This window comes from Xiphophorus couchianus, chromosome 7, assembly GCF_001444195.1.
Source record: "Xiphophorus couchianus chromosome 7, X_couchianus-1.0, whole genome shotgun sequence".
Classification (NCBI taxonomy): domain Eukaryota; kingdom Metazoa; phylum Chordata; class Actinopteri; order Cyprinodontiformes; family Poeciliidae; genus Xiphophorus; species Xiphophorus couchianus.
The window spans coordinates 35,167,024-35,702,968 of NC_040234.1; the positions used below are offsets into that span (position 1 = coordinate 35,167,024).

The 535,945-nt window shown below is 39.2% G+C and overlaps 13 protein-coding genes, 3 long non-coding RNA genes and 2 other non-coding genes across 36 annotated transcripts; 14 read left to right on the top strand and 4 right to left on the bottom strand.

Annotated features, from left to right (window-relative positions):
• The first annotated feature begins 15,141 nt into the window (after positions 1-15,141).
• tmeff2a (transmembrane protein with EGF-like and two follistatin-like domains 2a) lies at positions 15,142-135,247 on the top strand. 2 transcript variants are annotated; one of them, XM_028023250.1, is made up of 10 exons: positions 15,142-15,809; positions 33,089-33,198; positions 62,065-62,194; positions 76,223-76,249; positions 110,288-110,384; positions 123,139-123,287; positions 124,355-124,405; positions 124,504-124,621; positions 131,915-132,073; positions 134,480-135,247. In XM_028023250.1, exons 1-10 carry the CDS (start codon positions 15,632-15,634, stop codon positions 134,574-134,576), a joined length of 1,116 nt encoding a protein of 371 aa, XP_027879051.1. In that variant the 5' UTR covers positions 15,142-15,631; the 3' UTR covers positions 134,577-135,247. The 2 variants fall into 2 exon arrangements, with proteins under 2 accessions (XP_027879051.1, XP_027879052.1); XM_028023251.1 differs by lacking the exon at positions 15,142-15,809 and adding an exon at positions 31,959-32,019.
• LOC114148186 (uncharacterized) lies at positions 101,992-103,523 on the bottom strand. The gene is made up of 3 exons (XR_003596231.1): positions 103,194-103,523; positions 102,986-103,098; positions 101,992-102,880 (listed from the first exon to the last, which is right to left on the bottom strand). It is a non-coding gene; the product is annotated as an uncharacterized LOC114148186 (long non-coding RNA).
• Positions 135,248-139,291: 4,044 nt separating the features above from the next.
• Positions 139,292-139,373, top strand: trnas-aga (transfer RNA serine (anticodon AGA)). Its single transcript has one exon. It is a non-coding gene; the product is annotated as a tRNA-Ser (tRNA).
• Positions 139,374-149,668: 10,295 nt separating this feature from the next.
• Positions 149,669-169,956, top strand: cavin2a (caveolae associated protein 2a). The gene is made up of 2 exons (XM_028022898.1): positions 149,669-150,312; positions 166,763-169,956. The coding sequence occupies exons 1-2, from the start codon at positions 149,767-149,769 to the stop codon at positions 167,627-167,629; spliced, it is 1,413 nt and encodes a 470-aa protein (XP_027878699.1). The 5' UTR covers positions 149,669-149,766; the 3' UTR covers positions 167,630-169,956.
• A 3,068-nt stretch (positions 169,957-173,024) lies between these two features.
• On the top strand, positions 173,025-173,106 carry trnas-cga (transfer RNA serine (anticodon CGA)). The gene has a single exon. It is a non-coding gene; the product is annotated as a tRNA-Ser (tRNA).
• Positions 173,107-173,907: 801 nt separating this feature from the next.
• nabp1a (nucleic acid binding protein 1a) lies at positions 173,908-178,430 on the top strand. Its single transcript, XM_028022917.1, has 6 exons — positions 173,908-174,782; positions 174,944-175,082; positions 175,157-175,228; positions 176,587-176,671; positions 177,239-177,308; positions 177,504-178,430. Exons 1-6 carry the CDS (start codon positions 174,686-174,688, stop codon positions 177,704-177,706), a joined length of 666 nt encoding a protein of 221 aa, XP_027878718.1. The 5' UTR covers positions 173,908-174,685; the 3' UTR covers positions 177,707-178,430.
• A 149-nt stretch (positions 178,431-178,579) lies between these two features.
• LOC114148020 (C-X-C chemokine receptor type 2-like) lies at positions 178,580-184,941 on the top strand. The gene is made up of 3 exons (XM_028022916.1): positions 178,580-180,922; positions 182,080-183,286; positions 183,927-184,941. The coding sequence occupies exons 1-2, from the start codon at positions 180,805-180,807 to the stop codon at positions 183,153-183,155; spliced, it is 1,194 nt and encodes a 397-aa protein (XP_027878717.1). The 5' UTR covers positions 178,580-180,804; the 3' UTR covers positions 183,156-183,286; positions 183,927-184,941.
• Positions 184,942-186,057: 1,116 nt separating this feature from the next.
• spegb (striated muscle enriched protein kinase b) lies at positions 186,058-218,487 on the top strand. The gene is made up of 36 exons (XM_028022931.1): positions 186,058-186,609; positions 186,821-187,271; positions 195,196-195,282; positions 196,629-196,674; positions 196,771-198,263; positions 198,333-198,476; positions 198,571-198,753; positions 201,380-201,546; positions 201,687-201,775; positions 202,407-202,582; positions 202,727-202,987; positions 203,068-203,226; positions 203,721-203,910; positions 203,989-204,218; positions 205,155-205,274; positions 205,749-205,853; positions 205,962-206,168; positions 206,242-206,365; positions 207,978-208,150; positions 208,217-208,329; positions 209,907-210,075; positions 210,155-210,251; positions 210,325-210,525; positions 210,614-210,671; positions 211,898-211,975; positions 212,070-212,242; positions 212,319-212,345; positions 212,429-212,581; positions 212,870-212,912; positions 213,013-213,081; positions 213,167-215,831; positions 215,913-216,062; positions 217,359-217,475; positions 217,544-217,711; positions 217,799-217,921; positions 218,236-218,487. Exons 1-36 carry the CDS (start codon positions 186,595-186,597, stop codon positions 218,433-218,435), a joined length of 9,024 nt encoding a protein of 3,007 aa, XP_027878732.1. The 5' UTR covers positions 186,058-186,594; the 3' UTR covers positions 218,436-218,487.
• LOC114147604 (striated muscle preferentially expressed protein kinase-like) lies at positions 218,215-226,952 on the top strand. Its single transcript, XM_028022094.1, has 7 exons — positions 218,215-218,400; positions 218,519-219,251; positions 220,037-220,276; positions 221,186-221,409; positions 222,695-222,770; positions 222,966-223,115; positions 223,188-226,952. The coding sequence occupies exons 2-7, from the start codon at positions 218,590-218,592 to the stop codon at positions 223,441-223,443; spliced, it is 1,608 nt and encodes a 535-aa protein (XP_027877895.1). The 5' UTR covers positions 218,215-218,400; positions 218,519-218,589; the 3' UTR covers positions 223,444-226,952.
• An 11,483-nt stretch (positions 226,953-238,435) lies between these two features.
• Positions 238,436-249,974, top strand: LOC114148025 (uncharacterized). The gene is made up of 6 exons (XM_028022932.1): positions 238,436-241,655; positions 242,464-242,565; positions 245,011-245,067; positions 246,789-246,881; positions 247,751-247,936; positions 248,012-249,974. The coding sequence occupies exons 1-6, from the start codon at positions 239,316-239,318 to the stop codon at positions 248,138-248,140; spliced, it is 2,907 nt and encodes a 968-aa protein (XP_027878733.1). The 5' UTR covers positions 238,436-239,315; the 3' UTR covers positions 248,141-249,974.
• On the bottom strand, positions 248,491-298,187 carry obsl1b (obscurin like cytoskeletal adaptor 1b). 13 transcript variants are annotated; one of them, XM_028022919.1, is made up of 39 exons: positions 298,013-298,187; positions 295,355-295,539; positions 291,027-292,129; positions 288,989-289,258; positions 287,447-287,707; positions 287,046-287,357; positions 286,702-286,968; positions 285,481-285,756; positions 284,220-284,495; positions 283,702-283,977; positions 283,132-283,407; positions 282,580-282,846; positions 282,181-282,444; positions 282,012-282,086; positions 280,324-281,361; positions 279,614-279,898; positions 276,880-277,155; positions 275,962-276,240; positions 275,523-275,798; positions 274,336-274,611; positions 272,764-273,000; positions 271,267-271,542; positions 270,916-271,188; positions 268,835-269,110; positions 268,482-268,757; positions 267,548-267,823; positions 266,310-266,585; positions 264,747-265,016; positions 264,385-264,651; positions 263,094-263,363; positions 261,881-262,147; positions 259,955-260,221; positions 258,651-258,763; positions 257,401-257,554; positions 256,382-256,543; positions 256,207-256,311; positions 255,295-255,561; positions 253,740-254,009; positions 248,491-251,021 (listed from the first exon to the last, which is right to left on the bottom strand). In XM_028022919.1, exons 3-39 carry the CDS (start codon positions 292,039-292,041, stop codon positions 251,011-251,013), a joined length of 10,578 nt encoding a protein of 3,525 aa, XP_027878720.1. In that variant the 5' UTR covers positions 292,042-292,129; positions 295,355-295,539; positions 298,013-298,187; the 3' UTR covers positions 248,491-251,010. The 13 variants fall into 13 exon arrangements, with proteins under 13 accessions (XP_027878720.1, XP_027878721.1, XP_027878719.1 ...); XM_028022920.1 differs by lacking the exon at positions 298,013-298,187 and having other exon boundaries at positions 282,012-282,083; positions 295,355-295,638; XM_028022918.1 differs by lacking the exon at positions 298,013-298,187 and having other exon boundaries at positions 295,355-295,638.
• Positions 298,188-298,633: 446 nt separating this feature from the next.
• col18a1a (collagen type XVIII alpha 1 chain a) lies at positions 298,634-373,024 on the top strand. 2 transcript variants are annotated; one of them, XM_028024471.1, is made up of 41 exons: positions 298,634-298,782; positions 298,869-298,942; positions 344,639-345,180; positions 348,014-348,094; positions 348,840-348,911; positions 354,051-354,120; positions 357,272-357,396; positions 358,967-358,993; positions 359,784-359,981; positions 360,064-360,090; positions 360,164-360,226; positions 360,297-360,374; positions 360,448-360,498; positions 360,608-360,730; positions 360,935-360,997; positions 361,369-361,413; positions 361,523-361,654; positions 362,584-362,655; positions 362,889-362,915; positions 363,390-363,488; positions 364,089-364,124; positions 364,278-364,367; positions 364,555-364,590; positions 364,869-364,928; positions 365,011-365,088; positions 365,176-365,211; positions 365,293-365,346; positions 365,421-365,492; positions 366,261-366,335; positions 366,429-366,459; positions 366,649-366,693; positions 366,773-366,807; positions 366,898-367,029; positions 367,804-367,963; positions 368,967-369,031; positions 369,139-369,267; positions 369,368-369,400; positions 369,480-369,662; positions 370,610-370,807; positions 371,327-371,442; positions 371,540-373,024. In XM_028024471.1, the coding sequence occupies exons 1-41, from the start codon at positions 298,772-298,774 to the stop codon at positions 371,748-371,750; spliced, it is 3,855 nt and encodes a 1,284-aa protein (XP_027880272.1). In that variant the 5' UTR covers positions 298,634-298,771; the 3' UTR covers positions 371,751-373,024. The 2 variants fall into 2 exon arrangements, with proteins under 2 accessions (XP_027880272.1, XP_027880271.1); XM_028024470.1 differs by lacking the exons at positions 298,634-298,782; positions 298,869-298,942 and adding an exon at positions 333,604-334,065.
• A 2,007-nt stretch (positions 373,025-375,031) lies between these two features.
• On the top strand, positions 375,032-377,092 carry LOC114148954 (tripartite motif-containing protein 16-like). Its single transcript, XM_028024474.1, has one exon. It carries the CDS (start codon positions 375,073-375,075, stop codon positions 376,741-376,743), a length of 1,671 nt encoding a protein of 556 aa, XP_027880275.1. The 5' UTR covers positions 375,032-375,072; the 3' UTR covers positions 376,744-377,092.
• A 4,408-nt stretch (positions 377,093-381,500) lies between these two features.
• pcbp3 (poly(rC) binding protein 3) lies at positions 381,501-447,616 on the top strand. 4 transcript variants are annotated; one of them, XM_028024490.1, is made up of 17 exons: positions 381,501-381,805; positions 403,732-403,787; positions 403,990-404,055; positions 406,196-406,302; positions 406,385-406,500; positions 427,071-427,230; positions 428,084-428,107; positions 428,198-428,230; positions 428,540-428,656; positions 430,335-430,466; positions 432,373-432,501; positions 433,443-433,517; positions 436,380-436,421; positions 438,632-438,707; positions 442,680-442,732; positions 444,279-444,448; positions 445,743-447,616. In XM_028024490.1, exons 6-17 carry the CDS (start codon positions 427,156-427,158, stop codon positions 445,777-445,779), a joined length of 963 nt encoding a protein of 320 aa, XP_027880291.1. In that variant the 5' UTR covers positions 381,501-381,805; positions 403,732-403,787; positions 403,990-404,055; positions 406,196-406,302; positions 406,385-406,500; positions 427,071-427,155; the 3' UTR covers positions 445,780-447,616. The 4 variants fall into 4 exon arrangements, with proteins under 4 accessions (XP_027880291.1, XP_027880288.1, XP_027880290.1 ...); XM_028024487.1 differs by having other exon boundaries at positions 381,502-381,805; positions 438,629-438,707; positions 445,007-447,616; XM_028024489.1 differs by having other exon boundaries at positions 381,502-381,805; positions 438,629-438,707.
• Positions 394,933-397,449, bottom strand: LOC114148960 (uncharacterized). Its single transcript, XR_003596392.1, has 4 exons — positions 397,183-397,449; positions 396,986-397,045; positions 395,721-396,171; positions 394,933-395,180 (listed from the first exon to the last, which is right to left on the bottom strand). It is a non-coding gene; the product is annotated as an uncharacterized LOC114148960 (long non-coding RNA).
• An 8,405-nt stretch (positions 447,617-456,021) lies between the features above and the next one.
• lrrc3 (leucine rich repeat containing 3) lies at positions 456,022-461,740 on the top strand. The gene is made up of 2 exons (XM_028024492.1): positions 456,022-457,073; positions 457,700-461,740. The coding sequence occupies exon 2, from the start codon at positions 457,960-457,962 to the stop codon at positions 458,728-458,730; it is 771 nt and encodes a 256-aa protein (XP_027880293.1). The 5' UTR covers positions 456,022-457,073; positions 457,700-457,959; the 3' UTR covers positions 458,731-461,740.
• Positions 461,741-491,213: 29,473 nt separating this feature from the next.
• Positions 491,214-503,835, top strand: LOC114148953 (protein FAM171B-like). 2 transcript variants are annotated; one of them, XM_028024472.1, is made up of 8 exons: positions 491,214-491,457; positions 496,432-496,665; positions 499,102-499,194; positions 499,277-499,435; positions 500,669-500,839; positions 500,924-501,040; positions 501,773-501,896; positions 502,410-503,835. In XM_028024472.1, the coding sequence occupies exons 1-8, from the start codon at positions 491,265-491,267 to the stop codon at positions 503,209-503,211; spliced, it is 1,893 nt and encodes a 630-aa protein (XP_027880273.1). In that variant the 5' UTR covers positions 491,214-491,264; the 3' UTR covers positions 503,212-503,835. The 2 variants fall into 2 exon arrangements, with proteins under 2 accessions (XP_027880273.1, XP_027880274.1); XM_028024473.1 differs by having other exon boundaries at positions 499,283-499,435.
• On the bottom strand, positions 500,936-501,886 carry LOC114148962 (uncharacterized). Its single transcript, XR_003596394.1, has 3 exons — positions 501,767-501,886; positions 501,367-501,412; positions 500,936-501,070 (listed from the first exon to the last, which is right to left on the bottom strand). It is a non-coding gene; the product is annotated as an uncharacterized LOC114148962 (long non-coding RNA).
• Positions 503,836-535,945: the final 32,110 nt, after the last annotated feature.

Sequence of the window (535,945 nt, forward strand, 5' to 3'; positions counted from 1 at the left end):
TTGCGATTATAAATCTCTTTTCCAAGGATGTCTTGAGCAAGATAATAGCACAAGATGCAAAAAGTGATTATACAAACACTAACAATGTTATCAAATTACAGTAACTGCACAGTAATAAGCAATAAACAGGCACAAGATGCGACTAAAACCTGAATCTGAGGTGAAAACTCTTTGGAAGATTAGATTGGGTGTAACATTTCTCTCCTTATAATAATGATAGTTTAGAAATAACCCCTTAAAGCTCCTCCTCCTCTTGTTTATTGTCCTGACTACAAACTGCCCATAACGCTTCATCGAGATGCTAACACTGATGATAATCTAACAAATCAATGCATTTGATCACCAATTTCTGGAAGCTACTTCCCATTTTTAATCCCAGAGAGAATTTATTTCATTTTCCACTTGACTTTATTGACATTAACAGTGGTATGCTAACAGTGGAGCTAATTTTTAGCTTAGCATTTTTGCTAACTTTGAAAACATTTAGTGCACTTGGCTTCCCATAAATACAATTTTCCAAAGCTCTAATTTACTTGGCTGTTTTTTAAGATTTCAATTGAATAAAGTTCAACGTCTGTGTTAAAGTTTATTTGGTTGTTGAATCTTAAGAAGTAGTTAAATGTTTATGTTCAGGCTCTTATTTTGAAGAGAGGGAGGCAGTTCAGTTTTCTCTCATTGCATTCGCTCTTTTTTATTCAAAGAAACTTTATTGAACATATGAGTAGTAAACAACAAATGAATGAGGTTTACAGAAAAATTAAACACCTGAGCAAAAAACACAGGGATAGTAATTAAACAAATACATGCCGAAATTCACATATGTGAATCGTTTTGAGAGCCTTTTAGTTTGTACTCTTGACAAACTAAAACTAATAAATGACGTTTATTCTGTAGGTTTGGTTTACCCAGAATGCCTTGCTAGCTCTGCAGTAAACGGTATAAAATCTTCTGGTATTTTACCAAAACTCTCCAGTCAATTAGGCAGAATCACTTCCTGAAGAGCAAACTGTGTGTAATAACAAGCCTGACCCAGAGGAGGTGATGCATTATGTTGTAGCACATGGTATTTAGCATTAGCTTCTGCTAAATACCATATTGCAATAGTGCTTTAGCGTTAGCATAGCTAATGTTTATGATTAGTGGCTTAGGGTTAGCGAACCACCGGAGTGCTTGCCATTAAAAAAAGAAGAAATAGCTAAAACTTCTCTTAAAATTCACTTTATGCTGTAAAAACAAACATTTTCAGGTTAAAATGGGATTTGTTTTTTAGCTATTTTCTCCTTTTCTCCTCAGCTAGCATTCACATCTGGGTGGATTCAGTAACCAGAGCTCTAAATGTTTTTTTCTGTTTGGGGCCTCACTGGAAAAATTACACAGATATTGGCACAATGTGACAAACCCAACTATCTGTTTAGTTTGAATTTACTCTCAGGTGAAGTCAAGAAGTGACTCAAAGATTCACATGAAAATTATTTCCACAGGCAGTTTCTCCTGGTTTAGTTGCATTTTAAGGACTTGTCTCTGGTGTAGACTAGGATTAAGAAGAAAAGGAAAGACTTGGTAATTGATGTTCAGGTATTCCAGCAGCAGTGGATGTGAAGTTAAATCTCAACCAAAAATAAATCCTTAAATCTATGAGAAACCCTTCCTCTCTGGACATGACCTCATTTATGTGTGACTGACAGATCGAGGCAAAGGAAACAGTCCTGAGGCCTGAATCCAAAGTTGAGATTTTCTTGGAAATCAAGGCTCCAGATCTTAACTTCTTGTTAGAAATAGCATAAGACCTTGAAAGTCGACGCATCTTGTACAATGACAGCTCTGTCGTTTGTCTTCGCAGCTATTAGAAGTATAAAAAGCCTTGCTAACCACTCAAGATATGAGAAAAATACTACAAAGACAATGTTATTGTGGAGCATATTTAAAGAGTGTTAAGCCTGAAGGGATTTGCTTCGTTTGACTCAGAGAAGCTGTTGGAGGAAACATGCAAAGAAACTGTAAAATTGATTATCAGGATGAATCTAAACTCGGTTAATAATCTGCCGGGTTATGGGTGTGGACCTCTTGAGTTACAGACGCCGAAGGGAACTTTTCACACGCATGGCTTCATTTTCACTTTGACAAACACCTTCGGCTCGCTGCTGACAGGTGTGTGATGTTAATTATGTGGAACGCGCTCAGTTGGCTCCACAGGTGGATTCTTGTTTGGAAACAGAAGCAGCACAACAATGGCTGGTGAAACCATCAACCGTATAGGGACTAATACTAAAACACAGAGGAGTTTCTACATTTCCTTATGTTTATATTCAACTTATTAAAGGTAAAATCAACTTTTTTATCTTTACATCATGTTATAATGTTATTCCCTCATCAAAAACGGAATATTTGCTGGAAGTTTGCAATGTTTTATGCATGTTTGAGAAATCCTTGAATCTCCATGGCAACCATTCAGCTGTCCAAAACGTCTGGGTGAGTCTAGCCCCTCCTTCCAGGATGAAGCTCCTCCCCCACTCAGATCCTTCAGACTAGCCAGCAACAATTAGCATCTGCTGCGCTCATTATAGGAGCTTCTTCTCAGAGCAGTCAGGGATTGAAGCTGTTAGGAGTGTCTAACTCAAATTGAATAGAATAGAAATATCCTTTATTGTCCTAAATTGGGTAATAAACAAGCAAAAGTGGCAGGCAACACAGCCTGGATAGATATAAAAACTATTGTCAGGTCTTTAATGTGTTAATTCTGATTAATTACATAGATTTTATTGCAATTTAAAGCTTCTTTTTTTTTTACATGCAAACATTCCTGCCAGAACTTTTGTAGTTGTTCGTTTCTTGTACGCCTGTAAAATCTGATGCACAAGCTACATCTGCTAGCAACAGCCACTTCTTTTGGCCCACTGGGGGTTAATTTCTGCTCCTAAATCCGATCTGATTGGATGCAGGAAAAGACTTTTGTTGTGTTGTAGTTGTAGTAAAAGGTGTTAGCATATCATGTCACTGCTAATCTTGTAGCAGCTAACTAGTTCCATAGATGATTGGTTCCTGAAACAGCCTAAAACTGGATGGCTAGAAAATAACTTTGCTCCAATCTAATGGTTGGATAATCTGAATTACAGATTAAGAACTATAAATAAATTAGTTGCTGAGCTTTTATGTCTTTTTATCCAATAATTTAGCAGAAACAACTGTTTTCGAATTGAAAATGTTGCTCATTTTGATATATAGTTTTCAAATAAATTGCGATTAATTACATATCCTCCGATTAACTCGATAACATTTTTACTCACCACTAATAACAAAATGAACAACATAATGGACAGTAAGGACAAAATATCAAGGTAAATACATTTATTAGAAAACAGAATACTAATGTGTAGTTTAATTTAAAACATTTACAAAATGGGAATTTTTGCCTTTAACTGCAAATTATCTTAAAATTATGAAAAACTGCACAAATAACAGCAGGAATGAAAACTAATTGAGTTTGTTGGGAGCAGTGGCAGTAAAACATCTGGGAGGAAGGATCTGTGTTAATGCTCCTTTGTGCACGTCCTGCACTGGGTCAAAGGTCATCCCAGCACACAGCTGGCCGTCCTGATTTGGTACAAAGCTGGACTGTCTTCTCAACATGCTGGAAAATAAAGAAATAAAGTTTGACGTCTTTAATGTTTTGCTAAAAAACAAACTGTCCCATCAATACACATTCAGTCCTGGTGGGAAACTAAAACACTTGGTGGAACTGAACTGACGACCTTCTGACCTCCAGTTAATCAACCAGGTCAAAACCTGGATACATTTGATGAAGTCCACTTTCATCCCGCCTCCGTCTGTAATGTAGCCTAGATTCACGACTATCAATATAGTTCTTCCCTTTGCCATTGGCTGTTGCACTAATTTCTCAGATAGGAGCGCCCTACAAACCCTGTTCCAAACTAAAACAGTTAAAGTGTAACTCCAGCTAACGTCTGTAGAGATGGATTCAAACTGAAGCACCTTCACATGAAGAAACAAACAACTTTCTTCTGTCAGTCAAAAACTTTTGATTTTCTCTCTGGGTTTGGTTTCAAAGTTGTGCCAAGCAAACAGGAAAGTTTTTATCACAAGAAAACTGATAAACTTTTATTTCACTTTTTACTGACAGAGTTTTGCGCAAATTTGCAATGGAATCGTAATTGGAAGAAAATATCTTTTTACTGAACCACCAATAAATTTCCTGGTTGTTTGGAGGATTTTTTAATCTGATTGCCTTTTTTAAAATTTTCTCATCAGACCTAAATTTGAGTTATGTAACCAGCCATTCTGAGCCGACCTTCAACCTGGTTGAGCGTTAGTTAGACCTCATTCAGACCAGCCTGGTTGAGCGTTAGTTAGACCTCATTCAGACCAGCCTGGTTGAGCGTTAGTTAGACCTCATTCAGACCAGCCTGGTTGAGCTTTAGTTAGACCTCATTCAGACCAACCTGGTTGAGCGTTAGTTAGACCTCATTCAGACCAGCCCTTCGGCTGTTCTGTTTTGCAGTCGGTCAGGTTGGGTGGCTGACATTGCAGGCTTCGTGCCGTCTGTCCTTCTCATTAAAACAAACTGTTCTCAGTTAGAAAGGACCTGATTGGATCAGAGTGCATCTAGTTGGCTCAGTTGATGTGAAAGTTGCTGATGCACTGAGCCTCACACATTGCACCAATGTGAACATCTGTCCCTATATAATTACTTCAGAGCATATGCCCATGAATGCACACACTCAGGTACATGAATGTAATTACAGCAGGGTGTGCTGATTCTTTCCTTTACAGGAAAAATCAAGCAAGTGAAGCAGAAACTATATTGTTCCATTTTTCTGGCCATGATTCATATTTACTGACACCAGCAGTGAATATGTGAAGTGAAAAGTGATTCTAAAGTCCAGAAGAAAATTTACATTTTTAATGTTTCAGGTGTTGAACAGCATAAAGAATCTACCCAGAGTCGGTTTGTAACATTAAAATGTTGAGTTTTAATGGCTTGATGATGTTTTACATCCTGCTGTTAAACATGTAGCTTTATGTATTGTATCCTACCTGATGCACACACAGGCACATTTAACGTATTTCTTTTTATCTTTCACCCAATTTACCTCTTTTGCTGTATCATCATTACCTGATGCTAGCCAATAGTGGCTAGCATCGGGTTTAGCTGTCACGTTATCAATATAACTCGCTAAATCTTAAATATGTGAAGGAAAAATAGACACAGTTCTTTGCTACTAATGGTTAAAACTATGATTAGCAGATAAGTTCAGTAAAAAGTTTTAATTAAGAAAGAAAATAACGAGGGAAAGAGATGCTATCTCAGTTATGCTAGCTTGACTTTGACAATCTTAACATGAAGATGTGCTGCAGAATTCAGTGTTTAAAAAAGAAGATAAGGCGACTCACACCAACTCTCATCAGATCATCAGTAGAGCAGGAGTTTAAATTGGTTTTGTTCAGATGATCAATTATTAATAATCGCAAAATAAACAGCAAACCTGAAAACATTAAACTGTAACGCACTGAACTCATAACTGTGAGAATAAACTCCCAATATTACCATAACAAAAAATGTAATAAACGAGAATAAAGCCATTGAGAATAATCGTAATATTAACAGAATAAAGTTATAATATCGCCAATAATGACACATATTAGTAGTATAAGTCATTTTAATATATAAAATAAAAAATTAAGTGCAGAATGTTGAGCATCTTGTAAAGTTTTGCTTTATTATTGGATATTTGAACAATCATTTTAAAGTCCTGCAACTGATAATAATAATAATTTGATGCTAAAAGATAAAGTATGTCCTCATTGTGGAAAAGAAACAGACGGACTGAACTTCATAACTACATCAAAGCTTTACTCTCTTTAAAGAAACTTTTTTTCTCAAAGTTTAACAACTTTCTTATGGTAATATTATGACTTTATTCTCATAATTAAAAGAAAATAATAATTATCTGGCTCTAATACTTTGTCATAGTTGCACAATTTAAACCTTTAGGTGAAAACCTTTAGTGCCATCACTCCCTGTATTTCCCAGCATGCCTTGCGGTCCTCCGGCAGCAGACAGAGCTTGAAGCGTTTTGCTGTTTGAGGCGTTAAAACGCTCAGATCTCTGTCACAAAGCTCCAGAGCGACGCGTTCAGACGTGTTCGCTCACAGACAGGTATGTGAGCAGAGTAATTAAAATGCCTTTTGGAAGTGAATTCAGATCATTTTCACTCATAATTCCTCAATAACTGACTGATGTCATGGAAACGCTCCAGGATTTTACTCTGATTTCAGCGAGGCGAGCGATCGACCAGAAACCTCTCAAATGAGCTGTTCACACTGCAAAAACAGAAAATATTACCAAGTATTTAGGTTTAGTTTATAGTGTAAATATTTTAAAACACTTGAAACAAGACAAAACTAACTTACAAGTAACTTTTTAGCAAGACGTAGGAGTTTGTTTGAGTCAGTAATTCCTCAAGAAGTGAAATAATCTGCCAGTGGAACCAGTGTGTTTTCATCATTATTAAGGATTTATTGACTACAACAAGCTTAGATTTGTTGCTTAAAATTTACTTTTAAGTTAGTTTTGTCTTATTTCATGTATGCAAAGTTTTTTCACTATAAACTGAACCAAATAACTTTGTGAAATGTTGTGTTTTTGCAGTGCTGATGGTTGTTCAGAGCGTTAGCGACGCTGAAGCTCACAGACGTTTCCATTTCCCAGATTCCCACAACGAAGACGCCTGCTTCTTATTTTTGGGCACACACACATAAACAGTTTCAGGATCCAGGGATCAAGTTGTGATGAAGCTTCTCAGCAGCAAATGACACAATCACACAGCGCCGCCGCCGCCGCATGTGCACTCCAACCTTTCAGCCTTCGCAGCGGGTAACGTACACCAGCCACCGATTCCCGAGACGAGGCCAGCTCCAGGATTTTCAAAATAAATGGATGATTTATTAATACATCAAAGTAATTATGAGGTAAAAAATCAATCAGCAGCTACCCAATCCAGGGTTGAGTGTTATTCCAGAACGTCCTCTCAGGAGACGGTGTCCATTTCAGCAAGTCAGAAATGTAATTAGCCTTTCGCCTGGGGGCTGCAGGCTGCGTTCAGGGCGACCTCAGTAAGCAGGCGTGTCACTGATACCAGACCTCATGTTCAGGCCCACTGCTGCAAATACAAACAAGCCAAACAAAGACAGTTTTTATGCAAAGTCTGGTTTAGCCCATTCACACATTTATTGATAAGTTGAAGAAAAAATCAGCTTTAGCATTCCTGAACTGTTCATAAACTCATGTTATGAATGGAAACATGGAAATCCGAAAAGCCAGAAGATAAACAACATGGCTGACGGCTCACAGGAGACAAATCCAGACTTCGACTGCAGAGTTGTCTGCCGCTAAACACCTCATTCAAGAGCCAAACACCAAAATGCAAGAACATAAGAATATGTGGTAAAATGAGAGTAAAAAAGTTAGTGTGCTAACTCTAATGTAGCAGTCATAAACATAAGTTCTGCTAACGCTAATGCGCTACAACAACACAGTATTTAGCTGGAGCTAATGCCAAACGCTAAATTCAACCATGTTGATTCCCACCAGCAGAACGTGAAAAGGCTTTCAGAACAATTTATATGTGAAGTTTTTTTATGGACTTCTTTAACACAATAAACAGTAAACAGTCTACTGCCACTTCAAAATAAGAGCATGAATAGAACTGTCTAACTTTTTTTTTTAAAACAATCAAGGACCAAAACTTCAACACATGTTGAACTTTATTCAACTGAAAATTTACAAAACAGTCAAAAATTATTGTCAAAGTTAGAAAAATGCTATTAGCGAGTTAGCGGAAGTATGTCCTCTGTTTTAAAGTAAATAAAAATTTATTCAAAACAAATGCCATAGAAAACTTGCTAGCATGACTTTAATTTTAACACAGCTGTGTTGTAACGTTTGCATGTTGTTGACTCTACTGGGATGTTAATGGTTAATTTTTCTCCCAGTGCGTCGCAAAGTTCAGGTAGTGACTCATTCATTAAACAACAGAAAGTCTCTGCTGCTGATCGATTCTCGTTCTGTTGAGCAAAACCAGAAAAACTGGAAAAAATAAAACATGGAAGCTGCAAACTTCACCTCAGTGTTTGTAAAGTGTGCCTGAAACAATAAAACAAAATGAAATATGCAAATGAATCGATAGTTGAGTGTTTGTAGATCTTAACAAGCGGGAAACATCAACAGGAGAGCCGTCAGAGCGAGTACTGCCAAGAAGTTAAGAAATGAAATCAACCTGGAGCTCTGAACAAAAACGGAAAACACACCAACACGCCCAGGAGGCTTTAAAGTGTGAACAGAAAGCTAAAAGCAAAGTGTTTACTCCTAAAAAAAACAATCTTTTTAAATATTTCTGACCCAGGAGAGGATAAGCTAAAAGGAAGTGGAGTTTAAATAGAGAAATTATCCAAAATACAAATGCAACTAAAAAAAAAGTTGAATTCTTAAAGCTTAAAATGTGAAGTTTTTCCACTTTTAATGTAACATTTAACCTTTACAGTTCAACAGAAAAACAATACTGGTTTTATCACACCTTCATGGTCTTCAAGCTAAGGCGTACAGGACACTATGGACTTTGTTTAACCCTTACCCTGACCAATACCTTTACCAAGCGATTATTTCCTATATAGCATCTCTGGATTTTGCTACAAGATGAGCAAATATTGAGAAAATCCAACTAAAACAAACTAACTTTATTTCAGCTTAATTGGATTCTTTGTATTTAATTACATTGTGATTTCACGATGAATTAATGCTAAAAATAAATCAAAAAGTTGCTCAAAAACTTTAAAAAAAGTGACGTCACATGTCGATTTTGTTTGGGTTTTTAGTTAAATTGTACCAAAAAAAGTTTTTTTCACTAAATATTTAATAATTTCTCCACATATTCAACTCATTTCACTTTTCTCCCCCTTACATTTTATGTTTTGCTTTTTAATTTGCGTTCTTTGTGTGGATTATTTAAATTGTTGCCGACATCTGGTGTGGATTTTGTATGTTGGAAATTATATTTGCTGTGAAAATATAATAATCCTTATTTTACCCATTTTGTTGCACATTACTGAGATTACTTTAACTTTCTGGCTGCGTCGTTTTAACAGAATTACACCAGGCTCTGGTTTTTACGCAGCTATTTTTATGTCCAAAAAAAAAAAAGAAATACATGTGGTGTGGTTTCACAGGTCACACTTTTCTTTTAATAAAACAGCTGAAACTCTACAAATCTATGAATATTTATTGTTTTAATAACATTTTTCTGCCAGAATTATTTATTTCTCCATTTGATCTCCATGCTTTGCGCTACAAATCAGTTGAAAATTGATTTGATTCTCTGAAACAGAAACTTGTAACTGTCTCTGTCCTTCTTCGTCATGTTGACTAAAAACACTCTATGACTGTTTTTGTTGGTGACTGTTTGGGTTTTGTTCTGGTTCCGTCTGTCTCTGGTCCAAATCCTGAGAGTCGTTCTGGAGACTCATCCTTTCAGCCGAAGCTGAATTTCTGATGACGCTGCTCTGCTTTGTTTACGTTGCCTGCAGTTAAATAATCATAAACAAACCTGCAAATGTTTGATAAAATTAGCGTTTCTAGAAAGGCGTGTCTGACAAACTATTGATGAGAAGTAAAAAATATTACTAAGCTTTCATAAAGATGATTGAATCAGAACATCTTTTGATTATCTGAAACAAAGAAAAATATTAAAACCTATATTGGTGTAGAGCTTTAGCCTTAGTGGAATTATTGTTTATGATTAGCATTTTATTATTACCTTTTCTTAAATACCATACTGGCATAGCGCTTTAGCATTAGCAGAACTAACATTGATGATTAGCGCTTTAGCATTAGCAGAACCAACATTGATTATTATCGCTTTAGCATTAGCAGAACCAACATTGATGATTAGCACTTTAGCATTAGCAGAAGCAACATTGATGATTAGCACTTTAGCATTAGCAGAACTACCATTGATTATTATCGCTTTAGCATTAGCAGAACCAACATGATTATTAGCGCTTTAGCATTAGCAGAACCAACATGATTATTAGCGCTTTAGCATTAGCTTTCCCTAATTGCTATGTTGGTGTAGTGATTTAGCATTAGCATAACTATTGTTTATGATTAGTGCTTTTGGGTTAGCATCACTAACTTTTTTTGTTAGTTTAGAGCTAATATTCCCATAAGAGCAAAGTGAATTATTTTTCTCAAAAAAGGGAAGTCAGAGTGAAAAATGTGAGACCCACTAATGTTGTAAACAAGCCAAGAGGAAAGGGTTAGAGAAACAATCCCTCTTCTGTCGGGGTTTTAAAAAGCATAATCTTGTTTTTCTCTTTAAGAAATCGACTGAGACGTAACACCATGAAGTATAGAAAATAAGCTACAGCTCAGATTTAACAAAGATTGGCAGCTTCTCCTACTTCTATTTTATTACTCAAAATAGAAACACAACAAATTAAGGACTCTGTGGCTTCTGCAGCTATTGATTGAAGCCACTTCACACATTTTGTCACAGTGAAACTGTGACGATTTTGTTTTTTCTTCTTCTCTGATTGTATTTACAGATAATATACGGGGTTGAGTGGAAAGCAGCGGCGGCGGCTCAGTTTGCCCAAATGATTCATGGGACAAAGAAAAAACGCTGCAAGCAAAGAGAGCAAGCTTCGTTTGAAATCAGAATTAAACCAGAACAAAGCGACCCTGGTTCTGCTTTCCTCCCGCTCTGTTGGTTAGCCTCGTGTTTCCACTTCCACGCCGCTCTTTAAACCCACTCTGTGGATATTTATTCAGCTTACGCTGCACTTCGGTGAAAGGACTGAAACAAATGGTAGCATGGACTTCATTTACATGGCACTCTCCTTGTGTTCTTGACCTCTAAAGAGCGCTTTACACTACAAACTATACTCACTCACTGATATAACACTTAGCGCTCCTTTACAGGTGGTGCAGCTGGAGAAAAGCTACCTGCAGCTTATTATTTTAAAAAATCAAAAAGCAGAAATGAGGAATCAAACCCGCGACCTTCAGGATGACAGACCATTAAACTTCATTTTCATCTGCAGCTGACCAAAATACAAATCACAATTTAATGTTTCAGAGGCTCTCAGGAAATCACTTGACCGTAGTTTCATAAATGGCCTCCAATTAAGGTCGTTAGCCTTTAGTTAGCGCTGATAAAACTCCGTCTGCTGAAGGAGGACCAGTGGTGTGAAGAACAATGTTGTTTTTGTACCAAGATGGTCCAAAAAGCTGCTAAATATCCACACATTTCTGCAGTGGCAAATATTTTTAATCTACTTCATTATTTGCTCTCCAAATACATTAGCATCAAATAATTATCATCTACATTTTGAACAATTTCTGCCTGGTTAATATGAGGTGAAGCTATACAGTCAAAAATTAACAATAATTATAATTTTTATGAAACAAAAAGATAGTGGTTAAGTTTTCCAAATAACATTTACACAATGTTATTAATCCATTTAGAAATGTTAACACTAAAAATATAATTAATAAACAAAATATTTAGCAAATTATGAATGTTTACCAAGCAAACCAACTTTAGCTTCAAAGTAAATATTTAGTCAGTCAGCTGCACATGCTATTAGCTAACATGCTAATCTACTTGCCGATAACCAGAAGTGGACTGTCAAAATAAAAGCATTGTCTTGCGGCCTCTAAATAAACTCCTGCTGGTGATGAAGAGGTGACATGAGCAACAATTGAAGTAAATCAGAGACACCACCTGGCTTTTATTTTGACAGTCCACTTCCAGTTGCCGGCATGTAAATTTGCATTTTAGCTAAATGTTTAGCTCTGAGCTACATATTTAGTTTGGACCTAAATATATAGCATGTTAATTAAATATATAGTCTAAAACTGTGACATTGAAAGAATAAGATGTTGAAATTTATCCTCATTTTTTTTCTCTTAAAACAGAATAAATAAAACAAGTTATTGCTGTAATTTTTGACTTTGTAGCTTTACAAACGGTTTGAAAAAAAAAGTTTAATAGCTCAACACAACAAAAGGTACAAGCTTCTTCAGGAGGTTTTTGTGTTGTTTCCTTCAGTGGTTCTTGGTGCAGCGCCCCCACAGGCCAGGAGGGGAAGAGGTTTTTCAAAAGGTTTGACTTGTTTGACTCAGTTGAAAGAAAGAGAACCACATCAACTGGAGATGGAACAAATGTTGCCGTTTTGGTTCCCAACCGGTCCGAATCCACTGGACTATCAGGTGTGAAAACGGTCGTAGAATCAGATGTTCTCGTCCAACATCAGTGTTTGACCTCACAAATGTGCTTCTGAAAAATACCTTAGATTTACACCTGAACTTTGTAAACGGATTCCTAGGAGAGGTAAGGATGTTTTAGCTTTTATTTCAACAACTGGAGATGAAGAGTGGAAGACCTGCTGGTGTTTGTCTGAAAAGCTGTTGCTAAGCGAGGAGAAACCACGAACTAATCCGTAATCAACGAGCAACAAAGCGATTATTTGTTTCCAAACATTTGCAGCTTTTCTCCCCCAGAGCATCATGAGGTTATGTTTCTTTCCCAACCGATTTGCTCCAACGGGGGCAAATCGAACACTTGACCTCTTGAACTCCTTCAGATGTGGGACGCGTCCAGATCCACGACAACAACGGCTGATTCCACAATCCGTCCCGGAAATAAAGCCGCAGCCACTGGAGTTATTTCTGGAGCGGTAGAGAGACAGAGGCTCCGTGTTGTTTCAGAGAGGAGCCTGCTGGACAATAACCACGCTGTGTGTGTGTGTGTGTGTGTGCGCGTGGGCATGCACACACACATGCCCACATGCCTCTGTGTGTGGCAGAAATCAGCAGCACACTGAGCCTTTTATAGCTCCTCTCTGGTTTTATTTTTTATTTCCTTCAGGCTGCAGCCGTTCACCATGACGGAGTTTTAGGACCAGGCGGACAAAATTAAGAAAATTTAAAAATTCAAAGAATAAAGTCATAGTTTACTTTATTCTCCAGATATTGACTGTCTTCTTGTATTATTTATACTTTATTTATTTTTTTTACTTTAATTTTGTATTTTTTTCATATTTTTCTATTTTTTGACTTTATTCTCCCATTTGTCCGACTTTAGTCTCATAATGTTACGACTCTTACGATTGGCTGAAACAAAGCAGGTATCTGATTGGCTGCAGATCATTCTTTATTTATTTTTTTTTAAGTCAAGGAAGTCTGAAAATTCACAAACCTTTGTTCATTTATTTCAAACTATTGTTTAAAAACAAGTAGGACAAGAGAAAATGTGCATACATAACCAAAAACAAAATATTTACCTTGCCCTTACTTTTCTGTTCAAAAAAGAACAAGAAGAAGTGAACGATTTTCTCAATTTAATGAAATATATTCAGTAATTATCAGAAATGTATAATTAAAGTTTGTAACTCCAGATCTGTTTGCATGTGAATCTTGTTGTTGTCATGATGTGTAGATTTACAGTGAACCCAAATGCAGAGGCAGCTTGTAGACGAATGTTTAACGACCCAAAGATGATGGAGGACAACAGGGAGCCAGAGCAGAACAAAAACCAGGGACAACTGGGAAGGAACAGGTTTAGATGGGAGGAAACCAGCAAGGAGGAACCGAGAATGAAGTGCTTAAATACTTGGAGGTCGAATGCTGAACAAAGACCTGATGAGCTAACGGGTTCCAGGTGAGGAGAGAGAGAGAGGAAGTGACACGGGGCGAGGGAGAGCAGACTTTAATCTGACTAAATAACTAAACACAAGAAACACGATAAAAACTGGAGTGACTAGACACATGAAATAAACGTAACTGGAATCACTAACCAGTGGCGGTCAGGAAGTAAAACTAGTCATGAGAAGTAAAACAGATGCTAACAATTCTGAAATAAAATAATTCTATCCTCTTTAGTTTTCTACAAATTGATGTCCTTTTTGTTCTTTATGGTAAAATCACTGAATTTATGCGTCTCACTACAGAGCGAGGCAGTGTAGTGCTCAGCCTCACCTGTGGGGGCGCTGTGTCACACGCCTGAATGAAGCAGACATATCATCATTATATTTGTTTAGTTACACATGTTCTACGTTCCACAGTCTGTGTGGAACATATATTTATATATTTAGTCTTTCTAATTGCCGTGAAAATGCGGCAGCTGAGGCAGAAAGTACCGTGATTCACTGACAGGGGGCACTGCTGAGCCCCGTAGACACAACAAGCAACTGGTGCTCCTCTTCTACGCTTTGAAAAGAATGAAAACTGTGAGGAGTTGAGTTTTCTGTGTGTTTATTTTGGTTTCTGTGACAGTTGTGTCTCCATGTTGCCCCGTCTACCCCTGATGGATCCCAGCTGTGTCTCGTTCCCCTGATTATTCTCCGTGTATTTCATCCCAGCTGTGTCTCTTGTTCCTCGTCTACCCAGTAGTCAGATGTTATTGTCTGTAGCTGTGTTTCCATCCGCGACCAGTTCTGAGTTCCTAGCCTTCTGCTCACCTGTGCATTATTCCTAAACCGTCATTTTCTCTACTGCGTCTCCCTCATTGTTCCACAACCGCAAAACCTGACAAAAACAGTCGAGGAGGGAAAAAAATACAGACGGAACAAAACCATTCAAGGCCACTCTTTTTGTTTGAAAGCAAGAAAAAAGAAGACATAAAAAAACAGAATGACAGGGACATTTATGGACGTCATTTAAAATAAAGATAAGATCATACAGGATCTTAATCAGAAAAGAGAAGTCAGCCAAAGAAAACAGACACATAATTTTAAAAATGTGACCTTGCTAAATTCTTTTATCTTTATTGCTATTTTGTTAGATGTAGTCAAATTAAAATATGGCTTCTATTTTGGGTTTTGGATTTCTATGTGTGACTCTGCTGGCGTCTCATCGCCGCTGGTCACTGAAGGAACTGAAGTAAAAACAGAAACAATGCAGAACTAATAGACAGAACCCACAAAATATGCTGACAGTTTTCTGTGTTTATTGGCACTGCTGTAGCTCCATATACTCCACTGTACTCCTCCTCTGAAACTCAGACATTTCAATTGTGACGAACTCTCTCTCTCTCTCTCTCTCTCTCTCTCTCTCTCTCCACGTGACCAGCGGCAGCTGCCGGAGAGCCAGGCGGACAGAAACACTGTGGCTGCGGCTCTGAACGCACCGGAGGAGCTGCTTCTGTCTCACCGCGGATATTTGACCACACGCCTCCATCCTCCTCTCCCCTCTTCCTCCTCCTCCCCCCGCTGGATCCCCTCTTCACTTCTTTTTTGTTGTTTTTATCCCTGAATCACCTGTTTCCTCCATCCCTCCATCCTGCCTCCTTCCTCCTCACAGTTCAGCATCCTCTCCTCCAATCTGCCTCGCCAACTTTTTCCATCGCACTCATCCTCCCTGCTGGCTCCCAGCTCTGGTTCTGGTTCTGGTTCTTGCTGTACCGCCTCGGATCGGCTCCGTTGCTCCGGGCCGCTGATTCATGGGGCGCACCGTGTCGCTCGGAAAATGCTCCGCCGTCGGGCTGTAGGCGCCCCGCTGCTGCGCGCCGTTCCCCCGCCTCGCCCGAGCTGCGGCCGGGGCCACTGAGAGAGAGAGATGGGTCCGTCCGCTCCGGCTCGGCCGAACCGGTGTTGGGTTACGGCCGCGGCTCTAACTGGAGGCTGGATCCGGATCACCATCGTCTCCTTCCTCGCTACTTTACCTGTGGAGCAGCTGCGCGCCTTCCCGTCCTCCCTCAGCGACTGCCAGACGCCGACCGGCTGGAACTGCTCCGGTGAGACCCGATTCGGTTCCGGATTCTCGGTCCAAGTCCCGCCGGACTGGAATAAAAGTTTATGGTTGTGCTTTTGTGGCGCGTTGTGGTGCAAAACGTCACAATCTGACAGTTATTGCAGTTGCAGATTATTAAAATGAATGTATGAAAAAACATTGACTAGGATCTGCAGAAACCTGAACAGTAACATCTGGACTTTTCTCCGTTTTCATCCACATTTTGTGGCCGTGAAACCTAAAAGAGACGTAAAGAGAGCAGACATGTTTCCCCTGCTGCCCGTCCGAGTCTGAGCCCTTAAAAAAGCTCCAGGACGATCAGCGGGTTGATGTTACAACATCCACACCGATATGGAGACATGCTGCCGTTTCCGATTTAAACACCTAAATCATCCATTTACGTCTAAATGCTGAAAGAAAAACTCAACCTGATTGTGAAAGCAGAGATTATTTCCTTCACTTTCTGCCTTAAAGTCGCAGCAACTCGGTGATGAATGAGCTCATCTGTTTAAACCTATTAGTGATATTTTCCGGTCATTTGTGCCGGAGATCGATCATGTGTTGATCGAGATACGCCCCTCTGATAATCTCCACCCTGCATTATGCATTGAATCATCTGATAATGACGCGCACGCACACACACACACACACACACACACACACACACACTTCCTGACACTCTCATATGCATTTCAGCGAAGCCTTTTATCCAACACGCCTTGAGGAGGCTTAAGTGCATACACTACACACACAAACACACAAACACAAACACCCACACACCCCTACACACACACACACACACACACACCCCTACACACACACACACACATCGAGAATCAATTGGATTGAGCAAACCGTGACGAGGAGAATGTGGGTCCACTGGAACAAAAAGATAAAGCTCTCTCTGTTATAATTATAGCGCTTTAATAAACTCTCCGGCTTAATTATTCTCTCATTTCACGCACTTTAAAAACAAAACCACCTTTCTGTTCAGAGATTAACTGGAAAATGTTCAAGAGTTGGTTCAACAAAGATTTTCACTTGGTTTTAAATCTAAAAGTCAAAGAGTTGTGATGTAACAGCCTCAGGTCGGGACATTTTGTCTAATTCAGGAGGTTTTAGTAAGTTTATAGCGTGTTTGCTGGTTTTTATTAATTATTCAAAGTATTGTGATGATGTTTGCATCGACTAGCGGATGAATACTCAACAGCTCTTTATTTTTTTTAAAAATGTCTTCCTCAACTTTTGCTGCCACCATTTTGCAACTGGCATAAGCGCCGTAAATCGCCGACCGCTGCCGTAAACCGCTGCCGTAAACCGCTGGTGTTTATGACATCAATTCCACGTTTGTTTGAAAGGTTAATAAATAAATTCATAAATACAAAAACGAAGGTTCTCTCTATAATTTATGTAGGTTTTAGTTTTATAAACGCACAATTTAGTTGCAGTTAATTAACTACCTTTTCATTTCAGTTATTGTTTTCTCAATAACTGAAACTTCATTAGTTTTAGATAATTCTAATAATCGTTTGGATTATTATATGGTTGGATTATTTGGTTGTTATGTTCTGAGAGTTTCGGTTTGTGCAGAGTTGGACTTGGCTGTGAGTTTCTGAAACTTCTTGGACACATTTCTTGGTTTGGGTAATTTATGCTGATTTTTTGCTTCTTTCAAACCAAAACTTGTTGTTTGTCTTTGTCTTCTTGACATACAGAAGAGAAACCAGCCAATATGATGCAGCTTTATATGGAAATGTGTTGTTTTTCTCACAGTGGAGGATCCTGAGCAGCTGGTTCATTTCCATCAGATTTAAAAAAGAAAAGAAGAAGAACCAGAAGCGGTCAGCAGTTTCTTACGCACGCTTCAGTGAAGCCACAGTAAATGGACGGACGATCCATTTAATGGGACTACTGCGTTAGCACGGCGGAGGAATTGATCTATTGAGCGAAGTCTGTCAGATTCCAGTTGGTTAAGTGGCAATATTCCCAGTTTCAGCTCATTACTCCCAGGTTTTTCCAGTTCACGTAATATGTCACTGACCCAAAGAATTGGAAAACAATCTAGCTGGTGGTAAATTGGGCGGTCAGCTGGACATTTGTCTCCACTGTATTCATAAATCTATAGGCTGTTTTATTACGTTTAGCTGTGGTTAGCAGTTGTTGTGCTTTGGGATCCATATGCAGCTTTTAGAGTCAGGGAAGTGATGAGAAACCCAACAAGATTTATCATTTAAAACATTTTTTCATGCTTACTGAACCGTTTACGTTCACAGGTTTTTCTGTGGAAGGTAAATCCAAATTATTTGTGGAAAATTTGCCTATTTGGGAGCAAAAATGCAGCTTGGGAAGCTAAAATACCTAGCTTAAATGCTATTTGGCACGCTATTGGCTGGCGCTTTTGCAAAGTAGCCAATCCAGAAGCGCTATTCATATTCATATAAAATCGGAAACAAAGAAGACTGTAGCTGTTAGCTTTTGTTGGAGTGCTAAGACGGTTTCCGCTGAGTGTTTTGATGGATATTTGGTGTTTAAACTGTTAAAACGTTCAGAAAATGACAAAAAATATATAATTTAGCAATAGAAATGAGACACAATAAAAATCACACGTGAATAAGTTTCTTCAGGCGATAAATCATTAAAAAACATGCAATGACGTCATACTCCATGTACTTCCTGTTGGGTTTTTTTTTTGTTTCTGCCAGTAGCAACATCCGGTTATTGATCATGTGATTCATTTGATGCAAAAAAAGTGTTTCCATCAGAGTTTTGCAAAACAAATTTCAATACGGCCAAAAAAAGTGCTTTTTCAAAATTGCCGCATGTCCATTGAGCAAATTCATTTTCATAGTTCCAATTTGGCCAATAGAAACGCAGCTAGTGATTTATAAATTAACAACAGTATTTTAACGTCTATTTTCTGAGTTACACGGAGGCAATTTATAAATCTGGTTCCCTGGTTTTAGTCAGAGCTTGAGCAGCAGCGATCAACAGCCGTTACAATTAACTAGTAAAATTAAATAAAGTTTAAATTATTGAGGTGTGATGAGATACAAAATCAAAATCAGCAGGTTAGACATTAAAGAAAACCAAAAATAGATGTTAGCCAATAATAGATTATACTAAACTTAATATATCTAGAACAGAGGTGTCCAAAGTGTGGTTCGGGGGCCATTTGTGGCCCTTGGGATGATATTTTTCTGACCCCCAACTGGAGTTCAACAAAATACAAGTTTGTTTATTTTACTTTTTATTTTAATCACGGTAAAATTATTCCAGACATAAGTTTTTACAATGGAAAATGTTAAGTACAACATAAAGTATTTGTATTTTAATGATCAAGGTTTTACAGTGAGTAGAAATAATTTTATCCTGAGACGTTGCTGGACCCAAATTAGCTAAAAATATCAACTGATCTGAAAGAAACTGACCCAAAATCTTGTTCTTATAACTGAGAATAAATCATTTAACTTAAAAGACTTTTTTCTTTTAATACAGCAGAATGTTAAATCCTTTTTACCTGTTGGATCTAAAGTGAATAAAATCCCCTTTTTTACTAAGTAAATTGAGAATTGTACCTTCTTGGTTTTTTTGAAGTAATTTTGAATGGACAATTATTACATGTAACAAAGTTTTGTCACCCCTGACCTCGGATGTATGGCTACATAGCCACAGCTATCCTGTTGAATTTATTTAAACCTTAATGGATTTGAAGTAATTTTACTCCTTTGCCTCTTTTCTGACCTTTCTGGTCTTGAACTTGTTGCGTAGCCATGAGAGAGGTCACAAAAGGATGTTTCACCACTGTGGTTGTTCTGCCTTCATTACTAATTCATGGAGCTTCATTATTGATCAGCGCGATGCTTAAAACACCAAAGCAGGACTTCTTGATCTCCAGGTAGATGGAGCTGCATTTGGCTGACATCGTCTCTCTTTTAGACCAGAAAGTGCTTCTCCTGCCGTCTTAATTGTTCACATATAAACATTATCTGTTCAATATTTGATGTTTGGCAGCTTGTTTTCGTTAATTATTCAGGCGACTGTAATCTCCTCCTGGAGCGGCAGGAAGTATAGGCTTTCCTGGCGGCCATGTTCAGGTGTTATTTGCAGGAAGATGACATAACAGCAAACCTGTACAGTTCATGTTTAATAAAACGTTTGTCTGTTTTTGCTAAAACGATTCTCAGCAGAACAAACGAGATTTTAAATTACAGCAGCTGAAAAATAAAAAGTGCCGACAGCTAACAGGACGTGCAGCAGAAATGTTATCAAGATGTTTTTGTAACAGTTACTTGATTCACTTTTTTTTTTTTTGTAATACGTAGTATTTTTATGAGTAATTTTATTTTTTCTCTTACTTGAATAAAATGTCTGGATTTTCCACACAGACAAACATCTACAGCTCCTGTTAAAGTTTCATAAGTTTTTTTATTGAAAAAACTGATTTGGAAAAATGTTTTTTTTTTTACCTGATTTTGTTATTTTTTGTTACATATGAATTATTGTCATTTATGTCCTAAAAATACCAAAAATTCCACTTAACTTTATATTTTATTCGGTCTGATGATGTAATTTTAAAATATTAAATGATTGATAATTTGATAAGTTACTCAGTACTTTAGTAGACTTTTTACCAAATACTTTTTTACTTTTACTTGGGTAAAAGTATGATGAAGTAGCGCTACTCTTCCTTGAATGATATTTTTTGCTTCTTTACTCGCCTCAGTTTTTTGTGTCATTTTTGTTTATTTAATATCAGCCAAACAGAATCTGTAAAAATTAATGCAACTAAAGCAATTTGAATTTTAAAAAGATTTCATTTGTTGTTGTTTTTTTTACGTGTCTCACAAGTCGGGAATTACAGTTTTCACTAGAATGCTGGAATATAATCATATGCATATCAACACCTTTGAAATCTGTTTCTGCAGAAAGAGAGAAAAAAATTAAAACCATAGCAATTACAACATCACAGAAAAGTACAGCTTAATGCTAGACGTATTTAGTGGCAAAGACCAGAAATACCTTTAGCACAATGCTAATTGACATGCTATTGCTAATGTTTGCAAAGCAGCCAATCCAGGAGTACGGCTAAGGAAGACCGTAGATGTTAGCTTCTGAGGTAATGCTCAGACGGTTTCCACTGTGTGTATTAATGCATAATAACTTATATTTGGTCTACGAACTCTTGAAATATGCAGTCGTAAGTGTTTTTAGAGGGAGTTTAAGATTTTCAGGTGATTTTAGCTGTTTGAATTATTATAAGGTGCATTCACAGCAGCTGTTTAATCTCCGGTTCGTTTGGAAGGAGTGAATGCTGATCCAACCTGGAACCAGACTCTGCTCCACCTCCAAACCTTGGTTTTGGTTCGGTTGAAGTGAACTCTGGTTCAGTTTGAATGCCTATGTGAACACCAAGCGGACCAGAGACCGCTCCAAAAACAGGAAGTGAACTACAGTAAAGGGCATTCTGGGTAAATACAACCAAAACAAATGCGCTAGGCTAGCGCTAGCGGGAGAACTGACTCGAAATCCTCCGAGTGCTAAAATATTACACCACTCCATTTTTGTTGTTGTGCTCAGTGTCTTCAGCGGTTTTTGTATCGCTTCCTTCTTGGTGCAGCGCCCCCACAGGCCAGGAGGGGAACAGGTTTTTCAAAGGGTTTGGTTGATTTGACAACGAGCAGAGAGAAAGAGAACCACAGCATCTGGACATGGAACAGACGTTTCAGTTTTGATCTCAAATCGAACCGAATCTACCGGATTATCAGGTGTGAAAACATTTCTGGCTTTGAACCCAACAGAAATGGAAAAATGATCCCCTCAGGAACAAAGCATGTGTTTGTAGCATCGATCAGATTGTTGGTTGATTTATTGGCTGAAATTTATGGCAGTTTTGATTCATGGAGCCGATTCGCTTAAAAAAAAAAAACATCCAGAGTTTCATATTTTCTGAGCATGGAGCTGCTTAACCAGCATGCACCTCAACTCCTATCTCCACATCAGGAACTTTAACCAAACGAGTCGTAACTGGAGTCCCGTCGGCTCCGTCTCTTTAAAACAAACACTGCGTCCTTATGCTGATTATCTAAACCTGTTGCATCATCTGCAGAAAGGTCACGCATCTGGAATCAGAGCCTCCGTAGCGAGTGTCACATCGCCGTGACCTTTCGTTATGTTGCTAAGAAACAAAGGAAACTTAGGCTGTGTGGTAAACACCAACAGAACAGGCGAGGACCACCAGACGAGAGCAGAGCTGATTACAGAATCCAAAAACATGCCTCCGGTAACAAACCTGCCAGATCTGAAGCGGACCAGACAAACTGTTGTCCAAACAGATGAAGCACAGACAAGCAGACGCTTTCTTTGATTCATCACTGAGATTCTGGATGAAGTTTTGACACGACTGGAGCTGCTGAACTTCTAACCTCCTGTTCCGGGAAGAAGATGCAATCTCTTACAACATTTCCTTTATCTGTTTTTATTTCATAGTCATGTGTTTGTTTGGTTTTTTGTTGTTGTTTTCTTTTCCCACCCTAAACAATATGCAGAAATCTGAGCCTACAAGGCGCGGGGAAAAAAACATGCCGAGTTGGCTTGAGTTCCAAGTATCGATGTCTTCCAAACATATGCACAGCTGCTTCTGCAGGGACTCGAAAGTAAAGCTGCAGAAAGCAGAGATAGTTTTACGCTCAGAAACGTGGTTGTGATGAACAGCTAACATGTTTGCATGTCTGGAAAAACTGGCTGTGAGAAACGAAGGGACTGCAGACTCAGCAGGAAGATTCATCGGAGCCGCCGTTCCTCCAGAGTGGGAGCGTTTTACAACCGGCCTGCATGGATTTCTAAAACAAGCTGTGTTTACATACACCCAACCCTTATGAAAGGGTCAGGATTATGTTTTCCAGGCATGGAGAGCCAATTTATAGCACAATCAAGTAACTATGTTAACCTCAGATGTCATAAAAATGCTAAAAATATCAAAGATAACTTAGAAATTTTAATTCATAATTTAATGCCTTGAAATTGGGTCTCTGTCTCTTTAAAAATTCCTGCTCTCTCTGAAGTCATCCCAACATATTAACTCCTTAACAAAGTATCTGCTAGTGATCCTCTGAGAAGCAGCTCCTATAACGAGCTCACCAGCTGTTTGCTAATTGCTAGGCTAGTCTGAAGGAGCTGAGTGGGGGGAGGAGCTCTGACTCGAAGGCGGAGCTAAGCCCATTCAGTCGTTTTTATCCAGCTGAATGGTTGCCATGGAGATTAAAGGATTTCTCAAACATGAATAAAAGAATCAAAGCAACACTCCAGGATTGTTTGTCTGATGAGAGAATAAAACTTGATATAAAGCTGAAAGAAAAGACGTTGATTTCACACAATACTGCCCTTTTAATGACGTGTTTACTCAAAATACACATTTTCTACAAAGACATTTTTTAAGATCCAGGATCATCGGCTCAAACGACTGAAGTTCAAACCTGGCAATAACTGGAATATCTGAGCTAGGTACCCGAATTTTGAGCGAACTTTTAAAATGTTGCTAAGCAGAAAGAAAGAAGAAAATGTGAATTAAAGATGTTTCCATCAACTGGTTTGGAGCGAAGTAACCAGGCTACGATAGCAATGTAGCTTTGATTATGTAGCTAGCTGCTAATCACGAGCTGTGTTTCCATCCGATTGTCATGCAAAATTTAATTTAACTTTTAAAAAGTTGTGAAAAAGAAAAATGAAAATGTGAGTTATGTTTGTTCCCACTGACTGGTTTGGAGCAAAGTGTGATTTCACCAGATGCATTACGGTAACAAACAGGAAGTAGAGGAGGTGGCCTGGGCCAGAAAATCTCAGAAAAATGTTTTGGTTTGTACCAAGAGATTTTTCAGAGTTTGATGCCCCTGGTACGGCACAGTAAACCTGTCACGTTGCACAATTAAGCAAATGTTGTTCAAAATGTCAACATTTCTGGGATTTTGTAGAAATTTGCTCCTTGGTGGCCAATTATTTAGTGTTTTCTTATAAATTTGGTTTTATTTTTTGTCAGATCTTCAATTTAAATTTTTTTATTCCAAATACATTAAATTAATCTAAACATTTCAGATTTTGTGACATAAATTTACACCTTGATGGCCAATTATTTTCTATTTTCTAATCTAAAACACATTGAATATAATAAAAAAGACTGTAAAGTGATTAAAATACAAAAGCGAGTTTACAATCTTCCTAGCGGTTTTCACTGAAGCTTGAAGCCTACCTCCCGTTTGTCTGAAAAATCGTCGTTTCATCGTCGGTTCCTTCAAGTCCTGAGAGATTTACGTCGGTAGGAAACGGCGGCGCTCCTTTGTGGCCGCTTCACAGAGACGGTTCCTTTGTGTTTGTGGTGCAGACGGAGTGACTTCCTGCGTGTAAGTCATGATTGGATTGTTGTTCATAAGACGATGCGAGAGCCTCCAGCGGTAATGAATCCCTCGGCGGTTCTGTTTACGGTTTTCCTGTAGTTTCCAGGCGGAACATCTGGTTCTGGCTGCTGCAGACGGTTTAACGGCATTTCTTCTTCTTCTTCTTCTTCTTCTAATTCTTCTTCATCTTCTTCTCCTTTCTTTTCAAAACATTTCTGTGTATTTACCTCTTGGAGAAACTGACACTATTATCAGATTTTACTAAAATTTTATTTCTTGTTATATAGCACAGATTATGAACAATTTATACATTGGCACAGAGTTGGTAATTATTCTGATGCTTGACATTTATGATGCTCATTATTATTATTATTATTATTATTATTGTTGTTGTTGTTGTCCATTGGTTTTCTTGTCATGACAGTCAGTTTATAATAATTCTGTTTATCTAATATAATATGTTTCTTGGTTCTTTAGCACAGTAAATTGAACAGGCGTATAAATACCATAAGATAGTTGTATTACAAATTTCTGATAATTATTGAGAAGGTAAGTAATACACTACTTAGTCTGTAAGTAAAATATTACATACAGACTAAGAAATATATTGATAAGTAATATATTCAGTAATATTTGTTGCTAAAGAAGAAAACATCAAATAGATAAAATATTGATATTTAGATATTATTTAGAGACTAAATTAAAGAATAAAACATTTTAAAATGAAGTCATAATAATATAATAAAAATACCTCAAAAAGTCTTAATATCTAAAGTATAAAGTCATAATCTTATGAATCCTGTTATGAGTTAGTTTATAATCATTTTGTTTATGTAATTTAATATATTTGTTGGTTCTTTAGGACAGTAAATTGAACAAGTGTATGAATACCATAACATAACTTTAACTACAAACTTCTGATAATCGTTGAGTTTTAAATTGATCGATTTAATGAAACTGGGAAAAGCTTCAGGATTAAAATGTCTTCACTGAAACAGCCGATCCTGGAGTGTTTGAAAGAAAACTGTAAGACCTACAGCAGTGACACCAACATTTCCTCAAAGCAGACATCAGTGGCTACGTTTTGATGCATAAATTATTTCTGCAGACTGAAATATGAATGAACAGCAGCATTTTGTTTGTGAGAAAGTTATAAATCGTCAGCCGCTGTAGCGCACTCTGTCAGTCCCGCCACATTAGAAACCTGGAAATGGGCAAAAATCTCATTTAAACTTAAATTGAGATTTTAGAAAAGCCCTAAGAGATACCAAAAAGCTGAATCGTTTGAAGATAGTTGAACATCTTGTGACTTGTTTAAAAGTTGAATGGAGTTTCTAAGTTGAAGGAGGAAGAAGTAACAAGTTGTGAAAGAGCAGAAAGTTTTTGCTGAATTTTGAAGAATTTTAATGAATTTCAATGGGGCTCAAATTCTGAAATCTGAAACAGAAAGGCTAATTATTTTGTTAAGTATGCAGATGTGTTCTTTTGTCCTGCTGATTACTTGTTTCATTGAAATAAATGAAATGAAACCTGAAAACTCAGCAGACTGTAGTATTTGTAGTTTTTGTAGTTTTTGTTTCCAGCAGCTGAAGGGAATTGGATTTTTTCTGGGATCTTTCCGCGGTGTGGCCGCCGCCATCGTCAGCTGCCTGACCGCCAGCCTCTCTGGCATCTTTTTATTTTTTTTTATTCGCGGCTCTCAGCCCGCCTCATGTGGCCCTCTCCAGGCTGAGGGCCTCGTTCGGCGCGCAGCACTCGGCGCGTTGAGGCCTCTCATGTCGGCGCTCTTGGCTCCATGATGGTATATTTGAGCAGAGAAGTGACTCTGCCAAGCAGCAGGTTGGTTTGCAGCAGCCTGATGAGGCGGCGGCGTGCCAGAGAGGGCTTTTACGAGAGGAAAGGTGTATCGATTGGTGCGCTTCGTTTACAGAGGGTGATGTGCATGAGTGTCCATCATCATGAGACATGCAGCTGAGAGAGGAGGCTTTATTAAACATCTGGCTGCTGATTCTACAGCAGAGAACCAGACTGAGCAGAAACATACAAAATAAATAAAATTACAAGAACCGAGTCAGACAAGAAGAAAAGAGTAATAATACGAGACTAAAGTCATAGTAAAACAAGAAAGTGTTGCAAGAATGAAGTAATATCTAAAGAATAAAGTCATATTTTGAGTATAAAGTCATAATATTGCAGAAAATAATATTGTACAGGAAAAAAGTTATAATATTACCAGAATAATGTAAAGTTATAAGTCTTCATAACTTTTCCTTTCGCCTCAAACAATGTTAACATTCAAGTTACATTTCAAAATAAGAGCATCAATGCTTATTTTGATGCTAATAGGAGCTAATACCGCTAAGCTGTTTTAGTAGTGATTTATTATAAGTAGAGAAAGTCAAATATAGAGAAACAAAATCCATTTCGGTAACTGAAAAAATGTAAAACTGACGTACGTAGTTAAACAAACTATTAATAAAGTAATAACAAATAAAATGGTCATTCTGAATCAATGTTAGAGGAATGATTGCATCCTTAACTGTGATGTTCCTGTTTATCTTCTTCAAGCGATCACTCCAGATGATTTCTGAAGACATTTCATCTGAAGTAAAAGCTGCGTTTTATGCAGAAACCGTAATGTTTGGTGAAAATCCGGCATCTTCACGCCGTTCTCCCGGGTTAAAGTGATTTTCCTGGAGGCGGCACCACATGAGCAGAGACCAACACGGGAACAAAACTCCCTCTGTTTGTCTGGAAACTTTCAAAATGACCATCTTTGATGTGCAGACGCAGCTCGGAGTTGTAATTGCGCCGCGGCTTCTCGACTTCAAGCGGTTCCTGAGTGGCGCATTATGAAAACTGGAGCTTCATTTATTGTCTTTTCAACGCTGAGAAATCTGCAAGCTGCTGCAGGTCATGGCTGGCTGCTCTTAGATGAGGTCAACTACCTGAACAAACAAACACTGAAGGTTTTCCTGCTGCGTTGCTTCCTGTGGAAACGAGATAATATATATACTGAGCCACAAATAATTCAGCTTTTTAAACGAGAACATAAAAAGAACAAGTTTTAAAAGAAACACGCAGAAGATGTGGTTATTATTTACAAAGGAGAAAATATATGTAAGTTCAACCTCTCTGCTTCCACTGTAATGCTCCTGCACTGCAAAAACACAAAATCTTACCAAGTAATTTTTGTCTAATTTCTAGTGCAAATATATTAGTAAACTTTAAATAAGACAAAACTGACTAACAAGTAACTTTTCATTAATATATAGAAGCTTGTTTTAAGTCAATAATTCCTTAATATTGATGAAAAAGTTCTAGTTCCAGTGAAAGATTATTTCAGTTATAACAAGATATTTTCCTCACATTATAAGTAAAATAATCTTCCAGTCCCTGCTCTTCCTGAAGCTCAGCCTGCATGAAGTCATCCAACATGGCTCCTTTATTAACCCTTTAACAAAGTTTATATCAGCTTTTCACTGAGTAGCTCCTACAGTGAGATCTATTGGCTGCTGGCTAGTCTGAAGGAACTGAAAGGGGGAGGAGCTAGGTCCACCCAGGCGTTTTGCACAGCGGAATGGTTGCCATGGAGATTGAAAGATTTCCCAAACATGCATGAAAGAATCAAGGCAAATCAAGGGAATAACATTATAACATGTTATAAAGCTACAAAAAGTTGATTCTGCATGATGCTGCTCCTTTAAATCTCATTCTGACTGGACTCTGAATAAATCCAACATACTTCGGTTGTAAAATCCTCCTGACAAATAAAACGGACGCTTTGTTAGCATCACTAACATCAGGATCTGAGCTGATTTTCTCTCTGATTTGACATCTGCCACTGAAACATAATCCTGACTAATGAGAGAAGAGTTAACGTCCTGTCAACGCCGTCCTCTGTCTCTGGGAGACACGAGACTCAGCAAACAGAAACGGCGAACAGAGTCAAAGCTGGAGGGACGTCAGGGAGAAAACAGGAAAGTCGGAGCGGTTTTAATTTCCCCCGTTAAGCTGCAGCAGAAAAGCAGTTCCTGACGTGTTCAGTCACATTTAATCTGAAATATATCAGATTTATTCTGCTGTCTGACATCTGAATGCAGATTATTTTATAAAGGTTGAGTTATATCATGTTCTCTGTCACTGCTGGTTATGCAACAAGGAGGGCGATTTTTATTTATTTTTACATTAAAGCAAAATGGCTGGAGGCTTTTTCTGAAATAAAACAAAAATAATTACCTAATAATAGGAATTAGTGGGTAAAAAGGTTTCAGTGACTGTAATTAGAGGATGCAAAGCATTAAGATGCTTCGTTAACTGAAGAATAATAATCACATCCTGAGGTCAGCCAGGATTCACAGCTTTATTTCTGTTTCTCCTGCAGTCGTTTAGTTTCTCCTTCTAACCAACTTAGATCTGCAGAACGGAAACATCCGTGACGAAGCTCCTAGAAGAACCAAAGCAACGTCAGCCAGCCGATTGTTTTCTGTCAGCGAATGTTGTTCTGACCTGAAGTGGTTCATCAGTTTCCCTTCCACCAATAAACCCGTTTACAATCATAAAAATAAAAAACAATTACCTTAATAAATCATGGTAAATTAAGGTACCATGATTCCATGGTACCTTAATTTACCATATATACACAATATATGATTGTGTATATATGGAAGTTTCACCAATTTAAATTTAATATGAATAAAATTTAAGATATAAATCATGACAGAAATGTACAAGAAATGCCTATATGAATATAAACTGTGATATTTCTGGGCTCTTTTATGGCATGCCACAGCACAGGCTAGCACCTTTAGCTAGTTAGTTAGCTAGCACCAGGCTAACTTCACATCCATTTGAAGTGCAGAACTTTTATTGTGGCTTGTCAACTACTTCCACTAGGTGGCGCTTTTTCACAAAAACATACTAAAAGAAGACAGTTTAGGAAATATCAAAATATACAAAAGGTAATCATACACAATAATAAACAATGTTGCAAGATGACAGTTTTGGCTCTTAAACATGGCATATAGCTCTCTAGCTAGCTAGCAACTATTAGCAGCTTTTTGCCTCAACGAGTCAAAAATCTCAGTGAGTGAAAATATCTGCATGTGATTCAAACTTTTGTCTGAGGTTTTTTTCTCGTGGGACTTTTTCATGTGAATATACAAGATTAAATAACAAACTTGAGTTATTTAAACCCAGTGTACATTTTCTTTAATGAATTTAAGACATTTTAAGGCTTGTTAAGAATGGATGGCCACCATGCTATTCATTAGCGTATATGCTACATACAACAATAATATGGTGCAAACTCTGGTTGTTTTAGGTGGATTTCTTCAGATGGCAGGAGCAGCTCAGGAAGGAAGTGGAGAGTTTTGTGTCATACGGTCACAATATGGTGAAAGAGGTGATGGAGTACCCAGAAACTGTACTTAAGTAAAAGTAGCACTACTTCAACATGTTTTTAAGCAAGTAAAAGCAAAAAATAGCCGTCCAAGAAATTACTCAATTAAGAGTAAAAAAATATTTGATAAAAAGTCTATTCAAGTACGGAGTATCTGATCAAATTAACAATAATTTAATATTCAAAAACTACATCATCAGATGGACCAAAATATAAAGTTAAGTTGAAATTTTGTTATTTTAAGGAACAAAATGACAATAATTCATATAAGTAACAAAAAATAACAAAATCAGACAAAAAAAAAAATTTCCAAATTAGTTTCTTTCAACAAAAATCTTATGAAACTTTAACAAAAATTGCAGGTCTGTGTCTGGGTCTGATGAATTTCTGGTTAAAACATGTTTGTTTTTCATTCAATGGGTAGAAAATCCAGAGATTTTACTCAAGTAAGAGAAGAAATACTTTGAAATAAAATTACCCAAGTAAAAGTAAAAAAGTGGAAATACTCCTAAAGTTACCTTTTTTCACAGAAGTAAATCTGCAGCTGGTGGTGTGTTTGTGGATGTCCAGTCTTGGTTCTGGTTCTGGTATCAGGGTTTAGCTGGTGGCTCTAAATTGCCTGTAAATCTGTCCTGTTGTCTTTCTCTCTGCATCATGATGGAGCAGCAACCTCTCTCCAGCTTCAGCCTCAACAACCCGAAACGTCGAGTCTGCATCAGCTGGACGATGCTTTAAAAATAACCTCCGCTCTCCTATTTTAAATCAGAAATGAAGGACATGCCTCTGCCCCCAACAAAGACATTTCCATCTCCTGTCAGCTGGAATCTGTCTGAATGTAAACCATTTTGCTTTCTAAATGGCTTCATGTACATAGGGGCGGCTTCTTGTAAGCAATCATTCCAGGTAGACAAATCGCCCTGAGCTGAGTGTCTCCTCCTCGTATGACTGTGATTTGATTCGGAATGTCATTTGAGATTCATAACACGGCCTGAATTGGATCATGTCCCAGCACCGTGCCCTGAGAGTCCGCCAGCATTCAAACAAGCAACTTAAAGAAACGCAGGAAAATAATGCAGTAGTAGCTCTCCAAAAGCAACCAAAAAACATCCTTAAGGTTGCTATTATACTGCCACAATTAAATACGGTGAGCTGAAATAGAAATGTAGTATTTGTAATGATGTAAATGTTTCAATAATTTATGAAATACATAAGTAAATAAGGGCTGCACAGTGGCGCAGTTGGTAGCACTGTTGCCTTGCAGCAAGAAGGTCCTGGGTTCGATTCCCGGCCGGGGTCTTTCTGCATGGAGTTTGCATGTTCTCCCTGTGCCTGCGTGGGTTCTCTCCGGGTACTCCGGCTTCCTCCCACAGTCCAAAAACATGACTGTTAGGTTAATTGGTCTGTCTAAATTCTCCCTAGGTGTGTGTTTGTGTGTGAATGGTTGTTTGTCCTGTATGTCTTTGTGTTGCCCTGCGACAGACTGGCGACCTGTCCAGGGTGTACCCCGCCTCCCGCCTGGAACGTAGCTGGTGATAGGCACCAGCAACCCTCCCGACCCCATTAGGGACAAGGGTGCACAGAAAATGGATGGATGGATGGATAAGTAAATAAATGCTTAAATGAGTAGTTCAAATTAAATGTACTAGATTTATGTATATAAGCATGTATAATTATTTCAGTATTATATTATTTCAAATATTTCAGCATATATTTAAATATTTCAGAATATTGTGTTTAAGTATGATGGTGTATTAGGGCCATATTACAAAAATAAATTAAAACACAAGAATAAAGTAATAAAATTAAGAAAATAGTTATAATATTATGAGAATAAAGTAATAATTTACGAGAATAAAGTCGTATCAGAGTTGAAACTATGTGAAAGTATAGTCATATTATGAGAATATAGTTTTATAGCTTTATTCCCATAATATTTCGACTTTATTATCATAATTTTTATAAAATTTTTAGAATGGCCATAATACTCAGTTATATTTAGGCACCGCACCAGGTCTGTAACGATTCTTTGGAATGATTCGAGTACCTCGATTATTAAAATTCCTCGAGTGCTTCGTTAAATTGTGTTTTATTATTTAGCGCACCGTGTTCCAGCCGGGTGATTATTTTTGTGGCACCACGCTCTCGCTTCCGGCTATGAGTGACAAATGCTAAGTGCTGCTAGCATAACATGTCCAGTTTTCAAGTTCGATCCGGTGCATCCGGGTGGATTTCATTGATTGATAGTAATATCCGGGTTTTAATCGTTTATCTGTGTATCAATAGGAATCTTTAAATTAACTGGCGCCGGAACACAGTAGCCTTCGTCCTTCCGGTGTTCTGGCTACTTGTGCTACCCAACAATCCGTCCTACTTCGTAGTAATGCGCATGCGCACAGCGATGTTCGGAGCGAAAGGCGTAGAGCGCGGTAGGTGTATTTATACAGGTGGAATAGTTGGAACGGCTACTGTAGTCGATGGTTAGTTTAAGTTTGGCTTTATGAACGAACTAGAAAATAAATTTCAAACCATGTCGGTCACAACAAATACGTGGCGGAGCGCAGTGCGGCGGTACCTGTGTTTTTGTTGCTAACGGACACAAAAGCTACAAATGGCTGAGCGAAGTGAGAGTTAATCTGTTAAATTGACTGAAGATGAATACAGAAACTAGAGATTAGACATTTTTATAAGTGTCTTTGTGAGCCTGCTGCCTTTTTATTATTAAACTGAATATAACTCCGTTTTTTGTAGAATCAATCAAAAAATTGAGCTACTATTGTAAGAAGTTAATTTTTTAAACTACAGAAAAGTAATTGTTTCGGATGCACAAATATGAAAAATTGGGCTGATGTTGATCTCCAATATTAATACTGCTGTTAATTCAGTATTTACCGCTATTTTATTTTACCACTTTTTAAAATATATATATAATTTCTTGATTAACTGTCAGAATAATTGATAGATTACTAAAATAATCGTTTACAACAGCCCAGACATCTTTTCATCAGTTGGCTAACTCTGTTATAGAGAAGTCCATTGAGCTGCAGTAAAACTGTTGTTCACATTAACCAATCAGGTTCAGGCTTATTGGTTAATCAGACCAGAACCAGAAGACCAGAGAGGTCTGGACGGTTGATAAAACAACAGCAGATATTAAATATATTTTAGTGCTAAGCTGGTCAGAGATTTATAAACTGACAGAAGTATTTTAAAGTTTATTCTCTGACCTGTGAAAACACTGTTGCAATAATCAATGCGATAAAGATAAATGCATGGAGGAGTTTCTCTAAATCTAGCTGAGACGTTAGTCCTGTTAATATTCTTCAGGTGATAGAAGGCCGACTTTCTAACTGTCTTTATGTGACTCTGAAGGTTCAACTCTGATCTCTAGTCTCTGGCTGTAATAACTGAATTTGTGCTGACTCTATATGGTTCCTCTTTGGGTCCAAAGATAATAACTTCAGGTTTTATGTCTGTTTTTGACTTCCTGTGCTTCAGGTTTTGATGACCGGGACACGGACCTGTTCTTGTGCGACACCAATACCTGCAAGTTTGATGGGGAGTGCCTAAGAATTGGGAATATGGTGACGTGCATTTGTGACTTTAAGGTAAGAAGATAATCTGGTTCCAGATTGTAAAGAAGTTCTTATATCTGCTGGTTGGAGAATTAGTGACTGTTTTTCATTATCTGTGTTGTGTATCATTGTCTGGAGCGTAATGTTGTGGAAAGAGGCATCAGATTTCAGCATAAAGGACTAGAAATGTTTTATTTTGTTTCCAGACCGGTTGATTGAAGTGATGAAAGATGTGAATTATGCATAAGGTTGTGTTTGACATGCGGGTAAAGGTCGACTTATGGTTTTAATGTTTGTATTTTGATCTTGTTTGGCTCTTTTACTTTGTTTCCATAACTGGAATTAGAATTTTGTTTGAGTTTGAGACGTTTAGGGTGACACACATGCTTCATGTTTACCTCCAGAAGAGAGAAACCGTCAGTACAGACGGAAACACGTTGCTCCTGGAGCAGCTGAACTCCAGATGATTGACAGCTTGACGTTAATCCAGCAGCTGTCAAAGATGGCTGACCTAGCGCTACACTGCGGTCATGGCTCTTCCTCACCTCCACAGCAGAAAAATACCAATGAAATTCACCTGGAATTAATTTTATCAACATTTTGCACCTTTTCTTGCTAAAAGGACTAGCTGTTAGCATCTGTTTTTAATTGGTTGGCTTCAGCAGTGGGCACATTTCTGCTAATAGTGAGGCAAATTTTCAGCTTAGCGCTTTAGCTGAATGTTGACTTTTGAATTTGATTTTTCCAGATAAACTCTAAGCGCTAATTTATTTTATAAACTTTCAGTTGAATCTTTGTTGACATTTTGGTTTTCGTTCGACTTTCTCCTCTTTCTCCGTTTGATCTTCCTCATCTTCATTTCCTCTCATTCCGATTTCAAAGCGCTTCGGATAAAATTGAAGGGAAAACTTTTTATATTTGCACAAAAATTACTATTCCAGATTGGCAGAGCTAGCTAGCGCTGTAGCACCTAGCATACAATATCTACCCAGAATGCATTGCAGCGTAAACAAAATGGCGATGACCGTGTGGCAGTATTTTATTTAAATTTCTAAAAACTAAACAGCCTACAATATTTGTATTATTGCATCTGAAATAAATGTTTCTAGAATAAAGTTACAACTCTTTAACACGAGGATGTACAAACATTTCTGGACACAAAACTGGCAAATTTAAAAAGAGTTTATTGCAATTATTGTATTTCTGTCACAATAACAAAGCTTGCTGGACGATAAATTTACCCCGTAATTACTGCTTTAACTGATGATTTTTATGTTTGAGACCATTTTCAAGTCATATATTGTTAATAATAACAATGGAAGTTAATCTTCTCACAGACTAATAAACTTTTACTTTGTAAAGAGCCATTAACACAAAAACTGAAAGATAATTTAAATATCCAACAGAAAAGAAGATATTTAATATCTAAAATAAAACACAAAAACATTAAATAAAAAGACATTAAAAACCTCACACAACTAGAGACCATAAGTAAAATGGATTATGAAGTAAATAAAATAATCAGAATGAAAATTATTAATTTATCATGTGATTAATTGATTGTTTATTGCATCAAAAGTTCATTGTGAGTTTTCTTCTAGTCTGTTGTACTTGCTTGATAATAAACTAAATATTTATGAAATCTATGAATTCTTAAAGATCCAAAACATCAAAAAATATAAATTAAAACAATAAAAAAAATTTTTTTTGTTAATCAGTTGTTTTTTGTTTTGTTATTTGTGGTCTGGGGGCCGACCAAAATCATTTCAAGGTTCGCAAACGGCCCTTGAACCACACGTTGGACACCAGAGCTTTAACTTATTGAAACTTTCTGAGCTAAGAGGACCAGTGTGTTCCTGTCACCGTGTTAAAGTTATGGCTGGTCTTTTCCATGAAATACAAAGTTGGATAATTAGTTAGATTGAAGTCAGACATTTTAGTTTCATAGTCAGAATCCGGTTTATTTGTCCCTGCTGACTCTTCTTCTTCTTCGTCATAAAACCTGAGCCACACACACCACTGACGGCATTCCTGTGAATTTTTACTGTTCCCTATAATGACTCATACTTCGCTTTAACAACCAAACCTGTAATAAAAAAGAAGCAACCCAGTTATCCCAGTATTGATTCTGGTGTAACAACTACAAGCGTCGCCCAGATGAATGAAGCCAGAGCGGTTTACAGGCGTAGCGCGCCTCCACATCCATCGTCGCTATCGGGACGCCATCAGTCGGCACGCTGACACTCGATTGGCTGGCTTTTATCTCCATTTCCTGCTTCCCTGAGAGCAACGCTAACAGATAGATGACATTACGGCTTCATTCGTCTGCTGATGCTGCTGGTTTCTCCCAGCAGATTACCTGAAAGTTTCTGTCCTGACATGGTGTGACTCTGAGGTCGACTCGGATTTGTGTGTTCTGGGTTTGTTTGCACGGCGGTTTCTGATTTATTTCGTCAGGCGGAGGAAACGTAACCTTTGTGACACCATCGATCACTCTCAATCAACGTCAGATAACCGCGATTTTCCTCCTGTTGGCAGTTTGTTCAGGCCAATCAGGGGAGACTTGGGATAAATCTTCATCCCAGATGGATTTCCTCTACTACAGGGATGTACAAAGTGTGGTGTGGGGGCTATTTGTGTCCTCTGGATGATTTTGTTTGGCCCGTTGGTTTGGCTGGTTGCTTTTGGGAAGTTTGGCTGATTGTCTTTGAGGAGTTTGACTGGTTGTCTTTGGGGAGTTTGGCTGGTTTTGGGATTATGGGGGGATTTCAGCTGGTTGTTTTACAGTTGTGCTGTTTTTTTTGGTTTTTTGGGGTGCTGGAAACTATCAGTCAGATCTGGCAACCTGTGCCTCTCTCTCTCTCCCTCATGCTCAAAATGCATGCAGGGCGCTCTGTGAAGAGGAAGTGAGTCTGATGTGGTTGAATCAATGGACACTATTCATTGCCAAGAAGCATTAGAGTCGCCACAAACTGACTGGAAGGAACCGAGTCTTTCTCTCACCGCTCCAATCCGACGTACTTCAACGCTGCATTTGTCTAAAAGCGATTCATTGTTTTATTTTCACCGTTTCCCTGGATGCCTGCGGTAATCACGTAGCATTTCCTCCTAATTCCTCTCATAACATCTGTTGGGAAAGCTTTAGTTTCCTGGTTTGGTTATGTTAATGCCAGGTCACATTGCCGATTCCCAAAGGGCTCGTCCACTCTAAAAATATGTGCGCTCACGGAGCTGCGCAGCACTTGAGCTGAAACAGAATAAAGAGCACATTTTACTGCTCTGTCTGATGCTCTGTAATGTAATGTTTGAGCTGTGACTCATAAACAAATTCTTTGAACAACCCACTAACCACATAAAGTACTCCACTCGATTTATTACGCTTCAAATGACATTGAAGAATATAATTTATGCAGCAAACAATGTTTTAGAAATATTGCTTTGAAATTTTATTGTTTGTATTCCCATTTTCCACAGAAATATTATAAACAGATAAGTTTGTTTATTTACATTATATAGAAAAAAGGGAGTAGCAACTTTTCGCCAAAAAAACTCAGGAATTTTCTGGAAAAAAACAAGGACAAATTGTCGACTTCTGAAACGTGCTGAAACTCTGCTGGGGTTGCTAGGTAACGGGCAGAACTCTGCTGGGGTTGCTAGGTAACAGGGAGTTCCTGCTGATTTATGATGTTACATTCTGAAAGTTTTTAAAACAGCAAATTTTCCAGACACCGAAAATATTAACTCGTTGCCAAAAACAGCTGGATGTTCTTCTAAGAACTTGGGCTGTTTGTAGAAGCTGCAGAAACCCAAATAAAAGTACAAAAATGTGCAAAATGTGAATTTTCCATCATATGTCCCTGTCAACCATATTATGAAAAATTCCAAAACTCCTAAAAAGTTTTTCTATAAACGTTCTGAGATCAAGCTGAAAAATGTTGACTTTTTTCGAGCAAATTCTTTGAGTTTTGGAGCTCAGAAATTTCCTTGTTTTTTTTTCTTGGAAATTACTGAAATAAATCAAAATATTTCTAGTCATAACCAGTTTGACCTGCTAAAGTCTATCATGTTGGCAGCACATTCAGAAAGGTTCCTGCTGCTTGTTTTAATGCAGCCTGACCTCAAATCTCTCCCACCTGATGTTACACTGGAATGCTAACTGTTGATGCTAACCGTGTGACGTTGGTGGGAGGGTGGAAGGGCAGCGCGACCTTCAAACCAGAAGCCGAGAGAAGGTTTTGTTGCTCTTTCCCAGATCACACATGAGGTAACAGTTTCACGACTCCGATCCCAGCAGCAACATAAAGTAGCTCTGCCCTCTGATTCTCCCAGGAAAGGCTGGTAAAGATAGCAGACCTCGTTCCATATATTTGCATCCCATCAAGCACCGTGTGAGCGGACCGGAGATTTTTACAAAAATATGATTGATCTTAAAATGTGGGTCAGTAAACAGTACACATTTGTAAAAACCTATGTTTAATAAATTAATTGTTCTTAATCTGGTCTGCCTGTTTAAGTATAGTTTAACAGGAACATATTATGGAAAATAAAATTTTTGGTACTTCTGTTTGGATCTCTGCTTCTACAAACAGCCCACGCATAACAAAAACAAAAACATCCAGCTTTTTTTGGCAGTTAGTTCAGGTTTTTTGGTGTCTTCAAAATGAGCCGCTTTAAAAACCTCCAAAATGTAATGTCACAAATCAGCAGGAACTCCCCATTACCTAGCAACTCCAGCAGAGTTCCGCCTGTTACCTAGCAACCAAAGCTGAGTTCCAGCACATTTGGTCAGCTGGTTTTACTGCAGTTCAATGGTAAAAGACAAGAGTCTTATTGTTGACTTACCATCCAGAAGCCACTTGCTGCATTCTCGTTGGTTGTTCAGGAGGCTCTACTAACGCTTTTCAAAGATGTACGGTTGTATAATGGCACATCTGTTTGCAGCCATTTTCACATGGCGATTTTGAGCTACCCTGGAACACAGTGCAAGAGTAACTTAAATTTGCTTCCCAGTTCAGGCAGTTTGATGGAGAAACACGTTTAAAAACTGTAGCTGCCTTCCCATTAAGCACAAATTTAAGTTACAAAAATAAACGGAAAACCTCTGGTTTTTCGATAGAAGCCACATCAGTACATTAAGTCTGTAGAGCTTTAAATCAATATGTAGTTTCAGCTGATTTATTAGAAATCCTGACAATTTCTGACAATCTACTGTTTTTGTAATACATGTTTTTTTATGAAGTGGAACCCACAAAGAGTAGCCATTGTTACAAAGGCAACGGGAATCCAAACAAATGTCATTCCACCTTTTGTCTGTCCGCCCGTCCATCCATCATTGAATATAATCCTTCAGTTATTAGCACTTTCTGTGTTTTTATCCCTTCATCCAGTAGCATCAGAGGAATTTTAATTATTTAGATTTTTCTAAATGCTTTAAATTCAAAACATGGTAAAGCGTTGATTAGCTTCTGTAAATGTTCCTGGGATCTGAAACTAGAACATGGAGTTTTATCCTCATGTTGTTCTGCTTCTCATTAAAGTTGCCATCTTGTTATTTCTAACAGCAGCAGAAATATTACAGTTTAATATCTCTGGAGCAGAATGAATCCCGATTAGCCCAGACAAGGTCCACTGCTGTAAAAATAAAGTGTGTGTATATTTTATCTGTTTGGGTGATTTGGGTCAGTTCATTTGTCAGGTAGCTGTCGCCGGCTCTCTGCAGCGCTGCAGTCACCTCTCCTCGTCTGAGAGAGATAAATATACTAATTAAAAGCAGTGGAATGAGCAAGGAGAGGTTCGGGTCTGAAGGACGGGAGCGTTGAACGAGAACTTGGTCAGTCTGAGCAGAAAGCGCTCCTGTGTGCTGTTTACCACCAAGTAGCTTCACAAATTAGCTGCAGTTAGCACAGATAAGTTGGTATGAGCTCTGAAATGCCTTTAAGGGGACCTGCTCGACAAATTTCACCATTTGCACCTCTTTGTTCTTCCATTTGGGTTTCTTCTGCTTCTAAAAACAATCCACAAGCTTAAAAAGAAACACCCAGATGTTTTTGGCAAATATTTAATGTGTTCTGGTGTTTGGAAAATGAGCCGTTTCAAACACCTCCCGATTGTTGTGTCACATTCCACCATTACCTCACAACCCAGCATGTTTGGTCGGCTGGTTTCACCGCTGTACAATGGCTGCTGGAAAAGACAAGTGATTTGTTGTTTTGTTGTTGTTTACCATCCAGAAACCACTTGCTGCATTCTTGTTGGTTGTGCAGGAGGCTCCACTTCTGCACAACTAGAAGTGGTTGCTTCTGGTTGTATTTTCTCATGATTGTAAAAGTTGAGTTGGGGGGCGTGGCCAGCAGCAGGACCTTATTTGGATTTAAAGAGACAAAAAACCTAAAAAAAAAAAAAAGGTAAAATCTCATTATCAGAGAATAATTTTGTCCAAAAGGTATAATGAGCATGTTTTGTATAGACCATAATAGGTTACCTTTAATGATGTGTTTGGGTTTAAAATTAAAAGCCTGTTAGTTTGAGGCGTATAAATCCAGATGTAGAGCAGAAACCAGGAAAGGAGATGCTGGACTGGAGGAGGAATTGTGTCAGGCACCTCTGCTGAAAAAACGTAGCATCCGTGTCAGTTCCTCTGTGGCTCTGGCTGGCCTGTCACACACCATTACAGAGCAGAGCGTCTCCAGCGACTCGCCTGGGCAGACTCCACCAGGACTGGCAGGCTGGGCCCTAATCAAGAGGAGACTGCCAACGGTTAAAGAGCAGCAGCAGCAGCCAACCACCTCCGAGTCTCCCTCCATCTCCCTCCATCTCCCTGCTGTCACGCTGCCGCGCCGCTCTCCCCGCCTATCTCTTTGTGTTTTTCTTCCTTGGAAGTGCTCGACCGGAGTCTGTAAACATGGCTGGGTATCATGGGAGAATAGTTTGTCACTTGCACAGACAGCAGTTGACACATTTCCGTCCAGGAGGCCTGTGGAGAGACAGCGGTGTCAGACACAGAGCAGATTTATGGCTGTTGTTCCTCCATGTTTCCTCTTCTGACCTCAGTCTGGTTCTGATGCTGCTCAGATCTGCGACTCACTGAATCCATTTCTTGCCCACGTTTGGTTGCTCCAAACCTAATTAGGCTGTCCGTAAAAATGTTACGTTCAACTGTATACTCCCAACTTCAAAGCAGAGGAAATCACATTTATCAGGCTTTGGTTTGTGCTTTAGCTTTAATTTTTATATGATTGATGAGATTTTTGCCTGAAAATAAGGTGGGACCACCAAGGATCCAACCTGTTTCTGATCCGGAGGCATTTCAGGTCTTTCTTCCACTGTTTCTGTAGTTTGTGTTGTGTTAGTTTTTCAAAAATACTATGTAGAACAAAAGAGATTACATAGTTCAGCCACGACAAAAAGAACAATTAACTGTTAACAAATGTAAGACCTATGTAAACTTATATTTTTGTCAATGAATTTAAGAGATTTTATGGATGCATGGAAACCCTGTGTAGATGTTGGCTTCTGCTGCTGCGGGTTCTGTTGTGCGTTTTAATGCATGTTTGTTGTTTGAGCTATTAAAATAAAAAATTTTTAAATGTGGATGTTAGCTAATCGTGGTTAGCCACTGTCCCTTTAACTCCAGGAATTCGCTGTATATCGATAATCTGTGTTATTGCTGAAAGTCAGTGATCCATTTCAAGCCTTAGACAGTGGACTGTATTGTATTATAATTAATCTGGACTGGATTAAACTAAATCTGACTTCATTAGTGTAATTTGAGTTGATCTGGATGTGAATTGAAACTTCTTGGGCTGTAAAGTGCAGTGAGATCAGATTTATTGGGAATTGGTGACGCATAAACAAACTGAATTGAATGAAATTAATGAACTGAACTGAAAGGTAATTTTAAGCTGTAACCTAAAATTTGTGCAGCAGACTGAATGTAATCTGTCTTCATTTTTAAACAGCATGCTGTTGCTGAAAAGCCAAAAACAAAAAAACAAAACAGAATTTATATCAGCCATTATTCAGTCTTTATCTCAGTGAGAGACTAAAATAATTAATAACTCTGACTTGGTGCTTCCTTCCTTATACATTATTCAACAAGTGACCAAACAAATGGGGGAAAAGGCAATTATTCTGCAGAGATTGAAAGCTTTACAGGGCATTAATAATGGCCTTGTTGGTTCGCAGGACAAAATGCTTCAGTTTCACAAAAATACTTAAAATTAATAACTTTTTCCTCCATTTCCTCACTAAACACAGACAATTGTTTACGTCTTCCTCTTGGTCTACAGAGATTTTCTGTCTACGTCGACATAGACATTGACAGATGATGTCTACATTTGACCCTGATTCTTTAACCAGGAGAAGCAAGGAGGAATTATAAAAAAAAACAAAGAGATGGCATCAATAATCACACAGTTATCCTGCTGGAGAGCTGGATTTATGCACACTTTCTGTCCAATACAGTTTAGTTGGAAATGTTTTTAGTTTTTCAATGTTTTTGAAATGTTTTTCAATTTTCAGTGGTGAAAATACATACAGTAGTAAATTGCTTCAGCTAATGTGCAAATAGCAAAGCTATTTTTTAATTTTGTTTGCTAACTTTGTAAACCTTTAGCGTACTTAGCTTCTCCTATTTTAATCTTTTCCAGATAAATTCTGAATTGCTAATTTACTGTTTCTTAAGCTTTCAGTTGAATAAAGTTCGACATTTGTGTTGAATCTTTGGTCCTGACAATTTTTCAGTTAGTTATACATTGATATTCATGCTCTTATTTTGAAGTGGAGGAAGAGTGTTTACTTTCCCCCCCAATAAATATATTTAAATCAAGACACACACAAACAAAATGAAACATGGACAGTAGAGAACTAGATATAAGTGCAAAATCTAAGATTAAAATCATTATAGAACATGTAATTATAAAGTAAAGGGAAATATAATTTGAATTGAAGGTAGCACTTTAGCATTAGCTTCTGCTAAATACCACAATAGTGTTGTGCTTCAGCATTAACTGAGCTAATGTTTATGATTAGTGCTTTAGCTTTATCACTGCTAACCGTTTAGCTAGTGGTTCCCACCGCTGTCTTGTACTATTATTTCCTTCCGATTATATTTATAAAAGATACAACGCACATTAATCAACAAAAAACACAAATCCAGTATGTAAACGTATTTCTTTTTGTCTGTTTCAGCTTTTTACACAATGACAACCAATAATTATTCTATTATTCAATAATTATCTATTGATATTCGTTTCTATATCAATTTAATATGTCAGTCTCTCTTTAAATACCTTATGGGAAAACATACAAATAGCTGCATTACTATTAAGATGGAAACATGTATTATGTATCCAGTCTTTAATTGTAGTTATTATCTTTCTTTTGTTTGCAACTCACTGATTGGTTTTTGCATTTAGGTATAAAACACTATCACCCACATATCTGAGAAGCTACATTTAGGAAAATGTTTTTTATACAAACCAAAAACCAGAGGACCGAATACACACCCTTGAGGTACAACAGTATTGGTGTCAGCCATTTCAAATATTTGGCAACCCAGATGGACTTGTTTCGTTTTTCTCCATTTTGATGACATGGCATCCTCATGGTCGACTCTTTTCAAGGCTTTCCTATGATCAAATCAGATGTGTTTCAGTAAAATGTTGTTTTAAAGCTCCATAATATGCTAAACTATGACAAATGTATGTATCAATCGTTTAGCAATGGTTCACTATTACGCAGCATACTGTGGAAAGAAAAATATTCTTGTGTTTTTGAAGGTTTTATGAGAGTGAAGCTGAAAATACAAACGCAGCAGTTCCAGTATGAAATCTGAAATGAAATACTGAGTCAGTAGAGCTACGTTTGTTTTTTATTTATATAAAACACCAGGACCAGGACTGTTTCCCTGTTCCCAGTCCACAGTCAGTTAAAACCCAGTGAGACTCTCCCATCCCATCACATGCAGGAATCTCAGACTTGAGCGTCTGTCTCGTGTCAGCGAGCCTCCGGTGCCCTCTGCAGCCGCCGTCGGCACTCACACGTCTCTGTCACAGTTGATGAAGCTCCGGCTTTGATGAATGTGGGAAGCAAAGGTTTCGCTGCTGTTGGGTTCGGGTCTGAACGAGGACAAGGGAAGGGAACGGCGGAGTCAGCGAAGGTCTGAGCAGGCGCAGTGGAGCGCGCTGGGCGGCGCCGCCTGCATCCTGGGAGGCCAGCCCTAGTTTGGAGATGTTTATTATTGATAGAGGTGGATGATAGCCTTGGGATGGATTGCATAATCGAGGGCTGCCTCTAATGGTTACAGGAAATGGATCAGGCTATCAGTCAGGGCTCTGTGGATGAAGGATGCGCCTGTGTTTATACGTCGCTCTCCTCCTCCTGCGAGCATGCAAGAGTGTGTGTGCAGCTCGGTTACCGCGTACACACTGTGGCGTGGAGATGTGAGAAATGTGTTTCATACACTTTAAATGATTGAAATTAGTAAAAAATACCAAAATGAAAGTATGTTCTAAACATTAATGGGACGTAAACAGGGATGGAAGTTATTATTGATTTAATCTCATGTTGATTGATTCATTGATGCATCCAATTTCTTAAAAACCTTAAAGAGTTTTCTCTTGTATGTTGGGGATTAACAGCCATTCAGTAACATAACTGGAACTTTTTTTATAATATCCTGAATTTCTACATGTAGATATATAAAAAAATAATTAAATTATATTGAGTCAGCTGTGTGATATACTGACTGTATAAACAGGAAATTGTGGTTTTTGTCACATTATTAAACTCAGAAGTGATATTTATAAAATATAACCAAACAGAAACATTCCTGAATAGAAAAATAATAGATGGAAAGAATATAATATGCCAAATACTAAAAAATATATTTATACAGAAGTACCGTCAGAGTTGCTCTTGAATAAATGCTGAAACTTTGCTCCATGAAGTGCTTTAACGTCATCCTTGCTTATTAGCATCGTGTTTTTCATCTTAAGCAGTTTGTTGAGTGCTTATATTTCTGAACAGAACCGCATAAAGTGAATTTTATGTACCTACCTCTAGTGTTCTGCGCATGTGTGAAATATCTGAATACATCAACTGGCTCCATTTTAACAATGACCAGTGGCGCCATCTCCTGGATGGAGGCCAAACTACAACGCACAAAAAATGATCTAAGTGGACATTATAATTAATCAATTAGAGCAAATTTTAATCTAATAAACCCTTGACAGAGAATTAATTGTAAGTTGATGAATTGTTTCCATTCCTAAATAAAATCATTTTCATCTGAGGTGAAACTCTTAAACAAGAAGCTAATCATCACTATGCTAGTACATGAATTAATTTTCTTCTATGTTTAGTTAGAATTTGATCAGAAATTCAAACGATTGATGATTGAACAGGAAGAGAATAAAGAATCGTCCCTCCTAACAGGTGCAGCCTGTCAGCGTCTCCCACGCTGCCGTCAGAACCAGATCCAATCAGGTACCAACACCTGTGTGGGTGGACAATGAAATGCATCGAATATTTGGAGGAGATCCTGACAATAACTGATAAACAGCCCAGCAAATGCTCTGCTTGGTGAAACACAATAGGAGACGGAGGATTTGGAAGGAAACATGGCTGACAAATGCGGATCTTTGAGTCAAATATGTTTGTATTAGTTCATCATCATCCAGCCGTGGTGTGGTGTGTTCATGTCCAGTGTTTCGGTGCGATCTGGAGGAAAATCAACAGAGGTTTTCTGAGTGTGTGCTAAATGTCAGACCACTATCAGGCCACTAATTATTTCTGCTCAGGCCAGCCAGCGTGTTTAATTAATTCTGCGAGCTGACAAAACGTATATTTCTGGGAAAGATATTAGTCTCAGCAAGGAAGCAGTTGTTATGATTAAAACTTCATTATTCAGTTGAAATAAAACTCGAAAAATTACCATATGTCATGTAGTTTTTCCTATATAAATGAGGGATTTTACCAGCAGCCCCAGTAGAAATCCAGTCATCGTTTATATAAAGCGTTTTTAAAGGGAATTGTCAGCGACTGCAGCTTTTTTCACTGAGGTAATACTGACATTCCTCTAAATAGTTGATAATTATGGGCTTAGCCCCACAAAGGAGGAGGGTAAAGCATTATTAACCCGGAGAGGCTTGGTGCAGAAAGCTGCTGCTCGTGCTGACTGAGCACTATTGTTGTTGGTAACTATTGATTCTTTATGAATGCCATTATACTTCCATTTTCTTTTAGCTGCTCTATTGCTTTTTTTAAATCGTGTTGTCACCAATGCCTTACAGCATCTACTTTTGTTTGTCTACATGTAGCTGCACAATTCACAGCTTCGGCTCAGCATTTTCAAAAAATAAAAAATAAAAAGCTGTAAGTCCAGACTTTCTGTGGTAACATGGATACAGCTGCGGTAGCATTAGCTTGACCGGTGCAACTCACAACTGTTTTTAATGTTATTTGAAATAGATTTTTAAATCTATTTTTAGAAATCAGATTTCTGTACTTCCATTTGTGTTTCTCCTGCTTTAAAAACAGACTAGTGGTAGGAAAACAAACAGCAGCTGCTTTCTGGCAGGAAGTTCATATTTTTTGATGTTTGGAAAATTATTTTTTTCAAAAACCTTCAGAATGCAACGTCACAAATCAGCAGGAACTGCCCATCACCTAGTGACCCCAGTGAATCCTAACCCGTTACCTAGCAACCTCAGAGGAGTTCCGCCCCGTTACCTGGCAACACAAGTGGAACTCCAGCGTGTTTGGTCGCTACCTAAGAATGATTTTGTGGATAAAAATGTAATGAACATAATTTGTTTCGCCTGTAGATCTGACCTAATCACAACAGCTCAGCTTTAAGGATAAAAAAATCTACTTGGTTCAGTTGATTTGACCAAAGGTTGTTTCTGTGACGGCCATCTTCTTGATTCATGGCCGCTCTGTTTGGAAACTACATCTTCATCCTTCACCAACCTTTATATTTACATGTATGCACCTTTGACATGTTTGAGCCCGGTGATCTTGTATTGGTAATCATTTATCGTGATAATTTTTTCTATTATGGACATTTAGATTCATTGTTGTCACTATAAAAGTTATTTAAAATCCTCTAAAACTGTCCATGTTTTTGGGACTGTTTTGTTGTACTATGTTCTGCACAGTTTTTCAATAATAGAATCAGTAACTGTCAATACATTTGGAAATATGATTAGATTCAGATAAACTGTGCAGTTTAGTGATACTAATTTAACTTTTTTAATTGTCTTCTGTCCTTAGAAAAAATATGAATGGGTAGTTTTACAAGAGTGCTGGTGTAATCGCAGTTATCTAAAATAGCTCTTCAGACTCATTTTAATCTGTATTTCCATGTCAGATTGACACAACTTCATCACAACAGCAGATTATGACGGTTAGATGGAATCACTGCTCCGTCTCTCCTTTGATATCTTCGACTTTCTGAGGGCCGTGTAATGAATTGTTGTAGCACCTTAACTCCCAGCGAAGATCAGTGGACTTCATCCTCTTGAAACAGTTTTCTGCTTCTGCAGAAAATGTCAAAGTTGTCATTGAAATTCATTCTATATGCCACACATGCTGATGAAGGGGGAGCAGCGTAGTGAAGCGTTTCATACTCCTTTTTATGTTGGGCTGGTGCCTGAGATGCCTGCACAAAAAGGTTCCCAGGAGTGTCCTTTAGTGGAAAAAAATCCCTTTCAGCAGTTCTGAACCACTGACTCTGTGTTTAGGAGGATAGCGAAACGGCCCACACACTCAGACGCTCTCTGGAGAAGTGTCGACTCGGTGCGGTGCTCACTGTGTTTGTAGATGGTTTGCTCCTTTATTGTTGAGTTAGACGGAGCTGGGAATATGTTGTTGTGTTGTTATTGCGTAATAAAATGAATTAAAACCAGCAGCTTGAGCGCTGATGGTAAATTGGATCAGATTTCCTTCGTTTTGAGAGATCAGCTGATAGTTATTAGCGTGATTGATACTAAGTAAAAACATGGCAAATATCGCAAATACCGATACGATACCATACGGCTGGGCGATACGGACTCAGTTTTATCACAATATTTTCTGGTACTATTCCAATAACAATAAAAGTGAGAATAATAACTATTTATAACTCAATCATAGCCCCACAAACACACCTGAAAAACTGAATTTTTAATTTATTTAGGACAATACTCACATGAAAAGTGAGATTTATGTCACTGCACACAATAACTGCATTTAATCATATTTTAGATGAACTGATATTTATTGACAATATTATTGAACAGACGGTGAGGAAAATGGTTAAAAAAAGCAACAATCCAGACAATAAGGACAGTCTGGGGGACATTTAAAAATCATTGACAACAATAAATTAAAGTTAATATGATTTAAAAGAATTACCACAATAATTGATAAACAATACAATACAATAGATACACCCCCATAATATTGATACATCTTATTATTAATGCTAGATCAAACTTCAGACCTTCTGGTGTTTTTCTGACTTTTCCTCTCAATTGTTTTGCTTAAACCAAGAACAGAATTTTAGTTTATAAGTGTCTACAACATATTTGAATGTAAAAACAGAAAGGATAGAAAAATAATCTGCATTTTTCCTATATAAACAAAGAGTAAAAACTGTCTGTTAGAGCGAAGCAAAACAAAATATTTTTTGAGTGTAGAGTTGAAAAACTACAACAAAAATGAAATTCCACAATGGAAAATGAAACTAAAGTGTCAGTTTTACCACATTAGTTTGTATCTGATGCTGATACCCATTTGGTACCGATAGTATCTTGATATCGATGTTCTGATTGACTGCAGATGTGAACCAGGTGAAGCTAAACCTGCAGCTTCAGGAGTCTTTGGTGGAATATATTTACAAAGAAGATTTTTATCTGAAGGTCAAAATGTTTATATTTTCTACAGTTTTCACTTAATTACAGCTTTGAACATGCTTTTCTGTCAGCAAAAAGAGTCTGTCTATTCCAGTTAATGATTAATGGATTACTAAGTTAGTTGATAGTTATTTTAATAATGCATTAATCATGATTGATTTGATTCGTTTCAGGCCTAAAGTATTTCTGTAGTTAACCGTTTCCTCCTCTCTTTCTGTCCATTTCCTGTCTGTTTGCATCAGCCACTCTAACCCTGTTTTATGTGTTTTTGTTGAATTCACGGCCGATCCACCTAAATCTCTCAAAAACTTGCCGTTATTTGTTATTGTTACAGTACGACTTGGAACTACAGCAGAAACACAAAGCATCTGCTTACATGAAAGGAGTTCATGAGAATTGATGACTAATAGGCTCTGCAGCGGCTGTCCCATTTCTCAGGAGCATTTTTCACGCCGCTCCGCTTGTACTTTCTGAAGTAAGGTAGTGATGACCTGATCCTGTGGGGGCGTATGCCCTGCTTTAACACAAATTCATATTTATTATTAGTGTGAAGCAGAAACAAGTCCAGGTTGCAACAGGGAAGGCTTCAGTGGTGCCAACCTGAGTTACCAGGATGCTTGGTTGGCTCCTGCAGAGAGGAAGTGAGTCAGCTGTTTTACTCACCTGTGTTGGAAAACAGTGAAGCAGTTTGTCTTAGGCAAACCTGATTTTAACCAGACCAGACCGCCAGCAGCAGCTACAACGTGACGTGTTACATTGTTTTTACAAAACCAATATAAAGGGTTCATTTTGTCTCCATGCTTTGTACGACAACAGTGAAGTAGGGGAATTGTAGATAGAAAAATAATAGAGTAAATTTCTTCCAGAATATTCTGAAATTTCCTAGAAAAAAAAGAGAAATTTTTGGGTTTGAAAAGTTAAAAATTAGTTAGAAAAAAGTCATACATTTTTAAATTAATCTCAGAGATTTTCAACAAAAAGCAAGAACATTTCTGAGTTTATAATGTTTATCTTCTTTGTCTTTACAAGCCCAGGAAATGTCCAAAAGTAAAAAATGTTTGACCTTTGAAACTCAGAAATGGTTGGTTTTTTTAATAGAAAATTTCTAAAATTAATCTCTAAATTTCTGAGTTTTTTCTAGTAAAAGTCTGACTTTTCAAACTCAGAAATTTCCTATTTTTCCCCCAAATTTCTGAGATGAATTTTACTCTTTTTTTCTATTCTTGAAAGCCGTTGTTTTGTAGCCGTTTTGTAGCCTGGTGCTGATGCATATTCTATCCTGTCAGTAAAGTATAAGGGTCATGTCAGAAAGGCTGTCGGTGTAAATCCGTCTGATTTAAGATCCTGTTGGGGAGAATCTGCCAAATTTCCTGCTTATTCTTTTATTTGTTGTTGAGATAACAAGGCAGAAACACTGAGTCTGACAAATCATCCACTTGATCTCTGTATTTGTGATTGCTGCTGCTCACTTCGATGCGAAGTGGATGTGGCTGTTAGAAAACATCAGTTTTTACATTTTTATACAATCGGAAAAGACGCCAGAAGAGCCTTTTTTTGCCTTTGGAAACAAAAATATAGAAATATATATTGTTATCAGCACCAGAAAGAAAAGAAAGCATGAAACAAAATGACATAAATCAACACATTCGGGCCATTTTGCAAATATATAATAAGAGATTTGCTGCAAATATCTTCTACTGCTTCGAATTTAGTGTTACTCAAACATTGCAACGTTGATGTTCTAATCTCATGCGATGTAAAGCAGATTTTTGTCTCTGCTGTTCAACATTTCACCACTTGAGGGAACTCTGGGACTAATAGTAAAAATAAACATCGTAAACAAATGAAACATAAAACGAGAACATGATGACACATTTATAGACAGGTTACAATTAGCGAGGTTCAAAAAGCTGCTAGCCAACGATGACTAGCATTGGCTTTAACTGTTAAGTTGTCAACATGATGTGCTACATCTTAAATGTACACGATAAAAGAAAAACAGCCACACAGCTTTGTTACTAATTGTCAACATTACAACAACTAGATAGCAAGGTTAGAAAAAAGTCTTAATTAAAAAACATAGGGATAAAAAAGGAACATAGATCAGTTTTGCTAGCTTGACTTTGACAACTTTAACATGTAGCTGTGCTGTGGAACCTGGTGTGTTTTGGTTCACTTAATTTAAAAAAAAGAAGCCGACCTTAACACCAACTCTGACAGATCATAAGTAGTTCAGGTGTTTACGTTAGGTAATAAACCACAGCAGTTAGCTTAGCTAATAGCAGCTATAGCTAATCTATCACAGCGATCACTTATTAATAATCACAAAATAAACATCCAACCTAAAACATGAAACTGTAACGCCCTGAATGTTCTGCTCTTTGTGTGGGAAATGTAGGAGTGTTTTCCGGTGTTCAATCCTGATACGTTAGTCGCGCTGTTGTTGTCAGTTGCTATGGCAACGGGTCAGCATGTAGCGAAGCCGACACGGAGAGAGAGAAATAAAGAATACAGGTGGTTTTGAGTTGTTCTTTATTGTTTTTTTTGGTGTTATTTTCCGCTTTCTGTGTTTCACTGCACTGAATTAATAATACCCAAATCTCCAGGTTTCATTGTATCGTTTCATTAATGGGATTGTTCAGACGATGGATGGCAGCTAAAAGAATCGTCATTTTGACCTCCAGCGCTGTGTGCATGTGTGAAATTTAATGATGTTAACAATAACATGCAACGTTTCTATAGTAACGTACCAATCCTGACGCTGTAGACAACCGAATTTTACAGCTTTCATCCAAGCACCAGGTTTTCAGAAAGATTTAAGATCTACAACATGTATTTAATTCCTTCATGTTTACGTGGGTATATTGTGACTTTAGATGGTATTACACCAGTTTTACATTCATATTAGCAAAAGAAATCAACCAAACACTATGCAGTCTAATGATTGGATGCTTCTTGATTCCATCCAAAATGCCCACATGCTCTTTTATTGCCCTCCTGTCCTCTTCCATCTAAGGGGAGATCTTGATCTATATGGTCTCTATTAAATAAGCAGGCCAATAAATCCTCCCTCAGTGTGTTGGTACACTTTGGGGCAAGGTTATCTGCTGCTCACAGAGCTCTCTCTCTGCATCCAAGCAGTGAAGAAACTGGTTTAGCATGCAGTTTTAAAGATAACTTGAGTGCCAAAGTGTTGGGGAAAAAGGATGAAATGTCAATAAAATGGTTCTATTAAACATTACTTACAACTGCTGTTTGGTGCTTTTTCTCTGCATTTGAACAGCGTAAAAAAAAGAAGATCTGAATTAACGCCGAACTCAGCCTCTTCTGCTAATTTAATCCAGAAAATCTGTTAAATATTCCCCGTTAATGCCGGCTCAGATTCGCTGCATGCAGGGTTAATTCTACCATATAAATCTGTTAATACCTGGATTCCCAAAGAGCAGCTCAGGGGGTAATGGCAGCTCTTCGCAAAGAAATGATACACTCCTCATTATTACACAAATTAACCATATCATGTAATTATGTGAAATTACAATTACATTATCTCACCTAGTCACTCCTGCTTTAAAACGGCATAAATATGATTTTTCTGTGCAAAACTATTCATTAACCTGCAGAAATGTGAACACACCAACTTTAAGACTTTATTTTGATTTTTGATTGTTAAACTGTGACAATGTAAACATCCTGTCCTCCTGAAAGGCCAGATCAGAATATTAAAGTACTTTAACTGGAGTGGACAAATTATGATTTCATAATCTAACACAGAACTGTTCCTATGGTCTGTAATGGCTTCTTCAGAAAGCTAATCGACGCTTTTATTCTCAGCTCCAAAGCACATTATTTCAAGTGTCGTTAAAGCAGAAAACAACACCAACACTGAGGGATGAATTTCTGTTGTTCAGAGCCGCCGGTGAGAATAAAAACAGCTCATAAATTATAAACGTCTGATTCGCTAAACTACTGCAGAACGACTGCAAAACACACAGTTTGTCGTCCACATTTGAATTAAACAACATTTAGAATCAAATCCCATTTTTTTACTATCCATGACGGCACATGTGAGATTGATGGTGTATCAGGGTCATTTTAGGAAGAAGAAAATAGTAAATTTATGACAAAACTTTGGCCATTTATGCTTCAACATTTGGAACTAAAGAATTTTCTTGTTTTTATATAAAATTTCTGAGATCCATCTCAAAATTTTGGAGGTTTTTTGTTGCAAATTTTCTACTTTTCAAAGTCAGGAATTTTCTTATTTTTTAATAGAAAACTTCTGAGTTTTCTAACAATTTTTCAACTTTTCAAGCTAGCATATTTTATTAGTGAGCTAAATATTAGGCAGCTAGCTGACAAATAGCTAGCTAAATATTTAGCTACCTTAGCTAAGTATTGCTTCAAATTAAAGCTACATGTTTAACTTTAGCTAGAGGCTAACTAATATTTAGCAAATATTCAGTTATTCAAATATTCATTTGCTAATTAAGTACTTAGTTATCAACTAAGTACTAGTCAGTACTTAGCAACTGATTATGTAGTTAGCCAGCTAGCCAAATATTTAGTTTGAAGCTAAATATTTAGCCTCAAAACTAAATATTTAACTCACTTGTAAGCTAAATATTTTGCTTAGTGCTAAATAGGTAGCTAGCTAACTAAATGTTTGTTTGCATTGCTGAATATTGATATCTGTTGTGTGAGAAGATCTAGTCGCTGTGATGGACTGATCTGTTTCCTGTTTTTCCAGTTTGTTTTCTTGACGACAGTCATGGAGTTTGTGGAATTTTGTGGCAAAAGTTTTAGAAAGTTTGGTGATTATTTTGTTCCAGAAGTTTAGTATTAGTAGATTAGTGGATGGATTATTTTAGATTTAAGATTTGGACATGGTTAATGTTGATCATCTGTTTGTCAGTAAATACATTTCTCCCATTTACTGATTGAAATTTGAAATGCGTTGTTGTTTGAATATATTAGTTTGTCATTTTGCGAATGGTTTTGGTGGCTTTGCTGTCTAATAGTATTTCTTAAGTATGTAGATTTATTCACCTATGTTTCTTTTCTTTATATACTTTGTACTTGCTGAATTTCCTTGTATGTTATTTTATCGTTTTATTGTGACAGCCGTAACATTTTATGTTTTGGTTCAGAGACGGTGAGCATGAAGTCATGGAAAGTTTGGAGAAGTTTGGAAAATGTTGCGTAAATGTTCTGAAACAAAGCTGGACGTTCTAATCTGGATTCCTGTCATGTTTTGAAGGCTAAAGTTAGTTTCTTGGTGGTTAAATTTATAATTTAATCCATTTTTCTGCCTTTAAATCACATCCAAATGAATTCTGATCACAAAACCTGCAAGAATATTTGGGCATAAAACTTTGGATGTGTTTGATTATTTTTAATATCTCCTGTTTGGTTATTGCAGCGCAGCATTTAAAAGCATTTTTAGATTTCCTGACATTGATTCTGGTTTTCTGCAGTCGAACATCGTTTCGTTTTGTTTCATGTTTGTTGCAGAGTAACGAACACACACCTCGGTTTGACTCCTGTGAGCGATTCGTGACTAATTGCTGCTTGGCTGGATGCTGACTTTCAGTGGGTTGATGATTTTCAGAGTATTAAAGCTGATATTGTGTCATGTTTTGGCCTCTCCTTCCCTCCAGCGATGCGTGAACCTGCCTTCTCTCCCCTCCTTTGTCTCCTGCTCCTGTGTGGTTTGCATTGAGCATCGTTACCTTCAGCTATCATCAGTCCACTTCTCGGTTTCATCCTTCTCTCCTCTGGTTCTCCTTTACCTTTTCGTCCTCCGTGCATTTTATTCCCGCTCCTCTGCGGATATTTTTCTCCGTTTTTATGGATCTTCTGCTTCCTTTTTGTATATTTTGACCCACAAACTGTTCTGACAGTGGATGCATCGACAGCCTGCCCTACATGTTTTAGGGTTTGTGTGGGCGTGTGCGTGTGTGTGGGCGTGTGTGGGTGTGTGTGTGTGTGTGTGTGTGTGTAGGAGCTAAGAAAAATTGAAGCAGTGGAACCTGGATGGAGCGAGTAGAGAGCAGGCAGAACCACAGCGCCCCCTACAGGAGGTTTGCAGAAACTAAACTCTAGTTTGGTGGACTGAGTGGGAGAAAGAAAGAAATAAGAGAAAACAGTTTGTAAATTAAACGTAATTTCTGTGAAAATCAGCTGTAAATGGAACAACATCGAGTGCCTCGTTAAAAAATGTTGTTCTTTCAAAAGAAATGTTCACATAACATGTTTTTTTATCTATCCCTTTAAAATTTTTTATTTATTAATCAGTGGACACAAAAATGTACTTTAGTGTCCCAGCTGAAGAGAAAGTTAGGACACCCTAACACAGGGGCGTCCAAAGTTTTTGTCCCGTTGACTAAAATTGTCTGATCTGAAGTACATGGATCTAAAAAAATGGAACGATTAAAAAAAAATTAATTAAAGTAATTATTGGCAAGTGAATTTAAATACGAGGTAAATATTTTGCTGTGAGTTAAGTATTTAGATTAGAGCTAAATATTTAACTTTTAACAAAATATTTAGCTAGCTAAATGAATATTTAGCCTCAAACTAAATATTTAGTCAGTTAACTAAATATTTAATGTAATTGAAATATTTCATGAAATATTACATGAAACATTTCAATTACATGAATATTTAGTGAGCTACCTGAATAGTTATCCTCAAACTAAATAGTTAGCTAGCTGATTACATGTTTAGTTTGGAGTTATTATTTAGGTTGGAGCTAAATGTTCAGCTAACTAAACATTTGGCTCATCTAGCTTGCTAACTTGGAACTACATATTTAGCTCCAAGCTAAGTATTTAGCTTTCTAATACAGTATTTAGTTTGAAGCTGATAATTGTTAATGAAAGATTAAAAGACATGGTGAAAATATAAAGCTCCATATTTTCCTCTTCTGACGGCTAAATACTGTTTAACTTAAATAGCTGATGGCCAGTTTCAGTCATTCTGACATTTTGAATATGAAACCACTAACAGACTGTTTAAAAAACCTTGTCCTGCTCTGACTCTTCCTCCTGGGTGCTATCGCTTTAAATCTAGTAGAGACGGCGTCCAGGTTGTCTCAAATATTTGGGGAAAGTCCTGGACGTGAGCGGCGCCTCAGCCTGCGGGGACATACGGTCGGGCCATATGGCAGCGGCCACCGGCCTCTTTACTCTGTCTGCAGAGGATCAAATTGTTTCACCTTCTGTCTCATCCACCACTTCTCATTATCACCTCTTCATTCTGGCACTTCCTACACAACCGTCTCCTCGCTTTGCATCGTCTTGGCGCCTCTGCCATTTTCATTTCTATTAAACCTGACAGTCACCTCGGCTGAGTTGCAGCAAAGTGCAACAGCTGACAAGGCTGATTTTTCTCCGACTGTCGACATCAGACGCTGCTGGTTATCAAGCTGAGGCGGGATCAAAGCGGCGGTGCCGCGGCGACGGCTAAAGCAACGGCGTGGCGGTCCAGCGCTGACTGAAGGCGACGCTGCTGAAAGAAACCCAAAGTTTTAAATCTGTAATACCAGCTCGCTATATTTGTTGCTGTCACGTCGGGAGAAGTTGTTACTGAGGGTAAAAGCAGTTGGCAGATCAGAGCATTATCTGAAGAATAATGCTACGTATTCCAATACATAGTTCCCACAAACCTTAACTGAAAGTGATCGGCGCCATCTTGGTAGGCAAGAGCAGCGCAAAGCATAGCAACAAATAGAAAATATGTGGACAGTCTTGACCAATGTGTGAGAGAAAGATACAAGAACAAAATGGCTACCTGTCGATACATCTTTGTCTCAGCTAGCTAGTTTAGCTAGTTCAGCATTAAGTACTACAGTAAATATCACTGATATTTATCTTGGTGTCACACAGAGGTGGCTAGAGCACTCAAAAACACTTCCTAAAAACCCACCAGTTCAATTAGGTTTATTTATATAAAAAAAATCAAAAATACTTTATTTTATTGTGTAAATTAAATGTTGTAGCTCATTAAATCAAATTCTCCAGAGAGTTTTTGTAGATGACACCAATTCACAACAAATGTATCCTCAGGGCACTTTACAAAAAAAATTATTTCAATTCAATCATAAAACCAAATGTTGTGCAAAGGAACTCAAATTCTAGCTTTTGAACAGGCAAAGTGTTCAAAAGAAGCCTAAGTGGTGGGAAAACCTACCCAATCTGGCAACCGGACTGTGTTGGATGTCACGTGACTATTGTGTGTCACACATGCTGTTGCTATGCAGAATATCGGCGGTTGGGAAAATGACACAGTTACGTAAAGAAGCTGTAAAAAGAAGCAATGTTTTGCTGTTAACTGCCAACACTAAGAAAACCAGAAACGAAGGTCCAAGGGTAACACATTTCACAGGTCAGCGAAATGTTTAATTTTGTTATTTTTAGAAAAGGTAAATATGTCGAGGAAGTGTAAGTTAGCTTTCCCAGCTTGACTGTGATAACATTAAGTCTCCTGGCCAATTCGGTATGTTTCGGTTAACTCTGAAAAAAGGCGACCCACAAACTCTGACAGATAGTAGCGCAGGTGTTTAAATGAGCTAATCAACCGCCGCTAATGTTCAGACGATCACTTATTAATAAAAACAAAATAAACATCAAGCCTGAAAACATGAAAACTGTAACCAACTGAAGGTTTTGTTCTTTGTGTAGGAAATATTTAATGTTTAATGTGTGTTTTTGGTGTTGATGCTCCTGATTAGCTGATTAGCTAGTCCTATCGCTAACGGCGCTTTTGTCATGGCGACGAGTCTGCGTGGAGAAGACACAAAGAGCGGGAAAAAACTCGTGTTTTTGAGCATTATTTTTAGCGTTAGTTTCCCTTTGCTGTTGCCCATTGCAGGCCTTCTAATTTTTATAAGTTTAATAATTGTCAAAAACTGAATTAAATGCTTTGATTTGATTTGATGTTCGTAGACAGTGGGAATATTCAATATTTCATAAAGTATGGTTGTTAAATTTGAACTTCCTGTGGCTCCTACAATGACAATTATGTAAAATTAAATGAATTATCAAATATGAAGGAGAAATATATTGGTTTCTCTTGAATGCTGACAGAAACCAAGCTGTTTATGGATTTATATGTAGATACAATACATATTTAGCATGTTAAGAGATTGGACATTTTCTCCGCTGTATTTTAAGCCATATTTTACAGAAATAAGACAAGACATAATGGCTTTACATGCTGGTCTTTCATTGGAACAGTTGGTTTTATATAAACATGATTCAGTGAGTAGTAATGGTGCCTGCAGGTGTAGATCACCAGCCACAGCGGCTAACAGGCGCTGTCCTACCCAGTCATATATGTCTATAGGTCTTCCTTCCAGCTTTTTCTGGAAGAAAGACAGAGGTTGAAGATGTGCCGCCCCTCCTCCGCTTTCCCCCGGGGTGGGAGCCATATTTTTGAGGGAGATCAAGTGAGGGCTCTGGAGAGTTTTCACTGAAAGGAAGGCACTCTTAAAAGACACCCACAGGGTTCTGCTGGGCAGCTTTTGCTTTGTGTTGCATCACGCCTGGCAGAAAAGCGAGTCCCCAGGTTAAGGACAGCCGGAGAGAGAGGAGGGGGAGCGGGATGAGAGGAGATGGCATCCAAATAAAAAAATAAAAACCCTGAGCCCTGCAGGAAGTTTCCCCAACCACCTTTGTGGCGTTGCCATATTTCCTGTTTTTCCTTTAAGCGGATTTTCTCCTTCTCTTTCTTTCAGCGTCTTTTTTCTTTTATGATGGTATTTTTTCCCCTCCTTTTCTTCAGGCGCTGCAGCTCTTTTTCATAGTGTGCCAGGTTTTTGTTGAGCCAGGACTCTGTCTCACGTCTCTATCTTACACTTTTCTCTCCGTGTAGGTCTGTTTCTTCCTGTTAGCCCAGTGTCACTCGTCTTCTTTACTCCCAATCATTTCTGCAGACTCTTTTCTGCTTTTTCTCTGAATCCTTTGATCGGGAGCCAGACTGGCTTCTTGTTCTCCTCCCTTCACCGTTTTTGTCTCCTTCCATCTCAGCTCGATTAAAATGTGAAACATATTTCATCGTTTCTTCTGTCCTGAGATCCTGAAATGATATTTTCCTCCTGATTATCAAATCTTTGCTGTGTTTGAAGCAGAATTGGGCACGACGAGCTAAAAAGATAGGTGTGCTAACTCTAAACCACTAATCATAATTGGTAGTTTTGCTAACGCTAAAATGCTCTTGAAAGAATTTAAGTTAAATTTAAATTTATTTTTTACATGTTCTATAAAGTTCTTAGATGTTGTACTTATGTTTATATCTTGTTCTCTACTGTTTCAAATAAAGTTATTGTGAAAAAATAACGAACGTAAGGAGAGGAAACAGAACTGCAATGTAGTTTTCACCCATTTCAGAATAAGAGCATGAATATAAACGGCTACTTCTACAATTCGTCAGTCATTAATCAAAACTTCAGCACTAATGTCAAACTTTATTAAAGTAAAAGTTTACAGAACACCCAAGTAAAGTAGTGCTTTTGAATTTATCTGGAAAAATTTATTTAGGTAAAGCTAAGTGTGCTAGATGTTTTCAAGGTTAGCAAGAATGCTAAGGGAGGGAGAAACAGTCAATAGGCAACATTTCAAGACAGATGTCAGATTTTATTGAACTGAAAGTTTACAAAACAAATATGTAAATTACTGATTTTTAAGTTATCTGTTCAAATTAATTTAGGCAAAGCTAAGTGTGCTAAATGTTTTAAGTTAGCAAAAACTGTAAGCTAAAAACTAGCTCTCTCATTAGCAGATTAGTGGAAGTTTGTACTAACTGCTAACACGATGCTAGCTTGGTGTTAACCTGACTTAAAAACATTATTTTTAGTAAAATTCCATCTTTATTCTGCTAATATTATGTCTGTATTGTTTTACATAAAAAGCTACCTTTTGAAAAATATTTTCTGTCATTTGTAAAAAAAAAAATGTTTTGAAAAAACAAGCGAGGAAAAATAATGATTAAAGATCAGATCTGCTGTGAAAAACGCTGGTAGTGATTACTGTACTGTTACAGTTGTGAAAAATGTTTCTTTAAAAGGTTTTCTCTTAAAAATCAACTATTATTTCACATGTTGTGAATTATTTCTGTCATAAAGATCCTAAATCCGTTGGTTGTTCCTTTTCCATGCTTGTGAAGTTTCATATTTTTTCACCAAACATTTGTCACCGTATAATAAAGTAACCAGGTATCGTGCAGCGGCTCCTCCGACAGCTGCGGCCTCTTCCCAGGGAACTGTGGGTAATATTTTTCCACTGAATAATCACGTTTGTTATTCCAGCGGTGTAGCAGCAACGAAAAAAAAAAATCAATATGAAATCAAATGAATATCTACCTCCCCAAAAAAAGGGACACAGAGACTGAGTCCTGCAGCGCCATCACTCATCTGAAAGAGCCAGGCGTGTTCTGCAGCCAGCAAACCGTGTGGGGATATGAATGAGTAATGTTCCTCTGTACCTTAACAGCTATTTTCCTGAGTGCCCTTGAGCAAGTCACTTAACCTCCCACTGCTCCAGTGGAGCAACACGAGCAGATCAGCAGGAGGTGAAAGCTGTTTTTCTGCACAGCTCTGCGGCCGTTTGCAGATCCAAAATATGGAGAACGACAAAAAGTTTCTGTTTTTATTCTGTTTAAAAGCTAAAAAATGATTAAAAAGCTGGAAAGCAGGCATCCTGGTTCTTTAAAATGGAAGGACTCAGCATTTTAGAGCTGATAGTGAATTAGTTTCCTCCCAGCTGAATGTACACAGAAAACAGAGACTAAACTAGAAAACGGCTGCAGGAGGTCATCACTTTTATAGCCTGTTCATTCATCCTTCTCTTCTTTACGTTTTCCCTCCAATCAGCCATGAATTCATCCTTTAACTGGTCTGGATTCAGCTCTTCTTTCAAATTTGGCTCCTTTTTCACAGTTTCAGTCCAGTTCTTAACCATGTTCACAAAAATATCAGAACAGACACAGAAAGAAAAAAAATCTACTTGAAATTTAGTCTTTATGATAAAGAATTGAGGAAGTGGGAACAAAAAGGCAAAATCGGGATTTTTACGGTGTCCTATTAACGTCATTGTAGATAAATGAAAAAGATAATTTCTGACAAAAAACTCATAACTTTGAACTTAATCTGAGAGATTTCTATCATTGTTTTGTGTTATCTTCTCTTTACAATCTTTCACTACATTCAGACAGCAGCTCTTGATGATAACATTTTTTGGGATGAAATCCACAACCGCAGTCAGACTTCTGTGTAAACGGTTTACAACTCCTAATCGAAGAAGAGCGTTGACGTCACAGACCAACACGATGTTTATGGAACTAATATGGCCGGCGCCGTGGATCGATTTCAAAGTTATTCAGAGCCTATGGTGTCGTCACCAAATCATAACAAGATGAAGGAAGGTAACTAGAGAGCAATTGTCTTCAGTTTCTGTAGATTCGTCTGTTTGGATGTGGAGTCGGAACGAAGATCGATGTGTTTGTGATGCGATGCGTTCACTGACAGACTGCTTTCATAATGTCATGATTAGCATTTTCAGCCATTGTTTAGATTTACAGTGTCTGACTTCTTCTGGTGCAGAATGATCACGCATGTGTCATGTCAGACTGCAGACTCTTTCAAAACAACCGGATACTATTTGGTTCCACATATGGAAGTGGCTCAAATCTGATTATTTTGTGGTGTAGAAGTTGGAGTTGAGTCACATTTAGCTGCTGTGTAAATGTAGCCTTAGATCTGTGATTTATCTTTTTCCCTTGATTTGTAGTTTCGTTGAGTTTTTGTTCATCTTCCCTTTAGTTAGTCTCTTCTTTGGGTGCCTTAAAACCAGCTCTGTTTATTCCGCTTTAATCCAACTCCAGTCCGTTTACCTATAAAGTCCAGTTTGTTTGGGGCGTGTGAATGCTAATGGACCCAAAATATCAAACTCTGGTCCTCCACACTTTGGCCTGGCTTTGGTTGAAGTGAACTCTGCTTTTGTTTGAATGCATATGTGAACGCCAAGCAGACTAGAGACTGATCAAAACCAGGAAGTGGACTACATCGCAGAGCATTCTGGGTAAATACTTCCTAAACAGATGCATTAGCTTAGCACTAGAGGGAGAAATTACTCCTGGTCTTTATCCAAAAACAAAAGACAAACCCTCAAACCACTAAAATCTGACACTTCATATTTGTTTCCATTTTGTGAAAACAGAAATTGCGCCCAGCTTCTTCAGAAGGTTTTTGTGTCGTTTTCTTCAGTGGTTGTTGTTGCGGCGCCCCCGCAGGCGAGGGAGGAAACAGGTTTTTCAAAGGGTTTGGTTGGTCTGACTCAGAGCAGAGAGAAAGAGAGCCACAGCAGCTGGAGATGGAACAGATGATGAAGTTTTGGTCTTGAATCAAACTGAGTCTACCGGACTATCAGGTAGCTTATTAGTTTCCCAGCTTGCATTCTGCCACAGCTGTTCCTCGTCACATCTGACTGGTTAATTTGGTTCCCCTGTCGTCTCCTCCCCAGCCTCTGGGTTTTATAGTTCAGGTAACAGATTCTCCCATTAACATGTAGTAGAGCTACAGTAAAATGAACATTCAGACTCTATGAACTAATCTAAAGATGATTCCTCCATGCTGGCTTCTGTTTTGGTTCATTCACTGCTCAGGAAGTGAACTTTTCTGTTTAATTTTTAATTTTTTAAAAGGTTTTATTGGCTCTAGTGGCCTTTATTTGATAGTTAATTGACAGAAAAAAGGGTAATGAGAGAAGGAGAAGACATGCGGCAAAGGTCGCCAGGCCAGGAATCGAACCTGCGACGGCAGCGTCGAGGACTAAGGCCTAGTCCGCAGGGTTGCCACCACAACACATCCCGACTTGTTTCGTTTTGAAAATACTGAATGTACTAAATGTAAGCTTGTTGGTCAGTTTCATTTCAACCTTGGACTTTAATGAATTCAGGTATCAGTTTCTGAATGTTTTTTCGTCCTGGTTTTCTCTTTCCTCTGCAGTGCAACAACGACTACGCCCCGGTGTGCGGCTCCAACAACAAGAACTACCAGAACGAGTGTTTCCTCCGCAGAGACGCCTGCAAGCTGCAGTCTGAAGTCCTTATTATGTCAGAGGGAGACTGTCCTGCCGGTACGCGGATTTACATCACAGCACACACACATGAACACACACACAGCTGCAGAGGAGCCTAGAACACTGAGCAAATGTACAAACACGTTTGGGAAGAGTTTATTGTTGTCAAGAGGGAAAGTTCCTGCAGGTATGAGGTGAAAGTATGGAGCAAATCCTAAAATAATAAAGAAATTATAATAGAGTTTTAACTTTGTTTCATGAAGTAGATGCATTAATCTGAGTTGAAATAAATATCGATGCTTCCTGTGATCCTCTCCATCATGCTGCAGATAAACCTGAGGATCAAACCCTGACTGATATTGACCCACTCTTGTCTTTTTAGTGCTTGCGGGTTTTCAGCTTCTGTTTCTACATCAGCTTTTTGCTCAGATCAATGGCGTTTCCTGACTTGCTCTGATCTTTGATCGACTTTTTCACAACTTTACCCTTTTTTATTCTGGGAAATCCACTGATCCTCATCAAACTGTGCTGGAAGCGTTGGGAGAAGTTTCTCTTGCATGATGTTTTGATCCTAATTTCATCCATGGTGGCGTTGGTTCGCTGTTGGTCCTGGTTTTTCCTGAATCTCTGACGTTGTTTTAATGCAAAGTTATCATGGCTGCAGCTTTTCTGCTTTTCTCTGGATTAAGCTATTGCTAACGCTAACCAGTAAAATAAATTTGTTAAAAAAATTAATTGTTTACCTTTCAAACATGGTAAAAAAAATTTCTCAAAAACAGGAAACGGGTTTTATTCTTTTTAAAATACGAACAATCTGGGGTGCTGTGGTGGGGCAGGAGTAAAGCGGTAAAGCACGACCCATGTTTTGAGGCCATAGACCTCGTTGCAGGTTCGATTCCCGGCCCTGCGAAATTTGCCGCATGTCTTCCCCCTCTCTCATTACCCTGTTTCCTGTCGAACTACTTTCAAATAAAGGCCACTACAGCCAACAAAACCTTTTTTTTAAAAAAAAAGAACAATCTAACAACTTCCGCTATTATGCTAACAATATAGCATAACAATATACGAGTGTTTCCTCCGCAGAAACAACTAAAAACTCAAACCATGAGAGAAAGGTTTGTTCCAAAGAGTCACTTAATGAAGGGAGGTATACTATGTAACTGAATATTTACAGAACAGCCAAATAATTTAGTGCTTTAGAATTTATCAGAAAAAATTAATTTAGTGAAGCTAAGTGTGCTAAGCATTTTCAGAGTTAGCAAAAGCGCTAAGTGAAAAACTAGCTCCACTGTTATAAACATTAGCAGAGGTTTTTGAATTGTTCATATTTAAAAACACAACATGGGGTGTGTTAACATAACTTTGAGTTAGTGATGTCCACCACTGGACTAAGGTGACATGAATTTAGGGGATTATTTTGTTTCAGGGTCAAGATACAGTATTTAACTGATGTTTTAAGCTTTTGATGCTATTTTAAATGTATAATATGCATTAGGAAAACCAAGAATTCTCATTCAAACCTCTACATCTAAGAACAGGAAGGATAATTCAAAACAAAAGATACATGACTGATCAACAAGTGGAAGTTATTAAGCTAGCGAATTTATTTTAACATCACTGGGAAGAGAAATGCTGTTATTTATGCATTTCAAAGCCAATCAGAAGTCATCTGGGACATTCAAATGTGTGAAAAAAGTGGGCGGAGCCAAGAGACAGTTAGGGGCGTGGCCAAATGTGGGGATGACAAGAGTGAATAAGCAGAGCCAGGAAATCAGGAAGAAAGACACTATGTTGCCAATTTGGCACTTAGTTGCTATATTTAGCAACTTTTTAGATCAGTCAAGTGACTTTTTTTCAAACAGTGACAAATCTAGACATATTACTGGAAATATTTATGGCGACAGTATATGAAGCAGCGATTTCTCCGCTGAACATTTGTAACCAATAGGAAAATTCAACTGCAGTAGCCTCTGTTCAACCCAAAGAGGGCAGCACTGAGACGACTTTCAGGCAAAAATACTGCAGAACAAAACAAATTTACACTAAAATGTCAAAATCAGCACAGAAACATGAAGGTCAAACACTTAAGGACTAATTTAGAGAATTTATTAGCCAAAAAGAAGTTCATTTATGGTTTAGTTACACTTTAAAGAAACATTGCTGTAGAAATATTGTCCAGATTCTGTACTAATATGAATCTATCTAATGCATATCATCGTCTTGTGTTTAATTCAACTCTCTGGTTGCATTGTGATCCTCTGTTAGCTGCAGAAAACAGCTAACATTTAATTAGCACAGATTTGTTTTGTTGCAATAAAGGCTGTTTATTTGGCAGACCAACAGAGACTTCATATAATTACACACAGAGTTAATCCAGCTGATTCCAGTAATTTATCTATGAAATTTATCCAACAACCTTTTTCTTTTTTTGGTCTAACAGCCTTTACTCATTGTGTTTTTATGAGACGGTTTTATTGATGGCATCACCTGAGCCTCGTCTTTCCCCTGCTGGAAAGACAAAAGACTTGGTGTCATTTTTATACATAATTGGGATTAGAGTTTGCTGATGAAGCTTGGTGCTGAAGCGGCTGCGTGGGCGTCGCAGGTCGGAAAGGTCGCGCTCTCCATTAGCCGTGCTGTGAAGAGCAGGAGTGCTGCATAAAGAATGCGTCACTATTTCTGATCACTCACTGAGCATTCAGCAACATTTCTCTGTGAATTTTAGTTCCTGTATTGATTTGTTTTAGATCAATACAGGAAGCTGAAATTCTCCTGGATTTCTGGCAACATTTAGACCAAATGAAGCCCAATAAGTTTAAACTTTGTTCGTTTATTTGTACTTAAGGCAGATGCATAGCTAAAAGCTGGAGATGCTTATTTCTAGTCAACATGTCCCTCATTCTGTTTGTTCTGTCTGCAATATTGATGAAAAAGTACTAATTCCACTGATAGGTTAATTTACTTATAATGTGAGAAAAATATCTTGCTGTAAGTGAATTTACCTGCCAGTGGAACTAGAACTTTTTCAATAATATTAAGGAATTATTTACCTAAATATTTTTTGCTGAAAAGTTACACGTAAGTTTTTTGTAATTATTATTTCAGCTGTACAAACATATTTACACAAGAAACTAGACAACAATATTTGGTAAGAATCCGTGTTTTTGCAATGAACATATTAAACCACATAAAGATTAAATAAAATTACAATAAATTGAACAGAAATGAAAGTAAATTAAATCTCAATAGGAAAATAAATAAATAATTAAACTGGAAAACATAAAAATACAAACAATCATAAAATGAAGTGAATTAAAATTAATTAAAAAATATTATTTTAATTAAACAGAATGAGAGATGTTCACTAGAAATCAGCCTTTTGGGGTTTTAGCTGAGCAGCTGTAATTTTTTTATTTTATTTTGTTTTAGACAAAAGCAGTTGGCAAAATGTTGTGTTTTTGCAGTGTTTGGTTTGTCTGTTCTCAATAAAGCTCATCCTTTTTAGTGACTTATTAAACTTATTCATATGGCACTTTTACACCATGTTCCAAATTATTATGCAAATTGGATTCAAGTGTCATAAAGACTAAATTTTTTGTTGTGCTATTAAATTTATAGATGGTTTTGTGTGTCAGGGCTCTTTGAATCATTATAATTAATTTCAGAGATCTGGTTGATTAGTTTGTCTGCTGAGCTCAATTAAAGGAAATCTACTTAAGAAGGATGTTCCACATTATTAAACAGGCCACAGGTTTCAAGCAATATGGGAAAGAGAAAGGATCTCTGCTGACCAAAATCATCAGATAGTGTACAGTCATGGCCAAAAGTATTGAGAATGACACAAATATTATATTTTCACATGATCTGCTGCCCTCTGGTTTTCATGTGTGTATGTCAGATGTTGTCATCACATACAGAAATACAATTGCAATCATATTATGAGTAACAGAAGCTTTTAATGACAGTTAGAATGAGTTAATGCAGCAAGTCAATATTTGCAGTGTTGACCCCTCTTCTTCAGGACCTCTGCAATTCTCCCTGGCATGCTCTCAATCAATTTCTGGACCAAAGCCTGACTGATAGCAGTCCATTCTTGCACAATCAATGCTTGCATTTTGTCAGAATTCCTAGGTTTTCGTTTGTCCACCCGTCTCTTGATGATTGACCACAAGTTTTCAATGGGATTAAGATCAGGGGAGTTTCCAGGCCATGGACCCAAAATCTCTATGTTTTGTTCCCTGAGCCAGTTAGATATCACCTTTGCTTTATGGCAAGGTGCTCCATCATGCTGGAAAAGGCATTGTTCATCACCAAACTGCTCTTGGACGGTTGGGAGAAGTTGCTCTCGGAGGACATTCTGGTACCATTCTTTATTCATGGCTGTGATTTTAGGCAAGACTGTGAGAGAGCCGACTCCCTTGGCTCAGAAGCAAACCCACACATGAATGGTTTCAGGATGCTTTACAGTTGGCATGAGACAAGACTGGTGGTAGCGCTCACCTCGTCTTCTCCGAACAAGCTGTTTTCCAGATGTCCCAAACAATCGGAAAGGGGATTCATCAGAGAAAATGACTTTACCCCAGTCCTCAGCAGTCCACTCCCTGTACCTTTTGCAGAATATCAGTCTGTCCCTGATGTTTTTCCTGGAGAGAAGTGGCTTCTTTGCTGCCCTCCTTGAGACCAGGCCTTGCTCCAAGAGTCTCCGCCTCACAGTGCGTGCAGATGCACTCACACCTGCCTGCTGCCATTCCTGAGCAAGCTCTGCACTGCTGGTAGCCCGATCCCGCAGCTGAAACACTTTTAAGAGACGGTCCTGGCACTTGCTGGTCTTTCTTGGGCGCCCTGGAGCCTTTTTGGCAACAATGGAACCTCTCTCCTTGAAGTTCTTGATGATGTGATAGATTGTTGACTGAGGTGCAATCTTTCTAGCTGCGATTCTCTTTCCTGTTAGGCCTTTTTTTTTTTTTTTTTTTTTTTACCCCTCCAGGGGGTCTTTTGGGGGCTCTAGTGTCCCTTATATGATAGTAGGCTGACAGGAAACGGAGAGGGGGGAAGACATGCGGCAAACATCGTCGGGTCCCGGAGTCGAACCTGCGACAGCCACGTCGAGGACTCGAGGCCTCCAAATACGGGTCGCGCTAACCGCTATGCCACCACAGCACGCCCCCTGTTAGGCCATTTTTGTGCAGTGCAATGATGACTGCACGTGTTTCTTTCGAGGTAACCATGGTTCACAGAAGAGAAACAATGATGCCAAGCACCAGCCTCTTTTTAAAGTGTCCAGTGGTGTCATTCTTACTTAATCATGACAGATTGATCTCCAGCCCCGTCCTCATCACCACCCACACCTGTGTTAATGGAGCAATCACTGAAGCAATGTTAGCTGGTCCTTTTAAGGCAGGGCTGCAATGAAGTTGAAATGTGTTTTGGGGGATAAAGTTTATTTTCTAGGCAAATATTGACTTTGCAATTAATTGCTGTTACGCTGATCACTCTTTATAACATTCTGGAGTATATGCAAATTCCCATTATAAAAACTGAAGCAGTAGACTTTGTAAATATTAACATTTGAATCATTCTCAAAACATTTGGCCATGACTGTAGTGCCGTACGACAAGGTATGAAAACATTAGATATTAAACAAAAACTGAAGCGTTATCGTCGTACTGTGAATAGATTTGTGGCTGATTCAGAACAAAGATGGTTTTTGCACAGATAAAGGCAGAATGAGGAAGGTTTCTGTTAGAAACCACAGAGCAGCTGTTAAAATGCCTTTACAAAGCAGCAAACAGTTATTAGAAGCTGCTGGAGCCTCTGGAGCCTCAAGGTGGAGGATCCTCCAGAGGCTTGTGGTGCATGAACCTACTATTGGGCCCCTAACCAGAGCTCACAAGCAGAACCGGCCGCAGTGGGCCCAGCCGGACATGAAGATTAATTTTCAAACAGACTTGTTCACTGATGACTGCTGTGCAACCCTGGATGGTCCAGATGGACGCAGTAGTGGATCGGTGGTGGACGGCCACCACATCCCAACAGGGCTGTGACATCAGCAAGGAGGTGGTGGAGTCATGCTGTGGGCCGAAATCATGGGGAGAGAGAGATTGATTTTTGATTGAAATAGCTTTTGATTTTAGTACATATGACCACTTAATGCTGCACATTCAAAGAATGACCGTTTGCAGTTCAATATAATCCATAAAATGTTTAGAAAATCTGCTGTGCATAATAATTTGGAACATTTTGCATTTTGAGTTTATTTTTGAAAACAATCCTGTTTTCATGGGGATCTTTGTTCATATTTGATTTATATTGTAATAGTTCATGACTTGAAAATTATACTGACCATCATTTGCATTGACCATTTAGGAAAATCTGAGAAAATATTACTTGCATAATAATTTGTACTTTCTTATTTAATGGAAAAAACAGTTACAAAATTGTTTTTTCTCTCCATTAGCAGCATAGCGACAAACATTTGCGCACATTTGTAATAGAAACTATTTCCATTAGCTTATGTTCGCTCACGGTGCGTTTAAAGACGGCTCGGAAAATCACGGTCCCTCCTGTTAGCATCAGATTAAACCGTTGTAACGGCGGTCCGTTGCTCCGTGGCTGTTGGTGATATAGAAAACTCTCGATGAATGAATTTCTCCCGAGATGACTCTGAGATCAGTGGCAACCTTAAAAATGGCCTCCGGAATCCTGGCAGGTAACAGGGTTAATGTAGTTCTGGTTTTTCATTATAGTTTAGGTTTTATTTAGTGTTTTTTGTCTAATTCAGTTTTAATTAGTTTTTAGAGTGCATTTGCTAGTTTTTATTTGTTAAATATTGTTTAGTTTCAGTTTAATTTTTATTAGTAGTAGTTTTAGTTTTTTCAGACTTTGATTCATTTTTAGGTGCAGAATTCAAAAAGATAAAAGTTTTGTGATTATGTTTATTTCAATTGGGTAGCGAAACAGAAGATACAATTTTCAAATAATGTGTTGAATTATTGTCGGTGTTTTGTCGCCATTTTGCAAAAGTGCCGTAATTTGCAGAAAGCTGACAAACTGCTTGTTTAAAGGAAAAAAATTATTTCACATCAGTTAAAAAGGCTAAAAAATAGATTCATGATCACAAAAATAAAAGATATTATATCTGTAATTTTAGTATGTTTTAGTGAGTTTTATAAACACACGATTTACTTTCAGTTTATAGTTTTTTCCATTAATTACAATCAGTGAAATTGTTTTGTCAGTTTAAGTTTTGTGCGTTTGTTTGTTTTAGTTAACTATAATTACTTTGTTATGGAGCTGATCTCTATAAAAACATCTCATCTGCACTGAATTACATCTTGGTATTAATTTCTTTAATTTTTGTGGCTCTTTATTTTCTGTCTTTGCCTCTTTAATCCTTAAGTGACACGCTTAAAGGGATGAGCAGGTTGAAGGAGGAATCTACCAGTTAATGAGTCACGTTGTGAATAATGTGCTGATGGTTGAGCAGCTCCGCCGGCGAGGTGATGCGCGGCGCGTTGTAGAGCTATGTGAATCAGACTAGCTGACTCAGTTAGCCGCTCTGACAGAAGTCCATTAAAGGAGCCGTGAATGGAGAGGAACTGTGTGTGTGTGTGTGGGTGTGTGTGTGTGTGTGTGTGTGTGTGTGTGTGTGTGTGTGTGTGTGTGTGTGTGTGTGTGTGTGTGTGCGCGTAGTCACATGAACCATCCAGCCTGTTTTGAGCTCCTGTGTTTGCTATTGAAGCCATGTGATGACTGTGTGTGTGTGTGTGTGTGTGTGTGTGCGTGTGTGTGTGTGTGTGAGATCCAGTTCTGAATCATCTGGCAGAGCAGCAGCATAAAGACTCTTTTCTTTCATGCAGCATTTAGAAAAGCTAATTCAGGATTTGTGAACAGGGAGGCTGTTGTGGTTCCTGTCCCGTTATTCTGGCTAAACGAGGTCACTGTACACAAATATTCAGTGTGTGTGAATGAATAGACGTCCTGCAGCAGCCACACCGTCTCTTCTCAGCTGCTTTCTTACACACTCTGATTTATGACTGAATTAACTTTTCCTGACAACGACACAATGACTGCAAGCCATTTCATTCTCTGTTAAAGGGCCGGCGTCGTGTTTTCAGAACACATAGAGACGTTTTGTAGCACAGCAAAGTAGGACTGAAAAACGTATCACAACATAACATGATGGAAAGATATTTAAAAAATGATTTGACATAATACTGCCCCTTTAATACAGAAAGGTTTGAAAAGTCAAGCATTTTCAAGTTTTGAAACTCTGAAATTTTCAAGCTTTTCTCAAGAAAATTTCTGAAATTAATCTCAAAATTCCTGAGTTTTTTGGTGGGAATATACTCCTCTTTTTTTGTGTAAATGCCAGAAATGGCCCTAATGCGGCGTCATAGATTTTACATTCTTCTTTTAAATGTCTTTAATGGCTGGATGCTGTTTATCAATAACAGCTTTATAAAGTTTCACTCATCACTGCGGGTTGGATGGACGGCTTCGTCCTCTCTGACTCCATCATCAGCATAGTTTTATTTATGAAGTCATATTCCTTCATGTTGGATTTTCTCTTTTTCTGAGAACTTATTTTGCTTTTGGTGCCTAAAGTCTGGAATAAACTTTAAATCTTTTCAGTTTTCTTCTCCGTCTTGTTGAAACACTTGAACTGTCTGAGGAATCATCTGCAGCTCAGCTATCTATTCCTTTTTTTTCTCCTTAATTTCGACCCACTGCTGATAAATATCTGTTTGCTTTATAATAATCAAGGTATGAAATGAAAACAAAGTTTCAGTGGGGTTTGTGTATTGCCCATGGTAACCACGGTAACCAGGACGCCCCCTCGCCTGTGTGGGAGCGGCCTTACGTAACTGTTAAACACGACACTTTCACGCGGGGGAACAATGGTGGGCGGGACTTCCTGTGATGTAGCCCGCGTTGTGCTGCGATTGGTCAGTTTTCTCAGCTAAATCACCATTAAATCTCACAGAATATGAAGAGACGTTACGCTTACGGCAGCAGGGTGATGGTGTTTATCTCCCGATCTGTTTCACTCGCTCTCCGTCCTGCTAAAATCCTGTTAGCAGAAAGCGAGCATCGTGTGATGGAGACGCTCTTAAAGCCGGCTTCCTGCTGAGGGCCGGGAGATTACACAACAAAGCTGCCGGTTAAACAGGAAACTCCCAGTCAGCAGGAGACGAAGGAGAAAAAAACACCAACCTATCTTTAAATCTGCAGATCATCATTAAATAAATCAGTCAAGTTTATTTTATATAACATTTCATCAACAAGGCAGTTCAAAGTTCTTCACATCATAAAAACAAAAAGCACAGAACAAAGTTTTAAAGTCCTGGAAATGTTCTTCAGGTGACAGAAGGCTGATTTTCTGTCTGTCTTTATGTGTCTCTGAAGGTTCAGGTCTGGTTTCTAACTTTTATCTGTCATAACTGAAGCTGTGTGCTGACTTTAGAGATCATCCAAAGATGAAAACTTCAGTTTTGTTAAGGATTCTGATATTTCATCTCCAACATCGCTTACTCAGTTAATCATATCTCAAATTGAAAAAAGATTTTTGGTTTAAATACTTAAACCTTTTTTGACAATATTAGAAATGCATTAAAATATGCAAATAAACAAATAAATTAATTACTTTTTTAAATGAAAAAAATATTTTGTCGACTAAAATGTATGTTTAATCTAATATATATATATATTACATTTTTGGTTTGGTTTTGGCAGTTTTGGTTATTTCACAGAGATTTGTCCTGAATGACACCACCACTGCTAATCCACCTCCTTTGCTTTTGCCGCTCTCCTTTCGATCTCTGCCTGACTGAAAATAAATTTCTGCGAACTTTAATCTCTCTTTGTGCAAATCCCGTTTCCTACCTGATGGAAATCCTGACCTGACGTATCTGGAGGGAGCAGCAGGTGTTTGCAGAACCCGACCGGCTCCCAGACGGTCCGGTCCAAACAGCAAACAGTCGGCCTGCTGGGAGAGACCTTCATGCTAAGCATGCAAACATGGCCGCCTTTCATGTTCTTAACAGCAGCAGCTGCAGGGAGCCGAAAATATCAGATTGTGACATTTACTGAAAACCGGAATTAGAAGGAAAAATTAAAAAGTTATTTTTCTGTTCTGGTAACTTTCAACCGAGGAGAATAAAGTTGTGATTTAAAGTCAGCGGACGGGAAAGCTCCAGAGGAAGCTGATTAGCCCAGGATGTCAGCTCTTCCTGAACACACCAGGAGGAACAGTTAAGCTTTAGCTTAGCCAAGAGAAGCAAAACCTCAACGTCTCCCTGCTTTTTTTTGTTCTCGGTAACAAAAATAAGAATTTTCTCTTTTGCCATATTTAGCCCAAGGTAATGGATGGGTGTGAGTAAAAACTTGCTAAATTAAAAGTAACTAAACTAAACTAAACCTAACATAAGAAGATGTAAACTTGCCATAGAAAATCTCATCCTTAAAAAATAAAAAGTGTTGGAAAGCAAATTTGTACCATTCTTGAATTGCCACACAAAACTAATACATTTTGGCCATTTGTAATTTTATTTTTATTTTTTGAGTTGAATCATCTAAACAAAGAAATGTTAATTATTTAATTTATGAAAAGAGCTTATTATGGTCTTATTAAATGCTATTTTGTTTCTGTTTTTTCTCTTCTGTGTGCGCGAGTAATCTGAAAGTGTGTTGCTTGAGGCACACTGACGAAGAGCATTACTGTCCACAGGAAGAGTGATGCTTGCTCTGTAGAGCTTGTTTAGACGCGCTAAATATTGTATTCGTTTCTGTTTTGTTCTTGGCCCCCGAAAATGGTCCCCGGGCCGCACTTTGGACCCTCCTGCTCTACCCAGAGACGTCACTGGTTTTCTTCTCCATCTCTGACGGTTCAAACTGCGATATGTTATTCATCTGAGCGCCTCCGCTGGTATTGTTCTGAAGCTAAAGGTTTTTATTGATTTAACACGAGCCCCTTCTGACTGCAGCCTGATCCTCCAAGCTAAGCCTTTTCACGAAACACTGCACACTTAGTGTCCCGCATGCTCCAAGGTCAATAAAAGCCTGCAGACTGAAAGGCGATGGAGGAGGCAGCGCTCTGCAGACAAAGTTCAAAGAAGGATTTTCTTTTTCTCTTTCTGTGATTAAAGATGTGCGTCGGAGTTCAGTTTGAAAAGAAAATAAAACCTTGGTTAATATTTGGTGTTGGAGGGAAAAGGTTGACTTCTGCAGAGGCGCTACTCTGTTTTAGTTCAGAGTTTATTTTATATTCAGAGCAACCGCTTTCTTTTTTTACTTTAATTTCTATCAGAAAACAGAGTCAGCTCAATGAACACAAACTCATCCTTGTGAAAAAGATCTTTTATTTAAAGTAAATAAAAACCTAAAGCTCATTTTCTTCTGCTCATTTTTTTCTCTTTTCTGCTTTTCAGTCTGGAAAAGAAAAATAATTTTACACTATTGAAAACCAAACATTGATCTAATTGGTTTGGTCTCGTTGTAAACCTTCTGTTTTTCAGCAACAGTAAATTGATTTAATGTAATCACAGTTTTGCCTTTTTAAATCAGGCAGAGCAAAGTTTGTATTAACAAGCAATTAACAATAACCCTGAAATTAAAACCTGCATCCTATTTTTATTGAAATTTTAAACTGAAAGCGTAACCCCGCCCCTAGAGAAATCTGGAAAAATTCCTCCTAAAGTGGGCAGAGCCAACATGCGGGGGCGGGGCTTAGAGGGTGTGGTCAGGACAAAAGAAGCAATGTTGCTAACTTAGCCACTTTGTCACTATATTTAGCAACTTTTTAAACCGTATAAAAAGACCTTTTCTCTAGAAAGCGACTAGCAGCAAATCCACCGACATTTTTCTGTGACGTGAAACACAGATCACTGCAGAAATGGACCTGAATCAGCAGAACTATGGAAATGGTATTAATCAAACTCCTGATGTGTGTCAGAGTGAGATGGTTTTACACCAAAACGCTCGGCTGTGTGGCGTAGACATCAACTGAGCTCTACCATTGTAACCAATAGGAAAAATCAACTGCAGTACCACCATCCCACCTGAAGAGGGCAGCAATGAAATGGTTTTCAGCAAAAATATTACAGAATGAAATAAATTTACAATAAAATATTGAAATTTACACGGAAATATAGAGATAGAAACCATAAGGACCAATTTATAAAGTTCATCTGCAAACAAAAGTTAATTTTTTGATTAGCTTCTCTCTCCAAAGAAACGATACTTTAGAAATATTGTCCAATTCTGTAAGAAAGACTTTTGTTTTCATGTCTTTTATCAAAAAGGGCTTAAAACATTTTTGACTTTAATTGCTTTGCTGGTTCATTGGTTCTCTTTTCAAATGATAAATCAGTAATTTAATCCTGTAATGTCTGGGTAACACTTCATGAACATGTAGGAGTCTTTGTGAATATTTGTGTTCATCAAAATGTTATTTGGTAAATAATGACACTTTTACGTTGACATTGTTTAAAATGTCTTTGTTATGACATATTGACATGAAACAATAAATCATAACCTGTCATAAATATGTAATAAGATGTATCAACTATCAAACTTTTAAAACGTTACCTGTTTACATGACATTTGTTGTCATTGTCCACTCTACTCAAGTACTGAGTAACTGATCAAATTATCAATCGTTTAATATTTAAAAATTACATCATCAGACGGACCAAAATATAAGTTAAATGGAAGTTTTGATATTTTAAATACAAAATTGGCAATAACTTGTATGAGTAACTAAAAAAATAACAAAATCAGACGAAAGAAAAGAAGTAAGTTCTTTAAATAAAAAGCGTGTGAATCTTTAAGAAAAGCTGCAGGTGTGTGTCTGTGTTTGGTGAAATTTTGGTTTAAACATGTTTGTTGGCTGCTGGTGCCTCTCCAGCTAATTTTCCGGGCGAGAGGCGGGGTCACCCTGAACAGGTTGCCAGTCTGTCGCAGTGTTTCTGTTAGAAATGTATTGGATCGAACCGGGCCTTACGCCACGCCGCTATCAGCGACAGAGATCCGATCAGGTTCCGTCAGGATTATTAAAAAACATCTCGCATGTCCCAACAGCAAGCAGAGCCAGAAACTCCCGCCTGCGTCTGGCCTCGTGTGTTTCAGCAGATCGCCTATCAGTCAATCAGTCAAGTTTATTAGTACAGAACATTTCAGCAACAAGGCTGTTCAAAGAGCTTTACATCATAAAAACACAAAAATCAACAATTGAATTTTTACCATCGTTTCAAAAGCAGCTTTAACCAGGTGAGTTTTAGTCAGTGTTTCAGCTCTTTTTCAGTTTTTCTTGGAAGTTTTGTGGCACGTAGAAGCTGAATGTTACTTCTTCATGTTTGGTTCTGGTTCTGGAGATGCAGAGCAGCTTCTCCAGAAGATGAACAGCAGCAGATCTTTAAGCCGTTCAGTGATTATAAACTAACAGCAGTATTTTAAAGTCTATTCTCTGATCTACGAAGACACTGTTGCAGTAATTAATGATACTGGATCTCATTGAGACATTAGTCCTCTTCAGGTGACAGAAGACCAACTTTGTAACCGTTTTTATGTGGCTCTGAAGGTTCAGGTCAGAGTTCGTCATGATTTTTAGCTTCCAGCTGTAGTAACTGAAGCGGTGCTGACTCTAGGTTGTTTCTCTCCAGGTCCAAACATAATAGCTTCAGTTTTGTTTTATGAGGCTGATCGGGTTACTGCGCTCCTGAAGATCCGTTTACAGCGGTGTCGTTGATCGGTTGGGTGAGCTGCTGCTGTTTCCATGGCGTTACGTTGATTCAGAGGGAAAGCCATGGAAAAGCATTCACTGACACGCGAACAGCTGGAAGCGGAGCGCGCTCAAAGTCTCGTCCTCTACTTGTTATTCCAGCCTTTCACTTTTAAATCTGAGTTGCAGTATTGCTTTCTATTGTTGGAGAAATCTCATCTCCCCACAACAGAAAACAACCTCCCAACACGACCACAAGCCGATAGTCAAATACACAAACACTTCCACATGCTGACCCAGGCTCATTCAGCTAATGTGTGTCTGCAGCAGCCCGTGGTTAATAACTGTGTTTGTTCTCTCTGCAGATGCTGGGTCGGGATCGGGAGATGATGGTAAGATTACTCACCTTATCCGTCCTCCTACACCTCCTCTGCTCCAACTCCGCATACGCTGCTGCTTTTCTTCAATATGCTTCTCTTTATGTTCTTCTATGTGACACGAAAAGTTTTATTTTCCTCACGTTGAACACAACTTTACCTTCCGATAAGTTTAGTCTGTGCGGTTGAAGTCATTGAAGCTCTTGAGACTTTATGACTCAAGAGTCATTCATAGTTTAATTTGCTGAAATGGTTCAGTTTTACCTGCTTTTCAACAAACTCCTGGAAACTGTCGACCTTGGCTTGGAAATTTGATGACAGTTTCTGACGCACAGATTTTCGCCCAAACTCTGATGAGACGAATCCGCGTTTCATAAAACACTCGCACCAAGACGGCCCACACGCAAAGTTCATCTCCATGGCAACTACCACGGCATTCAGACGTACCGGTCCACGATTGGTTTTATTCTCCTCAGTTTATTTAAGTAAGTATTCATGTGAAAATCATAAGTAAGTGCAGTCTGGAAAACACTATATCTGAAGTCCATTAAGACAGGACCTGAAGGTTAGAGAGATTAGAAAAATATTCAAGAGCTCCACGCCACATGCCAAGTTAGCATGTTAGCATGTTAACTGTTTTCACCCACTTCAAAATAAGAGCATGACTGTAAAAGGCTAACTACCTGAAGAGTTTAATAACCAAAACTTTAACATCGATTTCAAACTTTGCTCAACTGAAAGTTTACAAAACAACAAAATAAATTTAGGAGAAGCTAAGTGCGCTTAACATTAAGGTTATCAGATGTGCTAAACTGCTAAGCTAAAAATGAGTTCTGCTATTAGCGTGTTAGCGGACGTATACCCTCTGTTTTAGTCATATGATCAGAGCGCGTGAAGATGGAGTCCAGCTGTAATCCCTGACCTAAAATCAGGGCTGATGTTTTTCTCATTAGCTTTTTGAGTTAGCGATGGTTTCCTCTGAAGAAAAGCTGCAGCCGGAGTAACTTTGCATTAAAACAAGCCTGAATGTTTCTGAGAACCTCAGAGTGAGAGGTTCATCAGATGAAATGAAGCTTTTGAGTAAATTAGTGCTTTAGAATGTAATAGTAAAAATTAATTTAGGAGAAGCTAGGTTCGCTAAACGTCTTCAAAGTTAGCAAAAGCAAAAGATAAAAATGAGCTGGAACTGGAGCTGATCCACATTCGACACGTTGTGATGAGTTTTGTATGCATTTCTACAGCCTGCACATAAACTAACAAGTTGCTTTTAAACCCGATCGAGCTTCTAAAGGACAAATATTCATGGTTTATGTGCAGATGTGTTACGACTGTAGGTGAATGTTTATGTGTGACGGATGTGTTAGCCGACACGTCTGGCTCCTGATGCAGCCGGGTCAGTCGACCGGCTCATTGCGCTGCGTTTGCTCGGACGAAGCAGCTTCTCTGCCGGGGAATTTGCTCGGCCTTGTTGCAGTTGTCAGTCAGTGAAGGTGCTTCTTGTTTCTGCTGCAGACTGTTCACACGGAGGGAGGACATGACACTGCTCACAGGTTTATTTCATGACCTCGATTATTGTCTCGTCACTTGGCTTCATTTCCCACCGTAATGCAGAAGGAAGCAGGGAAAAGGTTATTGAAACGTTTAAATTCTCAAGTCTCTACAAGGTAATAGTTTTGTTTAAGGTCTCGGCTATCGTTAAACTGTTCTCATGAAGAAGCTATTATCTTAAGATCTGGATCTGATGAAGGTATGCAGCGATTTAAGACAGGATGTGTGAGTTTTCAGTCTCAGGAAAGCTTCTGGTTGGTAAATCTTCCTAAAAGAAAGGAATGATGAATGGATGTCAAGAGGAATCAGAACATTGGCGGGAGGAGGCACCGGATGAAAGATGAGAAGCATAAGGGAGGACGATATATTGGATTGTTTTGTGGTTGAATTAGATTTAACGGTAATGAAATGAATTTGAGTGAACTGGACAGAAGGGTTCTCAGGTGGAAAAAGGTGAAATATTCCCTCTGGGTCAGGGAGCGAGTTGGAGCTTCCTGGAGAATCAAATCTTTAAACCTCTAAATTCAAGAATTCAACCCTCACTTGTGGTCAACATTTGTGGATCACAATTCAAGATCTTGATTATAAAAAGATAAAATGAGTTTCCTTGGAGAACTCGATGGATAATTTCCCCATCTCCTGGTCATTCTTTAAGTTCTTCCTTAGGGAGTGAGAGAGAGAAACTCTGGAGGTTTCAGAGATAAACAGTTTAAATTGAATCCATCTTTGTAGTAGACTTATGTGGCTTTGGTTTTATTATTTAGAATAAAAAGACTCTTTTTGTGTCATTCCACCATGAAGCAATGATTCCTGTTTAGTCCACTTTAATCCAACTCCAGTCTGTTTGTGTAGAAAGTCCAGTTCATTTGAATGCTAATCGGCCAAAAAACTGAACTCTGGTTTGCCTACAAACTTAGGTATCGGCTCGGTTGAAATGAACTCTGGTTCGGTTTGAATGTATATGTGAACGCCAAGTGGACCGGACACTGGTCCAAAAGCAGGAAGTGGACTACAGCATTCTGGGTAAAACAAAGTCAAAACAAACATGCTAGCCTAGCGCTAACAGGTGAAATGGCTCGTGGTCTTTTACTAAAAACAAAAGAGAAATCCTACAATCGCTGAAATCCAACGACACTTTACATTTTGAGTAGAAGGAAGTTGTGCTCAGTGTCTTCAGAGGTTTTAGTGTTGTTGTCTTCAGTGGTTCTTGGTGCAGCGCCCCCACAGGTGAGGAGGGGAACAGGTGTTAAAGGGTTTGGTTGGTTTGACTGAGAGCAGAGAGAAAGAACCACAGCAGCTGGAAATGTAGCAAATGTTGCAACTTTTCCCCCCAACTGAACCAAATATACCACATTATCAAGTGTGAAAACGGCCTTAGCAGCTACAGGGAAATCCCTGGTGACCAGAGTGACCTCGGTCATAACCCTGAGTTATAAAGTGTTTAGTAGAGCATTCAACTGGATAAAAGCTGCTCCACATAGAGCTTTGTGAGATACCTTCAGTTTCTGACACTTGATGCGGTCGGCTAACGGCCTGAGAAACTGACCTGTTTTGGCAAATCAAATGGTCTGCGTAGAAATTAAACACGTTAAAGTTAACGGGAGCGTTAGCGACTCCAACTGTCCGACCGAGATAAACCTGGCGTGTGTTTAGTTCACAGCAAGGGAATGTTATGAATGAGACAAGAAGTGAGATGCCATGTTTCCATCCAATTTGTCATGCAAATTCTGAATGAACTTTTAAATTGCTGCAAGAAAATAAAAGGTGAATTTGTCGTGTTTCCATTTATGGTTTGGAGCGAATCAACAGGCTACAGAGAGCGTAATGTCATCAGATGTTGGCTCTACGCATGGCTGTAAGAAACAGGAAGTAGAGGTTGCGAACTAGCAACGACAACGCATCTCAATAAATGAACAGAGTCCCCCCTCCGATTTGGAGGTTTGTGCCTCTGGTAAGGCACAGAGTTTTGCTACATTAAATGTGTTTCCATCTGTGCATTACCTCCATCTCAAGTGAGTGTATTTAACTTTGTTTTTGCAAGATTGAGGAAGTTGTTTAAAATTTTTGTTCCTATCAACCATTTTTAATGTGATGCTTCAAAATGTGTCAATATGTTGGAAAAACAGACGGCTAAAATCAGCACACATGCTGATATTCCGCAGTTTATTTGCATATGCAGCTCCTGCGTTAGCTGTGGTGCGTTTGAGCTTCATTAGACTTGAACACAAGAAAGAGAGAGATTGAAAGAAGCGATAGAAATGGAACGAAGCGATAGAGAAACAAAAATATGGTCTGAGGCCGAGGGGCTGTTGATGTAAAAACGCTGCAAAGCTGATAACAGAGGAGAGGAAATGTAAGGCTGAGATTAAAAAACCTCCTACACGTATGTGAGCTGGACACGGAGGCAGGAGCAGGACGAGCCCACTCATCGTGACACCGGCGTTCCCATCATGCTTTGTTTGTCATGCTGCGTCGCTCTGAGGATCCCGTCTTAATAAAACTAATAAAACTGAGAGGAAACGGAGCATGCAGACTAAAAACACTCAGCAGCAAAGTTAAAAATGGTTGATCAGTTATTCTCTGCTTGGACGTTGTTTTCAGCTGGAAATGCAGTGACGTCGTGGAACAGTGACGTCATACAGTTTCGAATAAAACTGTACAAAACATTACAGTTTTATAGCATCTCAGGACTTTGTAGATTTAAATTATTTGCCTTTTAAAGTTTTTAAACCTTTTCACCTTGAAGGATTCTTAATAAAACCAAAAAAACGACAAACAACCCCGACCATCCTCTTCATGTGACTGTCTTCAGTCAGAGGCTTCTTCAGATTCACTGTAATACAGACTGCTACTGGAGCGCTTTCCTCCCAACAGCCACCACCTTCTACAACGACTCAGCAGAATCTGAATTAATATGAGTTACGCCAACATTTAATTTAAAGAAATTACATCATCAGACTGATCAAAATATAAGGTTAAATGGACATGTTTTTATTTTAAGGCTTAAAACATCAATAATTAATACAAGTAACAAAATCCGGCAAAAAAAAAATGTTTCCAGATCAGTTTCTTTCAGTAAAAAAATTTATGAAACTTTAACAAAAACAGCAAGTGTGTGTCTGTGTCTGTGTCTGGTGAAGTTTTGGTTAAAACATGTTTGTTTTTCTTTTGCTCAAGTAAGAGTAGCGGCACTTCATAATAAAATTACTCAAGTAAAAACACGAATCGATCATTCAGGAGGGAAACGGACAATTAGGAGACAACAGCTGAGGGGCAGAGAGTGTGTTTCTGCACCACAGGAGGAAACGCAAACAGCCTCGGTCCACATAGAGCGGGAGGAGAGGTCAGCGCAGGCAGAGGAAGCCTGCTGGTGCTTTACGAGCCGGGGGAGAAGGTTAAAGCAAGAGGCTGTAAAAGATGGCTTTGAGGGAAGCAGCAGTGGAGACCCATCCTGCTGAAAATCAAATATATTTTAACGGCTCGCCATAAATCCACACACATAAACCGGGATAAGCCAGGAAGTTGCCAGTTTCATTGGCTGCAGGCAGTTTGCCTGACTCGGGTGTGCGTGTGTGTGGGTGTGGGTGTGTGTGTGTGTGTGTGTGTGTGTGTGTGTGTGTGTGTGTGTGTGTGTGTGTGTGCGTGCGTGTGTGTGGAGTATAGCTGCAGAGCATGCATAGTTGCATTCATGCTTCAGAGTGTGTTCTCTTTTATTTATCTTTTCTCGCATCAGATAAGTGAGAACACGAGTCAGCTGTGCAGAGCGGAGAGCCGGCGGTCATGAGAGCGGTCACGTGGTCTGACGCTTGTCCAAATCAAATTGTACAGTGGAGGGGAAATTGAGTTTCGCTCACATGATCACATGAAAAACGACTAAAGCTTTAAACGGAAGAAGGTTTCTGAAAATTCACAGATTAAAAGAAAACAACGTTAAGTCAAGTCTGATTCTCTCTGAGGCTAAAAAAAGACGGCGGCTCATAAAAACATTATATTGGAAGACAAGCGTATTTATTATCTATCCTATGGGTGTCCAAACTGCGGCCCCGGGGCCATTTGTGGCCCTTGAAGTGAATTTGTGCGGCCCCCAACTGCATTACAAGGAGGATATTTTCAGTCATGTAGTTACATTGACTTGAGTAAATTTTTGGAAACTGTGAACTTTTAGGAGTATTTTTACTATGCTGTACTTTGAGTAATTTTATTATGAAGTATTTCTGCTCTTACGTGAGCACAATTTCTGGATTTTCTACCCACTGAATGAAAAACAAACATATTTAAACCAAAAATTCACCAGACACAAATACAAACCTGCAGTTTTTAAGTTTCATCAGTTTTATATTGAAAGAAACTGATTTTGATCAAAAGATTATTTTGTAATCATGTAATTTAAATTATTTTCATTTTGACCTTTCAAACACCAAATTTCCACTTAACTTTATATTTTTGCTCCATTTTATGCAAACTTTCAAATATTAAATGATTGATCATTTGATTATTTACTCAATACCTTAGTAGACTTTTTAGAAAATATTTTTTTACTCTTGAGTAAACATTTCATAATTGCATTATTTCCATTCAATAAGAAATGCAGTTAAAATCACATGTGAGTAAGTTTTTTCACTCAATAAGTCAGTAAACACCATGGTGGCGACGGATGTAAACAGTTAAATAAGACATGTTGTTTTTATCAGCCATTCTAATCGGCGTGATGCAAATAAACTGTTTCCATTGCAGTTTTGCAAAATGGCTGAAAAACCGTCTCATGCAGCACAAAAGCTTCAAGAAAATGTTTTTTTATTTTAAATTGAAAAGGTACAAAAAAGTGAACTAATTTTTGTAATTCCAGTTAATAGAAACGCAGCTAATGTTGCCAACGCAGCGACTTTACTATTATATTTAGCAACTTTTCAAACCCAAAAAAATGTTTTGTTCTTTTAAATGTCATCATCAGTGATCAGTTCTCCTCTGATAAAACATGGTGGGATTCTGACTAAAATAGAAAATCACAGAGGAATAAATTTAGCTGCATCTGGACTTTCACCTTATTTTATTGGACTGGTCCAACCGCATGAAGCTGCCGTCCACCAGACGACCTCCATCTTGTTTTTTATTCATTTCCTACTGCAGAGGAATATTAAGTCTCATCGACTATTCCCACTTCCATCATCTCTCCACAGAACTAGAACCAGAAGTGATTAGATCTCATCTCCCTCCAACGTTTGGATCTCGTTTTTATTAGTTGATAAAAAATATGAATACGTTTTTTCATAGTTCTGGTCAATAATGCATGAATTTATATTTATTTCTTCTGTCGATTTCATTTGGAAAAGAGGAATATTTGTTGAAAAATGTTCGTCAATGAAAGCACAGTTTTGTTATTCCCACTTAGATGTCTGAATAAATATGTTGATATTAATTATACTTGAACATTTAAATGCCTTTCAAACAGAAGAATATTCAAAAAACAACTTAGTAACGTCATTAAAACCTGTATAGATTTGGACCTTATCTGTCTCCGTAGTTGTTGAAGAAAACAAACCATCCGTCCTTCCTGTACAAATAGCCCATTCAGACCAAATTAATCACAACCCGTTTAGGAAGAACTCGCCCTGTAGAACCTCTGTTAATCATTCCGCTTTAAAGCCCCCAGATGTGCATCCAGTCTGAGTTTTTCTTGGTTTATTAATGCGTATAAACATCATTTGATCCGAGGCTCTGGTTGTGAGTCAGCAGGACTCCGCCGCCGGCAGCCTGACCTGACCTGACCTGACCTGACCTCACCTGACCTGACTCCAGGTCCGATCCCGATGCTCATCCAAACCAATTGCTTTGTCAAGGTCAGAGCTGCCATTTCCCCAGTAAATGGTAAAAACGGCTCCATTATGACTCCTCAGTGGAGTCTAATTACCAGTATTTACATCCAGCTCTAACCTCTCGCTGCATTTCCTTTGGAAAAATAACTTTTAAATGTAACATGAAGATCTTTTTCTCTGTCTCCACTGTATGTGTAACATTTATTTTCTGTGCCTGTTGACTAATGAAAAGATGAGCAGAGTATTGGGGCCTAATTGAAATACAATAGCCTGACTGAGGTAATTAATCCAATGATCAGACCCACAACGCTATGGATTTGCCAGCACTTCATTAGTTTGAATTAAGGAGCGAGGCTCCACTGTGGTGCGATTATGAATTCAATATCAATTGATCTTCCTCCGTTGGAAGCAGCCCACAGAAATAACCTTATGAGGAAGCAAAAAATAACACTTTATTGTTTTATTGGCTTTTAAAATATGAGATATAAGATGAATCTTAAGGTGCCCAAAGCACCTACATTAAGAATAAATGGAAGAATAAAATGGCTAATTTCTGCATCTCTGGTGGATTTCAATATAGAGGGATCCATGGTAAGCTAAGCATGTGCTGTAATTTATCTATTAACCTAAAAGTTGTTGTTTGTCTGTGAATTGTAAAAAGTCATAATAACTTCAAAAATCCCATATTTTTATTATATTTTTTACCTGCGGAGGTCACTGTTTTATTCACCTGCACAACACATGCTAGGCTGATGACGCGGGTTGATTATAGTGGGTTGGAAACCATTGGAAGAAGCTAACACCATTAGCTACAGCTAACATCATTACCTGGAACTAACAGCATTAGCAGGAGCTAACATAAAATCAAATCAAACTGGAAGATAATGAATGGATGATTAAAGTGAAAGTTGAGAAACTGTTTTGATCCTAATGCTAACTGCAAACAGCTCTTTGTAGCAAACATTCTCCTTCTGGGTTAATTTCCATAAACTGCAGCACAAACACCAACGTTTTTGGCCCGCTCTCTTCCTCTTTGTCTATTTCCCCTCATCATTTCTGCATCGCCTTCTATTTCAACTCACTCCGGTTCAAATTGAAGGGCTGAAGGTTATATAATGCTCACATATTACTGTTTTGACTGGACAGAGCTAGCTAGCTGCGAAGCACCTAGCATGCATTATCTGCAGAGAATTTATTTTAGTATAAACATCATGGCGACATCCATGTGACAATATTTTATGCCAATTTATTAAAACAAAACATCTGCGTTGTTCCTACACCTGAAATAAGCGTTTCTCAAATAAACTCTATTGTTACTATTAATCATTGATCCTTTAAAATACGGTTTTAACATATTTAGTAATAATTTTAGTAATAATTGTCCAAGAAATACCAAAATGTAAAATGGATAATTCAACCATCAGTCATCAGTCTCCATTCCTCTGTTCACTGAAGTACCGTACTGTAGGGTGTTTCCATTAAACCACGTGTCAAATTCAAGGTCCGGGGGCCGAATGCAGCCCGCCACAGCTTCATATGTGGCCCTATAGAAATTTTTAAAATTAAAAAAAATTTTTTATTTTTTTACCCCTCCAGGGGGTCTTTTGTGGGCTCTAGTGTCCCTTATATGACAGTAGGCTGACAGAAAACGGGGAAGACATGCAGCAAATGTCGTCTGGTCCGGGAGTCGAACCCGCGACGGCCGCGTCAAGGACTGAAGGCCTCCAAACATGGGTTGCGCTAACCACTACGCCACCACGCCATGCCCCGGTAGAAACTATTTTATCAGTCAAATCAAAGATTTCAATTTCATGCCAAGTCAACAGATTCCAAGCATGTTTTTGCGCTAATTCATAATTATGAGTTTATTGCAAACTTTCAACAAAAATGTTCAAAAACATCAGATTTAAGCGATGCTAATTCCCACCTGCAGGTGGCAGTGTTTCTTACTGCCACTGCTGCCTCAGACATACTTGATGTCAGGTTGTAGTCTGGGATCGACGTGGAAAGTGGCAAAAAGTCTCACATAAGCTTAACTATCGTAAAATTCCTTTCAAATCTTTCTAAATTAGCACCACAAAATCACAAAACTATCGCAACATGCTGGAGGGACAGATCAGGGTGAAAAGACGTTGATATTTTAACAGTTTCTTCATAGGTTTTATCAATGCATTCTGCCACAACCGGCCCTTTTAAGAACATTCATTTTTTAGCTACGGAGCTACAACCTTTAGCAGGAGCTATATGCTAACGACTCTCCGTATTTCTATTCACCACTTAGTGCTTTCGCTCACTGTATTGTAGATCGATACAGTGAGTGAAGGAGCTAATCATTTCAATCTAAGCAATAGAATAAAATAAAATAGAAAGCGAATGTTAATGCAGCAGCCTGACCTTTGGTTCCCCTGCTGATCGCTCCATCTAACAGCCTCCAAAGTGGCAAGCTGCTGCCCCAGTCACACAGCTATCGCTATGGTAACCACGTTAGAGGTTTAGGGAAGTGAGTAATCTAATCTTCCCACTTTGTGGCACAGCGATAAGGCTCACCACCACCAGCCCGCCCATATCTGGGTGTGTGTGTGTGTGTGTGTGTCTTATTCGGTTATTCTACGCTGCAATCTCCCTCACACAGAAAGCCTATGGAGCCACTTTGTTCCCGTTAATAAGAGGAAGACTCCGGTTAAAAAGTCCGAACCCGGCTGAAGTTGACATTTGGCACCGATGTCTTCAGCATCACGGCAGAACTTCAGCCTTAAATAAGTTTAACATTTTCATACAAATGACTGATTGCTCATCTCTGCACTCATATCCAGCCGTCATATGATTGCATTTGTTTTTAAAAGATGAGATGCCTGCAGAGGAATGAGAATGATGACTGCAGGTTTATGAGACATTTATTTTTGTAACTTTCTGGAAGAAAGTACTTTTATCAGAGTAATATTATTATGAACTAATCCTACTTGAGTAAAATTTATAGCTACTTTACTAAATGAAAAACAAACAAGTTTCAACCAGAAATGAAGACATAAAGCCACACACTGAGTTTATGTCAAAGTGAGACATCCTGTTTGTACTCCAGCTTTGTAGCTCCCTAAAGTGCAACTTGGAGGTCCATCCATCCATCCATCCATCCGTCCATCCGTCCATCCATCCGTCCATCCGTCCATCCATCCATCCATCCGTCCGTCCGTCCGTCCATCCATCCATCCATTCATTCATTCATTCATCCATACAAACTTATATGAAAATGTCTTAGTGATGTCTAAGAACAATCAGCTTCAGTGCCAGTGAATAATGGCCTTATGTAGATATTAATCGATCAGACCAGCCGATTAATCGATCAGACCAGCCTCCGTCCTCAGTGGTCCGGATGGTTCTGCTCTCCATCCTTTGGTTCCCATCATCCGTCCTTCAACATGTTTGGATGTAAATGTGGATTTCTCAAAGTCTCTTTCCCGCTTATGTGCGATAATAAACCAAAACACAGACCCACTGTTGCCATGACAACCCCTCACCTTCAAAAAAAGACGAATACTCAACACCAAAGCACCAATGGGAGTGAAATTACAGCAGGATGTAAAGTTTCTGATTGTTTTCAGTGTTTTTTGATTCCTGATGTGGTAACAGTCAGATACTGACTGCTCAGGCAGAACCGCGTCATTTACTGCGATTTCTAGAAGCGCTAACAGAAACAAGCAGCAAAATGAATGGAGGAGGTGTTTTAATAAGCTGTTTATCTTTAAATACACCATTAAAAAATAAAAAAGCAGCATAAAAGCATGTCGATGCCATTTAGGAGATTGCGTTTTAATTCCATCATATTTGAGCTAATGGCGGTGAAATGAAGATTGTTGACGGGGAAAACGAAGCGGCCTGTGAGTTCACTGCGGCATCGGAGAGCGGGCCTTTTATTGAAACACAGAGCAGAGCGCGGAGCAGCGGCTCGGCCGATAAGCCTTTCTTTTGGCACGGGGGATAACGGCGTAATCTGGGCCGAGAGGGAGAGGATCTGCAAATGAGATGGAGGCAAAGTCGTTGGATCCCTTCATCCACGCAGGTTCTCCGCTTCCATTCCCATCTCTCACCTCGCCTGCTTTGCTGTTTCTTTATCTCTCCATGGGAACGTATCCAATCATGCCACTCTGAAATTATTACTGAGATTTCCTCTATCACTCTGAGTGTGTGTGTGTGAGATGAATTAGAGTGAGGTTCAGGCCGGGTGTCTGAAAAGTGTGGCGGACGCTGATGAGAGCCGCCAGGTCACCTTTCGGTCCAGCCCTCCCTCCTGCCGGCTTCAGGGGATTTTATTGTCTTTTTTTTTTTCATGTCTTGAAAATAATGGAACCGAGGCAGAGAGAGAAAACCCGTCAGGGGAGCGGTGAAGGATCGCTGCGAATCGAGGCAGATATTGGGGTGGGAGAGATGGGAGGATTGGGATTATACTCTGTGTGTAATAGCAGGATTTGGCTGGGATTAAAAGAGAGAACAGAGGAGTCTGCTGGGAAGTTTAGGAGGGAATGTCAACGATTCGCGTGCGTCAGAGACCAACTCAGCATGAATATGCAGCAGGTTCATGTTGACAGAAAACACTCCAGATAATAAGACAACCAACAAGCTTCCAGGTTAAACATCAACATTTCAAACTGGATCATAATGCCTCTAATACGTCATGACAGACAAACAATTCTTCTCTCTGTTTTTGCATTTTCAGTCATTTTATCTGTAAGGTTTAAACTTCTCTAAGGGTTATTTCTTTTGGAGAGTTTTCCAACTTCATAGTCCTGTAGATTCAGTTCGATTGGGACCAAAACTTCAACATTTTTTACATTTTCAGCTGCTGTAGTTTTCTCTTACACTTATCTAAACTAATTGAAAAACCTGTTCCTCTCCTCACCTGTGGGGGCGCTGCACCAAGAAGCACTGAAGAAAATGAAAAAGAAACCTCTGAAGAAGACACTGAGCGCAGCTTTCTTCTTCACATCACTTCTGCTACCTTACTCTCCACAAACCTCTCTCCTCCATCAGCTGTAAGTCAGCTACTTCTTCTTCTACTGGGCTGATTAGTTAGAGCACTGCTGCCACCTGGTGACCAGAGGTTTATTTATTCTGATTCTAAAAAGTATTTCTACTTTTCTACTTCTCCACTACTTAAAAAGTATTGGTTGTTTTCCTGGGTGTTTTCACTGTGACTCTGTCATGGTGTCCACGTTGATTTTCCTTCGGTTTCTGTGTCTCAATTATCGATTATTAAAACCCATCATGGTTCAAGTCATCTCCAAAGCACCAACTAATCTATGACAGCGTTGTAAAGGCGTTAAATATAAACTGCAGCAAACTGAATGCTGAAATGAAAAGAAAACCAATGTAGCCCACCTTTTTTGGATAATCCTTTAAACTTTTTTAAAGGATTATCCAAAAAATAATCCTTTAAAAAAGGACTAATCTAAATGTTGATTAGACATGGAAAAAGTTTTCAAATGATTTATCAGTTTCCATCTGAAAAACCCGGCCTCTGCTAATAAAGCAGGTTTAGCTGCTGCTTCAGTTTCCAGCTGTACAGACAAAAAGGAGGGACGGATAAAGAAGACGAGGAGAAATAATGAAGGCAGAGAGAGGAGAGGAGGGGAATAACAGAGGAATAAGAGCTGCTCCTCCGTACCTGTTTCAGTTGTTCTCTGGGTGGCTGAAGAAGAACATTTTCTCATTATCTCCTCCATAATTGCAGCCGTTATTATTATTCTGCTGATGCTCAGCAAGGCCGTAAAATCCAACCACTGAGATTCATATGGATCCAATATTCACAACTCAGGTTTAATATCCTCTGGACAGCTTGTAGCTATTTGTTGGTTTGTCATTGGCTGATTTACGCCGGCCATTTATACAGTCTGCATTGATGGTGAGGCGGATGATCTGCAGCTGTTTACCTGAACGGATCGATGAAGTTTCTCTGATTATAGCTTCCACGGTACACAATAGGCAGAAAAAGATAAATATGATCACTGATCAAATGGTTGAATATTTTTCCCACATTAAATGGCAAAATGTTTCAACGTTTTGCCAATGATAGAGCAGAAATGACCTGAAGCTTCAGCTGGACCTGGATTTAATCCCAGCTCTGATGGCAGTGACAGATTAAACGCTACACAGACAGCCATTCATGCTCTCACACAACTAATCCGACACGCAGTATGGTGACCTTTGACCTTATGTGCATGATCCTGGGGGAAAAAAGTCCAAGTCGACTTTTTAAGAGTTTTTTTCAGTAGCTAGTGATATGTTCAAGTTAATCTTCATTTTAAAAGTCCAGAATATGTCCACATTTTGCTAAAGAATTGGGCCATTATTACAGTGTGGGAAAAAACTCCATGATGCAGCAAATAAAACAGCTTTGACTAAATGAATTCATCTAGAAATTAAAGCTTTCTTCTCAGACCCACAGAATAATTCTGCTGTTGAAACTCAGTTTTATTACATTTAGCATTAGTTTACACAGAATATCATACTGCTATTAGCTTACACTAAACACCATGTTGATATGGCATTGTGTTGGTATAGGACTTTAGCATTAGCCAATGCTAATGCTTGAGTAGTTCTTTAGGGTTAGCGCAGCTAGCCTTTTAGCTAGCGGTGCCTACTGTGAAGATCCCATCATAAAAGCAGTATTGAGAGCTTGGCGAAGCCTCCAGGTTCTCCAGATTTCAGTCCAGTCCATCTGATCTGTTGGATCCAAAGTCCAATTTGTGGATCTAATGGAGTCCAGGTCCAGCTGGATCTGGAGGTTTTAACCACAAAAACAGATCAGGACAGCGTTGTTCATAATGTTATGCTGTATTGGAGTTTTACAGGAGCATGTTAGCAGCAGTAGCAACAGTTCCATTATTTTGTTTTTATACGAGAATCGCAAACCGTGTTGTTCCCGTATAAATCTAAACTTAAACATATTGACGTTTCCAGTGCAGCCCAGAATCTTTTCCTCTCAGCCAGTCATCACACAGCCCGTTCTGAATCTTTGCATCGGCGCCGTAAATGAGCTTAGCGCTCGCTCTCTGGAGGCCGGCGGCGGCGTGCTCCGTATGCAAACGTCTGAAGGCTGTTTATTTGCGGGTTTCGGTGCTCGTCTCAGGAGGAGCGGGTGAATCCCCTCGTGGCGTTAAAGACTCTGCGCGTGCCGAGCGTTTTGTGTTGTGAGAGCAGAACTTTGACGCTTCGCTTTGGGAGAGCACGGCGCGGCTGGCGGTTTGTTTACATCACAGGAGCAGATCACTTTGCGGCTTGTAATGGAAGATTGGCGGAGGGGCAGTTCACTTGTTTATTTACTCACTGAAATTGCATTTGCAGAGGCGGTGCGGGAGTGCTGCATGACGGGAGGGAAGCCTCGTAATATTACAGCGAATTATGGCGGGGATTAACTACCTCAGCACTGATCTTTGAGCTTTGAGTCGTATGAAAGAAAACATCAAAACATTACTGAGTGTTGTTTGTTTTGCTCCTTTACTTTCAGGAGTCTTTTGATGAGAGTCTCTCTGGACCAACTTCTAAACCTAAACTACTTTCTAAAAAGAAGATTTCCATTTTTATTGCTCTTAAACTTACAGCAAATCAATAAATCAATGCTGCAGTTTAGCTGTAAAATTCTTAATTTCTGCGCTGATTATTAGATTTGACTGACACAGCTGAACAGAGCAGCTTAATTAAGCTGACAGGTTGATTATCAAGCCTCCGACTGTGTGGTTTTCTAATCTTATAAGACAGCTTGATGTGTTTATTTTATTCTTAACTAAAATCAATCTTGCAGTGCACGGTTCACAGTCGAAGCATCACAATGTATGTGTCAAACTCGCCTTTTCTCATTTCATGCCCCTGCTGAGTTCCTCAAATTAGCAGAAAGGACCAACAGGAGAATGATGAAGCGCCGGCAGCGACGTTTCTACTGCAGGTGTTGATTATAAATACTGAAATAATTAACACTTTTTGTTGCATCGATGTCTCAGACTCTATTGTTATGCAGTGATGGACACCTATTGCTTCACTGTGGGATCTCTGACTCCTCACTGGTTCATTTGAATGAGGTACATTTTGTCCGTTCTGGATTTTTTTTTTCCCAATAAAGACGGACTCAGACGCTGAGTAGAGACCAGAAACAATAAATATAAAAATCCTTCATGTTGGATAAAGGCCCTGCTCCTCTCTGCACTGACTTTCAGAAGGTGAATAATTTGCAAAAACTTCAATCACAGCAATCAGAGGAAGGAGCCGAGAATTTAAAAGTTTTCCTGCTTATTTAAATTGATATTTCCTTTTTTCAGGTGGGGTTAAATAACGGTTATTTTGAATAAATCGAGCTACTTTTTCTGGAGGCACCCAACTTCAAAACAGAGTGAACAGAGTTTGTTTTCTTTTAACCCTAAATAGGGATTGTGTCATCTTGAAAAATCTGTAAAAAGCGCTAATCTTTCATGCAAAATAAAATGCGTTAAGACTACCTGGGCCAATTTTTTTTAAATAGAAAAAAAAAGAAAATTCTTATTAAACACCAGTGAGAAGTTGTAGCTATATAAAGCTGCGAGTTAGAACATAAAATCTTTTTTTTAAATGCCATAGTCAGACTAGCCATTAGCTTGTCTGTACAATAGAGCTGATCTTTGTTGATCTAAACTAGACGGTTATCGACTTAATCCACCTGAGCTATCACTTTAACTGTTAATGATGAAAAATGAACTCATGAAATCAAAAACTTCTGTAAGAAACGTGACAAAATGTTGAACCTGAAAAGGCTAGGCTAATAACCTTAGCTGATGCCTGAAGCTAATTAGCAACAATCATCCCAGCAGTAATTAGAAGCTGTGAAGTTAATTCTGTTTCAAGTAGTTTTATTTTTGTGAAACAAGTTTTATTTGAATTTAACACTTGACTGAATAAATATGTTTAGCTAGCCTACACTAACAGCTTCAGATTAGCTCAAATGCTAATAGAATTAGCAATGAATTCAGCTAGCATGCTATTTATGGAACTTTTCTTTCCCTTGTTATACAATCAAATTTGAAACTAACATATTAAACGGTAATTTTACTGTATTTAAAGTCTGTATATTACACCGATTTTAATTTTTTTATTTTAGAAATAACTAAATATCCGTTTCATAAATAAATATGAAACGGATATTTAGTTATTTCTAAAATCACAGTAAGACTGAAATCAGCTCAGAAAATATGTTTAAATACATCATAATTTAACCCGTCCAGCCACCCTGAGTTTCTCTGTTGATGTAGCTGCAGCTATTACTGTTGCAGCTACATTATTACTGATAATATTACTATTATATTACTGATTACTGTTATGTAATCACAAAACTTCAGTGCATTTTTTAATTAGCTAACACAATTTTACTTTAATCAAACCTCAGTCCTCTTGTAATGTTGCTATATTCGGTTTAGTTTTTCGGAAGATACTGATATGATTGCTAACGCCATTGTTTGACATGGCAGACATCTTCCTCATGAGGAAGACCGACCTGCATGTGCTGATGTCAGCTATCGGTTCAGAGGAAAAAGTCTCAGTCGGACGGCAGCCAGGCTGTGAATTGGCAGCGCCTTGCTGCTCTCAGGTGGGGCTTTTCCCTTTTTAAGGAGCTAAATGAAGCGTGAATTTTTTAGTCCCACAAACAGCTGCACTGAAACTCCACTCCAAATGAATATTAACCTCTGTGAACCATGCATATAAATAAATCACGGCTTGCCAACAGGTCAGTGCAGTTCATGGCTCGTTTCTTTAGGAATGGCTCTGCTCTGTATAGTTTTATACATTTTCCCTCCACAGCACTGGCTGCGTTTTCTGCTCACCTGGTTCGGTTTCCAATTCTCCTCTGCCTGTGTATCTCTCCTAAGCCCCGGCCAATCCTCCCCGGTGGTCTTGTGCACACAAGATTAGTCTTTCCTCCTCCGCCTCTGAGACCAAATCCTGCCACTCTCCAGCAGCCGCCCGGCTGTCCGCGTCTCCACTCCAGAGCGCAGCGGCCCAACAGGCTGGGGGCGAGATTAGAAGTGGCATGTTGGGGGTTTGGCTGTGCAGCCGGCTGACGCGGCGCAGTGAGTGCAGGCTGGAGGCGGACGTTTCCTGAGATGTTCTGTCACTGCTGGAGCCAGCAGGTGAAAGGGGCAGAGTGGGTAGCGCCACGCTAAAGCCCGCAGCGTCGGTCCAGGTGAATGTCTTCTTCTTCTGCTCTGTAAAGTTGGTCCCAACAGCTGAAATAATAATTAAGCCTCCCTGCTGTCTGTTATAGTTTTATTCTCTTTGCAAAGTTGAAGTTGATGTTAGATTCTCACGGGAAGGAAAATGCAAAGACGTCATAAAAATGTAGGACTTACCAACTCTATTTATAAAACAATAACAACTGAAACAAACAAAGTGCTTCACATAACCAAATACTGAAAACATCATGTTTATAAAACTATGAGGTCAATTTTTTTTCTTCATTTTTTAAAGTCATATTTTCATAATGTTATTTATTTATAAAATATCACAGTTTCAAACTAAATATTAATTAACAAGCTAAACATTTAGCTTCACACTAAATATTTGGTTTGGAGCTAATTATTTAGCATCAAGATAAATATTTAACCTCAAACAAAATGTTTACATTTAGTTCAGAGCTAAATATTAAGTAAGAAAGCTAGACTTTTAGTGTAAAATTAAATATTTGGTTAGCAAGCGAAATGTTTAGCTTGCTAACCAGCTAGCTTGGTAATTTATGCTAGTCTCCAAAAAGAAATGAGAGAATTGTTGACTTGCACAAGTCTGGTTAATCTTTTCCAGATTTCTGTCACATGATCAACTGAAATGAGCATCATTTAGTTTTTTTTCAGGTGTTTGAAGAGATGAACGACCTCATTTGGTTTGACAGAGTGACTTATTTTCAGCGAAGCTTGTACTGAAAGCCTGTTCGGGTTTCTCAATGAAACAAGCAGGCAGATTTATTTTGCAGTCAAAGTGCCTGAAGAGCTTTTAAATGCCTCATTTCTTCTAAGTGGAGAAATGAAAGTGGACTTATTTTGGGGTGGCGTGGTGGGAGGGGTTGCGTATTTGGACTCCATTCACACACAAAAGGCTCCTTAAGAGCAGCTTACCACAGCATGAAAGGAAATTTGTTATATTTATAGCTGTGATCGAGTAGAATTGACCATCTGCTTGAAGCACTCATAATTTAATAGTAGTCTGGAGCAATGCCAGTTTAATTATACACACAATCCTTACCTGAAAAGGATTGTGAAAAGTTACATTAAAGTTCCCCACTCAGGTAACCTCAGCTTGACACTATTATTCATAATTTCCTCCACATGTGGCCCACACAGAGACAACAGCGTCTGAAGCACCGAGTTGCAGAACAAAAGCTTGAAATGTTTTTCAGAGCCGCTGATTCAGGTGTTGAAACACATGGATGAAGGTAAATCCAACTGGATTCAGTATTTATGTAGCCACAATTCACGACAAATGTCTCATTCATTCACTTAGCGTTTTGAAGCAGACCTGATTCATGAGCAGATTCAGATTCCTCAGCAAGCATGTGGCGACAGTAGAAAGGAATGACTCCCTCAGAATCATACTGACCAATGCTAACGCTAGCAAATCTGTGCTAATGGACAGCAGAGGAAGTGGGAAATCCAGCATATGCATGCTAGTAGCCTTTCCAAAGCTAACGCTAGCCTGTCTGTAACTCAATATTATCAGAATAAATTTGTAATAATACCAGAAAAAAATAATGAGAAAAAAAGTCATATGAGAATAAAATCATAATATTACCAGAATAAAGTTGTAATTTTAGTCGAATGAAGCAGTAGTTTCATAACTCCTACATGAAAAATAACAAATTGAAATGAGGAACGTTGATCTTCTAGTGAATTTATACTCTGATATAAGTTTTACAAATAGAACATATTTAATCTTTTATCATATTATCTGATGAAGAAAAGAACCACCAACTGGATGATCTGGCTGTCAGTAAACAACTATTTTATTCTAGGTTTTCGACTTTCTTCTGGTAATACTGTGATTTTATTGTCATAATTTTAAGGCTTTATGGTCGTAGCTTCAAAACTTCTGTGTTTTTAAGTGAGTTTGTTTCAGTTGCAGGTTTGTTAAAACGTAGTTGTTTCTTTTCACTGTCGCCCCATGCTCACTTAGTTGGAGGGTTTGTTGTAAAGTCATTGTCTCTGCAATCAGACGGTTTTCTCAGGTGAAAAGTGTTTTTACCAACTTTAATATCAAACTGAACTGGACAGAAATGTCACAGCTGACGTCTCTGGATGGAGTTAAATGGACGTAAGCAAGAGTCAAAACTGAGGCGAGTTGTTGTAAAGTTAATCTGGGTAGGTGTTAGAAATGCTTACCATCTGGAAGAAATGCAAAATATCAACAAAGCCTAAAGGACCAGTTGATATTCTGTCCTGTCTCTGTACAAATGTTATATTTACACCTTTAATTTCCTCACCTAATGCTAAAACTTTTTGTTTTGATCTATTTGTTATGCTTTACTAATGCAGCTTTCACCTAACCATCTTCTAGAACGTTTTAGTGAACCGTCATTTAAATTAATGGGAATGTCACAGTAAATTTACCAGCATGGCTCAGTCATAAACCCCATCAAAGCATTTACTGAAACTGGATAATTACTACAAACTGTTTTAGATTTAAATGTCTTTTCTCTCTGTGTGTGTCTTTGTTCTTCCCTCTAGGCAAACACACACACACACACACACACACACCCAGGCAGCGAAAACAAGAAGCATTTTACTGCTTGTTTTTTAACTTCGTTCAGATAATGCTTTGGGGCAAATATTTCTTAGAAGAAATGAAACTTTGCTTCACTCAGAGAAAGAGTCGCTGCTGTAAAGGCGTGCTGGACAAAAGGGACATGAATGACTTTTATATTATCGAATGTTGTGATCATTTTCTATTCATTAGCAGGACAAAGGTTGTTTGAGCTGCAAGTAATAACTACAATAATTTACTCTGAATAATTACACTGCTGGACAAACGTAGCGCTGGATTCCAGAAGCAGCCATTAGTCTTAGCTTCCCTCTTATAGATGTTGGGTCGCCAGCCGTTTGTTCTGAGTGAAGGCTGAGATTATTTTTACTGTTGGTTGGTTTGTTTCAGGTAAGTGTTTGTTAAACACAATACTATATGGTGCAATATTAGTGCCAAAATTAAGGCACTAATATGTATGTATACTATGTAGAGCACCTAGTGATGGCTACTTCCTTGTAGCAGCAGGCTATATCACTTTTGAAGCTAGCTACTGATATGATTGCTAATGGATAGCATACATTGGCTGAATTTACTACTTTCTCTGCTGGTATTTAGTACCGCTAGTCTAGCATTGTCACTGGGTAGGCTAGCAATTAGCATGCCTAGGCTGAATTTCCTTTTTCATCTTCTGTGCATTAGCATAGACAGGCTAGCAACAGCACTAGATAAGGAAACAACCAGCATGGCTAAGCTGGATTTTCTACTTCCTCTGCGGTCCGTTAGCACATATAGGCTAGTGATGTCATTGGATAAGCTAACAGCTAGCATTCCTAGGCTGGTCAGCGACCTGTAAGAAATTTTGATCATGAAAAATGGTACATTAGATGCATTGACATGTTATTTTGTCAGTTTAGTGCAATCCAACGCATAACATAGACATACTGTATAATTTGGAGCATTTTTAATTCCCTCTAGTTTAAAAACTTTAATGCTTAAAACTCTTCAAACCTGGACTAGATCATTCTGCAACAATACCAGAATATTTAAAACCTAGTTTGGGGTTTGTGAAACATTTATTTCATTTCTGAAAGTTCTATAAGTGACCATATTAGTACAAACAAATATTTAACAAATCACAAATTAGGTTACAAATAATCTACTTTTATTGTGAAATAGTCCAAAAATCTAAGCACTGGAGACCAGTTTGGTTCTGAAAATGTGTTTTTGTGTCAATCAACACATTCAGTCCAGACACATAGCTTAAACTTTTGGCCATTAAGTTGTTTTTCTGGGTCATGCAGGGATGGAAACTCTAATTTATAAAGTGTAAAAATCAGATAATGAACATATTTAATGTTATTTTTTGGTAAAAGATGTTATTTCATATATCAAGTTGAGCCACAATGTAACCAGCATGAATATTTAAATGATCCAACCGTGTTTTAATCCTTGATTTTATGACCAGTTTCCTTTTTTCTGGTCCATTTCAGCTCCACATAGGTGGCCCAAACAAGCCACACGAGACGGGAGTGTTTCTCTGCACAAGGACCACTCAGAAAAAACAAGAGTGCAACACAATTTTCCACCAGAGTGAATAGAAAAAGATGAGGAGAGAAAAACGAGAGGGTGTTTGTAACCGGCTGCCAGCTCATTGCTGCATTCTCTGCATTGTGTCGGAGCTCTGAGAGTAAATATGACAAGGTTAGCGAGGGCTCGACTCCACCGCCGCCGCCGGTTGAGAGGGAAATTAATTGAATTTCCAACAAGCATGTCGATGTCAGATATGGATGGGAAATTCAAAATCTTCGGCCACTGTGTGGACGAGGGCAAATAGAGGAATTGGAGAAAAACGCTGCACAAATATTCCAGCAGCTCGGCTAGCCGCCACATTTATATAAAATTAATTAGACTTAAAATTAGAGGCAAGGAGGAACATTAATGATTTAGCGTTGTTTAAAATTTCACATCCTAACCGGCAGTGAATGTTTTGGGTGGATGGTGCTGGTTTGTCTTAATGCATTAGTAAAATCAGACGGGAAACGCTTTCTTTCTGCTGGATGTCCAGCCTGATCGCTGCAGTGCAACTTCTGCACGTTTCAGGACGGAAACGGCACAAAAAGAGCCAGAGAGACGCCTGCAGAACGGCCGATCACACAGCCTGTAGATACCAAACGGCGCTTTTTAGAGAATCCACATGAAGATGATTAACTTATTGAAGTTCACCCCAAACTGCCCTCTGCTGAGTGAGTCTGTGCTGGAAATATGAAAAAACAATAAGTTCTCTGCACAGACTGAAGGATCTCAAACCGCCTGCTGAGATTATTAGTATTTTTCTATTTTTAGACCGATTTTGTGGGCAGCAGGCCGAGGTCCTTCATACACAACATACCTGGATGTGATCTATTGGAAAATAAAGAAAAGCGGTATAAAAAATACTGAAGCTTTATTTGAAAAGAAAAGAAGATTACACTTGTAATTTGATTGAGTAAAAATATGAGACATAATAATTATGGCCTGACAAAGTCATTAAAAACTTATGTGAAATTAATAATTTTCCCACTAATCCACTAATTGCAGAGCTAATTTATCATTTAGCACTTTTGCTAACATTTAGCACACTTAGCTTGCACCAAATATAATTTTCCAGATAAATTCTACAGCGATAATTTACTTGGCTATTTTATAAACCTTCAGTTTAATAGAGTTGAACATTGATAAAACAAATGTGTCATTGGCACATGGTGAGTATAAACATGGTTGAATTTGCTCTTTAGCATTAGCTTACACTAAATACCGTGTTGGTATAGTCCTTTAGCATTAGCTTACACTAAATACCGTGTTGGTATAGTCCTTTAGCATTAGCTTACAATAAATACCGTGTTAGTATAGTCCTTTAGCATTAGCTTACACTAAATACCGTGTTGGTATAGTCCTTTAGCATTAGCTTACAATAAATACCGTGTTAGTATAGTCCTTTAGCATTAGCTTACACTAAATACTGTGTTGGTATAGTCCTTTAGCATTAGCTAACACTAAATACCGTGTTGATGTGTTGGTATAGTCCTTTAGCATTAGCTTACACTAAATACTGTGTTGGTATAGTCCTTTAGCATTAGCTAACACTAAATACCGTGTTGATGTGTTGGTATAGTCCTTTAGCATTAGCTTATACTAAATACCGTGTTAGTATAGTCCTTTAGCATTAGCTTACACTAAATACCGTGTTGGTATAGTCCTTTAGCATTAGCTTACAATAAATACCGTGTTAGTATAGTCCTTTAGCATTAGCTTACACTAAATACCGTGTTAGTATAGTCCTTTAGCATTAGCTTACACTAAATACCGTGTTGGTATAGTCCTTTAGCATTAGCTAACACTAAATACCGTGTTGATGTGTTGGTATAGTCCTTTAGCATTAGCTTACACTAAATACCGTGTTAGTATAGTCCTTTAGCATTAGCTTACACTAAATACCGTGTTGGTATAGTCCTTTAGCATTAGCTAACACTAAATACCGTGTTGATGTGTTGGTATAGTCCTTTAGCATTAGCTTACACTAAATACCGTGTTGGTATAGTCCTTTAGCATTAGCTAACACTAAATACCGTGTTGATGTGTTGGTATAGTCCTTTAGCATTAGCTTACACTAAATACCGTGTTGGTATAGTCCTTTAGCATTAGCTAACACTAAATACCGTGTTGATGTGTTGGTATAGTCCTTTAGCATTAGCTTACACTAAATACCGTGTTGGTATAGTCCTTTAGCATTAGCTAACACTAAATACCGTGTTGATGTGTTGGTATAGTCCTTTAGCATTAGCTTACACTAAATACCGTGTTGGTATAGTCCTTTAGCATTAGCTAACACTAAATACCGTGTTGATGTGTTGGTATAGTCCTTTAGCATTAGCTTACACTAAATACCGTGTTGGTATAGTCCTTTAGCATTAGCTAACACTAAATACCGTGTTGATGTGTTGGTATAGTCCTTTAGCATTAGCTTACACTAAATACCGTGTTAGTATAGTCCTTTAGCATTAGCTTACACTAAATACCGTGTTGATGTGTTGGTATAGTCCTTTAGCATTAGCTTACACTAAATACCGTATTGATTCAGCATTTCAGCATATTTGTTAACTTTGAAAATGTTTAGCTCACTTAGCTTCTCCTGATCAATAATTTTTTTGGAGGCTAGAAGTGTAATATTAGCTTTTTCCAAAAGCAGTTTGGTTGTGTTTGGGTTCGTTATCCACAGTGGTGGGAACAGTTCCACCAATAGTCTAGCTAATGTTTCCTTGTATTTACCCAGAATGCCTTGCGCTGTAGTCCACTTCCTGCTTTTGGAGCGGCCTCTGGTCCGCTTGATATGGATCCAAACCGCATCCCTGCTCTGGTTCCACCTACAAACCAGAGCAAAGTTTGTAGGTGGAACAAAGTTCAATTAGCGATCTCCAAACAAACCGGACTTTCTAGACAAACGGACTGGAGTTGAATTGAAGCGGACCAAACATGGATGGTATGAATGCAGCCTAAATTTCATCACTGTTGGGACAAAAAGCAACAGGACTTATTATTGCCTCAAAACTTAATTTTGTGTTTTTATTTGGTTGCTAATGGAGTCCAGTTCTGTGATGGACAGGTGACCTGGCCCACCTGGTTTGATGCAGCTGTTTGATAAGTGGTTCAGTTAAAGTCTTGTGATGGATTCCTGAGAAAAACTCAAAGCTTGTCTGAGCTCTGGCTGACCTCAGATCTGTGCTGGTTTTCCGTTGACAAAAGAACCTTCAGGGTCCAATCTTCTAAAACATAAAGAGACACGACTGCTATTTTAACCTTTAGTTAGGATTTAATTTAAGGGTATTTATTATGTTACCTTTTCATTTTTTAACACAAAAACATCAGTATTTGCTGACCTAATTTGTTTTCTGACGTTAATAAAATAATACTTTTGGCCTTCATCACAGTGAAGTGGCTCAGTAAATATCCCCCAGAACCGACGGGACGCGTCAGCGTTTGAGTCACATCCCTCCGTGACGGCTGTCACTTCTGACTGGAGCGCGTTAAAACCTGGAGGCCGATCGGCCGTAAATCCAGGCTGCGGCCTGAGTTACGGCGTCGCCGAGTCAAAGACGTCCAGGAAGAATTTAGTGTTGGTGCAGCGGCGGCATCAGGACCGATGCTGCATGCAGAACAGGACCTGGTCACATGCTAACGCTAACGCTACTATTATGATCAAAACAAATGTAGGGAATTATTATTATGAATATTAATAAAATAATTGTTATATATTTGTTGTAATTTTATTTTGCTTTTAAAATCTTTTCACATTTTCTCTAAGTATTATTATTTTCATTATTATTATTTATAGTAGGAGTTATTTTTATTTTATTGCATTTTTCTCATTTTCCTTCATTTTTCTGAGTTATCATTTATAATTGATCATTGCCTTTATTTTTCATATTTGTAGTAATTCTATTTTAATTTTGTATTTTAAAAGTTTTTTGTCTTCAGATTTTATAATAATTTAAAATAAATTTTCTAATATATTTTTATATTAATCTTTTATTATATTGCATAACTTCCTATTTTAGATTTTTTAAATTTTATCTTAGATTATTATCATCTATTTATTTACTTTTTAATAGTCTCATATATGTTTCGCTTCCTTCAGATTTCTTTAAAAAATTTCTTCAATTTCTTTTTATAATTGATATTTTTAATATTATTGCATTTTATTTGATTTCTTCCTATTTAAAATTTGTTACGAAGAATAAAATCGTATAAAATTATCAGCAGCTTAAGCAGAACATGAAGGTCTGATCAGTTGGGCTGCAGGTTGCCAGGTCAGCCAGGGGTCAGATTACATCCTGGATTATAAACCATGGTAGCGACGCCGTGGGTTCAGTCGGAGCCTTCGGTGGGTCTGATGTTCTGTCGCTGTGGCGCTCTCACAGGCAGGGAGCCCACTGCGCTCTGGATGCCATCATTACTTATATCTCAGTCATTATTGTTGCGCGCCTGATTCATTTTGTCGTTTGCGTCAGCCGTCGGCTCACATGTTGCGGCTCGGCTTCTCGCCGTCGGCCTGCCGGCTGATAAATGACTTTGTGAAAAGCGATCCGGCCTCCTGCAGGAAAAAAGAAGAATAGAAATTGAATCCCGGCCTCTGCTGGCAGCCTCATCTGTCATCTTTTCAATATTGATGTCCATTATGTTTATGGATCGTTTGGCTGTCGTCTCGTCTCCGGCCCCGTTCGGCCACTGGGGGGCGGCGTTGATAGCTGCGTTTTGATCGATGAGAGGGTTGTATATATCGATGAGTGGTTTAATTGTCAGCGCCGTCCGGTCGTAATGGAGCTCGCCGCGCGGCGGACAGATTACATCTCGGATGAGTCAGAGTTCAGCGCGCCGGACGCTGCGGGACGGATTCTGGGCCATTATCAGCGCCGTGGCTCGTGTTCATCACTTCCTGTATCGCCTTTCATGGATCACATGTCCTTTTACTGGAACCCAGCAGCGGCTCCGGCTAGATTTATCACACCTGCCAGGAGGAATAACTCAGTTTGCTCCTGGAACTATATTTATGCCCAATAATTTATTAGCCACACATGACCAAAAGTAGTGCATTTAAACAACAGCAGAGCACCTTCAGGAAGGGCGCCGAGGTGTTCCTGCGACTGCGTCCCCCTCGTTCATCATTGGCCTCAGCGGCCCGCCGTCCACCACTTCCTGTGTGTCGAATCGGAGCTTCTGGACGGGCTAACGTAGGGAAACAAGCAGAACAAATGAGTGAAAGCTGCAGAACCACGTGGGGTTTGGACGCCAGCGTCGCCGCGCCTAGTCTCATCCCTCACCGCGCCGCTCCGCCGCTCCCCTGTGTGTTTGCAGCCAAGGTCGGAGCGGTCCTGTTCTGTTTTCCAGCCGTGTGTGGGCTTCATTCATCATCCGGGTGCTAGCGTGCCCTAAATCTCTCCACCGTGTGCATGAGGATGTGTTTGTGCGTTTGCTTTTGCCTTAAACTCTGTGATTTCACAGATGTGCCCCACTGTACGCTACGAGTTATTATGCTGGGAGAATAATGGCTTTAAAGGAGAGAAAGGTTACAGTCAAGTTTATTTGTAGAGCAACATTTCAGCAACAAAGTGCTTTACATCGTAAAATCATCACACAGTCACCAACTGTTAGTAATACTAACCAGATTTTTAAAAAAAGGTTCAGATCTAAAATTTCTTTTTCAAGAGGAACCTGGCAACAATCAAACATTTTGACAAATTTTCCACTTGCTATCGATCAGATCAGCTGTAACCTGGTGGGGTTTTAGCCTTAGTTTAAATTAACTCAGTGTTTCGGCTGTTTTACAGTTTTCAGGAAGTTTGCTCCAGATTTGCTTATACAGCAGCAGATCTTTAATGTGTTTTTTTTTTTGCTAATCCGTTCAGTGATTTATAAACTAACAGAAGTATTTTAAAGTCAATTCTCTGAATTAGAGGGAACCTATTGAACTAAATATATATTTTGCATATTTTTTATTCTTCCATTTGTGTTTCTGATGCTTCTAAAAACGGCAAAAGTGCTTAAAAATAACCACCCCGACATTTTGTGGTAATAAATTAATATTTTCCCAAATCCTCCTAATTAAGTCGCGTTTCACCGTTACTTAGCAACCACAGCAGAACTCCAGCACGTTTGGTTTTACTGCTGTTTGTGCTGTAAAAAGTGTTTTGTTCATAATAATAATAGTAATAATAAAAATAAGAAGAAGAATAGTAATGATCTTTACTGTTTTTGACATTATTGAATTTGCTGTTGACTTACCATCCAGAAACCATTTGCTGCATTCCTGTTGGTTGTGCAGGAGGCTCTAATAATGCTTGTCAAAGAGGTAGGGTTGTATAATTGTGCATCTGTTTGCAGCCGTTTTGGCAGTGAGTGTAAACATTGAGTTGAGGGCGTGGCCAGCAGCAGCTTATTTGGATTTAAAGTGACAGGACACGCTAAAACAGCTAAAATTTCATGATTTTGTATAAAAAATGTAGTGAACATGTTTTGTATGGGCCGTAGATTTATCCTAAGCTGTTCAGGGAAGCATAATGGGCCACTGTTAGCAAATAAGAGGCAGACTCAGCCATGTGTGGTCAGCCGGAGGCGGTTTTTGGCAGCTGGTGCAGCCTTGGGCCGGTTTCAGTGGATCTATATCAGCTTGGTACATCTGGACACCGCAATCCGTCCATTCTCCTCCGCCGTCAGGTTGCCTAGGGACGGAGAAATCTGGAACAGATTGAGACGGAGCTGCTTGTTTTTAAGTCATTACAGCCACGCCAGCGCTCCCACCACAATCTGTTCTGCTGGGATGGCTTTTTAAGGCTGCACAGCCTCCGCCCCCCCTCCCTATATATCGGCAGGTAAACACTCGCCAAGATGTCATGGGAGTTTTTTCAGCATCCATAAAACAGTGACAGGTGAATCATCCCTGCAGCAGCAGCAGCAGCATCTCCCATCTCAGCCGTGAAACTCGGTTGTTCGTTCGGAGAAGTCATTACGGCCGCCTCACTCCCCCCCTCTGGTCCTGACAGGTTCTGATGAACACCTTCTTCAGGAAAATTGTTGTTTGGGTTCGCTTTAAGGTTCTGGAATCTGAAGAAAATCTTCAGCATATTCTAAATTTTCCTCATTTTCAACTCATACATCACAAAACAGATCAGACTGGGTGGATCCGCTGCAGCTTTTTATCTGTTATACGAATATTGAGATATGAGCAACAATAATAAAGCCACCAGCAAAACAAAACGATAGTATTAGCATAGTATTTGGTGAAATCTAATGCACTCCAACCATACTTCAAACATATTTTTTATAATTGTCGTAGTTTTGTCTGTTTTGTTTTGTACTGTTTGTACTGATTGTATTTATTGACAAAATGTGTATAGTTTGGTCATTTTAACCTTGTTTTCTATAACCTTTCTCTGTTTTTAGCTGGATACTCATATTATAGCTAAAAATAATAAGCAATTTGTTTACTCATTAACAAAGATGAAAAATATCATTTTGGCTAATTCTGCTGCATTTACAGTCATGCTAATATTTATAGTTCCTACCAAATAGATAAAAAAACATCATATTTCAAACCCACAACATCTGTTGTTGTTTACACACATGCTACAACATAGCATGTCGCCCTTAACAGGGTTGACTCTTTACAACAGACCTTTCTCTCATAGTTTCAGTTGAGTTTTACTAATTGTTGCTGATTTGGGCTAATTTGATCACAGTAGAGCTTCGGTCAGAAAACTTCAGTAGGTTTTACCGCATCACTTCAAAATAAGAGCATGAATATTAACGGCTAGCTACTGGAAGAATTATTAACAATCGCTTAAAAAAATATTCAAAACAAATGTTGATCAAAAGTTTGCAAAACAGCCAAGTAAGTTAATTTTTGACTGAGTGTGTTAAACATTTTCAAAGCTAGCTACAGCGCTAAACAAAAATTAGCTTCACTATTAGTGGATGCTAAATGCTAAATCGCTAACTTCAGAACAAACTAATACCTTGTTCTCTACTGTCTGTTTTCTTTTGCTCCAGTTTGTTTCTTGTTGTAAATAAACTATTGGGGGAAAATCGCAGTTTCTCAGTGATTACTGCTTCCTGTAGGATCCTCCAGGCGTTCAGCTCCGTTTTCTAACATCTATCCGTCCAAACTCAATCTGCTCCTGCTTCTGTTTACTTTCATTTTATGGAGTTTTTATGCAGCATAAATTAAAAAAGAGTTTCGTACTCCTTGATTTCCTCCATTCACGTTCTGAATTTGGTGTCGAGACCTCTGAGCGATCCGGCTGAATAAAGCAGAGTAAAAATACTGCTTATCCTCCGGCTCTATGACTGCATACTTTTATAGATGGAACCAAAATTAAACAGGACTGGAGGAAATGTGTTAGTCAAGGTCAATGAGAGACTTTGCAGTCGCAGAAATACACGGAGAAGGTCGCTTTTAGATTCTATAAACGAGAAACTCCAAGAAACTTCACTGTTATGCTAACTTTTTATCTCTGTTACATAACAGGCTTTGCGCTTCATAAAGTCCGTTTTATTTTCAAAATTTAATTTATTTCCACATTTTTTGTTTTTATTTTTCTGAATTACATTTTTTTTCTCTGTTTTACCCATTTCTATTAATCCAAAAGTATGTAATTTAGATGTAAATGAAATGTAATAAATCAATAGCTAGATAATTTTTTACTGTTATTCTGCTTCATAAATATAAAATTCTGCTGGTTTTACAAGGTATTAAAACTGTTTCCCTCTCAGTTTTTTAAATAACTCAAACATTATTTGCAAAACTACAAATCTAGTTGTTTTTTGTTTGTTGTTTTTTTATCAAAATAAAATCTCCCTTTAAAGCTGCTTTAGAGTTGAACATTTAATGGATAATAATAATCCAATGAATTGCATGATAAATTAAAATGAGGTTGATCATTTCCAGTCACTTGCTTGTTTGTTTTTGTCGTGTAAAGAGAAGAATCCTGACTTTTTAATGTAATTAAAAACCAAAAAATGCTGCAAACATTTGACACTTTGGCAACTTTACACTTTTTTTCTTTTCATAAAAATCCCAACGTTTAATTTTGCCCAGTCTTCCAGTCTGATTAAAAATAATGATTAATTATTTTGAAGGACGAGGTTGTTTACAGACTTCGTAATTCATTTTATCTGTATATGTATTTTGGATATTTAAAATGTTTTTCAGTTCCAATTTTAAATGTTTGTTAGAAATTAACACAATAGTTCCCACTAGTCTGAACTACATTAGCTAAGCTAATTTGCTATCACTGATATTTATCTTAGTATTGCATGGAGTTGGGTGGAATACTCAGAAATTGTGACTGAGTAATAGTTGTAATATTCTCACATTGTTTATATATTAGAGCTCTAGCTAGTTCTAAGCTTGCGGCTTGTTTATTGTTGTCATAGCAACTACCTACCAAGATGGCTGTCAGTTACAAAGTTCACTGAAGTAACGTCACAAAAGAACTTCCTATTTGTTGATCTTTGAGTGTTGGTACTTGTGCTATTACACAATTTTTATGATTTTAGTCAACAATGGTCTCAAAACGACAATGTTATTGTTTATCGCAATAATTTCTGGGACATTTAGTCGCCCAGTAAAATTTGTGTCCGCCCAGGCCAAACGTCTAACTCCAGTTAGGGGTGCACCGACTTACTGGTCCCAAAATCTTAATTGGCAGACCAGACTTTTAGAGATTGATAATTGGCGATCGGCCAGAAAACTGCAATCAGTGCATCCCTGAATAAAATGAATAATAAAGTCTGTAAACAAAACTGACCTTAAAAGAACACGACCAGTTTTTATAGAGAGAAAACAGCAAAATGATAAATCATGTAAATGGAAGTTATTGAGCTTGTCTTAATTGATCATGAGATTAATTAATTGATTTATTGTGACAGGCCTACCTACAAACAGAACTGAAATGTTCCTATTTAGACTCTTTAGTTTCTACCAACAATGATTCCCACCTTTCAGTGGTTTGTTGCATTTACATCCAGTCACATCCCACCTGAAGCATCTCCTTCATCTCTCCTCCTCCTCACCTGACTCTCATCTATCACTCTCAAATCCCAGCTGATCTTCCCCGAGTCCCTCTTTTATTTCATCGCGCTGCGAGTGCGGCGGCGGCCGTCGGGCTTATTGCGGCTTAGGGGCCCCGGCGGCGCGCGTCGCCCCTCCTGAGTGGCCGACGGGGAGAAGAAAAGGAGGAATAAAAGCAATCTGGCCAATCTCAAATTGCATTCTCCCTCCGCAGCGCAGTCCTCTCCTCTTCTCTATTAAACAAGCTCTATTTTTGACTCACTGGGACCCAGGAGAGCAACATGCAAGGACGAGAGGAAGAGGTGGAAGTTGGCATCATTTCCTCGTGTCATATCTTTAATCTGTCTAACCAGCGCCACCTCGCAGCGCTCCCCTGTGTCACATCTTTCATTCTCCCCCCCGAAACGGTTGTTATTTTTTGTGATCCCTTGTGACGCGCTGGACTGAAAAAGTGCCATTAGCGCGGCGTAACCTTGTTTTCTGCTCACCGGGTTGAGTTCAGTCTGATTTTAAAGTCAAAGTCAGGAGAGTTTACTTTCTTCTATGAGTGAGATGAGCGACTTTGTTGCCATCGAGTCGCAGACTGATTAGCTGATTTTGAACTCTTTTTTTTCTGTCTGCCATGATGCCGAGGCAGAGCGTTCTCTGAGAGCCGGACGCCTGCAGTCATGCAGAAAGGTTTACGTTCAGTATTCACAGCTTCACCTTTCAGGTCACAGAACCGCCAAGATGACCGGGTGTGAAGCCGAGGGCGACCAGTGGAGCATGAATGCCAAATCCTCTCAGTTAACAGGAAAAAAAATACATGTTTTCTGAAAACACTGATTTCTAAGCTTTTGGGTTAATTTGACCGTATTCAGTCAGGGTTACTCAAGAAATCATCCAACTACAACCTCTCTGACAACAGGAAGTAGATTTTACCTTCCCTGGAGTGGCTAATTAACCAAAATTACTGATTACAACTCATTAAAAATATGTTTTCTGTGTATGTGTTAAAACTGTCTGATATGTGACAAATAACCAATCAGAGCCAGGAGGCGGGGCTTAGCACAGTCAATCAATCTCATGTACTTGCTGCTAAATGTGCTAATGGCAGAGAAACAAATTACTGCTACAGGAAGAATGTTTACCCTGTATTATCAATGGCTATGCTAACTTTATTTGTGTTTTTTTATGTTTATGTGTTTTGTATATTTAAAATATCTTCCTGTTGCAGTGTTAAATGTTCATTAAAACATAAAGTTTGATCGTTGACGATGTGTTCTTGCGTTATTGTGCCATTATCATTATATTGGTGGAAAATGGTCTTAAAATAACAATATTATCGTTTATCTCATTAATTTCTAACTTGAGATTTAGGTCAGGCGGCGTGAAGAATAGAGCAACACGGGGTTATTACATTAAAAGATTTGTTGAAAATAAACGTGTTAACTTGACCTTGAAGTTGATTATTTTATTTTATTTGATAAATAGAATTCAAATTTGTCCCGTAGATGCAGATGGAGACTTTTAATTTGTAATCAGGGTAAAAATTGTTACCAATATAATTGTCTTACACAGGAAAATGTAAAGTAGAACAAAAGTATTAATACTTTTATAACCAGGTTTTAACAAAAGTTCAAACTTGGAGAGACTTTTACTGAAAAGGCAACTTTGCTGCACCCACATCAACTTTTGTTTTTCGTTAAACTTGGCTAAATATAGCAAACATTTACAAGCCAAATTCTGTTCTTACTGAAAATAAATTTAACTAAGCCTAAAAAAACCTGAAAACTAGAATTCTTTCTTTTAATACGGCAAACATGCTAAATCTACTGCAGCGTATCTGGGCCAAAAAAAGAAGTAAATTCCTGCCAAAAAACTCAGAAATTGAGCGTAATCTCATAACCTTTCTAGAAAAGAAACAAGGAAATTCGATAGTATAAAAGTCAAATTTTTAGATTAATATCAGAAATTAATATTATAAAAGCAAACTTGTAAATTTTCCTTTGAAAATTTTACTAGAACATTTCTGAGATTCATTTCAAAGTTTTTGAGTTTTTGGCAGAAATTTACTCCTTTTTTTCTATCTATTTACGACGATTTTTAATACACCGTCGTAAAAATCCCAGTCATGTTTTGGATCAACAATAAATATCAGGAGAATTTTGGCCCACATGGAAAAAGGTTTGTACACCCTGTATTAAATTAAATTAAATTAAATTAAATGTCCTTTTACTGCTAAGTTCCTCTGGAGCCGGGTCTGGTTTAACCGAGCGACCTTGCCACTCACAATATGGCGGACATGTTTCTCTCAGCGGCCTGTCTGGTGGAAACTGTCACACATGCTCTTGTTTTGTGTTTCAGGAGGTGAAGGTTCAGCCGAGACCGGCCAGAAGGAGACGTCCACCTGCGACATCTGCCAGTTCGGAGCGGAGTGCGACGTAGACGCCGAGGACGTTTGGTCAGTCCGAACTCTTCCTCCTCCAAACCGCCCCACCCGGCTTCTGACTCTTTTCAAAACCACGTACTATCAAATCAGTCCAAATATAGCCGTTCACCTCAAAGAACTGGAAGCGTCGCTCCTCTGTCTCCTGCACAGAGCCGCCGCTGAACACCCACCCAGGGTTTTTATTGCATGGCTGACCATTTCATTTAACCTCAATTACCAGAGCAGGGCCGGGAGAGAAAGGAGATTTTCGCTTATGCTGGAAATCCAATTACTCTCCTTACAGGACTTGGCAATGTCAGAGCAAAAAAAAAAAAAAAATGTCTTGGACTCGCACAGGAGAAACAGTGATGAAATAACATTTGTTGAAGGTTTAACCATTTCCTGCAGGTTCTCCAGCCTTGTTGTTGTGTAAGAAACTACTAGAATCAGCAAAGAAATCCCAGCTGGAAATTAGGAGCGCCCTGAGAGTATGACTCCATCAAACGGCTTGATGTAATGGAGAGATAATGTACCCCAGTGTGCAATAACCATAATGCCAAGGAATGGCTTCATGATGCGTTTTGAGCCTCGTTGCTAATACTAAACAGCCGCACTCCTCCCGATGCCACCCACTTTTGCAAATGCTCCGTAACACGCCTCTAAAACCCAGAAATTGATTTAATGGCACTTTCCGAATTCCTGGCGGGGGAATTTATCCAATCACTGCAGGACGGAGCTGACGGTTTGCGCACATAAAACTGAAACAGTGAAGGAAATGGAGCCTCGATCTTACCTGAAATGAAGACATTTACACATAGGAGAGCAAGTCAATAGCATTTAGAAAATTGAATTTGACATAAATATTATAACAGACATTAATATTTCAGGGCTGCACAGTGGCGCAGTTGGTAGCACTGTTGCCTTGCAGCAAGAAGGTCCTGGGTTCGATTCCCGGCCGGGGTTTTTCTGCATGGAGTTTGCATGTTCTCCCTGTGCATGCGTGGGTTCTCTCCGGGTACTCCGGCTTCCTCCCACAGTCCAAAAACATGACTGTTAGGTTAATTGGTTTCTCTAAATTCTCCCTAGGTGTGAGTGTGTGTGTGAATGGTTGTTTGTCCTGTATGTCTTTGTGTTGCCCTGCGACAGACTGGCGACCTGTCCAGGGTGTACCCCGCCTCCCGCCTGGAACGTAGCTGGAGATGGGCACCAGCAACCCTCCCGACCCCATTAGGGACAAGGGTGAACAGACAATGGATGGATGGATGGATTAATATTTCAGCGTCTCCTCATGTAAAAGTGAAACTACGAGTGTTTAATCTTTAAAAGCCCCAAGGTGTGTTGATGGGAAGGTTTGTGGTGGATAATCAGGGAGGTAATTGTGACCCAACGGTGGGTGATTTTCCTGAAACGGCAGCCAACGGCGGCGGCGGCGGCGCGAGGCTGTTTTGATTAAAATGACAGGTTAGTCCAATCAGGCGGCAGCTGGTTTTAATCAAACACACTGTCAGTTAATCACACCGTGATTGGAGAGAGGTGGCTGTAATCAAAAACTGTCTTATTTTTACACAAACAGCCCACATTAATAAACAGTTTAGTTCTTAAAGCAACTTTTAAAGGAGGAATGCAGCATTTTGTTGGTGCCTGAATGGGCAATTATTAGTTTCAAAGGGGCGTTTTAGCTTTTTTGTTCTGCTTAAATGGTTTTTCCAAAGAGAGTAATTAGCTTCCAGAGTGCTATCTGCAATCCCTGCTTGGAAATCCAGGCTGTGCTTTAATCTGCTCTGGTCAGAAATATGCATTCACTCATCAAGAATGTCTAATTTCTTTCTTTTAATGATTTATTTGAAATGTTCCTTTGACACAGTGGAGCGATTACACGGCTTATAGCTGCAGCTGTTTTTAAAGAAGAACTGGGAGCTCAAACTGCAGTTCTACCTGCTGCGCTGCTGCTCAGCAAAGGCTCAAATATATCCATACCACCAATAAAAGATATGCTAGTAATCAGCAGACCTCTGGCTCAATATCCAACCCACCTCTTGGTAGGTATTATTTAAATGGTTTGTATTTAAATCACGGAAGGTTGAAATTTGAGTTTTAGGTTCGTATTAACCTGTTTCATCTGTTCTAAATCCAGTTTGGATGTGTTTGGGTCCATTATCCACAGTAGTGGTTACGGTCCCGCTAATCGGCTAATAGCATTTAGCTAATTTTGAAAACATTCAGGACACTTAGATTCCCATGAATCAATTTTTGCACATAAATTCTAAAGTGCTAATTTACTTGAGTGTGTTTCTAAACATCTGTGTTGAATTTTTGGCTTTTGATTGTTTCTTGTTAGCAATAACTTTAGCTAAATATGATGCTGATGTAGCATCTTAGCATTTTTGCTAACTTTGAAAACATCCAGCGCACCTAGCTTTCCCATAAATCGTTGTTTCTAGATCAATTCTAAAGTGCTAGCTTACTTGAGTGTGTTTCTAAACATTGGTGTTGAAAATTTGGCCTTTAACCATTTCTTCATTAACATTAGCTTCAGCTAAAAACCATGTTTAAAAAGCACTTTAGCATTTTTGCTAACTTTGAAAACATTTAGCACATGTAGCTTCCCATAAATTGTTATTTTTATATAAATTCTGAAGTGCTAAATAACTTGGCTGTTTTGTAGGTTTCAGTTGAATAAAGTTGGTGATTGATTGCTAAGAGTTCAAGTAGCTTGACATTTACATGTATGCTCTTATTTTGAAGTGGGTGCAGCAGTTCCACTTCCTCTCTACTTCTCTCTTTTTTCAAGAAACTTTATTGAGAAAATGGCAAGTATACAACAAGCGAACAAATTAAGCTAACAGAATAATTTAGTCCTTTAGCGCTTTAGTGTACGCTGAATACCATCACATGTAGTGCTTTTAGTGGATCTAATGTTTTTGGTTAGTGTTATAGGGTTAGCATGGTGAACCCCATCAGATTGATGCCATTGTTTTTACTCTGATAATGGTCCATAATGGCTGCTGGCTGTAAGAATGGCATGTTAATGTTAGCGCTGTGTGCTAGCTTTTAGCTTCTTGAGGACATAACCGTACTATTTGGTGGTGTTTTTCCCATTTTTGTTTTGGGGAACACATTCAGTTACGTTTTTAGCACTAGCGTTAGCTAGCCTGCTAACTACCTTGAGACCTTGTTTATAACAGTTGTTCATTCATATTGCTATAACATTTTCTGGCTCAACAAATCTACCGTTGTTGACATATTTTAATCAATTTGAGAGTAAAAAGTTTCTGCTCCGATAGATAATCGTATCTTTGCTGTCAAACTACAAAATGGCTGAACATGGTGGAGTGGATCGCTCTGCAGCCTGGAAAAGGGCAGATTATTTAAATACAATAGATTATTTAGGGTTGTATCTTCATGTTTCTGTGTGAATTTTGACACGTTTTCAGTTTGTAGAGACCAGTTAACCTTTTGAACAGAGTAATACTGGGAGAGAAAAGTCTCAGGCAACATTCAAACACCTTATTGTAGCTGCACCACAATGGAGCCCCACTTTAGCAGTCCTTATTTTCAGACCTAATTCTTATGTTTATCCATTTTGACAGCATGAAATAACCCGTGTTTGCCTGCTATAATAAAAGGTTATGCCTGGTCAGGAGAAAATTGCCATTTCAGCCCATTCTCTCCCCAAAGTATTATTGATTCCATTCGTCATCATTTGTGATTCACCAGAAAATGAATATTTTTCCGTCTCTTGCTTCATGGATTCAGATAAAGAAAAATGTCCGGAGTGTTGTGGTGAAGATACCGCAGCACTGAGTGAACCTCATTTGGCAGAACGCTTCACAGCCTTTATCTGCACTCCGCCCTTCTATAGCTCCTATTCTCTGGAGCCGAGCAGCGGGCAAAAAAAACACTAATTTGCCCCAGAGGGATCAATAGAGTGTCACAAAATCCCATTTAGATCCATTTGTGGTGTAAAACTGTAATTACCCACAAAAATCTATGCTTTCAAACCCATCAATAGCGGCCATCATTGTTGATGGAATTAAAGTCAGTCTGGAAGCGGCCGCTGGACCTCCTGAGGCTTCAGACCCACAGATGTGTCCAAGACTTTTCTCTGGATGTTAAGTGAATTTAAAATAAAAACACCAGGTTGGAGGATGGAAAGCTGCCTTTGCTGTCAAGTCTGCTTTTCTTTGCAGCTATTTCTGAATCTGATGTTTGTGTTTTTATAACTCCTAATGAGTGTTGGTCAGAAAATGATCCAAGCAATATTTTCTCTCTGTTTAATGGGAGATGTGAACATTTGTTGGGTGTTTTAGCACATTTACCGTTTATATTTATGCTTTTATTTTGAAGTAGGTCAAGACTTTTTACGCTGCAGTTCCATTTCCTCTCTTCCCATTCATTTTCTTCCACCAAAAACTTTATTTTATAAAAAACAGAGGAATAAAATAAGACATAGCAGCTGAAAACAATGAAAAAGAGCATAATATCAGGTCTTTCAAGGGCAGATATAACTTAAATCTGAAGTTAGTGGTGTAGCATTAGCTTTAACTAAACACCATGTTTGTGTAGTTCTTTAGCGTTAGCAGAACTAGTTCTTATGGTTAACGCAGCTAACTTTGTAGTCAGCGCCGTTCCTTCAGCATTATCTGTAGCTATTCTGACTGCTTTTTAAAATAAGCTTTAATAATTTGCTAGCTGTACATCTGGAAGTGGATGACTTATTAGGAAAGTCTAGTAGCACCAAAAATGTCTTTTTTTGTGATAAATGTCCAGCTGTTTTTTATTCTGTTTTTTGTTTTGTTTTTACATTTAATCCCTTTAGCATCTCTTTGTCAGCTAGCTGTTATCCTTTACGTGATCTTACAGACAGTTATTGTCAGATTGAAGTTAGCTCTTTAGCATTAGCAGAACTAATGTTTATGCCTAGTGGCTTACGGTTATCGCCATCAACCTTTAGGTACTTTTTTGCTCACCGCTGCTCAAATTGATACTATTGCTTTTACTCCAGAGCAGTTCATACTGGCTGATTGTGTGTTAAGGCTGAGCTGAGTGTTTGATTTAATTTGTTGGCTAACAGGCTGTTTTCCTGCTGATAATAAAAGCAGGTTTAGACTCAGTTGACCTGGAAAGCTAATTAACTGTAACAACGGTGGAAATGTAAAAAATCTCCAGATAAAAGAAGAAATGGCGGCTGGTTTCTGGCGTCGGGGCGGATTGATGATTGGTTCAGGATGAGCAGACCTGAAGCGACCTGAAATCAAACTTCTCTGCGCAGACAGCCCTCAGGTGAGGCAGAAAATAAAAACAGAGAAGAAGATCCACGGAGGAGAGACGGAGAAACATGATGTTTAAATCACACAGCTGGAGCACAGCACTCATCCCCAGACATTCATTTATTTCTTACTGCAGCTACAATAAAACTTTGCTTACTACAAATTGAATTTCTATATTTGGAGGCGCTCACCTGGCAGTGACACCTCAGAAGGAGTTATCCCCCGACCGCTGCAGACAAACAAACACATCTGATCGTTTTTCCCTCTGAGCTTCACCCTGAAGTCATGTCGCATCTGAAACCTGAACAGTCTCACATTGATCTCTGTATTTCAGCGCCGCTTTGAACCACCGCTTATTTTCTAAGTTTTTCTGCTTAATTTGAAACGATGCATTAAAAAACTGGGAATTAAATCAAAATTCAAAACTCTGCAACTTCTCAGCAGCTTCCTTTGCTTCCTGAACCGTTTAAGGGAAGGATTAGGATTTCTAAAACTTGTTTCACTCTACTCCAGGGGTGCCCAAAGTGTGGCTCGAGGGCCATAAGTGGCACTTTGAATAATTTTGACTGCACTTTGAAATGGTACAAATTTGGTTCTCTGACACTTTTTGTAATTTTTTAGAATAAGGTTTTCATTCTAAAAACTTTAAATCTTCTTAAACATAAAACATTAAGTACAACACAATTAAGTTTTTTGTTTATTAGCGTTTTTCTTTGTGCTTTTATTTTTATTTTGTAGTAAGTTGTGCCACATTTTACCAAAAATCTTGCTTGACTTGGTCACACAAAGCAATATACTATACAAAATTCAGCAAAGGTTTTAGAAGGAAATTCTCATTTTAGTTGCTGGAAAAAAACTACAAATATTTCATAGACCCGTTGAAGCGCACAAAATCCAAACAGCTGCTTGCTGACGATGGCTAGCATTGGTTTTAGCTGTCAAGTTGTCACCATAACACACCAAATCTTAAAATATATGCGATGTATAAAATGAAAAGGGATGCAGTGCTTTGCTTCTAATTGTCAACACTACAAAAACGAGATAAAAACATCAGGAAAAAGTTTGATCAAGAAAAAGATATCGAGGGAAGGAGATCAGCTACGCTAGCTTGACTATGACAACCTTAACATGTAGATGTGATGTGGAATTCTTTGTGTTTCGGTTCAGTGAAGCATAAAAAAGGCGACTCACACACCAGCTCTCTGACAGATCATCAGTAGGGCAGGTGTTCAAATTAACGAATCTAAATTAGCTAATAGCAGATAATCTGCCACGGTGATCAATTATTAATAATCACAAAATAAACATAAAACTGTAACGGATTGAATGCTCTGTGTGAGAAATGTTTGGCTGTTTTTTAGTGGTGAATCCTGAAGCATGAAGTGGTGGTGTTGTCGGTTGCTATGGCAACGAGTCTGCGTGCAGCGTAGCCGACACAGAGAGCGAGAAAAAGAAGACTACGAGTGGTATTGAGTCGTTCTTCAGTGTTTTTTCTGTTATTTTTCCCTTTGCTGTGGCGAAATGAATTCATACCAACATCTCCAGGTTTCATTTTATCAGTTTATAACATGAAACAGTTTTATAGACCAACAAAATAGAAAATAATTAGCCTAGAAAGTTAAAAAACTATGAAGAGCATGGCAAATGTAAAAAAATATTATGTTTATTTAATTGTTGTTCAGGTAAAAGAGAAATAATTCACCATAATATTATTTTATGTTTGACATTAGGGCAAAAAAGAAAACTTTGGTCCTGTAAATACTTTCAACTTGGGTATTTTGACCCTCTGTACAGAAGGTTTGGACACCACTTCTCTAATCATGCCTACTTTTGCTTTATGTGTTCATTATGCTGCAGGAACTACAACAAAATTGCTGCTTTATGTTTTTTTTCACCAGCGATAAACAGCGCTGTGTCCCTGATGGCATTAAAATTTGGTCTTATGCTTATTACAGGAGTTCCTGGGAGATGTGGGATAATAATTATGTTTAATGAAATCCGGGCTGCAACATTTTCTCCATGCACAGATGCTTTTAAAAATGCGGATTTAAATGATTCAGTGTCAATGTCTTGCAGCCTGCTTTAGATAACAGGGGAAATGATGATGACACTGCAGAACATGATGAAGGTGTTCCTCCAGTAAAACTGAGAGAGAAAATATTTTCTAACAGAGATGCGATGACACTGAGAACTCACAACATGAGATATTCAGCTCCTAAAGAAGGAGAACACTGTGGTTTATCTCATTTAATTCATTAATATTAGTTAATTGGTTTGATTGATTAAGTAGGTTTCATTGAGCCAAGAATTTACCTTTATTATTATTTTATTCCAACTCCAGTCAGTTTGTCTATAAAGTCTGGTTCTTTTCGGGAGGTGTGAACGCTGATTGAACTCTGGTCCACATCCAAACTTCGGTCTCGGTTTGGTTTAAGTTAGATTTGGTTCGGTTTGAACGCTTATGTTAACGCCAAGCGGACCGGAGACCGCTCCAAAAGCAGGAATTGTACTACAACGCAGGGTAGGGTAAATACAACCAAAACAAACGTGTTAGCTTAGCATTAGCAGAAGAAATGGCTTCCGTTCTTCAACCAAAGACAAAAGAGAAATCCTACAACTTCTAAAATCTGACGCCACTCTGTTTCTATTTAATTTTGTATCGCTCAGTGTCGTCTTCAGAGGTTTTTGTGTCGTTTCCTTCAGTGGTTCTTGGTGCAGCGCCCCCACAGGTAAGGAGGGGAACAGGTTGTTCAAAGGGTTTGGATCGTTTGACTTGGTGTGGTGAGAAAGTGAACAACAGCTGGAAATGTAACAAATGTTCCAACTTTGGTCCCAATCAAACCAATTCTAATAACTCTCTAACATGGAAACGGTTCTGCTTCTTTTTTCTGCCATGCTGTTTCCATCAATAGTCTCTGGACTATTAGAGTTTAACATCACACAGCAAAGCAGCAGCATTCACCTGCATGTCATGGTGGGTTTTTATCGGATGTTTTCTATTCACCTTCTCCTGCTTTTCCCTCCTGTTTTGCTGCGTCTCTCTCTTTTCTCTCGCTCAGTTTTCCACAGGATTACAGTGAAATTTGAGGCAGAGGATTATAAAAAAAATCAATGCAGTGTTCAGTTGCAACTGGGTTTGCTGCTGGGGATTTGTACACAACACGGAGCAGTTAGTGGGAGACGCCGGCTTCGCTGCTTGGTGTGTGTTGGCGTGTGAAACGTGGCTGAAATGTGCGTAAAGCTGCCTTTTTTAGCTGGGAGTCTGCAGACCGTCGGGGGAGGAGGGAGGCTTTGATTGCAGGGAAATCACAAGGAACTAATCAATACGACACATCCTGCTAAGAAACTGTTCTCTCTCTCACACACGGTGCTTTTCTACACATCCCTCTCCGATAACGCCCCCACCGCTCCGTACCAATCCACGAACATGCAGAGGAACGGGAGCGAAGGTGCTGCTGAAACACGGATTATCACCAGGCGACTCTTGTCCCAACCGTGTGTGTGGGGGTGTGTGTGTGGGGGGGGTGTGTGTGTTGGCGCACTGCAGTCAGGTGGTACCATGCCTATTGTGGAGACAGTGAGAGGCCTGATTAAAAATGTATGGAGGCTCTCAGGATGGAAGGCTCCTCTGTGATGGGATTAAAGCGCATGAATACATACATATGATGATGATGACGGTGATGAAGCTGTGGTCTGTCGTCTATTTTTAATTTGTGGAAAAATGTATTTCTTTGAGGTTAGTCGCTTTGATTTGTATGAAAGAGGATTAGAACTTCTGAAAAGAAATAATTTGGATTTCAATCTCAGAATATTGAGAATTTGGATTTTTATCTCAGAAATCTGACCTTAATCTTTTTCTTTTTCAGAATTCTGATTTCAATCTCAGAGTTTTGAGATGGGGGTTTGAGGAGAGAAAACGAGAACTTCTCTGTAAACACTTCAAAATAAGAGTATGGATATAAACGTCTAACTACTTGAATAACTTTTAACAGTCAATAACCAAAACACAGATGTAGAACTTTATTCAACTGAGAGTAAATTAGCTCTTCAATTTAACAGAAGCTAACATTTACAAGTTAGCTAAACGGGAGATTAGCTCCTATGTTAGCGGATTATCTTAAGTGTTCCATAACGCCACAATTTAAAGACAAAGGAGGCTCTTTGTTTATATATATACACTCCTGATCAAAATCTTAAGACCAGTCAAAAAATTGCAAGAATTTGCATTTTGCACTATTGGATCTTAAGAAGGTTCTAAGTAGAGCTTCACAATGTTAAAAGAAGAAATCAGCGTAAGAGACAAAACCTTTTGAGCGGGGAATTAATTGAAAACTGCATTTATACTCAAACATGATTTTTTCAACTGATCAAAAGTTTAAGACCATAGCTCAAAAAAACCCGAAAACCCCCCAAAACAGAAACAAAGTGTCAAAAAAAAGGACTCAGTAATGAGTAGCTCCACCATTCTTGTTGATGACTTCAAACAATCGTTTAGGCATGCTTGATGCCAGTGTTTCCAGGAGGCTAGTGGGAACGTTGCTCCAAGTGTTGAAGATGGCTTCACGAAGGGCATCCACTGTCTGGAACTGATGTCCATTTTTGTAAACTTCCCTTGCCATCCATCCCCAAATGTTCTCAATTGGGTTTAGATCCGGGGAACATGCAGGATGGTCCAAAAGAGTGATGTTATTCTCTTGGAAGAACTCCTTTGTCAGGCGGGCATTGTGAACTGCAGCATTGTCCTGTTGAAAAACCCAATCATTACCACACAGACGAGGGCCCTCAGTCATGAGGGATGCCCGCTGCAACATCTCCACATAGCCAGCTGCTGTTTGACGCCCCTGCACAACCTGAAGCTCCATTGTTCCATTGAAGGAAAACGCACCCCAAATCATGATGGCGCCCCCACCACTGTGCCGTGTAGAAAACATCTCAGGTGGGATCTCCCTGTCATGCCAGTAACGTTGGAAGCCATCAGGACCATCAAGGTTAAATTTTTTCTCATCAGAGAAGACAACTTTCTTCCACCTTTCAATGTCCCATGTTTGGTGCACCCTTGCAAAGTCCAAACGGGCAATTCTGTGGCTTTGAAGAAGACGTGGCCTTTGAAGACGTTTTTTGTTTGTGAAGCCCTTCTCTCGCAGATGCCGTCTGATGGTTATTGGGCTGCAGTCAGCACCAGTAATGGCCTTAATTTGGGTAGAGGATCGTCCCGTGTCTTGACGGACAGCCAATCGGATCCTGCGGCTCAGAGCTGGTGAAATTTATTTGGGTCTACCACTTGACTTTTTTGTTCCATAACCCTCAGGATCGTTTAAAAAATGCAAAATGACTGTCTTACTGCGTCCAACCTCAGCAGCGATGGCACGTTGTGAGAGGCCTTGCTTATGCAGCTCAACAATCCTACCACGTTCAAAGTCAGTGAGCTTTTTTGCTTTTGCCATCAGGAGGTCTTGACAGTGTAAAGACTTCACAGAAAATGACATGGAATCCAGATGTTTGCACAGCTTTTGGCTTTTAAAGACTATGGTCTTAAACTTTTGATCAGCTGAAAAAATCATGTTTGAGTGTAAATGCAGTTTTCAGACAATTCCCTGCTCAAATGTTCTTGTCTCTTGCACTGATTTGTCCTTTTAACATTGTGAAGCTCTACTTAGAACCTTCTTAAGATTCAATGGTGCAAAATGCTAATTCTTGCAATTTTTGGACTGGTCTTAAGATTTTGATCAGGAGTGTATGTATATATATGATAAAATAAGCTTAGAAAGATCATTTACAAAGCTGTTATTATTATTATTATTGTTATTAACTGGTCAGTAATGTAAATCCGTCTTTAAGACACTTTTTGGTCTCAACTCTGTAAAACCATCTGAGCAGAACTGGATCACAGAACTGTTGGAAACAGTTCAGTTTAAAAGGCTGTTGTGATTTTACCTTTCTGTTTTTCCAGACGTCCTGCCGTGTGTGTGTGTGTGTGTGTGTGTGTGTGTGGGGGGGGGGGCATGTGTGTGTGAGTGAGGTCCGGCGCCCACGGGGGTGTGTATGCAGACGTAGCGTTACCGCGGCGCTCAGAGACCAGTGACAGTTATAATTACAGAATCAGGCGTTCTGTCAGGCGACGGCTGTAATTTCTGCTGATCAGGTCTAACACAACAGTCAGTGTGCACATTTCAACCACACACACATTCATAAACGCAGGCATCACTAAAAGACAAGGCTGTTCCTCCCTGAAATGTCAGCAAAAACTGCATGGTGTACTTAATTTTTTGCTGCTAAAACTTAAAAGTTAAGAAATGACAGGATTTTATGGAAGGATATAAGTTCTACATCTGTGTTTTGGTTATTGACTGTTAAAAGTTATTCAAGAGCGAGAAAAAAAGTGGTTTGAGTTGTTCTTTAAAGATTTTTCTGCATTATTTTCCCTTTTCCCCAGCAAGTCAAGTCGGCAGTAATTGTGCGAGTCTCATTTTTCTCCACATAATCAGTCCATGTTTTACTGCTGGAGGTTCGACACCATCAGCCACAAACTCTGTCAGAAACATGCAGCCAAAGTTTATTAGTAAATATTCAGGAAATGCTCGACTATTTGAACAAGTTGTAATTTTTCTGTTAATCTTAAAGTTGTTGTGCTAACGCTTTGGCCTTTAGCATACATCATGTGTCCAGGATAGTATGAAATTTATGAAAACTTAACTCCCTGTGGTATTTTCTGGTACTATAAATGTTTCTCAAATAAAGTATATTCTTAAATCTGTATTACTGGATCTCATTAAGAGATGCAGGACACAAAAAAGTAAAAGTCTCAGTGAACTTTATAAACATTATGCTCACAAACAACACCCGTGGTCCTACTGCTAAATCCCTGCTTACATGATGAAGTCCAGTGTTGAATTAAGGATATTTTTGTCCAAAAAGTGCCTTTTTTATCTACTTTGAAAATGAAAACCAAATAATAGCTATATATTTGCTGATTTATGTTCAATATCTATTTCATGCTTAAAACATTTTTGCCTTTTAATTAGTCTACAGTGTTTTGGGGTGTAATTATGTATTTCCCTCCCTCTTTGCAGCACTTCAGTGATTTCTCAACCCATTTTGCACCGTTACATTATAATCTTTCACTGTATTTTCCATTTGGATTTTTCTTTATGTTATCTAATATAAAAGTTAGAAGTTGAGTGACCACTCTTTGTCCCAAAGTTAAACTGTACAGCTCTGTTATTGCCGGTTCTTTCATCGTTAATTGCTTTCTGAACACCATTTGTCTGTCAGCCCTCTGGTGCAACTGATCCCTCTTTGCAGAGTTAAATTCGTTTTTCTGTATTGTGTGAACCCTGAATGAGCTGAAACACGGTCCAAAGTCCTGCCTGAGTTCAAGCTGTGCTGCTTTTCCCCTCTTACGCTTTCAACCTCATAGTCAAACACTCCGCAGAATCCAAATTTATCCTTTTAAAGATGCATCAACGTGGAAAGGAGCAGAAAAGAGCAGAGCTGTAACGTGATTTCTTGCTCTCCAGGTGCGTCTGCAACATCGACTGCTCTCACATCAGCTTCAACCCGGTGTGCGCCTCCGACGGACGCTCCTACGACAACCCCTGCCAGGTGAAGGAGGCGTCCTGCCAGAAGCAGGAGCGCATCGAAGTCAAGTACCTGGGCCGCTGCCAAGGTCCGACGCTCAGACACAGACGCATGCATGCAGTCGCAGTGAGAGGTGGAAAAACACTCAGACACAGAGGGAGGTGTCGGCTCGTCTGGAGGAGCAGATGCTCGCTTCGAAACAAAAAAACTAAGAAAACACTCTGATTCTGTGGATTCTACTTAAAGGGGCAGTATTACAAGTAACTGAAAAATGCTGGATATGGCACCTCTGTCTCTTTAAGAAATTCCTGCTCTTTCCGAAGCTCCGCCTTCAGGAAGTCATCCCAACATGGCTCCTCTATTGATGCTTTAACAACATTTTTCCAGCTCAGACGTAGCTCCTATAATGAGCTCAGCTGGTGTTTGCTAATTGCTGCTGGCTAGTCTGAAGGAGCTGAGTGGGGGAGGAGTTTCGCCTCGAAGGCGGAGCCAGGTCCACCCATGTGTTTTAACAGCTGAGTGGTTGCCATGGAGATTAAAGGATTTCTCAAACATGCATGTAAAAATCAAAGCAACACTCCAGGTTTGTTTTTGATGAAAGTAACATTTTAACATGACGTAAAGATAAAAGAAAAGGTTGTTTTTACTTGATACTGCCCCTTTGATATCAATCCCTCCAGGATGTTAAGATGGTTTCTTGATTGTTGCAAATGAAAATTACAGATTTTGCAGCTTCTGGGTGATATTGGAATCAGTTTTATACAAAAATATGCACAGCTCTAGTTTTTAGCTCATTCAAACTCTCTGTTTCATTGTGCAGCCCTTAATATTTAACACACATAAAAATCTGAAAAATGTTGACCTATTTGAGCATTTTTCTTCAGGACTCACTCAATTGTTTTCTCTGGGGTTTGTTAGAGAAAAATTCTCTTTTATAACAAACTTATGCAAAACACTTTCTTCCCTCTGAAGTGAGCAGCAGATCAGCCTCCTTTCTGCTCTGTGTTCAGAGTAGTTCATCACAACAGATGATATTTAACCTCTGAGCAGAACGGGTTGCATTCAGGTGGACAGGTGCAGGGATGATAATCTGCGTCGGTTTGAGGCTAAAATGGCGGCCTGAGCCGGGCTCTGACGTTTCTCTGACCTTTCCAGGCGACATCACTACTGGGAACAAAGGAGACGGACACTTTTCTCACACAACGGGTGAGTGCTTCCTGTCGAAATGAGGATCGCCCAGGTGGCTGCAGCATATGTGCATTTAGGAATGCTGAGTGTGTGTGGGCGTGTGTGTGTGTGAACAGAGGACTCGGGGACAGGACTGGCCCGCGGCTTGTACATCCCCTGTCCGGATCACTACAAGAACTACTGCGCCCACGGAGACTGTCAGTTCCCCAACATGCTCTCCCAGCCGTCCTGCAGGTACACACACACACGCCCCCACACACAGCAGTAATGCTACAGAGCGTCCCACCATCTGCCGTTCTATTATTTAGCATAAAATGCAGAACTTTTAACATTAACATAACCGATTTTTATTCACTGAAATACATTTATTTTGTGTCTCATTTGACCAATTTGTGACATGTTGTATTCTTGCTAGACATAACTTTAAATAACAACACTAACAAAAATAATAATAATAATAATACAATAAAAGTGTAATCGGAAATCTCACAACCCCCATGCAGTACCTCCAGATCCCTGTAGGGGTCCCGGCCCCCATGTTGAAGAGCTCTAATCTAGTCTTAGGTGGGCACAGCCAACTAAAACATTAGCTGTGCTAATGCTAAAGTAATAACATTGAAGCGCTATGCTAACATAGTATTTAGTGGAAGCAAAAGCTAAAGCGCTAATTTCAACCATGCGTTACAAGGAGAACTTGAACAATTTATGTTTGTGAATTTTTGCATGTTTTGTTAACATCGCCGGTTATTTGTTCATGTAAATGTTGTATTTTCCTGGATGCCTCTTTCATTGGTTTATTGTAAATTTGACATTTGATCAACGAATTTTGTAGGAAAGAATGAAATAAGAGAACAGGAAATCGAACTGCTGCATAAACAGTCTTCTCCCACTTCAAAATAAGAGCATGAAGAGAGTTGGAAGAATTTTTTATAATTGATAACCAAAACTTTAACAGTTCAATTTTATTCATGAGACTTTGCACTTTTTTGGCGACGCCAATCACAGCTCAGAAAAATTTGTGGAAGCTAAGTGCGCTAAATGCTAAAGTGCTATATCAACATCTAGGCAGAAGCTAATGCTAAAGAACAGGAGGGAGTCGACAGCCAGAATTTCAACACAGATGTCGAACTTGATTCACCTGAAAGTTGCGAAATAACCAAGTAAATTAGCACTTTAGGATTTATCAATCAATTTAGGGAAAGCTAAGTGTGCTAAACATTTTCAAAGTTAGCCAACATGCTAAAGTGCTGTATCAATTTTATATTTAGCTGAAGCTAAGGCAAATTTCAACACAGATGTGAAATTTTATTCACCAGAAAATTTACAAAACATAAAAATAACTGAAATTTATCTGTAAAATTCAATTAAGGGAAGCTAAATGTGCTGAAAGTTTTCAGTTAGCTTAAGCGCTAATGAAAAATTAGCTCCATTGTTAGCGCATTAATAGAAGTGTGCCCAGCACTGGAAAATATTAAAAGAAAATATACTGTATGTGTTTAGAAGGAGCAACTGTTTTCAGTCAGAGGTCTTTTCAGATTCACTCGAGACTGACTGCTACAGGAAACTTTACCATCTACAGCGACTCTTTGAAGAAACTTGCAGCATTTACTTTCCCTTTACTCCACTCAGATAACTAACAGTAGAGTAATAATAGCCGAATACGGAGAGAACTGATTATTAATTTTTTTTTACATTTTCTCAGCTTTGTTGATGTGATATTGGTGTAACTTTTATAAACTGTATTATTATGTAGGTGATGTATTTATCAGAGTGGAATCAAAATTATCTGCAAACTAAAATAAAAGCCTGAAACGTAACAAAGCTAATAAAGTGTGAAATTTTACAGTTGCTTGGAAATGCTGGAGCCTTTTGCTTAGTTAATTAGACTTGTTTATGCTGACTGAATGTAAGTGCAGAGTGGAGTTAATATAGACGGTCTCCTCCTGCTGAGGCGATACGCCGAAGACGAGCCGCTCCGCTCCAAAACGAATCCCATATTGTGGTTCTCGCAGCTTAACGAGGATGCCGGTGTTCCCCGCCGCCCACGCGTTACGATCCGGGTTTTTGAGGGGGCGACGCCAATCACAGCTCTCGCCTTGGTTTGCATGTGTGCAAAAACAAACAAAAAAAGAGCTGTGTGACGCGGATCAAGAGGCACTGGAGACGCTGATCAGCCACAAGCTAAATTAAATTCTACCTCTGATACGGTGGAAGGTTCTGCGGGGAAACATTAAGGTCTGCAGGAACGTTAAAATGTCCCTCATGAGGTAAAACAGCAGATATTACATGATAGACAATATCCAATAACTGCTAAATGCATGGCAGCAGCTAAATGCATTTAAGACCTGGGCAAGATGGCTGACAGCAAAGCGGATTCAAGTGACTTTGAATTTGTTGTTTTAGTTTTGTTTTAGTAAAAATACAGTAGGCTGTTAGGTTTTATCATTTTAAATAAAATATTTGTCCCATGGACGTTGCCATGTTGTTTACGCTGAAATGCATCCTGGGTAGATGATGTATGCTAGGTGCTATGGTGCTAGCTCCATTCAGACAGAACAGTAGTTTTTGAGCAGTGAGAATTGTTGAAATAGAAGGTAATGCAGAAATGACGAGAGGAAAGGGAAAGGAGGAAGAGGAGAGAGAAATACTTGGAAATGACAACCCAAAAAGGAAAGCGTATGCTACAAAGAGCTCCAGTTTCTGTTTACGCTGCTTCATTCTCACTTTAAACATCCATTCATTATCTTCCATTTATTTTGATTTTGTATTAGTTTCCGCTACTTGTGTTAGCTCTAGCTAATGGTGTTAGCTGTAAGTAATGTTGTTAGCTTTATCTAATTATCTTAGCTTATGCTAAGTGTGTTAGCTCTAGCTAATGTAGTAAACATTAGATCACAAGCTGATCACGTTTGTTTCGGCACATGAAAACTTTTTGTCAGTTTTCCTCAGTCCAGATGTTTTGTGGGCTGGACTAGTTATGAGTGAAATAATCTGCCAGTGGAACTACTTCTCTTTTTTTACAATCAATATTAAGAAATTATTGACTTGAAACAAGCTCCTATATCTTGCTGAAAAGTTACTTGTTAGTTAGATTTGTCTTATTGTGTTATGTGTTATTTGCACTAGAAACTAGACCAAAATTACTTGGTAAAATCTTGTGTTTTTACAGTGAAGCAGCCATTACACAGCGCATTCAGCGGTAAAACCAGCTGACCAAACATGGGTAACGGGGCGGAACTCTGCTGGCGTTGCTGGGTAACGGGGCGGAACTCTGCTGGCGTTGCTAGGTAACGGTCAGTGCCTGCTGATTTGTGAGTTACATTCTGGAGGTTTTTGAAAAGATTTGTTTTCCAGACGCCCTTTAAAGTTTGCACTGTGACAAAGTTCATGGGGAGTGAATACTTTGGTAAATGGCAGTGAGCAACACAAGCATTGGGTAAAAAGTAAAGATTATCTGAAACAAACCGGATCCACTCAGGTCCAAACCGAGGATCTGGTTCTGCATCCCAGCTGGACGGGGAATCACTTCCTCCCTGCTCTGATTGGTCCGAGCTGCCTTTACCTGCAGACGTTAGCCAGGTGGTTCTACTCTCAATCAGCTGTTTCACCAGCAGGATGGTGGATCTGCAGGAAGTGACCGTACATCTCCATCGTTTTCTGCTGGTTCACTTCTCCATGATAGAGTCTAGTAATAAGGAAATGTTGGTGAAACAGCTTACACGGCAGAATTAATTAGCAGTTATACGTTGCCGTTCCCGGGTTTAGTACTTCTTTATTTCCTGCCGTAAATGCTCACATCAGATCGTAAAATGGAGACAATTGTTTGTCTAAAATTGCAACGCCGCTCCGTTTCTGCACAGAGGAAACAGGAAAGGCTCGTTTTTATTGGCAAGCCAACCAACGCTTTCTGGAAGCTTTTTTTTATAAGCACAGTGAACGACTGTGCATAATAACTCTGTGCTACGGTGCTAATCTTCCCCAAGCAGATTTATCAACATATCTGTCCTGCTGGACTCAGATCAGCCTCAGGATATAATGAAACTGTTCAGACTTTTGATCACAGATAACCTGGAAAAATACCTGCTTTTTTGCCTCCCTCACTTTAAATATTCATTTGTGACGCTGATTTAAATTCATCTGCTGGTGCTTGAGTGATTGTCTATAGGGGCATTTCTTATCGTCTGAGCATCATTCAGTTTATTGGCTCCAAGTATCTAATTTGCATTCGTCAATAAAATGTAATAAGTAACAGCAAAATATTTGAGAAATGAAATTGCATCATTAATATAACTCTGTTATCGCCTCTTACTGATATTTGATCAGTATGACTAGGAATTACAATAATTCAGTCTGCGAGGAAGGGAGAGTTAAGGTTAAACTCTGAAAGGGTTTTGCATCTCTAGAGAGATTTTTCAGATTTTAAGCCCAAAACAAGCACACTTATAACTATTTAGCAGTGGTGTTCCCAAAGGGGGGCCCATAGGGGGCCATGGCCCACCTGAAAAAATGCTGCTCCGCCCCAGAGTTTTGTGTGTGGTTCATACAAAGACATGCAGTCAACTTCTCCAAACAAGACATAAATGTAAAGTCAAGCCACATTTTCTAAAGACGTTCTATAAATAATCAGGGTTCCTGGAACACTTGGAATAGAATATTACTTTGCATCAATGTGGTGGTTTAATAACCTGAATAACAGATTAAAAACTATAAATATATTTGTTGCTGAGCTCATATATCTATTTATTCAATGCTTTAGCAGCAAAAGGGGTTTTTGAATTGAAAATGTTGTTTATTTTCTAGACATAAAATATGATTTATTAATTAAGTATAGAGCCTACAATTAACTCAATTAAAAGTGTTAATTCCCACCTCCAATAAAAATGTTGCTGTTATCAGAAAAGAACAAAATGCTTTCAGTTAAATAGTAAAGAACATGATTTTGCACCAATTTAATCATCCTTCTGAAAATAGTTGGCAGATCAGATTTGTGGTGAAAAACTTCCTCCTTGTCAGGTTGGGTTTGAGTTTAGCGGTAGAACATGTTGGAGCTCAGCGGACTACAGTAAAACTGGGTTAGTTTTATTAAAATGAACCAAAGTAGCTTTTATTTACTGTCCACCCAAAGTCAAATGTTTAGGGGTGTAAGTATCACCAAGCCATACTCTCACAAAATGGCTGATTCTGCCATGGATTAATACTTAATTATGTGAGAATAAGCTCTTATTTTGAAGGGCTGGCTTTGTCATATCACGAACACAAACATCTGTTTGTATACTGTACCAGCACAGAGTGCAGGTACAGTATATTTTATCCATAAATAGCAGTGATGTTAAGACCTTATTGATGTTACGGACCTTAAAAAACCCACAACTCAGATAAATCCGAGCGAAAACATCTTTCAAATAATTTCCAGCCTCACATGGCAGCAGCAGGGGGTCCTGACGCCTTTCAGTCCCTCCTCCGTTGTCTGCAACCTCCATCGCCCCGTCTCGCCCAGACAGACCTTCTGGTTGCATACTGAGCAGCGATTATCAGGCTGGCCGTGCGGAGGATCTCTGCTGCCCCCTGCTGGCTGCCCAAACCAGCCCAGTTGTTGTTTTCCCCCAAATAATGAGACCAGAAAGCAGAGCGGTCTGGATTGGGAATGATGAGTGTGTGTCTGTGTGCAGCACAGCGTCCCAAACAGAACAAGGTTGCACTGTGCTTCCTCACATGCTGTCAGGTGGAGCGGACGGAGAATAGAAAGGAGACGGCGTGTTTGTGCTAAACAAGGATGCGCAGGTGTTGGTGGGTAACAACCTCCCCGGAGACGGCAGGAGCGGCTAGAGAAGAGGAGCTGCTGAGGGATATTAAAGGGAGGACCGTTTTAGCTCGTGTCTGACAACAAAGATCACCTCCATTAGTCTCTGAGTCCATGTGCTTCTGCCGGAGAGAGACGGCGTTCATGTCTGCACCGTGATGAACAAGTCATAACCTGATAAGAGTCTGCACAGAGGATTCCACAACAGATGCTGAGCTCTGCTAGCTTAAAAGCTAGCTCTGACAACGCTAAACATGCTAATGTCAACTGTAATGACATAAAATATGTTATATCGCCCTCCAAAGGGGTAACTGTGTTATTGCACTCCTATTATCATGGTTGAGCTTTCAGGAAGTGATTCGTTTTATTCTTTTATTTTGCAGTTTTACGCTTGTTTAGTTCTGCTAACTCTGTTGCTAATAACAGTAGGGCTTTGAAGAAAAGCTAAACTGAACAACTAAAACTTAAAAAACACAGTAAATTAGCGCTTCAGAGTTTATCCAAAAAGGGAAGCTAAGTGTGCTTTTCAAAGTTAGCATAAATGCTAAAACGCTAAATGAAAAAATTAGCTCAGCTAAAATCAGTGCAAATGTGCCCAACGCTGATTCCACTCAGTCTTTACTCACTAGGAACAATAATTAATGTCTCATCAGTCAGTGGTGGGAACACTTCTGCTAATCCGCTAATAGTGGAGCTTATTTTTCATTTAGCGTTGTTGCTAACTTTGAAAACATTTAGAGCATTTAGCTTTCCCCAATTAAATTTTTCCCAGTACATTCAGAAGCGCTAATTCAATTGGCAGTTTTGTAAACTTTCAGGTGAATAAAATTTGAAGTTGAAATTTTGTTTATAGAAGAATGCTTGAAGTAGTTTGACGTTTATATTCAAGCTCTTATTTTGAAGTGGCAGCAGTTCCATTTCCTCTCCTCATGTTCTCTTTTTTCAAAGAACAAGAAACATACAGAAACAAAATAAAGCAACAGAGAAATATATAAACATAAATCCAATTTTTTTTCATGAAGCTACTGAGCAAATGGCAAAAACACAACAAATAAACAAATTAGCTGTACAGAAAAATACATTTACATGGGATGTTAATGAAAAATACATGCAAAATTTACACATTCTTTTGAGGCATGGTGGGTATCAACATGGTTGAATTTAGCGCATTAGCGCTAGCGTAGCTGAACTAATGTTTATGATTAGTTGCCCTTTTTCTCATTAACACAAACAGTTCTTGTCAGTGTCAGATTACAATTCTGGAACGACAGATTATATTGTTTTAAAGCTTTTGTACGCATCTCCGCCGCCTCGCTCTGGACATTCTGATTTCATAAAAGAGGCAGCAGAGGAGGAAGCTCTGCTGTCAGCAACAGACAGTCTGTGTAATCAGTGTCACTGTAGTACTCAGAGTGAAATACTCAGCGCCACTTTTATCTGTTAAGTAGGCCTGCAGCTCCTTTATCAGGACGAGGAGCCCAGAACAAAGAGAGGATCATGCACGTCTCGCCTCTCCGTGTGAACCCACCGCCCTCTCCTTGTTCCCCGTCACTCACTTTCATCAAAACAGTCACAGCAAAGGAGAAAAAACAGACACCATGTTGAATTCAACGAGAACGTTTCAATTAGAACGCAGAAAATTATTAACCTGTCGCTCACTGACTTTTCCTTCTCTGCCTGTTTCCCCTCACTTCTGTATAAATGTGTGTGTGTGTGTGTGATCTCAGCTGTCACTCAGGCTACATGGGCCCTAAATGTGACATCAAAGAGTACAACGTGCTGTATGTGGTGCCGGGCTCTGGGAAGCTGCACTACGTCCTGATCGCCTCCATCATCGGAGCCCTGCAGGTGGTCATCATCTGCGTGGTGGTGCTCTGCATCACCAGGTGAGTCTCACACACGCACACACCAACACATTCTCACTCCCAACTCGTCATATATTGACGAGATGGGACGATTTCTGACCATGCGTCACATATTGACGTGAAGGGTACCCCCTTTGCGTCAATATGTGACGACTTGGGCAGGGTCCTTCAGCGTCACATGTTGACGATTTGGGTAGGTCACATGTTTTACGTGGATTATTGAAGCGAAGGGTTCTCGCAACCGCTGCCGACACTTCAAAACCCGACGATTTGGTTAGGTTTAGGGCAAAAATTACGGTAAGGCATAGGGTAAAACACCTCGCGTCACATATTGACGCAAAAGGGTGCCCTGCGCGTCAATATGCGACGAGGACGGACCGTCCCATGCGTAAATATATGACGAGTAGGGAGTGAGAATGGGCTGCACACACACACACACACACACACATCTATCCATCCATCCATGATGACAAACACAGTGGCCTGGTTTCCATTAAGGCTGAAACAATTAATCCTGATTAATCAGCTATTTAAACAATCGTCATCTAATTTAGGAATTGATTAATTAACTGGATTATAAAGACTCAAAAAATATTCAAATTGTTTGAAAGAACACAGTCAGAGCAGCAATTAAACCAAAACAGTATAAAAATCGTAACATTTTGCATTGAAGATTTAAAGTAAACCATCTTCATCTATAAATAAATACCCAGAACTCTTGAAGTGGAAATTTTAGCTTCTCCTGGTTCAAATTCTGTTTAAAAAATCTCCTATTTTTGTAATTTGACATCTTGAAATTGGGGCTCTGTCTCTTTAAAAATTCCTGCTCCGCCTCCAGGAAGTCATCCCAACATGGCTCCTCTATTAACCCTTTAACAACGTTTTTACCAGAGTTGCTCTGAGTCGTAGCTCCTATAATGAGCTCAGCAGTTGTTTGCTAATTGCTGCTGCTAGTCTGAAGGAGCTGAGTGAGGGCGGGGCTGAATCTTGAAGGCGGGGCTAGATCCGCCCAGGCGTTTTGCACAGTTTGACATGCAGGAAAGAATCAAAGCAACACTCCAGGTTTGTTTTTGATCAGAAAAGACATTATAACATGATGGAAAGATAAAAAACATCTTTTACCTGATACTGGCCCTTTAAATAGTTGACTTCAATTACTTGTACTAAAGAAAACAAGAATCCTGCAGTCAACTCTGAAAGTTTTCATTGTTTCGTCCTGTTGAGAAGACAGAGTCCACGATAATGCGGTAGCAGTTGGTATTTCGGAGGATCTTTTCCTCAATAAGGAAGAATGTCAGGAACAAGAGTCAAAGCGCAGATGTGACCCTTTTTCTGCTCCTACATGTTTGTCCTTTACGTGAATCGGAAATAAACAGCAAAATCTCCACAGAATGGGTGGAAGTTTTGACCTCTTGTAAATGTGAGCGCCACCTGTTGGACAGGAAGCCTCTGCAGGGGTTTTAAAGGATCTGTTAAACAGGAAGGAAACGTTAGTGCGGCGTACTTGTTGTAAACTGTCTCCTCTTTATCATCCCTCCTCAGCCTTTACCCACCCACTCTCTCATTCAGACCCTCCTCTGCCTCGGCCAAAACCCTTAAAATATTTTATTAAATGTCATAAATTACTAAGGTCAGCCGGAGGCAGACATACTCCAGGCTAACGCTCTCTCTCTATATATTATATATATTTGTGTGAGTATTTTACAGTACACAGCTCACCTGGTTTGCTCATGCAGAGCCTTCTTCTGGGGAAAATGACCAAACGTTTTCGCTGAGGTCAGGAAGCTTTTCTATCCGCGAATCGTTGATCAAAACCACTTTTCTGGAGGTCATTGATACTTTACCACTTTAATCCAACTACAGTCCATTTGCCTAGAAAGTCCAGTTTGTTTGGGGAGGTGTGAATGCTAATCAAACCAAAAAAGCGAACCCTGGTCCACCTACAAACCTCGGTCTGGGTTCGGTTGAAGTGACCTCTGGCTCGGTTGGAATGCATATGTGAACACCAAGCGAACCAGAGACCGCTCCAAAGGGAGGTCGTGGACTACAGTGCAGGGCATTCTGGGTAAATACAACCAAAACAAACGTGCTAGCTTAGCACTAGCATTTAATAGCTTATGGTGTTTTACCAAAAACAACAGAGAAATCCTCCAACCGCTAAAATCTGACACTACTCCATTTTTGTTTACATTTTGTAAAGAAGGAAGCTGCAATTAGTGTCTTCAGAGGTTTTTGTTGTTTCCTTCAGTGGTTCTTGCTGCAGTGCCCCCACAGGTGAGGAGGAGAACAGGTTTCTCAAAGAGTTCATGTTGTTTAAGAACCGCAGCAGCTGAAAATGTACCAAACGTTGCAGCTTTGCTCCCCAGTCGAACTGAGTCCATCAGGTCATTAACGTCTCTCTGTCCTCCTGTCCTCCTGTTTCTGCAGGAAGTGCCCTCGGACCAACAGGATCAACCGGCAGAAGCAGAACAATGTCCACTTCAGCTCTGAGAACACCATGCGCGCCTCCACTCGTCTTATCTGAGCCCAGACTCGCCGGACAGCGTCCAGCCCCCCAACGTGACGCAGCGCCGTGGCGTTTGATGTTTCCTTCGTAGGCCAACCCTGACCTTTAGCGTCCGCCTCCCTTCACTCGGCTCCCCCTCTCCTGGGTACTAACGACCACAGAGGACGCTGGCTCAGCGACTTGTGCGCCAGGACGATGTTGTCGCCATCGGACGCCGACGCTGTCTCCCTTTTTCCGAGGATTTTTTTCTGAAAAACTGCAGGAGGACATGGGGGGGGGGGGGGGGGGGGCGTCCAGGACACTGAATGTGAGTGTGTGTGAGTGTCTTATTAGATGTGTGCGCTTTGGTAGAGGCCGACTAGCCGGCGTCTGTTCTTTGTAGACGAGGGGCAACAAGCAAACCGGGGGTAGTGCAAAGCAGGGTACCGGGGCTTTAATAACCGCAGTGTGTGTTCAGTGTGGGAGGGGGGCGGGCGGGGTTTCGGGTTACACGTGATGCCTTGCACCTTGTGTTATAGGAAACCTTTGACGGAGGGCACAACGTCATTCTAGAGCTCTCTGTTCGGTTGTGACGACGACGTCAGCTACTGTATGTTGAGTTCTATTTCCAATAGTTATTACGACATTGTCTTGATGGGGTCCGTTTTTTCTGTAAATGTAAATAAATAATTTATATCATGAAATGTTTACATGTTGCCTCGGTCTGTTCACTTTAAAACTAGAATTCCCAAACGGCATTATCTCCTGGAGAGCAAACCCACACATACAAAATATGGAAAGAAACATTGAATTTTACTCTTTGTTTAATCATTTCTCTTTATAATTCAATAATTACCTCATTCACTTAGCATCAGTGCTGCATAATACCTCCTGATTTTAGTTGGCATTGACTTCTGTAGTGGAAAATCTTATCAGGCTTTATTCATCTTAATTTAATATATCACCAGATACAATTTTCACCACAATCCCTTCTTTTGATAAGAAAATATGTTATGTTTTCATATTAATCCCAGCAAATTATATTTAATCTCAGCAGCAGGTCTTTTTCTTGTCAGAAATCTTTCTAGCTTGAGGAGCAAAGCAGCTTGATCAATTTGACCTGCAGCTGATCAGAAAAACGTTTTGCTTTCGGCGAGTAAAGGATGTTTCTATCTTCTATTCTCCATCTATAACTTATATTTTATAATAAACAGATAACATTCATTTAAAATGTGTTTGATTCCTTTTTTTGTGTGTTTTTATTTCCCATCTTCCTACAAATTTCTGAGGCCTCCTTTAGCGCCCCCTGGCGGAGACTATTGAGAAGTCCTGCTGTAAGAGCCGTTTTTTTGTTTTTTCATTGTTTCATATCAGGTTTTTTTTTGTTTTGTTTTTTTTTACCCCTCCAGGGGTCTTTTTGTGGGCTCTAGTGTCCCTTATATGACAGTAGGCTGACAGGAAATGGGGAAGGAGAGGGGGGAAGACATGCGGCAAATGTCGTCGGGTCCGGGAGTCGAACCCGCGACGGCCGCGTCGAGGACTCAAGGCCTCCAAATATGGGTCGCGCTAACCCCTACGCCACCATGGCACGCCCATCATACCAGTTTTTATGACTAAAATTGTTCCTATCTGTAAACTACAGAAGCTCCAGGAAGGTAACCCAGAGGTTCACATAGATTTATTTAGTATGTAGAAGAACTGTTCATTTTAGTCAGATTGTTGGTTTTTCTTCCACTGCAGTTTACAGGAATTCATTCAACAGATTGAACTGTTTTAATTGAATTTTATAATAAAGTTAAAGATGTTAGAAGCTATAATTTTATGAATGTCATGTATCTGTTTTTTATATCTCAAGTATGGTTAATCATTTTTTTTGTTTATTTTTGTTTATTTCTTATTTTTTACATTTGCTTTCAATCTTGGTTCAAATAGTAAATTTCATGCTGAATGCTATAATTCACTAACAGCAAATATGCTAGTATCGGTATTTCTCCACTTTCTTTCTTATTTTTAAAAAGAAAATCATTTATTTTCCCAACAAGACGAATTTAAAACAACTGGTGTGTTTTCTTTTTGAGTGTAAATTAAATTTAATCACTTTTTGCTGTGTTCAAATGAAACCTTACAAGTTTTAGCCGTCAGCAGTTTAGCTTGTTGCTAATCCAGTCACTCTGCCTCAGGTAACAGATTTGATTTAATTTGTGCTGATTGGATGGTTCACTGCGGTTGAGGTACAAATAAAGCACAAACGCTGCACAAAATGTTTGATTCATTTAATTTCACCTGCAGCAATTAGATGTCCAAAACTGCACCCAAAATAAACAGAATAATTACAAAACCCATCAAAGTTCAAAGAATGAACAAAGTTACAGCAGAGCTGGGTCAGGATTCCAGCTGATCAGTTGTTGCTCACATTTTCTTGTTCTTGTGTTAATAACGTCTTTCTGACACGTTTTATCGCCTTAAATATCGTTTTCTGTCAGGATTAAAAGTGATGGATGTTGGAAAGAACAATAAAAACGTCTCGGTGAGGCTGGACAATAAATCAGAAACAATGTACATCATGTTAGATCAATAAATAATTCTTCTGATAGAATATTCAATATGTAGAATATTCTGTCCATTCAAGCTCTCACAACTAAGCTAGTTTGGTGGAATCAACGCTCTCACTCTTTGGTTGCTTAGCAACAACCTGCTGGGTAACAAGCAGTTTCAAGTTCCACCCAACTTTGGTTACCTAGCAACGGCCTGCTGAGTAGCTGACGCAGCAGAAGTTTCAAGTTTCCCCACCGAGGCTCAGAACTAACGCCAAATAAAGTTCAGCTGCATTTCAGATATTTAAATCAGAAACTAATCAATAATTATTGATGTTGACAATTATTGGTATGGACTGATGTGAGCCGAATTTCAGCCGTACGTTTCAGATATTCCTCTTCCTGGTGAAACTCTCCAACTTGTTAATGGTCAACCCGAGTTTTCCCCAAGCAACATATTCTTTCTTACACGATCCAGATGTGTATGATATGTATCAAAAATTGTTTACTTTGTAAACAACATTTTTTGGCATCACAGGAGTCACATGACCACCATGTTACTGCTGGTGGAAACAACAAAGGAGAAGAAGACAGCAAGTAGTTGGAGGATGATGTCGCGGCGTGAACAAACTTATTCACACGTGACTTTTAAATGTGTTTCTTATTTGATGGAAACCCCGCAATTGCGAAATGTTGTTCTTGTTTTCCAATACTAGCAAAATATTGACAAAGTTTTGCGTATATTTGTAGTGGAAACGCAGCTAATGTGTCAGAGTATGAATTTCCTTCATGGTTAGAAGCACTTTCTTTTAGATTTGGGGGATTAATCTTAGGAAGACCATCTGCTTTCATATTGCAACCAGCCAGACTAATAATGGTGGATTCCATCTGCGGTCAGATCTCAAGTCTTCATCTTCATCCAAGTCTTCAGTGTAAAGTCCATCCAGTTGCTTATTAAGCACCTACCGGATGTTATGACTACAGATATGTGAGTGTTTGGTGCTTATTGGTTCTCTGTTGAGTAAATGAGGTGGTCTCTAACTTTGCTCTTGTGTCTTTCTTACTCTCCCACAATTTAGGCGCCCATTTCTGCCAAGTGTTCAGTTGTTCCCTTAGGAAACAAGCAGTTCCCCTCCCAAACAGGTGATGGCAGCAGTGATACTATACTATGAACAATGGGCCCTTTTAATTTCTGCTTTCGTGTTCGGGGATTAACGGCTTGGTCGCTTGCAGTCTATTAAAAATGGCATTTTACACTCGGTGCTTTTAGAGCTTGTCCAAGGTAACAATTAATGATGTACATCGATCCGAAGCTCCAATAAGGAAGCAGGAGAATGTTTTTTAGAAACACGGCTCAGATACGAAGGTGAGTTTTACTTTCTTTGAACTTTGTGGCTAACATTAGCTTTAGCTTATGCTAGTAGGCAATATTCTCGGACATTTTAATTATAAAATGTGCTATTTACGTATCTAAGTATTTTCAGTCATTCTAACGAACAATGTTTTTTTTTTTTTTACCTTATTTTGTGTTTATTTTGAAGTAGAAAATTTCTGAGCTAAAAAAAGTAAATCTTTGAGGAACAAAATGAAAATTTGAGATTATTAGGCCATTAAATATTTATCAATTTAATGGCCTAATACTGATTTTATAAGTGTTAACTATTTAAATCTCTGCAAACTATACAAAAAAATATATTTTTGTATATTCTCGTACATTTAATGTCATACGGAGGTGAGTTGAAACTTTTTACTTGAGTGACTTTTTAAATGAAATGTACTTCTCCTGAAACGTACTTTGCATTTTAATAGAAATATTAATTTTACGTACTCTAGCTCTTACGTAAGTACAATTTTTGTTTATTTTACCCGCTTCAGTAAAACAAACATGTTCATATTTAGGTGGTAGCAAATAAAATTGTCAGTCAAAGCAACAGATGAAAACCGCCACTAGATGGTGCTGTTGTCTCCTGATCCAATAGTACAGCGGTCGACAATGTTCTGGTTCCGGCCGCTTCATAAATCTGGACATTTCAAAGTTGTTGACCACGGAGAACGATGTTTTCGCGTGTTTATAACGAAAACGAACATTCCGCAAACATGTGACCGTGCGTGAAGTATTCGGTTTCGGATGAATTATAGAAACAAACCAAAACGCCTGCGAGACAGAACCGCGGGGAAAATACATCCTCATATTGCGTCATAGGTCGGTTACGTTACCGTGTTGTCGTGGCCGAGTGGTTAAGGCGATGGACTAGAAATCCATTGGGGTCTCCCCGCGCAGGTTCGAATCCTGCCGACAACGACTTGCTTTTGTTTTTCCCTTAGTGACTTAATTCTCTTTTAATGTTTCGACGGTCATAAAAAATATACACAGAATTACCGACAGTGTTATTACTGCGCTCTGATGATGAAAGTCTGATTCTTATATTTTTAAAACGCTAATTCTTTAAATATAAAATAGAGAAACATGCATTTATTTTTAAATATATTTTATTTTTTAATGACAGTTTCCAAAGAAAAAAGGGTAAATATACATTTTATAGGAATAAATGGAAAAATCTGTTACCTTCACTTATTTAAAAATTTAATACTTTAAAAACTTATTTTTAAAATATATATAACAGTGACAGAAAATATTAATTACTATTTTTTACTGTTCCCTGGATTTTTTCTTTTATTTTTATTTTCATAACTTCTGCTGCGTTCATGCTAATGGTACTAATAATCATGTTTGGTTTCAAAGTCGTAATTCTTTATGTTTTCTGCACATTTAGAAAGAAACTAAAATGTAATATTTCAAAAACACAACAGTGTTACTGATTGGAGCTACATTCACAATGATAGTGAAAACAAGTTTTAATATTTTAGTGCAATAAACAAAAATGCAAACTGGACGAAATGTAATGATAAAAACTGCAGAGTTATTTTTAATAAAACTGCAAACTGATTTTAAATAAATATATATTATTTTGAAGTATTATTATGGATTCTGCAAGGGTTTTTCACTGAATCTACCAAAATAATCTAATAGTTTTCTCCGTTTTATCTTCGCCATCGTCCTGTTTCCTCCTCTGAATGATGAAATGTGTTTGCTGGTGTCGGCATAAATCTGACAGGCTGGAGGAACAGGAAGGAAAACTCTGTGAACGTCTGGGTTTCCCATTTCAGACGTCCGGATCCAGTAAAAGCTGCTGGTGAACGACATAAATGTCACCGACAGCTTCCAGCTTTTTTTAGACTTTTGTTTACAGACTGGAACGATAACAGCCTTTGATGTTTAATCATAACCATAAACTGAAACATTCAGCAGCGCCCGGCTGTGATCTGCAAGGAAAAGGAAATCCTGCTAAAAATAAAATCATTTAAGACAACTGATATATTTATATTTGTAAGAGATCAGAGAAGTGTTTTTTTATTATTATTATTTATGTCCAAGTCAAAGTTCATGTTTTTTGTATATGACATCACAGGAAAGTTATTAAATGCAGCTTTTCCCCTTCGTCAGACTGATTTTGTACGTATACATAAAGATTTTGTTTCTTCCATTTCCCATGTTGTAAAGAAACCATTTCATACCCATGCACTAAAACTGTTGCACATGTTTATTTCTTGTTGTTTATTATTTTAATAATCTAAGGAGATAAATGGTCATAAAATACCCAAACCTGACTTCTTTAAACTAATTTGGATATTATCTGAAAATTCTGGATTAAACTCTTTTAATCCCATTTGGTTCTGATTTCAGTTTGGATTTTTATGCTTTATGAAATATGACAGATTATTACCTCTGATCAAATCATGATAATCCTGAGTATTTTCTGCTGATTTTATAGGAGTTGTAGGACTACGTTTTCTCATAGCAAACACTAAAACTGTTTTCACACCTGATAGTCTGGTAGATTCGGTTCAATTTTGGACCAAAGTTGCAACATTTATACAACTTCAGTTCTCAAACCAACCAACACCTGTTCCCCTCCTCACCTGTGGGGGTGCTGCACCAAGAACCACTCAAGGAAACGACACTGAGCACAACTTCCTTCTTTAAAAATGGACACAAAAATGGAGTATCGTCAGATACTTGCAGGATTGTTGTTATTGAAAGGCCATAAGCTATTTCTCCCACTAGTGCTAAGCTAATATGTTTGTTGTGGTTGTATTTACCCAGAATTCCCTGCACTTTAGTCCACTTCCTGCTTTCAGTCTATTTGGCGTCACATTCCATCGATTCACCAGAGTTTACTTCAACTGAACCGAGAGCGAGGTTTGTAGTCGGAGGACGGTTGGTTTTTTTGGTTCAGTTAGCATTCACACCTCCCCAAACGAACCGGACTTTCTGGACAAATGGACTGGATTTGGATTAAAGTGACTAAAAAGGGCTGGTGTGAATGCTCTGTAAGTAGAATAAATATAAATAAACTTGTGTTCACTAAGTTATATTGACACATGGTCAGCTCCAACGGTCATATTTCAGGCCCAAAATGGCAGAAGGAAACAACGTGATCCATCTAAATGCAGAACCACCATGATGTGATTGTTACAAAACGTTGCATAACAAAAGGCACCACCTTCTCTAAAAATGTAAATGAGTATTTTTTTTTATTGGATTGGTGGAGGAGACGCAGTCGAGCCTCGCTGAGTGACCCAAGGCAGTGAAAGTGCATAGGTCTGTAGTGACATCATAGTTTCAGTTGCTGAAAAGCAAGTAAAAACAGAAGTTTCTGGATGTCAGCTCTGCTTAATGAGCAATACCAAAAGAACAGATCAACTCAGCTGCTGCTCTGCATTTAGTTCTAGACTGATCTCTCTTAAAACCGCCTCAAACAACAAAGGATATAAATGTTTTATTAATCACTATTCTTCAGAAATTCTCATTTGCTTCAGAAATTTACTCTTAGTCCTGCTGTCAGTTCTTTCACACCTAAACAGTCACATCTGTAGGTCAAAGGTTACTCTATGCTGGCTCTAGCTGCAGGTGTAATGTTAGCCGCTGCTCTAGCAGACAGTGTTGCCAGGTTGGGCAGGTTTCCACCCAGTTGGTCTGCTTTTGAATGTGTTTGACTGGACTTTGGACAGGTTGTGAAAATTTTTACTTTTGTCAAATTTTTAAAAAGGTTTCAGAGGGAAACTCTTTCTAAATAGTTGTCATTGTTTGGTAGAAATACAGTTATTGCGCTTATCATTTTTGTTAACTTGTTTTGAAATCTGTTGAACATGACATCATTAGTGGTTAATCACTGGTTAATCAAGTGTGATTGTGTTTTAAAGCTGAAATCGCGGTGAAACATCTTGATTTAAAAGGACATGTCACCAAAACAACCCAAGTCTCGTTGAGTCAGGATCTTTGCCGTTCCAATCGGATCTGGTTCTGGTCCGAATACAATAAAGAACAACCAAAATGAAACTGAGTGCACGGCACAATCCACATGAGATTAGAGGTTGATGTTTGGGCTGTTTTGTTCTGGATTTGGTCGGGTTAAACGTTGTTTTTGGGCTGGAAGCTGACAGTCAGATCTGCCAACCCTGTTAGCAAACCTGATGCATTTAGTTTCCAGTCTTCTTTGACAAAACTGTGTCTGATTCCCAGGGAGGTTCTTGGTACCATAACCTGTGTGGACTTGCCCCGTATCTCCCCAGGATATCCAAATGTAGATCATTTACATTCCACCTGATAGCTGAATTTCCTCTGCATGACTGAGCACCGGTGTGGAAATTAGCAATGAGGTGGAACGCAAGTGATCAAAAAATATGTATGGAAACAGGCGGCTGTGGCTGGTGGCATGTGGCTCCGGCCCAGGGGAGTCCTCACACTGATTCACAACCACCAAACTGCTCCGGAGCTGCCGACACGAACTGAACTGGCCTGTTGCTCTGAGAACTGATGACTTTGTTCACCTGAAAACAAATGGAGTGAGACACCAACCTGCAGAAAGCTTTTCCTCTCTGGTTGAGTCGGCGTGTCTGTGTCACGCTCAGTGCTTCTGAAATTGGTCCATTAACAGCAGTACTTGCAGCGTTGCAAAATTACACACCACAAATAAACACACTATTCTTGTAGTGTTCAAGGCCACGTTTATGTGAGCGAGTGTCCAACACGGCGCTCTGCGGAAGAGGGTCATTTAAAGATCCATCACCATCTGTTTTGGTCCCAGCATGCCATTTTCTTCTCTGCAGGAGCCTTTGATTTAGCGACAAAAGGGTACCATTGCTTACGTTCTTCCCACTGCGCGACCAGACATCCAGCCTGAGCTGCTTATACAAATCAAACGCTGCCGGGCATCCATCGTATCATCACAGGTTGGCCCATCTGCCCGCCATTGTTGCAGGTAATCACGAACATCGGGGGTGCCATTTAAACACTGATCAGGAAATGTGTCGGCTGCACAAAACCGGCTCAAATTAAGGAGGAAGTAAAGGCAGCAGGCAGGATGTGGATGTTTCACCTGATTTGGCTAACTTTTGGTCAGACGGTTCAATCCTACCAGCCATGTTTAATCCGGTTTAATCCAACCGTAGTTTTTTTTGCCTAGAAAGTCCGGTTCGTTTGGAAAGGTGTGAATCGAACTCTGATGCAAACTGATCCACATAAAAACCTCGGTCTCAGTTTGGTTGAAGTGAACTCTGGCACGGGTCGAATCCATATGTGAACAGAGACCGCTCCAAAAGCAGGAAGTGGATTACAGCGCAGGGCATTCTGGGTAAATACAACCAAACACAAATGTGCTAGTCTAGCACTAACAGAAGTGACTTGGGCTCAATCTTCCAACGGCTTAAATCTGATGCCACTCCATTTTTGTTTACGTTTTATTGTACTCAATGTTTCCTTCAGTGGTTCTTGGTGCAGCGCCCCCACATGCCAGGAGGGAAACAGGTTTGTCAAAGGGTTTGGTTGGTTTGACTCAGAGCAGAGAGAAAGTGAACCACATCAGCTGGAGATGGAACAAATGTTGCAATAATGGTCCAAATGGAACCAAGTCTACCAAACTACCAGGTGGGAAAACTCCCTTAGAGAAGATCCACAGCCTCCAACCATGAACATTTAGTGTAAGTGTTGAAATTAATGCCTTTTTTCTGCCTTTGTAATGAATGAATCCAATGACATTTTGTCAAAGGATAAAAAACCAACGAACCTGCAATCAGCCTTTCTTAGATAATGAACGGAGGCCAGCAGCTTACATAAACGCCGCGCCCTGGTAGGTTCCTGGAGGTTCAGGCCGTCCAGCGTGTTGCAGCGTGTCTGCTGAAGGGAACGAGTCTCTGCTGCAAAGTTTCAGCAAAACTACTCTGGAGAGTCTTTATGATTGGGAGATTATATCACCAAAATAAGAAAACATACATAATAGGAATTTATGCTATAAGTAGTAAGCATAATCTGAGTTAATTTAGTAAAGAACTTTCGAGGAAGTGAATTAGGTCACATTTGCATTTCTCAGCCTCTAGGTGGCTTAATGGGTCCATCTTATGCTGCTGACTTACAGAGATAATCATGATATGATGTTTATTACATTTGTAGGATGTAAAGGATGTTTAAGTCAAGGCCAAACAAGATGACATTCCTTTGCATTCAACTGGGAAACAGAGCAGGAAAACTGGAGGACTGGAAAACCTCCAGCCGTTTAGGAAAAGGCTGAAAAGAGGAAGGATGGATGGAAAGAAAATGGTCGTTCCCTTTCCTGCACAGAGTCCCACAAGTGAAAGTGGGAAAAGTCAGAGTGGAGGAACAAGAGGTCAAACGTTTGTGTCAACAACTGCGTGTGTCTCCCGGGGAAAGCGGCGACAGAATCTGGGTTTGGACTCGGCCTGGGAAGGAAGTTCCTGTTTTTGGCGAGTGAATATCTCCCACTTCAGCGAGACTTTCACAGCTTTGATGCTGATCGAGTGACAGCCCTTTGGAGGGAGGTGTTAACCTCACATGTTGACAGAGGAATCTGCCGCTGACTCTTCTAGCTGCGAAAAGACGGAGATGTGACAAAAAAAAACAAAAAAAAAACATGGCATCTCTCCTGTCAGTAACTGGTGTCAGCAGGACTTCAGATTTAAACCTTCCCTTTATGACACCAGTATCGTTTTTTTACAGCATTCACTCTAAAAACTGACATCATCATCTTAATTAACCGACTTCATAGATTGGTCTGGAAGTATACAATGTGGTTTAGATATTAACTTTTCAATAGAAGTTTTAGAAGCTGCGTTTCCATAACAAATGTGTGCAAATGTCAAAAAAACACAAATTCAGAATTGTGGTTTTTTTACTTTAAATGAGAAATTAAATTAAATCAAACATCAATAGGTTTGTTCACTCCATTAGTCATTATAAAACATGCAGCGCCATGAACATCCTATCACTTCCTGTCGTCTTCTTTGTCGTTTCCGCCAGTATTAACATTCGGCTGTTGCAAACTTAAAGAGCAACTAAAGCAAAATCTACTTGTTTTTGGATAAATTGTATAAATTAGTCATTAAGAGTGCTATATTTATGTTCCTGTGAAATTTGGACTTTTTTTAGTAAATTAGTTTTATTTTGCAGTGTTGGGTTGAATGGCAGCTACTGCAGTCGCATGTTTTTATTGATCACGTCACCATCACAGTTCAGATATAAAATCATCTCAATCATGTCGCCAAATTCTCAGAAAACTTTATTTGTTGTGAGAAAAAGTTGCTAGAGGGATCTAAAAAATTTATAAATATAGCGTCAAAGTCGGTGTTTCATTAACCCTTCCACTCAACCCCACAATTAGCCACGCCCCTCTCTTGGCTCCGCCCACTTTGGTCAAATTTTTCAAAATTATTCTGTGGGTGGGTCTGTGCTTGGGGTTTACTTACACTTTAAGGATTTTATGTGTTGTTTTTGATCGTCTTAAGGTCACGTCAAACAACTTCTCCTTCGATCATTTAGAAAATATTTCCTGATTTAAAGAAAGTTCAAATCAGGAAATTGACATCCGTATTTAAACATTTATAAATGCCTTCAGTTGGTCCAACTCCCTGCAGAAAGACTCTGGAAACATTGTTCTTGTTTTTAAAGTTACTGAAATGTTCAAATTCAGCCCTCAGGGCTTTTATGTTATGGCAAAAACAAACAAACTGAAGAAAAATCTCAGTCAAACATGCCTTTTTTTAAAAAGACCCTTTCCATTTTTATTGTATTTATTTGTATGGATTTCTTTCTTTTGATCATTTTCATTTTAATGCTGTACTTACTTGTAATTTAACATTAAATGCAGCAACTATTTACTCTCCAGTATATAAACGGTTGGTTGCAGCTCATGACATGACGTCCAAACTCTTAGCTACTGGATATGCCGCTGCCCTGTCTGGTTTCTAGTGGGTGTGGGCATGTTGGGAAGCCAACGAGTCGATTAGAAACATTGACGAGCTGCTGGAGGATAAAGGTAAGACGAGGGTTCACCTGAAATCACCAACTGTCGACTGGGAGAAATACAGCAAGACAGTTAAATGTGGATGCTCTTAAACACCCAGGTTCAACCGTCCAAACAATAAACCAACCCAAACATGCAAACACCATTTTTTGCAAATGTTCCTCCAATCTAAATTTACACACAAAACAAACGTTGAGGTATTGACTCTGGTCTTGGTTCGTGCTTCAGGTTTGAATAGAAGAAGGACGGAGTCGTTTTGCAGCAGTTTTGTACTATTGTCCCAAGGTGTGGCTCCTCTGTGTGTTTTAACCAGCACTTACAGGAAGCCTAATCCCAGTTTATGGGTGTGAATGTATTGATATTAGAGGAAACAATGCTTCTTTAACTTTAGCCAACCCAACGCAGATTTCATTGCCTGTATGCTCTGATAACGGAGTCGTAGGTCGGATGTATCATTTTGTTTCTGTGAGAAAATCAATCTGTCAGATAAAAACACGCCTCGCAACATGCTGTGACTTCCACTCGGATTGCGACACATTCCTGCTTTATTTGCCCCTACAGCATGTGATCGCGTTACTATGAATAAAAGATTTACAGTGACAGAGGCGAAGATTGAGAAAGAGAGAGCAGGCAGGATACCAGCCTGCAGATGAGCTCATGGTTGGAACAGGGATTTCCACATTTCCATGCCATGATACAGAACTGAACAAGAGAAACACACTCAGATAGACACCATAATCTGAGCCTGGAGGAGGAGGAGCAGGCAGGTACCAGGCGGCTTAAAGTCCCGTTGAGTCTTTGGAGAAAAAGCCTGAATGAGTTGTTGTTGAGCAGAAACTTCTGCGCTGTTTTTGTTCTGGACAGTCTGGGACAGTTTGGCTCGATGCGAACGAACAGCAGCCAGTGCTGTAAACAAAGGTAGCCCTCACTTTTATTTAACAGATGCAGCCAGGCATGCTCAATGTGGAATGGACACACAGCAGGCCGAAATGCAAGGAAGAGCTGACATTCACTCACTGTAGCTGTGAGTCGGCCCAGACTGAGCCGGCTGCTTCTGCCAGCTCACTGACAAAAAGCTAGCAGCGCTAACCCTAAAGCACTGACCATAAACATCAGTTCTGCTAATGCTGCAATGCTTTACTAACATGGTATTTAGCAGAAGCTAATGCTAAAGCTCTAAGCCAATTTAGCAATTAAAAGAAGCTAATGCTAAAGAGCTGCACTAATGGGCCCTTTGCACCTGCCGCGCTGACGTCACAACCGCAATGAGCAAATGCGGCTCTTGTTTCCGCTTTGAGTTACCATGACAGCTAGAAAAGACAGTCTTATTTCAGACTCAAATAAAACAATACTATGAACATTATTGTCTTCCTAATATAATGGGCTTTTACGTTTTCATGGATTTCCAAACGATCCTGAATTAAGAAGACGGTGGCTTGTAAATATTCATCGCTACCAGTTAAAGCTAACGCTGCAGAGCAAAGTTTACAGCCTTCACTTCACTCTGGATCAACTTCTTCAGCCTAAAGAAGAAGGTAAAGGAGCTTTCTGTGTTATTTCCATGGAATCACTTCTGTATTCAGCCTGAAAGAGTTTATGGGAACCAGAGAGCAGACCAGAGCCAGACAGCCGAGCTACTGATCCGCCTGTACAAACTGCTGTAAACACCGTCCTGCTTCACAAGAAACATGCTAAACTAATAAAGCTAAATAACACGGAGACCTTAAGGAACACGGCCATATTTTTCTAAAAGCAACAACTGAACCTGAACCGTCAGCTGAACTAGAACTCCGACACCAGAGCTGCTCTACTGTTAAGCTATGGGCTTGTTGTTCCTCAGGCTTCAGAAGCGAAAAGCCTGAACCGTAAAATCCCCGTTACTTGGTCTCTGACACTAACGACAATAAACCATGTAATATACTTGAACATAAGGTAAAAACATTGTCCGTTAGAATGGATGAAAAATGTTTAGATACTTAAATAGCATGTTTTTACAAGAAAAATGTCTAGCATAAGCTAAAGCTAATGTTAGCCACAAAGTTTAAAGAAAGTAAAACTCACCTTCGTATCTGTGTATAAGGAGGCAAACATCTTAAAACCTTTCTCCAGATTATTGTCGGGGCTTCAGATCGATGTTCATCATTAATTGTTACCTTGGACAAGCCCTGCAAACACCCAGTGGAAAGAGACTTTTTCAGTAGATCGGAAACGATTGAGCCGCTTTTCCCCGGAAGCTGGGGTGCAAAGAGCCCGTACAGTAATTAGTGGAAGCTAAAGCGGTATACCAACATGGTATCTGAGAGAAGCTAATGCTAAAGTGTTAACCAACGAAGTAATAAGTAGAAGCTAATGCTAATGCGCCGCAATATACAGGGTTAATATAAACATCAAACTACTTGAAGAATCGTTATGGTCAAAGAACAAAACTTCAACATAGATGCTGAACTTTAATCAAATGAAAGTTTATAAAACTGTATGTGTGTAAATGTGTATGTGATTATTCGGTCACGACAACATGGTGACGTATTAGGGCCGTTGTAGATGTTAGAGGGGTGCTGTGGTGGTGCAGCGGGTTAGCACGCCCCACGTTTGGAGGCCTCCGTCCTCGACGTGGACTCCCGGTCCCGACGACCTTTGCAGCATGTCTCCTCACCCTGCTTCCTGTCTGCCTACTGTCGAAAAAATACGCGCCACTAGCGCCGCAAAAACTCTTCGGAGAAAAAAAAAAAAGGCGTAGTAAATATCCGCCAACAAACTTGAATCTTTCTGAGATTAATCTCAAAACTTTGGAGTTTTTTCTAGCAAATTTTTATCTTTAGTGTCTCAGAAATTATCTTGTTTTTCCTAGAAAAGTTCTGAGATTAATCTAAAAATGTTTTAATTTTTTGGCGGAAATTTACTCCTTTTTTTTAATCTATCTACAATGACTCTAACACTCCGTCTTACATCTCCTATATCTATATTAGAAAAGTGACTGAAGAGCCGTTTGTGACTCAAAAGAACCGGTTCTTTTAGGTGAGCCGATCCATGGAGCCAGGATCCCAAACGGAGCCGGAACTCCCATCAGTCGGTCTGGATTTCCTCTCCGGCAGCAGCAGGGCTCGGCCTGCTCGTCTCCCTTAGCAACGCGGCCCCTCCTTTCAGCCCGCAGGGGAGGTGTTTGAAAAGTTCACGGCGTGTTTGTGCGTGTCAGAAAGGGGCGTGGAGGCCGAACCCACTCCAAGGAGCTCCTCAGCCCGCCTGCAGTCGCTGCGGAGCCCGGCAGAGTGACAGCAACCTCCCACCCCTCTGCAGAGGAACTGTTTGAGTTCAGGAGCCATGGAAGACGAAGGGTCCCACGCAGAGCCCGGCAGCGTGTCGGTCAGTGTATCTGGCAGCACCCACACCCTCCCACAGCTGCAGCCCAACAACACGGAGCTGCAGATCAGCCCGTCCTCCGCCCCCTGCTCCCCGACCCCCACCGGGACCCTGAATCGGCTCAGCCTGCGGGGGTCCCTGAGCCCCTCCGCGCCCTCCCCGCCCTCCCCGCCCGGCCAGGTGAGCGCCATCACGGTGGTGGCGCTGCTGCAGAAGCTGATGAACATGACGGAGACGGTGCAGGAGAACCAGCAGAGGATGGAGCAGCGGCAGTCCGACTTGGAGGGCGCCGTGCGGGTGGTGCAGAGCGACGTGGTGCGCCTCTCCAAGACCCACCTGTCCACCGCAAACAGCGTCAACAAGCTGCTGGAGCGCTCCCGCAAAGTCAACGGCAACGTGAAGGAGGTGAAGGAGCGTCTGGACAGGCAGGCGGTGCAGGTGAGGAAGCTGGAGGCCAACCACAACCACCTGCTGAAGAGGAACAACTTCAAAGTGCTCATCTTCCAGGTTAGTCGGTTTAAAAAAAGCTGCACCAAAACATTCAGTTTGCGCCATTTGAGAGGCAGAACCTGTGAAACTGCAGCAGGTTATTATGGAGGACTGCGGTTTCTGAGATCTATTTAAAACAGCAGACCTGGTGATTACTCCGATGGCAGTCAGGTTGTTGTTTTAGTCTGAGCTGTCATGATGAATCATGAAACTGCTGGGAGTTTTGGTCAAACAGCTGCTTCAACTTTTATGAATTTTAACATTTTTTACATGTTTGGTGAAACTGTCATCCTGTTGTGACAGATAATTAGTGTACAGATCGAGCTCCTCTGTCTTCTCTCAGTGCCAACTAGAAACAACCAATCAGAGCCAGGAGGCGGGGCTTAGTGCTGTCAATCATTACCTCGACATAGTCTGCCATGAGCGCTAAGGCTAATTAGCTTCACCATACACTAGCAGCAAACATGAGGATGATTGACAGCGCTAAGACCCGCCTCCTGGCTCTGATTGGTTGTTTTTTCTTCAGATAGGAATAGTTGCTCCAAGAGGAAATGGAGAAAACAAATCTTTTCACAAATAGTCTCATAACAAACTGTTCTGACATTGAAACAATTTTAACAAATATGTCAAAAAAATTTAACTTAAAAAAAAAAGTTACATACTGCAGCTTTAAATGCAGAACCAAATATTTAAATAATCGGCTACTATCATGTGTATTTTTTATTATATTTTATTTCTCAACCTGTTAAATTCTCTCATATTTTGGTCGATCGCCTTTGCTCATATCAGATCAAGTTGTGAGACTCGAACATTTATTACCTTTTTTAAAAACAATTTGATCAAATGTTGTAAGGAAAGTCAGTTTATGACTTAATTTGAGTTCAGGACACAACAGTACAGGCTTTCAATGGTTTCCACACATGATCCTGTTTTTAATCAGCTACATCCATCCATTTTCTGTTCTCCCTTTGTCCCTAATGGGGCCGGGAGGGTGCTGGTGCCCATCTCCAGCTACATTGCAGGCGAGAGGCGGGGTACACCCTGGACAGGTCGCCAGTCTGTCGCAGGGCATTAATCAGCTACATTCAGCAAACTAATTTTATAAAATTCTAGAGTTTATATTTACATTCTTACCAGTTTCATTGCAGTCGTGCCAAGATGGCGTCCACTATTAATGCACATTAAGGTGTGTTTGGTGTTTGAACTGTTAAGACTGGCAGCTGTAAGCATTTTTAGATGGAGTCTCAAGTATTTGGAGAGTTCTGCTATTTGTGGTTTGTTATGTTCCAGCATCTGGTCCGATGTTGGGTCAAACATTTGTACCTGTTTTTAATCGTACTGTAGTAAAGTATGTGATTGTCAGCTCCAATCTGTTTTCAGTGGTTAAGGTTCTTGACATGTTGTTTTAAACAGGCATGTTTTCCCCTATTAATGCAAAAAAAAAAAAAAAACTATACAAGATCTCTGAAATGGTTCATAAAAATTACGTTTTTGAGCATCCAGAGCTCGGCTAAAGCAGTCCTGGGTTCAAGATTTTCCCTCAAAACAACCACGTCTCATTGTTTTCTGCTGAAATCTCATGAATCAGATTTCAACTCATTCATGACGTTGAAGGACAGAGTCAGATCCGCTTGGTTGTGATTTCTTTTGGTTGTTGCAGAAGTAAAGTGGGAACAGTTTGTCGGTTTTCATTTTGAATGTAATCGATTTTTAAGGAAATCGTTCTTAAGTTATAAAGAGTAACTTCAAAGCGATTTGGTTCTCGTTGGTACACATGTTGCTCTGTTTGAGTCCCATTTGCATCCCTATTTGCCTGGAGTCGTGGGTGTGTTCAGGATGTGTGTGTCCAAAGCTTTGCACGTTTTCGCCTGAAACTCGCCTGACGGGACCTCCGACCAACAACTGCAGAGGTGAACAACATGATCCCAGTATTCACAAGTTTAAGGGCCCAGCAACACCCACACCCACACAGCTTGTCCCTGTGCTCCAGAAAAGTAGGGTGTGTCTGAGAACGGAGCTGCAGGAGATAATAGAGGATTGCTTTAGACGCTGACTCTGCCTGGATCTGCTTACAGGCTGCAGCAGGCGTTCACACACACTCCTGGGTTTAGACGGGATATTCAGCTTCAGCTGTTTCCTTTCACCTGTGGAGGTAAAAGTCACTGATCTGGAAAAATAAAAATCCTAAAAAGTTCCTCTGGTCATTCAGTAGTCGCCACTAAAGCCATAAAACCTGATATGGGCCGGTTTACTAGGAGTCAGCATGGATTTTTATCCTGTTGAATGTGTGTGTGTGTCATGTAAAAGAAGGAGAGGGGCATTGTTGACTCAGGCAGAGCCACAGAGAGCTCTTTACCGCCGTTGTTATCTGGTTTCCCAGGTACTGAGGCTCTGTTGTTCAAATGCAGCAGGTGCCAAGAACCTTAACCTGTTTAAGCCGGTCTGCAGGTCTATCGGTTTTTCTCCTCTCTGGTTGTTTTTTAAGCTGCTCGGCCTCGGTTTAATTTCTGTGAGCCGAGCATGCGGTGTCTGCATACGGATGCAGTAAGGCCAAGTACCTGCATGTGCGTGCATGCAGCAATGCCGTTTGATGGTCAGGTGTAAGCAGTTACTGCGGTTGTAAGAGAGCCTTGCTGTGCCCAAGGGGAGGGAGGATTGAAGGAACAGAGAGCAGCCCTGTGTTCCTTTCCTTTGTGTTCTTTACTCTAATTGGCACCCATCATTTTCTGCTGCCCCTAATGTCAGATTCTGCTTCCTCAGTTTAGCTTTTGCAGGGTTTCCACCAGAAAATTAGCTATGCCTGGTGGTAGGGGCGCTACAGCAATCCACTAGCAACCCAACATAACTTTGTGTTAAAAATTTTAAAAGTTGCAAAAATTCAGAGGTGCAGCAGTTACTGCGGTTGTAAAAGAGTCTCACTGTGCCTGAGGGGAGGGAGGACTGATAGAATAGAGTGCAACTATTTTTCTTTTTTCCTTTTTATTCTTGATTCTAATTGGCACCCATTGTTTCCTGCTGCCCCTAACGTCAGATTTTGCTTCCTCAATTTAGCTTTTGCTTTGATGTAGCTCAGTTTTTGCCCTCATCTTTTGTTCCACCACCTGTTCCGATTCCCTGCGAGCTTTGATAACACTTATCTGTTGCCAAACTCAAACCACAGAGGCCATTGGATATCAGCGGAGGGCCGGAGCGCTTCCTGATTGATCCCAAACAGTCATGCTCCTGTATGCGACAGCTGAGGTGGAAACGGGGAGGTCCATACCCGCTCCAGTTGGACAAAGATGTCTCCCGCTCTGCTAAGTCATTAATGAGGTCTTAATTACTGCTGCGCTGTACTGGCTTGTTTACCTTATTGTGCTTTCCTGCCTCAGTCTGCATAAATTTCATTTCCTGCAACAGAAGTAATTTATTTCTAAGCCGATCATAACTTTTCCTGTCGCTGTTTATTTCTCAGAAGATCCAGGATGCCAGATTGAATTTAATCAGAGCGAGAGGCTCGATTAGAAGTAAAAACCTCTTGGGAGGGAAAGTTCAGAGGTTTGCACTGACAGATAAAGCTCCTGTCATTGTTCTTGTTTGCTTTGTTACCAACCGTCATGATGCTTTGTGCATCAACACTTAATCAAAGGTTGTTGCTAAATCCAGCTTCAGAGAGAAGGAAGTAAAGCCTGTTTTTCCCTCTTTGTTTAATCTTTTCACTCAAGTCAGCCTCCAATACAGAGGAAGAAATTCATAAATTCCATTCATTGTCTTTAAGTAGTGGAGTTGAAAAGGCCTGTTGGTCAAACTTTTACTTGTCGCTGTTGGATTTAATGTCCTAACATGATGGTGAAGCATGTTTGGTTCCACATTAGTTGCATTTTCTTCCAGAAAAGAAAACTTTTTAAACAAGTGATAAGAATGCTTCATTGGGTAGATTTACTCCTTAAAGGACGTTCAAAGGTTTGGTTCTCTGCCTCAAACTGAGGATATTCTGGTTTAGTCCATTTAAAACAAACTCTGGTTTGTTTTCTTCATCATTGCGTCTCGTTTGGGTCAGAATGAAAACAACCGTCTGGATGAGATGGTCTTGGTACGTTTCCAAATGAACTCTAGTGGTTAGTTTAGGTTGTGAATGTGGCTTGGCACAGCTACCAGGTGACTGCTGTAAGCTTGAGCTTGAAAAACCCTCAAACCAACAGAAAATGTAACCAGTCAATAAACTGAAGAAGTGATTCAGATCAAGTGAAGGAGCTGTTGGTGTGGGTTCTCTGTTAGAGGACTTTGATGTTGCCAAGTTTTGCACAAATTGATGCTGCAGCGTCTGCAGACTTCCAGGGTGAAATGGGCTTCAAATGCCATCATGGAAATTTCTTCAATAAACATGAAGGTGACGGTTTTTCATTAGACAAGATTCAGATTTTCTTTCGAAGAAACTCGACTGTTTGAACTTTTTAATTGCACGTAACATAAAATAAAAAATGTGCTCCAAATTCCTTCATAGATTAGTTTTAAATCCAACTTGTAATTAAAAGATTAAAACTTTATCCTCCCTTTTGCATCAAAGCATCACTCTCTAACCCTAACCTTTTACTCTGTTCGCTTGATGCATTTATAAACTAAAAAAGGTTAAAAAATAAAAAGATAAAACCAACCAGATTTCTCAGGATGTGACCTCCAGTTCAGTGATCACAGTAAAATTATTCTGCATAACCCGTTTCTTCAATCTTCTTTGCTTTTAACTCAGAGTTTGATATTTTTCTTGTGAAAAGACAAAGATAGTGAAGTTTGGCCTTTAGGGGGATTTATAGTAATTTTCTCTTGCATCAGATTGGTGCCTTTGTACCTGTGAAGCTGAAATAGTTGTGTGGAAACAGTCTGTGCTTCTGCTGCGTGGTGCAGATGGTGCAGACGTTGTGTGGGAATCGGATCCTCCTCCACGGGCTGCAGCAGGCTGCAGCAGGCTGCAGCAGGCTGCAGCAGGCAGGCTACAGCCTCCGTTTGTTTCATGTTCCTCATGGTGATATATAACTTGTTTCAGGGTGCTCACATGCTTCTAGTGACTTATTTTAGGTTAAAATTGCAGATTTGATGTAAAACAAAAAGTTGTAAATGTGCCATCAGAGCAGAAAAAGTGACTTTCCTGCACTTTTTTCTATATGTTTGTGTATTTGTAGCGGGAATAAACCTGTTCTCCTTGTTAAAGTGAGTTCTCAGCCTGTTAAGGCGTGCTCTCCAAATGAACAATGAAGTTTGTTTACCAACTACGTTCCTGCTCTGTTATCATTCTTTCTTTCCCTTTGGGGTTCATTCCTCGGATAATCCTCTGGGTTTACGGCACAACGCAGAGCTGAGGATAAATATAGAGAAGGAAAAATGATGAGCAGAGAAACAAAGAAAGGAAAAAAGAATATATTGTATGAGCTGCATTTCTCTTGTGATGACAGCAGCATTAAGAGGAAAGTTTGGGGAAATTTGCAGACTGTATGCGTGCAGACGAGCCTTCCTGCATTCAGGTTTGACCAGTCGGCTCAACTGTTTCAGTCTTGGAGGCAAATGCAAGTTTATAGCTGCAGATTCTTCTAGTTCCACTCCAGCTTGAATTACACAGAGAAGACCTGAGAATGACACAGAGCCTGGGAGAACTTCCTCTGCAGACGTCCAACGTTTTGCAGTGAGGACTCCAGCTTTCTGAGAAGGAGCCGTTTTTTACATTTTAATTACAGTAGAAACGGGGATGCATTAACGCTGTGAAGCAGCTTGTTCCACCGGGAACAGAGCGTCTTTGTTTTGGGCGGCTCATAGTTTGCATGTCTCTGGTTTTAGCTCTGGTATTAACTCGTTAACGAGGCTGGTTGAACCCACGTCCGCACCCGTTTGCCCTCTTCTGGTTCACATCCAGTGTAATGGAAAATTTTATAATGTGCTCCTCACCATTCTCTTCTGCTTTAGGTTTTTCTACATGGTCTCATCATGAGATCGGTCAAGCTGCTCTCAGATTGACCTCTGCAGTGTCATGTAACAGCAGAAGCTTCTTGATCCTGGAGACTAAGTGTTAATTCCCCAACCCAGAACTTATCTGCCCTCATTAGCATGAAAGAACAACCCTCTTTCCTTAACAACAGACAAATGGTAAGACCATCTGTGTTGGTCTTGCCCACACAGATGGACAACACTTCTTGTCTTGTCCAATCAACACAAGAGACACTTGATTGGACATCTCTCGTCCAATCAAGTCTCTCTTCTCTGACCAGAACCTATAAAAGGAAGCCAGATCCACTGTTGGTCAGAGCTGACTGACTGACTGACTGACTGACTGACTGACTCTTTATTTCTGTTCTCACCTTGCAAGGTTTTAATAAATTTCTTATTTCTTCTCATCCAAACTCTTGTTAAAGTTATTTTTTCCACAACACAAGTTAAATGTCAACAGAAACAGAATTTAACAAACTAAAATAGTTGGCTTGATATCATATCATACAGTCATGCAAAATAAGTAAGTGCACCCTCTTTTAATTCTTGGACATTCACATGATTGTGATTTTTACCAGGTTAAAAAATGCATTTAATTTGAAACTCAAGTGAACAAAAACATAAAACAGATTCAAAAACCATCATTATCTATTAAAATAATATAATTAATACTGTTAAAATCTTATAAAAAGTAAGTACACCCTTGCTAGGTTCCAGTAGATGGTTCTAATAGAGACCCGATTAAAACAGTTTATAGAAGAAAATGTCCTTTATTGTCCCACAGAGAGGAAAATAAGGCAGCAGCATGTAGGTTCACACAAATATAAAAAAGTTTTAACAAACAAATTAAAGAATAACGTTCAGAAACATTCAAACTGAAACATACTTCAGATATCTGCTGATCCAAGGAATGTGGAACTGAGGATCATCTTTATAAACTTTACAAAAGCCGCTTTATTAAAAATAAAGTAACAATGTTCCCTGAAGAAGGTCATAAAATTATTAGGAAAAGTTTTTTAATGAGAGAAAAGCTTTGATAGTCATGAGCAGCAGGTCTGCAGATTCAGTTGTTGCTCAATCGTTTGAAATCCTGATGCAGAAAATAATTTAATGATGTGTTAAAATCTGAAGTATTAATAAAACCAAAATATAGCTTCATAAGACTCAACATGTCTCATTTTAAGTTTTTCTTGTTATCATAAAATTACCACTGAATTCTACTGAAATAGCAACTTTTTCTGGTAATATTCTGACATTGTCATAGAACTTCATTCTTATAATACAAAAGTAAAGTAGTAATAATATAAGTTTATTTTCACATGACTTTTTCTCGCATTATAATGGCTTAATTTTCATAATATGACTTTTTGTTGTACAACTTTATTCTTGTATTTTTACGACTTTTTTCACAATATTCCGACTTTATTTTTATTTGACGTTTTTATGGTATTATTCCAACTTTATTCTTGTAAATTATAAATTTATTCTTGTTTATCATGACTTTGTTTTACGATTTTATTCTATTATTCAGATTCTTTCTTTTAATATTATGACTTTGTTCTTGTACTCCATCACATTAGTACTCCATCACTTTAGTACTCCATCACTTTAGTACTCCATCACTTTAGTACTCCACCACCTTAGTACTCCACCACCTTAGTACTCCACCACCTTAGTACTCCATCACTTTAGTACTCCATCACTTTAGTACTCCACCACCTTAGTACTCCACCACCTTAGTACTCCACCACCTTAGTACTCCATCACTTTAGTACTCCATCACCTTAGTACTCCACCACCTTAGTACTCCACCACCTTAGTACTCCACCACCTTAGTACTCCATCACTTTAGTACTCCATCACTTTAGTACTCCATCACTTTAGTACTCCACCACCTTAGTACTCCACCACATTAGTACTCCACCACCTTAGTACTCCATCACTTTAGTACTCCATCACTTTAGTACTCCACCACCTTAGTACTCCACCACATTAGTACTCCACCACCTTAGTACTCCACCACCTTAGTACTCCACCACATTAGTACTCCACCACCTTAGTACTCCACCACCTTAGTACTCCACCACCTTAGTACTCCATCACCTTAGTACTCCATCACCTTAGTACTCCATCACTTTAGTACTCCATCACTTTAGTACTCCACCACCTTAGTACTCCACCGCCTTAGTACTCCATCACTTTAGTACTCCATCACTTTAGTACTCCACCACCTTAGTACTTATTTACAGTAGATGAAACTAAAAGATGTGGAAATACCAGCAGAAATGAGTCCCAGCTGCTGGAGGAAGGATCTGCCTTAACGCTGCTTTGTGCGCCTCGGACGCAGCAGTTTGTCACTGAAGGAGTTTTGTTTGTTTGGTTTGTAGCTTTAGAAAGTCAGAGCCGATTCAATGAGTTCATCCAAACACAAACATTGACAAAGTTCCTGCTCAACTCTGAGTGTGAATCTCGTTCCTCTGATTGGTTCCCCGGAGCCTCGGCGTTCCTGTCAGGAAGGGAAACACAATCAGCTTTCTGCTGGTTTTCCTTTTACTTCCGTCTGAAACATTAAAAACGAACAATAATAACTTCCTGGACTTTTGCGGCGGCCATCTTGCCCTGAAGCCAAAAGCATTGTCCAACATTATCTCTGCTTTGCTCTTATCAAACAACGGTTGATATGAAAAAGAATGGGTCTGCACTGCGGCTTACTGACGTATTGAACTGGAAATGTGGAGGAATGTTGACGCGGAACTCCGGAAAACGTTTTTCCATCATTCCTGACAAAGAAAAAGATTTTAAACCAGCTGTGAAACCTTTGTGATGCTGATCAGGAAGTTAAAGCGATAAAAACTCCAACAGCTGCAGCTTCACGTTACTCTGATGTCACAGAAAGTTAAACATCACGATCCGGATATGTAAAATAATGGTTTGCTCCAAGATTACATCGCCATGGCGTCACCATGGCGACGGGCTTGAATAGGCCGCCGTGTTGCGTGATGGCGACGCAGAAAGGCCGATGAACTCGCCAGTTTCCTCATTTCCAGAGACTCGGGGTCATTAACTGAGCAGGTCGCCGTGACGTCGTGACGGCGTGACGTCGTGACGTCACGAGTCTCTGGGAGGCGATTCGTCTCGTTTACAGTTTCAGGACTGAAGTTTCTGGTTTTCTTCACAAGGCGTCACTCAGAGCTGCTCTGTTAAGGAAAAAATTATTTGATTAATAATAAAACTTACAACAGAGCATTAGGACCGCACTAAAAAAAATAAAAAATACGAGAATAAAATCAGGATGATACAAAAATAAAGTCGGAATAATGCAACTTTATCCTTGTAGTATTTTAACTTTATTTTATTAATAAAGTAATATTATCACTTTGTTTTTGTACTATTATGACATTTCTCTTGGAATATAACTTTATTGACTTATTATTTTTGATGAAGTCTTAATTTCTTTATAACCAGGTTTTTATAATAACTAGAAAAAACAAGTTTTTTGAGCTACTGTTGTATTTTTTTTAAAACTTTGCTAAATATAATAAGCACAGGGAAAAAAATGACCCAAGTCCTGAAAATAAATTTATATCCTTTTTTTTAACTTGATTTTTATTTATTTATTTTTTGGCACACAAGTAATTTTGAAGCAGTGACCAAAAGTTTGCATACCCCTGAGCTATTAGAGAAATGGCGCCTGGTTCAGAACGTTTTGCATACATTGGAGCGTATTCCGTGTTTTTCCCAATTTTTTCTTATTTTTCCATGTTTTTCCGTTTTTTTGTGTGTGTTTTTCCGTGTTTTTCCCGTGTTTTTTTGTGTTTTTCCGTGTTTTTCCATGTTTTTCCGTGTTTTTTGTGTTTTTCCGTGTTTTTCCCGTGTTTTTTTGTGTTTTTCCGTGTTTTTCCATGTTTTTCCGTGTTTTTTTGTGTTTTTCCGTGTTTTTCCCGTGTTTTTTTGTGTTTTTCCGTGTTTTTCCATGTTTTTCCGTGTTTTTTTGTGTTTTTCCGTGTTTTTCCCGTGTTTTTTTGTGTTTTTCCGTGTGCACGGAGCTTATCGTGTTTGTTCTGCTCTAAAGACAAATCCCAGATTTCCACTTCCTTCCTGCTTCCTTCCCGTGTCCACAGATGGTTCTGGTCAAAACGTTTGCAGATGAGGGGAGATTTTCACGGTCGGTCTGGTTTCAGGAGGCGCTGCAGCCGTTGTTCCTGCTGAAGGTTCTGGTTGGAGCGTTGGATGACCCGGGTCGCGTTACAGACGGGCGGAGTCAGAGAGTGACTTACGGTGAAAGGAAAGAAAGATGTCCGCCCAGCCGTTCTTTCTGTTTCATTTAAAGCTTCCTGTCTGTCTGGTTCTTACTAAAAGGCAGCAAATAAAAACATCAACAGAACGTTTGTCTGTTTGGCTGCCTGAGCCGTAAAGGTTAAACTCGTGTGTAACACAGATTATTTAGACACGTGTGAAGTTTTAATTTCCTTATTGATTCTTTGATGCAGCTAAAGAAAACCCAAAACATAGAACCAATAAAGAATTTAACAGTTATAGTCCAACTATACTTTTAAATACGCTGGTGTGTGGTGGCTCATACTTTGTCCTTCCACTCAACTTTCTGGATACAGCTGTCTGTGAACAGCAGCTGGACATTTTGATTGATTTGATGTGAAACTTCATGAACTTCAAAATCTGAAGGAAAAAAAGCAACTAGAAATATGAAACTGTGGACTTGAATTAGTGAATTAAATGGTTGTTGGTCCAGTTTGAGATGGATCATGTATTTCTGAGTATGAACCTGAATTTCTGGACTTATATATATATGCGGCGGCCATCTTGGATTTTGTGTTTTAGGGTTGAAACTTCCGATTGGACTCCGGACGTCCAGCCCAACGGCAGGAGTTGAGGTGCATCGTTTTGATTTATGATTACAAACAAATTTTTGCAAACAAAATTTGTTAGCCCAACATTTGATTCGGTTACGTTTACAAAAAAAATCTTTGCCTTTAAATAATTGTTTGGTATTTCTTTATTTCTGTCCTTGTTTCTTTCATTCTTGATTACTTTCTCTCTTTTGCTCGTTTTTCCTTATTTGTTTTGAATATGCTAAACTAATTTGCTACATAATATATTTGGTATCAGTTTAGAGCAGACTGGAGTTATTTTCAAAAGTTTGATTTGGATTTGATCAGGTTTGATTATCTTCCAGACTAATTGATCAGTGATGGAAGCGAAGCGGCTGCTGTTGCTCTCCTTCCTTCACACACCTGCTCATTTAAAATAGATGTTTCAGCTGAAAACAGCTAAATTAAAGGTGTACAGTTACATGAATGGCCCTTTATCTGAAAGGTGAATCCACTGAGCCACACCCTGATGAGCGTCCGTTTACAAGCTAGCCATTAGATGCTAATTGTACTATGCAGCTGATAAACACCAGGTTGCGTAACCGTGCTGCTCTCTGCTGTCAGCCTGGATTATCGTTGTTTTTCTGCTCTTCTGAAAGAGTTTCTTTCTTTAAACAAAAGCCTGTGTCTGACAGACACACTGCGTCGTCACTAATGAGTCCGTCCTCAGAGGATAATTGACGAGGTTCCCAGGAGAACATCAGAAAGCGAACAGTCGGTCCTGGGTCACATGGTTCTGAGGAAAAGGCTGTTTGTGGCGTTTCTTCCAAAACTATGGAAGGTCAAACTGGGGTCAAGTTCGTTTCTACAGTTTAGTTGTTTAAACAGCTGAAAACGGGCTGAAGGAAAACCAGCAGGTTGTCTACAGGAAGTCGACCTTTAAGTGGACGAAGTTTGGATTTGTTTACCTAAAATAGAGTTTTAGAGCCACAGTATGAAAAATATTAATTACCAGAATAACATTGTAAAAACAAAAGAATAAAGTTGTACGGTACTTTATTCTCGTATTATTACAGTTTTATTCTCGTATTATTACAGTTTTATTCTCGTATTATTACAGTTTTATTCTCGTATTATTACAGTTTTATTCTCGTATTATTACAGTTTTATTCTCGTATTATTACAGTTTTATTCTTGGATTATTACAGTTTTATTCTTGGATTACGACTTTATTCTCCTCACTTTAATCTTGTATTACTGAGAATTTATTCTTATATAGTTACAATTTAATACAGTAATACGACTTACCGTATTATTGCTACATTATTCTCATATTATCGTTACTTTATTGTCTTATTATTACGACTTTATTGAAGTATTTGTATGACTACATTCTTGTAATATTACAAATATCTTTGTATTACAATTTTATTCACATATTATTCAGATTTATTCTACTATTGCAACTTTAATCTGGTATTATCATGACGTTATTCTTAAAATATGGATTTATTTTAATACTCTATTGCAGTTTCAGTTTCTGCTCCCAGGAGCTTTTCTTTGTGAACAAACCTGATCCAGTCAGAGTCCAACATGTCTGGACTGAGGTTCCCTGGACAGGCGGTTCCACCAGACACCGGTGAAGTTCTTATCATCCTTCTGCAGGAAAGCAAAATAAACTGTTTCCCTCATAATAACCTGTTAGAGTGGAGCTGATTAAAACCAATCCTGACTTACAGCCGGTTAAATTAATTTAATTTCCTTTATATTTGTGGATTGCTTGGATTGTTTCCAACGTTTTGTGTGAATTTCATGTAAATAGAAAAATATTTATTGAGGAAAAATCTGTTCAAATCTAATTTTATCCGCTGTATAAAAGGAGAAAAGCTGAAAACATAACATTCTCCTCCAGGCCAGTTTCCTGCTTTTTCTTTACAGCCTAAAAATATCCTGACTTTTAATTATGTGACTGTTTGTTTTTGATGACTATCGGACGTTTCCGCTGTGTGGCTGGAGCTGCACTGTGTCCAACTGTAGAAAGAACAGACGGACAGATAGCTGCGGTCAAGGCCAATTAAAAGTTCTGTTTTCAAAAGTCTTTTAAAAATCTATTTCTAAAAGTATTTGCTTAATTTAAGGTTGTAGTGGATTCAAACAAAACAAAGACGTTAAGATGATGGAGGCTGATCAGGACAGCCTACAAAACATCTGGACTGAGAAAAACTGACTAGTTTTCACTGAAACAAACAAATATAATCAACTACTGTTTACTAGATTAGCTTGAGCTAACACTTTTAGCACAAGTTAAGTCCATTAGCTAGCGCAAACACCATTAGCAGGATCCAATAACACAAACAGGAGCTAAAACATTAGCTAACATTAACACCTTTAATAGGATCTAACACCATTAGCTAAAGCTAACACATTGGCTAAAGCTAACACTATTAGCAGGATATAATACCATTGAGCCAACTAATGGTATTAGCAGGATCAATGCTAACACCATTTGTTTTAGCAACGAGAGCGAGGTTGATTAGCCAAAGAGCAGAAAGCCGCTCTTCTAACTAACTTCTAACTAATAGCACTAAACAACTATTAGTTAGCGCTAAGTAATAGTTAGCGCTATGTTAGTGTTAGTTAGTTAGAAGTAATGGAGCTAACAGTGTTAGTTCCATTAGTTCTAACTAATGTTTAGCAATAACTTTTAGTTAGTACTAACTAACCATTAGTTAGAACCATTAGTTAGTTAGTACTAACTAATGGTTTTAGTCGGTACTAACACCAGAGTTGGTACTTTAGCAACATCTAACTCCATTAGCTAGAGCTAGAACTGAACTTAACTTAATTTACACTAAGACTGTTAGTTGGAGATAACACTTTTTGAGGGCTCTAAGTCTACTAGCTAAAGCTAACAGAATTAGCTAGGGCAAACACCATTAGCAGTATCTAATACCGTTAATAGAAGCTAGCACCATTAGTTAGCATTAACACCATTAGCTATAGCTAGCAATATTAGCAGGAGCTAATATGAAATCAAAACAATTTGAAAGCTAATGAATGGTTGTTTAAAGTGAAAATGAAGCATCTTATCGTCTTTGTTACAAACCATTTTAATATACTTGAGAAAATGTTTTGAGCCTGATGCTAACCGTAAACAGTTTGAGGAAAAAAATAAAATATTTGTGGGTTTTATCTGTTTTTGGGCAGATTTGGTCTGGCATTTGGAAGGCAGCCAATCGAGGAGTGCCATTTATTCTCCTTGATGCTGATTGGCCGTTCTTTCTGGAGCGGGAAAACGGAACACTGTTGTTGTTAGCTTCCAATGCTAACATAGTTTCCACTGTGTGTATTAATGTATATTAATGTATATTTGGTGTTTAGAAGTACTATAAAAACATAGTTATGAGTGTTTTTAGAAAATAAAATCAGGTTTTTGTGGATTTCAACTGTTTTGCGGCAGCTGTGAATACCAAGAGAAAAAGAGATTTATTGGTTAAAACCCAGAAATTAATGTTTCAGGATGTTTTAGCTGGCTTGGTTCTTAAATTACAAAACAACATATCAGATTGGACCAGATTTTTTTACATTGCTGGAGTTATCTGACTAAACCAAGTTTCCTCCTAAAGCTTTTATTGTTCTTTCTCCTGTTAATAACTCACGGCTGTTCTCCGGGTTTGGGTTGGCCCCGTCTTCAGAACACGCTGACAGATTTATTCTCTTTACCTGGGAGATATCTCACATGCCTGGCCCACACCGGAGCCTTGATTCATAGCTGGATTTTTTTTTTTTAGCTCCGGCCAGGAGATACCAGCGCTTTAAAAACAGGCCGCAGTGTGCGCGCATTTTTATTTTTTAAATGTTTATAAGGTGCAGGTAAGAACAAACGTTGATGAATAAATGAGTCATCCTGGTCTGTAAACATGCTGGGAGCACTTTGGGAATGTCTCACCAGCTGCCAGGCATTCTTTGAAATGCAGGCATGCTTTCTGTCCGTCCATGCAGGTTGCATCACCTAACGAGGAACGGGGTTAAAGTTTCGGTTCTTTCATTTTTCCCACCAAGCAGATGGATTTACTGTGAAGAAATAAAAACAGAAATGGTGTAGAGAGGCTGGGTTAAATGTTTCTGGAGGTTTGGAAAGTTCTTTTTGGATTCTGGATGAAGGAATTTCAGGAGAAAAAAAACGTTGGATCTGAAAGTTTGGTGAATTTCTGTGACATGAACCCAGTGAAGGTCGATTCCATGACTCAGGTTAAGGATTCTCCAGGCCTGGAAAAGACTGAAATAGAATCAGACATTATCTTTTAACTAAGACATTCATCCATCTGTTCATCCATCCATGTGTTTTTTATTTCGTTTTTACTGTAAAATGTTTCTATAATCTCTAACTTTCAGTCCTGATGGAAGTGAAATCCAGATTAAAGTTAAACTTTGTTTCCATTTAGTCTGACCTTTTATCCTGGGAGTCATGTGGCCGGTCTCTCAGTTAACCAGCTGAATCGGTCAGTTAGTTAACCCAAACATGTGATGTGGACTATAAACCAGTGAAATTTACAATACAGCAGGTTTCTGAACCTCAGGTGATCCTCCCACTGTTCGTTTATGAGCATTTCACATGTTCACTGGAGTATGTCAGCCGCTGGATCTGCACCGCCGCTCTTCCCTCGCTCCGGCTCGGCCAGAGAAAGGAGTGGGAGCTCATACATCCCCACTGGAGGAGAAGACTGTTGGTGCCTGCATGCTTCTGATTTCCTGATTGTGCACAGATGAGCAGGCAGCCGGTCAAATGGTGGATATGAAGCTCGTCTCTGTTTATGGTGTGTTTGTGCGATATAGAGACGTGTTGGAATCCTTCAAAAGAAACGAGTGAAATTTCTCAGAATTCAGGGGAAAGGCATGTAGAGACTGGTCTGTTCAGACCGAGCCTGGATGCCAAAGCATATTAAACACAAAGTCAACGTTTCTTCCACAATGTCAAAGAGAGATTACCCGCCTTAACTATAGAGATATTCAACTTTATGTTCAAGGGATTTATGTACTGAAACGTAATATTTAAAGTAGGGGTGGGCATTGATCTATCATCTGGATAAGTTTCAGTTATTGATGGTAAATAAAACACACAACTGATGCCATGATCAGAAATGTTATTTTTGTTATATTCGCTTAAAAAACCTCCTGAATGTAACGTAGCAACCCCAGCCGAGTTCCGCCCGTTACCTAGCAACCCCACCCAAGTTCTGCCCGTTACCTAGCAAACCGAGCTGAGCTCCAGCATGGTTGGTCAGCTGGTTTCACTGCTGTATGCGGTGTACAATGGCTGCTGTTCTCCAGCAGCCATTGTACACCGAGTTTTGTTGCTGACTTATCATCCAGAAACCACCTGCTGCATTCTTGTTTTTTGTGCAGACGGTTCCACTTCTGCTTTTCAAAGATGTACATTTGTATAATTGTGCATCTGTTTGTGTGATTGTAAATGTTCAGCTGGAACGAAGGCCAGCAGCATCTTATTTGGATTTAAAGTGACAGGATGCCATTAAACAGCTCAAAATAAGCAGGACTCACCCGACTAAAAACTTAATTTTGTGTAAAAAACATGTTTTGTATCATCCATAAACCTATCCTAACCTGTTCAAGGGACCATAATCGATCTCCTTTAACATCCATCTCTTTCTTCTGTCCCCCAATAGGAAGACAATGAGATCCCTGCCAACTTGGTGGTCTCCCCCAAAACTCCCGTACCAAGCCAGTATGACGCAGAGTCCACCATCCAGCCGGCTCCGTCTATCACAGGATCTATTGAAGGCAGCCACACTCAGGAAGAGATGCTCCAGAAGATCAGTCTGTCCTCAGACGACGACCCCGACCTGGCGTGCGCTGCGTCCCAACGAGACGAGGGCGACTCCCTGGAGTACGATGTCTCCCCCATCAAATTCGAAAGAAGGTCTGACCGGTTCAAACGCTCCAGTCTGAAGAAGGTCGACAGCATAAAGAAGGTCTTCACACAAGCCAAGATCGGCGAGAAGGTAAACCAGATCACCTCCAAGATTGTTCCTCCAGAGAAGCGCGAGAAGATCAAGAAGAGCTTCACCCCGAGCCACTCCAAGTCTCCAACTGCCAGGGCCTCCTCCTTCAAGATTTCCCCAATGACCTTCAACGTAAAGAAGGTCAGAGATGGGGATACGCCCGCTCAAGAAATAAATTCCCCTGTTGAAAAAACCCATGTGGAAATCCCTGCGCTGACCGGTCTGGGTGGTAAGATTCCCTCAGGTGAGGTTCACATCCAGGAAGGGGTGATGAAGGAGGTGGTGGAGACCCTGAGTCCGACCACGACGGAAACCATCCAGGCAGAGGTGTCCGTCAACGGGAAGTCCTCCAGCGTTGAGGCGGAGATCAACGGCGAGGGTCTGGCTGGCCTGGCGGTTCCGGAGCATGACGAAGATGTTGGTGAGGATGAGGAGGAGGAAGAGGAGGATCAAGAGAAGCAGAAAAGCCCCGTTGAGGTGGCGGCTGAAGTCCAGATTACAGAAACGATCGCCGTGGAGCAAGTGTCTTAATGCCAATCGGCTGAAAGCATCAAGTCCGATTCCTCTTCTATTCGTCTTTGAGTTCCTAGGATTACAGAAGATCCAAACGTCGCTCCTGGCTGTCGGGTCGGGATCCACCGTTATTTTGTTGGCCACATCACCAACATCTCCAGGGCGCTGGAGCAACCGTCTTCCTCCTGCAGGAGGTTCCTCGCTGAAAAACGGCCTCTTTTGTTCCCTGGAAAGTGAAAAAGAAAAACAGAACCTGCTGAGGCAGCGCGTTGCCAGGTTGTGCCGGAGCTGCAATGAGACGGGTTGTTTTTTTTCCTTTTCTTCCTCTTTGTAGGCTTGTTGAGGTTGTTTACTGGATTTCCAGATCCTACCCAACCGGTGAATCTGGTCGTCCACCGTCTTCTGTTGCAACCCAGCAATTGTAAATCTGTTTTCCTCTTATTTTCTGATCTTATAACTGATTTAGAACACCATGTTGTAGTAATAGTATATTATACTATCAAAACAAGAACAACTGTAAATTATTCCTATATGATGGGTGTGGGAAATACCTAAAAACTATTAAAAACATTAAAAATGTATATAAAGGGAGAGAATTGCTAAAGTTTGGTGGCAGTAACCTGGGATTTAATTTGACTAAAGTCACAGTTCTATTTGTTTTAGGATTTTAGGGTCAGAAAGTTATGGAAAATGTTTCTTTAAACAGAAAATAACTTCCTTTCACAAAATTATAGAAGGGTTTTGATTAAATACCTTTCTATAGTAACATATTACTGATGGTAATATGTCCATCAAAATAGATACATTTAACATTTCTTTATATAAAAACTGTAAAAACCCAGCAAAACTTCAGACTTAATGTAATGCAAATTAAAACAACACTCGGAGAACTAACATTACACAAAAGCTTGGTGGCTTAATTAAAGGAGAACTATTTTTGAAAAATCCAAATTTTGCATGTTTTTATTCTTCCGTTTGGGTTTCTACTGATTCTAAAACAATCCAACCCAGAGAACGCCGAGAGAAAAACCAGAAAACACCGAGAGAAACCAGAAAAAAACAGAAAACGCCCAGAGAAAAACTTACTGTCAGCTGTTTTCTGGCAGTAAGTTAAGATTTTTTGGTGCCTGGAAAAAGAGACGCTTCACAAACCTCCCGATTTTTAAGCCACATTCCACGGGCATTCTGTCGTTACCTAGCAACCCCAGTCGAGTTCCGCCCGTTACCTAGCAACCTAAGCTGAGCACCAGCTGGTTTTACCGCTGTATGGGCTGTACAATGGCTGCTGGAAGTAACAAGTGGTTGTTATTGTCTCACCATACAGAAACCAGTTGCTGCATTCCTGTTGGTTGTGTGGGAGGCTCCACTTCTGCTTTTCAAAGATGTAAAATCCCATTACCCAAGAATGATTTTAAACACAAACAGTAATTAATATGTTTTATCTCTATCTTAGCCTGTTCAAGGAATCATGATAATGTTTGACCCCGTTGTTTTTCCGTATCTTTGCTACTTGCTGCTGCAGATCGCCTGGAATCTGAACTTTTCTTTGCTGACTGTCATCATTACCACCTCGGCTTTGCATTGCTTTGGTGTGGATTCATTTTAATACAGATTTACATCTAAAACAGGATGATTATTGCTTCTGCTTATTAAATTTTCCACGCCTCATGCATCCTGCTGCGCTGCCTTCGACTTGCACAAGCTGGTCTGAGTAATTGCTCACCTGTATGGACGGATTCCAGTGGGTTTGCTGAGTAAAAACACACCCGGAATGTGTCTCCTGTTTAACTCTAATCGATTGCATCTTGTAGATCAAAGATTTCCAAATGCATAAAAACAAAAGTTTACATTGGAATCATCTAAGTTTCTAACGGTAACTTACAGAGTTTGAGCGGCTGCCGGACGGTAGACAGAGCAGATAAAAGCGGAGGAAAGCATTCCCAGGTTTGACAGACGGTTTCTGCTTGGCGCACATTTCATCCTCCTGGCCTCCCAGTCTGAAACTGGTGGAGGTTCAGGGAGAACCACAGGTGTGCTGGAAACTGTGGGAAAGTTCTCCAGGTGCTGGAAGGGACCGTGAAGTCGCCCTGGGTGATTTCAGGCAGGATTTTTAAAATGTTTTTCTGCATTGAGGCTTGCATTGAACCATGGGAATAGACATGTTTTTATGGGATCAACAATCTGTTGCAGCTTGTCTTATAGGCACATAAACTGCTGATCCTGGATGGAATAAATCCCCTAAAAAACAATAAATAAATAAAAATCTAAATGTATCATCTCCATATTAACTATGCAAAACATGCATTTACTAATCTGTTATCCCTGAGGTCTTTATGGAAGATTAACGCTAATTTTATTGTTTTTGCACAATTACATACAGTATATATATATTTTTTTTTTCTGCTAGCCACTTAAACCAAGCCTCAATGAATATATATATATATATATATGAATGCTTCATTTGTGTGAAATTATTGGAAAATTAAAATAAATTATGTCATTGATTTACACTGTTTGAGATATATTTGCGTATCTGAGTAAAAAACAAATATTTAGTGAATTGCAGAAGTATTCATGTTTGTTTACACCTGAAAGCAGATAAAAATGAAACACTTTTATATTACATATTCTAATATATACTAACTGCTTTTATTGTTGGATATTTTGCCCGGTTGCTTGTTATTATTTTTTAAATAGATTAGTTTTCAGTCAGAGATGTATTTACTGAAAATATTGTCATTCAAAGCTCATTCTGATGAATAGTTTCTGCTCTTTTACTCATGATGGGATTAAAAATATCTGGGAAATGAGAAATATGGTGCATCACTTCAGAAACAATCTATGGGATGTGTAAAAGGACAAAACACTAAATAATTTGATGTATTTTCTTCTAAACTGCTCACTGTGTCTTTTTAAAACTTCAATCATGTTTTTCTTCAGAAATTCTCCTGATATTTTGTGGTTTTTGCATATATTCTGTGTTAGCTTGCATAAATAAAGCTTTTGTTTTGAAATGATCTTTTTCTGTGTCATTTGCTGAAAGTGAAATCAGCTGTTAGAGGGGCTGTTAGGATGCTTGTTTTTTCTGTTAGCCACTTAAACCAAAGATCTTCTCCTCACAGATGTTGCCCTGCCACGCTTCCTGCTGTTTCTTTGCAAAGTTTAGTCCTGCATAAATCAATAAAGATTTTATAACACTGAAATGGACGTTTTGTGGTTTATTTTCTGCAGGAAACGTCAGAATGTGCAGAGGTGTGGCGCTGATGAGTCACGGTCCAGGGAGCGGCTCAGTTGCTCAACTGCTTCATGCAGCACTTTATTCAGCTTCAGGCGGACATTAGCATTAGCTAAGTGGTGGTTAGAAAGAGTTGCTTCACTAAAATACATTTCCCTTCTACTGACCAGGTGGACGAACCAAAATCAGTTAAAACCATCTGGCTGCACTGCAAAAACACAAAATCTTACAATTATTCTTGTCTGGTTTCTGGTGCAAATATCTTGGTGCACTGGAAATGAGACAAACTAATTATTTGTCAATAATTACTTAATATTGATGAAAAACTGGTAATTATATAACTTATAACAGGGGTGACCAAACCTTTTGCAACCCGAAGATGAAAAAACTTGGTGGCCATTTTGTTTTTCTCACTTTAAACACAAAATAATTTTGTTGTGAATTTTTATTTAAATCCTCTTTAAAAAATTAAACTGGCAAATTTTATATCTCAATAAAAGGTAGAGTGTTTCCTAACTTTTTCCAGGTTACAGAGTTTCTGACATTAAAAGCAAATGTCAGAAAACATCTTGTGCTAAAAACAATATAAAAGTTCCCACTGAAGAACCAAATTTGTAGCATTCATGAACTGCAGTCAGGGGCCAAAAATAATTGTTATTAGGGCCACAAATTGCCCCTGACCCACGCTTTGGACACCCTCAACTTATAATGAGAGATTTTATAAGTGGAACAATCTGCCAGTGGAACCAGAGGTATTGACTCAAACGGGCTCCTACATCTTGTTACAAAGTTACTTCTTTTCTTATTTCAAGTATACTAAGACATTTGCGTTAGAAAACACAAAAAAACTTGGTAAAATGTTGAGTTTTTGCAGTGTATTTGTTGCTTCCACTTGCAATATTAGAATATCTAGAGAAAAAAAAAAGTGGTCCCCAAGCCTGACAGCCTCTGGCCTAAAACCAGATTACTAATCCTGCATTATCTACCTGACAGTCCTTGACTCTATGATTTAATATTTTTGCTGAGGCAGAAATCACACATCAGGGTGCATGCAAAGCACAACATTTCTCATTTATTGACAGAAATTGCAGCATTTATATGTAGAGGAACAAACATTTATCCCTCCTTTTCTCAAATGAGGAATTAAAGACTCGATCTGTCATCTCTTCTGCTCATCTTTCTTCTGGCAGAAAGATGAGCAGGAAAAAAAGACATGAGACAGACAAGACTCTGCAGATCTTTGCTCTCTTCTCAGCTCCTTTCAGATGTTATCTGAGACCATTTAACCCGCTTATTATGGGTAGATTCTCACCCGGAACGTTAGCTGGCACCAGCACCTCCCGACCCCACTAGGGACAAGGGTGTAAGAAAATGGATGGATGGATGGATGGATGGATGGATTATGAGTAGTTTGTCCTTATACAGCATTAATCATTCATGGTTTGCCAGTTTCTCATTAAATGAACATTAAAACTCCTACATACGGAGGAAAATTAACACGCCACATCACCCTGAACACCATGTCCACAGTGAAACATGGTGGTGGCAATGTTATGATAAGGTGTACTTTTCTTCAGTCGGATCAAGGAAGGTGGAGTTGATTTGAACTAAATATTCCTGAAAGAAAGCTTGTTATTCACTTGAGACTGGAGTGGAGATTCATCTACTGGCAGGACAACTGTGCCAATATTGCAGCCACATCTGCAACGGGATGGTTTAGATTGAAGTATATGTGTTAATTAGACTCTAAATCTGGTTGAGAATCTGTGAAAAGGCTTGAAAATTCTTTTTTTTATCTAATCTGAGATCGTAGTTGTAACGGCATTTGAAATTATTTGTACAAAGTACTGAAAACCACATGTCTTCCTTCCTTTTCCCTTGGTGTATAAAGCCCCCATAAAACACGTTGAAGTTTATGATTGCAACGCGGAAACACAATAACGTGTGAACGTTTTCTACCCAACATAGACGTCGTTCGGATGGTGTTTGTCTCCCTCTAGTGTTTGAAATACCCCATTACATCTTACGCATCTTACGTTACACCTCGCCGCCAATATTTGTGTAAATGCCAGAAACGAGTGAATTTACACACACAATCAAACAACAATCCCAGTCACACTTATATTCCAGTAACTGGTATCGTAGATATATCCGGCTCGTACGCCAATAGGATGTACTGTCACGGTGGCCGAGAGGTTAAGGCGTTGGACTCGAAATCCAATGGGGTTTCCCCGCACAGGTTCGAATCCTGTTCGTGACGATTCACTTTTTGATTTTCCGGTCGGATTTAAATTGCAACAAGCTTTCACAACACATTCTGGCTTATATTCGACGTAATGACAAAAACTCACCCGAATGATTAAACTCATTACTGCGCTGTTTTAGAGAGTAACAACGTTAATAAAGATTCCTCATGCTGAAATCTCGCATCCTGTTCTCGCGTTGAAACCCGGAGTACACAAAGCTGTGACCCTACTGTGAGTGGCAAGATTTGCTTGACTTCAAATATAAACTTGCTTCGAAACAAGAATGAACCATTTTTATATGCAGTGATACATTTAAATAACTTTAGAGTGATATATAGTGAAATAGTGATAATAAACACACTATTTTCAAATTATTTACTATCTTCCTATTTTGACGAAATATAAAACTTGTTATAACCAGTGTTAAGTATTGTTATAAAACTATTTATTTTAATTCAAACGAAAATATTATCTCGTTTAAACTAAACTTGTAACACTTAAATGACAACACCTCGCGAGATATTTGGAAACTGAAGAAACAAAGGGAGCTCATTCATGCCTTTGTCATGAAAACGAGAAAATACGTTTTGTTTTAACGAAACATAAAAATACGTTCCTCTGCCTGTGTCGCTACAAATGCCACTTTAAATATGACGGCCACGTTGACGTACATCCCCAAGAGCGTATTCATGTCTATGCCTAAGAGCGTCACGCCTCTTGAACTCATCTGGGGCTGCGGTGCGGGTGAACTGAACCCCCTCCTGTTAAGTGGATAATGGTACAGTCCAAGCGGTATAAAAAGTCACCGGCAGAGCACGGTAGCGTAGTTTTTGGGGCATTATAGAAGAGAGAGAAAAGTCGGTACTGTAAGCAGCTGGCTCAGGCTTTTAATAGTTAGCTTTGTTAGTTCGGCCCAGGAGGGGCTAACATCCAGAACACTATAATCCCGAGCTTTCAGGAGTAATTTAACTCGGTTAGAGTTATAGCAAAGCATCAGGTCAGCCTACGGTTAACAAAGCTGAAATAGCTCCATATAATCTGAGCCACACAAAGCATCAGGGCAGCTGTATAAGCGGTTCAGGGTCAGAGATGGTGTTTCCTCACTCTGGCAGCAGGCTGGGGTTAAAATCTTTCTAACTTAAGCTTCTTCTGCCTGCGGGGGGTATTTTAGACACTCCAGCCTCATAAAACTGATACATTAATATCTTATTAATACATGTTTAGCATTTTAGCTGGTGTTGTGTGAAGAATGAAACTGTTATGGCGATAGTCGGGACAGAACGGCTCATATAATGCATCCTGAAACTAGCCGAAGGTAGCTAGTTAACTGCGAGCTAACAAGCATTCCGCTAACAACTGGTGCTGCTGGGGACGGCAATCACCAACTGGTGTTATTTATGGGCTCATTAACCGCGTAACTCTGAATGGAAGCATAGAACCGTCCCGAATCTGAAAAGTTAGGGGCAGTTTAAAGCCGTTTATTTTTATGGAACAGGGCTGCGACTAGCAGGCTAACTAGCACCGCTAAGGCTAACAGTAACGGCTGAAAGGCAAACCGAAGGAGAGAGAGAGGAAGCTAACAGAGGCTAACCAATGATGGCAGCACCTTCTAATGAGGCCTTGTTCCTGATTAAGGACGTGAAACCGGGCTCTAAGAACCTGAATATTGTGTTCATCGTGTTGGAGATCGGTGAGTTGTGAGGCTAAAGCAGCCCCCTCAGTCCCCACGTCCACTGGGGTTTGTGTCTCTTAAAGGGACCGAGCTAGAACTCGGTCACAGTACCGGGAGCTCTGCTGGCTACCATTGACTTCTGACTTTTTAATCGTTTTTTTAATTAAATCTTCTCTCAGGTCGAGTGACCAAAACGAAAGACGGCCATGAGGTGAGGTCCTGTAAGGTGGCGGATAAGAGCGGGAGCATCGCCATCTCGGTGTGGGACGAACTGGGGAGTCTCATCCAGCCTGGAGACATCATCAAACTCACCAGAGGGTAGGTCTGTCTCTGAAGCTGCGTTGCTTAAATTAATTGAACTGTCTACAGATGATTAATGTTTTGTTTTGAAGGTATGCATCCATATGGAAAGGATGCCTGACCCTTTACACTGGAAGAGGGGGGGATCTTCAGAAGATTGGAGAGTGAGTATCTCCATTAAAATGTCATTAAATACCAAAAAAAAGTGGCTGGTATAGCTTTTCATTCACATCACCGTTCTTCTTCTTCAGCTACTACTCTGCTTTATTTCACATCAGAATAGTCAACCAGTCAGGCATTAAGATGTCCGTACAGTTCACGTCCATCATGTGTGGGGTCTGCAGAGATGTTGGCTTCCTTTTTTCAGACATTAGAAGTTCAGCCCTGATGGTCTTCTCTGCAGATTGTTTATTAATAAACACAAAATTGAGTGTGTTTTAGCCCCTTTGCCATTTCCTTGCTATCTCAAAATTATTCCTGGATAATGTACAATTGAATCATGTGTGAAACTAAAGGATTTTATCACCATGTATCTGACATTTATGAAACCAAAATGAACATTAAACCCATTTTCATTGTTTTAAGTCTAGGAGATATTATGTAATGTTGCAATGTTAGCTGTCTCTCTTGATTAGCTTCAGGATGTTGGTCAGCAATATCTTTTTCAAAGTTTGTGCATAAAAGTAAACAAAAATAAATTATTGCTAACTGGTTTTAATGGCTCCTGGTTTAATTACTACAGCCTGCAATACATTTGCAGCTGCAGTTGTGGACAAAAATTACAAAACAATAATATAGCAGCTCCAATCTGGTGACTGTGATTTAATTCATTAGTTTGACAAAATAAAAAAAAAATCAATGAGTTACCATTTAGCATGAGCATTTTGATGTAATCAAAGATATAATATTCATCTTTCTAAATGTTTTCCAATAATTGTACATTTAATGTGTGAAAAAAAGTATTTGGTTGTAGTTTGATTTGAAACATTTGCCATTCATGCATCCACTTGCAGAACAAAATTATATTTTGTTCCAATTTTACAAACTGGAAATTAAATTATGGAGCTTTGGAATATTTGACAGAATAAATATAAAAATCTTTACAAAATATAAATACAATCTATACACATGGTGGGAAAATGGACACATACACAAATTATGGGGTTATGTTCATTAGTATGAAACATATTTACACTTTCTCTTTATAAATATAATATAATAAACAGTTATTAAGCAGCTATAAGACATTAAATACACAAGAGTTGCTATTTGGCAAACCACTCCAATTTACCTGGATATACTGATAGTTTAAAGTTCATGGCTTATAAAATGTTTCCCTGAGTATTTGCACCCATCAGAATGTTTGTCGCTGGTTTCTCTGACTGTACGTTGTTTATGATTTCTTATTCTTCTGTTTTTATGATATAAAGCATTCTGAATGCGCTGTACAAATGAACCTGGTTAATTCAGTTTTGGAGAGTTTTTGTTTGATTTTTAGTTTAAGTCAGTTTTTCTTTCCCAGGTTTTGCATGGTCTACTCCGAGGTGCCCAACTTCAGCGAACCAAACCCAGAGATGCTAGCGCAGGCTAACCAGCAGAACAAGTCTGTGAGTACCGACCCGTCCGCCCAGGAACCTCCTACAGGTCACGCTACGCTGACTTTGATCTTATTCTTATTTTTACATTTTTTAATGTGAGACTTTTTGGTTCTGAGTAACTAAAACACAACAATCTGCAGGGCTGGACAATATGGCTGAAAACGTATCATGATATAAATGTTTCATATCGGTCAATATTTATAATTATTGATTAGTAATTTTTTTTAAATATCTGAATTGCAGCCGAACCGGTGACATGACCTTTCCTGTCTTATCCAGTTTTCTCTCCACTACGTTGTTTTTTTTAATTATTTCTAAGCGGTTAGGAGACACGCTGGGGGAACTTGAAACTGCTGCTGGTCCAGTTACCCAGCAGGTTGTTGCTAGGCAACCACAGAGTGAGAGTTGGTTGATTCCACCAACTTTCCTAGCTAGGTGTGAGGTTGAGCAGCTAAAGCTTTTCCTCTCCCAGGATGCTTTGCGTTTCAGTGAATATCCTGTAAATTATATAGATTATTGTAATATTTAAATATTTTCAGTAACTTTGAGATGTCTAACATTTTGTCCTCCAAACAGGGGAAGCCTGACCAGAACCAGAGAGGAAACTCTCCGCCTAATCAGAATTCAGGTACCGCTGCTCCACCAGGTCAGTGGGTTTGGTTTATTTTGGGTTTTTCTTTTTAAAATGACCTCCAGGAAAACTCTAAATATCATTTTAATAACGTAGTAAATTGACTTGTAAAGCAGTGAGATTAGTTCGTAACTCCCGCTTTTATTTGCTTTTACCCTGAATTTCTGTAATTTCTCAAGTTTCAGTCATTTTTGGTTTTTTCTCCCACAGGTAACGGCGCCATGCCGCCGTTTGCCAACAACCCGACCCCCGGCGCTCCCCGCGACCCAACGTTCGGCAACGCCGGTCGTTCTAACGGACGGTCGACGGCGGGCAACGGCGCGCCGCCAGTCAACGCCAGCGGACCCCCTACGACTACAAAATCCTCTGTCACCATTAGCAACGGCAGGGATCCGCGACGTGCCAAGAGATGAAAGCGATTGGTTTGGTCCTGGCTCCTCCCCCCGCTGGTGACGGCCTTCCCAATAATGAATGGTTTTATACAGCTACGGTAGTCAGAAGCATCATTTTGTCTTAGTGATTAAGCGCCAGATCCATGGCGGCGGCCATCTTGGATGGAGACCTGACGGTAGTTATCCAGTATTATCTCTCCCTCCCTCCTTCTTTCAAAGAACACATCCTACTTGAACACTTGATGCACTTTCTTCTCTTAATTTATGTTGAAGCTTGGCTGTGATTTAAGTCAGGAAAAGGTGTTCCCTCTTTATTTTCTCCAAGTGGAAAAGGCCTTAAGTGGGTGAGAATGCATTCAACCATATCTGAAATGACTCTGAAAACACGTCAGCTGTTAGATTTTAATCATAGCCGTACAGAATGACTATTTCCTCTCCATAAACCATGGTTTTCTTGTTTTTTGCCATGAACTATACCTTTCTATTTTTTATCACGGACCAATGATCAGACGCAACGGTTTAAGTAAATCTTAATTATGCTGCCATATTTGGATTTCTTTCTGGCTCCAGAAGCTTTTGGTGTCGAACCTGGACATGTTTGGTTCACTGACTCTAACAGCGTCTGGTTTTCACAACTTGCAGTTAAATACTTTGTTTTTCACCAATAAAATGTTGTTGGTCAAACGTCTGTATGTTTCCGGCCACCAAAGTGCCACAAATAAACTTTCTCAGTTTCAACTCTTCAGCACCATCTAGTGTCAAGAACATGATTTTTTTTTTATTATTTCCCCCTCTTTTAGTTGTTTTTCTCCGTCAACAAGTGCTCCATTTTGCAGCAACACGTTGCTTAACATTAACCCCAAGTTTCCTCACATCCTTTGTTGCACCAAGCACCGAAACCTTTTGTCCCTCTGACCGTCGCTTCCCCCTCTGAGCCTCTGTAATCTCACACACACTTTCTCCAAGTTCAAGCTGCTTAGAAAACCTGAGTGCCCAAAAAACACAAATTTAAAAGGTGAACACCATAGTTACTTATTAAAATTTAAAATGTGCAATAAACACACCAATTTCTTATGATTACTTATAACTGCTCCATAATTATCTAAAATCTTGTTTTGGGACGAAGATCTAACGATCATTAAAAACTGGAATTGTTCAGTGGAAACTTTCATTTTAATCCCATATCGGGTGTGTGGGCCAAGAATCCGGCCCAAAGGCATGATGGTGATCAGAAATGTTTCCTAAAATAAGACTTTCTGTACAGCACAAACTTTTGCTTTTATTTTGGTTTTACAGGAAATGACCACAAACATCCAGATTCAGGCAAACCTGTTAGTTTAAGTTCATTAAAACAAAAGTCTTGAAGTGGTCTTGTTGCTGAGAATTTAAAGATGTATAGTTAGCTTCCAATAAGCTAACTAATCAAATTAGAAATTTAGTTTGGAGATAAATATTTAGCCTAACTAAATAGTGAGTTTAATATTTAGCTTGCAAACTAAATAGTTTCCTTTAAACTAGTCAGCCAGATATTTACTGAGCAAGCTAAATATTTAGCTCACTTATTAAACAGCTAAATACTGGGCTTCAAACTAAATACTGAGTTAAATGTTGAAGCTAATCATTTAGCTTCAAACTAAGTAGAGCTAAACATTTAGTTAGCAATCTACACATTTAGTTAAGCTAAACAGTATATTTAGTCATTTGAATGGCCATCAGAGAGCAGACATGTTTGAACTTTTAAGGTTGTGATTAGAGAAAATATGGTGTCATTAGCATCAGAGGTGAGTAGCTAATCTTTACTTTAGTTACATTTTGGAAAACGTTTGGAAATAGTTTTACTGCACTTTACTATTCTGAAGAATCTCTACAAACTTTGTTCTAATGTTAATTTCTGTCTGCAGAGCCTGATGTTCCATTTGGAGACACAGTGAGGAAACTGAACATCTTGTTCAGACTTGAACTGTATGAACATTATTACTGTAAGTATCATTTTCATCAAGTTTATACTGAAAACATTGGTAAAAGTTCTGCTTACATTTTTTATTTTGAACAGCATTATTTGTATTAATGTTTTCATTTTAGTCTTTAAAGTTTTGTTTTTGTGTAATGACATCATTTTTTAAAATACTAAATCAAACGTTATGATCCATTTCTCAGTTGCCTTTTTACCAAATACTTTTTATTCGTAGATGAATAATATGGCTTATATGGCTGCTTTTTATTTTTACTACAGTAAAATATGCTAAAGTATGAACTCGGCCCTCTGAAGGCCAGCTTATAAAATACTTTTGATCTCATTCATGATGTAAATTAGATGCAGGTTGTGTAAAATCCTGTAAGTTATTTCACAACTTGAACTGGAGTGTTAAAGAAAAGCCGCTCTCACTGTGAAACCAGTTCCTGATGTTAAAGGCCAAACAGAGGTTTCTACTTTTAAATCAACTACCAGAGTTTCTCTGAACAGCTTCCACACTTTAGTTTCTGAAATACAAACAAATATTTGGCTTATTTTCTTTCATGCATTTTCTCACATCTGGACCTGCTTTCAGTGTCATTTCTCAATATAAACCTAATTAAAATGCATAAACGTCCGTCTGATTGTCAGGTTTTATGCTTGTAAAAGTTTAGCCTCATTTTGGGTTTTGTTTTGTTTTTTTGTCAACACTTGTGACACTGTGAGCTGAAACACATGAGAAGTGCGGCAGGAAATGTGATGAACTCGTGTGTCAACAAAGACACGTCATGAGCCGGGGACTTCCTCTCCGACCAAGTCCCCTCCGATAAATCTGTTTTGAAAAACCGCTGAATCACACGTCACTAAATCAGCTGCTCCTCACATCAGATGTTTCTCTTTAACTCATATTCATAACTCATTAAAGTGAGATCATTCTTCTCTAAGCATGACTTTATTTTATATTTCAGCATAAACTCCCACTTCTTTTCAGATTTCAGATTTAATTTAATCCAATTTATTGTATTTTTCTTACATTACACACTTTTATCTGTCTACCTCCCAACAAAATAAACCTTTATTTGCCTGATTTATTGAAGAAGGTGTAATATATTCAGTATTGCCACAGAGGTAGACACTTCCCAGTCAGGAGTGTTGAGCAAATCAAATGATGAGAAACAGGAAGGTGAGTTTGATGGGAGGAGAGTCGACAGATACAAACTTCGTCTCCTGTCCAGTTGTGACATATTTGGAGCCTTTCTGCAGCCAAGACAACATGTTTACTGGTGAGTATTTATTTCATCTTCAGTTGAGGTAATCATTTAATTAGTTAATCTATGGTTAATTAATCAGATTGATTAACTAATGACTGGCCATTTTCTTAAGAAAACTGAGTTTTATAGAGGGTAGGCATTCTTTCATAAAGGGCTACATTTTTCATAATATGGTAAATTAAATTTAAAAAATCAAACAATTTTCACATTATTTTGTGTCAGCTGCATTAAATACTGACTGAATAAACATAAAATTGTGGTTTTGTCACATTATTAAGCACAGACATATTTAAAAATTTAAGCAAAACAGGAATGTATTCAGTTTCTGAATAGGAAAAGATGAGAATGTTCATACAGAAGTACCGTCAGATTTTTCTGCGTTATGCTTTACTATCACATCCTCACCTTTGTAGTATATTAGTAATTTTTGTTTGATAAAGTTGATCTTTCTGCTTTAGGAGCGTCATTAATGGTAAAAGTTAGGAGTTTGTCTAGTTTATATTTCAAAACAGAAACGGATAAAGTGGATTTTGTATCGTTTTCCGTTATGGTTCGGCCGCCATCTTTGTTTCTGTATCAAATGGCTCCGTTTAAGGGTGATCGTCGGCGCCATCTGCTGGATGGCGGCCAAACTACAACACAAAAGTGTTTAAGTAGACTTTATTAGTGTTATGTAAAGTTTAGAAAATAAAATAAATTAAATTACGAGAATAAAGACATGACATTAAGAGAATAAGGTTGCAGCATTATGAGAAAATCCCATTATTACAACTTTATTTTTAAAATATGGCTTTATTCTTGTAAAACTTTATTATCATAATATTATGACTATTTTTATATTATTACAACTGCTTATAAAATTTTGTCTTTATTCTTGTACGACTTTATTCTCCAAATACTATGACTTTATTTTCATATGAGTTCATTCTCATAATATTATGACCTTTTTCTCATTTTATGTATTTGTATTATTTCGACTTTATTCTTGTAATATGACTTTATTCTCATCATTTCAAATTTTTAAACTTTTTACTTAGTTTGATCTTAATTTACCATCGTAATTAGTTAATTGATTGGAAGTAATCATAAGTTAATTAATTATTTACATTCCTCACTGAACTGATACCAAAGCTGAACATGCACTGAAGGTTTTTAAATTCTGCCCTCAGATCCAAACATGTCGTCATTTGTTGACGACTTCAGCTCTATCTACGAAGAGTTGAACTTCACCTACAACTACACGGAGTTCATCCTGAACCCGGCGACCGAACCCTGCGACAACTTCCGGTTCCCGGAGGTCATGATGCTGATCGCCTGCTTGTTTTACGTCTTCGTCTTCCTGTTGGCCATACCGGGGAATCTGGTGGTGGGGTTGGTGATCGGGCTGAGCAAGCAGGCGCTGACCCCCTCTGACCTCTACCTGCTCCACCTGGCGGTTGCGGACCTCCTGCTGGCCTTCACCCTGCCCTTCTGGGCCACCTCCGTCACCTCCGGCTGGGTGTTTGGGGATCTCATGTGTAAAATCGTCACAGTCCTGCAGGAGCTGAGCTTCTACTCCAGCATCCTGTTCCTGACCTGCATCAGCATGGACCGGTACATGGTCATAGTGCGGGCGATGGAGGCCCGCCGCGCAAACCGCCAGGTGTGCAGTTGGGTTATCTGCGTCGTGGTTTGGGTTGTCGGTGGGTTGCTGTCCCTACCGGGGTTCTTCAGCTCCGCGTTCCCTTCCCGAAACACAACCCACATGGTTTGCGCAGTGCAGTACAACCCCAGCAGCGCAGACGAGTGGCGGTTGGGCACCAGAGTCCTCCGCCACCTCCTGGGGTTCGTCATCCCGCTGGCCGTCATGCTGCCCTGCTACGGGGTGACCATCCAGCGGCTCCTCCACGTCCGCGGCGGCTTCCAGCGGCAGCGCGCCATGAGGGTCATCATATGCGTGGTGGTCGCCTTCCTGCTCTGCTGGACGCCGTACCACCTGGCGGTGATGGCGGACACCTTCTTCCGGCTGAAGATCGTGGAGTACGGGTGCCAGGAGAGGACGGCGGTGGACCAGGCCATGTTTGCCACGCAGAGCCTGGGGCTGCTGCACAGCTGCGTCAACCCGGTGCTGTACGCGTTTGTTGGGGAGAAGTTCAGGAAGAAGCTGCTGCAGAAAATGAGGAAGATGGGACTGTTGGAGCGGGCGTCGATCTCCAGGGCCAGCAGGTCCTCCATATCATCGGAAATCACATCAACAGTCATGTGAAAATGTTACTTAGAGCTGCAGGATGAAACTTTTACAAAAGTGTTTTTTACATATTTGTTGAAACCTTCACCATGATGTGACAGTTTATGAGACAGATAATCTGTGAATAAGTCAAGCTCCTCCTCGACCCCCCTCAGCTACTACTGCTGACCAAAAACAGCCAATCAGAGTCAGGACGCGGGTCTTAGCGCTGTCAATCATCCTCGTGTACTCGCTGTTATCAATCATCTCTATCTCCTCCCTGAACTACTATTGCCATCTGAAAACAATGCACTGCTATCAGTCCAAAATAAACAATCAGAGCCAAGAGAAGAGTCTTAGCGCTGACAATCAAGCTCGAGTATGTTTTGATCAACGTGCTAATGGAGGAGAAACAAGTTACCGTTACATAAAAACGGTTTATCTGCCATTGTCAGTGGCTGTGGTAACTAGCCTTAGCCGTCTTGGCTGAAGCTACGGAAGGCTAAGGCTAGTTAGCATTTGTAAATAGCTTTGTATCTGATTAACCAGCTGTAGCATAGCAGAGAGCAAGGGGGAAAAGGATGTGAGCAGTGTATATGAGAGTGATTGACAGCGCTAAGACCCTCCTCTTGGCTCTGATTGGTTGTTGACTGAGAGATGTATTTCTACAGTTAGAAGTGGGAAGACGTTTCCATTTTTTCACACATTATCTGTCTCATAACAAACTGTCATGACATCACAATAAGTTAAGAATATAAAAAACGTATTTTTTATAAAAATTACCAAGTGAAGCTTTAACTCCAAATATTTGCCGGACTTTCTACAAATTTATTTACTTCTAGTTGCCTTTAAAACTTCTTTGCCTTTTGTAAATAAGTTTCCTATGTGTTGATGTACATTTCATTGTATTTATGCTACCAGAAGAAAGGCTTCCTTAACTTAAGCTGGGGACATTTGTGCAGAACTGGGTAAAAGTACCAAAAATTAAACTCAAATAACATCAGCACTACTTCAACATTTCTTTACTCAAGTAAAAGTAAAAGTAACCGTCCAAGAAATTACTCAAGCAAAAATAAAAATGTACTTGGTAAAATTATGACTGAGTAACGGATCAAAAAATTTGATTTAGTATTTTTTAAAAATCATATCATTGCACAAAAATATGAATTTAGGTGAAAATCCTTTTATTTTAAGGACAAATGAAAATATTGATGTGAATAAATGAGAAAATTAAAGAATAACAAAAAAGCTCTAAGTTTATCAGTTACTCAAATACGACTAACTGATCTAATTATTTAAAAATGACATCATCAGACACATACAAAATTTAAATTTAAAACAACACCACTACAAAATCAGATTATAGAAGCATTTTTACAAATCAATTTCTTAAAAAAAACATATGAAATGTATTTTAAAAAATGCAGGCGTGTTGGGCAAAGTTTTGGTACACTGATTTTTACTCAGCTATGCATTTGTGTTGCCTCTGTTTTTATTTTAGCAGAATTATATCTTAGTGAAAGGTGGGAAAACCAGATCTGTCAACATTTAGGGTAAGTTGTGAAAATATTTCATAACTAGCTTACAGCATCACAATGTCTAGACAGACAAAATGCTAAAAAAGAAACACCAACAGATACACAAGAAACTGTGAAATAGATGTTGGTCTTTTATGAATCTGTTTTTTGTGTAAATATAAAAATATTTTTTATCTGCTGTTATTATTATTAAATAGTTTCAAATGAAGCTAGATTGTTGTATTGTACATATTAAAAATCTAATTTCTGTAAGGCCGAGAAACTTCATTAAAGTTGAAACAAGGACTTAGTTTCTTGTCATGTGATTAACAAAGCAGCTCTGAGTCACATCATCGATCAGCTGTTATTTTTATTGGTTAGTGAGGAAACCAAAAACAGAAGTTGCAATTTCTGATGCAAGACAATTACAACGCAGTCAGATGTCAACATGCTTTTTTCTTTCCTCGTCACCTTTAACTGATCCTTGAGATGTGAAACCGACGTTGCTTTTAATGCAACAAAGGAAATGTTTGTTTTGACCCTCTGAGTCTGAGTGAACTGTGTAATTGTAGAAACAGTCACACTGCCACCTTCTGACAAACCACCAAATCTGCAGTTTAAAGTCTCAATGCAGGCAAGAAAACTGGGAGTCATGCTTTAAAGCTTTACAAATAGGATACTATTTGACTCCAAACTACATACTTAGTTAGCAAGCAAAATATTTAACCCTAATGGGTATACAAATAAACAATTTAGCTAACTCTGAGCTAGTTAGATATTTAATTAGCTCAGAGCCAAATATCTAGCTTGGAGCTAAAGAGTTAGCTTGCTCCAATAAAAACATTTTAGCTAAATACTCAGCCTGCTAACCAAATAATTAGTTTGGAGCTAAAATTAGCTTCATTACTAAATTTTCAGTTTGTAGTTAAATATATAACGTAGCTTGTTAGCTAATATTAAATTTGGAGCTAAATATTTAGCTAACTCTGAGATAGCTAAATATTTAAAGATCTCAGATCTAAATATCAAGTTATATTTGGTGCTAAATAGTTAGCTAGCTAATTACTTAGCTTGGAGCTAAAATTTAGCTAACTACTTAGGAGCTAAAGGTAAGGTAACTATGTTCAGTAATCAAGCTAATTTTGATAAAATATAAAAATTAGCTAGCTAAAGAAATATTTAGCTAGCAGTATATTTATATATAGCTAGCTCTTAACTAGCTAAATATTTAGTGTGGAGTTAATTACTTAGCTGACTCTGAGCTAGCTAAATATTTAATTAGCTCATAAATATCTAGTTTTAGAGGTAAATGGTTAGCTTTCAAACTAAACATTTAGTTTGGTGCTGAAATGTAGCTTGCTAACTAAATACTTAGTATGAAGCTAAGTTTAGCTTGATAACTAACTGTCCAGCATGCTATTTAAACATTTAGTTTAAAGCTGACATTTATAAATTATGACTTTGAAAACTGAACTCCCATTTTTCTCTTATGACAGGATAAATAACCCAAATTGTTGCCACTCTCCACTCTCTCCAGCGCCCCAAAGTGTTGCACCATGTTCTTCTGACCTCAGGTTGGCTAAAAATGACGCTGAGGGCGGGAGCCTTGCTTTGAGTGGGCAGACGGACCAAGCAGCTGTCGCTGTGCGGTTCGCGGGGCTCCGACCGTCATTTCCCCCTCCAGACTGACTGGCAAAGGTAGGGGGAAATCATGAGTGGGCTGATTTAACTTACGGGACAAGGAGCGGTGACGGCAGGGGGTCACGGTGCAACTTATGAGGTAGGATCTGGTCCTTGGACGAAGCCAATCTCAAGGAATCTCGATGAAGACTTGTCCACCTTAGCTTGGGAGGAACTCCACTGGGAAGAGGGAAAACCAAGAGAAAGAGAAAATTGGGATAAAAACGAGGTTGGAAAATCAAAGCTGTCAGTTCCAAGAGAAGTCAAAGGAGCTGCTGTTAATGCAACATGATCTGGTGCGTCTTATCCTAAAAATACCTCTGTTCAGGCAGTGGTCGCTGTCTCCGTCCTGCCTGATACCTGCTCATCAACAATTCCTTTTTCAGACAGCCGACACCAGATAGCATCAGTTTTAGAATATTTAACAGCTGCACAGATGTTACTAAAGTTTTTATGTTTCAGCCTGGAGTCAAATGGATGGATTATAACTGGACCTGTTGATTTTAGGCCCTAACTATTTACTCGCCTACACGTCCAACCATGAGAAAGGCTGATGTAGCAATGACCCTGAAGAAGGGGGCCGATGAAGCAGCAGCGCCCCAAAGTCCCATCATCCCACCCAAACGGTCCAAAACGGCCCTGGAGCAGGTGGTTCCCGAATCCCGGGGCCCCGGCCATCCCGACCCGTCTCCTCCCGTTTTCATCCGGAAAATGAGGAACGCCGCGGTGGGAACTGGCTGTGACATCCGCCTGAAGGTGACCGTGGTTGGGGACCCCCAGCCGTCCCTGTACTGGTACCACAACGACGAGCTGCTCAACATGGAGAACCAGGAGTACGGAGGCCTGTGGATTAGGGACTGCAAGCCCAGCGATGCCGGTCTCTACACCTGCATCGCCAACAATCACCTGGGAGAAGCCCGGACCAGCGCCGTGCTGGCCGTCCTGGATCTGGGTGAAGGTAACGGTTCTGCTAGCTCACACAGATGTCCAGACTAAAGCACTAAACGGACCGTAAATCAGGATTCCTCAGAATACCCATAACATTCACAATAAGAACTTTATTAAGGATTTCACTAAACTAGCAGACAAGTCAAAGTTTCAGCTTCCGGTCAATAATCCCAATAATCCCAACTAATTTCCTACTTAGGAGCCAGAAATGATCATCTAACCAAAATACACATTTAGTTCGCAGGCTAAATATTCAGTAGTTAGCTTCTAGTTAAATATTTATTTTTGATAATTAGCTTAAACCTAAATATTTTTGATTGAGGCTACATATTTAGTTGATTCAGTGCCTAAGTATTTAGCCTACTTACTAAATATTTAGCTTCAAACTAAATGTTTATCCTGCTAACTAAAGATTTAGCTTCCAACTCAGTGGGATCTAGCTAAATATGTAGCTTCCTACTTAAATAAATTCAAACTTAGTTTAGCTTGCTGGCTAAATAATTAGCTTTCAAACTCAATATGTAGCATACAAACTAGATAAACTAAACAGTTAGCTTGCTAAAACTAAACATGTAACTTGATGTTGGGAGGTACATTTATAATTGTTTTGTTATTTAGCTTTCTAGCTAAATATGCATCTTTAAAATATTTGGTTCCAAGCAAAAAAAAAGATAGCTTGCTAACTAAATGTTTAGTAAGATATTTAGCTGCTAAGTAAATATTTGGCTTATCACTAGATATTTATTTTGTAATTGTGACATTTGATAGTTTTGATTTTGAAATGAACCTCTATTGTTCTCGTCGCCTCTCAGGATAAATAATCCCAGTTATGGCTACTAAGTTTTGACTCCTTGGGATCCAACCTGCTGCCTGTAGGATGCAAATAATTGGGAGATTTTAGCTGTAAACATAAATCATTACTGGAAACATTTAATAATTGTATCATAAAAAAACAACCTTTATCTAAATTAGGGAAAATAGCTCTATGTTGACTCCCTTTCTCTCCAGAATCAGGTTTATTTTTCCTTTTCAAATCTAAACCCAGATTCAGTTTGCATGTGTTTTTGTGTCAGATGCATCTTTGCTTGACGTGAGCATGCAGTGGAAAGGTTTGATTTCTGCGATTCTTTCTGGGAATAAATCATTTCTTAAGCAGCTGATTGATCCAAAGCTACTCGCCGTTTTTCAGTGTTTCTGATCAGAAAACCAGATTTTCCTGCTAAGCTTCGCCTCGATTCTCTGTTCATGCGTCAGCTGTTCTACAGAGTTGCTTTTTTATATTTGAACAATAATATCTTATGCTTAAAAAAACAAAATATTTCACAACCTAATCTTAAAAATCCTAATTTTGAAAGCTCAGTCTCAGAAAAACGAGTCCAAATGTTTTTAAACATTTAATTCATTAAACTGGTCAACTCACCAGTTTAATGCAATAAATTGGTTACTTTGATAAACGCTGGAGATAAATAATAAACAATCCTTAAATCCTGCCTGTATTCACTGAATTTTATATGAAACTTCATTTCCACTGACTGGTATTATGAAATCTAACAGGTTACGACCAAATAAAAGTAACTCTTGAGAGACCTTCTGCTGGCAAATATTATTTATTGCTGTCATATAACTAAATGTTATCACAGTAGAACATATTATAGAATGTGAATTTAATTTTAACATCTTCAAACTCCAAAATTGGCTGGAAAATGACTAAAAATTTAAAAGATTACAGTAAAATGAGCAGCACTCTTTTTATTTTAAATAGTTTAGTTATGCTAAGCTAACTAATGCTAACCTATGAACCATTTAAGCAAAAAAAGCTCCTAAATTTAAGTTATAAATCAGTTTTATTTCATTGTAGGTAAACAGATCTAGCAGATAAAAGTCACATCTTTAATATTTATGGGTCAAATGTCTTATTTTTGTGATGTATCAGCCTTCCTGTTACAAAAACAAAAAAACAATAAAAATATATTAAAAATGTTCAGTTTCTGAACCAAACACGTTTTAAAAGACAAACCACAGCAACTAATCAGAGCCGTCTTTCTTTTATTTTCCTCCCGTAAAAAGCCAGAAGCAGAGAAAACAGGCTGCTGCTGTTTTCAGAGTCAATCGTTTGGGTTGAACTTTCCCACCTTCGATGTTTAAAACTCGCCACAGCAAAGAGGAACCTTGAATTTCAGCTTCACAGCAGCTCAGTTTGATTCAAACTCCTGGATCCTCGGCTGGCTCCAGCTGTCCCATCACTCAGCGAAGCCGCGTCTCTCTCTCTGAACGTCTCTCTGTCCGCCCTCTTGTCCTCCGACCCCCCGGTTATTTATACAGAGGAATGTGCCTGGCCTCAGATTTTTGTGATGGTAGCAGGCCCAGCGTCTCTCCTGTTACACAGCAAGACATCACTGCTAATATTAGCCAACGTGTTTCGCTCCGAGCCTCTGAGCGCCCTCAGATCATCCACACGACGTGTCTTTCCTCGACTAAAATCACAAAAAATGTCTCGTATAAACTCTGTTTTTACCTGTGCAGAATGCTGCTGCTTATTTATACTAACAAATCAATCAAAAGTTGTAAAGTGGAGGTGTTTTCCTATGTTTTTAAGCTATTTTTATACAGTTTCTTGAACATTTTTCACAACTTTTCAGCAAATCCGACTGAAATTTGAAACAATAAATGATAATTTAGGAAAAATCCCAGCTCTATAGCTAATTTCTGAGTTTTTTAAGCCAAAAATCAGGTTGTAATGCTGAGAAGTGTCATAAGGTGAAGGGATGAGAGAAAGGAAAACGGCCCATCTGGAGCATGTGAGGTGATTATCCGGTTGGGCGTTGGGCTATATTTGGAGAGTTGGACGTAGTCGGCGAGTGTGAGCGAATCGTCTGCATGTTTTCCCCGCCGTGTTGTCCAGGAGCGAACAGGTGGAACCTGAGTTACTCTCTGGAAATCCCCGCTCTGATCTCTGATGCAATCAGTGAATCAACAGGGGCTGATCCACCTTAATTAGAGGATAAATCACAAAGGGTGAAAAAGGTCACTATTAATCAGGCTACAAATGGACTGGAGAACAAAGGTTTCCATCCTGGCATTGCTTTGCAACAGGATTTTAAAAATTTCTGTTCTAATAAAGAAAGTGATGCAAACCTGTTAAAGTGGTTTTTCCTCGTCACTGATTGCTTTAGTTTCAGTTTTTGTTGCCACAGTTAGAGTAACTAAACCCCAAATCAACTTTCTTTTTGCAGATAAACTGTTTAAATAGTTTCTTAAGGGTTCTATCTTTATGTTTCTGTGCAAATCTTGAGATTTGTTTGTGTAAATTTGCTTAATTCTGCAATATGTTACCTAAAAGTGTCTCAGTGCTGCCCTCTTTGGGTTGAACAGAGGCTACTGCAGTTGGATTTTCCTATTGGTTGTTGCTAGTCGCATTTTATTTTTAAAAAGTTGCTAAATTTGTCACTTTTGTAAAAAAGATGGTTAAATTTGTTGCTTTTTCTGAAAAAATGTAGCAAAATTGTTCAGTAGCTGCTGTTTTGGTAAAAGGGTTGATGGATTTGTTTCTAGATTTATCAACAGTCTCTTTTTAAAACAAAGTTGCTGGATTTATTGCAAATAGGTTTTTAACAAAGCCACTGGATTTTGTCGCTAGTTTGTCTTTTGTAAAAAAAAAAAAAAAAAAAAAAAAAGAAAAGTTGGTAGATTTGTTGTTTGTTGCTTTTTGAAAAGGTTGCCCAAAGGATTCAGGGCTTAAAGAGACAGAGGCCAATTTCAATGCGTCAAATTGTGAGTCAAATTTCTTTCAAGTTATATTTGATATAAATGTATCAATTTCATAACAACTGAAGGTAAGATTGACACTTGATTGTGCTTTAAAAAGGCAGCTGAAAAATACATAAAACACCATTTAAGTAGATTTTAATGAGTAGATCATTTGCTTTAAGTTTTTAGGAAACTTTTTTTCCTGCCTGCTGATGATTTTCTCTCCTCTTCATATTTTTATCACTCAGATGTTCATATCAAACAGCAGATTGAAACTAAAACCTCATGAAATGCAGTTTCCAAGGAGACAAAAAGAGATTACACAATCAGCAGCGTGTGAAATCAGAGCTGTTAAAACCTGATTACATTTCCTCTCTTTTGGATGTTTCATGCGATTTATTTCCTGTTTTCTGTCATTTTAACGTTTTGCGTTGCTGATTGTGGGTTTTTTTTTTTAAAGCTGGGGTGCATTGAGCAGATTTTACACAACAGATGATTTGTTTTGCTGTTGGCACGTTGCTGCTTCTCAGCAGTTCCTGTCTTTATTAATAAAAAAATCGCAGAATGAGCGGGATTTGCTGGAATAAAGCGTGTTCTCCCAGCGCGGAGGAGCAGGGATCTCCCCTCCTCCTCTCTGCTCCATCCAGCGGTTTGAGGATAAAACTCGACCTCATGGGGAGGAAGAGTCGGATCCGGAGAGGCTGGATCATTCCCACCGGCTCGTCGTTGGGGGGTGCAGCGGGGGAAGATGCTCTATCCGTCGCCGGTTATTGTTTTTACCACAGAGGGGGGGTGAGATGCATTCAACATACATTTGCACCTGCGGATGGAGGTTTGCTTCCCACACATGGATTCCCTCAGTAGAACCACAGAGAGTCGGACTCGTTATGTAATCAACAAAGTGTCTTTTTTCTTTTGCTTTTGCTTTTTGTTTATTTCTTTTCCTCTCGCCTGCTTGTCAGCATATGAGAAACGGAGCATTATGCGCTGAAGCTGCTGATGTCTCTGGAGGAAAATTGCTCATTTAGGAGCAGCGCAGCGGCGCGGATCCCCCCGTGTGTGGCGGGGAATACGCTGCTGCTGAACGCCAGCCAGGCAGAGAAATAAACCAACCATGAAAACATTTCAGACCAAAGAGAACAACCAGGCAAGTGATCGTTTAATGTTTTATCTCTGTACTCGACTGCTGGAGGCATTTATATCTGGGATTACCTCTGTTTATATCACCGTTTTCACAATAGTTTGAGAATTTTGTGCAAACAGCACAAACAGTCCCTGTTGCTCAGAAATCAGCAAAAACAACTTAAACGTTTCACTTTAAATATTTTACCAAATTTGGACAAGGCTCTCATTGCAACTTTTTATTTTCGTTGCTATTTTTTACTAAAAGAAAAACTTTTTTTTTGTTCTGAACCTAAACAGCCAGACTAGATTTATAATTAGAAGAAGCTAAAATATTTTTAAAAATTTAACAAAGTAATTAAAGTCAAGCTAGTAATGTTGTACATCAAAACTAATCATTTGATGTGAAAGAAATTAAGAAATAGTCAGACAGATGATCTGATTATTAAATTAGATTATATAACTAAATAGAGAAACTTGCATTGTTTTTAAACACTAGCTAATGCTAACGCTAAAGTTCAACACAAACATGGCATTTAGCAGAAGCTAAATAAAATAAATGCTAATTTCAACCATGTTATTATGGTTCTAGGTTCACAAACATCACTTGGTGCTTCCCTAACAGGTGGATAACTTTAGAGGAAATAGTCTTCACACTTTTCAAAATAAGAGCATGAATATAAACGTCTAACTACACTTAGCAGTCGGTAACCAAACCTTAAACAAAAATGTTGAATTTTATTCAACTGAAAGTTTACAAAACAACAAATTAGCAAATTATAATTTCCATCCATCCATCCATCCATCTTCTTCCGCTTATCCGAGGTCGGGTCGCGGGGGTAGCAGCTTCAGAAGGGAGGCCCAGACTTCCCTCTCCCCAGCCACTTCTTCCAGCTCCTCCGGGGGAATCCCGAGGCGTTCCCAGGCCAGCCGAGAGACATAGTCCCTCCAGCGTGTCCTGGGTCTTCCCCGGGGCCTCCTCCCGGTGGGACGTGCCCGGAACACCTCACCAGGGAGGCGTCCAGGAGGCATCCTGACCAGATGCCCAAGCCACCTCAACTGGCTCCTCTCGATGTGAAGGAGCAGCGGCTCTACTCTGAGTCCCTCCCGGATGACCGAGCTTCTCACCCTATCTCTAAGGGAGAGCCCAGCCACCCTACGGAGAAAACCCATTTCGGCCGCTTGTATCCGCGATCTCGTTCTTTCGGTCATGACCCAAAGCTCATGACCATAGATGAGGGTGGGAACGTAGATCGACCGGTAAATCGAGAGCTTCGCTTTTTGGCTCAGCTCTCTCTTCACCACGACGGACCGGTACAGCGCCCGCTTGACAGCAGACGCTGCGCCAATCCGCCTGTCGATCTCCCGCTCCCTTCTTCCCCCATTCGTGAACAAGATCCCGAGATACTTAAACTCCTCCACTTGGGGCAGGACACCCCCCCTGACCCGGAGAAGGCCTCTATCCGAGGCCATGGTCTTGAGCCGGAAAAGGGTAGAGTGCCTTCTCCGGGTCACTCTACCCTTTTCAAATTATAATTTCTCCAAAACAATTAATTTAGCTTCATCTAAACTCTTCAAAGTTAGCAAAGTACTAAGCTAAAATGTATCTATGCTATCAGTGGATTAGCAGAACTGTTCCTTTAACATCTTTAGAACAACTTTGTGAATTCTTTACAGTCGATAACCAAAACTTTTAATACATATGTTGAAGTTTATATTAAAGAAATCAATGTATTTATGAATTATTTATTTTATTTAAAAGTAATGTTTTGACTCAAAGTTGCATAATCAAATTCATACACATAAATTATACACTTTTATACAATTATACCCAAACTTGCTTCTTAATACCAGTGTTACTTGTTCCTTTGCTGCCTGATGTATCTAAAAAGCTTCATACCCCAAATTAGTAATAACTTTTGAATTTTTGGTAACAAGTTGTCTATTCTGATGTATTAATTGTGGAAGACATTAGAAACATGTAAATATTTGATTACATATTCTATCCCAGGGTTAAGATTGTTTTCTGTTTGTTGGCCTGTTGTACGTTTCCGTTTCCACATGTAGTTCACATTTTGACCACTAGATTGGTATCAAGTTACCGCTAATAGCAACATTAGCATGAGCGGATATGTACCGACCGACGTTTGTTGTATTTACGTTTCTTTGGATCTATTCTCTATGAAAGTGGTATGAAGGGTTAAACCTCCATGAACGGACCCTGAATAAAACAGTCACATTTTTTACATTAATTTCATCTCCATAAAGGAAGAACATTTACAGTAGGTTGTTTTTTGTTTGTTTTTTTTACTTTGGATGTGGGGATGGATGCAGTTTGCATTAATTTTGCATTAATCTGCAGAGTAATCTGTGGAGATTCATGCACAGATTACTGGTGGAAACTGGTGAAGTTTAGTTTCCAGACATGCAGGTTGAACAGATGTACAGTGCATCACTTATAGGAAAATAATAAAAGAAAGGACAGATGGGCACCAGCTCCAGTGGGTATGAACAATAAAATGATGAAGGAAGCTTTATTAAACTGCAGTAGCTGTTAACACTATTTTAAAACCATCCTTTCTAAGTGATTCCACATGCTGGGATGCAGATTCACTTGGATAAGAGTGACTCAGTCATGCTTTCTATTTTCAGAGCAGTGACTGAATTTTCTGTGTGTGTTAAAACAAAAGGCATCTCTTATTAGCATGCGCTTCTATCCGGAGAGAATCTGCTGAGATTAAGCTGCCCTTAATTTAGTCTCCAATATTTACTTTCCTCCTTTACGGCGACATGCGGCGTGTTTATGACAGATGCCTCAGTGTTTGGAGTTTCTCCTTTTCTCCTGGTTCACTCAACAAACCAAGGTGAACGAGGCTCTTGTTTTTTAATTGTTCTCCACCAAATATTGCTAATGAATCGTTGTGACAGTGACGGTGTAGTAAGCATGTTACTATGGCAACCATGTCCTCTCCTGGTGCCATGTTCCAGCTTCAGTCTCCCGCGTTGCCAGAACGGTAAATTATTACATCACAGACTCACTCAGGCTGTGTTTGTCATGCCTGCAGACTCTGAGACAACAGAAGATGAAGGTGGCGACCAGTTCGAGACCAAAGAGGACCGCGGGGACGCCGAGGACCAGGCCGTTCATGGTGGTAACCCGTCTGTCTTCCTCCACTGTGTCCCGCCAGGATTTGTTTTGGATTTGCTGTTATTGCTGCCGCAGCCTTCAGACGTTTATCAACAGCATGTTCAAGTATTACGGTCCAAAACCCTAAATGAGGCATCAACAGCCCCAGAGCTGCTGCCTGGCAGGTTTTAGATGCATCCCTGCTCCAACACAGCTGAATCACATTCAGTGGTGGACACTGCTAGCCAAAACGTTAGCTGTGCTTCAGACGCTGTGCTAACTTTTCAGAAACATTAGTTCCCCTAATGCTAAAACACTACTTATTTTTATTTTTATTCAGTTACATTTTGGATTATTATGCAGAGAAACTCCAGAAAAGGGATTAGAATGAATTTAGAATCCAGGAAACCTACTTTCAGAACAGGAATATTTAGGTTTTATTACTACTTTTACAAAACTGGAACATTTTTAGAAATACGATGCCTACTCACTTTTACTTTAGCAACCCAGAACAGGAATAAGAGCAAACTTAGAATGCAGAAAAATTACGCTAGCAGCTCAGAACTGGAACGGATTATCAGCATTATTAGATTTTCTTTCTTCTTTTGCTCTTTCCTTTGGTTTGTTATTTTGTTTCCGTTTTAATTTATGTAAAGCACTTTGAATTGCCTCGTTATGTGCTACATAAATAAAGATTCATTGCCTTACCTTACCTATACCAACATGGTTTTGGGCGGTAACTAATGCTAAACCACTACACTAACACAGTATTTAGCTGAAGCTAATGCTAAACAGCTAACTTCAATTCAGATTATGTCTGCCCTTGAGAGATCACAACCCTCAAGCACCAATTTAATTTTGACATGTTCAATAAAGACTCTAGAGATTGTATTTATGTTGATATCTTGTTCTTGTGTTTTATTTTGTTCCTGTATGTTTTTTGTTTGAAACAAAGTTAATGAGAAAAAAGACAGAGAACTTGAGGAGAGGAAATGGAACTAAACAGTCTTCATCCACTTCAAAATAAGAGCATGAATATAAACATCTAACTACTTGATGAATTCTGTCAGTCGATAATTTAAACTTTAACAGACATGTGACTTTATTCAGCTGAAAATTTGCAAATCAGCCCCTTTGTACTGTTGTAGTTTTGGTTGATTGGAATCCGACTTTTTCAGGCATCAGTCGGTGCGACTTTTTGTACCAACAAGGCGAAAGTTTGTACCTGCAAATGGAAACAGGAATGGTTGCTTAGCAGCTGAAAGTTGAGGAACTACTGGATTCATTGGAGTTCCAAATGTGTATTATTTAATATTACCATGAATGCATGACTAATTTACCAACATATTTGTTTTTCTGCATAACAAACAGTGATGGAGAAATGTGGAACACATGGACACGAGGATCTCTCTACCAGGCAAGCAGGAGTCACATGATGGCGGTCCAAAATGCCTTGTTGTCTTACTACAATCATTCTGAATCCAGGTGTTGACATTAAATTCTTCTTTTTCAGAAGCCAAGACGATTTCGCAAGAGAATCTCCTCCCCAAGTTCTTCCACCGCCATCACCAAGGCTGGTCAAGCGTGGCCCGTCCTCTCCGATGCCAAGCCGCTCTGGTTCAACCACTCCTGTCAGCTCGCGTAAGAAAACTGTTGTGCCAACTGAATACCAAGACACGGTTCCAGGAGAGTTTGAGGAAAAGACAAAGCAGCCAAAAAGTGTTTCTCAGGGAGGTGGCCAGGACTCCAGGCCACAGACCCCACTGAGTGAGTCTTCCCGAAAAGAGTTCAACCTCAGACCTTCTCCGAAGCTTACAAGGGCAAGCTCAAAGGTTTTCGAGAAGGTCCGTGGCTTAGAGGAGCGGCGGCGAAGCCTTGATATTCCAGAAGGTTCTGTCTCGGGAAGGTCCTGGGCAGGGTTCAACCGTGCTGGGTCGGTAGATTCAGACGACGGTGGAAGCCGGTTGGGCATCTCCAGGGAGAGTTCAAGAGAAGATCTTCGAGAGGCTTTGAAAGAGGATGCTGCTGAACGGAGATCCATGTTTAAGCAGAGAGCTGCTTCCCTGGAGGAGAAACCTCGCTACTCTCAAAAGGTTCAGGACATTGAGAACAAGTTCACGGAAGAGCTCCAGCGCATCAAGAAGCTGGTTGGGAAACCCCATCTAAAGAAATCCTTCTCCACCGAACTGCTCACCCTGAAGGGGAGGCAGCGCCAGCCTTTCAGGAAAATCGAACCGATACCTCCACAAGTTCTACAGAAGCTGCAAGAAAGAGAACGCGCTCAGTGGGAAAAGGAGCAAAGGGAGAAGGACCTGAGTCAGCAACAGATGCAGCAACAGCAGCAGGAACTGCATCAACCCCAGAAGACAACAGCAACTGGCCCAACAGCGGGGAGATTCAGAGACGCCCCAGGGCCGCCAGAGTCGGTGCAGCTATCAGAGCTGCCGGGACAACGGTTCGTCCGGGAGTTACACAGAGTCAGTCCGGTAACAGAAATACTTCCCAGGTCGTCTTCACCAGCATTACATCAACAGCAAAGGGCTGAGTCTCCCAATGTCACAATGACACTGCGTAGGGTTGAGCGACGGCCCCCAAGTCCGCTTGTTCAAAGAGTTTCTCGAATGCAAGAATCGCCTCACAGCCAAGAGCCAGAGACAGGGAGGAAGACGCCTGTTGAGGTGGCAGTGAGAAAAATTGAAAACAGACCTGAAAGTCCTCTGGTGCAGAAAAGGGCTGTCATTATGCAAGATCTTCACCTTCAGCCTAGTCCAAAATCTCCACGAGTAACATCCGTTACCCCAACAGAGGCCGTGATGGAGGTGGAGGTGTCCAAACCGGTTCCACGGTTAAAGGTCCCTACGATTATTGTTGAAGATGAGAAAATGGACGAGGACGTTCCTGCAAAGACAAAAGAGCCCAAGCAGACGAGTATAAGTGCCAAGCAGGGAAAACCTCCGAAGACAAAAGGGAAGAGCCGCCGTCCTCGCCCTCTGTCTCCAGAGTTAGGTTTGTGGTTTAAGAGTCATTCTTGTTCAGTATTATTGCCTGGGGATAACGACGGTTAAAAATGTGCAGATTCCTCAGACGATTCGTACGTCTCTGCTGGAGAAGACCCGATGGAGGCTCCCGTGTTTGAGTTTAGCCTCCAGGATACCGTAGCATCCGCTGGCGCAGACGTGCTACTGAAAACCATAATCGCAGGAACCCCATGTCCTGAAGGTAACATGTCTTTTTTTTAAGTTAAAATCCCTGAAAACAAGGAATTTTAAGAGAACAAGTTGAGTTACATGCCTTAATGTCTTGTCTGCTCAAGTTACCTGGACAAAAGACAACATGGACGTCACAGGCATGCCAAGCTACCTGGTCAAAGTGGAAGGCGAACGACATAGTCTGCTCATAAAATCAGCTAAAACAGCTGACAGTGGGAAATACTGCGTGACTGCAGTTAATCAGATGGGAAGAGCCACCAGCAGCGCCACACTCACTGTTAAAGCAGGTGAGACTTCGCTGCTCATGTTTTAACTGCTTTAGTTTTGCTATTTTTGGACATTTGAACGGTACAACAGAGCATTACAGCCAGAAATCATGAGAATAAAATCATAATATTAGCAGGATAAAGTCAAAGTATTTACCTGAAGAAAGTCAAAAATTTACTAATCTTCAGTTGCGTTTTTAAGATCTGACTTGGCTACCTATTCTTGCATTATTACGACTTTATTCTTGTACAGCTATTCTCATATTATTACGACGTTGTTTTTGTTTAATTTTGACTTTATTCTCCTACCACTATGACTTTACTCTTGTAATATTGTGATTTTGTTCTCATATTGTTATGATGTTATTCTTGTACAACTCTATTTTTGTAAAATGACTTTACTCTTTATTTTTTACACTTTGCACATCTGCAAACAGGATTCCTAAGTTTATGATTAATTATGTTCATAATAATATGATTAATTGGGGGAACTTAGAATTGCACACCCTTGATCCTAATATACAGACACTATTGAGAATAGGAACTCATCAAAGTGACAGGACTAGATATTATACAAAATTCACTTTGTTTATTTACAGTATCCCTCGTGTTTTGGTGTCAATTTAAAGTGGTATAAATTATTTACTTGAATCAATCCAATGTTTTTGGTTTAAACCTCATTTCCTTCCAGTCTGTTGTTGGTCTGCTGTTCATTTTGCAGTTTCGTATTGAACATTATTGGTGCTGATCCACAGTCTGAACCCTGAAGGATTTACTTAACCTCTTTAATTTGCAACAGATTACTTTGTTTTTCATATTTCATGTACCTAAGTTGTTGATAGATTTAAATCAGGTCGGTGTTCATAACGTTTGTTTTCAGTCGGTGCTGCTGACTTTATAAAAATCCATTGTTCAATACTTTCTCTTCCCACGCTGCTTTCTCTGCTGCTCCTTCACCGTTATCTCCCTACACAAAATGAGTGTGCATGTCTGTGTCTGTGTGCGCGCCATATACTCCAGCTCAACAACCACACTTATAGTTTCCATAGAAACGACAAGGGGAAACTGAACCTATAAATTTCCCAGCGAGTGTCAGCAGCTGTGCTCACTGTGAATACACTATTGTTTTGATGCAACACAGTTTTCCATTTCAGATGGTAATTATTAGCGGGCGCAGGAGAGGTACGGGTAATTTGTAAACCTTCAACGCCTGTGTTCTCGCTGAGCTGTGCAAAAAGCTAAATAATAAATGTTTACTGAGGCAAAATGAAAAGCAGAAATCCTAATATTTAAACACTAAAGTCAGTTTTGGATAGCTAAAAAAAACAAGTCTGTTAGAAAACAACAGTGGCGGTTGTCCGCTAATAGTGGAGCTAACTTTTCATTTAGCACATTTAGCTCACTGACTGGAGAAAAACTAAAGCGTTAATTTACTGTTTTGTAAACTTTCAGTTGAACAAAGTTCATCATCTGTTTTGAAGTTTTGGTTATTAACTCTTAGGGATTTTCCATTTCAATATTCATGCTCTTATTTTGAAGCTTTTTACACAGTAGTTCCTCCCCTGACATTCCCTCTTTATTTAAAATAAACTTTATTGAGCAAATGGCAAGTGTGCAACAAACAAATGAATGAGGCCTACAGAAAAATACAACACTTATATAAACAAACAAACAAATGCACATAAAAACTCACATGAATTGTTTTAGAGCCTTTGTGTTGGTACTCCTCAGGTTCTCAACATGTGGCGCAGCAAATTACGTTTATCCTGACCCAGAATGCATTGCTGGTTCTGGAGTAAATGGCTTAAAATCTGCAACTGTCCTTCATGTTTTCTGACCAAAGCCTTACTGTGGTCAATTAGGCAAAATCAGCAACAGCGCTAGCAAAACACAACTGTAAAACTGAAACGTCCTGAACCTGAACCATGCTCATAAGTGCACAATAACAAATCAGGCCCTGTGGGGGGCGCTGTAATGACGTATGGTAGTGTTCTGGTCCCCAACCTTTTTAGTACCGCGGACCGGTCAAGACTTCGGACATTTACTGCGGAGCGGGGGGGGGGACGTAACCGAGAGAATCCGGCTAAGGGATTTTCAAAATAAAAGATCCTCCAGGCTCAATACATAAAACGGAAGTATTTAATGACCAATTGGTCACATTGGACCACTGACGTATGGTGTGTCATTAACACATGGTGATGGTCATGGTGGAAATTAGCGCTTTAGCATTAGCTTCTGCTCAATGTGGTGTAGGTATTGTCCTTTAGCCTTAGCAGAGCTAATGTTTAAGATTAGTATTTCAGAATTAGCGCAGCTAGCTTTTTAGTTAGCACTGTCCAACACTGGAAAACAACTTTTGACATTTTTAGCAATGCTATATGTAGCATTGCTAAAAATGCTATATGTAGCATCTTCTGGATTTGAAGACTGTGTTTTAGTACAAATCATAGTTTTCACTGAGGAACTGCTTATGTGAAGCTAAATTTCTACTCTTTTAAACAGATTGTTGTTGTTTGCAGCCACTCCCAATGAGTTGTAAAAAAGGCGGGAATCGTCAAAGCAACCGCTCATTTTACCCAGAGCTAACTTGGGAGTGGTGCTGCGGGTGTTGATGGATGGAAATTTAACACAACTTTGCTGATCTCAGACTCTGTGCAGGAGCTAAAAGGAGGTTTGGGTGTGCCGATGGAAATCAGCAGCCCGATAACTTCTGATGAAGAGTATTTAAGTCCTTTGGAGGAAGCCATGGACTTCGGAGCTCAAGAGCCGAGACGAACTATTGACACAAGATTCAGGGAACCTCCTGCTTTTCTGGTCAGACCATCGAGGACAAACTGAAGCTAATTTACTTTGAATTTTAATGGGTTTTTTGCTGTTTTTTTTTTACCGTTTTAGAGCATGGGAATGTGTATTTAACATTGTATTTTATTAATTTTTTGTTACATTTTTAACAGGCAACAATGGCCGACCAATCTGTCAGTGAAGGACAGGAAGTCACCATGTCTGTTCGGATTGCAGGACAGCCGAAGCCCATGCTCTACTGGTACGTTCCTTCACGTTTGATCAAACTGAAGCAGATTTTCAAATGAGGTTTAGGAAGTTTTCTGGGCTTAGCAGCTTCATCAGTGCATCAGTTTATAACTGGTTTTACTCCCACAGCCACAATAACTTGGAATAAAAATTTGAAAAGTCAAATTTTAAGTTTCAAAACAATTTTTCAGTAAAAAATTTTTTTTTCCCAGTTCAAATATTTTTTTACAGTTTCAAACTTTTTTTCCTTTTTTCTCTATTTTGAAATTGAAAATTGCTTTTTAATTTCAAACTAATGTTTCAGCCTAAATCTTTTTATAAACTTTTTGGCTCCAGTTTATCTCCATAGACAAAGAGACATGTTGTTCTGTTTTCATTTTTCTTCAGCGTTATGTAACGTTTAGCGCTGCATTATTTTTAACTCATCACATCAGCTCTGTCCTCTAAATAATCAGTCAGGCTGAGTCATTCATGGGGGCCGAAGAGTTCATCATGACTTAAAGCCACAATAGCGGATAATAAAGAGCGATGAAGGAACGCCGCCCACCACAAGTCTGTCAAACCAAAACAGAGGGAAATGTAACAATTCTCACATTCAGCAGGATAACCTCTGGATTTAAATATTTTATTTTTGCTGTTGTCAGGCTGAGGGACAGAGTGACGGTGAAGTCGGACGCCCGTCACGTCGTTTGGGAGGCGGCGGACGGCGCCTTCGAGATGACCATCAGGTCTGCGGCTAAATCCGACTCTGGAGTTTATACGTGTCGCATCATCAACGAGTACGGCACCAAGCAGTGCGAAGCCAGGCTGGAGGTCAAAGGTCAGCTGCACGGATGGCTCCTTCCTTCCTCCCTTCCTCTCTTCCTTCCTCCCTCCCTTCTTTCCTCCCTTCCTTCCTTTCCTCCTTCCTTCCTTCCTATCACATTCAGTAAAATCTCTTATCTCATGTCTCTCTCTCTCTCAGCTCCTCCGGTCGAGCCGGGTCTGTCCGTCGTTCGCCCGGTGAGGGACATCACGGCAAAGGCGGGAGAGACGGTTCTGTTCGAGTGTCACGCTGTCGGGCCGAAGGACACCGACGTGGACTGGCTGGCGGACGGGAAGCTGATCCAACCCGCCCTGCTGAACTGCAAGATGCACTTCGACGGCAGGAAGTGCCGCCTGCTGCTCAACTCCGTCCACGAGGACGACAGCGGGACGTACATCTGCAAGCTCAGCACCGCCAAAGGTTCGGACCCGGAGAATGTGAGACGCAAGATGGCCGACGCCGATGTCACCTAATCGCTGTTATTGGGTTTCCGCTTTCAGAGGAAGTCACGTCAAGCGGGAAACTCAAAGTGATTCCGTCACTGGAGCCTCTGTTCACTCGGAAGTTGGACGTTCTGGAAGTGATCGAAGGTCGAAACGCTCGGTTCGACTGCAAAGTGAGCGGGACGCCGCCGCTGAATGTCCTCTGGAGCCACTTTGGTACAAACACACTGCAAATAAACACATTTTATAACCTGAGTGCAGATGGCCACCCACCTTCTGCAAATCTAACTAAATGTGCTTCAAACGTTTGTGCAGCAAAAATTTATTTTGTGCCGCAATCGTTCTAAAGGATATTAATAAGTATTTTCTTGGTCATCATCAATATCTTCACACCAAAAGCAGCACAAACAGTTGAGTTGATTGACACCAAATTTGATTTTGTAAATATGAAACTTTTTTATTAATATCTTTAAAATAATAGCGGCACAAACAAGTTTTACAAGAAAATTCTGAAGGAAAACTACATAACTTGGGTTATGCATGTAAAAAATTGAAGTTTCAGTGTGACCTAGTCAAAGTCCAGACTTAAATTTGATTGGGGAAACCCAGGTTTTCTGTGTCTGATAAATAGTTTTCTTGATCTGCAACATTTAAGTTTGACAAAAGAAGCAGAAACAGATTATGTGATCTTTCCCCCCCTCTCTCTTCAGACCAGCCGCTCATCGAAAGCGAAGACGTCAGGATGGTCCAGGAGGGCGGCCGCCATTCTCTCATTATTTCCCACGTGACGAGTGACGACGAAGGTTTTTACACCATCAGAGCCCGAAACGCTCACGGAGAAGCCGAGAACTCTGCTGAACTCTACATCCAAGAGCCGCGGCCGGCCATCTCCTCTCAGATGTAGGAAGATGTTATTCACCTGGAACTCATAAAGCTGTGAAATATTCCTCCCTGAGCCGCGTCCCTCTTCCCTCTCAGGGCCAAACTGGAGAAGATGCCCTCCATCCCAGAGGAGCCCGAGGTCCCAGAGAACGAGGTGGAGCGCTTCACCATGCCCGACTTCATCAAGCCTCTCTACGACCTGGATGTGATCGAGGGGAAGGAGGCGGTGCTGAAGTGCAAAGTGGCCGGGCTGCCGTACCCGACCATCACCTGGTTCCATAACGGCCGGAGGATAGAGAGCACCGAGGACAGGAAGATGACGCAGTGTAGGCGGAGCTGCGCCAACGCTTTGCTACTTTAGCTAAACCTGCACTCACATCTACACACTGAATTTAATTATTTTCAAAGTTACTCCAGTGAGATTGGATGAAAACTCTCAGTTGGGACATTGACTAGGCCATTTTAACACATGAACATGCATTTCTCTAAACTGTTGGAGTTTTACTGCTAGAAGTTGAAGCGGCGTCTCAAATCTTCTGCAGTCACCAGTGGTGGACTCCGCTAGCTAAAAGTTACCTGAAATAAAAATCATAAACATTCATTCTGCTAACGCTAAACCAATATACCTAAATGGCATTTAGCAGAAGCTAATGCTAATGTGCTAATTTCAAACATGTTGATGCACACAATCTGTTGTCACAAGCAGCCTTGTAAATTTCTTTACAATTTATCCATAAAACTTCATTTTGGGGAAGCTAAGTGCGCTAAACATTTTTAAAGTTAGCAATAGCTCCAAAGCGCTAAGCAACGGCTATTAGCACATTAGCAGATTAGCGAAAGTGTGAAAACTACTGGCAGTCAGTAACAGGTTTCCCACAAGGAATGTTGTGTTTTTAGCTCCATTCAACTCCAACCAGCTTCACTGTCCGTCTTAAAGAAAAGTCTTCCCTCAGCATGATGCTGACGTCACCATGTTTTATGTGACGATGGTTTTTTAGGGTGATTTGCAGTGATATCTAGCATGTGTCGATGACACAACATGTTACATCAACAGGAACAATTAAGTTAGAGGAAGCTAAATGTTTTCAAAGTTAGCAGAAGAGATTAGTTCTGCTATTAGATCATTAGCGGATTAGCGGTGCCCACTTCTGCTGCCTACAGTTTCAGGACTCGTCCATCGGGATGATCATATATTTTGTTCAAGAATCCTTCCAACAAAAACTAGACCAACTTTTAAGACTTGCTTATTCTTCTCTCTGCAGTCCGTGACGTTCACAGCCTGGTCATCCGCTCTGTGTGTCACGCTCATGGAGGCGTTTATAAGAGCGTGATCGCCAACAAGGTGGGAAAGGCCACCTGCTATGCACATCTCTATGTTACAGGTAATTTTATCTTTGTTTTCAGCTTAAATTTCCGCAAGTACTCCATATGGTCTTCATCTATAGTCCCCTGACTTTCTGAAGGCCAGTCCAGGCAGAGTACCAACAAACCAAAGCCACCAGTGTTTTAGGAACTGGACCTTCAAAACGCCCTGAGAATAACTGATCAAGACCACGTCAGACACTATAGATCCATGCAGGTTTCCTTTATAATCACAAGAATTTTGGAAAAGTATAGAATGTAAATATTTATCAGATCTGGAGAATTTGGAGAATACATTTTTCCATTCTCTAAAACTCCATCCAACCCTTCCTCTTTCTTACAGGAAGGGTTGGACACTGTGGAAATGTTTGAGTTCATTGGGAACTTTTGCATGTATTTATTAATTTAGCATTGATGGTGGGAAAGTCTGGAGTTTTGACATAAGTAATGCATGTGAACTCTTCATGCTTCCTCCAACACATTGTCATCCACAGATATTCTTCCTGATCCTCCTGATGGTATTCCAGTGATTGAGTCCATCACTGGAAAAACCATCACTTTGAGCTGGAAGAAACCCAGAAGGTTGGACCCTTCCATTGGTACGTAGGACCATTAAGGACATGGCTTCAGACCAGTGGACACAGATTCAACCCCTGACTTACGGTGTTGAATCTGGAGAGTCTCAGTGAGGTCTTGATTTCTTCCAGATCCCAACTCCCTGATGTATGCCATCCAGCAGCAAGCACTCGGCTCCATCCAGTGGATCATAATCGCCTCTGGTCTGAAAGAAACCACCTACATCATCAGCACCCTCTCCAAAGGCGTCCGCTACGCATTCAGGGTCCTGACCATCACCTCCAAAGCCTTCAGCAAACCCTCCCCGGCCACCGATCCGGTCCAGCTCCTGGACAGAGGTAAAGTCCGGTCTGGTAATCCGTCAGTAGACAATAGTGAGTTATTAAATGCTCTGTGTTGGTTTCGTTTAAGGTCCATACCTTCAGGAGGCTCCAGTGATCATTGATAAACCAGACATCGTGTATGTGATTGAAAACCAGTCAGTCACAATCTCCATCACTCTGAATCATGTCAACACCGCAGTCACCTGGAAGAGGTACCGACTTGATGTATCTACACTTTTTATGTTTAGATGAATGGAAAGATATTTATTCTTCCTGCATCCCAAAAATAGATTTACCCTGGGGAAAATTATTTGATACACCACAGATTTCTCAAGTTTTCCCACTTCCAAACAATGGTATGTAATTTTTCTCATAGGTACACCTCAACTGTGAGAGACAGAATCTAATAGAAAAATATCGTTTGGCACTTTTTGTCACAACTCCCCTAATGAATTGTTCTTTGGGAATGCTTGCCTGCAAAGGAGGCAAGAAGACTCCTTTATTGAGTATAGGAAGAATAGGAAGTATAGGAAGGATAGGAAGTGTAGGAAGGATAGGAAGGATAGGGCGATAACCCCTATCCACAATAACCACCTCCCTTCAATAAAGAACCTTCTCCATGGGCGTTGCTTTTATTGGTTCCACCTTAACCTGATTTGTCTCCATTGTCAGATCCTGTGGATTCCTCCCCATTTTTTGGAACCGCCTCAGTTGTGATACAAGCTATTGTTAGGTGGATATTGCGCACAAGCCATTGTATTGGCAGCGGGCTGCATTCGTTGATTGGCCTGTGGGTTCCTGCTCAAACAACATCTCAACCAATCCGCGGCGAGACCATCGTAGTTGGCGAGATGGTTGTCATGTTCTGTGTTGTCTGTGTATTTATTTAGAGTTTTCCTTGTCCTGTCCTCCCCTTGATTAGTTCCCAGGTGTTTCTTGTTCCCTGATTACCCCCAGTGTATTTAGTGTCACCTGTGTGTCTGTTCTTTGTCGGGTCCTCGTCTAATGTGCGTTCGTGTTGTTCCGTTGTGGATTCCTTTTCACGGTTGCTACCGGCGTCGAGCCCTGGTTTCCGCTCGGCCGTGCTGCCCGTTATTTTGGACTGTGTTTTGCTAGACATTCACCATTAAAACCATTAAGTTACCACATCCTGGGTCTACAGCGTCTGCCTCACCACCAACACCGCACCGCTTCCTGACAATGGTGAGCAGAAAATCGATAATTCCATGGTCAAACCTTGAGGTCCAAACCTTTTTATCAGCTGTGGTAGAAGAATACCACAATTTGCCTCGTCAACTGGACTGCCAATGGAGAAACAGCCAACCTGACTATAACCAAACCAACATTAGCTGGCTACCGTGAGACTTGACTATGGAGAAAGGGCTTAAGAACATCGAAGATGGGTCGCGGCCGGGTCTTCCAGCACGACAATGACCCAAAACCCAGGGCAACTACGAAGTGGCTCCAGAGAAAGTATTTCATGCTCTGCAGTGGCCTAACAGTCTGGAGGCAACAGAAAGTTGCCCAGTGAAAACCCCAAACCCTGAAAGATGTTTGGAAACCTGGTCAAGAACTATAGAGAACACCTGACCTCTGTAATTATAAACAAAGGTTTCTGGACCAAATTTTTCTGTTTCCATTGTGTGAAATACCAAATTCATGCAATTAATTATTTAAGAAAAATCATAGAATAAAAGTTTCTATATTTCTGTCTCTCACAGTTGAGGTGTAATGAAAATTACAAACCTCTGCATTCTTTGTAAGGGGGAAGCTTATTTTAAGGTTCGAGTCTCTCAAACTGATGTAAAACCAACTTGTCTCCAGGAAAGGAGTAACTCTGACCAACAAGCCCGGCTTGTATGAGATGGCGATGCCAGACGACGACCAGCACACGCTGAAGCTGCTGAAGGTGAAGAGTTCGGACGTCGGTGAGATGACCTTTGTGGCCACCAATGAGTTTGGAAGCGACAGCTGCAGCTTCAGCGTGGAGACGGCCGGTAGGGAAGACGCTCCTCTATCCATCCGTCCATCTGCAGGTTTTTTAACTGAAACTCTGTCCACAGCTCCGCCGACATTCGAGACGATCATGGAAGACCTGGACGTCTGTTCCGGGGAGACGCCTCGCTTTGCTGTGGTCGTGGAGGGCAAACCTGTCCCTGACATCCTCTGGTTCAAGGTGCTAATTCCAAGTTATTCATGGCAACTTTCCCTTCAGGGGGTTTCTCATAGTGTAAGGCAGGAAAGCTAAAATATCTAGCCACGATGCTGCTGGATGTGCTGCTGGTTGGTGTTTGCAAAGCAGCCAAGTCAGGAGCACCGTTTGGTCTCCTTGGTGCTGATAGGCTGAGCACCAACGAGCAAAAATAAGGAAAACTGTAGATGTTAGCTTCTGCTGTAGCGCTAGGACGGTTTCCATATTAATGTACATTAGGATATATTTGTTAAAATTAGCAATATTTAAGTCTCAAATATTTGTGGATTTCAGCTATTTGTGAGCATTTCTGTTCCACTTTATAATGTAATTATTTATTCATTTGGAAAACATACAAACCTTGATTGTGGTTTAAATTGAGTGGTGGTAGCATCATGATTTTTAGTGATTTATACACTGATTTATAACCATTTATGGATCAAAACTTTCAAAATGACACCAGAGAATCATAAACAAGCGACTGAGAGCAGATCCTGAAGACAAAGATTCACAAATCTTTGTCACTCACAGCATCCTCCACAGTCGTCGGCTCTCCCGGTAAAGATGTGCACAAAAGCCTTTAAATAAATGGTTGTTATGGAGACTTTGCTGCAGTTCTCCAACGGTGAGATGTTTTCGCCTCCGTTACCGTCCTCCTCGCTGTGCGTGGTGGAAGATAAACTTTGGTCCTCATCCAGCTTAGATTGTCTCACTTCCAGCTGGTTTAAACTTTTCGGTTATTCTTCTGTCTGCAGACGTCGACAGATTCTGTAAAGCAAGATTTTCAATTGAATATTTCGGATATGAGCCACAAAAACATCTATGACTGGAAGGGAGGGTCCGCTAGTCGGTCCAGGTCGGGATTTAAACCCAGGACCTTTATTTTTTTCTTGTTTTAATGAGTTTTGCATCCTATTTTAACGGGACACTTTCCTCATTATAACGAGATATAAAACTAATTATATAAAAGATATGAAACTCTTCTATAACAGCACAAGATTTATATCTCGTTAAAATGAGGAAACTTTCTTGTTATAACGAGATGCAAATCACATTAAAAGTAGAAAGTTTTGTGTTTTAATGAAATGAAAAACATGATAAATTGAGAAAGTTTCTCGTTATGAGACGAGTTTTATATCTTCTTATTACAAGAAAGGTTCCTGTTTATCAAATATAAAATACACTCCTTTGACAAATTACGACTTGTTAAAAATCCCAAGACATGTTTCTGTGTTACTGTTGCAACCTTTTTTATTTAAGAGATAAGATATTTTGGTTTCAATGTGATATAAATCTTGTTATAAAGAACTTGTTAAAACAACAACGTTTTCTCATTTAAATGAGATCCTGCTGGACCACACTTTGGACATCCTTATTATAAATGTTCTTAGCATAAGATTATCCCGCAACAAAACAATGAGCAAAATTTATGTCACTTTGGTGCCAGTAATCATCCAGATATCAGAAACGACACCTTCCTCATTAACCAACAGCGACCAAAACACTTTAACAGTTCCAGCTTTTCTTTGGGATTCTGATAAAACAAGAGCTTTGAACTCCAGGGGGACGTCCTGCTGTCAGAGAGCAGTCACTACACCTTCGTCTATGATGACAACGAATGCTCCCTGGTGGTCCTGAACGCACACCCTGAGGACTCCGGCGTGTACACCTGTACGGCCCGAAACCTGGCCGGATCTGTGTCCTGCAAAGCCGAACTCACCGTTCATCAGGGTAGCGGCTCACTCATGCAGCCGTTGAATTAAATTAAGTTACTACATGCAGTGTTTCAGCTGTCGGTTTGGTCCTGCAGCTAAGAGGAAGGAGGAACCCATTGATGATGAGGAGAGTATCCTGAGGAAGATGCGCAGACTGACCGATTACTACGATATCCACAAGGAAATTGGAAGGTAAACGAGCTTTCTTTAGAAATACTTCTGGATTTATGAGACGTTTTCAAGCTCTTATTTTCTTTCACCGCAGGGGAACGTTTTCCTACGTGAAGCGGGTGAAGCAGAAAGCCACCAAAATGGAGTACGCCGCAAAATTCATCTCGACTCGAGCGAAAAGGAAAGCGTCGGCTCTGAGAGAGATGAGACTGCTGTCCAAGCTGGACCACGAGAGAGTCCTCTACTTCCACGACGCCTTTGAGAAGAAGAACGCAGTCGTCATCATCACAGAGATGTATCCTAAAAAAGAGGAAAAAGTTTTCACAGATTATTCAACGCGAGTCAGGCCTGCTGTGTGAAAAAGCCTTAATTCATGTTTAAAGCTGCCATGAGGAGCTGTTGGACAGATTCAACAGGAAATCCACCGTCCTGGAGTCTGACGTAAGCCCTGCGTTTAAGTAACAGATCTTAGATTTTTGCTTAGAATCAGAACCAGATTATTTTGCCCTTTAAAAACAAGACGTTTTGCTGCTTGCATTGCAACGAGGTAAAAACTCTGCTGATGTGATTCTGCAGCATTTATACAAAATATCATCAAGCAAATTCCACCTATTTCTATGTAAGTTACAGAAATGAAAATGGCGTGTGATTCTCAAAGACCATCGCTGTTCGTAAGACGACGTTAGCATCTGGTAAATTCAACGTGGAAGAAGAAAAAGACAAAAAAGTGACTTTTAAGAGGGAAGAAATTTAATATGGTTAAACTTATCTCCAGCTAAGTGCCTAATATTGACATTTCTCTTATCTACACATAAATAATCAAAACAGAGAATAAGATCCAGTTTTTTTGTTCAAAATGCAGAACTTGCAGTTAGAGACAAATCCAGTAGATAGGACTTCATTTGCAGACATTATTAAACATGACTCTAATAAATTAGACTTTGGTTAGAGGATATGATAGCTAGCCGCTACATATTTAGCATTGAGATGCTATATTAGGCTTGAAAAGCTTTGCTGATATGCTAACTCCTTTTAGCACAAATGAAACACAACAACAGTTTTTTTCAGCGTTCAGTCAGATCGATTTCTGAAGCAAAAGTTAATCCACGATGGGCCAGGAGAAGCAGCTTGGTTGTCCATCATTGGATGTCACTTGTGCGTCAGATTTACGGGTGTACCAGAAACGCACAAATACAACGCTTCCGGCCAGAACTTTTGCATGTTATAAAAAATGTGATTAGTTGTGCTAAAAATGTTCAAAACTAAGTAATTAATTCATCAAAATTAATGTATTAAATAGAAATATTTCCTATTTAACCTGGACTTGATGCACTTTTGTACCGACACATCAATAAGGCTACTTGCTTTGTGAATCTGATGCACAGATGGATCACAATGGGAAGAAAATTCAGCTTATACTCTTCTATTATTCTGTATTTTTCTCACTAAGTTTGTTTTGGTGCTTCTTTTGTGATCATTTTTATTCAACTCATTAATGATGGTGCAGCTTTCTTTAGAGTTTAAGAAGAAAGTCAGAACTGAATGAGCACAGAAGAAGAAGAGACAATATCTCCACATCATGTTTTTAAGAAAGAACTGGTTCTGCCCACTAAGCTGACATATAAAGTATAATTATGTGATAAATAGTAGCTGTTTTTGTTCAACAGGTGCGTTCATGTGTGCGACAACTGCTGGAGGGACTGGACTACCTTCACCATCTGAACATCCTCCACCTTGACATAAAGGTAGAACTAGATGGAGCGTCGCCCTTCCCACTGCTATTTCACAGATGTATTTCTTCCTTCAGACGATCGTTTTGTGTGTTTGTTTTATTTCCAGCCCGATAACATCCTCATGGCGGATCTCCAAAGCGATCAGATCCGTTTATGTGATTTCGGAAACGCTGTTGAGTTCACGCCTGATGAGGCTCAGTACTGCAAATACGGCACGCCCGAATTTGTTGCACCAGAAATCGTCAACCAGACACCTGTTTCAAAAGCCTCCGACATATGGTAGACGTCCTTTAATGTAGAGCATTTTTAATGATTGTTGGACGGTTTTAAAGAAGCCTTTGGTTTATGTTCACAGGTCTGTCGGGGTTATATCGTACTTGTGGTGAGTAAAACCTAAATTAGGTTTTAATTTTTGCGTTTCTCCTCCTGATTTTCTGTATTTATTGAATTTTCCTCTGTTGGCAGCCTGACTGGAATCTCCCCGTTTGCCGGGGAAAACGACCGCAGCTCCGTCCTGAACATCAGGAACTACAACGTGGCTTTTGAAGAGAACATGTTTGCTGATCTTTGCCGAGAGGCGAAAGGGTTCATCATCAAGCTGCTGGTAGCGGACAGGCTGTGAGTAACTACAGTAGTAGAGGAAAATATTTGTCTCATTAGCATATGTCTGTGTCAATTCTTTTGCATTTCGTTGTATTACAACCAGTGGTGGACACTGCTAACTGAAAAGCTAGCTGCGCTGACCCTTAGTTCCACTAAATGCTAACATGCTACACCAGCATGATTATAAACGTGTAACTAGTTTCCCAAATACCACTAAACCAAAATATAATATTACGCAAAGAAAACACATTTGAAACTGTGAAACATTGCATTTGCTCATAACTTTGTGTAATTTATTTCTAGGAGACCCGATACTCAGGAGTGTCTTCGACATCCGTGGTTCAAGGTGAGAAAAAGTCAATGATCCATCCTTTGAGTTCCACGTGACCTTATGAAGATGGCCTTCCTAAATAATTACTTTCGAATACTGTCAATGCCATATGCAGATACTAAGCAAGGGGAAGGCCATCAGTACAGAAGGTCTGAAGAAGTTCGCTGCTCGCAGGAAATGGCAGGTAAAGAAGGTTATCTCCAATTCTTATGATGAATTTCCTGCAGACATTGATTTGTAGTTGTAACATTTTGTTGCTTATTTTTTAGCGTTTCATAATTGGCTATAAATCAAAAATGGTCATGAGATCTATACCAGAGTTGCTGAACGATTCCTCAAGCCACACCTCGATTGCCGTCCAGAGGCACCAGAAAGAAGGCTCACCCCTGCCATCTTCATCGTCTGATTCAGATGAAGACATTGATGAACTTCCTTTTATTCCAATGCCACTCAACATGGATTTCTCTGGATCAAGAATGTCACTGAATGACATTCAGACCAATGAGCAGGAATCAAGAAAGGAGAATGGAACAAGTTTATCTTCCCAAGGTCTGGAGGCCATGGAGTTTGACTCTCAGGAGCAGGAAACGATAAGAGGCGAGGCCAGGGGGAAAGGCTGTCTTCGGAAACGATCATCGGAAGACAATGACAAGGGTTTCTCAGAGGAATCACCTCTGAGTGAACTGATCCAAAAGTCAGAACAATCCAGAAAACCCCTTAGAAGAGGATCAAGCATGGAGTCTGACAAGGTGGAAGGAGGCCGGAAAAGAGGGGAACTACGGCGTGGTGGTTCGGCCGACAGTGCTTTGCTGCTTCGGATTACATCTGAGGAAGGAGCGGGAGAAGAAAACCCTGAGGAAGGACGGAGAGTCCTAAAGAAAGCTGTCTCCATGGAAATACCGAGGAGGAGCACCAGCCCTGGAACCACAAAGATGAGTCAGGAAGACTATGCTCTAAAACTGGAGCTAATGAGGCAGCGACTGCTTTGTGGTGGTTCTGTAGACAACAAGATGAGTGGCCTGAGAGGACCTCTTTTAGAAACATTAGGGATGGGAGACGAAAAGCGAGCAATACCTTCAGATCGCTACTCTCGCACTGCTCGTCTGGGCCCACCTCCACTTACCAGGGCTGCATCCAGTGACTTTCCAAGGGACGAAGTGCCTAAACCTAAAGTTCTACGTAAAAGCACTTCTTTCAGTCAAGGGGATTCAGAACCTATAGCTTTACATCGACGATCAGGAGCACCTTTGGAGATTCCTGTCGCACAAGTAGAAGAAAGGCGGCTTAAAGAAGCAATTTCCATGTCAGCTCTAACGGAGCAAACCAAGCTAGACTCCCGTCCAGAGACTCCCAGGGAATCTTCCCCAAAACCACCGACTCCAGAGCCAGTTGTGCAAGAAAATCAATCCAAAACAGAGAGTCAGGATTCACTGATGGAGAAAGAGGTTCGAACAGATGAGACTGTGAGTGAAAAGATGGATGGACTGACTGCAGATAGTAATTTTGATGAAAGATCTAGCACAAGTGGATTCTCAGAGAAGGACATGAGTATTTCAGAGGAACCATTGACTGAAGGAGATAACTTGGGTCAGAGTATCCACTCACCTTCTGATATGGCCCAAAGCTCTTTAGCAGAAGAGAAAATGCAAGAGGAGAAAGAGAGCGAAAAGGTGTATGAAGAAAAACAAGAGTTGGTAAAAGAAGACGATGAAAGAGTTGACTATGCAGTTGAGTCAAAAGCTAAAGAACATGCAGACGAGAAGACAAGTACTCCAATAACATCTTCTGAGATGATCATAAGCACAAGTTCGGTTATGGTGAAACCAACACAAGAACCTTATCAGCCCCCAGGCGCTGTTACTTCAACCTATATAACACCCTCACCTCCTACCCGAGTTGTTCTTCCAGATGGAAGAGTGTCAGCTTACGCCAGCATAATGCAGACCATCATGGTGCCTTCAGTTCAGCCTCTGAACGAGGCGCCCCTTTCCCCTTCCACTCCAGTTGTTGTTCCAGCCAATACCGGCACATCATCTGACTTACTCAGTTCACCAAAGCCAATCATGTCAACCACCGAGCACCCTGCAGTCTACGCTAGAGTCGCATCGCCAGAAATGATCACAAAAGAACCCAGTCCGCCGAAGACCTATTCACAAATGTTACCCCAGCAAGGGGTCTCAGCCGGAGCTGATTTAGAAGATATGACCTCTGAAGAGGTTTTTGAGGCCCGCTTCAAAAAACGTGAATCTTCTCTCACAAGGAGTCTGAAGTTTCTCTCAAGATCAAAGAATGAAGACAGTACACCGGCCATCCAGGCAACATCAGACACATCTGAAGAGATATACAGACCTGGGCCGATTGGCGCTCCCTTACAGTTAGCCTCAAGAAGACTTGAGGAAAAGTCCAAGTCGGTCCAAGACCTTCGTGAAGCTCAAAAGGATCAAGGGTTCATGAGGAGACTCTCTATGCGCTTGAAGAGAACTCCATCGACAGAGCGCACAGATGAAGTATTGAAAGACGACGACTCAGCAGGTTTAAGACAAAGGCTGTCTTGGAGTCTTGGCAGACGAGGTTCTCAGGAAAAGAAAGAGGTAGAGATGACCAAGATGGATGGAGATAGTGATAAGCCAGTAGATGAAAAGGAGCTGAAGAAACCTAATGAATCACCAGTGTTGGCGATGCGCAGAAAGATTGAATCAACCGTGGCAGGGATCTCCACAAGAATTCGAAGTTACTCAGAAGAGAGACGAGCCTCAGAAGACAAGGAAACAAAACGAGCACCAATTCTTTCTATGCTTCGTCGATCAACATCAGAGAGTCGAGCTATGAAGCCTATCATTGTTCCTCAGAACCAACTGGCGTCTCAGGCCACTAATGGTGCCTCATCCGAGTCTCTTGACTCGATGTCCAGCCTAAAGTCAGACACATCCAAGGGTATGGTGTTGTCTTGACGTATTTATTATATCAAAAAAAGTCAATTACAGCTAATGTATGTTTTTTATTTTTGTATTACAGGCATTGAAGTTGAGCGGAGATCCAGATGGGATCGATGGGGCTTGACAAGAGGCAAACGAGACAAAACAGTATCACAGCCTGACTTACCAACGGCCATCTCCAGAGACGGCAGTTCCTTACGTTCACGGCAGTACTCCAAATTAGCTTCAGGTAAGATGGTGCTGCTGTGTCTTCAAATCCAAACGTTTCCTCTCCTCAAAGTTTAGTGGCTATTTTTCTCCTAGGTTGGTCTTTAATGTGTCTCAATAGACTGAACTACAACGGTTACTGCTAGCATGTGACATCACATTCAAGGTTATATTTAAAAGTGATCTATTATGCTTCCTTTAACAGGTTTATGGGCTATACGAAACATGTTCATTAAATATTTTGCACAAAATAATTTTTAATACAGAGATTTTAGCTGTTTTTTGGCATCTCATCACTTTAAATCCTAATAATCTGCTGCTTACCACGCCCCCCCACTCGTCATTTACACTCGTACTTGAAAATGACGAAAAACAGATCCGTAATTATACAAACGTACATCTTTGAAAAGCAGAAGTGGAGTCGTCTGCACAACCAACAAGAATGCAGGAAGTGTTTTCTGGATGGTAAGTCATCAACAAAACACTTGTTTTTTCTAGCAGCCATTGTACAGCGCATACAGTGGTAAAACCAGCAGACCAAATGTGCTGGAGCTTTTCTTCGGTTGCTAGGTGACAAGTGGAACTTGGCTGGGGTTGCTAGGTAGCAGCACTGTTCTTGATAGGTCTATTTTAGTTCCTAACCTGCAAGGAATCAACCAGAGACACAAATTACTTTTCTGCAGAAGAGGAGAGCTGAGCCAGACGCGGAGAACCGCCGTCAAACACTGTCTGGGATCAACTCTGCCAGATCTTTTGTCTGCACTGCTCTTTTATTAGAAAAAGGAGGTTGGGCTTTTTCACGTAGTCACACAAAGAATTGACCAATGACCTTTACTACAGGATGTTCTGGAACCTTCTGTGGGCATGCCCTTACAAGGGTACGAGGCTGACCGCAACCAATCAGTTTCACAGAAAGCTGTTAACACAGAAATGTGTAAACGTTTTTAGCCTCCAGGCAAACATCCTAAAAATAGTTAATAGTGTGTCACGGAAGAAAATAAGTCAAGGAAACAACACACAAAATAATAATATGAAAACATAACCTTTCAAATAAACTCACAAGTAAATGAACCTAGATAATTTTTCTAACATTCCTCATTGAATGTAACTCAACAATCTGGAGGTTTTTTGAAACGGCTCATTTTCTACATACTAAAAACCTATTAACCTATTGCCAAGAAGCAGCAAATGTACTTTATAAAGTACTTTTGCTGGTTTTTGAAGTAGTTGAGACCCAAATGGAAGTATAAAAACTTGCAAAAAGTAAAATTTGCATAATAGGTCCTCTTTAATGGCGGTTTCCTTCATTCTGGGCCAGATTTTCCTCCTGTGTTCCATATCAAGCTCAGAGATCATGTCCTCCTGGAGGGTGACCCAGTAACCCTTAGCTGTCTGCCAGCTGGAAGCCCCCATCCACACATCGCCTGGGTAAAAGGTAAGGCTACAAATATACACTGAAATATTTTTATATATTTGTGATATATTTAACATTTTCCTCCTCAGACAAGAAGCCTTTAGAAATTGATGCTAGAATGAACATGATTTCCTGCCCTGATGGCCGACAGCTGCTGATGATCATGCAAACCACCAAAAAAGATGCTGGGGTGTATGAGTGTGTTGCTATGAACCCCCTGGCCGCCGTGTCCAGCTCTTGCACTATATCCCTCGCTCGTAAGAAATACTAAACATTATAGTTGGAATACCGATATTTGATCTAATAAGAATATATGTATATATAATACTTTGCATGTCTTACAGGCCTGCCTAATCGTCCTGGGACCCCAGAGATTCCTCAGAAATATAACAACACAGTGTTAGTGGTGTGGCGACCCTCGGACACAATGGCCCCCTGCACTTACTCTCTGGAGAGGAGAGCAAAAGGTTCTCTGAGCCACATGATCCACTATTTAAGTTCTGATTTTTATGGATAGATACAACAATTTCTAACTTTTATGAAGTTTATTCAATCTAGAAAGAACAAATATAGTCACTATGATTGTTATCCTGGAACAATATATGGGAAACATACTGGAGGCTTAAATTACTTATTTTCCGACTTCTGGTAGCATCTAGCTGTGCTGCAGTGTTACTGTTATATTGATACAAACAACTCCATTTTCATTAATTATGGTACCAAAATATATGCTTGGACTATTTTAGAGTTATTTAAATAGTCCCTTGCCTCCTTGTTTCAGGTGAAAGCAACTGGCTGATAGTTGCAACCGGAGTGGCAGACTGTTACTACAATGTGACTGACCTGCCAGCAGGGGGCTCCTTCAGGTTCAGAGTGGCTTGTGTCAACAAAGCCGGTCAGGGCCCCTACAGCAACCTGTCAGAGGTTGTGACTCTGGATCCCACTGGTACGTTGCCTTATCGGTGTCTCTTATTACCCTGATTTATGGAAATGTTTTTACTTTTAGAAGATTGAATGTGTTTCTTTACAAAGTCACAGTCTACATTGTAAATTGTCTTTATTAGAACCAGCCAAGTCCAGTTCTTCTGTGGTGGTGAAGACCGTTCCCGCCACAAGTCCAGCGCCCGCTGTGGTCATGATGTCGTCCATGAAAGTGCCTCCCATTAAACCAGCTCCCAGTAAATCCACTACTGTGACCACAGTCCCAACTCCTGCATCTTCAGTGGCTAAATCTCCGTCTCCTGTAGCCATTAAGCCAGCTGTTGGCCATCCTGCAGGAACTGAACCCACCTCAGCTGACCAAGCGCCAGTCACACCCCCGAAAGCCAAGACCTCCATCAGCATCAGCGTCAGCAAACCTCAGGCGAAGCTGACGCCTCCGCCTGTTGTTCCACCCAAACCCCAGAGTCCTGTTCTTGCATTCCCCTCAACGATTAACAAGCCACCTTCTCCGGTACCAACGTCTGCTCCTCCAATAGGGAAGCCGATTTCCTCTGTGCCAATGTATGTTCCCGCAGCAACAGCTCGTTCTACGCCGCCTTCTCAAGTTACTTCCACCCCAGCGACGACAGCACCCTCCGTCACTCCGCTCGCACTTTCCCCTCCCGTTGTGATAGTGCAGAGCCTGACGCCGGTTCTGCAGGGAGGGGACAGTCGCGGTACTCCAAGTGGACGGATCACCCCGTCTGGACGCCTCACACCGTCTGGACGCAGGACGCCGCTGGGCAAGGCTGGGGAGGGATCTTTACGCCAGGGCGTTCCGCAGAAACCTTACACCTTCATGGACGAGAAAGCAAGGTGAGGTAGCTGACATTATCAAGCACTTTTGGCTCCTTCTTGTTTAAATAACGGTATTCTAGGAGTGGGAATCGTTTACCAACCCACAATTCGATCCAAAATTGATTTTTGCACTGTAAAAACAACAACTTTTTCCAAATATTTTTGGTCCAGTTTCTAGTGGAAATATCTTAATATTAAACAAAATAAAACTAACTTACAAGTAACTTTTCAGTAAGATTTAGAGACTTGTTTTTAGTCAATAATTCCTTAATATTGATGAAAAATGTTCTGTTATTTGTTTAAAGTCCCCGTTAGTTGTACAGTAGTAGAGACTGTTCTTCCTTTACAAACATTACAAAAAAGATATAATAAAATACCAAAGACAGCTGATCAAAACGAAATTAAAAATGGAGATAAATAAAACAAACAATAACAGACTTAATTCAATTCAATATGAATTCATTCTCTATTATAATTTTTTTAAGGTTCTTTTTAAAATTGACATTATCAGACATCAATGTAATAAGGCAACATATTCCAAAAAGATTAATTATAAAGTCTCTTAAAAAATGTCTAGTTGAGACCAAAACACCAGACTGAAGACTTTTATCATCCAGTTTTTAATAGAAAGAGAGAAATGATAAATAATGCAAGCAGAAACGATTGAGTTTGTTTTAATTTTTCCTGCTGTTGATTGATTTATTGCTTATTGCATCAGGCACCAAACGAAACGATTAAAATCCAGTTTTGGATCAAAGTACCTCCCCAGTGTGAACACGTGCTGATGTTTCCTTCCCCCTCAGAGGCCGGTTCGGTGTGATCCGGGAGTGTCGTGAGAACGCCACAGGAAACCTCTTCATGGCGAAGATCGTTCCCTACGAGGCGGACACCAAGCAGGCGGTGCTGCAGGAGTACGACATCCTCAAATCCCTCCACCACGACAGGATCATGGCGCTGCACGAGGCCTACGTCACGCCGCGCTACCTGGTGCTCATCTCTGAGTACTGCAGCGGGAGGGAGTTGCTCTACAGCCTCATAGAAAGGTCCAGAACCGAATCCTGATCGAGCCTGACGTTTCCTAAAACACAGGGGTCAAACTCGAGGCCCACGGGCCGAATCCGGCCCATCACAACTATTTATGCGGCCCTCAAGACTCTAGAGCAGGGTGTCAAAACTTTTTATCACGTGGGCCACAAAAAAAAAGTACAAAGACTAAAATCAAGACAAATAAAGCAGTAAAATACTTTTGTTTTCTGTAGAAAAGGAAAGTTGTTCATTGTAGATCATAAACATAAATAGGATTTTTCAGGTTTGCTATATTTAAAGAAGGCAACTTGTTTTCAAATTCTTTTGGGCGTTGTACAACAAATGGGTTCTCATTTATAAGAACAGAATTTAGCGCCACTTTCTTTTAAACTGCTTGCTATATTTAGCCAAATTCAGTAAATTAAATAAAAGTTAATTTTGGTGCATAAAGTCAGTAAAAATCTCTGGATAAATGTGGTTCTGCTTATTAAAAAGATTGGTTATTTTGTTGTACCTAACTTTTTCCATTATGAGAAAATGATGTTGGTAATAATTTCATCCCGATTTAAAAATAAAAATCTATTTGGACAAGCCAAATTTCTATTATTCTCAAACTGCCTTTGTGGGCCACACAAACTCAGTCCAAGGGCCACAAATGGCCCTCAGGCCACACTTTGGACGCCCCTGCTTCAGAGGATTATAAAAATCAAATCAGTTTCTTGCATCGTGTCAAATTACAATGTGAAAATATATTAAATAATTAAATTTAAGACATACTGATCATATGTGGAGAAAGCTATAACTCTAACAGTTTTATCAAAACATTTGGTCATAAACCTGGGAGATATTTAAGATCTGAAATATAAGAGTGAGTTTGACACCACTGTTGGGAGTGATGGGACGAAACGTTCTCTGGTTCCCTCCAGGTTCCGTTACTCTGAGGATGACGTGGTGACGTACATCGTGCAGATCCTCCAGGGTCTGGACTACCTCCACGCGCGCCGCATTCTGCACCTGGACATCAAGCCGGAGAACATCATAGTGACGCACATGAACCTTATCAAGATCATCGACTTCGGCAGCGCTCAGACGTACAACCCTCTGTTCCTCAAGCAGTTCAGCCCTCCGATTGGAACGCTGCAGTACATGTGTAAGAGGAAACTTTACACTTTCTCTGCAGTACAGTGGAGATATCTTGAGTTACTATTTTCAGACTGGCTTTAGATTCTAAAAGGAAGAGATTTTTTTACCTTGGATCATTTGTTGGTCTTTCCATGTTTAGGTTTTACACTTTAGCCACAAGAAAGAAACAAAAAAAAAGAGTTGAATTAGGGATGCAAATTATTAATTGAGTTATTCCAAAGTTGATCGATCTTGTGCTTTATTTCTTCCGTTTTTCAATCATCACATCCGCAGCATCACTTCATGGCAAATCAGTAATGTTTAATTGATAAAATTGACGCAGCTCCATTATGCAGCTGGATGAGTGAAACTTAAATTAGTTTTTTTAAGTGTTTATATTTCTAAACAAAACTGCATAAAGTGCATTTTGTATCAAACTGTTTAAACCCTTTCTCTTTCTCGTTCTGGAATTGGCCGCCATCTTTATTTCTGTATCATCTGGCTCAGTTTAAGATGGCCAACGGCGCCCTCTACTGGATGATGGCCAAACTACAAGACGAAAAGAACGTCTAAGCGGACGTTATTAGTTAATTGATTGGAACTAATTTTAATAATAAACCATTAATCAAGAATCAAAATTGAGATCTTTGAAATACCTTCAGAAAACCATTAAGACAATAAAACAAACTTTAAAAACTGTCTCCTGGATGAAAAGTATGAATAAAGAAGAGGTGGCTTATGAAATATTAACAACAATAAAACAAAGCCGGTGTAAGACCAGATTGCGAATTACAAATTAACTTCCTTACAGTTTGTTGCTGTTTTATGAAACTGTGTTTTTCAAAGAGGGGGCCGCAGCTCTCAGGGTTGCCACCAGAGGGTGCCAGAGGGACCCCAGCTTTCTGAAAAATGCAAAAAAATAATATATGAATTTTTAATCCCATTTTTTTTGCATAAAATGTAATTCGTTTTTCAACATTATTATAAGATATAAGCCATTAAAATTAATCAAGCTGCCTTGCTCCTTAAGCTAGCACAGTTAGCTTAGCAAGCTTGAAAAGGAAAAGTTTCTGACAAAACAAGGCCTAAAGGACAAAAGATTGCTGCAAAAACAAAAACAAAGGACGGGTGGCTGACTAAAATCAGAAGGTATGACGCAGCATTACTGCTAAGCAAAGGTAATGATTATTGAATAGTGAATAAGAGTGAGAAAAAACATTCTAAAAGGTACAATTACTAAGAATAAAAGCAGTTTGTTTCATAGTAGTTTTTAGGTGATTTGAATCGGTTTATTTTTATTTCTGCTCCCTCAGCTCCGGAGATGTTGAAGGGAGACGTTGTGGGTCCTCCGGCTGACATCTGGAGCGTGGGTGTGTTGACTTTCATCATGTAAGTAACAATTTCACAGCTTCCTCCTGACAAACCGTGTTTATACAGAAATGCATTCCTCACATGCAAAACAGTATTATGATTAAAAATGGTTGTTTTGATTTCCAGCCTTATGAATGCTGAAGTAGTGAACAGACTCAGACTTTGTTCACACAGCAGGTCATGATACTCAATGGATTGATCTTGGTGTTCCAGGTTGAGTGGCAGGTCACCTTTCATGGAAAATGATCCTCAGGAGACTGAAGCCAAGATCCTGGCCGCCAAGTTTGACCTCTCTAAACTCTACCAGAATGTGTCCCAAAGTGCCTCCTTGTTCCTGAAAAAGATCCTCTGTAGCTACCCCTGGTAAGAGGAATGCTATATTAGCTAGCTCAGAAAGCTAGCCCAGTGAATTTTTACATGTTATTTCTTCACCAGGGCCCGTCCGTCCATCAAGGACTGCTTCAGTAACTCCTGGCTTCAAGATGCCTACCTGATGCGGCTCCGCAGGCAGACGCTCACCTTTACAACCACGCGTCTCAAGGAGTTCCTGGCCGACCAGCAGCGGCGGCGGCAGGAGGTCGCCACCAAGCACAAGGTCCTACTGCGGTCCTACTCGAGTTCGCCACAAACGCCCACCAGCCCCAACGCGCCGACTGTGCCCGTGTCAGCCTCCACACCGGTGACTCAGTGAAAACAGGCTTCCAAATATCCGCTGGCAGGACGCGCCGTTCCACACACCACTTCCTGGTTCCCAACAGGAAGCTGAGAAACTTCCTTCACCACTAAGGGAACTCTGGGTAAAGCTGAAGGAAGCGGTATGAACATTGTCATACAGAAGAGGAGGACGCTGTCTTCAAACTATACCTCAAAGTTTGCAACTTTTACATTTGTTTTGAATTTAATCCTTCTTTTCGTACCACTAAGTTTACGATAATGAGAGAAACATGTTACAGGAGCCTAATGCGGAAGGCTTAACGATGTAATTAGTCGATGTAAATAAAACGCTCTCCTCCAAATTGAGGAAGACTTATCCTTCAACAAAATCCATATTTAGATTTGGGCTGGGCAATATGGCTGAAAAACATATCACAATACAGGCGTTTCATATCAGTCAATATTGATAATTATTGATTAGTTTTTTATTTTAAATACTGCCAAACTGGTGGCCTGACCTTTCTGGTTTATCCAGTTTCCAGTTTCTGCTCCTTTTTTTATTTTTAAGCAGTTATTAGACACAGTAGGGGAACTTCAAACTGCTGCTGGCTTAATTACCCAGCAGGCTGTTGCTAGGTAACCGACATTGGTTGCTAGGTAACTGACCTTGAAACCGCACACAGCAGGTCGTTACTAAGCAATTAGAGAGAGAGTGAGTTGATGAGTTAGTTGATTCCACCAGCTTTGTTTAGCTAGTCTGGAGAGGTTGAACAGCTAAAGTCTTTCCTCTGCCTACATCCCCCAGAATGCCGTGCGATTCTGGATCAGATTTCAGGAAATTACTGGACATTCTATCTATTGATATTGATCACATGTATACTGCAATATATAATGTTATTGATTTATTGTCCAGCCCTAATTTAGGTCAAGAAATGAAGACAGTTTAGTTTATGTTTTGCCTGCTTCTGTTTCCCAGATTAACAGCGGAGTGGTTAACGCGGTTCTCGAACGTCTCAGCTGTGCTACACGTGCACCGATGTCGCTGTAGCATCTCAGTGAAGGTCAGGAATGTAGCATTTCAAGAATTAACTACTTCCCGTTTTGATTTTTTCGTTTAATGTCTTCAGTTCAGAAGTCACATCAATGGCTTCCATACAAGGGCTACAAGTAAAGAATCTGAACATCTGCTGATCATACACAGGAAAAAAGCGACGACTGTCTAACTTTTTTAAATGTTGTGATACGGTTACTATCTTCACTCTTCCATATAAAACTAATTTTCTTCCAGCAGGGATGTTAACAGCAGAAGTGTTTCTCTAATGGCAGGTACGGAGGATAGCAACCTTTAGCATACAACTAAAAAACGACAGCACATTTCTACCAAATATTAGCTATTAATTTTCAGTCTCAATCATATCTAGCTATTAGTTAGTGAATCCTAAGGTCTTAAACAACAACGCTATGAACTAATTTAGTATTCAGAACAGTAAATAACTGCCTGAAGTTCTCATATTGGAAAAAGGTTTCTAAACTGCTACTTTTCTAACTTCCTGTCACACCTAGCTATGCTGCAGTACTAATACTTGGAACATAATAAGCTAATACTTAGAAAATAAACAGTCCTGAAAGTTTTTGCTTTCTTTGAAGCAAAGGCTCATACGAGTTTTTAAATGCTAGTTCTTTAGCTTTCTGTAGCAGCTAGCTACAGTACAGTTACAACATGACAGTTAGATTCAGTCAAACTTTGAAAAAAAATTCTGTCCTTTCTATTTTTACAAGTTAGAATTATTAGAAATCATCAGTAATGAGGCCAGGCTAGCAGCACTGCAATGCTAGCACTCAATCTCCTACTTTTCAAACTTCCAGAGGTCAGTAGCTGTGCTGTTGTGCTAACATCAGCTTGAAGAATCAAGAAGAAAGTTAGTTTGTTATATTATTCCCTTAATGTGTCACTCCAATTAGCATTTTTGTTAGCATTATTCCCCATGAAACAAAAACATTTTCTTCCCTCACAATTTTCTGCTGTTCAGTTGCTGAAAACTACTGAACAGTAGTTCAGTAGTTAGCTAGCTAAGGGGTTAGCTAACTGTTTCCCATTCTAAAACCTACAGGGCTTACAAAGAAAGCTAGCCACCTGTTCACTCAGTTCACCCAAACACTTCCAGTCAGATAAGTGTGACGTATTTAATCCAGAGGTAATTGCACTTTTTTTAAAGCTAAATATAGTTTTTACTATACGCTTTGCTCAAACAGGCTCCAACTAACTGTTAATTTGAGTAGGACTAAAGTAAATGAATAACTGGATTAGAGTTCTCACAGTGAGTTGCAGAGTGTTCAAGAATTTAATCTGAATGTAAAGGTTAGGAAAGTTATTGTTTTAGCTAATGCTGTTTTTGTAATTTTCTTTTTGTACAATATTGTTTCTGAAAGGCACAAATCTTTTGGCATTGCTAATTATTTACAACACACTGTAAACTGCAGACTGAATGTCAAAATCAGATACTCAAACATGCTCAGTTTCAGCACATTGACAGTTACAGATTCTAGTCATTTAATCATAAATGAACAGTTCAGCTGGTTTAGTTTCATGTACAGTGAACCAGGTTCAGCCTATTCAGTATTTGTGGGAAAATTTGATCATTTACATTTTTTTCCATAAAGTAATGCAACTTGAGAAGCTATTGGCTGGTTTTTACAAAGCAGCCAATCTGGAAGTGCCATTTTCTTTCCTTGGCACTGATTGGCTGTAACCCCAAGACAGGAAATGAGGAAGACTGTGAATGTTAGCTCGTTCCCACTGTGTGTATTAATTAATAATAAGGTATGTTTTGTGTTTGAACTATTAAAATAGGCAGGTTTTTTAAAGTTATTGCAGATTTTAACTGTTGGCTCTGGTCAGTCGCCTCCACAGGGTTCACTGTATCTTTTCTTTCTATCTGGTCACGTTTGATTTTAAAAGCAGCATACATAATATTTTTATATGGAAGCACATTTTAAAATAACTTAAGGAAAATAACTATCATTTCAAGAAGTCACCAGTTATATATTTATATGTTTACAAACTGACAAATGCTGCTGATTTTTCTGTGAAATCTTTTCACAGGTTTATTTATTCTGTTTGGTTTGGCCGACTGATTCCGCCCCTCTTCTATATTTGCATTGCAGTCATTTTTCTATGCAGAAAACTTCAACCTGAATGAAAACATGGGCATGCAAGTGCAAAAAAGTGTTGTGCAGTATGAGAACCCAATTCCTCAATGACTAAATGAAGTGACAGGGTTTCGCCACGTTTTGTAGAATAATCAGAAGATATTTTGTTGCAGTGCCTCGTGATGAAGTTTAGACCCAGAGGGTAAAAATAATGTAGTTTAAAGGATGACTTGTTTATTTTTAATGTGAGCGCTTTGTGTGTGTGCGTGCGTGTTTTGGCTAAAATTGTTAATTTCTTGAGCGACTGTGTTTGTCACTATGGCTTCAGCTTTTTATTTGTGAAATGGCTTGACAGGTGTTACTGTTATGAAAAATAAAAGAAACAATTAAATATAAGAATTCGTGGTGGCATTTTGTTTGGGTAAATGCTGTGCTAAGCGCTGCACACTACATGACACAATAAAATGATCAGAACTTCTTCTCAAATTGATCTGAAAGTTATTTCCATATAAACACCAGGATATTAAAAACTCACAGCTAAAACAAACATAGTCATATCAGGGAGGAGCTTCAATGTGCAGCATTTTTTGCTATAACCTGATAATCTACACACATACAGTGGTGTATTAGGCCTGCTGTAGATAGACAAAAAGCTTTAATTTTGTGCCAAAATACTCAATAATTTGGAGATTAATCTAAAATGTTTTCTAGGGAAAAAACATGAAAATTTCTGAGTTTCAAAAGCCTGAAGTTTTTGACTTGTGAAAGTCAGAAAATTTCAAAAAGTAAAGCATTTTTTGACCTGAAATTTATAAGTTTTTTTCTAGAAAATTTGTGACTAATCAGAAATTTTTTAGAGAAAACTTGCAAATGTCAATCAATCAATCAATCAAATTTTATTTGTATAGCACATTTCAGCAGCAAGACATTTCAAAGTGCTTTACATCATTACAAACACAGAATCACAATGCAATATAGAATCAATCATTAAGTCAAGTTACATCAATAAATTTGTAATTGATTACATTTCAAATGCAATTCTAAACAGTTGGGTTTTCAGTTGAGATTTAAAAGAAGTCAGTGTTTCAGCTGTTTTACAGTTTCTGGAAGTTTGTTCCAAATCTGTGGTGCATAGATGCTGAAAGCTGCAAAAATTGAAAGTGTGCGAGAATAAACTAAGAAAATAATAGATTAATCTCAGAAATGTCTATAGTTCATTCTTGCACATTTTCGACTTGAAACTCAGAAATCTTTCAGAAAAAACTTCTGTAAAAAAAAAAAAATCTGTATTATTTCTTGCAATTTTACACTTGAAACTCAGAAATGTCCACATTTTCTGGAAAATTCCTGAGATTAATCTTAACATTTGAAATGTCTGAGTTTCAAAAGTTTTTAAATTTTTAAGCCTTGAAATTCAGGAAACTTCCAAAAGTCAAACATTTTAGACTTTGGAAAATTCCAGATTTTTTCTATAAAATTAATGAGATTAATCTCAAATTTTACTTTTGCAATTTAAATTTTTATTGATTTTCCCATCTCAAAATGTCAGAGTTTTTTTCACAAATGTTCAACTTTAGTAGCTCAGAAAACTGGAAAATGTCAACTAATTCCTTGAAAATTTCTGAGATTGGTCTAAATTGTTTTTTTTTTTTCATTTTTCTTGTAAATGTTTCACTTTTGTAGCTCAGGAATTTCCAAGTTTTTCTAGAAGGTTTCTGAGATTAATCTCAAACTTTACACGTTTTGTGGCAGAAATTTCCTCCTCTTTTATATTCTTGTCTTCAATGACCCTAACAAGCTGTGATATTCATCTCTCCGGTTGAAAGGTCAATGAAATGTTCGCTGTCTGAAAAAACACAAACTGTAAAGCAGGATTTAGTCACAAGATGGCGGCGTGGTTCAGCCGACAGATAAGAAGAGTCCCAAAGATGGCCGCCGTCCAGAGGTGATTAGCCAAAACCCATTTTAGCAAAACAATAGCTCAACATATTTAACTTTAACGTTATAAAACACCGGGTTTCCTAAGTTTATGTTGAACTCGTTCAGATTTAAACAATGTCAGGTGGCAGGAAGTCGGTCATCGGGGTCGCTTGACAGTCTAGCGTGGCTAAAATAGCCCGTTATGGTGCGAGGCAGCCGCTGCCTCCCGGAAATGCTGTAAGCTCATTATCGGCCACTGAGAGCGCCGGACGGGAACGTGTGAGGATTGTGGCACCAGAACTTTGCTTCTTGCTTTTCTGCTACCTACTTAAAGTCCATGTAGGGATGATTTAGAGACACATGGAAAACAAGCCGCGTTTGTCGGTGTGCGGCCAATAATGAATGGAAAATATCTCAGCTGAAAGCCATCTGAAACCTTCTTCCCTCTTTCATATATAATTACAGGAGACGGGATCAAAACGGCAAACATCCAGATACAGAAACTTACGTCTTATTTAGTAAAACCATGTTTCAGTTCTTCTTAGTGTCATTAACTCGAGGAAGTTCAGACTCAGATCGGGTTTCAACGCTATTTTTAGCGAAGTTAGCGGCAGACAGCATGAAACACCTCCAAGAGTTAGTATCTGTGTTGTTCAAGAATCAGATGCAGACGTGGGTCCAAACAAAAAATATTTAAAATCAGCTTTTACCTGCTTAACAATATAAACAAAGTAGTTAGATATTTTGTAAGAATAGGGGTGCAAAAGTTAAAAAGAATTTTGCACATTTGCCATATTAAAAGAAATGCATCTAATTAGCAATTTTTGGGGGGGGAAATATATAAAAACTGGATTTTTGTCACTTATTTGATCTATTTTGGAGTTGAGTGGAGCTGAAACCCATGTGAAAAATTCCAGCAAATAGCCTGAGTGGTTAGCGCTCCGGATGTGCAGGTCTGGTTTTTGAGATATTAAAAATTATTTTTTAGGTCATCCAGAGGTCACCATCCAAAAAACCCAAAGTGGGCGGCCATTTTAGTGCTCCGTTTGTCCTGTTAAAACCGTCATTAGTACGCCTTTCATTATTGAGTCGTTATCGTTTCGGCCGATGACGTCACCACACTCCCGACGTAGAAAAACCATTGAAAAAAAAATAGCGAGGGAGAAGGAAGTAGTTCATTTATGCTTGCTTGACTTTGACAACGGTAGCATATCCTGATATGTCTTTCATAGCTGTCATAGTTACTCAAACCAGAATCACGGAAGTCGCATTTCGCTCTTGCGGATGTGACGTCGCACGCATGAAGAGCCCATTGTCCCATTTCCAAATATGGTATGAGACTGACACGTGGTCTGTCCTCGTCCCAAGGTGTACTTCAAATATGGCGCAGTTTGTTTAAAAAAGGACGCTGCTCGCGCGTGGCGGTCTGATATTCATCCTTTCTGGAACCCGGATTAAAAATGATCTTTTCTGATCTCCCAAGACGTCCAGCCTAAATAACTCAAAGCTTTTGAGGACTGTAATTGTCTCGGTGTTGATCCGGCCTACTAGCTTGGCGCTTTGTACTTGACCGGCTGAGGATGGGCTAGTGTGGGCGAGTAAACCGCGGGAACAGCGCCTTGTCTGAAATCGCTGCGTTTGTGATTCGGTAAGTTATTTCAGAGACTTTATTCGAAGTTTGTTTTTCCCTGATGTAGTTATTGAAGTCATATTTTTGTGTTTAAACAGAGGAGCAGAAGAGGACCGACCGACCGACAATGGCGTTTCTGCGGCGGTTTGTTTGGCTGCTGGCTTCTCTGAAATATGTGAGGGAATAAAATGGCATCTGGAATTAGCAGCAGATCGATAATGGATACCTAGGTTGATCTTCAATCAAGCTGAGGATTGCTTCAAGCTACTTGGGGATCCGCCCAACCCAGCAAAGGTAGGTTGGGTCAAGCAACTGTTCAATGGCGGGTCCAGAAGACATCTCAGGGTAGGAGCTAAGCTAATGCTGATGCTAGTGCTGTTGAAGGCTTAAGCTGTTCTGGTTTGGTTTGATGAAGGACTCTGCTGTTGAAAATCCTTCTGTCTTTGGGTTTTTTGTGCTGTTTGAAGCAGTAGTTGCTGTGGTGGTTTGACATGGTGAGGTAAAGGTGTAACTAGGATGTTGGAATCTGAAGTTCATGGTTGAAAGTCAGTTGTGATGTGAAAGAAAGATGGCTGCCAAATACAGTTTAGAGGTTCCAGGAAGTGATTCAGTTTAGGCTTAGTAAATATCACTATAGAAAACCTTGATAACATAACTACATATTATTAGTGTTAACTGAATATAGTATATAAATTATGTGTATATAATATATACACATAATATACACACATCACTAACGACCTCACCTGGACTGTGAACACCACGTCTCTGGCCAAGAGGGCACAGAAACGTTTGTATTTCCTGCGGAGGATGAGAAGAGCACACCTGCCCCCGCCCATCCTCAAGACGTTCTACAGAAGCACCATAGAGAGCATTCTGACCAGCTGCCTCTCTGTGTGGTGTGGAGGCTGCAGCGCCTCCAACTGGAAGAACGTGAGGAGAGTGGTGCGGACAGCAGAGATGATCATCGGGGCCCCCCTTCCCTCCATCCAGGACATTTCATCCCAGCGCTGCGTGTCCCGAGGCCGAAACATCGTCAGTGACCCCTCACACCCCCACCATGGACTGTTCTCCCTGCTGCCCTCTGGAAAGAGGTTCTGCAGCATCCGGTGCAGGTCCACCAGGTTCCGAAACAGCTTTTTCCCACTTGCCATCAGACTGCTGAACTCTTAACTGGACTGCACTTAAAATCTGGTCTCCACTTTATACCTTGCACATGTACAGAGCTAAATAACTTATATTTTACTGTCATTCCTGCACTTTATATTCTATATTTATATTTATATTCATATTTTATACTGTATTTTATTTTATTCTGGAGTAACCTCACAACATTGAAAGCTCAAAACACTGTCCTGAGCCATATGCAACGAAATTTCGTTTTGTATACACCCTGTGCATGCAAAATGACAATAAAGTCAGTATAAGTCAGGTTAACATACTGTATATATTAACAGCTATATGCTAGCATAGCTGCATTAATATAATTTTTTTCTCGATGAATATTATCATATGTTGGTTGGAAATAAAGTCTTTTACATTTCAACATACAGACCTTTTTCACTTTTTGTATCTACTTAATCTTTGAAGTTGAATTGAAATACTTCAAAAGAGGGTCCTTTCATTAAAAATTCAATAACTCAAACACAATTTATTTATGTTCAAGAATTTAAATTTACATGTAAAAACAAATGTATTTTTGCGCTGACACATCGTCCTGCCTCTTGAGGTTTCCTTTCTTTGGGACAACAGAGATCTGCTGGAGCTGCATGTCAGAAATCAGAAGTAATGTTCACACGTCTAATCCACCATCGATTATTTGCTGGTTTTCAGCTGAAATCAACTCCATGTTTTCTTCCTAGAGATGATCCACTGGGATCTGTCTTTCAGTATTTTTAACAGTTTCTCTCTTAGACTAAGCTATTGGCTGACCTTTTGTTGCACCCAACTGTTTGTGTTTTCTCTCCCTTCAGCCATTAAAATTGCAGTGAAAGTGTCCGCCTGATGGATAAAGCCACCAGAGGAGCTTCTAGAGAGAACAAAGATATTTAACATCTAGACTCACATAAAAAGAAAACCCAACTACAAACTGTTTAAGTTAAGCGCCTGCAGTGCGTGTATATATACGTTTGTATATCACGTCCACTTTCCTTTAATAGAATGTGATCGTTCACCAGTTTCAGGAGCTGCCGGCAGCCTATTTTAGACTCATCAGTGTCATCTGAGATACGAGCTTACTCTGGGCATCGTGATGTTTTTTACACCAGCTTAGAGCTGCGTGCTTCCAGCAGCCGGGTTCCTTCACACGCAGCAGCTCATTAATTCGTTTCATCTCAGGAACACCAGAGGTATGTCCCGACACGCTGGCCCTGACCATAATGAGGCCACTTTAACCCCGAGCTGAGGGAAGCAGTCAGCCAGGCGAATATCTTCTGAAAGTAGGTCAGAATATGGAGAAGAGGCCCAACAAATAAAACGTGAATATGCAATAAATTCCAATAAAAGTTTGCATTTATTTTTAGAGAAACGGAGCTATGGGAGAGGATTGGGGCCAGTGGGGAAAAAAAAATCTGATTTTTATTTTTCCCCCTCAGAATTCTGATTTTTTATTTGAATTTTAACCTTAGACCTTTATTCTCATACTAATAACTTTTTTGCTCATAGAGACATTTTTTTAATCTGACATTTTTTTTTTTTCAAATTTCTGACTTTATTTTCTCAAAATTCTGACTTTAATATCAGAATTCAGACTTTTTTTCCTCTCAAAATTAACCAGTTTTAGGAATTTAACTCAATTCTTCAGACTTATCAGAATTTTGACCTTTTTCCAAATTTACTTTTTTCTTAGAAATTTAAACTAATAATTCTGACATTAATCTCAGAATTCTGACTTTTTTCCTCAAATTTACATTTTTCTTTATTTTAAACTCAGTTCTGACATTTTTCTCAAAATTCTGTCTCTAATATCCGAATTCTTCCCCTCAAATTTAACAATTTTTAAAATTTAAACTCAGAATTCTGACTTCTCAGAATTTTGACTTTTTTCCAAATTGACTTTTCTCTTAGAAATTTTAACTAACAATTCTGACTCTAAACTCAGAATTAAAGTCAGAATTTTTCTTCAGTGGCACTAATGCTGTTCCATACAACTCGCCCTGTTTCCTTCACATCCCAAGCAGACCGGCAGGATTCGGTCTGGTGTGGTTGTGGCACTAATGCCTGGCCTGACAGCTCTGAGTGGCCATCACGCCTCACCTAATTTGTCAGATTTTTTTTCTTCCTTTGTAAACACTGGCTCACATCACTCGGATGGCAGCTGATGGGATGTTTTCTGCTGCATGCCAGTAGCTGTTCTTACTTGTGTTTGGGATGTTGGCAAACAGAGTATGAAGTGTAACGTAGTAAGAAATAAATTACATGCATGACATCGGGCATATCCTATATCTGCAGCTGAAGCAGGTGAAAGTTTCCAGTATTCATTTGGTAGCTGTGGATTTAGACAAAGCCCACACTGACAACTTAAAATGCAAAATTATGCCAAATAATTTCTGAGACATTAAGTATGAGTTAGATTTGTACACATGCCCAAATGCATTCAGTCAAAGCAGGTTAGGAGAGCTACTATCCTGCAACTTTAGATGATCTCTGACTCACTTAGAGGAGTCTCATAACATACAATCCTCTACCAACTACCAAATATGGTAGTTTATACACTTCAGCTAATGCACTTATAGCAGAGCTGACTCTTCATTTAGCATGTTTGCTAACTTTGAAGACATGTAGACTTTTAGCATCCTATTTTTTCCAGATATATTTTTAGTTGAATAAAATTCCATATATCTGAAGTTCTAGTTATTTTCTGTTAATTCTTTAAGCAGTTACACATTTACATTTATCCCTAATATTGCAGCTAATTTTTGCTTTCTTTCAGAAAGTTAGAGCACTTAGCTTCCCTAGAATTTATTTTTCTGGATAATCCTTAAGCACCAATTTACTTGGCTGTTTTGTAAACATTGTCAGCTGAATAAAATTTGCCTTTTGTGTTGATGTTTTGGTTATAAAGTGTCAAGAATTGTTCAAGTAATTGGACATTTGTTAATCTTAGTGGGAGGAACGCTTCCGCTCACCCACTAATGTGCTGATGTCAGAGATAATTTTTATTTTATTTTTATTTTTTAGCATTTTTACTAACTGAAACCGTTCAGTGCACTTGACTCCCCTGTGCAAGTCAAATTTTAAAGTGTTAATTTACTTTTACTGTTTTGTAAACTTTCCGTAGATTAAGTTTGACATTTGTGTTGAAGTTTTGCTTATAAAATGTCAAGAATTCTCCACGTATCTTGAAATGGGTGAATATTGTTTATGTCTACTAAAATTAGAAAAGGTCAAACCGTAATGTATTGTCCCCCCTGATGATGCATTACATGCTAATGTATCACAATTTCTACTACTATAAATAGAGATTTCGATGAAACAGGTTTATTATTTTACCTGAAACATTCTACCAGTATTCAAAGCTGCCCTTTTAGTTATCCACAATCATTTTCTACTTCAGGGCTTCACTATTGCATATCTCTAGGTATCTTTTTGTGCATAATAGTTTGTTCCTCTATATTTAACACTTTTATTTCTGCTGCTGCTTTTTGTTATTTGATCAGTAAACCTATTTCCAGTAGAGACCTCATTGGTACCTATTGTGTGAGCTACACACTAACAAACTGCTAGGTTAGCTGGCAGTTGTTTTGCTTATAGAAGATTTATTAGCAAAGGGGCGTTTTGTTACTGTTTTACCTGTAAATATGGTCAAATTTATCAAGGTAGAACACCACTAGATGGCCACAGTTATCTCTTCTTGCTTAGTAAAAAATGACCATCCTGAAATTAAACCAAAATCTCAAATCCTCTCATTTAAATATACATTTATAAATGTAATGATTTATAAATTTATATTTAAATATAAATTAAATATATATCTATTAATTGATATCTAGGCCTGTCACGATAGCAAATTTTGCTGAGCGATTAATTGTCTCAAAAAACTATTGCGATAAACGATAATATTGTTTGAAGACTTTTTTACACTGATTTAATGGAAATGACGTAATAATGCATGCGATTTCCTGCCAAAGATGGATACACTTTATTTTCAAAAGAATATTTAACACTGGAGCTGATAAACAAAATAAACAAAACAACCAAAAACAAAATTGATTCTCAGTCTCCATTAACAAAAAATGTACTTGATAAAAACTAAACACCCTAAAGCCAAAGTGGAAATAAATACTGCATTCAACCAAAAGAGTGCAGATTATGAAGTCTGTATACTATGTTGCCCTTCAGTAATAATCAGATTTAAATAGAGAAGATGGGCACATCGACTACCTGATGCAATAGTTCACACTACACGATTTTTTGCTCCTATTTTTCCCCTTATGACAATCTTAGACCTTTGGTCTTTCTAAGATTGTGTGGTGTGTTACGGTAGATCATCGTTGCCGCTCCGATCCAAATCAGGGGTTTTCCCCGACTGGGAGCTTTAACTACACCTGTTGAATGTGACAGGTAGCCAATCAGAAAGCGAGGATTCTCCTCGTGCTTTCTGAGGGGAAATTACGTCGGGGAATCCCAAACAGCTGACACAGCGCAACCGGAAGTCCAGCCGACGTGGAAACAACATTAATGTTTATTCAACATGCAAAGAATATAGAAATGACAAGAGGAGGAGTTGGAGCTAAATTGCTACCGCAGTTGATAAACCCAGTAACTTTTCAGCTGTTCTTCGTTAACGTGACATAAACAGGTTCTAATGATTTTCTGTCAGTCAGGACTTTACGCTGACACTAGCAACATGCATTGCAAGTAGATTGTAGTAAAGCATTGATTAATGCCTGGTTTTAAAATTAGTTAACTGAACTTGCAGCCATTATTTTGTGCCCATTTTTGGACACCACACGGCAGGAACGAACCCGATCGAACCGTTATACCTAGGATTTCTGTCGGCTAATGTGTGATCTGTCAAGTTTTAAAAATGGGCGACAATCGGCCGACAGCTGTAAGATCGTGTCCTGTGCGCTGGACTTTACACTAAGGAAATGAGGAAGGGAGGGTGAGTGGAGAGCACCGGAGTTGAGCCTTTTTTCATTCGGTGTCATCAACAGAAAGAGAAGAAGGCCAGAAGAGACGATAATGCCGATAATTAAAACGAGGTCGATAGTTTTAATTTATCGTACGATTAATCGATTTATCGTTTATCGCGACAGGCCTATTGATATCAATTAAAACTTTCCATATTATTTCATTACTCATAAATCATTTGCTTACTTAAACAACCCACTCTAAGGAGGAAATTGTTTCCTGAATTTAGGAAATAAAAACTACATCAAAATCCTGCGTTATGCGATGATAATGACTTCTCTACAACTTCCTATAACCTGTTTCCAAGCAAAACCCAAAGGTTTAAAAAGCCTATTTCTATGTTCCTTAGGAAAAAGATTCATTGGATCCTTTGTGATTTTAGATTTCACAATTTATGTTTAAGGTTACTCCACTAGCCTGAGTTATCTCTATTGTCAGATGGAGCACAAAACAAACCCACTCCCCCCTTCATGAACCTCCTCTCACCTCTTGCAGGGGCAGGAAAAGCTTTTAGAACGAGCCGTTTTAAGACTTCTTGTTACTTTAAATGCAACTAAGCTGCCGCTTGCTACGTCCCCATCATGTTTACACTCGCATTGGAAAATGGCCGCAAACTGATGCGCAATTATACAGCTGTACAGCTTTGAAAAGCAGAAGTAGAGCCTCCTGCACAACCAACAAGAATGCAGCACGTGGTTTCTGGATTGTAAGTCAACAACCAAACACTTGTCTTTTCCAGCAGCTTTTGTACAGCGTTAAAATCAGCTGAATAAAGTCCTCCTCCCAAGTCTTGACCGGTCCGCGGTAATACAAAGGTTGGGGACCGCTGCTCTAGAGATTTGCAATGATTTCCACATTTTCCTTTTCACATAGAATCCACTTTGTAATATTTATGTGTCTGCACTGAAATGAATCAGATGCAGTTTGATTCATTTTACCTTATGAATTGTAAATGATCAGCTTATTATGAAATTTTAGTGATTCTTTTTGACAATCTGTTCTCAATTTCTTTGATATGGGACAAGATATAGGACATACCGTTCTGCATCACCTTCGTTTACTTATGCTTATATGCGAAAATGATAACTTCTTCATTAACGGCTTTAAAATGTTGACGTTTGACATAAATCCTTCTGGTGAAAACTAACAAATATTCTTGCAAGTAGCATGTTTTTATTGATTAATTGGGAATATCTATGTGTTTCTGAAAAAAGCACATTATACAGTACATTAACTGTGGCAATTGGAATGTTCAGGCATAACATTATGACCACTGAACGCCGGCGTTAGTAACCCTGATTTTACCGCATCATTGCAGCTTGTAGTATAATTTAAGGTCTGTCCATTTTACAAAAATTTCTTGAACTTACCAATAATCTATGAATAAATATGAATGTGTGACTCCAGTTAATAACATCTGCCAACAGGAAGTATATTAGTTTAACCAGAGGTCACAGTACATGCAAGTTAATCAATCAATCAATCAATCCAAAAATCAATCAGGTTTATTCGTATAGCACATTTCAGCAGCAAGGTAGCATAAAAACACAAAAATAAAAGGTCATAAAAAACAACATGCAGTCACTGATCGAGAAACCAGCAACCAGCTTTGCGCAGTGGTCAGACTCTCCCATCATCAATACAAGATCTTGGTGAAAGATTAATGCAACACTGGATGGAAATAAATCTTGTGACACTGCAGAAGCTTATTGAAACAATGCCACAGCGAATGCGGGCTGTAATCAAAGCTAAAGGCGGTCCAACAAAATATTAGAGAGTGTGACCATTTTTGGTGGCGACTTTTTTTTTTGGCCAGGCAGTTTATATGCTATATGGTAAATGTTAAGTGTCATACCAGGTTTAGAGAAATTATTTCTTAAGCAAATTCTTAATATTCAAACAACTTCTACATGTGAAATGCAGCTGATCCAGTCCTCATTTGACTGAAACTTGATCCTATATTTTGCCATTTGATATCTTTAAACTTGTCTGTGTTTTCATTAAACATGAAACTGAATGACTGGAACAAAATAAAGCCAGCAATCTGGACTCTTTATGTCTTGGTGAAGCTGAATATTTATGCCTTAAGAGCAGCTTGTGACAGAAGCATAAACAACTGTCTCCTCAGTCATTTCAGTGTCAGACACAGAGACTCCATTGGTCAAAAATAACGCCCCCTTCTTGGTAGAAGAAAAGCATTTTTGTGTAATGGAAGCTCTTCTTTCGTTTGTACGTTTGGTATAAGTTTTCTTCTACGCCTTCCTGCTTCCGAACGGCATGTGATCACCGTGGTCGTCACTCGTTCAATGAGTTTCTCAGCTTTTTATGTTTCCTAAGGCATGTCTCCTGGACTGTAACGAACGGCAGTGTTGAAAAGTACTCCATGTCCAGACATCAATCAGGGAGTTACAAGAAGGATGAAAATGGTACAAATGTTAGAGGTGCATATCTGACCTAGAGAGTCAAGCAGATATCTAAGAACAGAGTTCCAGTAACAGGAAAGACAGCGGATACTTGAAAACCACTAAATTAGTCAGATTAAAGTCAACGATTTCTCTGTGATGTGGATATTTGACCTAAACATTGACATGAATGATTACTCATTTGGGCAATGATGGGTCGCTAACCCTTTCATACACATTAACTTGCAGCATTCTTTCTGTTTGAAGCGAGTTTTCTCCAGGAAAACAACCTGCCTCTAGTCAGCTTCAGTCTGAAGATCAAGTGCTCAAGAAGTACTCAGGTGTCAGTTTCAGATTTATGCCTTACTTCAGCCTTTTATAGAGATTTGATATTCCAGAAGTTATTTGTCACGTCTTTCCAAGCACCCAAAATAAATTGCTTGCTGTCTGGCAAAGGGAGGGTCGAGTCTCAGTTTTGGTTGTGACAACCTGTCATGTCATCGTGAGTGCTGTCGCTCCCGCTGCTCTTGCTCTCCAGAGCCAGCAGTGATCTCTGATCTCAGCTCTGAGAGTTTCCTCTCCCAATGGACCCCAAAGGTGCCTGCTGTTTGGACTCTGCATGGAGCAAAGACTCTTAATTCCCATCATCTGGGCTCAGAAGAGACTTTTGCGATGTATTTGGAGAACTCTGAACAGGGGAAAGTTGGTGGAGAGGGGGAGCTTTCCGCTGGAGCGATTCTGTCTGGACAATGTGCGGTTTCTAAAGTAACAGGAGTTGCAGGTTTGAGCAGCTCTTCAAAGGGAAGTGAACTGGACATAAAGGCCCTTGTGGGATACACAGAGCAGAGTGTCAGCGGAGGAATGGACCCTCCTCCTCTTTGCAACATGAATGCACCGCAGACTCAACTCTGCAACGATTGTGAAGGACTGAGCTTTGAGGAATATTCTTCAAGCAATGGACTTTTTGAACCGGACGGCGCCCTTGAAGACACTGAGTGTTCAGGGTTAAGCCGACTATATCATGAATGTACTCAACACTGTGAGTGTTTTAAAGCTTGCAAGTCCTCTGAGCATTGTGCTAATCATAGCTTAGCCTCTAAAAGTAGCCTTTGCTGTGAACACTGCCCAAAACACCTCCTACTATTTCAGCAATGTAAGCCGTCTGATCAACAGTCGGACTCTTCTGATTATGAGCCAGATGAATTGGAAGTGAACTCTGACAGTTTTGGAGAGTTCGAAATGCCTGGTTTTGTGTCTGAGTGCACAGAAAACCTGAAGCTGCCTCTGGATCGTCAGTGTGAGGACTCTGACTCGGAGCAGGACCGATCAACTGAGGATTCGGAGCAGAATTTCACCCAAAACATCTCGGACTCCATGGACTCTTTAACATGTGCTGCTAACTTCTCTGAATATGATGAAAGTCAGGACAATTACTGTGATGAAGAGGAGGAGAGCTACGATCATAACGAGATGGTCAGTGGTGAAGAGTCCTCCACGTTGTCAGAGGACACACCTGGTGACCCCTGTGAAAGTGACGGAGGAGAAGAAAACATTGAGCAAACCTCTACAGGCAACGCCTCTGAAGATGTTGATGAGGTGCATAGGGACGATTCGGAGGACGAGTCAAGTCAACATGGCAACTTTGAGTCCTGCGCCGAGGAAGACCTATCTTCCGACGACTCCAAATCCTTCAAGACTTGTCTTGACAACAGTTTTCTTTCTGATCCCTGCTCAGATTCATCTGAGGAATTCGACAAAGCAGCTCCGGATGATACAAGTGACGAGCCGACACAGTGGGAATCCTTCGAAGAGAATGATGCAGAAAAACATCCGAGCGTCGAGAAGAGTAGCAAGGAGGAGGACAAAAAGAAAACTTCTGCTGTCAACACAGTTATTGAGGACTATTTTGATTTATTTGACAGAGCAGGCTGCTCTGGACAGGCATTTGCTCAAAAGCGGAATTACATCTCCTGTTTTGATGGAGGCGACGTTCACCACCACCTCCATCTTGAACAGGAAGCTCTGAAACAAAGCGTCAAAACGGCTCACAAAGAGGAGACTAAAGAGGTAATTGAAGAACAGGAGAAAGATGTGCATACTGGAGAAGTAACTGAAACAAACAGCCAAGAAAAGGATGAACATTGTGAAGATTCAGAGGAAGAAGACCTGAATCAGAGAGACACTGGATCTTATGGTTCGGAGAACTGGACCCTAAAATCAGAATCGAGTTCAACAAAAGGTGAAGCTGAAGATAATGAACCGTTTGGTCTTTACCCAGAGTACTACCAGGACTCTGAAGATGAAATGTATTATGATGATGAAGCCTGGGGATACGATGGGCAAATTTCTGATGATTACGACGAAGAACCCGAGTCCTACCTGGACTCATTCAGAGCGGAGAGCACGTTTGCACCGTGTGCCCAAGAAATCTTTGTGGAGGGAGATGTTTGTGAAGACAAAGACTCTGTTGGTGAGGACATTGATTTGGTAGGTGAAGTTAAGTCCAAAGCCCTCACTGAGACGACATTAGATCTCAAAGACAGTAAAAATTTGGATGCTGAACTGGATGGCTTCTCTGCGTTTTCAGAGATGGAGCCTTATTGGGGACTCACAGAAGAGCAAACCAGAGAGTGTTTTCCATCAGGTGTTGAGGATTACTATGCATATCAGATTAGAAGCATTCAGTCTTCAGATGCACAACCTTTGAGCAGATTTATTCTGGACAGCAGGTCTTCTGATGGAAAAGCTGTTGGTGATCAAGGACCAGAGGATGTCGAGGAGTCATCAGCTCTATTAGGAATTAATGTCCTCGAATTAATCCGTAAAGAGCAAAGTCTAGAACCTGAAAATGAGCTGCAGGGAATCTCAGACCTTTCACCTCCTCTGGGTTTCATTCACAGCGTTGCCTCAAAACACGAGGCCACACCAAGCCAGGATTCAGAGGAGGAGCAGAGTGACGATGAATCCGTAGAAAACTGTGAATGTGAATACTGCATCCCGCCGACACAGCAGGTACAATATTTACATATTTATTACTTTTTAGATCCTCTAATAAGCCCAGAGTCATTTAAGACAGAGTGTCAGCATCAGTATCCTGCTCCACATGGTCATTAGGGTCACATACAACCTGTTTGGTCATACCAGTTTGTTTTTAGCTTGAGGAATCCAGAGTCACTGAGCGCTTGTTGAAGGACAAGATATGATGTTGTGATACTGACATTCTGTATCATCATGGCAGCAGCTGCTGCATCAAGTCTCTTGTAACCACTCACCGAAACACCACGACACATCTACGGCTGTTAAGAACCTGAAACATCAGGAGCCGTTTGAAGTTACATTGTTCAAAATATAAAGCAAAATTTGGGTTATTTTGCTAAGAAAAAAATGAGGGTTCATTTTTCAAAATCATATTTTCATCATGTTCAGTCATTTATAAATGTCAGTTTCAAAATAAATATTTATTCAGCAAGTCAAGTATTTAGTTTGAAGCTAAATTGGTGGTTAGCAAACCAAATAATTAGTGTGAAGCTAGTTAGCAAGCTAAATATTTGACATGAACTAAATATTTAGTCTGGAGTTAAATAGTTAATTTATTCACTAAATATTTGAAGCTGTGACAATTATAAATAAACGAGAAAATGTTCTATAATTTTTTTCTGATAAGCTATAATATGATTGTTGCTGTTCATTTTTCTCTATGTAATTTTACAAACGACGCTCCGTGTCAGCTTGCTGGTCGCTGCTTTTCATGTTCAAAGTCAAACTCTTGTTCACTTTTCCATGTTTGAGCTTCAGGCGTCAACGTTCTGCTTGCCTGCAGGTTCCAGTAAAACCACTGCTCTCCCAGTCGGCATCAGACGATCCAGCAAAGATCTGCGTCGTCATCGATTTGGATGAAACTCTAGTGCATAGTTCATTTAAGGTAAGCCGCCCGGCCTGAGCCTCTTTCTCACTCAGAAAAGGAGGCTGACGGCAGAAATTACTTTTAATTAAATTGACAGACTCTGCACTGTTAATTAGCAATAATTTTATTCTGAAATAGTTTATGCTGATTGCCATAAGTTGCTCTGAACATCCTAGGCAAAAGCAGCAGGGCCTTCTTCACGTGTTTCCGCTAAATGTTTCATTTTGGTTTCATTTTGACGAAGACGTTCGCGGCGCCAGATAGAAAAACTGAGACTAACCAACACAACAGGACCTGAGCTTAATATCCAGGACGATGAAATGTTGACAGATTCCATTTCCAATCTGTTGTGCATCACAGCTGCTTTTCTGACTGCATTTACAACTTACTATGATGTCTTTCATGAAAAATACATTTTTATTCATACATTTTTTTTAAATTCATTTGGTTTTCCTCATATTTAATTTTTGACCTTTTTCAGATGGAAAATATGCAAAACTATTCAGATTCTTTGATTTCTCACAACAAAAATCCCCACAAATAGTTTGGTCTTTAGGATTTGAATGATAGATTTTACACAAAAATACCACTGACTATTAACAGCCTCATGATTTTACATTAATTAATTACAATGGATATGTTTTATACATTTTGATTCTTTTAGTGGCTGCAGTGGGCAGAAGAAGCTAATGCTAACATGGTAAATTGTGCAATAAGCGCCGCGTCCGTCCGTCTGTCTGGTCACAGACTGTCCTTACAGATTGTCACTGGATGTTGCTGTGAAGAAACTGTAGACAAGATTATTCTGTTAACTGCATGTTTCGTATAAAACGGATAATAAAACTCAGTATTGGCTTCGTCACACATCACTGCTGCCTGCTGAGAGAGAAGTTCTCAACATTTATCCCCAAACGTAAAATATGGATGTAAATGCAAAACTGCAAAATTAAATGAATGAAATCAGTTAAAGTAACAAAATAAACTGTAAAGAAATTATCTATGTACAAATGAAACACAATGAAATACTACAACATTAAAATTTAAATAATACTTGTTCCACTGACAGATTACTTCATGTATAGGAAATAAAATGTCTAATTCTATATTAAATAATCTGCCGTTGAAGCTAGTAAGCTAGTCAAATCAATAATAAGAAGTTATTGACTTAAATCAAGGTCCCATATCTTGCAAGTTAGTTTTGTATTTTATCAAGTGTAATAAGATATCTGCACAAGAAAATGGACCAAAAATGCTTTTGTTTTTGCAGTGTATAAGAAAAACTGTAAAATTATCTACAAAAAATACAAATAAGTCTGTGCAAATATTACATTTTAAATAAGACAAAACCAACAATTGAATTTTTAGTGCCTCTAATGAAATGACCAGAGGAAGTGATGAGTTGTGCTCTGTAGGTGCCGGTGAAACGTTGCCGGGTCGATCAGTTTTTGTTTCAGTGCTCCTTCCTAAAAGGAGCCGGTGGAGAGGAGTTCACATGTGTGTCTGCAGAAACCAGAGGCTCTTTAAGTTAGCATGAGTTGAACCGCGGCGGCCATGTTTAAAATGACGACTGCCTGACTCGCGAGTCGACGTTTCTCTGGTTGGCAGGATTTCTACCATCCTGAAAATCAGTTTAATACAAACACAAAATGAGATGAAAAACCATAAAAGAAAACGTCACTAGTCATCAAACTCAGGTCATGTATATGGAAGACCATTTCTGCCATGAAATAACAGTCCAATATTAAGCCGTAATTGTGAGTTTTGAATTAGTAATTGAGTTTTAAAGTTATATTTACAAGAATCGGAGTCATACTTTTTGAAAGACTTTTCATAATTTGGGCTTTACACTTTTACACTTTTCAGGTATGACTTTAAAAACTAAGAAAAACAACTCAAGAACTTTAGTTGACTTTTATTCAATAACTTCATAATAATTTATCATAATTGACTTTAAAACTAAAATGTCTTATAAAGTACATAAATGTATTTTATTTTAAATTAATTTTACTCGTATTTTTGACTTTAAAACTCAAAATTATGACTTTTATTCTCATTATTCTGACTTTAGAAATTGCAATGACTTAAAAAGATTCTGACTGGTAGCTTTCTGTATTAATTCGGTTTGTCTGTTTTTCATGGGTTTTTTTCAGGAAAATTTGCTGCCGAATCATTTAAAGCAGAACTTGATCCAACACAGTATCCAATATGAAAACTAATTAAATTACGTCACAGCGTCACCACTCGAGCCCAGGGTCTTATATAGCTCAGCTTCCAGTGATTCAACATCCGAGATGCATAATTCAGATGCTGAGAATTCACCCAGTAAATCTTTTTTTTTTTTTTTAGCTTCGCCTCCTTGTATCTCTGATGTTTTACTAATTAATTATCAAGACTCAAATAGGTTTTTAAAGGGCTTAAAGTTGTAATTGATATGATTCTTGTCTCTGTTTTCTATCTCCACAGCCTTTGAACAATGCAGACTTTATCATTCCAGTGGAAATCGAAGGAATTGTTCATCAGGTAGGAACTTAATTCATTTCATTATGGAGAAACAATTTAAGTTTAAAAATACTTCAACTGGATTTTGATTTGGCTCCGATTTGAATGCAAACCTCCTATTTTTGCATAAATAATGCGGTGAATAATGCGTTGCTTTGCCAGCTGGTTTCGAAGCCGCTGCTGCTGGCGGAGCTGAAGCTCTTTATATTGATGGCTCCCGGCTGCAGGTTCCTATTACAGTCCTGATAAAATAAGGAGAGCCTGCGACGCTTCTCAGAAATACCCGCCATCAATCTCAATCTGTATCACATCTTATCCCCAGATCAGCCTACAGCCTATATGCTATAGCCGCTAGCTGCTAGCCGTTAGCTGCGATTGGCTCTTCTAGCTGACTGAGGCTTTACTTTTCAAAAAACAACTAAATTGAATCCTCTGAAGATTTGGATAGCAACTAGTTACATTTACTTGAGTTAATGTTTTGGCAAAATTACTTCAGTGAATGCTTTTTATTTTTTCTGGATATTAACTGTCATTAGCTTCACATAAAGCTGCAGCATTTAAGTTTTAAAAAAGTTGTTTTTACATCTTTGTTAAAGCTGTCGCCATGTTGTGACAGTTTAATGAGACAGACGTTCTGTGAAAACATCGATCTCCCTGAGCCAATATTGCCAACTGAAGAAATGCACCAAAACAACAAACCAGAGCCAGGAGGCGGGTCTTAGCGCCGTCAATCATGCTCATTTACTCGCTGCTACATGTGTTGATGGTGGAGACACAACTTACCGTTACAGGAAATCTGCCATCATCTGTGGCTATGCTAACTAGCATTAGCATTCTAGCTGCAGCCTAGCAGACAGAAATCATCACACAGGTGATTTACAGCGGTAAGACCCGCCTCCTGGCTCTGATTGGTTGTTTCTAGATTCTCTCATTCTGTACTGCAGAGTGACAGTTTCAGCAAATATGAAAACAGAATATTTTTTTAAATAAAAATTTAATACTGCAGCTTTAAGGAAGAAAAAAAAGAAGCTTAAAACAATGAAGTCAACAATTCACCAAACACACACTTACAGTTTTTGTTAAAATTTCATAAGTTGTGAAAAAAATGATTATGCCTGATTTTTGTTATTTTATAATTACTATTATTATTATTTTGATTTTACATTTACGTCATTTTAAATATCAAATTATTGTTTTCACCAGTTAAAGCTGGTAATACCGAAAACGTTTTTACTTTGGTTATTTTTTAAATGGTAAATGAACTGAACTTATATACTGTATATATATATATATCGCTTTTCCAGTCATTTTGACCACTCAAAGCACTTTACACTAGAGTTACATTCACCCAGTCGCACTCACTAACACATTTATACGCAGATCGTTGCCTTGCCCAAGCTGGAACCTACAACCTTCCGATTGCAAGACGACTACTCTACCAAAGAGCCACAGTCGCCCTTTACTAAAATAGTCTAAATATGTTGATGTAGTGGTACTTTTAAAGTTTAAAGTACTCCCTCCTCTGGGCCTGGGTCCGTTTCAAGTACTCCAGGATCGGCTTGTAAAAGTGGGGAAAACCTATTCTGGATGACTTGGTTCAGAAACATGGCTGCCAGCGTCTTACAGTAAAATATAAGGAAATTGATTTAGAAGAATAACACGACTTCTATAAAATGACAACTATAGCTTCCTTCTGAGCTTATTTCCAGTGAGTCTAACTGTTGTATTTCTGTTTCCTTCAGGTTCATGTACTGAAGAGGCCGCATGTTGATGAGTTCCTCCAGAGGATGGGAGAAATGTTTGAGTGTGTTTTATTCACCGCAAGTTTATCCAAGGTTTGCTTTCCTAAATCTTCTCAGGTCATTGTCATGTAACATCACTCTGAGGACGGCCTTTTATGGCATTTATGTTTGACCTTTCACCTAAATTCACCAAAGTTTAAAATCTTAGTTTAAATATTATCATAGTGTTGAGCCATAAAGATATAAATATTGAATTATTAAGTAGTAAAGAGACTTGTAGAATAATGGCGGCTCTCCAGCATTGATGAACTGTTGTTCATAGCACAGAGTCTGTTTAACAGGGAACTGATTAATAAATATCTTTGCTTATTAGGACCAGAGAAAAAAGTACAGAGTTTATTTCACTAGAGATCACCATGGCTTTACCAGGACCAGAACGCCAATGGGTGTTTGTGAGCATAAAGTCATTTTCCAGCTGTTTCTACATTTTGTCATTTGTTGATGTTAAAACAAAACCCACTTACTTAGATTAGCTACTTAGCTTCAGCTGGGATTGATTTGTTTCCTATGCCCGAGTCAAAAAATTACAGTACTTCATTTCCCTTCCCTTTGCCTTAGCTAGCATTAGCTTGATGTGAGTTTCTAGGCCAAATAACTAACCGCATATTTAATTCTAGAGTTTGACTGACATGACAAACCTTTTGAGCATCTGCATTAACATACAGCAGCTAAACTCCAAGAAGCAAAACACAGACTTGATTATGTGGAGAAAAGTGAGACTCTCACAGCAGAATGTGGCTTTAGATGTAAAGTATTCAGGTGACACGGCTGTGGGGAGGAACAAGTAAGCATTGGAATAAAGATTCTGGTCAAATATGAGCAAATATTACATCAACCTGAATGCTGCCAGAGTTTCGATGTGCTAAAGTAAATTTTCTGTTTTTCTGTCTTATTTCCTTCAGTATGCAGATCCTGTGTCTGACCTGTTGGATAAAGGCGGAGCCTTCCAGAGTCGCCTCTTTCGGGAGGCGTGCGTATACCACAAAGGGAACTACGTAAAAGACCTGAGCCGCTTAGGAAGAGACCTGAACAGAGTGATCATCATAGACAACTCCCCCGCTTCCTACATCTTCCATCCGGACAACGCGGTACGCTGCTCCTGTGATTAAATGCCTAAAGTCTGAACATTATTTCCCACTAAAATCACCGTTTTAAACCTCCAGGTTCCCGTCGTTTCCTGGTTTGACGACATGTCAGACACTGAGCTTCTCGACCTCATCCCCTTCTTTGAGAGACTCAGCAAAGTGGACGACATCTACGACATTCTGAGGAAGCAGAAGACTTCGAGTTAACGGAAGTTCGGGTACAGAGAGTCACCAGCGACTGTCGATTCGGGGCCATGGAGGCTGGCGAGCCGCAGGCTCCATCGTGCTTCCCACTACAAGGACCACACTTTAAAAAAAAACTACTCGCATTTAATCTCATAATCTCACAGCGTGTTGGATAAATCCACCAGTTATCATCGGAATGCTTCATGGACTTACCATAGCCTCTGTAGATAACTGGAGAGCAGTGTGTGTGTGTGTGTGTGTGTGTGTGTGTAGGTGTGTGTGGGTGTGTATTACATGACAGCTGTGACCTTTGTAACTAGATTGTGTGAACAGTTGCGCAGTCTTCTACAAATAGTCCTGGACAAATGAGCCACCATTACTCACTTTAATGTCAGTATAATGTAGCATTTGTACAACAGAATTATTTCCACCATCACACAGAAAATAAGGCATCATAGCGACGAGTCGACGTAATCGCCTTCCATAAAAATAACTCTGGGGAGCTACAGGCGGAAAATATAACCTTAAACATTCAATACAAATGTTGATCGTTACTTTTGTAAATAGAGACAAAAATGTTTCTTGATGTTTGAAGATATGCACAAAATATGCTATGCTTCATAATAAAAAATGCACATTATGCTAAAAACTGTTTAAATTGCCTGTTCAGTACATGTGCTTAAGAAAATTACACCACTAAATCCCTACTTTACTTTAACCCAGGAAAGAAGATTCGTTAATAATAATTCAGCCATTTATTGTAGCAAAAATGTATCTTTAAGCTGACAGATTAGCCTTATTTAAGCTAGGCTATAAAGAGTAGCAGTGAACAGTCAGTATCTTCTGCAGTGGACAGAAATCATTATTTCTAAATGTTTGGAGATGCAGAATTACGTTCTCATGTTTGAGTCAAGCTAATAGCTTATAAGTACTTTGGTAGATGACAACTTTGAGTAGCTGTTGAGTTTTTGAGGACATGTTAGCTTAAATTACATCAGGTTTTATCAGTGACTTCAGTGCACAAGTTATGTTCATAAAACTACACGCAACACATGTAAAAGGATAAAACAAATACTTTGGCATCCAAAATATGAATAAATTTGCATAAAATTCCATGAACTATAACTGATAAACATGCTAAGGTGGCTAAATGTGGTGGACACAAAGCTAGCTGCAGCATTAGTATTAAATGTTACTTTCAGTAGCTGTTAGCTTTTTTCTATGCAGCTATTCATATAAATAAGGTGTTCGCTTAATTGCTAGAAGATGTCAGATTTCCTCTGCATAGCTGTTAGTTTGACTAAGCTGTTAGCTTTAGTCTGAGTAGCACTTAGCTTTAATAGCTGTTATTGTTGTACTGAGACAATAGCTTTACTCTGAGCAGCCATTGGTTACCTTTTGTAGCCACTTTGAGTAGCTGTTAGCATAAACTAACAACTGCCCAAGCTAAATGGAATTTTGCTTTGTTTTGAATATGTATTAGCTTAGTAGATGTTAACGTTACTCTTGAGCCGTCAGCTTTACTTTGTGAAGTTGCTAGCTTGTTTTGGTAGCCATTAGCTTGGCTCTGACTAGCGATCAGTTTGAATAGCTAGCTTGAATAGCTGTTGGCGTTCTCATTTCTCAATGGTTCTCCATTACTGTCTGCAGCAGGTAAGATACTGACAACTTCACCCATGCTGCTGTTTGAATAAACTTGAATCTGAGCTATTTTATGAAAGAAGATGATGGTGTTACATGTTCTGCCTTATTTATCTGATTAACTGTAACTAGAATCAGAGTTTGTGAAAATGTCTTTAATTGTACAGCTTTTCGATAAAAAAGTGACATCCTCTCAAAGATGTCACAGTATTTATTTGTATGTTAAAATACTTATTTTTTAACTATTATTTAGGAAATTATTCCTTTGATATATGTAAAGGAACTGGCTTAAACAAATTAGTTCTGCTAATGAACATAAATGGGTTTGAAAAGGGAACTGAGAATATTTGTCCAAGAACATTTAATGTTTTAAGTAACAACTTTTAGCATATTAAACGATTTAAAACATTTTTAAAATGGAATCTATAATGAATATCTTTTTATATCATCATTATTGCACTGTTTACTTTTGGTGATTTTGACAGCATAACCATAGGCTTTAGCATAGCCACATTAGCAGTTAGCCACACAGGAAGTTATCCATCCATCTAATCAGTAGTTTGCTCATCTGCATCACCAAATTCATAAAAGATACGCCTAACTTTATTCCTTCAATTTTTGTTTTGCAGTTTTTATTCATTTTGACTCTGGATAACAAACAAAACAACCATTTTATGTTTTTGTACAGCACAATTTTAATTATCTTCAAAATTATGCTCCTCTCCACCATTCCTAAAAAAAAAAAAATCTCTGTTAGCTTCACGCTGAGTACCTGTTAGCTTTACATTCAGTAACTGTTAGCTTAGCACTCAGATGTTAGCTTCACACTGATCACCTGTTAGCTTGATGCTCAGTAGCTGTTAACGTGACTCTTTATTAATTGTTTTCTTAACTTGTCCAGGTTAATTTGTTTCTGATTCTCTGTCTGGTGGAGTTAAGAAAAAAACAAACTTTATTTTTATTTCAGATTCTGTTTTCAGGGCTTCAGTGTGTAGATTTTAAACTTTAAAACAGGATCATTAGAACCAAACTGTAAATAGTTTCTGAATCATCTCGCTGTTTATTGACAGTAACAGCTTTAACAAACCAGGTCCAGTCAAATCACTCCAACATTATTTACAACAGAAGATACATTTTGAATTAAAATACGTTTCAGGAGACAGTAAGGTAGTTTAAGCTGCTTTCAAAGAGACTAAATAAAATAATTATACATATTGAAGCGTCAGACGACTGCAGGTTTTCAGTTTCTTTCAGGGATTTCCTGTGAAAACAAAACAGAGAAATTTTACATTTTTAAAGTAAAGCTGCTATAAAACCAAAGTACAGAGAAATTAGTAATTAATCTTTACTATCTTGTTTTTGTCCTGTTTTGTTTCAAATGTATTTTTATTAATTATTAGCAATGTATTGGTAAATATGGCAAAGGACCTTGTACAGAAATGAAGTTAACAGATTTTAACCTGCAGACAGAATAAAAACTGCCTGCGGTAAAATAAAGACAGAACGCCATGAAAGAGAAGAAATAAAATAAAAATGTAAAGAAAATAATGAATTCAAAGCATCTCGTCAAATTACACAACAATTTGTCAATCTTGATTCTGATTTAAGAGTATATGCTTCGAATTTAAACTTAAAATTTAAGTTGTTTTGTTTAACTTTATAAGACAGCAGGACTTGTATAAATAATTTGTATATTGGAAGTCTTTTATTTTTTAAATGAGTTAAAAACTTCAAAAATCAGTAGAAAATATTTAATTTTTAACTAAAATTTAAATGTTTTTAGATTTTATTTTGTCTAAGTAGTGAAGCTGTTTTCTGTTTAGTAAACTTGAGTCAGTTTTTGTAGGGAACTGTGAATATTTTCATTAATATTTAATAAACTCTTTTGTGTCTGTGGCTCAGGTTCAGAGCGATTAAACTTCAGTATCTGGGTCAGATGATTAAACTCTGTTTAATCTGAGGCATCATAATAAAACTAAAAATAATTCCCAGCAGCTTGTTGGTGCCGCTGCCGTGTTGCCTGACCTACATACCCACTGATGGAGTCGGACCATAAACACCTTGTATTATTTACAGAACGTGGCAGCCCGGGGTGCCGAACCGCTTCACCTATTCACTGACCCCCCCTCCCCCACACCCACACACCCACACACACACACACACACACACACACACACACACCACCAGGACAGATAAAAATCACTTATCTGCGTTTTTATTCACATTTTCATCTGATTTGGTCAGATAATTCTAGACATTTTGACAACTTTTCCTTCGTTTTTCCAAATTGAGATACGGAAGAAACTCAAAGCTTTATTACCGCCCCCTAGTGGTTCAGGTTGAATATTACAGAGGAAAGCGTCTCTTAATTTTCTACCAAACTTTTATCATCATTAAAAATTATAAGAGTAGAACTACATTAGCTTATGTTTACTCAAGTAAAAAGTATGTAAAAAGGCGACTGAAGAACTAATCAAATGATCAAGCATTTAATATTGAAACATTACATCATCAGACTGACCAAAATATAAAGTTTAGAAGAAATATTTGTATTTTAAGAACCAAAATTAAAATAATTCATATAAAACATATAATTCATGTAATAGAATTTTCCAAATCAATTTCTTTCAAAATAAAACTCATGAACTGTGAATAAAAACAGCCGTCTGGTGAATTTTCTTGTAAAAAAAACCACCAAAAAAAACAGTAAAAAGTAGCCAAGAAATTAATCAAGAGGGAAAAAGTATTTACAAAGTTACTGAGTAACTAATCAAAACAATCATTTATGTAAAAACACATCAGATGGACCACAATATAAAGTTAAATTAACATTTTTCTATTTTAAAGATCAAAAGGAAAATAATTTTTCTAAATCTTTTCTTCTGAAACTTCAGTTTTTTTGTGTGATTTCCTTTTTTATTTGGTTAAATGTTTTTCATTCAGTGAGTTGAAAATCCAGAAACTTACTCCAGTAAGAGTAGAAATACTTCATAATATAATTATTCAAGTAAAAGGAAAGCATAGAAAAAATACTCTTATAGTACTTTTTATTTTTTTTTAAAGTTCCTGACAGGCTCCGTCTGTTTTAAATCATTTATAATTCAGTCTAAATCTCTTTCAAAAGCAGCCAGACTTTTAGTTTTTAAAAACTAAAAGTTATCTAATTAAATCAGATAACATACAGGTCTATAAAACAAAATGCCAGTTTTTCAGTTTTTGTACCTTTTTCATATTAAAGGAGGAATGCTGCTTTATTTTACATTTTGTTTTATTCTGTAAATATGCAGAAAACTCCCTGATTTTGAGAAAACTGCAGTTATTTCTGGATAAATTGTGACAAAAAGCCGAATCAGGTCCAGAAGAATCCTCTCATTATGTAGCTCTGCTGACACCTACTGGCCAACAGGAGAACTGACATTTACGTCCATCCATTTTCCTGCTTGTGGTTCAATATTTTGTGCATTTTTTGTTGGAAAAAGTCTCAAGATATTTGGTGAAAACCGGAATATATTACAGCATATATAAAAAGTTCTAAAGAAATGCGGCTCAATTATGGAGCTAAAATGGGCCCAAAAAGTTTGTTCAAAAGGGAAAAAAATTAACTGAAATCAATTTTGAATCTGAAAAGTCGGCTTGAAAATTTGTTTCAGTTTTAAAACTTTTATTCCATCTTCAAAACATTTGTTTCAGTTTACTTTTCTTTTTTTGTTGTTTTGAACAAAAGTTAGATTAGCTGACGTTTGTAAAGCCTCCATTTCAGAAGCACCATGTACACTGCAAAAACCAAAAGTCTTTCTGAGTTATTGATGCCAGTACTCATCGATATTATGGAATCATTGACTTAAACCAAGCTCTAATGAGTTGCTGAAAAGTTAAGTTAGTTGATCTCATTTTTAGTGTATAAAGTTATTTTCTGCAGAAACTGCATTAATTGCGTGGTGAGATTTTGTGTTTTTGCAGTGTAATCAGTTGTTCCTACCTGCGACTCGGAGCTGAGCTTGACTTCTGGCTTTCCCGGATGTGAACTCCACCAGGCCGCTCATGTCGGCCGCGGTTTGCCGCAGCGTCAGCCTGTGGACCGTCCCCGTCTTCTCCAGGCGGACCCGCGGGCCAGGCTGCAGCGGCTCGCCGTTCAGGCTCCACGCCGGGGCGCGGGCTGCCGGGGCCGACACCTCGCACTCGAAGCAGGCGTCGTCAGGCGCCGACACCGCCACGTCTCTCAGCTCCCGGACCATCAGCACCGACTGGGCTGGTGGGCGGACAGGAGCGAGACGGCGGTCACCGAGAAACACGAGAAAACAGTTTCCTTTAAGACGTTTCAAACACTTTGACAACTGGGACCAAATCTGACTGATTCCAACCAACAAAAACCAAAACTGGAATAGTAATCTGTAAATAATTACATCAAGCATTAAATGTAAACATGACAGTTTCATATTAACATTTAGTAAGCAAGCAGCTTTTCTGCTTTAAAACTGAGGATTTTTAATAAAAGCACAAAAATATAATAAAACAATTTAAAGTTATGTGGACTGAAAATAAAATTTTAAGAAATTCAGACAAAAATATAAATGTTCGATTATAATCTGTTACATTTCAAGCCAACGCTGGTAGTTCAGTTTACTGTATTTTATTATTTTTACAGGATTCTCATTAAGCAACAGAGAATAAAACTGCAGGAAGGCTGCAGTAATGGAGATGATGGTCGGAGCGTTTTTAGTTATTTATGGATCCTAAACGTTATAACAATAAAACATGCAAATAAAAAACAACGTTTTTCTTTACTACAAATGTTTTGTTAACATTTTTAAGGTTATTTGTTATTTAGAAACATAATAAAAGAAAAATAGACTTGAGTTTCTTTGGTAGAAATGAAACATTGTTTTGAACGCAACATTAATATTCCTATGTTAGGTGCTACGATGCAGTTGGTCAGTGTGTGGCGTGGGGCGCAGCACGGTGCAGCGTGGGGCGCAGCAGGGCGGGGTGCAGCACGGCGCGGGGCGGCGCGGGGCGTGGGGCGCGGCGCGGCGCTGCTCACCGACTCGTCACATCGTGTCGCACTCAGCAGAACAGACTTAGATCTGCTGCCTATTTATGTTAATACGGTTTAAAAACTAAAGTTCTGCAGCCCAACATGAGAAACTGAAATATTCCTGCAGACATGAATTCCTCGGATCATTTAAACAGTCCTGATGTTGTTTTCTTTCCACTGGTATCGTCAGCATTTCTTTTCAGCTGTCACTTATCCATTAATATTTTTAAGCACAAAGCTAACTCCTGTGGTAAATGAACTGTTGTTTTCACGCAGCAGCAGCAGTGGTCTCAACAGTTTGAGAAAGACTGTGCTGAGCAAATAATGTGGTAAGACATGATCCTGCACTTCATATACTTTAAATTACACATAAAAGATTGAAAAGTAACAAAAGAACATAAATTGTCTTAGTATTTTGACATCTGAGTGCCTTAGTGCTGTGTTGCAGTTAAAGCCTTCGTCTCCAAAACAAACCAGTGCTGCAGGGTGACTTGTTTACCTTCCACAGTCAGCTTGGCGGAGCATGTGTAGTCTCCGACCTGCACGCTGTAGGTGCCTTCGTCCTCCAGCGCCACCTGCTGGATGATCAGTTTGCGGTAGCAGCCTTCGCTGCAGATCTCGAAGCGTTCGGAGGGCAAGACGACGTTGATGCCTCTGTACCAGCGGATGCTGCACCTGGGGTTGGACACGGTGCAGTCCAGGACGACGCGGCTCTTCTCCAGGGCGCTGGCGTCCTGCAGAGGTTTTACGATGTTCACCGGGAGCTCTGGAGCACAAACAGTGTCAAATTTAAGAAAAAAGGATGCAGTATTCTATTTATGATGGTTTAGAAAAATTAGTAGAGCACTAAGCAGCCGGGGGACACGAAAGGAAACAATCATTATAATTAATCACAATAAATACATATCTCACTGAAAACGTGTAAAACGTCCACAGATATAAGGAACACAAAGTGATACATTTGCTCCTTTTTAGGAGGGAGAAGAAGGAAGAATCACTAATTATTTTGCTGTTGTAGACAGAATAAAAGTTTCCAATTTTTAAACACCAAAAATAGTTTTTAGTTAATCCCAGGAACAAAATAATAATTTTCTTCTACAGACTGTTTGTGACAAATTATGAGATAAAAATGAAAAAACGGACTAAAGAAAAAATCTCGAGGTTTGCCTTTTAAGACGAAATAAACTTAAAATCTCAAACTAAAAAAAATGACAGTGTTGGAGAGTCACATTTGTTTCATTTTTGAAACAAACTCGGGTCAAACTTTGGACACCGCTGGTCTAATGAAACCGCTGTGTGTAAGAACAAGAGGCGAGTCGGTTAAGTTATAACCACTAATTAATAATCAGACTGAATAATCAATGACATTCTGATGTCTCTGTTATTTTGTCATTAAAGTTGAATTTCTTACCTTCCACCTCCAGGTAAGCAACAGATTCTGAGTTTCTGGCAACAAACTTGATCTCCCCGGAGTCTTCAGGTCGCACGTTGCACATGAGGAGAAAATGTTTTGTTCCTGAAAGAAGTCAAAAATAAGATCGATGTCATCCAGCGTTTTACTTCCTGTTTAAACTTTAAATGCTGACCTTCCTGCCGGATCTTGACGGTGCTGGTCGGTTGGATCCGCTCGCCGTTTCTGTACCACTCCCCTGGAACGTCTTCCACAGAGATCTCACAAACGAACACGGCGTTCTGATCCTCCTGGATGTCCAAATCCTCCAGACCCTGCAGGACCAGCAGCTCACGCTCTGCAGACACAAATCACACCAAAGACACTTTAAACCACAAACTACAAACTCATCATCACAATCTGAAGGACGATAAAATGTCCCAGACGTTCACAACGCACCGTTTTCCTGTAAAAAGACATTCTCAGATCGATAAAGTTTAGATTCTAACGAACATTTAACTGGAACTGGAAAATATTTCAAGTACAAAAAATAAATAAACAAAAACGTTAATTATAAAATCCCTGTAAACAACACTCTCCTTTAAAAATAGACTTTCATCATCCACGTTTTGGTAGAAAGAGACAAAAAAAGAAAAAAATAGAAATAATGCAAATAGAAATTGATTTTAATTGATCATTTTTTTCATTGGTTTGTCGTTTGTTGCGACAGATGGAGTCATAAATGCAGGTTTTTAATTGTTTTTCAGTTTATTCCCGCAATATTTATCTCAATTCTCCACAAATATTTTACAGATTTATTATTTATTATAAATTATGTTATTGAGTTTAAATGAGAAACACAAAGATTTGGGGAACATTTTAAAAATTCACATAAAAATTTAAATGTTACAAATTTTCACTAAAAATTCATTTGTAACTTTTTCAAATTTTTTTTATGTTTTAATTTCTAGTTATAAAAACATACAAAATGAAAGACTGTAATACTTGATAGATGCCAACAGAGGGCAGTGCTGTGCTACACAAAACATTACATCTTATTAAAGGAATATTTTACATGATCTTTGATCTTTTTCAATATTACAATAAAATAATCTCACATATCTTCATGAAGTTTAAATGACTTTAATTGGAGCTAATTCAGCCTGTTCAACAATCACAAGTTTTAGAAAATGCAGGTTTTTAACGGTGCATTACCGTAAACCTCCACTGAGCAGGAAGTGGCAGCATCACCAGCGTCGCAGGCGTACACGCCGGAGTCGGCCGCGCTGCATTTCATTATCTGCAGGAAGCGCTTCCTTCCCATCGCATAAATACGGACGTCTTTGCTGGGCTTCACCTCAACCCCGTCCTGAAAGAAAAAATAAAATCGATTAAACTTCCTGTTCAGTTATTTATTATTCCACAGGAAACAGTTTAATGGACATTTATTCTCCTTTTAGTCAACATTTACTTGCAAAGGATAAGATAGTTTAGCAGTTTCTACCTTTGCTCAAAATGTTCTGAAACAGAGGTTTCCAAAGTGCGGCACGTGGGCCATTTGTGGCCCTCAAAGTGATTTTGTTCGGCCCTTCACCACACTACAAAAGTTTTCACAAATTTATTTTTCCAGCTCAGGATTGAAGGGTGATGCAGTCTTAAAAAAGTCTTTAAGTGAAATTAAAAAAAAAATTACAGTCTCCTTATTATTTAATTTAATTTCATAGTAAACAAAACCTGAAAAAGACTTTTAGTCTGTTCTCAGCAACACACTTTTAGTGTAGGTTGCTTTTTTAGTTGCCCAACACATCTTGTTGCTAAGAATAAACACAAAAACATCCAGACAAAAATAAAATAAAAAACACAAATATTTAAGATATAGCTTTTAAACAAGTTTCAGATTTACAATAAGTTTCCTTTTTTAATCAAGATTCTTCATTTCGGTGTTTTTTACATCATTTTTCATCCCACAGTAAAAAAGGTCCATCCTCTTTTTGCTACATTTGATGTTGATCTTTATTTTAAATCCCTTTAACGTAAAAACATAGATTTTTAAAAATGTCAACAAATTTTACTATTAGTTGCCTTTTTGCAACTTTAAAAATATTGCAGACTTTTGACTTAGACAATTAAATTTTTTTTATTTAAATTTCCTAAAAGTTTTACAGAAAACAGTATTCAAAGGCTTAACTGCCTTTAAATGTTACTAAAATTAAAAATTAAGAGAATTTTTTTTAAGTTTAACCAACATTAATCAAGTTAACTTAGCATAAAATTGTACATTTTTATAACTTTGAAACTAATTTAAAGTCAACTTTCTTCCAAATTATGTGATTGAGTCTCAATGAGAAAACAAAGGTTTTTGGACATTTTACTGAATTTTCAAAATTCATAGAAAAATGAAAATTATATAAACTTATTTATATAAAATGATTTTCTGAAGGGAAAAAGCTGGAGAAAAGCTCAACCTTCATCCATTTGACGTCAACGTTGTGTCTGGACAGCTCACAGTCGAAGGAGATGACCGACCCGTCAGGAACTTTCTGGTTTTCCAGCTTCCTGACGACGGTCACTGGAGGCTCTGGAGAGGAACAAGATCACTTATTAAAACCACAAAAACATATTTACATATTCATATTAGCTGCTATATTTGGACTGATCTTCTGCATGTCATCAGCAGCTCACAGGAACGACGCGCCGGAGTGAGAAAAGATCAACCTGAGAGAACGAGCCGAAGCTTCTCATTGGACGGTTGGAGGTTATTTTCTTTGTTTGCAACAGGAGCCTGGATGAAGGCGCCACTCCCTACTACTATCATGCCTGTAATGGCTGCCATTCGGCCACAACTGCAGCTGCCACCTGAGGTTGCAGCAAAACGATTACAGTTCGATTACTTGGTTCGTTAAACCTGTTGTACAAAAGATAAAAACAAATCAACGGGTTTGCTTGGACATAATCCTATATTGACGGATGCATAAGGCTGCCATTATGCCTGGAACAGGACCAGAGGTCGCATCACAGGAGTTGCAGGCAGTTTCCAGAGCATCCGACAGTCAGCTGAAGGGTAAAGGTCATCAGACACAAAGGCATTCCCAGCTGATGAGGCAGACAGAGGTCGCGTGTGTCTTTAAATGAGGTGGGTCGTCATGTTGACAGGTGTGAAACAGCTTGGCAGGTAAGGTATGTGGAGGCCAGGAACAACTAAAAACACCATAAAAACCATTTTATGACAAAACAACTTCACGTTTACATCTTTATTTGTTGTATTCTGACTTTCTCCATATCTTCTTTTTTATTTTTTTGTGGAAAATTCATGTAATTGTAGATATTCTCGTAGAACATGTTTAAAATATTCTTTAAAAGTTGATTGGTTAGCTGAAATAGCTAGCAGCAATGCTACAGGACCTGCTATTGGCTGGCATTTGAAAAGCAGCCAATCCTTGCTACTGATTGACTGAAGCCTCGATATTGGACTTGAGGAAGACCCAGGATGTTAGTTTGAACTAATAAAAAAGGCAGCTATAAACTGTTTTCTGTCTTAAGTATTCATAGATTGTAGCTCCTTCAGACTAGCCAGCAGCAATTAGCAAACACCTGCTGTATTGTGCATTGTGGTTCCTCTTTTTTGCCTGAAACATGTTTTGGAGAGAGGTAGTAATTTATTTGCCAAAATCTCCACTTCTTTCTTTCCAAATGACATGTTAGTCAAAAAAAGGCTTAGGAAGTATTTTAGGAAGGTGCTGATCTGTTGACCTTCCTGTGGGTTTCCTACCCTTCACAACAAGCCGAGCCGACGTCTTCAGGTTCTCCACGCTGAACACGAAGCTGCCCGTGTCTTCCACCGACAGGTTGGAGATGGTGAGGCTGTGGACTTCTCCTTTGGCGCTCATTCGGAAGTGGTTGGTCGGCTTCAGCTGGATCCCGTTTCTGATCCAGGTTCCCGGGACGTTGGCGTGGGACAGCTCCACCTCAAAGGACGCCGTTTCTCTCTCCGTGGTTTTAATGTCTGTCAGCCCACGCTTGATGCTGATTTTTCGCGCTGTGGGGCAACAGAGCACAAAAGACAGAAACTTATCAGGAATGGTGTCTCTTTCTTTTACACAATGGGTCTGGAATCAGTCCAGCTGGCTGATTTTAGCCACTGACCCTCAAACAAAACCCAGGTTTGAAACTGCCAAGTTTTTTCACTTATTGTGTGAATACACAAACATTCCCAGTGGAAAAAATGAGTGTTTATTTTGGAGACCTGATGACAACAACCTTAGTTTTGAAGGCCAGTGTGTAAATTTAGACGCAGTGAGAGTAGATCAAACTTCAGAGGACGTGCCAACAGCGGCCCAAAGTCCCAACTTTCCCCTTCCCACCTGCACAAGTGTTGAAAGAGCAGCTTTTACTTCAGCCACTCGCCTGCAGACCGCAGCCTGGGCAGCAGAAGCAGGAGGAAACCCTAACATAAGTGCATCTTAATTACCACAAGATGTTTAACGGCGCCTCAACGTCAACCAGGTTTTACGTCACCAAGGAAACCTTTACCGAGACGACAAGAACAATACGTCCTCTCACTGCAAAAACAAAAGTAGTTTTTTGACTAGTTTCTATTGCAAATATCTCAGGACACTTAAAATCATACATATAATGTCCTTCATTTTCATGTTTATGAATCTTTTTATTAGCCTTTTGAACTGACATTGATTTTCTTCCCCACTCAGGCAGCTGATTGTTCAAGAAATGAAAATGATATTTTCTGTTGAGTCTTCATTACCCAAATAATGTATAAATAATCACAACACTTTGACCTTTTTGAATTCTACACATAAAAATAAACCAAAATGTGTAAAAACTAAAAAAGCTACTATAGCTAATAAATACTAAACTAAAACTAATTAATAATAATAACTAATAACAACTAGGAATTACTTTAATTTCCTTCTATCTAAATTGAACATAGAAGCAAATTTTCAGCAAGATACATAAGTTTGACTTAAATCAACAATTCTTTAAAATTGATTAAATAGTTTCACTGGCTGATTATTTAGCTTTTAAAAAGATGTCAGTGTCAAATTTATTTCTATAGTATTTTTAAAAATAGGTTTAAAATGGCCCCAAAGTTCTGTACAAAAACGAACAACAGAATAAGTTGATGAAACGAGAAAGAGAGAAAAATACTACAGAAAGTAATAATAAAATAAAACAACAGTAATGAGTAAATAAAACATCACAACAGAAAAGTTACGTTATCAGGCTTCAATCAAGACATTTTTCCGGCAGTGGAACTGGAACTGGGTTGCTAGGTAACGGGGCTGGGCGTGGCTGGGGTTGCTAGGCAACGGCGCACTGCTGTTGATTATGACACAAGTAGAATATTCTACCAGTGGAACTAGAACTTTTTCATCATTATTACAGAATTATTAATTTAAAATAAGCAGCTACATTCAGTTTTATCTCAAGTGTTAGAAGGTTTATAAACTGGACCAAGAATACTTGGTCAGATTTGGTGGGTTTTTTTGCAGTGCTTGAGTCTGATCAGGCCGACCTTGTTCTGTGTCTTGGGTTTGGTTGGGATGTCACCTGTTGGTTGCCATTCCATCCCAGTACATGCTGCCTCTGTTCCCAGTAAACTAATTACCGCAGGGGGAGTTGTCGGTAACGGTGGTAAACAAACAGCAACAGGACGTAGCGAGAACACGAGGACACTCACGCTCCACGGCGAGTTGGGCCTGCGTCCGGTCATGGAGGGTTTCACAGCTGTAGGCGCCCCGGTCCGCCGCGGCCACCTGGTGAACGGTCAGGCTGTGGGTCCGGCCCCTGTGTTTCAGGGTGTACTTGGCGCCGGGGTGGATCAGGATCCCCTGCCTCATCCACTGGACCTCTGCCGCCTCTTGACTAACCTCCACCTCCAGAGTCGCCTCACTGTACTCCTCAGCTACAACTGCCGCCATTTTCTTTGTGAACAGCGCCTGTTGCTCTTTAAACGACAAATACAGATTACAGGACAGCAGCCTCTAACATTTAAGTGTTTAAAGCTACGGTAGGTAACTTTTATTTTCATAAAGAACAATATGACCTTTACATATTTGTAAGACTTGTCACCATGTTGTGACAGTTTGTTTTGAGACAGATAATTTATGGTGGAGCTGAAGAAAAACAACCAATCAGAGCCAATTAACAGAACAATTAACAGTGGAACTGGAAGCCATTTTAAATATGCCAAACAACCAAAAACAATAAATAAGATAGAAATGAAAATCTAAACACAACATAGCGCTGTCAATCAATTTCATGTACCACTGCTCAACGTGCTAATGGCGGAAAAACAACTTACCATTCATTCACTGTGATCGGTTGCTATGCTAACTAGCCTTAGCATTCTTCTTTTTTTCTCCCTCTCAGTGACAGCTACGCTGTACGTAGACCAGTTGCCATAGCAGCTGACTGACAACAGCTCCACTAATGTATCAGGATTCAACACCATTTCCCACACAAAGAACAGAGGATTCAGTCTGTTACAGTTTTATGTTTTCAGACTTGATGTTTATTTTGAGATTATTATTAAGTGATCGTTATGGTAGATTAGCTGCCGCTGCTATTAGCTAAGCTAACACAGCAGTGGTTGATTAGCTAATTTAAACACCTGCTCTACTGATGATCTGTCAGAGTTGGTATGTAGGTCGCCTTTTATTTATCTTTCAAATGAACCGAAACGCATCAAATTCCACAACACATCTGCATGTTGGGGTGGTCAAAGTCAAGCTAGCATAACTGTCGCCTTTCCCTCTCCGATGCACCATGTATAAGTATAATTTAGTATAATTTAAAACTTATTTTGTTGTTCATTAAGGGCCAGAGGAGCTAAACGTTTAATTAAAGAGAAAAGCAGACAGTCTGTTGTTTATGAGACATGAGGAGCTCACCTTGGACCGTTAGCTCTGCCGCTGACTCCAGGCCCTCGGCGTCAGCCGTCACTGTGCCGCTTTCTGACACCAAGCAGCTGCTGATGCACAGCATGTGGCACAGACCATTACAGGAGATGGCGGTACGCTCGTTCAGAGCGACGTCCTTTCCATTCAGACGCCAAACCAAGGTGGTGTCGGCCGGTGAGACCACGCACTTAAACACGGCATCTTCTCCTTCACGGATGGTGATGTTACGCAGCTCAGCGATGAATTCCACAACACGGGGGGCTGAAAAATCATCGTTAAAAACCTGTCACGTTTTCAGGTAAAAATTTACATTAAAGGGGATGTATTATACAAAATTCACATTTTTACAGTTTTGTGTTTCCAGTTGGGTTTCTACTGCTTCTGAAAACAACACAAGCTTAAAAAAATACGAACTCAGCTGTTTTTTGGCCTTATGTTGATGATTTGTTTGGTGTCTGGAAAAAGAGCCTTTAAAAAAACCCTTTGAAATGTAACATCACAAATCAGCAGGATCTGACCCCTCACCTAGTGACCCCAGCTGAGCCCGGCTCGTCGCCTAGCGACCCCAGCAGAATTCCGCCCCATTACCTAGCAACCCAAGCTGAGCTCCAAAACGTTTGGCCAGCTGGTTTTACCGCTGTACAATGGCTGCTGAACAACAAAAACACAAAATCTTACCAAGTATATTTGGTCTAGTTTCTAGTGCAAATATCTTAGTTCACTTGAAACAATAAGACTAACTTACAGTTAACTTTTCAGGAAGATATAGCAGTTTGTTTTACCCCAATAATTCCTTAATATTGATGGGAAAAAGACTAGTTCCACTGGCATATTATTTCACTAGTAACTGTACTTGTTCCATCAATATTAATTAATTACTGACTTAAAACAAACTCCAATGTCCTGCTGAAAAATTACTTGCAAACCAAAATGCTTCTAAGAGTTTGTGTTTTTACAGTAACGTGTTTTGTTGTTGACTTACCGTACAGAAGCCATTTCCTGCATTCTCGTTGGTTGCACAGAAGGCTCAAGTAATGCTTTTCAAAGACATATGGTTGAATAATTGCAGCCATTTTTATGTGAGAGTGTAGGAGTTGAGTTGGGGGGGGCATAAACAGCAGCAGCTTATTTGGATTTAAAGTGACAGGACGCCCTAAAACAACTAAAATATTATTATGTAAGAGTCATTTTGAACAGAAAAATATAATGAACGTGTTTCGTATGGCCTATCGATCTATTCTGACCTTTAATCACTTGAGTTTGAGGAATGAAGGTGACTTACTTTCTATGCTGACAGTGGCAGCTGTTCGGTCGTCTGTGGATTCACAGACGTATTGTCCAGCGTCTTCGTCCGTCAGCTGCTGGATGGTCAGGCTTCGCTCTCGGCCTTGGGCTCGTATTGAGCAGCGGCGACTTGGCGTCATCTCCTTACCGTCTTTCAGCCACTGCACGTCTCCTTTAGGCTTGTTCACCTCACACTGTAGCGTAAGAGTTTTACCTTTCAGAGAGATCACATTCTCCAGACGTTTGACAAACTTCACCTTCATTTCTGAAAAAAAAAACAACAAAAAAAAACAAAGGATCACAATTATAAACATTTAACAAGCAAGTCAGGGTAAAGGTCACAGCAGAAGGCGTTCTTACCTTCGACTAAAAGAATGAAATACATTTCATCCGTGCTTACGTCACAGACATATTCTCCAGAATCTGACAGCTGCAGAGGATTAATGGTGAGCTTATGAGTTTTACCCTCACTGGAGATATGAATGTTGTCCTTATTCAACAGCTGGCCGTCTTTCATCCAGCGGATATTAGCTCGTTCGCTGCTCACAACGGCACACAATGTGACGCTCTCATTCTCATAAGCTGACATGTTATTCTTTCCTTTTTTATTAAGAAACTTGGCTGGGGGATCTGAGGGAGAAAAAAAACAAGTTTCTCAAAGAATTCAAACAAAAAGATATGAAGCTACAACCCTGAAACGTCTAAATGCAACTGAAAACAATAGAATAGAATAGAATAGAAGTACTTTATTTATCCCAGCAGGGAAATTACTTCGCAGTTACAGCTTAGAGACAAGACACAATAACAACTACCACTGAGTAGTAGTTGTAGATAAAATAAAATAAAATAAAAAATAAAATATAAAATGCAGCAATAAGAACCAAGTTAATGCTACAGTATGTAACTTTTATAAAAAATATTTTTATTTGTCATATTTGTTGAAACATTTGTTGAAAAAATTTAATTGTTTATAAAAAAATCTATGACAGTTTAGTAAAATTAATTTCCTCTCGTCTCAGTGCTAACTAGAAACAACCAATCAGAGCCAGGAGGCGGGTCTTAGCGCTGCCAATCACCATCCATTTGTGAATGCTAATGCTAGTTAGCATGTATGGAGCTAAATTAGACTCAGAAAGATTCTCAAAGTGTAGAGTAAGATTTGCAGGTGTCCAAAAAGATCTAACAGACTAAAAGGAGTTGTATAAATGTACAACATGATTCATTAATGTGCAGAACACCATGAATAAAAGCGTACCTCAACATTCACATGTGTAAGCAGTTTGTCAAATGCACAAGTTGTAATAAACTATGCATACAAATCACCAAATACACGTTCACGGATCACCAGCTGCGGGCGGATCGGCTCGCTGCGTTTTCCACTTTTGAGACTTTCTCAGATATCCCAGAAGAAAAGCTCGAGTATCTGAGCACAATCAGACTTGTTGGAAATGTAGTATTTTTGACTTGGCCTACAGTCCAAAAACAACTATATTAAAGACTTGCAGTAAAGTTTCTGTAAGTATCGACTTTGTGAGCTGCACTGCTGAAATACGCACATTTAAACGGATCTTTTTGCAAGTCTTACTGTAGCTTTGTGAATCTTTCTGAGACTAATGTAGCTCCATAAGCATAATCACAGATGACGGCAGATAAACGTTCTCCTGTAACAGGAAGTTGTTTCTCCACTATTAGAACATTTAGCAGCGAGTACATGAGATTGATTGACAGCGCTAAGCCCCTCCTCCCGGCTCTGATTGGTTGTTTTTCACCAATAGCGGTTCATTTCTTACAGTACTAGCAGCTCAGGAATTAAGTGGAGGAAATTTATTTTTTCCACAGATTTTCTGTCTTATAAACTGAAAAATCTTTTTTTTGTAAAAGTTGCTGCAGCTTTAAGGGCCCAGAAGGAGCGCTCTGATTTACCCTGAACCTCCACGACTGTGACCAGCTTGTCGTCGATGGCTTCACACACATATTCTCCAGAGTCTGAGGGCTGGAGCCCGGAGAGGACGAACTTCCTCACGACGCCGTAGCTGTCGATCCGGATCCGGTCGCTCGGTTGGAGAGCCTCTCCGTTCCGGGTCCACTCTACGTCGGCGTTCGCTCTGGAAACTTCACACTCCAGGATGAGGTCGTCTCCTGTCACCATCACATGATGCTCCGGGTTCCCAGAGTTCCCAATAATCTGCACAGGAGGTTCTGAACATAAACAGTCACATTAATTAGCCTGGAGATGAACAAGGAGGCGTTACACAAATTTTAAAAGTTCAGGCTTTTGGCTTTCTCTTTTGATCAACACATCTGGTGTTCATTAATTTATTAAAATTGCGTATATACTTTTCGATAAAAGTGACCTAAATCTTTTGTTTTATTGCCCAGAATTGACAAAAAAAACCCCCACTGTATTTGCAGTTAAAAGTTAAAGTCCTAACTGGCCATTTTACCTGTCTGAGCCTCATGATTAATATTTTTGAAGGATAATTTTGTTTACAGAGATTTTATGATTCAATATATTTATGGTTTCAGTTGTGTTTCGATTTTTATTCCCATTTTATTTATTGTTTTTGTTTATTTTGGATATTTAAAATGTCTTCCGGTTCCAGTGTTATTTGTTCTGTAGAAATTAAAGTTTATTAATTTTTGATCATTATCATGAAAATGCTTAAAAATGAACTGAAAAAGACAATATTATCATTCAGCACAATAATTTCTGGGACAATTTATCATCTAGCAAAGTTTGTAATCATTCGTTAAACCTTCAAAACCCTTTTTATGTTTTGGATCTACAAAAAAACCCGGCTACTTATTTTAATGCAGGGTTGTCCAAAATGAGGTACGGGGGCCATTTGTGGCCAAAATGTGTTTAAATAGTTTTTATTTTAATAAGGCAAAAGTCTGAAGCCCCTTTTAAGTTTTGGATTTTTACTGACACACAGATTTAATAAAAACTGTTTATTGTTGAGGAGGTAAAACAAACAGTTTTAACTTAATGAATTTAAAGTTTGGTCATTTTGGCCCCCGGGATAAAACGTTTGGACACCCCTGGTTTAATATATTGCAGCTAAATGTTGAGTAAGTAATAAAAAGTCACAATATTTTTTATTTTCATTTGATGACAATAATTACAGTGTTGCTCTGGTGTCAGAGGTCAGCAGGTTTACCTCTCACAGTGATGGTGAAGGCCATCTTGTCGTCTCCTGCGTAGCAGCTGTATTCTCCTGAGTCTTCCAGGCCGGCGTTGAGGACGACCAGCGACCGGAAAACGTCCTGCTCTTCGCAGCAGTATCTCTGGCTGTCGTCAATCAGCTGACCGTCTTTGTACCAGCGGACGGACGCGTTGGCGTTCGACAGCTCACACACCAGAATGATGTCATCTGAAACTAGGAACTGCTTTTCTGTCTTTGCATCAGTTTTTCCAAGGATTCTTACAGGCAAATCTGTGAATAAAACAAAGTATTGATCTGTTATTACCTTGGCTATCAATGAGAAGTCTTAGGGTGAATTCACACCAGTCCTGATTAATCCGCTTCAACTAAACTCCAATCTGTTTGTCTAGAAAGTCCGATTCATTTGGGGAGGACTGAATGCTAATCAAACTTCTATAAACCTCGGTCTTGGTTTGGTTTAAGTGAACTCTGGATTGGTTTGAACACAAATGTGAATGCCAAACGGATCAGAAACCGCTCCAAAAGCAGGAAGTGGACTACAGCACAGGGCATTCTGGGTAAATACAACCAAACAAGAGAAATGGCTCGAGGTCTTTAGCCAAAAAGAAATCCTACAACTACTAAAACCTGACGCCTCAATTTTTGTTTGCATTTGGTGAAGAAGGAAGTTGTGCTCAGTGTTTTCTTCAGAGGATTTTGATGCAGCGCCCCCACAGGCGAGGAGGTGAACAGGTTGCTCAAAGGGTTTGGTTGGTTTGACTCACCAACTGAAAATGTATCAAATGGTGCAACTTTTCCCCAATCAAACCGAATCCACTGGACTATCAGGTGTGAAGACGTCCTTAAAGAATAGAGTCCATTTTTTCTTTTGACCAAAACTGAACATTTTCTTCATCTATTCTGCTACCCTGATAAAACCAAAACCCACCCTGCACTCTGACATTGAAGTCCATCACATCGTCCTTCGCGTCACACACGTATTGCCCGGCGTCTTCCACCGTTACAGAATGAATCGTTAACTGACGAGTGACGCCATCTTCCAGGACGGTGACTTTCCTGGAGTCCTCCACTTCTTCTCCGTTCTTCTTCCAGGTCACCTCGGCGTTTGACCTGGAAACCTCGCAGTCCAGAACCAAAGTCTCACCAACCACTTTCTCAACTCTGCTCGCCATCTTCCGTGGGCGCATAAACCGCACAGGAGGTTCTGCACATTTAAAAACCCAGGAAATGTCAGAAAATGAAAATACTGAAGTGGATGGGTGATCTTTACCGTCTCTTTACCTGCTATGTTCACAAAGAACGTCACAGAATCGTCTCCGGTGTCGCACACATATTCTGCTGAGTCTTTGACCGTCGTTTCAGGGATAATGAGCCTCCGGTAGACGCCGTCCACCTCCAGGAGGAGGTTCTCGCTTTCCTCCACCTCCAGTCCGTCTCGATACCAGCGCACCACGGCGTTGGGCCGAGAGATCTCACAGCTCAGGACCATCCGCTCCGAGGTCTGCTGACACAGCTCCATTTGGGACTGGCTCGGCGACAGAATCTGAACCGGAGGCTCTGGAAACGGATATGGACGCCTTTTCATCAAATCAGTTCAAGATAAAGTTGGAGCCGCCTTAAGAAATTAGTGTTTGGAAGAAAATATACCAAATATTTCTAATTCCAAGGTTGGAATTATGCAACTGGATTATCTTACTTGTTTTCTCCATTGGACAAGAACATTTTAAGGATTGTTTTGCATTAAATCAAAATAATAAAGTTTATTTTGGTAACACATCATGAAAACACAAAAACTTATAAAAACATCAGTCATCAATTTGAGAAGCTAGTAAACATTACATTTTGATCCAAAATATTGGCAATTGATCCAGTTATTAGTAATCAAATCAACTCTAAACATTTGGGTTTTAGTCTAGATTTAAAGGATTTCAGTGTTTCGGCTGTTTTGCAGTTTTCTGGAAGTTTGTTCCAGATTTGTGATGTATATAAGCTGTATGCTGCTTCTCCATGTTTGGGAATTAGTCTAAAACATTTGATGAGGCAGAGCCTCATGGTGTATCAGGTAAGCAAGAGGCAGTATTTTCCAACGAACACACCTGGCAAAGATGTTTGACAAGCTAAAAAATAAACATGTACAATGAGAATCTTTGTTTTTCTTTATAAAATTACCTTTATTACCCATCCCTCTTACACCACAGGCTATAAAAGAGTTTACCAATTCTATTTTTTCCAGTAAGACAGAAATCTACAATTATATAATTTCCCCAGCCTGGTAAAAACCTTTGCTAGTTTTAGAAGAGGTCCGTTGTGGGTCGATATTTACACCTGAAGCCAGACTTATCCACCGATCTCATATCCCTCAGTAAAGGTCTCAAAATCATCCACTGTCCTCTTCTGGTCTGCCGCCCCACCAGGTCGTTTCCAGTCAACAACAGTCGCCCGTCTGTTGCCAACTCAGAGATTTTCTTGCTCTACTGAGCAAAATTTCAGACAGAAAAATTGGTATTGGGCGAAATCAGAATCGGGCTTCTATAAAGATTGGTAATTGGCCAGGAAACTGCAATCAGTGCACCCTAGTTTTCCTGCTTTGCTTTGTCCAGAGAGTCTGGACTGTCGGCTATTGACAAATGATTGCTCGTTGGAGGCGTGGCCCTGTTGAGGTTTTAAACAACTCGATCGGATTTCATCCAATCGCTGGCATTTGGCCATGATTTGACTGTGAAGGAAGCTATGAAGCTAACCAGATATTAACTAACAATCCATTCATTTTGGTCCAACTTTAATTGCTCAGTAATAACTGGCTGAATAAGAGCACCGGTTTCACTTTCTTTAGGAAGATTTCTTGACAGTACTCAGACATCTAAGGTTGATCTATGCTTGACACGCCCACGCGGCGCCGCAGGGACAAATTATCTAATTTCAGCAACTCATACAGATTTTCCACACTGCAGACCTCAAACGTTTTGTAAATACTCAGACAGTTCAGAGCGTGTCTGAACTGTCTGCGGTTCAAACAACCAAATGTGAATTATTGTGGACCAGCAAGAGCTTCTTCAAGTTTGCAAAGACAGACATCTCTGGGGCTTTTTTATTTCTAAACACGCTGCCTAGTGTTGTATGGTTTCCATTAGCATCGTATGCTGCCCCCTACAGTCTATCTTTAGTATAGTGGGGATGAACTGCAGAGAACAAATGCTGCAGAAGTTGGGTCGCCCTCATTCTGCGTTCAAACATAAACCATGCCAGCTGCTTTGAGGACGAGCTGCTCTGCTATGCCACTTGGAGCAACGTAGCACAAAACTTTAAACTGAAATTCAAGCAAACAAAATGCAAACTTCCAACAGCAGAATCAGAAAATTTACCCGTAATGTTAAGATGGAAGAATATGGAATCGTCGGCCGTGTCGCAGACGTATTCGCCAGAATCTTCGACTCTGCTGGAGAGGATCTTCAGTCGTCTGTACGGACCCTCGTACTTGAGCTTGATGTTCTCACTCTCCTGCAGCTTCTGGCCGTCCTTGAACCAGCCGACGGCTCCGTTGGGTCGGGACAGTTCGCAGCTCAGGATGATTTCCTCAGGGACGTGGCGGTCCAGGTGGACGTCCTCTTTGGGGTAAACTATCATCACAGGAGGCTCTGGGGATGAAAAGTGAAATAAAAACACATCAGATTTACGTTTCCTGGGAATGTGTTTCCTGAAAGGTGATTTATTACCTCTTATGTTGACCTTAAATATTAAAATGTTGTCTCCTGTGCGGCATGTGTATGCGCCGGTGTCAGACAGTTTGGCTGAATTTATAATCAGATTTCTCTTGGCGCCCTCGGCCTCCATTGATACATTAATGCTCGGTTGTATTTCGGTTCCGTCTTTGTACCACTGGACCACGCCATCAGTTCTTGAAACTTCACACGACAGAATAAGCTGCTGTTGCTCCACAGCGGTTCGGAAAAGGTCCTTCTCTGGGATGTCGGTGAACGTTACGGGCGGCGCTGTGAGAAACAGTCAGAAAAGTTCAGTGACCATCGGAAATTCAGCAGCTTTTCTTCAGCAAATTCAGACTCACAGCACACAGTGTGAGGATCAGAGTTAATATTCCTCTACAAACCGAAACCAGAAGCAATGCGTTGGTGTAAGAAGGCGGGTGAAAACATTAAAGGTCGTGGATATTTCTACGAGCGTTGAAGCCGCAGTATGTAACTTTTATAAAGAAAATGTTTTTTTTAACATATTTATTCATGTCACCTTGTTGTTTCAGTTTATGAGATAGAAAATCTGTGAAAAGATCAATTTCCCTGAGTTATTGCTGTCTGAAGAAATGCACTAAAAACGTCCAATCAGAGCCAGGAGGCGGGGCTTAGCGTTGTCAATCAAACTCAACGCTATCTCTAGTTATAGTGGGGATGAACTGCAGAGTTCTCATACAACATATAAAACATAAAACAGATTATCCATCATCAGTGGCTATGCTAACTAGCCTTAGCATTCACGACATGCTATGCTAGCAGCAGCGTAGCAGAGAGCTATACAGAGGGTGATGGACAACACTAAGCCCCGCCTCTTTGCTCTGATTGGTCATTTCTAGTTAGCACTGGGAAAACAAAAAGGAGCTTGATTTTTACACAGATTATCTGTCTCACACCCAGTCATGTAGCAAAAAACAATAAATCAATTGATCAATTAAAACGACCTCAATAATCTCCATTGGCATTGATTTATCGTTTTTCTATCAAAAACTGGATGATAAAAGTCTTCAGTCGGCTGTTTTGGTCTCTACTAAACCTTATTTTGAAGGATAATTTTCTTTACAAAGATTTCATAATTCATTTTATTTGCTATTTCTGTTGATTTGTTTATGTTGGATATCTAAAATGTCTTCCAGTTCCTGTGTTAAATGTTCACTAGAATTTAAAGTTTATTCATCTTATATTATTACTTTTCACCAATATTACTCTTAAAAATGGTCTCAAAATGACAATATCATAGTTTAGCGACAGGTTCAACAAATATGTAAATAAATAAATGTTTGATGAAAGTTACATACTGCAGCTTTAATGGCGTCAGAATAAAATCTGTTATGGTGTAAATGAGAATGATCATGATTTGCTTTCTTACATATTAAAGGCCGTGAAGATGTCAGGAGGCGGGGCTTAGCGTTGTCAACACAACTGAAGAGTGAAAATAACTTGCCAAGATAAAGCTGAGCATATCACCTTTCAGCTTGAAATCTTTATCACCGTCATCAGCCTTACATTCATACACCACAGAGCATGATGACAGGGACGACTCCATAACCAGAGCTCCCTCATCGGGCTTTGACTGGACCTCTAAGCTCGACTGTATCCCGTCCTCATACCAGCAGGTTTGGACTGCGGGGTCTGAGATCTCACCATGCACTCTGATCAGGTTTCCTGCCTCAACAGATTCGCTCCTCTCAGCCTCTGAAACAGCTGAGAATCAAACCCACGGTACAGGACTTTATGTTCACTGAGCAACAACCAGACAGCAGTCAGACCGGTGGTGCAGTGCTGGGCTAACTAAGGTCAATGTGTATCAGGAAACACAACAAGGTTGGCTGAGAGGTTAAAAGGTTATTGGAGCCAGTCCAAAGTGAGTCAGATTCTCACAAACATGTTAGTGCTTATCTTTCTGCCTGTGAAACAGCAGATTTATTTAAAATAAGCTAAAGTCTAAAGCAGCAAGACCAACGTTAAAGGCCATGAAATCCTTTTAACGTTAAAAACCCAGAAAGACCTTCAGCAGAGGCGTCAGCAATTCATTTCCCAAAGGACAGCGTGAGCAATTGTACGTATCTGAGTTTCCATTACAAATGTGCGCAAAACTTTGTCTGTATTCGAAAAAACACAATTTCGCAATTACGGTGTTTACATTAAATAAGAAGTTAATTTGAAAATCTCACATGAATAAAAGCGAAAAAAGCTTATTTATTTATTTTGATACGGCTGAAAAACAACCAGCACAAAAACTTTTGATCAAAAAACTTACATTTTTCTAAATCGTGTTTCCATTTAGCAAGATTATTATAGTTCTTTCAATGTGCGCAATTTTATGGTCAATTGTTGTACAATTGTCTAAACAGTTTTTCCCATATATTTGATTATGAAAATATTAAGTTTTTTAGAAACATTTGAGCACCTAAATACGAGCCGCTGCACTGAAAACTGAAATTTTATTTCCATTATCTTCTTCAAATCAAATGGAGAGACATGAGCGAGTGACGTCGGCTAAATCTGCACTGCAGGAGGACTTCATATAGAGATCAGGGAGGAAATCAGATTTCACCTCCAAAAGTAAGGGCTTTTCAAAATAAAAGCATCACGTTTTGATTTAATGTATTTTTGATTTGCAGTTTTAAAGAGAGAAGGCAGAAGACATTTAAAGGGCTGGACGTGTCTCTGCCCAGTTGATCTTTGACTCATCGTTGACAGAAAGTCCACTCGTACGTTCAAATAGAAAAACTGTTTGAAACAATTTGAAAAGCCAACAATGAATTTTAACTTGTGTGTATTTGTTCTCACAAGGTGATTATATACTTACTTACTCAGCTGCCCTGAAAGAAGCAGCGTCTATTTTTGGTAAGTGGGATCACATTGAGCAGCAAACCACTGAAGCTTTAAATACTTCATCATGGTCAATTACTTTTATTTTGACATGGATTATTAATCATTAGTGCAGGTTATGAGAGTTGTAACTTCATTTTGCCTAAAGGTCAGGGAAGAATTAAGAGTTAGTTACTCTCACAAAGCTCAAAATACTTAGATCACCTGCAACATCCACCTTGAATTGAATATGGTTATCTGTGGCCTCACAGCTGTACAACCCAGAGTGCCTGACTTCTGCTGATTGAATCACCAGTTCCCTCAGTTTTTCACTGGTTTGGATTTTATATTCACTGGTTTCCAGAAGCCGTTCTCCGTCTCTATGCCGGTGAACTTGAGCAGCTGTCTCTGAGGCTTCACACTGCAGCTGAACTGGGCAGCCTGCTTCTACAAATTTGCTTCTTGCAACCTCTGGTAGCTTTGAGAGCCTCACAGGAGTAGCTGTGGATATTATGAGATTTGTTAAGCTTACATAGTTTTTATTTTAAAGTTGTGTGGTTCATATTTTGGTTTGCCTTAAGAGTCTGCCATACTTCATCCGAAGCTGAACGGTCGACGTGGTAACGGGACGTTTGTATTCGCACATTCTTTTCATTGATCCACTTGGGGAACAACCCTCTCACTTCTGCAAACTTTACATCCCTTTGACGGTTTGCACTGATATTTAGTTAGGATTTGTGCAAATATACAAGGTTTCCCACAGAAAACCTGGTGGGATGGTCAATTCACCAGCAACCCACCAAGTTTTTATATTGAAAATGTTAAAAGTTTCGAAAATTTGGAGATGCATGAGCAGGGATGATAATTTTGGAAATAGTGGAATGACGGCCAGCATCAGCTATAAACCTGGCTCCAATCGTCTTTACTGTCACTGTTAGTGGTGTACAAAAAACTCTGTTTAGAATAACCAAACAAACTTAGCCTGGTGGGGGATCAAGTAACGCCTTGTGGCCCGCCAGACTTATAATACACCAGGGGAAATCCTGGTACATAAAACCGCATCTGATAAATGTTCCTTAAAGGTATTCGTGTCTTCTGCAGAGACAGAAACCGGATAGTGGAAGTGAAGGAGCTGAAGGGAAATATGGACATTGCTGATTGGTGTCTGAGCTTCTGACCAATCCTGCAACACTTCATGCAGAACTCTGCCGAAATAGTTTGACAGAGTTTACATCTACGTCAATGAGAGCCGATTGTGGCACTTCGGATAAAGTATGTGCAAGCCTTAAGTGTTTGCAAAGTTTGTCACTTTATTGATGGACTTGATTAGTTTCAACTTGTGCAAAGATGTGACTTTCCCAAACTGATTATTATTACGATAGATGTGTTAGAAATAAGTTCCAGAAAGTCACCTTCAATATCCACGTGAAAGGTCACGGCCTCATCGGCGAGACTACAGCTGTAGAGGCCAGAATCAGAGACCTTCGCTGAGTGAATGATTAACTTCCTCAGGGTGCCGTCTCTTTTCATATCAAGGCCTGTTTTGGAGAAAAGCTCCACCTCGTCTTTAAACCAGGAAACCTGAGCAGCAGGGTCTGACACCTCACACTGCAGGAATATTGGAGAACCAATTCTAATCAGTTTGTATTTTTCTGAAAATGGGGTTGCCATAATCCTTGGTGATTGGCCTACAAGAGGAGAATGACAAAGGCATAAACAAGGGATGAATTCACAAACAGCAGACAAAGCACTCATTTCAGCCAGTCACTCTTTCAAGACCATTTGAGGCAAAGTACACTTGCACCATGCAGACTAAGCAATCCCTTCACAGACACATCAATAAGCAATCACCTTTTACGTCCACTTTAAAGATAATGCTGTCCTCTGATGTCGAGCATTCATAGATACCAGCATGAATGCTTTCAGCTGATGGGATGATTAAGGTCCTTGTCAGACCATCTGATTTAATTTCCACTTTGTCCCAAGACCCAAGTTTCATCCCGTCTTTGTACCAGTCGACATGAGCCAAGGGATCATGAGAAAGTTCACAGGAAAGGGCAAGAGGTTTTCCCTCTTCGATGGATCTGTTCCTGTCCTTCTCTTGCAGCTTTGAGAACTTCACAGGTAGTCCTACAGTTTTGGGATATTCCAAAAGGAAAGAGTAAATATTCAACTTAATTAATGCAACTTATTGAAGTAATACAAGAACTTTTGAAACACTAGACTTTATCTTAAGTTTATCGACACAGCTAGCACAAGACAAACATATGTCACAAAGCATATTGGACATAACAAATATTCAACAGAAAGACAAAAACCAGAGTGTCTAGAAGAGAAAAACCAAGAACGTGACATCTCCAACGTCACACTTCGTTCACAACAGAGATAGCAAGTTGCAAACAAGAACATGTTTTATGCTTACCGTTTTCTTCCATGTGTTTAGTATGTCAAAGAATAAGAAACAAGAAATGCAACCTCTTTAATACAGCAGATATTCATACTCAGAAACTGTAAGGAGAACGGCAGAGATATTAGGAAAGTAAAGCTCTTGAATTATTGTGTTAAGGTTTTGAAGGTATTTAATTTGGAAATATCACTGTGATTGGATGTAACAGGGACCAAACAATGTGAGGGAATCTTCCTTTGTGTATTAAAGAAGCAAAATATTAAAACAATTTTATGTTAAGTGATAAAACTCCGTTAAGATAAGCACTCAGTGTTAGTGCTTTGCAAGACACTAGAAGCACTGTCAGGTGTTTTGTGCGTCACCTTTTACTTCCACAGAGAACTGGATGTCATCATCCTTTGACTCGCACCGGTACACACCAGTATGAACTCGCTCAGCGGATGGCACAACCAGACTTCTCAGATTTCCCTGTGACTGGATGGCTACTCCACTTTGAGCTAGGAGCTTTCTTCCATCCTTGTACCAACTGACTTGTCCAGAGGGGTCTGACAGCGCGCACCGCAGCGCTATGGGAGAGCCAGCTACTACTGTCATTTTCTGGTCAGCCTCAGATAAAGCTGCAAATGTCAGAGGAGGAGCTACAGGATTGAATGTAGAATAAAATTAGTCAATAAGGTGCACTGATCTGATTGAATGACAAGATTCACCTTTACCATCAACATGTGTAGTGCATTATATCAAACTAAAAGTAATAATCTCATAAACTGGTAACTACTAACAAAACAGTAGGGTAATATCATGTCTTTATCAAATTAGCTGACATTCATCCATCTTTTCCACTGACTTTTCATGTCAGGTAATGGAGGTAACATCCGTTTCCCTGGCAGGCCAGATGAAATGTTTCATCCCTCCATCTTATTCCTGGTCTGCCCAAAGGTCTCCTGCTAGCATGATATGACCAGAAAACCTCCAATCAGGCACCTGAAAAGCATCCCAACCAGATGTCCCAGGGCCAGAAGGTGTGCAGAATAAGCAGCTCCTTTTAAAACACTCTACTGATGTAAACTGTGATTGTTATGCCTAAGATTGAGCAATCCTCACCCTTAGGACCAACGCTCATCTCTGAACCCACTGCTCAGACTTAGATCAGTGAGGCAGTTCCTCCCGGTCATGCTTGTTGACTCCATCAAGGTCCAGAGAGGCTTTTAAATTATTAGAAATCCCTGGGTGCTTTGACACAGCACACCGCCAAGCATGCCTCCTTGCCCTAAAGTTACAAATATTCTTATTTGGGTGCAGAACTTTGTGTCGACATCTGGGCAATCAAGAGAGGCAGAAATGTTGTAGTCTGGCAGCATCTGGACCGTCTGACATCAGATTAGATATGTACTGAACTGGACTTAAGACATTATGATTGGAAGGACATAGCCAATAATTTGGGAGTAAAAGTTTGCTTTAAAAAGTGACAGAAATGTGTTAATGTGTCACAAGAAATGGTATCTTACAGAGTTGTCTCTACTTGAGATCATTGTATTCTGGCACTGAATTAGAACAACAACATGAAAACAAATACAAAACGATGAATGGATTAATATACTGAGATTACTGTCAGGCAATTTTCTGATTATTCCTCTGATAATTACATGATATTACCTAATGAGCTACATTATCATCAAACTTTCACTAAACTGTTCAGCTGTTTTGACTGATATGTAATGTAAATTATAATGTACACCCGGAAATCTTTTTAATTAATATTAGTAACCTTTTTGTTGGACACGTGTTTCTCAATTCTAGTCCTCCAGGTTCTCTGCCCTGCATGTTTTAGGTATTTCCCTTCTGACTTCACTCAGATTAACAGGCTTCTGCAGGACTTGATGGCACGCAGAGGAGGTCATGCAGTTATTTGGATCAGGTGTTGTGGCAAAGAGACACATCTGAAACATGCAGGGAAAGTGTTTCCTGAGGACCGGAACTGAGAAACACTGTAGTAAGCAGACAGCAAGCTTGTAAAAGTCAGGAACAGTGATTTAGGAAAAGGTTTAAGCCAGTGGACCCCAAATATTCGCCGTGGTAAGGAACTACAACCTAACCCCCTCAAGTATTCTCACTGAATACTTGAGCACCTCTCTAGAAGTGCTTGTATTGGCCTATTTTAATGCTTCAGGCACCAAATACATGTTAAAATGTGATAATACACATAATGGAGGCCATCTTGGTGCTACTGCAGACGCTACCGCCCACGATCTTCCTTATCTTCGTTCTTGTGGGTTTAGACAATCAATGCCAAGGAAAATGAATGCGACTCCTAGATTGTCTGCTTGGCAAACACCAGCCGATAGTGTGCCAACTAGCTTTGTGTCGAGGTATTTCAGCTTCCAAAGCTCTATTTTCTTTGAAATCTCTAAGATACGCCCCACAGAAAATCTTTGCAAATGGAATTACGTTGCCAAATACTGAACCGCAAATAGGCAGGGATCCACTGTGTTTTCTCTAATAGTCACTGCTAAACAATTCATCTGGTTCAGAATAATATTTCTGTTACAGGTTGGTGTGTCTGTTCCAGACTGAACGAAGCTTGGTTTTTCAGTTCGTATTATGTGCCATATTTGTATAATTTTACAGATAACAAAAGCTCTCAGGAACAATCCATCCATCCATCCATTTTCTGTTCACCCTTTGTCCCTAATGGGGTCGGGAGGGTTGCCGGTGCCTCTCCAGCTACGTTCCAGGCAGGAGGCGGGGTACACCCTGGACAGGTCGCCAGTCTGTCGCAGGGCAACACAAAGACATACAGGACAAACAACCATTCACACACACACACACCCCTAAGGAGAATTTAGAGAAACCAATTAACCTAACAGTCATGTTTTTGGACCGTGGGAGGAAGCCGGAGTACCCGGAGAGAACCCACGCATGCACAGGGAGAACATGCAAACTCCATGCAGAAAGACCCCGGCCAGGAATCGAACCCAGGACCTTCTTGCTGCAAGGCAACAGTGCTACCAACTGTGCCACTGTGCAGCCCCTCAGGAACAAATTAAGAAAAAATTTTATGTTCTCTCATTCAAATTTGCATAATAAATGAATGATCACCTTTCACATCCACATAAAACTGCACTGCATCATGTGATGTCTTGCAGATGTAAATTCCTGCATGAGACGGCATCGCGGATTGGAAAGCCAGCGTTCTCACGGAGCCCTCTGTGAGCAGGTTTTGCCCAGATTCTTCAGATAGTTTTACTCCATCCTTAACCCAAGTTACTGGAGCGTTGGGATCTGATATCTCACATCGTAGCTCAATGGGTTCACCAACTTCAACAGCCTTGTTCCTTTCAGCCTCTTGAAGAGTTTTGATTCTCACTGGCAGAGTTGGGGATGCTTGAGGTAACATCAAGAGAGAGTGTCATCACTATAATGACTATAACAAAGTATTTGTTACAATGTTTCAAGAGCAAAGGTTCAAAAATTAGTCTTGCCAAAAATATTCTGACGTTAAAGAAAATTCAAAGATACGTTCATCGATATTAGTCATTGAAACAGAACATTTCTTTGGTTAGACTTTAGCTAGCCATTTAGAGTTAGGTTTTATAACTTAAATGTATATTCTTTTCTTTGTTTCTATAATTTCCTCTAGATCACCTGAGCTCAGAGTATTTAACTACTAAAGTTTTAGTATAGACAAAGTCAGGTAAGTAAATGCAAAGTTTTCAAAATGTCAAAGATTGCAAAAAGCAATCTTGGGCTTACACAATGTCAACATTGTGTCCATCTATTGCTGGTTTAATGCTAACCATTGAAATCACCTTCAACAGCCACCTTATTAGCAGTGACATTGTCACTCCAGTCACTGTCATGTGTTCTTGACAGATAATTCCTCTCTGACTGGGATTGTGTCGATGTCTTCTTGAAGTCATAAAGGTCTGGAAAGCAAATGGTAGAACTTTCTCCACGGTGGTTTGACTGGTCCGTTTGGTCCTCTGCGGGCTCCAGGTTCTCGTGATGATTTTGTTGGACCGTTTTTTCCTTAATTGACAGACATAGCAACTCTGGAAGGTTGGATACAGTCTGTCCAGTGTAATTAAATTTGTCCAATTTGGCAAATGTATTTGACGTAAGATGTTCAGATTGGAAAACTTCTGCCTCGTTATTTGGACACAAACCTGAGGATAACAAATCCTCTGACAATGCAACTGATGACTGTTTGGCTCGGTTTAGCTCCTCTGGCTGGTGAGTTGATGTCCTTAAACAGTCGTTTGGCCTTAAAAAGAGGACGTTCCCAGACGGCGCGCGATCTAGGAGCTTTTCAGGAAGAGCAGCTGGTATTTGTATGGACCCATAGTCTGACTGGACAGTAGTTGTCTGTGTGGATTTTGAGCCCTCCTCTGGTGTTACAGTTGAACCTTTTAAGAGCTCAAACCATTCCTCCTGCTGATGAGGACCAGTTTCTAAGGCTGCACAAAACTTGTCAGGTTGGTCTGTTGAAGCCTGTATGGTGTTTGATGCTCTCCCCGTCAAGGTTTTTATAGTCTTATGGAGGTTACCTGGCTTTAGTTGATTGGTTATTTTCTTTTCAAAGTGGTTTATCTGCATTGACGGGACAGGATCCTCCAAGTTCAATTCAGTTTGTATTGGCCTAAAGTGGGATTTCATGGTGCTGCAGTGAGATGTGAATCCATATGTTGGCTGAGAGGTTGGTGAATACTCAACGTGAACTTCATCTCCCCCATTTCCGGTGAAGGTGCCAGAATTGCATTGTGGGGACGTCTGGGTATCTTGGTCAGAATAAGCCTCTTCCGTAGACTTGTTCCTTTCTTGGCCAGAAGAGAGCCTTGGCGATGTAGCTATAAGCATTGTGGTGTACACAGAGAAAGGTTTTCAGTTGTTGGTGTTCTCATTATTTCTTCTCACAACATATTTTACAGCAGTGGGGGTTAGCATGAAGTTATGGGATAATCCATTGCAAAGACAATCAAGAAGATCGACCAGGATTGGTCTTAAAGTAAACAACATGTCTCCCTTACAATGCCTCCTGTCATGCCATCAATACTAATCCCTTTAAACCTAAAAAAGGGAATTATTTAGTTCTCATAGGGAAAGACTTCGTTGTCATTGCAACAGGCAGAGGTTCAGGGCAGCAATGTGAATGACAGGATCTTGAGATGAATAGGACAACAGATGGACTTTAAGAGTTGCAAGTTGTAAGCAAAGATGACTGTTAAAATGAAGAATGAAGTGACAAACACAACACAGAGATTAGTAAGAAAAGCAACTACACATCTACACAAAAACACGTCTTTGATTAAGAGCCGAAAATATCAGTAAAATGAGCTAATATCAGGGATGAAAGTGTGATAAAAAGCTGTTTTCTAAAGGAAAAAAGATTTACAGATGGCTCACATGACTGAGCTAGCAGTGAAATACTGCTAGCTCAGGTTAGTGGCATTTATGGGCTGGATTAACATGGATGACTGATTTTAAAAGATCAAATCACCTTTGACTTCCACAGAGTATTGGGCTGATGCATCAGCTACCTCACCAACCAGGTCACGCGAGTGACACTGCTCTGCTGTTCGGACAAAGCCAAAGAGAAAACAATGAGGTGGGTGAAAGCTTCACGCATGTAACTAAATTCTTGAGTCTTAAATGTACAGAGACACCACCTTTCACGTCCTCTCTTAATGGCACGCCATCAGACGCGTCACAGCCGAACCCGCCATCGTCAGACAAGTGTTGGGGCACAAGGGCCAAGATCTGGCTGTGCTCTTCGGTGCCGGGTTCTCTTTTAGGATAAATCTGGGTTCCGTCTTTGTACCAGCAAGCTTTAGCAATGGGATCTGAAATCTCAAATTGCTGAACAATTGGATATTGCTCTTCGGTTGGCCTTGGCTTCTCGTCAGGGTCAAGTACATATGTTGGAGGGGACACTACAAACAATCATTAGGGAATAAGTTCAGTGCATACCGTCCTTATTTCTACCTAAAGACAGTCTTTCAAAGATGCATACAGAGAATTGGAACTACATATGCATATATATAACATTTGCAAATGAGAAAAATCACCTTGATTTACTACTATTAATTTGGCCACATCATCTGCTGTTGCACAATAGTATGCTCCAGTGTTTGAAGGATGAGTTGGTTCAATAACAAGGGTCTCCTTGATGTCTCCCATTTCAAAACCAAATTGTCTGCTTGAATAGGTTTGTGAATCTCTTGGCCATGACACCTGGCCTGCAGGGTCTGAGCTTTCACCAACTGGTTCAATTGGACGGGTTGCTTCGAGTGTCTGCAACCCTCCAACCTCCCGGTAGGGCGGCAATGTTGGAGCTAAAGATAGTGATTCAAAATATAACTGGACTGAAGAAAGGCTGAGCTTTGGACGAATCTATCAAATCTAAAACTCAATGAAAAACAGCTTTGCTTTTACATACTAAACACAAATCTTCATTCTGTAAGTAGAGATTATTTTACAACACCTTTCGGACACACACCTTTAGACACAGCATCACATAAACAGGTACAGAAATGCATATAAATGTTAGTCATGTCTACTGTCTATGAAGCTTTAGGATTTGCTGTAATAGTGAAACAACTGTAAAAAAAATATATCACCTTTATCATCCACAGAGACGTGGACAGTGGCCTCAGTGGTTTGGCAGCAGTATTGCCCTGAGGGCAAAAGCTCAGGGGGTGGGATAACGGGTCCCGGCGGCGTGCCATTACTTTGTATACCCCAACCCTTTTGCGGGTCGAGCTTTTTACCATCTTTATTCCAGCAGACCGGGACAGTGGAGGCTGCAACCTCACATTCCACCTTCAAAGGACTGCCCACTTCAAGGGACCCGCCTCTCTCAGCGTCAAAGATAGGAGAGTATGTCACAGGTAGAGCTATCATTGGGAATTCAGGACAACTAAATAAACCCAAGGCTGTGGAAACACACACCTTTCAAACAGATAGCTACTGTGCAGAAGATAAAAAGAGCTTTGGAGACTTTGAGTTGAGAAAAAGCCACAGCAGTTACACAGCAAGTGACAATAAACAATCGTTAACATTTCTGTTCGGTTGTGCGAATGAAGCAGCCATCAAACCACATAGTTCTTAAGCAGGGATAGTTAGTGGCACCCTGAGAGAGGAGGTGGTGGTTACGATATCAACACTTAAGAAAGGAAGTGAAAAGTCACCTTTGATCTCCACTTGAAATTCCACGGTATCATCGTCAGTGGCGCATCTGTATACACCAGAGTGAGACACCTCTGCCGACTGAATAACTAAGGTTCTTGTGTTGCCCACTGAATGGATTTCTAATCCAGAGCTGGAAATGAGCTTCATTTCTTCCTTGAACCAGCAAACCTGGGCCTCAGGATCCGACACCACACACTGGAGAACTATAGGGCTGCCAGCTTCGATCAACTTGATCTTCATATCCTCAGGAATAGCTGAGAACTTCATAGGTGGAGCTACAGATATGTTTAAAATTTATGACAACCTTCAGTCAACCTCATGTTAGCCATTTAGGTTATTATTTATAATCTAATTCCAGACAGCTTAATTGCTAACAGGCTGAAGGATAAAATGTTGCTGCACATTCAATGGCAAGAAGAGTAAAACATCAGACAACACACAACAGTATCATAAGAGTTAGTTGCTTTGCTGAAAAGGAGCTTGTTAATGTTTCACATGTTGAGGATCAAGGAATCACCTGTGATCTCCACACTGAAGGTGACGGCGTCGCCCTTTGTCTTGCAGCAGTACAAGCCGGAGTGAGCGACTTCTGCTGAATGGACGACCAGTTTTCTCCATAAGCCTTCAGCTTTAACATCGACTCCGGTTTGAGGGTGGAGCTTTGATCCATCTTTGTACCAGTAGACTTGAGCAGAGGGATCTGAGAGCTCACACTGTAAAACAAACGGCCCGCCTGCTTGGATGCTTTTGCTCCTTTCAGCATCTGGAATTGCGGAAAACCTCACAGGTGGAGCTATGGAGATTGAGACATAATCGGTTGGGTTGTGGAAGCTTTAGAAAAGGATATCTTGTTTCTATAAACCCCTTACACAAGATCCCACCCCTATCTCCCTGCTGGAGGGCAAAGAACTGCTAGCTAACAATGAGTAGCATTGGTTTTAGCTATTAGGTTATCTACATGGTACGCTAAATCTTAACGCTGCGAGTTATATGTAAAAGAAAAAGGGATGCAGTGCTTTGCTACTAATTACCAACAAGTTGTCACGTCATTGTCAAAATTCCCTCTCCCTCAATTTTAAGAAAAAAAAAATTGAAAAGGAGGTACGTAGTTCAGTTATGCTAGCCTGACTTTGACAACCTTAACACGTAGGTGTGTTGCAGAATTCTGTGTTTCGTTTCAGTTAAACACTTTTAAAAAAGGCGACCTAAAACATCAACACTGACAGATCATCCATAGAACAGATGTTTAAATGAGCTAATCTACCGTGTTAGCTTAGCTAATAGCAGCGGCAGCTAACCTACCACAGACATCACTTACTAATAATCGTAAAATAAACATAAAAATGTAACGCACTGAATGCTCTGTTCTGTGTGTGGGAATTGTTTGAGTGTTTTTTGGTGTTGAATCCTGAAACATGTACTTGTGTTGTCAACAGTTGCTATGTCAAAGAGTCAGCGTGTCGTGTAGACAACGCAGAGTGAGAAAAAGAGGTTTTGAGTTATTCTTCAATGGGTTTCCTTTGCTGTGGCGTCCTGCAGTAAATCAATAATACCTACATCCCCAGGCTTCAATTAATTAATTGGATAGCAAGTAAAAGAATCGTGTTTTTGCCCTCCAGCGTTCTGCGGGTGTTTGTGATTTCCAGAAGTAAACAATAACATGCAAGGAGTCTATATGTTATATAAGAGTATATAAGAAAGAAACAGTAGGTTGTAAAAATGGCACAAAAAATTTAGATTTTATAAAAGACATCTCAACAGAAATTACAGCCTCTTACCCTCGACTTCCACGTTGAACCTGATTACATCGTCAATGGCATCACAGCAGTAGACTCCTGAATGCGAGAAGTCTGCAGACTGGATGACAATTCGTCTCATTGTTCCCTCGGACTGAATGTGAAGACCTTCTATAGATTGTAACTCGACGCCGTTCTTGTACCAGTGCACCGGAGCAGCAGGATCAGAGAGCTCACAGTAGAGCACAATGGGGTTGCCAACTTCCACAAACTTGTTTCGATCCATTTCAGACAGATGTGAAAATTTCACAAGTGGAGCTGTAGATTTCAGGAAAACACATTTCTGTTATTACCAACTGTTTACATGTAAATTAATTCATTTCCTCTTTATTCTTAGATTGTTCCAGTTCTGAAAGCCTCTATAATGCTCTTCCTGTTGTTGTTCCTTTACATTTCCACATATGTCATGGTTTTTACTGGCGCATTCACACCAGCCCTGTTTAGTCCGCTATAATCGAATTGTAGTTTGTTTGTCTAGAAAGTTTGGTTCGTTTGGAGTTGTGTGAATGCTAATCGAACTCTGATGGCAACCAAAAAACCAAACTCTGGTCTGCCTACAAACCTTGGTTTCAGTTCTGCTGAAGTGAACTCTGGTGCCGTTTGAATTCATAAGTCAACACCAAGCAGACTGGTGACTGCTCCAAAAGCAGGAAGTGGACTACAGCACAGGGCATTCTGGGTAAATATAACCACTAGCCTAGTGTTAGCGGGAGAAATGGCTCGTGATCTTTTGTAAAAGGCAAAAGAAGAAATCTACTAAAATCTGATGCCACTTGATTTTTGTTTACATTTTGAAGGAAGTTGTGCTCAGTGTCTTCAGAGGTTTTTGCATCGTTTCCTTCAGTGGTTCTAGGTGCAGCGCCCCCACAGGCGAGGAGGGCAACAAGTTGCTCAAAGGGTTTATTGGTTTGACTCAGAGCAGAGAGAAAGAACCACAGCAGCTGGAAATAAAACAAATGTTGCAGTACTGCCAATTGAACTGAGTGTAGAAGAGTCAAATTCTCCTGAAATATACCCCATCCCTCGAATCTCACTCTTTGAATTTACTGTCTCTTAAATGTAACCTTTTTTGAATTTTCAAATACCCGTCAGGCCTGTTCCTTCAATCTCTCATTAACTATCATTTCCAGGTTATCTTTTGGCCTCTGTGAAGTCTTACCACAGTCTTTAAAGTTATAAGGTTATAAAATAAATTATGCATACCTTGAATGTACAGAGCGGCAGAATCTCGGATGCCATAGGCAATGAATGTAATCTCCGCTCCGTTGTCTGTATCGCGTACTCCTCGGATACGAAGAGACTGGTGTGTCCTTGACCGGCGGAGGGAATAACGCTCATCGTCTTGAAGCTGAGTACCATTTAGGAACCACGTACCAATCACCGAAGCAGAAAGCTCGATGGTGAAAAGAGCATCTTGTCCCTCTGGCACCAAGGCGTCCTGTAAAGGAGCTTGAATTCTGGCGACAGGAACTGCAAACAAAAATGACTTTATTACAACACTTTTTAACAATCAGTGAAAGAAGGGTTGGTTGTTGTAGCTGGATTACCTAAATGAACAGTTCTGGGGAACTCAACATTGTTGCTTTTTCCGTATTTATTTACACTACAAATGCGAAAGCGATAATCTGCTTCACATGGGACACTGTCACCAAGGATCTCCACTGAGGTTGCAGAGTCAGTGGTCAGACACTGCAGCCACTCCTGTGAACCAGTGCCTACTTCTTGTCGCTCAAGCACATAACCAGACGGAGGGTTCTTCCGAGAATCCGGAGCGGAAACCCACGAGAGGAGAGCGGCGTTGGCGCGCTCCGTGTTGATCTGAACTCCTACCGGACAACTTGGAGGACAATGTCGGGCCGCTAGAAACAAAACAGTAAGGTTTTATAAACCATAAAGCTGGTAAATGTTGGGCTTTTCAAAGCTTAATGCAGTAAGTACTGGAACAAACCTTTCACTCTTAACTGAGATGAAGTCTTGGACCGGCCAACGAGGAAGGTCACAAGGCCAGAGTCTTGGGGCATCGTGTTGACAAAAACCAGGATGTGAGTTCGACCAAAGGACTTCAGGATGGTCTGATGCGTTTCACGCAGCTCAATGCCATCTTTGTACCAATGTATGTCCATCTCTTCTTTTTCCACTTCAACACAAAAGGCGGCATTTTCACCTTCCAACACATCCACTTTCCTTGGAAGCTTTCGCAAAATTGTACCTGCAAGAAAAATACGTTTTATCAAACAAACAGCCATCTGGGAATGAAGAAGCGACACCAAGGTATCCCTCTGCACAGTGATACTCTCCAGAGACTCCCAGGCATTCCCTGAGAAGAGCAAAACATTTCAGATAATAAATATTCCAGGTGTTTCTTTCTAGTCTGGTTTCTTTGGATTTACGTAAATCTGCTTTGGTGGCATAAACAACTGAACTGTAAATCCTCTGTAGAGCTTAAAACTAATCACATTCTGGAATATTCTACTAAAGATTTGGGTGCCAAAAGGTGAAGGTGCTAGCATCTCCAAACCAATCTTCCCAAACCAGGTGATTTACCGACATTATACCTGTCTTATGGGATTTATCTGTTGGAAATTATTGGGAAATTCTGGACTTAAACAAACTCTGAAGCTACAGTATATAGCTTCAGAGTATATATATATATATATATATATATATATATATATATATATATATATATATATATACCGTAGAGAGCACTGTATTCTACTGGAATGCCATTGGTTGATAACGAAGCCACTTGGTTTCATAAGTACCTTGGAAAACCATTTCTACTCAAAGGGCAGCTTCGTGTTATGCTTCAGTTTAAACAAGCCAGGATACGTCTACGAGCTGACATGGTTAAAACATGGTTGATAGATTTTTTCTGCAGAAAATCTTTCACAGATGATGATATTTCACCAGTTCTGTCCATTTTAGGTCCTTTCAGAATGAGCTGTTCTAGGGCTTCTGTCACTTTTATGCATCTCAAAATTTACTCCTTTATTTTATAAACAAAAAAATTTTTCAAATAGATGCGTAATTGTACAACTGTACATCTTTGACTTTAGTCAAAGCGATTTTTGAATGGTAAGTCAACAACAAAACATTTGTCTTTTCCAGCAGCCATTGTACGGCAGTAAAACTAGCTGACTAGCTCTGCTTGGGTTCAGGGTTCTGGGTAGTGCCTACTAATATGTGACGTTAAATTTGGAAAGTTTGTGAAAGGGCTTGTTTTCCAGGCAACAAAAAACAAATAACTTGTTGCCAGAAAACAGCTGGATGTTTTTTAAAGCACTTGGATCATTTCTATATGCATCATAACTCCACTTTGACATAAAGAGATTATAACTTTATGTCCACTGAATGCTTGAGAAAAAGCTGTTTAGCTACGCAAATCTTGTAATTACCAAGATGAGATATTGTGTCATATAGACTGTAAACAACACTAGATTTCTATATCATGTAAGTTATTTAAAAAGAATAAATGAAATGTAATTACCTTTTACAGCTACCTCTGCTATGCTTCTGCCCCCATCAGGCATCTCACAGAGGTAAATCCCATCGTCATCAACGCCAATGTCCCGAATCGTCAGCCTTCGTTTTGTTCCCCACTCCTCCATTCCATATTTGGCCCCCGGCTGCAGTCGTCTGTCCTCCAGATACCACGTGATGGGAACTGAATCTTCTGGAACTTCACACTCCAGAACAGCTAAATCCCGTTCCCAAACTTCAAGATCATAGAGAGGTTGCTTAAACCGGACAGGTGGCTCTGCAATCGAAGGTCATAAATTAATATTGGTAGTTATAGTTACCAATGTATGTAAGATAAAATATATTATATAGTTTAGAGAATGACAACAGTAAGTCTTAATACAGTTTCAATTGCTACACATGCTCTGGTAGTGATTGATAGGTCATCAATAGTTGATCGGCAATGCTAATTGACCAACTCTTGGTGACCATCAGGACTGACATTCTCTCCATCCAGGCCTGTCGCTATAAGTCAATTAATTGCATGACTAATTAAAGCGAGCTCAGTAATTTCCATGATTTATCATTTTCTTTTTTCTCTCTCTTTCTACCTCTTCCCCTCTCTGTCCCTACCAACAGAAGCTTGATGCTAATTGTGTTGCAACCAGTAGACTTCAGCTAAATACAGCTACAAGTATCAGCTAATGTAATTTTGAGGAGATAAAATTTAATTTTTATGCTAACTAATGTGCCTGGTAATGTGACTTGTTATCTCTGGTAGAGCCTCAGACATGGCAGCTGGCAATGAACACCAATTTACATCCAAATTTAACCATTTCTGTTGGATGCCAAAGTGTTTCAGTCAAGCCACTTAGACGTTTCAGTGTTAGCATGCCAGGTTGTTGCATCAGGTGACTGCCCCCACTCGTATAAACCCAAAATAAAACCCCAATCAAACTCCATGGTCATGCTGTGTGATAGCTCCATGAGGGATCCCCTGTGTCTGCTGACCTTCAGTCTGTGTTTTGCCTGACTGTCACTCTAACACAATGCTGCAATAATGCCACCTCTCAGGCACTTTACTGCCTGTTCTGGATGTTTCGGCTCCTCGCATTTACATATCCATCGCTGGTCTGCGCAGCTAAAGAAAATTGTTACATTATCGCCGGATACTTAGTGTTCTCGTCAGTGAGTGTACTCAGGATAATCTGACCCACAGCTATGTTCTTGTAGTAACACTATACATTCAAATATGTTTTACGACAGATACCAGTTAAGCAAACAAGAAATCAAAAGACAAGGAACTTATTTTGTTGAGGAATGGGAGGCTTGTAAACACTCAGAGGTGTTAGATAGGGAATAAAGTGCTTGCAACCGACACCAGGAGACGGTACCAGACAGTTGTAAACAACAGAATGTGGGCTTTATTTAGCCATCTGTGTGCAAAGCTCTTCGTTTCCTTATCATAGACGCTTTGCTTTACTGATATTTTGTTAAAACCAGTTGCAAATATATTTAGTTGCCTTTCAAATTCTAACTAGCCGCAAGTACAGACAAAGAGTCTGGTCTCAAATGATATATTTACTATCTCAAACTGATACTGTGGTGACCTTAGTTTAGAGTTTCTCAGGCCACTTGAGAAACATAATACCCACTCTAAAACACTCGCCTCACATGGACCAATCATAGCCATTCAGCAAGCCGAGTAAGTTTGCAGACTTTATGATAATGTGACTGAACTTGGCTTGTTTAGATTAATTAAGTTTTAAAGGCTGTACTGGAATATTTTCACTTTAGTACCTGTTTTTCTGTGAAGTACATTGTCAACAAGCCTTGGTCAGAGGTCTTAAATCCTCTTTTTCCCTTCTCTCATTGGCTTTATCCCAGTAAATGACCTCAGTGTACCCTTATATCCTACTTACATCATCCCAGAATCAAATGGACAGAAATTTGAGATGCATCATGCCCCACACAGCCCCATTCCTTGCTGCAGAAGACATCCCTGGATGTCCTGCTGCTCTGACTCAACAATGCAAAGGAAATCTCTGAAAAAAGCATTGACCTACCCTTGACGGAGAGATGCACAGCGCTGAGGGTTTGCCCTGCGGTATTTGATGCAGCACAGACGTAAACTCCATTGTCCTTTTGCTTGCAGTACAGAACTTTGAGCGTGAAGTATCCTTCTCTGTCTTCATATAACAAGTATCGCCTTCCGGACAGGATAAGTCTACCGTCCTTCCTCCAGATTATTTCTGGTTTGGGTTTTCCAGTCACAAAGCAGCGGAATTTGGCATGTTTGCCCTCAGTCACAGCAAACATTTTTACTTTTGTAGACTTTGTCATGGCATTGTCCTTTAGTCGGGTTGGCACTTGTCTGCCAGTCCTTTGTTTCCCCTGATGAACTTTCCAGTGGCCGTTAGTGTAGCCGTTACGGTTTCCTTCCTCTTCGTGTCCAGGGCCGGCGTCGACGAGCAACACGGCTCCTGCCAACGCCTCTCCGAACTCATTCCGAGCTTTGCATGTGTACACCCCACCGTCCGGAGCGCGAGTCTTAAAGATCTTGAGCTGAAACCATCCTCCATCCTGGTAGCCCACGCTGAAATGCGTGCTCTCAAATATTTCGTTGAGTTTTCTACCGTCCTTTTCCCAGACGACTTCTGGTCGCGGGTTTCCCCAAAGCTTGCAGGAGAAGACGGCGTCTTCCCCACGGCCGACACGCGTGGAAAGAGGCTTGATGAGGAACCGTGGCTTGTTTTCCTCTCTGAGCTCCATCTCTTGTGCCTCGCCTTCTACCTTTAGGGTGGCAGCCGCGTACGTTTCCCCAATGCTGTTCTTAGCTTTGCAAATGTATTGCCCACTGTCCTCAATAGTAACAGCGGTTATGATAAGGTTGTAAACATTGCCATCTTCAAAGACCCTATATCGTCCTTGGGGGTCAATCTTTTTGTTGTTTCGCTCCCAGATGACAGCAGGTCGTGGATCACCGCCAATCTGACACTTAAGAACGGCATCAGTCCCACTTTGGACCACTACAGGTCTTGGGTAGGCTAAGAAACGTGGAGCGCCACCAAAGACATCCATTCCTTCTCCGACAGCGTCCCTCAAGTCGTTCAGGAGAATTGTGACTTTTCACTGGACCGAGTCCATCCAAGTTCTGCTCGATACGTTTCTAAAGAAAAAAAAACATTAGATTACTTTTACCAAAAATAGATCTCTGGCATTATTACTGACATAAATCTTAAGTCATATCAGTGGCAGATTCATGGCTTTTGTATAAGATTGAATGCAGAATATGAATCATTTTATTTTGAACAAATAAATAGCAAAATTTTTTAAAAACTCTTAAAAAACAAGAATACATGCACATACAGCTGCCACTGATTTGGTGTCATATGCCATGTTTCGGTGACAGTTTTAGCACACTATGGCCACCTAGTGGCAGCTTGAGTGTCAGCTAGCACCAGCTGCCACTCAGGTAGTGACAGGTACCACGAAAGACGTGGCAGCTGCCACAGAAATAGTAGTATCTGTCCCAAAAGTCATGTCATATGTCACTGCCATGATTTGAGCTCAGCCTGCTGGGGAATTTCACGTTTCAAGAGCTACAAACGATAAAAAAAAATATGTAGCAGGAATATTTATAGACTAAAACATTTAATATATCATAGATCACCAAATATTTTTCCCAAATTTGGAAGATTATGGCATCAGAGGAGTTGCACTGAACTGGGTTAGGAGTCACAAAAAAAAAATCAACAACAGTTTGTACAAATGGGTGAATACAAAATCAGCTATAATATGGAAATAAATTGAGGTGTTCCCCAAGAGTCGGTTTTAGGTCCCAAACTGCTCATATTACACATAAATTACATATATAAAGTCTGAAAAATACTGAAACTGGGTGTGTTGTGTAAATAATGGATTATATAGAAGAGGAAAATATGTAAGTTCTGGTTGTCCTGCTAAAGATGAATGCATTCTCTGACATTTTCTATAAAGAAGCTCCAATACCAGAATATTAAAACCTGGAAACATGAGTCCAGTATTTCATGAGATAATGTTATCCAAGGGAAAATGAGTTAAAATGCCAAGAGTACCTTCTGTCATTCCAACGGTTCCCCTTCGCCCTTTCTAACTGCATGTGTTTCAGCACAAACGGATGGCATGAATATTAGGGTTAATTGAATTAGATCTGTCTGCGTGGGAGAAAAACCCAGCCCAGCAGTCAGAGGAGGACTGCTGGGCGGCCCAGGCCCGCTTGCAAAAGCAGCCACAACACACGGCCAGTACAGCTGGTGCTGTATTTCAATGGGAAAGCTCTTAATATAGCGAGCGCTAAATAAAGACCTGTGAGGGAGTGTGTTTCGGGTATCACAAAGCCAGCCAGAAACATGCGGGCTCACACAGAACCAAAGTCCCAGAACGAATACCTAAAAGTTTTTACCGGAACAATATGTTATGGTTCCCGTCCCACAGGACAGAACTGGGGACCCAATCTTTCATTTCAGTGGGAATTTTCCAGAATATCTAATCTAATCTATAAAATTAGTCTCCAATAATGAGCGATAGGCACATCGCTAATCTGCTAATGCGCTAATAGCAGAGCTAATATTCGTTTAGTGCTTTTGCTAACTTTGAAAAAATGTAGCACACTTAGCTTCTCCTAAACTGTAAAGCGGTGACTTACTTAGCTGCTTTGTAAATTTTCAGTTGAATATAGTTTGACGTGTGTTAAAGTTACAAAATTGTCAAGTGGTTAACTGTTTATATCAACGCTTTTATTTTGAAGTGGTCAGGACTGTTTCCTCTCCTTATGTTCTCTATTTTTTATGTCAAAACTAAGTTGGTGCTCGAGGGTTGGAGTCTGTAAAGGGCAGATGTGATCTGAATGGCAGTTAGCGCCTTAGCATTAGCTTGCACAAACTGCTGTGTTGGTGTAGCGCTTTAGCATTGGCGGAGCTAATGTTTTTGATTTGTGCTTTAGCGTTAGCACAGCTAACGTTTTAGCTAGTGGTCCTCACCACTGGTCACTTCCAATCAGGATAAACATGTTGGTGAAATTATGAGGTGACTTTAAGCTGATAATTTCATTTTAAAATTAAGATTAAATTATCAGCTTAATTTCATCTTAATTCTGCAGATGGAATAAATAATAGATTATTTATTCCATCTGCAGGGAAATAAATAATTTGGCGTTTCCTGAACTCTGTAATGCTAACCCTAACCGTTAGCACACCAGTTTAATTTCTTCTCTTTTTTCCCCCAATAACTTTATTTCAAACAAGAAACTTACAGGAACAAAATAAAAACTGTAGAGAACAAGATATAAACATAAATACAATATCTAAGGATTTTATAGAACATTTAAATTATAATGTCAAAATTAAACTGGTGCTTGGCGGTTGTAGTATTTTTAGAGTAGATATAATTTGAGTTGAAGTTAGCGCTTTAGCATTAGCAGAACTAATGTTGATGATTATTGCTTTAGGGTTAGCCAGCTACATTTTTAGGTGGCCACTCTTTTCCTTTCCACTGTCACCACATGCATGCCCCGTATGAGGAATTGCTGCAAAGTTGACAAGATAAGATAAGATAAGATTTATTGTCATTGTCATCAACAGATTACAACGAGATTGAGATTTGCTCGACTCGATTTAAGAAACACAAAACAATACAATTACTGTTGCTAGATGTCTGTAGGCAGGTTTGATGATTGTGGGCTTGATTTGAATATTTAATGACAATAAATTAGCTATAGCAATTGGTTGTTGGGTAACTTTCATATGTATAACTTTTCTATGAGTATTTTGAAAATTGGTAAGTCAAATATTTTTAAATTACATCATCAAGACCTTCTGAAATCTTACTGTTAATCCAAATCATTGAGGGTGTGAGTAATTATAAAACAGCTGCTTTGCTCTACGAATGGATGGCACCGTTTCAAGTTTTGTCTCCGTCCTCAGTACGCACATTCTGCAGTGGCAGAAAACATCCCGTACTACGACACTGCATGTTCACACGAACGCCTCAAAACATGTCGAAATAATCTCCTCCCCTCCTCTTCTCCTGATTTAGACCCCAATGGGAACTTTTGTTGGTTTTCAAATGTAAAAGCCGCTGTAAACATAATGAAAACTGAATCAACTGTTGATCAATAACATGATCATTTTAATGGGAGGGATTTGTTTTTTTTTTTTTTTTTTAATCATTTTTGGAAATATTTAGTCTGAATGACTCAGGATAAAGTGACTGCGAGAGATATTTCATTGCCACAGTTAAGATGTTTCAGTTTAAGTGTGTTTAATATTCCCTGTGGAAACTTAAAGAGATGAGATTGACCCCTGTGTTTACTTGTCTTATTTAATTGGAATGACCTCTGCCCTCTCCCGCCTACCTCGCTTCAGTCGCCGGGAACGGCCATCAACACGCATTCCGAGCCTGCAGCCGTGGTCCGAGTCAGGGCAGCGTGTCCTGAGTGCCGAGCCGTGTCCCAAGTCGACTTTAAATTCACACACATGCTAATCTGCAGCAACGCGGTTACATCCTCGCAGCTTTCTGTCCGGCAGCAGGAGCTGAAAGCTGCAAAACGAACCCAAACAGCAGCGAGTTCAGAGCGGCACTTCAGTTCCTGTGTACGTTCCGGCAACTGTCATTGTTCGTGGAGCGCTGCTAAATGCTTTTGCAGCTGCTGCAGCCCCCTAAAAATACTGGGTGCCTTGATGACAGCAGAGCGGATCAGTCAGGCATTTCCATTCAGTTGCCAGCAGGAGCTAAAGATAGCTTAAGTAGCATTTCCAGCCAACCTGGCCCAGTGTGAAAAAGTAATCTGGTAAACTCAAGAAATCACTTTAAGAAAGCCCGACTGACAGGTAAATAAACCGTAGTAAATTATTTTATCTATTTATGTAAAGTAAAAACAGAAAAATGATAAGACAAAGTCATGCCGCTCTAACTCACGACGTACAATCATTTAAAACTTTTATTATGTGTTTCTACATGTTTGTTAAACTGTCACCATGTCGTTGGAGAATAAAAAAAGACAGATAATCTGTAAAAGAAAGATCATCTCCCCCTCATTCCTGAGCTGCTATCGCCGTCTGAAGAAATGCACCAAAAACAACCAATCAGAGCCAGGAGGCGGGGCTTAACGCTGTCAATCAACTTACTGAAAACCCATTTATCTGCCATCATTTGTGGCTATGCTAACTAATCAAATCATTAATGTTACTCTGGATTTTTGGGTTGAAGTGTTCATTTCCATTTTTATTCCTGGATGTTTTTTTACTCTAAATGTCAGGCATGCTCCGAATATCGTCATTGTTTTTATCGGTTTTAAAATGAAACATGTTTTTATTATTAATTTACCACTGCTTTTTGTATTAGCTTTACCAATAAAATGATTCAGTTGCATTTATTTACAAAAAGAGCCAAATGCTAAAGGAAAAAGTTGAATTCAACCCAATATAGTTTAATCAGTTTCAGATACACTGTAAAAACACAAAACACACTGCTGCGCTCTTCATATCATTTCTTGATTTCTATTTTATGTTTTTTGGTAAACTTTAATGTCTTTTACTTTAATTTTTTTTATATTTTGTCTCATGACTTGCATCTTTATTTGGGACTTGAATAAATCTGAACTGAAGTGAAATATTACAAAGTTTTTTTAACTAGTTTTTAATGCAAATATTTTTAGTTCACTTGAATTAAGACAAAACTAAAATTTCTTCAAGCTATAGCAGCTTGTTTTAAGTCAATAATTCCTTCATATTGATGAAAAATTACAATTTTATTATTTCATTTATAAAATGGGAAAATGTCTTATTATTAGTGTTTTGCTAATTTAACTAGAATTTTTTCATACATTTTAAAGAATTATTCAGTTAAAACAAACTCCTATAAATTGCTGAAAAGATACTTGCTAGTTACTTTTGTCTTGTTTACTAAGATATTTGCACTAAAAAGTGGACAAAGATGCCTTGTAAGATTTGCAGTTTAGAATGAAGCATGAGATGCAGAACGACAATAAGACCTAAAAAAACATCAAACCAAAATAAATTTGCTGTTTTTTCCTCCTGATAAATAGAAATACAAATACCGGTTCAGAGGTGATTGATTTATGCTCCTCTATGATTTTATTTATAAAGTTTTCCGGTTAATTTTCTACTTCTATCCTCAGACAAAACAAATAAAATCCCTTTCATACCTAATTACACCAAATCAATCTGTCCAGGCTCAGCATTAAGCCTCTCAGCCTGTCTGTGGTTCTGGGTTTTGCTGGATAAATCGATATTATTGATTAATTGGCTGCTTCTGCAGGGAAACCGATCAGATATAGAATCAAATTAAATCTTTCTGTAGAAAGGAGAGCAACGTCGCCCTCTGCTGGCCATCTTCTGTAAGTGCAACATCCCCATTTAAAATTGTTCTGATTTATTAATTTAATACAATTATAAATATTAAAACTACCAAATCTTACATGAAAACCTGTTAAATATATATTTATTATTCTTGATATAATGAGTTAGAGTACATACCACAGTAAAAGCTCACCAACTAAATGCATAGATAAAAATACAGAAATATAAAAATGATGTGTATTTATTATTGTTGTTATGATAATTATTACTTATTGTATTTGTTGCAGCCTGTTGCTCTGCCCACCTCTGGCCAACAGAATATGAAATTAATGACAATATTGCTAATTTTAATAATGGTTTACTAACAATAATTATCCTTTATTATTATTATTTTTAGTCAGAGTGGTATTAGTAGTATCTTTTTCTATTTATGAACATTATTGTTTTTAACAAGTTTATTATAATACTTATATCATTTAGAATTACATTTATTACTATTTTATTATTAATTTGAGTAATAATCTATATTAATGCATAAATCATATAAATGTATAATTTCTTGTTGATATTTTGTGGTAGCAGTGATAACAGTAGTATTTAATTTTTAACATTTTAATACTGGAAAATATTTATATAATAACATATATAAATCATTGTATAAATAAAACATCCATCCATTTTCTTCCACTTACCCGGGTCGGGTCGTGGGGGCAGCAGCTTCAGAAGGGAGGCCCAGACTTCCCTCCCCAGCCTCTTGTTCCAGATCTTGTTCCCAGGCCAGCAGAGAGACATCATCCCTCCAGCGTGTCCCGGTTTTCCCCTCCTCCCGGTGGGACCTGAACTCCTCACCAGGGGCGTCCAGGAGGCATCCTGACCAGATGCCCGAGCCTCAACTGGCTCCTCTCGATGTGAAGGAGCAGCGGCTCTACTCTGAGTTTCTCCCGGATGACTGAGCTTCTCTCTCAGGGAGAGCCCAGACATCCTGCGGAGAAAACCCATTTCTGCTGCTTGTATCCTTGTTCTGGGAGCGGACCCTGGCGATCTGAGCCTAAAACATTATTTTTATTATTATTTATTTATTATTATTATATTATTTTTATTTTTATCAATAAAATTACTGCTGATTAATCCAAAATATTATAAGTTTATTCTTGTTATTTATTTAGTTTCCTTTATTATTTCTGTATTGGGAGGTTTTCTGTGTTCAACCTGCTGGTTTCCTTTAGGACCCGGGGGAAGTCCCTGATGTGCAGGTCAGATCCTCCTCCTCCTCCTCCTCCTCCTCCTCCTCCTCCTCCTCCTCCTCCTCCTCCTCCTCCTCCTCCTCATCAGCTGTTCCGGCGGCGCAGCAGCGGAGCCCCGGACCCAGACTCTCTCCTGTCCGCCTTTTCCTCTCCCTCCCCTGGAGGAGTCCATGTAGCGCCCCGTAACGTCCAGCACACAGACAGAAGATGAAGATGAGGTACTGGGTTCATTTCATTTCTGAAACTTTCTCTCACTTTGTGTCAGAGTAAAACCTGAAAAGCTGTGAACGCGTTTTCTCCGCAGGTGTTGCTCTCGGCTGCAGCTCTTCCTCCGCTGCGTCCTGCTCCTCATCCTCCCGGCTGCGTCGCAGTGGTCAGGTAGGAAAACCTGCGGCTGCCACCGCGTTTCCCCCGCAAACCTGCGCAGACAGATAAACTCGCTTATTTGCGCAAAATAGTTTAAAAGTAAATGCGAACAATCAGTTCAAACGTTTAAAAGTTTGCAGGATTTTCTTCTTCTTCGTTTTTGCAAATCCTCGCGCCCCCAATGGTGCATCTGCCTCAGACCTTTAGATATGATTGATTATTGACAGGATTTTACTCAAATCTAAGCTTGAATGTTTGGAAGATGTTTTTCTGTCCACGTTTGTTTGGCATTTTTTCTTTCTTGCTGCTCTGAATCCTTCATCCTGATCGCTGGAAATCCATTTTAGGAAATGTTTTTGTAACAGATGATGGCGAATGAAAACGGACAGGATGATGTTAATATTTGGTTGGCTCTTCCCGTGTTTCCCTTACAATACTGCGCAAAACTTTGTCAATACTGCGCTAATACCTGCATCTTCATTACAATGTACATAAAACTGTCAATATCACGGTTATATAGCAAGTGTTTCCGTTACAAATGTGCGCAAAACTGTGACAATGTTCCGCTAATGTCGAAAAAACACAATTTTACTATTGAGGTGTTTCCATTAACTAATAGTTTTAATGCAGTAAAAATCACACGGGAATACTTTGTTCACCATTAAAACCTCATTCTGCTCCATCACCTTCCTTCCACTTCCCGTCCTCTTCCTTGTCACTTCCGCTGTAGTAACATCCTGGTACTACGCTGATGTGGTAACATCCTGGTACTACGCTGATGTGGTAACATCCTGGTACTACGCTGATGTGGTAACATCCTGGTACTACGCTGATGTGGTAACATCCTGGTACTACGCTGATGTGGTAACAGGATTCATACGAATTGAATTGAATTCGTTCAATTTCAATACAACCAAAAATCCTCATCTTAGCATCAAAACTTTTTATTGGAAAACGAAGGGGTTTTTTTTAAAAAAGAAAATTGGCGTTTACTTTCCCAAATGTCAAATTTTGCAATTGTATGTTCAATGGAAATGCAGCTCCTGATCACTTAAGGATCCAGAAGACGAATTGTTGTGGAAACCACATTAAACCTGCATGCTGTGAATCTTCTTCACCTCTTTTAACCGGAAAATGTGGGGTGTTTCCCTGCGGTTTGGTTGGGATCGGGTGGAGAATCGGTCCACAGGAAGACCAGCAGCTCTGACTCAGTGTTTCCCATTGCTAAGCTGGGTCAGGAATCCCTATTGTCATGTGATCTTTGACATGCGCCCAGCGGGACGCCGCCGGGGGAGGGGAGTGGCTGCGACGGACCCCAACCGTGCCATTTAACGGCCTGCTGTCCTCTCCTTTCTGGGCCAGCGGGACGGACGTTGGAAAACAAAACAGAAAAAGAGGGAAACTCTGCTGGACTTTATCTGCTAATCATGGATGAAAACTTGAGTTTTAAAAAGTTTGCATTGTTCTAAAGGAGCCTGAAGCTGCAAATCCTTCACAAAATGTATAATTAGGGAAGAAAAAAAAGCCAACCCATCTGGTCAGGGATAAAGTCTGATTTCCTGCACCAGTTCTGTTCACCCAGTGAACCTTGTGATGTTTAATTCCTGGATTTTCTAGTCATTAAACCTGCTTACGCGTAATCTTCCTCCCTGGAAGTGTCTCAAGTCCCATCGAGCGTTTGTTTTGTTGTATTGTGTCAGCTGCCGCCGTTTAGAGAGTTAATTAGACTGAAGCTAAGTAGATGTTTGCAGACTGACAGTGGGTTTATTGTGGCTGTAAGCCTGCGTTTCTGGGTGGGAGGAACATTAAATGTCCAGTTTAGGTGTGGATCTGATGACTGACCACCCAGATCTCACACAGTTATGGTGGCGGACGATCATCTGAAGGTGGAAGTGTAGAGAATTTACATGAATCCGACTCTTTAGCATCTGAGCTCCAGGTCTTCGGATCCGTCTTTAGACCAACATGACGGCAGCGCTGGATGTTGGTGAAATTATGTGGTTATTTTAAGCCTAAATCTGCTGGGAAAATGACTAATTTTGGGTTTTCTGAGCTCCAAGAAGAACTCAGAGACCAGAGAAGAGTCCTGAACCGTAAAGGAAGGAGTAAGTTTACCGTTTTCCTAAGAGCTCTGAGTGCCAAATTCAGCCCATCTGTAATGCATAGAAAGACCTGTCTGTCAACATCCAAGTCATTCATTGAAAACACATGACCCAGTTAGCATTACAGTGTTAGCACACCTGGAAACATGAGGTAGAAACAGCTGCCTTTGGTTTAGCTGGTTTTCATTTGGAAATGCGGAGGTTGGTGAATCTGGAAATCTCTAGGAAGATGTTATATTTTCTCAGATCACTTTCCTCCCACATGAAGAAACACCCAAAATCTGTCATTAAAAAGGTTAAATATATGAATTTTAGCTGGTACTGGAGTATGACTTCACACAAGGCTTTTGTTAAGTCTCCTACACAGAAAGAAACACACCCAACCCTGACCTGCTTCAATATGACTGCATGAAAAAACCTCCACATGTGCTCACACTCATGTTTTCATCCATTTATGGTTTTTACAGAATTTCTATCAAATTTAAAAAAAACATTCAGTAGATTAATGTTCAAAAATATCCAAAATGAAAAGTTGTCACAAGTCAAACCACCTAAGTTTCTTAGATCTTTATTGATTTTCTCATTGTTCTGTCTGCTGGTTGATCTAATAAATTCTGTGAAATAGATCATTTATAATCAAACATTGTGCGTCTAGGGAGAAAGTTTAGGCTTATTTGGAGGAACATATTTGAGCTTGTATGATTTTGACTGTGGATTAGAGAAAATTCACCGTAAATTAAAAAACAAATCAAACAGTTTTTGTTGTTTGCATATCAGTTAGGGGTAGGAATTTTTTTGCTCACTCACGATTTGATTCAAAACGATTATTTGTGATGATTTCTGCTTTAATCGATTGGAAAGGATCCTCATGATCTACTCCAGTCTGCTTTGCGAGGTAGAATGACAAACTTGAGACTTTAAGGTGTCACATTTATTAAATTTTAAATATTAAACCATGTTTAGATGGAATTACTCCCTCCCTACATCCTCCATTTTGTTGTAACGAAGTGTCACGTAGAGAGTGCTTCGCCCCCATGAACAACAACGTTGCATTTTCCATCCAGAATTTTTTTGTCATTTTACAACATTTTTAATTGTAAAAACAAATGTGCGTAATTTGTCACCAAATCAGAAAAACACTTGGCATTATTGTCTCCTACGGATACAAACACCGGATAGCCAACTATCGATGTCGCTCTCCAAATGTATTTCTACGGAGACATTCAGGGATTTTGTTTGCTTTTGCGTTGCAGTAATGTAGTAGTCAGTGACATCTTGGACACTTGAATACTTTCTGCTGAGGTTTTTCCATGTATTATAATATGTGTTAGTGAGATATTTTAAGTTTTATATATTTTTCTTTAGGATATAAATGCACCACAAACTCTCTTTCCATTCCTTCTAAGACATAAACAAAAACTTTTTGTAAGAAGGGAGAAAAAAGGTAAAAATACATTCAAACTATCTGGACTATTTTTGGGCAGTTTTAATAGTTTTTTGTGTTTTTAGTCTGAATGGTTAATAAAGGGACATTTTCATGCATCTCAACCTCAGACAAACAAAAACATGAAGTTAACAGCTCGGTTTTCAACCAGTTTCTGCACCAAAGAGTTAAGAATGTATAAACACGTTTTCAGTGAGGCTCTTTAAATGTGAACATATAATTTTAAATAGATATTTGCTGTTGTATGCAAAATAAACAAGGGTGTATTTGCTGATTTATTGCGATGTAACGCAGGTTTTGTGCGTTTCTGCTTAAAACATGGCAACAAACTTCTGACCAATCCCAACGCGGCGTACTGAGCTCGGTACCGGACTCTGTGACGTAGCTCTGCTTCGCTGTAGCTTAGCTCCAATATTCGCGGTGTTTCCGAGGTGATCAATCTTCATTTTACACATTTTTCGCTCAGTAAACTCATGAGCACCTCGGTTTTTCCGGGAATTTGGTCAAAACAAAAAAGAGTCCAAATGTTTACCTTAAACGGAGACGGGACCGGCTGAATCTCTGACTTTTGTAGTTTCCTCTGCGCATGCGTTCGCTCCAGTTCCGTCTCCATGGCGACGCGAGAACGTCGCCTCAGGCAGCGGATTTTTTATTTTTACATTTTTGACATGGATTTTGGGCCGTTTTTCATCGACCCTGAATGAACGTGGAGTTGAACCCGTGTCTGTTTTTGTCCTGCTGCTCGTCCTCAACGTCCAAATGTTGGGTTGACGGCTGCAAAACACAGAGGAACTGGGTAATTACTGGCTGTGCACTGAAAGAAGAGGATTTGTCGAGCACTCGCTCCAGAACTAATGGCACCATGAGAGCCGCTTCGCCTCTCAGCACCTCTTTCCTGTTTCGGGTGAAACCTTTACTTATTTGCTCGTCTTTCCCAGGTAATCCAGGTAACACTCAGCACAAGGTGTGAAGCTCTGCAAATTACAGGACTCTACTGTATATACATGTTTTCTATTCAGTTCTGCAGATCTGTGTTGACTGATCTGAGTTTTTACTTTGTTTCGTCCATCTTAGTGGTATTTTGTGTTTCTCCTCCTTCCTAAACCAACCGTCTTATTAACTCTGCCTTGTTTCTTCACTCGTTATTCGCAGCAGAAGAATCTGAAACGACATGTATTGATGGATAAATTATCTTTACTGTTATAACTAGTTCCTGTTTTAACTTTATTCGATTTATTGGTGAAGGTTAGTTTAGGTTGTGGAGTGTCTGCTCACAGTTAACCAAGGAAACAGTAGTTAGTCTGGTTTTTACCACCCAGGCTCAATAAAAGCCAACAGTGTGAAAACTATTGATTTAAATGGTTTTAATTAAATGTACTCTTTCATAAATTATTTATAAACTGAAGTTTTGCGTCTGGAGAGAATAAAGAGGATTTTTTTTACCTCGCTCCATGTTGGCTACGCTACACACAGACTTGTTGCCATAGCAACAGACAACGACATTTAACAGGATTCAACCCCAAAAAACATTCTAACATTTCCCACACAAAGAACATATTCAATTCGTTACAATTTTATGTTTTCAGGCTTGATGTTCATTTTGTGATTATTAATAAATGATTGCTGTGGTAGATTAGCTACTGCTGCTATTAGCAAAGCTAACATAGCGGTGGTTGATAAGCTAATGTAAACTCCTGCTTTACTGATGATTTGTCAGAGTTGGTGTGTTAATCACCTTTTTGTTATTTTGTTAACTGAACCATAAAACAGAATTCTGCAGCACATCTACATGTTAAGGTTTTCAAAGTCAAGCTAGCATAACTTACCTATGTGCCTCTCCCTCCATATATATTTTTTTTAATTAAAAGTTTTTTCTGGCTTTATTAGTTGCCGTAGTAGCAAAGCTCTGCGTCCCTCCTTCTTTTACATAGCATGCATACATTCCAGATTTTGCACCTTATGTTGACAACGTGGCAGCTAAAACCAGTGCTAGTCATTGTCTGCGGGGTGGGATCTAGCGCGAATGACGTCACGTTGCAAGGGGTCTATAGAAACAAGTTTTATCGGAATTGGTATGTTTCCATTAAGAAAATTTATTTTCATAATTTGCGCAATTTATGGCTAATGGAAACCCAGCTGGTGTTTTCTTATCTTGGTCAACATAAATCGGGAATGGAAAACGAGTTGATTGGTCATTATTGGGTTTGTTGTGGCTAGCAGCTGTTGCAGAAGTTAAAGATCTTTCTCTCCGGTTTTTACGGCGCAAACTAGAGAATTCATTAGACGTAAAGCAGGGCACACTTTTCCTCCGGGTGGTCAGCTCGTCTGCTGCCTTCAGTCTGGATGGGAACTGGTTTCCATGACCACCAGGTGCAGATTATTCCCCCACAAAGCAGCGTTTGGCTGAAGCGGGGGAAACCGGATCTGTGTACCTGGCACTTTGTCCCGGTCTTCAGCTTCAGGTCGTGTTCACTAGTCTTCTTTGACAGCCTGCTGAACACAAAGGGACATGAAACCAGAGACCCTCTCCCCCCATCCCATCAACTCCCACCATCACTCCATATTTTCCGTCTCCGGTTCTAGGAAATGTATACCATCAGCTTTTCACTCTCCATGATTTATGGCCGATGCCAATATAGACCGCTTTATGTCTCTACTGGTGATGTGATCCTTTAAATATTATCAAAAAGATGCAAACGGTGTTAAACCCAAGCACCAGCTACCAGCCATTTCCCCTTTTTAGTGAATGAATAGACCATTCAGCATTTCACGAGGCCCCTCTCGGGAATGCCATTGTGCATTTTGAACCTCACTTTGCAGTTATATCCCTCTTTTTTTGCTCTCCACGTCTGCTTATCTTCTGATTGACTCTCATGATGTGTGCGCCGCTTTTCAGGGCATCCTTGAATTCCACTCATTCACCCGTCCTTCAAGAGCGGCCGTCCCGTCTCTGGAGGCACTTACCCTCACAAATCTCACACCACGGGGGTGTGAACTGAGGAGAATCCTATGGGACAGGGAGATTACCACCAAGGCCACAGATCTTGTGACAAAAGGGGGATTTTGCTGAGTCTGAGACTTTGGTTTGGGTATTTTTTTCACGGTGAGCATCAGGAGGCTGGAAGGGAAGCCTCCAGGTGCATTTGGTTTGGACAAGTTAAGCTTTAAAAGCCAAAGAACGGAGAAAAGACTCCGACAGGGACTCTCGACGTCGCTGCTTGCGTCTTGTTTTACAAAAACAAATAATTTGGTTCCTTATAGCTGTGAAATGTGAATCGGGAGCTTGAGGACAGTTAAAATCAACTCACTAATGTCATCGTGTGATGAAGATGCATCATTTTGCTTCCCTTTTCAACATCAACCACAAGTTGAACTATTTCGTACAGAGTTTTGTGCCAACTGTTGTCTGATTGGTCAGTAGTTTGTTGCCATGTTTCATGCAGAAATGTGCTCAGATGGTGATGTTGGTATTTCATTTCAACTAGTCCATTTTTGTATTTGCAGGCATCTTGAAAGCAGAATGTTTATCTGACGTGGTGAGGAATTATGTACATTGTTTAAGAATCCTCAGTAAATAACTACAAAGAAAAAACTCCTGAATGGAAATTGCAACGTTGGCGTCCATGGGGGAGTTTGCAGAAAGGTGGCGCTCGCTACGTGACACTTCACTAAAACAAAGTGGAGGAAGCAGGGAAGGAGTAATTCCATCTAAACATGGATTAATATTTAAAATTTAATAGATGTGAAGCTTTCATGTCTCGATTTGTCATTCAGCCCTATGAAGCAGACTGGAGGAGATCACCAGGATTCATTGAACACTGAGATTAAAGCAGAAATCAATATGAAAAAAAATATTTTGAATCAAATTCTGGCCCCAAAAATTGGAATCCAATTGTGAGAAAGTAAAAGATTCCCACTCTGCTATGTTTACATTTCACTGCTAAAAGTAAAACTCTTTGCACCCTTTCCCTTATTTTTCCAAGATGGAGTGTTTCTTCAACACAAACAGCAAAACCTGTCTGCTCTGGTTTTGACATTTCGCTTCTTTAACCGGTTTTTATATCCATATGAAGCGACATGAATACTTTTTATAGTAGAATTATATGCATTTGTTCAATTTCCATTACATAACGACAAAGACGGATGGAAATTGCAACGTTGTCGTCCACAGAGGAGTCCGTCTCCGTGACGCTTCATTGTAGCAAAACAGTGGAAATGAGTGTGCTGCACACTGAAGTTGGTGTTTTGTGAGAATCCGATGGTACGGCGACCACATGACTGCGTGTCGACTGTTCGGGTTTGGATGAATTATGGGAAAGACTGAAGGCTCCCATGTTTCTCCTCCTTTCCCTCTAATCCAAATGGATACTAACAAGTTAGATGGGTTTGTTGGGAGTCCAACCCTGTTTCTTCACCACGGTTTAGCTTAGCTTCACCAGGTTATTATACGGTACACAGACGGAGCGCTGGGCGCCTGAATGGTTATGCTTCATACACTCTGACGTTGTTCTGGTCCAGGTGGTTCAGTGCCATCAGAATTAGAGACGGGAAAGATTGTAGACTGTAAACATCTAGAGGTGCTTTAACAGATCTGTAAGGCTTTTGGTCCAGACAGTGCCATTATTGGCAGGATTTGGCTTCCTCACTGACCACTTGATTGGCTGAAACAACAGTAGGCACCATGTTGTTTGGAAAAAGTAGTTTATAGCCGTATTATTTGGGTTGTGTAAAATCTTTATAACCGCTGAATGTTTTCTCCACAAGCTGTGAAAGAAGTGTTTTTCCCAGGAGAGATTTCTGCTTTTTGTCACGTAAGAAGGCTTTGGATCATAAAATAAACTGTTACATCAGACATAAATAACCTGAGAAAACACAAGAAGCAGTTTTCAAACGATGAAAAGCTTTTTAGGTCACAAATTAACTGTGATTGAGCCATTTTACTTAAGTTTTAGGTTGCTTAACACCTGAACTGCAGATATAAGAAAGTATTGCAATAGTACGTCTGATGAATAAAAGATTTATAAAAGCAATACATTATCTAAAAAATTTTGAGTCACATCAACAAACTGATGTTACTACAGATGGAAACTACAAAGAAGACAAGAAGAGATAGAGATGAGATCGGAGGATGTTTTAATCTCTTATCGCCTGAACAAATTTGATTTTAATCACGTTTCATATTTAATAGTAACACCACATTTATGAAATTGTGTTTTTTCAACATTTTTAATGGAATATCAAAAAAGTTTGCACACATTTGTAATGGAAATTCAATAATTACATACATTTTAATCCATTAATGACATGAAAATAAGTATTCAGTGTCAGTTTGGGACCAGTACAGATGTAATCCGACTACAGAAGAGGATATTCCATGTGTTCATGGGAAACTAATTCATCGCAGTTGATGGCTCTACCAGAAATCCACCAGGAGAACATCCAGTCCAATGTTTGGAGTGGCCTAGCCAAAGCCTGGACTTCAACCCAGTTAAGATGCTGTAGTTTGGTGTTAAACTTCACCACTCAAAACCCTCCAACATGGCTGGTCCACTCATCGTTGTCCACTCTATGATTGTAAGGTGCCCAGGGTTTGTAGCTTGAGCGTTAGCTTACGCAGATACGCTGTTTGGTTTCCTCCTGACATGTTGCTGAACATCACGATAAAATGTCTTTACTTTGGTCTAATATGGCTAAAGGTCGTCATTCCAGGAGTCGTGTTTTATTCAGATGCAGCCATAAATCATGCGGTCTTGTTGGTTTTAGAGAGACACGACTTTCCAAACAGCCATACCTGTTCAGTGTTTGTCTAATTGTCCTGTCATGAACTTTAACCTTTAACCTGCTAACTGGGGCTCGTAAAGTCTGAGATGGAGCTCCAGCTTTCTGAACTGTTTTCCTCTTGAGAAAAATCTCTCTCTCTGAATGATGATGGACTTTAGATTGGAATTGATCTTATTTTCCAGATCAGTTTTGTTTACACCTAACACTGATATTAAGCTGGATAAAAACTAAGCACAGTTTTTGTTGCATTAGTGAAACTATTGTTTATGATTGGTGTTTTAGGGTTAGCTTAGCCCACCACCCATGAGTCTTGCAGGTGTATTTTGGTGTCATTGAAAGCTGTTTCAGTATTAATATTTCAGCTTTCACCAACTCATTCAACATCCCCACATATCTAATGCATTTTACAGCCTTTCTATGTATTTCTGCTCTGATTTGTTGCTTGTTTCTAAAAGAAAAACTCAAGTGGTTTTCATTTCTCGTGCCTCATTTGTGGGAAGAAATATCCAGCGATTGCACATTTCAGTCTGTATTTCTTGGTAGCTTAAAGGCTCTCCGCCCCCACAGCAGAAATTAGCAAGTATTAGTGGAAAAATGTCTAAAAGGAGGCCAGGATTGCAAAAGTTGGTGAGGCTTTTAGTGGGATTAAGCCGTTGGGCTCTGCTGAGCTGCAGGCTCCAGGAAAAAGGAAAAGGTCACTTTTTTCTTCATCAACGCATTTAGTTGCAGCTGTAAAACTGACAGCAGTGCAGATGACCTAATTACCTAATTATCTATTCTTTCATCTCTTATGTTGCTTTCAAATGCATTTTAAAAGCCAGTCAGACTCATTACGCTCTCCAGTTTAATCCCAATCACATGGATTATAAACGCCGTTGCTTTGCTGAGGCTGAAGCGGAGTTACACCGTGACCTCTGCCATTTCCCCCCCCCCCGAGCTGACGTGGCCAGTCTGGGAACAATAACCCTGGCACCCTGGGCTCTGCTAATTGAGGGCCCTGATATTGTCTGGCGGATGAAAGCCTTCTTTGTGGTATCTCCCGATCTGCTGTATCACCCCGCGGCCGCCGATAGCCGCGGTAGCCATGACGCCATCCCCCTCCAAGCGCCATCTGCATTCTTTGTCGGGGATTTAAGTGTCAATTGAAGGTGAGGTGTAATATTTCCAAAACGACTGGAGGAATGTTCCAGTTGGACGTAAAGATTTGTTCTTGAACATGACTGAAAGTTGAATTCTGCAGCAGGAATGGACAGAGATCAATCTTTGTTTGAATGCATACGCAGGTGTGCAGGTAGCAGCATTTCCCCCCTGATTACAAAGTCCAAGGCCTGTAAAGGCAGGCAGAGGTTTTACATGAAGTGTGTGAAGAAATGATTTATTGAAAAGGGGGAAAATGTGGAGTGAGACTCAGAAAAGGGCTCTTCTGTTGAACTGTTAAAACATATCAGGTGTTTATTGCTTGGAGTGAAAGTTTTCTTAAAATTCAGTTTTCACTTTTTAAAACCCTGTTTAAATTTTTAAAATTCTGTCTGTTAAAATTCAGAAAAAAGTACTAGAAAATTGTCTTTGGATGCTTCCTGAAAGGGGCAGTTTCATTTCAAATGGACTTCTTTTAGTTTTCCATCATGTTATAATGTTATTCCCTCAAAACGTCACACCTGGAGTGTTTATTTGATACTTTAATGCAGGTTTTAGAAATCCTTTAATCTCCATGGCAACCATTCAGCTATTAAAACGCCTGGTTGGATGTAGCCCCGCCTTCAAGGTGTAGCTCCTCCTTGGAAGTAAATGCTCTTTTAAGTCATATTTGACATATTTAGCATTTTTATAACAACTGAAGGTAACAGTGACCTGACCCTATATTAAATGGCACCATGTGCCTGGAGAACACAAAATACTGCCCCTATAAAATTTAGTTTCAAAGGTAAAAAGGAAACAATTCAGTCTGATTTAGTAAAAATTCAGAGCAGATAATTAGAAAGCCACCTCTGGACCTTTAAGAAGCTCCTTTAAAGCTCCTAAACATGTACACACACACACACACACGCTATCTAAGCCGTCAAAAGTTAGCTTTGAATCAGGCTTAATGCAGCTTTTGCAGCATTTAAACTCTGAGATGTTGTCAATATTCTCCTATACTGCAGGGGGCAGCGTAGGACGCCTACAGCCAGTGTGCAGCAAGCATGTTAGAAGTAAAAACAGCTGTAATGCTGCGTTTCATTTACCTCTGAAGTTTGAACTTGGGTCTTGGTTTGACGTCAGTTGTTTCTTCTCATCACACTTTCTCTCTTTTTTCCCACTAACTGTTTAAATGAAGAAAAAATAATTTAATTACGTTAAGATGTAAATTATAACATTAAACATTACATTAGAATGAAAATGAAGTTGGTGCTTGAGGATTCAACTTTGTAGTTGAAGTTAGCATGCTAGCTTTAGCTTCCACTAGATGCTGTTGGATTAGCGTGTTAGCATTAGCATTCACTCATTAGCACAGATTCCCAAATTCCATGTACTTGTGATGATTATTAATAATCTTTAATAATGAAGCTGCTTCAGTAGCTGAAACTTTTCTCTTTAGTTAATATCTGCTGTTTGGAAACAACCATTTCTGAACTAAGCTAAGCTAAAATTAGCTTGATCCAGACTTTCTTCTGTCAATTTCTCTCTCATCCGTTGGATAAAAACCAACTTCTTTCAGGAAACCTGCAGCCATTTTAAACGTTGCGGCTGTGCAGCGCATCTCCTTTGAGTGTTTGATACAAGCAGGGATAAATATTTAACATCCTTTTCAAGTGCTTAGCATGAGGCTGTTAGGTGGTCAGCGTCCTGTGTAAGCCACATGGGAATCCTAAGAATGCCCTGGAGGAAAGAGGCGGGTCTCTGTTTTAATAAATAAAGTCCTGGAGTTCTGTTACTTGGTCCGAAGCCTCAGGCTATTATTGGTTTTTCTCCTTAGCTTTCAGAACGGCACCTTTTAGCTCAGCCGCTGCAGATTTAAGCACCTGTAATGACTCTGCTGTTAGACTGACTAGATTAAGAAACACTCAGAAGCTCCCTGTGAATTACACCGGAGGGCATCCATCTCTGCTAAACATCTGAGTCAGGTTGTGGCTTTTAAATGGATCATATTGTTTCTCTTTATCTAATTATGCTCCTCCAACGCGGTTCATTTAAGAGAAAATGCTCATTAAATCTGAGAAATCACTTGCAGGTATTGGCTACTCCCAAATTAGCCGCTTGGCGTTGGTTTGGACTTGTCTCATCTGCTTCTTGAACTTTTGCTGATTGTGCATTAAAAACCTCTCCACAGTTTGGATTAGTCACCACCTCTTTCTTTGTCTCACCGGGTTTGTTTAGGTGATAAAAAATCTGCCAAGTCCTTACCAGTCTTTCACATTTATTTGAGCAGGAAAAGAAATAAAACATTTTAAAATAAACCGCTGTCTCGTCTGCAGCCCCTCCAGCAAAGGATAATTTGCTGGTTCAGCATTTAGAAGTTAACCTTTAAAATTAAAAATACAAAGAAAGATCAAAACCTACAATCAAGTCATTAAACTTGATTATTGATTATTGGTGGAAAGCTAATCCAAATCTGGGCTCTTTTATTGAGAAAGATAATTGTCCAAATTATGTTTTGCATCATAATTAGTTGTAATAGTGAGCACACTATTACAACTAATTATTATTAGCTAATTACCTAATAATAACAGAGCTACATTTTAGCTTAACGCTTTAGCTAACTTTGAAAATGTTTAGCGTACTTAGCTTCCCCTAAACAGATTTTCCAGATAAATTATAAAGTGCTAATATAGTCGGCTAATTTGAAAACGTTGTGTTTTAAATTATGGACTGTTTCCTTCCTCGCGTTCTTTATCATTAGTTTCAGCTGAACAACATGTTGCTAAAGCGCTTTCACATTTTTTGTTTAGTTCTTTCTTTTGCTAATTTTGAAACGTTTCTTCCAGTGGAGAGAACACTTCCCCCAATCGGCTAATGCGCTAACAACAGAGCTAATTTTTCACTTAGCACTTCAGCTAACTTTGAATTTGTTTAGCATACTTAGCTTCCCCTAAATCAGTTTTCCAGATAAATGCTAAAAGCTCTGATTTGTGTAGCTGTTTTGTAAACTGATTGTTTCCTCCCTCACACTCAGCTTCCCCTAAATCAGTTTTCCAGATAAATGCTAAAAGCTCTGATTTGTGTAGCTGTTTTGTAAACTGATTGTTTCCTCCCTCATACTTAGCTTCCCCTAAATCAGTTTTCCAGATAAATGCTAAAAGCTCTGATTTGTGTAGCTGTTTTGTAAACTCCCTCACACTCAGCTTCCCCTAAGCTAATTTTTTTTTTCCGAATAACTTTTAAAGCATTAATATAGTTGGCTGTAAACTTTCAGTTGAATAAAGTTTGATGTCTGTGTTGAAGTTTTGATTTGTGCAAATAGACATTTATCTTCACGCTCTTATTTTGAAGAAGGTGCAGACTGTTTACGCAGCATTTCCTGCCCTCCAGTTCTCTCTCTTATTTCCCCCAATAACTTTAAAACAAGAAACGTCCAGGAACTAAATAGATAGTAGAGGACAAGATGTAAATACAATATTTAAGAGCAGAAAATCGTAAATAAGAAAAAAATATGAAATAAGTTTCCAGCTCTCATATTGTGAATAACTACTAATCAGACCTACACACCACCCCCTTCCCACACAAGCTAAGCTATAAAGTTTATTTCCTGACATTATTGGACAGCTTCTAATGCAGCACTGTGATGAAAAAGCAACAAAGGCAGCAAGACAAACACAAAGGAAAGCAGGGTTTTACCTGTCAGAGTCTCACTTAGACACAACCTGAGTCATTTTACAGGCTGCAACTCGCTCTTAAAGCCACTGCAGAGACCTCAGCATGTTAAAGCACTTTGCTGTTTGAGGTATGCATCTGCAGGAGCCTCCCTCCAGCTGCAGAAACCAGCATTAAGCCGTATATCCTCAGAGTTTTCTAATAAACACGGTTGCTAATGTCTTTAACTACCTTTGTGTTAAGGAGGGAAGCGCACAGAAACTGTTGGCAGTGCTGACATGATGGATGATTTCATTTTGCTTCTCTTTAACCTTCAACTCCATGTTTAACCTGAGGGCAAGTCAAGCCAAACCTCCCCTGCTGCAGGGCCGTTAAGCTAACAAAAAATCTGGCTGCTCTCCAAGCGTCGCTATATCACGGCAGGTTCGCTACGGGAGGCGAAGCGTCCACAGGCTACAAATTATTCCTTGATAAACTCAGCAGGGAGATAATAGGCTGCAGTTTGGTTGTTCTCCACTTCCTACGTTTTTACTGTACAAAACAGCTACACAAATAAGGCTTTAGCATTTATATGGAAGAGTTAGCTTAACAGAAGCTATGTACGCTAAACAATTTCAAATTAGTAGAAGCACTGAAGTATGAAGTGAAAAATTAGCACTGCCGTTAGCACCATAGACGATTGGTGGAGGCGTTCCCTCCACTGGAGATAACGTTTTCAAAATTAGCAAAAATGCTAAACAAAAATGTGAAAGCAAAACAGAGTTTAGCTGAAGCTAATGCTAAAGAACATGAGGGAGGAAAGCTGATTGTTGATGTTTACATGTATTTAACTGTGTGTTAAATACATTTTAACCTGAAACCTGTGCTTTAGAATTCATCTGGAAAAATTTGCCGAACAGAAGCTAAATTGTTTAGCTAATTGCTAAACAATTTAAAACTTATTAAAAGTACTAAAGTGATGAGAAAAGCAGAAGTGGGCCTCCGCTTGGAGTAACATTTTCAAAATTAGGAAAAGCACGAAACAAAAATGTGAAAGTGAGATAGCAAAATGGTGTTTATGTGAAGCTAATGCTAAATAATGTCAGAGAGGAAGCAGTTGGTTGTTATTTAACTGAAAGTTTACAAAACAACCAACTTAATTATCACTTCAGAATTTGAACAGAAAATTAATTTAGGGGAAGTTCAGTATGCTAAATGTTTTAAAAGTTACCAGAAGCACTAAACAAAACATTAGCTTTGTTACTAGCGGATTAGTGGAGGAGTTTGCGCCGCTGGTTTAAAGCTTCCCGGCCGTGCAAACCTCCACCCAGCCCTGCAGAGATATTGAGTTACCTGCTGAGGTATCCAGCAGGTCTGATCTGACCTAAAACCCTGCAAAGTTGGAAAGTTTCCTTCTTATTGCGGTTGAAATGTTTCAGTCTTTTGCTATTTTAAGCTCACAGATGGACGAGACCATTGCTGCTACGGACTGCACCTTTAATTTAAGGGTTTAATTTTCTTTTCAGAGTAAATCACAAAGCTGCTGTGGCCTCCGAGGGTCGCTGAAGGATTAGAGCCAACCAACATGCTGCAAGTGTTTTAACCAGTGGTGGACACACTTCCACTAATAGCAGAGCTATTGCTTCATTTAGCGCTTCTGCTAACTTTGAAAACCTTTAGCATACCTAGCTTCTCCTAAATTAATTTTCCATTCAGATTGTGAAGTGATAATTAACTTGGCTATTTTGTAAACTTCCAGTAAAATAAAGTTCATCATTTGTGTTGAAGCTTAAAGGCAAGTCCTGCTCTTATTTTGAAGTAGGCGGAGATTGATTACCATTAAATTGATGCTCAAGGTTACAACATCCTGGCTGAATTCAGCGCTTCAGATTTAGTGTCTTTAAAATAGCATGTAGGTATAACGCCTTAGCATTAGCTTCCTTAACATACGGTGTAGCGCTTTAGCGTTAGCTTATTTTAAATACCAAGTTGGTCTATCGGTTTAGCGTTAGCTTCCTCGAAATACTGTGTTGGTGAAGCATTTCGGCATTAGCAGACCTAATATTTACGGTCAGTACTTTAGGATTAGTGCAGCTAACTTTTAGTGATCACCACTGGTTTTTACGTTATAATGAAATCCAAAATTTGTTTGGATGAGATTTAAAAAAAAACTTGTTATAATAAGATTTATTTCTTGTTAAAACCAAAATATCTTCTTGTTTAAAAAATAAAGGTGGTAGCAGTAAATCAGCAACACCTGTTGGGGCATTTAAGTGTCGACTAGAAGAAACAGGGTGAGAAGTAGAGTCAGAGGAAACCTCTTTATGCCTTTTTAAGAAGTCATAATTCAGATCCTGTTATGAAAAGATACATTCCTGAATTTATTTCCAAGGTCTGGAAGTTAAATGCTTCTGTAGGTTTTAGCAGATGACCATGAGAACGTTTACTTCATCTTCTTCAGATGTAGGAAACGTCCAGATTCATTAGCTGCCCTGAAACCATTTTCCCATCCGTGTTTGTGTATTTTATCTCCTCTGACTTCATAAACTCCAGCCTCTGAATGCCCTTCCTGTAACAATTTGTAGCTGTCGAGGCTTATGTACTTTCTGTTGTTGAATGGCGCATTGTTGGTCTGGAAGGAGAACGAGGCCACACACATATAAACATCCACTCCTTCTCTTCCTCCTCCTTCCAACAGGAATGCCTCCGCATGAACCTGCGTGTGTGTGCAGCTCCAGTTGTAACTTTCTGGATCTCTGTCTCGTTTCTGAGTGACACACACAGCGAAATCTCCCCGGTGAAAAGTCTGCGCTCAGGGGGAATGCCTGAGCGCAGACAAAAGCGGCGTATCCTTACTTAGCTTCTCCACCCATTGCGGCTAAACGCAGCAGGACGGCGGTGGAGAGCTCCTGGGTTCAGTTCGGTTCAGATTGCAGGAAAATCCCTGAAGCTGAAAGATTTCTGCTGTCTCCATTTGTCTTGGTGCTTATTTCCATTAAACTTGGGTTAGGACGATAGAAACGTCACAAACTCACGGTTAGAGCCTCGTTCTTGCTTCAGATCCTGGAGGTTTTCAGACTTTTGCTTCTGGTCCCACCAAAGCATTTCAATCACATAGAGGTCTGAACTTTGACTAGGCCATTGCAGGACCTCGATTCTGCTGTGTTTGATGACAATGTTGGACAGATGGACTCGCATTAGAATACTTTAGTCTTTAGAGGAGACCATGGCTGTAAAACAAGCCCATATCATCATGCTTCCACCACCGTGTCTGACTGTTAATATGGCGGGTTTGTGATTATATGCTGTGTCGCAGTAGAAGCTAATGTGTTTGTAGCAGAACTAATTCTTCATTTAGCGCTTAGCTAATTTTGAAAACAGTACTTCTAATGGTGGACAAACTTCTGCTAATGCACTAACAGCGGATCTAATTTTTAGCTTAGCGGTTTTACCTTCTGGATAAATTCTATACTATAATTTACTTGGCTGTTTTCTAAACTTTCAGTTGAATAAAGTTCAACATCTATGTTGAAGTTTTGCTTATCGACTGTTAAGAATTTGTACTTATCCGTTTATATTCATGCTCTTATTTTGAAGTGAGTGAAGAGTGTTTGCACAGCAGTTCTGCTTCCTGTCCTCATGTTCTCTCTCTGTTTCCCTCAATAACTTTATTTCAATCTAGAAACAAACAAGAACAAAATAAAGCAGACAATAAATATCATAAAAACAAAATGTAAAGGCATTAGAACAAGTAAATTATGTCAAAACTAAAGCAGAGTTTAAGGGTTGTAGTCTTTTTCAAGGGCAGAAACATCTGAATTGAATTTAGCGCTTTAGCATTAGCTTCCACTAAATATTGTGTTGGCATAATTAATGTTTATGATCAGTTTTAGGTTTAGCACAATTATTACCATAATATGCTGATTCTTTAAAGTTGTTTCTCCTGATTGCTAATTAGAAAATATTTTAAACAGGAAAAAAAACCCCATAGTTTTAACTTAATCTGCTGAACCAACTTGTATTTAATCCCACATTACAGTTTACATTTTGTTTATAGGACCAAACATCCCTTAATTACTCCAAAGTTTTACTGAATGTAATAGAAATGAGTGAATATGAGTGGAGTGAACTCATTTTGTTTGAGGTGAACGAGTTCAGGCATCTGTGAGGCTTTGACACTAAAAACACAAATATCATAAAGGAGGGTATATCAGTGTCAGAATCAGAGCCAAGTATTTGCTCAACGAACCTGCAGTGAAAAGCAGCCGCTGCTCAAACATAGAGCTTTTCTTCTTCTGCTGCTGCTAAATGACACCAGGGCAAATAATGCGACACATTTAGACGAGTTCTGTCAGATCTCTGATGTGGAGGATGAAAGGACGCGGCCGTTCGGTCTCTGGTCTGTAGGAGACGGTAATCTGAAGAAAACCAGACCAAATACATCAGAAGCACATTTATTTTTTCCAAAAGAGCAAAATCAAAGGGCTCTTATGGTAAAAAATTCTCATTTGGTACATTTTTATGCTTCCATTTGGGTCTCAATGGATTTTAAAAACAACCCAACCGTTTAAAACAAACCCACCCAGTCGGTTTTTGGAAATTAATTCATGATTTTGGTGTCAGGAAAATGAGTCATTTCAAAAACCTTCCAAATGTTAAGTTACATTCAGGCCTGTTACCTAGCAACCCAAGCTATGCTGAAGGCCGTTACCTAGCAACCGAAGCAGAGCTCCAGCATGTTTGGTCATCTAGTTTTACTGCTGTATGTCCTGAACAATGGCTACTGCACTGCAAAAACACAAAAACTTGTCAAGTATTTTTGGTCGAGTTTCTAGTACAAATATCTTACTACATTTGAAATAAGATAAAACTAACTTACAAGTAACTTCTCAGCAAGAAATAGGAGATTGATTCAAGTCAATAATTCCTTAATATTTGGGAACAAAGCACTAGTTCCACTGGCAGATTATTTTCCTTATTAACTAGTACTTTACCCATTAATATTAAGGAAGTTTTACTAAACAAATTCCTATATTTTTGCTTAAAAGTCATTTGTAATGTTAGTTTTGTTTTATTGTGTACTAAAACATTCAGAAACTGGAGCAAAACACTTGGTATGAGTTTGTGTTTTTGCAGTGAAATGTTTTGTCATTGACTCGCCCAACAGAAATCACTTGCGGCATTCTTGGTGTTTGCGCAGGAGGCCCGACTTTTGCTTGTCAAAGATGTATGCACATGTGAGTGTAAACGTTGAGTTGGGGGCGCGGTCAGCTGCTGTTTATTTGGATTTAAAGTGACAGAGGCCCTAAAACAGTTAAGATTTCTTTAGCTAAGAAAGATTTGGAGTGAAAAATGTAGTGAACATGTTTTGTATAGGCCATAGGTCGATCCTAAGCTGTTCAAGGAAGCATAAGTGACCACCTGTAAAGGCCTAACTTCACTCCTTTGCATTTAATGAATTTTACCAAACCGTTATCCGGATATTTCTGTGGTTTCTTTGGGGATTTTAGGAGTAATTTCCCTCAAATAATTACTTGAGCCTCAGAAAATGATTCTGCAGCCGTCTGAAGAGCGGCTCAATGCAAAGCAAATCCCTGTTTTAGTGTTTAGGAAGTGAAGGGCCACGTCGACCCGGTGGCATGAATTCAACCACAACCTCTCCCTTTCTCTTTCTGCCTGCTGCTCTCCTCCTACACGCCGTCATTAAAGTCCGACAGATGTTAGCTGCATCACTTGTGGATCGAAATCCCCCGCCCCCATGCCAGCATTTTATTATACACTTCACTACTGCCGTAAATCTCTCCAGGGAATCAAACCATCGCCTGTCTGAATGACCAAACAAACGTTTCCCCCCCAGGCGGTGAACGTAGCTGCTGCTCTTCCTTCACATGCAGGAGATTCGGGTATTGCGAATCCTGAACCAACATGACCGGAATGCAGTTTTTCTCTGCTTTGTCCCGTTTTTGTTTGACAGATTTTTTTGTTCTGCTGGGATAATTTGACCTGGAATGTTTTCACTTCAGGCTTCAGAGCTCATGGGCAGGAGCTGCTCAGGTTGGAGTGTGAAATCAGTAATAAGACATCAGAGGTTTGGGTTGTGGAAATTTGATTTCCTTTTCGGATGCATTTCTGCAGATAAAATCATAAAGGATCTTAAAATCTTAAACTTTTACACCTTTTACCATGCTACAATCATAAACTTCAGGGTATTTTTTGTGAAATTGTAATCTTTGATGCTCCTAAATAAAATCCCAGCTCTATGTTATTGGATAACTACTAACTCTAAGTTATCAGGGCTCATATTCCCCAAGAATCAAAGACTTAGAGGATTGAAAGTTGTGGGAGGTTAAAACTCCAACATTTGTTACATTTCCAGCTGCTGTGGTTCTCTGTCTCTGCACTGAGTCAAACCAACCAAACCCTTTTAAAAACCTGTTCCCCTCCTCGCCTGTGGGGGGCGCTGCACCAAGGACCACTGAAGGAAACAACACAAAAATATCTCAAGAAGACACTGAGCACAGCTTCCTTCTTCACCAAATGGAAATAAAAATTGTGTGGCGTCAGATTTCAGCGGTTGTAGACCGCTCCAAAAGCAGGAAGTGAACTACAGCCCAAGGCATTCTGGGAAAATGCAACCAAAACAAACATGAGTCTAGCGCTAGTGGGAGAAATATCTCATGATCGTTTGCCAAAGACAAAAGAGAAATCCTCAAACCATTCAAATCTGACTGCACTCCATTTTTGTTTCCATTTTATGAAGAAGGAAGTTGAACTCAGTGTCTTCAAAGTTTTTTATGTCATTTCCATCAGTGGTTCTTGGTGCAGTGCCCCCACAGGCGAGGAGGGGAACAGGTTGCTCAAAGGGTTTCGTTGGTTTGGTACAAACCATTACTGAAAATGTTACAAATGTTGTGATTTTGTTCCCCAAACAAACCGAGTCTACCAGACTATTAGGTGGGAGAACAGCATTAAAGCCACATAATTCTGATAAATGGAGGATTTTTCAGAAAGGAAACAAAATCCGGAGCTTGGAGTTAAGAACGGATTCATTAAATTAGTCTTCATGTCAAAACATGTGCTTCTAAATGAACATTTATGTGGTGAGACTTAAGTGTGGAAACAAAAAGCCAGAGCCATCAGTGAAACTGATGTGAAAAGCAGACCTGGTGCTCATTAGGTGAAGCTGGCTCAGACATTACCTTCAGTGGCTGTTCATGATGATGTGCTGTCTGATAATTGATGACTCAGAAGCATTCAGGTTTGCCTGTATCGTCTTGTCGTTTCGGAAGGCTTTCATCTGCAGCTTTTCCAGCGTTTACAGTCGGATTATGAATAAGAATTTCCAGAGTATTTACCTTTGGCATGATGGAGGAAGAAGGAAAAAATGAAGGGTAAATAAGACAAAAAGGCTAATTAGGTAACCAAACAAACAGATGAGTTTCATTCCTTTTTCAAAATATTGTGACATTATGACGGGAGAAGACATGAAGAAATTATCTTGGGGTTGAAACTCTTTAATTTAACCCCAATCACTCCATCTTATCTTGCCTCAGCTGAAACTATGAGGCCTGGACAGCTTTAGGTGTTTTGGCCAAACGGGTCCAGGAAGGTGGGACCAAAGTCATATAGTTGATGGGCGGTCAAGAGGTTGTGGGAGGTTAATTTTCCCACAAAACACACCAAACCTCTTTCCCTGTAATATCATCATGCTGTTTGTCCTACATGCTGTTTACACCAGCATAGTAAACACAGAGACCATGGCAGAGAGGATCGGCTCTAAGAGTTCACAGTTTGGAGGACACGATGATTGATGAGCTTCAGCATCAGAAAAAGAATGGTCAGTTCACCCGCTGCACGTTTATCTAACGGTACGTACTTCCTCGTCTTCTCAAATCCCTTGGTTGGTCATCCTGGTCTCTGACTGAAAATCTCTGGAAGTTGAGTAGATGAGGCCGTTTCCTGCATAAACAAACATCCTCTCAATTCTGACCAAACACTCAATAGTTTCCAGAAAAGTTCGTCAAGGAGGTTCTGACAAGAAGGGTAGGACGATATGATGGTGGTCACCCAACTGCATCCAGCAGGAAAATGTGACCATTATCCAACCGTTTCATGGCAGTCTGAACGGCCTGGTTCTGATCTTTCACTGCACAAAAAATTCCAATCTGTGCCACTTCGAGATATGGAAATAAATTGTATCCGACAGTTTTCAAAGCATCTGCAATCCGAACAGTCATGCCGCATTTTATCCGACCTTTACATCAGAGACGTGAGACACACATCATAATTCTGCACCAGAAGCCAAACTGGGCATAAAATTATAATCATGAAACATGAGAGCAGTCTATCAGTGAATCACATTACATCACAATCCTACTTTCTTGGTTCTGACTACACATGCAAACGGACTTCTCTACAGAATCCCGTTGGTATAAGTGGGGATTTCTTTTCATGAGCTTCCTTTGTCTTATGATCTTGACGATACTGTCGGCTCCCATTGATGGAACAAACTGTCCGTAGATGGCACATTGCTTTATGACATTTATGTTGTTCTTCTGTGGATGTGGGTTGCTTGGGAATGATAAATTGTTCACTCAGAAGACTGATTGCAGTCGCATTTAATCAGTAGTATGAACAACCGGGCAAAAAAATAAATAAAAATTTAAAAAATGGGAATTGAGCGTCCAGACCTGCTCAGGATGTGACGTCCTGGATGAGCCGCTGATGAACTCAAGGCCTCTTCGCTGTTCGATGTTCTCATTGTAGAGTCTCTAAACCTTAAAAATGTCTGTGAAACATTTTCCAGATTTTAGTAGAGATGTTTCTCATCTGTTCTTGAGGTTCAAGTACTTCAAGACTCAATGTCACAAATCATTGAGTCATGAATCATTGAGTCAATGTCATGACTTAATTGCTTTTTGGGATCAGATTGAATTGATTGCCTAAAGGTGACCAAAGAGATTGTGGTTAATCAGGTTGCTGAGGAGGGGGGTCACTGCCTCCGATGGCGTCTGGTCGGCTGGATCTGTGATACAGGTGTGTCCTTTCTGTTTCACCGTTCCTCCATGCCTGGTTGACTGGATAAAACGGTTCCTTTCACTCGTGTCAGTAGACCACCGTCAGTCTCTGGACCATATGACCCATGTGTTTTGGTTTAGCTGGCAGAAGAAAACAGTTTGGTTGATGTTGTTTGAAGCACTCATTGCGTCCAGAAACCTGCAGTTAATTTTGTTTTTAAGCACCAGTTTAGATCACCAGATGACCTTTTAAGCGCAGAAGCGTTTTGAAGCGGAACATTGCTCTTCCCAGAACTGCTGTTACTTTCTAAAGTTTCATGTCGAGACCGAAACCTTCACCACTTTGATGTCATTTATTGTCCTTTGCTTGATAAATCAATACTCTGTCTCGTTCATATGGCGTCCCGAACACAAGCCAGCCTCTCTGTGGCGAACTCAGCCCCTGGAGTTCCCCTCCGTCTGTTCGCAGGTCGGAGAAAACGCTCGCTCCTGACTCATGCTTGCTACAAACCAGCACAGCATTGTTTTTGTTCATTTCTGAGTGAGTCACCAGGCAGAAACAAACACGAACCGAGTCTTTATTGGATGTTTCCGTTGTTCCGTTATGGCCGTGACACACGGATGAACTGTGAATTCAAACCTGCTGCACTGCACAGCAGAGGAAATGCTGGTGAATACAGTCTGCTTTGGATATTTCTACTGCGTAGATAAAACAGAGGTCTCAGCTTTCAGTTTATGCTGCAGGAGAGGAAGAAAACCTTAATAAGCTGCAAATGAGTGGTTTGGAGAAACAGCCTTGGTCTGTTATTGTTACGGAAACAAACACACCAAATAGACAGTTTGTCTCAGATTCTTTCAACATGGAGCGTGACTAATGTTCCCACATGGTGGCTCGTTTTCTGTTAAACATCCTGGCATCTTTTCACAGCTTTTTCTTCCAGCAAAAAAGAGAAAAGATAAAGACACAAGAATCATGGATGGATGAATAAAGGGTGTATGGTTGGTTGGTTGGATGGATGGTTGGATGGTTGGTTGGTTACATGAACTAATAGTTGTATCATTGCATGGATGGATGAATAAGTATTAAATTTTCCAGACCAGGAAGGAATTTTCCAAGAATTCCCTCTGCTTTCTGCATGCAGCCTCTTCCTCTCGGTGTTCAGCTTCGTGCCGTTCCCTCGTTGCGGATCAGAGTTCTTTCTTCCTTCCTTCCTTCACACGGCTCTTCTCTTTGCTTACTTTACGGACAGAAACTCTGAATTCCCAGAACGTTCCCGTTGCGTTCTCTCATGTGGGAAAACGGCTTCAGTGAGGCCCGGGACACAAACAACCGTCTGGAGGAGCCAATCCCCAGAGAGCACTTCCTGTTCCTCCAGAGCAGGGCGGACATGTTGCCGGAACGGTCCTGAGGGAAAACCCGGACAGGCCAAGATGCGTATCATCTCCTCACTTTAATAAAGCATCTGGATCATTTATTCTTTCCTCTTTATCCGGTTATTGGTCCACTGCTCATCCTCTCTCATCAGGTGTTGTTCTGTTCCCCTCAAATGATGATAAATGGTAGTTCTATGAGCAGGCAGTGTGTAGTTTGGCGTTTGGCCCCCAGTCGGACCCTTTGACCTGGTTTTGGGAGTCGGATGTCTGAGGAAGGAGACGTTCCGACATGTTGGAGCGAACAGCTGGAATGTGCCGCTCCTGCACCAACCTCTGCACCTCTGGACTCACACAGCTTCACTTTTCCTGTCATCTTTAGAAATATAGCTGTGGTGAAAAAGAAAGTACACCCTGAGTCAGCTCCAGGATGTTCGCCACCAGTTTCCACACCAATCATTAGTAGGAGATATACCATTGATTCTCCACTGGACCAGCTAGCCGATGCTAATTATAGCACTGATTACCTGATTAATTAGCTAGCCGATGCTAATTATAGCACTGATTACCTGATTAATTAGCTAGCTGATGCTAATTATAGCACTGATTACCTGATTAATTAGCTTGCTGATGCTAATTATAGACTGGTGTCTTGATCATCATCAGTTAGAGCTCCCATTTTAAAGCAAAGCCAAGATGGAACAATGTCAGCCTGGAGCTCAGAAAAGCAACTGTTGCTCCCCATCAGTCTGTTCAGGGTTAAAGGTCAAACTATCTACGCTAACAAACAGCTTCAAATCAGACTCTACAGGTCTCAGCAGGTTAAAGGTCAATGTTCATGACAGGACAAGAGTTGAAGAGGAAACGAAGGACAAGATTTCACTCCACTAAGGATGAATAAATGGTTGGAACCTAACCCAGTGTCCCAATGGCCTAGTCAAAGTCCAGACCTAAACTGAAGCTCAATGGAAGGAAAACTGGGCTAAAACAAGCAGCTGAGAGAGAGAGATGGCTTTAACAGCTGCTGGGTGTACTTACTTTACTTATTTTATTTTTTTCCAAACTCAACTTTTACATATTGAATTTACAGAATGAGAGTTAAATAATTTCAGATCCTTCTTGAACACAGAGAGGGGTGTACTTTCTTTTCACCAGATGAAGACACGTTGCGTTCTTTACCTGACCCCCCCTGGCTGTAAATGTGCAGCCAGACGGCGGCGCGCCCTTTGAACCCGGTTACCCCGGCGACCCCGGGTCCGGATTCCTGCAGAGGGAGGGTCGTCTCCTCCAGGTGAATGATTAGTCAGGGCGCCGTGACCCCTCGCTCCGGGTTTACACACGGCGAACCGGTCGCCGCCGGCAACACTTCCTCCTCTGTGTTTGTTTTAAAACCTGGAGGAATCAAAGTGTGAAAGTTTTCAGGATAGACACGGAGGACAGCAGGAACACGGAGCTGCTTGTCTTTACTGGTGTTCAGACGTTCTGGTTGGCTGAGAGTCACCTGCTGGCGCTGACCCCTCAGCTGACCTCACTGGGGCTGGGTCGCCCCCTGCTGGTGGAACCTGGAATCACACCAGAGAAATGATGGATTGAGTGAGAACAAAAACAGGATGTTTGTTTTAAATGGTGAACCGGGATTAAATGGGATTAAATGGGAAGTTTGGAAATAATTTTTATTATTAATCAGATCAGTAGAAAGAAGAAGATAAAAACTGTTTTAGACTTTTTCTGTTCTGGTAGTTTAAAAAATAATTATGGGCATCCATCCATCAGTTTATCCAACATCCATCCATCCATCCTTCAGTTTATCCAACATCCATCCATCCATCCTTCAGTTTATCCAACATCCATCCATCCATATTTTCATAATATTTTTTTCTAATAATTTCCTGCCTGTTAATTTCAGATTATTCCGTTATTCTAATCTGTAAATCTCCTGGCTCCTGCATCAGACTCATTTAATCTCAGTAAATCTAATTTAATCATTTACTACCCAGAGCAGTGATGGGCAGCAGGCGGTAACCTGATCAGCTGATCTTCCTGCTGATGACAGAAGTTTGGATATCTGGAGTAAAACCGAGGAGAAACCCTGCAGCTGAGTTTCAATGCGCCAGATTAAACCTGATCAGCTCAGCGCTGCGTGTTTGCGGTCTACGCCGCAGACGGAAACAAGCAGCCTGTAACGACTTCGCTATCTGCAGCAGCATCAGACAGAAACAGAATCAAAACGCCGCCTTTTATTTCCCTCCTGCAGCGTTCTGGCTCCAATCTGCCAGACGCTGACAGCTTCATGACGGCGTGTTTGATTTTCCCCAGGTGGGTTTTTGTCAGCAGAGCATCACCTGCTGCTTGCTTCTGGTCATTTGCTCATTTACAGGACAGTTATTTTAATCTGTTATGTTCCTGGTGTTGAAAACCTTTCATACATCAGATTCAGGGTTTTAAAAAGTGTTGTGGTTACATTACAAAGGCGGCTGATGGATGTTTGTTTTCATTATAACCAGCAGAGGGCGCCATTTCCCATCTCACCTTTCTATCTCTGTTTCTGTAGCACGTGCAGCAGGATGACGCTCCAGTCTCACCTGAGAGCATTAAAATCACTAGACTGTTTAATCCAGTTTAGCACTTGTTTTAGTAAATAATTCCTTGATGTTCTTGTTCACGAATGGGGGAAGAAGGGAGCGGGAGATCGACAGGCGGATTGGCGCAGCGTCTGCTGTCAAGCGGGCGCTGTACCGGTCCGTCGTGGTGAAGAGAGAGCTGAGCCAAAAAGCGAAGCTCTCGATTTACCGGTCGATCTACGTTCCCACCCTCATCTATGGTCATGAGCTTTGGGTCATGACCGAAAGAACGAGATCGCGGATACAAGCGGCCGAAATGGGTTTTCTCCGTAGGGTGGCTGGGCTCTCCCTTAGAGATAGGGTGAGAAGCTCAGTCATCCGGGAGGGACTCAGAGTAGAGCCGCTGCTCCTTCACATCGAGAGGAGCCAGTTGAGGTGGCTTGGGCATCTGGTCAGGATGCCTCCTGGACGCCTCCCTGGTGAGGTGTTCCGGGCACGTCCCACCGGGAGGAGGCCCCGGGGAAGACCCAGGACACGCTGGAGAGACTATGTCTCTCGGCTGGCCTGGGAACGCCTCGGGATTCCCCCGGAAGAGCTGGAAGAAGTGGCCGGGGAGAGGGAAGTCTGGGCCTCCCTTCTGAAGCTGCTACCCCCGCGACCCGACCCCGGATAAGCGGAAGAAGATGGATGGATGGATGGATGGATTCCTTGATGTTGCCCAGTACCATTGGCAGATTATTTCACTGATGAGACATTTTTCACATCATATTTTTCTTTTGTTGTTAGTGAAATTATCGGCCCGTGGAACTAATTTTTTTTTGGCAATATTAAGTAGCTACTGACTTAAAACAAGCTCCTATATTTTAAATAAAGGTTACTTCTAAGTTATCTATGTCTCATTTTTAGTGTAATAAGATATTTGCACTAGAAAATAGACCAAAAATACTTGGTAAGATTTTGTGTTTTTGCAGTGCAGATTTAATTTCCTGCTGTTCTTATAAATAAATTCAGGAACCACAACAGAAGTCTGACACTGATGATGTCGGTTTTTAAATCCAGCCTGTGAATCAACACTCATCAATCAAAAGGTCTGATTAAATCTTTAACCTTTGAGGTTAAAAAGCAGCGATGGATTTTTGTGGTATTTTAATTTCATTGTAATGATTTATTTGCTTGAGTGTTTGGGTTTACATTGAGACGTACATCTTGATCAGAGCGGTTAAAGTAAAACTCTGAGTCTCGCAGGCTGAACACAGATCCAGCTGATCCAGCTCTGGTTGATACTGTAGCTGTTTCTGCGCCGCAGGCCGCGTTTTCCCGTTGTTAAGGAATGCGTCTCCCAGAGAGTGACAGCCAGGCTGTTGCTGCTTGTCTGAGCAGGAACCCTACAGGCTCAGTCTGCAGCAGACGTTCAGTTTACTGATGGAGCCGAGCTTCAACCAGCCAGCAGACGCATTTTCCTGCATTAAAAAAACAAAACGTATTGCTTCAAGCTAAATGTCTAGTTAGAAAACTAAATATTTCATTTGATATTTAGATTCAAACTAAGTGTTTAGTTAAGTTCAGACTAAAACTAAACATTCAGTTAGCAAGCTAAATGTTTTTCCTTTAAGCTATTTATTTAGCTAGCAAGCTATATATATTTCACTTCTAGCTAAATATTTAATTAATCAAATTTCTTTGCTTAAAACTAAATTTATAGTTAGCAGGCTAAATATTTAGTTTCAAACTAAATGTCAAATAAATTTACAAATAAATGTGCCTTCAAAATAATTTTTCATATGGAGCTACATATTTAATTCTGTTGCTAAGAATTGTAAGTGTAATACCAAAACATTGCAAATCTCTTAAACTCTTCCTGGAGTGATTTTTGACTCCTACCTATAGGCAACAGAATATGGATACTATCTAAAGGTCTAGCTCTGAGCTAGCTTTGTAAACTAAATATTTAGCTGCCACAGAGCTAAATATTTAGTTTGAAACTGTGACATTTAAAATAGAATAAAAAATGTATGTGAAAATAGGACATTTAAAAAAAGAACGACCATGTTTTTCCTCTTCTAACAGACTAAGTAACCCAAATTGTTGCTAAAATTTTTGACTGAGTAACTTTACAAACGGTATGGAAATCCGTGGCCTGGCAGAACTCAAACCCAAATCTGTGAAGTAAGAAATAATGTAGAATACTACGGCAGACATTTTAGAGCCACCAGACTTTCCAGGAATGTCCTCGGGTTTCTCACTGAGACAATGGAAGCCACATTCCTGAGACATGCCTGAGAACTGCTACCATACTGGGCTGACTGCACTCTGGGCCTGTCCCTAATCAACATTATTGGAGATTTCAGAAGACAGTCAGTACTGTTGGACATATTTTTGGGAAAATTTGACCAAAATGACACCTGAAACTTTTCATGGAAGTTAAATTTACCAGATGTTGTAACTCAAAGGTTGGATGTTTTTTTCTCAATGTCTTCCATTTATTGTTTGACTTTCTCTGAGAAAGTTTAACAGTTTATGGCCTGATGTCTAACCGGGGCACATTCATCCCTCAGGCGGAGAAGCCCAGTCAGAACCTGCCCCTGCAGGCCTGATAAGTCTCCATCTGTGGGAAACCAGAACCCTTCCCCTTGGAGCGCGATAACCGTGACCCCGTGACCTCCATTCTGTTAGACAACCCCCCCGCTCCTCTTTCTCTGGCTGTCGCACACACTCAGTGACACACATTCACTGCTCAGAGATCTGAGAGATGGAAGACGAGATATCGTTTAAATTAGGGTCTTTCAACGTGATGAGCAAGGCGAGGAGGGGTGCTGCTAAAATGCTCAAATCTGGAGCGGCTGGAGGCCAAGCTGCAGCGCAGGCTGGGTTATTATGGTCTGTTTTACCTCAAATCTACTGCTTAGGATGGGTATATGGGCAAAATTATTGTGCAAAGAAGAATCTCATTATTCTTAGATAATGAGATTTTACGTATTTTAGGCTGTCTTATCACTTTAAATCCTAATAATCTGCTGCTGGCCACGCCCCCCCACTCAACGTTTACACTCACACAGGAAAATGGCTGCAAACAGATAAGCAATTATACAACCTTTGAAAAGCATTAGTAGAGCCTCCTGTACAAACAACAAGAATGCAGCAAGTTGTTCCTGGATAGTGAGTCATTGACAAAACACTTGTCTCTTCCAGCAGCCATTATACAACACAGACAGTGGTAAAACCAGCTGACCAAACATGGTGGAGCTCCTCTTGGGTTGCTACAACCCAGGGTAATCAGACTGGGCTTGGCTGAGGTTCCTAGGTAACAGTGACTCAACATTTGGGATGTTTTTGAAATGGCTCGTTTTCCAGACACAAAAAAACATTCAACTTTTTTCCAAAAACCGGCTGTACAAAAACATGCAAAAGGTGAATTTCACATAACAAGTGCCCTTTAAAGTTTTATTTTTCCTGTGTACCCAGAACTTACATTTGGACGTAAAATGAACCTCCAGGTTACTTTCCTAGAACATTAAAGGAGCCCAACTAAAGTTTACAAAGCAGCTGTGTGAATAACGCTTTAGGATTAATCCAGAAAAATTAAATCAAGGGAAACGAAGTGCGCTAAATGTTCAAAGTTAGCAACATTTCTAAAGCGCTATCAGCAGATTGGCAGCAGTGGAAATGGTTATGGTTTTTATTGTCTGGGTTGCTGCCAATAATCTGACAATAATCAGACACATTTTTACCTGAAGAAATATTACCTTCTCAGAGCTTGAGTGTTTCTTTCCAAACGTTTCCCATAATTTACAGGCTACTTTCACTAAACTTCCTGATTCTCAAATATACAGGTTTGTTATTTGAATTTACCAGCTGCCCTCACAGAAACCATGAATTACTTTCCTGAAACATTCAAAGCTAATGTGTCTACCAGAAAGCGCTCTAGTGATTCCTCCTACCCTAAAGGGAAAACCGCACCATTTCCTTTGTGTTGATACTCTTCAGTGGAGCAATTCAAGCTTCCTGTTCGTTATTTAAAGCTGCTCTGGTCTTAAATTAGTCACTGAAGTTAAATTTAGAGTGTTTAAATGATCCCTCAGGGTGTGAAATCGGATATGGGAATCGCAGGGATGTTGGTGCTGCAGTGAGTCGATCAGTCACCTGCTCTCTGATGGACTCATTCCTGGCATTGGGTTGCATCCTTCTGTCTGTTCTTGTGAGGACAGACACACGGCTGGAATTTCATCTCATCTTTAGGATTTCTTAAACATTACCCAAAGTGACATAAAGGTTTTTTAGTTTGCTTTGTTTGTAAACAAAGGAAAACAAGTCACATTTTAACTTTGAATTGGTTAACAAATGCTACATTATCACACGTAACAAGACACTTTGATACCATTATACTTCATATTTAACTACGGAGTACTGATCCTGCCAAAATTGGCATTAAATACGGATATAAATAAATGGCTTCATAAAAAAACTAATGTGAGCAATATTGTATCCAAAAACAGAAAATCGGAACTTTCCCAATTTATTTGTTTATACTTTGTGACAGTAGATTAATATTTTTTTTATAATATTCAACAGTGTTAATTTAACATTATTACTATTATTTAATGTTCAATCTTGTTTTATTTATTATTTAAAATATTTCCTTATTTAGTGTAATATTATTTCCTTACTAACCTCTTCACAATCTGTATTTCTTGTTTTTTTTACTGTAATTTTTAAAAATCATACATTTATTTTTTTTTATTTAATATTTTCTTTTCACACTTTTGTAAAATTTAATAGTAATATTTAACTTTTTTATTGTTTGGATGCGATATTTGACACATCAAGTACTTTATAAAGCCATTTATTTATCTTTATAGTTGCCAGTTTTGGCATGATCAGCCCTCCGTAGTTACCAACCAACCCTTTCATGCTTTCCATGGTCTTATTTAGAAAGCTTCTCCCATTCCTTTTTCTTCAGCCTTAAACACACAGTCCCAACTTTTGAACCCCTCAGGCTGTAATTAACAGTGCGACAGCACTTTGAAACAGGAAGTCCTCCAGCCAGCTCTTCTTCATGTCTTAAGGAGACTCGTTATTAGCGCAACGAGAGATGAAAGAAACGTTGAAAACAGCCACACATAATTTCTGACAAACTCCGTAAAGAATGTTCTGCGTTTGATGTCTGGAGATTACATGCGCTAAAAGATGCAGACTGAAGTTGTACAAACGTCTTAGGATGTGATTTATGTTTCTGTTTAGTTTGTTTTTCTTCCTAAACTGCAATTACTGCTGACAAGCAAACCTTTTGCTAAATACTTTTGCCAAGTGTGTTTGGCCTCCCGTGCTTGGTTGGCTACATTTCCTTCCAACGGCTCATTGGAAATTGGTAAAGTTTCTAGTTTATTTTAAACTTCAAGACATCTTGATTAAATGTACGATAACCAGAAGAAAGAAGGGAATCGCCATCCAGAGTTTACAGTAATCTTTAAATGAGGCTTGAAATTGGTTCTCTACTGAAATGCATTGTTGAAGGTTAACTCGAGAAAGTCCTTTTGCCTCCTGGAGTTGTCATTATGTCCACAGTTGTAATCAAATTGTCCCGTTTTGGCAGTTTTACAATGAGTGATTGGTTGTTTTGAAGGGTTGCATCCTTCTCGCCCCGAGGGGAAACTGAGATCATTCTCCAGACAGACAACACAAAAACCTTCTGCTTTTCTGTCTAAATCAGAAATTCAGGGACTTTCTGTAAGGCGCTACAAAAAATCACTCCTTCGCAATTAAATATTTAACATAATTATCTAATCCAACAAAAACACAATTCTTGCAGATGCAAAACAAAGACTTAGAGTTGTCAACCTGACATTAAAACACCTGCATAAGAGACAACCGTTGACTGCTTTTCAATCAATGACTTGAAACCTTTGTTTCTCTTAAAGCCCACTACTCTGACGGAAAAGACAGACTTCTGCTTTTATCACCCAGAGGCCATTAGTGGCTGTGGAGGGTCTCTGTCAAACAGACCTGCAGGCTGTATAAGAGACCAGTTTGGGCAGGAAGGTGAATCCTGGATTATTGAGGAGTTTCTGAAACAATCAACTTAAAGAATAATTGTGACACGTTTCTCTTCAACAGGCGTTACGGTAATCCTTCAGCCATAAATGACCAAAAGCTCACCAAACTTTCTTTGGACTTTTGGCAGAACCTGACCATTTTAAAGATATTACCATGTAAGAATGTAACTTAGAGATCACCATAAAGTGCCAGTGCTATGAAAAAACAATCTACCTTTCACAGATTTGTCCGTTTTAAAGCATAATTGAAACTCCAAATCAAATTTTTATTGCAGAAAAACTGTATAAATTGGTACTTATGGGAGCTGTCTTAATGTTTTTATACAGTTTGTGTCATTTTAATATAAAATTTGTTTAATTCAGCAAAATTTTACATAAAGCCATCAGTGTGCTTCATTATGGTCTCACATTTACCAAGAAATCATCCTGATGATTCCCCAAAACTGTTGGGCAAATATAGTTTAGATTAATAAAAGCAAAATGGACTTAATGGAAGATGTGCGTCCAGCTGTATGTGGTGTTAAACTTGGAGTGCATTCACACCAGCCCTGTTTAGTCCACTTCAATCCAGCTCTAGTTTGCTTGCCTAGAAAGTTTGGTTCGTTTCGTTTGGGGAGGTATGAACTCTGGTCCACCTACAAAACTTGGTGTTGGTTAGTTTGAAGTGAACTCTGACACGGATGTGAACGCCAAGTAGATCGGAGACCGCTCCAAAAGCAGGAAGTGGACTACTACGCAGGGCATTCTGGGTAAATACAACCAAAACAAACATGCTAGGCTAGCGTTAGCAGGAGAAATGGCTCGTGGCCTTTAGCCACAGAAAAAGAGAAATCCGACAACCGCCAAAATCTGATGCCACTCCAATTTTGTTTACATATTGTGAAGAAGGAGGTTGCATTCAGTGTCTTCAGAGGTTATCATGTTGGTTCCTTCAGTGGTTCTTGGTGCAGCGCCCCAACAGTTCAGGAGGGGAACAGGACGCTGAAAGGTTTTGGTTGGTTTGACTCAGAGCAGAGAGAAAGAACCACAGCAGCTGAAAATGTAACAAATGTGGCAGTTTGGGCGCCCAATTAAACCAAGTCTGCCAAACTTAATCTCTAAGGATCATGACTTTCTACACTGCAAAAAGTTAATGCTGTTGTTCAGAAATCAGTTATTTTAAAACATCTTCTTGTATGTTTGTTCATTGAGTCCCGGTTCTGTTGTTTGGACAGTTATTTGCAGCCTGATTCTGTTCTTCAGCTGAGTTTCTGGGACATTGTTGTCTGTTCTCAGACTCTCCTCACAGTTTATAATGTAATAACTTTGGTTGAAAACCTGAATCACCCTTAGCCTATATTTATAGTTTTCTAATTAACATAACTTAACAAAGACGGGAACAAATTGCCCGTCTCTGAAAGCATCAGTATTGTAACCTGAAAGGACAGGCTGCTGTAACTCTGAGGTATCACTCAGCAGGAGAGATCGCTTTTCACTGCTGCCACAAAAGGAGGAGGAGTTAGCAACATAAATATTACTAAGGCAGCCAATACGGCGCACACCTCCTCCTCTGCATTCCTCTGAATGGACGCCCTCGTCTTCACTTGTGCTGGAGTGTGTGTGGTGACAGAGCAGAGGGAAGGAGTGTGTGAGGACTGCGTGGACATGTCATAGTTCCCTCTGGAAGGCTGATTCATCCGCTTCATTGGACACCACAATGAGGAGCTGGTTTAAGGTTTTGCCCCTTCTGACCCTGTGGGTGGTCTACTCCGAGGCTTGGTTCTGGTCCTGGAGTGAGACCGGCACAACGTTGGCGCCCGGGTTAGAACTGGAGGATTCTGGCATAGCAACAGGTAGCGGAGAGCCTCTATCTGAGAGCAGCACCACAGCTGGAGCAGAGATCATTGATGAAGGACACGCGCTCCAAACAGTTGGGCAGACTTGGGATGAGACCACTGAAGGTCCTCGAGTGACGACTGTAGTTCCTTCAACACCACCAGAGAGGGGGCGTGGAGTGGGACAAACCACCGCAGGGACAACATCACGCAGGAGTAAACCCGGTAATGACATCTTCTCATGCAGCATCTGATTGTTTAGGGTCTTAGATCCAAAATCTGGCTTCAGACCAGTTCTTCTAACAGGAACTGAGGTAATACCCATGACACTGTTACTGGAGGCAGTTTGAAATCTCAAAACCAGAAGTTTCCTAAGGAAGATTCACTAGGAATATTCAGCAATTTAGTCTTGAGTCCTTCTTCTCCTCTTGAAACCCCAAAACAAAAAAAACAGACTTTTTTTGGTGGAAACATTTTACAGACCAACTTCGACTTCATTTCAGCCTCTAGTAACAAGTCAGCATCCATTAACCCACCAGACGTTTTCCTCAACAGAAGCAACTCATATCACACAACCAGAGATACACAGCAGGCACCGATGTATCCACCACAGCTGCTCAGCATGAAACGTTCAGTCAAGAGTTCGCTTTAGTGCTTCTCCAGCTAAACAGAAACAAAACTCAAGTTATTATATTTGGATCTAGAGTCAGAAACTAGAGATCAGACCCAAAATCTGATCTGAACATTCAGAGCCACATAAAGATGGTTCCAAAGTCAGTCTCCTATCACCTGAAAAACATTTCAAGAGGACTAATGTCTCGTTAGTTTTGTTTACATATTGTGAAGAAGGAGGTTGAAACATTAGAGAAACTCATCCAGGCGTTTATGTTTAATGGCATTAATTACTGCAACAGTATTTTCACCGCTGAGAAAATACACTTTAAAACATCGACCAACATATTTGATGTATATTTGCTTGATAAGTTTGCTTGTTGGTGACTGAATTATGTTTTTATGATGTGAAGCACTTTGACCTGCCTTGTTGCTCATTTGCTATGCTAATAAACTTGACTTAGCTCCAACTCCACATGTTTCAGATGCAGCTCAACCATCAATAGGGGAACAACAGCTTAGCCAGGCAGTCGTAGGTGTTGAGGCACCAGCAGAATCCTCAACAGCAACTCATTCCTCACAATGCTTGAAGCTAGATTCCCCTCTACCTTTCTGCTCCTCCATGATGGGGGAAAACTTTACCGTGCCCAATTACTTCAACCACAGCAGCCTGGGGGAAGTCCGGGCGCTCCTGGAAGAGTGGGCGCCGCTGCTGCGGTCGCGCTGCCACCACGCCATGGAGTGGTTTCTCTGCCTCCTCTTGGTGCCGGAGTGTGGCCCGGCGGCCGCGCCACCCGCGTTGCCTTGCCGGCGTTTCTGCGAAGTGTTGCGGGACAGTTGCTGGGTGCTCCTGGATGAGGGTCGCCTCCCTGTGGAGTGCCAGGCTCTGCCAGATGAGGAGGATGATGGGTTTCAGTGCTTGTCAGTTTGTAACCAGAAAGGTAACCACTGGCTCAAAATGAACATTATGTTTGGGTTCATTTTGAACTGGTTGAGAATCCTCTTCCCAGTACCTCATCCCCACCCTGAGATATTAACAACGTCAACATTTGATGAATTAACCTTTGGGATATTCTGGCTGCAGCCTAACAAGTTTGGATCCTGACTACTTTTGTTGCATGTTTGTGTTTTTCTCCGATGTGCTTGTGATTTCCTCAACATGCCGCAAAAATCTAATTTGTCTCAATTTTAACACATTTAATGCTTTAAGGAAGCACATGTTGGTGTTCGCTTCTAGATTAGGATTTTCTGGTTTGTTGCAGCCATATGGTGGTTAAACAACACAACCACATCATTCACATGTCATTTCACACAAGAAGCAGCAAAACCTGAAGCAGCTTTTGCAATTTTTGTTTAGCACTTTTGCTAACTCTGAAAGCATTTAGCATTCTTAGCTCCTCCTAAACTAATGTTTCCAGCTGTTCTGTAAACTTTCAGTTGAATTAAATTAGACGTTTGTTGTTTTGGTTTTCGACTGTTAAGCATTCTTCAACTAATTATTAGACATTTAAATTAATATTTTGAAATGATAAATCAGATTAATCGTTAACCTGGAGAGCACAGACTCAAAGAAGGCAACATACTCAGAGCAGTATTTAAGCCAAAACTGTTCAAACAATATATACAATTTGCATTTAATACTAAAAAACCCTTTTCGTCTGCAAAAAGAGTCTCCTATTAATCACCTTTTACTATCCAATTATTAATCAATTAATAAAAAAGTAATGTCCAGTTCAGCCTTAAACTGTAGATGTTAAGTCAAACAAGCTTTCACTAATAAAATGCTATATTATTGCATTTTTGGGAATAAAATTTTCTTACTTAAAAAAGGAATTTAATTAAATAAATGTTTGTGTATTTTTAATATTTTGAAAAATAAGCTTTATTGGGGTTTTTGTAATCGGACTAATAGGCAAAAATAATCAACAGAATAATCGAATACTAAAATTATTTGTTCAGAATATTGACCACTTTGGATTTTTTTGACAGGTTAGCTTTATATGTTAGAACCTGGTAAAGGGTAGAAAGTTGGAATGAATTTGTTGTGTTGAACCCTGAATTTCCCCAAATCGCCAAACCTCGACACATTTTCCTGCATACCAGGGATGAAATGTTAAGAACCAGCTGTAATCCAGATTAACAGCTTCTTTTTTCTGCTGCATTTCTGGATGAAAACATCATAAAGTAGCAGATAGTATCAGATCAGTCATATAATCCCCAATATTACCATGTTTCTCATGAGTATGGAGAGACTGGCTCAGTTGTTTAGTCCATAAGTGATTAATGTGAGGATCCATGGTTTTACAGTTTTGACACTTCCGACTTTATGTGGGAAGTCAGTTCTTGCTCTGCCTATCTTCCATATCAGCTGGAACTGAAGATGGTCTTTTTACAGCAGTGTTATCTTCTAGACACCAAGCTTCACTGACAGCTATGAGTGGACATCGTGTTTCTGGTCCCATGACCAGCAGAGATGTCAGCTTCAAGACATATTTGAGTTGGTGTGAAAGAGTTTCAGGAAGGGAAGAGATTAAGAGTCACAAAACTGCAGAGATTGGCAGCTCATGTTCTGTTAGCAGCAGGCTAACATGTTCTGTTACATGTTAGCCTGCTGCTTTTAGTCACTGTGGATCAAACCAATGTTTTACAGCTAAAATCATTTAGAAATAAACACTAAATACTCAGGGTTAGCTAACGTTAATGCGCTACACAAACAATACTTTCACAGAAAGCTAATGGCAGTTGTGGATACTACTAGCTAAAAGGTTAGCTATGCTAACCCTTAAACACTAATCCTACACATTTGTTCTGTTAATGTTAACAAGCTACACCAACAGTATTTTACAGAAGCTAATGTTAAAGCTCTAACTTCAATTGAAATTATATCTGCCATTGAAAGACTGGAGCTACAGTATAATTGACACCTTCTAATTTACATACTTTGTAAAGTCCTTAGATATTGTATTCATGTTTAGAACAAGTTTTATTTTGTTCCTGTATGTTTCTTGTTTCAAATAAAAGTTACTGGGAGGAAAAAAGCGAAAGAACACGAGAAGAAGAAACAGAATTGCTACATAAAAAAATGAGAATGTCAAAATGTTTAATGGCATTGATTACTGCAACAGTATTTTCACCGCTGAGAAAATACACTTTAAAACATCGACCAACATATCGACAGTATTCGTAACAGTCGATGACCAAAACTTCAACTCAGATGTTGAACTTTATTCAACTGAAAGTTGAAACGGGCAACAAAATTTGTGCTTTACAATTTATCAGGAAAAGTTAATTTGTGGGAACCAGGTGAGGAAAACATTTTCAAAGTTAGCAAAAGTGCTGCAGTGATAAGCTAAAACATTAGCTCTGCTATTAGCCGATTAGCACACCACTTTGTGCGAGTTTTGATTTGGTGTTGGATGGTCAAATTAAAACTAATGTGTCTAGGAAACAGTCACTGCAGGAAGAGTTGCATCCTTTCCTAGTTTTAAGTTTTAACAACTGATCCAACGCTTACATGGATTTTAAAACTGTTTTCATTTTTTATTTATTAAACAAAATGGAGTTTGTTGAATGTCCTTCAGCAGCTGTAACTTCCAGCAAAGGTTTTCTACCGGACTTCATTTGTATCTTATGTCATTGTGAATGACTTTTTCAGCCATTCTGCTGTAAATTAGAGCTTTTCCTCCTCATCTTTGTTGACTGGAGTCTCACTTGAGGTGAGACTGAGAAATCTAAAGAATCTGTGTAAAACTCCAGAACTAAAACAGGCTGCATTTGATGGTATTTCTTGTTGAATTATTATTTTTACCTAAGTTGTCTATTTACTCTAAATCCTTCAGCTAAACCTAACGTGCATTCACAGCAGCCTGGTTTAATCCACTTTAATCCAACTTCAGTTCGTTTGTGGTTCGTTTGGGGAGGTGTGAATACATAATCGGACCAAAATACCAAACTCTGGTCCGCCTAAAAACTTTGGTCTTGGTTCAGTTAAAGGGAACTCTGCTTCATTTTGAATGCATTGTGTGAATGCCAAGCGGACCAGATACTGATCCAAAAGCAGGAAGTGAACTACAGTGCAGGGCATTCTGGGTAATTACAACCAAAATAAACGTGTTAGCCTAGCGCTAGACGCAGAAATGGCTCATGATCTTGAGCCAAAGACAAAAGAGAAATCCTCCAAACACTAAAATCTGACACCACTCCATTTTTGTTTACATTTGGTAAAGAAGGAAATTGCGCTCAGTTTCATTTTATTCAGTGGTTCTTGGTGCAGCGCCCCCACAGGTGAGGAGGGGAACAGGTTTCTCAAAGGGTCTGGTTGGTTTGACCCAGTGCATTGAGAAAGAACCACAGCAGCTGGAAATGTAACAAATGCTTCAACTTTGGCCCCCAGTCGAAGAGAGTCTACCGAACTGTGAGCTGGGAGAAAACCTTAATAAACCGTTAATCCAAAGAGGAGGTGCGCGTGATTTTTGTTAACTGTGGGAGGTTCTGAAGCGTCTAACCTCTGAGGAATATTAAGCTATTTTACTTGGATTTCAGTAAAAACTGAAGAAAATCTGCTACAATAGTTTGTTCATGTTTCCCTCTCATCCTTCGTTATTAGTCTCATGACTCCTTCATGGTGTCCGCCTGCTGAGGCGTTGCCTGACCTTCCATCTTCATCCTGATTATGACAATCCGTTTCTCTCCTGGCCGGCTTGCCAAGCTGTGACCTGGAACCGTGTATTTTCAGGATACTGTGAGGCAGTGGTGGACTTTTTAGTGCGACTCCCATCAGGCGTGATCCCATCACCGTCGGGGGTCAGGGTTGTTAGGGCTCAACAACTCCTTTAATTATGTTTTTCCATGGTTACCGGCCTCTTCCTTGAAAGATGAGCAGTCATTCATATCAGGGTCTAAAGGTCAACTGCAATTTATCCCAGAGGGTCTGAGACGATGTCCTGAGGGGGAAACCATCCTTAATTGACATATTCGGGTTCCGTCTATAGTCTTTGTTTCGTATGTTTTTAGTGATCCGACTGATTAGTTGCATGATGGTTCGTCTGAGTTGAGTAGTTCATGGTGGTTCTTGGCAGGGATTCACTCTGACTTGGCTCTCGTTGAGTTTCCAATTATATCCAGCATTTTCACTTTTAACTTCAAAACTACATATATTTAAGGAAATACATGGATTATAGGAACAATTTTTAGAAATAGATTCTCCTTTCTACATGTAGATCCATCTTTTGTTTTCTTTTTTGATTTGACAAATGTATTGAAATGATATTAAATGGACTGGGAAGTTTTGCTGTATGTAGTTTAGAGAACTACAAACTAGAGATGTGATTATGGCTGAAATGATTAATCGATTAATGAAATAACCGCCAACTAATGTAGTAATCGATTAATCATTAACTCGAGTCTACAGAAAAAGAGCAATTTGCTGAGAGAACAACAGTAAGAACAGGAACTAATCTAAAACTACAAAAAAAGTTTTACATTTTGATGTAAGATAAAAAAATCTTTGTATGCACACCGTTCGTAATAAAACACTAATATGACAAGAATAGTTATACCACTAATACAACTATTCTTGCATTGTTAGTGTGTCTCATATTGTCATTATGAGAATAAAGTTGTGCGACAATAAACTCAATAAAATGCAAGAATAAACTCATAATATTGTGAAAATAGTCATAATTGGCGACAAAGTTATAATACAAGAGTAAAGTAATAATTCATGAATGAAGATTGTAATAATACCAGATTAATGTCATAATATAAGATTGAAGTGGTAATGATATAACTTCTGCACAAAAAATAATGAAATAAAAAGAGAAACATTGAGGATCTTGTGGATCTATACTTCGGTATTGGTTTTACAAATAGGACATAATCTTTCAACATGGATTTTTTTCTGTTTTTGGTGAAAAGATCGGAATCGAACCGCTCAGACTGCCTTTAAAAAGTCAGATATGTGTCGGACTTGAATGTTTGAACGTAACGTTAAGCTCTCAAATAAAACACTGAGGTTTTTTCTCCTGCCAGCCGGCCGAAATCCTGCTAGCTTACCACCAGACCTGATTTCCCAAAGCGGCGCACACGGTGTCCCAACCTATGGGCCGCTTCGCTGACGGGACATCGCGACCAGCGGCGCCCCGTGCTGGAATGCCGCTTAGAGACGAAGAGCTGCTTTCCTGGTTGGTAGGCGGCCAGCCTGACAAGACAAACTGTCACCATAAACCCAGCAGCTCCTTTCATCAGCAGCTCTTTTATTTTTGGTGCTCAACTGACCTTGAAGCTGCCATTGTTCGACAGCGGCCATTATGGGGACCTGAATTCAGATTGCACTTAAAATGCTAATGATGAAAGCTTTTGTGTCGCTGGCGGTTTTGCACGCTCAGCGCACCAGATTCTGTTGCAAATTCTTGTGCAAACTGGTCAAAATTTTCTAATTGCAGCATCTGGAAAATTTACGAGAATTACAGATTCATGGAAACATTTAGTCTCTTTTTGCCAGCCTGCATGTAAAAGGAGAGCACATCTGTTCTGTAGGAGCGATGCTGCCTCTAATGACAGGTTTAGAAAGTTTCCAACAAGATGCAAATATGATGTTTTGGCAGAAGTATTAAAGTTAATTACAAGTGTGAACTGTAGAAGAAAGAGTCGGGAGAGAGGAGACAGGAATCCTCTGGATTACCCAAAGCATGAAAAGTTTGGGATGTTCTGCGTTTTTGACGAAGCGCTGCGTTTAAGAGCCGAACTACAATCAGTTTTTGCAGTTCTCCAAACGTCTGTCATGAATGAGCTCATGAGACGTGTGGGACTCTGCAGGTCTCCCATTCTGAGTTTATCTAAGTAAACATCTGCTCTGCTCGCTGCAAATGACTGTTTATCGTTGGCTGCCGTTCATGCAGCAGGCGAGGTGTACCTGAATGCCTCTGAACCTGGACTGCATTCAAACAACTCAAGTGGACATTTTTACAAGGCGTTTGTCAAGATGAGATGTTGATAATTAGCAATACGGCGTATCAGCAAGCCAGCACCAAAGCTGCATCCACCAACTCTTGGATGATCTTGTAATTACTTCATTTTCTGATTCTCTATTTACATTTTCATTTTTCCTACGTTTAGTTGTTGAATTAAAATAAATGTATTTCAGATTTCAGTAGAAGTGTAAAAATATCACAATTTCTAAAACACACATAAATATACAACATGATCTGATTAGGCTCTCGAGTCATGATGATAAAATTCTGATAAGAAATAATAAATTTAATGTCAGTGGTCGTTAAAAAACAAAACAGAGAAAAGTTTCAAAACTGTGGCTTGGCTTCTGCACATTTACAGTTTGGTGGAAGATTTAAACATGAATACACCAGTTAAGTCCGTCAGTGCCGTGAACCTCCAGCTATTCGTGGATTTCTCTGTGGAATTTAACTCCAAATTAAATTCCACAGAATTTGAAAATTTGCAGAAAATTTGTCTGTCTTGACAGATTTGTTCATAGCACAATTTTAAAATATTCTTGTATTATTTAGGGAATATTATAAATTTACTGTCATACAACTTAATTCTTGTGTCTTGACTTTTTCAGATAATATAACTGTTATATTACTAGAATAAAGTCATACTAATACAATACGTTGTACAACTTTATTGTCATACAACTTTGTTATATTTTTCTATGTTTTGGTAATATTAAAAATTCAATATTATAATATACTTATAGTCGTACAACTTTATTATTTCGACTTTTTTCTGTTAATTTTACAACTTTATATTATTTAGATCATATAATTACTGTTGTACAACATTTCTCGTATTTTTCCGACTCTCATAATGTGACTTTATTTTCTTAGCCTGGCCCTACTGCGCCAGGATGATTTTTAAGGTCACGGCGATATTTATAAAGTTTAAACCAACTGGGACAAAGAATGCTGGACAGTGACCAAAGTCTTTCTTCCACCATTAATGGCGACCACGATGGTAAAAATGTCTCCATAGCTCTCTGTTTCAGATCTGCAGCATTTTTTCCAGTGTGACAAGATGAATTTATTGTAATGTTTTTTACTGTATTTAAATCGGGACGCAGTACAATCATCTCCCTCAGCAGCCAAACATGGAGCGGAGAACATCTGCGTAGCGGGAGGGATTTTTATCGCCGTCCTGACTGGCCTCTCTGTCAGCTCCGACTCAAATCAAAGCGTCTTTATTCCTCTGACAGATCGCAGCTGATGTTTACGGTTTCACAGCAGAGAGGAAGATCCGGGCTCCAGCTGAGCGTTTTACGTCTGAACAAAGCCAACAGCCGAGCCGCCAAACTCCTGCTCTGGTGGCTGCGGGGCGGCTTTGAATGCAGCGACACAGACACTTATTTCCCTCCAGGTGGTGAAACCGAAACACGTCTTCAAAGCTCCAAACATACGTCACACGAGAGCCGAAAACGGTCCGAAAACAGTCATTTCTCTGCTTTTCCTTTCAGTACGGGAAAAACGTCCTTTAGAAGAAAGGAGGACAGTTTATTCAGCAGTTTCATGAGTCGGGAATGGCTCTTAGAGTCCAGGTGTAAAAGAATAAATAGTGGATATTTATCATGAATAAATATCCACTTTGAACAGGGCTGTTCAAAGTGTGGCCTGTGGGCCTTTTGTGGCCCCTGAATTAGTTTTGTGTGGCCCACATGGTAAAATTGGGCCCTTTCTGTAATTTTTTTAGAATGAGATTTTCTGTGGAAAATGTATCTCCTTAACCAGAGTTAGCATTTAGTTGGCCTTTTGTTTTTGGCCTTGTCTTTATTTTTATCTCAAAAGTTATGCCACAAACATGTAGCGAGTTTTTACCTAAAAACAGACTTCTGGCAAACCCACCCATTACATTTAAATACAGAAACGTTTGCAGTAGAAAATAAACTTTTTAGTGTTTTGTTACGTTGCACTCGCAAACAGAAGTGAAATCCAGTTTCCTTGGTGTTTCCCAAAGACATTGGGTTGAGATGTCCAACTTTATAAATTTAAATGTGGCTTCAGTTCATAATTCCCAATCACTCTGATCTTCATGGTGTTTGAAACCAGACGGATGTGTTCATTTTTACATAGTTTTGCCACTTTTGGTTCTGATGGTTCAGTTAGATTTCAGCTCCGTTTCTGTATTTTGTTTTCTAAAGTACAAGTTTAGTAATTTGTCTGTGACTCTTTAATAAATGTTCTTTGTGATGCTTTTGTGTTTCGTCCTCAACCCCGCAGCCTTACAGTTTGTGGTCTAACACCAAACTCTGCCATGCAGCCCTCCTCTCTAACCCAAACCCGGTCCGATTGGGCCGACAAACTCACTTCCTGTTTCTGTTCTCCAGACAATGGCGTCTCAGTCAAGTCACAAAATGATGAGAGAAAACTCGTGTGAAGATAGTCATAATATGAGATTATAGTCAGAATATTATAACAGAGTTGTACAATTGAAAAAGGTAGCACAACAAAAAAGTTGTAATAATACAAGATTAGAGTCAGAATGTTACAAGAATAAAGCTTTAAAAATATAGAAAAAGTAATAATATATGATTAAAGTTGCAATATTACCAGAATAAAGTCATAACAATACAAAAAAAAATTCATATGAGAATGAAGTCATAGAAATATGTGAATAGTCATAAAATTACCAGAAAAAAGGCGGTTACACAAGAATACTGTCATAATACTAGAACAAAATAGCACTATTACGATATTAAAGTCATATTATGAGAATAAAGGGCTAACTCCAAGAAAAATTTTAATAAAATTAGAAAAAAGTGATGCAACAAAAAAGTCGTAATTATACAAGATTAATAATAAGAGAATAGTCATATTGTTATGAGAATAAAACCACATTATTATGAGAACAAAGTCATAATAAAATTAAAGTTATATTACTAGAATAAAGTGGTAATAATGAAAATAAAACCACAAGATTAGGAAAATATAGTAATATGAAGAAAAAGTTATAATAAGAGAAAAATGGTCATAAGACAAAGTTGTGACAATACGAGAAAAATGTAGTAGCCAATAAAGTTGGAATAATCCAGAATAAAATTGTAATAAATCCAGAATAAAATTGTAATAAATCCAGAATAAAATTTTAATAAATCCAGAATAAAGTCATCATATCGGCAGTATAAAGTTGCTTTATGTCCGATCAGACTCCAGACTGACTTCCTGTTTGTGTTTTCCAGAAGACAGCGGTGTGTCGCTGCTGCAGCTGATCGGCGATCCTCCTCCAGAGAAGATCCTGGAGGTGGATGGCCCGGACAACAGCCCTGCCTACCTGTTCGGGCCAGAGTCCGCCACGGGTCAGCTGGCCCGGGCCCATTTCCCCAATCCCTTCTACAGGAACTTCGCCCTCATCTTCAGCCTGAAGCCCACCTCCGATGACGGCGGCATCATCTTCTCCATCACCGACTCTTCGCAGCACATCATGCACCTGGGCGTCAAGCTGTCGGCCGTTCAGGGATCGGAGCAAAACGTTGTTTTGTTCTACAGCCAGGTCGGCGCCCGGCAGTCCAAAGAGGCGGCCAGGTTCCGCGTGCCGTCCATGACGAACGCCTGGAACCGCTTCGCTGTGGCTGTGAAGGACGACAAGGCCATGCTGTACCTGAACTGTGACATGGAGCCCCAGGTGATACGGATGGAGCGATCGGCGGGGGAGCTGAAGCTGGAGTCCGGGTCTGGGGTGTTCGTGGGCCAGGCTGGAGGGGAGCATCCTGACAAATTTAAGGTTGGTAAAACATGCCCGATGCTTGACATTTTGTTCAAGACTCATGTCAAATGGCGCGCACACACAGGAGCTTCTTGAATTAAGCCATTGTATTTCCTCTTCTGGTAACTTTGTACAATGGTGGCTGAAATATTGAGAGAGCGTCTTGGCTTTATTTACTGAAACCAAGAGTACATTGTTGGGAATCTCTGCACCATGTTTGAATTCACCAGAAAATTCAGAGGTGTTGAGAGTTTGGTGAGTTCCAGTACCTAGTTTGGCACCGTCGAGGATTTCTATCAGGATTATTTTCATCTCAACCTGCAGTTTCTAACACGTATCGCTGTCTGCATCTCCTGGTAGGACACCACCTACAGGCCACTACGTCACATAGAATCTTTTTGATTGCTTGACGCTCCAGATCCAGCGGGAAAAGTTAGATTTTAAAACTCCAGCGTCGGATGCTCATCAAATGCTCGATACGCACATAATGCACGTGTCAACATAAAGACTGCATGTAAACCAGACGCCCTGAAGCTCAAATCGCATTCGGTCTGAACGCTGCTCTAGACCAAAGTTGGAACAGGATCTAATGCCATTCCTGCAGTGATGAGACTGAACGTTTTTAATTTCCTGTTGACATAATAAATATGTGAGTGTGATGACTCTCATGTGACCCATTATTCTGAAACAGGTTGACACCAAACATGCGCCTGTATTCCCCTGCCATTCAAAGCTCCAGGTTTTAATCCCATTACCGTGACTCAGCTGACATTTTCTAACTACAAATGCTGACCTCAGCAGTCTGGGCTGCACTGCTTCAGTTAAAGATGCTCAGTGATTATTCAGTGAGCATTTACCAAGCAGTTTTGCAGACATGTTTTCAATGTCTTCATTCTATGGTAAAAGTTTCTGCACATTTTCCTTGCCAAAATTCAAGACTTTTCCAGACTCCATACTCAAGACAGATATTCCTACAGAGCCCAGAGAGATGGATGGATGGATGGATGGATGGATGGATGGATAGATGGATGGATGGATGGATGGATGGTTTACCAAATGGTTGGATGAGATGATGTTGGTTGAACAAGTGGTTGGATGAATGGTATAACAAATGGATGGATGGTTTAACAAATAGATGCATAGTGGGCAGACTTCCACTAATGTGCTAATATTGGAGCTAACTGTTCATTTAGCAATGTTGCTACCGTTTGGCGCACTTAGCTTCTCATAGGTAAATTTTTCCGGACAGATTCTTAAGTGCCAATTTAAAAATATGTTTTAAAACATCATAAAACAAATTTTATACTGTTTATTGCAAAACAGCATAAAATTAGCTGTTTATGCATTACTTGCTTAATTCTTGACTAATTAGAATATCTATAAACATTCACTGTCTTGAAAGGCATGAAAATAAATAGAATTAGCTTTTAGCTTGTCTAAAAGCTAAAGTATAGGTCTGTATGAGAAAAAAAATACAAATTTAAAAAAGACTAGGCTGTTTTTTGTTTCTTTTTCCTTTTTTCTGGGAAAAATAATTTTTGACATAATGATGTGATTTTGGTACAAAGTCTGTTCTAACAGCATTTATGTTTAACCTTAACAACTTTAACCAAAACTTGATTCACACCATACATAAAAACCATAAAAAAGGGACCGTGCGTTGGTCCCCGTAAGGCCTTCGTCCTCTTAAGGCAGTGGTGCCCAAAGTGGGTCCCTGAGGGCCGGCATCCTGCAAGTTTTAGTTCTCGCTCCAGTTTATCGCACCTGGATCAAATGATGGCTCGTTAGAGGCCTAAGAAGAACATTGACCTGCTGAAAAGGTTGTTACTACCATTAGGGAGAGAACTAAAACATGCAGGTTGCCGGCCCTCCAGGACCGACTTTGGGCAGCGGTGTCTTAAGGTATGTAAATACAAGGTCCTAGCAAAGCAACATAAACAAGTATGTACACACACACACACACACAAACGTGAATGGTTTATATTTATCATGGTCAGCCTGGAGTTAGATAATATCATTATTGCTTTATTACATACTAAACTTCATTAAAAAAATAGTCACACCAAATTATATGCCATATTATCATTTACAGGTCCAAAAATAATAACATGTGAAAATGGGAGTCTGGAAAAGCCTGGATTGTTTTAAAATGGAAAACGTGGGAATATTTCATCAATTTAAAGGAGGCTTAAACTTTGTTTGTTGATTCTAAAGGCTCCCAAATCTGGCAGTTGTGCAAATTTATTTTTTGTCCTAATTGGATTATGTTTGGCCTGAATCCTTGTTTACAACATATATTAAATATCACTTCCATTAAAAACCAGTGAATGTGCTACATTGACTGTTTAAACCTTTTTATGAGGCATAAATCTGAAGATTTATGTTGAAGATCTGAGGCAGTGCGATGAAAGGAGCCTGGTCATCTGAACGTTTTAAAGGTGAGAGTTCAAACGCAGTTCGTCTGAAATCCCTTTAATGATTCACTCTGGACATCAGTACGTCCTAAACGGTCAACTTCAAACATGGCTGCAGAAAAAGCTCTTCCTCAGACTAATGGCTCATTGATAGAGAAGATTCGCCCGCTGCTGCGAGTGTGAAATCTTCCAGCAGATTGGATGCTTGAGGAACAGATAGCAAAACTTCACACAGAAACATACGATTCAATGGAGCCACGGATGTAGGGGGAATTCCTCGGGAATGTCAGGAAACCCACGGCAACGACAAACATTCCTGTTTATACGTCCGGAGGACGTGTGGAGTGTGTGTGATTATACGTGTCGTTGAAGATCAAACAGCGGCGGTGTGTGTGTGTGTGTGTGTGTGTGTGTGTGTGTGTGTGTGTGTGTTTCAGGGCGCCATCAGTGAGCTGCGGGTGGTGGGAGACCCCAGCGCCGCAGCTCGGTTCTGTGAGGAGGACGACGACTCCGATATGGTGAGCGACGAATAATCGCATATCTGCAGATCAACGGCTGTATGCGCTTGATTTTCTGCAGGAATGCTACATATTTTATTTCACAAGGTTAAGGAAAGTATTTCTGCTCAAAAGAAATCTGTTGATGTAATCGTGTTAAAACGACCATCTGCTGCAGCTTAACCCGAACTTGGTGGCAACATTTCAGATTTATTCAGTTCATCTTTTCATATTTGCCAATAATGTTTACAATCATCTAATTTTCTTGGGTTAAAATGATTATTTTTTTTACTTATATATGATTTCTTGGTTTTTGATATTCCTTGTCATATTAAAATGTTTCAGATCACCATATACATTTTAATAGCAAGAAAATTTTAATTGTGTTTTTCTATTCACATTGTTATGGAAGACCAAAAGGGACAAAATCTCATCAGTAAATAAGTCATTAAAATATTAATGAAGTGTACCATAAAGTAACTAAACAATTAAATGCCCAATAGACAGTTAATTAATTAAATATGTCATTAAATTATTAAAAAGCGTCACCATGTCAAACTCAACCATCAAAGTTCACACTTCATAGCCCCGCCCACAGCGATGAAACCCAGGAACAGAAACCATTAAATAATTGAAAACACATTGAATTAATTATCTGCATCAGCTATTAAAAGTTTGCTTTTTAGTGATTTAATGATAAATTAACAGAGTTTCAATGTTTAGATTAAAAACACTTGATGTTTTTTTTCCTCATTGGTCTCTTCAGGCTTCAGGAGAAGGAAGTGGCTACGGAGAAACCAGACGGCCAAAACCTTTCAGTGAGAAACCTCAACAGACGGTATGAAAACGTGATTTTCTGACTCTCTTATTTTTCCATTTAAACTGATTATCATCCTGAAAGATTCAGTTTAAAAATTAATCTCCGGATGCTAGGAGGGATTACATGAAAGCACTTTGCTGCAAAGGGGGAAATCCGTCGGTTCACCCAGCCATGCCTGTATTTCTTACACACAAAACGTGAAGAGCAGAGCTGTGTTTTATGTTTCAGTGAAGCCTCGGGTTACTCTGTTTAAGTGGATAAACACTCATCCCTGAGGGAAGATTAAAAACTGCAGAGCTGATGCCTGGAAATTGAGCTTCGTCTGGATTCTTTCTGCATTCAGGAAGTTTTAGGAACTGGAATCGTCTTCTAAAACTTCCCTCAAACTCCCCGGATCAGGGATGTTTCTTGCTTTATGCTAACTCTGCAACTGCTCCTTCCTGAGATGTTCAGCTTCATCTGAGGAAAATTAAGAAGTCCTGTCTTTATCTGTAGCAATCTCATATATTTATTACATCTTTTATATGAGTAAAAGATAAGGTAGAAATAAACTCCAAAAATTAACTCTGCTGGAGTTTTTTGATGTCTGTCATTTTGACACATTGAATTAATTATCTGCAGAAAAACCATTGAACAACTCAAAACGACTTGCATTATCCTTTATTGCTCTCTGCTACAGACAGGCCGGTTCCCATAGCAACTGACTGACAGCTCCGCTGACGTATCAGGATTCAACACCAACAAATACACGCAAACATTTCCACACAAAGAACAGAACTTTGGTTCATTACAGGTTTATATTTTCAGGGTTGATATTTTGTAATATGATTATTAATAAGCGATCGCTGTGGTAGATTAGCTACCGCTGTCATTAGTTAATCTAACGCTGCCATTGTTGATTAGCTCATTTAAAAACCTGCTCTACTGATGATCTGATGATACTTTTTTTAACATAACCGAAACAGATCATATTCCATAGAACATATACAGTACAAACCAAAAGTTTGGACACACCTTCTAATTCAATGGGTTTTCTTTATTTTCATGACTATTTATAAGGCAATAAATCCCACTTATTAACCTGACAGGGCAGGTTGACCTATGAAGTGAAAACCATTTCAGGTGACTACCTCTTGAAGCTCATCAAGAAAATGCAGAGTGTGTGCAAAGCAGTAATCACAGCTAAAGGTTGCTACTTTGAAGAAACTAGAATATAAGGGCTATTTTCAGTTGTTTTACACTTTTTTGTTTAGTGCATATTTCCACATGTTATTCATAGTTTTGATGCCTTCAGTGTGAATCTACAATGTCAATAGTCATGAAAATAAAGGAAACTCATTGAATTAAAAGGTGTGTCCAAACTTTTGGTCTGTACTGTACATGTTAAGGTTTTCAAAGTCAAGCTAGCTGACGGATAGCTAACTTACTTCCCTCTCACTTGCTGTTTTTTTTATATAAAACTTTTTTCTGACCTTGTTATCTAGTTGTTGTAGTGTTGACAATTGGTAGCAAAGCACTTTCTTTCACATATCACATACATTTAACATTTAGTGTGTCATATTGACAACTTGACATCTAGATCCAATGGTAGTCATCGTCGGTGAGCAGCTTTCTGCCCTCCAGCAGGGAGATGTGGGGCTTGACGTCACACTGTGTTTATTCTGGAGTCATGAATATGACTGCAGATCTATTTATTCGGATCCTAGCAAGAGTTTTTATAAACACTTAAAATCTGTATTTTTTATTGACGTATAAACTATTGCTCTTTTCTTTGTATTATAGTTTATATAGTTCAGTTATTGATTTGTAATTTTAACTGTCTGGCTTGCAAAATGTTATATATTGTGGACCAGCTAAAGGATTAGGAATCTCTTCATTGTAGTTTGATAACTTAGGGGCCCCAATAAAGATAGAAATGGCCATGTCCAGGACTCCTCACGCTGTCACTTCACTTCTTCTCTTTATCTCCTCAGCTTTCCTCTTTCTGCTTTCTATCCATTGCGTTTTGACACCAAGGCTAAGATGTGCTGCAGCTTCCAGCCAGTTCAAGTGAGCGCAGCGCTTTTACAATTACAGAGGAGTCTGAAAAACCAGATGTCAATTTGGATCCGATCCGATCCAAGTCGGAGGCTTCCCGCCGCCTCCAGGCGTTGGTATTTCCACTGGTTTCTCCATCAACATGCCTTCAGGAACCAACAAAGTGGAGGTTGAGGTTGAGGTCAGGCAGTTCATTTCGGAAGTCTCGTCTTCAGCAACTTTTACGAGGATTTTTTTTCTCTTTCGTTCCTCCAGACGTTTATTAATCAGCATGTTGTATGAAAATGTCATGTTTGGGGAAACAGCTGCCGTTTTAATGTCCACCTGCCAATGTTTTTCCATCTGACGAGAATCTGTTCACACGTCCCATCCCGTCCTCTGCTCTCTCGTCCAACCCTTGCAATTAAGAGGCAAGTCCGGACGGCGAGCCGTCGGGGGCGGAGAGCAGAGGTGAGACTTTCCATTCTGTCTTCCTGGAATCCACCGTGATGGATGGATGGCAGAGCGAGTCTTTAACGGGTCACTGCCAGATCAGGCTCCCCCCGTTAGGCATCAGGTTTCAGGTTTAACAATTGCTGCTACTTTTACAGAACATCTTGTAAAGAGATGGGAGTGAAATCCAGTATTAAAAGGGACTTATGCACAATTCGCATTTTGCACTTCCATTTGGGTTTCAACTGCTTCTAAAAACAGTCAGCTGTTTTTCACAAAAAGTTAATGTTTTGTGATGTCTGGAAAATTGAGTTTGATTATTTAGTCTTATTCCACCGTTACCTAGCAACCCCAGCGGAGTTCCGTCTAGTTACCTAGCAACCCCAGCAGAATTCTGTCCCGTTACCTAGAAACCCAAGCTGAGCTCCAGCACGTTTGGTCAGCTGGTTTTACTGCCGTATGCCCTGTACAATGGTTGCTGGAAAAGGCAAGTATTTAGTTGTTGAGAAACCACTTTCTGCATTCTTGTTAGTTGTGCAGGAGGCTCCACTTCTGCCTTTCAAAGATGTACGGTAGTATAACTCTGCATCTGTTTGCAGACATTTTTCCCTGCAAGTGTAAACATTGAGTTGGAGGGCGTGGCCAGCAGCATTTTATTTGGATTTGGTGATAGAGGCCCTTAAACTGTTCAATATAGGCAGAACTTATCAGACTAAAAACTAATTGTCTAAGAATGATTTTGTGCAAAAAATGCAATTAACATGTTTTGTATGAAACATAATTGGTCACCTTTAAGAAATACTTTTTAAATAATTTTCAGTGCAACTATTACGATCCTCAGAAGTCCGGAGCTCCATCAAAGCTAAGCAGCCTGCCGTTAGCAGCCATGATGGATGGTGTAAGCGATCAGGCCATTCTTTATCACAATAATCCATAAATCAAGTTAAAACAGCGAGCATTCTCAGGTCAATCAAAGCTGTGCAACAGAGCTGAGAAATACAGTTAATTATCATCGCATCAAACCTTCGGGTGGTCCTCATTTCCTCCTCCTCCTGAACGTTTCTCCTGTCTTTATCCCACAGGGGACAATCTGAGGTTTTCAGAAACAAAGTGAAGAAATCTGCTTCTGTTGTTCTCATTTCCTGTCTCAGGCCTGATGCGTTTATTGGCTGGCTGGCTGGAGACTGGAGCGACCACAGAGAGATTTCAGAGAGTAAACAGGAGCCAAGCGACTCAAACAATCCACACGTATGACGGATATGCTCTGCGGTGTGAGCAGAATCAAAGGGAAAACAAATCACACCGAAACTGTTTCAAGCATTACAACATTCATAAAGCCGCTGCCTTTTTTATGTTCCAGATGATTTCTCTGAAAATTTACAAAAACATTTGTGGCAAACAAGTCAGGAAACATATTGCAGACTTGAATTTGACAAATTTCCAGATGCATGATGCATTTTTAATCATTCTACTCACACAGAGATATGGGAGGTCAAAGAATTGTACATGTTGAAAGCAACTATATTCTTTAAGATGCCAGGTTTTATTATGTAGAAGCATAAGGACTTTTTAAAAAACTTTTCCCTTCTTTATGGGACAAATATCCTACACTATTCTACTAACAAATGTAAAGAAAAAAGTAGAAAAACAAGTCAAGGTGGTGGAAGCTAATGAAAACATCTGGATTGAGGAAAACTGCCTGTACAATTTCATTCACCAACACGAGATATCTGAAACAAACAAACATGGTGGGCTTGTGACCTACTGTTGACAATATTAGCTAGAGCTAACACGACTCAATAGAGCTAACAGCATTAGCTGCAGAAAACACCACCAGCTAGAGTTAACACCACTAGTTATTTCTAACACCATTAGCTACAGCTAATACAATTGTCTAGAGCTAACACGTTGTAGTATTTCTTACTAATACCATCTTAAGGTTTACTTTCCCTAAGCAAACACCACTTTCAAATTGTTCAGGTTAGAGTTGCAGGTTCTACACGTAACACTGAGTTTAGAGCCACTCTATGTCTTTCTTCTGCCACAACTTATTACTATTAATGTGAGTAGCGGCCATATTGAAACGCCAAGGTGACCTTACAAGTCGTAACCAGAGAAAGTCGGAGTTGCTGCCACTTTCCCAGTGGGAAATCTGACTTCAGAAGAAAGACTCCAAATAAAACAAAATAATGCTAAAAATGAACTGAAGGATACTTCAGTAAATTATTAAAATCATACTTTTTCCACATTTTGCATGTTTTCTACAAAGGATTTATTTGTTTTTCAGCTTAATTGTAAAAAATAAAAGTCTAATAAAGATGTTAACTTTCTCCATAGTTGAGGTTTTATTCTGACTTCACCTTCACAGCCTCAGCTAGGTAAATGTAAAGTTGTGCAAAATATGCAAAGTAAATTAACCGCAAATGAATGAAAACAGGCGGAACATTGTGTTGTGAGAAGCTTGGGATAGTTTGTACAAGCAGAACTCACTTCCAGTCTCCCAACATTAAAGCAGTTTGCAGAACATGACTCATTTGAGCTTGTGATTAATGTTTACAGGGAGAAACTCTTTCCCATGATGCAGCGTTGTTTATAAAAGCTTTTCTCAGTGGGAGGTAGAGATGGAGAAAATGGAGCAAAATCACTGCAGGTTTTAAATTTAAATTGGAATCTGCTGTTTTTCTGCAGACAGCCGATGAGTCTCTTCCTCCAATCCAACAGCCGCCGCTGGAGCGGACCGGGCAGAGGGCACAAGCAGGTAATATTTCACATCATTTCTTCATTTATTTTTATGTTTTTTCACAGTGGATCAGTAAAAATTTTGTATAAAGTTAGAACATTTCACATTTTACCCTGTTGGATCTGCTGTTTCCTGTCAGTTATTGTTAAAGAACATCAGGATTCTCACTTTTAGAGACATAAACACAACGGAAAACTAGGGATAGGCTAAGAAAAAAAAGAATTACAGGAAAAAAGCCATAAAATTACAAAAATATTACGACTCAGACTCATAGTATTAGGAGAATAAAGTTAAATACTAGAAAAAAAATCTTAATAATATAAAAATAAAGTTATAATATTACGAGAATAAAGACATAATATGAGAAAAACATAAAGTTACCAGGATAGAAACGTAATATTAGTAGAATTAAGCAATTTTATGATAACACATAAAATTATAAAAAGAATAAGGATGCTGAGCATTATGTGAAGTGACCTTGGTATTGATTTATTTTAGTAATGCTGTGCCCTTATTCTGCTGAAATTACTTAATCATCCTAATATTAGTAATTTATACTCAATTTCAGAACAAATCTCTTATTCTGATCCTAATACTTCACAGTACATTTTTGGCTATAAAGAAACTTTAGTATAAAATCACATCGTGGGACAGAGGGAAACATTTTCTGACTAAAGAGGGGATGAAAACACGTTCACTGATAAATGTCTCCATCTAGTGGACAATACGAGTACTGCAATAAATAAAGATGAGCTTAGCGAAAGAAAAACAGGCTCAAATTTTTTCTTTTGCTACAGTGAATCATTTCTCTCCACTTAGTCCTGTCCTCTTCATCCTTCACTCGCACCAATTTCATCTCCTCTTTCTCCACATCCATTAATCTCTCTTTGGGTCTTCCTCTCTGCCCGGTGGTTCCATCTGTTGCCATCATGTCTCCTCTGAACATGTCCAAGCCATCTCAGCCTCCAAGAATCTACCATGAGCTGTCCCTCTGATGATTCCTGATCCCATCCATGCTCGTCACTCCCAAACAGAACCTCAACATCTTGGGATCTGCAACCTCCAGTTCTGCCTCCTGTCTTTTCCTCATTGGTTCTGTCTCTAAACCAAACATTTCTGGTCTCACTATTGCCTGGAAAACTTTTATTTTCACTCTTGCCAAGAACCTTTTATCACACCTCACATTTTTTTACGCCTCTTCACCTCTTTTCCACACTCTCCATTGCTCTAGAGCAGGGGTGCCCAAAGTCGGTCCAGGAGGCCCGGCATCCTGCACGTTTTAGTTCTCTCCCTGGTGGTACAACCCATTCTCACTCCCAAGTCATCTTATATTGACGCATGGGACGGTCCGTCCTCGTCACATATTGACGCGAGGGGTACCCCTTTCGCGTCAATATTTGACGCGAGGGGATTTACTCTATGCCTTACCGTAATTTTTGCCCTAAACCTAACCAAATCATCGGGTTTTGAAGGTTCGGCAGCGGTTGCGAGAACCCTTCAAGTTAATAATCCACGTAAAACACGTAACCTTCCCAAATCGTCAACATGTGACACTGAAGGACCCTGTCCAAGTCGTCGCATATTGACGCGAAGGGAGTACCCTTTCGCGTCAATATGTGACGCATGGTCAGAAATCGTCCCGACTCGTCAATATATGACGAGTCGGGAGCGAGAATGTGTTGGGTGGTACCAACAGCCTTTTCAGCAGGTCAATGCTCTTTTTAGGCCTTCTAACGAGCCATCATTTGATCCAGGTGCGTTAAACCAGGGAGAGAACTAAAACATGCAGGATGCCGGCCCTCCAGGACCGACTTTGGGCTCCCCTGATCTAGAGTATATAGACCCTAAGGGTACGTTCATACCAGCCCTGTTTGGTCCGCTTTAATCCAACTCCAGTCCATTTGTCTTGAATGTAAAAAAGCGAGCTCTTTTTTGGTCCAAGATTATTTGTAGAGCACATTTCAACATTCAAAGTGCTTTACATCAGAAAAACATCATACAGCCACCAATTACAAAACAAGCAATAATGTTTTGTCAAATGCCATCAATTAAGTAAATCCAAATATAATGAGAAATATTCCAGTTACTACTAATCAAAGGCAACTCTAAACAGGTGGGTTTTAGTCTTGACTTAAAGGAAATAGTAAACAGTTTCATTCCCTTCAAAATAAGAGTATGAATATGCTCTTATTTTGAATGAAGGCTAAAAGCTTGAATTCTTAACGATCAATAACTAAAATTCAAAAGAATTTTACTCAACTGAAAGTTTACCAAACAGCCAAGTACGTTAGCTCTTTAGGGAAAGCTAAGTGCTCTAAGCTTTGTCAAAGTTAGCAAAAGCGCTAAGCGAAAGGTTAGCTCCAGTATTAGCACTTTAGTAGATTAGCAGAGCTGTGCCCACCACTGATATGGGGCTTTGTGAAGAGGAAACAGAGACACCAAAACCAACAGTATTTTTGCTAACTTAACCACAGGCTAAGTTAGCAAAATCACTAAGCTATAAAATTAGCTCTGCTATTAGGTGAATTTAGTGGTGGACACACTTCCACTAATGTGCTGATCATAAAACCTCAACTAGTGTAAAATAAATGTATAACCCGATAACATTCATTAATAAAATCCTGACACTAGTTTGTGAAGCACATCTAAAAACTGAATATTCTGTTAGCTGCTTAAAATATATATATTGGCCTTCTTTAAAATGTTGATTTAAAGAAAAAAAAGGGTCAGGAGGAGGAAGGTTCTGCAAACCATTTTGGATGAACTGATGTTTTAAAGTGGGCCATTAAAGCCAGGAGGTGGCATCAGTTTATTTCACGCTGCAGTGACGTCTCTAACTGATAACCCGACATTTACCCTCAGTCATGTTTCCAGAGTTCATTCCTTGGAGCAGCAGGCTGCATTTCACACCTTGCTTACTAAAAGTGACTCATTTATCGGGATATCAAGCATGTCGGGTCAAATTGGGTCAAATCACGGGCAGGTGGGAGACGTACCTCCACTTCACCTGGTCTCTAAACTACAGAATTTCAGCAGGAATCCTGCTTCCTTTCCGTTCTCCTTCTGGGATCAGGGATTGTTTGTCTTTCTCTGGGATGCAGTCATTAATCATCTACCAGAGGTTTTCATCGGGATGCTAATGGATGTGTCCCGTGGTTATGCTTTCCAGGTGCAGCCGCTGCTAAAGGAGAAAAAGGCGACAGAGGGGACAGAGGAGAGAAAGGAGATCAAGGCCCGTCGGGCCCGAAGGGAGACACAGGCTCCGGCTCCCAAGGGGGAAACCGCGGACTAAAGGTCAGCCAGAGAAAACGGAGCATTTTTTATCCAAGGATCCCTTCCAAAGGGAAAAATACGGAGCTGCAGTTACACCAATTTTTAACCTTTCCATACACAAGTCAACAAACAAAACCAGTACAGAAATTAACAATATTGAAATTCCTCTCAGTGGCAAGAACACCAAGTGTAGACTGAAAAAACTGATACTGTGTTATAAATGAAGGATCATCAAAATCAAAGCAGCAGAATCTTTCCTCAGGGTTTTCCCCAAGGAAAACATGCTAAGCCCGGTGGTAGGGGCGAGGATGCCAGTCATCCAGCAGCCCACCGTGTTTTTGAGCTAAAAAATGTTTAAAAGTGGACAGGAAATTTGAAAATATCACTTGGTAATTATGTGTTATTGGAAGACATGATAAACAATAACTAACCAGTAACTATAAAGTCTTAAAAAAAGCAAACAAAAAAATTAAATATTAATTTTTTGCACTTCAGTTGTTTCTTCCTAATTAAAGTGTCCAAAATGTTTAGATCTTATATCTGTGACTTGTGATTGTGTTTGCTGAAGTTAAAACAGGAAGTGGTTATGGGGCTGACCTCTGTCTCCTTATGTGTTCACATACTGACCACATTATGTCGCCTTTCTGCTTTCAACCGTTATATGAGAGACTCTTTAATCCAACTTTGCCATCACTGTTAAAAAACCTACAATAAGCCTGGTGGCCCGCCAGGCTGACAATACACTGAGCGAAACCTTGTTTCCTGTATATTTTTCTAAGAAATAAAGGAGTTTAGATGAACATGAAATTAAACCTTATTGTATTTTTGTTAGCTAATTATTCTTGTATATTTTTTGTGAAAATCGGTTTTAACTCCTCACAACAATTACTCCACACCTGAATCCATTATTTTTAATATTCATCTTGACTGTATTTTTTTTTTTTTTAAATAAATCCTTCTCTCTTAATTCCTAAATTAATTACAAAACCCCTCTGTGTACGCCTTGGAAGGAATTTATTTTAGGCTTTGCACATAGTCAATGCTGTTCTGAGGTCAACAAAATCATAGCATTTTAAAGAACACAATATTTCATTAGTTAGATGAAAATAATCAGTTATAATTTGGATAGTTTTCTTCTGGAGGTTTTGTATTTGTTTTATACAAGTTTCGCAACACAATAATTTATGTATGGAAGAAGCATTGAGCAACAGTATAACATGTAAAATTAGCAAATATTTCATTTGAGTCAATATTGCAATTTTTTTGACATTTTAGCTTTTACATCATCAGTAAAAGCCTTCCAAAGCAATTTGTAGTTGAGTTACACCAAATCAACACTAGAGGGAGCTAGAGGCCCTAGAGTCAAAACCACCAAAGCATGCAGCTTATTCTCATTTTACTCAAATATTTTGAGAAAAAAAAGGGAAAACTTCTGGAAGTTTGGGTGGATTCACCTGCCATTTGCTAAACAAAAACAGGAAGTTTTACAAAAGTTACTTGCCGTACTTTTATTTTCCCATTTACAGCGATTTCTACTGTACTCTTAAAATGGATTATAATTTACATCACTGCTTTTTTGTTTTATTTTCAGGGAGAACCAGGTGAAAAAGGAGCAAAGGTAAGTTACAGCTGCCTGTCAGGTTACCGATTAGTTTGAAAATATTGAATATGAAGCAACGAAGCAGATTAAAAAGTTTGTTATTGTTGTCGACTTTTGTCATAGCGGATGGACAGATATGAACAGAGAAAATCTTCTTGTTTTTGATCTGATATGAAGGGAGACAAACAGTTCTGAGTTTTCTGAGATGAAGATGTTATAAACTTGTTTTTATGAGGGTGTAACAGTAAACATGGTTTGGTACAAGCCTGACCGCCGAGAGGCTTAAATGAGAAATCTGACCAATATACCCAAACCGTCTTTTCTTTTCTATTTTTTGTGTTAATTTTGATTCATTATTATTTTCAGTTTACTTTTTCATGTTCTTTACCGTTTCCCGGTCTCTCATATGCTAAATCTACCTTTTTAAATTTATTACTTTTTTTTTTATTGTTATAAAAAAAACCCCACTAATACCCACTATGGCACTGAATATGACTAAGATGGCTGTTTTTGTAAAAAATGTTTATTTCCATTTGTTTTTCAAACTAAATATTCAGTAAGCCCCCAGATATGTTTGGACCCCTGATGATGTGTCATGAGTAGAGGTACCACTTGTAACATTAACAGCAATAATTTCATAACATTAAAAAAATTAGGTTTAGTTCCAAACTAAATATCCAGCTTGAAAAATTTGGCTCCAAAGTAAATACTTCTGGTGTGGCGTTTTTATAAAAATTAGTTTAATCTATTGATTTCTACATCAAAAAGTATTAGAAGTGTCATGATTTGGACCTTTCCTTTGTTCCAGGGCAGTGCAGGTTTTGGATATCCGGGTTCAAAAGGTGAACCAGGCCTTCCCGGACCACCAGGGCCCCCTGGATCTCCAGGACCCGCAAACGAGTATTCAGTTGACCGAGATGGGTTGGTTGTTTCGAAGGTTCCTGGGCCGCGTGGACCGCCTGGACCGGCAGGGCCTCAGGGGCCACCAGGAGAAGATGGAGAACCAGTAAGTGGATCTGAAGGAAAGACGTGCGACTTCTCTGGAGATGCTGAAAGTCACTCAGGTGTTCTTTGTTCTGATCCCGTAGGGTGACCCCGGTGAAGATGGAAAAACTGTATGTAGTTTCTGCTTTTTCTTTCAAAATAGGATGTTTCAGGGGCCGAAGATCATATTTGCTTTTTAAATAGGGGCCTCAGGGACCTCCAGGGTTTCCAGGAACTCCGGGTGACGCAGGAGTTAAAGGAGAGAAGGTTAGATAAACCCAGTTTGCAGATTGTTGAAGGGTTTCAGTTTAAGTCCTAATGAGGCGGGTTCATACAGGGCGACCGTGGAGCGGGCCAGCCCGGCCTCAGAGGACCCCCAGGGCCTCCAGGACCACCGGGTACAGGATACAGATCTGTGAGTCACATCCTGCTATGAGGTAAAAACTTACTCCTGCCTTCTGCAGCTGATTCTAAAACAAATCTTTCAGACATTCGAGGACATGGAGGCCTCTGGATTCCCTGATTTGGTCTCCGTTCGGGTGAGAACAAACAGAACCGGCCTTCTCTGGTCCTCGTCAGTCACACCACAAGGACCATTGGATCTATTGGAGGAGGAAATATTTTGAATCTTTATAATTGTTGATGCAGGGACTTCCAGGTCCCCCAGGTCCTCCCGGTCCCCCAGGTCCTCCCGGTCTTTCCTCAACAAGCACGTCTGTGAACTCTGGAGCTGTTGGACCTCGAGGAAAAGATGGAGCACCTGGCCAACCTGTAAGTGGAACAGTCCACTCCAATCAGAAACCACTGCAGGAAATCAGGAGCATCCAGATGAGTGGATGCAGGGTTTCCGACTGAAAACAGGATTTCACCCGTCTGCATTCTCTTGTTTTCATGCTAACAAACTGCCTGATTATGCTGATGATAGAACGCTTTAACCAAAATCAAGTTCCGACAACCAAATCTTTTGGACTTTAGGGTCTGCCTGGTTTACCTGGTGCTGATGGTCTTCCAGGAGCTCCTGGTCCCAGGGGAGAAAAGGTACTGATGTACTGGAACATACGATTTATCAATAATACCATCTAATAACATGCAGCAAACATTGATTATGCCTGTAAATGTAAAAAATTGATTTTTAGTTGAAAGTTTGAATTAAAACACTTGGTGTCTGTCAAACCATCTCTTCCACTGATTATAACAGATAATGATCAAATCCCCTACTCCAACATCCTTCTAACAATACAACAAAAATGTAAAGAAAAAAAGCAAATGAGGTGGATTAGCGGAGCTTTTTAGGACATGATTTTGCAAAAATTGTCTCTTTTTAAAAAACTTAATGAGGTGAATAAAAGATTGAAGTTTTAATTTTGCTGTGAATAACATTTTTTCTTTTTCCTTTGTTACGTCCTTAGGGGGATTCAGGTGATCTTGGACTCCCAGGAGCAATTGGACAAAAGGTGTGACATCACTATTTTTCATTTTAACTTAAAGGTGAAAAGTTTATTGTGAAATTAACTAGAAAAGTGACAAAAGTGAATTTTTAAGAGCCATGTTTCTACTCCACAGGGATCTCTAGGAGAACCTGGTTTACCGGGACCTACAGGAGAGCCTGGACTGGCTGGTCTGCCAGGACCCATGGGACCAGTTGGTCCTCCTGGACCTCCTGGGCCTCCAGGACCAGGTCATCGGGTTGGATTTGTGAGTCCAATTAACATGCAATGAAATTAACAAGCAGATATGCCTAAACAAAGCACGTTGTTTAAGCATGCTTAAACAAAGTAGTATGCAGTGCAGGACAGACTTCCACTAATTTGCTGATGTGCTAGTACCAGGTCTGTTTTTTAGTGCTTTAGCTAACCTTGAAAATGTTTGGCACACTAAGCTTCCCCCTAAATCATTTTTCTGATAAATTCTAAACTGCTAAATTTACTTCTGTTGACATTCTTCCTAACTTTATTTCAAATAAAACACATTCAGGTACAAAATCAAAAACACAGAAAAAAATATAAACACAATGTCAAAAGAGAACATAGAACACGTAAACTATAAGGTCAAAATTAAATTACTGCTCAAGGGTTGTAGTCTATCCAAGAGCTGAAATAGTTTGAATTGAAGTTAGCGCGTAGCATTAGCTTCTGCAAAATACCAATATGGAAACAGCCATTATAAGAAACACACTTATGGGGGATGGAGGGTTGTGGTATGAGAAACAAGACAATGATTAAAAAGCATAGTCACTGGTCGCTATGGCAATTCCCGCCTTTTCTGTAATATGCTAGGCTACACTATCAAAAATCTTGAATGGTGAGGTGCAGAAAATTGTGAATACAGCATAAACCACTGAAGTTATGAGTTATGCCAGTTCAGATACAGTCCAATTTTCTGTGAGCCATTAAACAGGAAGCTGGGCTGAAATTTCTCGATTTTGCAACAAAAGTCCGGCGAAAACTAAAAGTATAGCAAACTTTTCTTAATCAAGCTGCACAGCTTTTGCTTCAACACTGATAACACCTGATTCCTGGTGCAACAACATAATATTTGGGCTAACTAGCAGCAATACCTGCAGATAAACACACTTCATAATTAATGTGTTACTTTACCCTAAAATTGTTTCTCTTGTTCTTCAGGATGACATGGAGGACTCCAGTGGGATTTACACTAATGGACTTCCTGGTGTCAGAGGACCAGAAGGGATACAGGTACCTTAATTACTCCAGCAGTCTAATAAAATATGGATTGAATTTCAGCACAAGAATTACATTTAAACTAAATCAGCTCTAAGTGCATCTCTGATCTGTTAGGGTAGAAATGCTTATTAAAAATTGTTAAAATAAGCATAATTTAATTGAATGAAAAGGAATATCAAAGCGTACCTGTTAATTATTTACTTTGGCTGTGTTTCAAATAACCAAAGTACATGTTGTATTTTCAGGGACCTCCTGGTTTACCTGGACACCCAGTAAGTAACAAGCTACAATAAAAGCTTAAAAGAACAGCCAAAAGGCGACCGACCTTCTGCCAGAGTTCGTCAGTTTTCAGATTAAAGATGAAAATGTTAAACGACAACCTCCAAGTTTTTAAAATTGGCAAAGAAACTTTTGAAAAAATTTTGAAAAGTCTGGAAAATGTGAAATATTCCTGGCAGACAGCTGAGACCAAAGCAGACAAATTCACATTTTTTGTGTAAATGTAACATATTTGCTTCTTTTACAGTGTTGGTCTAAAGTTTGTTTACATTTTAATAAAACCCAACTTTCGTCCTACTGTAACAAGTCTAGTTAATGTTCTGAAGTTGGTAACAACCGGAAAAAACTTTCAAAGTATCTATCATCCTATCAAAATTTGGCTAATTTTTTCCTCAGTCAATCAAAAGGTTCAGATGTTTTTTCTTCTTTCCTTCCCATTGTTGTATAACTTGAATCTACCATTGCAGGGTAAACCCGGTTTCCCAGGTAGTCAAGGTCCAAAGGGTGAGCAGGGTCTGGCAGGAAGAGACGGACTACCAGGCCTGGATGGCTTCCCAGGACCGCCGGTGAGAATCATCTGCTTAAAAAACTACAAAACCAGCTAATTTAATCTAAGAAAGTGACCTTGAGGCGCCTCTAAGGTCAAAAGTGCTAATGCAGCTAATGTACAAATATAGACTGCAAATAATTCTTCATCAGCTTATAGCAGGGCTAAATTTCTGTTTAGCGCATTAGCATTTTGGCTAACTTTGAAAACATTTAGCCCACTTAGCTTCCCCTCAATTAATTTTCCCAGATAAATTCTTGGATGTTTTGTAAACTTTCAGTTGAATAAAGATCGTCTGATTTAAAATTTTGGTTATCGATGGTCAAGAATTCTTCAATTAGTTAGACTTTTATATTCATGCTCTTATTTTGAAGTGGGTGACGACAGCAGTCATGTTTCTTCTCACATTCTCTCTTTTCCCCCCAACAATTCATACAAGAAACATACAGGAACAAATTAAAACATATCTAAGGGCTTAATGTCCACATATTATATGACTATAATGTCATATAATGTCAGCATCAAATATCATACCCCAAGTATCGGCAGGATATTTAAAGGAGCAGTGCTTTTTTTGATCTATAAAGCTGTAAAATTTTGTTTCTCCTCATCTTCACAGGGACAAAAGGGGGACAGAGGTGACAAAGGAGAGACGGTAAATTTCATATTTGCTACATTTCTATGTGAAATTTTTACCATTAATACAGAACGGCTTTATGTTGCTTTTGTGGTTTATTTAGCTTTGTTTTGTATGTGATACCAGATGGAATAGTCATTTATTAGTTGGTGGGTTCATTTGTTTTATCAGGGTGATCCCGGTCGAGATGGAACCGGACTCCCAGGCCCACCTGGTCCACCTGGATCACCGGGACAAATAATCTACCAGCCATCTGACAACGTGAGCTCACATAAAACAACTACAAACTTCAGCCCATTTCAGCCTCTAAATCCTAAAATGTTTAACTTCAGCTGACAGTTTGTGTATTTTTCCATCATGTTGCATTGGTAAATATCAGGATGAGTTGATCAGGTCTCTGTATTTTCACTGAATGTTTAAGAAGAAACTGGTTTCTTGTTCTCCTCAGGGAGCGGCTGGTTTACCTGGGAGAGCTGGATTTCCTGTAAGCATTCAATGTCTTATTTCATTCCTTTGTTCTTCATTATTTATACTCTATTTAAAATTACTTTTCACTGGTAGGGGTTGGGGAAAAATACTATTTTAATGCTTGGACTTTAGTTACAGAACATTTAACCACATCTAAACAATGACAAAAAATATTTGTAGGCTCAACACAATGATTTTCACAACAGTTTCCAGGCTGACCTGCATGGCTAATTGTAATGATTGAGGTTGTTTATTTCTAAATCTCTCACTTGAATATTTTTATTCTCTTGCCAGGGTCCCGTTGGACCGAAGGGGGACAGAGGTGACCCTGGTTCACCAGGTTATGGCCTGAAGGTGAACTCCTGTTATTTATGTCATCTGGTAATCAAGCTGCTAATCATTTCCATCGTCTTCATCATCAGTTTTGTGTGTTCAGGGTGAGAAAGGGGAGCCAGGCTTGATAATTGGACCAGATGGAAATCCTTTGTATCTGGGAGGCCTAACAGGCACCAAGGTGAGTCTCATCATCCGTCTGTTTATTCCCATTAGCTCCTTCTTGTTCCCGTTTGCTATGCTAATCATCTCCACTTTGTTTCTTTAGGGAGACAGAGGACTGCCAGGAATTATTGGACCTTCTGTAAGTTTGTATTTGTAAGATTTTTAAAGTGTCTGCAATTATTTATTCAATGTTTTATTATATTATTTTGTCTTGCTGCAGGGGCCTCAGGGGCCTCCTGGACTGAAAGGTGAAATAGGAATGCCAGGAAGACCCGTGAGTACATTTATTTCAGAGTTTCTGAGGCTTTTTAAAGTGCATCAGAATGATTAGTGATTTTTATCCATCAGGGTCGTCCAGGTGTGAATGGATACAAGGGTGAAAAAGGAGAGCCAGCAGGGGGTGCAGGTTATGGCTACCCGGTAAGTTGGATTAGTTTTCTTGTACTGCATAAATATTATGCAAAAAATCACATTTTGCACGTTTTTGTACTTCTTTTTTGAGTCTCAACTGCTTCTAAAAACAACCACTTACAAGCACTTAAAAAACAAAAAGAACACCCAGCTGTTTTTTGGTAATGAGTTCATGTTTGTTGCCGTCTGAAAAAAGATCCATTTGAAAAAACCTCCAGAATGCAACGTCACAATTCAGCAGGCAAAGTTCCTCACCTAGCAACCCCGACCCGTTACCTAGCAACCCCAGCAAAGCTCTGCCCCGTCACCTAGCAACCCCAGTTCAACAGGCAAAACTGAGTAGACTAAAATGTCATTATCTAAGAATGATTTTGTGGAAAATTGTTTGTAATGTATCGCCCATAGACCTATCCTACCCTGGTGAAGGAAGCATATTAGCTTTCCTTTAACATCAGCCTGAGTCTATCTGACTTTTTCTTTTTCAAAACAGCTTTGGGCTTGGTTTACCTGCCACAAAATGAAATAATGCTTTGATAAAAGGTTGTTTGACCATCTAAACATGGCCTGGGAAAGTTAATCTGCCAGTAATATGCCGACCGCTGGGAACATATTGAGCTTTACTCGACAGCAGTTTAAAGATCAAGAGATGGAAAAGTTGGATGGGAACGTTCAGCCATATCTTGGTGTTTTTGTCAGAGCTACACAGACTGTTCCTGTTACCTACGCAGCGTTTCATTCTGAATCTGAACCAACCATAAAGTTCTGTGTTTCCTACAGGGAGTTGCCGGCCCACCAGGACCTCCAGGACCTCCCGGACCACCAGGTCCAGCCATTGCTCTAGATCGCTTTAATGTGAGTCCAAAAGAGCCAGGTCTACTTTTCCATGTCAAGTAAATGCAACTCATCTACCTCCAAACTGATTCTGTCCCTCTGTTCATTCTTTAGCGCTTTGATGAAAACTCCAGGGGTTACCAAGGTACGGGCGGCATAAAACAAAGTTAATAGATTAAATAATTTATAAGCATGTTTCAAGGGTTTTAAATGTTATATTCTGGGAACTTTAAGAATAACCTATAAAGTAATGGTGTGATAAAAGTGGGCGATCAGATGTTAAACATTGTTTTTATGGCTCTAAAATGTTGTAAAATGCTGTTTTGTGCTGCAGTGGTAAAGGGAGAAAAAGGAGAGCATGGATCTCCTGGGATCCCAGGTAATCCTGAAACATTCATCTCTGTATTCCTTCTCCAGAGTATCTTCATCACTAAAGTATCTCCTCCTCTTCCTCACAGGAACTGCGTCAAACTTTGATATCTACACATTTAAGGTAACCCGCCTCATCTCTTCACCTCAGTTTAGTTTTCTCGGATTTCGGGATGGCAGTAAACTGACAAAATATCATAATGTTCTTTGACAGAATGAGCTGAAGGGAGACCAGGGAGATCCAGGAGTGAAGGGGGAGAAAGGAGAGCCAGGTGGTGGATACTACGACCCACGTTTTGGAGGACCAGTGGGCCCACCAGGACCTCCAGGAAACCCAGGATTACCAGTGAGTTCAGAGGGAGCCGCACAATTACAGCGCTCAACAATGGTGTGCACTGCTAGCTAAAACATTAGCTGCGCTAACGATAAACATTAGCTATGCTAATGCTAAATGCAATACCAACATGGTAATTGGGGGAAACTAATGTTCGAGTCAACCATGTGGAGCTGACCTTTCAGACATGATTTAAAACAAACTCAAACTGAATCTGCAATTATTGCTAATGATAGCTTGTTCTCAGCTAGTTAGATGTTTTTATTCATGCTCTTATTTTGAAGTGGGTGAAAACTCCAACATTATATGAAAGAAGAAACATACAGGACCAACAGAAAAACACAAAATGTAATTTGTTGTAGTCTTTCAAGGACTTTGAATTGAAGCTTAGCTTAGCTTCTCTTAAATGCCATACTGGTATAACACTTTACCCTTAATGGAAATAATATTTAGTATTTTAAGGTTAGCATAGCTACCGTTTTAGTTAGCAGTGCCAAACTCAAACCTAAACATAATGAAAGAATAAGCATGAAAAGAATTGTTAAATTAACATTTACTATATTAATGAATGAAAGGGAACAAGTACAAATTCTGATTTACCAGACAATAAATTGTGCCTGTTTAATGAAGAACAGCAAAGTGAAATGGTGAAACCTGAAGAGGAACGTGTGAGCTAGTAAAACATAATCCCTCATAACAAATTACCACTGGTCTGAGTGGTTTTAGTTTCAGAACCAGAATCTCTTTTGAAGATAAACCCTGATCTGTTTTCCCCTTTCCTGTTAGGGGCCAAAAGGAGAGTCTATAGCTGGGCCTCCTGGGCCATCAGGACCTTCTGGACCACCAGGTGTTGGCTATGATGGCCGTCCAGGACCAGCAGGACCACCTGGGCCTCCAGGACCTCCTGGGAATCCCTCATTTTCTGGAACATACAGACCTAATTATCGTAAGTAGTTTCTTTCTGTGCCTGTTTTTAGCCAGGCTGTAGAAAACACAAGACCTCCATCATGAGACATCAATATTGGGTCATGTGATCACATGAGCTGGTTTGTTTCAGAGAAACAAACTGGACGAAGAAATTAAATAGTTGAAGTTAAAAACTTAGCGACATTATTAAGCTTGTTTAATGTGTTGTAATGAAAGCAAGAAAAAGATTGAAACTATTTTTGCAAGACACCAACTGTGACATTGGTGTGGATGAAGTGAACTTTGGCACGGTTTCAATGCACGTATGAACACCAAGCGGACTGGAGACCGCTTCAAAAGCAGGAAGTGGACTACAGAACAGGGCATTCTGGGTAAATGCAACCAAAACAAATACATTAGTCTAGTGCTAGCAGGAGAAACAGCTTGTGGTCTTTAGCCAAACACAAGAGACTCGAATCGAAAAATCTGAAAACAAAAATCTGACATTACATTTTTGTTTCCCATTTGTAAGGAAGGAAGTTGTCAAGTGTCTTTTTCAGAGGTTTTTCTGTCGCTTCCTTCAGTGGTTGTTGGTGCAGCACCCCCACAAGCCAGGAGGGAACAGGTTGCTCAAAGGGTTTGGTTAGTTTGACTCAGCGCAGAGAGACAGAGAACCACAGCAGCTAAAACTGTAACCAATGTCACAACTTCGGTCCCCAGTCCAGTCTACCAGACTATCAGGTGTGAAAGCATCGGATAAAAACTGAAAGCAATTGAATATGTAATTATCATTTTAAAAACTGATGGGTCCAAACAGATGACACCAAAATAAAAATAAAAAAGTCTGGTACAGCATATTAGCACCAACATGCACGGTAGTAGAGGAATAATGATTTAGACTTGAATCTAATTCCTTTAGTCTTCCTCTGTAAACCAAAGTGTTTTAGAGCCAAAACACCAGGAGGAACTGGTTGGGAGTTTTTGTACAGATATGTATTATTTCAGACTTTTTTACTAACTTCTGTTTGTGTTTTGACTTGAAGCTGTCAGCGTTCCTGGACCTCCTGGTCCGCCAGGCCCACCTGGAAGCCCTGGCCTCTCCTCTGGGGTACGAATATCCCCGTATTTTAAATGACCTTATATCTGTCAGCTAATGTGCTATGCACCTATTGTTTAAGTTATTTCTGCTCTAAAGATGGTTAGTTATTTCCCCAGGTGACAGTGTTGAGGTCATATGACATCCTGATTGCGACGGCCAGGCAGCAGCCGGAGGGAAGTCTCATTTACATCCTGGACAAAGCAGACCTCTACCTGAGAGTGCGCGATGGACTTCGACAAGTCCTCGTACGTCTTCACAGCTTCAGCTTCAATTTCCATGAATCTGTGTCATCATAATATTCAAAGAGTTTAATGTAAAGTATTAACCGGCAGTTTTTCTTCTCAGCTCGGAGATTACAGGACCTTCTTTGGAGATCTGGTGCGTTTTGAAGAGTAACTCAGTTTGACGTTTCCCGACTCGTTTCTGATCTCTGAGTCTCTTTGTTTTTCATGTAAAGGGCAATGAGGTGGCAGAAGTGCAGCCCCCACCGGTGGTCGTGTACCCCCAGACCCCAGAACGGACTTCCAACAACGGAGCGGGCCATTACTCCCAGAGCAGCGCGGTTATCCGACCCGTTGAACCCCCGCTGCGGCAGCCCAGCCCCCCCGTGGCGCCAGCTGCTGACTCGTCAGAATCAGGAGTGAGTACAACAATTAAAACACATTACTGCAGTATAAACATGACCAAACAGAAACCATTTTTCTCTTAACCACTCTTCAAAATGGGAAAGATGAGATAATATACCACTATACTCAGTCAGAGTTGTTTTGATGTTCATCAGAAAATGGCTACAAGGAAACATCTACTGGTCTAAACCTTTCCACATCTATAGCAAACCCCACGGAGCCAAGTGACACTGAAGGGCGTGGCCAAGTGGGAGGATGATCACAGAGGGTTAAGCGAGACCCTTTGGCAAATTTTTATCTGAAATATGACTAGCGGGCGGCAAATCTATCGACTTTTTTCGGTCTTATTGGAGACTTCTTTGCTCTCCATGTTCACAATTAAAACTCCTGATTCACCACAAGGGGGCGTGTGTCTGAGTGAAACTTTTTTATACCCAATCGCTGAACTATTGGAACCAGTAAGAAAATTAAACTGCAGTAGCCAATGTTTAAACCAAAGAGGGCAGCACTGAGACGGTTTTAGGCTTAACGTTGCAAAATTAAACAGTCACACAAATATGCGTAGAAACGTAAGGATAGCATAGAGATACCTTAGAGACCAATTTACACATTTTATCCGCAAAGTTGAATTTGATTTTAGTTAAACTTAGTTAAAGTCAGTTAAACTTTAAAGAAAGTTTAGCAAACTGTGACCAACAAGGCGAAGATCCAGGTTTGTCTTTCTGCGAGGAAGATGGTAAGAGAGGTGAATACATCTCCAGTGCTCAGCAGAGACCATCAGCACGTCTCCATAGCAACCAGTAGACCATCTACATTCCTTATCTGTCCTACCATCACAAACATAAACTCTCCAAGCAATTTAACTGGACAACCAGCTTTGGTCAAACCTTGTCGCATAAATTTGCAATGTGAGAAAATATTTTAAAATAATAAGCTAAAGCTAGCCTCTCTTCTCTTTCAGCTCCACCTCGTAGCGCTGAACGCGCCCCAGACCGGCAACATGCGAGGGATTCGTGGGGCGGACTTCCTGTGCTTCCAGCAGGCTCGCGCTGTTGGTCTGAAGGGAACGTTCAGAGCCTTCCTGTCCTCCAAGCTTCAAGACCTCTACACCATCGTCCGCAGGTCGGACAGGAACGGAGTCCCCATCATGAACCTGAAGGTAAGTCAACTGTCCAGATACATCCTCTACTTATCCAGCTAAATCGAATTAAAATGTATTTTTACGAGAACTGGCCACAAAAGCTGTAAAACATAAAATGAACAAACTTCAACAAAAGTTAACACCGAGAAAAACAGATGTTGCTCCATGATTGGGTCTTGGCAAACACTAATCAATACCATGTCAAGTAGCATTAGGGCTAGGCGCTTAGCTTCCCAAGAAGAGGCTGTACTAGAGTCATTTTGACTGTGTCAAAAAAGATGCAGTGATGATCTATTTTCACCTGTCACTTTTTAACATTTTGAAATCTCAAATACCTTTACAGAGATTCCAGTCTGTCAAATAACTTGATCAACTTTGTCAAAGTAAAGAAAAAGAGCAGGAATGTATCTTTTGGAAAATATCTGCATCAGTAAAGTTAATTGCTAGTCTAGTCGCTGCTTTTAATCTATTGTTTTCTGAATCTGGTGCTTTGAAATGATTTAATGAGTCTGACCGTTTCCTTCCTTCTCCTTTCAGAACCAAGTGTTGTTCAGCAGCTGGGAGTCCATCTTCAGTGAGGACAGCAACAAAATGAGAGAGAATGTATCGTTGTACTCGTTTGACGGCAGAGACATCCTCAGGGACAGTGCATGGTGAGTCTTTGTTAACCGTTCCAGATTTTAATCCGTGGCCGTGTTTGTTTCCACGCCTGATTTAAAGTTGTTTGTTTGTTTTTTGTTCCCCCTCCAGGCCAGAGAAGATGGTCTGGCACGGATCGAGCAAAAAGGGCCACCGGCAAATGGATCATTACTGTGAAACGTGGCGAGCGGGTGAGCACGCTGTGACGGGCCTGGCGTCGTCCCTGCAGAGCGGCCGCCTCCTGCAGCAGACGCCCAGCAGCTGCTCCGGCTCCTACATCGTCCTCTGCATCGAGAACGCCTTCACGTCGCCCTCCAAATAATAAATCCATCCTGTGCGTTCAGGGCCCTAGCTAAATACATTTTGTAAACTCAGCTGGTAAATTTTTATCCCCCTTCTTTTAATTTTTCTGCCAACGCAGCTTGTAAACATCAGGACGAACTGCCCCCCAAGGGGTTTTCCTGCCTGCCAGCATCCAGAAACGCTAAAGAAAAGGATCCAGTAGGAAACTGTTGGTCTTTTATCTCCAGAGCAGTGGCACATATTTTCTTTTAAGTGCAGAAAGTATCATTCTCAAATTATTTTTTTTTATTCTGTATATTACATGTTTGTTTTTTGTGTTAAATTTTATGTTATCAATGTTTTTTTTGTGTGTCTTCATCCATCCTCCAATTTTTAGCATTTCTTTTAGGAGTTGAGCTTTTACTTTTATTTTCTCATCTTCAGCATAGATTGGGGCAGCGGGGGCACCGCTAGATAAGATGTTAGCTACGCTAATCCTAAAGCACCACTCAAACACTAGTCCCGCTAACGCTAAAGCGCAATCAATTCAGTTTATTTATACAGAAACATTTTCACAATAAATGCTAACGCTAAAGCTGCTGCAGAGTTTCAACCACCGTTTAACTATTGCTTTTATAAATCACATCTTGTTTTCAAATAGATTTTTGTTTTCATAAGCCTTATTCAAGTGAAAGTTTACAAGACAGCCAACTAAATTGGTGCTTTAGAAAATTATTTTTAGGAGAAGCTATGTGCGCGCTAAAAACAATAGTTAGCAAAAATGCTAAAGTGCTAAACAAAGAATTAGCTCGGATATTAGCGGATTAGCGGAAGTGTGACCTCCTCTGGACTTGGGGTAATGGTGGACTACAGCAAATTTATAAGGATTATTTTAAAATAAAAAAAAGAAAATAGATATTTATTTTTAAATGAAGTTATAAAATGCAAAAATAATACTCATTTTATTTTCACACAACCTTATACAAAAAGATTAAAACTGTGCCTTATCACACACTCCAGGCTTTTCTGCTGATATTTTCCAGAAGCTGGTACATTTAACTGAATTAAAATCATTTATGTTGGTCATCCAGGGGACAATGCTCTTTTTAAATTAAATGTTGATCATATAAATATTTTTGCTCTTTTTACCACATTTGAGCAAACTGGCTAATATTTGTCAGAAAAACCAGCATGTTGAGGTCAGAGTTTCATACCTTTCCTGGCCTCAGACGTCTCAACAGTATCTGTGAATATGCTTTTTTTGTATGACTGTACTGTTTCACCCAGGCACTGAATTAAAGACTTTTTCAATTACTTTTGTGTTTTTCTATAAACAAGTTTGAGTTGTATTGAAAGATTTAACCATTCATTTTGGTGTGTTGCATCTAATCAAAGGCGACTCTAAAGAGGCAGGACTTTAGCTTTGATTTAAAGGAACTCAGTGTTTTGGCTGTTTTTAAGTTTTCTGAAAGTTTGTTCCAGATTTGTGGTACATAGAAGCTGAATGCTGCTTCTCCATGTTTGGTTCTGGGGATGCAGAGCAGAACCAGAAGACCTGAGAGGTCTGGAAGGTTGCTATGACAACAGCAGACCTGTAATGTGTTGTGGCGCTAAGCCACATATGTCAGAGTCAAGGCCCGCGGGCCACATCCGGCCCGCGAGAAGGTTTTTTACGGCCCCTGGAATGATCTTGATTTATTATTAGAACCGGCCCGCAGACCGCAGTAAGCCGGCACCCCGTCTGAAAAAAAAATACCTTCCTTATTTGAACTGTAAGTAGTTCTTTAAATGTTCTGTGAGATGATGTACTTACCCATGTATCCATAACAACCGGAACTTTCAATATCCACCAAGTTATTGCCGAAATATACCATCTATTAAAGGAGTGCCCCCCGGATTAATTATTAACCCGATACTTGCTGGAAAGTGCAACGTCTCCCCTTTCAGAAACCGTTGGAATTTTTCCACTTAGCGCTACGTGTGGCGGAATTACGGTACTGCAAATTTAGATGTGTCGCCGGCGACACGTGTAGCTGCGCATCCAGGCTGCTCAAACGTTGTCTATGTTTGGCAGCACATACCTGTGTGAACAACTGTTTTCTTTGATGAACCTGAACAAAACATCACACAGAAGTCGACTTACTGCTGAACACCTTCACTCAATTCTGAGGATTTCCTCAGCTCAGAACCTTACCCCGAACATTGATGAACTTGTGGAAAAGATGGGACACCACCAAGTATCACCCTCAACCTCAAACAAGTGAACATTACTGTGCAATCACATATTTAGAGTTTTTACTCAGTTCAAGTTTAAAAGTTAAGGTTTAATATTTGTTTTCACTGCATGTTACTTCTCCTTGATGAAAGTGCTGTTTTTGATTAATAGATTTTGCACTTTATTTTATTGTATTTCAATCCAATTATATTTTAAAAATATTTCAGTTGTGTCTGTTGAAAATTAAAGATTACTGACAGAGCCATAAGAAAATATTGCTTTATTTATCTGATCATATTGGAATATATTTGTTAGGTTTTCAGTAGGTTCAATTAGGTTCACTAGACTATATGCGTCATTTAAAAAAATTTCAATGAACATTCGATCAGTCCGGCCCTCGGCTTGTAGCTAAATTTTTTATTTGGCCCTCCGTCCATTTGACTTTGACACCCCTGCGCTAAGCCATTCAGTGATTTATAAACTAGCAGCAGTATTTTAATGTCTATTCTCTGAGCTACAGGGAGCCAGTGTAGGGACTGGTGTGATGCGCTCTATCTTCCTGGTTTTAGTGAGAACGCCAGCAGCAGCGTTCTGGATCAGCTGCACCTGTGAAAACACCATTGCACTAATCAATGTGACTTAAGATAAACGCATAGATGAGTTTCTCTAAATCTTGCTGGTAAATTCTTCCTTTGACCCTTGAGGTGTTCTCCAGGTGATAAAAGGCCGACTGACTGTGGCTCTGAAGTTTCAGGTCTGAGTCAATAACTACTCCCACAAAAACTCCCACAGACCGTAGTTGCGATAGAGTATACATGCACCTCTCACCCCCTACATTCATTTTATGAGGATGTCTGTCACAGCAGTGCAGAGAAACACAAGGTTGCACACAGGTGTTATGTCCATGATTACAGAGAGCAGATCATATTTATAATTCTAAGTTTTGCTGTCAGTTTTGTTGAACAGAACACTGCTGTAAAGACAGTTAAACTTTTACTTTAGGTGTCCTCTTCCTTTTATCTTCCAAGAAGATAAAAGGCTGATTGGCTGCTGCCTCTGCACTGACACGTGATTTGCAGATCAAGAGTTCAACCCGGTTTCTGTTTTCAGGAAATGAAACCAACAGTCGTTGCGGCTGAGAGGAGAAATGGAGCAGCAGGCAGTTCAGCTCGACCGAGAAACCTTCTCCTGTCCGATCTGTCTGGATCTACTGAAGGATCCAGTGACTACTTCCTGTGGACACAGCTACTGTATGAACTGTATTAAATCCCACTGGGATAAAGAGGATCAGAAGAGGATCCACAGCTGCCCTCAGTGCAGGGAGACATTCACACTGAAGCCTGCACTAAAGAAGAACACCATGCTAGCAGCTTTAGTGGAGCAGATGAAGAAGACTGGACTCCAAGCTTCTCCTGCTGATCACCGGCATGCTGGACCTGAAGATGTGCCCTGTGATGTCTGCACTGGGAGAAAATTAAAAGCCGTCAGGTCCTGTTTTGTCTGTCTGGCCTCTTACTGTGAGAAACACCTTCAGCCTCATCATGATTCAGCTCCTTTAAAAAAACACAGGCTGGTGGAGCTGTCCGAGAACCTCCAGGAGAACATCTGCTCTAAGCATGACAAGGTGATCGATATCTTCTGCCGCACTGATCAGAAGTGTATCTGTTATCTCTGCTCTGTGGATGATCATAAAGGTCATGACACAGTGTCAGCTGCAGCAGAAAGAGCTGAGAGGCAGAGGGAGCTGGAGGAGAGACGAGGAAACATCCAGCAGAGAATCCAGGACAGAGAGAAAGATGTGAAGCTGCTTCAACAGGAGGTGGAGGCCATCAATCGCTCTGCTGATAAAACAGTGGAGGACAGTGAGAAGATCTTCACTGAGCTGATCCGTCTCCTCCAGAAAAGAAGTTCTGATGTGAAGCAGCAGATCAGATCCCAGCAGGAAACTGAAGTGAGTCGCGTCAAAGATGTTCAGGAGAAGCTGGAGCAGGAGATCACTGAGCTGAAGAGGAAAGACGCTGAGCTGGAGCAGCTCTCACACACAGAGGATCACAACCAGTTTCTCCTCAACTACCCCTCACTGCCAGCACTCAGTGAGTCTACACACTCATCCAGCATCAACATCCGTCCTCTGAGACACTTTGAGGACGTGGCAGCAGCTGTGTCAGAGCTCAGAGAGAAACTACAGGACGTCCTGAGAGACTCATGGACAAACATCTCACTGATGGTCACTGAGGTGGATGTTCTACTGTCAGAACCAGAACCAAAGAGCAGAGCTGGATTCTTGAAATATTCATGTGAAATCACTCTGGATCCAAACACAGCTCACACAATATTGGTACTATCACAGGGGAACAAGAAGGTGACAAGGATGAAAAAACCTCAGTCTTATTCTAGTCATCCAGACAGATTCACTGATCGCTCTCAGGTTCTGAGTAGAGAGAGTCTGACTGGACGTTGTTACTGGGAGGTGGAGAAGAACAAGTCATGGGTTTATGTAGCGGTCGCTTACAAGAATATCAACAGAGCAGGAGAAGGAGATGAATGTTTATTTGGAGGTGATGACAAATCTTGGGCTTTGGATTGTCAAGAAAAGACTTATAAACTGATACACAAAAAAATCAGAACCTCCATCTCAGGTCCAGTTTCCTCCAGAGTCGGAGTGTACCTGGATCACGGAGCAGGTGTTCTGTCTTTCTACAGCGTCTCTGAAACCATGACTCTCCTCCACAGAGTCCAGACCACATTCACTGAGCCGCTGCTGGCTGGAGTTTGGGTTGGCCCAGGATCCTCTGCAGAGTTCTGCAAACCCAAATAGATTTTCTCTCTGATTGTTGATCAGGGTTCATTGTTATAACGTCTGATGTTCTGTTCTTTATTTTTCTGGTTTAAATGTACAGGAGTCAAAGGATATCGCTACCGATGTTTTCTTTCATTTTAATTTGAGAAAAATTTCTCCTCATGAAAATCTAAACTTCCCCGGGCTAATAATTCTGCACTGATATTTGTACTGATGTACTTAAATGTTGAGTTTGTTTTAATCAACTTGTCTTGAAATTAAATTAACTTGCTTCTGTTTTTTTGGTTGTGATAGAAGAAAACGGAAACTATTAACCTAGCCGCCTTCTTCTAAATTCTTTAGATTTAAATTTTTAAAAAAAAATGTCTGCTGTTCTGTCTCTCTTGCTTTCTTCAATAAAAGTATTTGATTACGGAGAAATTTGGAATGTTTTATATTCCTCATTACAATAAATTGTGAGTTTTGTAATCTTAAGTGCAGAAACATTTCATTCAAAGTGTCTTTTGGTCCTGGAGAAAATCAGACACACCAAATGTTTACAGGGACAATGTGAGCAACAATCTGACCTGAGTTAAAGTGGATTACATTTAGCTTTGAGATGATGCAGATCTTCATGTTTTCCAGTCAGGGTGAATAATTTGGGTTGAAAACATACGTGCTTTAGTAAACCAAGACCCCATATTTGGAGACTGAAGCTTATTGAAAATTAAACAGGCCAAATTTCTCCATTTTCAGATTCCCTTCTTTGGCTCCCTGTTAAATCCAGAACAGAATTTAAATTTATTTTTCTCATATAAAGTTCTCAATAAATGAAGCTCCATCCTATAGAGATCTGATTGGTCCATATGTTCCTAACCGACTGCAGGTTTCTAGAATTTGAAAACGTAGAATGCAAGGCAGATCTTTTAGTTATCTGGAACCAGATCCCTGTGAGGCAGACAGACACCCCGATCACTTTAACACCAGGCTGAAAACTTTCCTCTTTGATGAAGCTGATTGACTGGCGTAGGTCATCCTGAGATATTTATGTTATGCTGCCACAGACTGAGACTACTACAATACAAACTGACCACTTTTTAACGCTTTTTTTCTTCTATTTGCATTATTTACTGTTATTTTGACGTAACGTTTTGTTTTCTCTATTAACTTCCTCTTTATATAAGCTACACCTGCTCTGGCGTTTGATTGGCTGCGATTCCTTCCTGTAGGAGGGCATCGGCTGGGATAATGCTGCCATCAACTAATTACTCCTCCTCTTCTACAATTAACTTTTTACTTTCATGAAAGTTGAAAATAATCCTACATCAGTTCTTCTGTTTCTTCTCAAACCTCCAGTCCGTCGTGGCAGATGGCCGATTGTACTGAGTCCGGTTCTGGTTCTACTGGAGGTTTTTTCCCGTTAAAGGGGAGATTTTTCTCTCCACTGTCGCTACCTGCATGCTCGATATGAGGGACTGCTGAAAAGTCAACAACACTACACTACCTGCTCATGACCGGATGCAATCTGCTGGGATTTCAGAAACATTTTAACCTACTTTGAATAAATAATTGAGCTTACTGCGTCGTCTGATAACTAGGATTGGAATGCATGTATGATTATTATTATTATTTTTTTTTTAGAAAAATTGCTGTGAATTGGCACTATAAATAAACACAAATTAATTTTCTTATTAACTGCATCGGCTCCAGCCAGACGCCTATAAGTTTGTTTATGACCACTTCATAGAAGATAAAAACTTTAGGATCTGTGCCCATCGGTCAATAAAAAAATTAAAACGCCATAAAATGATTGGATTAAACATTTGGAGCCTGAAGGCATCGTTTTACGGATCCAATCTCACATATATCCATTAGCCCGTTGCATGATAAGTAGTGGGACAACCTAAAAATAATCAGGACAAGCTGTCACTTCCCACTCAGTTTTATCTAATCTGCGTGTTCAGATTTCCAGCTTCGAATGGTTAGAAGGCTTATATTAATTGACTGGAGGGCTCAGCGTCCCTGCAGACAGACAGGAAAATAAACCAGCATCATAACTTCCTGTTAAACTCCTCGCCTGAGTAACTTTCAGGGAAGAGATCTGGACTCCATGAATGGCATGTTATTTATTAAAGTCCCTGTGACTGACGGAAGTTAGAGTGGGAGCGAGCGCTGACCCACAGCTGCAGAGGGATCATACTCTGAGGACGGCTGTGTTTAGTGGAGGCTCAGTAATAGCTAAGTACTGTGAAACGACGCAGTGAGGGTAATGATACGACCACGAGACAACCACGTATTGGGCGCCTTTAATTACACTCAAGGCGGAGACAAAACGCTGCAGTTGTCAGATCTGTAAGCTGTATTTACTCAGTAGTTCTGACTCACTGACAGCCAACCCAAGTTTAGCTAAACCTACAAAGCTGCTTTGTTCTTTGAGCTACTAATGTATTTAATGTAACTACAACAGCTAATACTCTGGGAATCAGAGCATAAAACAACCAAGTTTACAATGTCAGGAAACAAGCTGAATTATTTGGGAGTCGGCTTGGAAAAACTTAACAGTAAAACTGAATAGAAATATCTTTCATTGTCCCACTGTGGGTAGATTCAGGTATATCAGCAGCAATACAAACTATACAAAATATGAAATATAGGAATAAGAGACATTACCATAAGAGTAAATTTATAATGCAAGAAAAATACTATAGTTATTAAAAATGGCATTCAGATCAAATGGAATGTGCAACTCAGCAGGAAATTTAAAATATGTTCAAGATGTCTATATTTGTGCATACACAACAAAAACAGAGCACAATAAATAGAAAAACTGTAAACAGAAGGAATGTAAACAGTTCTTGAGTTTGTAAACTTCTGGGGGAAATGATCTCGTTTGTGCAATAAGCTGCTGTACTTTTTAAGTGTCTCATTTTTACTGAATTTTAAAGTGTGCCACTTCTGATTGCATCCTAATATTTCGAGGATCAGAGGTGTTTAAGACCAGGTAGCTGACATTAAATCACATATGTAACACGGCTCATTGTCTTTAAACCTCTGTGTGAATCTTCTGCCATTTAAGTGTTTTTATCTAACAAAGAAATGCTAAAGCCACTTTATCACCACCTCTAAATCAGATGTGTATTTGCAGCATGTTTGCATCTTCCTCTCTCTCCTCCTGGCTGATGGCGATGCTCAGGTCTGCAGGATGGCGTTTAAAGCTGCTCCATCTTCCTCGCACAGCTGACTGCTCCCGGTCATCAGTGCAGTCGGCTACATATTCGATGTGACATCTCTTTCCATCCTCTAATGAATTTTTTATGTCTGTTCCTCTCCCGCTGACACACAGTCGGGCCTCGTATCGGTTCTGTTCGGTAAACTGTGCCGTTCTAAATGGCAGCGCTGCTTTGGAGTCTGGGCCTCCTCCTACTCTCTGCTGCTGCGCTGTGGATGCTACAGTCCACAGCTATTGGGAAATTAATTTACTTTCCCAATTATCAATCCAGACAAAAAACAAAAACAAACAACAAAAAAACAAACAGCCCTGCAATTGTAACTGCAACATCATAAGTACACTTTCCATAGTGGAGTCTAGTCGGCACCTTTTAAATATTTAGAGGCCCTGAATCAAGACATGGCTAGAGAGATTTATTTATTTTCATGATCAATTTTAGTGAATGAAACTTGATGGTTTTTTATGGTAAAGCAGCTTTAAAAGGAAACTGATTCTGTTTTCTGTTAAAGAAATCAGTCAATCCAACAGATTTTCCTTCAACTGGAGATCTGGTTCCATGTTGAAGCTTTGATTGGCCAGTCCAAGACCCAGTCCCTGCATCTGTCCTTCCTTCCTGTTGTAACTTCCTTCTTTCCTTTCTTCTTATCCTCGCCTTATCCTTCACATTTTCCTTCCATTCGTCCTTCCCATCATTGCCTCTTCCTTTCTTTCTTCCTTCCTTCCTTCCTTCTTACTTTGCTTTGGTTCTTTTTGTAGTTGTGCTTTTTCCTTCCTTCCTATCTTGAACCTTTTCTTTCTTCCTATTTTAGTCACTTCCTTCTTTCTTTCCTTCCTTCCAATCTCAGCCTCATCCTTGCTAACATTCATATATTAGCCCCTTGCACCTGTATCTTTCCTTCCTTCCTGTTAATCCTTGTGTCCGTCCTTCTTTCTTATCCTCGTCTCTTTTTTCCTTCCCATCATCATGTCTTCCTTCCTTCTCTTAGTCCCGTCCATCTTCCTTCCTGTCATCACCCCTTCCTTATACTTTCCATCCTATGTCCCTCCTTTCAGTTTCACTCTTTCCTTTCTTCCTTCTTTCCTTCCTTCCTTCCCTACCATCTGCCACTACTGACTGGGAGTTTGAGAAAACAGAGTCTAGACACAAAGAGAAACAGAGGAGCTGATCTAGGAGTACTTTCTACGTTAAGGGAAAGTAGAAGCGTTCATGGCATAGTGGCTCCTCTAGTTGCTTCGTCTTGGAAGCTTCAGGAGAATCTCTGCTAAAAAAAAAAAAAAAATTAATTAAACACTATTTCTATTTTATTGAAATAGTGATCTCTCAGTTACAGGCCGTAAATAAAGAAGTAAACTATTCAGCGTTCACCTTCCTTCAGACCAGCAGCTTTCCATGTTTCTGTTTACTTTCTAATTATTCCAGCTGGATATGAGTGACTGCGCTGAGACTGGGTGTCCCTGCTGTGATTGGCTGTTTCGTCTCCTGTTTGCCTCCACCCATTGGCCGGCTGCAGCAGGTTGGGAGGGGCAGCTCTGGCCATCCTCCCCCTGCTCCTGTAGCCGAGCTTGTAAATGTAAAGAGTCTTTCTCCGGCTTTTATCTGAGTGACTTCAGCGTTCTGCCTCTGAGCGAGTGTGTGTGAGTGTGTGTGTCGGAAGGAGAGTTAAAGAGAGGAAGGAACGGAGAGAGGGAGGGAGAGCCAAGCGGCGTTTATTTTTCTCCCCCCTGCTCCCTGTCACTCCATCCTTCCTCCCCTGACCTGGACCACCCTCCAGTCCTGTTTCCAGCCCGAATCGGGACCCCCATCCACCCAAACCGCCCCGGGACCCTTTGACTCTCCTCACTTCTCCGTCCCACCAACCACCACCCCGACAGGTAAGTCTCTGCTTCTCCAACCTTCAGTACTCGACTGATTTTCTCCTTTGGGAGTTCTCTTACACTATTTGTCCAAAAATATTCCATGTCATCTTCGCCTTTTCCGGATACATAGTCCAAGTTTTCCCTTCGGTAAAGTGACACAGTTCCAGGAGATGCTGTCAGTGAGGTCACAGTGCTTTCCCTCCTCCCTTTGATATTCACATATAAACTTCCTCACATGCACATTCCCAGAGATTTTCTAACTTTCAGCCGGCAGCAGCAGCGATTGAGTAGGAAAAGCTTCTGTTTCTCCCGGTTATTTACCGTTCCTGGAAAAGCTGCGGCCACTTCCAAACGGCGGGATAAAACACAGGGCTGTTGGTCGGCTCCAGAACGCATGACGTTGCACAAAGCGTAATGACTTTACAAGGCAGTGAGACGCTTGATTGAATCAGGCAATCCTTCTGGCAGCGGATCGCCGATATTAACGCGGCTCATAAAGCATTCCTGGCAGCAGCAGGGAGGAGAAAAACTGCTTAGTTCTTCAGCAGCACATCCTGCACTCCACCAGGAAGGGGAAGTGCTGTGTGCGTGTGTGTGTGTGTGTGTGTGTGTGATTATACTGAAGTGCTTTAGACATCAATACTGCCAGCCAAGAGATTTTAAAGCCACTTTATCAAATCTGAAAATTGGACCTTAGCGAAGACTAGAAAAAAAAGCAGATTTTTTTTTGCTCCCTTCAAATTCCTGCAAAGACAAATTAATGTATAAAAAAGGAAGATTTTTGCCATTTTGAATTTTATTACGTTGTTATTTCACTCAGCTTTAATTTTATGCTTATTATGTTTATAAATTTTAGAACATTAAAACTCACCTTTTAAAATTTTTGCTATTTTTTTAAGTACATTTATATATTCATTTAAATTTTACTTATAATTATATGAAAATATATCATTAAGAATATTTATATTAAGTTATTAATTTTTCATAAATGATTAAAATATTAAATACAAACTATGATTACAGCAGAATATAAATTGAAATGTAACATTAGATTTAAGGTATTTATTTAATTAAAAATTTAATGTAAATTAAATTGTGTAAATCTAAATGAATGCAAAAATATTTTTTTAAATTCATTAATATAAATGTTATGTGTAAAGTTATTTCAACTGTATTCAAATAAAATATATAAAAACTATAAATAGATTAAAAAATTTATAAATTTATTAAATGTGTTTAGCAAATACAACAAATAAAATCAGATAAATGTATGTGAAACAGATTGACGCCGTGTTTTGGGGTTTACGAGGCGTTCCTCTCAGACTGCTGGAAAACTGAACATGTGTCACTCATGAGTGAAACATGAGAAGCTGAAAGTGAGTCAATGCAAATTTGAAAACATGTTGGAGTGATATATTCTTGGAAATTTTCGATTGAACCAATACTTTATTCGACTGAAATTCCTTTTATTTTTGACATTTTATGGATGTAATCAGAGCCTCATGAATCTCCAGTTGAAGCTCCATCTAGTGTATTTAATTCACTAGAATAAATTAAGTTTAGTAAATTTAGTTTACCTTAGTAACACTGAGGGAAGCTGGATTAAGTCAAAGACGCGTCTTCATAGCTCTTCCCTTATTATGTGACGTAGCTGGACTATTAGCAAACCCCCACGGCGAACCGCGAGCCCCGCTTCCTCCAGAGCCGCCGCTCTGCAGGGAAGCAGCTGGCTCTTTGTGTCCTGGCCTTTTCGAATCGTTCCGGTTTTCCCGCTGGCCTGGCTCTGCGCTCCGAATGTGGCGGGAGTTTCCTGGAAGGATCTGGCTCAGAGTTTGATGGTAGCTGTTGCAAAGTGATCCAACTTTACGTTTTAATCAGCAGTTGATGTGAAATCTGCTTTAATCCAACTGGAACAGTCATTGTTATGACAGGCAGCAGGAGGATCAACAGGCAGCCGCAGGAGACAGACCGACAAACTATATCTGACCTCTAAATTTGTGATAATCTATTTTCCTGCTGTTGAAGGGAAGTGAAATGTGGTTTTTGTTTCCCCGTGTTTTATTTTGAAGGATGAATTTGTCCAGGTTGACTCCCTGGTTTAACGCACCTGGATCAAATGATGGCTCATTAGAGGCCTAAGAAGAACACTGACCTCCTGAAAAGGTTGTTGGTACCAGGGAGAGAACTAAAACATGCAGGATGCCGGCCCTCCAGGACCGACTTTGGGGACCCCTGCAGTATAAATTGAATTAGACTGCCTGGTACTAGAATGGACTGCAAGTCAATGATTGTAATTTATGTACCTTTATGATAAATCGGTAAAATTTAGGTTTTTTGGACATATTTTCTTGAAAAGAACCTAGAAGATGACATTCATTGTGAATTTGTCTGATGTAAATAAAGTGGACGGGACTGAGTTGTTGAAGGTCAATGGTAGGACTGAATAGTTTGGAAAATTTGACGAGGAAAGACTGTTCTGGCTGCAGAAGTTTGTGAAACAAGATCTGAAAGAAACGTGAAGGTTTTTGTGTCAGAGTCTTTGGCACAGATGAGACCAAAGTCAAGATGTTTGGCCTTAATGTGAAGCACCATGTTTGGAGAAAACCAAATACACCATATGAAGAGACTTCTGTTAGCATGCTGCGGTTTGCTCTCAGGGTGAACCTGCTTGGACAGACAGACCTGGACTGTCTGTCCAGTGTTTACTTGTAAACACTTTTCTGACCTCCTTAACAGACTCAAAAGTTGCCATTTTTAGTGGAAATTAATTATATGGAGTTGTCCTATTTGCATTTAGAGATGCAAATCTTCAGTGTCTATCGATACTAGTCCAATTGTTAGGGTCACAATTCAATTCAGAAATCATTTTTTCTATTCAAACGGTCTAGAGATTGTGCTTAAATTATGGGACTGACAAGTGTAAACAAATAAGACTTTTTAAAAACTATTCTGTAAGGTTCCATTGGTTTCTATTTAAAGAAATAGGTTTGTGAATAAAATTCTGTACCTTAAATTACCAGTAGTAGGTTAGCACTGCTACCTTGCTTTTTTAAAATAAAACAATATCAGGATTATGGTCAAGGAGACTAGCATAATGCTCTATAACTCATAAATAACAGTGCCAAAGACGTACAACGTAAATGTATTTTAAAATCAATAGCGCATTTTGAAGTGATTCAGGACTTCCAGGACAACCAACAGCAATTCTTTATGGAATCGATTTTTATCTACATCTGTAATGTGATTCCTCATCAGAAACTGCTTCTCTTCTAACACTTTCAGTCTTTGTAATCGTGCATTTGTACATATTATTAAAATAGATATTAAACATTATTGTAGATTTGCAGCAAAAATCTGAAACAAACCTTTGGAAAACTGTAAAACAGCCGAAACAGTGATTTCCTTTAAATCTGGACTAAAAACTCAGCTGTTAAGAGATGCTTTTGCATGATAATAAATGAAACACTGACCAACATTTTTGTCAGTAATGACGGCACTTGGCAATGTTTCAATTGTTTTTATGATGTAAAGCACCTTGAATCGTCTTGTTGCTAAAATGTGCCATACAAATAAACTTGATGGACTGACTGATGAAAACACACAGGCTGCAGGATGTCCTGAGTTACACTATTGGAGCTCCAAGTTTATTATAAAATAACACGAAGCTTTCCTCAACATGTTCGCACGATTGGTTTTACTGGCTGTGAAGTTGAGACCAACAACAATATTTTCTTGTCTTCACTGGTTAAGCTGGTTCCTTCAACCCCTGTATTAGCGGGTATAAAAATAGCAGACGGGTTAGAGGGGGCCGCCTGTTCATGACCATCCCTCACCACCCAGAGTGGTGCTGGGGAAGCAGCAGGGAAGGCTGGAGCTACTGCACTACAGTTTGTTTCTCAGCCTGCCTCCATTTACCCTCCATCTTTTCTGATTGATCTCTGAAACCTTCACAAGCTTAAATTACATCACTCTGTTGCTCCTCGTCGACAGGATGGTCCTCAGATTTCACCAACCATAATTCTCCTGGATGGCTTCGACTTTTAGAAGGTGTCGCGTTCAATTTCAGTAATGCCTCGCACCGCCGGCCCTTGATTTCTGGAATGAATTATTGTCGGGAAGGATTGTTTCTTAGGTTTACAGCGTTGCTCTGTTAGAGAACAGCTGACACATCAATTGAAAGGGAAGGAGAGGCATTCCTTCCTCCTTGAAGCATCAACTATTATTTTTTAATGAGCAGGAATGATTACAAGATATACTAGTTACTTTTACACAGAAATAAAGCTAAAACTGATTGTTCTTTGCTGCGGTGCTAATGCTGGCTTGTATTCAACTACATGAAGTTAGGAAGATTGCCTGTCATTGCATGATCCTTACCGTTAGCTCATTTTTGCATGCGCTAAAAGAAATACGTTGATAAAATGTAGATCTACAAGATTAAAGGGGTTATCAGACTGTACAGCCCTGTATGCCATCTCTTCATGGGAAACAAATCAACTACTTCATGTTTGATTATTGTATACAGGCGAAATAGTGTGATTATTTTTTTATTTACAGAAAATAGCAGCGGAATTAGCCAAGCAAAATGAAATTAAACCATTTTAATCTTTTGGTTATTCTCTTTAAATCATATACTGTTTTGAGCTAACGATACAGATTGTAGAGTGACAGTTACCATGAGTTGGGTAGAGTCATCTGTCTGAAGACTAAATACTAAACCGATTCATCATGAGGAAGAGGCGAACGTAGCATCGCATCAGATCCACAGATGTTTAACATTTGATAAGCAGTGAAGAAGCTTCCTGCGGTTTGCACGCAGAGACGGGTTCAGTGCTCCCGTTACGATCTGAACAGATAACGTCATTCGGATTTAAAGTTCCAGCTGAGATGACAAGGAAGCTCCGATCAGCTGATAGTGGAGCGACACAATGCCTTATTTTTGTACAAATATTCAGAGATGAGTTTGGAATCATCTGTAAATCGTCACTGACTTTAAACATCAGGTCATTTAATGCAGCGAGTTGAAAACGACTTTTAGCTCTCCTTTCCATACAGGTTTGACCTCTGAATGCCCCCAGCTCGGACGGGGTGCAGCTACGTCACTGTATGTGAATGCAGCGCAATTATTTATCCATTATTGCCACTGTTTCTCTGAGATGACTCAGCTCAACTGATGAATGGAGCCTTCTGAGTCCACTGAGGCTCTGCAGGCCAGTGGAGGAGCGCTGCATGGCGGATGTACATTTTTTAAACATTTAACCACAAGAACTGAACATTATTTAATGAAGTAAGCACATGAAACAAGACAGTAAAGGAAACTGGAAAAAAAAAAACAGGCGCGTCTGCAGCTTACGTTTGTTAATGTCAGTGAATAGTGTAAGAGATATTCTAAAGCTCATCTCTCGGCGCTGTCGGCTGCCTCGTGCCGTTTTTTTGCTTGATTAAAAAGCGCCCAGGAGTTGGTAAGCGTGTGGTAGGTGTGAGCGCACGCCCTGACAGCTTAGCATACTGATTATTCAAGCCTCTTAGGCTAAGCCTCGGCACTCGAGTGATGAACGTCAGCTCCTCGCTCTCCCCTTCTGATTTCTGCACTTTTCTCATTCTCAGTTTGAGCAAGTGGGAAGCAGGTGACAGCCCTCGCAGAGAGCAAACCTGTTGTCTGAGAGGGTGAACAGATCGGCAACGCGCTGATTCAGACAGCCAGGACATTATTTACTGTGATCCAATCATTGTTAGTGCCGTTAACTATAAAGTTAGCAGCACTAACCCAAAAGGAATTACCACAAACATTAGTTTCACTATAGCTACAAAGCTACAGCAACACAGTATATATCAGAAGCTAATGCTAAAGTTTTAACTTAAGCTAAGTGCTAAATTACATGTTCCCTTATGATCTTAGGTATTGTATTCATGGTCAAGTCTTGTTCTCTATTTTACATGTTTTATTTTGTTCTTTTCTGGTTTGAAATAAAGTTACTGGGACAAAATAGAGAACGTGATGACAGGAAATGGAACTGCTGTGTAAACAGTCTTCACCCTCTTCAAAATAAGAGCATGAATATAAACACTGAAAACCAAAACTTCAACACCGATGTTACATTTTATTCAGCTGAACGTCTACAAAACAGCCAAGCAAATTAGCGCATCAGAATTTAAGCAAAAAAATGTTTAAAGGAAGCTAAGTGCGCTAAGTTAGCAAAACAAAGAAATTGGCTCCACTATTAGCGCATTAGCAGAAAGCAAAAGGTCTGCTTTATAAAAGAGTAAAACTTTCCATAGTATATAATATTTTCCATTTTAATGAATTAAGTGAATGTGTGAGATTTGTCCTAAATAAATATTAAGTGTCCTTCTGCATTAACAGCTTGCGCTCGAGGGCCAAATTTATACTCTTCTAGAATGGGGTCAGGGGCCACAAATGGCCCCCGGGCCACTCTTTGGGCAGTCTTGTCCAACAGTCCAGAGGGAATGCAGGAATAAATACATTAGAGGTTTTCTGTAGTATTTAACATAAGAGCTGCTGTGCAAAAGTTTTAATTTGGCTGATTTCTCATGCTTCCTTCTCACTGTCTAATAACATCAAGGATTTCTGATAGGACTGTTGGTGCTTTTCTACATATTTTTCACTCATTTTACCCAAACACTGACCCTGTAGTTGAGCACAAAGCAGAAAATAAGTGAAGAGAGAGAACAGCATTCCAACTATATGCAGAGGTTGAAGCACTAATGTGCGTTTATTTGTAGGAAGAGTGAGTTTCATAAAATAGGAAACAGAAGAAACATTTCAATACAGAAGCCAGGAAAGTTAAAGGTTTGACTCCAACTGGTCTTGCAAAAGGACGACGACTGTAAACATTCAAAGCCCTGAGAGATGAATTGTCCTTCCAATGATCATTTATTGTTTTTCAGTCCTTTTAAATTAGCCTTTGGGAGCAAAAAACCTTATTTCCTGCTTGTCAAAAATTATATTTTTCCAATTTTTCATTGACTTGCTGAAAGTGTTTGGCTTGTTTGACACAATGCAGTGTGAAAGCGAACTGCAGAAATAGAAAATTAAACAAATGTTGCAGTTTTGATCTCTTTCTAAACTCTGAGCAACCTGTTCCTGTCCCGGCCTGTGGGGGCTCTGCACCATTAACCAAAGAAGGAAGTTACACAAACCTGTGAAGAAGACACTTAACGCGATGTCATTTTTCACAAAATGTTAACAAAAATGTAGTGTCAGATTTTAAATTTTGTAGGATTTTTCTTTTCTTTGGTAAAAGACCACGAGTCATTTCTCCCGCTAGTGTTTATTTTGGTTTTATTTACCCAGAATGCATTGCACTATAGTCCACTTCCAGCTTTAGGAGCGGTCTCCGGTCCGCTAGGTGCTCAACATAGCTCACTTCAATCCAAACAGAGTGTTTTTTTTAATTTTATTTTAATCACAGTTGAGTAGCGCATTCACCGGACTGAACCGAACTTTCTAGAAAAACAAACTGGAGTTGGATTAAAGTGGCTAACTGTCAGTTATTGGGTCAGAGCTCAGATTTTACAAAAACAGCCTGCATCGAAAAGGAGTGAAAAAAGTGAAAACGTCCTTCAGAAACCCTAAACAGTGGGTACATGGGACAAACATAAAAAAAAATTGTAGTAGCTCAAAGATTTTGTGCATAACTGTACATTATTCCTGTCTACTGCCTTTCCATATGCACGGCGCTGGCAGCATGTCAGTTTCTGCATCACTGACCTTGTTTATTGGCAGCAGTGAGAAAGGTTATTCTAATTCCTGTCAGATACAAACCTGAAAACATTTCCATTTCCATCTAAATGTTGCCTGAGTCGAAACAGAAATATTACAATTTGTAGAACAATGAATTCCCTTTGGAAACGTTCAGAATGGACTGTTTGCTCTGCAGCGGGTTGTGTTGTTTTTATGTGTTGAGCGGCTCTGAGCTGGCAGGATGGGCATCGGCTGCTTACCGCTGAGCCCCACCTGACCAACAGATTGGTCCCAGTTGGTGGCTGAGGCCAAAACAGAAACTGTGGACGCTTCAGGATTCAGCCGACACAATGGAAGAAAACATAATGAACATCCTGAGCTGATTTAGCAGTTTGTAAACTATTTTAACACATTTCTAGACAAAATTGTTAAGATTTAGTTCAACTTTGTTGGTTTCCTGGCATGATACACTTTTTAACTAAATCAACTGATTTTAAAAGAACTATGGAAAATATGCATATTTAATTAGAAATTTGATCACGCATAATCCACCAGTGCAGTAAAAAATTTACTTGTAGTTATTTAGATGCGGGAGTTAAAACACTTGGCCAGAGCCTGACTTACAGTTGCAGAGCCTGACTTACAGTTGCAGAGCCTGACTTACAGTTGCAGACTTACAGTTAACTGTTTTATTTTATGCGTGCATGTATGTATGTATGTTTTGCAAACATTTTCCTTTATATAAAAATCATAGGCCCAGATAAGACGAAATGTACAAAACATTTTAGGATTTTTAACCAACATAACATTCTGTGTTGAGATGACTCTGCTTTGGATTGAGATGGTGACTTTTCCAGAAACCTAATGTTAACCAGGTTTATTGTTCCTCAACCAATCAGGATGCCAGTTTAGGATCATTGTCTTGCTGGTTTCAGTCATTCTATCCAAAATTCCCCATCAGATGAAGGAAAATTGCTTAGTGGTAAGAGCAATGCATCAGTTGTCAAGCAAAAGGGGTGTGCAATGCACAAAGGTGACAGACTTAGAGCTGTAACGATTCGACAAATGATTCAAACTTGATTTAAAAAAAAAATCTTCAAGGCAAATTATATGCCTGGAAGCTTTGCTAACTTATGTTTTACCAATTAGCGCGCCATTTTCCAGTCGGATTATTACTTGTGTTGCGCAACGCTCTCACTTCCACCAATGAGCTGTTGACGAATGCTAAGCGCTACCAAACATCCAAGGAGAGACTGAGGCACAGAAAGAATCACTGCCAAAAAAAGACAGAATGTGTTAAAAGAGTAGGATCAGTTTAACTAGAGAAAAAAGATAACAGGCTCAGTGGATTTACTACACAATAGAAATGGAGTTTGTCCTCAAATACCTCAGCAGGAAACATCTACTCCTGCATCAACCTCCTTAATGGATGCTGTTCTTTGCAGAGGACCAACTTTTTTCTGTGATCGTTCATACAGAATCTTCTCCAAACTTGAGACTAAACAAAGTATAATATAATGAAGATTGCTTTTTAATTTTTAAATGTTAAACGTTTCATTTCCCATCTTTTTACACTTTAAAGTTTTCGTACTTCAAACTTAATGTGATGTTTAAATCGCATCACATTTTGCATTGAAAAGCTTTCTTAATGAAATTAAATTTCATGTATTTATTTTATTTGATTAATCATCACAATAATCAATAGATCCCTTACTAAAGTGATCGTTTACAACCAAATTCAAATCCAAAATGGATTTGTCGTTATGTGTCGTTACATCAAGAACAGTTCAAATAATTAAAAAGTGATATCACTGTACATGACGAGAGAACAGAAACTGCAGATATTTTGGTGTTTTATTCTTATTCTCAACTTCATCTCAGTCTCATTTTTCTACTCGACAGTAGAAATTCAGAACACAGAAGTCATCGCTCTTTCCCTGACACACTTTTACTCAAAGCTGTTATTTATTTTTATTTTTAGACTGCTGTTTTTTCCTCTTCTTGTGCAGCTCCAGAAGCATCTGCAGAAAAGGATGCTAAGTCAGCGGGAATGCCGAAAAGTGAGCTTAAGCAGATGTTGGGGTGGAGGGGGTGCAGGGAAGGACTTCAGAGGTTGAGAAAACATTTCTATGGGTCGCTTTTCCCAGTTTTCTTTTCAGGAAAAATGCTCGGAAAAATGGGGACAGCTCTGAAAGTGGAGAGAAATTTGAATGTGTGCCTCAAACAGTTAGTAAAATAAGTCAATCCAATCATACGTAGATCCCATGTCTTGAAGGTTACCCCCTTATTACATAAAAGCCTTGTTGAAAACTTTCTTCCTCCTCTTTCCACATTAAGATGAAGGAAATGCTCTTAGCCTCCTCCATTATTCATTTAATGGACCTCTGAAACTGTGTCAGAGCCGGCGAGAGCCTCCAGTTTTCTACATCTTTGTTTCCTCTCCACCATGTCTTCACATCTTTGTCACCTCCAGACTTTTCATAGGCCGTCTTGAGAAAATACATTTCAAATAAGCACTTAGCTATAGCTAAACAATTGCTTCGAATCAGCAGAAATTTATTCTGTATACATGGATAATTTTTATGACATCACAGAGACAAGTGATGGACACTAATGTGCCAATAGAATAGCTAATTTTTCCTCTACTGCTTTAGCTAATGCTGAAAACGTTTAGCACACCCAGCTTCGGAGACTAAAACATTCGTGTTTTAGTCTTTACCATTTATTGTTTCCTTGCTCACGTTCTTTAGCATTCTTTAGCATTACCTTCTGCAAAATACAACATTGATGTAGCGTTAGAGGAACTGAAGTTTTTGTTTATTGCGTCGGTGCTTCTGCTAACTTTGAAAATGTTTAGCGCGCCTAGCTTCACTCAACTTTTTTTCATGGATAATTTTAGGATAATTTCTAAAGCACTAATTTACTTGGTGGTTTTATAAACCTTCAGTTAAATAAAGTTCAACATCTGTGTTGATGTTATTATTGGACCATTTCCTTACTCACATTCTTTAGCATTAACTTATACGAAATACAATGCCGATATAGCGCTTTAGCATTAGCAGAACTGATCTTTATGGTAAGTGTGTGAGGGTTAGCGCAGCCATAAACATTGCAATCCTTTTGCATCACAGTAGACTTTTTGTGAAACTTCTTCAAATTTTGTGTCTAAGTTCTTTCCAAAATAATTAAATCAATTAAATATACCTTGAAAATAGTTACAAAAAATCTCTATAAAAGGTTTCTAATTATGAATCGTATATTTTTTGCCTCCAAACAGCCATGTTGGTCTTGATCAATAGATTTCCAAACTTTATGAAGGTCTTTTCCTTTAACTTTATTTATTTTCACCAATTATATTCTATTTGTTGTTTTTAGAGCAGTTATTCAACGCACATAATGACAAATCAAATACTAACGATCATGGAAGAAATCCATTTGTTCACTTGGTTGTTGTTTGATTTTAAGGTTTTTATGGTCAAAGATGTTGATTTTCAGCATAAAGTTTACATTTATTGGAGAAAAGCGAGTGATGAGATGTGCCTCAACACTGGGGGCGCTGTGTTGCACACACTGCATGATGCTGGCGTTCCAGAGCCTCAAACAAGCAGCCAAACCCCAAAGAAACAACTGATATCTTCACAATATCTGAAGAGCTGTCGATCAGGACCAGTTTCTGATCACAGGAACATCTGAATGCTTGGAAGGGAAACAGAAACGGGTCTTTATGATTCTCTATGGATTCATGTGGGTGAAAAAATGTGGAAAACTAGACAGACTCTTAAACTGAGGAGGGTTTTAAAATCTGCTGCTTGTTTGGGATTAAACGTTTAAAAGCTGGAACATCAAAGAGTTTTTGGGTTTTGGTGTCGTCTTCGTGTCAGCGAAAGGCTCTGCGTTGGGAGAGAGCAAGGATGTCAAATGCTGCTTAACACAACAGCATATAAGACTTCCCCTGACACACACACAGCGTGCAGACACACACATCTTAAACCTGCGCCTCTATGTTCCTCCAGACTACAGCCGGCATAAAGGCGACTCCTCACCTCTGCTGCATCAACCTTTGTTCATCTGGAAGTGCGTGGGCTTCAGAGCTGTCCAGATGCCTTCAAGGCAACCAGTGTAATAAATATGCTGGATCTCATTGTACGATCAGCTTTTTGCAGCTTTTCAGCAACAAGACTAACAGTCTGATATAATATGGTTTCCCCAGTGGGACAGGCACCAAAAAGGACGTCTTATCTATAAACTGTTTGAACTTATGGATTCAAAACAACATGAGGCTTATGAAGATCAAAAAGGAATTTAAACGCAATTTGTTCATGCACTGATTAATATGCAGCACCGTTCACAGTTACTGCTTCTCCTGGTAAAAACGTAAAAAAGCCTCAAAGTTTTTACTGCAGCTGAAACGTATGGCAGAGTATTTATTAGGGTCAGGATAATAAAATGCTTTAAAACTACGAGAATAAAGTCAGTGTTACAAGAATGAAGTTGTAAAATGAGAGCAAAGTCGTAATAATAAAATAGTCATAATTTTACGAGAATAGTCAAAATAATACAAGATTCAAGTCATATAAGAACATGTTATGTAAGTTGTAATAGCACAAAAATAAATATGTTAGAATAAAGTCATAATACAGGAAAAAGTTAAACATTTTCGATTCCATTTCTTGTTGCAGTGTTTTTCATTTGTATTTTTTTTATTGTAGATTTTGGTTGCAGCATTTTTCCGCTTGCTGTGTTTTTCTATTGCCTTTGTGCGTCTGCGTGTGTGTGTTTGCATTATTAGCATGTTCAACATTGAAACACTCCAATATAAATACAAAATATAACCAAGTATTTTTGCCCAACTTCTGGTGCAAATATCTTAGTTTTTATCTTATTTAAAGTACACTAACAACTTTTCAGCAACATACGGGTTGCTCATTTAAGTCAATAAAATTTGAACATTGATAAAAAGAACTAGCTCCACTAGCAGATTTTCTCACCTGTAACATTGGAAAAACTTTGTTTTCAATCATTTTTTATCTTGTTTTCAGAAGGGTATTTTTGCAGCATAGAATCGGTAATGAGGAACTGGCATTAATAAAGAAATAGACATCTAGATAAACATACACTGTTGTTGTTTGAAGTTCATAATAATTGCTTTCACGTGTTTTATCAGAGCTTCATGGTAATATATAGATGAGGAGATAAGGTAGAAGAGATAAAGAGACAATGTTGTGGTTTTTGCAGCGCCTCAAGTTCTTTGGAAACATGAATAATTGGAAGTAAATATTCGCAGAGCAAAGTCCTGCAGCACAAAAGTGAAGTAAACCACGTCTGATCATTTCATGGGCTGTTGAAAGTCTGTGTGTGATAAATGAGGCCTCATAATGGTTATTCTAGTGTGTTCATCCTCTGCAACATCTGTGTGAAAGAGCACACACGTCAGGACCTAATCATCTGTTGAAATTATGAACATTAGTTTGAGTTTTTATTACAACTTCGTCTTAAATTAGAAAATCATTAAAAAGACCATTCAAAATTCAAAGTTGTGTTTAAATACACAATAACATGAATTTATTGTCCAGAAAAAATTGTTTTTGTGACAGGCCTATTCGTAGTACCTTTACTTGAGTTACAGTTCCTCAGTAATCATTTTACCTCTGCTGGCAGTTTCTTGAAGTTATAGAAGTTTCTTTTGATCTGTAAATCAAGACAGAAACAGAATCAGCTAACATAAACTTAGCCATTATGGAGAAGCAGCAGTTCTGTGATTCAGGTGAAACATCTGGAGTAAAATTAGAATGATTACTCCTTCACCGCTGAGATTCTGTAGCTTCACGTCATTACAGAGCATTCTCTATCATCAAACTAACAACCAACAAAATTCAGGAAATACAAGGAATGGTTCGGCCATTACGCCCCAACAAACAGTTACAGAGTCAAGATGTTGTGGTGCCAGTAAATTTTGGCACCAAATTTACAGAACAAGCTCATGTGAGCACAAACCAGTGATGCAGCATCTCTTATGACTGTTTTACATTAAAATTACCTTTAACAATGATTTATCCCTGTTTTTGATTAAAACCACCCCCAGAAAGCAACCGTAGTCACAGATTTAAACTTTCTGCTTCAAATGCTTACATGGTACATTACATAAAGCACTCTGACAACTCTTCTGAACCATAAGTCAACATTTACAATATGAACATAAAATAAATGTAAATAAGTGTTTTTACTTACATTCGGACGCAGTCAGTGGGAGGTTGGTGGTTAACTTCCTGTGTGGGTATCGCTTTGAGCTCCAGGGGAGACCGGACACTTTCTGGTGCACGCGCACAATGCAATTTAATACCCCCAAAATTTGGGTAAATACTACAATACTTTATTATGTTGCAATTTTTACTGTCCACAAACAGGTAGTGTTAATATGATTTTAAGGTAAATTTAAATTATTTTAATCGGATTGTATTTACAACCCTGCAGAGTTGTGTCCAGTTCAGAAACTCTGATTTTTCTCCCTAGACAAAAATATAATTCCTACAATGAGGCTGTTGAAGGCGTCCACTGCATCCCAGCACCATATTAACACAAAGTCAGCCAAATATTTTTCATGCATCAAGAAACGGCTTCCTACTCCTCCTCTGTGTGCTTATTGCACAGCTGGTTTTCCCCTGACTGGTACATATTTTTTCTGCGGATGAAAAGTGCCAGCTTTAATAAATCTGATAGATGACTGGTTGCAAACTGTTGACCAGTCATTTTTTCTGACAGGAAGTATTACTTGATTTTATTCTTTACATTAAGATGTATTACCAAGCAGCTTGATTCCTCTATAAGGAGATAAAACTGAGGTTTATCTCCTCAGCTTTATGCCTCGGCTTTCTCCAGAGAATTATTATCAGCTCAGAACCAGGCGCTCTGATCTTGACTCTCAAATTAAAACAAATAAATAGGAACTCAAACTGATTTTTAGTTTGTTTAACTGAAAACTGAATAACTGGGTCTTTAAATGGTTATAAATGTAGGTCAAAATCTAACTTGTCAGGAAAATGGAGCTAATTCAAGGTTTGAATTTTAAAAACAATTTTAAACTTTCTTCTGCAAACAACTGCAATAAATTTTTGAGAACATGCAACACTCAAGCTACCAGCATACATCATCTAATACAAAAAACCCCGACATGCCAACGAAAGTCATAAAAAACACAATTCGTTTTCAAATAATCAAATTTCCAAACTGGTTAGCACTTAGAAGTACTGCCTGCAACATTTACCATGTTTCCAAATGAAAATAGTGATAAACATAGCAATCTTAGCATTGGTTTCAAATGCTTATTTAGTCTTCTCTCAATGGCTTAATTTTTTACAAATTCAATCACATTTTTAAACAAATAATAAAATTTTAAATTGTAAACTACTTCTTTAATAAATGCTATAAACATTCTATTCAACAGTATACTGATAAAAGTGCAAATAAATAACGAATAGGTAAAATAATTTGCTCACCGGTCTCTTCAGAGGACAGCACAGCAGCACAAAATGGCGCCTCCTCTAACTTCCAACACTCTACAACCAGAAGCACAGAGAACCGAACTAGTTAACATCGGTGAACTTAACTCGTCGTTTTGGCAATAAACATACATAAAACCATTCTTAGCATCAGCAATGTTTGCTAACGATTCGTTTTATATTGCTTTGTGTACCTCTTCTTCCGTGAATCTCCGTCTCCTTGTTCAGTTAGCAGCTCAGCGATCAAGTAGCAACGGAAATGAAGGAGGAAGTCACCGAGGTGGTGGGCGGGACAATGCGCCTCTTGGAAAGAGCTCATTGGTTAAGAGCGATGCTAGCGTTTTTCTTCCTGAAAAGTTAACCCTTTAACTGCTGGTCGTGACAATAATTCACCCAAAATAATAAACAACTCTTAAAATAATAAATCTTTCATTAGAATTTAAAGGATTTTGTTATTATTATTAAAGCCATATTTAAATGTGGGTTTCACACTATGTGTGGGTGCCACAACCAGAGGGGGCGCCAAAACGATGACAGAAAAATCATTTGTAATAGGCATTTTCCATATTAATAGCTGTTCTGCTTTTTGATTTTTTCCCTTTACAACCCAAGAAGTCATTTTTGCACTTGGTCCAGCTAAATAAAGCATGTTTACTGTGAAAGACTTTACCTGACATTTTAAGAAAAAATAACTTATAATTTTTGATAAATATATACTGAAGAATTTACTGTCATTTTAAAATAAACACAACTAAACATTAACTTATTGACAAAAATGTCTGAGTGGTTTTTTTTTTTTTAAGTAGTAGAAACCCAAATGGAAGTACAGAAGTGAGCAAAATGTGAATTTTGTACAATATGTCCACTTTAACTAAAATATTATAGGCTTAGTTTATTGTTGACCATTAAAAAAACAATGATTTTAGTTTTTATAATGTTTTTGACCCACCAGAGCTTTTGACTTGACAATTTTGGCTCATGTTGTAAAAAGTTTGGACATCGCTGCCTTTCAAAAGAACATGTGCTAACATTAGATAGGCCAATTAAGAACGTCTACGAAAGCTAATTTAAAGGTATATGTACGTATTATTCCTGTTTAGAATGGAACTGTGTGTGTGTGTGTGTGTGTGTGTGTGTGTGTGTGTGTGTGTGTGGATGTGTGTAGCCAGCAGAAAGCAAACATGCAGTCCAGCAGCAGACAATCCGTGTGATGAGCCGGCGGAAAGGCAAACGTCTCTGCTCATAAATATGTCCATGTTCAAGATTTACGGCTAGCAATTCCATCTCCAGAGGAAGCCTGGTCGATTGCTTTTTGCACCTTTCCTGCAATTCATGCAGGAAACACGCTGTGTGCAGCTCCGCATGCAGAATATCCACATAACACAGGTGAAAAACCAAAGGTTGCTCAGTTTGTTGTGTTAATTATTTGCATAGATGTCCTATTTTTGTTTTTAGTAGCTAAGAGTCAAATCAAATGCACACTTTATCTAGGAGGAATAAACAGGAAGAACACCTGCTGGGACTGATGAAAGGTTAATCTGGTCCCAGTAACAGACATAATGAAGGACAGACAGAAAAATCACCACACTGGAAGTTTTTTCATTCAAAAACCTTGATCATTTTCATTTTTAATTTATATTATCAGCTTATTATGTAAAAGTTATAAATCTTTTGTTAAAGCTGAAGTATGTCACTCTTATAAGAAAAATTAAAATATGTAAAAAATCTTTTATATATTTGTTGAAACTGTCACCATATTGTGAAAGTTTGTGACACAGATAATCTGTGAAAAAAATGTATCTTGCTGTCTGAAGAAACAACCAATCAGAGCCAGGAGGAGGGGCTTAATGCTGTCAATCAAACTGGGAGACGGTATAGGAGCTGAATTCTTTTCACTCATTAACTGTCTCATAAACTATCACAACAAAGTGACAGTTTATGAAGCATAAACTGTAACTTTGTATGTAGCTTTAATAAAATATTGCTACATTTTATATTTTATAGAAGCTACATACGGCACCTCTAATTATAATTTCTTTGTTTTTTACAGACGTTTGTAGGTGAATGTCTGTAGCTGTTCTTGCTCTGTTTGTGTATCAGGAGGTCAGACGCTGCAGGATTGTTTTATTGTTGTACAGAATCAGATAAACGTTAAACACTTTATTTAATAAAGCGACAGTAAATTTTAGTAAAATTGAAACTATCCAGTTGGAGATTAATGAGAACAAACTGATGCTGCAGAAGAAAATGCTTACAACTGTAGACGATCCTTCCTTCCTCACTTATTTTCTTCCCTTCATGCTTTAATTTATCGTTTTACTTTCTTTCCTTCTTCACTTCCTTTCTTCTCTCCCTCCCTCACGTCTATAATTCATTTGATACATTTCATTTGTGTATTGTTGAAAGAGAAAAAACTTGGTTCTGAACTCGCTGTATTTGACTTATGACTTTGCGATGACGATAAATAAACTGAATCAGTTGCTGCAGAGTTTTTCTTATATTTTTTTCCATCGAGCCACAGAAGCTGCTTTTCAACAATCTTTGCAGCATCAGAAGTCTGTGAACTTCAGCAACCTGAAACTGTCCATGAAGGGAAAACTCCGGCTTTGTGTGCTCTGTAAGGATTGTCTAACACTTCAGTTGTGGTGTTAGCATGATGCTCATTCAGCGTCAGCATACAATAACAGCAACAAAAAACCTTCTGATGCAGAAATCCTTGAACTGCTTCAGTTAAGATGCACGCTCCCCAATAAACTAATCCCCCTAACAGACGACGAGGCCCAGTCATCTTCCTCACAAAGACTTCAAAGTGAAGCCAGGAGTCGGACTGTGAATGATGGAGCTCCTGTGTGTTTGGCTGACAGAGTTAACCAAACAAGCAGTTTCAGAAATGCTCACTGGGTCAGCTAAGCTCCTGACGGTGACCACTTAAGTGCTGCGCGTTCTCTCTGGAGTGAGTTTGTGGGAATAAGCATTTCCTCGGACATTTCCCTGGCCTGCAATGCGTGAGCTTGTGTGTCCTCGTGGATATATTGATGTTGTGCGTGCATGCTTGGTGGCGCGTTAAAGGTTTTCTCTGCCAGGGGAGAAACATCTGTTTTTTTAATATCACCTTATATTCTGGAGCCGAACGCCTCAGGTTAGAGAAAGAAATAAAGAAAGAAACACTGCAATACATTATTTTTACTTACTGTAATGTTTTCATTTAGTTGCCAGCATATTTTCTGACACTTAAAGAGACCTTTTATGCAAAATTCACATTTTGGGGTTTCTACTGCTTCTAAAAACAACCCAAGCATTTCAAAGAAACACAGAGACAGTTTTTAGCAATAAGTTAATTTTATCTGGTGTCAGAAAATGAGTCGTTTCAAAAACCTTTCGAATGGTGAGTCAGAAATCAGCAAAAACTGCTCCTCACTTAGTGACTCCAGCAAAGTCTAGCTGTTACCTAGCAACCCCAGCAGCGTTCCGCCCCGTTACCTAGCAACCCCAGCAGAGTAACAGGACGTATGGCTGCTGGGAAAGACAATTGCTTTATGGTTAACTTACTTTCCAGAAACCACTTGCTGCATTCTTGATAATTGTGCAGGAGGCTTCACTTCTGCTTTTCAAAGGTGTATGGTTGTATATTTGTGCATCTGTTTTCACACACTTTCATGTGTGAAAGCGTGTGAGATGGGAGGCCACGGCCATCAGCTGCAGCTAATTTGACTATAATTATGCTGTAATTGTCTATGATTTTACTTATCAATCCCAAATGTAGTGACAGCAAAATTAAACAATAAAATATGTACAAGTCATTAAAAAACTATATTAATTCCTCCTTAAAGAAAACCAGAAGCCTATTTCTTCAGATGACTATGTAAAACTAGCTTGTTAGCCTTAGGTACCACAATAGCAAACTGATTATCTCGAGAAAATCATGCCAAAATAATTTCAGGTTTGAAACTTACTAAGTTTTGAACGTTTGTAAAGATCTAAGTGAGATTTATGTTTCTTCCTTCTCAAAGAAATGAAACAGCTGTAAACTCTGATCAGATGCTTTAAAAGAATCGTGGGTTTGAATATGTAGCATCAGTTTTATGCAGTTTTGGTGAGTTAGCCTAACCCATATATTCTGTTTTTGTTCCTTTTTTAGCTTTCAGTTTGACTGAATGAGTAGAGAGTCATTCAGAGATCAAAATGTATTACAAAAGCGATGACCGGTCCATGAACTCACTTTTTAATTTTTCTAATTTGGCCCTATTCTGCCGTTCCTCGCTAACATTTCCGGTTTCTGAAAAGAGGAGGAAAAGAGCCGGAGCGAGATGAATTTATAATCGGTGAAGAGTGAGTCCTTCAGCAGCCGGGGTCAGCGCTCTAATCGCAGGAAGTGAAGACATTGCGAGGATGTTTAATGAGAGGATAAGAGCAACAGGGAGGGCTGGGGGAATTAGCCCTTTTAGATATCATTAAACATTAATACTGTCAGGGGACCGGCGCTCGCTGGGGTCCTTTCATTGACTTTCATGCTGGGTGCTAATAGAGTTTCACCTCCGGGGACCTGAGCACTCTGCACCCTTCCCCCCCAAAGCCGAAGCAAAAGGAGATCAGATCACCTCCTCGCTTCTGAGGATGAGATTATTCAGCCTGGGTGGTAATTTAGATTATTTAAGGTTAAACACTCAAATTAATCCTTTTTCTTTCCTTTCTGTACAATACAGTCATTTAAAAGTATAAAAGCTCCTCGGAAGACTGAATAAATTTGCCCAGAGGTGATTTCACACGAGTCAAACAATGATGAATGAACTCACAGGAGTAAGACGAGTCGTTTGGCAGAAATAACGGCGATAATTTGGGTTAACAAACAATATGAGGTTTATTTTGTTTATATACATATTCACCATATTATTCATTCATTTGTAAATGTAATGTTAGCAAGCTAAATATTTAGCTACAACCTTTAAAGTAATATTTTAGCTTGCTAAACCTTTACTTTATTTAGCTAGCTAGCTAAATATTTAGCTTTATACTGAATATTTAATTTGCTAGCTAAATATTTTGTATATTTAGGAAGCAAAACATTTTGCTTCTAGCTAGCTAAATATACAAAATATTTAGCAGGCAAGTCTAAGTATTTGGTTTCAGGCTATGTGCCTAGCTAACTAAATATTTTTCCTTAAATTAAATTCTTAACTTGCTAGCAAAATATTTAGCTTGAAGCTAAACATTTTGCTTACTAAATGTTTCTGTTTCAAGCTAAATATTTAGATAGCTAAACATTCAGCAGCTACCTAGCTAAATATTTGGCTTCAGACTAAATATTTTGCAAGCAAGTTAAGAAATGTAATTAAATCTAAATATTTAGTTAGCTAGCTACATATCTATCCTCAAACCAAATACTTAGCAAGCTAAAAAATAATTTTAAACTATAGCTAAATATTTGGTTAGCAAACTTTCAACTTTTCTTCTAGATTTTAGTTTAAAACAAAGTTATGGGCCATTTTAACTGTGCAGTTCACCAGCAGTTTATAAAAATGTTCACAAGACCCATCTTTTATTGTGATAGTCTGCTCTCACTTATCAGCAAGTTACTTTGCATATTAGCTAAATATTTAGCTTTGTACTAGCATATTGAGCTAAAATTTAGCCACGCTTATAGAGATAATTAGCTTGCAAGCTAAATATTTTTGTTTCAAACTGAATACTTAGCTTGTAAATCAAATATTTACTTAGTAAACTAAATATTTTGTTTGGTAATTTAATATTTAGCTGGAAACTCAAATTTATAAATTGGTTTAAAATGACAATGAGTTTGAAAAATAAACCCTTGTTTTTTTCTGCTATGACTGACTAAATAACCCAAATTATTGCTGTTAATGTTTGAATGTGAAACTTCACAAACATCAGAGACTTAAAGCTAAATAAAATTGTCACCATCAGAGTCCGAAGGCACAAAGAGAAACTGGTCAGAGGCAAAAACGTGTGGATGGCGCCATCTACAGGCCAGAGTGTCCTGAGATCCCACTGATTTACAGAATGTAGTGAAGGAAGGAGGAATCAGATCCTAAATCAAATGTATAGTTTTCAAATGAAAAATTTAGCAGAGAAGTGTGTAATGAGGTCAAACGTACATTAAGAGTGTGTGAATGTCATTTAAAAGATTTTAAAAATGACAGATATGTGGAAAGTTTGCATTAATCCTAAATTTGCTTTGGCTGGTAAAATTGTTTCCAGTGGGGAAAACTTTCAAATTTACAGACAAGAAGAGAGAAAAATCAACAGTGATTTTGTTCAGGATTTCCACAAATTCTCAATTTCAAATATCTTAATAATTTTTCCAGACTCAAATTAAAAAAAAAATTCTGAGCAGAGTTATTGTACAATAAATATGGATTTCATTTAAGTTAAATTTAAAGTTTGTTTTTAGTTGTAATAGCAGAAAACTAGATATTTTATTGTTTTGATGATATTAACACAGAGCCTTTACATATTTTTACTTTTTTTGGTGAAAAATTACAATAAAAAGTTCTGATTCAGATCTTTGTGTGTATATGTTTACTATAAACTGAAGAGGTTTATTTTGTTGTTTATGTAAATCCCCAGCAGAGGGCAGTATGCGCTCACGGGTGTATTCAGAGGAGCTGTGTGTTTTTATGTGTTAGAATAATGAAATGATCAGATGGTGGCCGACAGAGGGCGCTGCTGCTGCACAAACATAAAGCCAGGTTAGCTTTGTGATAAATAATTTCTTATCTTTCCAGGGATTCCTCTCTGGTTCTGTTTGGAGTGCTGACTGCTAAGACCTCAGCTTCACACAGTAAGAAACATCAGCACATTTCCACTGATGGGCCATTAAACGGGCCGCTCTAAAAGAATAAAGCCGCTCAGGGTTCAGCCCATGCTGCTGTGTGGCTCTGTAGAAATGTCTGCTAACATCAGATGAATGATGTGCTTTGAAATATTGAGCAATGCCCTCTGAGCATCGTTAACGCACAGTTTTTCTTTTCCTTCTCTAACAGATCCTTAAGCTCGGCTGCCAGAGGTAATTTGGTCTAAAAACACCTCAGCTCAACGTCTGCAGCAAAGTGAGTCCTACATATAAAGTGCATTTTTATAAACTTCTGTACTTCTTTCCAACCTAAATCCAGTTAGAAGAATCTGTTCAAATGTCAAAAATGCTAATATAAATGCAATTTGTTGGAAATCTAACAAAATCACAACAATTTTTATGATCTCTGAGTTAAAATATGTTCATTAAAAGGAGGTTGAGCTGGTCGAAGAGAGGCTGCAACAACGGCACGGCGTTCTGCTGCTATGGACAAACCAAAGTGAGCAGGAAGTAAGGGAGAAAAACTGAGCACCATCATCCATCCAGGACTTCAGTCAGTACCGGTTGACACAACGCCAACACGGACTGATTATTCCCAAAAAGCCAAAGAGCTCCAGGTCGGACTCTACAGGACTCAGCTAGCAGGTTAAAGGTTAAAGTTCATGACACTGAAACAATATGGCTGTTTGGAAGAAAGAATATGTTAAGAGATGTTAAGAGTTCTGAATTAATATGAATTACAACAACATTTAACTTCCTCAGGGATCAACAGAGGATCAATTCTTGAATTGAACTGAATAAAATCTGCAGCTAAATGAAGAATAAGGTGTCTGGAACAACGTTCTCTAACGCTGCGTTCGGTCTGAATGCAGCATAAGACCAAAGGAGCAGCTGCTGCTTGGCACATTTCTGCTAATAAGCTAATACAGTACTACTTTGCAGCTTAGCGCTTTTGCTAACCTTGAAAACCTTTAGCGCGGTTAGCTTTCCCTAGATAAATCTTTCTTAATTCTAAAGTGCTAATTTGCAAGCCTGTTTTCTAAACTTTCAGTTGAATAAAGTTCAACATCTTTGTTGAAGTTTTGGTTATCGGCTGTTAAGAAGTCTCTAAGTAGCTAAACGTTTATATTCATGCTCTTATTTTGAAGTGGGAGAAGCCTGTAATTTTGTTTCCTTCCTCATGTTCTCCACCTTTGATGCGGTCGCAGCAAACCAACGTTTATTCTGCGCCTTCGACTCACGTGGGATATCAACATGGTTGAAGATAGCGCTTTAGCATTAGCTTCTGCTAAATAGCATGTTGATGTAGGCTTTAGCATGCTCTAATGTTAGGGAACTAATGTTTGTCATTTTTGCTTTTAGTTAGCAGAGCTTCAAAAACAAATATTATTAATAACATTGATAATAATAAATTAAAACTAAAGCTACACAATAATGTAATAATGTGAGAGACTGAAAGAGTCAAACAGAAACCCAGGAGCTGCTCCTGATGTCGGATCAACAAACTGCTGGATTATGGGCTGTACTTAGATTTTTATGATTGGTTCACAAACTGCACACTGAATAATAAATATAGCTTGGAAACTGTGACATTTTTAGACTCCTTCAGGCTTTCTAAGTTATTAAAAGCTTTATTAGAAAGAAGGTTAAGTTTGGTGGAGTGTCTGTAGAAACAATAAATATTAAAAACGGAGCCTCCAGACGTTAGGATAACACGTGCTGCTGACAGGGATCTGTAATTTCTCATGGATGATAACATGTTCTGCCTGGTGGTGAAAAAGAAATCTCACTTTGAGCTCCTCTTGGCTGCGTTGGGGAAATTACCGGCCTCAGGAAGTCGGTCATCTTCACATGCTTCCGGCCTGCTTTAAAATGCAGCCATTTGGTGTTAAAACTTACACAGAACTGGTCCTCTGACATGAAGCAAAGGTACAGTTTGTTCAGGAAGAACTCAGTTTCTACCCTCCAAACATAAAAAATGAAAAGGTTCTTTGGCAGATCGATGGTGAGAGCAGAAAGGTTTTGCTGAGAAAGTCGGATTCTCCAAGCAGAGGATCTTTGTGTTTGGACATGAAGAATGAAAGTCGTTTCCCTGAGAAGCAAAGAAAGTGAATTTAAGGAAACGTGGAGCAGGAAGTTCAGCAGAGCCAAAGTCCAGATGGAAACCAGGAAACTTTAAAACCAAATCCAGTTTGAATCCAGTCTGGACTTCAATGGTTCTGCTGGAGCCACTGGAATGATTACTGGAGAACCTGAGAGACATCCAACCAACCAACCAACCAACCAACCATCCAATCAGTTATCTATCCAACCAACCATTTAACAATCCATCCAACCAACCGACCAACTGTCCATCCATCCGTCCATCACATTCTAACTCTGTGATCTTTATCCAGACTTGTCGGCCAGAGATCCAGTTGACCTCATTCCATCTGAGTTCTGGAGGTCACAGGTCACATGACCTGGAAGAAAAAACCCAGGAGGCTTTTGGGATTGCTCTCCGGTGAGACGCACCTTCTAGTTTCTGCTTCTGCTATCTCATGAGTAACTGATGGCACTGACTGTTTCCTGCTGCTGTGCTTTAGCATGGGCTGGCTATCAACCTGAAGGGAGGTCAAAAGGCTGATGAACTGATCTGAGTGGGAGCGCATTCATCTGGTGTCCTGTATGCCCTGGGAACTCCGCGCCCAGCACTAATCAGGTGGGTAACCAAGCTAATTCAGCCTGTCAGAGTAAACTGCCGTCTGTTCTGGAGGCGTTTGAACACACAGGTGTCCTTAGACTGAAGTCGGCTGCTGATGACAGACGTGCTCCACTAATGTTCGTCTCTTTATGACAAATCATTCTGGGTTTTGACAGATGTGATAAGCTAATGTTTTCTCAGCCTTAGACGTTTGTCACTTTTCCATCATCTTAGATTGTTTTGGTTCCAATCTAATCTTTATCCAGGAGTAACATGACGTAAAACGTCTGCTGAAGCAAATACAAGTTCAGATACTTTAACTTAACAGCTTTCAAGATGAACTCAATCATTTTTATTACCTTTCATTTTTCTGAAAATCATTGGGAACCCAGCCAACCATCCATTGACCCAATCTGTTGGTCTCATCCAGTGAAGCCTAAATTTCATCTGTGATTGAAGGACTTCTCTTTTGTCTTTGGTAAAAGACCATTAGCCATTTAGCTAGCGCTGGACTTGCTCGTTTGCTTTGGTTGCATTTACTCAGAATGCAACCAAGATTTTGGAGCTTGGTTTGGTTTGGTTTAATAATTGCCTGACATTGTTGAAGGATTACTAGTTCTACTGGCAGATTATTCAACTTATGCCATGGGAAAATGATATGTTGTAGGTTGAGGAATCTGCCAGCGGAACTAGAATTAGGTTGCTAGGAGACAGGCTGGGCTTGGCAGGTGTTGCTAGGTAACGGCACAGTGCCAGCTGATAGTAAAGATGCACTCAATCAATTTTATTACCTTTTATTTTTCTAAAAATCATTGGGAACCCAGCCAATGATTGGTTGTTTCCACTCATAGCAGAGAGGAAGAGAACCCTCCGCCATAATCTACTTCCTGCTTTCGGTCCGCTTGGCTTTCACATTAGAATTCAAACTGAACCAGAGTTCACTTCAGCCGAACCGAGACCGAGGTTTATCGGTGATCCAGAGTTCAGTTACACATTCACACCTCCTCAAACAAACCAGAGTTCAAACTAGTTTGACTAAAGCGTACTAAACTGGGCTACAGCGCAGGGCATTCTGGGTAAATACAACCAAAACCGATGGTACAAAGCTGGCTGGAGAAAAGACTAAAGAGAAATCCACTAACTGCTAAAATCTGACACTACTCCATTTTTGTTTCCATTATATTAAGAAGGAAGTCGCGCTCAGTGATTTTGTGTTGTTTCCTTCAGTGGTTCTTGGTGCAGCGCCCCCACAGGCCAGGAGGGGAACAGGTTTTTCACAAGGTTTGGTTGGTTTGACTCAGAGCAGAGAGAAAGAACCACAGCAGCTGGAGGTGGAGCAGATGATTAGATTTTGGCTCAAATCAAATCGAATCTACCAGACTATCAGGTGTGAAAACAATCTAATGCACAAAAATGAAATCTGGAAAGAGAAACTGCAGCATTTCTGATTCACACATTGATGACGTCCTTTTAATCAAACAGCCATTTTCCCCAGGCTGACCGACATTAGTTCCTACAGCAAATTGTCTCCATTAATACCTGTAATTAAAAAATTATTCAATGCTGGAAAAAATACTCTCTCCGCACGCTGATGCACAAACAGTAAGAGATTTTTATTCTGTGGCATAACTTTTATAAGCTAATAAAAACCACAAAGTAAAAAATTATCCTGAGGAAGAGTTTGATTTGACCAGATTGAGTCCGTAGAGAAATTCACCTGAAAATGGAGTATTTTACAGTCTGACTGAACAACAGCTTCTTTATCTAACAAGAATAAATCAATGACGGATCAGTGATGCTATCAGGAGTAGAAACAGATTAATCTACAGAAAGAAAGCTTCTCACTTTCTGCCCCCGAATCATTTTACTTTGTGAAAGCCAGGATGAATTTATTTTACTCAGTCAAATTTCATTGTAATATATTTTTGGAGAAACATTTAATAAGTTTTGACCAGAACTGATGCATTTCTGCACAATAGTTACTCAAAACAAAATCAATTAGTGAATATAATTTAAATCACAAAAGCAACTGAAAACAGTGATGTGAGCTTTATGGGCAGCCGCCCAGAGCAGCAGCAGGAGAGGGGCGCATCATAACCACATTTACAAATAAAACATTTCAATGTAATTTAAAGGTTTGTGTTGCTTTTCAGTGTAGACTGCAGCTGAGAGCGAGACGGCAGTGAAGACACCTGTGTTTTTAATGCTCTTTGGTGAGAACTTTTCTGGTAATTCGCTAATGTGCTAACAGCCGAGCTAATTTTTTATTTAGCGCTTTTGTTTACTTTGAAAACACTTTGCTTCCCCTAAATAAATGTTTTCATAAATATTAAATTGCTCATTTATTTGGCTGTTTTGTAAAATTTCAGTTGAATAAAATTTAACATGTGTTGAAGCTTCGGTTATCGACTGTCAACAATTAGACGTTTATATCGATGCTCTTATTTTGAAGGGGGCGAAGCCAAACAAGAAACATAAAACGGACAATAGAGGGCAAGATATAAACATAAGTACGACATTTAACAGCTTTATAGAACATGTAAATTATAATGTCAAAATTAAAGTGGTGCTTCAGGGTTGTAGACTTCCAAGAGCAGATACAGTTTAAATTGAAGTTAGCACGTTAGCATTAGCTTCAGCTAAATACAGGGTTGGTGTAGCGCTTTAGCGTTAGCAGAGCTAATGTTTATTTAGTTAGTGGTGCCATAGCCATTCGTCTATCCATCGTCTATACTAACTTGCTATTAAAAGGCCCTTAAAGTAATGGAAGAATGGAGGAGAAGAGCCTGAGACCTAAAATACTTGTGTTTACTCAGCAGAGCTTTTAGTGTCTCTTAGTGTGGGGTTTGCATGTGTTGGTTCTCTCTGGGGACTCCGACTTCCTCTCAGTCTAAAACATGACTGCTAGCTTATCTGCTTGCTCTAAAATGTCCATAGTCGTGTGTGTGTGTGTGTGTGTGTGTGTGTGTGTGTGTGTGTGTGTGTGTGTGAGAAAAGTTGTTTTGTTTTTCACGGTGTTACGTATTTTAATCATAACAATTATAAAAGAAGAACTTCCATAAAACAGGGTTTCTGACCTCTTTAAAAACAAGCTCACTTTCTACAAATCCAAGCTTGAAGCTACATAATGGAGCCTTTCAAGTTTAGTAAATATAATCCAGTTTAGAGTACAAACAGGATTTGTGAAGTGTAGCTGGAACCGGGACGCTCCTTCTCAGAAACAACTTTTCCAATTTTCGGTTGATCTGCCAAACAGGATTGTGTGGCAGATTAAAGTAAACTCGGTGGAACCCGAATGTGGAGCCGTGAACAACGCTGCCCACTTCCTTTAAAGCAAGTCGGAGGAAGGAAATAAAAACATGCACACATTTTCTTTCAGGTGTCTGCTGCATGGATTTATTAGCCTGTCCGTCTTTCTGTTTGTACTCAAATCCTTTGAGCAAGTTTGCGTGCCTGCACATGTCTATATATATGTTTTGACAATTTAATACTCGCAGCGGCGCTTCATCCCTCAGAAATATTTAAATCTGAGCCGACTGTCTCTGCAGAGCGCTGCGTTGGACTGATAGGACTAAGTCAGGAGATACCGGCTTCCTGTCAGAGCCCTGAAAGGGAGGAAGCTGCTGCTCCCTCCGACCACAGACTCCCAGATTACTCAGAACCAAAAACGCTTTTACTCACACAAATGAGGCAATTTTCTCTTCCAGGCTGCGCTCTGGAAACCCTTCAGGCCGCATTAATAATCTGTGTAATAATGAACAATAATGCTAAAATAAAACTGAACGCTTTTTACGCTTTGTTTGTTTGGAACATGGGGAGTTTAACTGGGTCGTTTAGGTCCGTTTATTGTTCATTAATCTCAGGTTTTAGTTGTTTTAAAATAAGTTTATCTATTAATTGAATCTGGTTTTGAGTCCTAATCAGTGTGAACACAAATACTGAGGCCCTTTATTTACTTTAATGGTGTTGTTCTTTACGTTTTCAGATCCCTGAGGATAAAATGAAGGTTTGTGTTTATCGGGTCATTTAGAAAGTTTTCTATCATAAACAAACAGATAATTCACTCATCTGAAAATTAAACACAAAGACGCGGTTATTGAAAGTTTAAATTTACCTTTTGTCATTCTCAGTGGCAGTTCTTGCATATTTTTGGCTCTACATCATTCAGAACAAAATATTTCCATTTTTTTTATCACCTGGATTGAACCTGAGGAGATTTTTATTCAGTTTGATGTTGAAAGTTTCACATTTGTTTCTTATTGGCACAAAATATTCCCAGTTTAGGATTACGTTTAAATTACATCAACTCCATGGAGAACAATCCAGCTGGAGAATTACAGGCGTCTTCAGCAAAGCAGGAAAGATTTTCACAGAAAAGATCTCAGCATTTTCAGCAGCCATGTTTGATTCCATGCCACATCGTCGCCCAGCCAGTTCTGCTGAAATGAAATGAAATGAAATACCTCGCGCTTTAACCGCCATCTCCCGGTTTATCTGATAAGAAGAGGCCACTTCACTTCTGTTATTGGATTGTGCTTCCAAATCTTCGTTTAATCAGATTAGAGGGTTTAAGCTCCTTGTGGTCTGAGACACATTTATGTCTCGTTTGGCAAAAGTCCATCAAGCTTTACTGTTTCTTTGGTCAGAAATGTACAAACATTCATCGTGTTTATGATCATAAGATTCATTCAGAGCTTTAAATTGGTCTTTTTTAAAAACTAAAATCTGGTGCACGTTTGAATTTATAGCAGATTTTTGTCTTTTCCACAGAAAGTTGTCATTTGTTAAATCACACAGTAAAAATTAGTTTTGGATCTTTCAGCCTGCCAAAACAAAAAGGGTGTTTGTTTTTAGAAGTCATATTTTCACTGTTATTCATACACTGCTGAGCAAAACAAACTAAAGTTTACAAACTAATTATTTAGCTAGCAAATGAAATATTTATTTTCCAAACAAAATATTAATTTTTCAAACAAAATAATTAGCTTGGACTTAAATATTTAGCTAGCAAGCTATTTACTAGCTGTTTAACTAGCTATGTATTTAGTTAGCAAGCGATTTATAAACTAACAGAAGTAAACAGAAGCTAAGAAGGCTAGTTAGCAGGCTAGCTTGGTAACTAAATAGTTTACACCCCAACTAGTTCTAATTAAATCTCTGTTAGCAGGTTTCACCTGAACCACACACCGTTTGGGTTTGTTACATTCTTGATGCTTATTGACCAATTTTCTTGTAAGAATTGGTGGATTTTAAATAAACTTTCTGGTTTTCTGGGTCGGACTCCCTAAATCTCAACAGTGTTGAGGTTGAACTTTGACCCTTGAAGGAAGTCTTGGATGTATTTTCAGGTTTCGAATCCAGTTCTTGCTTTAACCCAGCAGGATATTCCATCATAACCGCCTTGTATGTTTACACACCAACAAGCTTTTAATCCAACTATAACGTCAGAGGTGTTTTTGTGACAACTCGGTTGCTAGGCAACCGTCTGAATGAGTTATGGCGTGTTTGTGGATGTTTGATGGGCTTCCTAACCTCAGTGCGTTAATTCCCCAGTAAATAAAGCAAGGAGAGCATGAGGTCAGGGGTCAGGCTTTCATTTCACAGCTCATGTTATAGATCGTGCTTTATGTCAAAACTGACATAAATGTTTACATTTAATAGTTTCTTAACTTGTTTTAATGAAAATCCTCATTCTTTGCACAAAAAGTAAAACTTTTATGAAGCAAAAATACCATGAAGATATTTTGTAAGCTAGAATGTGTAATTTCTAGTAGTGTAGTCTGTCTAATTAGGAACTAATGGATGAAATAATCATGAATTAACTATCAGTTGTTCAAGTGAAACTGTAAACAACGTTTAAAACAGAAAAGTTGAGGTGCGACCCGATTAGCTCAGGCTAGTATTCAACATTTAAAACAAGAGAAAGAAAGTTCAGGAAAAACTACTGAAGGATCAGAAATGTGAATTTAAGTAAATATTTTGATTTTGTTTGGCTCCTTTTGGTGTAAAAATTCATAATTAAAAAATATTTAAGCAAACTTTCACACAAGATAATTAGAAGCTGCAATATTTCTGCTTAAATTGTGGAATCAGTCATCTGATCGTCTTACTGAGCTCTTATATTTATGAACCTTTGTGCTCTGACTGATTTTGTTCCTGTAATAAAACTCCTTAATAATCCTCCTCATAATAACAACCAACCAGCAGGTGAGCCGGGGCTGCATGAGGGCGTTCAGATGATGTCGAGGGCATCTGGAAACACTCGGCGCTCTCTGGGGGAAACTCATTTAATTTGGGCTCCACTGTGTTCATCTACATTGTTCATCTTTATGGGATTATCCATCATTCATAAGCCCACCCATTTGATTTCTGCAATACATCTCTGAAAATGCAGTCATGAAGAAAAATGTTTTATTGGAAATGAAATTAGATTCTGCGCCACGTCGTTTATTATCTGGTGAAAACGTACCGCAGGTTGAATGAATTGTCCTACTTAACATCATGGCTGAAAACAGGAAGGTTGAGATTCTCTGAGTTTTTGTTTTGTTGGTTGTTCTTATGAATCCACATGTGAACCACTGGAAGAGTTTTTATCATAAATTATGTCCATGTTGTCTGGCTGAGAAAGACACGTTTCTATTTGAGGAAGTTCAGATGTAAAATAGATTTTAATCAAATTCTGTCATCAAACCAGAGATATAATCACTGCTAGCTAAAAAGTTAGCTGTGCTAACCTTAAAGCACTAGTCATAAACATTAGCTTTGCTAATGCTACAGAATGACACTAACACTGGATTTAGCAGAAGCTAATGCTAAACTGTTACAAAAACAAACTATCTAGCAGAAGCTAATGCTAAACCACATGACCAATGCCGCATCTAATGGAAGCTAATGCTAAAGTGCTAACTTTGACTCACATCATTTCTGCCCTTGAAAGACTACAACCCTCAAGCACCAGTTTAATTGTGTTTGAAATGAAATTATTGGAGGAAAAAAAGAAAATGTAAGGAGAGGAAATGGAACAACTGTGTTATTGTCCCCTTCAAAATAAGAGCATGACGTCTACTTGTAAAATTCTTTAGTCAAAAATCTAATTTTATTTGACTGAACGTTTACAAAACAGCAAATTTATCCAGGACAATAAATTTTAGGTGAAGCTAAATGTTTTAAAAGTTAGCTAAAGCACTAAACAAAAATTAGCTCCACTTTTAGCAGAAGTTTGTCCACTAATGCTAATTAATGAAGACGATGACAGCAGGTCTGGACCAGAGTTCTGTGAAAGTCAACGGTGTTAAAGCCGTCATGGCGTTTAAATGTAATGTGTTTAAGACGGAGCAGCAGGTGAGATTAATTAGACATTATTGTTCATCTAATTTCCGCCTGGAGCAATGTCATTTATTACGCTTCCTGAACCCAGTTTCCCAGTATGAAACGGTTGGTTTCACGCTGCCTGCACCAGTTGAAGGCTTGTAAAGGAAGAATAATTATTAAAAACTTTAGACAAATCGTTTGGCTCGTCTTCTTCCTTAAAACCCGGGTCCTCTCAGCGGGCAGGGCAGCCGCTAGAAAGTGGAACCACCACACTGCGCGTTGACGTCACAGATCACAGAGTTTAATCTCATACAAAGCAATCGACAACAAAGCTGCAGAGGAACAGAGATATGCATTTTTCTCATAAAATAAAGACACACAAGGGGAGACAAAACAAACACGAAACAAAGACAAACAGCAAAGACGTCTTTGGAGAGAGAGCCAATGCAAAAAAGCAAAAAGGTGGCAACTTTCTGACAATTTAGTGATGACACTAAATTTTATACTGAGTGGGTGTTTTCCTATTTAATTTATGCATTCTAGGCGTTCCTCTTGTTGGCCAACTGGAAACTCCCAGAGAAACTTGGAGACTCCCCTCAATCTACGCAAAGATCAAAGGACCATCTGCCTTCTACCGAAACAAAAGAGCGGATAGCTGATTGCTGCGCTCTGACCGCTCTGACCCCCCGTGGCTCCCACGGTCATTCTGAGTACAGAACGATCCTGAGATAAGACCTCACAGATACCTGAGAAATCTAACGTCCCTGTCTCCCAAGGAAAATGCTAATTTTATGGCTTCGCCTGTGGCCCGGCCTCACAGTGGGGGTCCCATTGAGAGATCTCCCTTAATCTGCATTTGGTTCCTGTGTCTCTGAATACTTACCCATCTGGTTTAGTTTTAAATGCTTAACACAAACCTGTTCAAAATAAGAGTGTTCCATATATCTTTTAAGATTAACTGTATTAAGCATTAAAAATAATCATATTTCCTTAACAGTCCCCCTTTTGAGGTCTGAAAAACAGACCTCACTAAAAATTGATTAAGCTTTCTAATACAGAGCCAAAAACTGTGTATTAAACTAATAAAAAAACCAAAAAATAAAAAGACAAAAGAGTGACGTACCCTAATTATATACAGTCCCCCTTTTTAAACAAAACCCAAGGGTAAGAAAGACTTATCCACACAAAAATAAAATCATAAAACAAAATTATCACAATACAACCAAAAACACAGGACAAACAAAACCCAAAGTATAAAATGAAAAAATAAAACAGGGACATACATAGAAAAATTAGTAAGAAATGCACTGCAACTTAAAAGACAACATTCATCACAAAATTACAATCTGCCAAAAAATGAGAAACACACAAAGTTACAATCTGCTGCTCGCCTTTTTTCTGTTTTTTTTGTTTTTTTTCTTATTCAATGTCCGTCGACAGTCTCTCAAAAAACAAAATATGAAGTCTTCGTCAGGAAATGTTCAAAAAAATTGCGCGCAAAAAAGAAAGTCCTTTTCAGAGTTCTCAAAGACGAAAACACGCAATAAAAGTTAATGATGATCCTCTTGCAGCCTGATCCTCCTCGGATGGAAACCTCAGGTTTCCATCCGAGCGTCCGTCGCTCACTGAAAATTGAATTATTATGCTAATATAACAGTGAGTTTCAAAAAGAAGGTGAAATCTCTTCCTGAGAAAACAAGATCCAGCCACGTGACCCGACACCGGTTTGTAAAACAGACATTTCGTGTCAACATAAGTTTCATTAGCATCAGAAACACACTTACAACATTCTGTAATATCATCATAATCAAATAATGGGTTCACCGAAAAACAATTTTGTGCTTTGTCATTTTCCATCAGGAGAATTACTTCTTACGCTTTTTATCAAATAACGCAGACTTTGAAGGAGATCACATCCAGAAGGCACCAGAACAACAGCAAACTGAAATGAGAAAGCAGATGTAAGAGTCTCCAAAAGCATCATTCATTTGTGTATACCACACAAATATCTGCAATTCACTCGTGTCCGAGTGAATCCTCCCCGCTCGTGACTCTGTGGCTGTTATCTTTGAAAAAATGTGAAACCGCTCCTCCAAGCAGCTGCACACCCCCTCTAAGACACCAACGTTTGCCGTAAATTCCAGAGTCAGACTTGGAGCTCAGAACTTCAGTCCAGTCTATATGTAGAAACCCGTGAGCAGATCTCATACCTGTCTCGTTCTGCACATTCGACGTAGGATGTGATCCATTCAACCTACGTTTCAATTATTTAATATCATACCTCCAACTGGTGGAAAACGCCAAAACCTTGTAATCACTTGCTTCAAAGGACATGTGTCCAAAGTAATGTTTTGCCAGAATGTTAAACAAATGCAGATCTTTTCTTAAACCAATCTTGTAAAAATAGGATTAAACAAACGAAATAAAACAATAACAAAAGCTTAAAATCGTAGTTGTAAAGCTTACATTCACCATCAAAAAATGAATATCAATATGAATTAAACAGTCCAGTTTAAATTACTTTTATAGAAGACTAGATCGTACTGGTTGTTTTGTCTAAAACATTTTACATACGTTCCTCAAACAAAATTCAAAAGAGACAAACCTGGAGAAATTATAATGTCAATGTATCAGTGAACAAATCCAGACATTTTCAAAATATACCAATTTTACCTATGTCTTTTGCTTGTCGAATTTAAAGTTTTATCCAAAATCGTTTTAAATGGATATAAATCAAAACAAAAATCCAGTTTAGAAAAATCATTATAATCCCACCTGTGTACTTGTACTGATTAGTGATAACTCTAATCAAAAACAGATTCTTCAAAACATTTCTTAAAACGTTTTACTCCATTAAATTAATGCTCTGAAAATGGCCAGCGCAATAATATTTTTTAATTTCTATAATTATTTTCCCAAGTTAATTAACCAAAATATGCTTCATTATCACTATAAATTTTTTATTGGTTTCAAAATACTTTAGCCCATTGTCAGAACATTTTTCAATGGAGAACAAGTCAAATCCATTTAAAATAAGCACATATATCACCAGACCATATTTTCCTTTCACTTTTATGTGTTGCACAGATCAGACATGTTCTTCAAAAGTTTGGTTAAGTAATATAAATTTCAGTAATCTCTAATTAAGTAAAATAAACCCATAAAAATAAACCCATAACATATTCTCCCCCTATTTGATGATGCATTAACTGTTAAATGCAACATCATTCCCAGTACCTGAAACAAAAATGTTGATGAAACAGGGTTATCATGTCAGCTGAGAACCCCACCGATATGCAATGCTGCCTTTTTTCTAAAAAGTAAAGTTGTCAAAACAAACAGAATACGTCATCTTAGCATGTGTCAAACCTTCAAGAATACGATGTTCCCAAAATACTTCACATTACAGGTTTAAAACTCATTATTTCATCGTACTCTTATGACTTACAAATAGCACGTTGACTAATGAAGACACTGTGATGGTCTGGCCTACACCAGCCAGAGAGACGTTGAAGAAGAATCAAAACACAATTCAGGTAGTAATAGAACGACTCAAGGCACAAACGGACTTACCAAGACACGAGGGAAACTTAGATACTGGCTGATCAGACCATTAACACACACCAAAGGGTAATTAAACACACAAACTTAACAAATACAGGTCAGTATAGCACTAAAGTTACAAATGAAAGAAATTAAACTAAAGACCAAAGTTCCCTGTCCCCTGGTGAACGGGTCCAGAGGAAACTAGTAACTCCAAAGAAAAAAATTAATTTGTTATACTTAACAAAATAGACAGAGAACTGACTCGAATAGCTAAATAAAAAGTCAGACTAAGGAAAACAAATTTAAAAACAAAAATCTAAACTATTCCCCAAACAATATATAAAATAATATGAAAAGAAAACAGAAAATCATTACCAAGAGTATCTGTGTGTGACAGACTCAGTGTTTTGATGCTAAAACTTATATTCAACCTTTTCCACATTAGTCCTTACTCACTATGTATGTGCTTGTCAAACTATTTACTTGAAAGAGAAACTGGTTCACTAAAGCTAGGAAACCAAGCAGCATCAAAATCCTGTCTTATGTGATGGTAAAGACTATCTAAAATTAATTAAATCCTGTAATGTTAGATTTCACAATTGACATTTTAAAGTCACTACACCATTCTGAGCAATCTCTATTGTCAGACCATAAAACAAAGTCTTAAGCCCACCATAAAACCCCCTTTAGACTTCTCGGAGGGGCCGACTGCATGGCAGGAAAGAGAAAAACCAATAAGGACTTGCAGGAGAAACTCCCAATTCAATTACTACTTTATTTTGCACTTAAATCATCAGATATGTTTCAGTTTCTTCTAATTAAAATTTAAACTTAAAACCGTTTTTGTTGGGATACCTTTCGGCGTTCCACCACTAAAATTGTAACTTATATACTGATATTTTGTCAGGAGGTACTTTAAACGACGGGAGAGACAATGATTTGCCTTACAGTTGCTTGTTCTTGTCTGCTGAGCTGCTGTGAGCAGAGGTTACTTCACACTTAAAATTAGTGGTATGCAAAGAGGCTTCACATGTTAATTAGTTGAATCTAGTGGGGGTAGAAGTTACAGCCCAGCTGTTGCTTGTTCTCCCGTGCTGAATGTCTGTGAGTGAGGGTTGCAACTTCTCCTTGGGCTTCATTATACTCACGTCTAAATAAACATACTTGTCGCTTTTTCCTGTTTTGTTCTATCTATTTATTTGTCTTTATTTTCTTATTTTATTTACAACACTCTCTTCTTTCTGTAGGCACCGTTTAATCATCTCTTATTACAGTTCAATCTTGATTCTCTACACTAGTGCCATATGATCTTTTTTCATTAACCAATAAGTTATTCCAAACGGAATATTATCCTTGAACAACAAATCTTGTAAATTTCAGCAAACTTTTCTATATCTAATCAATGTCTATTTAACAAGAGAGTTACTTCTAATTTATCCTGTCTAATTATCAGTAAGTCCTGTAAATTTAATAATATTTTATCTATCTTAAAGTTTTGGTCAGTTTTAAAAAGACTGATTGTGAAAATATCTAGAATCAGCAGCATGCTACAGTTTGTTGTTATCTGATCAATCCCTCTTACAGTTAGAGCCTGTTTCCCTAAAGATCTTTGTTTTGTCTGCATCCTCTACCCATTAAAAAGGTCCTATTGTAACTCATTATATTTTATTCTATTTTCCTCCTATCCTTTCATTTATGTATTTATTTATTAATTTGCCAATACATCATTACCACAATCCTGGCTTATTCTTTCTTTCTTTATTTATTTATTTAACCTTAGAACCCATAATTTATTTTCAATTTGTTCAGATGTTTTATTTTATCAGGATTCTATCTTAAATAACCTTCCAATCTTTACACTGCAGGTCACACTAACTGCTGTTATTGCCTAATTTTAATAATTTAGTCCAGTTTAACACATAGGGTGTTCTAAAAACCGGAAATTTAGCACCACGAGACAGCACGAAAAATACTCTGCAGGGTAATTTCCGCTTCTACTTGGCATCCAAGTGAGAAATTCTTGCTTATTGCATCCACATACAGAGGTGCTGTTTACATTCCCGTTGTATTTAAATGACATAAAATACCAAGTGGTATCCTATCTCCAATCACACAATCTTTCACACCAACATGAATTACAACACAAACACAACACATCTGGCCAGTTTTATAGTCAGTCAAAATTTCAGTCACCAATGTTCAGTCTGTCCTCATTATTTTATCAAAGTTTTACTGTAATTTTATCAAATTTTACTGAAATTTATATCAAATTTACTGAAGCTTCAGAAATTGTCCAATGTTTTATTAACATATTTTCATGTGTCAATTTAATTAATTTTAAACTCCAATCTTCAGGAACCTGTGTAAATCCCCGTGCACGTTTAAAAAGAGACATCTCAAAGTTATGTTAAAATCAAACCACAACCAATAATTTTGTTTTCTGGTACCAGTTTTATTTACTTAACTCTTATTTGTATTAATTTATTTATCTTTTATACTAAAAGACCACGTTTCGCCATCGTTCTACTTCCCCGTTAAGACTCTTCTACGAACCCCGACCATAAAATAGCGTATAGCATGTGTCGCAACTCAGTGTCCATAATAACTTTACAATAAAATGCAGCAAAAACACATAAATTCACACAAACAGCTCTTTTTAAACGCAGCGTTCCGCTCACACACACACGCACAGACACACGCACTGCCGCGGCCGCAAGCACACAAATCGCCACACACAGAGAAACACAGAGAACACAAAGCACAGTTTCAAACAAATGTAAAAGACAGAAGGGTAAGAAAAAAATAAAACAAAATAAGGCGCTGGCTTCAAAAATGCATCAATTTCCAACTTGCAAAGTTAGTCCTCTTGAGTGATACAACTCTCTAATCCAAATATAAGTTCCTATAAAGCGATTCAGCTTGATTCCAAATATAAGTCCTATTTCAAGAGCGATTCAACTCTCCTTTTCACTGTTTTACCAGAGAGAAGTCAATTTAACGTACTTTTTAATCCTTATAGTCTATGTCAGACCGGTGATTTAACCGATATAGGCCAATATAAGTCCGCTGGAGAGAGTCAAAATCTCCGGGCTGATGCACGCCCACACTAACTTTTAATACACACCCAAATTCCTTTTTTATTTAGAGGTACAGTAATAAACCTCGGGGCAAAAAGAACAGACATTAAGAAAAAACCCAGCATTTACGACGGAGGTTACGTAAGCTCCTGCCGTCTGAAACCGCCACGATTCCCTGTTAATGTGTATTTTTACAGCCAATTACTATACCTCTGACTCTTTTATAAACCCTCTATTTACCTCCGCAGCTTCGAACTCCGCGTGGCTACAGCTAGCCCGGGCCGCACAGCGCCACAAACGACCAAAGAGTAATCAAATAGTACCTTACCGCACCAAGTCGTCTAGCCGAAGCAGGCCGATCCGCCCGCCAAGATTACAATCCCGGACGAGCCCCCAATTGTAAAGGAAGAATAATTATTAAAAACTTTAGACAAATCGTTTGGCTCGTCTTCTTCCTTAAAACCCGGGTCCTCTCAGCGGGCAGGGCAGCCGCTAGAAAGTGGAACCACCACACTGCGCGTTGACGTCACAGATCACAGAGTTTAATCTCATACAAAGCAATCGACAACAAAGCTGCAGAGGAACAGAGATATGCAAACACGAAACAAAGACAAACAGCAAAGACGTCTTTGGAGAGAGAGCCAATGCAAAAAAGCAAAAAGGTGGCAACTTTCTGACAATTTAGTGATGACACTAAATTTTATACTGAGTGGGTGTTTTCCTATTTAATTTATGCATTCTAGGCGTTCCTCTTGTTGGCCAACTGGAAACTCCCAGAGAAACTTGGACACTCCCCTCAATCTACGCAAAGATCAAAGGACCATCTGCCTTCTACCAAAACAAAAGAGCGGATAGCTGATTGCTGCGCTCTGACCGCTCTGACCCCCCGTGGCTCCCACGGTCATTTTGAGTACAGAACGATCCTGAGATAAGACCTCACAGATACCTGAGAAATCTAACGTCCCTGTCTCCCAAGGAAAATGCTAATTTTATGGCTTCGCCTGTGGCCCGGCCTCACAGTGGGGGTCCCATTGAGAGATCTCCCTTAATCTGCATTTGGTTCCTGTGTCTCTGAATACTTACCCATCTGGTTTAGTTTTAAATGCTTAACACAAACCTGTTCAAAATAAGAGTGTTCCATATATCTTTTAAGATTAACTGTATTAAGCATTAAAAATAATCATATTTCCTTAACAGGCTTCATTCAGACAGAAAGGGATGTTAGGTTTGGACAGAACAGACGAGGGATAAATCCATGAAGAAATATTTTTATTTGCTGGACACAATGAAGCAGAACAGGTTCGTTTATTCCTAATGGATTATTAATGACTTGGTATTTTTATGTTTGTGTGTGTGAAGCTGCCATCACCTGATTTGGACATAAACTCTGCACATACAGCAGAAAGCAAACAGAGCATCATCTATATTGTATGCAGAGCCTCAGTGGGAAGAGCTGCAGCGGAGAACGTATCTGTGACCTGCAGACACCGAGCAGCACAAACATCATCAGACAGAGAGGCACAGAATGGCTGCAGCATCAGCTCAGTGTGTCGGTGTCAGTTTTGACCCGGGCACAAATTGCAAATGTGTTATCAGTAAATCATCACCTCGTCTCCTGGCATAAACATACAAGCATTCAGTTTCATAGTTCATTAGTGTTTGTTCTGTTAGCTGGTAGCTACTGGAAAGCATCAACTCCTGAACATTTTTAATTTGGTGATAAATTATTCGGTTCAGCCGAGATGGATCCTGAATCTGTTGGTTCGTATTGATTTTATTCGATGTAGCAACGACATGAAATGAGTGTCAGGCTGATCAAACCTGATCAATACAGTTGATTTGTTCAAAGATGAATTATTGACTTTTCCATGGAGGTAAAACCTGAACTAGCAGGATAATATAGAGATTTATTCTCCTTTTAAATATAAACAATGTGTTTTTAGACCCACAGACTCGTTTGGTAATGTGCTAACAGTGGACCTAGCTTTTCCTTTAGCGCTTTAGTTAACTTTAACAACACTTAGCATAAACCGTATAGGTAGGTGTTAGTGATAAATTTGACCCTATATATGCTATTTCAATACACATTTTATGTCATTAACACATAATGGGTGTCATCATGGTTGAGCTTAGCGAGCTAGCATGTTTAGCTGTGGCAGAGCTAACGTTTATGATTAGCGCATCAGGGTAATTTAAGGAATTTTAGGATCTATTTCTCATTTTTTATAATTTCAGTTAAATTAGAATCAGAAACAGAAGAAAAAGTTTTAACATTCTTTTTTCTCCAGGTTTGAATTTCTGGGTTTTCTTCACTTCGGTTTTAACCCGGTTTGGTCGAGCAACTGAACATGAATTAACGGAAATCCAGCAGAGCTTCACTCAGAAAAGATACAATTAATGTACTGTGGGATCCAACACATTAAATTATATATATAGTTACATTAAAAGGAATCTAATTAGCGAGAGATCTTCTTCGTCTCTTTGAAATCTTTCATCCTTCATGGATTTTGACAGAATAATAAATTCTTCATCCTGAGGATTGAGATGACAATGAAACTTCTCCTCAGCTGAACTGGAAGGGATCTGTTGTCCAGAAAAGTCAAAATTCAAACTTTGGTTGATTTACATGAATGAAAAGTGAAGAGCAGTAAGTCAACATCAGAGCTTCACAAGCTGACATGCCACCCAGATTATCCGCCGCAGCCTGAGGTTCCTCATAATCTGCTCAAACTTTCTGCTCAGAACGCTAAAAACATGACAATCAGCCCATCGGCTCCAACATTCAACCACATCCTGGTTTCTCTACGAGTCGCGTGTCAAACGTTGTGACGTCACGAGTCGTGATTCATCGCCTGCATGACCTCACGTCCTGACCAGTGGCTCGCCAGCGCGTCAAACTGGGACATAGTCTGGGAGCTCAGGAGATATTTTAGGATTAAAGGCGCCGTTTGTAAAGTTGGAGCTGCGTGGAAGGTAAATATTTCCTAAATCTTTGAAAATGACCTCACAGGATTGTTTTAATGTCCTTATTGTCTTGGTAAGTTAATGTTTACTGTATTAGCTCCGGTCGCCGCCGCTGCAGGACTTCATGCGTATCTTTATTTCAGGAACTGGAGCAGAATGATTTCCTTCTACAGACGGGTTACATGTTGACGTTTCACCCAGAAAACATTCATGTTCATTAAAACTGTGAGCTAAAATAGAATATTTGTATAATTATTTGACATTTAGTTAGTATTTTTCCACTAAATATGATGCGAAATGTTGGGTTTGTGATTTGTTTCTATGACTGTCACGTTGCATATCTTAAAGACAGATTTTATTTCCAATGTTTCAGAAATTTGGAAATAAATACGTTTTATTATTATTGTGGCATCGCGAGGTAGCAGATGATGCAAACAGAATCTCCACCGTGTTTAAGAAGTTTTTATTCTGATTTCTGGTCCAATGGAGGAAAATCAGACACCAAGAAGCTAAAACCCTCCAAGCTAACGCCGCGGCAGGAGAACAATGACAGCAGGACTGTTGGTTTCAGCTGGGATGTTAATCGGGTCGACTGATTGGACATGGCAGGTTTCAGCCTGGTTGTAGGTCATGGGGGCAGAAGAAAAAAATCCTGCTTCAGACCCAAAACTGCTCCAGAAAAACCCTCATCATCATCATCATCATCATCATCATCATCATCACACGCAGCTGGAGATTCGTTTCCTCAAGCTAGTCGCCGTTTCGATACGACGGCGTTCTGGGGCCTTCGTAGAAAAGGAAAACAAAGGAAGAGTAAATGTTCTCCAAAAATCCCAGAAATATTTCGATTAATTTCACAGATAATCCAGAAAAACCTAAGAAATTATCTGATGTTAAAAAAGCTCAGTTTTGGGATTAATTTCACACATTTTCCAGAAAAATTTGGGAAATTCATCAAGTTGTAATTTTATGAGAAAAACAAATTTCACAAAGGAACACATTTTCTTTTTTTTACCCCTCCAGGGTCTTTTGTGGCTCTAGTGTCTCTTATCAAAAGTAGGCTGACAGGAAGGGGGGAGACATGCGGCAAATGCCGCCGGGTCCGGGAGTCGAACCCGCGCCGGCCGGGTAGAACCTTTTATCCAGTAATCACAGAAACTCTTTCTAACTTCCTCCTGATCCCAGCAAAACATGCAGAAACTCTTGGATTTGTTTCAAAAACACCAACATTCATAAAACAAGCTGTGAAATGACTGATTCTCTTGTTAACACTTTTAGTTGAGGCTCCACATTTTTCAGAAAAGCACCAAAATCAAACCTGACACGTTAATTTAAAGTCGTTTTTACCTTCCCAGCACCGTTGTTCACATGTTTCTAATTACTTTGGTGCTTCAGACATCAAATAATCATCAAACTATTTAAGAAAATCACACAAGCCAACATGAAATTAAACTCGTTTTGTCCACATCAGTTCTGGTTTCACTGCTGATTTTCATGGCTGCAAGAAATGCAAAATTAGATTCACAAAAATTATTTTTATTTCCTTAAGTCTTCTTTACACATGGATTACTGTTCCTTTAAATACATCGATTATTCTCTGATTGTAGATTGATGACTTTTTCTCTTTTGTAACATCAAAATAAACCGTATATAGAAATGTTTCCTGCTCCAAACTCTGGTTCATCCCTGGATAAAAGCCTGATATACATAAAGGATGTGAAACGTTGGAATAAAACAGTTTCAGGTTCACATGTTTATTTCATGAACTACAAACTGACTTTATGCTTCTCTTTCAAGGAGCTGCATAACTGAGATGAATTTCCTTCCAGGGCGTCTCTACCTTTTCTAGAGTTGAGTGCTGGAGGTCACCATCTCCCACCCAGCCACTTCCTGTGAATCTGAATAGTGCGTCCTTGTCTTAGAGCCGCCTGCATAATTGCTTCTGTCACCGTTATTCCCCAGAAATTGTGTGCAGGTCGAGGCCCGTGTTTTAAAGCACCGACTGTCAAATCAGCCCTTGATGCAAAGCTGCAACATTTACTGTCCGACAGGATGTGGGTTTTTTAAAGTGGCCTCACTTTAAGCATTAATGTTAGTTTATTCTGAGGACGTCCCATTAAACATACAGAAAACTTTCACTCATTCAGATCCAATCTTGTTCTTTATCTCTGGAAGTTTTTTTAACTGCAGGTGAAGCAGAACAATAAAGAAAAAACAGTTTGGAGAGGAGAGACCAGAGGTTTTCCTCCTTTTTTAAAATCTTACTTCAGAGTTTCACGTTTGCACTTTGATGACCACTGAAGCTGATTTCTAGTTATTTGTGATTTTGAGAAACGACCACGATGTTGACGATGCTTCCTGCCGGTCTGAGCTGATCTTTCTAAACATGCTGCATCGTTTCCTAACCTTGTAAAGAAGATGAGTCTCAGTTGGCCGGTTCTGGAGGTGAACATCCTGGGAAATGGTCCTGGAGCGTTCCTGGAACTGGCTGGAGAGAGTTAAAGTCTCTGCCTCTTTTTCTCCTGGAAAAGCTTCAAAACATCCCAGGATGATCTGGAGAGTCTAACAGGCTGCAGGGATTTCTGAGTTTCACATCGCAGAAGTGGACAGAAACGGGTGATAATGTGGAGAAATGAGTCCATTTTGGACAGGAGACGGATGCATAAATCCTTTATCATTATCATTGTTGGACAACTTCTACCAGGAAAATGAAAACTTGTTGACAATCCAGTCTGAAGCGACTGGAGTCCCTGCTATTATCCACAGAGCTGCTGCATAAATCGTTACGCCAAACAATGGATCTTTGTCTCTTTTCTGGAAGAATATTGCTGCTTTTTGTTTCAGAGCGCCACATTAAAGCCGCATCGAGACGAAAATTATAACCTGTAGCTCAAAGCTGCGGCGCTGCAATAAAAGCAGAAAACAGCAGAGAAAAGCCGGCAGTAGGAGTGGGGAGGCGGTTATATCGACTCCCAGCGAAGGGAACTAAACTCAGAGACGATCAGATCCCTGGGAGACTTTAACACATGGAGGAATTCCTCCTTAAATCACTTACAAATATCGTTCTGATTAGTCATATTGTGTCAATAATGACAGTAGAAATCATTTAGCTTGTTCTCAAGTCAAAACATTCAATTTAATTTCCTTTATTTGATTAGAACAGTTAACTTTAATCAACATTACCACAATTCATGGCAGCGTAAAGATTCAGGAATTATCACAATTAAATTTCATCCTTTATCTGAAGACGGGGGTGTCCAAAGTGCGGCACGGGGGCCATTTGTGGCCCATTTTACGGAGTTTCTGTGGCCCCCAACAGCAGTTTGAGAATGATATCGTCCAAACTGACTTTTTATTTTTAAATCACGGTGAAATTATTACCAATATCATTTTATGATAGTGGAAAAATTTAGGTACAACACAAAGTGTTTGTCTTGTTTATGACTAAACTTCAATAATAAGCAGAACCACAGAGGTTTTACTGACTTTACTGAAGTTTGGACAAGCAAGCACAAAAACCAAAACATGTAAACAAGAAATGAATATAACAACAGGATGCATCTGCAGTAAGCAGTGGAAGACGTAATGAATGGTTTGCTTTCAACCGATGCTTTTTAAAAATGTTTTTCTGATCCAAACGTTTCCAGCTCTCGGAGCGTTGATGTGTGTTTCTGTCGTTGGCTTCAACAGGTGACTGGCTGGCTGGAATATCACTGCTCTCCATCTTCCTCTGAGGACGTCCAAGGGCAGAAACTGTCCCACTGCCCCGCCCAGCATGGAGAACACCAAGGTCCAGTCAGAGGGCGGGCTGAATGTCACCCTGACCATCCGCCTCCTCATGCACGGAAAAGTAAGAAAAACCTGGATGTGGCGACTGCAGCGCTTCAGATCTCAGACTTTTATTTAAAATAAAGAGCAGCACCTTCACACATTGAGCTTTTTGAGTTAATATCTGGATTTTAGTAGATGAACCACCACTCATATTTACAGATTTAAGTTCTGTAAAAACAAGTTGGTGCCACAAAACTACCAAACATTTTGAGAACGTAGCGCACAAATCTTCCCTTAAATTAATCAAATCTCAAGCAATAATGAACTTTTAACAACATGAAGTTTGAGCTCTTTTGTTGACGTTTTAGTTATCAACTGATAAGATTTCTGAAAGTAGTTAGATTTTAGTTTTCATGCTCTTATTTTGAAGTCAGTAAATTACAGAGCAGTTCCGTTTCCTGTCAAGTTCTCTCTTTTTTTTCAATAAGTTTATTTAAAACAAGAAACATGCAGGAACAAAGTAAAATATGGACAGTAGAGAACAAAATACATAAATATAATATGTATTTGATACATATTGGGCCTGTCCAGGGTGACCAGCACCTCCCGACCCACTAGGGACAAGAGTGATAGAAAATGGATGGATGGATTTTATACATATTGTGCTTATGTGCATGTAAATTATGTCAAACTGAAGCTGGAGGGTCGTAGTCTGTCAAGGTAGGTAGCATTTTAGCATTAGCATCTGCTAAATTCCATGTTAGCATAGCATTTAGCATTAGCTTCCACTAGGACTGTAACTTGCTTTAGTGTTGGTGCATTATGCTTAGTGCTTTAGGGTTAGCAGAGCTAACAGTTTAGTTAGCTGACCCCATCAGTGGTAATTACTGATTGAATGAACTCTATAAAGATGTTTTTGGGTTTTTTTGCAGGAAGTGGGAAGTATAATCGGTAAGGTGCGTATGCTTGTTTATGTATAAAAAATATATAATTTCTTAAACATTAATTGATACTCTAATGTTTTGTATTTGGTTTATTTTGAACAGAAAGGAGAAACTGTGAAGAAAATGCGTGAAGAGGTGAGATCCTGCAGTAAGAATCAACATTTATTGAATCAAACATTAGAAATCTAATTAAAGATGCAAGAAAACTCAGGCTTACCAAACTTGTTAGCTTTGAACTAGAACAACTTATGAAGTGGTAGCAGATATTTATTTATATACATAAAACTAAAACAGGGTTCTCTGCTTTACCTTTTCTGCTTTGATATTTTATAATTACTGACAGAATATGACTGACTACCTGAGGAGCTTTGAATACGGTGGCCATCAATGGCCACCGTATTCAAGCTAAATATAAAAACATTTCCTATGTGCCGTTTCTTTCAGAGCGGAGCAAGAATCAACATTTCAGAGGGAAACTGTCCAGAGAGGATCGTCACCATCACTGGACCTACAGACACCATTTTCAAGGCTTTCGCTATGATTGCCTATAAATTTGAGGAGGTACGAATCTTCTACACCAGGGGTCCCCAAGTCCAGTCCTCAAGGGCTGCAACCTTTAAATGAATCTCTGTTGAAACACACCTGGATTAAATAAACTTCTCATGACCAGCCTATTGCAGAGCTGATTGGATGCTGGTGAGCGAATCCAGACATTTTGGAGCAGAGATGCATCTAAGAGTTGCAGGACAGCTCTTGAGGACTGGACTTGGACCCTGTTCTACACTGTTGGTGTAAAACTCTTTCAGATCCATCAGTCAGGTGTTTGTTAGGATGTCATCAGTATATTTCAGTAGAGAGTAACTAGATTCTTCTCTTGTTTCTTGAAGATCTTCCAGTCAAAATGGTGAAATGTAGTGGCCTACCCAAAGTACAACCTGTTGTAGGAAACTCGGCCAAACTCTCCGTCCTTTTCCAGTTTCTGTAGACAGACTGGGACCTTCTCCTTGTAGGCGCTTGTTGGATCCATTTGCTGTGCAAACCAGTAATTCAGAGGTTTCCTTTCGATACTAAAATTTGTTGAAGACCATTGTGCATCTCCTCTTGATTACTGGCAAAATGGCGACGGTTTAACAGTTGAGTGATGATATTGCCGTCCTTTCCTGGGTTTGGACGTTAAAAGGAGAAGGTTGCTTTGCTTCTATAATGTTCTGACTGTATGCCAGCTGTAACATCTACCAGTGATTCCTGTGAGAACTTCCACACTGATTCCTCACTTACTGGTCTCGACTGTCCAGACCGGAAGTCTCTTAGATCTTGACACCTTTGACTTTTTCAATGAACCTGGAAACTTGTTCAATGTTGGAGGAAGGAAGAAGTGTGGAAAGCTACTGGAGCATTTGGACAACACCGTCTTAAAGTCCCTCGTTGGATTGACCCCGTCAGGTTCTCTTGAAGTAACTTGTTCTGAGCTTTTGAAAAGGTTCTGGTTTGATTGATGGTCTTTAATTGTAGATCAAAATTGGATTCTTAACATCTTCTCACCGTCCTGCACCATTCCTGATCCTTCATACATCAAACATCCTAAGGTTTTTCTTCGGTCCTTTGTTCTCAGGTGAGGTACAGATTCTCATAAGACTCGACAACTCTGAGTACTGAAGTAGAAGGAAACTTACCATCTCCTCCTGTTTTGTGATTGATTGGGTTTGTTACCATAGTTAACATTTTGATGAGGCTATTCCAAGCATTCAGTCTCCCAAAGATAACAGAAGTCATTGTCATTTCCTGGTTGACTGAGAATCTAGACCAGTCACCATTTCAAATGATTTAGATTTTTCAAATTTTGAGCTCAATATCCGACTCAGAAATATTTGGTTTTTGCTTGTTTTAAATTCAAACATATAAAACCAATTTTAGAAAGTGTTTATTACAGCCCAGATATCAGCAAAGAAGTTTAATTAGTTACCTTCCTGCTTTCCTCTCCTCTGATCTTATCCAACACTGAGCAATGTGTCTGCGGACACAAAGTTGTGCGTCGTTAATCATTTGTGTGAAGCTTTCAAACCAAACGCCACAGTTCCCCCTTAACAAGCACAGAAAATTTAAAAAAGTTCTTCTCTAATATTCTGTACATTTTTCTGTCGATTTGCTTTGTATAGACGGTTCCTGCTAATGCAATTAAACATCCTGAACGTTTGAGGCCACATTATTCCTGCAGTAAATGATGATCCGTTTGTTTCAGGACATAATCAATTCGATGAGTAACAGTCCAGCCACCAGCAAGCCGCCCGTCACCTTGAGGCTCGTTGTGCCAGCCAGTCAGTGCGGCTCTCTCATCGGGAAGGGAGGCTCCAAAATCAAAGAGATGAGAGAGGTAAGCCACCTGAAGTTCACCTGATAAATCACTCAGCAACAAACATGTTGGCCAAGAAACTTTTGCAATTAATTGTTAAAGTTGTGGACAACATGCAGCATGTCCAGTTCATTTAAACTCTAAACAAGCCAAACAGTGATGGGCTAAAAAGCTAGCTGCGCTAACCGCTCTGCTAATGCTAAGGCGCTTTATCGGCATGGTGTTTAGTGGAAGCTAATGCTAAACGGCGTGAGGGAGGAAAACTTTAATCCAGCCGTCAAATTTTATTCAACTGAAAGTTTACAAAACAGCCAATTAAATTATTGCTTTTAAAATGTATCCTGGACCAGGAGTACTTTCTATTTTGTCTTTAAAGTAACCGACCGCAAATATCCTGTAGCTCCTGTATTTTAGTTTGCAGTGATATTAATAAGCTGTATAGAGTCAGTGCAGAAAAACTCTGTGATTTTTTTACTGTAAAATCAGCTACAGTTATTCCCAGGCCCCTAATCAATAAGATACTGCATAACCCAATAAAAAGGTTTAGCGTGATTCTGTGACCCTTCGATGTCACAGCCTTGTGCACTTATTTCTTAAAAATGTATTTTTATGTCTCGTAGAAATGACAAAAAGACTCAGGAGGAAAGAAAACTGAAAGGTGTAAACACTAACATGAGATATGTTCGGTATCAGAGGAGGCAGCGGCGGCTAATTCTGCTGTTACAGCATCAAACTCCTCTCATTTGGGACGTTGTCCACGGAGGCCAAAATAAGAGTGTTCCTTCTATATACAGACATTTCATTGCAGTTTTGCAAAATACATCAATTTATGTGTACAGCCATGAAAACCACCACATCCTAGCGTAAAAAACCTTTAAAAAAATCTGAGTTTTGTCCAAATTTGTTAATTAAGCTGGTTGTTATCCCATCTTCTGTGATTTTATAGCCAATAATTTTATAGCTGACTGACAGTAAACCTCGACCAATGTGTATCGCTGTAACCAATAGGAAAATATGACTGCAGTAGCCACTCTTCAACCCAAAGAGGGCAGCACTGAGGCAGTTTTAGGCTAATGTTACAGAATTTTAAAAAATTACAGAAGAATATCACAATTTGCACAGAAACATGAGGATAGATCCCTTAAGGAACCATTTCTACAGCTCATCTGCGAAACAAAAGGTGATTCGGGGTTTAGTTTCGCTACATAACATCATCTTTACTTTGGATTTGGTTTTAAGTAGATGAGAAAGTCGATTGCCATGTGAAGGTGAGGCCCAGACACAGAAATGTGTCCGTGTTACTGTGGCTGAAGACACCAGACAACCTTCAGAGGACGATGTGTCGGCCATGTTGTCGTCACGGCGGAGGTCCAGCTGGTCATCCTGAGACGTGTGAACAGTTTCTGAGACACGGAGAAAACAGAAGCTTGAGGCAAAGTCATGTTTGGCATTTATTGACAGAACCGTCAAGCCCAAGTAACAATGATGGAACCTCTAGTTAAGAAATGATGCAAGAAAAAACAATGAAGCGTCCCTCTAAGACGGCGAAGCGACAGCCAGGGGACAAGAAGACAGTAACATTTACTGTCAACTATATTAACTCAAACTCAGTGTCTACAAGCTGCTGCTGCCCTCAGGTTAATGTCAGCAGATGGGACCTGGGAAATGCTGTACGGAGGGAGATTGGTGCCAAGCAGCATGTCCTGAAGGCAGGACGTTGTTATCCCAGATGGACATGTCTGGGATAACAGACATGTCCATAAAGACGAGGCCAGACTAAACATCTTAATTAGTTCAATTAACTGAGAAGCTGTAAAACAAACATCCACCCTGCACCTGGAGGCGCCGCGTGACAGAACAGTTTGTTTCCCAGCAGGAGCCGGTTATAGAGTCACCCTGCAAACACTCGACCCGTCTTCTTCCCCAGTCCACAGGGGCCCAGGTTCAGGTGGCGGGGGACATGCTGCCCAACTCCACCGAACGCGCCGTGACAATCTCTGGAACCCCAGAAGCCATCATCCAGTGTGTCAAACAGATCTGTGTGGTCATGCTGGAGGTAAAGTTTCCGCCGCAGTCACATTAAAAAAAACCACACACACACACACACCCACACGCACACACACACACACACACACAGCACCGGCTGGTTAAAACATCAGATAAATTACCTGCTTTTTAACCAAGTACATCCTCACTGCTCCCACTGGGCTTCAGAGAAAATTTAAATCAGATGCTGCATCTGCACTGATTAAACTATATTTACTAGATGTTATGGGGTGTCAAGTTACACACTTTAAAAACTTTAGCTTCAAGCTAAATATTTAGCTGAGTAAATATAAAGCTTAGTTTAATATTTAGTGAAGTTATTTAGCTCACTAAAAATATTTAACTTTCTAAATGTTTAGTTACTAAACTAAATAATTTACTTTTAAGGCTACAAAGCTAAATATTTAGCTTGCTATATAAACCTTTATCTTCAAATTACTATAGTTTAAAGATAAATATTTGGATAGCAAGCTAAATAGCTTAGCTAATATTTAACTAAACTAAATATGTAGCTAACCAGCTACATATTTAGTTTGAGGCTAGTTTTTAAAGTGTGTGTAACTTAACAACATAGACAAATTAGAGCAAAATATTTCACTTGCCAACTAAATATTTATATTTAATTCGAAACTGACATTAAATGAACATGAAAATATCAACTTTGAAAAATGAACCCCATTTTTTCCTGTTGAGATAAACTAAATAACTCAGTTGTTTTAGATTTTGACTGCAGCTTTAACAAACACCATAAGGGGTCTGCAGACAAGTTTATTTTAAATGCTAAAATTATACGACTGCAACAAACTCACAGCAGGACGGAGCACAGCTACGCTTCATTTCATTCATAATGTAACGAGAGTCCTTCCTAAGAGATGAACACGTTTCCTCTACATTTATTAAAATAAAATAAAGCTGATGAAGCAGAATAACCATCTTTTCTGTTTCTTTCAGTCCCCACCTAAAGGTGCCACCATCCCTTACCGCCCAAAGCCTGCCTCCACCCCAGTCATTTTTTCAGGTGGCCAGGTGAGTGCTGAGTTAGCATTAGCTGAGTTAGCATTAGCTGAGTTAGCGTTAGCTCATTAGTTTGTCCCTACAGCAGAACCTGAGTTTTACTGCAGCGTCAGCAGCCCAGAGTTTTCCTGCCTCCTCATGCAGATCGTTAGCTCTCCGTAAGGAAAGACGCTGCGAAGCACAAAAGGTCCAGAAGCCGTTTGTTTTCTTTATGCTGCTGGGAAACAGGAAATACTAAAGTCTGTGTGGAAAAAGGTCAAAGGTTTTTTACTTCACAGCCCAAATTACAGTTCTGAAAAGGTTTAGATGCAGATTTATGGAAATAAGTGAAGAATAGATTTAAAAAACCTATATATCCAGCTGAGAAACATAAAATTACATATAATAATTAAAATTTTAAGGATTTTAAACTTTTTATGGAGCTTAATGATGTGGTGTTTTCTGCCTGGCCATGTTTGGTATTCTTGTTTTTAAGATCTCTTCCTTAACCCCAAAATTTACCTTTTTTATTTATTTTTCTTCACTATTTATGGGAAAAAAAGTATTAAAAAAAGAATACAAGCCAAAATTAAAAGAAATGTTTCTAATTAGCTTTGCTCATTATTTGTAAGATTCTTTAAATACAAAGTTATATTCTAGAAATTAGAATAATGTTGAAGTTTATATTAGTAACTCGATTCACAACATAAAAACTCAAACATATACAGGTTAATTACTTATGAATTAAACTTTTATTTCTGCTAATTATGATGATTTTCTGTTTAGTTATGAAAAGATGATATTTCAGATTAAAGTATTACATCCAACCAATGAAAAAACAATTAAACAGAAAAGTGGCTTTGCTGAAAAGTATATTTAATGCCAATTGAAAGGTTGCTATTTTGTTGATTAAATAGTGATTTAATTGTGGTAGATTTGTTTCTTATGGAGCTTAATAATGTGGTTCTTATTATCTTTACTCCTTTGAAAAATGACACCACTCATGGCGTTACGTAACATTTTATCTCAATGTTAATATTTACGTTTTAAAAACTTTAAAAACAAAAATCAAGTTGCATTTTTTGCAAACTCTCTTGTTTTTGAACCCTGTTCCTGGTGACCCCGCTGCCCGCTCCGCTCCAGCCACTGAATCATCTTATCTCAGCGTTTGTCATCTGTGATTATCTATGCCAAGCGTGAGTCTTATCAGCCAGGAAAACAGGCGGCAGCTGCAAGGCTTGCTGGGAAATCGGCCACTTTAGTGTGACATCACTCTGTTTTGATTCTGCTTTTAAAGCCGAGACTCCCGCTTGTCAGCCTGGCGTCTCTGCACTTCAGAGGATGGTCAAGTTTTCTCTGGAGAAGTCAGATCTCATTGCATGATTAATACATGGCAGTTCTTGTCTTGTCTTAACACACAAAAAACCAAGTGCAACAAGAAAATGTTGCAAATGAAATGCTGCAGAGGGAAAACCAGCGTGAAATGGAGATCCTCCAGACCACTAGAGGGAGTCTGGAGCAGATAAACATGCTGCTGTTTTTAATAATATGGTAAACGACATGAAGCAGAGTGCAATTATTCTTTCTTCCTTCAACTTTTTTCTGGACATCCCGGCTTAACTGACTGCCTGGTCCATTATAAAAGGGTTGTTGACTCCCCCTAGTGGTCTGGAGGATTTTCATTTTCTGGAGCAAATTTGCAGCGTTTTATTTTTCCCACTTGTTTATTGTCCTTGTATGTTTTGTAAGTTGGATCATTCGTGTGTTTCCAGCATGTTTTGTTGTGCATTTACAAACGCCATCAAGCACAAAAATGTGTTTTTCAGAACTTCGATCATTATCACCTGAAACCATAACTCTATAACTATAACTATAATAACTCCTGTTTCATTTTGAACACTTTAAGCTTGCAGCCATGTTTACAGGATCTACTTCACCACACAACAAAACCACATTGAATTTAAAAAGTTCGCATTTAGCTCCTAATGATGTTATTTTTTAAGTAATTATTCCACAGTTGGTTCCGTAATGCCAGGAGGCATTAGGGCTTAAACTCCACCCTGACCTTTAACCTTCAGAAGTTGGTTTCTGTGGATCTTTTTGGCGTAATCTGAACATTTCCAGCAGGTTTGAGGCCGGAGCATTCCCAGATGGTTAATATCTTATTAAATTCAGAACCAGTCATTGTCCCAAAGTGTTTATTGTTTAGTTTTGTTTCACCTAAAGAGAGACAACCCCACAGCATGATGCTGCTACCGCCATGTTTGACAGGTGGAAAAGTGCTTCTAGGTCTCATGTTTTCTCCAAAAATGCTTCCTGTAGTTTGGTCAAACAACTAAAATTTCATATCATGATTTGGTTTTTCTCCATGTGGGCAGCTGCAGATTTCAGTCCAGCTTGAAGCCGTTGACTTCGGGTTTCCCTCCTGACCAGCAGCCTGTCCACCCACGGTCAAATTAAACTGGTTCTGGCTTGATACTGGGCGCTTCCCTGGTTGTTCTCGAACATTTTAACCTTTTTCTTTCCGTCTGAGGGGGGGTTTGGGTCAGATGGTTAAATCTTGAACACAGCTGGATCTCCCAGCAGGGCAAGGATCCCAAATAAACACCCAGCCTGGTTTCAGATTGAAAAAGCTTCTGGCCCGACTCCAGCCCCAAACATGTTGAACATTTGATTAAACGCCAGGTTTCTGCCAGGAAACCAGCCGATTTAAATGAATATTTCCAATCCTGCAAAGAAGAGAGAGCAGTAAACCGTAAAATTAAGATGTCTGTACTGTTCACTTGTGTACAAAATGGAAAAGAAAAACTTCTCCTTTCTGTTGCTTTGCTTTCCTGCCAGCCGAGGCGTCGACTCATGAGTGAAACGTCTCTATTTGCTGTTGTTTCTTCTCAGGCCTACACAATCCAGGGACAGTATGCCATCCCACACCCCGATGTAAGTTCTTTGTTTTCCTTTCCTCTAATTCAGTTCAGATTCTGCATTTAATTACACCTGAAACTAGACATTTACACACACAGTATGAGAACAGATGCAATCTTTCCATCTTCACTGTGATTAAACCAGACGTCACTTCCCCAGTTTTTGGGTCAGATGTAGGATTGTTTCTGTTAGATCACTGAGTGAACTAACAGAAACATTTTTTAATTTAGAAACTAAGAAGCAAGATGGAGATCAAAACCTTTTGATGGCCTCTTTAAAAAGTTTGTACCAACTCTTTGCTAAGGGACGTTATCCACTTAATGAGATGTTGCTTCATTATTTCCACATAATGTTCTGTCCTTGTGATGCCATCTATTTTATGAAGTGCACCAGTTCCTCCTGCAGCAAAACGGCACCACAACATGATGCTGCCTCCCACATATGAAGCGACTCCTTTGGTTTCCTAATGGTTATTACAGCAACACACTCTTAACTTAATTACCATCAGACACAATGATATGAAATGATGTTTGTTCCCACAGGAAGTCTAACCCTGTAATCTGTTTCTTACGTTACTGTTGGAGCGGTGACTTCTTCCTCTGTGAGCGGCGTTTCAGACTTGTTTCATTGTGGATAATAACTGTTTAACGAGCATTTTAACGTATTCACAAGGTCTTTTGTTCTTTTGTAAATTAAACTTATAGGAGCTTAGAAAGTCATCAATAGTTTCTGAAAGCATTGTTATCCGACTGTAAACGTCAAAGTCTGAAATAAGTTTAATAAAAACAGGAAAAAATAATGATGTCTTTCTGCACAGTGTAAGTAAATAATTGGTTTCTTCTGTTCAGACATGGCAGTTCCTGTCAGAATCAGATCTTCTGATTTGCTTCAATTTAAGGAATTTGATTAGAAAGTCTTGACATGAACTGTTTTTTGATGCATTGTAATGTTGGAAACATGAGAAAGAAATCCGTAATGTCAGGGTTTCAATTCAAATTTAAGACTTTTTAAGAGAATTTTGAGTGATATTTAAGATCATTGTATTGTATCACAATGAATATTTTATGTAGTAGTGCCAAGCTTTTTAGCACAGACTGTACGGAGCGTCGTACGGTTTGGCAACAGACGTGAGCCAGACGCATAGACAAACATCACCAAACCAATCGGCAATAAAAGTACCAATGATGGGTGCAAAAAGGCTAGCTACATGGCTAGCAAAGGTATATTTGCAGCTAATTAGCAGTAGCCTCATCTGCCTCGAGTGACAGAACCCCATGGACGGAAAAGTCCCCTGGGTCAAGAAAATCCACATAAGACTGAATAGTCCTGCCTCAACAAAGTCTAAGACTGTGACTAACGTATTTAAGTCCAACTTACATTATTTCTGACGAAGTTAAGACATTTTAAGGCCTTAATTTTAGATTCATGAACTGAAGGCTTTTTAAGGTGCGCGAACATCCTAAGTGTCAGTAAATCTCTGGTTTAAGCTGTTTGTAGGCATAGAGGCTCTATTCAGATCTTCTGAAGTTGCTTTAGTTTCAGGTGACCCTGCAGCTCAGCAGTCGGTAAGACCTGGTCAATACCATGAAAGGTACCATGAAACCTGGCCGATACCAAGAAACGGTCCTGGTGCGGATCATAAAGACGGCGGGGCAGCGTTGATGCCGACGCCTCAGCAGCCCGTCCCGTCTCCATTAATAATCTGCCTTCATCTGTCCTTGTCATTAGAGCATCTCAAGAGCCACCTTGTGTCAGATCCACTATTTCAAAGCCGAACGGTGATTGATGCCAGAGGAGCTGGCGGCTGACGGTGCAATCACTCAAGTGCAGACTTGACCACCTCTTCCCACCCTCGTTAAAAACTCCTTTTAAAAGGAGAGGATGCTTTTAAAGCAACCTGTGATGATGTTCAGAGCGCAGCAGCGCCTGACGAGCGCGTTAGGCTACGGGTTGCTTGTGGAGATTCATGAGAGCAAATTAAATTACTAAAACATATTTGAGAACCACAAGAAGGCAGGAAAATGACTCACATTATCTGGTAATTTGCATCTTCTATCAGAAAACCATCATCTTTTTGTCTCTTGCTTTTTGTCCTCCACCGCCCCGTCTCATGTCTTCCTTCTCCTCACCCTTTCTTCACTCTGGTTTATGTTTTCTTCATTTCTTGGTGTGACCTGTGTAACAGTAACCTCTTAGTTTTACTTTCCCTCCTAACCCTTCAGCAGTTGACCAAGCTCCACCAGTTGGCTATGCAGCAAACTCCCTTTACCCCTCTCGGACAGACCACCCCTGCTTTCCCTGGTACGTACCCACAAGGTCCCCTGTAGATGTTTTCTCCTCTTTCCATCCAGAGAAATATATTTATTCTCTTCCCCTACCTTGCACCTTATCTCTCTCTTTTGGCACAGCATGACTTTGCCTCCGTCGTTTCTTTCCTCCTTTGATTTTCTTTGACTCATATATTTTTTCTTGCTCCTTTCTGATATTACTCCAGTAAAGAGGGAAAAAAGGAAAACACAAGCTGCTCTTATGATTTATTCAGTCGCGTTATCGCAGGCAGCAGGTCACAGAGTCTACCAACAGATTTTCAACGCACTTAAAGATTCTTCTAAAAGTGAAAATCAACAGATTAATGCAGCATCTTCATCTAAAACATCACAACTTATCAAACCCTTTTATTTAAGTATTGCAAATTCAGGAGGAAAATGGAAACACCAAGCGATTAGATCCACTAATTCACTAGCTTCGATTCTTACAGAAAAAATATAAAGCGCTAATTTATGTGAGCGTTTTGAAAATGTTCAGATGAATAAAGTTCAACATGTGTTAAGTTTTGTTAGGAATTCTTCAAGTAATTAGACGTTTATATTTTTGCTCTTATTTTGAAGTGAGTGAAGACTGTTTACGTAGTTCTGTTTCCTCACTTTCTTGTTTTTTTAATTAAAGAAACTTTATTGAGCAAACGGCAACTATACAAAAATTAGGAGGTATACAGAATAATACAACACTTACATGAACAAGTACATGCAATAATTTATATTTGTGAAATGTCTTGAGACCTTCCTGACACTTTAGCATTAGCTTCTGCTAAAAACCATGTTTGTGTACCACGTTAGCGCTAGCGGAACTAATGCTTATGATTATTTTTTAACGTTAGCATAGCTAACGTTTTAGTTAGCATACCCACCACTGTTGGCATGTAATGTGATGTTGAAGAGCCAAAATGGACCAGGAAATTTGGATTAGCATAGAAATGTTTAAAAGTAGAGTCATAGAAAAGGGAATGTACCAACACTGATATAGAGGATGAACTAAAATACACATAAAATAATGAATATGGCAACATCTTCCTGACAATAATAACCACAGAGAAATGAAGTGAATATGGAAAAACCTTTCGTACATAAATGACTAACAAAGAATGGATCAAAACAGAAAAAACTCAAGTCTCGCAGCTCTAATCCATGTTTGTTGCCAGAAATTCAATCTCTCTCAGACTGTCCAGTCCGAAGTTCTCAATCCGTTTAGGTTTCCATATAAAAGTTGATTAGGAATTTATGGGAGATGTTGATTAAATTCATTTTTTTCTATACTTATGCAGGCCTGAAAGATACCAATTCATTCTTTACTAGACCAGAATCCTAAAACAAATCACAGATATTTTCTTAAAATCACTTAATTACTAAAAACTAAATCAAATTATTGCGTAAATCAGGAGCATTGGAAGGTCTTGAATCATACGATGTGTTCTCATGTTGTAATTAGATGAAGGTTTACAGTGAACCCTCGTTTTTCGCGGTTGTTGCGTTCCAAAAAGAACCAGTGATAGATGAAATCTGTGGAGTAGTTACCTTTATTTTTTACAATTACTATGCAGCATAATTAAATATTCTACATTGAAACCAAAGAACAAAAACTGTTTTCAGGCCTACGCATTTTTTTAAACCAATATAACGCTTTCTTACAAATCACTACAGTAAAATAATCATTTTAATCATCAATACGAAGTACAGTAGGACAAATTGTGACTCATATTTCCCTGATCCTCTGACTGTGACGCCGCGGCCTCACGCCGCTCTCTACTGGCTTTTTCTCCTGAAGCCTGAGCGGCAGGTGAGTTTTTTCAGGAGAAGAACATAGTTATTATTGGTAGTTGCTGTCGCTCTTTCTTTCTTCTACGTATATTTAAATACCGTAACGTTATTGGCACACAGGTAGAGAAGAAGCGCGGAGACGGTTTAGCCAATCAGGACGCAGAACACAATGCACTATGAAAAAAAAAACTGCACAAAAAACTCAGCGAAGCCGTGAACCGCGTTACAGCGAGGGTTCACTTAGTTTATTATTTTTCAAAGTGGTAGATGTTGGTAATATTTGGTACCACCTTCACACTGGATGAAGTGTTACTGGTGAACAGCCACAACATGAATGGATCTCTGGAGAATTATTGTTGCTTGAAGGTTGGCAACGTGTGGATTGAGGTCGTAGTGTTGGGTTTCCAGCTTGGTTTCAGTGTTGGCAGCATATCTGCTCCATGTTCCTCTAGATGCCACGAGTCGACAGTAACAACCGTCACGTGAAAGGAAAACGTTTTAAATGTGATCTTCATTCAACTTGATGAGAACTGAAATGTTTTGCAAAGGAGAATGAGTTCTGCTGCTTTTGCTCATGAGTTTAGTGTTAGCTAGATGACTAACAGGTGTTAGCACTTAGTGTTAAGCTAGGCTAACTATAAAATGATGTCAGTATGAGAATAAAATCTAACAATGTTTAACTTTGTTCCATTATTACAGCTGAATAGTTAAAGTAAACTATTTAAAACATTGTGTTTTGAAGTGGGTTTATATTCTAATGTTTTACACCGTTTACTGTAACCCTCAGTGTGCTAAGCTAGGCTAACCAGTAGCTGCCTTTACATTCAGTGACTCACATTAAATATAAATATTTATACACTCAGATAATTAATTTCCTTCACATTACTTCAAAATGCTAAGTTTGGTCACAGCAATGTTCACATTAACATTTTCTTGTATTGTCTTTTAACTTATATCTCACCAGGCTAGCTATTAGCCAACTCTATTTTCTAAGCTAAAGTTAAATTTACCAGTCTAAAGTTAAATCAAATTACTAAACATTCTTTAAAATATTATAACTTCTGCTGTAATAAATTTCTTTATATTTTGGTGTTTATTAAAATTTTGTGTATCTTTATGGGTCTGTGTTAAGATGGGTTAGCATTAGCTCAGAGCTAAAATCAGCACCTCCAGTGTGTGCGCACAGAAATGCTGCTAGAAGCAAAAAGAGATGCAGAGTGAGCAAACATTTTCTTTTCCCCGGACATGTCCACTCTTCATGTTCTGATTGGCTTTCTTTGATGAAAATCTCTGGATTTTCATCGTTTTTAGAGGATCAATAATGCACTTAAACTGCCTGGTCTGCCGTTCGCTGACGTCCTCTTTGTGTCGCGGTTGGTTCAGACCAGGAGGGGACGGCAGCGAATGCGTGGCAGAAAGAGAAAAGACGGCGTTCTGCTGACGTTTACAAAGCACAGAAAAAGCTTTACAGACGAACTGGAAAATAAATATGTTTCTGTTTTTCACAAAGATCCTGTAAGTCACACGACGGACACAAACGTCATAAAACTGAAAGAGGACAGACAAAAACTCAAACTCTAGTATGCAGATTTTCCTATCTGATGCTTTTTATTTTTATCTCTGTGTTGAATATGTTTTCAGTTTTATGTAATTTTTGTCCTGGTTGATTTGGAAAATGAGTTTTTATTGCTACAGGTTAATTTTCTAAACTACAGAAGAGTAATCATTAGGGATGGACAGACATGAACATTTTCACCAGTACTGATATCAGATATTAAAACTGCTATTATGGCAGGATTTACCAATATGTTCCTTTTATTATATACATTTCTCTACACGTCTGACACAATGTTAAAGCGATCAACCACTCACTTTGCTTCAGCCCCATAATCTAACATCCCTCTCCACCATAATCTGACCCAGTTTAACTCATCAGAATCCATATGCTGAAAAATGCCAACGTTGATTGTTGGCAACTCTGGTCAACTTTTAAAAACCTGAGCTACTGAATGTCCTACATGAAAATAGGTTTGTATATTTAAACAGAGAACCAATGTTGCTTATTATCCTATCCTGTATCTATATTTAATGTGAGACTGAAATCTGTTTACAGATCTAACTTTTACATTTTAGTAACTTCGTAGATTCAAAGTTTTTTAACTGTTGTACCTGATCTTAGGTTTGGATGCCAGCCCACCAGCCAGCACCCACGAACTCACCATTCCTAATGATGTGAGTACAGCAGGAAAAGCCTCAGATCCATAGATACCTGCGTTTTTCATTAAGATCAAATATAAGACTTGTTTCCCTCCTCACAATGAAGATGAACAAGAAAGTGTGTCTCTTATGATCTGTTTTAAGCACAGATCATAAGAGTTATTTCACTTAAATGGCCAAATAGCATCTCACATTAATGCACAGACATGTAACAGGATTGATGCATTGATGATCCACACAAATTAAAGAGTACCAAAACTATATTTTGCTATCTTTATTAAAATGTAATTAATAAATAAATAAACTACTTTTTTGCAAATAAGGTTTGTAAAGTAATTCTTAAGGGTGCTATCTTCATGTTTCTGTGAAAATTATAACATTTTGGTGTAAATTATTTAAATTCTGCAATATTTTGCCTAAAACCTTCTCAGTGCTGCCCTCTTTGGGTTGAACGGTGGTACTGCAGTCCAATTTTTCTATTGGTTCCAGCAGTCCAGGTTGGTTGATGTCACTCAGCCCCACGTTCCGGTATAAAACCATCTCAGACACGCCCCCTGGTGGCGACACAGAGCAGCAATAGCTAGCATACTTAGCATTGAACATAGCATTATGAAGCTAGTGTGATTGTGGACATGTGGTGGAAAGGGTCCTCTCTCTCTCTCGCTGCAGCGGTAAGAGAAAATGTCACTAGATTTACTGCTAGTCACTTTTAAAAAAAAAAAGTTTCTAAAAAATTGCAAAATATGGAGCCAAAGTTACAAATCAACAGTTTTCCGAGCAGAGGAGACAGGTTCCACTGCGTGTCCACACTGCAAATGAATCACACACTACCAATTATTGATCACCATGGCAACGATCACTAATCCACCTCCTGACTCGCCACTAGGGGGCGTGTGTCTGAGTGAGATGGTTTTAGAAACGAATGCAGGTTGTTGCTGTACCAAGCTGTAACCAATGGAAAAATTAAACTGCACTACCACTGTTCAACCCAAAGAGGGCAGCACTGAAACTGATCAAATATACACAAAAATCTCAAAATTTGCACAGAAACACAAAGATAGAACCTTATACAACCCATACAGACAGTTTATTGGCAGAGAAAATGTTAATTTAGAGATTAGAGTTTAAATAAAACGGCTGCTGTATGATGGTGTAGTTTTTACTAATGTGCAGCAAAAAAGCCAACAGTGCAACATGACTGTTAGGTGAATTGGTCTCTTTAAATTGATATTACTTTTAAGAATCCCTGAGTTTTAAAAATAATAATATTGTTTTAATCTGATATAAGCTGATGAGTAATATAATATATCACTGTCTCTTTAGACAAAACATAATCCTTCAAACTTAAACTCCTTCATCCTGTTGGCACAAAGCTGAACGTCCCCATTAGATCATCTGCTGACCGTGTCATTACTCAAACCAAAATTCCTACGATTTTAAAACCCAGATCATTACATAACCCATTACACTTCCCTTTTCATTAAACATATCAATTATTGAGTCTAAACGCTGCAAGACAGCCCAGAGGTTTTTCTTCTGACTCGTTCGTTTTCCTTCACAGCTAATAGGCTGTATTATTGGACGCCAGGGAACCAAAATAAATGAGATTCGACAGATGTCTGGGGCGCAGATCAAAATCGCCAATGCCATGGAGGGCTCATCAGAGCGGCAGATAACCATCACAGGGACCCCTGCAAACATCAGCCTGGCTCAGTACCTCATCAACGCCAGGTAACGTTTCAGCCTGACCAGCTGGGCCTCAACCGGCCCAAAAGATAAAACCAGCAAAACAGCTCTGTGTTATTCTGCTTCTTTGAAGAAAGAGAGAATCTGGTATCTCAGTAATTAGCTGCGTTTCCAGTACAAATGTGCTCAAAATTCTGTCAACGTCAAAAAACCACAATTAAAATCACACGTGAACAAGTTTTTATGTGCGATAAGTCATTAAAAAACACGTTACGCCATTATCCTCCAACCACTTCCTGTCATCTTATTCCACTTATTTCCACCAGTAGTAATATCCTTAAAATGAGTTTAAATTGTCGTATTTCCATTAAGGGACTTTATTTTTGTAATTCCAAATTGCGCAATCATCTGGCCAATGGAAACACAGCTAATGGCAACAAATGTGAGTTTTTTTCATTAGAAGTTGTTCCATTAACAATGTTTCTCCCAAAGTGTGAAAATGTACATTAGAGAAATTTCTGTCGGAGGATTTCTTAAAAGTAAGTCATGGAGGTTGACAAGTTAACCCTCCAGCTAACTGCTTTCTCACGACTCCAACGGCAGGTTCAGAGACGTGGCCGCCATGTGGAACGACCCATCGTCCATGACTACATCCTGAAGGCCGCCAAAATCTGGCTCTAGCATTAGCGCCTTGATTCTACTTTCACTGTTAGCTTGGAGCCAATACGTTCTTTGTTAAAGCCTGTTTTCTGCGTATTAGTGTAAAAAATACTTTGACATTTTGAAAAACATGCTTATCCTGCTGTTTAATGTAGATGAACTTACAATTAGTCATATATTAGCTTAGCCTCCGTTAGCATTCCCAGTTAGCTTAGCATCAGAAACATCTAAACCAGAAACATTTTGAAATAAAAATTTGTTGCAGTGATAACAAAACATTTATAATTGCCGAAATCTTGAATTGTGAAGATAAATGTTATTAAAAATGTCAAACTATATTTTAAACATTTATTTAGCATGTAGCATTTCAAAGAAGTCATTTCTGTTGCTCAGTATTATCATAGATAAAATAACAAATTATGTCATTGTATGCATGAAGTTCAAAATAAAACAAAACAATTTAAAAAGTGAATAAAAAGCTGAGCGGTTTAATGCGGTTAGATCGATGTGATGCTGCGTGGCCTCATTAGGCTTCAATACGACGTCCAGCTGATTTCACTGCAGAATAACTTTCACTCTTCAGCGAAAGTTTGTCTTTCACAGTTTTTTATTTTTATTTGTGTCCCCGCCCTCCCCGCACCACGCCCGCCTCCCATCCCTTGTTTCCCACCGTTTTCAGGCTGACCTCTGAAGTCACTGGAATGGGCTCGCTCTAGTTTCCATCCTGCTCCGCGCATCACATGACCTCTGAGTAAACGGCATTAAACGTGGTTTATCGACCTCCGTTTGACCGTTCTGCTGTTTTAAATCGATATTGTAAAGGTGTCACTCTTACCTGAAACTGTCATTTGTTTTTCTCGGAGCGCTCTGGACTCTTTTGCCTTCTTTTGTTTTTGTCGATCTACGTTTCACAAACGTTTGCTCTGACGAGTTCTTACTCATTTTCTGATGATTTTCTGATGCAATCAGTGTGCTTGCAGAAGTTATTGCCTGTTTCTCTCAGTAACGGTTTGCATGACTCAGCATTTCAGATTTATTTTAAAGTCATGTGGAAATGGAAGCTGGAACTGAATACATTTGTTAGATTTTCAAGCCGATCTTGTTTTCCATGCGACACCTGACAAAAAATTGGAAAATGAAGGTTTGTCATGTAAATGACGGCAGCAGAGAGTAACATTGGTATCCACCTGTAGCCATTTGCGTTCCTGATGCTGTAATTTTACCTCTGTGCACCTTTGGGAGAAGTCGGCTGCGTTGCGTTTGCAGGCCAGTGAAATCTCTGTGGATTTTCTTTTTGCTTCATTGGAGCTCTGAGAAATGATTTCTTACACAGATTATGTTTCTGTTCTGCATGTTTTTAACTTTGCACCACTTTCTGTTGTGAACATTGAAGCATAAATCAGTTCCCAAAAATATAAAGTGTCAGTTTCATTAGTGCCAGAGTATTTTGCTCTCCTTCGAACAAAAGCAGAATGACAAAATAGTATTTTCCAGTCAAAGCTGAATGTACAGAAGGTTTATTTTAAATGCTATGTTTTAACTGGTTTGTTTGTATTTTAGTATAATGTGGCTTAAAAAATACATTGGAGAAACTGATAAGCTTGATTATTGATCTATAAGGTAAAATATTGATATCCATCCATGGATCTCCAGCAGTTATTAAACCTTCACAGAACCACATTCTCACTAAATCCAGCCGCCATCTTGGAACATTTTGATGCATCCGACACCTGAATCAAATGAATGCTTTGCAGAACCAGCTAAAATACAAAGGAGCTAATTTAGTCTTTAATTTCAGATGTTGCAGTCAAAGACTGGAGTTGCCAACACCTGATTTAAATTCAGTGGTGGGTACCGCTAGCTAAAAGTTAGCTATCCAAAAGAACTAATCATAAACATTAGTTCCTCTAACGCCAACACACTACAACAATACAGTATTCGGTGGAAGCTAATGCTAAAGCGCTAACAGACACATTGCTCCTGTATGTTTTTGTTTGAAATAAATTTAGTAAGGAGAGAAAAAAAGGAGAAAATGTGACAAACCTGCTTCTAAATAAAAGCATGAATATGAAAATTTGTTAACATGTAATTTTATCTAGAAAAACAGATGCAGGGGAAGCTAAGTGTGCTAAACGTTTTCAATGTTAGCTGTAGCGCTAAATGAAGAGCTAGCTCTCCCGTTAGCAGAAATGTGCCCACCACTGCTGGCTGATGATTCTCCATCTTGTTGCCAGTCACTTTTATCCCTGATCATCCAATATGTTTGTCATATTCCTGTATTTGGTTTCACTCACATCTTGGTTTCTGTGCAAAAGGAGCAAAAATAATATGAATATGAAGTGATTTTTGAAGGTAATGATCTGTAATATGATGATTATGTTTTTGATCATTAAGATCTCAGATTTCTTATGTATTCAGTTTGTCTGTAGCGTTTTGTAAAGGAGAGATGATAAGAATAAAAACTGTTTGTTCTTTTCCTCCTTTGACTCAAACTGTGTTCATTATAACTTTCTTTGTTCTTAAATAAAAAAATAAATCCTTCAGATAATGAAACCTTTGATATTGTTCCTCTCTTTTCACCGGTTTGTCGTAGAATCCACCGTTATGTCTTATGAAACAAAGACAGAGCCAGGCAGGCTCTCTGCTCATCAAACATATTGATTAACAGATTATAATCAGTGAGCAGCTCAAGAAAAGCAGAAGTTTCATCAGTTTGCAGCTCTGGAGTGTGTGTTGGTGTGTGTCAGCAATGACCTTACACTCCGGGAAAGGTCAAGGTCATTTCCTGATTATTAAAGAGAGGAAACATTTCAGACAGCTGCCAATCTGCCCTGGAGTCCCAGCAGAGAACGCTCAGAGAAATGGCCAAGTTAGCAGGTTAAAGGTCACGACCGGGTCACTGAACAGGTGTGGTGGTTTGGAAGGGCTGAAGAAGAAAGTCTGACATCTTTAATCATAAACGTTAGTTCTGGTAATGCTAACGCACTGTACGAACCAAGCATTTAAGAGAAGCTAACATGGCATGTTAGCAATAGCGAAGCTAATACTGAAGCGCTACATGAACATGGTATACAGCAGAAGCTATTGCTGAAAAGCTATACAAGATAGCATTGCATATAGTGGAAGCTAATGCTAATGTGCTACAGAAACATGGCATTTAGCAGAAGCTGTCCAGCAGAGCAACATGCGCTACAACAGTATTTCGCCCTCAACAGGGTCAAACCTGCTAATACTCACCTAACTTTGCGCTTTGGCTCAAAGAATCAATTTGCCAAGTAAATAAATTGAAGCCAAGTAAATTAGTGCTTCAGAATTTAAAATCATTTTCAAACCCAGTCCAGTACTGACAGGTGTGATTATTTCTTACCATGACTGTAGATGTACTCATTAACTCCATAAATATTTTGAATAAAAATCCCCATTTTGTTTCGTTCTGTCACATTTAGAGCAGCAGAAGAAGAAATGGCCAGCTATCCTCTTTGTTTAGCGGCCATTTCTCCAGACGGATACAAATCCAGGATGAACATTGAATCCATCTGATATTAAGATAAATTTAAATCTCTGCATTTCAAACTCCAGACAAACTTTGTAAGCCGTTCAGAGGGAGAGAAACCTTTGTGCTGTTTCAGAGAAATGATCCGCCTAAATGTTCCCAGCAGCTCTGCAGTCGACTCTCAGCAGACATTTGCTTTATTTGAACTTCTCAGGTTTACACTTCGGTGTTTTAGGTTTTAAACTAACTAACAGATTTTATTTCCCAGAACAGCTTTTCAGCATGATGCAACAAGCAGCAATGTCCCAACAAAAGGTACAAAAACTGAACTGTTCTGTTCCTAAGAATCGCTTAAATTCGCAGACGAGCTGAAAGTCTAATTTTGTGCCAAACAAAGAAAAATACTTCCTGTAGACTTCTGTGCAAAAGTCTTAAATCACCTCTACTCTCGTCAACTTTCTCTCCATTCAGTTCTTCTTTCTGACCGTTACAACATATTGAGCACATTTTACTGAGAATAAGAGAAGCTAATTATTGAAATAAGTACATATACCTGTCTGGTATTAAAATTTCTTCAGCGACTGAAAAATGTGAGACAAAAAAGAGAAACCTTTTCTCCCAGTGAAAACCATCAACAGGTAGTTTAGTTTAATAAAATAAGCATGGGAGCATTTCTGATAATAGGTAAAAGGCTAATTAGTCCTGTAGCATTTTGCTAACTTTGAAAACATTTAGCACACTTAGCTTCCCCTAAATTAATTTGTCTAAATAAATTCTAATGCGCTAATTTACTTGGCTGTTTTGAAAACATTCGGTTGAACAATGTTTGACGTGTTGAAGTTTCCTCCCTCGTCTTCTTTAGCATTAGCTGCAGCTAAACAAAATGTTCATGTAGCGTTTTACCATTTTGACTAACTTTGAAAATGATTATAGAGAACATAGCGTCCTATAAATGATTTTTAAATCAAAAGAATAATTTACTTGGTTGCTTGTTAGTACTTCTTCAAGCATTTTATCTTCATGCTCTTATTTTGAAGTGGATGAAGACTTTACACAGCAGTTCAATTTCCTCTCCTTATGTTTTCTCAGCCCCTGAACCTCTATATCAACTTCAAAATAAAACGTACAGGAATAAAATAAAACTGACAGCAGAGAACAAAATATAAACTTGAATACAATATCCAAACACGTTTAAGTTATAGAATCAAAATTAAATTAGTGCTTGAGGATTTTATCGTTTTCTTTCCAACAACTTATTTTGTGCAGGGAAATAAATCAGTAAACAAGAAAAAAAAAAGTATCAATAATTCAGATCTGGTTTAAGAGACGAGCAAAAATGATACAATAAAAAATCCAAGTAAATTAGGGCATCAGAATTAGCACCAAGCTAATTTAGGGGAAGTTTAGTGAGAAAAACATTTTCAAAATTAGCAAAAACGCTACATGAAAAATTTGCTGAGAAAATTTGCCGAGTTCAGGCTAAGAAAATGTCTGTCTGGACTTTCCAGCCGTTTTTGGTTTTCTTGTAAATAAGACTGCATTTTTCCACATTTAGCACAAGTGTAAAGGCTCCTAACGACCACCATTTATTTATATTACACACAGTCTGGTGTAAATTTGTCTCTTGGACAATTATCAACTGTTGTCGAAAACATCGCCCCCCCGGTTGATGGACGAGCAGCTGCTGACGGTGTTTGGAGTTCGTGACGCCGGTTGAATTTAGTCGGCAGGTAAAAACCTGGAAGTCCTTTCACCTTCTCCTCCTGCTTGTTCCTTAATGAGTCTCTGCTGCCGTCGGCGCAGACGAATGACCCGTCAGCTGCTTCTGGTCAAGTCAGTCCCCCGTCACCCACTTACTCACTCCAGTGGATCGCCGTGGATTTCCTCCTGAAGAGTGGAGCCTTTGGTTCACATCGATTCATCACAATTACACGTGTTTACTGTATCAGTGCCCAGGGGCGCGGCGAGTTAGCAGCTAATGACATCTACAGGACGGGGCAGGGGACGGGACGGTTATTTCTCCAGGTCCGTTTGGGTCAGACGGGACTGCTTGGTTTTAACAAGATGCATAAGAAAGAAAAGCAGATGTACAGAGCAATTTATTCTCATTCAGTTCACTGCTGTGGTTAACACTTTAAAGCTTTTCACTTAAATACTGAGTGACTGTGGCTCTTTGGTAGAGTAGTCGTCTTGCGATCGGATGGTTGTAGGTTCGATCCCAGCTTCCTCCTGCCACTTGTCGATGTGCCTGTGGGCAAGGCACTTAACCCCAAATTGCCTACCAATTGCCTGCGTGTCGGTGTATAAATGTGTGTGTTTGTGAGTGCGACTGGGTGAATGTGTCTCTAGTGTAAAGTGCTTTGAGTGGTCAAAATGCGCTATATACGTTCAGTCCGTTTACGGAATAATGAGTTCGGACCTTGTGTAATGCTGGGTCAGAATAATGAGCTAATCTCCCAGATTAAATATTAGGGTTATTTTAACGGTGAACATATCTCTGATGACAGTTTTTAGACTTCTTTGATTCTTTGGATTCAGATTAAATCTCCCTCCAGCCAACAGTAGCAAGTACTGCTAGCTAAAAAGATATTTGCTAATCATTAGCATCGGTTCTTCTAATGCTAAAGTGTTAAACTGATATAGTATTTAGTGAAAGGTAATGCTTAAGAACCAAGTCTAAAAAGTGCAATTTAATTTTGAAATTATACTTCAAATTTTCTACAAATGTATAAATATTGTACTTGTGTTTAAGGCTTGTCTCTACTGTCTTATTTTGTTGCTGTACTTTTATAGTGGGGAAAAAAAAGGAAAGAGAACCGCTGTTAAAAAGTCTTCACCCCCTTCAAAATAAGAGTCTGAAAATAAACTCTACCTACTCAAAGGATTTTTAAGTCAAACCAAAACTTCAACACAAATTACTCAACTAAATGTTTAGTACTTATAGGAAAAAGTTAAGCTGGGGAAGCTAAATGCGCTAACGCGCTAAGACCGCTTCACAATCATGAACTGTCTGTGCTGACCTCACGTAAAATCCCAATAATACCAAGTTAAGGTTGGAAAGTGATGAAAAGTTCAGACTGTGTGAATACCTGCATGCACATGAGCAAACTTTCAGAAATACAACATAATTATTGATTTTATTGTTTTTTTATGGCTACAGACGAAATAAAACAGCTTCAGCTCTCAGAGTCCAACCATGTGTGAAACAAAAGTTTCCAAATCAACTTTCTTTTATCAAAAACTCCTGCTAGGAAGTAATTTCCCCCCGGGGTGGATTCATTTCCTCCCTAGCAGGCCCTGCGGTTCAGTTTCCGCGCAGAAGGCAAGCAGCAGAGAATAAAGTACAAACTGGATACATTTAGTAAAAATTCAATAAATTACACGTTTGGCTCGTCAGTGTCTGAATGGACCGTTGAAGAGGCAAGAGAACAGCTTAAATGGAAATCTGGAATCATTAAAATCCCTGAAATTCCAGGAAAAACGTCTTGTTTTTTTCAAACCTTCAATTAAAAAGCTTTTTCATTTTGAAGGCTGTCATCAGAACCCTGCCGAGGAGACATTTATTCTGAGGTCGAAACGTCTGCAGGAGGCATGAATTTGACGACAATGAGGTCATGATGGAGGTATCGATGCTGGCGGTTTGTTTTGGAGCGTCTTCGTTTCGGGGGAAGGTTGCCGCTTGTTTAGCTCAGGGATTATCTCGACTTATTTAGCCGCAGTGAATGTGCCGCTAAATGCAATCAGGGACTTTGGGAGGGCAATCAGGAGCTGCTCGAAACCGGGGCATCTTTAACCACCATTAAAGATTTGGTTAGGGCTGATGGTCACAAGGTGACCGCCACACACACCCACACACACACACACACACACACACACACACACACACACACACACACACACACACACACACACACACACCCACACACACTCCTAAAAGAGGGATGCGGTTAATTTGGACAAAGGTTTTCCACCCCTGTGGTTTGGTCTCATTCGCGCTCCCTCCCCCTCCAGCTGAAAGTCAGTGACAGCTAATTACCAGCAGCAGAAGAAGAAAGAGGAGGAGAGGAAGCGCTTGGACTGTTTTTCCCTCCAGGAAGCTTTTGGTAAAAATGTTAAGTTTTATTTCTGAAACAGATTCAGGAATCAGAATCTGAATGTGTCTAAATACATTCAGACCCAAAGCTCACGTTCCCACAGCAGGCCTTGATGCTCTATTTAGATTTTCTTTGCTGATCTACATCTGTTATAACTAGATGTCTTAAAAAAATTAAAGACATCCAGAAATCCCGGAGAACCATTGATCCAGATCGCAGGAAGATCAAAAACACAGAAAATAAAAGTATATGGTGGTGTAGTTAAATAAAACTGACGAAATAATAAAAACTGAAATTGAGAAAACATTTTAACTGAAATGAAAATGGTTATTAATGGGGAAAACAATAACAAACTAAATCATTCTTTCGCTTCAGAAAGAGCAGGAGCTTCTTAAAGAAACAGAGACCCAATTTCAAGAGGTTAAATTACAAAGTCAAATTTCTTTGATATGCAACATTTTTACAGCTGAAGGCAACAGTTACTTTATAAAACAACACTGTGGGCCTGGGAGACACATAATCCCATTTTAACTTATAGACAGTATAAATAGACAGTAACAATGAAATAAAACTTAGTGACAAACTCAAAACCTTAAAGGCTTTCTCCCTTTAGTTTCTACCCATGAGTTTGTACTTTTACTACAACAGGAGTGTAAATACGCAGTAATGGGATTTAGCCTCGTTAGCTTCGTCTGACTGGATTAGAAACCTAAAGCCTAAAGTTTCTCTCTGCCTTCTTTCTCCTCTGGTCGAGAATGAAGCTCTTTCTGTCGTTAAACCCTCTGCTGTACGGCGCATGATTTCCCGCAGCTTGGACTTCACGCAGAAGTGAAGGGAGCTTCATTATCCACGCCGGGAAATTCATTCTGCTCACTGCACAGCAGCAGCACTTCTTCCCCTCGACTGTGTGCAGCTGATAAATTCAAACAATCACACCTTCTTATCTGAACACTTGCATTCTCATTCCAGCGACACGAGAACGACTGAAAGATGCAAACTGTGAGAGGGCGACACCATCTTCCATCAGATTAGAGCGAGGCGATACGGTCCGCTGCTCTTCGTCACAAACGGACGGGAATTTGGCACCAATATACCTCCATAAAGGCCTCAGCACACCTGGAGTATGTAGTCAGATAATTGGGACCAATATTTATGGGTGAAAATAAACTTTTTTACTTCATATTTTACTATATTTCCAGCTTGAAGTTCAGTAAATCTGGTTCTGTTTTTTGTTTCCTGTTGTCCACTAGGAGGCAGTGCAGTTACTCAACATCCAACTAGTTTACAAACTAAATTAACTACAGCTGTATAGGTTTAGCTAACCAAACACTTAGTTAGCTCAAAATTAAATATATTTTGTTTAACTAACTTTAGCTAACTATAATTGGCTAAACATATTTAGCTAACTAAATATATGTAGCTATATTCAATTAGCTAATCTAAATATTTAAATATTTGATCAACTCTGAGCTAACTGAATATTTATCTATCTCAAAGATAAATATATTAGCTAAATATATTTAAATACTAGCTAAATATGTCTACTTAGATATATTAGCTAAATATATCTAGTTAGATATATTTGGCTAATATTTAATTAAATATCAGTATTTAATTGGCTGATAAAACAAATCAAAACTAGCTCAATTTAAATATGACACTATCTAAAGCTGCTCCAATTAGCAAGTTTCTCAGGTACGAAGCCGCCATAAAGCAGATAAACCTGATATAATCCAGCAAATAGACAGAGCCATTTGCAGCTTTTAGACGGTGAAACTGGAGTAAGAATAATTTCTGCATCTGGTAATAAACTCCCTGTCAGTTTTTAATAATAATAAAAACCATCTATAAAAATGTGATACACCAGCAACCTGCAGCTCCCACAAACCTGAAATGTGTTGCATAATTTCCCCAAATTAAGTCTGGGGAGTTGAGAACAATCCATCATGTCGGCCGGATCACCAGAACCTCTGAGGCGGGCCTGGACCAGTGAAAAGCCCTGGAGCTGAAGCGACACCTGGATGCTGGGAACCGCTGACCTACATTGGATTTACATGAGGGGATTGCAAACGGAAGAGCTCATTTTGCTCCTTTTCTTTCGTCTGGGAAGGTCATCTGAAGGACTTCCTGCTAAAACATTTTCTGAAAACTGTTTAAGAATCAATTCAACAGATCTGCTGCGTTTTGTTTCCGATGCTCGGATGTAAAAAAAACGAGTTGTGCAGCAGAAAGCTGGTCTGAAAACAGACAAAACCTACTCTGCTTGGAAGCCAGATTTAAATGTGTCTGTGTGCCGAAAACCAAAATCCTATCCTGAGCTTTAGAGAACAAACTTCAAAATAAGAGCATGAATATAAACGGCTAACAGTCAACAACTAAAATTTCAGCAGAGATGTCAAACTTTATTCAACTGAAAGTTTACAAAGCAGAGCTCTAGATCTATTAAAGGGCAAGCTAACTGCGTTAACTGCTTTTCCATAAACGCTAAGGTGCTAAATAAAAAATTTGCTTTGATATTAGTAAATAGTTTTCACCAAAGCCCAAAGGACACGAGTAAAAGCAAAGAATAAAAATAGAAAGTTACTTTCAGAGAGTAATAGAAGTTAATTTGTGTTGAGCTCAAAAAATTTCCTTTTTTCACAAATACGATAATCATGAATATCTAAACATTCCTTAATGAAGACCTGAATTAGTGTCTTAATTTTTAAGCTAACATGTTCAAAGTTAACAAAAATGCTAAATGAGAAATTAGCACCGCTATTAGCGGGCGAGAACTCGAGCAAGCTTTTTTACCAAATACTTTCTTACACTTACTGAAGAGCCGGATAATAAATCAATAATCTATAATTGAGAGACTTGTGATCAATGTCCAGAGAAAACATTTTCAATAATTTCATTTAACTCCGATCCAGAACCGCACGGCATTCTGGGGATGATCTCAATTTGAGCACATCTAGGTTGGAGGAATCAACTCCCGCACTCTTTGGTTGCCTAGCAACGGCCTGCTGAGTAACGTTTGAAGTTTCGAGTTCCCCCACTGCGCCTCATAAAAATAAAAACAATGCTGTGGAGAGAAAACCGGCTAAAACAGGAAAGGTCACGACACCAGTTTGACAGAATTTCAAATATTTAAAAATTTAACAATAATTATCGAAAGATATGAAACCATTATATCTATATATTCAGCCATATCGTCCTGCCAAAACTTCATCATCTGTTCCATCTCCAGTTCTTTCTCTCTGCTCAGTCAAACCAACCAAACCCTTTGAAAATCCTGTTCCCCTCCTGGCCTGTGGGGGTGCTGCACCAAGAACCACTGAAGGAAACAGCACTAAAACTGACACTGAGAGCAACTAAATAAAAACAACAATAGAGTGGCGTCAGATTTTAGTGGTTGGAAGATTTCTCTTTGGTCTTTGGGAAACAGTCATTTCTCCTGCTAGCGCTAAGCTAGTGCATTTGTTTAGGCTGTATTTACCCAGAATGCCCTGTGGCGTAGTCCACTTCCTGCTTTTGGAGCGGTCTCTGGTCCTCTTGGTGTTCTCGAACCGCACCAGAGTCTAATTCAACCGAACTGAGCTGAGGTTTGTAGAGTTTGATTAGCATTCAGACCTTTTCAAAAGAACCAGACTTTCTAGACAAACGGACTGGCGTTGCATTAAAGAGGAATGAAAGGTGGGAATTCACTCTTAATATGTTCAATGGGAGAATCCAGGTCTTCATTGGAGGAACTTTGAATTTCCAGGTCATGTTTGTGTTCTACCATAACCAGTTATTTTTATTCCAGATCCAGTGTCACATGTTTCTAATCTCTTACTGTGTCATTCCCATCACTTCTGCCCTCTAGTGGTCAGCCTACATGTGGCAACCTATTGCAAATCACATCCATCCCCATCTCTAGTTTGCATATTGAGTAAATTACATCCAAAGTGGACAGTTCCTGCATGGTGATGAGCTGATTTCAGTTTTCATGTGAAACTGTTCAAAAAAGAAATCAGCTGCTAACATGAAGGCTGACATCTTGATGCTCTCCTCTCAGAGCAGCTGGAATAATCAATAACTCACCGCATACCTAATCTTTCAAAATCTAACCATCAGTTTAAAGAAGTTGGCGCCACAGAAGCTGCTCGGCGATCCTGGCGCTCCAGTTTCCCTCTGAGTGGGGATAATTGGAGGAGGAGGAGGAGACAGAGAGGGAGGTGCAGCAGGCAGACGGGAGGCGGACGGCAGCCCAGTCTGCGCTCAGTTCAGGGAGACGAAGCTCCGCGTTCACCTGCTCCATCTTTCAACAAGTGAAAACGTGAGAAACAGATTTCCTCCACAACAAACGGCGAAACTCATCCTGCCTCTTTCCACCTGAGTTGGAAAAACCAGAGGAACTCCAAACATTTCCGTCAAGAAGGAGAAGCTTCAACTCGTTTCGGTGAGCAACTTTAGACGATCTTCAATTATTTTAGAAACGTTTTACTTCCTAGAAATGATTCCTGAATCTTAAAACTGAATGAAGTTAACATCAAACTGATGAGATTTTAGTGTTTTACCTCCTGCAGAGTCAGAATAACAGCAGCAGGACGCCTCCCTCCTGTTAGAAACCTTAAAGTAGGAGCCATTATGTGCGGTTTGGATGAGGAGATCCTCAGCGGATGACCTCAGACTCAGCCGGGGTTCATAGTGAGAGCCGCTCCTGGAGGACAGATGGAGTAAATTTAGAGTCTCTGGCTATTCTTATCCGGGAGGTGGCGGTCCTGAAGAGACGGGAGCACTGCAGGAAGAGGAGACGCTCCCTCCTTTCTGTCCAGCTGTGAAATCACGTAATTAAAACTGAAGCGAGACATTATGCCCGGCCTAATTGAATGAGAAAACGCAGGTGATGACCTGCATGTAAGTCCGCCTGCTGCTTTATGAGATTTGGACGAAAGGATTCATTCTCCTTAATCACATTATCCATTTTGTAAGCACTGTGGGGATGCTATTAACTCTGCAGACTGAAAAAAACAACACAGGAGTTGAGTCTGGATTTAAATAATAACAGTTTTGTTTTCTTTCCAGAACATGACATGATGTTTGGAATCCGCCGTTTTTCCTGGTGTTAATCTGGAGATTACAGCTTTCCACTGGAATATGTTCTGGATGAAACATGCATCAAAAGACTGTTTAGGATCGATTTTAATGGATTATCTCAAGATAAGATTCCACGTTTCCACAAATGAACTGCTAATTTTGTCTTACTAAAGTCTGATGAGGGAGACAATCAGGCTGGACGATGAAGTCTTCTGCCTGACAGGACGTTGTGGAAGTTCCTGCTGAGTATGCAGGACGTTGCGAGGCCTCGGATGTTTGGCTTCGCCCTGCTGTGGGGCGTGATTCTCCTACATAACGCGTCCGTGACGGCGTGTCCCTCCAGCTGCCACTGCATGGAGAAGAACGGCTTGACGGTGGTCCAATGCATGTCTCGCAACCTGGAGAGGATCCCCGCTGACCTTCCCAGGGACACAGTCGTCCTGCTGTTGGCAGCCAACCACATCACCCACATTCCCAACCACGCCTTCAGAGAGCTGCACTACCTGCAGGAGCTGGACCTGTCCAACAACGACATCGAGACGGTGGACATGGGCGCGTTCCTGGGCGTCTCCGACAGCCTCTTGGTGCTGGATCTATCCAACAATCACATCCAGAGCGTCCCCAAGGAGGCGTTCGCCCGCCTGCGGGCTAAAATCAGCCTCTCCAACAACCCGTGGCACTGCGAGTGCACGCTGCAGGAGGTGCTGCGGGAGCTGCGGCTGGACCCAGAGACGGTCAACGAGGTGATCTGCCACACGGCGGTGCAGGAGGAGTACGCCGGCAAGCCGGTCATCCAGGTGCTGGACTCAGGGATCAACTTCTGCAACTTCCACCACAAGACGACCGACGTGGCCATGTTCGTCACCATGTTCGGCTGGTTCACCATGGTGATCGCGTACGTGATCTACTACGTCAGACACAACCAGGAGGACGCCAGGAGGCACCTGGAGTACCTCAAGTCACTGCCCAGCAACTCTCAGATCAGCAAGGACTTTGACACCATCAGTACGGTTCTTTAACAGGAGACGAGTGCGACGGCTGGAGGAAGCGTTTAGATACGCCACAATGTACGCAGAGTCCTGGTAGGGTCACCACGAACCTTCACCATGGAACAAAAGCTTTTCTGATTGGCTGAGTATTCCGACATTTTCTACCAGTCATAACAACGGCTCATAATTTCTGTTTGCAAACACAACATTCAAAACTACAGATTATTTTACTTGGGTTACATTAACAATCTACTTTGACTCTTGGTGGAGGGAAAAGCCAGAATCAATCTCACAACCTTTGAGTGGAGGACTTTTCCCCGAGTGGCCACAGTTTTAAAACAAATCAGTTAATACAGGCTGTTGTCACACCTGAAGGTCCAGTAGACTCTGTTAGGAACCAAAACCGAAACATCTACTCCATCTCCACCTGCTGTGGTTCTCTTTCTCTCTGCTCTGAGTCAAACCAACCAAACAAAGATTACAGCAAAAGACTTGGGAAATTTATTGTAAATACAATAGATAGTTGTGTTTTAGCTAACTCCGAAAGATGCTAATGCTTTAAAAACCAACATTTTTTGATATTTATCAGCTCTTATTCTGAAATATGAGAATTCATCTCTGATTTCTAAACCAAGTTCAACTAAAACCTCTATGCCATAACAGGTGGAGAAGAGAAGCACAAAATAAGGCAGGCCTGTTAAACCTTCTCATCAGTTATGATGTATTTTTACTGAACAGGTTTCTGTTGATGCTTTGATGTGATTGAATCGTGAAAGTGGAGGGGAAGGCCGGAGTCTCCTGGTCGCTTTGCTGCGGCTGATTTATGCCGCAGATGTCCCAAAGTCAAGGTGAAGACGATTTTATGAGCTACGCGCTAATTTATGAAGCCGCTCCAGATGCTAGCATAAAATAGCAAAGCTTCAAATAAACTGCAGAGCTCTTAGAAAGGATGCTCCTTATGTCCCGTTGGAGCCAACAGATCATTTACAAAAGGAAAAGTTTCCAGATTTTTTATTCTTTTTAATGCACTTTGAAATCATTAAGATTTTTGGAGCCCATCGTTGGGTTTAGAGTAAATCCTAAACTTCTCAGAAACGTCTTTACCAGGCTGGGATTTGACTTTTTAATGCTTTAATATGTGATAATATATACGAACGCTCTCCACAGCCTTGGACGTTTCCAAATATTTGAACCTGCTTAATTCCTGCATATCAAATATGTTGGACTTTTTGGACTTGGTGCATAAATTACAAGCAAACAGCTGCTGATCTGGACAACAGGAAGACATTATGGTTCTTTTACAGCTGCTGCACTTTATCCACCTAATACCCCATTTTTTATTTTTTTTACTGCCAATATTCTGTGTCCTTGTAAAGATTAACGCGTTTTTAGCTGCTGTTTTCTTTCCATAAAGTGGAAATATGTTTATTTAAACAAAAATATGATTTGGAGTCTATTGAAAAGGAAGGATTTATTTGTTGTAGCTGCAGCGATGAGCAGATGTTTGGATCTGAGCTGTTAATTTTATCACATTGTAAATAAACTGATTTAGGAAAATGCCAGAAGCTGGAAATCAAAATAATGTGATTCTGGTCGCCTCACCTGCTGCTTGTTTGGCTGCAGAAGTTAAAATGTTCATGTAGAGTCCAGAAATGCTTCAACATTCACTCTACGGAGTACTCATCCTGCCAAAATTAGCAATAAAATGGAAATAAATAAATGTCTTGAAGAAATAATTAACAGTCCCTGAAGAGTGAATTTTTCCCCAAAGCGAAACACTTTCAAATATTAAAAACCATGAAAAAAACAGCAGAGAAAAAAACAGAATCAACTACAGCATTATTAGAACCAGGTTAAAATGAAAAAAGATCAAATAGAAACAATATTAAAACTATGCTAAATCAAATTCAGAAATAAAATAAAACCACAGAGAACAAGAGATTAACAAATACAAACAAATTTTGACATAATTTGACATGCAAATTATGTCAAAATTTCATTTTTGCTCCAGGCTTGTGGTTTTCCAAGCGAAGATCTAATTTGAAATGAAGTTAGCGCTTTAGCATTAGTAGCTAGTGCTACTATTTAGCACACTAATGCTAAAGGTTTAGCTCTGTAGCATTAGCGGGACAAATGTTTTTGATCACTGCTTCATGATCTTTGAATATAAGTTAGCTCGTTAGCATTAGCTAAATACCATGTGCTTTAGAGCACATTAGTTGCTAACGCAGAATGTTTATGATTGATGCTCTTTTCCTGGAAGGTTTTCTCTGATTTGTGGCAAACAGATTTTTATCTTAAGTCCAAATAATTCAGTTTTAGACTAATTTGTCCAAAGAATTTATTTAAATAAATTCTGATTCTTGTCTCAAATTTTGCTCCGACTTTCATGTTTTACTTGAAAAATTGTTTCCTCCTTCCATGTCATTTTCTTTAGTTTGAATTGTTTGGTTATATTACTGAAATATTTCAATATTGTTGAAATTGAAAGTTAAGTTAGGAAAAATTCAGTACAAATAAAAACAGAGAATATCAAAGTTGGTTTATGATATGATGAATAAACTCCAGCTCCAAACATAAATTCAAACTAATCATCATTTTTGATATTTTTGCCACGTTTGGCCTGGGAGTAGATGTGACTTTGGTGTTTTTTGAGGCCATATGTTGGAGTTAATTGTGAATAAGTGCCTATCCTGTGGGATTTCTGCACCGCAGCACTGTGCACTACGACTGGCAGCCGGGTGTCTGTCTGTCCACTGCAGCCATCAGAGGCGGAAAACGTCTTTAAACGTCGATGTTTCGTGTTTTTTGTGCCCTAACTGTACCTGCTGTCGTGTGCCAACCTACGCAGTCGTTTAAATAAATGCAAACTAATAATTTAAGACAAATCCACACTAATTTCACTTACTGTATTCCGTCTGTCAGTCTGTGCAGTTTTAACAGAGTCATGTTACATATTTTATGTTTTTCTCTGTTAATTTGTAATTTGCTGTCTTTGGATACTTTGTTATGTATGTTATAAAGTAAATTGACGTCTGTTGTTGCGCAACACCCCCCCCCTCCTTTCTGTCTCTACTCTCTCACTCTCGTACTTCCTCTTCTGAGAGGGGAGATGTGCTACCAGCTCTCCGTCTAACAGGTACGTTGAGTTTCCTAAATCTGCTGGGATTTACCCTGTCCAGAACTGAAGTAAACTCTGTTTAAGCTGGTTTCGAGAAACGATTCGCCTGGTTATCTGACGGCCTACATCCAGGTGTCCCACCCTTCTTCCCCCTGTGAATTAGCCAGACTGAGCAGCCTACAGCCAACTAGTTTCACAGAGCACACCTGTTAACGGTCGCTCGTTCTCTATTTTACAACTTGCATTTGTTATTGAACCAGGTAGGTTTTAGTGACTCGGTCGAGTCCCAAGGATGATGTTTTAAATATGGGCTACCAGCAACCTAAAAACATTTTCCACCTCTTCCTCTCCAGAATCAAACATCACAGCTATTTTACAACCATCAAAGAACTTTAAGGTGACTCATTAACTGAATGTCCACAACATCTTTAGATTTTCTTTATGCTAAATATTTTATTAGTAAGGCATTTTTGCAAGGGTCAGTACAGCTTAATTCAGTAGCAGAAATAATCAAATAAGTAAAATCAGTCATCTAGTCTATCTTTCCCTACTGCTGATACTGAGAACTAAAAAAGGGAACCTTTGAGAGAGACGGACGGAGTTTGGCGTTTCGAACCCCAGACCTGGCACGACGACGAAGAAGGTGTTGCAACAGGAGGAAGATGTTGATCGATGAAGGCCAGGATCTCCGCAGGTCTGATGAGCCTCCTCTCCGCATGGATGCTGAGGTCACACAGGACTTGGTGCTGGCAGGAAAAAAGGCACCAGTTCTTCTTCCTTGTCTTTGTCTTCATCTTTGTCTTTGGGGTCAGAACCCAGCCGATGAGAGAAGTGCGATTCGAAGCCACAGATTGTGGGCCTGACGGGTTGGTCTCCATGAGCAGGACAGTCTCCGGCTCCGTGGCCCCGGCTCTTCTTCAGCTGCAGAGTTCTTTGTCCATCTCGATCTTGGCTCGAAGCTGCCCGGAGGATCCAACGAACGGTTCCTCTTTTGCACCCACCTTATATAGGGTTCATCTGTCTGCTTAGACAGATGATCTCATATCCATCACTGTCTTAAGAGACATTTCCTGATGTCTGTGCCAATGTCTCAGGGCTGCTCAACCTCCTGTTTCCATATAAGGTGCTGATCATCTCTGCTCTCCTGTTAGTTCCCCTTTTTCCCTTCCTGTCACCTTTCACCTACCATCTACCTCCAACATATCAGTGATGTTTAATTGCAGTTTTACAACCTTTTACACCATTTCAAGTTCAATGTCAAAATCACATTTATATCACATTTATTTTCTTTAGCTTCTCTGATTTAGCATTCATTTATAATTTTATAACCATAACTTATTAGTTACTCTTATTATAATCTTAATGTGAGTTATTACAGATGTTTTTCTGAAAAGAAACCAAGAATAATCCATGATTCTAATTATTTACTACTAAAGTTACAGTTGCTTGTTTTTCTTATAAGTGTTCTCACAAATATAAGTGTAAGTATTATTACAAGTAAATCAATATTAATATAAGTATTTTACTTTGAATCTTATCAAATTACTCAAAATGTTTAGATTTAATTTTTTAAAACTTTCATGCTTTAAAATAGTCTCAGCTATTTTTATAAATCTGCAGGCTGGAAACTTCCTCTTTTTCCAGGAAACCTGCTTTTCCTGTTTAATGACTCTCTCTGACTGACTATGATTTCTTATGATTAGATAGAAAAAAGTAGAATTAAAGCAAAGTTTGCATGAGACAAAAACAACACACACAACTAGATTTATTTTATTGACACTTAAGTCTACTGTTGGGCCTTGATGTCACTTGAGTGATTCATTTTAAAGATAATTTTATTTATTATTACTGTTAAACTAACTTTATTGACACTTAAGTCTACTGCTGGGCCTTGATGTCACTTGAGTGATTCATTTTAAAGATAACTTTATTTATTATTACTGTTAAACTAAAATCTCCAGCATGGGGAAGTGGGATGAGCTCGGATTTTCTTGACACGTCTTTTCAAACTTTGACTGGTCTGATTATTATCTGGGGAATGAAAGAGCTCCTTTACGTCGATCGTTTCCGTTTCCTTTGTATTCCAATAATTACTTTGTTTTGTTTTTATTTTTGTGGACCAGCAAAATACAAAGTTTCACCAACACAATTCAAAGCTTGACTTTATTTTATTTTTGCACCGGTCATCTTTTCTCACCCGTTTAGTTGGAGTCCCGTAAAGTACAATGTTAGGATTTTATTCAGTCTGATTTATGTAAACCCTTTAGCAATGCTAGGCTAACATGCTAATTGCAGAGCTAACAAACATTTCATGAATTTTGTTTCCTCTTAAGTTTTTCCAATAAATTAACAAATTTACTTGGCAGTTTTAAAAAAGAACAAAATTTTCCCCAGAAACTACTTAAAACACAGGATTATGACAACACTGAGGAAATTACAAACACTATGACAACTGTAATGTTCTCATAATATTATGACTTTATTCTGGTAATTTTATGAGCTTATTCTCATAATTTAATTTTTTTTTTATTTTATTATTTCTTAGTAATACCCTAATATTCTGTAAAAACAAGAAACAAAGAAAAAGTAAAATACGGACAATAAAAATAAACATAAATACAAGATCTAAATGCATTAAGGAAAATGTACATTTGAATTATTTAGTAAAACTAACATATTTACATGACAGGATGTAAATAAGCTTATATTCTGAGAGCAAATAAAAGCAAAACCTCTGAAAGAAAAGTTTGGGAAACTAAATACCAAATTAAAACATTTCAAGAAGGAATCTGAAACTTGATCATTGATCTTATTGATTTACTTTGAGTGAAAAACAGCTGAATGTTGGGGGATTTATTGAGGTTTTAACTGTCAAACATTCAGAAATTACATTTATATTTTGAGTTTGCCAAACCAGAAGAATTTTTTAAAATTTTTTTTAAACATTTTAATCAAGCTAAAGATCCTTTTTCCCCCCCAAGTTTCAGCTGGTTCTGCTGAGAGCTGCTGGGTCGTGTCTTAAAAACGGGTCAGAACCAGGATCTATCCAAATGCAGGAAGTTTTCTCCATCCCTGATGTGCTTCAGCTGTAATTTCAGGTAGAAATGTAAAAATATATCCAGTAATCAGCCATAAAAAGCCTGGATTGCAGATGATTTTCATGCTTTTATTTCCCCAGAAGATGCAGCAAACAAACAGAGAAGCACTTTAAAAACATGAACTCTTGTTTTTTAAAACTCGTCTTTATTTTATCAGCCTCGCTCAGGCATCTCGGTTTATTCCTCACTTGTTTCCACATTATGCTTCCGGCGCGACCCCAACATGACCCCAATTTGGAGACATTTTGCTCCTTTCAGGCATTTTCTGAATGAGATTCTTTACTTTGTTATTGGAGGTTTTCATTTCTGCAAAATGCAGAAGTTTTTATATTAGACAAGCTTTTGTCTTTATCGACTGTTTCTGTTCTTATCTGAGGTATTTATTGTCTTGTTTGTTAAACCTTAATATAAAATAAAGTGTTTTCTTTAAGCTGGTAAACTGATTTGAACTTTTATAACACGATGGAGGGACTAAAAAATTAGTTTTATGGGAATATACATGTTAAAGTACCAACATATGAACAGTTCATTTAGAGATTCTATTCTCTTAGACGACCTGTGAGCAACCTGTTCCCCTCCTGGCCTGTGGGGGCGCTGCACCAAGAACTACTGAAGGAAACAACATAAAACCCTCTGAAGACACTGTGAAATGTAAATAAAATGGGAGTTGCGTCAGATTTTAGTGGCTGTTTTAGGCTAAAAACCACGAGCCGTGCTAAGCTAGTGGGTTTGATTTGGTTGTATTTACCCAGAATGCCCTGCGCTGGAGTCCACGTCGTGCTTCCTGAGCGGTCCGCTTAGTGTTCACATATGCATTGAAACCGAACCAGAGTTCACTTCCACCGAACCAAAACCGAGGTTTGTAGTTCGATTAGCGAACTACAAACCGAACCGGACTCTCTGGAGAGACGGACCGGAGTCGATTAAAGCGGCTGAAAAGGAAGAGTAAGAGTATAAAAAGAGGTTAATAAAATATCCTTGGCACCTTTCAGACTTATTTATAAGAAGGTTTTTGAAAATTCTGCATTATTTTCCTTCCTTTTCACATTAAATTATTGAATTAAATAGTAAATTATTTGTTTTAATGCCGTAACAGAAAACGCTGAGCCGTACCTAACCTTGTACCTGCATAGATCCAGCAGCTGTTTGTATCTTCAGCAGATTCAGTCTCTGACTTTATTGATGTAGTTTTATGAACGAGGTCTTTCTAGGTGGATGGCAGGTTATGAACCTCCTAACTTGCCCTCTACTTGCTCTCTGCGCGTTTGTGAATATCCAGAACAAACCTGAAAGTAAAAAGCCTCACAGAGGCGTTGTGCTGGCCCTGAACCAGCCGGTCCGCTGCAGATCAATAAAACACTCACTACAGGAAGCAGGGCGAGCCTGCAGAACGGCCCATTCAAAGGCCAGAGGTTCCAGCGTACAGCAGCAATTACAGCCTTTGCTCGTCTCGCTGCTGTTTGTTGCTGGGTTAGGTATTGTTCGCCGCCTTCTCCAGCTGCTTCTCTCCGCTTTTACAAATGATTCTGACACACAAATGCATCTGGTCAGCAGGTTCCAAGTCCTAAGAGTCGGAGCAGAAGCTCGACGAGCGTCGGCCTCGTTAGTCGATACCTGGGACTGCAAACTGCTCAGCTTCAGGGATTCATGGAGAACCTGGAGTCCCCTCTACGAAGGGAGAGTTTTCACTCAAATTCGACTCAAAAACACGCAGCAATAATTTGGGTTATTTAGCCTTTAATAGGAGAAAAAAAAACAGGGATTCATTTTAAAATCATTCACAAGTTTACAAATGTCACAGTTCCACAGCTTGCTTAGTTTTCTAAACTAAATGTTTAGCTTGATAAGTAGTACTACACATGTAGTTAGCAGCTAAATATTTTGTTTGGAGTTAAATACATAGTGAGCAAACTAAATATTGACTTTGGAATTAAATAGAAAGCAAAATATCTAGCTTCCTAACTAAACAGTTAGCTTCAAACTAAATAATTGGCTGCAATTTAAATAATTATCAAGTTGAATATTTAGTTTACAAAATATTTTGCTCTGAATTAAATATTTAACTTCAAACTACAAGTTCAGAGCAAAGAATGCTGGACCGTAAAAAATTAGCGTGTTAATTATTCAGTTACTAAACAATACTTGGCTCCAAGCTAAATATTTAGTTTAAAAACTGACATTTATAATTGAATGAAATGTCTTTGAAAATTGAGTTTGTTTTCTCAACCACTGGTCAAAAAGACCAAATTATTTCTGCTAATTTTTACTGCATAACTTTATGAACGGACACAGATCGCCTGCATAAAGCAAAATGCCCGTCAGATTTTACATGTTTTGCTGTTATATCCAGTCTAACTGAGCAAAAACATGCAGCTTGTTTTAAACCTCAGCCTCTCTGAGTGACGTATACGGAGGTCAGAGGAGAAAATGTAAATCTGTTCATAAATGCTAATGTTCCTCCAAGTATTAATGTGTAGGACAGCGTGTAACCCCTCTGAGCGCCTCCAGCATCCTCCTGCATGCTCAACATATTGCTTCTCAGTTCCTCCTGCAGAGCAGCAGCCAGCAGAGGTCATGACCTCCAGAGCCATTAGACATGTGGCCACGTTATCCAAAATAATGCAGAATCACCCGAAACAACCTGAGTAATCATGCTCTGGAGAAATGTTGTGACTCTTAACATTTAACAAAAATTGATAACATCAGGAGAATACAAGTCCTATAGAGTCTTTAAAGAAGTATGTACGGAATGCCAGTAGTGCTGAAATCTGTGGTTGTGCTGGGATTTGGATCAGCGCATAAAGATCGAGACAGTTCTTCGAAAAGTGTTTTAATTCGGAATAAAAACTAGAATGTAATAAATAAAACCACCTAAATTATTCCCGTCTAAGAGAAATTGTATTGTCTTTGTTATTTATTATTTCACCGTATTATACTCAAGCAATGGTGCAGCATAATGGTAATATGTTTAGACATTTTCAAGACAAAGTGCCAGTTGGAATGAATATTGCCGAGTACAGATAATGTACCTAATAAATATTCACATCCCTGCTGTTTTTCAGTTTTATTGTCACTTACTGTAAATAGTTTGTCTTTAATACATAAATACACATTTTGGTGCATGTCTAAAATTATCATAAGATAATTTCAGAAATAACCCTAACCCTACCCTCATTCCTGTGACCCGATGCAATTTTTTATTATTTTATGTCGTAATATTACTGTACGTTTCTGGCAAAAGAGAAAAACGGGGGCGTGCCATGGTGGCGTAGCGGTTAGCGCGACCCGTATTTGGAGGCCTTGAGTCCTCGACGCGGCCGTCGCGGGTTCGACTCCCGGACCCGAAGACATTTGCCGCATGTCTTCCCCCCTCTCCTTCCCCGTTCCTGTCAGCCTGCTGTCACATAAGGGACACTAGAGCCCACAAAAGACCCCCTGGAGGGGTAAAAAAAAAAAGAGAAAAACAGAAACAGAACTGCTGCACAAACACAAACTTCAAAATAAGAGCATGAATATGAACGTCTAACTACTTGAAGACTTTACCAGTCAACCAAAATGTAAACACTGATGCCAAACCTTACTCAACTGAAAGTCTACAAAACATCGCTCAGGGAAGCTGAGTTTCAAAAGCCTCAAAAGTTAGCAATAATGCTAATGCACTAAAGCTAAAGCTGAAGAATGTGAGGGAGAAAACAGTTAATAGCCAAAATTTAGGAGACGCTAAGCTAGCTTCTCCTAAGCTAAGTTTAGGCTTCAGCAATTTAGCGATGAGTGAATTGCTGAAGCACAAAATGAAAAAGTGGAAGCTAAGTGCGCTAAAAAGAAAATCCAGATAAGCGTTTTCACGGGGAGAAGTGGTGAAAATATTTCGCCAGAATCTGTTTTGTGTTTAACATGACTGCATCTTATTGAAGCTAACTCAAACAGAAACCCAGGTTTGGGTGAAGTTTGATAAAAAATTGCTGCTGTGGTTCAGGAAGTGGTGAAAGTTGTCACAGAGTCGGGGAACTAATTATAATGCAATTCTTTTCCACATATTGATTCCTTTCCCCATCTACCTGAACAAAGTAATTACGTTTAACAGTAGAGCAGAGGCTTTAATTCCCCTCTGAACCGCCGCCATGCTGGGGCCGAGTGAAGCCGCTCGCTAATGGCTGCTATAAGTGACAGCCCCCCTGCTGGGCCCGATCCTCTCTTCTTGATGAGCTTACCGCTCTGCACCTCAACGAAGGGCATGAAAATTTGTGATTAACATGTAGAGCAATGCACCTGGTTGCACACCGACTCGCTGCGTCGCCTTTTCTACGCTTCGTCTTTCCAACCGGTTGCCATTTGGACGGCCCTTTCCTTAGAAAGGAATTAAAAAATTGTCAAAAGTTTTCAGTAAAAACTTTATAACTTCAGAATCTGCCTGACAACATGAAGTAGGCTAAGGGACCTCAAAGCAACACATAATTTCACATGTAAAAGAGCAAAACGTGAAAGAGTTGAAGAGCTCTGAGGTTTCGGGACTCAACTTTTATCCACACACAAAAATAAAATATTGATTTCTCAAAGTACTTTTTACCATGTTATTCATTCATTTCTAAATGTCAGTTTGAACATAATTATTTTATTACCAACCAAAATATGTAGTTTAGAAACTAAATATTTGAATATTTAACTTGCTAGCTAAATATTTAGCTTGATAAATCTTTGGTTCTAAGCCAACTATGTTGTCTCTAAATACTTGGTCTGAAGCTAAATATTTAGATTGCTACATGTTTAGTTTCCTAACTGAATATTTATTTTGAAGCTAAACATTTAGTCTAGCTACTAAATAAGCGTTAGAAGCTTATTTAGTAGCTTGTTAACTTTCGTTAACAAGTGAAAGTTAACACCTTCGCTTGTTAACTGGATACTTAACTTGCAAGCTAGATATTTAGCTTGTTAAATGCATATTTTGTTTGAAGCTAAATATGTTGTTTGGAGCTAAGTGTTTACTTAGCGAGCTACATATTTAGAGTCAAACTACATACCAGTGTTGTATAAAGTACTGAAATCTCAGAGTCAAGTAAAAGTACAAGTACCTCTCCAAAATATGACTTTGGTAAAAGTCGAAGTCACTGACTGAAATGTTACTTGAGTTAAAGTCTTAAAGTATCTGAAACTTCTTGTACTTAAGTATGGAAAGTACTGTAAAAATGGATGTACTCAAGTAATGTAATGAAAAGTACAAGTAAAAAGTAAAACAAAGCAAATGCAGTTTGAATGACATTTTTTATATTTTGGTAAACTTGTCAAATACACTTAAAATAATGTACACAACCAAGTGCAGGCAAAATTAAACCTGCTAATAAATTGTTCCAGTTTTAAAGAGTAGCACATGTTAATGGTTTGTGGTTTTGAACTTGCATGCCTTTTCTATATTCGTTAAATTGAGTCTAAATTGCTATTGCTATGGCTTCTGTCCCCCCTTGAACAGAGGAGTCTAGGTAGCCTGCTGCAGTCAACATTAGGCCTAAGCTAAATACACCACGTATGGAACTGAAACAATGCCAAACAAAGTTCATTTATGGTCAACGTTTCACAATACAGTAGTGCCTAGTGACCAAGCTATAGTTACTGAAACAGGAGGATTATAACCATTTCATAAGACGTTACCTCGATGTGTTTCTTCAAGTTAGACGGGGAGTTTTTGTAAGATAGAATTTCCACATCTTCGGGCAGGAATAACATAAACTGCATGCGGTACGACGAATCTTTAACACCCACGAAAGAGTGTATTGTGTTTAAATAAGGCCATGGGCTCTCATCACCAGCTGGTGGTTCCCCTGGAGCCGTGTCCGACGTAGTTGCAGTCGTTGTGGTCTCCGTCTCCTCCTCCATGTGGCTGCTGCTGATTGCGAGACTTGCTTTGTGTTTAATGGGAGAAGCGAAACAGGTGTATCCTATTGGTGGTGATGAACAAGCCCAGGCAAGCAGGCTACCGACTTTGTCCGGTAGTCTACTTCCTACTTGCTAATCAGTAGGTGGGGTCAAAACACTTTGTTTCTCTCTCTCGCTTTTTTGTAACGAGTAACTAAACCACACATTAAAAATGTATCGGAGTAAAAGTACGCAATTAAGTTCGGAAATATAGTGAAGTGAAAGTGAAAGTCATCAAAAATTTTCATACTCGAGGAAAGTATGAAGTACTCCAAAATATACTTAAGTAAAGTAATGAAGTATTTTTACTTCGTTAATATACAACACTGCTACATACCTAGATTGCAGCTAAATATTAAACTTGCTAACTAAACTTGCTTGTTTTAAACTGATGTTATAGAACAACAAGTAAAAATTAATGCTTTTCCTCTTATAAAAAGACACATTTTTTAAGCTAAAGTTGTTCATTTTCGGCTGCAGATTTTATAAACGTCACCCAAAAGCTAATCCCAGATTAACGGCTAGCATATCCATATCCGTCTTGGCGTTGTGTTCATGCTCCAAAAGGCAACTGGGAAAACCAAACTCCTGCTTTGTAGTTGGTAATTATCAGTTAAATCATAGATTTGATCAGCAGCTGCTGTTTACACAAAGCAGACAAGCTTAGAAGTGAAAGTGAGGACTTTCTTTTTTTAGCACTACTATATACTGGCACGCTAAATCAGCACATATCCACAAAGAGACGTTCGTTCATCAAATATTCACAGATTATCCATTCATTCAGCAGTTATGATTAACTGTCTCCATAAAAACAGAGTCCAAACTTCGTGTTTGAAAGGCTGAGGTTTTCCCCGGCGGTAAAAACGTGACTGTTTATAGTTTGTGACAGTTTGTGTCTCGCTGTGGCCCCGGCTCGCCCAGGTTTGGGCAGCCGGCGCCGTTTGGAGGGCGTTGGTAGCAGGTGGCGAGGCCGCTGCCAAGAAAGGTCGCAGTTTGATTTCCTGAAATGGTGAACGTGTCCAGGCGCATCACCACGTCCTTGAACATAGCGACAAGCGACCGCATGTCAAAATCTGTCCGATGTCACGGATCATCAAGTCCTGGATGGTTTCAGACATTCAGACTCGCAAAAGTCACGATTCATGATTTTAAAAAAGGTGGAATGATGGCATGAGAGAAATGATTTTTCTCAAACATGAATTATAAGTTTATAGTCTAAGTATTCTAAGAAATGTTGCACCTTTTGTTGAAATTTGGTCTGAAATGACATATTTGATTATTGTTGTTGCAGCTAATTCTTTGTCTCAGAGCTAAAACATGTTCCTGTCATGTAAATTGAGCATTAAACATAGTCTGGATTATTGTAATCTGCATTATTAAACATAATCTGGTTTCAATGGTTAAAATATTAGCTTGCCCTGTAGTGGTAACACTTCCACTAATCCTCGAGTAGCAGGGCTAGCTTTTGAGATGATTTTTTGCTTAGCATGTTAGCTCACTTTTGAAAAAGATTTAGCTTCTGCTAACTTAATGATTTAGTGCTTTTGTGTTTTTCTTTCCAGTTATAATTGTTAAAATTGTTTTATTTTTACCTGCTAAATACATCCCCTAGCAGCAGGCAATCTTCTGCTAATGCGCTAGTAATGGAGCGAGTTTTTGATATGATTTTAGTACATTAGCTAACTTTTTAAAACATTTAGCACACTCAACGTCCTCTAACTTCATTTTTCCATTTAGTGCTTCAGTATTTTTGCTCCCTAAGAAAAAGTTTTGCACTTCAGTATCTTCTTTTTCAGGCTGACCATCGTATTCTAGATTTTTTGTGTCTTTTCAGCAATAAATAAGTAAACAACTTTAATACATTGCAATAAAAACACCATACAAGCTAAACTACAAGAATATGAAAACATTAATATACAGACTGAATACAAACAGAAAATGTGTGCAACAAAATGTCTCACTTTGGTGTTTTGCAGTTTTCTGTTTCCATACAAACTTTCAGAACATGTTACACTGCAAAAACAAAATATTTTTGTATTTTGTCTAGTTTCTAATATAAATATCTTAGAACACCAAACTGACTTACAAGTAATTTGTCAGCAAGACATAAGAGCTTTTATTAAGTCAATAATTTCTTAAAATTGAAGGAAAAAGTTCTAGTTGGTTTTGAGAAGTTATAAATTCCCAAGGTAAACAACATTTTCCATCAATATTAAGGGATTCTTGACTAAATAAGCTCCTGAAAAGTCCATTTTAATACTTTTTTTTGTCTTATTTCAAGTATACAAAGATATTTTCACTAAAAACTAGAGAAAAATACTTGGTAATATTTTCAGTTTTCGCAGAATAAACTTTGTTTTCTCTGTAAACGTTCACATCAGTTAGTCGCCTGCTGCAGCGTCTTTGTTTCCAGCTAGTGGCTAACGGCTAGCATGAGGGTTCATCGATTGATTATCCCAGTTTTATCAGGACGGATGGCCTGGCATGCGTTCATATTCTACCAGTTGCATGAACGGTATTGATTGGTGAGTGGAAAGTTTTTTCAAAGATAAATAATTTTCTAGCGTTGCTGCCTCCAGCTCTCTGGCTCCAGCAGTCACTCCCTCCCTTCAGCAGAGATTAATAGCTGTCTGTTAAGTGCCTGTGAACGTTTTCCATACATGACTTCAGAAGTTGGAGGGCATGGCTTTTAAATCAATACGGAGTTTCAATAACATGATGTCAGGAGCTGACAGGCAGCGTGAAGCAGTAAATCAGGCTTTCAGTGGAGGAGGTGACCTGCTGCAGCGCAACGGCTGCTTAATGGATTTTTTAAAACGGGAACATTCAGAAGTCAGACAAGGAGATGGGCGCAGGGGGAGAACAAAGCGCAAGACGCAGTAACTCGCAGGCGCTAATCACGCCGCCGGGTCAGAACCAGCAGTTTTAACAGAACACGTTTCACATTATAAAATATCTACATGGAAGAAAGCTGGACCAACATTCTCCACTGATTTCCTGTGATTCACCTTCATTTGTCTGGACTTTGACTAGGACATTCAAAAACCTTCATTTTAGGATTTTTTTTTCTCATCTTACCAAATTATTTAAATGTGCTTGACTGAAAACTTTTTAAATTTCTGCTGCCAGAAACAGAAACACTTTACAAAATTACAAACCGTAAAAAATTTTTAAAGGATAATTTGGGTTATTTAATCTGACATAAGAAAAAAAGTGGTTTATATTTCACTGCTACGTTTTCACAACGTTAGTCATTAAAAAGGTCACAGTTTCAAACTAAATTAGCAAGGTGCTAAATATTTCACTAGCAAGACAAATATATAGTTTACCAACTGATTACAAGCAAAATATTCATCTCCAAACTAAATTGGTATTTAGTTTATGAACTAAATATTCAGTCCTAAATGTAGCTAAACATTTAGTTCATCAGCTAGATACTTGGATCCAAACTAAATTATTGGGTATTTAGTTGGTATCAATTATTTACCAAATTTCAAATTGGTAAAGATTTAGCTCCAAACTAAATATTTAGTTAGCCAGTAAAATATTTCATTTACCGACTTACTTTATTAACAAAATATTTAGCTCTGAACTAAATATTTAGTAAATAAACTAAATATTAATATTTGTTCCTCATGTAATCTTTATCAAGTCTGGATGAGGCGTTTTGCTTTTTGAAATCCGTCTGCCTACTTAATGCCGTCAGAAAGTTTATATTTAAGGAACTTCTGCACAGATGTTAACATATTTCTGTCCCTCCTGCATGTTTTCCTTCCACTAAACTTTCTGCCATGTTTGAATACAACTCTGTGAATGAATAAAATCCGTACGTCTAGTGAATATATGACTTCTACACTGAATTTAGTTGAACAAAATAAATATTTCTATAATATTCTAAATTATCGAGCTGGATCAGAACATTTTGTAACAAATTGAACTAAAAACAAGTTTAAATTCAGGAAGTGACAGCCGGGATCTGGGCCGACGTTTCTGCTCCTTCCTGCTGCAGCATTATTATTTCTGTGGCTGACATCGCAGCGTCTCTCTCATGACACCCGGTTCTTATTCTGCTCTGAATTATGCATTTGTGTCCATGCAGCCCAAGGCCATGATGGGCTGGAGTCAGACTGAACTACCGTTGTGCTCCACAATGTCACCGATGTTGGGATTTATGACGCCGGACAAAATGGTGGAGATGAGAAACAACATCATCCTCAGAAGCAATTATTGCCTTCTTCCAGTGTATGTGGTTTTATTCAACATAAATCTGTGTTTTGTCTGGTTCACGATTCCTTTTCCACTGGCAGATTATTTCACTTACCAAACAAAATTAAACAAATTTTTCATCAAAAATAAGGAAGTTGTGACTAAAAGCTCCTATTTCTTGCTGGAAAGTTAATTGTAAATTAATTTTGTCTAATTTCAAGTGTACTAAGATATTTGTACTAAAAACTAGACCAAAAATACTTTAGGTTGTGTTTTTGCAGTGTACGGCGTACCTGGGCTCAGCGTCTTTCTGGGGTTCCTGAAGTGCTAATGTCTGTTTTGTTCTTTAAAATGTCAGAATTTGCAAACATTTCATTTCTCTGATTAAATCGTTATTTACTCAGACGTGATGATTACACAGTAAATAATTACTTATGTTGACATTTAAGACTATATTTAAATACAAGGTCATTGTATTTAGAGGAAGCTAATGCTAATGCTAAAGTGCTACACCAACATTTTATTTAGCAGAAGCTAAAGCTGCTAAATACAATGTTGCTCTTATTCTTAACTTCAGAATAAAAGCATGAATATAAATGTCAAAAGACTTGAAGAATCTTTAACAGTCGATAAGCAAAACTTCAACACAGATGTTTAACTTTATTCAACTGAAAGTTTACAAAACATCCAAGTAAATTACCGCTTTAGAATAGATTAATTCAGGGGAAGAGAAATGCTCTAAATTTTTTCAGTTAGCAGAAGCGCTAAACAAAGAATTAGCTCTGCTATTAGCAGATTAATGGACTGACCACTGGTATTGTTCACATATAAAGAGGTAGCAGATTAGTCCTAAAGTTTTGCTTCATTTGGTTTAGTTCACTATTTCTCTTGTTTTTTTCCCCCAAATTACTTTCAGTGTATTTATATTCAAAGGAGACTTCATTTGAAAGTTCACGGCCCGTTTTAATAAACTGAAAATCCATTTAAATCCGTCTCCATTTTGGCGTCGCCTGATGCTGTTTGAGTGTTTTAACACGGATCCAAACAATAGTCTACATTTTAACCAAACTAACCGTCAGACTGCGGCGCCTCCTGGAGGATCGGAGGGCACTGCATCTGCTTTTCATCAGTTCATCCCATTACGTTCTCAGCAGATTTCACACCTCTCTCAGCAGATCACAGTCTCTCAGATTTAATTACATTTTAGGAAAACCAGTGGATCAACTTCTATCTGTGTAGTTCATATAAACACTCGCTTCAGACAGAACGGATTCTGATTAAAGTCTTTGCATATCTCAATAACGCCTGCATGCAAATAAACAGAATTTCTCACATAAACCAAACATGAGTAGAAATATGGTTACTTTTAAGAGTTTTAGCTCCCTTACAGTGTTTTACTGCGCTGTTGTCCTTGTCCCAGGACACAGCAGGGTAAATTTATTGACCAAAATGCATCAGCCTGAACTCACACAGGAGGCTTTCTCCCTTCTTCTTTCTCAGTTAATCAAACTTTATTTACAGAACAGTTTTACTGCGGTCAGGTGTAACACCAAGCTGCTAACAGACAATAAAAACCAAAGAACAGACACCGATTCGCTACAGCAGGGGCCTGGTGGCACCTTGGCAGGATTTGGAGCAAGATTGGACTCAAAAATTTACATTTTTGTATAAATTTCTATAATTGTGGAATATTTTTCCTGGAATTCTCAGTGCTGCCCTCTTTGGGTTGAATGGTGGTACTGCAGCTGAAGTTTTCTACTGGTCGCAATGGTCCAGTTGCTAACGTGACATCACATTAGCAAGATCCCACCCCCATTTCTCTGCTGGAGGGCAAAAAGCTGCTAGCTGGCGATGACTAGCATTGGTTTTAGCCATCAAGTTGTCAACATAACGCACTAAATCTTAAAAGTACGTTTGATATATGAAAGAGAGAAACAGTGCTTTGCTACTAACTGTCAACACTACAATAACCAGATAAAATTAGGAAAGTTTTAATAAAAAAATAGCGAGGGAGAGGGCAGTAGTTCAGTTATGCTAGCTTGACTATGATAACTAACATGTAGATGTGCTGTGGAATCCAGTGTTTCAGTTCAGTTTTAAAAATACATAGTTGACCCAAAGCACCAAATCTGACAGATCATCAGTAGTTTAGGTGTTTAAATTAGCTAATCAACCACCACAGTGTTATCTTAGATAATCTATCACAGATTAGCTATCACTTAATAGTCATGAAAGAAACGAGTCTAAAAACAAAAAACTAACGGACTGAATGTCCTGTTCTTTGTGTGAGAAATGTTTGTGTTTTTTGTGTTGAATCATCATCAGTGATGGCATAGTTACTTTGAAAAAGAAACTTTAATTGGATTACTGATTACTCCTTGAAAAAATAACTCAGATTACTGACTACTTGATTTGGAAAGTAACTAAGTTACATTAAAAGTAACTTTTTTAGTTACTTTCAGCAGCTGCTAACAACGCAGTGAAAATTACATTGATCTTTGCCAATACTTAATTGTAAGCTATTTTATAATGACAACATCAACAGTGTGTCTCCACTTATAAGGTTGAACTGAAGGAGAGATTTTTTTAATGGTTACAGTACAAAAAAAAAAAACGTTAGTAATTTGTGCATGTTTTTTTGTTTTCCACTATTGTCTGGAAAACTCTAAGAAGGATTTTTCATCACTGATCGTCATAAAAAGTTGCTAGTCACTTTTGAAAAAAAGTTTTAGTTTTGACGCTAGTCACTTTGAGACAAAGTTGCTAGAGGATTAGTTGCTAAATATCGTCATGAAGTTGGTAACAGTCCTCTCTCTCTCACATTCCACTCATATTCACACGTGGCCACGCCCCTCGGAGTCTTGGCCCCGCCCACTTTGGTAGAATTCATTTCAAAACATATCCCGAGGCGGGACTTAGCTTCCACATTTAGGATATAGGTCCAGGTTGCAGTTTCCATGTAGCAACTGGGTAAATTGGTAATGCATCAATTGTTTATTTCCCTATTTTCCTCCAACAAACATGATTTTTTTAACTCAAGCAAATCTTATTTGACAGATGAAATGTCTCCATGCTGGAGCCATTGCTGTTCAAAGAAACTCCTCCTGGGTTGTTGCCAACGCCTCTTTGCTTTCTGTTGCTGCCTGCAAAGTTTCCAGACAAGGTTAGTGCAGTAAAACGTTTGTGTTACACCTCGCTCTGTACCTGGAGGACGTTTTAACTTTCCCCTGGGATTAATGGGGTTTTAAAGTTAGAAAGCGTGAAGTCGTTTGGACAGACGGGCAGCCATCCTGAAGAGCGTGGCTCATTTAGCGAAGCAATAAAATATGAAACTCCCTGAAAATAAATTCAGCCATAACCCCCAACATGGAAACACAAAGGACTAATGATCAGACTGCGCTCTGATCACATCTCCGCTTTATAAATAAATCCATCTGCTGCAGCGTCTGTGTCCCACCAAACCGAACAATTTATTTTGAAAGGAGAATGAAAAGTTAAAAAAAAGCCCAAAACTCAATTTTGTACAGAATTCAACATTTGATCACCTTTCATGTGAGGTGGACCATCAAACAACTGTTGAAAAAAATAAATGAGGTAAATGGTTTCTAGTGTTAATTTTGATGCTTACAGAAAATAAAAACTCAAATCAGAAAATTATATCAGACTGCTATAGGAGAGAAGTGTATTTAATGGGAAGTTAAGTGAAAGGAAAATGTGTAGACACAGATAAAGCCTCAGGAGGAAAGGAAAGCTTCAAGCCTCACTCATCGTTTTAAGCATTTTCTGAATCACTGTCTTATCTTGTTAATTAATGCCCCAATAATTGGAAAAGGTTCCATTTCAATTTAATTTGCTTTAATTAATATTCAACAAGCTAAATAGAAAATCCAAATTGTCTCATCACACATCTGCCAGATAAATACATTTAACTTTTTCTCTGCAGTGACAAAAACCACAAAATCTGGCTCCAATAACTACACATAAACAATGAAATTAAAGAATTTCACTTAAATCACAACAACTTCCTCCTGGTCACCAGAGGACCAGGATTGCTCACCTGCTTGTGTTAATCAAATGTTTTAAGGTTTTCATGTCGATCTGGAGGATGAATCTGCTGCACTGGAAACTGGAGTTGCAGACAAAACTTTGGCCAAAGTGTTTGGGGAATTGGGGAATATTCCTCCAATAAGAATCTGATCTGGTTCAGAGGTGTTCAACAAGCCGCTGACGGCTCCCAGCTATGTCCATGTTGAAGCACATGAACTGTTATAGCTCAGAGATGACACTCAGATGGAAAGAATTTTTAACGATTGATTTAGCTAAAACTGCGTTAGCCTAGTATAAAAAAAAAAAAAAGCACCTTTGTTGGTCCCTCAACTACTGAGAAATGATTGCTTTCTGGACTCCGCTAAAACTTTTAAAGATTGGATTTGATGTTATCCAATAGCTAACATTTAGCAGTTGACGTATGTAACGTGCTAGCTTAGTGGAGATTACGTGCGCTGTAAACAACTATCACCAAGTCGAACAACTTCTCTGTCAGCAATAAAACATCTTAACAGCCGAAACACTGAATTTCTTTAAAAACTAAAAACCAACCTGGTTGGCGTTGCTTTTAAATCATGAATGAAACATTGACCACCATTTTGATGTGTAATGACGACACTTGGCAAAATGTCAAATCCTTACAGGTTTTCCCTAATTGTTGTCTTTGCATTTTTGTGATGTAAAGCAATTTGAACTGCCTTGTTGCTGAAATGTTACAAACAAATAAACTTGACAAAGCTAAAATTTTATGCAATACTGCCCCTTTCACTGTTTTCTTCAGGTGTAAGCCAGATTGCTTGACATTAGCAAAAATAAATACTTGCATTTCTTACAATGAAAACTGACATGTTTAGTTGTTGCAACACTTCCAGTCAGAAACAAACGGTGTTTTTTCTGATGTCCTCTCAGCCGCAGTAAATGACCAGCAGCCTTTTGTTTTCACTCCATTTGGAGGCTCTAATAAACGCGGCTACATTCAGGAGAAACCTCCAATCAGACGTCGGGTTGCGCGCGTCTCTCCTCTGTGATGGACAACTGGGACAAAAGGCCCGTTTGCCGCCGTATCTGTGTCTCCATTGTGTGCCGCAGTCGGACCGGCTTAATGCCACCTCATGTTGGCTGCGTGAAAACACATTTCAGTGACAGCATGTTGGTTCATTCGGCAGGCTAATTAAAGCGTTCGGTCGGGTTGCTCATCGGTTTGGAACGGAGAGAGAAACCTGCAGCTGACCTGTTTCTCTGCCCCATTTGGCACCGCCACTCTGAAATGACTGGAGCCGAGATATTTATGTCAGAACCGGGCTGCTCAGGTGTTCCCTCAGTGATGGCAGGAGGAAACTCAGGACTGACCCTCAGCATCCAAGAAACGCCTGACTCACGTCCCTAAGATGGAGGATTACGGCCTTTCTGAGAAAATTAAAAAAATTATGAAAATAAAGTTATTATGACAATTCTGGTATTATTTCAACTTTCTTAGAATTTTATGACTATTCTCGTAATTTTATTATTTTATTCTCGTTATACATAGTTCTCACAAGTCTGAACCGGAAGTTATCCGCGCCATCTTGGTAGGCAAGCGCAGCGAAAAGCATAGCAGACCCATGGCTCCCAGACCAACAAAAAGAAAATATGAGGACACGCTTAACCAATGTGCAAGAAAAAGATTTATTAACAAAATGGCTGCTGTCAGGATCGACCCGTATGAGACGGATGTGCCTCCGATCTGTGAACACAAAGAGTTCGTACAACGTGGAGGAGCTTCACGGACGCATACGAGAAATGTTTCAACGGATTTCTAAAGTACGTAAAGAACTCTGTGTGAACTCTTTTCTTTTTGTTCTTAGATTTTTGTTTTTAAAATACAACATTCAAAAATAAGCCCTTTTTTTTGCTATGCAGAAGATTTGACATTTTGTTACAATTTGTAATATAGAAGATTCAATAACTTTATTGAACCCTGATGAGGAACCACACAGCATTAGTTTAGCTGCTAATCTCTAATAGATAGCTAAGCTAGGTTGGTGAAATTAACTGACTCACAACTCTTTGGTTGCCTAGCAACAACCTGCTAGGTAACTGCGCAGCAGCAGTTTACGGTTTCGGCTCATAACTGCTTAAAATAATCAAATAAACGGTTTGGAGTGAAAACAGTGGATAAAACAGGAAATGTCACATCACCAGTGTGGCAGTATTTTAAATATTTATTTCAGAAAACTAATCAATAATTATAGATAGATTGATATCTATAATCTATCTATAAAATAGATAGATTTTCTATATAAAATATAGATTATAGATACCATCGTGATACGTTTTACCAGAGTAGAAATGTTCATGATGAACTCACTTTGATCAATCAAGTGGGTAAAAACTAGGAAAAAGAAATATTTTCTTTAAAAGCCTTTCTGAGTAAAGCAGGGAGGAATCATCAGCATCGTTTCCTCTCACAATAAACAGTTTGATGGTTCCTACAAATGTCAGCCATGACCCCCTGCTGTGTCTCAGCGCTAAAAGAATTAGAATTAACTTGGAGGAAACATCGAACGCGGGAACGTTTCAGGATGTTATTGTTGCCATGGAAAAGTCTCTTTACTTTAAATATAACAGTGGAAAAAGATGATCCATTTCTAAAAAAATAAATAAATAAAAGGTGAGCTTTACATTCACAAAGTATTCTGGGAAAAAAGTCAAACATTTCTGTTGGGAAAGTGGAGGGAAACTCTGTATTTGCTGTAAGTGGAGAAACACACAGAAAAGATGCTGGTTGCAGTTCCTGAATGTTGGGGCTATAAACGGTCCGATCTGAAAGAGGAATTATTTATAGAGACGCTGCGGCTTGCAGCCTCTTCCCGTTATCCGACGGTCCGATCAAACCAGGAACACGACAGCCAGGCCCTCACTTCATTCCCACCATTATTCCCTCCAGCCCCTCTAACTGGATAAAAACCGGATTAGGGATGCAAGACATTTTTTTAAAAGTAATTTTACAAATCATAAAGTTGCTTTCATGGATAAAATTGATCCGGTGAGGCAGAACTGCAGCCATGCCAGGGAGATAAGGGCGAGGATGAGACGAAGCGCTGATAAATCCCCGACACTAACGCACCGCACAGCGCCACCGAAACAGTTTGAATTAATACATCTGTGAAATACAGATTTAAAAAGTCTTTCAAATTCATCCAAAATGAAATTAAGTTAACACTCAACTGTAATTAAATGTTAAACACTCAATCTGAAACAACTACAGGGAATATAAAGAGTTTTGGACTTCAAAAGCCACCGTACCTGGGCTGTACAGAAAATAATTAGCCATTTGTAAAGTTACTCAGTCAAAATTAACAATATTTCATGTTATATAGCCTGTCATAACAGAAAAAACAAGGGTTAATTTTTAAAGCCAGTTTCACCATGTTTCAAACTAAATATTTAGTAACAAGCCAAATATTCAGCTAGCTGTGAGCTAGCTAGCTGTGAGCTAGCTGGCTTGTGTAAATTTTCAGTTGAATAAAGTTAAACATCTGTGTTAAAGTTTTGGGTTTCATTAGACGTTTATATTTATGGTCTTATTTTTAAGTCTGAAAGCTGTTCACACAGCAGTTCCACTTTAGCATTAGCTTCTGCTAAATAGCATGTTGGTGTAGCGCTTTAGCATTAACGTCCAACAAATGCAATGATGGTGTAGCAATTAGCGATAGCTTGCGCTAAATACCATTTTGGTATAGTGCTTGTTCCACCTGGTCTGGTTGATTTTTTGATGAATTTATTTTCTGCTAATATTCACAGAATGTCACCAGGTTTGATAGTGAAAACTTGAAACAGTCTTTTGGTTTTCACAAGGAGATTTTCACACAACACTTTCAAAGTAGACACCAAAATGTTTTTAGTTTTATACTGAATCCATGACTGAGGAAACGTGGGAGGGTTTCATGTCCAGTTGGGTTTATATCTTTTTTTCAGTAATTAGGGACGAATGAGAACCAAAACAATTGATTATATATCAAATTTATTTTACTTTGATACTTAAATCTTGATAACTCTCATCAGGCAGAGCTTTTATTCCCAGGATTCCCTGATTGATTCTTCAGCTGTGTTTACCTGAAGCTACCTGTAAACACAACTGGCTGGATTTTATCAGATAAACACTTTATAGTTCTGGGATGTAATAAACGTGGGCTGAAAAGTAATTTACTCGTTCATGCAGCCTCTGCACATTATAAAAATTAATTTCCATGACAGTCATTAGGTGTTTGACCCAGATCCAGCTCTGATTGGTTCCTGGAGTCTCCTTCACCAGCTGATCAGGTGATGTGCTCAGATCGGATCATCCTTTGCCTTTTTCATGTTGCTCAGCGTCCTGGAAGGAAACGCTGAAAGGGAATTTAGAGCAGGCTCCTATTTTAGAAAGGAGGCTAATAGAAACAGGCTTTTAAGAAGATGCTGAGCCACCGACCCGACATAAAAGCTTCAGAAGTAAGGAAGTATTCGCACCCCTCAACCCTTTCCAAGCATTACTGGGATTTTATGTGAGAGAAACACAAAGTTCTGCAGAATTGTAAATAATAAGTGGTTTCTATGGGGAGCAGTTTGTAAAGTTACAAAGCAAAAAATGAACAGCAATAATTTGGGTTATTTATTTACCTGTCAAGAGAAAAAGGACCTGGGTTAGTTTTTAAAGTCATATTTTTACTGCATCATTCATTCATTCATGAAATGTCAGTTTTAAACTAAATTAGAAAGCTAAATACTTAGTTTATAGACTATATATTAAGATGGTAAATTAAATATTTAGCTAGGTAGCTAAATACCTGGCGTCAACCTAGATATTTATTTAACAAACAATATGCTTCATTAGAAAGCTAAATATTAGCTATGTTAGCTAGCTAAATATTTTTGCACCAAACTAAACATTGAGTTAGCAGTGTAAATATTTTCATACCAAACATTCTCAGGTACTTTTTGCCGTGATGTTTTTAGATGTGAAATAAATGTTTTATTCATCCAGAGTCCATTTACAACTAATGATGAATCCCTTTGGAGTTTAAAATCTAAACTAACTTTCTGCGACTAAACCCGTTTATTTCTGTGATCTGTTTGTTTCAGCCGTTGTAGCTGGAAGCCGTCAAACCAGACATGAGCTACAGAACATTAATGGCTTCATCAATCATTTGGTGAAGGAATAACGTCTTTCAGACAAAGGTCACCTTTACATTAATGATTTTGTTCAGGAATGCATGAAAAATATTAGGACACTATTTCCCACTGAATTTACATTTTTAAACATTTCTGTTTTTGTAGTTCTGTTGAAAATGCAGATTAATGCCCTGAATGCTGTTAAAGAGGGAGAAAGTCTGCTCCTCCCCAGTGTTTAAAAGTTACCGACCCCCTGCGGTGGGTTTAGATGCGTCGTGTTAACATTCGTTCATAAATCTCAGCCGAGTTAAAATGCAGCCGCGCCGATAGCAGGAAAGCTGAGGGATAATGGAAAAACTCTGAGGAAGTCGCGCAGACGTGACAGCAACATGTTCAGTTTCAGCAAGATTAATGGGAGAAACAGAGAAACCTGCTTTTTGTTAATACTATTCCCAGCATGAACAACAACAATACAGTTTCCCACGTAAGCTGTGATTTCACCCACTGTGGAGAAAAGGCTCCACTGCCAACTTCCCTCTACAGAATCATAAAATCTCCATTTGGCTTAAAGCAGGTCGGTGTGGGAATTGGCTTCATGAAGAATAAAATGTTTTGTAAAAACATTAAAAATTAATCAGCACCCAGTGGTATTTCACCTGTAACCACTGAAATATACATTTGAATCTGCAAAAATACTTCCACAGAATAAACTGAGCGTGGAGCGATCGATCTCCTCCAGAGTGGAAGAGTCCGTCCTGTTCACTGATGCTCAGACAAAACTCATTAAACAGCATCAGGCTGCAAGCCCAGAACCAAAGAAACGGGTTTTAGGGAAGCAGAGGAAAGTAAAGGGGCGCCATCATCTTTTCTGGAAACTTCAGCCGCATTTGAACATCTTCCTGTTGAGATTGGATCAGACGGTTTGATGACATCAGTGGCGCGGATTTGATTTATTGATTCCTCAAAACAATGATTAAAATAATGACGGATGGATCCCAGTTAATGCAGGAGTGAGTGTGTTGCTGCAGATTGGGTCTGTGGACATACATGTGAATTTGGACTTTAAAAGATAAAACAGGATGACAGATTGAGCTTTCTTATCAAATATTAAAAAAATTTAATCACAATCTCCTATTGAGAGATTGTGATTATTAGAAAATATAAAAAGATACATTATATTAATCACATCAAATTGCATTTTATTCCCACAGATCTCATGATTTTTATGGATCTTTTGGTATTTTTCTTGTTAGAAACTTTTTCATTTCTTCCTTGCTACACTAGCTTGATGAAATTCACAAGCAGCCAATGAGAAACGAGCACCAAAAACAACATTTAAATTTATTTATTTTTTATTTTAAAAAATGTTTTAAGAATAAAAATGTTTTATTTTTGCATTTTTTTCTCTTGTCTTACTGTCGACACCAATTGGACCAGAAACTCCAAAATCAGGAAGTGGACTACAGCGCAGGGCATTCTGGGTAAATACAACCGAAACAAACGTGCTAGCCTAGCGCTAGCAGCAGAAATGACTTGTGTCTTTTAGCCAAAAACAAAAGAAATCCTCCAACCGCTAAAATGGACGCCAGTCCATTTTTGTTTCCATTTCGTAAAGAAGTTGCGCTCAGTTTCTTCTTCACGTCGTTTCCTTCAGTGGTCCTGCTGCAGCGCCCCCACAGGTGAGGAGGGAAACAGGTTTTTAAAAAGGGTTTGGATAGTTTGAAACGGTGAAAATTAAAGAAATGTTGCAGTTTTGGACCTCAATCAAACCAAGTCTACCAGACTATCAGGTCTTAAACATCCTAAATACAGATTCGGATCGAAGTAGGAATTTATTTAAAACCTGTTAATTTTGTAGGAAGTTGTGCAAAAAGTACTGAAACCTTGAACAGGTGAACAGTTGGATTCAACGTTTTAGAGACGGTCACACAAAAGACAAAATTCCCTAAACTGATTTTTATCAAATTGAAAGTTGGATTATTCTTAACGTATTTATTTTTAGAAGCAATATTGAGCTGCACTTTTACTTTCTCCTGTTTTCCACTTTTTAAAACCATTTTTTTCCTCCTTTCTCATTTCAACATGTCTAATGCAACAGGTGTCGGTACTTCCTGCGTTTCCTCCTCTCTCTTCTGACATTTTTCTGCCAAGAAGATTCTTGTTATCCCTAAATAAATTGAATAAAATATTGACTGAAATGAAGCCCCAAAAAGCTTTCAGAGGCCGCATTAAGAGGAGTGAGTTACGCTGTAATGGCGTTCTACCTGATGTAACATCCTGTAACGTCTCCTCTCCATGCAGGAACTCACTGAGGGTTCTGAACTCGTACCGCCGTCCGCGTCGCCCTCGTTAACAGGAAGTCGTGTCTCTCCAGGCCGCCTGTCGCCGCCGGTCCAGCTGGGTTATTTAGAAACGATTCCCAGCTGCAGAGATCCAGTTTTAGACCCAAGTCATCATCAGCCGCCGTTTTCGATGCGACCTGCAGGCGATTACAGGAAAACCATCAGGTTGTTACATGGACAATTACTTATCCTGACCATTAGACAGGAAAAACTAAGTACACCCCTTTCTCTGCTCAGCTCGCTTTAAACCACTGCTTTTCAATAACATTCAAGTCTGGACTTTGACTAGGCAGTTGTAACACTGATTCTTCATTTTCATCCATTCTGTTGTACATCTGCTGCCGAGTTCTGTTGACCCAGTTTGGACCAACTAACTAAATGTTTAGTTTGCAAATTAAATATTTAGTTAGCTGAATATTTAATTATTTTGTTAAGAAATGAAATATTTAACTTAAAGCTAAATATATCCAATGTATTTAGTTAGCTTACTATTTAGTTTGTTAACTAAATATTTAATTTGAAGCTCAATATTTAGCTTGCTATTGAAATATTTTTAAAGCTAAATATGTAGTTAGTCAGATAACTAGTTTAAAGCAAATTATAGTTTTGTGCTAATTATTTTGTTAGCTTATCAGGTAAACATTTAGCTAACTAAGAGAAGAGAATATTTACTTTCTAGCTGTATTCAGCTAGAAAGTAAATATTTAGCTAACCAACTAAATATTTATATCTAGTTTGAAACCGAGATATTTATGAATGGATGAATAGCATATTTTACTCTTTTGAAAGGCTAAATAATTCAAACTACAGCGGTTAGTTGTTGTCTGTAGCTCAACGGCGCCCCCTAATGTTGAACGTTCCACAAATCTTGATTCTTCATTCGGTTTCAGCTTGTTGTTTCTAAAACAACAATGCTGTTTGTGAACACTTTAAAGGTAAGCAAAGTTTAGTAAACGTTTTCAAAGTTAGCAAAAATGCTACATTAGCATTAGCAGATTAGCCTTAGCGTGGCTACCCCTGCCATTGAAGTTAGATTTAAATTTTACGTAGTAGCAAAGACCAGATAAGTATCATTATGTCCAGATAACCAGATCTCTATATTATGAAAAGAGGGTTAACTTTTTAAAAACCTGGGTTTAATGCTGAACTGCGTTTTCATAAATCTTAATTATCTGAATGCCAGAATTTAGCCAGCTCTCATTTCTCCATCTGCATTTTCTTCATACGTTTCCCCTCTTGTTTCAAACATGAATAACTCAGCAGGAAATAAATTATTAATTTAACAAATTTAACACTTGCGGTTCTGTTCATCTAACCCCAAATGCACCTTTCAATAAAATCTCACTGATAAAATCAATCATAAATCTTAATAATCTTTATGCTGATTTTTTTCCCAGCAGCTTTCAGCCAGAGCCAGCTCTCATTTCTCAGGCAGTTAATTTCACATTAATTCACACAAATGATTATGAATGGGAAATTATTCCCAAACTAACAGATTTGTCCGGAAAATAAATGGAACGAAACCATTTATTTGTTTTATTAAGAGGAGCAGTGCAGCTCTGCAGCGCCGTGTGCCTCAAAACAAGGATTAATAAAAGGAAAATAAGTTGGGGATGGAGCACAGAGGCGGCAGCACAGATTTCCAGAGTAAAAAGCCGGCAGATTTCCAAAATACTCCCCTCGGATGCAGCTATTTATGTGGAGAAATGAAGCATCACTGTATCTAATTTGTGGCAAATTGATCCTGGCGACTCGGGCTGTCATCCATCCTCCTCCTGTGTGTTTAGACTGCGATTTATTCTTCGTCTGAGGGGAATAGAGCTGGGAGGACAAATGTGTCATCTCGCTGCCTCTCTGAGGCCCCCATGTCACACAGGAGCCGTGATGATGAAGGAGCCTGCCGAGGAAGGATTCACTCCTGCGCTGGCATCAGAACCTACGCTCAGCCACAATCACGTCCAACACGGCGCAAATAAGTTAAATAATGAGGTTTAAGGAGAATGAGTGAAAAGAGCAAGTAGCAGAGAATTTGAGTCAAACTGTTGTGAGATTTCTGATTACACACAATCATGAATCTAACATGCAATAAATTGATAAATTTATGTTTAATTGATCATTTAACATAATTAAAAGGGGGTGAAATACTGTATATCAAATTAAGCTGTTGTACCAAGTTTCACCACAGGGTGGCGGTGCTTCCCATGAGGCAGTTTGGTTCATTTTAATCTCCTGCTTCCTGTGCTCACAAATGTATAAAGAAGAGCACAAACAGTAGAGAATTTTCGTTTTACTTTTGGTTCATGTCAGCTTATTAACGTCCACCGATCACACAAATGCGATTTATATCAATGTAATATCATCCAACATGTTACTGCAGTAACCAGTTTTACGTAGACTACGGTTTCAGGGCGAAATAACCGTTCTATTGTGTTAGCATTTCAGCGCTAGCATACTAGCTAACCCACTAGCTTAGCAGCGAACTGCTAACTGTTAGCGGTTATTTCACCGGCGTTACATCGATCCACGTTTCCCCAACAGCTACAGAGGCAAAAAATAATAAATTTAAATCCGAAATAAACACATTCAAAGGGTAAAAATCTGTTTATTATGTTGAAAGTTCTTCAACATAACAGCTTGTTTTGTGGCAACGGCATTATTAAACTTAGGTTTAAAATAAAAATGAAAAGAAGCTGTGTAGTACTATACCTCGTTCATTGTACAGATAATAAATGTAAATATATAAAACATGACTCACATCTTCTACCCAAGGAACAGGAGCAGGATTGAACCAAGTTGTGTTTATTTTAGCCACTTTATTAACCAGAAAGGAATTAACAAGCGATGCACGATGCAATCAATACCAACTGCTGCTCAAAATGGAGGCAATAAAAGGATTAAGATTAATGATTTTTAAATTACAAGTTATTAAGAGGTCATTCACTGAGTTATTCAGTCAATAATACCTTTAAACAGTCTAATTTACTCCACTGCTGCTGCTGAGAGGTGGAGGAAAACAGACCGTCTTCCCACCATCACCCTGAAAATAAAATTGTTTCACCATCTTTATGTAGACAGTATTCAGAGCAGACGGTGGCTCAGGCTTCGCAGGGTTTATTTTAGATATCTGTAGACAATATGAGCCTGGGAAGAATAAAGAATCCACCCAAAAATGTGGAAATCTAGCAGAGTTTGGAGGAAAACATTAACTTGGTGTGAAGCTGAATTCAGAGTTCAGCATTTATCTGGGTAAAAGTCCCAGTGGGGCTGGTTGCCTTTGGCTGCTCTGCACCTGCACACAGGTGTGGAGCGCATTGAAAGTGGACTTGAATTAATACTTATTAAAATATAGAAGTATAAAGAGAAAAATTAACAACGGCCTGCGGCTCTATGTTAATATTTAATGGAGAACAAACCCAGAAAAGTCTGTAGAAATGACTTTATTTCCAGTTTGTCCCAGATCCAAGCTGCAGATTTAATGAGCCACAGTCCTCCGGGTCGGACCCTCAGGTCGGTTCTGGTACCACAGTTCAGTCTGATGAAAGGTTGGTTTGCTTTTCCTCAACTGGTTGTCGCATTGCCCCCTCTAGTGGCCAAAACTAAACGGTTCTACAGCCATGTATAAATAAACGTTTTGTTAAATAATAACTTTATATAAATATTTCCATGCAACAAGTTTCTGGATGGAATAAAAACTATTCTTAACTTACATGACATGTAATAGTTGGTAAAGTCAAATTAAAAAGGCAAATATGGTGAGAAAGAAAACATTTACAGTAGCATAGCATATTTATTTAATTTCAAATGGAAAAAATGTAAAATAAAAATGGCTTGTATTAATAATGATAGTACAATATAATACATACATATTTCTTATTTTATATCATTTTAATTACAGCAACCACATAGAAAAGGAAATTACTGCTATAATTAGCACTGCATAAGCAGAAACACAGCATAGCCATGTCTTGTTTAATTTGATTTCACATGGCAATAATGAACAAACATGTTTTTATTCATTAATATTTCTATTAATGATATACAGTTATCACAATAATTATCTTTATTTACATAAGTATAAATATACAATATAATCAGCAAAAGTATATAAAAATTACTGTTAAAATTAGCGCTATATAATCATTACTACAGCTTAGCATTATCTTGTTTAATTTAGTCTCAAGTGTGAGAATCATTATTACTTTTGTCTGTTTGAAATAAAAGTATTTATATTTATATTAAAACAGTACACTGTGATTATATATGTATATTATATACCAATATAGTTTATATAAATATAGCATATTAACATGCATATTAATATAAACAGCATATAAAATAATTACTGGTATTAATATTATCAGCTATATGAAAGTAATATTTTTATGTAAGAGACATGCATAATTTTTATTTTATCATTCTTAAATTTCCTACCTGTTGCCCAATTCTAATGTAATCTGTATAAATAGATCATATTTTGATTATTTTTTTATATTTTATATCACTAGTATTAAGCATTATGTAGTTCTAGTTCTCTGGTATTTGTGTAACATTTATTGTTTCTTGTATTTATTTGTCTTATTAAGAATTCAACACAATAAAAAATAATTCAAACATGTGGATGTGGGCGGGGTGAAGGGTTGAGTGGGCGGAGCTTGCAGCTCAGTGTGGTTGGGGTTATAGTGGGTAAAGCAGTAGATATTTCCCAGCCAGTGGATGAAACCCGGAGCCGTGTGTTTGGTCATGAGTGGGCTGTGGCAGTGGGTTCTCTGTGCGCTGGCTGTGAGTGGGACGGCAGGGACAAACGGAGAGTTGACGGGGACGGAGGGACGACTTCTGCATGCTGATGAGACAAACTTCACAAAGCAGGACTTCAGAAAACAACAGCAGCAGCAGCAAGGCCTGCCAGGTTTGGAGCAAGAACTACTTACAAATTTAAACATGTTGCACATTTTACAGCTCAATTATTTCCAGTTTAGATCAAATAAGTTTTGATGTTTTAATAATTTCAGTTAATTTTGGGTCATCTGCATTAAAACTACATATTTGTATCGGATTAAGACTAAAATATCCTCTTTTGTTTGAGGATTTACCCACAAATCTACTAATCTGTTCCTGAGTAAGAAGTGATAGAAAAGAGCCTCTATGGCAAGCAGTTTTATCATAAAATAGGCTGTAATTTTCATATAAACTCTTCAAACTCAACCGGTACTTTTGATCGAAATCAACATCTCTGATATCTCAAATATGAGGACGTGTTCCTGTCCAAGTATTCTGGACTGACAGATCTATCCTTCCTATTTTAGCAAAACATTGTGGATGTCTGGAACTGAATTCTTTTCAGGCAAATTTAGAGCGTTTTCTCATCTCATATTCCGGTACACTGTTTAATTTGGGATCAAACTTTCCAAATTAAGTCATCATCTGCTCCACCTCCAGCTGCTGGGGTTCTCTTCCTCTTTGCTCTGAGTCAAACCAACCTGTTCCCCTCCTGGCCTGTGGGGGCGCTGCACCAAGAACCACTGAAGACACTGAGCGCTACTTCCTTCTTCATGAAATGGAAACTAAAGTGGAGTAGGATCACATTTTAGCGGTTGGAGAGTTTCTCTTTGGCTGAAAACCACAAGCCATTTCACGCTAGGCTAATGCTAGTGTTTGTTTTGGTTGTATTTACCCAAAATTTCCTGCTCTGTAGTCCATGGCCTGCTTTCGGTCCGCATAGCGTTCACATATGCATTCGAACTGCACCAGACTTCACTTCAACCAAACCGAAACAGACCAGAGTTTGATTTTTCAGTCCAATTGCGCATTCACAGCTCCACAAACGAACCGGACCAAACAGACTGGAGTTGGACTGAAGCAAACTGAACAGCACTGTTGGGAATTCAGCCATACAGCTATACAGTCTTTAATCATGAGTTTGATTTCAGACGTCTTTGAACATCTGAAGAACTAACCCCGCTTCAAATATTTCAGGATTTCAGAACATTTTTCTGACAACCAACAATCCAGATGTTAATGTCTACAGTCGTGCTGGATGTCAATAAAAACCCAAATCAACCAGGTCTGAATTAAAGGCAAGTTTACAGCAACGTTAAAACAGCAGGTTCAATTTTGATTTTCTGCTGAAATTTGATTTTTTTTTGTTTGTGCTACTAAACTTAATCTGACACAATCAGACTTCTGTGTGAACGGTTTACAACTCCAAAGAGAATTATAGTAGCCGCTAATATTCTCATTGAACTCATCCAAAGACTACTGGTGAAGGATTATGATGCACGTCTCATGTCAATGATGTAAAAGTAGCATAAAATGCGACATGACGGTTCAGACCGATACCGATATCTGATGTTTAGCATCGGCCGATAGAGAAACAGTCACCTGCTTTGTGTATGCATCTTAAATTGGCTAAATTGTTCAGAAATTGTTTACATTTCTGAGGATATTAACTGTAATATAAGGTAAATGGAATCAAAAGAGGTTGGCCCTGAACATGAACCTTTATCAGTAGTTGGGAAACATTTAATTCAGCCTGACAGAAACTATCATATTTCATGTTATGCTTGAATAACAGGCAGATATAAAGTGGTCTGTTGAGGCCTCATCTACTTTAGGCACTCTGAAAAAAAACCTTAAAACTCCTTTATTCCTTTTTTTTTTGTGAAAGTTTAGTTTGGAAAATATATCCGAAATTCCCAATTGCAAGATCCAAAGGAACGTTTGTAGAAATGAATTCTTGAGCTTTAAAACAACAAAGTCTGAAGTTTAGTTTAACTATATGCTACAACAGCTTGCCATAGTTCCTCATGAGTAATGGTTTCTCCATCTGTTTGTTTGCTCTGTCAAGCTGTTGTGCTGATAATTTACGGTACGATTCGAGTTCTTCAGCATTTAGAGAAAAGATGCTAAAAACTGAACACTTTAAATTTCTGCAGACCAAATGTTCACCAGGCAGATTCATCATCTTGTTCGGTTTCTGGTTTATCATTTACAGAAAACAGAGTGAAAGCAAGCCCGTAAGCCCGTCCTGAACTTTTACCAGGATTTTTCTGTACAGCAATAGAGGAGCTGAAAGAGGGATTTGTGACCCTGTTTGCTTATCATGACTAATTCATGCTGATGTAGGAGTGCATCGCCCTGCATCATCACATGATCCGCTCTGGAGCTGGATCACTTGGACATGTAGCCGAGCGTGCTGTTACCTCCGGCACAAACAGCGCCGCACTCCTCCGGCCCGGCTGCCGCTTCGCTTGGCGCTGCCAAGTCAAAGCTCCGGGGAAGAGAGGACAGCCCAGTTCGTGTTTCTGAGAGGTTATTGACCGAAACATAAATACACACAGTATAGGGCGATTCTCCTGTTTAATGAGCTGGGAAACGCAGCGCTGTCAAAGTGTTTGCCTCCTTCCTGATTTCTGTTTTCTCCATGTTTGTCTCAGTTTTTCAGAGCATCAAACCTGTTTAGATTTGAGTCAAAGATAAACAATTACAAAATGCAGTTTGTAAATGAAAGTTTTTATTAAAAAGAGAAATAAATCCAAACCTGTGTGAGAAAGTGATTCCCCCACCTCTCCAGGCTGTACTTGATCAGGTTTGAATTTAAATGAACCTTTGGCTATTTAATTATTTTAAAAGGATAATTAGTAAAAATAAGTAGCAGCTCAGCCCACTGGGAATGTCCTGACTGGCCTTTTAATCGGGAGTATCGGGACATTTCCCGGTGGGCTGGTTTGGTTTTTGAGCTGCTGCTTAATTTTTCTAATAATTCTTATACAATATTGAAGGATTCATTTAAATTAAACCTGATGAAGTATTTGGTTTAGTTTATATGTGTTCGTGCTGCTGTTACGACAGCGAAACTCCATCAGCTAAAGGGTTGTTTTCAGATTTAACATTTAATTTAACTCTTAACTAAACTTTGACTACATGCACTTTATTTGTACAGATGTTCTCACACAAAAAGTCTTGAACAGATTTTGAAACTGAAATCTTGGACTGCACAAAAATGCTCTGAACATTTGATTTGTACAGAAGAAGATAAGATCTTTGAAATTGAATTATGTTAAATTCTGACTTTGAACTCAAAAGTCTGACTTAAAGTCGTAATTCTGAGAACATTTTTTTCCTAATCTTCTTCCTTATTAGTTTGCACTAGAAATGCTTTGACCAGTTATTGCCTGCATACAGCTGATAGGTTAAATAAAATTTTGGGTGTACATTTCTATTTTTAAAATTACAATTTATACACTTTCCATTTTTCCCCTCTCCATGGCCATGGTGATTATTGACCATAAAAACAATTCTTCTGTTGATGTGGACTTTAATTCCTTAATAATAAACACCTTCATTTAAAAACTGAAGTTTATGTTTACTTGTGTTTGATATAAATTGGTTTGATGTTCTGAAACGCTATGCAGTAATAAAATAAAAATCCTGTGAAGGGAGCCGTCGTTTTCTCATCCATCAGCTGAAACAATGGCCTCGTTCCAGAAACACAAGCCGGGCCGACGCGGGTCATTAGAGATAATTCCCCGCCGGACCATCTGTCTGTTCTGCTGGTGGTCGCGTCGGATCGATTGGTCGACACGTTTCTGTTCCCTCCTGCATGTGCATCATGATTTTTCAATCATCTCTGATGAAAATGACATATCAACCCACTTTCAGCCACATCTTAGTCAAACATGATATTTCATCTTCTTTTACAGTCGTTTCATCCTGCGGCTCAATTTGCCAAATGGAGGGATTATAGTAATCTGGCACCAAAAAAAAGAAGTCTGTCTCAGATTTAGTGACCTGCCCCTTCTGTTGGCACTGAAGCAGGAAAAAAGAGACGTTTCCTCTCTTAGAACCGCCATCCGTCCATCTGCAGTGGTGTTAGCATCTCTGACAAATGCACTCGCTTGTTTCTCACTGAAACTGAAAACAGACGTGGCTACAAGCTACCGCTAACTGTTGGGGGTAACAATTGGGTCGTGTTCGGCCTGAAAGCTGATATGAAGCGTCGTAATTGTAGCTGTAAATCTTTTGGCAAATCTTCCAGCAGCAGGATTAGGAGAAACTCTGATGTTTGTGATGCGACGGCGCCTCAGATTGCTGCTGTAGTCGAGCTTTAGCGCTTCATTAAGGAAGAAAAATGGCTTCTTTGTTGCAAATTGCTGTGAAATTTGCAGGTTGCTCAAAGAAACTTCTCTTTAAACTTCAATTCCCCTTTTAGCAGATAAAGGATGAACTGCTTGCAGACCAGAAGGAGACAGAAATGTCTTTCTGAGAGACGGGGAGCAATTACAGGTTCAACTTTTATAATAAAAGCGGGTTTTATACGCCATCAGACTCTAATCGCTTCTAAAAATCAGCTAAAACGTTGTTTTTGGTCGTTACACGCTGCAAACATGAATGATGCAAAAATCTAAAACACACACACAAAGGGAAATGCAGCAGAAAAACTAAACAATAAAGGTTCCAACCACAGACAATAGAAGCAAAAACCTGCAGGCAGAAAATGCAAATGAAAATTGCTGCAACCGTAAATAAAATACCAAATGAGAGCAAGGGAAAAAATGCAGCAATGTACTGTTTTTTTTTTTTTAAACTGCTAGTATAAAAGCTGCAAACTTGATCAACACAGAAGTCCTCCAGACCACTAGGGGGGGTCGTGTGGCTACCATTTTAAAGATCTTAATAAACATACACCACATTTGTTTGATTTCATAAATGTGTAGGCGTTAGGTGACCTTCAAACTTTTGCTAATATCTTCAGAGTAAAAGCAGCCCAAACGTTTGGCTCCAGTTTCATCTGATTCCACAGCGTCGACTTCACCTGGGTGAAAGTTTGATGGAGGTTTTCTGGAAATGTGACGCTTTGTTTTGTCTTGTGCTCCTCTGACAGGCAGCAGCTTCATCCTGAGGGTTCAGGTGAGCGACATGCTGACTGGGCGGCCACTGAGCAAGGCAGCGGTGGAGCTTTTCGTCAACCACACCCTACGCAGCTCGGCCTTCAGCGGCGACGGCGGAGACGCCCGGCTCCACGTGCCGTTCCACGCTGGGCTTCCTGTCGCCGTGGCAACCAGCAAGCAGGGCTTTATTTCCGCTCTGCTGCTGTGGGAAACCAGCAGGAAACCCAGTGAGTCAAAGATCAAGTCCAGGGTTGTTCAAGGTGCGGTCCGGGGGCCATTTGCGGCCATCGGAGTGATTTTTGCAGCCCAACTGCAATTTAAGAATAATAAGAAATTTGCCACCAAAACCAGTGGTGTTCAAGGTGCGGTCCGGGGGCCATTTGTGGCCCCTGGATTAGTTCTGAGTGCCATAAATTTGTGTAACTTTTTAGGATGAGATTTTCCAACACAAGTTTCAATCTTCTTAAACGTAAAATGTTACAACAACAATAATTCTTTAGATATTTTTTATCTCAAAAGTTGTGTGACAAACTTCTAGGGTTTTAACTCTAAAACAAACTTGGACACGCCCAGTCATTATATTTGGCCAAATGTGGATAAATTTGGATATATTTTCATTGCTTTGAATAAACTAAAAAACACTTTATGTATGTAAAAAATAAAAAGTAAACCAAAAAAAAAGAGTAGTAAATGTTTTATTTATTGGTGTGCAGGTAAAATTAAAATAATTCACGTTAAAAAATATATATATATATTTTTTTTTCTCAATTGTGGTGAGGAAAAAAAGATTTGGTCCCTGAAAACTTTCAACTTGAGAATTTTGGACAAAATAAATAAGTTAGGAGAATATTTTAATGATTCAAGTGAAGACCATTTTTAATGAAGGCAAAATGATCAGAAATTAAAATAAGTTATTTTTAATTAACACTGTAGAATTTTTATTCCGATTTTGGGAATATATTTACATTTATTTTTAAAATTTAACAGTTAAACACAATTTCATTTCTAGTGTGTAAAACTACATCGAGTCAAACAAAACGTAATTTTGTTTTGTTTTTAAAAACAAAATATCTGAAAGACAAAAGTCAAAGTATTTCTCTCCAAGTAACTTTCTCCTGTGCCTTTTACTCAAAAACAAACTTTGCTTTTCAATAATTTATTAAAATTTCTAAATAAAAGCATTTTTAAATAGCTATCTAATAGTTGTATTTATTGCTCAGAAGTGACCAATTTTTTCTGATTTTTTCATAAAGACCTTTATTTAAATTAGGAAAACCTGCAAAGCGTAAGTTTTAGATTTACAACAATTTACACATTTCCCTTTCCAACAAAACAAAATTTGAATTTGTTTTTAATTAAAATACAGTGGAAATATGCATTTCCTTTTGAGGCGACAATTTTGGCCCAAGTGATGAAAAGTTTGGGAATCCCTGGTCTAGTCCAAGTCCTAAACTTGTTCCTTATTATGCAACAACTCAGTAGATTTTAAAGTCTCAGCTGTGATGAACGTTACATAAACTCGTCATCCAGTCAGGGAACAAAACAGCGCCATCTAGTGGAGAAACATTAAAACATGAAATATTAACGGTTACGTCACTAGTATGGAAAACTCAGTCAAAGCTACAAAATATGTAAAGAAACATGAACTTCTACAATGTTTTTTATTCACTATTAAATAAAACATGGCCTCATACCATCTCATTTTAGTTGGCCATGAGTTCTGTGGTGGAAAATATCAGATATTATGACTTTATTAAATAATTTTTCACTATGTAACCCTGTCCGTGTGAGACGACACCTGGCTGTTCCTTAGACTCTGCGTTGTGTTTTCTTTAATGGTGGTTGTCGGAAGGAAACTTGAGGCATAAATCGGACACACACGGCGGTTGAGATCGTGGTTCAGACCGTTTATTCGGACCAACCGACAGCGCAGCGGCTTCACCTTCAGAATTCACAGCAAATACTACGTGTCAATATAAGTCTTATTAACGCAGTTATTATTATTTTCTTTTTTTGTTTAACAGATACAGCATATATTAAAAAAAAGAAGAAAAAGACAAAACGATACAAAACTAACTACTTGGACATTAAAAGTAACATTTGGCTACATTGAGGAGAGGGCGGTCAGCATTGCTTACCTTCAGAATTCACAGCAAATACTGACCGTTGTACTGCCAACGCACCGTAACAGACGCCAAGTACGGTGTCCTTCAACGGACACACTTCACCGACTTCCACAACTCAAAGAACAAATCTAACATTTTGGTGGCATCTGCTGACATATTTAAGCCACTGCCCTACAACTACAATTGCCTCCTGATTTTAAGAAAACATGTACTATTTTATATTAATCACATCAAATGTTAATTTTCTGTCCCCAACTGTTCTTATGGTTTTCTGCATGCTGAATTGTTTTTTTGATCTTTTTCTTGTCAAACTTTTCCGTTTTTTGCTCACCAGGCTAACTTGATGAATTTGACTGGCCAATCAGAAAACAATCACCAAAAATAACATTAAAATAAAATGTTACTATATTTTTATTTAAGAAAACTATTTTTAAAAAGTATTTTTTTCCTCATCCTCCCTCTGCCTCTCTGAGGCCCCACAGCGCCCCCTGGAGGCTCCAGTTTTTGAGTTTTGCCTGTGTTTTATCATTCCTGCAGTCTTTTCATCAGTGACTCTGTCCCTGCTGGCTCTGACTCGAGGGAACATCTGGCTGTTTGACGACTCGGTTCTGATCACCAGCAGAACTGCAGGTGGTGGAAATGTTTCTTTTGCTTCTCAGTGAAGTAAAGACATGAAAACTGGACAGAAATGTATAAATTTTTCCTGTTTAAGCTGCAGTTTCTCAGGCCACAGTGAGTTTTCCTCAGCGGCTCCTGAACCTGACGCACGGCGGGAATCTGACCGCCATCAGATCGTACTTGACGGTTCCTCGGCTGACCTCAGACCAGGGCGACTCGCTGAACACGCTGGGCATCGTGAGCAGCAAGTCAGGTAACGACTTCATCCCCACGCCACACTGAGCAGGTAGCCATCTTCATTTCAGAAAGGGACTTTAACGCTTTAAAGTACCTAAACTACATCAACTGTTTTATTTGCATAAAAAGATAAATTACTGAATAATTTATCTGCATAAAACATGCAAACATATACACAAATATGTCATGCCTGACATATTTCGTATTCGTATAATTCTGCAATATTTGACCTGAAATTGTCTCAGTGCTGCCCCCTTTGGGTTGAAAGGTGGCTACTGCAGTTGAATTTTTCTATTGGTTATAATGGTACAGCTCAGAGTTGATTGGCTCCACCCACTTCACTGGTATTGTCTGTAATTTCACAACAAGCCTAGTCCCATTTAAAGCAGATGAATAACCAAATTATTTTAAAAAATGTTTTTCCGTATGTTGGTTATCAACTTGGTTGAAATTTGTGCTTTAGCGTTAGCTTTACACAAATACTATGTTGATATATCCTTTTAGCATTAGCAGAGCTAATGTTTAATATTACCATTTTAGGCTTAGTGTAGCTAACTTTTTAGCTAGCGTTGCCAACCGCTGGAAATTAGTAAGAAAAAATACAAAAAGTACAATTCTCGGGTAATTATAGATATCCATCCATCCGTCCACTTTCTAACACCTTGTCCCCAGTGGGATCAGGAGGTGCTGGTGCCCATCTCCAGCGAATGTTTCGGGCGAGAGGCGGGGTCACTGGACAGGTCGCCAGTCTGTCGCAGGGCAGAAAGACCCTGGGCCGGGAATCGAACCCAGGACCTTCTTGCTGCAAGGCAACAGTGCTACGCCACTGTGCAGGCCTTAATTGTAGATATAAAAAAACTAAATGAGTAAATCTACACTTTAAAAAAAAAATGCAGAAACTTTCAGCTTAATTTGTTTTTAGAAATAACTTAGAAATTTCTGAGCTCCAACAGTCAAATATTTTCTTTTTTTAAACTCAGAAAATCTCCAAAAGTGAAATATATAACTGTATGAGCCATTTTCTAAAAAATGTGAAATTAATCTAAATTTTTACATTTTTCACTTTGGAGCTCAGAATTTATAGATTAATCTCAAAATGTTTGAGTTTTTGGTGGAAATGTGCTCTATTTTTCGATCTATAGTGACCGTAATAAACCAAACACCCTAATTCTGCTAAATAAATGAATTACGTTCTGACTCACGTTGTCGTAGGAATCCGGCGTCCTGACTTCGGTTGTGATGTTCTCAGGGTTCGTGAGCGTGGAGCTGAGTCCGGTGGCGGCCGTCAGCGTGCGGCTTTTCTCCGGAGACGTGGAGCTGAACGTCAGCGGCCCAATCCAGATCAGCCTCAACGTTCCCGAGAGCCGAGGGCTCCAGGAGTCCGACGTTGTTCCAGCCTGGTTCTTCAGCAGAACTACCGGTCAGTTCTGATACGTCACCCATTCATCCATCTACCGGACCAGCTGCATGCTAACTGGTTTCATGTTGATGTATTTTGCCGCAGGTGGATGGATGAGGAGAGGACTGGGAAAGATGACGCTGGTAGATGGGAAACTGATGTGGACCTTCACCGCTCCTCACCTGGGATACTGGATCGCAGCACCTGTGACCTCCAGCAGAGGCAGGTTTTCACTTCAGATGTGTTTGAGTCCTGTCAAAAGAACACAGCAAGACCAAATTAAAAACTACAAACTTAGGGTGCATTCACACCAGCCCTGTTTGGTCCGGTTTAGTCCAACTCTAATCCACCTAAGTGTCGGATCGACTGACTTGAACTCTTTAGCGATCTGAAGGCATATGTGAACGGCAAGCGAACTGGAGGCTGCTCCAAAAGCAGAAAGTGGACTAGAACACAAGGCATTCTGGGTAAATGGAGCCAAAACAAAAGCTAGCTTTAGCCTAAAATCTGGAGTAATATGGAGTATATTGGGTGAAAATATTTCTCACCATAAGGGGTTTTCAGGCTGCGCTTAGTCTGGTCCCTCATCAGGACCTGTTCTCCATAAAAAGAAAAAAGAAAACAGGTGCAAAAGCAAAATATTGGATCGTTTTAAATGCAGCAATAAATCGTATCATTAATTTGTGGTGAGCTAAACTTTAAGAGTCAAACGGTAGATTGCCTTAGAGGAAATATTTCATCTTTATAGAAATGACGCTAAATACTTCAATTTTAAGAAGATGGACGTTTGAGATGAACAGAAGAGGGTCGAGAAAACAACCTTCAGCAGAGATGAGAAATTATTTCGATTTGAAGCTTTTGATATGAACCGGGATAAAACTAGCTGAAAGATTTGTAATAAAAAGTATTCTGAATAGTATTTGACTTATTTTATTAATTTTATATTACCTGTAGGTTTCTTTGGACTTCAGACTCTTGTTGACTTTATCTTGCAACATTCATTTTTCCTGGTGGTTCTGGTTGGAGGAACGCTTGTCGTCATCGTCTGTCTTCTGTTTGGACTTTTATGCTACTGCAGGTAAAAACTTTCATTTTAGTTTAATGCTCTTGCTGAGAACATCACCACAGTTTTAGATTATTTATTGAAAGAAACTGATTTAGAAACATTTTCTTTTGCCTGATTTTGTTACCCGTCTGAATTGTCATTTTGGTCCTAAAAATACCACAATTTTCACTTAACTTCATATTTTGGTCCATCTGATGATATAATTCTTAGATATTAAATTTGATTATCAAATTATCATAGGTTCTTTTTTTTTTTATCATCTTGCGATGTTTTGAAGCTTCAAGGAAGCTGCTCAGTACTTAAGTAGACTTTTTACCAAATAACTTTTTTACTCAAGTAATTTCTTGCATGGCTACTTTTTACTTTTACTTGAATAAAAATACGTCGAAGTAGTACTATAATCTTTGGGTTTTTTACCCGCCTGTTTATCATAATAAATTGTAATTTCAGTTAGAAAGGAGAACCAAAGGATGAACTAAGACTTTCAGACTGTAATAATTATTAGTTTTTGTGTTTTGTTTTCAGGAGGAATTTCAGTGAGATTAAACCGAGGCAGACGGCAGCAGTGGTGAGAAAAGACCAAACCACCTCCACAGACGATGAGGAATCTGAAACATCTGGACAGAACCAGAACCAGCGCAATGGGTTCTGTGTTCCAGCGAAGAGCAGTGATGTGATCGCCAACCCCAGCGCTGTGGTGGTTTCATTGGATGGTAATGAGTTGGACTTCATTGGTGCGACTTCGGAACAAACCCGAACTCCGGACGGTCTGTTCTTCTACAACCAACCCGTGGCGATCCTTCCCGCTCCGGCGTTTTTCCACCTGGAGGAACATCCGGACCAATCCGACTGGAGCCGGTCCGCCACGCTGCCGCGAGCCACAAACGGAGCCACCGCCGCTGAGCCGCAGAGGAAAGAAAGCTTCACCCAGACTCTCCAAACTGAGGAACAGCTCCGGACCGCTGACGGATCAGAACCAGCATCCAGGACGACCTTCGGCCTGCCAGAATCGGCGTCGGTACCGGGAACGCTGAACAAACTCGCTGGAAACAGACATTCAGTCCACGCCGTCATGGGTTTGTCTAAAGTCGCGTTGCCCCAGCCGCCGCGGGCCTGGTTCGTCTCGCTGGAGGGGAAACCGGCCGCGGAGATCCGGTACGCCGGGTCGGAGCAGCAGAGGCGACGGCAGACCATGGACAGTCGAGAAACCAGTTTGGACTCCGGAGTGGATCTGAGCGAACTGAATCAGACGACGGGGAGGAGAGTGACTCTGGAGAGAAACGCTACGTTCATTAAAAACCCGACGAATAAAAACACTCAACAGTAAAAACGGGGTCCAATCAGGACGACGGAGCAATAGGCCTGCTGCAAGAAAAACAACGTCACAATTATGAGAATAAATTTTACGAGAATAAAGTCAGAATGAGAATTGTCATTACGTTAACACGTGCAAGAATAAGTCATTACGACTGTTCTAATTATTTTTGTACAACTTAATTTCTAGCTTCTTTATTTTTGCAATACGACTATTTTTGTAACTCTGTCCTCGTAACATTGTGACTTTGCTACAGTAGTTATTATGACTTTATTCTCGTGTTATTTCAACTTTGTTCTCAAACAACGATAATTGAATTTACTATTCTCATGTCATTTTGAATTTATAATATGAGGTTTCTCGTGATTTGACTATTCCTGTAATTTATTTTTAATAGCCCTAATATTTGTAACTCAGTGACTTCAGAGGTTCAGTTTACAGATTTAAGGTTCAGATGGTGCAGATTACACCTTTAAAATTGCCTTAAAGCCCCAAAACAATTCACATCCATTAGTTCTCCATTTATAAGAATCAGACTAACTTTCTATTTTTGAATAAGTTTGAAGCAAATGTCTACTATCTATTATACTGTCTGCACTAGTGAAAATAAAAAGGGATTGCACGACTCACTTTAAACCTTTGTGTCTGTTAATGTCTGTATTACATGCTGATGTGGTCTCAATATTGAGAAAAGCTTCATATTTCTCAAAGTATTTAGTTTGGGTTTAGTTTGTAAGAAAATAATTTTATTATTTAAAATATCTATTTGGTGTTTGCATGTTTTTCTGTGCATGTGTAGGTTTTCTACGGCTTCATCTAAAACATTCCTGTTTGGCTCACTGGTTTCTCCAAGTTGCCCATTTGTATGAGGTGTGCATTATATCCAACCCTTACAGAAAATGTTTACATTATCATACAATTCTGTATTCAAAACAACGTTACAAAAAACTTTCATATATTTACCCAAGTTAAGTTATCAAGTATAACCAAAACCCGTGAAAGCAAAGTCACTAGAAGTGAGTTCGATGCTGAAAGAAAAACAAAGTTAAACTCCAAAAGAAAACGGGGTTAGTCGCTTTTACAGGTCATCTCCTTCCTTTAGTAGTTTCTATTTTTCTTTTTTTAAAATGGGTATGAAATAACAGAACAATGGGTTCTAGAAAAACCTACTTGTACAAAATGAATGGATACAACACTAACATATTCTAAAAACAAGATGGTGTAAAAACAACTTTACCTTTGTGGCCTCACACCTGCAGGTCGAGCAACTCTCTCAAAAAAATCAACGTGCAGAAAATCAAAAATGAAATCAAATGACGCTGCCGCATTCTTTCCCATGCCAAAATAATTGCTCACATTTAAACTCAACTTAAAATTGTTAATATTGAATTAACAATACACAGTACTGATGAGCATTGATATCCATTTCTCAAATATTAGTTAAAATGTAAATTATGTATATTGAGTCATTCCAGTGCCAAAATCATTGTCACGTCAATTGCTGATAAATATTGACTTAGTTTTAGACGATAATATTCTATATTATGAGTCACTCCCGTCCCAAAAACAAATACAAAGTCAGACGTAAATTGTGGATAAATATTGAATTAACCTGTCTAATCCCAATTTTTTTCCTGCAAAATAAGTGCATGAATTTTAATCCTTGGACCTTCCTGACACATGATATTTATGAATTATTACATTTTATGTTGGTTAGGTTAGTGAAAATGTAGGTTTTATACTCAGCAACAATTGTTGCCGGTGGGAAACTGCATAGTCTGCGTTACACAAATCTGGCCTATTTATACGTATAAAAAATAAGAAAAATTATGACATTAATAAAATATTATAACAAAGAATGGGTACCAGAGTGTTCAGAAATATTTTAGATACATAAAGATTCAATGCCAGATCCTGCAGATGTCATAGTCGCAATGTGCTGAGTGACCTTTGACCTCATTTGGTCATTCATCAAAGAGGCAAAGCATTTCTTAGTATAAAACCTTATTTTAACCCAAAAACATCAGGTCAGTTTTAAGATGCGTCAGTATAAACACATCTTAAAAATCTCAAATCACTTCAGTGATATGAGATTTATCAAGGTTTAATATGATGATGTTTACTATTCCTCTGAATTATTTTCTCTGTAGAGATTTTTATCTATCAAAGCAACCAGAAACTTGTATTTCCATTTCCCAGCTTTCTATTGAAGCATCAAAAGGTGTCAAACTTCAATAAGCTTCTCGCATCAGATGATCCACAGCAGATTCATAAAAACTCACTAAGATGAGGATTTTCACCTCACCAGAATCCTTCTGAGCCAATTTAGCGTAACAAATCAGCAGCTAATCTAAAACCATTTAACTCAACAAACCTAAAACTAACAAAACAAGGAGCCATTTTATATAAATCAGCAGCTAATTGAAATCTTTCCAAACCAGCAGCCACTTAGCCAAAGTGTTTGGCGTCCATCAGCAGCGTTAGCATCCCAGCAGCGTTAGCATCCCAGCAGCTCCTACCTTGTTCGACGTCTTCTCGGTCCGGGATTTGTTTCACTTACCTTTAGATGATGAATTTAACAGATTCCCGCTTGACTGAAGTCACTCTCCATTTCTCTCTATTTTCTTTTCGGCGCCATTTTCCCCTCAAATCCATCCTCATCTGATGCTAATGCCGCGCGCCGTTTCTCCTCCGCAGGTGCTTCAGCGGGGCTAACCAACATGGCCGCCGGCACGCTGAGGTCGGCCGTTCCTTGAAAAAACATCCGCAGAATATCAAAACAACGCCTTCTATAATTTTATCAATAACTTAGAATAATCTATCCGAAATATAATCTACCGGAAACTCCTCGCAGCGAGCTCAAACTGTGGCCTTCAAACAAAAGCTAAGCGGCCTACTCACTCCACTATGATATCCGCCCAGGTGCCTAATTGCAAAATGTCCGCCAACATTAAGTTTAAGTCCAGGTAAGGATGAGGTGTGTTATATTATGTTAAAACATGTAAGTGAGGAAGTTTTAAATAAATTATTAATTTTATTCAATAAGATTTGGAAGGAGGGGAGACTGCCTTGTAAGTGGAAAGAAGCTATTATTATTCCGTTGAAGAAACCTGGGAAAGATCAGAGTAACCCTGTAAATTACAGACCAATAGCTTTAACATCTAATCTGTGTAAACTGATGGAAAGGATGGTGAATGAGAGATTGACACATTATTTGGAGTCAAACCATTTAATTGCTCCGTATCAGAGTGGTTTTCGTAGAGGGAGAGGAACAATGGATCCTATTTTATGTTTAGAGGATGTTATTAGAAAAGCTCAGATTAATAAAGAAACTGTTGTTGCTGTGTTTTTTGATGTGGAGAAAGCATATGATATGTTATGGAGGGAAGGGTTAATGATTAAATTACATCAGATAGGTATAGGAGGTAATATGTTTAATTGGTTATGGGATTTTTTAAGGGATAGAAATATTCAAGTTAAAATAGGATGTCAGTTTTCGGAAATATGTAAAATAGAAAATGGAACCCCTCAAGGTAGTGTGGTAAGTCCGACATTATTTTCAGTTATGATCAACGATATTTTTAAAGAAATATCCATTGGTTTTGGTAAGTCACTTTTTGCTGATGATGGAGCATTATGGAAAAAGGGAAGAAATGTGGACCATCTTATTGTTAAAATACAGGAAGGTATAGATAAAGTGAGTAAGTGGGGAGTAGAGTGGGGCTTTAAATTTTCAATTGAAAAGACAAAAGTAATGTTTTTCACAAATAAAAAAATAGGGGTTGATAAGAAGTTGTGTTTATATGGGAAAGAGTTAGAAAGGGTTGATTGGTTTCGTTTTTTGGGAGTAGTTTTTGATAAGAAACTAACTTGGGGAAATCACATAGAACATATTATGGAGAAGACTAAAAAGGTTCTAAACATTATGAGATGTTTAGCTGGGTTGACATGGGGTGCAAATTTCGATTCCCTTAAATATATATATGTGTCTCTAATTAGATCAAGAATAGATTATGGGAGTGTGGTGTATGGATCAGCAGCTAAAACTAGGTTAAAAAAGTTAGATGTTATTCAAGGCCGAGCAATGAGAATATGTTTAGGGGCAGTTAAATCAACACCTATATGTGCATTACAAGTAGAGTCGGGAGAAATGCCATTATGCATTAGAAGACAGCAGCTAATGGTAAATTATTGGATAAGTTTAAAGGGACATAATGCAGATCACCCGGTTAAGAAATTATTAGGAGAGTGTTGGGAAAGAGGAAAGAAACAAATGGATAGTTTTGGGTGGGTTGGGGATAATAGAGCGAAAATTTTTAATGTATATTATAAGGAATTTAGTCCAACTGTATTGTGGCCTTTGAGACCGACATGGACTTGGAAATATATTAATGTAGACAGAACTCTAACAAATATTAGGAAAAGGAAAACATTAGATACTTGCCAAGAATTTTATAATCACATGCAGAATAAATATATTGAATATTTGCAAATTTATACGGATGGGTCGAAAGACCCTAAAAGTGAAGCAACCAGTATAGCCATAGTGATTCCTGAATTAAAGATTAGTATTTCAAAAAGAACATCTGATTATTTGAGTGTGTTTGCGGTAGAACTAGGTGCTATTTTAGTAGCTTTAGAAGGGGTGGAGGAAACTAATAGGAATAAAATAATAGTTTGTAGTGACTCTCTATCTGCGTTGACGAGTATCGGAAAGGGACGTACAAAAAATCATCAAAATATTTTATATGAGATTATGGCGGCTCATCATAGGATCTGTGAACAAAATAAAAATGTTGTATTATTCTGGACTCCTGCTCATGTAGGTATTATGGGGAATGAAAGAGCGGACAGGCTGGCTAAGGAGACAATTAAAAAAGATGATATTGTTATGCAAATAAAGTTATCTAAATCTGAAGGCAAAAGTATAATTTGGAAAGAATGCAAGAAGATATGGGAAGATAGGTGGGTAAATGAAATTAAAGGAAGACATTTATTTAGAATACAAAAAACAGTCGATGTAGAAAGGATCAGAGGATTAAACAGGAGGGAAGAGATAATTATAAATAGAATACGAACTGGGCATAGTTTCCTAAACGGAACTCTTTTTAAGATGGGGAAACACCTTACTGGTTTATGTAGATGGTGTGATGAAGTAGAAACAGTGGAACATGTTTTGATTAAATGTAGGAAATACGAAAGTCACAGAAGATTATTAAAAACAGAACTAGGTGTTAGTAGGGAATTGAAATTTGACAAGGTGATCGATCAGCTGAATAATATTGAGGGGAAAAAGAAGATTTTTCGTTTTTTAAAAGACACTGGGATTTTTAAGAGTCTTTGAGGAGTAGGTAGTAGGAGGGTGAGGACTTGTGGAGAAGCTCAAACGGCGGATTCCGGGCATAAACTGGTTTGTGACTGGATTAGGATGACAACTAAGGCAGATGGAGGTGGTGAGGATGATGATATGGATTTTGACGATTGGACTCCGGTAGGAAGAGGAAGAGGTAGAGGTAAAGAGAAAGTTTTGAAAGAGGATAGAGTAATTGGTAGCCAGAATAGTAAGCGAACTTTGGAAGAATGCAGCTCAGACGAGGAAAATAGAGCGGTTAGGAAGAAAGTAACAAACGAAGAATTTAAGGTAATTCTTAAATTCAGGAAGGAAGATATGAATATTAACTTAAGTCCGATACAAGTTTCAAGAGAAATAAAAAAGAAAATAGGTGAGGTAGAGTTTGTTAAAACATTACGAGATGGAAACATGTTGATAAAATGCAAATCTGAAGACCAAAAGAATAAATGCTTGAAGATTGACAACATTTGCAAAAAAGTAGTTGGTGAGAAAGTAATTGTTGGAGAAAATAGAGTATCACGTGGTGTTATCACTGGCATACCGCTGGAGGAGGATTTAGACAGACTCAAAAAGAACATACAAGGGGGAGAAGTTCGGAGATTGAAAAGATTGTTGAAGCATGTGAATGGAGAAAAAATGGAGAGTCTATCGATTCTTTTGGAGTTTCAAGGAGAAGTCCTTCCTGATAAGGTTAAAATTGGATTCATGAGTTTTCCTGTGAGACCATATGTCCCTCCCTCTTTGCGCTGTTTTAAATGCCAAAGGTATGGTCATATTGCAGCAGTGTGTAAAGGGAAACAAAGATGTGCCAAATGTGGAGGAGATCATCGATATGATGAATGTGGAGTGGATGTACAAGTGAAATGCTGTAACTGTGGTGGTCAGCATAATGTAGCGTATGGAGGTTGTGAGGCAAGAAAAAAGGCAGCAGAAATTCAACAGCTGAGAACAATTAAAAACATCACTTATGCAGAGGCAACAAAAAGTATTCAAGAGAAAAGAGCGGTTCAGGAAAATCAACAAGTAATGTCTAGCATTAGGGCTGAGCCCAGTCAGATTTCACAATCTGGAATGGAAATCACAATGGATAAATTAATATTATTCATGGCATATGTAATCAACTATACTGATCACGTAAAACAGAAAACAGAAAAGATTAAAATTATAGTGAAAGGTGCAGAAAAAGTTTTAGCCGTGAAGGATTTATCTTGGGAACTAATAAATAAAAGGCTTGAAATGGATGGAAAACAAGGTGGAGGAAGAATGTAATGATTATCTTACAATGGAATGCAAGAAGTCTAATAGCAAATGGTCAAGAATTTAAAGGTTATATAAACTGTTTGGAAATTAAACCAGATATTATTTGTGTTCAGGAAACGTGGCTTAAACCAGAGCTAGATTTTGTGATAGCAGGATATGATGGCATTAGACGGGATAGGGAGCAAGAAAGTGGAGGAGGTTGTGTAATATTTGTTAAGCAAGGGATTCAGTATAGGTTTGTAGATAAAGGATCATCTTTAGAATGGATATCTGTGGAAATCTGGATTAATAAGGAAAATATTAAGATATTAAATTTTTATAATCCATGTAAAAAACTGAATTTAGATCAAATGGAGGATATGTTTAAAAGTCTAGGTAGAAATCTAATTTGTTGTGGAGATTTTAATGCTTATAGCACTGTGTGGGGTCATAAAAATGATGCAAACGGAGAAGTGGTAGAACAATTAATGGATAAGAAGCAATTGGTTTGTATTAATAATGGAGAAGGGACAAGAATTGATATTAGAAATGGAAATGAATCAGCACTAGATCTAACTCTAGTATCAGTGAATTTTGCCGAGATTAGTAATTGGAAAGTTTTAAAGGAATCTACATTAGGAAGTGATCATTATCCTATTGTGATTGAAATCGGTTTAGAAATAGGGAAAGTTGATAATAGAAATATAGAAAGATGGATATTTAGAAATGTTGATTGGGAAAAATATAAAATAATAAGTGATGAAAAACTGCTAAAGGTTCATTTGGATTTGGATATAGATAGTGTAAACTCTTCTATTTGTGAAGCTATTTCAGGAGCAGCACATGGAACAATTCAAAGGAAAAAAGGAAAGTATAAGAAAAAAATAGTACCATGGTGGACAAAGGAATGTGATTTGGCAATTAAATCCAGAAATAAAGCCTTTAGGTTGTTAAAGAGAAATCAGAATTTTGAGAATTTGCTGGGATATAAAAAGTCACAGGCTTTGGTTAAAGGAACGGTAAAAAGTGCTAAAAAGGTTTATTGGGGAAATTTCTGTAATACAGTAGGAAGGGAAACAAAGATTTCAAAAATTTGGGGAATGATTAAACGAATGAATGGAATTAGAAGTGAATATGGATATCCAGTTCTTAAGAATGGAGATGAAATGGCTTTAAATGAGGAGGAGAAGGCAAATATGATGGCTAGGAAATTTGTTGAAATTCATAGTAGCAATAATTTAAATACAGGAGAAATAAGGAAAAGAGTTTCTATTATTAAGGAAAATATTAACCTGTTAGAAGTAGATACAGAATATAATGATCTATTGAATAATTCCTTTTCATTATTTGAATTAAACAACGCTTTAAGGAAAGCAAAAAATTCTTCTCCAGGAAAAGACAATATTTCTTATATTATGATTAAAAAACTTAGTATTTCATCCAAAAAGATATTATTAGATTTCTTTAATAAGATATGGGACGGGGGTTATTTACCTGTGGCATGGAAGGAAGCAATTATAGTTCCAATCTTAAAGCCAGGGAAAGAGAAGTCAAATCCTACAAGTTATAGACCTATTGCGTTAACTTCACATATATGCAAAATAATGGAAAGAATGATAAATGAAAGATTGAGTTATTTTGTGGAGAAGAAGGGGTATTTGACAAAATTTCAAAGTGGATTTAGGAAAGGTAGAAGTACTATGGACCCTATTTTGTGTTTAGAACATGAAATCAGAAAAGGGCAAGTTAATAAGGAGAGTGTGGTGGCGGTTTTCTTTGACATAGAGAAAGCTTATGATATGATGTGGAAAGAAGGGTTTTTAATTAAATTAAGGAAAATGGGGGTTAGAGGGTCAATGTTTAATTGGATAAAAGATTTTTTACATAATAGATCTATACAAGTAAGAATAGGTCAACAGTTGTCAGAAAAATGTTTTGTTGAAAATGGAACTCCTCAAGGAAGTATTGTGAGTCCTTTGTTTTTCTCTATTATGATTAATGATATGTTTGACAATTTGGAGAGTGGCATGGGTTGTTCATTATTTGCTGATGATGGAGCAATTTGGAAGAGGGGTAAGAACTTGAAATTTATAGTTAAGAAATTACAAGAAGCAATATATAGTATAGAAGAGTGGTCATATAATTGGGGTTTTAAAATTTCAATAGATAAAACAAAGACCTTATTTTTCACTAGAAAGAAAGTATCTAATGATTTAAAATTGTATTTGTATAAACATGATTTAGAAAGAGTAAATGAGTTTAAATTTTTGGGTTTGTGGATGGATGAAAAACTTACTTGGAGTAGACATATTCAAAAAGTAGTGGATAAATGTAAGAGAGTTTTAAATATTATGAGGTGTTTGGTGGGAAGAGAGTGGGGTGCTGAGAGAAAAGCATTGAAAATAATATATACGGGTTTAATAAGATCTGTATTAGATTATGGCAGCCTGGCCTTTGGATCAGCATCAGAAACACTACTTAAAAAATTAGACATTATTCAGTATCAAGCCTTGAGGTTGTGTACAGGAGCCATCAGAACAACTCCGATCTCAGCTTTGTTAGTTGAAATGGGGGAATTGCCACTTTACCTCAGAAGATTACAGTTAAGATTATCTTACTGGAGTTATTTAAAGGGTCAGTATGAAAATCATCCGTGTCAAGAAATTTTAAAACCTAGCTGGGAAAAGGGGAAAAAGACTTTAAAATCCTTTGGTTGGGAGATAGAGAGTGACGTGAAAGATTTTGATTTATCATCTATAAAAATGAGTGAAACAGTTCCACTATCACCGGTCCATCCATCTCTGTTTCATAAAATCATTGTGGATTTATCTTTGTTGGAGAAGAGGAAAAAAGGAAATATTTCAGAATCATACTCAGTGCAATCATATATAGAAAATAAATACTTTGATTATGTTCAAGTGTATACAGATGCATCTAAAAGTTTAAGTAGCAACAATGGGGTGTCGTTTATCGTTCCAGGATTTGGTATTAAAAAATGTAAGAGGATTTCTGATGACGTCTCAGTGTTTACAGGGGAAATGATGGGAATAATTCTGGCATTAGGATGGATTGAAGAGGTTCGTCCTCTGAGAAGTTTAATTTGTTCTGATTCAAGTTCATCATTATATTCAATTAAACATAATCAGTCTAATAGTAGGCCAGACCTGTTATTTGAGATTCAGTTAATACTTTATAGAATTCAGGCCATGGGATTAATTGTCATTTTTACATGGGTTCCATCGCATATAGGAATAAAAGGAAATGAGTTGGCAGACAAATATGCAAAACAAGCTTCAAAAAACAGTTCCATTGAGATAATGATTCCTTTTAGTAAAGAGGAAGTAAAATCTATTATAAAACAAAAGGTTAAGGGAAGATGGCAGAAGCAGTGGGAAGAAGAAAGAACTGGTAGATGGCTTTATCGTATTCAAAGGACAGTTGGTGCAATGAGGGCAACAGAAAGAAGTAGAAAAGAAGAAAACATTATATCCAGATTACGTTTTGGTCATACAGGTTTAAACAGTACACTATTTAAAATGGGGAAACATCCATCAGGTAATTGTGATCTTTGTCTTCAAGAAGAGACAGTAGAACATGTTTTATTGTTATGTCCAAAGTAATCCGAGGAGAGAAGGACATTAGAATATAGGCTTCTAAAGAATAAGTTACAGTTAAAAATTCCAGATATTTTGGGATATTCCTCTTCCTCTGAATATTTATGTTATTTCATAAAATTTCTTAAGAAAACTAAACTGATAGAAAGGATTTAGTGTTTTTTTTTTTTATTATTATTTTTTTTTTTATTATTTTATTTATTTTTTTTAAGTTGCGTCCTGATCCACACTCCATACCAGTAGGTGGCGGTAATGCACACCATTAAGTTGCTTGCCAACCGCCATTAAAAACAAAAAGACGAAGACGAGGTAGTAGGAGTCAATAGAGGGCAGTAGTGCAACATAATTGGATGCAAGCTGCCGTTAAAATCTAAAGAAGAAGAAGAAGATGGTTACCGACCAACCCAAACAGGAAGAACCGCTGTTTCCGTTCTAAGAAGTAGAAACTCCCTTTCTTCTTCACGTCCGTCTTACTGCTGCTGAAAAGGTAAAAACTCGTTTTGTTGATGCTCAAACCGTTTATTTTTGTTCTAATCGGGGGAAAAGTTCTCAGATGAGATGAGTTAATAAAAACTGCAGGTTAAAGGTCAATTCAGCCGTTCGGGTTTCATGCAGCTTTGATCTGTGCAGGAAAATGACAAACAGGAAAACACAGAAATATGAACTGTTAGAAGGTTTAAGTAAAAAAAAAAAACAAACAAACAGAACAACAAAGATGGAAAACTTTTATTTTCCTTTTCAGAAGTTTTGAGTTTTGAACACTGCAAAACAAGAATGGTTTAAACAAATGAAATAAAATGTTTCCAACTAATTGAAAGAATTTAATTTATGATGTTTGTTCAACTTGACAACTTAATAAACTTAATCATGGATGAATTTAATTCATTTACTAATTAGAGCAATTTCTTTAAGTTGAATCTGCGTTGCTCTTCTTCTGGTGAAGGTGGAATGTTGCCCTGTGGCGCCCCCTGCAGGCCATGGAGCTACTGCAGTCCCAGCAGGACAATCTGAGCCTGTGGCTTTCAGCAGATTCTGCTCACATCCTCAATGAGTGCGGAGATATTTTAAGTGTAAATGAACATAAAAAGATAACAGAGAAGCCGAAGGAAGAGCAGATGAGCCTCCTGCTGGAAATGATCATTAGAAAAGGACCAGACACCTGTGAGGCGTTCATGGACATCCTGAGGAGTAATCAGGGACGGTACCATCAGCTCCAGCAGTTCTTCAGTTCCTCCTCTGACGGTCAGGAAACATCTCATCAGATTTATCATTTAAACTTTATCTAGAGCCACAAATACATGGGAATCTTATCAAATAAAACTGAGCGTCCAATCATCAGGAGGATGATTGGACAATTATCAGAGCCTCAGAGTTACTGAGTGAATCTCTTGAGTTGGATCGCAGATTTCTGATTTATTATTTTGTGTTTGCAGATTTGCCTGTTACATCAATATTTGCTGATGGAAAACAGTGTTGTGACCAGCAGAACGCTCCGTAATATAAATACGAAATCTCTCACATGCAACGTGGAAACAGTGAGCAGCCCGAGAGGAAATTCATCTGGTAGGGATAAATATCTCTGACTCTCATTTCTCTGTGAGTTAATGATGATTTTCATTCTGTTTTTGTCTTAATTTTCCTTTAAATCAGGTAATTCTGCATCAGGCGCTCGTTATACTGCAACAGGTGGGAGTGTCATCATTGCTGACAGGATAGACGGAGCCAATGCTGAAAACATAAACCTCTCTGTGAATATTAGACCATCCCAGGTCCCCTCAGGTAACGGCTTACGCTCAGACTTTACACATTTAGGCGACAGTCTCATTTTTAACAACGTATCACAACATCAGATCAGATCATCAGGCAAGCTAGGGTAGAGTCAACGCTAACCTGTTAGTTTGTTAGATTTACAAAGATTTTTGAGGGAAATTTCATATTTAAAGAAATGTTGGCGCCTTCAAACCCTCAACGTTGTTCCCTGGGGAACTTGTGATGCTTTTGCCACCATTTTACATCCAGTTCTGTCATAGATTTAGACGTAAGTAAGCAGTGATGGCACCGCTAGCTAAAAAATGTTGAGCTCATCCTCAGACATTTTCAAGAAAAAAACTTGAAATTTTCTTAGACTTTTCAAACTCAGAAAATCCCAAGTTTTTTTGGTCAAAAATTTATGAAATTACTCGAAAGATTTAAAAGATGTTAAACTTTTCAAATTCAGACTTTTCAAAGTATTTTTCTTGAGCATTTTATTGGATTTATCTAAAAATTTCAGCATTTTTTTCCAGTAAGTTTTCAAAAAGGGCATTTTCAAACTCAGAAATGCGCTCATTTTCTTCTAGAAAATTTCAAAGTGTTTTAGCAGAAATGTATTCCTCTTTTTTCCTAATACGCCGTCGTGTTTTCTCTTGTTTTCCATTCAGCTCCAGCAGAAACTGCTGACGATCTTTGCCAGGTAACAGATTCTAACCCAACGTAAAGTCCAACAAGAATTAACTCTAAAAACTCAAAATATTTACATTTTTCATTGTACTTTTTTACATATCTTCAACGTTTGCTCTGAATTTTGCAGCATCCTGCTGGAAAGATGATCATAGAGAAGAAGGTGAAGCTGATCGAATGCCTGATGGCCGATCATTGCTACGTCCTGCAGCTCGTCCACCAGAAATCCATCGTCTCACTCAGACAATACCAGAACCTGAAGTCTTCCTCCAGCCCACAGGAAACCATCACCAGGCTTCTGGATCTGGTTCTCGGCAAAGGGCCAGAGAAATGTGGCGACTTCCTTCAGCTTCTCAAAGATCCTGAAGTTCTGGACACATTTCCACTGGTCAGGGACATTTTAGACATTAGACATCAAAATTAATATGTTAAATATTATTTTCTGTTGATGCTCTAATTTTAGAGACGGCGCTGTATTAATCATATTTAGGATGAATAATGTTTGAATCCAGACTTTTATTTTAGTAGCAAACAGCACCTGGGTAATATTATTAATAATAATAATTTTAACAGCAGAGCTAATTTTTTATTTAGTGCTTCAGTTAATTTTGAAAACCAGTGGTGGGCACACTTCTGAATTTTAATGTTTTTAATTGAGAATGAACTACTAAATATTACTTAACGATTTCCACATAAAAGATTTTAAATTGTTTAAAATTTAAATGTGGGCTGCACAGTGGCGCAGTTGGTAGCACTGTTTTTGTTTTTTTAACTTTATTTTTATTCAATTTTTAAACATACAATTACATACAATCGAACATGAGGGCTAAGGCAGGTGGTATGTATTCACACTGGACATTACAATGTTACAGATATTTCACTGTTTAAAATCACAAATGGTAAGCAACAAGGAAAACTCCCAGGTGTCTGTCCGAGTGATGTGGAGTCACAGACATCATCTGTTACACACCTTTGGCAATAAAATGATCCCATTTTTCCCAGAGTTTCTCTCCTTTCTCCTTCTTGAGTCGTATTGTAAAAGTCAACATTTCCATATCGTGGATCAGGTTTATAATATTCACAAGAAGCTTCAGAGTTGGAGGTCTGGGTTGGAGCCAACATTTAGTAATCGCTTTCTTGCTTGCAATCAAAAGTATCTTCAGCAAGTATGCTTCCCCATTACTGAGTCCCTCAGGAAGTATTCTGAGGTACATAACGGAAAATGAAAAGGCTAAAGTTATATCCAGGATTTCATAGATTACTCGATTAACATCCTTCCAGAAAGTCTTCAACAGAGGACAATCCCAAAAAATATGAAAGCAGCCCGCAGCAACCACACCGCACTCCCTCCAGCAACAGAGCTGTGAACCACCCAGCTTCGATCTCTGCTTCGGTGTAATAAAAAATCTGATTAGGTTGCAGTTGGTAGCACTGTTGCATTGCAGCAAGAAGATCCTGGGTTCGATTCCCGGCCCGGGTCTTTCTGCATGGAGTTTGCATGTTCTCCCTGTGCATGCGTGGGTTCTCTCTGGGTACTCCGGCTTCCTCCCACTGTCTAAAAACATGACTGTCAGGTTAATTGGTCTCTCTAAATTCTCCCTAGGGGTGTGTGTGTGTGCATGGTTGTGTGTCCTGTATGTCTCTGTGTTGCCCTGCGACAGACTGGCGACCTGTCCAGGGTGTACCCCACCTCTCACCCGGAACGTAGCTGGAGATGGGCACCAGCAACCCTCCCAACCCCATTAGGGACAAAGGGTGAACAGAAAATGGATGGATGGATGGATTTAAGTCAATGGATGTGACATTCATTTTCATTTCGAGCCAGTTGTGGCAGAATGTATAAATAGAAGTCTGTATTCAAAAAACACTTTCTCATTAAATGATAAATATCTTTACCCGTTGATTAGTCCCGATTGTTTTTGTGATCAGATAAATTGAATTCAATATTATTTTATAATCTATTTTATATTTTTTCAAGGTTCTTTTTTAAATTTACATGATCCGCAATTAATGTAAGTACAGAAGACGACATGATCCAGTTGCAGTTTGACAGTTCAACCACCAGAGGGCAGAATCGCTCCAGGTTTGTTTCGGAGGCCTTTAGTCATGATGGGTATTCCTCAAGAATTTTCACAGATTTGCTTTCATTAATAACGCAGTTAATTCACAGTTTGAATTAAAAGCTCCGATGGCTCTCTGACAGACATTCTTTTAAATTATTCAGACTCGGGAAAGAGTTTGAATAATTCTCTTATTCTGAGAATATGACATTCGCTGCTTTCTTTCCGCCAGTAAATATTGGCCGGAGTCGCGTCTCCAGTCTGGGACGGGATCTCGGGTTTCTGGCGGCGCACCAAGGCGCAGAAAGCCGGTGGCTGGAAGACGCGCTTGGAATGGAAACAGTCTGACGCAGTTGGTGGATCATAAAACAGCAGCAGGAGGACAACACTCTCACACCTCCCGCTTGCCTCACCGCCATATTTCTTCCTGACGTTTTTACAACTCCGAACATCTTGTTTGGAGATAAAAACTCCCACATGTGCCGGATTAGTTGAGAGTCGCAGGGAATTCGCTGCTTTCCCAGTGAACACCTCCATCAGCTGCAGAGAGCTCCGTTGGGTTGGTAACCAGCTTCTCTCCAGAGTCTGATTCCTCTAACCGCAGCTAATGAGAGGCGGTTTCACCTCCGGCGCAGACGGAAACCCATCAGGATGGATGTTTCCAACAGCTCACTCCATAGCAGCCGCGCTCAGCCGGAGCTAATCTCCAACCTTCCTGTCCCCTAGTTTTAGCAATTGAACAGAGGCGAAAGTGTAGAGTTATGGATCATTAATAAACATTTCTTTCTTTCTTAATTGTTCAACTGTCAGGCAAACTTTAAATCCGTCAAATAGTAAAATATAGCCAATGGTAGGAGCACTTCCGCGGAGCTAATTTTTATTTAGCGCTTCAGCCAGTGGCGGCTGGCCAGTAGGGGGCGCTTGGGCGCCGCCCCCTTTAAATTGTTTAGATAATAAATGATTTCTATTCTGAACTGCAAAATACTTAGAAATGTATTTATTCATACTGTGTGTCCAATAGACATGTTAGAATTTATTAAAATAGTAAATACATAATTCTAATTGCTCACATTGTGCACACTTCCTATGTGCAGGGCGCCGTCCTAATGAGTGTGTATGTAGGCGCATCAACTTTTGGCAAGCAGGTGATCTGAGGCTGACTTTTAATTGGTTGTTTAAGGTTTTTCCACAGGGCGCAGCGCTCTGCGTCCCGGACACACCCATTCTGTTGTGTCATTACTGGTAGAGCGTCAGTACTGGCTAATTGTTTTTAAAACATTGTGTGATTGGACAATCCCCGATTTGACTCATTAGCGCAGCTGCAGTTCGTTAGGTCGATTCACGGTTACGTTTGCATTAAGCAATGCATTTTACTGCTTTCCGTGTTTGCTATTTCAAAGTTCTGGCACGGAGGCAATGTGGACAACAACTGGGGTAAGAGACTTAAAACATCTTTCAGAAAAATGCAAACGGCACGAAAACAGCCGCAGCCACCTAGACAATGCAATGAAGCTAAGTTTTTGGGGGGAAACTTAGCATAGCTGAAAGGTGCTTTTCAACTCTGAAAAGCATCAAGACTTTTCTGAGAAACTCAATGACTCAGGACAGGCTGAATGCATTGGCCATGTTGTCAATGGAGAAAAGACTAGTCACAGAGATGACTGACTTTAACAAGAATGTAATTGAGAAATTTGCAGGGCAGAAGGAAAGGAGGGCAAAATTCATGTTCAAATAGTGCTATTTTTTAAGATTTGTTTTGTTTGTTTTTCATTTGTTTGTTTGTGTGCGCCCCCCTCAGTTTTTTTAGCACCAGCCGCTACTGGCTTCAGCTCATTTTGGAAATGCTACTCCCAGTCGTTGGCACATTTCCGCTAATAGCAGAGCTAATTTTTTATTTATAGTACTTTAGTTAATTTTGAAAACTTTTCTTTCAGTGGTGGGCGCACTTCCATTAATCAGCTAATACGCTAGTGGCGGAGCTAATGTCCCATTTACTGCTTTAGATAACTTTGAAAACATTTAGCACACTTAGCTTCCCTTATAATAATTTTTATGGATACATTTCTTAAGGCAGTTATAATTTGAATTAAAGTTAGCGCTTTAGCATTAGCTTACTCTAAATACTGTGTTCATGTATCGCTTTAGCATTAGCAGATCTAACTTTATTAGTGCTTTAGGTTAGTGCAACTAACGTTTTAGCTAGTGGTGTCCACCACTGCTTTTAGTTGCTAACCTTCTGATCTCTAGATTTTGCAGTTAGCTAGATTTTCTAACATTTCACTGTGTGTAAAAACCAGTATGAAGAAAACATTCAAAGCAGACAGCATGTTATTAGGAAACACAGATCTGACACAGACCCTGAGAGACTTCATCTGCTGTTTGTCAGGTTTTCAGCTACCGACTCATCAGAAATCATCTTGTTAGAAAAGAAAAAATCTCTGTACCAATAAACAGACATAAACAACGGATACAGAAACAACAAAGTCAAACCCAACCAATGAGAAACCCAAGATAAAGACCAAATCTATCTCAGCTAGAGCACCAACGGAGTGGAGGCCCGGCGGTCCCGACCCGCTGACCCAACGTGGGACGTGCTGCTGCTCTGCACAGCTTTGGAAACTCAAACCCCGTCGGGCCAGACGGCGAACGCTCTGGCTGTGGGACAGGGCGGATCCGTTACACGGGCGACAGAGCAGCGGATTGTTTCAGCAGCGGCTCGTCTCCAGCGTTGGTTACAGCCGTGTCAGAAATCAGCAGCATGGAAAAAGGGTTTCGTTTTCAGTTCATTCGAAATGCAAAGATCACCTTTCACTGCGCTTCCAGAGCCAGTCTGCTCACACAAGCACAAACCGTTGACTCTTGGTTATTTAAAGAATAAAATTCAACATTTAACCTCTTTCTATGAAAGGAAAAAGATGTTTTTAACCATTCAATAAGTTTGTGATGATATCTAGCAAATGGATGATTATTTTAGCAACCTGAACTAAAGGTAAACCATAGTCCATGTTTACACATTTGCAAACCAAGTCCAAAATGAACCAGACTGAAACATACGGCGCCATTTTGTAACGTTACGTAGTCAAAGAGAAATATTTTGCTTGTTTGTTCAATATTTAGTTGTGAACTGTGACATTTATAAATGAACGAAACCAACAGTTTGGCTTCTCAACTTGGCTTGATTTTAGCATAGTTAGGAAGCTACGTACGCTTCCTAACTATGCTAGAAAGTTATCTAAGCTTCCTTAGCTTAGCTAACTAAGTTTAAGAACTAATCTTCCTTAGTTTAGTTCCTAAGCTTAGTAAGCTAAGTAAGGAAGCTATCAAAACCTTCTTCGTTAGCTTAGGGACTAAGCTAAGAAAGCTAAATTATTAGCTTAGATAGGAATTTAACTAAGCTTCAGAACAAATCAATACTTTAGTTTCAAACTATATTCAATTAGCAATCGAGTTAATTAGTTTGTAACTGTGATGTTTATAAATGAATGACATAGTAAAAATATGAAAAATTAACCCCCATTTTTTAGACCTAAAAAGTTCAATAAAAACAAAAAAACAATCTGCAAAGTGATTTGCTTTGTGAATGTTTATTATTGAATATCCTGGTAAATAATCTCCATATGCACCATGATTCTCATTCAGAAGCAGTTAAATATTACAGTATAATATATTCAGTTCAGTTATATTAACCAAATAAACTCATCATGGAGGCTATTTTAACGTAGTTCTGACCCGTTTTGGGAAGCGCTGCAGTGTGGAGTAAGAATCTGGGCTGACAGCTCCCTGCAGTCCTCACACACTTTGTCACTCTGCAGCAGTTGAGTGATGTCTCTTGGGGTTGTTATGACACTGCATGCCCACCTGTGCTCCCATTGACCCAAAATAACAGCACTTGCTGTAAATGGGTTCAGAAATAGCCTGAAGCTGAACAAGGACTGACATGGATACCCAGAGGGATGGAAGGGTCTTAAAAGTGTATTTTCCTCTAACACTAAGCTTTGTGACCAAGTAGGTATTATGACAGAGGGGGTTTCCCTGTCAACACTGATTTATCACTTATTCAAACATTTAGAAGACAAAAATCTTTTTACATTGCAAAAATGTTTCATTTAGTTTCTTCTGTAAATATCTTACTACACTTGAAATAAGACAAAACTAACTTAGAAGTAACTTTTCAGCAAGATATAACAGTTTTTAAAGTCAATAATTCCTCAATTTCTTGGCAAGAAAGTGGGGAGTAGGCCAGTCATGCTAGCTTGACTTTGACAATCTTAGCATGTAGCTGTGCTGTGGAAATCATTGTGTTTCAGTTAATGCTAATATAAGGCTATAATGTTGTTCTATGAAATCATGAACTTAGTTTTTACAAAGCTTCTCCACTTTTGTCTGTATCTTTTAGGGAAATAAGCAGATCTGGGCAGAGTTTACTCCAGTAAGAGTAGTACTACTTCACCATGCTTTTACTCCAGTAAAAGTAAAAGGTAACCAAAGAAATTACTAAAGAGTAAATATGTATTTGGTAAAAAGTCTGGTCAAGTACTGAGTAAGTGATAAAACAGTATTGGTATTTCAAGGATGAAAATGACAACAATTAATTTAAGTAAGAAGAAGTAAAATCAGGCAAAATATTTTTTTTCCAAATCAGTTTCTTTTAGTAAAAAAAACTTCAGAAACGTTAACAGAAACTGCAGGTGTGTCTGGTGAGTTTTTGGTTAAAACATGTTTGTTTTTCATTCAGTGAGGAGAAAATCCAGGAATTTCACTCAAGTAAGAGAAGAACTACTTCAAAATAAAGTTACTCCAGTAAGAAATCCAAAAAGTACTTTCTTTTGTTTTTTTTTCAGAAAACATTACTCAAGTAAAAGTAAGTAGTTACTATCCAACTTTGGAAATAAGACGTCGTTTGGCTTCATTATTCCAACCACGTAAGAAAAAAAGTGTTTCACGTCAAAAGTGTGAAAACCACAACCTCAGACTTGCTCATTATGATGAAACTGAAGATCATAAAACAGGCTATGAACGTTTACCAGTGTCATTATAACGTCGTCACATTACTGTGGCTAATTTACTGCTGCAACATGGAGGAAAATCCATCTGAATCATTCCCACCCAGCTAATCATGTTTGGATGAATGGGCTTTTTTCTTAGGATTTATTTAAACCACTTTGTCAAAACAAAGTCATTATGATGTCTGTGGTGCAGATTGAGTTTCTCCTCCCTGCCATGAGAGCAGATCTCTCCTCTGCAACAATCGTTTCCCTTGGAGGATCAAAGTGGCGGCTGGATGGGAAGCAACAGGCAGCGTGGATGAAAACATGACAGAACATTTATAACAATTAGATAAATAAGGATTTAAGCAATCCAAAGTTGTGCTGATGCTAATTTGAACATGTTGCTTTTTGAAGCTTCAAGGCGTTTTGAGCGTCTGTGAGCAATAGAGAGCAGGACATGTGCGCTGCAGGCCGGGCGGATCAAAGAAAGCTCTCAAAGCTCAAATAAAGGGAGGAGGGGAGAGGGATTTGTGATGGCGGACGTTCAGCCGTTCACAGCTGATTTAATTACAAACAAACATTCGCTGGAACACGGACGGATCAGAGTTCATCTGATTTCTGGGCCCAAATGCAGAGCAGCTGTTTACAACTTGCTCTGGGATGGATGGATGCTAGCTAACCATTCAGCTAGCAAGCTAAATAGTTAGCGAACTGTTTAGCTAACTAGTTAGCTAACTGTTTAGCTTGCTAAGTAAATGTTGAGATTGAGCAGCATTGAATGTTTCTTTGAATTATATGGTTTGCTAGTTTTGCTTAGCTAAATATCTCAGAACAAAACATTTAGTTAGCAAGCTAAATATTCAGTTAACTAAACTGAAACTGTATCTTGCTAGCTAAATATTTAGCTTGCTAGTTAAATGCTCAGTTTGGACTAAATATTTACATTGCTAACTAAATATTGAATTAGAAATGTAACAATTTATTTTATAAACTGAATATTTTTGCTTGAAGCTAAATATTTGGCTTACTCGCTAAATATTTTGCTTAGAGCTAGACATTAATTTAGACAAAGCTAGCAAACTATATGATACAAAGATCTAACACAACTGGATTTCAACATTTAAGCAAGCTAGCCTAATATTTAGCTTGCTAAGTACATGTTTAGCTTACTAAATGTATATCTATTCACAAAGCAACAAACGTAGCACCAAAAATGCTTACCTACATTTATCTTTATATTTTGTTTACAATGTAACAGTTAGATTGTTATTATTAGCTAATTGCTTGCTATTTAAATATTTTGTTAGCAAACTAAATATTTATCTAGCAAGGTGAATATTTAGCTCTGATATTTAATTTGTAAATTAACCCTTTCATGCCTGAATTATGATTCTTTGTGTCAGGATTTTTTTTTTCTCAATTTTTATTTTATTTTATTAAGGCATAAAAAAGGTAGGAAAAAAGTTTTATAAAACATTTTTTTTAGGTGATCAACTGTAATTTTCTCCAAATACAAAGTTGTTATTTGAAAAATATATCAGTAGTATTGTTCTGTAGGGGTTATCTGATGTCACATTATCTTTTTTACCTGCTAGAGTCGTCTACAGTAGAAGGAGGGACCGGGCCGGTTGGCATGAGTTTTTGTCTGTCGGCCATATTGGATTTAACAAAAATAATTTCTTGCATTTGCAGCTGATGGACAGTAGTTGATAGTGTATTTTATGATGCATTAGTGTCCACTTCAGTGGTCTGTGTGCATTTATAACATAAAAATCCACAAGAAGCACAAGAAAATGGCTTTTAGATAGCTGTCCACTGTAGTGACCACTATGCATGAAAGGGTTAAATATTTAATTTGAAACAGTAACATTTATAAATCAATGAGTAACATGGTAAAAATATGACTTTGAGAAATGAAACCCCATTTTTCTCTTCTGACAGATCAAGTAACCCAGATTATTGCCGTCAGGTTTTAACTGCATAATCCGTATTAAGGATTAAGAACAAGATTTTAGTGTTTCTGTGTTTGGATGCTCCAAAAGCGCGACAACTGTGAGAATCAGCAGCTGAATACGAAGCAAAATACGAAGCAAAATACGAGCGCTGCGACAGAAAAGAGTCGCGTCAGGCCGGCTGTGTTTATTCAACCTGACTTTCTCATGGCCTCTCTTCTGTTTGGCGACGCAGCAGCAGCATCACTAATGCCTTTCAGCCGCAGCGGCTTCAGCTGCGCAAATAAAGGGGAAGCAGCCTGCATGCTGGGATAATGCGTTCGGGTTGCCATGTTTGCATCCTGACACCTGCGCGGCCTCAGATAAGGGTCAGAGCTGCGGTTCGGATCGCTCCGCCCGTTACGGCCTTTTGAGGGCGAGCCGGCTCCGCTTTCTCTGCTGAACACTGAGCAGACAGGCTGCGCTGCGCTTTGGAAATGATTCAGATAAATCCTTCCCCCCGGCCACAGAGACGGGCTTAAACTGCAAATCAGAGGCAGCAGACCGGCGAGTGTGTGTACGTGCACGGCTCCAAATGAGATAATACGAGACTGAGGCGAAGCATCAAATGTCAGTTTAATTGAGTCGAATAATGGCGTTAAGGGTTGGAGAGGCGATGGGTCCATGGATAAATGGCTGGACGACCTCCTGCTGCCCCTTTAAGCAGCAGACACAGCAGTTCATCATGCAGACTAATGCTTAGAGCCGGAGGTGCAACTTATTTATGTTAATGTTGAAAGGTTAAAGACTGTTTTATCCTAGTCTGGTGGCAGAAAACTCACAAATCCTGATATAAATCTGGTTATTCTGATGTTTTCTCAGAGAAATCGTTCATTTTTTGTGTTTTCTATATTATACGGAGCTAAATTGGGGCTAAATGTTTGTTCAACTTTAAAAAGAAACAAAAGGATTTGAAACTGGAAAAAGTTTAAAACTGAACAAGAAGAGATTTGAAACTGAAAAAATAAAATAAAGGTTTGAAACTGGGGGAAATTATACAAAGATCTGAAATTATATTCAATTTAATAATTAAGAGGCAGGCTCACAGATACGCTTATAAAAAATGTCTATGCTCCAGCTTTTGGTTTATGTTTTCATCTTCTATCAGTTTAATAGATGAACTCTCACCTTTCCCCATACCTGTCAAGCTTTGAGTTTGAGAATACGGGATACCCTTACCCTAACCCTAACCCTATACGACATTAGGGTAAGGGGCTTGTGGTGGTGGTGGGGGCGGGCGAACGAAATACGAACGATCAAACCTAATGTGGGCTGGAGGGGGGAGAGACGACCGGTAGACCAGGGGACGAAAGTAAAAACGGGGTGAAGCAATACGGGATATTTACAGCACCTTCATCCGTCACACTCAGAAACTCTTCTACAGCCATGAACCGCCATGATGTTTTCCGCCACCCGTTTGTTGAGACCAGGATGATATGAAATTTATTGTGCGGTTCGTCCGTAAAGCTACACTTACACTGTAACCATCAACTACTCAGCCGCACGCCGTGTTCAGTTTATCTGCTCACCTGTATAAATACCTGCAGCTCTTCCCGCCGTTCGCTCTGAACCAGCAGCTCCCGGAGGAGAAAGGCTGCCGTACTCCAGGCATCATGCCAGTCATTTTAATGGTCCCCCAAAAACGATGAAAACCCGCGCGTTATCATCAATTAATAACATTTCCCCATGGACCACACTTGAAAATTGGACGTTATGCTGCAAACACTTAGCTTTCGTCAACAACTCGGAGGCGGAAGTCAGAGCTCCGCGCAACGCAAACAATGTTCCGGGTGGAACACGGTGCGCTAAATAATAAATCATAAATTAACGAAGCTTCGAGGCAGGTCAATTTTCGTCGAGGAATTTTAATAATCGAGGTACTCGAATCATTCGAGGAATCGTTTCACCCCTAGTTTCAATCTTATATTTTAATTTTTTTTGTTTTGAGCAAACTTTATGACCCCAATTTAGCTCCATACATGTCTATCTATTTTGAGCTGTTTTATGGCGTTCTGTCACTTTAAATCCAAACAAGCTGCAGCTGGCCACGCCCCCAAGTCAACGTTTACACAAACATGTGAAAATGGCTACAAACAGATGCATAATTATACAACTGCAGCTAAATATATATATATATTTATGTTTATTAATGTGTTCTAGAAATGATTTTCGACGTGACGTCAAACTGCAAAACCACCGATCCAACCGTTAACTTCTGTAAAGTTTGTCATAAAGCCTTGCAGAATATGACGTTTATTTAGTTTATGTCACAGTAAAACTGGTGGTTTGTTGCTCCACGGTCGGCTGAACACACGAGGATGGAAAGCAAACTTGTCATTTTATTGTTGAAAGTAGAAATTAGCCGTCCATCTTTTTTAGCAATGACCTCTACGCGACTGCAGGAAAAGATTAATTTAATCTAATTTACTTTCGCCAAGTCAGACTACATGTCATGATTCAGACGGTTTCATAACGAACGTCTCGTATTATCGGTGAAACTCGGTGTGGAAATGTTTCTTCTGATGTAACGCTACGGTTAGCCAACGCTTGTAAAAGACGTCTGACCTCCAATGAGCTCATTCTCTCAGTTAAAAAACAAACGATAAGGAAAAGGTTTTAGGTAAAATATAAAAGTTCCCAGACTCAGAAAAGCTGCAGCTGGTTTTTTAGGATTGCTGGGGGGGAAATGTTGCAACCCCAGGTTGTCACGTTGGTCGCAGCCTCTCAGGAACGCTTCCTAATCCTGACATCTTCCCCCAAACCCCCTCTGTGTCTGAACTATACCCTTTTTATATCCGCACAGCAGGGGGCTGCTTGAGGAAAAGAAGAGGAGAAACAGAAGAAAATTCAATCTGAGTGCAAGCAAACTTCAGGCTGAGCATTTTCTCTGGCCTTTGGCTCCGTTTTCCTGCCAAACTGGATTTCTGGTGGAACAACCAGAACAGGACGGTGGATTCGGACTTTTATTTTGGTCACAATAAGATCAGATGGAAAAACAAACAAACTTTTGTTGTCACAAGCTAATCATCTGCCACTAAAACTCTGTTTCATCGTCTTTTAGAGTCAGAAAACCTTTGGAAAGTGTAAAACTGAAATTTTGATCTGTTTATATTTTTCAAAGCAGAGAAATAATTTCCCACTTTCTAAGGAAAAACTTTTTAAGATATCTCCTTCAAAACAGGATGCTCTCTTCAAAACATTAGCAATACTGTAGACCACAACAACCGGACTCAGAGTAAACGATGGTCTGATTATATGGAAAAAAGTGAGGCTCACATAAAAGGTTTTCTACTGAGACAGATGTTTAGAGAACTGGGAGCATTTATGCTGGTGAAGCCACAACTGGAGCAGAAGTTACAGCGCCGACCAAAATGCTGCCAGGATTTTTGTTTTTTAAAGTCTGAGAACTTTCAAATTCCCAGTTTAGGGTGCCGGTTTGGTAGATCTCCAAGCTAATATGCTCTGAGACTATGTTTTACGCTTCCTTCCCCTTTCTGACTGGATAAGCCACCATGAAAATCTGTACGTCCCTGAAGACTACTGCAAAAATAATTACATAAGTCATTTAAAAGGATCAACGATTAGTCATATTAGATTTTATTCAAGAAACATTTATTTCAGATGTAAAAGCAACACGGTAAAAATAGTGTAAATTGTTTATGCCGAAATGCATCCTGGGTAGATGATGTATGCTAGGTACAGCACTAGTTAGCTCCGTCCAGCTAGAATGGTCATTTTTGCATATTGAGTAACAATCAACCCTTTTTATTTAAGCTCCAGCTAATAGTGTTATCTCTAGCTAATGATGGTAGTGCTAGCTAATGGTGCTATATCTAGCTAATGGTGTTAGTTCTAGCTAATGATGTTAGTTCTAGCTAATGATGGTAGCTCTAGCTAATGGTGGTAGTTGTAGCTAATGGTGGTAGTTGTAGCTAATGATGGTAGCTCTAGCTAATGGTGGTAGCTGTAGCTAATATGGTAAACAGTAGGCCACAAGGTGGTCACGTTAGCTTGTTTCAACTGATTTCTCATGTCTACTGATGCATGAAAACTCTGAGGTAGTTTGTCTCAATCAAGACGTTTTTGTGAAACTCCACAGCCTTGACTTCTTATGTTTCGTTTACAGACTAGTCCACTATTATCTACCCGCATCATTGGCCCGTCATGCATTGCTCTGGTAAAAAAACAAAACAAAAAAAACCAATGGTGACCTCTGTAGGTGAAAAGTAAAATTAAGATATAGAGTTTTTGAAGCATTTATGAGTTTTTACACAGCATCACATTGCATCTTGGTTTGCTTTAAGTCTGCTGGTCATAACAACTTAACCGTTTTCTAAAAACATTTTTACTTTTACTTTAATTTCACATCCAGTCAGAGAGAAACTAATTCAATCTAAACTGGAAATCATGTCTAAGGCCAACCAAAGCCAGCTGTGTGGTTTCCTGATCTCTCTGCCTGACGCTTATTGTTGCCTTTCTGCTGCCGCGGCCTCAGAGGAAGCGGCTGGTACCGGAGCACCGAACACATGTGAGCGGGTCAGCGGTCGCCATGACAACCCGCCACGAAGAGTCAGCATGGCCGCCAACATGTCAGGCGCTGACAGCTCATTTCAGACATTTTTAGAAACTGCTTTGCTGTGATTTCTACTTCTAAATTCAGGCTCTTCCCTGTTTTACAGATTTTTTCTTTCTATTTTTCTGTCAGCGCAATTAAAGTTTAAAAAACCCATCAAAAAGCATCTTTTATGTAGCTTTTGTCTGCTGTTTGTTGCTTGGTATTTCCTTTACGGTTAAAGAAATGCGTTTCTCTTCTGCTTTCTGTTGAGTTTTCTGCTCTAACATCTGGACTTGATTTTACAGGGAAAGCTGGACCTGCTGCACTTTGATGGAGAGGCAGAGATGAAGAGAAAAGTCTCTGGTGAGAGATTAAGACCTTGAACACGGAAACCATACTTTGCCTGTGGATAGTCAGCAGAGTTTTAATAAAATTCATATTGAAACCATGGGAAAATAAGGAAAAAGTACATTAATGGTTGAATCTTACCTTAATCTGTGAAACTGGAAAATATTTAGCAGGTTTACTGAAATAATGACTGGATAAATACAGCCAAAACAAACGAGCTAGCCGAGCGCTAGCAAGAGAAATTGATTTCCAAAAACAAAAGAGAAATCCTACAACCGCAAAAATCTGACGCCACTCCATTTTTATTTACATTTTGTGAAGAAGGAAGTTGCCCTCAGTGTCTTTTCCAGAGGGTTAAGTGTCGTTTCCTTCAGTGATTCTTGGTGCAGCGCCCCCACAGGCGAGGAGGGGAACAGGTTGCTGGCTGAAAATGCAACAAACGTTGGTCAATCGAACCGAGTCTATTGGACTATCAGGTGAGAAAACTACGACAGCGTGTTAGAGCAGTTGTTGACAGAAAAGAAGGTGGACAAAATTTTCACCAATAAACGCAAAAATTTAGAGATTGATCTAAGAAAAACAATAAAATTTCTGAGCTCAAATAGTCAAAAATTTATGAGAAAAACAAGAAAAATTTTAGATTTATCCAAGAAATTTTCTAGAAAGAAAACTTGGAAATTTCTGAGATTGAAAAGAGGAAAATTTGCTAGAAAAACAAAGAAATTTTGAGAGACATTTCTGAACATTTCTAGAAAATCTCAGAGATTTATGAACTCCAAATATTTGCTCCAAATAAATTATATTTTGAGATTAATCTAAGAAATTTGCTAGAACAAAGACACTTTAGAGTTGCAAAAATTTGCAAGAAAAAACTCAGAAATTTTATAGACAAACCTTGGAAATGTCTAAGCTGCAAACGTCAAAAATGTGTGAATTTTCGGAGTTTCAAAAGTGGCATTAAATAGCTTATTAAAATCATTGGTTTGGCAGTTTAGGAGCAAATACTGTGATGCAATAATTCAAATAACATAATAGGGAATAGAGAAAACTGAACTGATTCTAAACTGATCATAAAGGTTTCTACGCAGAACCAGGAGAAACTAAATAAAAATTCTTTGCTCTTTTAGAGACTCCCGATATGCAACAAAATGTATTTAAGAGCTAAAAAGTGGCTGCGTCCTGCTCAAGCTGCTCCATGTCTTTATTTCTTTATTTGTGAGTATTTTTTCATGCCGGACTCGATCACACCCAGCAACCATTCGCTCCGCTCCGTCCAAGTTGTGGCTCCAGGGAACATGCAGTCCGCTTGCTGACACCTCCAAAGATTTATCTCAACTTTCTGATTAAACGGGGGAGAAACCTGGGTGTGGATTCACACATTCAGGCTGATTCTAGGAAATTAATCTGGCAGCCTGCAGGGCGGTTCGGCCTGAACTGTTTTTAGTTTTTCCCAAATGCGTGAAAAGAGCTGAAAGCATGAAGGTGGCAGCACTGATAAGAGCTGGTTGTTTTTAATGCTTTAATCTCTTTGACATTAATCGGTTCATTTATGAATTATTCAGTCCATCAGACACAAGAAACGTGAATATTTTCCTCCCAGTTGTTTCCTCCATTTCTTGACCTCAGTTCTTTCTGTCATGAAGTTTATAAAACTCATAACACATGACTTATTTATTTCTGATTTCTTCTTCTCCACCCATGACCTTCCATTAAAGCCTCCGTCATCAGTCTTCACCTTCCCTTTTTTATTTTAGCATGTATTAACATGAACAAAGTGGGTTTTTGTTTTCTCTGTCTTGGAAGTAAAAACATGAGTCTGGTGAACCTTTTGCAATCCCACAGAAAAATCTGCGTCCGTTTCCTTCCTTTCCTCTTCGGTTTCCTGCATTCTCCAGAGATTGGGTCTTCAGCCCACCCTGAACCCAGTTTCCCAACGTTGAGACGCGCTCACGCCCCGGTGGGCGGCCTCACACACTCCCTCACTCAGGGAGAAAACAACAGAAAACAGGAACTTCAGCTTTAAACAGTTTCGTTTGCTATTGTTCTGCCCTGTTTTTCGCTCCGGTCACTTTGGGTCAGGACTGATTATTCATAAAGCAAACCTCACCCAGCACTGCTCTCACTCTGAGGGGTCAAAGTTCATCTCAGAATGAATAAACTATACGGCAGGGTTGTCCACAGTGCAGCCCGGGGGCCTTTTGTGGCCCTTGGACTGATTTAAGAATCACACAGGTTTGTTTATTTTAATCGGGATAAAATTATTACCAACAATTTTTATTATTTTTTTCTTCAAAGAGTTTTTGCGGCGCTAGTGGCTCGTATTTTTTGAGACAGTAGGCAGGCAGGAAGGAGGGCAAGACATGCGGCAAAGGTCGCCGGGACCGGGAGTCGAACCCGCGACATCCGCGTCGAGGACTAAGGCCTCCAAACGTGGGTCGTGCTAACCCCCTGCACCGCCACAATGTGATGTACAATGTAAAATGTTTGTGTTTATATTCTAAGCTTTTACAACACATACTTAAATTTAAGATCTTTTAAGACATGTTAGGACCATTGTAAATTAAGTTTAAGGCCTTGATCTTCACATAAATTAGCAGTTATCCGTTATAAACAAAAAGCCAGCTAGCTCGTAGATAGTTAGCGGTAGATTCAACTGTCTCAAGTCACAGAACGCAATAAATTTGATGAATTTAAGATATTTTCAGGTCTTAGTTTAGATACATTAATTTAAGACCTTAAAAAGACATTTTAAGACCATCATAAATGGAATTTAAGACTTCACAGATTATGCCTAAACGTTGTCCAGCCAACTGGCATTAATCTGGCATGAGATTAATCTTATGCCAGATTATGACCATTTAATGGCCATAATTATCAGCAGCGTCTTCTGTCTCGAGTCACAGAACGCAGTGAAGATGAATGTGTGTGACCAAAACTTTTGACTGAAAGAAAAGTCCTACAAAAACAAAAAATACATAAAATACATCCATCAATCCAAGATGGATGGATGTGCCAAGAGCGCCGTTTATTTTCTCTGGAGCTGATTGGCTGGACATAAGAAACCTGTAGGTACTAACTAGCCTGTGGCGGCGCCAGGACGGTTTCCACTGTGTGCGTTAACATATGATAAACTGTAATTAGCTGTTAAAATAATCAGTTAAAATCATTTCCATTGGTAGAATAAAACAGCTCAAAGTGCTGATTCAAGGAGTCAAGGGATTCAAGGGGCTTTAGAGCTGCTAGTTTCCATGGAAACGACCCGTTTTCTTGGACTAACTCACTGATTGTGAAGTTCTGCTGTAAGCTGATCTGAATACTTCCAGGTTTCATCCAATGGAGGCAAACTCGGTGCTTTAACTAGGACGGGTTGTAACCGAGCCGGAGTTATGACTTCCTCCGCTTGCTGCCAAGTGTCCCTTTTGGACAGAGAGAATATTTCAGGACTTCCCGTTTCTGCTCCAATCCTCCCACCGACGGCGGTTCTGCTGGATGCACCTGTTCCTGCAGCTCCAACTGCTGACCGCTGGAATAAAACACAGACTTCCTGCATCGCAGTGAATTCATCACTTCAGCCAAAAATTAAAATGGGCGCCATTAGTAAAGCTACACGTTCATTTGAATGCTAGAAACTTTCATCAATAATAAACTTTTCTGAGGAGCTGGTGACTCCAGATGATTCAGAAAGTCTCCACAGCAGCTCCCGTCTTTCATTTCCACCGCTCTGCTTCTCTGCTGCAGCAGAATCGCATGAACATTTTCCCGTCTGACTCTGCAACGTTTTGGTTTCCTCCGGCCTCCGGTCGATGTGCGAGCCATCAGCACTCGGAGGTCCGTCCCTGAAACTGTTCCTGAGTGCTTCAAGCTGTGTGGGTTGGCTTTTTCTCCCTTTATTTCATAATGCGACATTATGAAAGCCGACTATGATCAGAGAGTGAAGTGTCACTTGAAGGGAGCTGGCGGTCATGTTGTGTTAGTCATTGTTGTGATGAGTCATTCATGCACCAGAAGAAGAGAGTTCTGCGTCAGACAGGAAACACACTGAGCTGTTTCCATGTCATCGTTAACAAGATCCAGCGGCTCGCTCCCCTACTCCAGCCTGACAAGGAGCACAAGAAACTTCTCATCATGATTTACGTCTATAATTCTAATTCTGTTTACGTTTCAGCAAATTAAGATGATTTCCTGTGCGCAACAATCATTAGTGGATAAAAACACAAAACCTGAACAGTACTTACCCAGGAGTTGGAAAAGAGGCAGCAAAACCATCAAGCAGCAAAAGCAAATGAAGTGGATTAGCAGAGCTGGACATGTTACTGTGGAATATCGTCCACTCATGACGGCAGCATGATGGAGCAGCTCTGTTATTTTAGCTCTGATTTTTCTTTTTTCTACACTTTTAACAGTTGTTATGATGTGTAACCGTGGTTACAAGGTATTGCTTTTACAACTGGCAGCAGCTAATTAGCATCTTGAAAGCTCAAATAATACCTGAACTTTAACCCCAAATCCCAGAGGAGTTGAACAGGAAGCTTCATGGAAGAGAGAAGGACCCTGGCGTCCCTCATGATGAACGAGGATCTTCTCCCCTACTCCAGCATCTCTCTAACCGTACGCACTAATACATTTAAATTGCAAAAACAAATTGTTGAATAACGTCTCTTCTGCCTGGAAAATGACTTGCTAGCATGTTAGCCTGAGGCTGTTATACAACAACAGTCTTCAGTCAGAGGCCTCTCCAGATTAGTTGCGAGACTGACTGCTACTGGAGCTCCTTCTTATGTACAGCATCACCACCAACAACAATGGATCTGAAGATACTTCAACATTTATCTTAATTTTGGATGAATTAAGTATTTTTCATTGAGTTTGGTTCAATTATTTAGTCAGTTGTTTTTCTGTTTTGCATTTGGTCTGAACATCTTGAATCGCCTCCTCCGCTCGGTGTGTGTCTCGTCCTTGTTGCTCAGTGCATGAATATAAATTGATGCTTGAGTTTTCTTTTTTCTCATTTGAGGTTTAAACGCAGCAATAAAACGTTCCCTTTCCCTTCCTGCTGTCTGACGCAGAAGCCCGGCGGCACTCCCACACCGAAGCGGAGCTGAATTCAATATCGTTTCCTTAATTATGTTCAAGTATGAGCGAAGGGCGAAAGAGGGCCGAGGATTTCAGTAAACAACCTCTGACTGTTTACACAGACGTCTTATCTGAGGGATGAAACGCGAAGAAGATTACTGCTGCTGCAACAAGCTGAGGACAATCTGTGCACCTTAGTGACGAATAGCGATAATAATCAGAAAAGGGACAAAATAAAGTCTGAGGACATTAAGACCACCTTTTCTGACTGATGTTCGTTATTTCTACAGCTTAGATACTTTTCCTCATGACATTATTTACCATGCATCATTTTCCTTCCACTTCACTTTAATTCTTCACTAGCATTTTGTTGTAAGATTACAGAAAATCCCAGTAAAATACCCAAAATACTGAATTTGTGTTTCTAACATGACAAAATATTACAAATTAAACACGGTGAACATTTCTGCAAAGCAATGTAATCACATTTTCTAAATTAATTTGATTAAACTCCGTCTGAACGCGAGCCAAAAACACATTTAAATCCTCTTCGTTATTGGGGTGTACCACAGGGCAGTTTTATTGGACCTCTGCTTTTTTTCACTCTCCCTGCTTTGACTAGGACATCTCTTTTTATGTAGATGATATTCAGTTAAACTTCCCTTTGAAAAACGTAAAACTCTGTTAACCAACATTAGAAACTGTTTGCTGATCATTTTTCAGAACAGATTTTCAGATTTGGGCCAAACAGCATCAGTAGAAAAACCAAATATCAACTTTTCAAAATATTTGGCATCACATGGAGAAACCCTGGCAGTGGGAGCTGCTAGCTAAAAATGTACTTATGTTAACCAAACTAATGGTTGTTGTTTTGGAGGAGCTTAAAAAATAAATTCAATTGATTTGATTTTTCACATCAAACTGAAATTTTCTTTTGAGTCAAAGTCAAGTTTTTGATTTCAATATGGAATTAGGAATATTTGGAAAAGCTGCTTTTGGGTTCATTGTTTTCGCCTTTAATGGGATAATTCAGACCATCAGTCATTTTCCCCGGAGCCGGACTCCAACAGCGGACAGGATGTTTAT

Coding starts and splice junctions, on each gene's coding strand:
- tmeff2a (XM_028023250.1), top strand. CDS start 15,632: ATGGGTCCGTCCGCTCCGGCTCGGCCGAACCGGTGTTGGGTTACGGCC. Junction 33,199..62,064: donor CGTGCATTTGTGACTTTAAG/GTAAGAAGATAA, acceptor TTTCCTCTGCAG/TGCAACAACGACTACGCCCC. Junction 132,074..134,479: donor GTGGTGCTCTGCATCACCAG/GTGAGTCTCACA, acceptor CTGTTTCTGCAG/GAAGTGCCCTCGGACCAACA.
- cavin2a (XM_028022898.1), top strand. CDS start 149,767: ATGGAAGACGAAGGGTCCCACGCAGAGCCCGGCAGCGTGTCGGTCAGT. Junction 150,313..166,762: donor TCAAAGTGCTCATCTTCCAG/GTTAGTCGGTTT, acceptor GTCCCCCAATAG/GAAGACAATGAGATCCCTGC.
- nabp1a (XM_028022917.1), top strand. CDS start 174,686: ATGATGGCAGCACCTTCTAATGAGGCCTTGTTCCTGATTAAGGACGTG. Junction 175,229..176,586: donor GATCTTCAGAAGATTGGAGA/GTGAGTATCTCC, acceptor TTTCTTTCCCAG/GTTTTGCATGGTCTACTCCG. Junction 177,309..177,503: donor AGGTACCGCTGCTCCACCAG/GTCAGTGGGTTT, acceptor TTTCTCCCACAG/GTAACGGCGCCATGCCGCCG.
- LOC114148020 (XM_028022916.1), top strand. CDS start 180,805: ATGATGAGAAACAGGAAGGTGAGTTTGATGGGAGGAGAGTCGACAGAT. Junction 180,923..182,079: donor CCAAGACAACATGTTTACTG/GTGAGTATTTAT, acceptor TTCTGCCCTCAG/ATCCAAACATGTCGTCATTT.
- spegb (XM_028022931.1), top strand. Junction 211,976..212,069: donor TCCTCCACCTTGACATAAAG/GTAGAACTAGAT, acceptor TTTTATTTCCAG/CCCGATAACATCCTCATGGC. Junction 217,922..218,235: donor TCTGGAGAGGAGAGCAAAAG/GTTCTCTGAGCC, acceptor TCCTTGTTTCAG/GTGAAAGCAACTGGCTGATA.
- LOC114147604 (XM_028022094.1), top strand. CDS start 218,590: ATGATGTCGTCCATGAAAGTGCCTCCCATTAAACCAGCTCCCAGTAAA. Junction 219,252..220,036: donor TTCATGGACGAGAAAGCAAG/GTGAGGTAGCTG, acceptor CTTCCCCCTCAG/AGGCCGGTTCGGTGTGATCC. Junction 223,116..223,187: donor ATCCTCTGTAGCTACCCCTG/GTAAGAGGAATG, acceptor TTTCTTCACCAG/GGCCCGTCCGTCCATCAAGG.
- LOC114148025 (XM_028022932.1), top strand. CDS start 239,316: ATGTATTTGGAGAACTCTGAACAGGGGAAAGTTGGTGGAGAGGGGGAG. Junction 245,068..246,788: donor TCGAAGGAATTGTTCATCAG/GTAGGAACTTAA, acceptor TGTTTCCTTCAG/GTTCATGTACTGAAGAGGCC. Junction 246,882..247,750: donor TCACCGCAAGTTTATCCAAG/GTTTGCTTTCCT, acceptor TATTTCCTTCAG/TATGCAGATCCTGTGTCTGA.
- obsl1b (XM_028022919.1), bottom strand. CDS start 292,041: ATGGATGTCTTTGGTGGCGCTCCACGTTTCTTAGCCTACCCAAGACCT. Junction 282,847..283,131: donor CGTCTCTGTGGATGATAAAG/GTGATATATTTT, acceptor CACTATCTTTAG/CTCCAACATTGCCGCCCTAC. Junction 266,586..267,547: donor CTTCACCATCACTGTGAGAG/GTAAACCTGCTG, acceptor GTTTATGTTCAG/AACCTCCTGTGCAGATTATT.
- col18a1a (XM_028024470.1), top strand. CDS start 333,723: ATGAGGAGCTGGTTTAAGGTTTTGCCCCTTCTGACCCTGTGGGTGGTC. Junction 348,912..354,050: donor GTGAGAAACCTCAACAGACG/GTATGAAAACGT, acceptor GTTTTTCTGCAG/ACAGCCGATGAGTCTCTTCC. Junction 357,397..358,966: donor GGGGAAACCGCGGACTAAAG/GTCAGCCAGAGA, acceptor TTTTATTTTCAG/GGAGAACCAGGTGAAAAAGG.
- LOC114148954 (XM_028024474.1), top strand. CDS start 375,073: ATGGAGCAGCAGGCAGTTCAGCTCGACCGAGAAACCTTCTCCTGTCCG.
- pcbp3 (XM_028024487.1), top strand. CDS start 427,156: ATGGAGAACACCAAGGTCCAGTCAGAGGGCGGGCTGAATGTCACCCTG. Junction 427,231..428,083: donor GCCTCCTCATGCACGGAAAA/GTAAGAAAAACC, acceptor GTTTTTTTGCAG/GAAGTGGGAAGTATAATCGG. Junction 428,657..430,334: donor TTGCCTATAAATTTGAGGAG/GTACGAATCTTC, acceptor CGTTTGTTTCAG/GACATAATCAATTCGATGAG.
- lrrc3 (XM_028024492.1), top strand. CDS start 457,960: ATGCAGGACGTTGCGAGGCCTCGGATGTTTGGCTTCGCCCTGCTGTGG.
- LOC114148953 (XM_028024472.1), top strand. CDS start 491,265: ATGAAACCCGGAGCCGTGTGTTTGGTCATGAGTGGGCTGTGGCAGTGG. Junction 499,195..499,276: donor GATCACCAGCAGAACTGCAG/GTGGTGGAAATG, acceptor TTCCTGTTTAAG/CTGCAGTTTCTCAGGCCACA. Junction 499,436..500,668: donor CATCGTGAGCAGCAAGTCAG/GTAACGACTTCA, acceptor TGATGTTCTCAG/GGTTCGTGAGCGTGGAGCTG.